The 548550-nt window shown below is 41.6% G+C and overlaps 4 protein-coding genes and 6 long non-coding RNA genes across 22 annotated transcripts; 5 read left to right on the top strand and 5 right to left on the bottom strand.

Annotated features, from left to right (window-relative positions):
• Positions 1-13025: 13025 nt before the first annotated feature.
• Positions 13026-26832, bottom strand: LOC111098377. Of its 3 annotated transcripts, none has more exons than XR_005368093.1 (3): positions 26666-26832; positions 23374-23449; positions 13026-13936 (listed from the first exon to the last, which is right to left on the bottom strand). It is a non-coding gene; the product is annotated as an uncharacterized LOC111098377 (long non-coding RNA). The 3 variants fall into 3 exon arrangements; XR_005368094.1 differs by lacking the exon at positions 13026-13936 and adding an exon at positions 21590-22082; XR_005368095.1 differs by lacking the exon at positions 13026-13936 and adding an exon at positions 21590-22060.
• On the top strand, positions 24765-30054 carry CD24 (CD24 molecule). The gene is made up of 3 exons (XM_038554853.1): positions 24765-24925; positions 25658-25835; positions 28372-30054. The coding sequence occupies exons 1-3, from the start codon at positions 24780-24782 to the stop codon at positions 28537-28539; spliced, it is 492 nt and encodes a 163-aa protein (XP_038410781.1). The 5' UTR covers positions 24765-24779; the 3' UTR covers positions 28540-30054.
• Positions 30055-130452: 100398 nt separating this feature from the next.
• On the top strand, positions 130453-134612 carry LOC119874310. Its single transcript, XR_005367485.1, has 2 exons — positions 130453-130514; positions 134119-134612. It is a non-coding gene; the product is annotated as an uncharacterized LOC119874310 (long non-coding RNA).
• A 9368-nt stretch (positions 134613-143980) lies between these two features.
• Positions 143981-145487, top strand: LOC111098186. Its single transcript, XR_005367484.1, has 3 exons — positions 143981-144174; positions 144628-144692; positions 144783-145487. It is a non-coding gene; the product is annotated as an uncharacterized LOC111098186 (long non-coding RNA).
• Positions 145488-180662: 35175 nt separating this feature from the next.
• Positions 180663-202490, top strand: LOC106559586. Of its 5 annotated transcripts, none has more exons than XR_005368091.1 (4): positions 180663-180951; positions 192598-192754; positions 198455-198743; positions 201771-202490. It is a non-coding gene; the product is annotated as an uncharacterized LOC106559586 (long non-coding RNA). The 5 variants fall into 5 exon arrangements; XR_005368090.1 differs by lacking the exons at positions 180663-180951; positions 192598-192754 and adding exons at positions 193653-193822; positions 197665-197897; XR_005368088.1 differs by lacking the exons at positions 180663-180951; positions 192598-192754 and adding exons at positions 193657-193822; positions 197665-197901.
• LOC111098375 lies at positions 192087-193702 on the bottom strand. The gene is made up of 2 exons (XR_005368085.1): positions 193395-193702; positions 192087-192459 (listed from the first exon to the last, which is right to left on the bottom strand). It is a non-coding gene; the product is annotated as an uncharacterized LOC111098375 (long non-coding RNA).
• Positions 202491-244266: 41776 nt separating the features above from the next.
• LOC119874227 lies at positions 244267-250077 on the bottom strand. The gene is made up of 3 exons (XR_005368084.1): positions 249557-250077; positions 247542-247588; positions 244267-246479 (listed from the first exon to the last, which is right to left on the bottom strand). It is a non-coding gene; the product is annotated as an uncharacterized LOC119874227 (long non-coding RNA).
• A 15137-nt stretch (positions 250078-265214) lies between these two features.
• On the bottom strand, positions 265215-298160 carry QRSL1 (glutaminyl-tRNA amidotransferase subunit QRSL1). Of its 4 annotated transcripts, none has more exons than XM_038554847.1 (12): positions 297941-298149; positions 295993-296100; positions 289374-289533; positions 288865-288963; positions 287539-287635; positions 282987-283163; positions 279482-279657; positions 279280-279392; positions 277051-277243; positions 276409-276526; positions 270395-270600; positions 265215-267261 (listed from the first exon to the last, which is right to left on the bottom strand). In XM_038554847.1, the coding sequence occupies exons 4-12, from the start codon at positions 288872-288874 to the stop codon at positions 267041-267043; spliced, it is 1311 nt and encodes a 436-aa protein (XP_038410775.1). In that variant the 5' UTR covers positions 288875-288963; positions 289374-289533; positions 295993-296100; positions 297941-298149; the 3' UTR covers positions 265215-267040. The 4 variants fall into 4 exon arrangements, with proteins under 4 accessions (XP_038410775.1, XP_038410776.1, XP_038410773.1 ...); XM_038554848.1 differs by having other exon boundaries at positions 298006-298114; XM_038554845.1 differs by lacking the exon at positions 295993-296100 and having other exon boundaries at positions 298006-298160.
• On the top strand, positions 298124-343716 carry RTN4IP1 (reticulon 4 interacting protein 1). Of its 4 annotated transcripts, none has more exons than XM_038554851.1 (10): positions 298124-298261; positions 298673-298973; positions 305340-305491; positions 306293-306361; positions 307258-307382; positions 318914-318962; positions 325563-325699; positions 330413-330609; positions 334385-334477; positions 343588-343713. In XM_038554851.1, the coding sequence occupies exons 1-9, from the start codon at positions 298190-298192 to the stop codon at positions 334447-334449; spliced, it is 1167 nt and encodes a 388-aa protein (XP_038410779.1). In that variant the 5' UTR covers positions 298124-298189; the 3' UTR covers positions 334450-334477; positions 343588-343713. The 4 variants fall into 4 exon arrangements, with proteins under 4 accessions (XP_038410779.1, XP_038410778.1, XP_038410777.1 ...); XM_038554850.1 differs by lacking the exon at positions 343588-343713 and adding an exon at positions 336439-336519 and having other exon boundaries at positions 298125-298261; positions 330413-330596; XM_038554849.1 differs by having other exon boundaries at positions 298126-298261; positions 330413-330596; positions 343588-343716.
• Positions 343717-345002: 1286 nt separating this feature from the next.
• On the bottom strand, positions 345003-545689 carry CRYBG1 (crystallin beta-gamma domain containing 1). The gene is made up of 23 exons (XM_038555056.1): positions 545519-545689; positions 462541-462679; positions 392655-393344; positions 391969-392573; positions 384795-387078; positions 381889-381936; positions 381685-381803; positions 379826-379991; positions 377096-377235; positions 370951-371077; positions 368397-368432; positions 367252-367406; positions 366276-366402; positions 366038-366183; positions 359331-359457; positions 359094-359126; positions 357976-358088; positions 356090-356219; positions 352831-352970; positions 351159-351282; positions 350738-350896; positions 348984-349146; positions 345003-346541 (listed from the first exon to the last, which is right to left on the bottom strand). Exons 1-23 carry the CDS (start codon positions 545686-545688, stop codon positions 346453-346455), a joined length of 6030 nt encoding a protein of 2009 aa, XP_038410984.1. The 5' UTR covers position 545689; the 3' UTR covers positions 345003-346452.
• Positions 545690-548550: the final 2861 nt, after the last annotated feature.

Here is a 548550-nt window from a genome sequence, read left to right as displayed (position 1 = left end):
CTCCGGGATCTCTCCCTGAGCCAAAGGCAGAGACACTCAACCGCTGAGCCACCCAGGCATCCCTTGTTGTATTTTTTTCTAATTTCTTTAGCTAGATGCTTAGCTCAACAACTTTTAGCCTCTTTTATTTTCTCATACAGGCATTTAGAGGTATACATTTTCCTCTAAGGACTAGCTTAACTGTATCCCACAAGTATTTTCAGTAACATTCTTTGGATCACAGTTGGGATCACTGGTCTAGATTGATTTATCATGAATAAACTAAATTTGTTGAATGCTTACTAAAAATCTAAATATAGATTTCTATGGTAATTGCCTTAAGATATGAAAAAACCTGCAGCAGATACTGCTGGCTTCTTTCCTTCTACCCATAACATAAAGTAAATCTATTGCATATTTTAGTTATGACTTACTCCCTCAAAGTTGCACAAACTTAATAATGTTCACTGTGAAAAGGATCTTAGAGTCAATAGGGATGACAATGCCAATAACATGCAAGGAAGCAAGTGATCCAAAATATGAAACGAGAAATTCTTTCGGCCCTCTGCAAATATATTTAGGTACTGATGCTTCAGTTTTTTTTTTTTTTTTTTAAATAAATGTGCTTTTTACTTGTTCTCTACCCTAGCCTGAAGGACAAACCAAAAATTATAGCTTACTAGTAAAGTAAAAAAGGAAAAGTTCCTTAGCCAGGAGTATCTTCAGTTCTTTGAACCATGTGTTGTGGAATAACCTCAGGGGCAGCTTTTCATGTTTTGTGTAATTATGTTCAAGCTCTGAATCTATAATTTGTTCTAATTTTCCATGAACACTCCCTTGCCACCATTTATTCTCTGGTATCCCACAATTTCTAAGGTCTATATTGGGTACATATTGTTTTTTTTTTTTTTTTTAAAGATTTTATTTATTTATTCATGAAGGACACAGAGGAGAGAGACAGAGGCAGAGACATAGGCAGAGGAAGAAGCAGGCTCCATGCAGGGAGCCCGATGTGGGACTTGATCCGGGGTCTCCAGGATCATGCCCTGGGCTGAAGGCAGGTGTTAAAGAACTGAGCCACCTAGGGATTCCCTATATTGGGTACATATTGTATAGGTAACTAGGAACCTTTAGAAAATCTTTTGTTATTATTGTTACAAGGACCAGGATGATCCTTATACAGTTGAGGCTGTTTCTCAACTATAAACTGAGTTATATATCATGTGTATTTTTTAATCTTTAAAAAATTATCATGTGTATTTTTAAAATTTTATTTTTAAATAAAAATTGTATTTAAAGTGTACAACACACATAAAAATGAAGTGAACAACACCATGATGTGATACACATAATACAGAGTGAAATGATTGCTAGTCAAGCTAATTAACATATCATTTCATATAGTTACTATTTTTGTGTGTGTGATGAAGGCACCTGAAATCTTTTTTTTTTTTTTAAGATTTTATTTATTCATGAAAGACAGAGCGGGGCGGTGGGGGGGAGCGGGGGTGGGGGGTGGGGGGAGGCAGAGACACAGGCAGAGGGAGAAGCAGGCTCCATGCGGGGAGCCAGATGGGGGACTCGATCCCGTGCTCCAGGATCACGCCCTGAGCCGAAGGCAGACGCTTAACCACTGAACCATCCAGGGGTCCCTTTTTTTTCTTTTTAAAGATTTTGTTTATTGAAATCTACTCACAGTAAATTTCCCTTATTCAGTGCAGTATTTTTTTTCTTATTTTAAAGATTTTATTTGTTTATTCATGAGAGACAGTTAGAGAGAGAGAGAAAGAGAGAGAGGAAGAGGGAGAGAGAGGGAGAGAGAGGGAGAGAGGGGCAGAGACACAGGCAGAGGGAGAAGCAGGCTCCATGCAGGGAGCCCAATGCAGGACTTGATCCCAGGTCTCCAGGTTCAGGCCCTGGGCTGAAGGCGGCACTAAACCGCTGAGCCACCCGGTCTGCCCTCAGAGCAGTATTATTAACTATAGTCATCATGCTGTACATCTCTGGACTTACTGTACGTAACTGGAACTTTGTTCCAGTATCTCCCCATTTCCCCTCCTTCCTGTTCCTGGTAACCACTGTTGTACTCTGTGCTTCTGTGTATTTGACCTTTTAGATTCCAAATATAAGTGAGATCATGCAATTTTTTTCCTTCTGTGTCTGCCTTATTTCATTTAGTATAATGTCCTCCAGGTTCATCCATATTGTTGCAAATGGCAGGTATTACCATGTGTATTTATATTAGGTTGAACCATATGAGATTGCTGATATTTGATCATTTTTAACCAACAAGGTAGCAATTTTAAATGGCTCAATCTTTTATAATTAGAGCTTGAATAGAAGCAGATCGTATGGCATGGTCATAAAACTCCTTTTTCTGCTAAGGGAAAAAAATTGGGGAAAATAAAAGAGCCATCATAGGTAGTTGTGTCTTATCTTAGTAACCTTAAAATTCAATGCCACTAACTAACTTAATGTTGAAGTTTTGATAAACCATTCAAGTCTGATCGAGGTAAAAAGCCTTTGCTTGGAGCCTGAAGGGGGAAGATCAGTGGTGTTTCCAATGCTTTGGCACACTATTAGATGGGCTTTGTCTTCTTTTTAACACCTGAGGGAAAATGCTGAGGGGAGTCAGAGACAGAGCTGAAAGGATCAACAGCACAAAGAACCAGGCTAAATTCACTTATTCACTGTCAGCCAGTCTTAATTGTCATATGAAGAAACAAGACAATTGCTGTTTGAAGAATCTCAAACTAAGATGTTCCAGAGTATAAATTTACAATGCAGTTAATGCCATCTGTCCTCTAGAACAGCTTTGTTGTTAACTTGTAGTACTCTAATCGCTTATTTAAAAAAATAATAAAAAAATTTCAGAACGATTGCCAATTTAAAACCAAGGTTTATAAAATAGCAATATAGGGGATCCCTGGGTGGCGCAGCGGTTTGGCGCCTGCCTTTGGCCCAGGGCGCGATCCTGGAGACATGGGATCGAATCCCACATCGGGCTCCCGGTGCATGGAGCCTGCTTCTCCCTCTGCCTGTGTCTCTGCCTCTCTCTCTCTCTGTGACTGTCATAAATAAATAAAAAAAAATTAAAAAAAATAAAATAAAATAGCAATATAGGGGCACATGGGTGGCTCAGTGGTAGAGCATCTGCCTTTGGCACAGGTCGCGACCCCGGGGTCCTAGGGATCAAGTCCTGCATCAGGCTCTTGTAGGGAGCCTGCTTCTCCCTCTGCCTATCTCTCTGCCTTTCTCTCTGTGTGTCTCTCATGAGTAAATAAATATAATCTTAAGAAAAGAAAGAAATTCAGGTAAGAGTCTGGTTTATTTATTTATTTTATTTATTTTTTTTAAGAGTCTGGTTTAAAAGTTGGCCATGTCTTCAGCACTGGCTGGCTGGTCAACACAAATCTTCCTGTCCAGTTAGCAAGAGGAGCTTGGGGCATGAATCTGGTTGTCAGGATCCATTGAAATCTTCCAGTTCCTTTTATCTTTTTTTTTTTTTTTTTGGTAAGATTTTATTTATTCATGAGAAACACACAGAGAGAGGGGCAGAGACACAGGCAGAGGGAGAAGCAGGCTCCTTGCAGGGAGCCCGATGTGGGACTCGATTCCAGGACCTCCGGATCACGCCCTAAGCCAAAGGCAGACACTCAACTTCCTGAGCCACCCGGGCGTCCCACTTTATCTTGATTCCATTTTTACCCAGCAACAGATAATCTTGAGGCTGTTTCTCAACTAGACTTTCCTCTTGGGAACTGTGTATGCTGGCCACACAAGTATTCTATTCTTGTCAGTAATCTTCCTCAAGACAAATGAATAAATGGATGAACAGAAAATAGAATTCTCTAGAATGGTTATGAGCATGGATTCTGAAGCCAGATATCTTGGATTCAGATCTTGGTTCTACTAATTAGCAGTGTGACTTTGACCTTATCATTTAACCTCATGCCTCAGTTTCCTTAACTGTAAAATGGGCATAAAACTAAATCTATTGTATGAGACACCTGGGTGGCTCCTCGGTTGAGTGTCTGCCCTTGGCTCAGGGTGTGATCCTGGCTCAGGGACTGAGTCCCATATTGGGCTCTTCACAGGGAGCCTGCTTCTCCCTCTGCCTTTGTCTCTGCCTCTCTCTCCGTGTCTCTCATGAATAAATAAAGAAAATCTTAAAAAACAAACAAACCTATATCTATCTTAAAGGACGCTGAGAATTAAATGAGTTAATATATGTAAAGTATTTAGGACAGTGCATGGCATGTTGGTAAGTAATCTATAAATGTTAAAAAAGAAAAAGAAAGGAAGAAAAAGATGCGCTCCAGATTGTTGCTCACAGACAGGGTGTCTCTCTAACACCCTTCAATGAACTAGACAGTTGAGTCATCCTTCCCTATGGCTTCTCTGTGAAAATCTGAACTTCCTCTCACACATGGCCAAGGCAGACCTTTGTCAAAAGCCCTTAATACGGTTAGGAATGTTTTTTCTTTGACAAGTGTCCTGCTGGGATGCTGTGATACTCTGAGGAGAAGGCTGTCCCTCTGTGCATAGGTGTGCTCTTGGCCAGCACGCTCTCCAGCCAAGGGTGCTGGCCACGTGACCATCCCAAGGAGACAGATGATGGAAAGGTCTTCCAGACATTCCCACCGATCCCCTTACTGGCAGAGCCACCATGCATGCAGTCGGGCTTGTTGCACTTGGGTCTGGACAGAAGTGGGGGGTGGGTGAGGGGTGAGGGGCGGACAGTGGGGAAGAGTAGAACTCAGCCCGCCCCCCCCCATCAGCACACACACTACACATATTCTCATTCTGAGGAACTGACTCGAACCCTGTAAGGGACTGCAAGAAAAACAGCTGGAGGCTGAAGCAGTGACTTTGAGCATGGTTCTCAAAGTGTGATAGTGGGATCATTATCTGCATTAGCATCACTTAGGGACTTAGAAGTGTACAGTCTAGGGTCCTGCCCCTGACCTAGTAGTAAGTCAGAAGCTCTGGAGTAGAGCCCAGTAATCCTTTAACAAGCCTTCCCAGGGGTGATTGTGATACTCAGTCAAGTTTGAGAAGCACAGGCCTAGAGCTACAGCAGCTGTCCTCTCCTGTCCCACCCCCGCCTCTATTTCTCTCCATCCCGGGTTGCCTGTCCTCACGGTGTTGGTGTTGTGGTGGTGGTGTTGTGGTTGTTGCCAACTCTCCCCCACCCTCCCCCACCATCCCTTTTAAGAGAAAGAGAAGGGCTGTTGAGGTCTTTCCAAGCTGTTATGCCCACGTGAGCCCCATTGTCTCAGAGAACCTGGGGAGGAGATTTGGCTTTTTCTCTCCTTGGAGATGAGAGATTCCAAAATGCTTTCTTTCTGCAGGTGAAAATTAGATAATCAGGCTTAGTAAACCGGATTATAAACACAGCAGGATTTACAAAATCAAACTCTCCAGGCACAAAAAGACCTAAGGGAAAGAAGCTGAGTGGCGTATCCCTGATGAAGGAAGCTACCCCAGCCTGCCCCAGCCGAAGAACTGAAAGGGCATCACGTTGCACCAATGAGAGCTTTTTCCATTCTTCTGTAAGATTTAGCATTTAGGATTTCCCCCAGAGACCTTAGGTGTTTTCTGTGCGATCTTCTGACCCAGATTGGAGTGAACCTATCATCTATAACTCTCTGGCAGAAACCCCTGAAGCCACTTGGATGGGCGCATAAGCATTTGGCTGCCCTCTCACTTCGGGAAGGGTGGGAGGGGCTGTTCCCTTCAGCTGCCCCTCCAGAGGGTTTGCCGTGGCAGAAAGAGAACTGAGCCCACAGGTGCATTCATGGAGTTTTGAGCTGTCAGTCTTCTATCCACTAGTTCCTCTTGTTGGGTTTACAGATGAATAAAGTGAGACACAGAAGGGTTAAGGAAGGTTCTTGATTACCCAGCTTGTTAGTGGGGGTTTTTGTTTTATTATACAAAAAAATTATATTGAGGTAGAACTTACCTACTATTTTGTGGGTTAGCGATTGTCTAAAGCTATGGTGTCCAATATTGTAGCTACTAGTCACATCCAGTATCTTAAATCAATTAAAAGTTCAGGGAATCCCTGGGTGGCTCAGTGGTTTAGCCCAGGGCATGGTCCTGGAGTCCTGGGATCGAGTCCCACGTCAGGCTCCCTGCATGGAGCCTGTTTCTCCCTCTGCCTGTGTCTCTGTCTCTCTCTCTCTGTCTTTCATGAATAAATAAATAAAATCTTAAAAAAAATTAAAAGTTCAGTTCATCATTTGCACTTACCACTTTCTAAGGGGTGAAGATACAGAGTATTTCCATCACTGCAGAATGCTCTATCGGATGCACTGGTCTAAAGTGATTGTTGTCATCTTATAAGTTGACACGTGTCGTACAGAAGTCATTTGAATCGGGATCCCTGGGTGGCTCAGTGGTTGAGTGTCTGCCTCTGGCCCAGGGCGCAATCCCAGAGTCCCAGGATCGAGTCCCACATCGGGCTCCCTGCATGGAGCCTGCTTCTCCCTCTGCCTGTGTCTCTGCCTCTCTCTCTCTCATGAATAAATAAAATCTTTAAAAAAAAAAAAGAAAGAAGTCATTTGAATCATTCACTTGTCTCCTGTGTCTCAAAGATATTGCCAAGAAAAGAAGCATAATGCTCAGGTCTCCAGCAGACTGAACTAACACATAAATAAGATACACTGAGGTATAAAGCAAGATACACACTAATTGCCTACCTGTCTGTTCACATGTCATTGTCTGGTATATAGTACCCGTGTATGTTTGTTCACTTAATTATTCTCTCAGCCATTGTGCCTTTATTACATCCCTACTATGTTCTAGACATAGTATAGGTGCTAGGATATTGCCCTGCCCTTAAGAAGCTACTGTCCAGAGGAGTCAGACAAAAGGACAGACTATTGTCATGCAACATGGTATGTTTTAATATGTGTAATGATATGAAGGGCCTTAAGGAAGCAGAAAGAGTAAATAAACATGCTGGGCCTGGGAGAATTTGACAAAAGACTTCTCAGAGAGGGTTATATTTGAGCTGAGGTCTTCAAGGATGGGTAGGAGTCTGCCTGTGGACTAAGGCACCCAGCCACATCAAAGCATATGCCAAAGCACAGAGGGATGAAATGGCTGCTGTGCCAGGGCCAGGTGGGCACAGGTAGGCACAAGAGGGGAACTTTGCCCCCTAAGTGTTAGCAGTCATTTCAGGTAGTCTTCTTCATACAGATTTTTTAAAAAAGATTTTATTTATTCATGAGAGACACACAGAGAGAGAGGCAGAGACACAGGCAGAGGGAGAAGCAGGCTCCCTGTGGGGAGCCCAATATGGGACTCGATCCCAGGACTCCGGGATCACGCCCTGAGCTGAAGGCAGATACTCAAACGCTGAGCCACCCAGGCGTCCTGAGAGAGAGAAAGAATCTTAAGCAGGCTCGACCCAGCCTGGAGCCCCACTGGGGTTCAATCTCACAACCCTGATATCTGACCTGAGCTGAAATCAAGAGTTGGATGCTCAATCAACTGAGCCACCGGGTGCCTCACATTTCCCTGGCTGTTAAGTTTAACAACATCTCATCCTCCTATCTATTAGGGGATCATTGATAGGGTCCTTCCAACAACAGTTAAAATGTCTACTTCAATTTATCTGCTTTCTTTCTCTTGCTAAGTTTTTCTCTTCCCTTTATGATATATGACCTTTCTGTATATAACTTTACGAAGGATGTCCGTGACATCCTATCAGGATTATAAATGGAGAATTTTCAGGAATAGCTTCATTTTTAAAAGGGCATCTCTTGTATCCGAATGACTGCAGGGATTTCTGCTGTGAGTAACTGTGCCAGGCAAATGCTGCTCTTAATTCTGAGGAATTAGTAATAGGCACCTAATTCATGCTAGGTCACTAACATGCAGGGAAAGCATACACAGAGAGGTGCATCCCAAGTGTCAAAGTATTTAAAAACTATAAAGCAAGCTAACAAATAAATAAAATTTTCTTTATCTTCCCACATTGATAAATCAACCCTCATAATGGCAAAAATAAAACATGCTTGAAGCAATAGCTTTTCTATGACAGTTGGTGAAATATGACTAAGTCTAATGACTATTGCACATGTCTGAATGTCCTTTTAATGAGCTACTGATTTTTGGGAAGACCCAGAAAGACACATAATTTATAAATATTTCTATAAATCTGTTTTTTTTTTACTTCTAATTCAGCAAAATCACTATGTTATCAAGATTTTTGGCAATGATCTAAAGGATTAAAAAAGAAATATAATTGTGTTCAAATATTGTTTGAATAGGTTTACATTCAAGTGTATATTAAAATAAATACAAAACATAGAAAAATTAAGTAACTTTTTGAGGGGCACCTGGGTGAGTAGCATCTGCCTTTGGTTCAGGTCGTGATCCTGGGGTCCTGGGGTCCTAGAGTCCTGGGGTCCTGGGATCAAGTCTCACATCAGGCTCCCCACAGGGAGCCTGCTTCTCCGTCTGCCTATGTCTCTGACTCTTTCTCTCTTTTTTTTTCCTGCCTCTCTCTTTGTGTCTCTCATGAATAAATAAAATCTTTTTTAAAAAAGGGGAATCCCTGGGTGGCTCAGCGGTTTGGTGCCTGCCTTTGGCCCAGGGCGTGATCCTGGAGCCCCGGGATCAAGTCCCACGTCGGGCTCCTGGCATGGAGCCTGCTTCTCCTTCCGCCTGTGTCTCTGCCTCTCTCTCTCTCTTTCTATGTCTATCATGAATAAATAAATAAAATCTTTTTTAAAAAAGTAACTTTTTGAAATACATATATTAAATAATATTTTCTTCTAAAATATTCAAAATTACTAAGAAGAGCAAATTATTAACCAATATCAACATTTTAATAAAAGTAAACACACATGACATTTTATGTATTTATTTATTTTAAGATTTTATTTAATTTATTTTGAGAGACAGAGAGAAAGCATGTGCCTATGCTTGCCAGTGGGTGGAAGTTAGAAGGACAAACAGGTGCTGTTGGGCACAGAGCCCTATGCAGGCTCAGCCTCACAACCCTGAGATCACCAAAGCCGAAACCAAGAGTCAGATGCTCAACCCACTGAGCTACCCACATGCCCCATGAATCTGACATTTTAAATATCTTTTTTGAAAATTTAGTAAAAGCTATTGAATAATTCAGTAAAAACAAAGCACTTTAAACTCTTGTGTTTGGTGTCCAGTGTAAGAAATGGATATCATGTATCCTGCCTATTACAGCAAATTTATGAGTATGCAAATTTATATTTAATATCACAAAATGTTCTTTAGCAGTTATAGGCAATTGTGTTGAATACCACCCTGTCATCAGAACCTCCAGAACCATGAATTAGAACATGAAGAGAAGAAAATGGACCTTCAGAATCCCCTGGGAAATGCAAGAACCTGTTGCACTCACGATATGTCAGGAAGAATTGACAAGTTAATTTGTTTTGTTTTTCTCTTACCTAAGTGTTTCTGCCATTCATATGCTTTCCACAACCTGAAACAATGTCTGTCTTTGCCTTTGGCCATGGCACAACCCACTAACTCTCCTGGCATTTGTACTCAGGTGCCTTTTGTCTTGAGTGCAAAGGGCAAGAGATGTTAGAGAAGCATTTTCTGAGGGCTTGACCAGTGCTGGTCACAGAGGAGATGCATCCCAGTAGCACAGGTGGTAAGGCACAGGCCAGGAACCTCCCTAACCTGGGTCTAAGGGCAGGCCTAGATATGTCTACACCCTGTGTCTTGGTCTGTTTGGGTCTTGGTTGTTAGAATATGACAGACTGGGTGGCTTATCAACAAATTTATTTCTCATAGTTTTATAGGCTAGGAATTTCAGGATTAGGAAGTTCAGTGACATGTGGATTCAGTATCTAGTAAAGATTGCTTCCTAATGTACAGACAGCCCTCTCACTGCATTCTCACATGGTAGAGGGGGTGAGAGAGTTCTGGAAAGCCCTTTTTTTTTTTTTCCCTAGAGATTTTATTCATTGAGAGACACAGAGTGAGTGAGAGAAAGAGAGAGAGAGAGATAGTAGGAGCAGGGTGAGGGGCAATGGGAAAGGGAGGAGCTGACTCCCGCTGAGCAGGGACCCTGATGCAGGACTTGATCCTGGAACTCCAGGATCATGACCTGAGCTGAAGGCATATGTCCAACCGACTGAGCCACCCAGGTGCTCCTGGAAAGTCTTTTGTAAAGAAATGTGTCCCTCCTCTCCTGATCCCCTCCCAGAGGCCCTACCTCCAAATACCATCAAATTGAGGATTAGGTTTCAGTTTACGGAAGAATGACAGGATATTCCACCCCAAAATATGCCTCTTAGGCATAAGGATTATTTTGAGGTGATTATTTTAAGAAACGGCAGACATAGGAGAAGCTCTAAAAATGGAGCAGAAATTAGACTTTTGTAAAGGAAACTTACATTTATAGAGGAAATCCCAATTGTGAGGGTGACTCCCTCTCTGCACCAGGAAGAGAAGGTTGTCTCTAAATCACAAGAGATTGACCAGTTGGAGAAGGTGCCCTGTAACTGGCAAAAAAAAAAAGGGGAGGGGAGAGGAGGAGGGGAGGAGGAGGAGGAGGCGGAGGGAGTGAGGAGGAGGAGGAGGAGAGGAGGGAGGATGAGAGGAGGAGGAGGAGGGAGGAGAGGAGAAGGAGAAGGAGAGAGGAGAAGGAGAAGGAGAAGGAGAAGGAGAGAAGGAGCAGGAGAGAAGGAGAAGGAGGAGGAGGAGGAGGAGGAGGAGGGGAGGAGGAGGAGGGAGAGGGATGAGGAGGAGGAGAGGAGAAGGAGGGAGAAGTAGCGAAGGAAGGCAAGGAGCTGATCCGCTTATTCTTCTTCGTTCGGATTCTCCTTCTACCTCTTCTTCTTCTTCTTCTTCTTCTTCTTCTTCTTCTTCTTCTTCTTCTTCTTCTTCTTTTTTTTTTAATGTAGCTGAAGATGGTATTTAAGCCTGAATTTGAAGCCACCTCCTTGAGAGTTACTGATTTTTCCCTGAGAGTCTCCCATGTATCCATGAAGTATCCATGTTAAAAAACAAAAAACAAAACAAACATCTTTGGGATGTCTGGGTGGCTCAGCAGTTAAAGTGTCTGCCTTCGGCCCAGGGCATGACCCTGGAGACCCAGGATCCAGTCCCACGTCGGGCTCCCTGCATGGAGCCTGCATCTCCCTCTGCCCGTGTCTCTGCCTCTCTCTCTCTCTGTGTCTCTCATGAATAAATAAATCAAATCTTAAAACAAAACAAAACTTTTTTTTGGTTTTTCTCTTGTTAATCTGCCTTTTGTTACAAGGGCCCTAGGCAAAAACCTCAAAAGAAATTTTATCCTTTCCTACAATATGAATTTTGAGGGAGACACATTCAGTCTATAACTTTCTGGCCTGGAATTTTATTTATTACCAATATATTACCTCAGATCTAGGTGATAAATGAAACCATAGCCTCTTAGAATTGTTTGTAAAAGATGAGTGAGTGGGGGAGAATGATGGTGTAATAACAGTGTGATACTCGGTGTCACACGATTTTAAAACTGATGTCACTCTTTCTACTACGAGAACTTAATGAATGAGGACATCTTTGTAAGTGCATCGTCCTTCCCACTCACTACCTAACTTGACACATAAAATCACATTAGGCATTATCATTTCTCCACCCTGGTTCCAATATATATTTTATGAATCTTACATTTCGTCTGTGAGTCACAGATGTAGATTTAGGACACGATTTTCATACTATCCGCTATGGTCACCAGGGGAACCATTACTTGGGAGCTTCTTTGTTCCATTTCAGCAGGACTGGGGATGTCCCTGGAGTCTTGCTGTGAAATGGCAGAGGTGGGGAGGGGGTACCTTGGGCTGCCTGAGACATCCTAATGGAAGTCCCCCCAGCTTACCAGAGTCAAGATAATTCTTTTGGATCTGAGAAGATTAAACCACCTCTTTCAGGTTCACAGGGTCCACTCTACCGTGTGGAAACAATCCTGACTTGGGCGGTGCATCTGCACGGGACTTGCCTTTGACATCCCTGGCTTCTGCTCCACCAAATGCCCCCAGCCCCTGGTCAGGCCGACTAGCCCCTGGCCCAGCACTTAACATTTGTTATTAGATAGGTTGAATTGAAGATAAAAGGGTAATATTCAGAAAGAAACTTTGAGGAGGCATTTGGGGAGATGGGACTAGAAATTTCAGCCAAAAGTCAGGATGGGCTTGGGGCTGCTCTTGGGTGGCAAGGGGAAGGCCTGAGAACAGATGCATGAACATCACACATGAACAACTGAAGCAAGTGCACATTTGCATATATAATTGATGTTTGAACTGAGTGCTGTGTAGCACAGAAAGCGGGGAGGAGCTGGAGTGAGCCCCTTGGCTTGTACGTGGGATACTCAGGCTTTAGTGAAGAAAACAGTCCATCTGCGCACTCCTCTTTGGACTCCAGCTCACACTCAGGGGTGTGACGAGATAAACTGAGCACATTAAGATGATGAAGCATTTATTTAAACAGACATCCATTCCAATTGGGCAACCCCAAATGGGAAGTGATTAAGAGCACCCCACTGAGAGGAGGTAGGGGCAAGACTCGATGTGGAAGCAAAGCAAGGAAATCATTCGATGGGCTATAGCTTAAGCAGTTCTCTTATTTGGGAAAAGACTAGTTGGCTGTCTGTGATTGGTTGTCTTTAGATTTCAATTTCATAACCTTGAGGCATGTATAGGCTTAGGTTCTGGTTTGCATATGTAGGCTGCCAAGGCATTAGAGCCACCTCAGTGTAATGGCCTCCTGTTTAATTAATTTAAGAGGGAACAGATTCTCTTCACATAGCAGTCAGTGGGAAACTGGAGAATTTCTTGGAAAATACTCCCATCTTCCACCCTCCTTCGAGCCTCCTGCTCTGGTAAAGTGTCATGCAAGGAAAGGACTGAGTCTTTGTGTTGACTGCTAACGTGGTCTCCTGCTAAGAACTGCGGGGAAGAGTATAAGATTACTTACAAAAAAAAAAAAAAAAAAAAAAAAAAAAGATTACTTACCAAGATACCTTCCTGGGAGCCCTCTGGGATTATGGTCACCGAGCCCTCCTGCAAATTGCCCTTCATTCTCTCTCAGCCTATAGGACTTTCCCAATCAGCTAGGGCAAGTGTGAAGTTGTAAAAACAAATGCAAAACTTATTGTCTAGCCTGTACTTGCTTTGAGGATCCAGATTTATTTATTTTTTAATTTATTTATGATAGTCACACACAGAGAGAGAGAGAGAGGCAGAGACACAGTCAGAGGGAGAAGCAGGCTCCATGCACCAGGAGCCCGACGTGGGATTCGATCCCGGGTCTCCAGGATCGCACCCTGGGCCAAAGGCAGGCGCCAAACCGCTGCACCACCCAGAGATCCCTGGATTTAAATGATAGTACTAAGCTCTTTACCTATTAAAAACAACAAAATATTTTTAATCTGTGTTTTTATGCTTCCAATTCTTTTGACTTTGAATTCTCTATACAAACACATGATGGCTTACACTGGTATTTGGACATCCTGTAATTCTAGTATCTCTGGGTTTAGTTGTTACAGAAAAGTGCTGTCCAATATGGTAGCCACTAGTCAACTGCCACTGAGAACCTGAAACATGGTCTGACTTGAGGTGTATTATAAATAGAAAACACACAGTGGATCTCAAAGTTTTAGTACATGTGGTGGACAGATTCTGAGCACTCAAAAGTCTTTGTTTCACACCTGTATGGAATCTCCTCCCCTTTGTATATGGGTGAACCTGTGACTTGCTTCTAACACAATATGGCAAAAGTGATGGGGTGTCATTTCCACAATTACGTTACATAGACTGTAACTTCTGTCTTGCTAGCAGACTCCTTCTGTTGACTTCTTTGATGGTTTTGATGAAGTAACCCACCCCAGAGAACTAAGGGAAGCCTCCAGCTGGCAGCCAGCAACAAGATGAGTCCTTTAGTCTGGTAGCCCACAAAGAACTGAATCCTAAAAAAAAAAAAAAAAAAAAAAGAGAACTGAATCCTGCCAATAACTCTGTGAGCTTGGAAGTGGATACTTCTCCATTTGAGCCTCAGGGGAGACCCCAGCCTTGGCTCACACCTGGACTGCAGTCTCCTCAGAGACCCTGAAACAGGCCCACTAAGTTATGACCAGATTCTTGACCCACAGAAACCACGAGATAATATGTTCTTGTAAGCTGCTGTTTGTAGTGATTTATAATGCTACAATAGATGGCTACTGAACCAAAAAAGATTGTCCACTATCTCATTAATAATTTTGTAATTTTTTTTTTTTTTTTTTTTGAGAGTGAAAGAGAAAGATTGGGGCAGAGAGGAGGAGAGGGAGAGAGAGAATCTTAAGTAGGCTCCATGCCTGGTGTGCAGAGCCTGACACCAGACTCCATTTCATGACCCTGAGATCATGACCTGAGGCTAAATCAAGAGTCAGACACTTAACCAATTGAGCCACCCACGCACCCCAATAATAGCTTAATATTGATTATATGTTAAAATGATAGTATTTTGGATATATTAAGTTAAATAAATTATTTTACCAAAATTAATTTTACCTTTTTAAATTTTTAAAAATTTATTTAAAATTTATTTTAAAAGACTTATTAAAAAGAGAGATTTATTTATTTATTTATTCATGAGAGACAGAGAGACAGAGACAGAGACACAGGCAGAGGGAGGAGCAGGCTTCATGTAGGGAGCCTGATGTGAGAATTGATTCTGGGTCTGCAGGGTCACGCCCTGGGCTGAAGGCAACCCCAAACCGTTGAGCCACCCGGGCTGCCCCTTTTTTTTTTTTTTTTTTTAAGATTTTTATTCATGAGAGACACACAGAGAGAGACAGAGACAGAATTTTACCTTTTCTTAAAAAACACTTTTTAAACATGGCTACTAGAAAACTGAAAAATTGGGCAGCCCCGGTGGCACAGTGGTTTAGCGTCACCTGCAGCCCGGGGTTTGATCCTGGGGGACCCTGGATCGAGTCCCACGTCAGGCTCCCTGCATGGAGCCTGCTTCTCCCTGTGCCTCTGCCCCTCTCTCTCTGTGTGTCTCTATGAATAAATAAATAAAATCTTAAAAAAAAAACTGAAAAATTAAAATGTGTGGCTTGCATTATATTTATGTGGGCCAGCACTGGCATAGAACTCCAAAGAGAGAATTTCATGTAGTTTATGCAGTCCAGCATGCTGGAGAGAGCCGGTTGTTACATCCTTAGTTAGCATCACCCTGTCGCTTACTGGGGTATGCTGTCGAAATGGAAAATAATCTATCACTTCTGGAAAAGAATGATTCACTCTTTTTTGGAGATGGGGGAAATTGTTGTATAATTTTTGCCCCAAGGTGAAATCTGCTTAGTCTTCTTACTTTTGGATGCTGCCTTCAGGGTTTAATTTGTTTCAAATTAAGAGCAGGTGGCAGATGCAATTAAAGGGAAAAAAACAATTGCAAATCAAGCACGATTTTTAAAACTTATTTGCAATGGCAGCTACACATTCAGGGAATAAATGCTAATTATTTTGAATTATTTGTTTACTCATTGTGTCATATGTGTGCCATTTACTGATTAATGCTTTACAACTTATGCTACCTCTTTTATTGCTAATTAATAAAGCTAAAATGCAGGGTGCCTGGCTGGCTCAGCCAGTAGACCATGCGACTCTTGATCTCAGGATTATGAGTTCAAGCCCCACATTAGATATAGAGCCTACTTAAAAAAACAAAACAAAAAGCTAAAATGCTGTAGCTAGTGATTCTAGGAGACTTTTTTTTTTTTTAAGATTTTATTTATTCATGAGACACAGAGAAAGAGAGGCAGAGACATAGGCAGAGGGAGAAGCAGGCTCCCTGCAGAACCCCAGGATCACGAACTGAACCAAAGGCAGACACTGAACCACTGAGCTAGCTGGGAGCCCCTAGGAGACTCTTGCAAACCATACCCCCTCTGAAGGGTCTGATTTCCTCCAGGCATGTGCTCCCATGCAACTCCCCAGAGGATTGCTGCTGTCCAGAGCTATTGATCTGAACGTTAGGTTGTTCTAACCCTCCAAGGTGCTGGGACAGAGAAAAGGAGGTTGCTGAGAATGGCTAAAAGGTAACCGAGACATTTGGGTGCCCTGGGTAGAGCAACTAATTGGTATGCCTTTAACCATATTAGTTTAAAATATTTGTACCTTCCTGTAGAGGAGAGTTTGAGAAATTTCCGGAAGAAGGAAGAACTCTCTGTGGCAGCACCACTCAACATGTCCTCTACTATCTCAAGCCAATTAACCAGCAAAACAACAAAACAGGTTAACGGTTTTGATATTATTTCATTCAAGTATCTATCAAATATTTCTTCAAACCGCATATAAAATTCTCTAGAGAGGAGAGTTTTAAGTAAAGCATGCTCTGGGGCACTTGGGTGGCTCAATTGGTTAATCGTCTGCCTTGGGTTTAGGTCGTGGTCTTGAGGTCCTGGGATTGAACCCTGCATTGGGCTCCCTGCTCAGTGGGGAATCTTCTCCCTCTCCCTCCGCCCCTTCCCCCTGCTCATGCTCTCTCTCTCAAATAAAGAAAATCTTTAATAAATAAACAAACAAATCAATAAATAAAACATTGTCTTTCTCATTTTACTTTTTGTGATCCTGTAGAGTTCTTTGTAGATCGGTTACTAGGTAGTGTTTGGCAGTCCTACCCTTAATTTGATTCTGGTCAGTCATATGCATACATGTAAGAACCTCACTCAGATGAATTTCTAGTGTTTTTTTTGTTTTGTTTTGTTTTGAGATGTGAGGGGAAGGGAAGAGGGAGGGGGAGAGAGAGAATCTTAAGCAGGTTCCACCCTCCAGCGTAGCACTGGACATGGGGCTCCATCTCATGACCCTGAGCTCATGACCTGAGCTGAAATCAAGAGGTTTAGCTGGCCGAGCCACCCAGGTGCCCCTGCAAATGTTTTGTTTTGTTTTAATATATAAAAAGTTCTGGGTGCCTGGGTGGCTCAGTGGTTGAGCGTCTGCCTTTGGCTCAGGTCATGAGATCCTGGGGTTCTGGGATTGAGTCCCACATCGGGCTCCCTGCAGGGAGCCTGCTTCTCCCTCTGCCTATGTCTCTGCCTCTCTGTGTCTCTCATGAATAAATAAATAAAATCTTTAAAAAATAAAAACAAATAAAAAGCTCTGACAATAAAATGAGAAAAAAACAGGATGAGCCTTTGAGCAGAGTCAAGGGCTTACTAGCTTGATGCCCAAGGGTATGTGGAAAAATGACACCTATCATAAATATTCTAATTTCAAATGTATTTGAACGAGGATGTGTTTTCCTCTTGAGGCTGAAGGTGACTGAGGGAACCAAGTTCATGCCTCCGGGTACCATATCTTATAATCATACTGTGCGTAGTGTAACTGTGAGATTGAAGAGATAACTCCAGGACCAGTGGAGGTGGCCTCTACTGTTCAGAGGAGTTTATGAGCAGAACTGTGTTAGCCTTATGTATATAAGTCTGGGTGTTGAGAGAGACCACTAAGCTTCTCGAAGGTCTAATTTCAACCACATTCACCTAGATTTTTTTCATCTGTAATTATGCACCCCCACGGAGGATTTCAGGAGCTAGGAACACGTTCTAACTATCCTGGAAAATACGGTAGTTCTCTGCTTTGAAGCCTGACTGTGCTAACTTGCTTCTGTATCCTTTCAATAATGGACTCTATTTGATCTAATCAAGTCACATCTAATACAGCGTCTCCTCAGCCTGAGCTCACTCTTGACATGTCACTTCTGTGGACAGGCAACATGTACAAAGAACAATTTGTAAAAGGAGAATTGCAGGGGCACCTAGATGGCTTAGTCAGTTAAGCATCCAACTCGTGATTTGGGCTCAGGTCATGATCTCAGGGTTGTGAGGTCGAGCCCCGCATTGGGCCCCTGACTGGGTACGGAGTCTGCTTCAGAATCTCTCTCTCCCTCTGCCCCTTCCTCCCCGACTCTCTCTTTAAAATAATAAATGAATAAATCTTAAAAAAAAAAAAAGAAAATTCCAGGCAGCCCCAGTGGCCCAGCGGTTTAGGGCCACCTTCGGCCCAGGGCGTGATCCTGGAGACCCTGGATCGAGTCCCATGTCGGGCTCCCTGCATGGAGCCTGCTTCTCCCTCTGCCTGTGTCTCTGCCTCTCTCTCCCTCTCTCTGTGTCTCTAATGAATAAATAAATAAAATCTTAAAGAAAAATAAAAGAAGAAAAATCCAAGTGGTTAATAAGTAGCTGGAAAAAAAGCTTAATCTCACTGACAGTGAAAATACAAATAAAAATAACATCTTTTTCTGATGAAATTTAAAAATATCGTTGACACTATAATTCTCACATTTAGCAAAGGTTTGTGAATCAGGCACTCTCACTAGTGTTGTGAGTATAAATTTCTAGAGGACAAGTTGGCAGTTTATTTTCAAGACCCAAAGTTCCACTTTTAGGAACATAGCATAAGAAAACATGCAGAAATGAAAACAGAATACATGCATAAGGATGTTTTAATGTTATGTATAATAGAAACAAATGTCAAATTAGACTATTGTACGGTTGGGACACCTGGGTGGCTCAGCTGTTGAGCGTCTGCCTTTGGCCCAGGGCCTGATCCTGGAGTCCTGGGATCGAGTCTCGCATTGGGCTCCCTGCATGGAACCTGCTTCTCCCTCTGCCTGTGTCTCTGCCTCTCTCTCTGGGTCTCTCATGAATAAATAAAGAAAATCTTAAAAAAAAAAAAGAAAATCTTATGCACATTTGCTCATAATTCAGCAAAACAAAGAAACAAACTAAATATACAGATAGATGGAAGCAAAAATAAAATATTAAAAAATGTATTAGTGGTTACTTCTGATTAGTGAGCTGTCTGTAACGTTAATATCCTTCCTTTAAATTCAGTGTTATATGAGTTTCAGCTGTACAATATGATGATATTCTTTATTATACTTTCCTGTATTTTGGAAATGTATTACTTTAAAATCTGAAAAAAAGGGATCCCTGGGGGGCCAGTGGTTTAGCGCTTGCCTTTGGACCAGAGTGTGATCCTGGAGTCCCGGGATCGAATCCCACATCGGGCTCCCTGCATGGAGCCTGATTCTCCCTCTGCCTGTGTCTCTGCCTCTCTCTCTCTCTCTGTCATGAATAAATAAATTAAAATCTTAAAAATAAATAAATAAAATCTGAAAAAAATATATAAAAGATTATTGAGAGGAGGGTTGCCTGGCTGGCTCAGTCAGTAGAGCATGTGACTGCTGCTCTCAGTGTTGTAAAGTCAAGCCCCACGCTGGGTGTAGAGATTACTCAAAAAGAAAATCTTGGGGGATCCCTGGGTAGCAGCTCAGTGGTTTAGTACCTGCCTCTGGCCCAGGGCGTGATCCTGGAATCCCAGGATCAAGTCCCACATCAGGCTTCCTGCATGGAACCTGTCTCTCCCTCTGCCTGTGTCTCTGCCTCTCTCTCTGTGTGTCTCTCATGAATAAATAAATAAAAATCTTAAAAAAAAAAAAAAAGAAAAAATCTTTAAAAAGTTTTTTTTTTTACTTTTTTTTTTAAAACTCCAAGATCTAGATCCAAATATATGGTTCTCAATAGAGAATCTCTCTTCAGTCTAGCTAATTAAATTAAATTCATCTGGCTTTATTTTAATGGCTTACTATTACAGAATGCTTCTTCTTTGGAGTCACATTTTAAAACTCTATTGGGTAAGACGCAAGCAGCATCTGCTTTCGAGATTGTTGAGTAACGTTTCATTAAATATACCATTGTGTTATATGTTACAACATTCTTTTGGTTAATAAAAATCTTTAATCCAATTATCCCGGCCACTTAAAAGTTTAGTCATCTCTTAGAGCATGAGAGACCCGCTTGCTTTAAACCTAACATAAAGTGAAAGACCAGGAAAAACAAAGAGACATGAAAATACGATGGAAAGTCATCTAGGTATGAAAAATACACATACTTCCCACTCTTCCAATTGCATTATTTTCATGCAAAGGATCATTGAGGGTTCACACACAAATGGCAAATGATGTATAGCATCATTTTATGGCCTGGAGATTCTCTTCTGTGAGGTAGAAGTGAGATTTCAATGATTTACCCTAGAATTTAATGACCCTATGAGGCCTTGACTCCATCTCCTGTCCAGGAGCAGAATGGGAATTTTGAAAAGATCTCTTACAGGGAATGAGCCTACCCAGCTCAGGCCTTCCCCTGGCAAAAGTAAGGCCCAAACCCAAGCTTTTCTTCCCCTTCAGACTCCCGAATTGGTTGCTCTGCAGAGAGGATAAAATAAGGAGACTGAAGCTTCGCCAGGGGATTTTTCATTTTTTTTTTTCCTACAGCTCGGTTATTTTTCCTGAGAGCTTTTGTGCATGTGTCACCTGGACCCGAGAGAACTGGTGTCACTTGTCATAGGATGGATGAAATGAGGCAATACTATAATTTTTGTTAAGGAGCCTGTGAGGCAGCCCGGGTGGCTCAGAGGTTTAGCGCTGCCTTCAGCCCAGGGTGTGATCCTGGAGATTGGGGATCGAGCCCCACGTCAGGCTCCCTGCGTGGAGCCTGCTTCTCCCTCTGCCTGTGTGTTTCTGCCTCTCTCTCTCTTTCTCTGTGTCTCTCATGAATACATAAATAAAATCTTAAAAAAAAAAAAACAACACCCCATAGCCTGTGAATGATGGAAGGAAGGAGGGCTCCTGGAGAGGGCCAGGACATCCCAAGGCCACTAGGGCTACAGAGGTGGGCTTTCCACTTGCTTGTTTTCTGGGAGTCTGGGAAGGAAGGCCCTAGAATGTATTGGGTTATTAATTTATTTAAATAATTTTATTTGGGATCCCTGGGTGGCGCAGCGGTTTAGCGCCTGCCTTTGGCCCAGGGCGTGATCCTGGAGACCCGGGATCGAATCCCACGTCGGGCTCCTGGTGCACGGAGCCTGCTTCTTCCTCTGCCTGTGTCTCTGCCTGTCTCTCTCACTGTGTGTCTATCATAAATAAATTAAAAAATTTAAAAAAAAAAAAAATAAATAAATAATTTTATTTAAATATTTTGTGAATGAATAATGATACAAAATTCAGAAAGTACAAACCAGTATGTAATGAAAAATGGGTCTTAACGTTTCTGCCCTGGCCAGCCAGGTCCCCTCCTTGGTGGCAAGCACCGCTATCAATTTCTTCTGTATCTTTGTGGAAATAGTCTTTTTCTGTCTAGTTTTTTTTCTTTTTTTAATCACAGATAATATACTGTACATAGTGTTCTGTATGTACAGAAATTCTTTTTTTCACTTAAGAATTTATCTTGGAGCTTTTTCTTTGTAGTACATAAGTACTCTTTTTTTTTTCTGTTAAATGACTTAAAATATTTCATGATACGGATATACTGTCACTTCTATAGCTGGGCCTCGGGTCTTTGATACTTGATTTCCAATCCTTTGTGGTTATAAACAGTGCTGCAACAAATCTTTGAACATATATCCTTTTAGATTTCTGCAAAAGTATTTTTAATACTGATAGATGTCAAATTCCTTTCCATAATCCCATCAGCATTGAGGAGAGGGCCTGCTTTCTCACATCCTTGCCAACACAATGGGGGCACTGAATTTAAAATCTGGCCAAGGAGATTAAGAGTTGTTGGTGCTGCTGCTTCTTTTTTTTTCATTTCCTTAAGAAAAAAATCCCCGGATGCTTAGAGGTAGGCATCCTACTACCCAATTTACATCTGAAAATGCAATTCTGTGCACATAATTCTTTCACTTTACATTTGTTTTCTTATTTGGATGGAGCTTAAGACCTGAGAGAATTTCTTTGAGAGACTCTACAGGGGAAAAAAAGAACCAAAAGTTAAAGAAGTTCACCGTGGTTTATTAGCTTTATGGGGCTTCAAAAATTCAGGGTTTTTAAAATCAACACAAAGGAGTTTTTATTGTTTGACAGTTAGAGCTGAGGGGGGTCCTTATGGCCAGCAGGGGGCAGCATGTACCCACAGAGTCAGGGGGAGCCTCCACCAGCGGATTGAACCAGCTCCAGCACGGGACTCAGAACCTATTCAGTCAGAAGCGCTAATTCACTTTGTTACCTTCGCTGTCAACTCACAGTTGAAACGACACTGGAGTTCCTGAGTACAGAACAAGGCTTAGCTAAAAAATCAGGATAAATTAAAATATTAAATGCCAGCCAAATCTAGGGTGGCATGAAATAAGGGGAAAGAATATTGTGAACATAAATAAGAATAGCACCATATTGTAGAATAGAATTTAAATGAAATATTTGATTATTCCAGCCACCATTTCTGGTATAAAGCACAGAAGGAATATCTTTTATTGGATTTTAATATATTTCACATCCATTTTTCTGAGAAGTGCTAAAAATGTCAAATAATATCTTCTACTGCCCTAGAAATAGGATTTATTAGTTCGCCTTAAAAAGCAAATTAACCTGCTCCCTTAATGTGAGTCCATTCAAGCAGCAAATACTGATTGACTGCTAGGTGCAGAGGCTATGAGGTAGAGAAGACAGGGCCTCCGCTCTTGCTGGCGAAGTAGAGAATACCTGGGACCTGGGTCAGGAAGCTGTGGCTCTAGCTTCAAGGTGAGGCACCATAACTGGCTACGGGGCCTTACACAAGTTACTTCTCCTGCCTCAGAAATGTAAATGAAACTAAGGTCACTGACCTCACTGGTCTCATCGCCGCACATATAAAATGCCACATGCAAAGATGCTTGAAAAAAAGAGCAAATGCTATACAAATGAAATATTAAAAAAAAAAACCCATAATGAATATGCCCTATAGCAACAGAAGTGGCATCTTAGTGAGTTCTTACTATGTGGTGGACACTCTGCTAAACATGCACCTTATCTCAGTTAAGTGCATAATCCTGTGAAGCGGGTAAAATTTGCCAGGTGAGGAATTCATGGGTGTAGGGTGGACTGTTAAAGAGTGGTGAGTCAGGATTCAAATACAGGTCTGACTCTGGAGTCTACTGTAAGGTGTGCCAGTCTGGTTCTGTACTATTCCTCAGAGTTCTGAACTTAGAAATTGTAGGTAATGGGATGCCTGGGTGGCTCAGTGTTTGAGCGTCTGCCTTTGGCTCAGGGTGTGATCCCGGGGTCCTGGGATCAAGTCCTACATCGGGCTCCCCGCAGGGAAGCTGCTTCTCCCTCTGCCTGGGTCTCTCTGCCTCTCTCTGTGTCTCTCATGAATAAATAAATACAATCTTAAAAAAAAAAAAAGAAATTGTAGGTATTGCTCCCTTAGTTTTACTAATAAGAGAACTAGTATAAAAAAGTTAGGTCACATGCCATCTCATGAAAAAAATAGTAAAATATAAAGTTATGGCTTTCCACATATTCCTCAATTTATTGAATCAACTGGTTTTAAGATCATTCCGTGAAATAATTTCTCTGTAAAAATTGAAATTGGAGGGGTACCTGGCTGGCTCAGTCTCCAGAGCGTGCACTCTTGATCCCAGTGTCGTGAGTTCAAGCCCCACATTGCATGTGAAACCTACTTAAAAAAAAAAAAAAAAAAAAAAAAAGGAAATTGGACATGTGTCTTAAGAAAAATTCTAGGAGAACTGATGAGATTCACAATTTAGTAGCGTGAGTTATTATTGGCTAAGGGAAAAAGCAGACAAATGAGTACAGGAAACCAGGAGCAGATAAACATGAAGAAATCATCGACAAAAAGAATCCCAGGGGAAAGGTTTGGGCCGGTGAAATGGGCATTTGTCAAGAGGGCTTTTTCCAGGAGGGCTAAGCCTGCAGAATCGGGAATTGCCAACGCTCTGGGCCACACCCTGTATAGGATGCCCAGGGGAACTGCTAAGCAGATGTGAAGGGCCTTGCTTTGTGAATTATGCAGTCTCATTAGCTGGTGATGAAGTGGCTCACAAAGCAGAGATCCCAAGTCCCTTCCCAATTTGGGGTACTCTTTGATGCTTGTTATTTCTTTCACAAGTCACAGCTGCAAAGAAGGTAAGTCGTTTTCCAGTTCCTGGGACCTTCCGTGCAAGAGCAACCACCACCTGAGAGCTCCGGCATGAGACAGGCACTGTTCTAACACTTTATACACAGTAACTCTTTAATAACCAATTAAGAGTGGTTCTATTACCTCCATTTTACAGATGAGGAAACTGAGGCTTTCTCTGGCACAAGTAGGATTTGAACGCAGGCACTCTGAGTCGAGAGCCTGTATTCTTAACCATTCCATTAGTCCAGCTCCTTAAGTTAATAAGAGGAGGGAGGAGGTGGGGGGGGATCAATAAAAATAAAGGCATGCTGTGAATACCACCACTTAGTACAATAAGCTGCTTCTCGAGCACCTGCCCAGGTGCTCGGAGCCCTGCCTTGGAAGTAGGCACTCCCCGAGCCCCAGTCCGTTCACACCGCAGGAGGCTGGAGAAGGTTATTTCTATACAATGGGATAACCCTGGTGCAGGACAGAAATTCCTGTGTTCCCAAGCACATACCGAATGTGGAAAGTTACTGAGTTAGAGGCTGACCACTGAGGCACAGAGCCACTGGGCCAACGACCCACCACTGTGGAGCCCATTGTCACGGGACTGTTGGGGAAAGGTGAGATTCCAACAAATCCACGACCCTACTAGCTTGGGTCTCCGTTGTCCTCCTTTAAAGACCCTCAGACGCTCCGGCAAACTTTAAGAGGCTTAAATCCTGCAATAAACATTCAAACCGAAAATATTCCACTGGTAACATGACTTCCACTTCTGCTGGATGCCCTAAAGTTTTTGCAGTAGAACGGCTGGAAAATATTTTCCACTCAAACCTGCAGAATGACTAATCTTCCTATTTGCGCCAGTTCATTAAATTGCCTAATGGCAGCGACGGAAAAGTCAAGGCCCGTCCCCAAAAGCTCAGGCTTTGAGCGGATGACGACCAAGTGCTTTGCAACGGCGCCCCAAGAAGTGTGTCCTCCAGGAATTCCGGAGGGGCCGGGAATTGTAAAGGGGCCGCCAGAGAGGTGCGGGGTCCCCAGTGCGGCTGGGGCTGGAGGGGGAGGGGCGGCCGGCGCCCCGGGGGGTCGTGGCCGCGTGGCCGCCGACAGGGGCGCGGGGAGCGGAGCCCAGGCTGGGGGGCGGGTGCGCCCCCGGGATGCGCCCCGGGGCTCCGCGGCGAGGCCGGCGCAGGGCTCGGAGCACAAAGCGGGGGGCCGAGCACACGCGTCCCAGGAGCCCCGGAGCCCAGGAGCCCAGGAGCCCGCGAAGGGGCCCCCTCCCCTGGGGCGGGGGCCGGGGAGAGCCCAAGCCGGGGCCCCCCTCCCCGCGCGCCCCGGCCCGGGACCGAGGGCGGCTCGCCGCGCGGGGGCCCCGGACGTCTCTTTCGGGGGTGGGGGGAAGATGGCAGGTCCGGGGAAACAAAGGGAACTTGGGCCGGGCCCCGGGAGCGGCGTGTGTGGTTCGCGAGTTCGCCCCGGGTCCTGCGTGGGAGTCGCCGGGCGCCTGTGCCAGCCTGCGCGCTGCCCGCCCCGGAGCACAAAGCCGCGTGCCGCCGGCGCCCCGCCGCCCACCTGCCGCGGCCCGGCCCCCCGGGGGCTCCGGGGCGGCGGGGGGAGGGGAGGGAGGGAGGGAGGGAGGGAGGGGCGCCCGAGCCCGGCGGGGGGCGGGGGGCGGGGGGGCGGGGGGCGGCGGCGGGGGGAGCGCGGGTGGGCGGGCGGCAGCACGTCACGGCTATTGTGATGGTCCCGGTATATAAGGTCCCGCCGGCCGCGCTCCCCACCTCGCCTGCGCCCGCCCCGAGCCCGCGTCCTCCACTCGCCCCGCAGCCAGGGACACGCGCCGCGCACCGACCCCGACGGAGCGGACATGGGCAGAGCGATGGTGGCCAGGCTCGGACTGGGGCTGCTGCTCCTGGCGCTGCTCCTACCCACGCAGGTGAAGCCCGGGCGCCCGGGGGCTCGGGGTCGGCGCTGGGGGGGCGGGGCGGAGCGGCCCCCGGGGACCGGCCTGCGCCCCCCCTCCCCGCGGCCGCCGACTGGGGCGCGGACGCACAGCCCCGCGGCGTTCGGCCCGGGGTGGGGGTGGGGGTGGGGGTGGGGGGCGCGGCCCCGGGGACAATGCACCTCCGCGCGTGGGCGGGGGGCCCCGGCCCGGCTGTGGGGCGCGCGGAGACCTCGCGCCGTCCCGGGAGGGCAGCGGGCTCGCTGCAGGGGCGTCCTCGCCCCGCGCGCACCGCACACAAAGGGGGGACGAGCCCCTTCGGGGGCGCAGCTGTCCGCCCTCCTCCGCCCGGCCGGTTCGGGGCCCCCGAGGTGGCCCCCCCGACCCCGCGCCCTCCCGGGGACCGCCTTACGGTGCGCGCCCCACCTCGTGCCCCCCCGCGGCCCCGCGGCCGCCCGATCGGTGCCCCTGGGCGGGCGGCGGGGGACGCTTCGGCCCCGAGCCCCCCGCCCCCCCCCCCCCTGCCAGGCTTTGTCCCCGCCGCCGCCGCCGCCCCCTGCCCGGCTGCGCTCTCCCGGGACCCGACCTCGCGTCCGCGCGGCTCCCGGGCGCTGCGCTGCCCCGCGGGGGGTGGGGGCGGCCGCGAGGGCGGAGGCTCCGGGGACAGCCGGGCCTGGGGGGCCCGAGCGGGGCGGGGGGCGGCGAGGAGGGTCGGTCTTCCCGGCAGCTGGCGCCCAGGGGCCAGGGGTGGGGACGTGGGCCCCGGGGAGGAGCGTCTCCCGGGCTTTGCCTCCGACAAGTTGGGCGCGACGGCCTGGGCTCACCGGGCAGCGCTCCTCAGTTTCCCCTCCGCGGCCCGGTAACTGCACCCTATTGTCTTGCGGGTCGGCTGCGCTCCCGAGCCTTCCGCGGTTCCTCGGTGGGGGAGGGGCGCGGCCGCAGGGAACCGGGCTGCTCCCCCACCCCCTCCCGCACCCCATCTCCTCTCCGACCAGATTTCCCCCCCACACACCCCCGAAATTTCAAAGAGGGAGGCTCTAGTGAGGCACATCTAGTTTGGGTGGGGAAATTGCTGTCTGATGTCCATTTCCTAGATTAACATTAGTTTCTTTTGTTAGTGGAGCAGGACCTTTAGATTCTCCAATTTGGTGCACTAGGCTCTGTGACAAAGGTCACCTGCTGCACTATGGGGTCTTTGTATAAATGAGAACAGATAACCCAGGCATCCCAAACCAGGTATTGTCCCCAAACAGCGCCCCGCTTTAAATAATTTCCCATATCATTCATGCTTTCCTTTTAGTGGGAGTGCTATTTCCTGGTAGGACAAGCTGAATCTTGCACACAGTAGGTGCCCAGGAAAGATGTTTGATTTGATCAACATTTTTCTTTAGTTTTTTTTTTTTTTTTTTGGAGGGTGGGGGTGGCGGGTAGGGTTTACATATTTTAAGCCCCTATTTGCCTAATGATGGGTTTTACAACAAAGGGAGCTGATGCTGCTACAGGATGGATTTGTCTTGGGATCCTAGGCAGCGAAATGTGCATGTGGCCCAGACCTGCTCCCTTGCCACATCCTCCCTCCTGCCTGTAATCAGAAGCCCTTGTAAACCCTCCCTCGCAGGGAGAGCTGAAATCTCCCATCTGCCTTTGTTCTGTGACAAAGGAGAGATTATCACGTGCCCCGCTGGACTGTGCATTTCGTGACTTGAAAAATCAGTGTGGGGAATGATGCCACTCAGGCAGCGGGACCCTGGGGGAACCCTGGTTCTTGGCCACAGCGCTGGGCTTAATGACCAGGCAGGGACGCTGCCACTGGTGAAAACTTAACACCAGACCTCCTTGGTGTCTTTTGTGAAGTCATTCTGACTTCCTGTTGTTTGGAGGAGAAGTCTTTATGCTTCAAGGAAAGGGCTCCTATCTTTCAGTTTAAAACCCATATTGTAGCCATTTCGGGGACTGTATATATCTATAGAATTTCAAGATTTCAGGGAGCAGATAGGGTATCCCATGTCCCCTCCAATTAAATGCAAGGCTGTGTTAAGTGGGTATGGGAAAGTTACCTAGCAAATCCAGGGTAGACCGTTTTACAAATTCACAAATTGTACAGTATTTTAGAATCCAAGTGAGTCATGCAACTGTAAAATCTTCCACTTCCTGGGAGAATAGAGTAAATCTTTTTGTGATGCCAGTAAGTCAATATGGTCACAAAAACTAGATTTGTTAATTTGGTCCTTTATTTCTTCAAAAAAGAATTAAAAATAAAGTCACACTCTTGAGAGTTATAGTTACCGAGGAACAGTTTTGGTTGCTGCTACTTGTAGTAATTTAGGCATCTGTAGGTAGTTTGTGTTGAAACTGAAAGAATGATTTACTGGGACTAAGCAAGAATTCAGAATTAAAAGGGCAGGGGTAAGGAAATAATGGGAGAAGAGCAATTTAAGAACATATCATCTATCTAATTGCATAGTAGGTGTACAGGGAGGCAGCTGTGATGTGTGGAAATTTATCAGTGTAACTTTTTTATATATTTTAGATTTATTCAAATCAAACAACTATTGTAACACTTTCAAGTAACTCCTCCCAGAGTACCTCGACTGCCCCAAATCCAGCAAATACCACCACCACACCAACTGGCGGTGCTCTGCTGTCAACAGCCAGTCTCTTCGTGATCTCATTCTCCCTTCTACATCTCTACTGTTAAAAGACTCAGGCCAAGAAACGTCTATACTTCCCCATCTTCTAAACCCAATCCAAATGGCGTCTAGACATCCAGTGTGACAAGGAAAAATAAAGGTCTTCATTGAATCTGCTAATTGCACACCTTATTTTATTGACACAAAATGTTGAGGATCCCAAATTTGATTGGTTTGAAGAACATGTGAAGGGTTTGACTAGATGATGAATGTCTATTAAATCTACTGGAGTTTCATGTACAAGATGAAGAGACAACATCCAAGATTAGATAAGAGATAATTTCTTTAAATGTGGCTTAAAAAGTATGGACATGTAAAATTCTACCTTGAAAATGAGAATAGATTTTCTCTTACCGAGATGTAAAAGATGGGATATGAACAGATTCAGTTTTCATTCGGTTCATTAAATCTTGAAGGCCATAAAACGGTTAATACAAGAAGCTTCCATGATTCTATTTATATGTACATTAGAAGGAACTTCCAGGTGTTACTGTAAATCCTCAATGCATTGTTTCAGCAGTACTAATTTAATGCCTATGTACTCTAGATAAAAGTTTTACATTGTTAAGCTATCACTGTTTCTTGGGAACTGAACTCTTTCCTCTGAGGCTTTGGGTTTGACATTGCATTTGATTTTTTATATAGTAATTGACATGTGCCAGGGCAATGATGGATTGGAATCTACCCCTGATTGTGAAGCATAACGAATAAATTTTGCTTAAATACTTATCACTTATTCCTATTGAACAAGGGTGCCAGATTCATTTAGCTAAACTGATTCCAAAGAGTAGAAGTACGTTGACTTCAACTAATTTCAAAATGCTTATTTCTGCATAGGTGGAGTACTTCTTAAAATTTAAAAATGATCTGTTTTGAAGGTAAAATCGACAAATCTTGAAATTAAAAAAGGCAAAATATGTGCGGGAGCCAAAAATCATAAATCAAGTTTTTGGGAAGTGAAGACTGGAAGCTTGCTTACATTAAATTCGGAAAAACTTTTATACTTTTTCTGTAAATACTTTTTTTTTTTAAAAAAAACTCTGAATCAGAATAGCCACATTTGGAACACTTTCTGTTAGTCAATATTTTTAGATAGTTAGAACCTGGTCCTAAGCCTAAAGTGGGCTTGATTCTGGAAAGTAAATCTTTTCACAACTGCCTCGATGCACAGAAAGCTTTTTAAAAATAGACACTCTAAGGTCTTTTGTTCGCATGGTCACACACTGATGCTTAGATGTTCCAGTATCTAATATGGCCACAGTAGTCTTGATAACCAAAGTCATTTTTCCCATCTTTAGGAACCTACACCAGAACAACAATATCCAACAGATCTCAAGCTACTGTGTGTGTGAATGAACATTACGTTTTGTTTCATCCCTGAATGCTGTACATCAGTTTTGGATTGTATATTGTGTTTGTGTATTTATGCTTTGATTCATAGTAACTTCTCATGTTATGGAATTGATTTGCATTGAACACAAACTGTAAATAAAAAGAAATGGCTGAAAGAGCAATCTATTGAATTTTAAGGTTTTTTTTTTTTTTTTAAGTCGGGTAGTTGCAGAGGGAGAGAATTTTCAGCAGGCCCCATGTCCAGCTCAGAGCCCAGTGCAGGGCTTCACCTCCTGACCCTGAGATCACCATCTGAGCCAAAACCAAGAGTTGGACGCTTAACCAACTGAGCCACCCAGGCGCCCCTACTGAATTTTAAGTTTTTCTTATTTTATTTTATTTTATTTTAATTTTTAAAAATTTTTTTTATTTTATTTGTGTGAGAGGAGACTCTCTACCGAGCAGGGCGTGCCATGTGGGGCTCAATCCAAGGACCCCAGGATCATGACCTGAGCCAAAGGCAGCTGCTTAACTGAGTGAGCCACCCAAGTGCCCCAGATTTTAAATTTTTTCTGTTGCAGCAAATACTTTGTGGCTTATCATGATTGTAGGAGTCTATTTAAACTATTAAGAGCTTATCAATATTTTCTTACCAACCAAAACATTACAGTTCAGCTGTTTTGCATTGCCAATTAGCAGGAGGTTTTATTTAAAGAGTTAATTTGGAAGTTGTCATCTTTAAGCTCTTAAGGAAGGGAGTACCCCTAGTTATTCAACAGCTGTTGGATGCCAGCTAAATTCCAGGGTACTGAAGATTGAATGCTGAACTTGCCGGGCAAGTTACTTTGGTTGGGAAAGAGTATGTACCTGATGACAGATAAAGCAGTATGTCCTGTCACCTAGTGCTGTGAGGAAAAGTGGCCAGAGTGGTGAGTCACAGGCTATGGACTGAGTGATTATGGTCTTGGGCACTTGAGCGGAGATCTGGGGGACCATTTCTGATGGACCATTTCTGATGGAGAACATGTGCTAAGTCCCGGAGTCTTTAATTACTGGCACTGTTTTCACGTCTGCACTATGGTTCACAAGTCCCTTGGTTTCCTAAGCTATGGCTTCCATCTGCTCCTTTCACACTCTAGAGTTCTTTGACCCTTCTAGTGTATTCCTGGACTCTATCTCTAACATCTTTTTTGCTGGTCAGGGACTATCAGAAAAGACAGGATGGAACTTGGGAATGAGTGGGACCTAGTCCACAGGTGACAATTTCTTCAAGAAACCAGTTCTATTAAGGCCTTTGAGCTGATGGGATTAGGCCCACCCAGAGGAGAGTCCAAGTCAATAGATAACAGACATTAAAAACCTTTACAAAAGACTTCATAGCAACACCTAGATTAGTGTTTGGCTGAACAAGGGGACTACCCAAGTTGACACATGAACTGATGGTTATACAGTCCACCTCTTGTCAACCTGGCACTCACACTCCACTTTGAACCATACTTAATCAACAAATAAGGACAATAACAAGGTCCTATATCTGATGTGATAGAACTATTCCTGCATATGACCCTGAACAACCTTCTCCCTAGAAAAGGATGCAAACTCTGAGTCATGCTCACTCTTCTTGATGATCTACATAAGTAATGTAATATGAAGTTTACTGTTGTTAGTATGTAATGATACACGATGAGGGAAGAAAACAAATTTTCTATTTCTGTGTGTATATATATGTGTGTGTACGTATATATACAAACATAAGGAAGAACTTGACTTAGTCCTCAATTCAACAACCAGTTACATGGCTATACCTGGTATTTATAGCTGCCTTCCATCATCCATTTCATAATTTCCTTTGCCCTCAGCATGTACTTCAGCTGGTCATAGTTCTCAACCTGGAGAGGTGACCTAAACCTTTGCCTGAATTTGGTTGTAGTTTCCTACTGACTTGAAACACAGGATATATAGTACTAAGAGATGCCCCAACAGATCTGTTATTCCAGACATCCTCTTCCTTAAACTTCATTGTGTAGTAGCAACCAAAATTTCCCTTGGGTCAGGATCAATCCAAACAACACAGTAACTCCCTTTGTTGATTCAGAGATTTGTGGAGCTCAAAGTGGTTGGGTGACTGTCTCAACTTCTGGTTCAGTGGACTGACTACTGTGTCTACTGGTGGAAGCTTTCCTTCCTTTAGAACTAAGATCTCTGGGCCAGCAGAGCAGAAGATCTCAAGGATAGGAAGTATACATTTTGCTAGTGAATCACATATTAGAGATAATAGTGAGTGGTGCCACCCCCATCTTCACCCCTTGGTTTCCTGGATTAGCAAATTGTGGCAAAACAATGGGAGAAACAACACCATAGTTGGAGCATATAAAGCTTCCTGGAATTCAAAGTCCTAGCCCTGAAGATGTTGCCACCCAGCTGGGAGTTGTAACTGGAGTTTTCAAAAGGCGATTATTCTATCAGTCCATTCCTTCAGGATGGTGGGGAAAATGGTAAGACCAGTGAATGACACTGACGTGGGCCCACACATCACTGGCCAAGTTCCTTCATCAGAAACAATAGTATTGTGGATCACCATGATGGTGGATAAAGTATTCTGTAAGTTCACAGATGTTTGGGCAGAAACATATGCAGGGAAGGCAAATCCACATCCAGAATAAGTGTCTGTTCAGGAGGAACAAAATGATGGAAGTGGTTCAATGTAATCAACATTCCACCTGGCTGATCAAGAAATGGTGCCATATGGGAAACTCACTGCTGCAGCAGTGATGGCACTTAGCAGTGGCTGTAGCCAGGTCAGCCTTAGTACAAGTCTATGTTTCTGGGCCTATGCATAACCTCCATCCCTGCCACCATGGCCACTTTGTTCATGAACCCATTGAGTGATGACAGGGATGGCCAGGGAAAGAAGCTGATTGGTATACGAAGAACGGGCCATCTCATCTACTTATGTCTTTTTAAAACACTCATCTGCTGAGGTCATCTTTTGGTGAATATTCACAAGGGACACACATATCTTTTTATTTTATTTATTTATTTATTTATTTATTTATTTATTTATTTATTTATTTTAAGATTTATTTGAGAGAAAGAGTATGAGCAGGAGGGGCAGAGGAGGAGGAGAGAGAAATTCAAACAGACTCCTTGCTGAGCATGGAGACCACTGCAGGGCTTGATCTTATGACCCTGAGATCCTGACCTAAGCTGAAACCAGGAGTCTAATGCCTAACCAACTGTGCCACCCAGGCACCCCGGGACACAAATATCTTAACACTCTTTTCCCATTCAGAGATATCTCCTGGGTGGTGGGGGTGACTGGGTGGCGGGCACTGAGGGGGGCACTTGACGGGATGAGCACTTGGTGTTATTCTGTATGTTGGCAAATTGAACACCAATAAAAAATAAATTTATTATTAAAAAAAAAAAAAGAGGGGATCCCTGGGTGGCGCAGGGGTTTGGCGCCTGCCTTTGGCCCAGGGCGCGATCCTGGAGACCCAGGATCGAATCCCACGTCGGGCTCCCGGTGCATGGAGCTTGCTTCTCCCTCTGCCTGTGTCTCTGCCTCTCTCTCTTTCTCTCTCTGTGACTATCATAAATAAATAAACATTTAAAAAAAAAAAAAAAAAAAAAAAAAAAAGATGTCTCCCCATAGACCTCTTTCCTGGCCTGCCTTGTCACCAATTTTCCAATCATGTTCCTTCCAAGCTGTTGTCCACAAATAAATTGGTATAGAGCAACACCTCTGAAAGGCTATTTCTTTCCAGCAAAATAAACAACCAGCTGCAGTGCTCTTGTGATTCTGTCCACTGGAGTATTCCCCTTTATTACTGTCCTTCAGCTATGTCCCAGGAGAGAGTTTTAGAGTTGTCTGCTTTGAGGTGGTACCTGCATAATATGCAGAACCTGTAAACCAGGATCAAATTTTTTCTTCCTTAGTCCACTGGTCACAGGGAACTCCCCATGAAGCCATAGGTGCAGGCTGGGAGAGAGAAGGTAAGGTCTCAGGAAGAGGGGCCATGGGCATTGGGCCACTTCTTCATGTAAGTTGTTCCAGGGACTGCTGAAGCCCAATGTCATGTATGCCACTTTAATTTGACAGTGGAGTGTTGCTGTGTAGACCCAACTTTATGGTTTTGGTGGGTTAGACCACACCCAATTCATGAAGGGCAGCTCAGTGTGCATCGTGGTCTGTGGTTACCATTTAGTTTTTACTAAAGCCCAGTGATAAGTCAAAGCTTGTTTCTCAAGGAAGAGTTCCTGTCTGCAGAGGATGGCAGGGCTTTCCTCTGAAATCCTAAAAGTGACCATCACAGCAACCCTTGATCTAATATAAGTTTATAGAAAAGCAATCCAAAATTTGGGTAGATCTTTTGAAAAGTATTATTTTTTTATTTTTTTATTTTTTATTTTTTTATTTTTTCTTTTTTTGAAAAGTAATTATTAATGCTTATGGAGGAAGAAATAGAATTACTTTACCAACTATTCTTTGAAAATGATTTCAAACTAATCTAAGCTGTTATATTTATCAGAGAATTATTCTAAATTATATTTAGGGATTATACTTTAAAAATTCACATGTAAATACTAGTCATAATTTATGGCTAAATTGTGTAATAAACATTCGTTTTATAGGTGTCTCTTGAACAAAGTAGATAAAAGCAAACAGGTTTTTTTGTTGTTTTTGTTTTTGTTTTTTTTTTCAAATTGTGTTTATTTAACAGAGAGGGGAATGGCAGACATAGGAAGGAGAAGAAGGTTCCACACTGAGCAGGGAGCCTGACACAGGGCTTGATGCAGGGCTCAATCTCAGGACTCTGGGGTCATGACCTAAGCTGAAAGCAGACGCTTAACCGACTGAGCCACCCAGGTGCCCCAAAAGCAAACAGTTTAGAGACAAAAAGATGAATATGAACTATGCCATAAAATTAGGAGGAGAAAAGTCTATTTAGAACTAAGCATTCTAAACACACACACCCAGTGCCACCATTTTCCTTAAAACAGAACTCAAAAACAAAAAAACAAACAAAAAAAACCCCCCAAAAAACCCAGAACTCAAATATTTAGGTAGCTGAAAAGTATGTGCTTTTTACTTCTCATAAACTTCATTTGGGGCTGGCTTGATTATTTTTGATTCCTTCCATAACTATAAAGAGAATTTTTTTTTTCTAATTTTGGTTGGATGGCACCTTTGGAAGCAATGAAGTCCCCATCACAGTGTGCTTTTCAGTGTCTCTTCAAATGACATCCAAATTTGAAAATCAGTTTTTTTTGAGAACCTTGAGGAAGTTTCCATATTTATGATTTTGCAAAGAAATATCTCTGTGAGCCCAAAGGGTCTGACGTGGCTTTGCTGTCACGCCTCTCAGCAACTGGCAGGTGCTAAGGTGTGCGGAAACCGAACATGTCCAAAGCTGAACTCATTACCTGCCCTCCACAGACCCACTGCTTTTCTATTCAGAGCACCTGCCTGCCAAGTCTCTCTCATTACAAGCCTGGGAGCTTCTTCCTCTCTCTCCATCTCCAATCAGCCACAAAATCCTGTCACTTCTAAGTCAGAAATGTCTAGGTGACCTGCCTCTTTTCTCTGTCCTCCTGCCTCTCTGTCCTTCATTTTTAGTCTTTCCACCCCATGCCTCTTCTCTAAAATGCAGATCTGGGGGCGCCTAGGTGGCTCAGATGGTTAAGCATCTGCCTTCAGCTCAGGTCATGATCCCAGGGTCCCTGCTTAGCGGGGAGCCTGCTTCTCCCTCTCCCTCTGCCTTCCATTCCCACTGCTTGTGCTTTCCTCTCTCTCTCTCTGTTAAATAAATAAATTCTTGAAAAAGAAAAGTAAAATGTGGATCTGATCATTGTGTTCCTCACTTTAAAAGTTTGGCTGGCTACCCTTGGTCTATAGAAGGGAAAATAGAGACCCCCCCATTCACAGTGCATAGGCTTTTCACAGACTGGCCCCAAGCCAACTTTTCAATCACATGGATTGTTCCCCACTCTCTGAATGAACAATGTCAATGTCTTTTCATGTCTCCATGGCTTTGAATATATCCACTCATGCAACTCAGGGTGGCGGCTAAAGGTGTGGATGCTAAAGCCAGGCTGCCTCAGTTTGCCTCCAAGCCTCTCTGTGACTAGCTAAAGAGCTTAGGTAACCACAAACATTCTCTCCATGGCCCACGAGTCTTGTCTGTAAATGGGCTTGATAGTAATGGTACCTATCTCCTCAGGCTGTTGGGAAAGTTAAGTGAGTCAACACACACACAGCTTTGGAGCTGAGTCTGGTATGTTGCTGGTATGTCTTTGATAAACATTGGCCAGTATTCTTTTCCATTCATCTGTGAATGTTGCGTTGACCTGTCTGTGAGCTCCTTGAAGGCAGGAACTGTGCCATGATCATCTCCTGATCCTGATATGTAGGGAGTAGGTGCTCAATTAATGTGAGCAAAAGAGTCAGCAGCAATAGTGTAGTACCAGAGTACCTGGGGAGAGGGACAGACCTTTGATACTATATTAGGTCATGGGGGAAGCATGACAAGGTGGTTAGGACTATTTCTAAACCGGCTGGTCTCGGGGCTGCTCGGTTTTCATCAGATAGGCAAGCTGCTTATTTATTTATAACAATGGTTCTCAACTCTGCATATTAGCATCATTTGGGAAGGTTTTTATTTTTTATTTTATTTTTATTTTTTTGGGGAAGCTTTTTAAAAAAAATAATGATGTCGTGTGTGGGGGGCGCACCTGGTTGGCTCAGACCGGAGAGCATGTGACTCTTGATCTCAGGGTTGTGAGTTTGAGTCCCCTGTTGGGTGTAGTGATTACTTAAAAATAAAATCTTAAATCTTAATTGGTCTGGATGGTGTTTGGTCATCGGTATTTTTTAAAAGGTCTGCAGGTGATTCTAAAGCTCAGCCTCATTGAGAAGCACGGGGCTGAGAGTGGGTTGGGGCAGCTCTGCTCTCAGACCAGCTGGCTGGCAGGGGCCGGAGTCAGACCTGGTCCTGACCCGTGGCTTCAAATCGTTGTGCCTGGCAAAGGTGTTCACACAGCGGCTCGTGCTTGGAGACAAGTAGGGTGACTTTCCTCTAGCCTATCATTTGGATTTCTACACAAATCCAAAAGGACACGTGGATTTATGCTAGAGTCATCTGGGCCTAGCGCCTAGTGCCGGAGACACTGTCATCAGCAGATCCGGAGCCCAGTCCTGCATCTGGAAACTTGCTACGTGGCCCCTGTAAGCCTATGTGGGCTTCAAGAGGGCTGGACTTTTTGGTAATGCTTTACAGTTTTAGAATACTAAGATTCCATCCAACTTAAAAAATTCCGTGATTCAGAATGGTATTGTCATTTTCTTTCCTGTGAGCTTTTGTGAACTTGCTCTCCCATCCATGAGAAATTAGGCTTAATACTCCATGCTGAGCCTACAACAATTCATGCAAATTCATTGTCATTACTCCAGAAGACACTGGGCATTTATATACATTTGCTCTGTTATTTAGTTGTCATTTTGCAGCCTACCACTTTTTTTCAGGACTCTGAAAAGGTTTCTCTTAATGACAGATTGGTACCGGCTAACTGATAGTTGTTGTTTTTCTTGAAAGAGATTGCAACAACTTCGAACTGTTTGACAAGGGTTGTGAAACTCAACCAGTGACACAACCCTGGCTGAGACTTGGGTGTGAATGCAATCAGGAAACAGAGTTTCCCTTTGTAGTCTCATCATTAACACCGTCTTTATCAGTACACATTTATTACTTGTTTATTTACTTAGTCTCTGTCTCATTCTAATAAAAGAAAAGATTTTGAGTTAGCTTATAGAAATATGCATGATACACTAGGTTACAAATACATGGGGAATTCGAAGTAGAGGATAAAGAAGGGTAGAAAAAAACCCCATGAATTCATGGACAGGATTCAAGAATGCTTGTCATGAGGTTCAGAATAGTTACTATGGTCAATTGAAGGAAGGGGCCGTGATTAGAAACAGAAGTTAAATCGCTTGTGCATTTAAAACCCGTGAGTAAACAAGAAGGCCTGAGGTCTGGGGAAAGATTTTGGTATGGGTCCTTCGGAAGCACCTTCAAGTTGAATATGGTCAACATCATTAACACCATCCCTGTGATGAGCAGGGCAACAAGTTTCTTATGTCTATTTCTTAACATTTTCTTTTTCCTTTCTTTTCTTTTTTCTTTTTCTTTCTCTCTCTCTTTTTTTTAAGATTTTACTTATTTATTTGACAGAGAGAGAGAGTGAGAGAGAGAGCACGAGCACAAGCACAAGCAAAGGGAGTGGGAGCTGGAGAGGGAGAAGCAAACTCCTTGCCAAGCAGGTAGCATGTAGGGCTTGATCCCAGTACCCAGGGACAATGATCTGGGCCGAAGGCAGATGCTTAATCGAGTGAGTCACCCAGGCGCCCCTATTTCTTAGCATTTTCATAAAGACAAGTGACATAACAAAGCATACTTTAGCATAAGTTGACCCTTGAATAAGAAGGGAATTTAGGGCTCCTATCCCCCCCCATGAAGTTGAAAATCTGTGTATAACTTTTGACCCCCCCCCAAACAAAACTACTACATCCATAAATACAGAGAAAAGCAATGGTTGCCAGAGGGAAGGGTGTGAGGGGGGATAGGAAAAATGGGTGAAGGGGAACGGAAGATACAGACTTCCAGTTATGGAATGAATAAGTCAGAAGGATAAAAGGTACAGCATAGAATAGAATATAGTAAATGGGATTGTAATAGCACTGTATGGTGACAGATGGGAGCTACACTTGTTAGCATAGCGTAATGCATAAACTTGTGAAATCACTATGTTGTACACCTGAAATCAATGTAACATTGTATGTTGACTATACGTCATTAAAAATATATATAGTAAACTGAATTAAATTAGCAAAAAAAAAAAAAAATCCCCCCAACTATTAGCCTATTGTGGACTGGAAGCCTTACTGATTACATAAAATAGTTGATTAATGCATACTTTCTATGTTATATGTATTATATACTGTACTCTTACAGGAAGCTAGAGAAAAAAATTTTCTTTAAAAAATCATAAGGAAAAGAAAATACATTTACCATACAATATTTATATAAAAAAATCTGTGTGTAAGTGGAATCACACAGTTCAAACCTGTGTTGTTCAAGGGTCAACTATAATTTTACTAGCAGGTAAAATGGTGTTAGCCAAATATGGAGCTCTATAATTGAATAATTGTAGGGGAAAAAAAAACCCTGAATGTTTAGAAGAATATATAGACAACATTCTCCATGAATATTATTTCTTGTAGCTGAGATTTTGATATGAGTTGAGCAGAAAATAATGGCAAACACCATGTACCAATCACTCTAAATGCTTATACATATATCCTTTCATTTATGTATATATGTATTTATTTAAAAGAGATTTTATTTATTTATTTGTCACAGAGAGAGAGAGAGAGTACAAGCAGGGGAAGTGGCAGGCAGGAGGAGGAGAAGGAGAGGGAGAAACAGACTCCCCACTGAGCAAGGAGAGCAGGGAGCCCTACAGAGGGCTCAACACATGCCTCAATCCCAGGACCCCAGGATCATGACCTGAGCTGAAGGCAGATGCTTAACCGACTGAGCCACCCAGGCCTCCCATATCCATTTAATACTTGAGGCATCTCTATATCATCAATGCTACCAGTAGCATCATCACCTTTTACAGATGAGAAAACCAAAATAGAAAGATGTTTAGTAATTTGCCCAAGGTCTCCCTGTAGTAGACTGGTATCTGACCCATGCCATGTGACCCCTCGCTTTCTGCCAACTGCACCATCACAGTCTCTCTCGGAGTCTGGGGTTATCTTCTCTGACAGGATCACAGAGTATAGCTTTTCCATTTGCTGTTTAAGAGCAAATGCATACGTTTTTACATTTAAACATACAGTAAAATGGACATCATGTCATGAAAATAAAGGAGCCTGCTCAGGGCTGGATATCAGCCATGGCATATCCAACTGGGGTGTCAAACAAATCCATGATGCAGGCCACAGAGGCCTACGATTTTCAAGGAGGATATGAAAGGACCCAACAAAGGCATATGGGGTGGGGTGGATGGTGAAGGAGACAAATAAACAGACTGTGCCCCACAACTCTTTCTTGTCTTCCCCCATCTTCCCCTCTCCCAAGCAGAACACTTCCATGATGATGCTTCCCTTTGGGGGCTTATATTTAAATTTTAATTAAGCAAAAAATTACAAGGCAAAACAAATTAAAAAATTACTCTTCTTTGCCATTACAACCACAATAATTTTTTAAATCCCCAAATTTATTGTTTCCTTCTGATTACGTAAGCAATATATATTCATTGCTAAAAATATGAAAAAAGAAATACAAATAAGAAATTACAAGTCACCTATAGACCTACTGCTGTCAATGACTACAATTTGCATTTTGATGTCTTTTCCAGTCTCTTTCTCCAATGCGTGGTTACAGATATATGTATATGCAAGCATATATACTTCAACAAAGTTGTTTTATAACTTCCTTTTTTTTAAAGATTTATTTTTATTTATTTATGATAGACATAGAGAGAGAGAGAGAGAGGCAGAGACACAGGCAGAGGGAGAAGCAGGCTCCATGCTGGGAGCCTGACGTGGGACTCGATCCCGGGACTCCAGGATCGTGCCCTGGGCCAAAGGCAGGCACGAAACCGCTGAGCCACCCAGGGATCCCCTTATAACTTCCTTTTTATTTAATAATATATCACATGATTAATCACATCAGCAAAAGGGCTTTTAAATCATTACATGGTGTTACATTCTTCAGAAATAGTATATTTATTTTCCCATTATTGGATTCTTTTCTTTCCCCCAATTTTTATTTAAACTCTATTCAACATACTATTATTAAATATTTAGATTGTATCTAATCTCTAAATTATAAATAAGTAATATTTTATTTTATTTATTTTTTTTTTATTTTTATTTTTTTTAAGATTTTATTTATTTATTCATGATAGTCACACAGTGAGAGACAGAGAGGCAGAGACACAGGCAGAAGGAGAAGCAGGCTCCATGCACCGGGAGCCCGATGTGGGATTCGATCCCGGGTCTCCAGGATCACACCCTGGGCCAAAGGCAGGCGCCAAACCGCTGCGCCACCCAGGGATCCCCAATAAGTAATATTTTAATAAGCATCTTTGTACCTAGCTCTTTGCTTTCACCTGTATTTCCTTTTAATGAATTCTCAGGAGTAGGATTTCTTGGTGGATATTGTGGTATGCCACCTAGATCCTCCCTTCAGGACCTGGGGACTCATTTCCCTGCTTCAGAGGGTCTTGACGATTGGCAGCTTACAAGTGGTTCTCTTCGTAGGACCACTGTCGGCTGGAGGAAGTCGCTTTGCCTAAGGTAATGTCCCCTCCCAGAAGCAGTTCACTTCCAGTGATTGCTGATGTGAAGGTCCAAAGGCCTAGCCTCCTGGTCTTCATCCAGGGACCATCCTGGTCAATTTAGAAGGGTCCTCTCAGCTCCAGCTCCCACAGGATCAGGTGAGGCCTTCATTAGCAATGTGTCCCAGCCCCATGGTTCCTTCTGTCCAGTCCTGCTTCCCTCCCTGCCCCACAGGTGTCGATCTCCATGGCACTCCCCAATAAATTTCCTGCACACAAATCTCCTCTCAGCATCTGCTTCCCTGGGAACTTGATGTAAGACAAAATGTGACATACATTTTTATATAATTTTAAATAGTTTTAAAATAACAGGAACATATGCTTGTTAATATTTCAAATTGCTGGGCCTATCTGAAGAATTGAAAGAAGTCTAGATGGTTGTAGCAGAGAGAGTGAGAAGTGTAAGATGAGAGCAGAGAGCTTTGCAAAAATTTTGTAAACTGTTGTATTAGGAGCATAGCAGGGAGCAGATGACACATCCAATTGGGTAATCTGAGGACAATTTAATGAAGACACTTTACAAAGATGTGGGCAGTAAAGACTACCAAGGATAAACATCATCTTGACACTAGCACCAACAAGGAGCCCTTAACCACCAAAGCTTGAAAGAACAGGTACTAGAATCCACTCGGTCACTGTGTGGAGAGGTTACTGAGGGGACCTGGTAGAGAGGAAGCCAGGGGGAAAGAATCCTCAACTTTATCCCCTTTCCACTCTCCAGATCTACTGGTGCCTCCCATTTGCCCAACCCTCCTGGAAGTGGAGAGCACAGGAGCCCATGCTGCTCATATAGATAAGCTTCCAGGAACATGGCAGACAGGGTAAAGCCAAATGAAGCATGGGTGTGGAGGGACAAACCAAAGATCTCCAGCACAGGCACGGGCATAGTTTCATTTTAAGAGCAATGGTGATATGGGCTGACTTGTGTACCCTGAAAATTCATATGTTCAAGTCCTAATCTCTAGGACATCAGAATGTTACTATACTTGGAGATAGGACCTTTAAAAAAATAATTAACATACAATGAAGTCATATGGGTAGGCCCTAATTCAATATGACTTGTGTCCTTATAAGAAGTGATTAGGACATAGGCATTCACAGAGGAAAGGCCATGTGAAGACAGAGAGAAGGTAGCCATCAAGAGAGATGGGAGAGGCCTTAGAAGCAGTTAACCCTGTCAATACTTTGATCCTGGACTTGTAGCCTCCAGAACTATGAAAAAAAAAATTTCTGTTGTCTAAGTCACTCTGCTGGTGGTATTTTCTTATGGCAACCTAGCAAACTAACACAAATAGGAAGCCACTGAAGGATTGGGGGCGAGTGATAGGATCAGATCTTTATTTTGGAAAGATGGCCTGACTGCAGCTGAGTATTGATTGGAAGGTGGCCACAGTAGATGCAGATGCATAGAAGGCTGTTTTACAATCTAGGTGAAAAATAGACTCCACTCCTAGCAGCAGAGAAAAGAAGTGGATGGATTTGAGAGATATTTAGAAAATAAAATCAACACACCTCGGTAACAGATTGGAGATGCTGTGTGAGGGAGGAGTCATTAAAAAATATTTGTTGATCAAGTACTTTGTGCCAGCCAACTCTCTCTTCTAGACACTGAGGGGGGCCGGTTGTTTACTAGGTTTCCAGGGTGCGTGAGTGAATGGATGGTGATCTCTGAAATGGGATAAGGTTCTCAACCATTCTTTTACTGATGGATATTTAAATATCAAATATATTTATACGTATATATACACATGTATATACATACATTTAGTGATATTATATGCATTCTTCTATGTAATAAGCATTCTTCATATACATGTATTTTGTATATATATTAAATTCCTTAAGAATGAAGTTAATAGTTCAAAGTGTATATGCCAAAAAAATTAAAACAAAGTGTATATGCCTGAAAATTTTTATTTATTTATTTATTTATTTATTTATTTGCCTGAAAAATTTTAACAGGTACTGCCAAATTGACATCCAAGGAAGTTGTACCAATTTACACTTCCTTTAACAGCCTATAAGAGTACCTGCATTGGGCATTATCAATTTTTAAAAATTTTGCTGTGCACATTTTTAAGGCTTTTGATGATATATTGTCTCAATGTCTGCTGGAAAGGTCATATCAATTTATTTTCCCACCAGCATGCAGTAATTTTAGCTTGGAAATTTTGTGACACAGAAGTTAGCAATTGCTCATCTATAGCCATTAATATTTTGATCTATAGAAATATGTATACATATATATACACACACACATATGATGTTTTCTCCATATATACATATATAAAATATATAATCCTATATATTCCCTATTTGTAGGATACATTCTATATATCTCTATATATGTCCTAACGTCCTTATCTCTGTGTATCTATGCATCTGTCATCAATCAACACACAGAATAATTAATAGAACTATGATCCAAAGAATGCGCAAACATTAAGTGATTTAACTTACAGTTTACTTCAAACATTATTTCAAATGTTTTCCTAAGTAACCAGGTGTTTCTAGACACGAACTGGTCTGTATCTGTTAACATCTACAAAACATGAAGTTTAGGGGTTTAGAATATTTGATCTTCACTCATATTCTCTGCCACTTATACTTTTTTTGGCAATCCAACTATGCTCTTAGCATCTAGGATAACCTCATCTTTCCGTTTTCTCTGAGGGGAAAACGTGATGGTTAATCTTCTGTTTGGCCCCCGGATTCTTTCTCTGCCTTTCTCTGCCCTACTCTGTGTCCTGCCGTGTTGCCCTGTATGGGGTGCAGCCCCTGATGCCCTTGGCTGCGGGCTGCTGGTTGGGTCAGTTATTGGGAAGCACTGGCAGGAGAATGGAAGGTAGGAGGAGAGGGTTGAGGTGTTTACCTCCTCAGAGCTCAGGCTTTTCTACGGTAGTGACTGCCTCCGTGTGTACAGTCCCTGTGAGGTGCCTGTCTTCCATGTGGCCTTTGCCTGCTTAAGTGACACCCGAAGCCTCATGGAAGTCCGGGCTTCTTCTTGTTGCTGGACTGTGTGCATCACCTTCCCTCTTTGGTTCCCTTGACCCTGCCATTGTTTTTGCAAAGAATTCCTTCATTAGGTCCAGCTCAGTTACACCCTTTCTGTGTGCCATCCGTGTTTAGGGCCCTGCCTGTTACAGAGAATTGTGCATTTGGTTCATATGGAAGATTAAAGGTAAAGATAAAGGTAGGAGACCCTCCATGACACCCGAATTTACCCTCTCACAATATCTGGTCCTTCTCTTGATTTGCAGAATGACTCCAGTGGTCCTAAATGGAGGCACGTTTGGGGACAGGCTTCCAGGGAGCCTCAGTAGGCTGTACTGAGTACCTCATGAAACACCTGGTGGATTTCTCCCCAGGATGATACACACAAAACCATGGTCTACAGTGAAATAAACTGTCCTAAAGCTCACTGGTTCCTCATACGGAATATGGACTGGAGAAGTAGACTTTCAATTTATCATAGAAGAAATTTAAAAACTTGGTTGCTTTTAAATGAATTTGATTTATTATTATCCAGAAAGGTCTTTACAAATAATTATAGTATCAATTTACACCTGGACTTAAAATTTTTTTTAAAGATTCTATTTTTAAGTAATCTCTACATCCAATATGGAGCTTGAACTCACAACTCCGAGACTGAGAGTTGCATGCTCCATCAACTGAGCTAGCCAGATGTCCCTATACCTTGAGTTCTTAAAGTGACTTTCTTAGCCAATCCTCTTCAAATTATAAAAAGATTTCAAGGATTGTCAAGATTGTCAAGGATTTTAAGCAGGACTCTTAAATGATTAGTTTTGTGTGGAAGAATCTTTTCTATTTAAAAAAATTTTTTTAAAGGATTTTATTTATTTATTCATGAGAGACACACACACACAGAGGCAGAGACACAGGCAGAGGGAGAAGCAGGCTCCATGCAGGGAGCCCGGCGTAGGACTCGATCCCAGGTCTCCAGGATCAGGCCCTGGGCTGAAGGCAGCGCTAAACTGCTGAGCCACCGGGGCTGCCCTATTTTTTTTAATTTTTTAAAAAATATTTTATTTAGTTTTTTAAGAGAGTGAGTAAGAGGGCAAGCACAAGTGGTGGGAGGGGCAGACTTCTCACTGAGCAGGGAGCCCAACTTGGAACTCGATCCTAAGACCCTGAGATCATAACCTGAGCTGAAGGCAGATGCTTAACCAACTAAGCCACACAGGTATCCGTAGAAGAATTTTTTTTTCCTAGAAGAATTTTTAATAAGGACATATGTTGTTGTTTCTAACAGAAAGGGAAACAGCAACAACAACAACAACAACAACAACAAAGAAAGGCCAACCCAAAAACCCACTAAAATTTAAATACTAGATTTATTTTTGGTGTGGTGGGGAGAAAGTGAATACAGGAAAATACATGGGCAATTATGATCGCTTGAGTTTTCATAATCAGAATAAATGTTACTGTTTTATCATATGTGCCTCAAAACAATATATTTTTAAAAAATTTATTTTTCTATTTTTAAAAAAATTTATTTTTCTTTTTACCTTTCACTATTAAAATACCACACATCACTAAAATCCCATGGGGCCCTCTGTCTCTGGTCCCCTTCTCCTCCCACGTTCCCAGAAGCAATTATTATAAAGAATTTGGTGATTCTAATCCACACTATATTCGTATATAGAATAATTTGCTTATTTTACCTTCTATGAGTATTCTATTATACAATTACATCGTAGTTTGTGTATCTAATTTCTTGTCAATGGACTTTTAGGTTTTTTTCAAATGACCCTACTATCGTGTTGCAATGAACATCCTCATACATATCTCATTGCACATTTATTTTTTCAGGGTTTATATGTAGACATGGAGTTGCTGGGTCTCAGGGACATGCTCATCTTCAGCTATACTAGATAGCAAGAACTGGTTATTTTAGGCAGCTGATTTGCTCTTACCACATAGGTAGCCTTAAGCAATGTGTAATATTGCTTGTTGTGTGTGTTTCAGCTTCTAGGACTGCGTAGCAAATTATGTCAAAATACAGTAGCACAAAACAACTGTTTATTATACTCACGGAGGTGTCTGGGGCCATGGCTGGAAGACTCAAAGCTGGGGTGGACTCATCCCCGTATCTGGTGATGCTGGTTGATACTGGCTCTTGGCTGAGCTCTTTGCTGGGCTGTTGGCCAAACCATCTCTGTGAAACCCCTCCATGGGGCCTCGGCTAATTCATGACATGGTGGCTGGGTTCCAAGGGGGTGGGGGGTGGGGGGGGGGGAGAGTGAGAGAGAGAGAGAAAATGAGAAAAGAGAACAAGCCGGCAGAAGCTGTATCATCTTTTAAGAACTACCCTTGGAAAGAATGTAGGCATTTTGCATTCTATTCGTTAGAAGCAAGTCACAAAGGTCGGCCCATATTCAGGGGGCAGGAACCCGGGCTCCTGCGTCTCTGTGGAGCAGCGTCAATGTCCAACTGTGATAAAGGCATATGGGAGGAAAATGTACATTGGTGCAGCCATCTTTGGAAATAAAATCTGTCATATGGTGCTCTTGTTCTTACTTTTTTGTAGCAATTTTTTTTCCTGATTGTAAAAGTAATACTAATTGCAAAAAAAAAAAAAAAAAAAAAAAAAATCAGAAAAATGTGGAAAAGTTTAAGGAAGAAAATAAAGCCTATCAGTTATCCTGCTAACTAGAAATGGCCAGAGTTAATTTTTAGGTATATGCACACAATTTCTCTGAAAACAAAAATCAGCTGATCATACATACATATTGCTTTTTTCCCTTAGCAAAATGAAGAAAATAACATCAATATTGTTGACCTTTTCATTGTTTACAGTAGAGCTTTATGCTATCATTTAAACAACACTGTTCATTGTATGAATATATTGTTTTGATTTATCCAGTCCTCTCTTTATGGACATTAAGTTTATTTCTAGATTTTGATTGTTTTGCCCATATGTCCTTAAAATTTATATATATGATAGGATACTGACTGAAATATTCTGCAACTTGCTTTTAGCCACTAAAATTATGTGTTTAAGAGCTGTCTAAGTTAGCAAAAATGGTAATTAACTTCTATGAGTATTCTGTTATATAATTACATAATAATTTATACATCCAATTTCTTGCTGGTGGACTTTTAGGGTTTTCCCAGTTATGCTACTACAAACGTTATTGCAGTGAACATTCTAGTACATGTCTCCTTGTGCATTTATTATTCAGAGTTTATTCCTAGTTACGGAGGTGCTGGGTTGTGAAGGTACACTCATTTTCAGCTATACTAGATAGCAAGAATTGATTATTTTAGTCAACTGATTTATTGGCATTGCCTTCACTGAGCTCCAGATTGCTGTTGGATGGATTTTTGAGGTTTCTTAGCAAGGACTGGCATTTGTTAGAGTCAGTGTGCTACTCCAGTTCTAAATACATGCTCATGTACAGCGGAATGACTAGAATGAATAATTTATAATCATCTGCAAGAATGAGAGTAGAGCAGACCTCGGCTAGTATTTTTGTGATGTAGTACTTCGGTGTCATATTTGAAAATAGCTTTAAAATCTCAGAAATATGAATGTATCATGTCCCTTTATTCGGGAAATCTCTCCCCAAATATCAGAGCTAAGCAAACAGAGTTAAACAGCTTTGGCAGAAAATCACCAAAACTAGTCCACATGAACCTCAGCAAGAGAGGATGTGACGTCCTCAGGAAGACAGACTTTGTATTAGAATGACACACAACGTGTCAGAGAGGAGACCGTCATAACTGGTTTTAGTACCAGGAATTTTCTTGTTCTTCTGGTATTGCTTTTGAACAACTTTGCTGAGTGTGGCTGCAAGCAGGGACCTTTATCAAAGTCAGCTAGTCCCTGGGATCAGATTACATATGGCCCTATCCTGTGTTTACAATGGTCCTTTTGTGTCTAAAAACCTCAGTACATATTTAAATGGACATTAAGGCAAGGTATTTGATCTGCTTTCAGATGGCTCAGTGTTTTGATTTTCTGACAAGAAGTTGGCATTATTTCCCTTCTATACTAAGCAGCTGCACTAGATACAGTTTTCTTTTCTTTTCTTTCTTTCTTTTTTTTTTGGTAGATACAGATTTCAAATGAAGTATTTGTCATATGGTCTAGTGCCAGGTTAAGATTTTGTTTTACACATGCTGCAGTTGCTGTCTTAAACCACGACGTCAGGCAATCCAAAGTTCCATTCCATGTTTCCGCTTATGTTCGTGTTTTAAAAGAGAAGGAACAGGATTTCTTTTAGATTGCATTTTCTATTTTGAGTGGAAATATTTTCGCTGTTTGGTTCCAGCCCTGAGAAAGAAACCAGATCGCCTCTAGTTAAGTGTTCTTGGCTAGCCAAGTGAATCCTTTCAGATTTTGGGTCCCTGGCATGCATGATTGGGCCACTAGTTTCTTTATGAGCAGCTAGCTTCTGGGAATGAAATGGAACTGCTGAGAAAATGTGAAACAAAATTCTCGTATGGAAAATTACCCCACAAAGAAGTGACTTGTAAACTAAGATATGATGTCACCACCTGGTTTTTCATAATTGCATTTGTGATTGACCTGGTGTCAGGATCTTCTTTGATGTTTTTTAAAGGCTTTGCTCTTTTTTGGGAGGGGCTTTTCCTATTTTATAAACAATGATTACACATAAAAATGATTGATGATCACAAACTATAAAAGCAACCATGAAGAATGACATATAGGGAACTTTACCGCATATTGGTGAGATGTGTTTCAGAGCCATTCTTGAGTGACTCAACCTAGGAGCAAATTTCCCAGCCAATAATGATAAAGAGAAACTTTGAGGAAATCAAAATAAATAAGCAAAGCTTCTCTCTTTTTTTTCCTGGGGAATCTTTTTTTTTTTACTGTATTGAAATAGGCACAACATAAAATTTGCCATCTTAGGCATTTTTAAGGGTACAGTTCTGTGGCATTAAGAACATTTATATCATTCTGCAACCATCACCACCATCCATCTCCAGAACTCTTTCATCTAGCAAAACTGAAAATACCCATTAAACCAATAACTCCTTATTCCTGACTCTCTTCCCCCAGCCCTGGGCAAACCACCATTCCATTTTCTGCGTTTATGAATTTGACTATTCTAAGCACCTCATATAAATGGAATCATACAAAAACTGTTCATTTGTGACTGGCTTATTTCAAGGGACACCCGTGTGGTACATGTGTCAGAATATCCTCTCTTTTGAAGTCTGAATAATACTCCATTGTACGTATACACCACATTTTGCTTATTTATTTACCCACTGATGGACAATTGAGATGCTTCTATCTTTTGCCCCTTGTAAATACTGCTGTTATGAATGTGGCAATACAAATATCTGTTACTGCTTTTGGTTATTATGGGTATATACTCAAAGTGGAAGTGGAAATACTGGATCATGTGACAGTTCTATGCCTTGGCATTTTCCAAGGTGGCTGCATCATTTTATACTTCTGTCGACAGTACATAGTAAGGTTCCAGTTTTTCCACGTCCTTGCCAACACCTCTGTGTGTATGTGTGTGTGTGTTCAATAATGGCCATCCTACTGAAGACGAAGAGTCATGGAAATCTCTAATGTCAACACATGTATAGAGATCTTAGCCTCTCAAAGGACACTCATTTAGTTTCTTTTTAGTTTTTCACCATGGAAGCAAAACTATCATCAATTAAATTTTTGTGTGTACCTCTTTGTGGTTGTGGCTGATGATAAGCTTGTATTATATTATCAAAAGTTGAGTTGCTGGATTAAGGGTCTATATGTTTTCCATGTTTCCTTCCATGCATACTCTGAGAGTGTCTAACCTCCACACACTAAGGCTAAGAGCAGATATCGCCAAGAAACGTTTTTACTTTGCCAATATGATGGTCCACAAGTGATATCTCATTGTTTTTATTATATTATTTAGTTTCTAGGGAGAGTTAATCTATTTTTATCTTTTTATTTTATTTTATTATTTTTAAAAAGATTTTATTTTTTTATTTATTCATGAGAGACAGAGAGAGAGAGAGAGAGAGAGAGAGAATGAGAGAGAGAGGCAGAGACACACACAGGCAGAGGGAGAAGCAGGCTCCATGTAGGGAGCCCGATGTGGGACTCGATCTCTGGTCTCCAGGATCACACCCTGGGCTGCAGGTGGCACTAAACCACTGCACCACCAGGGTTGCCCTATCTTTTTATTTTAACCCCCATTCCAATGGATTGAAAATTGCAGATGAGTGGTTCCCCCCCACCCCAAATCTTCAGCCTCATTACCAAAATGATAAATATATACTATATAGCCAAACATATTTTTATGGTTTTACTTTTTGCATTTTCATATTTGATTAATCTAGAATCTATTTTAATAGTTTAAATTTTTTCAAATGGTTAACTAGTTGTCACAACATTATTAATGGAGTAGTCCATCTTTTCTCCACCAATTTTATTTTATTTTTTAAAATTTTATTTGTTTATTCATGAGAGACATAGAAAGAGGGGCAGAGACACAGGCAGAGGGAGAAGCAGGCTCCTCACAGGGAGCTGGATGTAGGACTCGATCCTAGGACCCTGGGATCAGGACCTGCGCCAAAGGCAGATGCTCAACCACGGAGCCACCCAGGCGTCCCTCCACTGATTTTAAATACTACCTTTATTATATTTTTAAATTGTATATACTTGACTCTTTTTTTGGAGTATGTGCTTTGTTCTGTTGATTTGTCTCTCAGTTCTGTGCTAGTACTATACTGTTTTAATTACTATAGCTTGATAATGTATTTCAGTTTGTGATAGGACAAACCATCTTGTTTTTCTTTTCTGTTTCCCAGAAATTTCTTGCTATTCTTACATGTTTGTTCTTCTAGAGAAGTAGCTCTCAATCTTGACAGCACATCATAATCACTCAAAAAGATTTCATAGAGTCACCTGGCTAGCTCAGTGGTGATCATCTGGCTTTGGCTCAGGTGGTGATCCCGGGGTCCTGGGATCAAGCTTCCCACAGGCTCCCCATGAGGAGCCTGCTTCTCCCTCTGCCTGTGTCTCTGCCTCTCTTTCTGTGTCTTTCATGAATAAATAAATAGAAATTTTTTTAAAGAGAAATTTCATAAACATTGATAACACCATCCTGCTCCCAGGGGTCCCAGTTTAATTGTTCTGGGGTGCAGTCTGGAACACAGAGCTGTAAACCTCCCTAAATGATTCTAATGTGTAGCCAAAGTTGAGTACCACTTTATGAAATGAACTTGAAAATTATTTTGTTCCATTTCTCTTATTGTTTTGATCTGTATTGTATTGCATTATAGATTAATTTAGAGGTAGTTGGTATCTTTATGATACTATGTCTTTCTATTTGATTCAGTTACAGTTGCTTTGGTTGAGAAAATCAGAAACAGACTTTGGTTGCCTTGGAGAAAAAGATAAAATAAAGGAATTTCTGAAAGGATTTGAGGTGGCTCACAGATGTGAAGGGAAGCAGAAGGAGTAGATTTGGGGATGAAAAGAAGCAGTTACAGGTACCTGACGCCAGCCTGATGCAACTTCATTCACAGCCCTTAGCTCCACCAGCTATCGTTGAGGCATTTTGCTCAAGTTTTAGATTCTGAAAGAGAATATAATGATCCTTGCTTGGCTAGCTTGCTATCCTGTGGCTAGAGATGGGCAGGACACTTTGGGTGATAGTCTCAAGAAAAATGTACACAATGAGCAGGAAACCCAGAGAAAGGGACTCAGTAGCTGTTCTAGAACATGGGCGTGGATTGGGACGGGGGAGTCTGTAACAATTATGAGGACACAATGGATGTGCAGTACACACGCGTGAGCGAGGTGTTTCTCTCCATTTATTTATATCTTCTGTGCTCCTTGGTGTTTTATAGTTTTTATTTAATTTGCAGATTACCTATTTAGCTTCTTTCTGTTTTATCTATCTTTTTTCCTTTATTTTTTACTTGGTTGTTGTCAGCATATAAGAAGTTTTGTGTTTTTTTCTTTAAATTCAGCTTTATTGAGGTATAATTGAGAAAGCTTTGTTTTTATGTGAACCTGACCACTTAATACAACTCTCTAATGATTCTAACACCTAATGATGCTAACAAGTCTATCATATTTTCTGAAAATGACATCATCTGAAAATGACAGCCTTGTCTCTTTATTTCCAATAGTTTATACCTCTTTTTTCTCTTTTCTAATTATTTTAGCCAGAACTTTTACAAGATTAAATAATAGAGCATTTTGCCTTATTCATTATATTTATGGAAATGATTCTTATATATTAATATTAAATGTCACACTACAATAAATACATAATTTGTCATGTTTAGAACACCTTTCTATTGCTATTTTATTTTATTTTAAAGATTTTATTTATTTTTTCATGAGAGACACAAAGAGGGAAGCAGAGACATAGGCAGAGGGAGAAGCAAGCTCCCTGTGGGGAGCCTGATGTGGGATTCGATCCTAGGACTCTGGAATCACACGCTGAGCCAAAGGCAGGCACTTAATTACTGAGCCACCCACATGCCCCTGTATTGGTATTTTATAAACTTTGGTTTTAAATTAGCAATTGCTGTGAAATTTTTATTTTTATTTATTTTATTTTCTATTTTTCATTTCTTTAGAGAGAGTATGAGCAGGGGGTGAGAAGGAAGGGCAAAGGCAGAGGGAGAGAGAGAATCCTAAGCAGGCTCCATACTCAATGTGGAGCCCGACTTGGGGCTTGATCTCATGACCCTGAGATCATGACCTGAGATGAAATCAAGAGTCAGTCACTTAACTGACTGGGCCACCCAGGTGCCCCAATGTGAAATTTTTAAAAATGCCTTTTGGAATTTCTTGAGAGGAGGTGATTTTTCACCTTTAAAAATTATGATGAAAAAAAAAAAGAAAAAAATTATGATGAATTTTGTTAATAAAATTCATATGTTGAACCATCTTTATATTTTTATTTATTTATTTTTTAATAGCTATTTTCATTTATTTATTTATTTATTTTAATTTTTATTTATTTATGATGGTCACAGAGAGAGAGAAAGAGAGAGGCAGAGACACAGGCAGAGGGAGAAGCAGACTCCATGCAGGGAGCCCGACGTGGGATTCGATCCTGGGTCTCTAGGATCGCGCCCTGGGCCAAAGGCAGGCACTAAACCGCTGCGCCACCCAGGGATTCCCCCATCTCTATATTTTTAAAATGAACTCTTACTTGATCTGTTATATTAGTCTTTTAATCTAATTCTGGATTCTGCTTGGTAATGTTTGACATAAAGTGTTTGCATCAAAAAAATGTTTGCATCAATATTTATACTTCAGATGTTTTTGAGTTGACTTGTAATTTTTTCCCCCAAACTATGTTTTCATTACTATGCTGGCTGTCAAAAATATTTGGAAAGCTTGCATTCTTTTACTGTGTTCTGAAATGGCTTGAATAGCATAAGAATTATCTTCTGGTTGATTTCAAGGAATGCATATGTGAAATCATCAGACCTGATGTTTTGTTTTTGTTTTTTTAGTATAGGTGCTGCTGAAATGAGAACTTTTAAGATTTTTTTTTTAAGTAATCCCTACACCCATCTTGGGGCTTGAATCCGTAACCCTGAAATCAAGAGTCATAGGCTCCACCGACTGAGCCAACCAGGTGCTCCTGGACTTAGAGCTTTTTATTTTTTTTTAATTTATTTATTTATGACAGTCACAGAGAGAGAGAGGCAGAGACACAGGCAGAGGGAGAAGCAGGCTCCATGTACCGGGAGCCCGATATGGGATTCGATCCTGGGTCTCCAGGATCGCACCCTGGGCCAAAGGAAGGCGCCAAACCGCTGCACCACCCAGGGATCCCCCTGAAGAGTGCATTCTTAACATGAGACCCCGCTTATCCAAACCATCTTGCTCTCCATTTGTGTTGACCTTGAAACCATGAGAGAGGCAAACAAACTAGATGTCACTCTTCCTGCCTTACATGGGTCAAATGCCGGTCAAGAATATTTAGACTTTATTTTCATAAATACTAAAAATTATTCACAAATTCAAAAAGAGCATTTTATGAGACACTAAATGTTACTTTTCTAAATTGATATGGAAAACTCTTCAGGGGGATCCCTGGGTGGCTCAGCGGTTTGGCGCCTGCCTTTGTCCCAAGGCGTGATCCTGGAGTCCTGGGGTTGAGTCCCTTCATGGAGCCTGCTTCTCCTCTATCTGTGTCTCTGCCTCTCTTTCTCGGTGTCTCTCATGAATAAATAAATAAAATCTTAAAAAAAAAAAAGAATGCACTCTTCAGGGGAGTCCGGGTGGCTCAGTCAGTTAGGTATCTGACTCTTGGTTTCTGTTCAGGTCATGATCTCAGAGTAGTGAGATCGATCCCTGAGTTGAGTTCCACATTCAGTGCAGAGCCTGCTTGAGATTCTCTCCCTCTCCCTCTGCCCTGCTTCCTAAATGCTTTTGGTCTCAAATAAATATGTAAGTAAGTAAATAAGTAAATAAATAAATAAAATCTTTAAAAAAAAAAGCTCTCTTCCTATCACCAAGAAAAGGCTTCACTTGCCTGGTTTTAGTGGTATAAAAACAAACCTATTTTATTTTTTATTTTTATTTTTTAAGATTTATTTTTGTATTCATGAGAGACACACACAGAGAGGTAGAGACACAGGCAGAGGCAAGCAGGCACCTCGCAGGGAGCCCGATATGGGACTCAATCCCAGATCCCTGAGCCAAAGGCAGACACTCAACTGCTAAGCCACCCAGGCATCCCTAAACCCATTTTATTTAAAAGATTTGATGTAAAGTAATCTCTACACCCAACATGAGGCCTGAACTCATAACCCTGAGACTGAAAGTCGCATGCTCTACTGACTGAGCCAGCCAGGTGCCCCAAACCTATTTTTTTTTAAATTAAATTTTTTTGAGATGATTATAGATTCATGTGCAGTTGTAATAAATAATGTAGAGTGATCCTGTGTACACTTTGTCCAGTTTCCACAATGCTAATATTTTTGCAAAACTATAGTATCACAACCAGCATGTTAACATTAAGCCACCAATCGTATCATATTTCCCCAGTTTTGCTAGCACTTATCTGTGTGTGTGTGTTTAGTTCTATGCAATTTTATCACATGCATAGACTTGCGTATCTGCCATCACAGTCAAGATCCTGATCAGTTCCAATGCCACAGGGGTGCCTCACGTGGCTTTTCATAATCATACCTCTCTCCCTTTCCCCTCTTGCTGTCTCTAACCCCTGGCAACTGCTTATGTATCTGTCCTTCATTTCTAAAATTTCATTTTTAAATGTTACATAAATGGAATCATACGGTATGTAACCTTTTGGGATTAATTTCTTTTTCTGAGCATAATTCCCTGGAGATTGGTCCAGTTTCTTGCATGTACCAATAGTTTGTTCCTTTTTATTGCTGAATAGTATCAAATGGTGTGATGTGATTCCAGTTTTTGGCAAAACCTCTCTAACAGAGGCTGGAGCCCAAACATTGAGTGGCAATTGTCTTAGGATAAGAGCTTGCCAGTTTCATGATTTTGGTCTGCAACCAAGCTTTTGAGAACACAATGATATACCCATCTCACCCAATCTCAAAAATCTAAGAAAGTGCTCAGGAGGCATTATAGTTTATTTTGTGCTAGGACCCAGTTGCAATTATCTGGGTTCCTGGAAAACTCTGTTCTTGGACTGAGAAGTAATCATCAGGCTAAATTTACAGCAGAAGACTGAAGTTTGACAGGTTGTCTTGGTTCAATGCCTGGATAACAGGAAAAGGAGAGTTCTCATCTCTAAATGTCAGAACCTTCCAGATGGTCTTGATCAAAGCTCTTCATAGAAGGAACTTTTCTTCCAATAAAGTTTAAGTGACTTGCCTAAGGTCAGTCAGCTTTTTTTTTTCTTTTTTTTCCCTGAGCCAAACCTATAAACAGTTCTGACTACTTGAATATATGACTCAGTTTTCTGTTTTGCAAATAGGGTCCAGATGGATAAATTCTTGGGTCAGGACTCTGATGGATCCTATCCCTGAGAGGATCATATTCTTATCCCTGGCAGGATCACTGACCATAGAGAAGTGGAGTGCTCTGGGTTTTACCCAGCCCAGTTCATATGCCCCCCTCTGGTTTGGCAGCACAGACAGTTTTCAGAGAAGGGGGTGAACAGGTAGGGCCAACAAAGATCACAAACAGTTGTATGCATCAATCATAAAGGTTGGGCTATGGCCTGGACTAAATATTTTAGGCAATATGCACATGTGGTTTTCAGCCAGGAATATTGTGGTTGGCACTACAGATAAGGAAGCTGTGATGTAGACAGGCTGCTTGGTGCTCAGATGGAGCCTCATAGAGGGATGACACATTCTTGGGTCCTTAGGCTCCAAACTCATTTTTTTTAGTACATACCACTCATCAACTCAGGGAGACTCCTTTTTTGTTTGTCTTGCTTTATTTAAATTCAAGTTAATTAACATATAGTGTATTATTAATTTGAGGGTAGAATTGAGTGATTCATCAGTGCTCATCGCATCAAGTGCTGTCCTTAACACCCATCATCCAATTACCTGCGCCGTCCCCTCACCCTTCCCTCTGGCAACCCTCAGTTTGAGGGTTAAGAGTCTCTTATGGTTTATGTCCCTCTCACTTTTTATCATGTTTTATTTTTCCTTCTCTTCTCCTATGTTCATCAGTCTTGTTTCTTAAGTTCCACATATGAGTGAAATCATATGGTATTTGTCTTTTTCTGACTGACTTATTTCACTTAGCATAATAGCCTCTAGTTCCATTCATGTCATTGCAAATGGCAAGATTTCATTCTTTTTGATGGCTGAGTAATATTCCATTGTGTATATATATATATATATATATATATATATATATATATATTTTACCATATCTTTATCCATTCATCTGTCGATGGACATCTGGGCTCTTTCCATAGTTTGCCTATTGTAGACATTGCTGCTAGAAACATTGGGGTGCAGGTTCCCCTCTGGATCACTATGTTTGTATCCTTTGGATAAATACCCAGCAGTACAATTGCTGGGTCATAGGGTGGTTCTATTTTTAACTTTTTGTGGAACCTCCATACCGTTTTCCAGAGAGACTGCACCAGCTTGCATTCCCACCAGCAGTGTAAGAGGACTCCCCTTTCTCTGCAACTTCGCCAACATTTGTTGTTTCCTGAGGTGTTAATGTTAGCCATTCTAACTGGCATGAGGTGGTATCTCATTGTGGTTTGGATTTGTATTTCAATTCAGGGGGACTCCTATATAATCAAACACACTCACCCAAGGCTGCTGTGAACTTCTCAATAAAGGAAATAAATTTCCAGTCATCATAGCACTCATGCTCACACTAACCAGAGGATGAATAGTTCATCAGAATATAGTTATGGTGAGCAGAGGACCAAGGAAATAGAGTGAGGAAGCTGCCCCGTTGATGCTTGATGAACTTTCTTTGCTTCTCAAAGAGCACAAACTGCCAGCAAGTTACACTTTGTGCAGGATCTCTGACCTCGGTGCAGTATGTTTTTCAATCGACCCCTGTGGGCTCTGCTCTTAGAGATCCCATTTATGTGTCATCCTTTTGTCAACAACGGATGGTTGTTGACATCACCTGCTTAGGCGAATGCGTGATTTTGCAAAAACTTCAGAAGGAATATAATCTTTTCCTTTCTGAAGGCTATTCTTACTGCATAATAACGTTAGTAATCACTTACTGAAAGCTTACTAGACATCAGCACTTTTTAAAAAAAGTAATCTCTATGTCCAACATGGGGCTTGAACGCAAGACCCCTGAAATCAGGAGTCACATGCTCCACTGAGTGAGCCAGCCAGGTGCCCCTGATAGCAGCAATTTTTGGTTTCTAAGACAATTTTTAAAATTCTTAATTGAAAAAAAATAAAATTCTTAATTGAAAAATTTAAGTATTATTTTAATTTTTTAATATAAAAACATTTTTTTGACAAATAAATTTACATTTTTAAAAAAGATTATTTATTTATTTATTTATTTATTTATTTATTTATTTATTTATTTATTCATGATAGACACAGAGAGAAAAGCAGAGATGCAGGCAGAGGGAGAAGCAGGCTCCCTGCAGGGAGCCTGATGGGGAACTTGATCCCAGGACTCCGGGATCACGCCTTGAGCTGAAGGCAGACGCTCAACCACTGAGCCACCCAGGTGCTCCAAATTTACATATTTTAAAAGTTAAATAGTTCTACGGACTGTATTATGAAAATAGTCTGGTGTTCTCTTTTCCTATCCCTCATTCCTTTTTTTTTTTTTTCTTAATTCAATTAGCCAACATACAGTACATCATTAGTTTCAGACCCATCCCTAATTCCTATCAAGAGGCAAACACTTTCAACCATTTTAGCTGTTTTTTAGCCATTTTCCCTGGATTTCTAAATGACATGGTTATACAGCTATTTCTTGATATTTTTAATTTCAGATATATATTGGCTCTTTCTACAAAGGACTTAGCTCCTTTGTAGCTTTTGTCTTTCCCCCATTGTTCCCTTCCACCCAACCTCCCAGAGAATTAACACATGCTTTTTAAAAGTATATTTAGCAATTCTTTCCTGTACATTTTTCCCTATAGAATGTTAGTAGCTTATACTCTGTAGTAGGTTTTCTTTTTCTTCTTTTAATGAAAGGGTACACAAGACAGAAACATTTTAAAACCTGAACATGTCTATTTTTCTATCCCACCCTTGATTGACAGGTATTCTGGGTGCAGTTCTAGTTTGGGAACTGTTTCCCTTTAAACTGGGAAGGTACTGTCCCTTGTCTTCTATGTTCCAAAGAAGCCTGCTGTCACGCTCAGTCCTAAGTTTTTGTACGTGACTTGCTTTTTTCTTTTTCTTTAGAAGCTTTTAGGGTCCTCTCTTTATCTTGGGCAGGATACGGGATATACAATGTATATTTTGAATCAGTAACAAATGCACATTGTTCAAAATTCAAAAGGCTATAGAAAGGCGTGAAGTGAAAATCTTCCTCCCACTCCTGCGCTCTGACCATTTAGTCTCCTTCCTGGGGGCAAGCAGTCTTAGATATTTCTCAGGCATTCCTGCTGAGATAGTCTGTAATATATATATTTACACAAATGGTAGCACGTTATAGCAGATTGTATTTTCCAGAGATGACTCTCTGATTTATTTTATCCCACTTGCTCTTTTTACAGTATGACATGGGTACTCTTCCCAGTGAGAACAATGTCTATTATGTTCCCTCCCCTAGATGGAGGACCTTTGTGAGTCTCTCAGCTGATAGAATCTGGTGGTAGGAACCAGGCCAGTTACTGTTAAGAAACTGGCAGCCTCCTAGTCTTGCCTCTTAGGATATCTGCTCTTGAAATCTAGCCACCATGTTGTGAGGAAGCCCAGGCCACATGGAGAGGCTGCGCGTAGGCAATTTAACTGAGGGTTCCTGCAGGGGTTCCAGCCAGCAGTGAGTGTTAATCTCCAGACCTGTGACTGAAGACCCCGGATGATATCAGCCTCCAGGCATCAAGTCCTTCCAAGTCTTTTCTGCCCAGGTCCCAGAGGTAGCAGAGCAAAGACAAACCGCACCCCTACCCCTGTGCTTTGTTGGAAATCCTGACCCACAGGGCTTGTGAGCATAATAAAATAGATGCTTTATTGTGTTTGGGGCTGGTTTGTTACACAGAAATATAACTAATACATATATTCTTTTTTTTTTTTAATTTATTCATAGACACACACACAGGCAGAGGGAGAAGCAGGCTCCATGCAGGGAGCCTGATGTGGGACTCGATCCTGGGACTCCAGGATCACACCCCAGGCTGTAAGCGGTGCTAAACCGCTGCGCCACCGGGGCTGCCCTAATACACATATTCTATATCCTGTTCTGTGCCTTGCTTTTTTTTTTTTTTTTTTTTAAATGAACATAACTTCCAGGGCACCCGTCTGGCTCGGTCAGTAGAATATGCGACTCTTGATCTTGGGGTTGTGAGTTCAAACCCCATATTGTGTGTGGAGATTACTTAAACATAACAGTCTTTTAAAAAATTAGAACAAAAACCTAATATACTTTATATTTCAGTTTGTAAGCTACACAAACCTCATTCTTTTTCTTGAGTAGTGTGCTGGTTTGTAGGTATACTATAGATTATGTAACCTATCTTCTATTGATATAGGTTTAAAAAATTTTATACATTAAAACAATGCTGAAGAGAATAATATTATACATACATATTGTTGTAGGTGTTTATGTCTAGGAAAAAAATTGGAAGTAAAGTTTCTGGCTAAAAAGTGTATGTATTTTTATTTTAAGTAATCTCTGTACCCAATGTGGGGCTCAAGTTCATGACCCCGAGATCAAGAGTTACATGTCCTACCAACTGAGCCAGCCAGACACCTCTTTATTTTAACTTTTGATAGACTTGGCCAAATTACCCTCCCTTGAGGTTATAACAATTTATTCTCCTATCATCAGTGTATGAGAGTGCTTATTTCCCCATACTCTTGCCAACAGAAGTATTTTCATTTATTTATTTATTTATTTATTTATTTATTTATTTATTTATTTATTTATTAAGTCTTTTTATTTTATTTTATTTATTTACGATAGTCACACAGAGAGAGAGAAAGAGAGGCAGAGACATAGGCAGAGGGAGAAGCAGGCTCCATGTACCGGGAGCCCGACGTGGGATTCGATCCTGGGTCTCCAGGATCACGCCCTGGGCCAAAGGCAGGCGCTAAACCGCTGCGCCACCCAGGGATCCCCAACAGAAGTATTTTAATGTTTAAAACATTTGTTAATCTCTTGAGGCACCTGGGTGGCTCAGTCAGTTAAGTCTCTGCCTTTGGCCCATGTCATGATCTCAGGATCCTGGGATCTAGGCCCGCATTAGGCTCCCTGCTCACTGAGGAGTCTGCTTCTCCTTCTCCATCTTCCCCTCCCCCCTGTTTGTGCTCTCTCAGGTGTTCCCTCTCTTACAGATAAATATGTTTTTTAGCTATTTTATTTTAAAAATATTTTATTTGTTTGAGAGAGAGAGAGAGAGAGAGCATGAGTGGGGGCCGGGGGTAATGTGAGAGGGAGAAGCAGGATCCCCATTGAGCAAGAAGCCTGACGCAGACTCAATCCCAGAACCCTGGGATCATAACCCAAGCCAAAAGCAGATGCTTAACTGACTGAGCCACCCAGGTGCCCCTAAATAAAATCTTTTAAAAAAATTGTTAATCTCATAGGTGAAAAGATGTCTCAGGGAGAGTCAATTAGTATCTCTCTAATTTGTTATGTTGGTATTTTTTTAATATTTTATTTTATTTTATTTTTTTATTTTTACTTTTTTTTAAATGGTGAATGTTTATTAAGAGACTAGTTTTAATACTAAGGTGGGATACCATTTTGATTCAAATTTAGCTGGTCCGTTTTTTTTTGTTGTTGCTTTGTTTTGTTTTTTAAAGATTTATTTATTTATTTATTCATGAGAGACAGAGAGAGAGAGGCAGACACAGGCAGAGGAGAAGCTCCACGCAGGAAGCCTGATGTGGGACTTGATTCCAGGTTTCCAGGACCACATCCTGGGCTGAAGGCAGGCACCAAACCACTGAGCCACCCAGGGATACCTTATTTTATTTTTTTAAAGATTTTATTTATTTATTCATGAGAGACACAGAGAGTGAGAGAGGCAGAGACACAGGCAGAGCAAGAAGCAAGGAGCCTGATGTGGGACTCGATCCCAGGTCTCAGGACCACATCCTGGGCTGAAGGGGGTGCTAAACTGCTGAGCCACCTGGGCTGCCCAATTTTTTTTTTTTAATATTTTAAGGGCCATTTAAAATTCCCTTTGTGTGAATTCTTGCCAATTTTTCTATTAAGCTGTTAGTCTTTTTCTTATTGTTTTATAGGAGGTCTTTCTATTTTAGAACAAAGAACCCTTTATTTTAATGTGAGTTGCAACTAATTTATCTCTACATTGTTTGACTTTTGCATTTGTTTCTGGTTTTCCTTTATGATTGAAATTTCATGATAAGTTGCCATGGGCTCATCAGTTGTGAACCATTTTTTGTTTGTTTGTTTGTTTGTTTGTTTATTTATTTATTTATTTATTTATTATTTTTTTGTGAACCATTTTTGTTCTGATAAATATGTTATTCCTTTTTAAATATTTTTTTAAAAATTGAAGTTCGGGATCCCTGGGTGGCGCAGTGGTTTGGCGCCTGCCTTTGGCCCAGGGTGCAATCCTGGAGACCTGGGATCAAATCCCACGTCGGGCTCCTGGTGCATGGAGCCTGCTTCTCCCTCTGCCTATGTCTCTGCCTCTCTCTCTCTCTCTCTGTGTGTGTGACTATCATAAATAAATAAAAATTAAAAAAAGATTAAAAAAAAAGATAAAAATTGAAGTTCGATTTGCCAACATATGGTATAACACCCAGTGCTCATCCCGTCAAGTGCCCTGCTCAGTGCCCATCACCCAGTCACCCCATTCCCCCACCCACCTCCCCTTCTACTACTCCTTGTTTGTTTCCCAGAGTTATGTTATTCCTTTAATAAATTTTTCCTTTAGTTCCTTCTTTTCTGTTTTTCTGGAATTTCTCTTAGTTGGATTGTAGACTTCTTGGATTTTCCTTCTTTTTCTTTCCTTTTTTTTTTAAGATTTATTTATTTATTTGAGAGGGAGAGTCAGAAAGAGACAGAGAGAGCAAGCGTGTGCAAGCATGTGTCTGGGGTGATCATGGTGGTGGTGGAAGAGGCAGAAGGAGAGGGAGGGAGAGTCTTAAGCAGACTCTGTGCTGAGCGTCAGGTCTCATGCAGGGCTTCATCCCACAACCCTGAGAGTATGACCTGAGCCAAAACCAAGAGTCTGTCACTTAACTGACTGAGTCACCCAGACCCCTCTCTTCTGATTTTCTTTTTTTCATATTTCTCATTATTGATAGAAAGTACATTCAACTTTATCTTCTGATTTTTTAATTCTATTTTTTTTCAATTTGGCTATTGTATTTTAAACTTCTAATAGCTCTTGTTTTCTGGTCATTATTTTATTTTTATAGCATTCTGTTCTTGTTTTATGGTTGAATTATATCTCTTGTTTTTCAAAGAATATTTCTTTTAACGTTTCTTTTAATTAAAAAATGACCATTTTTTCTGGTCTCTACATTAAGATTCTTTTATTCTGTGTCTTGTTTGTTTGCTTTGCTCTCTGTCTTCCCATTATTCTCCACAAATATCTGGTAATCTCTGGATATCCAAGAAACAAGTACTCAAGAGCTCATCAGAAAGTCTAGGTGTGTGTGTGGCAAGGGTCAATATTCATTCACTTGTGGGTTTCAATGTAGAGAGATAAGACAGCTTTTTTTTTTCTTTTCCTTTTTTTTTTTTTTAGAAATTGCAATGTCAATGTCTGTATGTATTTTCCTGAGCTGTTTAGTTTCCACAGAAATATACCTCCAATCTTCTCCTTGGGAATATATGTCTGGCTGTCAGTGTTTTGAATGCGAAAGGGAAAGAGGGGGGATGCCTGGGTGGCTCAGCGATTGAGCATCTGCTTTTGGCCCAGGGTGTGATCCCACGGTCCTGGGATCAAGTCCTGCATCGGGCTCCCTGCATGGATCCTGCTTCTCCCTCTGCCTCTCTTTCTCTGTGTTTCTTATGAATAAATAAATAAATTAAATCTTTTTTAAAAAATAAAAAAACCAAGGGAAAGAGGGCTGGAAGACTCATTCTAAATTTTAGTTTTCATTAAATCCTCATTTTCCTTATAGTCCCTTTCCCATACCTTCACCTGCACCTGCTATGCACAAACTGAGAACTTTTATGTCCCAACCCTGCAGAGGTTAAGCCTTTGACTTTTTGCCACAGTTAGGGGGTAAAAGTTGCTTGGCTAGGCAGGGAGAGGGAGTTGAGGTACCCAGGGGATCTAATGATTCCTTGTAGAGACCTTCAACACTCCTTTCTTTTTTCAGCCCTGCCTATCCTCCTGCCTTCAAAAGTAATATCCCTTTTGCTAGCCCAGAGAATCCTTTCAGTTTAGGGTGAAAAGAAAGCATCCTTATTTATCCTATAATTACCCAGATTTATTGTCGATCCATTCCCTTCAGAGCCTTGGCCTCTGAAATTCAAAACCATATAGATATACCCTTTTTCTCTGCCTTCTGATCTTATACCTTTTATGTAATGACCTATATGACTGAATAGGACCAAAGGCCAAAGGTAAAAGGAAATACTTGGGGAAAATATTAGTTAAGATTTCAAAAAATATTTTTCTATTGCACTATTAGAATGTAGTACTATCTCAGTCAGTTTAAGCTTCTATAACAAAACACCGTAAATGGAGTGGCTTGAACAACAGAAGTTTATTTCTCATAGTTCTAGAGGTTGGAAAGTCCAAGATCAAGGTATTGGGTAATTTGATCCCTCTCCCTGGTTTGCAGACAGCTGTTTTCTTACTGTATCCTCACATAGTGCAGAAAGAGAACATCTGTCTCATGTTTTCCTTACAAGGGCATTAATCCCATTCAGGGAGCTCCACTCTTAGGACCTAATTACCTCCCCAAGGTCCCATCAAGGATTAGGGAGTCAACATATGAGTTCTGGTGACCACAAACACTCAGTCTATAGTTAGTACCTATTAGGGGCAGTCACTTGGCATCTCAATTACCTTATCTGTTTAATCCTCTCACCAACTCATTCTACAGATGAACAAATGGGTCCAAAGAAGTTAAGTAATTTGTCCAAAGTTACATAGCTAGTGTGTCACGGAGCGGGATTTGGTACTTGATCTAACTCCAAGCCAATGCACTTTCTATGGTAGCAAGTGACCTCTTGTGAATTCATAATAAGCCTTTTAAAAGTAACAACTAGAAACTAGGACCTCTGCTTCCTGCTTAACTAGACATCAAGAGAAATTTGACTTTAAGTTCCATTAACAATATTTATTATTGCTCCTTGTGTTGATTTTAATTTACAACATACATCATCTTGTTGTCTAGGATCTTTAATGACCAGTACATGTATTGCAACTAATCAAACATATTTAGGGAGCCGAGTATTTGTGTTGTTAAGCAGCATATGTATTTACTATACAAACATTCAGCAATTAACTTGTAGTACTGGCACAATTTCCAACAAAGTCCAACAAATTACAGATGCATTTTAAGCAGTCTATTAAATGACGTGGACTTCCTGATTTTATTGAGTCTCTTACAATTCTCTGCAAGATGAACTGAACCACTCAAAAGCTGCACCTGATAGATAGAGGTGGATTCTGCATCTGGAAGATTCTGGATTCCTCTGGAAGAGGAAGATTTTGTCTCTGAGAGGTTTTAGGACTTAACACAAAACCAATCAATTCCCAATCATGTTCATTTCTTTCTCAGATGCTCAGTAGCAGGAGGGCACTTGTCCTGGGGTTACACCTAAGGGTGAAGAAGAGAAGGGAGCAAAGGGAAGGGAGTGGGAAAGGAGAAGGAACCCAGAGACTGACCCATCAATCACGTTAATCAGGAGGTCACAGAAGCTAACATGGACAATACAAATGTTAGTGGCTACCTATACGGTCTCATCTTGGTGAGACTACATTATGTTTAGCTCTGCTGCAAGAACCAATACTCATCTCCACCCCTTCTAGCACCTCTCCCTAATCTGAGTCTTTACCAAGAAGTCTATCTGGTCTACCAAGAAGTGGTAGTTTGAAGTAGGTGTAAGTCATAAGTCAATCAGCCACAAAGAGCCACTATTTAGGATAACTGTGCATGGGAAAGTTTACCATGAGACCCTCCCAACTTCCCATTCAGGGTTTGTCTTTTTATTTACCTGCTGTTTACCATTTCTGGGTGTCTATGTTAGGTTCAAGTCCCATAGAAATTCTTTCCGCCAGAACTTGCTCCCATCAAGTTCTGATGAAAAGAATGTGTGAATAAGGTGCAGTGTTGCAGTACAGGACAAGACAATGAGCAAGGCTCCAGAGCTAAAAGGAGACCTTAAAAATGGTGGCATTTCAGGACCATGACAGGTAAAAGTTGATATTTCCAAATCATATTTGCTCTGGAACCAATTGAAAATCATAGAATAAACAAAAGTAAATTCTGGGGCGCCTGAGTGGCTCGGTTGTAAAGCATCTGCCTTCGGCTCAGGCCATGATCCCAGGCTGGGATCGAGCCCCACATAGGGCTTCCTACTCAGTGGAGAGTCTGCTTTTCCCTCTTCCTCTGCCCCTCCTGTCCACTTATGCTCTCTCTCGAATAAATAAGTAAAATCCTTTTTTTGTTGTTTTAAAATATTTATTAATTCATGACTGACACACACACACACACACACACACACACACAAACAGAAAGGCAGAGATACTGGCAGAGGGAGAAGCCGGCTTCATGCAGGGAGCCTGATGTGGGATCCTGGGACTCCAGGATCATGCTCTGGGCTGAAGGCGGCGCTAAACTGCTGAGCCACCCAGGCTGCCCTGAATAAGTAAAATCTTAAAAAAAATAAATTAAGTTCCAACATACAAAACATTCTCTGATGCTCCCAGGATGGGCCTCCAAAATCTCTGAGGGGAGGGTGGGTGTTCTGGGTCATGTGTTAAAGAGAAGTATCCCCAAATTCACAGTCAACACATCAACTCTTCTAAAACCCTTGGTTTGTCCAGCAATTTTGTTTAGGTTTATTTGGTCATGTGACTGGGGAAGGGAACAAATCTTTCCATAGTGGGATATATGGTTCCCTCAGATTAATTGGATTGGCCTTCAAGTCACCATCCCCTTCACCAGAGAAGCAGAAAGCCCATGGGTTTTGTTGCTTTATTAAAAAAAGAAAGAAAAGAAAGAAAGAAAGAAGAAAGAAAGAAAGAAGAAAGAAAGAAAGAAAGAAAAAGAAAAAGAAGACTCCTGTTGTGAGTATGTCAATCAGCAAAAGTGTTCCTAAAATGATGAACATTTCAGGGTTTCTTTTTTTTTTTTTTTATAATAATACTTTTTCCTGTTTTTTTTTTTTAATTTTTATTTTTTAAAAGATTTTATTTATTTATTCATGAGAGACACAGAGAGAGAGGCAGAGACACAGGCAGAGGGAGAAGCAGGCTCCATGCAGGGAGCCCAACGTGGGACTCCATCCTGGGTCTCCAGGATCATGTCCTGAGCCGAAGGCAGATGCTCAACCGCTGAGCCACCCAGGTGTCCCTAGTTCAAGGTTTCAAATGCAGTTATTGTTTGGTAGGATTTTACTTAACTTAGTGCTGTTCTTACGTGTAATTGTTCTGCAACTGGGGATATTTCAGTACTGAATATTTTCTTTTCCAGCCATGTAACAAAAATTCACAGTGATGATGTGACTCTGTGTAAGGAAACTGAATAATTTCATAGGTTTATGTATTTTTTGTGGCTGATATGGTTAGGGTTACGTTATGTGTGTCGCTGTGTGACCTACTCGTGAGTGTATGTGCGTATGTGACCTATTATTTTAGGTTTGATTAGACCAAGGATTTTCTGCAACAGTGAGTGTCTCTCTGTAGTACATATGAAAGTCTGTTGGTCCCCTTTCTCCCCCTCCTCTCTTCATGTTTCCCTGCATTTTCCATTTCCTTTTGTATCTTTGGCTTTAATTTCACCAGATGACTGTGGCAAGGTGGGGGGAGCAGACCATTCTTTGGAGGGTAAGAAGAAAATATTAAAATATTAATTTATATACATTTTTATCTGAAAATATAAAGGTATTATGCTTTGCTGATATTCAACATAAGATTTGATTCCTGGCACTCTCACTTGTGTGGAGTTTGAGCAATGGTGCTCCTTGTCAGGAAGTATCCTCATGAAAGTGTTCCCATGTCAGGAGAGCCCCAAATCAGAGGGTGTGCAGTGGCAGCCTCTTGTTGTCCTCCAGGGCATTTTGACCTATTGCAGTTTACATGAGTACAGTTTCATGGATTTATACATTCCGCTTTCTAACTTAACTAAAATGTCTACCTGGTCCATGCATAAATGGCTAAAGAAGATTCCTATAAAGAAGTTATGGTTAAAAAAAAAAAAGAAGTTATGGTTGATGATAGAGCTGATAATGCAAGCTCAGGAAAGCATGAGAGTGGTCACAGGGACCCCTTTTGTGATCCTTATCTGAAGTCTTTCTCAGGTCATGTCTTCCTGAGACATAACTTCCCATGATTTGAGAGAAAACTTGGGAGACAGTCCAGTCTCACCATCTTGGCCGGTGATCTTCTTTCTGTATATAACATTATTTTTATAGAATTTTACTATTTTATTTTTTTTTAGGATTTATTTATTTATTTGAGAGGAGAGAGAGAGTGTGTGTGTGCACACCCACGTGAGTGAGGAGGGGCAAAAGGAGAAAATCCCAAGCAGACTCCCCACTCAGCATGGAGCCCAACTCGGAGCTTGATCTCACAACCCATGAGATCATGACCTGAGCTGAAACCAAGAGCCAAGCACTTAACCGACTGAGCCACCCAAGTGCCCCAGAGTTTTACCATTTTCAGTTTCAGAGATTGATTGTATCTGATATCCCCCCTAATTCTGGGTCTCTCTCCTGCCTGTTCACTAGCATCATTTCATAATATGATTTCTGTAGAGTTGCCATGTCATGCACAGAATGGTCCCATTTCAATAATTTTTTAATTAGATAAAACATTGTATTTTATTTATTTTTTAATTAAAAAAAATAGGCTCCACTCCCAACATGGAGCTTGAATTCATGACCCTGAAATCAGGAGTCATATGCTCTATCAACTGAGTCAGACAGTTTGAAACATTATATTTTTAAAATTATTATTAAAAATAATGCATTTTCGGAACATCTGGGTGGCTCAGTGGTTGAGCATCTGCCTTCAGCTTGGGTTGTGATCCCTGGGTCTTGGGATTGAGTCCCACATCAGGCTCCCTGCATGGAGCCTGCTTCTCCTTCTGCCTATGTCTCTGCCTCTCTCTCTGCATGTGTGTCTCTCATGAATAAATAAAATCTTAAAAAAAAAGTAATGCATTTTCACTATAGAAAGTACAGCCACTCAAAAGGAAGAAAACAAAAATGAACTAAAATCACAGTAGTTGGAGATAGTCACAGTTGACAGTCTTTTCTATTCCTAAGTGTACCTTTCTTTTTTTCTTACAAAAATGGATTTATTATACATGCCATCTTATGAACCACTTGAAAATTTTTTGGTGGTAATCTGTACTATGGATTAGCTAAATTTAAGCTACTTCAAAATTGTCTGTAAACAGTTGAAAGTTAGGCTAAAAATGTCTTCCTTGGGATCCCTGGGTGGCGCAGCGATTTGGCGCCTGCCTTTGGCCCAGGGCGTGATCCTGGAGACCAGGGATCGAATCCCACGTCAGGCTCCCGGTGCATGGAGCCTGCTTCTCCCTTTGCCTATGTCTCTGCCTCTCTCTCTCTCTCTGTGACTATCATAAATAAATAAAAATAAAAAAAAAATAAAAATAAAAATGTCTTCCTCAATCCGAATTTCATGCTTATATTTTCTTTTATTAATTTTCATAACCTTTTGCTCTTTTCTTGGAGAAGAAAATAATGTGTTATTCATTTGTTTTATATTCCATCAGAATTCTCAGTCTGGCAATTGGCTTCTGGGAAAGATTTCAGAGTCTTTCGTGACCACAGTAATCTCTGCTTTATGAAGGAGCCAGGAAGCCCTGCCAGATGCAGAGAAATGCAGAGTGAGCAAGAGTTGCTCTGCTGCAAGCTTCTCTTGCTTGGCTTTTCCTTTTTCATTCACTTCTAATCTCATTATGCTCATGACTCAGACCATAGGCTGGGCACTGGACATTTGTCCAAAACAAGGAGAAAAACAAAGGAGAATGGGAGATGGTGACCAAACATCTGGGTGATGTGGCATGCCTACGTAGTTGGGGCAGAAGGGAAGCAATTCTTTTGAATGGAGTTTGGATCTGCAGAGGTAATTGTGACCTTGTTTCCATTTGTTTAATGGTTTTGTTTTTCTTGTAGACAAATCATGTCCCAATTATTATGTTTTTGAGAAGGCAAGGACTATGTCTTATTCATCCCTTGGGTCTCCATATCACCCAGTACCATGTATTTTACCTAGCAAACACTCAGTAAACATTTGTGGTTGTTTGTGTTGATGATCATGATACTAGGGTAGCATACACTATGCACACAATATGGAACCTAAAAAAAAAAAGCAGATTTGGATAATTAGCAGATGATGCCATTGTGTACAAAGAAAACTCAAGAGTTGACAGATATTTACTGGAATTGATCAGAGACTATAGCCAGGTTGCTCGATGTATGTGTAAAAGTCAGTTGATTTTCTCTGGGGTTGTGGTGGCCTGAATGGTGGTTCCCAAAAGATATGTCCATACTCAAATCCCCAGAACCTGTGCAGATTATATAGAAAATGAATGAAAATTACCTTACATGGCAAGAGGTGTGATTACATTAAATATTTTGAGAGGAGAAGCTTATCTTAGATTGTCCAGGTGAACCCTAAATCCAATGACAAGAGGAAGCAAGAGGGACATTATACACACAGAGGAGAAGGTGGGGTGAAGAGAGAGGCAGAGATTGGAGTTCTGTACTAACTGCTGGGCAGCCACCAGAAGCAAGAAGAGGCTGGTAGTAAGATTTCTTCCTTAGAGCCCTGGGAGGGAGCATGACCCCACAGCATTTTGTATTGCTAGCCCCCAAAACTATGAGAGAATAAATTCATGTTGTTTTAAAGCCACCAAGCCACCAAGTTTGTGGTGATTGGTTACACCAGGCTCAGGAAACCAATACAAGAATACCTAGAAAAACACTTATGGTTAAGTGTGTGTGCTCTGGAGGCAGACTTCCTTTCTTCAATCCTGACTTCATCAGTTACTAGCTATGTAACTTGGGCATGGTGTGCTCTGGAGGCAGACTTCCTTTCTTCAATCCTGACTTCATCAGTTACTAGCTATGTAACTTGGGCATGGTGTGCTCTGGAGGCAGACTTCCTTTCTTCAATCCTGACTTCATCAGTTACTAGCTATGTAACTTGGGCATGGTGTTTAATGACTCAGGATCATGGAGCAGATAGCTTAAGTATAGTGCAAATAGACCTGTGTCTGGCATATGGTGAACATGCACTACATGTTAGTTATTGCTCTAATCATCATTATTAATATAATTATTATCAAAGCCAGCAATGTAAGAAAATACAGCTTGAAAAGACATTTAGTATAGCAGTAACAAATAAGAAAGTAGAGAATAAATATAATCGCTAAGGTCTTTATGTGCCAGGTCATAAACTTCCTGGAAAGATGTTAAAAGCAGATCCAAATAAAGGGAGGGCTGTATTATACTCATTGATAAAGATACACAATAAAGATTTCAACTCATACAAAGTCAATGTATAGATTTTATGTCATTCTAATAGAAATCCCACTAGGTCCTTTTTTTTTTTAATTGGTGTTCAATTGGTTTTTTTTTTTTTTTAAAGAAACTTGACAACTGGATCTAAATCTAATGTGGGAAAGCAAATATGCCCAAATAGAATATAAATAATAGTGAAAGGGAATGGAGGGGAAGGGAGAAGAAATGCGTAGGAAATATCAGAAAGGGAGACAGAACATGGAAGACTCCTAACTCTGGGAAACGAACTAGGGGTGGTGGAAGGGGAGGAGGGCGGGGGGTAGGGGTGACTGGTTGGCGGGCACTGAGGGGGGGCACTTGACAGGATGAGCACTGGGTGTTATTCTGTATGTTGGCAAATTGAACGCCAATAAAAAATAAATTTATTATTAAAAAAATGCCCAAATAGCCACTGTACACATAAGGAAAAGGAATCAAATATCTATTTCATCCATACACTGAAATACTACATGGCAATGGAAACAAATATGATGATAGCGATGGAGCCCATACTCCTGAAGTCAAGCTGGAAAAATGTCTAGGCAAACTTTTAAACGGGCAAAACTAAACAAGATGAGGTTAAACTATTAAGAACAGTGAGAGAATTATTATTACAAAATGCATATCTTGGTAACCATAGGAGGGCAGGGCATGCTACTGAAGAGAGTCACGGAGGAGTCTTCCAAGGTGTTAGATATGTTCCATTTTTTATTCTGGTCTTGGGGTACAAGAACATTCATTTTATTATTTTTCCTTGAAACTCATTTTATTTAAGTTAAATCTTTAAACTTTATAGTAAAGAAAACTTTTAGGAAGGGAAATAAACACTGAATGGTACTTAATTTATGCTTTCATTACAGTAAGTTTTTCATGGAGTGCGCTTATTTCATTGTTTCTCTGAGTAGTTACAGTTTTATAACTACCAAAATATAACCTTCCACATTTCTCACTGCAGCATGGTCATTGAATTCCCCTCCCCCATTAAGGTCATGTGTCCATATTCCTTTAGCTGTTTCACTGGACTGACTGCATTGCACATAGAAGCTATCCAATCATGGGGTGCCTGGGTGGCTCAATCCGATAAGTGGCTGATCCTTGGTCTCAGCTCAGGTCTCGATCTCATGGTTGTGAGTTGAGGCCCTGAGTTGGGCTCCATGCTGGGTGGGGAGCCTCCAAAAAAAAAAAAAAAAAAAAAAAAAAGCTATCCAGCCAGGAAGACATATCAGAAACTTGGGAGGCTTTAGAAAATTCATCACCCACCCTACCTTTCATTTGATAAGCTTCTCTGGGTGGAATAGAAAAGGACATGCCCTCCTGCCTTTCTCATCCACCTTGGCAGAGAATCACTGCAGTGTGTTGAGAGATGATCATTGTATTAGCTCTCTGTGAAAAAAAGGAAGTGTTGAGAACCAGTGATCTAAAGGAAAGGATGATATTCTTTTCCCTTAAAGGTTTTCTTTTCTCTAATGGATTTCAGATTGGAGCTGAGTCACAATCCGGCAGTAGAGAAATTTGATGTAGAACTTGAGGGCAGTCTCTAAGCCTGGAATATGAGAAGGGTTGAGTCAATGCCCACAGGCAGAATCAGATAACCCGTGGGGAGAATAGGTTACTTTCCCAGTAGCCTGTGGAGAAATCTCACACTGTGTGGAGACAGGTGCACTAGTAGGAGCCCCTAGAGACTTTGTCTAGTGACCTGACATCTGGGTGTTGCTTTGACTGCTCATAAGCAAGAGCTCCCCAAACACAGACAGTTCAAAACCCTTGTGTCCCTGTAACAGCAATAATTGTAGTCACAGCCAAGCACACAAAGCCAACTGCATTGCCAGCGAGGCCATTAAAATATTGGAAAATAAATGCTAGCACTTATGGATTTGCTAGCCTAATCCCCAACATTATGTATTCCCTCCAATTTGAAAATCCAGCATTTAAAAAATGAAAACAAAACCAAGTACAGAAGTGTTAAAAAAAAACTTTATATTTTTGTACTTAAACTTTATATAAATCCAAGAAATTTTTTTTCTCTTTTTGCACCAAGGCATAAATATTTTTTAGGCTTAATCATATGAATGGAAGACTGTTCAATTGCGGGGCAGCATTGAAGAACGAATGGAATTTATTGAATTTATGTTCTATATTATACTTTTATGCTGCTAGGGAAAGAACTGACAGGTTGAGAAAGTTATTAACTTCTTGTGTGTATTAAAACAACACTTGAAGGCAACTGACTTTAGATAAGACAAAAATAATCATTATAGCCTGTGATGTTACTTTAGTTTAAATCCAGGCTGCCCTGAAGCTCAAATAGAGATAAAGAGCAAGGGTAGGATGAATGTTTTCATTGAAGTCGTAACTTCAAATATTGAGAGGCTCTTGGGAGGTTATCCAGTCTATTCTCAGTCTTTGACAGGATTATAGTTAAATCAGCTCAAGCAGATGGCAATCCATCTTATTTCTAAAATTGCCCACTCAAGAAATTCCATATGATTCTTTCCATGGTTCTTTCTATAAACTTACTTTTCTTTTTTTTCCTTTCTTTTTTTAAACATCCGTCACCATACAAAGCCAATGCGGTATTACTGACTATAGTCTCCATGCTCAACATTACATCCCCTTGACATATTTATCACTGTAAGATTGTACTTTTTGATCCCTTTCACCTCTGTTGCCCACCTCTTAAACCCCTGCCTCCTCTGGCAGAAACCAATCTTTTCTCTGTTTGTATGGATCTGGGTTTTGTTTGTTTTGTCAAATCCTTTTCTGCATCTATTGAGATGATCTTATGATTTTTATCCTTCATTTTGTTAAGGTGGCATATCATATTGATTGATTTGCAAACGTTGAGCCATCCTTGCATCTCTAGAGTAAATCACATTTAATCATTGTATATGATCATTTTAATGTTATGTTGAATTCAGTTTGCTAATATTTGGTTGGGATTTTTGCATCTATGTGCATCTGGGATATTGGCCTATAGTTTTCTATTTTTTGTGGTGTCCTTGTTGGTTGTCAGAGTAATGCTGGTCTCATAAAATGTGTTTGGAAGTGTTCCCTTTTCTTCAATTTTTTTGAAGAGTTTGAGGATAGGTATTAAATCTTCGATGTTTGGTAGACTTCACCAGGAAAGTCATCTGCTCCTGGACTTTGGTTTGTTGGGAGTTACTTACTAGTAACTGGTGTCTTCAGATTTTCTATTTCATCATAAGTCAGTCTTGGAAGATAAGTTTCTAGGAATTTGTCAATTTCTTCTAGGTTATTCAACTTGTTGGTAGGTACTTGTTTATAGTCTCTTATGATCCTTTGTGTTTCTATGTATCAGTTGTATAACTTCTCTTTCATTCTGATTTTATTTCTTTGAGCTCTCTATCTTTTTTTGGTGAGCCTAGCTAAAAGTTTGTTAATTTGTTTATCTTTTCAAAGAAACAGCTCTTAGTATTACTGATTTTTTCCTATTGTCTTTTTAGTTTCTATTTTATTTATTTTTGCTATGGTCTTTGTTATTTCCTTTTTCTTCTTTCTGCTAACATTAGGCTTTGTTTGTTCTTTTTCTAGTTTCTGTAGGTGTAAAGTTAGACTATTTATTTGAGATTTCTCTTGTTTCTTCGAGTGGGCCTGTATTGCTATAAACTTCGCTTTCACAACCACTTTTGCTACATCTGTAGATTTTGGTCTGTCAAATTTGTGTTTTCATTGTCTCGAGGTATTTTTAAATTTTTCTTTAGATTTTTTTTCTATGACTCAGGAGTTGTTCATTAACATGCTGTTCAATTTCCACGTATTTGTAGTTTTTCCAGTTTTCTTTCTGTGATTGATTTCTAGTTTAATCCCATTGTAGTCAGAAGAGATGTCTGGTATGAAAAAAGAGAAAAGAAAAGATGCTTGGTATGATTTCTGTCTTCTTGAATTTATCGAGACTTAATTTATGGCCTAACATGTGATCTATCCTGGAGAATGTGCCATATGTACTTGAGAAGAATGTACATTTTGCTGCTTTTGTTTGAAATGTTCTGTATATATCTATTAATTCCATCAGGTCTAATGTATTCTTTAAGTCTGATAGTTTCTCATTGATTTTATGTCTGGATAATCTATTCATTGATGCAAGTGGGGTATTATATTGCTGTCAACTTCTCCCTTTAGATCTGTTAATATTCACTTTATATATTTTGGTGCTCCTACATTGGATGCATATATATTTATAAATGCTATATCTTTTTGCTGTATTGACCCCATTGTCATTATGTGATGCTCATCTTTGTCTTTTATTACAGTCTTTTTTATTGAAATCTATTGTCTGATATGAGGGTGGCTACTTCAGCTTTCTTTTGTTTTCCATTTGCATGAGATATCTTTTTCTATCCTTTCACTTTTAGGCTGTGTGTCTTTATTTCCAAAATGAATCTTTTGTAGGCAGCATATAAATGGGTCTTGTTTATTTTTTTTATTCCAACTGACTTTTCTTTTAGTCCTCAGGGGGACACTAGTCCTATAAAGGGATACTATATGTGCATATAATAATGGAATGTATAATGCAATATACATATGTCCCCCCACTATCACCATCACAAAGGGGGCAGAATTTTATTATCTGTGATGATTTGTAAACAATACAAATCATATAACGATCCCTTGTTCTTCTGCATCACAATCTCACAACCTAAGTTAACTCTTGTCCTTATTTCCCTCAATTGCTTCCTTTCTCTCCCGTTCAGAGTCCCCCAGGAGGGTTTGTATAAGACTCTTTAATGCCCTGGGAATAGGAAAAGCCCTGCCTCAGCCCATAGGGATTTGTCAGCACCATGGACAGTAACCCATCAAGCAAGTCTTTTGGTGAGGTTCTATCTTTCCAGGTGAACAATATATTTGAAGGCCTTTATCAACATATTCCCCTTCTTTTCCTAGCCTTCTACTTTTTAAGGTAAATCACTTTAATTTCTTGAACTTCACCCCTCTATCTTCCGTGTTGTGTCCCCGTGTGTGTGCACCTAATCTCAGCTGGTCCACCGGAGATCCCCTGAGTGCCAACCTTATTCCCCCGCATGTGGTCCCATTTCTGCTCCAACAAGATGAAAGAAACTCTCATGAAAAACAATATCTCTGGTATTGAAGAAGTGAATATGTTCACAGACCAAGGAACGGTGATCCACTTCAACCACCCTACAGTTCAGGCATCGCTGGCAGCAAACACTTTCACCATACAGGCCATGCTGAGACAAAGCAGCTGACAGAAATGCTACCCAGTATCTTAAACCAGCTTGGTGCAGAAGTCTGACTAGTTTAAGAAGACTGCTGAAGCTCTGCCCAAACAATCTGTGGATGGAAAAGCACCACTTGCTAGTGGAGAGGATGATGATGATGACGTTCCAGATCTTGTGGAGAATTTTGATGAAGCTTCCAAGAATGAAGCAAACTGAATTGAGTCAATTTCTGAAGAAGATAAAACTTGAAGAAGTTACTGGGAGCTGCTATTTTATATTATGACTGCTTTTTTAAAATTTTGTTCATGGATCTGATAAAATCTAGATCTCTAATGTTTTTAAGCCCAAGCCCCTTGGACACTGCAGCTCTTTTCAGTTTTTGCTTATATACAATTCATTTTTTTACAGCTAATTAAGCTGAAGAAGCCTAGGAATAAAGTTTGAAACAAGGTTAATAAAGTTCTCTGCCTAGGGGAAAAATAATTTCTTGAACTTCAGTAGAGGCAGAGGAGCCCACAACTCAGTGATCTATGGTCTATGAGACATTCAGGCCCAGCCTGACAGGAGGTAAATCCACCTGGGCTTGCTCAGGTGAGCTCATCACTTGGACCTTGGGTTCAAGGAACAAGTAAAAAGGCAGTGTAGAAGGATGGAGTAGGCAAGAAAGGTAACTCTTCCATTTCTTCTCTTGCAGTTGCTTCTATTAATTATATGTCGTATGGGGTTAGTGTTCCCTAAAATATGCCATTCTTTACAGTTCCTGTTTCCTGGTTAACAAACATTTGTTTTAGCTTTAAGTCTATTAAAAATTAGCTCTGCAGTCTTGGCTAAGTCACCCAAAATTTCTGTCTAATCTTACAGATTTCACAATACTTCTCAAATTTTTAAATACATGCCAACATGGAAATTATCCAACAGATACATTTGCACATGTGTGAATGACATATACATAAGGTTACTCATTAAAAACAGATTGGAAGCAACATAAAAATCCATCACTATAAGACTTCAAATACATTATAAACTTATACAATCAGATACTATGCAAATGTAACAAAGAAGTTCACTACATACTGATATGAAAGATCTCCAGAATGTATCATTAAAGGAAAAAAAAGAGCTAGGTTTGGAACAATGTATGTATTATTTATGTAAAAAGGCAGAAAACTGTGTGTAGCTAGGTATGCTTGTATAAGCATACAATATCTCCAGGGGAATATATAGGAAATAGGGCAATTGCCTCCAGGAAAGGAAATTGGGTAGCAGGGGGTGAGATGCGGAGTGGAGTTGTTCTCTGTGTACCTCTATGTGCCTTAAAAATTTTTTTAAAAATTAACTCTATATGCCCAATGTAGGGTTTGAACTCACAGCCTCAAGGTCAAGAATTGCATACCATACCGACGGAACCAACCAGGTGCCTTGCTTTATGTGACTTTTGAATTGTGACTAATGTGACTATTTTAACTACATAGAAAAGAATACATTTCAAAACATGAAATCAATTATCCATGACTCTGTTTCCTCATCTATGAAATGGCCATAGCCATACCTGTTTGAATATGTTGAGACTCAAATAGAATGATGTATGTAAAGGTGCTTTGAAAAATACAAATGTTTTTCACATATAATCTTTATTTTTAGTATTTTAATAATGTATGGACACTCTTTACATTTTCCATGTGCCTCTTAAATTTTGGAGTGTAAAAGTGGACATACTACTGAAATAAAGATAATATAAAAAATTAAATATTTGTGAAGCATTTTAGAGCTTATTAGTGTAGTACAGCTACTATATAAAAGGAACTTTATCCTACACTTCCTACCACACTTTTTCTCCTCATGTGGGTCAGCATAATTTTTGCCTATAATAATTGGCCCTTCTTAGCTGCTTCAGAAGAGGGTGGAACATGTTCAGGGTGGCTGGTAAGGCCCTAATGAGATCGGTGAGTAACTTGTAGAAAATTGCCTTGTCGGAGAAAAGAAGGGAAACAGCTGGAGCATTAAAAAGCTCTTGTAACCCACTGAGACACTGGACTAGAAATTCCGTTGTTTAATATTTAGAAGGAAGAAACACTATACTTTAATTTCTGGGAAAAAAAAATCCTTTGGGTCCTGTACAACACATTTTAAAAAATAATAATAAAAGCCAGTTTAGGGGGGTTTCTTGTCTGTCCTATAAGAAAGGAGATTTGAAAGGGGGTAGCACATAATATCCCAAAGAGATGTGTTAAAAAAGAACCCCAGCTTTCCACATTCCAAGGCATTCCCCAGAGACCTTCTACACCTCATTAAATATGTGAACAAGCACGAGACTCAGAACCTCTGTAGGGACTCCTGGCCTCAACCAGTAGAAAAAAATATGATGAGAGATTTGTAGGACCTCCTGAAGTGGACCACAGTATAGCATAAAATCAAAACAAAGCTCCTTGAGTGCTATTGAGGGAGAAATACCATCAAAAAGAAAAAAAACCCCCATACTCTCAGTTCAATCTTTTTCTCCCCTAAGGAATATTTTTTTTCCTGCACAGTTTATGACAAGAAAATTTCATTTATTTTCAGAATATCTTCTCCTTTTTTCATTCTTCTCTTCTTCACTCTCTTCCTCTACCCCCTTTTCTCTTCTTCCTTGTTATCTTCTCTTTGTCCTTCTTCTATTATCAGGAGTTGGTATACTTTTTCTGTAAAGGGCCAGAAAGTTAAATATTTTATGCTTTGTGGACCATACAGGCTGTATGGCAACTACTCAACTGCCCTTGTAGTGCGACAGTGGCCACAGATGATTTAGAAATGAATGGGTTTAGCTGTGTTCCCACACCCTTTCTTTACAAAAACTACACTTTCTCTGCAACTGTTGTATGTTGTAATAAAGTTCACAGAAGATAGACAGTCATCAATAACTGTTTGGGACAGTAGGTAGCCATCTGTAAGATGTATTCATGGCTCACACTTCTTGAAAAAGATTAAAGAAAAAAAAAGAAAAAGATTAAATATTTAAATGCTAAAATAATAAATAACATATTATTTAGAAAAGGACATGGAAAATATTAGAAAATTAGAAAAGGACATGAAAAAATTATTTTGACACCTTAAAATAGGAAGGGTGAAGCCTTTCTAACTATTTAAATTATTTTAAAATGATAGATTAAACTACATTAACATTTTTGCATAAAGCTGTTATAAGCAAAGTCATAAGAAAAATAACAAGCTGGAAAAAATATTTGCAACTCATGTCACAGGCAATGGGGATAATGTCCTTAACATATTGATTTGTACAAATCAATAAGAAAAATAAACAACCATCCACTTGAAAGATGGGGAAATGCTATAACTAGAATCCACAGAGAAGGTAACACAAAGAGTTGTTAAATTTTTTTAAAGGGATTTTATTTTTTTATTTGACAGGAGAGAGAGAGAGAGAAAGCACAAGCAGGGAGAGTGACAGAAGGAAAGCGATAAGCAGGTTCTCTGCTGAGCAGGGAGCCTGAGGTAGGGCTTGATTCTAAGACCCCCACAACCATGACCTGAGCCAAAGGCAGACACTTAACTGACTGAGCCACCCAGGCATCTCTAAATATTTTTAAAGGAATGTTCTACATTATTCATAATAGAAGACACAGAAATTCAAATTACATTCACATACCGGTTCTCACATATCACATAGGCAAATGTCCTGATAAGGCATCTTTATATAGTTGGTGATACATTACTACCACTTTGATGGAGGGCAATTGGGCAATATTTGTCAAAATTTGAAATGAAGATTTTTTTAACATGACAGTTCATTTAAAAAGAGTCTAGCCAGTAGATATACCTGGGCATATACAAAATGATGTCTATACAATGTTAGTTATTGTTGTACTTCTTGTAACAGCAAGAAAGGGAAATGACCTATATGTTCACCCATGGGGGACTTCCTAAATTTGTTATGGCATATCCAGAGAGTGGTAGCCTTATAGCTACTGTGGAGCTATAAAGATAAGAAACTCTTGGGGTGCCTGGCCAGCTCGGTTGATAGAGCATGTGACTCTTGATCTCAAGGTCATGAGTTCAAGCCCCATGTTGGGTGTAGAGTTTACTTAAAAAAAAAAAAAAAGGAAGAAAAGAAAAGGAACTCTTTATGCTCTGATATAGACAGATCTTTCACATATATTATTAGAAAAAAGAAAGCTGCAGAACAGTGTGCACGGCGTGCTTCCAATTGTATAAAATGAGGACAGCATACATGTTTGTATCTGTTTGCAAAAAAAGTCTCTGGAAGACTACATAAGAAACTAGTAATGGTGGCTCCCTGTTTGAAAGGGAGGTGGGGATAATCCGATGGATGAGAGAGATAAAAAAGGAGACTTTTCACTGTATGCCCTTTTATTCTTTTTGATTTTCAAACCAAATGTCATCATTGTTAATAATAAAAAAAATAAAGTTCAGTAAGAATCACTCAAATAACTTGGCTGCACACACACACATGCACACAGACACACACAACTTCTCTGTTATCAGTCTTAGATTCATAGAGATTATGGTATTTGGGGTATGCTAATAATAAAATCTGTAAGTATCTAGTAAGTCTTGAAAAATTTTGCTACTGATCAACTAGCAGGAGAAACTGTTTTATGATATGGTCCCTAGATAATCAATTAGAGTAGACACGAAGAAGGTACTTTTATTGGTCAGCCTAGTATCAAGAGGGACTGGGGGGGCAGCCCGGGTGGCTCAGCGGTTTAGCGCCGCCTTCAGCCCAGGGCGTGATCCTGGAGACCTGGGATCGAGTCCCACATCGGGCTCCCTGCATGGAGCCTGCTTCTCCCTCTGCCTGTGTCTCAAATAAATAAATAAATAAATAAATAAATAAATAAATAAATAAATAAACAAACTGTTAAAAAAATAAAAGAGGGACTGGAGCTAACTGGGGAAGCAGTGAGTGCCCCACCTCTGGGCTTGTTCAAACACGTGGCACAACAACTCGAGGGGGATACCATAGGAAGGGGAAAAAAACCTCTAAGTCACTTTCTCTATTTCAATCCTGCTATTCTATAATTATAAGAAGAGTGATATGAACACCATACATTTTTTCAAAAGTGGTAGGCTTCTTGGGAAGGCAGCTACACTTGTCACTGTACCGCCAACACAGAGATTCCTTGGAGGAAACAAAAAAAACAAACTTAGAGATTTATGCACTTTACAAACTAGTTTGAGGATTACAAAAGGATAAACAATGATGGAAGGAGAGCCAAGGATAGTTGGGGATGGAGCAGCAGCCAGGTTAGGAGGCCGGCTTAGCTCTAGGGACATGCAGATATTCACAGCTAAAGAGCCGAGCCTGTGAGGGGGATGCAGTTTTCAGCATTTCACTGGCAGAGCAGAGCACACCACAATGCACCACTTTCCAGGACACTATGCAATGTGCAGATGGGAAGTAATTTTTTTTTAGGAAATGGCTAGAAATTATTGACATTGATTTTTTAAATCATCCCTGTTTGTTCAGCTGGTGAAACACCTGGTAGCTAATGCTTTCAAGCACTCTAATTATAAGTGTGCTTTAGCTGATGTTCATGCCCTCACTGGATGTAGCATCTAATACAGTACGAGACAGTAAATTGTTTTTGAGAATGATACTGGATGAAATGCAATGCTCTTACGGGCAGCGTTTGGAAAGATGACGGAGGTATGGCCGATGAGTGCTTTGTACCTCCTCCCCCACCTTCTTTCCCTTTCCTACTCCCATCTCCTTCCTTTCTCCTTTTTAAGGGGTTGTATCTGTGGGCTTCCTGAAGAATAGACTGACCAGTCTGTGGGGAAATAGTGCAAAGGTAGTATTTACAATTCTTGAAAGCTTCACACTGTCACACGTGTTGTCGTTTCCTGTGATGCTCTCAGTGTGAGAGGAATAATGATATCCTTTCCTCTGTTGATGCTGAGGGGCAAGCTGACAATCAGAGATGTTAAAATTCCTTGCACTTGCAATTAGGTACCAGGTGCATTGCATGTAGTCAGGGGCCAAAAGATTTTGAGGGATTAATGTTACAATTAATTTTATAGGTCAACTTGGCTGGGCCATGGTGCCCAGATATTTGATTGAACTTCATTCTGGATGATTCTGGGAGGGTGATTTTTGGAAAAGGTTAATATTTAAATCAGTAGACTTTGAGTAGATTGCCCTCCATAATGTGGATGGGTCTGATCCAATCAGTCGAGGGCCTTTGAGAGACTAAAGACTGACTGCTCCTGAGCAAGGAGTTCTCTCAGCTGAAGCCTTTGGAGTGGACTTGCAACATCAGCTCTTCCCTGAGTCTCCAGCCTCCCGGGCTAATCTGCAGATTTTGGACATGCCAGCCTCCATAATCATGTGAGCCAATTCCTTAAAATAGATCTCTCTATATATATATACTTCCTACTGGTTCTGTTTTTCTGGAAAACCTTAACACATTAATCATGCTCATTTTTGGGTGGGTATAAGTATCATTTGAAATTATATAATATCTTGCAAGTGAAACACGTAAAGATTTAATTCTATATTGAGAAGTTTAGTCTGTGTTAGTGTCTTTCAATTTCCTCATCTGTCAAATGAGAATGGTTTGATGGAAATTGTTAGTCACCCACCGAAATCCATTATCTCCTTCTTTTTGGGTCCATTATCCTACATTTCCCAGCTTCACCTCGCAGTCAGGGTGGCCGCATGTCTGTGTTCTTTCCAAGGGAATGTGAGTAAAAGGGACGTGTGCCACGTTGGGCTCAGTTCTCAAAATGGTGAGTGTGCTTCATCTGTGCCAACTTCCCCTTTCTGCCAGGATGGATCTTCGGCCACTCACTATGACCATAAAAATGCCTGAGGGGGAGTGGAGGGGCTATACAAACGAAAGAACCAGAATCTCTGAATGACTATGTGGAGCAGAATTATATCACCAACCTGTCCCATTCACCTCAACGCTTTATGTGAATGAGAAATACATTTCTATACACCTTAAGACACTGTATTGTTATAGTCTCTGTTCTAGTAGCGTGGCCTTTGCCCTAGCCAACACACAACCTTCATAGCAACTGTCTTACCTGCTTCATGGGATTTTTGTGAGTATCATATGAAAGAAAATGGTAAGACTCTGCACAAATAGCTATCACCCTATCTTTACCTGATTATTCAACATTAAGCTTCCTCTAGACCTTCGTAGAATCTCTGTAAAAGGGGTACAGTGGACTCAAATGTATCTAGGAGCTGCCCTGCAATTTCCCTCACTGGGAAGAGACTGACTTGGGATAAGGCATGAGAAATACAAAATGGCTAACAGATTTTGTTAATTACCACCAACCACGTCTGGATCATATTTGGGAACTACCAGCTAATACAAACAGTGGGAAATGAGTGGCTATTGAAAGCATCTGACACATTAGATAAATTTTAATTTTATAACCATTTTGCAAGCTGGTGGTGATTCCTGAAGTGCCTAAGTGAGCTACAATATGTTAAATGTCATGAGTTGTCTAGACTCTGCCAGAAAACCTGTTCGGAGTGACAGGATTTATGGTTTCATACTCCCATGAGGGCACAAAATCCACGAGACCACATTTGTCGGTTAAGAGCCAAGTATTACTCTTAGTGATTCTTACTTTAAACAAAAACGCTCCCATTTCCAAAGTACATTTCCAAAGTTAAATAAATCAATATCTACACACATTAAAAAAAGTCTTCATAATAGAACAAGTCCACATTTGAAACAGATATGAGCAGACGTTAAAAAGAAGAAGCACCGAAAGAAAATCATCAATGGCTTTAAGTGATGGTTACACATGGCTCAGAGCTTTTATATAATTCTTTGGGGATGAGAAAATGGGATCTTTCCCATTTTCTGCCCTTCATATGGGCATTTTCTGCCCTTCATATGGGCAGAGCTAGGTCTGATGTGCCAGTTGTAGTGGTTTATGAGGCCTTTGAAAAGAAATATTTTCACAATTATATTGACACTGCTTTCATTCAGTTATCAAGACTTCACTGGAAAGAAAAAACATTAGATTCTTTTTTTTTTTTTTTTAAGTTCCCATTAGGTAAAGCAATCCATTAGGGAAAAACCCCAAGAGGCACTTTCAGATTTGAACAGTGCTCTGCACTGAAATCCAGCTGAGTCTAGAATGATGAGAAAGGACATCCTGGAAAAATACGTGAAAATGTATGACTTGTAGCAGCTGAGTGGAATGTAAAGGCATTTCTTTGGAATCACATACACCATCCAACCGACTTAACCAAGCAAGTTCCCAGGGCCTGTTTGTCTTTGGCCCTGGCAGCTGCATCTGCAAGCAATGGCTTAACAGAAAACCAACAGGAATCCTTTTGGCAGGAAAGAAGGATCGTCTTAGGTGTTTAATGAGAGAAAAGATCTGAGTCTGTTTGCAACAAGAAGTAAATATTAGTGGTTCAGAGCCCACTTGGGAATTTTCATCATGCTAATAAATGTCAAAGAGAAACATTCTTCCTTTATTATTAGACCTTAGACTAATTTACCCAAATACAAAGTTGTCTTTGCCCAATGAGAAAGAGAAAAATAAAACTAAATGAAGTGAGTAATTAAAGGAAAAAAGAGATTGAGACTGTATTTTACGTACAGCTTATGAGGTTCTCTTTAGGGTAAGGAGGAGTAGCTGTTAGGAAGATGTGATGCTGTGGAGAGCTGATGGGATGGGTTTGTGACAGATGAGAGAAATGGGGGTGAATATGTAGCTCATTCAGGTGTTTCTAGCAACTCGTTCACCATCTTGCCGAAGATGAAGGCATAAGGTAAGATGTCATAGCAGAACTCAGTCCCATAGCTCTCTAGAGAGAATCGTAATCTGGAATGAAATATACTTTCTTCTTCTTCTTCTTCTTCTTCTTCGTGTGAGTCGTCTGTCGTCTTATGAGGCTGCGGCGGCGGCGGCGTCCGGCGGGAGGATGCGGTAGTAGGTGGAGGCGGCGGCGGCGGCTGCGGAGGAGGCGTCGCTTAGTCGTAAGCTTCTTATTCCTTTCTTCTCCTTCTCTTCTCCTTCTCTTCTCCTCCTCCTCCTCCTCCCTCCTCCTCCTTCTTCCTCTTCTTCTTCTTCTTCTTTTCTTCTTCTTCCTTTGTAAAGACTTATATATTTTAGAGAGAAAGAGAAAGCGTGTATGTGATTGGGAGTGGGAAGCAGGAGGGCAAAGGGAAGGGGAGGGAGAGAGAAAGATTCCTTAAGCAGACTCCCTGCTGAGCCTGGAGCCCAACGCAGGGCCTGATCCTGGGACCCTGAGCTCTTGACTGGAGCCAATATCAAGAGCTTACCACTTAATCAAGTGAGCCACCCCAGGTGTCCCTGAAATATACTTTCATTTGATCTTTTTGTGTTGATTTGATTTCTGTACATTTGAGTCATTGTTTTAGTCAGGGTTCTCCAGAGAAACAGAACCAAACCAGTAGAGTGTGTGTGTGCACGCATGAGTGTGTGTGTGTATTGTTAAAAACCACAGGCCCAAAATGGCGTCACTTAGGCCAAGTTGCCAAACCAGGGCTTAATGCCTAACCTAATTAGCATTTCAACCTTCCCTAGAAATGTAAGTCTTAACTGGTCAGTCAAGAATTTTCTGATCAGTACCAGAGATAATCTGTCACATGGGTTTTCAACCTCTCCCAAAGGAAGATGAGGCAATACACCTAATAAGTCCCCTGCCCTTCCACCTAAGGGAAGGTGACCTTATCTGGAATGATTCTTTTCTTTTCTTTTGCTAGTAACTTTCTATCCCACTCTCCTTCTTATGAAAACCCTCCATTTTTGTACACTTCCTTGGCACTCCCCTTTACTCCCTAGATGGAATGGTACCCAATTCGCGAATCACTTAATAAATAGAATTAGATTTTCAAATTTACTCAGTTGAATTTTTGTCCTTTAACAGTATATATTTATTATAAGTAATTAGTTCACACAATTATGGGGCCAAGAAGTATCAAGGTCTACAAGCTAGAAACCCAGACAGTAAATGGTTTAGTTCCTGTCTGAGTCTGAGTCTGAAGGCAGAAGGAGACCAACATCTCAGTGTAAAAGACAGGCAGAAAAAGTGAATTATTTCTTACTCTTCCTTTGTTCTATTCAAGCCTCAATGAATTGGAAGAGGCCCACCCACACCAGGGGAGGGCCATCTGCTTTACTCAGTTCATGGATTCAAATGCTAATATCTGGAAGTTCTTTCACAGACATACCCAGGATAATGTTTAACCAAATATCTTGGCACCCCATGGCCCAGTCAAGCTCAAGCTGAGACATAAAATTAACCATTACAGTCATATTTTGCAAAAATTGAAGGTAATATCATTTTAAGAACTCAGAACATTTTTTGTTGATGACATGGGGCCTTCGATTTGCCCTTAAAATACTCCTTTATGACATTAGCATCATTATCTGACAAAGAGAGATAACGGCAGTTGTGGACAGATCAGAGTTTTTCACTAACCTGTACTCCTGGAATTGAAATGTTTGATAGATCCTGCCTGGATAGCAAACTGCTTTGTATCCTGTGATCCTTTTTTCTGTACCCTAGCTACAGTGGATTGGGCTAGATTAGCAAGCAAATCTGGACCTTAACCAGCAGCATGTGACCTGACATGTCAAGATGAGTTGAGCCAATCAGAATGTCTCCCTAAAACACGTGAAACAAGAAATGCTGAAAACACTTGTCAAGGTAGCAGCAGAGGAGGAAATGATGCTCTAAGGTAGGGCCCAACTCAAGCACACAAAGGCATGAGAAGGAGGATAACACAGTGAAGGGCCAGCCTATAAAAAGGAAGAGGTCAGATTAACTGCAGACAGAAGCTGAGGTATAGAGAGGGTCCAGTTCTCAGAAGTTTTGTGCCTTCTGGGATTTCCAATTCCAGTTCTCAACCATGTGGGTCCTTAACCCATTTCTCTTGAGGCAAGTCAGGTAGCTCTCTTAATACTTTGCACAGATGAGTTCTCTTCTATTTCACGTTGTTTGTATGATGGTTTATATAAAGATTTCACTCATATGTTCACTCAACTTTCCTTTTGCAAATTCAGAAACTGAAATACAGAAAAAATCATTTGGCCCTGGAAGCCACCATGATGACCAGGAACAAGTTTGAATCTCAGTTACAACTTACTGCATATTCAGCAATGTATTCTTTTCAAGTTGGGCATAGAGATTAATTTTGATAAAATCCATTTTCTTTCTTTATGACTAGGCTTTTGCGTCATATCTAAAAAAATCTTTGCCTAATGCAAAATACAAAGATTTTATCCTTTATTTTCCTCTATTTCTTCTAGATGTTTTATAACTGTAGATCTTATATTTTGGTCTATGATTCATTTTGAGGTTTTGTTTTGTTGTTTTATATGGATTATGAAGGTTCATTTTTTTTCTTCATATGACTGTCCTATTGTTCCAGTACCGTTCATTGAGGAGATTGTCTTTTCTCCATTTAAATACATTGGTACCTTTGTGAAAGTCAAAAGGCTCTATATCTGTTGGTCTATTTCTGTATTCTTTTCTGTTCCATTGGTCTATATCAGGGGTTGACAAACTATGGCCTGAGGGCCAAATCTGGTTCACTATCTGTTTTGTAAATAAAGTTTTATTGGAACTCAGTCAAGCCTTTTCACTCCTTGAAGTATTGCCTATTACTATTTTCATGCTATAAAAGCAGAGTTCAGATTACAAAGCCAAAAATATTTACAATCTGGCCCTTTACAGAAAAAAAAGTGCTGACTCCTGATCTTATGTTTATCCTTGTGTAATATCATACTATCTTAATTACTATAACTTTTCAGTAAGTTTTGAAATCTGAGAATGTTTTCCAACTCTGTTCATTTTTGAAACTAGTTATTCTTGTTTTTTTGCATTTCCATATGAGTTTTCAAATTAGTTTAACAGTTTCTACAAAAAAGTCTTCTGGAATTTTACCTGGCATTGCTTTGAATTCTATAGATTGATTTGGGGAGAATTAAAATCTTACCAATATTGACTCTTCTAATCCCTGATATGGAATGTCTATTTATTTGGGCCATCCTTAATTTCTCACAGAAATGTTTTGAAGTTTCCGTTTACCTGTTTCCTGTACTTTTGTTAAGTGTACATAAGTATTTCACATTTTTGATGCTATTTTACTTTATGGCTTTTTAATTTCATTTTCAGTTGTTTATTACTATTATATAGAAATACAGTTAGTTTTTATATATTAATCTTGAGTCTTCCATTTTTGCTATGTTTACTAATAGGTATGGGAAAATCAATCCCTTAGGATTTTCTACATAGATCATGACATCATCTGCATATAAAGGCAGTGTTATTTTTTCCTTTTCAATATGGCTACCTTTTATTTCTTTTTTCTTGCATTATTCCACTGGCTAGGACCTCCAATGCAATGTTGAATATAAGTGATGAGAATGGACATTCTCACTTTGTTTCTGATCTTTGTAGCAAAGCATAGTTAGTCTTTCACCATTAAGTATGATGTTAGCTGTAGGTTTTTCTTAGATGCCTTTTGTCAGGTTGAGAAAGTTTACTTTTAGTCCTAGTTTGCTGAGAGATTTTATCACAAATGGCTGTTGAATTTTGTCTAATGTTTTTCAGCATCTATTGAGATGATAATATGGTCCCTGCTCCCATGAGCTTTTAGTCTGTTGGTAAAGACCTACATCAAACAAGTGACAACAAAGATTAATGTGATGTGTGGAAGACAAGGAAAATCTAGGAGCCTAGCCTAGCTCAGGGTCAGAGAAAGTCTTTTTCAAGAAGTAAAGTTTAAGTTGAGACTGAAGGAGGAGTATGAAATTGGTAGGTGAAAGGGGGTGAAAAGCAAACAGGAGTTGACCTCCCATAACCCAAGTTCCAAATCTAGTTCTGCCACTTTCTGGTTAGATGGGGAGGAGAGAGTTCTTGCTGACATGCTCTCTGTGGGCTTTGCTTTGGAGTCATTTCTCTTAGCATCTGTAAGGAACATTCTGTGAATTTTCCTCTAGATGATAATGTAGAGGTGATGCTTGGCATATCACTCTTGCACCACTCTATGAAGCACCGTAGGAGAAAGATCTTTCACGGATAAGAACCACAAGAACTTGACCTCAACAACTGCTTGTTTGTTTCTCTTCTCAGGCACAATGAGAATCAGGTAGCTCATCTGGTATTCCTCTCCTCTACAGGAGCCTGGAAACTCAGAGATGGATTTGAACCTGCCCTTAAGTAACTGAGTAAGACCTTATGTGGATATGTTCTGATTTTCAGAGTCATGATTTCTTTTAAAAATGTACATTTTCTTGCTCTTCCCTTTATCTTTTATTGCATGTTTCTTATATCCTATTAGTTACTTAAATATTTTATGGAACAAGGTAGGTTAGAAACAAAAAATACACAATGACACAAAAATAAAAGCTTTTGAGAAACCAGTCCTTTATTATTAGGGGTTCTGGGACATCTAACAGCCCAAGCTGCTGCTCCCCTGTCCTTTTCAGATAGCCCCCTGCCCTCTCCCAAACTGCTCTATATATCCTGTTCCTTTAATTTCCTTCATTGGGTTGCTTTACCCTGTGACCAACTGTTGTTTTTAAAGCAAACACACAGACAGTTTTTGCTTTAAAGGTTTTAAAAGTTGTGCTAATGGGAAGGATAATAGAAAGATAAGAGAAGAAGCAAACGTGAGGAAACTATTAAGGTTCTGGAAAGTTTCCAAGGTCTTACTAGTGCCTGGCCCTGACTATCCTTTCTTGACTTCTTCTAAACATGGTATTTGGAAGTCTCTTTTGAATTTCTGTTCAGTGTTTTCATCTCCTAATTGACACTTATAATTCTCTTTCCCATTAGGGGAAAATTAACCCCGATGAAAGCTCGTCTTCTACCCTAGAGCCCCAAAAGGACAGTCGGGGATGTACAGTGGGTGCCTTCCATTTTTCATAGTAATCCGCTTTGATCAAGGCATAAGGACTTAGGCTGCCCACACAGGAATGAACCCCACTGGGCATCTTCTAGCATCCTATACCTCTCCCTGTCACCTCTTTTCCTCCCCAGGGTGAAGGTCCTATATTTTAGGTGCAAAATGATTGTAGTTTTGTTGCGATGACCTCTGGAATCTCTGCTATCAGTGATGTAGCAGAACTAGATCCTGGAGAGGTGTGTTTAGGTTGGAACATCAGATGGGGAAAATGATACCTGCATTTCTAGGGCAGGTAAGCCCGGGGGCCATGATGCACATTTATATAAAGGACAGCTTCTACCAAGAATTCAGTTCTGTGGGTGGAGTGGCTCTTTCTGGCCCCCTTCTCCTAGGAGACTAGGAGGTAGACTGTTCTTCCTGGCTCCCCTTCCTCAAATCAATCTGTATCTGGATATGACTCCTTCTACTCAAATCATGCTTCAAAAGTAGCTTTAAAGAAGTTTTATCCCAGGTTTCCATGGATGTATGACCAGTGACTTCACCCAAAGCAAACAGATAGTCTTTCTCTGACAATTCTTCTTCATAGAATCTTATGTTTGCCCTTGAGTACCCCATCTCTGGAACATTAAATCTTTCCTGTCAGTTTTTCTTTCCTTTCTTAAAGGATTTATTTATTTAAGAAAGAGAGAGAGATAGAGATAGAGAGAGAAAGAGAGAGAGAGAGTTGGGGGGAGGATCAGAGGAGGAGGGAGAAGGACAAGTAGACTCTGCCCTGAGCTTGGAGCAGATCCAGGGCTCCATCTCAGGAGCCTGAGATCATGACCTGAGCCAAAATCAACAGTTGGACACTCAAACAACTGAGCCACTCAGGCACCCTTATCTGGTCAATTTTTAGATAATCTTTGTACTGCATGGCACTTTAAATAAATAGAATATATTGTCAGTAGAAGTAAATTCCCCAGAGGAATTCTGACTTTGCTCTTCTTTCCTCATGCTATGTTTTATTTTTTTAAAGACACCCAATTACTTTTCCTTGCCAACAAGTTCCCATCCGTTGCTTTTCAATGATGACCCAAACTGAGACCAAAATGGAGGGGTTGCCTCAGAGAAATCCTGTGGGTAAGATTCACACTATATTAAGGTACCCTCCTTACAGTCCCTGATTAAATATTTGTTGAATACTGAATCACTAAGAAGGAGCATGTGTACCTCGAACTAGCAGCATCTGGTCTCTATTTACTTCTCTAAGATGTAGCTTTAGGGACTGGAGCCTCCTGGGGAGGGTGCAGTGCCCAGGGCAAGGTGTCCATGAGTGCCCTGGTCTCATATTTTGTGTTCAAATGAAATTTGGTTAGAGTGAACACTCGGGGAATGTTTTAAGAATCAAGAAGTCAAGATGTGACAAAAGCTCAATGGCCGGGCTTTTTCCTGGGTGAAAAGAGGCCAGGTACTTCCTTTCTTTTTTGCCTATTGGTGTATCTTTATAAGGAAATGATGAAACAGGTTCATAAAATATTTACTTTTAGCAGAGGAACGTTTTCACACATACAAACGCCGTGGTGTATGTATAGTTTCATTTGACAACAATGTCAGAAGCAGAGTTGGATGGATGTGAGGTCAGGCAACCCCACCTCCTCTTAACATGGCATTTGGAAGTCTCTTTTGAATTTCTGTTCAGTGTTTCCATCTCCTAATGTGACACTTCTAATCCTCTTTCCCATTAGGGGAAAATTAATCCCTGTGGAAGTTTGTCTCCTACCCAAGAGCGCCAAAAGGACAGTCGGGGATGTACAGTGGGTGCCTCCCTTTTTCATACCTCCTAGTGCTGGCATCATCATAGAAGGCTCTAGAAGGAGGGGATGGAGGATTTGGTGCAGTTTGGTTGCCAAGAAACCACACTATGTGTATAATCCAGATCCTCTCTCTCTCCCACCTCAACCCAGCAGATCTTGTTTTTAATTTAGTTTTTTGAATAGATAACAGATTCACAGGTTTCAAACACCAAAAACTACAAAAAGCTATAAAACAAAAGACTTTGTCCTACCTTATCCCTCTTCATTCAGTTCCCATCCTCCTCAATAAATAACCAATATTATTTTTTTCTTGTTTAACCTTCCATATTATATATATATATTTTTAAAGAGAGAGAGGAGGGGAGAGGGGCAGAGGGAGAGAGAGAGACTCTTAAGCAGGTTCTATGCCCAGTGCTGAGCCCGACTCAGGGCTCAGTTTCACAATCCTAAGATCATGACCTGAGCTGAATCAAGAGTCAGGTGCTTAACTGACTAAGCCACCCAGGTGCCCCTTCCTTCCAGATATTTTCTATGCATAAGTAAATCATATAAACATGTTTTATTTCCCGTGACTTTTTTTTTTACATACATAACAGCCTGCTTTACACAGGTATGGTATATGCATTTGTATTTTTCTATATGATCTTTCCGTCTTGATTCATTAAGAACTTCATTCTTTTTTACAGCTAAATGTATGGATTTACTGTAGCTAATTAATCAGCTTCCTTTTGATAAACATTTAGGTGACTTCCAAGCTTTGGCTATTACAGACAATGCCTCATACAAAATTCTTGTATGCTGTGTTATTTCCTATGTGTGAACATATCTTAAAGATAAATTCCCAGGGTCAAAGGGTATATATATTTTTAATTTGGATAGATACTGATAAGTTTATCATCATAGAAATCGAACCACTTTATAATCCCACCAACAATAAATGAGATTAAGATTTGCTGGTCTAAGAGGTGAAAAATACTATATTAGTCTAATTTCAGTTTTCAGTTCCTTTAGAATGGGCATTTTTATAAAAATTAAGAGCTACTCTTTATTTTCTTTCAACAAACTCTGTTTAGACACTTGCAGCTTTTTCTGTTGGGCTATGGGTATTTCTTACTGATTTGTCCACGGTATCTGCTATATGACTTTAGGGTGACACAAGTACTGAGTATTTTTCCTAATCTTTCCCTTTGTCATTTATCTTCTGACTTTATTTATTTATTTTGGAGAGTAATGCATGTTTTAAACAAATGTTAGTTTTCTTTTCTTTTCTTTTCTTTCTTTCTTTCTTTCTTTCTTTCTTTTTTTTTTTTAAAGATTTTACTTATTTATTTGACAAAGAGCACAAGCAGGGGGAATGGCAGGGAGAGGGAGAAGCAGGCTCCCCACTAAGGAGCTGGATGTGGGGCTCCATCCCAGGACTCTGAGATCATGACCTGAACAGAAGGCAGATGCTTAACCAACTGAGCCACCCAGGTGCCCCATAAATTATAATTTTTTTTAGATTTTATTTATTTATTCATTAAAGACACAAGGAGAGAGAGAGAGAGAGAGAGGCAGAGACACAGGCAGAGGGAGAAGCAGGCTCCATGCAGGGAGCCTGATGCGGGACTCGATCCCAGATCCTGGGATCATGACCTGAGTCAAAGGCAGATGCTCAACCACTGAGCCACCCAGGAGTCCCTAAATTTTAATTTTCATATTGTCAAATATATCAGTCTTTTCAGGGTTTTGGATTTTGTGCAATAGTTAGAACAAATCTATTTGAAGTTATAATAATTCTTCCATATTCTATCCTAACATTTTTATAAATTCATATTTATAGGGCTATTATAGAGATGGAGAAACAATGTTTCCTCTACTCTTCTGAATTCTTGGCTGAGACTCCTGTAATAAAAAAGAGATTAACAAAAGAAAAACAGAAGCTTGTTAACATGTATATGCCATGTATACATGGGAAGCACCCAGAGAAAAGTGAACAACCCTCTGAAGTGGCTTAGAATTCAGAATTAAATACCATCTTACTAGGGAAACGGTATGGGGACTGTGGGCCTCTCAGGGGAGAGTAAATGAGTCTTAGGAAAGATGAATGGGTCTTTAGATAAACAGATTGGAAGGTATGACAGTTTGTGACAAAGTTTGTCTGAGTGCAATGTCGTTGTCTGTTCTCCTTTTCTTGCTATAAGAGTCAATCTTCCAGGTTGATGAAAGTCCTGGGAGTGGATATATGACAGTTGAGTTCTTTTTGGAAGATCTGTCTTTAGACAGAAAAGGGGAGTTCAGGGAAAGCCTCTCTCTGAATTTGCTGTTTTTCAAGTGTCTACAGCTCAAAATAATCAAATAACAAAGTATCATATTTTAACAAAACCGTGTATTTGGGGTGGCATGTCCTAAACTCCTACAGTTTAGGGTGGCATATTCTACTGCCTTTCAATGTTTTTAGTTACAGGGAATTTATTCTGTGTCCGTTTGTTTCCAGATGGCCATCCAGTTGTCCTGAACCATGATACCATGAATTGATTAAGTCTCTGTTTTTCCTTAAGTGTCAGAGACACTTCCTCATCGGTGTTGGCAATCTCATTCCTGAGCAGTGTGGGGGTGGGGTAACAAAGCCAGGTCCCAGGGCAATCTTCTCCTTTGCTGTGACAGCAGAGGATAGACTTCTTCCAGGTATGAAGGCCACTGGGACTCAGAGACAGTCTGTTGTTTAGGGATGTTGCTCACAGGGAATCCCTAGTTGCCACCCAACCCCCTTCCCCCTCCCCAAGCAGGGAGTGCAGCAGCTCAGAACCGCTGTGCTCAGGGGTGGAATTAGGCTTTGGGCCTGAATAAATAATTAGAAATTGGCTGCTGAGAGAATGTCCCTGGTGATTGCTTGCTCTGGAATTTTGCTGGGTGGCACACAGAGTTTTATTACCCAATTAAAATACAGCAGATTAAATCGTGCAAAAGGAAGATGGAGTGGGCAATAAATCTGCTGTGGAATGGGCTGTGGAAGGCCCACCCCGAAAGGCATGAATTGATGGTTCAGAGAAAATTGAGAAAAAGAGTAGTCTGGTTTTGCCAAAAGGAATCACTAGCCAAGCATATTCTTGAAAGGAGACGGAATGTTTGCCTTGGAGAGGATGGGTGGTAGGTTTGGAAGCTTGGGCCCTGGGCAAAGTAAGGTAAGTTTTTCAAGTTCCCAGGGAAGACCTTGGATAGAAGTGAAACGGAGGGCCAGGGAAAGCAGCCAAAGGTAACACAAACGAACCTTCTCTGAAGTGACATTCTTTTGTAACAAACACTGAAGGAGATATTGGTGATATCATACTGTCCATTGCCCAGCGTGACATAATAATCAAGTTGTAACCAGTTCTGAAAGGGTCAGCGAAATAAGAAGAGGCAGGATTACCATCTTCATTACACACCGAAATATACATTTCTTGTGGTATTAGTTTGCTAGCACTGCGGTAACAAGGAACCACAACCAGATGGCTTCAGCAAGAGAAATGTACTGTCTCACAGCTCAGAGGCTGGAAGTCTGACATCAGTGTGTTGGCTGGGTTGGTTCCCTCTGAGTGCTACAAGGGAAGAATCTATTTCAGGCCTCTCTCCTTGTTTTGCAGGCGGCCATCTTCTCTCACAATTTATAAAGCATATCTCTATATGATATATTGAATATACTCAAGGTTGTAGTTGAAACCATCCAGCTGCCCTCATCTGGCCTGGAGCTTGGGCCTGCTACATGTCTGGCCTGAGCTGAAGGAGGACATTTTGCTGACTGAGCCACCCAGGTACCCCTAGGCTTGACTTTCCAAGTATATCCAGAATTTGACCACGTACCACCACCATGGCTCCTCCCAATTTGAGCCTCCATTATCTTAACTTAGAGCAATGGCCTCCCTCCCCAGTAGGGAATCTACTTCTTCCTCTGCCCCCACCCAGTTCATGTTCTCTCTCTCTTTCTTGCTCACTCTCTCTCTAAAAAATAAATAAAATCTTAGAAAGAAAGAAAAGAAAGTCAAGCCTAGAGGAGTTCCTGATGGGTTGGATGCTGGAATGAGAGGAAAGAACTCATGGAAGACACCAAGGATTTGGCCCGAGTGTCTGGAAGGATGAGTTGCCATCAGCTAAGGAGTGCATCGTGGGTGGAGCAGATTGTGGGGAAAGGATAAGGAGTACAGTGCTGGACATGGTGAGATGCCCATCATTTCTCATCAGGACCAAGTAGAGGGGTCTAGGTATGCTGTGGCCTCATTATTCAGTCCTGAAATGGTGTCCTATTTAATTAAGTTCAGTTCCAAAAGGCAAAGTAGAGACAGATGGTGCTAGAGCCTGAAGGCCTGAACATTTGTATCCCTGCCACTTCCCCTCCCCCTCAAATTCATATGTTGAAATCCTAACCCCCAGAGGTGGGGCCTTTGGGAAGAGCTTAGGTTGTGAAGGTGAAGCCCTCATAAATGAATTAATGCTCTTATGAGGGAGACCTCACACAGCTCCCTAGCTCCTTCTGCCACATGAGGACACAACAAGAAGTTTGCAGTCCAGAAGAGGGCCCTCGCCCAACCATGCTGGCACCCTGGTCTGGACTTCCAGCTTCCAAAACCATGAGCAATAAATTCTTGCTGTTTATAAGCCACCTGGTCTGTGGTATTTTGTTATAGCAGCCTGAACTAAGACAGACAGATAGATAAACAAGAAATGATTTTCTTTATTCTGATCTCTTCAGGGCTTTTAGAGAAGATCCAGGTCATAACCTTAGTTGGCTTTCTCATGTCCCCTTTTTCTTTCCTCCACAAATTCTCTTTTTATCCACGCTCTCAGAAGCCTCTTCTCAGCAATCACATCTCCTCAAAACACTCTTTCTCTTCAGCCTCAGTATGTTGGCTCCCAGCTCTGAGATCTCTTCAGGATATAGATTGACCAAATCTCTTGGAACTTGAAGGGTAGCAGAATATACCACCCCAAAATAGGGATTGAGCATAAGGATTATTTTGAGCTGAAGGTAGTTGAGAAGAAACAAATACAACAAAGGTCTCTGCAGCGCAGATCATTAATTTATAAAGGTGTTCCCCTCCTCTCTCTACCAGGAAGGACAGAGGTTAATCACCAGAGACAACTCTAGACTTGTGTCAGCCCAAAGATGGTAACAAAGGAATCAGTTGTAACAACCTTGTAAATATTAGCCCTCATCTATCATTAGTTCCTCATATATTTGCCTTCCCACAATTTGCCACCCCTAGCAACTCAAAGTCATTTTCCTTTGTCTTGTGACTTCTCTAAAAATGTACTGTTCTTTGTTAAGATGCTACATAAGCCCAGGATGTTCTACTACCCCTTTGAGTTACTCATCGCTGAATGCTCCCATGAGCACGTATGCATGAAACACATTAATAAACTGATTTGTTCATTTGTTTTCCTCTTAATCCCTTGCAATCCTCTTGTCTTTTGTCGGTCTAATTTACAAGGCTCCAGCTGGAGAACCTAGGAGGGTAGAGGGAAGGTTTTTTCCTCCCCTACAAACTCTTTCCCTCCTTTGGCTCCCCTACCATACCATGTCCAGGAAGAAATGTGGCAGGGCTGGCTTGTCCTCAGAAGCTGGGGTAGAGCTGAGGAGAAGGAAAACTGATCAGAAGTGTTGGGATCCTCACTGTTAGATTAAGAGAGACATGTGCATGTGTGGATACGTGGCAGCCTTTGGCCTGGTGAGGCTGTTTCTGTGTCTGGGCCATCTCAGGCCACCATTTTTTATAGCCACATCTGGATAAGATTGGGAGAAGCACTCATGGCATTACATAACGTGACCTATTTTACACACGTGCACTTAACAAACAATAGCTTTAAGCTCTCTAACTTCTATTCTTCACCAGTGATGAATAATAATTCTCATTAATTCATTATTCCTTAGATTCATAGAGTGAGTCCCATGGACTCTCCTACAAGGCAAGGACATGCACTCCCATTACTCATCAGCAAGCAGTTCACTCAACATTTACTAAATGTATTAAATGGCCCAAGCCCTGAGCTAGACACCAGGACAACTAAGTGAAATAAACATCTTGTCTCAGTTCTTGGGGTGAAGGTGGTGGGCAGTAGATCACATCAATATTCTACAGTAAGGGCTGTAATGGAAGGGCTCCATTCACATCTGGGAGCTGTGCTTTTCCAGCCAAAGGATGGGCCAGTAAGACTTAGGAATTTGCATCTAAAAAACATATAACCTGTGGAAAACAGTATGGAGGTCCTCAAAAAGTTAAAAATAGAGCTACCTTATGCTCCAGCAGTCACATTACTGGGGATTTACCCAAAAAATACAAAAACACTAATCCAAAGAGATACATGCACCTCAATGGTTATAGCAGAATTATTTACAAGAGCCAAATTACGGAAGCAGCCCAAGTGTCCATTGATCAATGAATGGATAAAGAAGAATAGAATATTATTCAGCCACAAAAAGAATGACATCTTGCCATTTGCAATGACATGGATGGAGCTAGAGTATAATGCTAAGCGAAATAAGTCAGTCAGAGAAAGACAAATACCATATGATTTCACCTATACATGGAATTTAAGAAACAAAACAAATGAGCAAGAAGAAAAAGAGAGAGAGAGAGAGAGAGAAACCAAGAAATGTTCTCTTAATTATACAGAACAAACTGATGGTTGCCAGAGGGGAGGTAGGTGGGCGGATGGGTTAAATAGGTGATGGGGATTAAGGAGTGCACTTACAGGGCACCTGGGTGGCTTAGTGGTTGAGCATCTATCTGCCTTTGGCCCAGGGCATGATCCCGGTCCAGAGACTGAGTCCCATGTCAGGCTCCCTGTGAGGAGCCTGCTTCTCCCTCTATGTCTCTCAGGAATAAATAATTTTTTTTTTTTTTTTAAAGGAGTGCAGTTGCTGTGATGAGCACTGGGTGTTATATGGAAGTGTTGAGTCACTATGTTGTACACCTGAAGCTAATGTTATACTGTATGCTAATTAACTGAAATTTAAATAAAAACGTATATATATATGTTAAATAAAAACATAAACAACTTAAGTTTAGGAAATTCTAAGTAAGCTCATCATGGCATTGTCCAAAGAGGTCATCCACTACTCCCAGCTGCCCCTATCTCTGATCTCAGGGTCCATGACTCCCCCAGGGTAATTGCTCCTGATGGCCTGTTTCATTGCTGCCATTCCCCGCAGCTTGCTAGCTCCAGAGTAGCAAGGATGCGTTTGTCTTATTCACAATTGCTTGCCTCAGACCTGGGGGCTCAGAAATTGGGTGCCTTGCTGAGTGAATAGTGGACAGACAGATGAGTCCTTTATTAACAGAAACTACATTATTGTTTTGAGTCCATCTACAAGTTTTAAAACTGCTACAGAATCACTACTGAATGTCTTCTTTCTTATTTAACTTTTTTTAAAAAAGTAATCTCTATCCAATGTGGGGCTCAAACTCATGACCCCAAGATGAAGAGTTGCATGCTCTACTGACTGAGCCAGCCAGGAGCCCCCTTATTTAACTTTAAATTTTTTTTGTATTTGTAATTATTTTTAAATTTTTAAATATTTTCTATTATTCAACTTTTTTTTTTTTTTTTTTTTTTTATTATTCAACTTTTAAAAAATTCAGTTTACTGAATGGAGTTTTTCTTTTTAAAAAAGATTTTATTTATTTTGAGAGAGAGAGCATGAGTAACAGGGAGGGGCAGAGGGAGAGGGAGGGGGAGAAGCAGAGACCCTGCTGAGCAGGGAGCCAGATGTGGAGCTCAATCCCAGGACCCCAGGATCATGACCTGAGCCAAAGGCAGACATTTAACCAACTGAGCCACCCAGGTGCCCCAGGAATGATTTTTTTTTTCCAGTGGGACTACATCATTAATCTTATAGTGAGAGATGATAAGAAATCAGATTTGCATCAGAGAAATATTTCTTTCTTTTTTTTAAGAGAAATATTTCTTATAGCTATTTTTTTGGGGAAAGTGCTATGTTGAACCAGGGCTGCTTATTTTCATCTTGATCTAAAGATATGTATGTTTTTTTTTTTTTTAAGATTTATTTATTTATTTAGAGAGCAAGGGGTTGAGGGCAGAGAGAGAAACTTAAGCAGGCTCCCCATTGAGCATAGAGCCCAATGTGGGGCTCAATTCCTTGGCCCTGAGATCACAACTTGAATTGAAACCAAGAGTCAGACACTTAACCACTGCCCACCTGGGTGCCCCATAAAGATCAGTAAATATTTTTTAAAAAGAAAGATAATGTTCTGTGTTCATTTCATTAAACAAAGTAATTACATTTCCCACTATGAATAATATATAAATTCATATAGACAATTACAAAGGAAAATCATATTTTGATGCATTTTATTCCAAATTTTTTCCAGTCTGGGTGTTTTGTTTTTTTTTTTTCTTTTTAACAACCATGCTCATTTTAAATAAAATTCTTAAGTGTGAAGAGTAAAATCTTGGGAACCAGTCTGATTACTCTCTAAAATGCCTTCTTAAGATTTTGAAAGATTTATCCAAATAAGAAAGTTAGGCAATATAATTAAATGGGCACAGTAACTGGGTCGATGCAGGGTGATAAAATCCTCCACACAGTGAAAATAAAGCCTAAAGTGATACTCAACAAATAGAACATAAACTCAGACAGTTATAGCTGATACAGAGAGGTGAAGAAGAACCTAGAAGTCCCACTGGGCCTTTAAAGTGTATCAAAACCAAGAGCCACCTTCACTAATCTGTGACATTCAGCAAGATTCCTAGGCAGTAAAGGGAAGCATCAAGGGAACAAAGGTATGGTGGAGGAGTTAATGATGTCTTTGCATCAAATTAATATATGAAAGTGAATTAAAATAAATCCTTGGGACTAGCAGCATTTATCTCTGTGTCAGCAGGGAATTGGGGAGCCAAGAATCTATACTGTTCCTCAAATTAAGTCATTTGTCATGGAAAACAGACTGTTATAAATATGGTCAATTCTACACCTCCCTTTGTCAGTCGATGTTGAGAATAACCCAAGTAAGTGTATGACAGCAAATCTGCTGACAAAGGAGGGACAATTCTGTTTTGGTGGCTGTAATCTTCAGAACCCTGCCTCCCTTCCCCCAATGGACATTTTTAGGGCTGCACGGGAGGCAAAAGTTTTCCTTTACCCTGTTAGGAATTCCAGCTGGACCTGAGAATTAAGTTGACATAAGACAGATTAATAAAAGAAAAGCAACACATTTTATTTTTATAAGTTCATGGGAGCCTTTATAGGAAAATGAAGACCCCAAAAGCGGGAAGGCCTGAGTGTTTGTATACTAGATTTAACAAAGAGTAGTAATTATCAAAAAGTAGCTAAAATGTATGAGGAGACTAAAGGAAGATAAGGGTAACTTTGACAAAGTTTGTACAAATTCTTCTTGGCCTTGACTCCTTTTCTCTGGTGATGAGAATGTTCTTTTCCTCCAGGTGCAGGGAGGGCTTGTTACATACGGGAGTTTTATCTCCTGTTTTTAGGAGGAAAAGGGGAAGTCAGAGTGTCTTTCTTACACCTGTTGTTTTTTGAGTGCCTTTAGCTCAAAATAGTGCATGTGTTAAACTGGTGTATTTTGGGGTGACATGTTCTGAGCATACTAAGCCCCACATTGCCCTCAATCTCACTCTGGGGAACTCTAAGGTGGGTGCACAAGGTGATAACAGCCTGTGGTGGGGCATGAGGAAGTCAAAATGTGAGAAGAGTAAAACCCACTCAAACCTTTATCCTTTGCCCTGATGGTTAGCAGAGGGGAGGTGGGTGGAGGGATGGATGAAATAGGTGATGGGGGTGAAGAGTACACTTATCATGATGAGCACTGAGTAATGTATAGAGTGACTGAATCATTATATTATACATCTGAAGCTAATACAACACTAGGTTATCAATACTGGAATTAAAATTAAATACTTAATATAAAGATAAATATTTAAGTAAGTAAATAAATAAAAATTTCTCCCCTTGGCTCCTCTCCTGGTTGATTTTATCACAAGGAGCTGATCTTCAGGAGTCTGAGCCTGGAGAAGGTTCTCCTGGGTTCCACCAAATTTGGCCTCTGTTGATGGGGTTGGCTAGAGCCTTGGCCAAGATCACTCTTCCTTCCATTACATATAGCTTGCCTATTCCCCCTTGTAAGAGAGTATAAACTTTATTTACCTCACAACTTAAAAAAAAAAAAAAAAAAAAAAAAAAAAAAAAGACTCCTGTAGATGTCATGGGAAAAGTGTTCACAAAAGCCAATTTTTCTCCTGACAAACAAGGACACTCCTATGTAACCATAATATAACCATCAAAATCAGGAAATTCACAGTGATACATTATGCTGGGGGGAGGGGGATTTTCTTCTACCATTTTATATTTGAAGTGGGGGAGGGGGAGGCCTGTGAATTAATAGACCATAGGAGAAAGGTTTGTTTTTGCATGTGGAAGCTTTCAGATGAAGAGGTAACCTGGACAGCTCAAGGCAGGGGTTTACATGTCAACTTAATAAGGGGGCAGGTAGTTGTGTTTAGGGCTTCAAAGGACGGAAGGTTGGGATGAAGCTTGTTTACACAGTTTTTTGGAATGTTCTAGTGCTCAAGGTCAGGCCTCCCTGATCAGAGACCTCTCTGGAGGGGGCTGTGATAGCTCGTTCTCACAAAGCTCTGCTTTAGTCAGATAAGGGGAGTTTGCATAGGAGTTCCCTGGGCATTTGCTACAGCTCAGCTGTTTCCACTTTGAGGTAAACTGCAAGTCATTCACATGTGCTATTAGTCCCATCATTAGTCACCTAATCCACAGTCCCCCTTCATGTTTTGTCAATTGCTCCATAGCATCCTTTAGAGCAAAAGGATCCAGTCTGGGGTCACCTTTGCATTTAGTTGTCATATTTCTTTGGTTTTCTTCAGTCTAGAAGAATTCCTCAGGAACTCTTTCAAGATCTTGACATCTTTAAAGATGATTGGTAAAATGTTATAAAGATGTTTTTATCTAACCATTTATTCATCTGTAAGGGAGGAAAAAAAAAATCCTTGTCTCTCTAGCCTTCTAAGTTCTTGGTTGGGACCCTTGTAACAAAAAGCAGATTAACAGGAGAAAAACAAACAAAAGCTCATTACCATGTACCTCTCATTTATATCAGGGAGAAACTCAGAGTAACTCGAGGAGGTGCCTTAGAACTCTGGCTTGTGTAGCATCTTCAACAAAGAACAACAAATTTGTTGAGAAATGACAGGACAAAGGACAAAAGGAAGTAGTTTTAGGTTTCCAAGGGTGGCAAACTATGGGGAGATAAATATATGGCAGGAAACTAATGGAATAAGGTTTGTTTATGGATTCCTTCAGTGTCACCTGATAAAACTCTGTCTCCAAAGAAGGAGAGTTTATATCCTGCCTTTAGGCAGGTAGAAAGAAGGTAGGGAGACGTTTCCTGCATTTGCTACATCTTAATCGCTTTCAGTTTAAGATAATTTTTATGTCAAAAAGGCATATTTTAGAGTAACACATTCTAGTTTTCTTCAACCCATTAATTAATTTAGTTGGGGTAAGTAACTGATCAATTATTATGGCATGAGCCCTGTCATGCATTGGGATACCCACAGAGCACCAGATCGATGTGGATCTCTTTCCTTGGGAGGGGTCCTATAGCCCTGATAGTAGTTTAAAAGACAGATTTTGGATTCAGGATTTCTGGGTTCAGGTCCAGCTCTACCACTTACTTGCATTAGAATCTTGGGTTTGTTACTTAATATTTACATGCCTCATGGAAGAGGGAAGGTGAATAAAAATACCTGCCACATAAGATAGACATTGCTTAAAATGAGTCAATACTGGCATCTCATCAATAATCTGCATCTGAAAATTAAATTTTCTGTGTGAAGATGCTAAGTTCTATTTCACATTATTTTAAAAGGAAAAAGAAATGATAATCTATTACACATCAGTCCAAAATTTCAGCCAATTTCCTAAAGCACAACTAAAGTACACTATAAAACACCTGAAGGGATCAGGGTATGCGATCCCAAAATATGCCACTTTGGCATAAGAATTATTTTGAACAATGGCATCTGAGTTCCTAAGCAGTCTTATCTGCCTAAAAACAGAGCCTCACAAAAGAGCTCAGTAGTTATAAAAATACCATACCTGGAAGCAACTTTAATCTTTTCTTCTTGGAGATGAAAAGCCAGAAGTTGCATGACACTCAGATAGACATTGTCACAAACTGTCATATCTTCTATCTATTTTTCTAAAGACATATTTATTTTTCAAAAAGGCATTTGCATAAGTGCCCTTTCTCCCCCCTCTTTCTAAGACATCATTTATTCTCTGCTCTGCTCCTCCCCCTCCCCTATTAAGCTGATAAACTCAAAATTCTGTCTCCTTAAGTCTCATTTTTCAGGGAACTCTCATATATACATGAATAAAAATCTGTCTTTTTTCTTGTTAATCTGTCTTTTGTCAGTTTTTAATTTTTAAATTAAAAAAAGATTATATGGGCAGCCCAGGTAGCTCAGCGGTTTAGCGCCACCTTTAGCCCAGGGCCTGATCCTGGAGACCCAGGATCGAGTCCCATATCTGGCTCCCTGCATGGAGCCTGCTTCTCCCTCTGCCTGTGTCTCTGCGTCTCTCTCTCTCTCATGAAAAAATAAATAAAATCTTAAAAAAATAAAAAAAAAAGATTTTATTATTTATTTGAGAGGGGGAGAGAGAGAGAGAGAGAGAGACATAGGTAGTGAGAAAGAGAGTAAGAGCAAGGAAGTGAGGAAAAAGCAGGCTCCCCACTGAGCATGGAGCCCGACTAGGAGCTCAGCCCCAGGATCATATCCTGAGCTAAGGGAGACAGCCAACTGAGCCACCCAGGCACGCCTTTTTCGTCAGTTTAATTTGCAGGTCTTCAAGACATAACCTAAGAGGGTAAAGAAAAAGTTTTTTTGCCCTTAACATAGCTATGTATTAGTAAGAATGATCACACTAGGATGCAAAATGGTTAAAATACTGATCACCAAAGAATTAAAACAGTTGCTTTATGTACAGTAACATCTCTTCTATTGTAATTACTATTTTTGTTCCTTTAATTTCTTATCTACTCTTCAAAACTTTCTGAACCTTTCTGGTACTCGTTGTACAACTCTCCGCAAAAACAATGGCTCAATATGGAAATCACTGGTAAGTGCATTCAGGACAAGTGCCAGTGACAGAGCATGACTCACTCTGGGCATGACACTCTGAGGTCACTCTGAGCATCAGCAACATCTAAAGACTGTAACCCCTCTGTGGATACTCCCTGTGCTTTTCAAAATGTCTGTGATTGTTGCTGTTGTCCTGCCACTTGAATTTGGAAGATAACTGGAAAACTTTCCCCCTCATTGCATTTGCTAAACTAGATTGAACTTTTGGAGATACAAATATAAAATTTTCCATCAGTTTGAAACAAACTCTGTATTGAGAGAAACATACATCCTGTGCAGTTTGGGTACTAAAAAACAAAAGGTAATTGTTTCTGGGAGATATTTGGCCGGCTGTGCTTGCATATATAAAGCACTTCAAGTAGAGCTTGGCACAAAGAAAGTATTAGCTATTCTTATTTACCTCTATGAACACAACTTTCTAGTGGAGAAGGCAGGCAAGCAAACACAGGATGGATAGGGTTACTGTAGACTGTGGCAAGTTTTCTGAGGAGATGGAATACCATGCTAGAGAATAATGGGGGAAGGACCTTCTTCATGAAGGTGGTCAAGGGAGCCTCCCTCGGGGAAGTGACAACTAAAAATAAACCTGAAGGATGAAATGAAGCCAGCCATAGGGACAGCCAGGGTGAAGCATTACAGGTACAGGCAAGAGCAAATCCCAAGGCAAAGGTGAGCTAGAGCTGCCGGAAAGACTGCCACTGGAGTTGGAACCAGTCTATATGATGAAGCCAGAGATGGGCAGGCCCAGGCCATGTAGAATCTTGGAGACCATAGTACAGATCCTTGGATCCTATTCTAAGTGCAATAAGAAACTATTACAAATTTTAAGTGGAAGGATGAAATGATCTGATTTATGTTTTTAGATCACCTTGCCGAGGAGATTGGGATAACAGAAGTTCCAAGCAGAAGCTGGGAGACGGAGTTAAGAAGCTACTCATTGATTCAGGTTAAGAGATGAGATGACATTGAAGATGATTAGCAGAGGTCAGAGATGAGGAGTATTTTGAAGGAAGAATTGTTGGACTTGCTGTTGGGTGAAGGAAAGAGACGACTCAGGGATGACACTCAGATTTCTGGCTTTGGTAACTGGGTAGGTGGTGGTGATATTGACAGAGGGAGGAAAGGCTAGCTCTAAGAATGCTTGCAGAGTTATCCAAAGTTTGGGCATGTCCATACACGGACACACAAAAAATGATTTTCCTCGTGTCTCTTGGGAGGTGTCGTTATTTATAAACGCAGCACGCTGCAAAATAATAAGATGGCATGAAGGTTCCATATGATAGGAGGAGCCTGAATTGTGATGATTTGCTTCAGCTCCTTTTGATAGCATCTGGTGGCTTTTGCTTTGGTACCTCCTTATAGTACTGGTTGTAGTATAGGGCTTTTTGTTTGTTTTGCCTTCTTGGGTGGAAGCATGAAACTAGTGGTTATTCTGGTTGTATAAACTAAATATCAGAGAGGTCTGCTGTTGTTCCTCGGTAGGAGTCTCTCTACCTCTTCTTACACATTAAACAGAGTTATGGTGGTTAATTACATATGATCTTTCTTTTTAAAAATTTTTAAAAAAGATTTTATTTATTTATTCATGAGAGACAGAGAGAGGGAGAGAGAGAGAGAGAGAGAGAGGCAGAGACACAGGCAGAGGGAGAAGCAGGCTCCATGCAGGGAGCCTGATGTGAGACTTGATCCCAGGTCTCCAGGATCACACCCTGGGCTGAAGGCGGCGCTAAACCGCTGAGCCACCTGGGCTGCCCTACATATGATCTTTCTAAAGAGGTTAAGTGTATAGGATAATTGCTGATGAATGGTCCAATAAAAATTGTAGACCACTACTGAAGGGTAGCAAAATATGTCACCCCAAAATGTGCCACTTTGGAATAAGAATTATTTTGAGCTGAAGGCAGTTAAGAAAAGGCAGATACATAAGAAAGGCTCTCTTCCCTCCCTGGATTTACCTAAAAGTGGGGCATAGATTTGTAGAGGTGTCCCCTGGTCCCTTCTGTGTCAGGAAGGACAGAAATTAACCACTGGAGACAACCCTAGACCCTCATTAGCCAGAGATGGCACCAGAGGCATCTCCATAACAAATTGTACTAAATAGCCTTTATCTTCCATTAGTTTCTAAATGTTTGCCTTCCCAAAATATGCTGCCTTGCACCTTAAAGTCCTTTTCCTTTGTCTTGCCACTTCTCTAAAACTTCTTTGTTCTTTTGCTAAAATGTTCTGTAAGCCCAAGTTCTAACTACCTCTTTGAGTTACTCCTCTCTGAGTTCTCCCACGTGTATGGATAATGTACATGTTAATAAACTCCTGTTCTCTCCCCCTCTTGTTGATCTGTCTTTTGTCATTCTCACTTACAGGATCCTAGCCAGAGATCCTAGAAGGGTGGAGGGAAAAAGGTTTTTTTCCCTTCCCTACCTGACAAAGAACAGAAAGTGCATACCCCAGGAACATGGTAGCTCTGGTAGGAGAGGGAGCTGCCTGCTTCATTTACCAGTTATGCTTGCTTAGCCAGACCACAGGCTTCAGTGAGCCCTGGTTTCTCCATCTGTGAAATATTGTTCTCGGAGATGGCGGAGTAGAACAAGAATGAAATAAGTGGAATATGGGGGTCCCTTGGGTGGCTCAGTTGGTTAAGCATCTGCCTTTGGCTCAGGTCATGATCCCAGGGTCCTGGAATCGAGCCCCATGTTGGGCTTCCTGCTCAGTGGGGAGTCTGCTTCTCCTTCTCCCTCTGCCTCTCTCCCTGCTCATGCTCTCTCTCTCTCTCTCAAATAAATAAACAAAATCTTAAAAAGAAAAGGTGGAATATGGTAATGGAATATGCTGGATTGTGTTATAGAGCAACTCTTGAAACTCAGCGGCTTGGCATAATAGAAGTAGATTCAGAAGTCGGTCATTGGGGGTTCTCTTTCTAGAGACTCTGGAATCTATATTTCCATCAGTTTGTGATGTAGCATCAACAATAGCCTCCAAAGGGGATCTCTGGGTGGCTCAATGGTTTAGCGCCTGCCTTTGGCCCAGGGCGCGATCCCGGAATCTTGGGATCGAGTCCCGCGTGGGGCTCCTGGCATGGAGCCTGCTTCTCCCTCCTCCTGTGTCTCTGCCTCTCTCTCTCTCTATGTCTATCATAAATAATAAATAATAAAAATAAATATTAAAAAAAACAATAGCCTCCAAGACTGTTGAAAAAAGGGAGGAGGGGGATGTAGAACTGCATGATATATTTTAATGTTCGGACCTGGGAGTGACTTATACCACTTTTGCCCACCCCCTACTGGCCAGTACTGAGTCATGTGGTCTCAATAAAACTGCAACGTAAGCTGAAAAATGTAGTGCCCAGTAAGAGAAAAATAAAATAAAATTTGGTGAAATAATGGCATTGTCTCTATCACATTCAGGTGAATGTGTTTTATAAAATATTATTTCTAGCTTTTCTCTGGTAATGATGCTTGGAATGACTTAACGAGGAAAAGAAGTTAGTAAGTAAAGGGTATAAATGAGCCACAGATGGATACCCCCCTTTGAATAACAGGGAGATTATTGCCTTTTTCAGAGAGGACAGAAAAGGGGCCTGAGGAGTAAGAGTGAGAGTGGCAGTGGAAGGTGGTAGATGAGGGATTGGGGCTTGGGAAGAGGAAATGCCTTGGTTGGTAAAGTTCATAACTATGATGAAAGTGTGGCTGGAGAAGAAAGTTTTACGCCTGAACCAAAAGCAAATGTCATTTTTAAGAGTCAACAGTTTTGTAGCCAGCAGGAAGGTAAAGTTTACAACGTTCATCTGAAGGCAGAAGTTCCAAAATGAAGATCTTTTATGCAAATAAGAAGGAAGAGCTATCGCTGAAAAGCATTTCCAAGTTAAATGTTAAGATAGAGGCGGCAATAAGTGGAAATTTGTAGGGTGATTTATGCAAGTTAGAAAAATTAAACAATGTCTTGTCTTCTGACTTTCAAAGACATGGGGCAGGCACTCTGGGATCAGGGCTCTGCTGAGACATGTGTCATCTTTCCAAGATAAAAACCATCTCCACAAGAAATCTTTAAGAAGGGGAAGATGAGGGTGGGGGTTGGGGCTGGTAACACCCTGGCTGGCTCAGTCAATGGAGCGTGGGACTCTTTTTTCAGGGTTGTGACTCCAAGCCCCACACTGTACGTGGAGATTACTTAAAAATAAAATCTTAGGGATGCCTGGGTGGCTCAGTGGTGGAGCATCTGGCTTTGGTTCAGGTCATGATCCTGGGGTCCTGGGATCGAGTCCCACATGAGGCTCCCTGCATGGAGCCTGCTTCTCCCTCTGCCTGTGTCCCTGCCTCTCTCTCTGTGTCTCTCATGAATAAATAAATAAAATCTTAAAAAAAAATTCCTAAAAAAAGGGGGGTGGTGGTGGAAATTGGGATCCTTATGTAAGGGAGGAAAGAGAATTTTCCTTCTATCCTCCTTAGTTCTTGGCTGAGGCCCTATAACACAAGATTAACAAGAGAAAGAGCTTTGGATAGGGGGTGGAAGATGAGGAACTCCTTGAGTAGAACTACAGTTTAAATACCATCTCCCACTGAACACCAAAGAAAGTGTGCGGAGGCCAGTTCTGGGGAGGTTACCGGGACAAGCTTGGTAATAAGCAAGGGTAAGGTTTGTTGAGCAACATTAAATGATGACTTCTCCATTGGTAAGTCTCTGGTGGTTTAGATTTTCTGGTACAGAGAGGGCTACACACTTACAAGTGGAGATCCTTTTATAAATGCGAATGTCCCTTATAAAAGGGTAATTTTCCGAGCTTCTCTCTTTCTTTCTTTTTCTTTCTTTCTTTCTTTCTTCCTTTCTTCCTTTCTTTCTTTCTTTCTTTCTTTCTTTCTTTCTTTCTTTCTTTCTTTCTTTCTTTCTTTCTCTTTCTTTTTTTTTTTAAACATTTTTTTATTTATTTATGATAGTCATACAGAGAGAGAGAGAGGCAGAGGGAGAAGCAGGCTCCATGCACCGGGAGCCTAATGTGGGATTCGATCCCGGGTCTCCAGGATCGCGCCCTGGGCCAAAAGCAGGCGCCAAACCGCTGCGCCACCCAGGGATCCCCTTTCTTTTTCTTTCTTTCTTTCTTTCTTTCTTTCTTTCTTTCTTTCTTTCTTTCTTTCTTTCTTTCTTTCTCCTTCCTTCCTTCCTTCCTTCTTTCATTCCTTCCTTTCTTTTTTGAGAGTCTATTTATTTATTTGAGAGAAGAGTACGAGCACAAGCTGGGTGAGGGGCAGAGGAAGAAGCCGACTCCCTGATGAGCAGGGAGTTCTGATGCAGGACTCGATCCCAGGACTCCGGGATTATGACCTGAGCCAAAGGCAGACAGGTAACTAACTGAGCCACCTGCCCACCCCCTCACCCCACCCTGTGTCTACTGTTTCTTAAAATAATTAACTCAAAATAATCCTTATACCCAAGAAGCGTATTTGGGGTGGCACATTCTCCTATCCTTCCATAATCTCTGAGCTTCTCTCCCACCACCATCCTTTTCACCGCACTACAGCCACACTGGACAGTCACTCCTCCTTGAATATTCGGGCTGTGTTCCAGCCTCCCAGCATCTGCTCTGGCTCTTCCTTCAGCTCAGAAAGCTTCTCCCTGAGATGTCCATGCTCAGCTTCTCCACGATGCCTACCCTGTCCATTCTATTTAATATCTTCCAACATGCGGAAACATTTACATTTTATGTTTATTGTTTTTCTTCTCCTATTTGAATGTAAGCTCCCCAAGGCCAGAGATTCTTTATAATTATTTTCTCCCCTGATATACCCCAAGCACCTAATAGATGCACAAAAAATATTTGTTGGATCGAATGGATCACACGAATTACTAACTACCTCCTAATGGGTTAATTGGTGTAAGGAGTTTATGTTTCTCCAAAACAACTTCTGTAAACCGAAAAAACCGCCTGTGTTGCCCTGGAAGATGGGAGAGGGGGTGCCGCAGGGGAAGCCAAAATCAGAAGGAAATGTAGTGTGAGCAGTTAAAGGGTCTTTTTGTGTTGCTGATTTTGTATTTTAGGCTACGACCGATAGTGATAGCATTATTTAAACCAGAATTTTGAGTTTTTAAAGTAATTTCTTTTGGAATGTTTTTCTTCCCTTCTAAAACAAGTGAACCCTGTCAAGAACATAAGCTTCGGTTTCAGCTTAGGAGAAAAGCCTGTAGGTGGAGATAAAATAGAAACCAGCCCTTCCATTGGATCTTGCACTACCTGGTCTGTTTGAAGAGCAGGCATGTTTGGACAGTGGCGCTTAATGAGATCATTTCTGTTACTGTTTGTGAAGGGCTTAGCTTTGCCTTGTTCTCCTCCTCTGGGACTTAAGACCTTGGACATTTTAGAATGCTTTTTTAAAATTAAATACAGAGTTTCAGTTGCTTTGATGCAGTACCAGGGGACAGCGCAAAAGGCCATTGAAATTAATTTTAGAACTATATGAGGACACTGAACCCTTGTGAAAACACAAGTATGTACAAAGAGTCCCACATTTTAGACACACTACATTTCATACAAAATTCCATTTTAAAAATTTGAGGTATAGGTGACATACAATATTGTCTTCGCTTCAGGCATCCAACATAGTCATTTGGCATTTGTCTACATTACGAAATGCTCTCTGCAAAATTACATTTTGATGACGTGATGGGAGTGGTGGTTGTTTTGAAACATTATCTCTGTCCTAGAAACGTTTAAACCTTCCCTTGAACGGATGCCCAAAGTCTCATCTCTGCTGCCTCAGCTAGCTAGCGTTGGCATTTAGGGTGGAATCTGCATTGGTTTAGCAATCCCTTAAATTTCTCAGGATGAAAAAAAATCCCTTTCATCCTCTGAGTATCGGTGTGGTGGACACTTTATTTTAATTTTTTATTTTTTTATTGGAGTTCAATTTGCCAACATATAGCATAACACCCAGTGCTCATCCCATCAAGTGACCCCCTCAGTGCCTGTCACCCAGTCACCCCCACCCCCCGCCCACCTCCCTTTCCACCATCCCCTAGTTCGTTTCCCAGAGTTAGCAGTCTTACATGTTCTGTCTCCCTCTCTGATATTTCCCACTCATTTTCTCTCCTTTCTCCTTTATTCCCTTTCACTATTTTTTATATTCCCCAGTTGAATGAGAACATATAATGTTTGTCCTTCTCTGATTGACTTATTTCACTCGCATAATACCCTCCAGTTCCATCCACGTCGAAGCAAATGGTGGGTATTTGTGGTTTCTAATGGCTGAGGAATATTCCATTGTATACATACATGTGGTGGACACTTTTGCCTCATTCAGTTATGTTCCAGAAGATTTAGGGGGAGATTAGCTCGGAAATAAATTTTAGGCACAATGGTCAGGTCCCTCAGGCTCTAAGTTCTCGAGCCACCTGTCTTTGCTGTTTAGGGCTTAGCTAGCCAGCCCACACTCTACATTGGGCATTATATCAAAATTAATTGCGCCGCTAGGCTCTAGACATTAATTTTAGTATATTCAAACTGTAAGAGCAGTGGGACATTTATTTACAATTTTGCCTCAACTTGTAATTCTTTACCCAATAACGTAGGTAGATTAGCCCCCTGCTGCTGCTTTATTAGAATGTCAGCTGTAATAAATAGCTCCTCCTCTACATAATTACTTTGTCACAACAATCGGAATTTTAGGAAGCAAAATTGATAAAAATGAGAATGAGGTCCTTCATCTTATACTGAGTCTGATTATTTTCCTCCACAGCTTTGGGTAGAATTGCCTTTTTCTTCGACAATGCTGTGGTAGGTCATTAATATGCAGTCGACCCTTGAACAATATGGGTTTGAATTGCATGAGTCCTACTCATGCATGGATTGTTTTCATTAAATACAGTACCATAAGTGTACTTTAAAAAAATGAATTTCTTAACAACATTTTCTTCTAATAACATTTCTAACCAAATGTGCTGTTGATGTTCTCAGTAAGGCTTCTGGTCAACAGTAGACTAAGTTTGGGGGGAGTCAAAAGTTATATGTGAGTTTTTTTTACTGCGTGGGGTTGGGCATCCTACCCTCACCTTGTCCAAGGGTTTGCTGTGTTCTATAAGCTTGGGACCAACAAGCTAAAGGGGTTTTCCTTGAAGGGAGAGACCTGGGCTTGGCCATTTTTGATGGGGGAGCTAACTTAATTCCGACTCCAATCAGATGAGTTCCTCTTCATCTCCAGTAACAGATCCCTCAGACAAAAGTCTTTTGACCTGTTTGGTTCAGAATTTAGGCTGGGAAGTATTTGAACCTACCTGTTTGTCCTGAAAGGGGATTATTTCTGAAAGGACCTCCAAGGAAAGAAATACTTACTTTTTCCTGAGTCACCCACCCCTATGCTGATATGGTCTGCAGTTTATGTTCTAATTCTCAGATATAAGAGAGGGCCATACTTCGCTTCCCACCTCGGCTGGCTGAGAGGCCTGCAGTAGCAGCGGCTCATGGCTCCCGTGACAGGAAACCAACAGTTCCTGCTGGGGGGGGATCTGTGAACAGGATAAGAGAAGGAGGGGGACTAGGGGGGTAGAAAAGCCGAATTAATATGAAAAACAACTTAAAGGTTAAATCTTGGGGCACCTGGGTGGCTCAGCGATTGAGCGTCTGCTTTGGCTCAGGTCGTGATCCCAGCGTCCTGGGATGGAGTCCCATATCGGGCTCCCTGCATGGAGCCTGCTTCTCTCTCTGCTTGTGTCTCTGTCTCTCCTGAATAAATAAATAATAATAATAATAATAAAAAAACTTAAAAAAAAAACCACTTTAAATCTTGCCTGAAAAAAAAGAAGTTACAATTTTCAGTGTCCAGTAGACAGTTGGTATTTCCCAATCCTAAATATGTCTAAAAATATATCTTTTAAAAAATTCCACATTTTAAAGGGCAAAGGAGCCAGAACATGTGACAATTCAGGAGTATGTATTATTCATAGATACAAATGTTTTATTTTTACAGATTTGTCAGCTACCTGGAAGTATTTGGTGATAGGCAAAGAAAAATCTACAGGGGTATGAGATACTGTTGCCTTTTCAGCCACCACCATGCTAAACATTGTGTTATGATAATACACTTATCCAGTTTATGATAGAAAAGGTAGGGCAGACTAAGGAAAAAAGCTAAGAATTAATGATGTCTGTCAGTATGTGGCCTTCTTCGGCACTCTTAGATGACCCCAGAAGTGGACTGGCCCATTCTTGGGTTTTGGATAGCTGTCCAACAGAACCCAGGGCATAGCTGGGCCCTTTCATCTGGGATCATTAAAGTCCATCCAGCTGAGGGAGAGAGAGAGAGAGAGAGACAGAGAGAGAGAGAGAGAGAGAGAGATTTTGGAAAGGGCAAATGATTTAATATACAAATATAAAAGTGATGATGTAATCATCATAAGAAATAAAAGATTTTTAACTCTCCCACATCTGCTTTATTTATTTATTTATTTATTTATTTAAAGATTTTATTTATTTATTCATGAGAGACACACAGAGAGAGGCAGAGGGAGAAGCAGGCTCCATGCAGGGAGCCCGATGTGGGACTCGATCCCAAAACTGTGAGATCATGCCCTGAGCCAAAGGCAGATGCCCAATCACTGAGCCACCCAGGTGTCCCACAACATCTGCTTTATAATTTTAATTTTATTTTGAGTTATGCGGGTGGGAACAATTCACCTTTTAGATGAAACTTCTAGGTCTTGACTGAACCATGACTCAATCAGATGGGATCCATTACAGCTGATTTTATAGGCGCCTCCTGACAGACTAAAAGGGGTTATTTTCTTTTTATTCCACCATGCCTGAGAGAAAGAGGCTCACACAGTCAAGAGAGCGAGTGATCGGGCCCCCTGGGTGGCTCAGTTGGTTAAGTGTCTGACTCTTGACTTCAGCTCATGTCATGATCTTGGGGTCCTGGGATCTAGCCCCATGCTGGGGTCCCCACTCAGCGGGGAGTCGGCTTGAGTTTCTCTCTTTTCCTCTTGTCTGCCCCTCCCCCTCCACATGCTTGTGCTCTTTCTCTAAAATAAATAAATCTTAGGAAAAAAAAGAGAGAGAGAGAGAGAGATAGTGAGTGATCAAACACAATTCCTGGGACTTATATTTGGCAACAGTGAAAAGCCAACAAATGGGGAAACCTACCTGACAAGTTCATCCTGTTTCCACAAGGTAATCAGGGGTAAATGTTAGACTGTGAAGGAGAGGAGATATTTCAGACCTCTCTTTTGGAACCCCCACTTCTTGGACCTCTCTTACTTACATTACCTTGTTGGTCTTTCTGAACCTTCCATACTTCTACGTGTGTGGGGGGCAGGTGATCCTGCCCACACTGCCCTTTGTGGTGGTCTGGGCTGTGTTGGATACCACTGCCAATTTCTCTGATAGAGTCCAGACCAGAGCCACTGGGGAAAATGATGACTTATTGATAAAATGTAACCGTATTCTTCTTGAACTCTCTTAGACTTGATGTATTAATTCTTTTTTGTGTGTGGTATTCATGGGCTGATGATAAACAGCTAGTCCCTCTGCTCATCACAACATTTCCTGAGCCTGGAGTGGAAGGAATGGCCACTGGGAACTACTGCTTGGAACTCTGAGAATTTAAATCTCTTTCCAGTGTCTAGATTCTTTCATGGCGCTTCATTCTAGGCTCTGCAGACACTGGGGCAGGTTTTGTTTCTTGGACCAGTGCTGTAGCTGCTGGTAGTTGGTTTTTCTTAGGACTTGAATTGTCAGATTGTTTTTGAGATTCTTGGGTTTGTTTGGCTTCCTTCCTAGGGCCTCGAGGGTTTTGGTATGGAGCTTTCCTTTCCTCCAGTTTTCAGACAAACAGAGAAGACTTTTCCAGGGAAACAGGGAGGGGAAAGACAGAAAACACATTGATTTAGAAAAATAGGTCGATTTTTTTTAGAGAATGAGAAGATAAGCCACAGGCTAGGAGAAAATATTTGCAAAAGACACATTTGATAAAGGGCTGCTATTCAAAATATATTTAAAAAAAAAAAAACTCTTAAAAAAAAAAAAAAAAAAAACTCTTAAAACTCAGCAATAAGGAAACAACTCAATTTAAAAAACAGGCAAAAAATCGGAACAGATACCTCACCAGAGAAGATGAATAGATGGTAAATGAGCATATGAAAAGATGCTCAACATCATGTATCATTGGGGAGTTGCAAACAAAAACAATGAGACACCACCGCACAGCTGTTAGAGTGGTTCAAATCCAAAACACTGACAATACCAAATGCTGACAAGGCTGTGAGGCAATAGGAAATCTTGTTCCTTAGAAGTGGGAACACAAAATCGTAGCCACTTTGGAAGACAGTTTGGCTCTTTCTTTCTTTCTTTCTTTCTTTCTTTCTTTCTTTCTTTCTTTCTTGAGTACAAACAGATAGAGTGGGAGGGAGAAGGAGAAGCAGGCTCCTCACTGAGCAGGGAGCCTGATGAAGGACTTGATCTCAGGACACTGAGATCATGACCTGAGCCAAAGGCAGACACTTAACTGACTGAGCCTTCCCAGGCACCCGGCTTGGCAGTTTCTTATAAAAAACTAAACCTATTCTCACCATGTGATCCAGCAAGCACACTTCTTGGTATAAAAAGTTCTGTCCACCCAAAAACCCTGCAAAACCCTTTGCACATGGATATTTATAGTAGTTTACTCGTAGCTGTCAAAACTTGGAAGCAACCAAGATATCCTTCTGAAGGTGAATGAGTAAATAAGCTGTGGGACATCTAGATAATAGAATATTATTCAGCACTAAAGAGAAATGAGGTATCAGGCCGTGAACAGCCGGGGGGGAACCTTAAATGTACATTGCTAGGTGGAAGAAGCCAACCTGAAAAGTCTATATACTGTATGATTCCAGCTATGTAACATTCTGGAAAAGTTACAAAGTTATGGGGATACTAAAAAGATCAATGGTTGCCAGGGTTTAGGGGAGTTACTGGTGAACAGGTGAAACACTGAGGATTTTCAGGACAGTGAATCTACTCTGCATGATATTATAATGTGGGATCCATGTCATTATGCATCCGTCAAAACTCCTAGATTATACTATATAAAGAGTGAACCCTAGTGTAAACCATGGACTTTTGGTGATAATGATGTATCAATGGTCATCCGCTGTAACCAATGTACCACATTAATGCAAGATGTCACAAATAGGGGGACTTGGGAGGGATATACAGGAGCCCTATACTTTCCCCTCAACTCTGCAAACATGAAATTGTTTAGAAAAATAACATCTAGGGGCACCCGGATGACTCAGTTAGTTGGGTGTCTGACTCTTGATTTTGACTGAGGTCATGATCTCAGGGCTGTGAGATGGAGATGGAGCCCTGCTTCTGACTCAGTGCTCACCACAATGTCTGCTTGTTCCTCTCCCTCCCCCTCTGCCCCTCTGCCTGCAGGTGCACTCTCCCTCAAATGAATGAATGAATGAATGAATGAATGAATAAATAAAGCCTTAAAAAATAAAGTCTACCATTTAAAAGAAAACAAGATCAGAAAAGAGCATGGGAAGAAGGATGCCTTTAGGGGTTCAAGGAAAGTATGGCCAACACTGATCTGGCTTTTTCTGAGCCACCACAAGGGCAGACTTCTGATGTGGGGTTTTCACCATCAGGAGTTCAGCTGGTAGATTTAAGTTACTGGTCAACTGAACAGCAAGAACACTGTCGTTCACCACCTTAGAACTACTAATGTCATCACAGACTTCTCTCTCAGGGAGGTAAGGGAAAAAGCAAAGGACTTTTCAATTGAATTCAAAGGCAAGAAATAGAAAAATTCAGACTTTTATAGCCAGTAACATTTGAAAAGCTCTCGAAATGAACTGTCTTAAGTTCTGGACTTGTAGCAACCTCGAAATAGGATGATTATGAACTTTGATAGGTAGTTTGTGCTGTGTGCACAACACTTAACTCTGTGTGTGTGAGTGCGCGTGCATGTGTGTGTACGCACACATGATAGTAGAGAAAGTGCCTGCCTGAGAGCCAGAGAGACCAAAAGAGGGGATCTTCGTGTTCTGTAATTTCTTGTAGCAGCAGAGTCAAACCTGATCTGGTTTTTTGACATTTTTGTAGTCAACTGCCCACATTTCTTCATCCACATGCTTTTGTGCTTACATTCCTTGAGACCACTTCCTGCTTCCACCGAGCCACATTTTTAAAAAAAGTAGTGTGGTGAACACATTCAAAAATCTCTTCCTTTGTTGTCACATTGCTTGCTTAAATTTGGTCCTTCCCTCTTAACAGCATATCTATCTATACTCCTTAGGATAGATGGCATCCACTTTGTCCTATGTCCTTGGTCATCACTGGTTTGGAAACATAGCTCTTCGTGTTTAGCCTCAGTTTGAGATGACTCAAATATCTGAAGGGGAGTCCAAACAATAGAGCGATCAATCTCACAACTTTGTACTTGACAGTTTTAGAAGGCAAATGCTACTTTCCCAACAGAAAACACATGAACATTGTCTTACGTTCCCTTAGAGAGAACCAGAAGGCTGGGTGGGGGAAGACCTGTTTCTTATCCCAGCTGAATGTATGACTTTGAGAAAATGACTCCATCTGTCTGAGCCTCAAGGGCTTTATAAGCAAATTAAAGATATTTTTCCTGCTGAAAGGCAGGGGACTAGATCTCTGTTTCCCCAAGGTCTTGTCCAAATTTAAGGTTCTTTGAGGGTTAGAACACAAGAAACATGGGACTGATAGATTTTAAACCTTTCCAAGATGAGTAGGTCATATTTCCCTTGACTACCCCACAGTATATAGCATGCTATTAGTAATCTTAACAGCTACCTTTTACTGAACAATTTATCAGCCACTTATCTGCCTGGAGACCCAAACTTGTGGAGCAGTGGTTATTCTGGGAAAAGAAGGAGGAAGTGGGCCATAATGTGGCGCCAGCAGCCCACCCAGGGACTCCACCTTCTGAGCAAGTGGTTCTCCTGGGTTATTACTCTCCCCAGGAGCTGAAGGAGAGTGGGAGGTGAAGTCTTGAAGATCTTTATCTCTCCTCCTGCCACCCCTCCAAGTCCACACATACATAGTTTCAGGGTAGACGCAGCCAGGACCTGGAAAATTAAATGTCATCGGAAAAAACATTAAGTATTCACATTTCCTCTAACAACATTCAAAGCTGAGTTGCTGGGCTGCGATGGGCTGCTTGGGTTCCTGGCGAGAGAGGAATCAGGTAATTGTCCACACACGAATGAAAAATGCAAGTAAAAAAAAAAAAAAAAAAAAAAAAGAAAAATGCAAGTAAGAGGTAGAAGCAGAAGTAGAGGAGGAGCCTCGGGAGGTCTGGGGGCGAAGCAGCACATTCATGATAGGCCTTGGGGAGAGGGTTTTTCTGAGAGGATATGAGGATGTTTTCCTGTGTTGACCAAGTATAATTCCTCCTCCCAAGCTGCACCCCGCCTGCCTTCAGGACATTTAAAATTACTGGTTTTTTACTGGTAGTTTTACATTAAGATTGTTTTCACTGCTCCCTGGTGCTGAGATGGGCCTATAGGCCTGGGTTTAGGTTAGGTTGGCAGGAGCAGCTTTTCTCTGCACCCAGAGTCAAGCGGCTCTTCAGATAGCCTCGGTGTTCCAGAGATCTCGCTGATGGGAAGGATGATGCATAGAGATGGGAAAAGAGTTAATAGCAACAAAGACTTGCTGAATGTTTGAAATGCAGGCCCACTAGGTCTTCCCTACAAAACACAAAACACATCTATAATGGCTAAGAGTTTCCAGAGCACTTTCTCATCCATCCTCTCGTCGTCGATATTCCCATGTTAACCTACTAAACCAAGCCTAATAAACTAGTGTGATTCCCCACTTAGTAGAGAGGAAACCAGATCAATGACCTGACCACTTCTCAGAAGCTTAAGAGGAGCAGGGCCTATGCAAGAATCTGGCTCATCTGACTCAATTGGTCCCCATTCTTCTAGGGTCCCCGCAATTCCCAGTGTATTGAGTCCCAGTAGCACCCTCTCATGCTACCTCCCTTACCCCTCCCATCTTCCTTAGCGTCCTAGACTTGAATATGAAATTTGAGTTCATCAGGTTGAGGTGCAATCGCAAAATCATCACTGCCAGAAAGTCCAAGAGCCTTTTTGGATATAATTTATTGAGAGACGTATAGTCTGTTATTTATAGGATCGTACTCAATAGATTCCAGGAGGTATGACTTTCCTATACATAATAAAATCCAGAAAATAAACCACAAGATAAACACTTCACCCTCTCACTCTACCCTGCCTTATGATCAAGCCATCATGGCAAAGCAACCAGAGATGAGGGATTAGTTAGCTGAATACACAGAACATTATCTTGACATTTCCTCCTACTAATATAAAACAAAATCCTTCATGACTGTAAAAGCATATTTGGAACTCTCTAAGCATGTTCAAGGTAAATGTTTGGCTCAGGCCTAGTTAGGATTTCTATTAGCAACTTCAAGAGTAAGGTAGAAGGAATGTTCACAGATTATTCTAATGACAAAAGCTGGGAGGGATAGGTTAATACGCTGTGCATAGTCAGCGAGGTGGAGCAGCTGCGTCAGGAAGGGCAGCTTCAGTATCTTGATCAGCTTTCGTGTCCAAGTGGAACAACCTGTATGACACCTGCGGGCCCAGGTCCTGGGCCTGCCTGCTTCCGAGGAGTTCCATCTTCTTCAATATCACATCCACATTGGGGACCTTGCTAGTACTCAGAACTGCCCCACTGTGTATGCTGCCAGCATCATACTCACTAAGCCCTGTCTTCCCTGATTCCAGCTCTTGCCTTCTGCCTCTCTCACTCCACCTATTCTAAACTCAAACTCTTCCAATTCCTATCCATTTTTATGGAAGCTTCATTATGTCACCATGGTTGATTAGGTTATTGGCCATTGGTCATAGGCCATTGGTGATCAACTGACGGATCTCTAGAGATCACTCAGTCTCTAAATGTTTTCCCCTCCTAGGAGGTAAGGGGAGGGACTGAAAGTGCCAACTCTCATATCATGTGGTTGGCTCCCCTGGCAACCAGCCCCCATCCTTAGATGCCTTCTACAGGTCACCACATTGGGACACCTGGGTGGCTCAGTGAGTTAAGTGTCTAGCTTGTGATTCTGGCTCAGATCATGAGATGGAGCCCTATGTGGGGTTCTGTGTTCAGCAGGGAGTCTGTTTGAGATTCTCTCTCTCCTTTGTCTTCTGATATAAATAAATTTTCCTCATTTTCACTCTCTGTCTCTCCCTCTCCCTCTGATATAAATAAATAAATCTTTAAAATAAATCTTTAAAAGTCACCTTTCTGGGATGCCTGGGTGGCTCAGTGGTTGAGCGGCTGTCTTTGGCTCAGGTCCCTGGGATCAAGTCCCACATCGGGCTCCCCACAGGGAGTCTGCTTCTCCCTCTGCCTGTGTCTCTGCCTCTCTCTCTCTCAAAAAAAAAAAAAATAAAGGTCACCTTATTAACACAACAAAAGACACCTTTATAGCTCTCATCATTTAGGAAATGCTAAAGTTTTTAGAAACCCTATGCCAGAAACAGGATGAAGACCAAATATTTCTTCTTATAAATTACAATATCACAAAGCCTTACTAAAATAATTCTTATTATTAGTTTCCCATGTATATTTACCTTTCTACAATTTACTGCCTCAAAAGCCCAAACCCATTTTCCTTTGTTTTGCTATTTCTCCATAAATTTATTGTCTTTTGTTAAAATGGTATATAAGCCCCTAGGTCTAATTGCCTCTTTGGGTCTCTCTCTCTCTCTCTCTCTTTTCTATTAAGGCCTCTCACAAAGGCACATAAATTAAGATATTAACAGCAAATAAAGTTTGTGTGCTTTTTCTCTTGTTAACCTATCTTTTTTTAGTTCATTTATTAAATATTTATTTTAATTTAATGTTTTTTAAGTGGGCTCCATGTGCAATGTGGGCTTGAACTCAGGACCCTGAGATTAAGAGTTGTGTGTTCTACCAACTGAGCTAGTCAAGCACCTGCTTCCTGCTTTTCTGATTTCCTCAATCTCTCAGCCTTGCTTGCATCACTATACCTTTTTTTCAGCTCCATGAAGAGGACTTGGCATCCTTTAAGGGAGGAGGATTGAACACCCACTGGCCTTTCCTAAATTCAGGCCTTCATCGCATCTTGTCTAGATTACAAGAGACATTCTGTGACCTTCCTACCTGCCTCTGGTTTTGATCGTCTCCCTCTCCTGCCTGAAATAGCAGGAGACACTAGAGGTAGAACTGTTGACTGAGCAGGAACACCAACTTCTGAGTGTCAGGAATAATCAGAATGAAGAACTAGTAGAACCAAGAGTCTGGCAATGGAGAGAAGATTGGGAATCAAAAGGTGGCTGGAGTCTGTCCTTACAGGTAGACCTACTTGACTTCAAGGGGCAGAGATGGGGTGAAATGGGAGGTCTGATAGTATCTGGAAATAGTAAGATATCTTTTATTTTGCAGTATTTCTTTTATTTGTGGGACCTGTTTTAGAGAGAAATTGATGAGTAGATGGCACAGGTCTCTCATAAAGGGCCACCTTACTGCCTGCCTCTCCTTGGGGCTCAGGCTTCCTTGGAAGACATATAGCAATGGTTTTGTGGGGTGTTAGGCTAGGCAGACCTCAGTTGGCCTCCCAGCATTTCTTTGTGACCACCTCAGAGAAGTGTGTGTGTGTGTGTGTGTGTGTGTGTGTGTGTGTGTGGTGAATGATGGAGAGAAGGAGCAAGGGAGGGAAGGAGGAAGAGAGAGGAAAGAATCCCAGACTTTAAGAATCCTGTTGGAGGAGAGGAACAGAAGGATGGCTCGGTAGGTGCCATGTGGACCTGGACCTGAGGACCAGAGAGGCTGACAACCATTCAGTAGATACCAAGCATGCAGAGATGACAGCAAAGTTCCAGAACCTGCTTCTGGATGTCTTTGGAGAATCCCTGGAGCCTACATACCACCCCAGGATCAGGGAAAGGAGAGCCCAAATTGACTAGAACACAACAGAATGGGAACTTCTACTGGAAATTAGAATGAGATCTAAAAAAAAAACCCTAAAGAACATTTTTCCCCCTTATGTTACAGATAGAGCTTTATACCACCTCAGGGATAGCAGATTTAGTGGCAGCAAGTTCCTGAGAACAGGACTGCACCTAGCATAGCACTGGCAACTGTAGGTGATTGCTGTCTCTGACCCTGTGAAGAATACTCTCCATTCCTGACATATATGCACTCTAGGCCGGTCTGACCACATCTGGAGGGCTGTGTCCAGCTCTGAGGAGCTTGTTTCTAGAGGCTGAGAACATGGTGCAGGTTCAGGAGGGGTGGTTAGGATTCCAAGAAGCTACGACAATTTTAACCCTGCCTACACCTGTCCCCCGAGATCCAGAAATTTATATCCACTGTCTTCTGGACAACATTTTTTGAATGTTCTGTTATTCCCTCAAACCTGAGATATACCCATATCAACTCTACATTTTTTCCAAGGCCTGCTCCTCTTTGTGCATTCCTGTCCCAGTCAATGGCTCTACCCTCTCCTTGGTGGATTATGCAGCACACTGAAACATCATCCTTGGTGTCTCTCTTTCAGTAGTTAGTATTACTATTGTTATTGTTATTATTAGTGTTATCTTAAAGTCCTATTACAGTAAATTTACAGTAATAACAATAGCAATAACCGTGGATAACTCACTGAGCCCTTGTCATGTGCCAGGCACCGTTTTCAGAACTTAATTTGTATTAATCCTTTTAATCCCTCGTGGCAATGCTCTGAGGCAGGCACTGTTTTTATCCCTCTTTTTTTTTTTAATTTTTAAAAATTTTTTAAAAATTTTATTTATTTATTTATTTTTATCCCTCTTTTTTGAATGAAGGAACGAAGGTCTAGAGGTTTAAGTAACTCAAAGACACAGCTAGTGAGTGGTTGAGATGGGATTCACATGTAGTCAGCACTGCTCCATCTGTTGTGCTCGTCTTCTTCCCTCAACTGCCGTTCTTTGCATTGGTTGTATCAGAGGGTTTTTTCCAGTTCCTTTCTCCTGTAGAGTATAAATTCTGGCCGCAGGAATTTCCTTATTCCTTGTGTATCTCCAGAACCTAGTAATGTGCCTGGCCTCAAAATAGATGCTTAATAAACCCATGATGATTGAATACATGTTGAAAGACTGTCATGTCAAGAAGATCAAGAAAACTCTGAGTGTAATTGAGTCATGTTGGCAGGAGAGGAGCATAGAATTTATCCAGTCCTGGGATATTGGACCTGGAGGAAAAAAAAAAATTAGGGAGGTTGTAAAAGGCGTCTTCAAATGTTTGAAGAGTGGCCTGGTGGAGGGAGGGAGATGCATCCTCCAGTGCTCCGGAGCTCCGAGTCTCTGCAGTAGTCTGGGAAGGGAGCTGGGAGAGAATGTGTGTAATACCAAAAAAAGTTGCAGAGCAAAAGACAGAAAATAAAACTCAGCATTTTTTTTTTTTTTTTTTTTTGTCTGTTGAGAATAAGTAAATAACAGAGTGAACGAGGAAGGTTTGGTTTGACCAAATGGAAAAACTGAGTCACAGGGAGGCTGATGTTAGCTGACAATACAGAACTCCATCTTCGAGGGAAAGGGTCACTCTATAGAAGGGTGGCTTCTGGATAGAGTCCAACATGGGCTTGTGGGGTCACATCCTAGGCCCCCAAGTCTCTTCAAACTTTCAGAGTCCCAGTTTTCTTTTCTGTTCACTCTGCCCCTCCTCTGGTCCCGGTTCTCTCTCCAGACTCAGTTGATCCTTAAAGAAACTGACCCCTTGTCTCTGTCTCCCTGCACCCTTCCCAAGCTCAGACAAAATGGCCACCAGTAATGGGTGTTGTGGGGTTCCAGCCAGTCCTTCCTTCTGGCTGGAGGCTCTTATCACCCTCAGCCCCCAGCAGCCAGTAGTGTTGGAGGCTGATGGCTCCCAGCTGAGCCCTTCTCTGGAACCTGCCTCAGCAGAAGGAAGCTGCCTTAGCCAAGTTTCCAACTCTTCTTGGGGTCAGCCTTGATCCAATGACAGATGTACGCTGGAGACACAAAGGCCTTTTGCCTCCATTTGGGGCGTTTCTGCAGGGTCTTCCCAACACTAGAGCTCCCTGGGACTGAGGCCACTTCTGCACTGGCACCGAAGTCCAAGGCTTCCCTCTGCAGTCCTGCGTCCCTTGCTCCCTACCATGTGCAGCTCCTTAGGGCACTCCCCAGCTCTGTTTCCTACAGCTGCCATAAAAAAGTATGGCAAACTGGGTGGCTGACAACAGGAGAAATTTATTTCCTCACATTTCTGGAGGGCCCCTGTTCCCTCCTCAGGGCTCCAGATGAGAATCTTTTCCAAGCCCTTTACTTAGCTGCTGGTGTTGCCAGCAATCCTTGGCGCTCCCTGTGGATGCATCATCCCCATCTCTGCTCTCATCGTCACATGGTGCTCTCCCTGTCTGCGCCCAAATCACCCTCTTCTTCTGAGGACAGCAGCCACATTAGGTGCGGGACCCACCTTAATCCAGTATGACCTCATCTCAACCAACTCCATCTGCAAAGATCCTTTTTCCAAATGAGGTCACATGCATAGGTATGGGGATTAAGTCTTCAACTTATCTTTTTGGGGGAGCATAATTCAGCCTCCAATGCCAACAAATTACTGCTTGCAAATCTCTATCTCAGAATCTGTTTTCCAGGGTATCTGATCTGTGACACCATCCACAGCTCTTCTCTTACAGTCCTGAATTTCAGAACCCTAGGCATTCTCCCCCAGAGTTTCCTGATTGATTTTTGCCTTTCCTCTTGTGCCCTCCTGCCAGGGGCATTCCATGCCTTCCAAGATGTTGAAATCTCTTTTCTCCATCCATCACTGCCTGCCTTTCCCTTTCATGTATTAGCCAGGTGATAACTGCTCAGTGCAGTCTCTGCGTTGATGGCACAGCCATTCTAAGTCAGCATCCATCCCCTGGACTTACATACCGTGTGCTTCATCGGTGTTTACGTGGTCACTCATACATATATTTTATGTCTACAGATACATATGTCTACTGCAGTGGGATATGCATTCACATTCTTTTGGGTGAAGGTGAGGGTAAAGAATGGTAAGGGAAAAAACATTTTGAGGGTGCCAAAGTGGAGTGGAGACAAAGAATTATTTTATGTAAAATCTTAAGCTTTTTTTTTAAATCACACAAGCATTTCATCTTCATTAAAGGAAGTGTGGAAAATTCAGGATAGGAAAATAATTCTATCCCTAAACATGATTATTGTAAGCATTTTATATTTTCTTTTTTTTCCTATTTTTAAATTCCTATGTAGCTGAGAGCATCAATTTTATATTCTGCTGGTTTTCATTTAGCATTATCTCAAAATTCTTGAGAACTTTAATGACTATGTAATCCCCAACGATGGATATGGCACAATTTTTTTAAAAAAGATTATTTATTTATTTGACAGGGAGGGACAGAGAGCACAAGCAGGGGGAGCGGCCGGCAGACTGAGAGGGAGAAGCAGGCTCCCCACTGAGCAGGGAGCCCAATGCGGGGCTTGATCCCAAGACCCCGGGATCATGACTCGAGCTGAAGGCAGATGCTTAACCGACTGAGCCACCCAGGTGCCCCTATGCTGCAATTTATATAACCACTCAGCTAGTGTGGAACATTTAGGTTGTTTCTATTTTTTTCATGATTATTAATGATGCTGCAATGAATATCAGTATGCCTTAAATTTTTTTCTTTATTCAGAATTTTACTAAGATTGATGTCTGCAAGTGTTAAAGGATATGAACTATTTTCTCTAAATAGCATTTTTTAATTATTAAATAATCATGATCATCATGAACATTTGGGGGGAAAAGTTGACTTTCTTCTTTTTCCCCCAGGAGCTGCCTGCCATACTCTTTCCTGCCTCAGGGCCTTTGCTTGACTGTGTCCTCTGCTGGGCGTGCTCTTTTTGATTTTCCAATGGCTAGGTCCTTCTAGTCTTTCAGACTAAGCTGTCTCCACCTTAGAGGGGTCTTTTTTGATGGTTGATGCAGAGGAGACAGCAGTCTACTCTCTATCAAATTATCCTTCTTAAAATGTCTTATGATGTTCAACATCTGAATTTTTTCCTACTTGCCTATTTTTTTGGCTTCCCCCAAGGCAGCAGAAATCTAGTCTGTTTTGTTTAACATTAGAGCCTCAGCCCCTGGTGTAGTGCCTGGCACACAGTAGCACATAGTAGATGCTCCATGAATATTTGCAGGATGAGTGAGCTCGGGTTCCGCATCTGCAGACTATTTACTAGAGGGTCTTCTTCATCCCTTCCTTCTTGATGGGATCCAAAGGACTTACTGATGTCAAAGCAGTAAGTCATAACTCTCTATTCCCACCTCTACGAGCATGCTTTGGCTGCACAGAGGCTGACTCATTGTGGCTATTGGAGGAAAAATTCTGTATTTTCAGAATTTCACCTGCTGAAAAAGCAACACAGACTATGAAGAATTCTTCAAGGTATTAGACTGCTATGGGCATACTGACATACTTGGCACACGCGCCAAGATTAATTAAAAGTTAAGCTGCAATTTTTATGTAAGGTTGACTAGTTTCTTCCAACAGGGGTTGGAGTCGGTGGCGTCACTAATAAACAGGCTTCCTGGCTCTCGTACAGGCTGGTTCCTTTTCGTGCAACTGCTTTGGTCACATACATTGCCAAGTATTCAATGACTTTTGGTCGAGCCAACTAAATATATGTTCTGAATTCTGCTGTGCTTATCTGTACTGGACCTGGTCTGTTCAAAGATAAATACTAAATGAGGTAAAGACTCAATTTTAACTGCTTAATAAATGTTTAAGCAGTATATTGGTATAACATTTACTAAAAATGGCAAATATTGACTAAAGCTAAGGTAAATATTACTTAAATTGGCAATAGAACTGGGCAGTCATAAGAACTGAATAAAACAGATGGTAATTATAGAAAGATTAAGGAGTATATAAGAAATTTAATAAGCCTCCAAATTGAGAATTGAAGTCCAGTGATTTTTTTCAAATATCTTTTTTGAGGACTGTGTTTCATGCCTTTTTTTTTTTTTTTTTTTCCAGAAGGGGGACTTTGGGGAGGCTTTAGTGAAATGACGGATTTCCTCTCCAAACCCTCTGATAGCATTAGATATGTAATTCACTAATTCAGTACTTGCATGTTTATAAAATTAGATGACTTTTGGTATGCACATTTTTGGGGTCCTTTAACAAAAAACGTATTTCCTGTTCAAAGTACATAGGGGAGTTTTGTACTGGGACTATTTAAAGAAATCACTCAGTTGAAAAAAAAAAAAAGAAATCACTCAGTTGAACTACAAGTTGACAGTAAATTGAAAAGTCAAATTGACTATTGCTGTCATCAAAGATGAAGGCTTAGTTTGTCTTGAGCATTTAGATTGTCTTGAGGTTTCATGAATTATGCCCACACTTGGAAACACGATAAGCATCCAAAAGCACGTGTTTAATGAATAAATACTGTTTATAGGCACTGCTGTTGATCTCTGGCATGTGGATTCACCCAGATTTTAAGATTTTCCTTTTTATAAGTCATTGCTATACCAGCTCTTCTCTACCAAATCCCTTCATTTAAGTCATACACTGTCCATGCTTCTTCAGAGCCCCCAGGCACACTTGCTCTCCATCCTCTTGCTCATGCTGGGGCCTGCTCCCCGAATCCCCTCTGATCTGCTCACCTTAATCTTATCCATCTTTCAAGATGGTAGGTCAAACTTGAGATCGTATGGAACACTCCTCTGCCTATGGTGATCTCTACTATTTATCCTTACCTTTCTTGCTTTCCATCCCCTTGCTGGTCTCCCTGCATTGATCAGGAGAATCATGTACCATTGATGCCATTCCAACTTCCAATCACCCAGAAGCATCTACCAAAAGTGGCTGTATGAATTTTCTAGGCTGCTGGCTTAGGGGTGGTGGTGTAAATAGAAATGTATTATCTTGCAGTTCTAGAGGCTAGAAGCCTGAGATGAAGATGTTGCAGGGCTGGTTCCTTCTGAGAGCTGTGAAGAAGGATCTGTTTCAGGCCTCTCTGCTGGCTTTGGAGGGCTCACTGGTAATCTTTGGTGTTCCTTGGCTTGTGGATGCCCCAATCTCTGCTTTTATGCTCACCTTGTGTTCTCTCTGCGTGCATGTCTGTCACTGTGTCCGAATTTCTCCTTATTATATAGACATAGTCATATTAGAGTAGAGCCCACCCTAGTAACATCATTTTAACTTAATTACATCCATAAAGACCCTATTTCCAAATTAGGTCACATTCTAAGACACAGAGTTAGGATTTGAACATATCTTCTTTGGGGGGAAATAATTCAACCTAACAGTGGCCCATGTGAGAAATGGTTCCATTACAAATTTGTATCAGGGCATTTGCCCTCATGGTTTTTGGTTTGGGGTTCAAGGGTGAAAAACACTATAGATTTCTCTCTCTATGGCTTCTTAGTACTCATGGCCTGGTAACTGCCCAGACAGTGGTTTCATATTTCAGCTACTTTAGAAGATGAAAACTTACAGCCTTGCGATACCTTCCTGGAGGCCCCAAAGTGATTTTGTGTGTACTTAAATAAAATGAAGAAATTACCATTTTAATTTCATTTATAAAAATTAATCAGTATTAGTCGATAGGCCATAGAGTATAAAAGCTGAAAGTGTAGGTATGTCTGGGTGGCTCAGTTAGGTAAGCTGCTGACTCTTGATTTCAGCTCAGATTATGATCCCAGGGTCCTAGGATAGAGCCCAATGTTGGGCTCCACACTCAGCAGGGAGTCTGCTTCAGGATTCTCTCTCTCCTTCTCCCTCTATTCCCTGTCCCCCACTTTTTCATTTTCATTTTCTCTCTCTAAAATGAATAAGCAAATAAATAAATCTTTTTTTTTTTTTTTTTTTTTTTTTTTTTTAAAGGCGAAAACTGGATTCTGGAGCCAGAGAGCCAGGTTTCAAATCCTGGGTCTGCTCTTCCTAGGTGTGTAATTTCAAGCAAATTCCTTGATATTTCTGTGCCTCAGTATCCCCAGCTATGCAATGGAGTATTAATAGCTCTAACCTCATAAAATTCTCATGACAATTAAAAGGCTGAGTACACATAAAGCTCCTAGTAGAGTGTGTGGCACATAGATACACACTATCTATGTGAGTGCTCAAATAGATGGAGCTACTGGTATTGTCACTTCTAGGTGTCCCTTCCTGTGTTTAGTGCTGGGTTTACAAAGTTGAAGAGATAGTCCCTGGCCTTTGGAGCCTAAAGTATAAAGGAGAGGCTGCTGCTCCATTGTTACACAGTAGGAACTGAATATTCTAACTCTTCCATTACTGACATCTAGCTGGTTGGTTTTGTAGTTGCTCGTAGGTGAAGGCCTGGTGGGAAGAGCTAGGGTGCAAGGTCCCAGCTAAGGGCCTCAGTCAGGGCCCTATCCAGGTTCAGGAGCACCCTGGGAGCTGAGTCATCATCCCCTGCCTATTGCCAGCCTCCCCTTGCCTGTGGCAGGGCCTCAGCCAGCTGGTCCTCAAGCTGGTGCCAGAGAGGACTCATTTGGACAGCATCTGGCACTCACCCATTGCTGCCCAAGAGGATCGATGCCTAAAAGGATTCTGACTCCAATTTGAAAGTTAGCGTCCAGAAAGGTAGGGGCGTGGCAAGGGATGGGGATGGTCTCCCTACCCCAACAAGCAATTTTTGGACACTGTCTGGGTGTTCTACAACTTAACTTACTCTCCAGCATCTACCTGGAGATAGCATCAGATCTCACAGATGAAGGGCTCAGTCCTATAAGACTACTGCCCCGATCCCCACTTCATTTTTTTTTAAAGATTTATTTATTCATCACACACACACACACACACACACACACAGAGAGAGAGAGAGAGAGAGAAGCAGAGACATAGGCAGAGGGAGAAGCAGGCTCCCTGCAGGGAGCCCAATGTGGGACTCCATCCCAGGACTCCAGGATCAGGCCCTGGGCTGAAGGCGCTAAACTGCTGAGCCACTCGGGCTGTCCCTTCCCCCACTTCAGATGCCAAATGAGCCCAAGCTGCCGTCTGTGCCCCTGACTGAAAAGATCAGAGTTTCCTGTGCCCCTCCACCTTGGGTATGATTAATTTACTAGAGAGGCTCACAGAACTCAGAGAAACATTTTCTTTACTAGATTACCAGTTTATTACAAAGGTATACATCTCAGAAACATCCAGATCGAAGAGATGAACAGGGCAAGGTATGCAGGAAGGGGCACAGAGCTTCCCTGCCCTCTCCAGGTGTGCCACTGTCCCAGCACATCCATGTGCTCACCAACCCAGAAGCTCTCTGAACCCTATAATTTGGGTTTTTATGGAGGCTTCATCACATAGGCATGATTGATTAAACCATTGGGCTTTGGCAATTGATTCGACCTGCAGCCCTTCTCCCCTCCCTGGAAAGGAAAGGCGAATAGCTGGGGCAGAAAGTTCCAACCCTCTAACCACATGGTTGGTTCTTCTGGCAACCAGCCCCATCCTTACATGTGGTCCAAAAGTCACCTTATTCACATAACAAAAGACACTTTATGGCTCTGAACACTTAGGGAATTCCAAAGGTTTTTAGGGGCCCTGTGCCAAACAACAGGGGACAAAGACCAAATACATACTTCTTATTATAAATCACCATATTACAATGCCTGTCTGTGTCCAAGAGTTGGTTTAGGGTCTGAGTGATTACCCCAATTGACAGACCTCTTGGTGTCCTCTGGGTACGCAGAAGCTCCCCTAAAGCAGGGTAGGGACCTTGCATACTTAGTGGAGTTCTGTTAGGTGCAGTTGCTGATTTGGGGCAGTGGTTGGTGGCAGCTTTGCTAGGAAGAGGTAGCGCAGAGGCAGGGGTTTGGTCTAGAGGTGTCAACAGAGAGGGACTGAGCAAGACAGCCCAGGGCACCGGGACACAAGTTGGTATAGACCGAAAGTTTGTGTGCCTCCTGAAATTCATATGTGGGAACTCTAGTCTCGGTGTGATGGTGTTTGAAGATGGGCTTTGGGGAAGTAATTAGGCCGTGAGGGTAGAGCTCTCATGGTGGGATTAGTGTCCTTATGAGAACGTGCTCTCTCTTTGTCTTTTATGTGAACAAGCAGAGAGAAGGCAAATACCTATAATCCAGAAAGCAGGTTCTCACCAGACATACCAGATCTGCTGGCTCCTTGATCTTGGATGGCTACCCTCCAGAATTGTTGAGAAATCAATGGTTGGTGGTTAAGGTACTCAGTTGATGGTATTTCTGTTCCAACAGCCTGAACAGTGAGACAGAGGGCTTCTCAGAAGTTCTTGAGCTGAGCCCTAAAGAATGAGGAACCATTTGACAGGTAGATGGTGGGGAGAAGAGAGGCTCAACCTAGCAGAATGGAAAGCACTTCATTATGGGCAAAGATTGGAGAGAAGAATGGCCGGAGATGAGGCTAAGCAGGGACCATGGTTTTGGCCTGGTGGGTTTTACCAGGGATTTTGTGATTTGTCTGGTATTACTGGGTCTTACTGAAAAAGTTCGCAAGTGATGAAAACCTTTTATATTTTTGATAGGTCGTGCAGGTGTCTGGGTATTGGATGGATTGATGGGAGGAGAGCGAGGGAGAGGCTGAACAGAGAGCCAAAGTGGAGGTAAAGAAACCATTTAGGAGGTGTCTGTAACATTCAGACGTGAAATATTAAGAAGCTGAGCGAAAGTAGTGTCTCTGGGATTGGAGAAGAGGGGATCTATTTAAGAGACATTTAAGGTATAGCCCTGGCAGGTCTAAATGAATGATTAAATATAGAAGAAAAAAGAAGACTAAAATGACTCCAGATTTCTGGTTCGGACGACAGGGCATGTGGTGATGTGTACAGCCAGGACAAGGTCTATGGGGGAAAGGAACTGGTTTAGCGAACAGGGAGGGAAAGAAGAATAGACAAAGACAATGGATTCTCTAGTAGAGGTCTTACGGTGCCTGTTATAGACTCAGTTGCGTTTCCCTGAAATTCATATATTGAAGTCCTAACCTCCAGTACATCAGAATGGGCCCTTTTTTTGGGAAATAGTGTCTTTGCAGACGTAATCAAGTTAAGACGAGGTCATTAGGGAGGGCCTTAATCCAATATGCCTATGTCCCTATAAAAAAGGGTACTGTGGACACAGACACAGACATGCGCACAAGGAGAAATCACATAAAGATGAAGGCAGAGATTGGGGTGATGCATCCATAAGCCAGAGAGCTACTAGAAGCAGGGAGAGACACCTGGACCAGAGTCTCCCCTGGTACCTTCAGAGATTTGGAACATGGCTCTGTCAACACCTTGATTTTGGACTTCTGGTCTCCAGAATTGTGAGACAATAAATTTTATTGTTCTAAGTCACCCTGTTTTGGTACTTTGTTGCAGCAGCCCTGGAAAACTGGTAACAGCGACCAATGACTATCCAACTGGAGATGTCTGGGAGTCACTTGATGTATAGGAGTCAGTTGATGTGTGGGTCTGGAGTTCAGGAGATAGCATTAGGCCGGAGATTGAGTCATCCCTCCCTGCCAGTGTGGTGGACACATGACATTTATATGTGATCATTATCCTTTCTTTTTAGAAAGAATTTTCCACTTCTCCATGTGGCCTCATTGGGACCGACATCATGGGGCCATCTTCTCCAGCCTGGTCTATCTGTAGCAGGAAAAGAATGCGGCAAACACTCAAAGAGAAACCAAAGCAAGCAGATACAACAACAAGTGGTCAGAGATGAAATATCCTGATAGAGTTGAGCCCTGGATTCTAGTCCCTGGGGCCCAAATTCTTACAGATCTAGGAATTCTATGAGCTACCCTGGCTGTATCCTTTCTAGCTACTTGAGGCAATTCTTCATCTGCTTCTGAGAGTTATCATCTACCTTCAAAAAGAGTACAATTGTTCATCAAAATCAACTAATACAGCTTTCTAGAGGAGAGACCCCACAACTATGCTTTTATCTTTTACTTGACTCAAAAATTCTGCTTTGAGCTCAGAAAGCTGTGTTAGCTAACCATTACTGTATAATGAATCACTCCAAAATTTAGCAGTTTAAAACAATAAACATTTATTATTTCACAGTTTCTGAGGGTCAGAAAGCCAGAAACAGCTTAAAGTCTCTCTTGAGTTTGAGGTCAAGTTGTCAGGCAGGGCTGCAGTCTCTGAAGGTTCGACTGGGGCTGGAGGTTCAACTTCCAGGGTGGCCACTTGCATGACTATTGATTGATGGCTTTACATCCTCCCTTGTGGGCCTGAGGCACTGCTCAAGACATAGTTTTCTCCATAGCAAGTGATCCAAGAACTGAGGTCTTTTTATAACCTAATCTTGGAAGTGATATAACCAACCATTTGTGCCATATTCTAGTCACCTGAAGCACATCACTATGTATAGCCCACAGCCAAGAGAAGGGACATTACACTCCACACCTTTAGGGGAGAATTTATTTTTTATTTTTTTAAAGATTTTATTTATATATTCATGAGAGACACAGAGAGAGAGAGAGAGAAAGAGAGAGACAGAGAGAGAGGGAGAGACACAGGCAGAGGGAGAAACAGGCTCCATGCAGGGAGCCCAATACCGGACTGGATCCTGGGACTCCAGGATCACGTCCTGGGCCAAAGGCAGGTGCTAAACCCAGGGATCCCTAGGGGAGAATTATCAAAGAATTTGTGGCCATATCTTCAAAACTATTTCAGAAGCCTTGGGTGATTTCTTCCAGAACTTGTCAGGCAAGTGGATAGAGAGAAACCGTGTGGGCCACTGAGTGAGGTGAAGTAAAAAAAAACACTCTTTCTAGAAACTAGGCTATAAAGAAAGAGATATAACTTCATAATTGAAGGAGGAAGAATTTGCAAACCTCCTGTATTATCAGGAGGATAATACAGGGACTGTATTTTTACATATTTATATCCCCCAAATAGTACCCAGCTGGATTCAACATGGGTTAATAAGTTGGGATTTGAGAATGCACTTTCCCACAGAAATGCCTTCCCCAGGAAATGGGGCAACCACACAAAATTTAACCTATGCTCTATTTATGATGCTGCATGGTGCCAGTGTTATCATAGAATCTGCTCCCTCTGTGTAGGATCTGTCACCAGGTAGGACCTGCTGCCCATTCCTGCAAGGGTCTCCATGGTCACCACTATGGGGAATGCCAAACATGGAGCCCTTTGTAGGTAGACCCATTTTTTTTTTGGTGTAGACTGCAATGTTAATATAGGGTCTGCTAACATCTCTCCGTAAGAAAATGTCCTCTTGGCGATCCAATTTGCCGTCAACTGGAGCACTTCTCCATCTCTGAAGCTCTAAGTCATATTCCCCTGGGCTTGAGTCTTTGGTGGGCTATGCCTTCGCAATGAGGAAGAAGAATTAGAGCATAATGCGAGAAGAAGGAAAGGAAATAAGGGAAGTAGGGCTGATGTGAATCAAGAACTTTATGTACCTGTCACTTGGATTCTTACAATCCATCTGGAGAAGTGGGTCTTATTTTTACCATGTTTAAAAAACAAAGTAATGGTACACCTGGGTGACTCAGTCAGTTAAGCATCTGCCTCTTGATGTTGGCTCAGGTCTTAAGCCAAGATTCACCAGGGTCATGAATTCAAATCCCATGTTGGGCTCTACACAGGGCTGAGAGCCCACTTTTTATTTTATTTTATTTACTTTATTTTTATTTTTTTTTAAATTTATTTACGATAGTCACAGAGAGAGAGAGGCAGAGACATAGGCAGAGGGAGAAGCAGGCTCCATTCACCGGGAGCCCGATGTGGGATTCGATCCCGCGTCTCCAGGATCACGCCCTGGGCCAAAGGCAGGCGCCAAACCACTGCGCCACCCAGGAATCCCCCACTTTTTAAAAATAAATAAGTACATACAAAGAAACTGAGCCATGGCTGTAAAATATTGGCCACTTGTAAAGCTACATACCAAAATAATGATCAATTATGATGAAAGTATTACAGCTAGTGGTATGAGGAAGCCTGCTGACAGCAGCTCATTGTGCACATCATTTCCCAGCTCTGGATTTGGTGATGTCATATTGGTAGCTTGAAATCAGCCATAGTGGGAGTGTACATCACGGACATGGACAAATGTTACAGATTTTTTTTTCCCCCAATAGAGCCTGCTGCTAAACATTTACCAGCACACTACTGGCCAGTCCAAATGAGGGGTGAAATATTAATTCAATCTAACTGCTCATTGAAACAATGGTTGACGCCTCAGTTGGTAGAGAGGGGCAGTGGGCATGGTACGGAATTCCAACAGTCTAAATTAGGCAATGAGATCTAAGTCTCTCAGTGCAACCCCAAGGGGTGTAATTTCCTCTTTCACCTCTGTTTCCTGCCTACTTTCTGCATATGCAGGTCAAGTTGGGGTGTGAGATTTGTAATTTCCTTAGGGTGACACTGAGGAAGTGGACTGTTTGGGGAGAGGCAGGGGGCATCTTTTCTTTGGAGGAGCTAAAGGGGTCGCTTGCTTGGAGATTGAGAGCTGTCTTCCCTTGGGAAGATCTAAGCTGGATCTTTGTCCCAGGAAGAGGTTGTGAATAAGGAATTAACAAATTCTTTTTCCCATTTGGGGTCTAGACCTACAAAGTTTTTATACTCATTTCCCTTATAAAAAAGAGAAACTCCAGTCTCTCTTCTGCTGGATTCTGGCCCTTAAGAATTGTGTGGTTTTCTAGAGGGTGGAGAGGTAGGTGAGTATATGTCCAGAGCCCTCTGCCCTCACCAGCTTGTGTGATTGCTCTGGTCAAAGCTAAGAGCTCAGAGCACAAAGGGTTCCCCAGAACTGTGTTTAGTGGCTCTGAGGGGAGAGCAGCCTGGGGTGAGCTAGGAGGAAGCTGAGGGTTTCCATTACTAATAGTTTTCAGGGTTTTTGCTTAAGACTTTACTCTGCTTTTCAAAGACTTTTCTGTCTCTAGTGCAAGTTACTCAAGAGGCTCTTTTTGCATCACCGTAAACACCAGCCCCTTCACTCATAGCTTCCTTTGTTTTCTCTGGGAGTGTGCTTGCTGCTGCTTCTGACACATTTCTGAACCTTTCCGTTTTTTGTTTCCCTTTCATGTATTTCCTTGATTCTTTAGTCATGTCAAATACTGCAATAAGTGACTGTGAAGCCACCATCCTGAGCAAAAGCTAAGACCTTTCTAATAATTTCCATTTAACCATATGGTTTCCTCACTCCCATGTCATCCCCTGCCACCTCTCAACTCATGATCACCTTCATCCTGAATTCACCATTCTCCTGCTTTCTTCCTTACAGAGTTTTATTGCAGCAAATGGATTCCTAAGGATTATATATATTTTTTATTGTAGTTTGTCTTAAACTTTACGAGAAGAGAGGAATGTTTCATGTAAAATTTGGGCACTGGGCAGCCCGGGTGGCTCAGGGGTTTAGCGCCTGTCTTCAGCCCAGGATGTGATCCTGGAGTTCTGGGATCGAGTCCCACGTCGGGCTCCCTGCATGGAGCCTGCTTCTCCCTCCGCCTGTGTCTCTGCCTCTCTCTCTGTGTCTCTCATGAATAAATAGATAAAATCTAAATAAATAAATAAATAATAAAATTTGGGCACTTAGGTTTTCCAGTAACTATCTGCTGAATTGTTGAGATTCAACCAAATGTTTGGTTCATTCCTTTTGCTTGTTGTCTGAAGCTTTTGTACATTTTTAGTAACAATTAGTTTAAGTCTTAACAAAATTAATATGATTATCAAAAGGAATAGCATGTGTATTAGCAGATTAAACAATAATTTATATAATCTGTCAGTGGGAAGTAACAGGGCTGCACCTCCTCTGAATGCACACTGTACAGTCTTTTCAGATCCTGGATTTTCATTGTCTAGGCTTTACCCCCCCTCCCCTTAATCAAACCTTTTTATCGTGTTCTGCTTTCCAAACAAGAAGCCAAGCTTAATGGGGGTATTATGTAAAATGTAACGTATCAGGAATAGCTTGAAGGGCAGTATAAAAACATTGATTTTCATGATTTGTATAAAGTTTACATTTTAAAGACACCAAGTCATCTTTCAACTTTCCACTTGTTTATGCTTTGCAAAGTATTTAATCATCTTAGAGTAGGTAGGTGTTAGCATGTTCTCTCCTCTTAATCTATCTTAGACCCTTGCTCCAAGAAAGAAAAAGCTTTTCCTCTAAACTCTTAGGGTTCCTTCTTAGGTTTAGTTCTTAGTTCTGTGGATTAAACTGACACAATGAGCAAGAGATGAGACAAAATTTAATCATGCATTTGTATTAACGTACATACAGGGGTTCACAGAAAAATGTGACTCAAAGGGGTGGTTAAAATTTGAGGTTTCATAACATCTTAATGGGGAAGGGAAGGGGGGAGGACACTTCTAGGAGAATAAAGAACCTTCTGGAGACATGAATGAGCCCTCAGGCTCACATTGATATGAGAGCTTTGTGACAAGTCTGTTTAGGTGTGGTGTGGAGACTTCTCACCTCCCGTGGCCCTGGGCAGTGGATTCATGATAGCTGAATTTTTTTGAACTCTTTGAGGATGCTCTGCTTTTAGGCGGATAAGAGAGTTCGAGAACTCAACTGCCTTCTGTGCAAAATAATTTTTATTCCACAGTGGTGTATCCTGGACACTTACCCCACAACCTGTGGTAATAAATTGTGATCATAGATGGTTGGCAAAATTGTCACAGAAACTTCTAAATTAACTCTTTGCCATTTTTAAGGTGTGTGTTTGGTAAGGTATAGGGAACGTTCTTCATTTGTAATCCTAAATGGCATTTGACAGTCTTATGTAGATCAATGCTGAAGAAATTACTTCTGATATCTGTGGCCACAGTGGGCGGGATCTGTCTAGAAAGAACTTCTAGGGCCTCAAGGCTTTCTCCAGAAACCTGTCATCTTTACCCAGGAAACAGCCTGTGGCCTCCACACCCAAAGGAGTGAGCACCTCCCCAAGGAGGCCCATTGGTGACCCTGAGATGCTTGGTTAATGCTCAAAAGTGAAAAGTTGGCTTTCTTCCCTTGGAAGAGGCATTGCGGCGGGGGGGTGGGGGGTGGTGGGGGTGGTGGTGGCAAGAGATAAGAAGATTCTAGGAAGAAAAAAAAATGTAAGGGGAACAGGAGAGTATAAAAGTCTTCAGAGAAGAGGCAAACGAGAAAAGCATTTTCTGCCAACGTTGTGAGAAGCGAAAGAAATCAAAGCAAGCTTGCTTTAGGGCAGGACTAAAAACAACTGGGCAAAAAGAGACTTCATTTCTGAGATAGTGGGTTTCATAACAATGAGGGAAAACCCACGGGCCGTCCAGTGCTGGTCCAGGTTTGCCTAGAACAAGGTCTGCTGCAGGTGACCAGACAAGACACCTGGCCTTGTGGGGGGGATTTCAGAGCCACCTGGGAAGCTCCCTGACCCCCACCCCCACCCCACCCCATGCCTCCATTGTCTTCTGGGACCTTCTCCAAGCCCTGCAGGGGACTGCAGGGGACAGTGGGGGCAGAAACCCAGCCTGCCCAAAGGGCTGCTTCCTGAGAGACTAAGAGAGAGAGAGAGAGAGAGAGAGAGAGCAAGCTTCTGTGGTGGGAGGTGATGTGTATCCACGGGAGGTATCTTTTTTCTAGAAGCTCCCCAATTCTTGAAAGACAGTCTGTAAAGAAAGGGTCAGCCCACACTGTAAGGTGCCTCTTGGCAGATCAGAAGGCGGCCCCCCTGCAGGCAGCCTGGTGAGGAAGTGGCAGCCACAAGGCTGCAAGGCCGGGCCTGCTTGGACCGAGCAGCTGATGCTCATGGGGTGGCTTCTATCTGAAAGATGAGAAGACAGAGCCAGTGAGGAGAAGGTCTGACTGAGGCGACCTCAGAGCACCGCTGAGAATGGGCAGCCCAAGGCCTGGGAGGGAGCCGGCTGTGGGCAGATGGGCCCAGCGCCTCCCAAGCCCGTCTGAACTTCTTGTTCTCCTCATTTATTTCCCTTTTACTCTCTCTAATGTTCAGTCAGGCTTTGCCAAAGTCCCACCCCGTTTCAGTTTACCAGAGCAATGAGGAACGGGGGAGGAGGGGTAGGTCCCGGTGGAGGCAAGGGAACAGAGGACAAATCGGGCCTTGGTCACCCTCTCAGCTTTTTCTGCCTGTAGATGCTCCTGCAGCATTATTTCTGTCAGGGAAGACATAAGTCCAGCTCACTCCTCACACCGGGGAATGCCTCTCTCAGGGCTCCAGGGTGCTGGGCCACCTAGTACCTCCAACCCAGAATAAGCATTGAGCAGTGATTTCCCTCAGAGATGTTGGGGAAGAAAAACATTAAACAAGCAGATACATAATAGAGGACAAAATTCATATGAATTTTTAGATACTCAATGCAGATTTAAAAATACCTATCTAAAAAAAAAAGTAAAAATTAAAAAAAAATTAATTAGGAGCCCCGCCCTGGGCGGCTCAGTTGGTGAAGGCTTTGACTCAGGTCATGGTCCCAGGGTCCTGGGATCGAACCAGTTTATTTCTCCCTCTCCCTCTGTTTCTCTCTCTCACTTTCTCTCTCTCTCATAAATAATAATAAAAAAAAATCTAAAGAAAATTTAAATAATTTTTTTTTAGCCTCTGGAAAGCAGTCCCTAGAACTGCTCCCAGGTTTTCTTGTAATAGTAAGTCATTTATTCTCTTCTGCTTTTGGGGGTATTTCAGCAGAAAAGTTTGATAAATAGGCTTTAGCTTAGAACCATAGAAGTTGATGACACAGTGAGAATCACAGAGAAAGAAGTTCTCAGGCTCAGGTGGGTTGTCACGAAAAGGGCCTGGATTGTTGACAACAGCTGGCTGAGAACACAGACAAGAGCGAGTTTTGAATTTAAATGAGTAATTACAATGCTCTGAAGTATTTTAAGGACTTCGCAGGAGGCCCCGAGCTCTTGGAATGAGAAAGGGCCTTATGGTCTCTCAGGTCCAGCCTCCTCTTATCCGAGGAAGCCCCATGGCCCACAGGGCTCATGCTCATGGGGTGGCTTCTATCTGAAAGATGAGAAGACATTTGCCTTGTGGTCCCGCAGTTATCAGGCAAAGATGAACCACAACCAAGGTCTCCCACCTCTAAATGCACTAATGGTAATAACAGGAAGCAAAGCTCTGTCTCTTATTTTACTAATCTTTAGGTTTGAAGATTAAATGTATTCTGAGGTCTATTGACGCTCAGGTTAACTTAAACCCTCCAAGGCTAAAAGTTTCTTCGGAGTTGTGATTGGGGGTATTCCAAGAATGGAGAAATGAGATCTTCTCTCTATTGGCTCATTCATCCAGTTCCTTCTGACGTGCATTAATTGCTTGCTGGTCGCAGGCCAGACACTGTGTATGTGTGGGGAATATGAAGATGAATTATTTTCTGCCCTCAAGAAGTGTGGAGATTGGACTGGAAGACACCCCAGCCTGATGGGGTTGGTGGCGACTCATCACAGCACATCACGATGAGTGCGGGACAGCCGTGCACGGGGTTCTAGGGAAACACAAGAGGGGGTTATGTAGCCCAGATGGGGATGGGGCCAGGGAAACTCTTTCAGAGGTGTCAATTTGCAAAATAGCCGGGATATAGTTGGTAGGCTGGAATGAACCTTTTGATAATAAAGTTTACTCTGCTGGAGTTCATGAAATACTTGAAGAAACTTGGCAGCGTATAGTTCTTGTATGTGTCGTGTCACCAAGTGTTAGATCTGTTGGCTTCCTGTAGGCCACACAATGGAAACAGCTTATTATCAACAGACCTTATGCCATCAGACAGGGCAACAGGTCGTTCACCACGATGTATTTCTTCTCACGTCACACTCCCCAGGTTCATGCTTCTCCAGCCACACAACCTTTTCTTCACTGTGGCTCAGAGGTGCCAAGGGCACACTCAACCCAGGGCCCCCGGACTTGTTCCTCCCTCTGGCCACTTGCCCAGGTATCTCCATATGCTCCTCATCTTATTCGGGTCCCTGCTCCCGTGTCCTTTTAATAGGGAGACTTTCCAGACCACATCACGAGAAATAGTAACAGCAACCCATAGTGGGTTGAAGAGTAGCCTCTCCTCAGGTTGTATCTGTCTCCATTCTGGTCCCCAGAACCTGTGAATGTGAACTTATTTGGAAAAATGGGTCCTAGCAGATGCAACAAAGTTAAGGATTTTTGAGACGAGGATATCATCCTGGATTATTTGGGTGGCTCCTAAATCTAATGACAAGTGTCCTTATGAGAGAAAGTCAGAGGAAGAGTCGGGACAGACAGGAGAGGACGTAGGTCACATGCAGACGTAGGCAGAGGTTAGTGTGATGCAGCCACGTGGAATGCCGGCAGCTGCCAGGAGGTGAAGAGACAGGCAAGGGAATGTCCCCGACAGTTGCTGGAGGAGGCAGGCCCTCCTAATAATGTTGATTTTGGCCTCTGGCCTCCAGACTGAGAGAACAAGTTTCTGTTATTTTAAGCCATCAGGTTTGTGATAACTTGTTATGGCAACCACAGAAAACTAATGAATAACACCACTCTGGTCACTCTCTGCCCCCGTATGCTTTACTCTTTCTTATCAGTACTGACATAGTCTGTCTATCTATCTATCATCTATCTATCATCTATCCATTCATCCAAAAGCACACAGACACACACAAATACACACGTATAGGTAATTTCTTTATTCTCGAATACAAGGGCTTTGTTTTTGTTCACTGTTATATCACCAACATCTAGAATAGTGCCTGGCACGTCGTAGGTGCTTAGTAGATATTGAATGAACAGATAGATGAGATGTTGGATTCTGAGGCTCTGCAGGCACTTAGAGTGACCTTTTCATCCTGTGTGTCACTAAGGAGACAGAGCTGGTTCTGGTGATGTAGAACTTTGAGTAATGGGGAGGGTCGGTGATGAAGAGATCTGGATTTATTTTTTCTTTAAGATTTTATTTATTTATTCATGAGAGACACAAAGAGAGAGAGAGACAGAGACACAGGCAGAGGGAGAAGCAGGCTCCCTGTGGGAAGCCTGATGCGGGACTTGATCCCAGGACCCTGGGATCACAACCTGAGCTGAAGGCAGTTGTTCAACCGCTGGGCCACCCAGGTGCCCCGAGAGATCTGGATTTAAATCTTGGCTCTGCCACTTGTTAGCTGGTGACTTTAGGCCCTGAACCTCCGTTTCATTAATAGTAAAATAAATACCATTGCTGGAGGGCTGAAGGGAATGTTTGTTGATAGCATGGCTGGCTCAGTGCCTGGTGAGCAGTGCTCAGTCTAGTTCTCCTTTCTCTCCCATTCATGGTCTCTACTAGCAGTAGAGACAGGAAGGCTTTCCCCTGTGTGGCCATTTCCTCCTGCATCAGTGGCAGAGGTTCCCAAAGGGAACCGTCACATCCCTTTAGGGCTAGACCTTGCCATTCTTTTTAAAGGTGGGATTGGCTCAATGGAACATAACAAACCTGGTGATTCTCTATTGTGAGATAATGGGCTCCACACACTTTGAAGTTCCACCTCTGGAGATGAACTCTTGCAATCACTTCATCTTACCAGCCTTGTGCTGTGAAGAGAAAAGTAGAGGGCCATCTTTACACCTGTAGCATCATGATGGTTGCTGGCATCCATCAGTGTTAGAGAGAAGGAACAGACTCTTCCAGCTGGTCCTGTAGGGATAGCCCTTCAATTGTACACTCATATCTGGTAGATCCTAATATTGTTTTATTTTATTTTATTTTATTTTATTTTATTTTATTTTATTTTATTTATTCATGAGAGACACACAGAGAGAAAGGCAGAGACACAGGCAGAGGGAGAAGCAGGCTCCATGCAGGAAGCCCAATGTAGGATTTGATCCCAGGACCCGGGGATCACGCCCTGAGCAAAAGGCAGATGCTCAACTGCTGAGCCACCCAGGCGTCCCCCTAATATTGTTTAAAGAAGATTACACTCCACCGCCCCCCCCACTCTGTCATGCACACACACGGTTCTAGTTCTCTTTTTCAAAAATATTGGGTAAACACCCCAAATATTAGCAGTTATTATTTCTAGGCTCCTGGATTTTTGTCTAAAAAATGGTTTTAATCTTTTTCTTGATGCTTTTCTTCATTTCCAAAAATGTAAATTGAACATGTTTCTAATTCATTTTTCCATCAGATAAAACTGCCAGCTTTGCCTTTGAGATTTCATTCCTAGAACTGGTTCAGAATATAAATGCTAAGGTGAGCTTCTGTGCCAGTGACTGGGGATTTTCTCTAGTCCCTGGCTGATCATGTAGAAGCTGAGTTTCTCATTTCTTCTCTCTTCTGAAGCCATCATACAGACACAGACTTTCATGGCAAAGAGAAGTAACAGCAACTTTTGTCTGTCAAGAAGCTTAGCCATGATTTCCTCCATCAGGCTCCTCATCTTTGCTATTTCATTGGTTCCCTTGATGACAACTTTTCCTGAGGTCGTATGCAGACTTACTGTAAAGCAGTGATCTCATCATACTTTTTAAGCTTCTGGTTAAAAATAGAATATCTCCTGTAATTCCCAAGGAAAATCAGTTCTGTAAAATCTCATTGTTAATTCATAAAGGGCGCTTGGCTGTGCAAACAGAAGAGCGTGGAATCCAATGGGTGTTTCCAAAGTTATAATTTCTTACAGGAGTTTAATACATCATCTTTGTCAACTGTGTGGGCATGAACCAGGTAAACTTCACCAAATGGAGATAGATAAATATGATTTTGCACGAATTAGAGCAACATTTGCAAAAAGCTCTCGGCAGAATATTTCATTCGTATTTGGTTCCAGCGTCTTGTGTTTTTCTTCAAAATTGAGAAGAGAAGGGTTTCTACCACTCATTGTGCAAATGTGTTCTATGCTTTAAAGCGGAGGGAGCATAAGTTGTTATTATGATAATGTTAATAACACTTTTCATGTACTACATTTTGGTTGACATTTCATCTTAATTGAGAAAAATCTAAAATTAATCTTTGTAAGAAACAGGACCAGAGTGGCTAATCAGGTTTGGAACTGGGACTAATTGTACCATAATCAGATTGATGGGCTGTTAAATATCTGATGTGAAAACCATATCATGAAATGATAAGAAAGAATCTGTACAAAAGTCCTCTGGAATTTTCCCCTTGTCTTTTATTGTGCAGTTTGTTCAAAAGGCTTATTACCTCCTCAAAGCACAGATCTAAGATCTCTACCATCTGGTAACTTTTGCTTTTTAATCGACTCAACTTTCCTGAGAGAGTTGCAGTAAATAGATAAGCAAGCAAGTAAGTAAATCTTTGTCATCTATTTGTCCAGGATAAGATGCTACAATGAGGCTGGTTTGGGGAACTGAAGCTGATTCTGATGTTTTTAGATTAAGGTTCAAGTCTGCCTATGGTTTAATTGTTGCTCCTATGGGGTGGAGCAGATTGAGACAGCAGACACGGGATTAGGAATTTGGTAGAATTGGAAAGGTCTAAGCAGCAACTATTCGGTCTTTCACCTCCCATCATCCCTTGGTAGGGTAGTCCATCTGGTTAGGGTGTTGGTACTCAGGATCCTGCAGACTCATAAGAGTTGTGTGGGAGTTTGTGAGAGATGAAACACAAGTTCAACTTTTGCTTTTCTCCTATAAGCAGCAGAAATCAGAGGTAGGTTTTATGGAAGGACTTCATGAATTTACATCAGAGAAAGTCTAAAAATCCACAGGCCACCTAAACCCATGTCAAAGGGTGGGTGTCATCAATTTGATGACACTGATGAGGTCAACAGCTGTGAGCTCACTGCTCCGGTCTTTGTTTCCCAGCTGATTGTTGAGGTAGAGGTGTTGTAACCTCAGATTCAAGTTTCCAAATGACACTGAGGGATTGGGTATCAAGTTACAGAGAGTTCTCTAAAATATCCAGGCTCAATATTTGAAGATGAGATTTGAGGCTGAAGCTGATAGAAGCAGCAGAAAGGAGCTGGAGATGGATTCAGTCAAGAAGCAGGGTTGTCAAGGCAGCAGAAATGTTGGAAAGTCTAACTCAGAGGAGAATTCAGTGTGTCTTTGTATGTACAAAATGTACCCCCTGAACATGTCCAAAGGGGATGTCATTTTTATTTGGGGGAAGGGAAGAAAGGCACTAGGTAATGATACAGGAATTTTTTTTTTAAAGATTTTATTTATTTATCCATGAGAGACACAGAGAGAGGCAGAGGGAGAAGCAGGCTCCATGAAGGGAGCCTGATGTGGAACTCGATCCCAAGACCCAATCCCAAGACTCAATCCCAAGATTTGATCTCACACCCTGAGCCAAAGGCAGATGCTCAACCACTGAGACGCCCAGGCGTCCCTGATACAAGACTTAAAGTACCTAAATCCCACTCCCCTCTACTACCCCATCCCCCAAGGAAGTGAAAAATTGCCTGACTAGCACACTTTAGCACAGTTTTGCAAAGAGATTTAATGAACTGAAAAGCAAAACAAAACAAAACAAAACACCCCCAACACCCATTAGCCAAGCAGCAGGGCTCCTGAGAATACTGCTCAGTCTCCCAGTCACCGGAGTCGGATTTATCTTGTTCCCTTCACCTTGAGCCTCTCTCTATGCTCTGTGTGCGAGGGCCCTTCTGGAAACCTTCTCGTTATTTCTCCTTCTTGGCTGGAGACCTGCTGCGCCCTGAGCTTCTCAGGCCTCCTGGTGGGGGCAGCCCTCCTGCTTGCCCAGCTCTCCGCCAGCCAGGTGGCTCCTCACCCTCCCAGAGTCAGTTCCCAGGGCCCCCCTGGCAGGTCACTGTGCTTGGGACCTGCCTCGCTCTACTAGGTATGGTTTTCTGCCTTGAGAGTGTTTCCCTCTCCAGAATCTGGTCTAAGACAGAAGTGGAGAATCCCAGCAAAGGTGCGGTGTCTCCAGCTCTGACCTCGCTTGACCCGGTTGGCTCCCTCACCCCTGGGGCTCCCTGTCCAGCCCACCAGGCCCACCATCCACAAGGCCCTTCCGGCCTCCCACTCCCACTTCAGCCCCAAGGACGGGTGGGCAAAGGCATTCCCTTCATGAATCATCTCTGGGGAGGAGGAGAGAGGTGCAGAGGGCACAAATGCACAGGGGTGGCTTTCAGCAGACACCAGAAGCTTCTTGAACTGGCCCAACCGTCCTTACCAACACGGTGTTCCTGAATCTCCATTTGTTTCATGGAGGCAAATGACTCAATGAGCACTTTCCAAATGGTTTTTCAAGGGACTCGGTGGTTGAGCACCTGCCTTTGGCTCAGGTCAGGACCCCAGAGTCCTGGGATCAAGTACCCCTTGGGCTCCCTGTAGGGAACCTGCTTCTCCCTCTGCCTGTGTCTTTGCCTCTCTCTGTGTGTCTCTCATGAATAAATAAATAAAATCTAAATAAATAAATAAATAAATAAATAAATAAATAAGTTTTTTTTTGAAATATTAAAGGGAATAAATATCTGTTCGAAAAAAATAAGACGCCTGAAAGTAAAGTAAAAAGTGAAAGTTTCCATTCATGCTGAGTCTCCTTCATGCCATCTCCTCCCCTGAGGGAAACACTGCTGGCCTTGGAAATGAGCTCTCCCAGGCCTTTTGTTCTGTGCAATATGAGTGAATAGCAATTAAGTCTTTGAGCGCTGAATTGTTATATCCACAAATGTGGTAACCGGAAGCTTCTCGGGCTATCAGAATATGCCATCAGGTTATTAATACCAAGGCCTGTAGGCCTACCCTGATTCTTTTCATTTTGTTTTCTTTTATTCTCTATCCTAAGAACGGAACATCCTACTAAGGTTGTATATCAATTATACCTCAATAGAAAATATATAAAGTCTTAAAGAATATGTCTAAAGAGAATTCTCACTTGCTCTGAAGCTCACACATCAAAATTCATAGTATTTAAAAATATCTACCCCTCCTCTGTAATCCCATCTCTAACTGCGCAGCTCACTGTTGAAATAAACTCTTAGCTAGGCTTGTGAAAGAAAGGCTCCAGGCTTCTTGTGTGTTAAATGTGCATTTCTGGACACAAATGCAAAACAATCCTAATTATTAAAAACAAAAAGCGACAATCTTTCCCACACTCTATATCTCCAAAACCTCTTGTGAAATGACTGCTTTGAGAACTTCCGGGTTTGGTTGCTTCAGGATGGAAACAACTGTAATCTGGATTCTCTACATTCTGAAATCTTTGCTGGGTCACACAGCCTGCTTCCAATGTCCCCCAGAAGTGGCCTCTTTTCCTTACTGAGATGGACCTAGCATTTCCTTTTTCCCAAGAGTCACATGATCTCCAGGGAGCACTCATGCTTGAGTCTCTTGGTTATATAGCCTTTTGGCTAAAAAGAGAAGCTTGTGAAGATTGGAGTGGTCACCTTAATTTATTGTTTCTTTCCAGCCTGGAAGGTGGAAGATGGCTAATTTCATGAGACATTTTGAAAAGGCTTTTGAATAATAACATAAAGGAGAAACTTCATGCCAGGGCTGTGATCTGTGGCCTCCAGGGCAAAGTGAAGTCAAGGAACCCGTGAATAAGCATGTGGGCTCAGGGGAATCTCGTTGTTGTTGGTGCAGACACCTGGCTGGCTCGCTTGGTGGAGCATGTGGCTCTTGATTTTGGGGTTGTGAGTTCAAGCCCCACGTTGAGTGTACAGATTACTTTAGAGGAAAGAAAACAGAAAAGAAAAGAAAAGAAAAGAAAAGAACCTTGGAAAGAGGCTCCAAGGGAGTTCTGCAAACCTAAATGCTACTGTTGAAGGAAACTTGGGTTTTTCTAGCATGATCTCCATATTTTATAAATGAGAAAGAGGAAGGCACAGAGGAGGGGAGAAGACTTGTCAACTGCCCCAGTGCTGGAACAAGAGGCCAGGTCTCTAGCTCTCCACCTAGGGCACCTTTTAGTATTATCTGGCTGCACCTCTGCTTATGATCCCCCTTGGAAATTCCAAGATTTTGCTTCAGAATTGTGAATGAAGTTGTATATATTGCTATTTCTATGTCCTTCACTGTGCTCATTTTTGAAATGATGTTTTCATAAAGAGTTTGATTTCTGGCAGTCATAGAGTGCCTGGAGCCACCTTAGGCTGGTGGTGAGGAGCCCCCTCCACCCCTGGCCCCAGTAAAGGGAGCATTGGGCACCCAGAGGCATCTCTTCTTCAGAAGAAAGAGTGCTAAGCATGAACGCACCCTGCCTAGAAGGGTGGCTTCCAGTTCAGAGCCATGCCCCCTGCTGCAGCAGGTGCTGCTTCAAGTCCTAGGCCCACTGTTGATGCTGTTTTGAAACTATAGCAGCTCCTATCAAAATTTGCTTCAAGACAATAAGGAAAGATGGATTATTCAAGAAATGGTCTCGTGTTGAATAACAAGCCATTCTGTTAAAAAAGTGTATTGCTGACTTCTTACTCCTTGTACCAAAATACCTTCCAGATGGATCATAAACTTAGGTGTGAGAAAATAAAATGGTAAGAGTGTTGGAAATAAACATGAAAGAATTTTTTTGAAACATGAAAAAATTTTAAAATTTAATAATCTCACAATGGGACCAGACTATCTGAGGCAGAGATACAAAACCTGGAAGCCATAAAAGAAAAGACTAGTAAGTTTGACTACATAAATAATTTAAATTTCTGCAGAGCAAAGATTACCAAAAAGAAAGTCAAAATACAAATAAGACTTAGAAAAATATTTTATATATATATATATATATATATATATATATATATATATAATCTCAGAGGCAGAGAGCTAATTTACTGAATGTCTCTTTTAAAAAGTTTTATAACTCAGTAAGAAAAGGATCTGCAACTCTATAGAAAAATGAGCAAGGACAGCTAGAAGCAGACAAAAGAAATCCAAATGATTTATAAACAAAGAAAAATGGCTGAGCACATGAATGATTAAATAAATGCTAACTAAAACAACAGCAAGATAATATTTTTTGCCTATTAGATTGTCACGGATCAGAATTTTTAAAATAATAAACAGTATACAGGGAGGCAGCAGGGAAAGAGGCGTTCAGACACAGTTGGGAGACACGTAGGTTGGTGCAACTGCTTTGGAGGGAAAATTGACAATACTGATGAAAATTTAAAATTCAAATACATTTTGACCTAGCAATTTCTTTGCAAGACATTATGCTAACAGCTCTATATAAAAGGATGTTCATTACAGGCCTGTTTGTGACGCAAAATCACCTAACTGATTTTTAGCAGCAGGTTGTCTAAATAAATGAGGTATCTTCCCATTGTTGGGATGCTGTGTGGGGTGTAGAAGTAGACTGCCCCATAGGTGAGGGGACATTTGTATAGGTGCAGTCATCGCAACATGGTTAAGTTGCAGAAGATGGAAAGGACAAGCCGAGTGTCCTTCAGCAAGGTCCAGGTTGAGTCGGTTGTGGTATGGACCTGCAGTGACGGAAAGCCATGGCCAGACAGATGGGAGCAGGTGTGCAGTGCCATGCTGTTGGTGTGGTGATCACAGGGACACACACATATTTGTATGTGCTTTGATCATAGGGAAGGGATGACACGCCTGCCTCTGGGGAGAGGACCATGAGGTCTGGGGAACAGGGTAGGAAAGGGGGACCTGCTTTCCATTGTCTACGTATTTGTACCTGGGACCCGGATGTTACGCTCGTAAAAGCTAGTGCTGATCCCAGTGAGTTTTCATTTGTATAGGTTCCCTTCGTTGACAGTAACCGTATTAAAAACTGAAGCTGAGAATTTTAAAAACATGAGAAAGTAAACACATTCCATCATCAGGGCACTGATGACATCAGAGAATCATGTAGCGTCTGAAAACTCCACTGTACACCGCTTGAGAGATTAAGAGTGAAAAGAATAAACAATATTTTCGTGTTCTTATGAATATAGTTCTGACTTCATGAGCCCCACTCCCTGGGGTCCCTGGATCACTTTGAGAGCCACTGTTACAAAGAATGAAACAGACCCTGATAGATGGTGAAAAAAACCAAGCACACACACCAGGGCTCTTGACACCAGGACGAGGCTGGTGTGGCAGTGAAATGCTATAGTCTGGTGTCTCCCCTTCCCCTTGGCTGACGACAAAGAACAATGGGCACTCTCCACCCCCTCACCTACCTTCTTCTTCAGCTGCAGTGCTTGTGTGTAACGGCGGACTGTCGCTTTGGAACCTGGCTTCACCCAGGTGCATTATTTCCTGGTCTCCGGGGCAGGCATGTGACCACCTGGCCTAGATGCCTAGCTCCCGCCTTCTCCTCAAGACGTTGCTGTCATGCTCTGTGTGTGTGTGGGGGGGTTGGCTCTAGAGCAGAGGCTATTTGGAAATGGGATTTGGAGCCCAAGACTTTTGAGATTCTGCTTTAACAGCCTGGACAGTAGCTGAGCCTAAGAAAAGCATCCTGCAAGGTAGACAGAAGGGCTCAGCCACTGCCCGACAGGACGGCTCTTAGGGGGTGGTGGGGTCAGTGGGAGGCTGGCCATGCTTCTGCCGCTGCTCACTTCTTTCCTGACTTCAGCATTGCAGTTTCTGCCTCAAGTTGGCAGCAGTAGAAGAGGGGCAGGAGGGGAGGCATCCCTAACGCTCTGGACCAAGACTTGCAGGAATGAGACCCGACACACATTCCCTGGCTTAAACCTGGCAACCACATTGTGAGGTGGCTATTATTATCTGCCCGAAAGATCATCTCAGAGAGGCGAGTTCACGCCCATGGTCACACAGCCAGTGTGTTCTGTGGAGCCACATTGTATTCCGTCCGACTCAGCACCCACAGTCTTAACCCTTCAGAATTACTGCCCAGAAGCCCTCACCTAGAAGGTTCTATTTGAATTTCACTTCCTCGCCCTACTCAGTTTTGGGAAGAACCATCCAGAAACACCTTATCTCTTAGGATCTGTGACAGGGGCAGGAGAGGGGACACAAGCCTGTTTTTGAATTCTTGATGAAGTTTTATCTGCAGGTAATTCTAGACAAAATGAATCAGATCCAATCTCACCACTTCCATGATCACATCTGGGGAACCAAGGAATTTAGGTTCAGATCAGGGACATGACTGAGAAAAAGTGAAATCGGCCTGTCCTCAGGGTCCTTGGGACCATGTCTTGGTTGCTCTGTGACTTTAGTTCATCTGTAAAAAAAAAAGTTTACACTAAGAGTTTTTTTCTCCTTCAGCAGCACAACAACAAAATTCCCCCAGTTAGTTCCAAACCCCATATGAAATTCTAATATGAGTGGTGAGACCAGATCTGATTCATTTTGTATAGAATTACCTGCAAAAAAGTCTTCATGAATTCAAGGTTGACTATTAGGGTGCTGATTCTTTTTCTTGGCGTAATTATTTTCTGCCAAACTTGTGCAGGAGTTTGGCACAATCCTTCGCTTTATGTTTGGTTTTCATAGTACATGCACCAACAAGGTTTGTTTTTGTTTTTTTTTTTTCAAAAATATTCCAAGGCTTTATCAGTTTTCCCAAGAGTCTCAGCTCAGTCCTTTGATATTTAAATGATCTCCTTTGAAGCCCCTATCCTGTCAGTGCACTCTGATTTTCTCTTCTTCAATTGTTAAGTGGTGTAGCTTTCCCAGATCATTTGTTAATATGGCTTTGTGTGTCTGATTTGAGCGGCTTGCCAATAACACCTTCACCCACTTCACAGAAAGTTCATATTTCCCAACATTTGCCACCTCTTTGCATTTTGCATGTATCTTTTACAAAACGGCTGGCAGAGAACGGAACATTCTTACCTCGGGGGGACTGGCTAGCACAAAAAGGTTAGACGACTGAGGAGGTATAAAATAGAAGAGTGGTTAGTTCTTTTAGTGAATATTTTTTGTGTTATGATGACTTTTTGCTTTCCTTTTATAACTTCTACCTGGAACTGGGGTAGTAAATGTTCCCATAATAGGCTCCACAGGAAGGTACTCAGCCACAGCCACACACTTGGGCAGGAAGGAGCAAATAGGTATTACCTGGTGGGTTGCTAGTACTTGTCTGAAGCATGGTGGAGAAGGATCCTGAGATGCTTTCCAGTTTTTCTAGGGAAGGGTAGTACAATTGATTAACAATGCTTGATGAGGTATGGGAGGGATTGAGTGGCAGTCTGTGGCATTGTTGGGGAGAGATTAAAAAAAAAATCAAAGAAAAATTATGACCATTATTCTGAAGCAGCTCACTTCTGAGAACAGCCAGATACCTGCTGTGGTACTTGTTTTGGTAGCTGCTTGGCCAGCCAGATGGTAATAAAGAAGTCTAGTGGTTATTAAGAACTCACACAACATTTTTGTTGGGATGATTTTTGCTTCTCTCTGCTATCTTGCAATTGTGGAAATGTAGATGTAAAATAAAGCATTGAGATTAAACAGAAATGTTACCTCTTGTTGTAACGTGGGCTCTGGAGGGAGACAGATTTGAGTTTGATTCCAGTTCCAACATTTATTGAGCCTTATTAGGAAAGTTACTAAATCTTTCTAGACCCCAATTTCCTCATCTGCAAAATGGGGCTAATACTAGTAGGTGCCATGCTGGATTGATATGAGGACTACATGTTTGCATGCGGCAACTTCATGCTTCCTGAAATGGGGATAACAAGTTTCTGTCCCAGGAAACATGTGTGATGAATAGTTAAGGGTAGTGCATGCAAAGTGCTCAGAGTCTGAGTGCCACCGAAACCATGCATCAAAATCTTGCCTGTAGGGTCACCCAGATGTCACTGAAGCCACAGAGCCGGCTTACAGAAACAAAAGAAGCCGGTAAGCCAATGGGGTTACTGCCTGGGACTCTCAGCAATCTCCTGCTTCTCTCCAGGAATGTGGTTGCTGCTCAAGCAATACTCCCATCTCCACTAAAGATCTTAAAAGCTAATCAGAAGATACCAAGAAATACAGCATTCTCAGCATGCCTCACCTTTGCTGAACTCTCTTAAATGCTTTTGTTTGAGAGAAAGTTGTTTTAATTCAAATCTATTCAGTCTTTCAGTTTCAACCTTCTCTGTTTCACTCAAGCTAAGGACATCCTTATTCTCTAGCCTGGGAGGGAGCCCAAAGGTCAGTTTCATTTGCACTCGAAAAAAGAAAAGAAAAGAAAAAAGAGCAGGGAGATGAGGAAATCCGGGCTGGGATGAGAGAGGGAGAAAGTTCATTATTTTATGTTCAGAGAGTCAATGGGTTGTTTGCTTTACCAACTCATATCAAGATTTTCCTTGTTGACATGAAGGGTTAGGTTTTTCAGGGGTGAAAGACCAAATTATTCGGATGCAAAGGAGAAAAGATTGACCAGGTCTCAATATAAAATATCAATAATGACTTCTGCTGTCAAAGGGGAGTAAGATAAATTATGTGAACACTGATTACTCTCCTAACATAGATGGTCGAAGAGTGCCCTTTATAAATGTGCCTCACAGGTAAGCTCCATCTTCAAGGGCGGGGTGTCAGTTACAGGGCAGTGTTTCCAGAACTGGGAGGGAGAGCAGCCTTCCAGGCACCAAGGTGCTGGTATCAGGTGCAAGCATTTTTTGAGCTCTTGAGAGACAGACTTGGCATCTTCTAGTCTGGACTCTGTCACTTTCTAGCTGAAGGACATGGGGCCATACAGCTCAGAGTCTGTGGACTCCTTGTCTGTGACTCAGAGGTCAGAGGGCTGCTGTTATTAGGTCACGCTAAGCTATGCTGCTGTGCTTCTAATCATAGTTAATACTCGACATTTTATAGGTTAGTGTCTCCACTTCAGGAGATAAGAGACTTGCTCAGGGTCACACGGTGACCAGAAGAGACAGGGGTTAAGTGGATCTTTGAATGAACAAAATCTCTTTCTTGGTTTGGTGCAAGTCACGTCTAGGTGGAAGTCATGGGTACTATGAACAGTTGCTGTTCAACCATACAGAAAGCAGAGTGGTGACCTTGGATGGCCTTGGCACAGCCTCTTTGGAAAAGTTAAGCAAAAGGATAGTGACTTAGGTGGCATATACTACCAAGAGCAATTTTTAGGAGATGACGTTACCTTATGGTAGTTGGAAAAATCATTTGTTTTCCTTTACATGGCTTAGGCTTCCTTTGCACCATCTATATTCATATGGGCCTTGGCCTTCTACGGATAAAACACAAGAAGGCATGACCACACCTAGGAGAAGAGGCACCTGAATTGTCCTTTCAGGGGTGAAGCCAAGCCAAGCCCTTGCTGCGGCCCAGGGGCTATCGCTACTTCTCTCGTAGCATGGGTGGGAGTGGGCCCTGAGCTGGCTATACTCTTACTCCTTGTTTAAAGCAAGCCAGCGCTTAGCTATCCAAACCTTCCCAGCTTTTTTTTTTTTTTTTTTGCCTAACTTGCTCTAAAGCTGTGCGTTTTAAACAACTAATGTGCGTGCAAGCTTCCAGGAATCCTGTTCACGTGTGTATGCTGGTTCAGGTGTGGGTTGGGGTCTAAGATTCTCCAATCTTGCCAGGCTCCTGGGAGGTGCCCAGGCAGCTGACCATGTTGATCACAAACAAGAAATACCAGCTTTTCTGGCCAGGGCAAAATGTAGCATCTTGAAGCCATATGGTTCTAAACGAGATTTTAGTACTACTACTAATAAAATAATAAGCTCTGCCAACCACGCACAAAATAGTTTGCTAGAATGGTCTCTCCTTTAAAAATACTCTCCCCCTCCCCCACCTCTAGTATCCCAAGAATGCATTTAGAGTCAGCCGCCACGCCACAATTTTTTGCCGGACTCTCTTACGCTGTGTTTCATTTCTGCATGTACTTACATCAGCTTTTACCTACTATGCAAGTGTGGGTCTCTCAGAGTGCAGTGCCTCTAATTTGATCTTCGAATTAACTGTGGGGCTGCTGATGGATGGCAAGAGGGGGCCGACAATCTCCTGTCTGCCTCACAGTGAGCCCTGGCCTTGGCCACTGTCTGTAGTTGAGAGGTTTGGCCCACGGAACCGTGATTTCCTGACTGTGGGCTCGATGCCCCTCTTCTTAACACCAGTGATAAGCTTCATCCAGCGCTTGACGGTCCCGGATCTCTATCTGGTGGTTCCTGCAAGCCAACGGGCTCTCGCTGCCAGCAGGTCTGGAATTTTAACCTTGGTGTTTTTCATATTTTCATTTCCTTCCCGGCAGATCTAAGCGACTGCTGGCCTGCTTCTGTCTGTCAGCCGTGGCCATTCCCAGGGGCTACGTATGAGAAGTTTGGTTACTTCCTAATTTCTTGACCCGCAGCCCCTCTCCGCCCACCCCAGCTGTGAACAGGTGACAACGCAGCACGATGCTGGGAGACCCTCAGAGAGAAATCTGAAACCTGGCTTTACGGATAATGGCTTGATCATCCATCATATCCAGGTATGGCTTTCTCCCTGAGTCTCCCAGCTGCAATCACGCCTTCCCGAATCACTGTCCTGATGACACCCATTGCGCAGATTCGAGAAGCTGCGTGGGGCTCAGCCACCCACGACGCAGGGATGGAGAAGGCGTGAGATGAACTCCCCATTTGGTCTTTATGCCCCTCACACAAAATCTGGTGTCATGGCAACCATTTGACCCCAGAGATGGGTCTATGAAGGGCCTTTCTGTAGGTCAGCAGTATCGCTCATGGACCACTACGGGGAACAGGATCGTTCAAAAAGAGTCAATCACTAAAACCTGCCACTTCTCAAAATGCTTTCCACACCAGCCTCTCTCTCTCTCTCTCTCTCTCTCTCTCTCTCTCGGCCATTCTCTCGGCCTGCTCCCACCTGGGTTCAGCCCTCCTCCCTGCACCCCCTCTCACCGGGCCGGAGGCCTGCTCCCCCTTCAGCACATGCTTGCAGAGAAAATCTCCCTAAAGTACTGTCCTCCTGGAGCTGTTCCTTCACCTAGAAACCAAAAATGGCTCCACACTGCCTTGGAGACGGAGCATGAATATCTCTGCACATGTCAAGGACTATGGCATCGTGGCACTCCCTGCCACTCTGCAGGTGGCTCTCTGCCCCCTGAGGCTGGGCGTCAGGACCCAGGGGTGTGCTCTCTGCCCGGCTTCCTTCTCTCCGTCTTCCCAAACAAAGCACCTTGTCCTTCTCCTTTCTGGTACCTGGCACGCTTGTCACTAATGCCTTGATTGCACAACTGTGTGTTGTCTGACTTCCTCAACACCCACAGGCCCCAGGAGGGCGGGTGCACCATGTTAGTCTGCTAGGCCTGCCATACCAGAGACTGGAGGGCTTAAACAACAGGCATTTTCCTACAGTTCTGGAGACTAGAAGTCCAAGATCAAGGTCGTTGGTAGGCCTGGCTTCTTCAGAGGCCTATCTCCTTGGCCGCCTCCTGGCCACATCCTCTCACGGTTGTGCCTCTGTGCACGCACATCCCTGATGTCTCCCTGTCCAAATTTCCTCGTCCTAGAAGAAGATTAGATTGCCTGAGGACCCATCTGAATGGCCTCATTTTAACGTAAGCACTTCTTTAAAGGGTCTATCTCCAAACAGAGTCACATTTTGTGAGGTGCTGGGGGTTGGGCTTCAGTGTATGAACCTGGGGAGAAACGACTCAGCCGTAACAGGCACCCTCCCTCCCTCTCACTGGTGTATCGCCAGCGTGGAGCCGTGTCTGGCTCACAGGAAGGCTGGGCTCAGGATAGGTTTGTGGCTACAATGATTGTGTGAAAGAAGCTATTGTCTGTGTCGGAAGTGTCCTGTCCCTCATCCCTCCAATCATTCGAGGCCCGATCCAGCCCTGCCCTGTCCGGGAAGACTTCCCAAGCCTGGCTGACTCCCTTCTTTGAACTTCTCTCGCCTACACATATGCACATGCACACGCTGGCTCTTTCAGGGGTTTTAGCCTTCACCCCCTAGCTGGGGCTGTGCCCCCATAGACCAGGCACGAAGAGGCTGCTCTAAAACAAACTCTCTTCCGCCAAGCACATGTGTGGTTGATTTTCCCCTAAGAATGATCTGGAGCCACCGTGTGTCAAAGGTCCGTTGAGGAGGTCCCCAAGGAAAGGGGCCCACCGAAACTCATCTGGCCCCCAGAGCAAGCTGACACAGAAGCTGTGGCTTTGGGTACTCCAACCAATTAACCATGTCTCCGTCCTGAAGATCATCACAGACCAAGATGGCAAACACCATCTACTTGTGTCAGCTTTTCTCAACTAACCGATTGACACATTTTATTGTCTCAAGGCATTTAAAATCTGGGTGAATAATTGCGTTTCCTTTCCAAGCATTACATTATTCTCTTGCCAGTCCTGGGAGCGTGTCTTCTGAAATTCAAAGAGTTAAGGCCGGTTGTATGTTGAATTCATTCCCCAGCAACTTAATTATTGACCCAGCTTGTAAATCATTCATAGCTTTCCAGAGGTATCCATATACTTCTGCTGGCAGCAAATGGTACCCTGGGCTATTTGTAGAATGGAGGTTGGGGTCAGGGAGAGTGTGAAAAATTAAGAATAACAACACTTCCTTCTCTCCCTGAACTTCTACTGCTCTTTTAAATAAAGCAAATGCTTTCTTCCTTTGCCACCTGCTCAGAGAACCGAAGTCAACTGCCAAAAAAGCTTTAGTTTCACTCACTCTTGTCCACGCCATCCCACTCCAAGGACACCAGGTAACTTCAGCGTCAGCTAGCAGTGAAGTAGCTGGGCCCAGCCATCGTGCCTAGAGTCCCTCTGGGTCACAGCCAGGGCTTTAGGAATGTAACATCTTAACGTTTTGAGTAACTCTTTCTAATCATGTCTGTTAGGGGCTGGATAAGAAGCAACGGCTTTCAGCTGGCCTGCCAGTGAGGCATTCAGGCGGGTTTGTGGTTAACCAAGGCCACACACCCAGTAAGCAACAAGATGGGGTTTAATTGTAGTGGTGTCTGGTGGGGGGCCTGGCACCTCTGTGGTGTCGGGTGTCAGCCAGGCCTGCTTCTTTTCCAGTGAGAGGAGAGGTCCAGTCAGGTCTCACCGGCTGGCTCCGAGGTTCAGCTTCAATGGCTGTGAAAACAGACACCCAAATAATCAAAGTGCTGCATTCCTGTGTCTAAATGGCAGCTAATCCCCTCTCCTTTGAAGGAGCAGAAACCGCAGGTGACAAATCAGCTGTGTGGTTCCTGTGTCCCCAAGTCCTGGAGTTGTCAGAGCCCAAAGGAACCTCAAGGATGCCTCCGGTCGTCTCAAGGGTGAGGAAGTGCAGGCTGGAGCGTGTTCAGGGGTTGCCTCTGGTCACCACTGGGGCGGGAGCCACCTGGGGCCTGGTCCTGCGCTCTTCCAGGCTGGGGCTTTCTCTCCAGCAGGCCGTGAATTGTTTTTCTCCAATGGGTTATATAAGCCTTCTTTACTCAAGAGTTTCAATTAATACAGGCTGGAAATCGGCCTGTTTTATCAAAGCTAGAAAAGAAAATGAATGGCAAGAGCCTTTGTAAAGTAAACAATAGAATAGTTAAAATGCCAGAAGATGATGTCACTCTCTACCCAAACTGGAGACAAATGGTTCTCAACTTGTTCAGGGCACACAGTCTGGCTCCCAGTCAGTTCCAGCCAAGTTTGCGTGAAGCACAGCCCCTCCCCACCTCCCTGCCACCCCCCCCCCAAAAAAAAAACCTCTGGAATGGTTGGGCAGCTCCTTTGTGCTTTAGAATTGCCTCTTTGGGGATCCCTGGGTGGCTCAGCAGGTTTAGTGCCTGCCTTCAGCCCAGGGCGTGATCCTGGAGTCCCAGAATCGAGTCCCACGTCGGGCTCCCTGCATGGAGCCTGCTTCTGCCTCTCTCTCTCTCTCTCTCTCTCTCTCTCTGTGTGTGTGTGTGTCTCATGAGTAAATAAATAAAATCTTAAAAAAAAAAAAAAAAAAGAATTGCCTCTTTGTCTCCCTGGGAATGTAGGGGCTCATGGGTGCAGGTGGGGAAACCCGGGAGAAGAGCTCTGCAGGGGGACTTTTCCACGAGCGTTGAGTGTCTGGCCTCGCAGGCTGCCCTAGAGAGATGCCCTGTGACCGCCTGTCCCCTTATAGAAGCTTCTACGAGCCTGAGGTCTTGCAAAGACCGAGGGCTGCTTCGTCTCCACCGGCCACCACCTGTCTCACTAAGCTGAGTTTTCACCTTTGGAGAACCTCTGCCAGGGCCATGCAAATCATTTTCCTCAATTCGACTCTCACTTGGCACCACTTCTGGCCAATTGCTTTTCCTATGGTCACTCACTCATGTAGCATTCATGGAAACCCTACAAGGTGGGTTTTCAGGTGAGGGAACTGAAAACCTGGGCAGATAAGTGGTTTTCTCAGATTCACGTCATCAGTGGGATCTGCTGAGGCTCCCTTCGGTCCACGGTGCCCCTTTATCAAAGCACGATATCCTGTGATTAAAAACAAAACCAAAACTCCTGTCCTTCATATAGAACCCTGCCTAGATAAGCGGGTGACCGGAGAAGGTTGCTGAGTATCAGGAGAATTTGCACTGTGTGATTTTAGTGTCCTCCGCCTATATGGTGTGTGTGTTTATAATGGACCGAATGCAGGTACCCCCTTCCCCAAGTCCAGATGTCGAAACCCTAACCTCTGATATGATGGTATTAAGGAGGTGCGACCTTTGGGAATCCTCATGAATGCAATTAGTGCCCTTATAAGGATAGATATGAGAGCTTTCTTCTTTCTCTTTCTCTGCCACGTGAGGACACAGGGACAAGGTGGCCAGACATCAGGAGGAGGGTTCTCATCAGAACTAGACCATGCTGGCACCTTGATCTTGAACTTCCAGGTTCCAGAACTGTGAGAAAGAAATGTTTCTATTGTTTAAGCCACCTCATCTATGGTACTATGTTCTAGCATCTCGGAGCTAGAGATGCTATATCGCAGCAGCAGCACTTTCCCCCTTGGGGATAAAGTCCCTGTTGGGTTAAGGATGAAGTCTGTCACTGTGGGCTGGGTGCGTTGTCGCTGTATTCGCTGGGCAGAGCTGCAGGCCCTGGAAGCACAGGGCCTTGCTGAATTGTTTGGAGGGGTAGGTGGCGGGGGACGTGTTGTTTGCTCCCAGAGTCTACGCCTCTGGCCCTCTTTGAACGTAAGGGAGGCCTTTATGGAGGAGAGGATCCAATTATGTTTCTTCATTTTAACAGTGTGAGTAATAAGGACAATGGTAGATAATTTGCAGGCGGGTCATATCAAACAACATTCTCCCTCTTACGAAGGCTCCACCCTCACTCCACACGGGAAAACGCCGGACACGGTTCATATCACAAGGCCCGGGTGCTATGCCCGCTCTTAGGATCACATCAACGTGGCACAGATGAAGAAAGCTGCCTGAGTGCACACCAGAAATGCCACTTCAGGCTGCGAGGGTCTTGCTGTTCTCTCCCTCCACACTTTTTTTTTTGGCTTCCAGCAATTTGCCCTGGGATCCAACCCCTGGTTTGTGACTAGGCCTCTCTCCTCAGCCCATGCTGATGCTTCTGTCCAGGTAGACAAGCCCAGCATGCTCACTCGTCCCCACCCCACTCCAGTCCCTACCTGGGACCCCAGAGGCATGAATAAGAACAACATTTTCCTTACAATTTTGCTTTAAAAATGATAAAGCTGTCCTCACAGACATTGGAACATCGGTGTGGCGCTAAGAGTTATAGTACCTGGGGTTTATGAGGGATGAACTGGATGATGTTTTCCCATGCTCGAGTTAGGGTGTGGCCTTTATATGAAGGAGAACAGTGTTTCAGTTGACCCACATGCAGTTGACCTAACATCAGTTGGGTCCGACGTTAGAGACCTAACGTCCCTATTACTCACGCTGTTAAAATTGAGAAATATAATTGGGCACACATCGGGATTTATAATTATTGTTTCATTATTTTTATTTGGTGCACCTGTTAAATCTGGCTTTATGTTGCCTGACTTTTCAAAGCTATTTAATGTCTTCTATTAACTATCTTATATCTTATAATAAAGAAATATATCAGCCAATCTTATAATAAAGAAATCTATCATATCTTATAATAAATATATCAGCCAAAAAAGATGGTTGAAAGATATGTTTTTATCAATACGTGGTCCTGGATTCATTTCTGTCTCAGAATTGGGATCCTTACCCCTGGTCTCCGTATAAATTAAGTTCTCTTATCTCTATCTGGCAGGGAGGGTGCTCAATAGAATAAAGATTATCATGTGGGAATGTCTGCAGCTTTCCTCTCTTTCCCGGATAGCTGAAAATAATGCTATCATGGTCTGCTCAATTTCCTCCCTTCTTTCCCCTCCTAAAAAGGAAGTGATTTTATTCCTTTTTTTTAAATTATTCTTTTTTTAAATCACTGGGTGAGGGGTTGTATCAATGTACATAATCAGGAAATAGAAGGCGGGAAGTAAAGCGAGAAAAGACACAGTGTGGGGGGCTGGCTTGGAGGGAGATGCTTGAGAACAGCAGATCTGAGTAAAATGGGCAGAGAAGGAAGGAACATTCATGAATATTGCTGGGTGCCATGTATGTGCCTCCCCTTCATGGTTTCCAAAGAGAGCATTTGGGTCTTTGAAATTCCTTTTTTGTGCTGGGCTGTACTCTTTTCACCACCACACCGCTGTTAGACTGAACCATGTGGATCCTGGCTTTATACCGGTTATATATGAAAAATACTCCTATGTCTCCTCCATTTTTAGGACTTTCCATTACTTCCCCACCCCCAACTAGGCTCCATACCTAACTTGGGGCTTGAACTCACAACCCCTGACATCAAGACCTGAGCTGAGATCAAGAGTCGGATGCTTAACTGACTGAGCCACCCAGACACCGCAGGGCTTTCCATTACTTTGCTGCAGTCGGTTCAGAGGCATGATATTATGATCACAAACATCATGATTTGGCTCCCCTGCAGTGGATCACAGTCTTTTGGATGGGTCTCTAATAAGTCTAGACATAATTCATCTCTAATTAATCTGATGAACCTGAGAGGAACTGTTTCATTACCATGAATAAGAAGCTTCCTAACTGGAGCTGATTTAAATAGTGAGCACATGGGGGACTTACTCCAAACGTATCGACTAGAATAATATCTGTTAGATAAGCTTCAAAATATTTCAGATCTGTTTCATCCTTTTATCTGGAGAATCCTATGAGGACCACACCTGTCCTGTAGAAATGTAATCAGAATAATTTTTTAGAGGGAATGGTGATTTGCTGGTGTTCTTTCAAAAAATGATTTTTTTCTTATAATTAGAGAAATCTCCACTGCCATATGCTGTCAGCAAGATGTGGTGCTGTGTTTATGTATAACAGAAATGTAGTCACCCATTTTCCCTGTTGTACGTTTTACTAGAGAAGTTGTTTATGTTACTTATCAGGCTAAAAAATGTGTTCTTGGGCACCATTTACCGACTCAGCCTGTCAAAAGTGCTCATAGAGTCCAGAAGATGCACTGTGCCTCCTGCAACTGAGAAAAACTGCAGAGCTGGGACCTTTCTCTCATTCTCGTAGAAATGGTGTGTTTGCAATTTGGGGGCAACTGACTAATATGTTGTGTTCGTTTGTGTTTTTTTGTTTTTTCACTATTCAGGTGTTTGTCACCCGGCAAGAAGTTTGTGAAAGACAAGTTCTAAGTGACTACCCAACTGGAGGCTTATGATTGGTGATTATGGTTTCCCTCGTTCACTTTAAAATAGAAAATAGAAATTTGGCTGCATTTCCTAATTTTTTCTCTGCTCTATTTTAATCATGTAACTGATTTTTAACAGTGCAAAACCTCGTACTCCAGTTCTCTGGCTTTCTCCATTGTCTGAAGCATTTTTCCCTTCCTACCTTCCTAGCTCATCTCCTGGACCTTGAAATATAGCTGGGGTTATGTGAAATGTGTACCTGTCCTACAAATGTCACCTAATCTAAGAGGACTCACCTGATTACCTTGGGTTGGATGGAGGAGATTGTGCTATCCTCAAAGTTTCTTGGATGCTTACTTTGTATTTCTGTATATGGCTTATGTCCCCCTGAGTTGCTGGCTTCTAACTACAATGTTGGGATGTCAACAACCTCCCCCTCACTGGGAAGCACCACCCAGGTAGTTAAAGGTGGAAGCTGACTTTGGGAGGACCTGGAGCTACAAGCTCCTGCCAAGATCATGGGAGGTGCCAGGGCCTAAAAGTCCAAGTCAGGCAAGAGTCCATAGGAAGACCAAGGTCCAAATATCAGGCTGCACATTGGATGAACATGACATTTAGGAGGTCCCTGGCAGGGATCTGAGTCAGAGCCTCAGAACCCAGAGTTTGGAGTTTGGGGATGAAATTAAAATGAAAGAAGATTGGAGGCAAGACTAGGATGAGAGAAAGAAAAGTACCTAAGCAATTTTTTTTTTATATCATAACTACTATGTGTTTGAGGCCATTTGGGGCATAGTGTGTGGGCAGACATCTCTGAGAGGTAGACAATACAGAATTTGTCAAATAAATGAATAACTCAGCATCTGTAAAAGTGTTTCCTGATTGAAGAACACGCAAGATATTTGAATGTCAGGGTACAAGGGCCTCCACAGTACCCAGGATAACATATATATTTCCATGCACCTCCATGGGGCATTTTTATTTCTTGCTCGTTTTCCACCACTCCAACTCCAATCAATATACAGTTAAAACGTGATCTTCTGATCAATCAACAAATTCCAAGTACAGTCAGTTATAGCGTCTCTGAGAGGTAATCAATACATCATTCGCTACCCATCAGAGTTTGATCAGAGATGCAAGACCGTTGCGAATGACAGAGAATAAAGTGGCCACGGGTCCTCCCTTTGCACTTGTGTGAGCTGGGGGAGGCTGTTTCTTTGTACTGCTGGCCCCATGTCTAGGGTTGAGCATGAGGTTGGTGTGGGGCAGCGAGGAAAGCGGCTGGGAGTGGGTAAGAACAAGGACAATCAGGCCCTGCAGACAAACTGGAACCTGCATCTCTCTCTCTCATCTGCTCCAACCCGCAGGTCACTTCAGGTGACCAAGCTGGCGTTCTTGGCCATGGAGCTACACTTGCACCTGGCCCAGGACTCGGGGAAGCTAATAAATGAGCCCCGGTGGGAGCTGGAAGGCTGCAGCCTGGGTGTTGCTTCACCCTAACAACCCAAACCAGAGGTCAGCAACCGTGATCACCGGCTGCCACAGGGCCTGCTGCACCGCAGGCTCCTTCAGGAAGTAAAAATATGGCTGTTCTTTCACTTCCTCCTTCCAAATTGGATGCAAAGCATTTCTTGTTGTCAATGCTAACCTGGAACTACACAGGGAAGGGAATTCTTAGAAACCTAGTTCCAGTTTAGCTGAGGTCACAAGGTGTAAAAGCCACTGCTGTAGGAGGTCTACCCTCCTTCTTCTTCTTTTTTTTTTTTTTTTAAAGAGAGAGAGAGAGAGAGAGAGTGCGAGCCAGTGAATGGGAGGGTAGCGGAAAGGGCAGAGGGAGAGGGGAAGAGAATCTTAAGCAGACTCCATGCTCAGCTCTGGGCAGAGCCCCATGTGGGGCCCAACCTCACAACCCTCACGACCTGAGCTGAAATCAAGAGTCCGGGGCTTAACCCACTGAGCCACCCGGGCGCCCTGCACACACCCTTCTTTTACTTCCATCTAACATCCAAACACACACAATAGCATCATTGTGCTTTTACAATTATTCCTGTACTACCCAAAACATACTACCCTATCCTGCACAAAGGCTCTAGAGTCCGTGTGTCTGCTTTGGATGATGTCAGGTCCTCTCCTATCTAAGTCCCACTCCCCTGTGCTAGTCTAACTTAAATGCTGAGGTCAACAAATTAATCACCATGAACACATCTCATGTTAGATGGGAGGGGACTGAGCGCGTAATTCTCCTCTGTAAACAATCAAGCACGTTGACCAGAGCTAGACTCAGTAACAGCTTTCTTTTGAATGAGACTGTGGATGTACTCAACTGATGACAGTCCCCGAAGTCAAGTTGGCAATTTTAGTTTCTTTTGCTGCTGTCAAATTTATCCTGAGAGGAGTGGGGCTCCCAGCCAAGCCTGAACTGTTATTCTGCTGTTTGGCCTGGTGGCACTTGATGAACCTGTATGCACCAAACCCCATAGACATCTACTTACCTAGGGGAACTGAAAACTCTGGGGAAGAAGCTTTGAACAGAGGCCCCCCCCCAGGGGACAGAGGTTGAGAGAAAAAGAGGAAGGGCAGTGTCTGCCCAGCCCAGCCCCAGGGCTTAGATCTGACCTCCAAAGATAAGGGAGCAGCAGTCAGAACTGGTAAGAGAAGTGTGTTTCCGGCAGATACGGTTCTGCTTTGGGACCCAGGTAGCAAAGTGTGGCAGAGGGCTGGAGACTGGGCAGTCTATTTCTTAGAGAGCATCCTGAGTAAATGAGACAGATCACAGTCCTATTTGGCATGTCTAAGGTCTGTGGGTTTTGGGGGCTTCTGGAGGCTGCGTTTTGGACAGTGGCACATAGGCCTTGGGGACAGATATAGCAGAAGGGGAAGCACCAGACGTTCCTCAGGGCTGCAGGAAGTGACAGCATCAAGCAGGCTGGAGTGGGAAAACATGTCTGAGATTTCTCTGTGAGACTCAGAAATAAGTGGGGACTGGGGTTAAGGATGGGGCAATGGGAAAAATGGGGTAGCACAGGATCTTTGTGTTGATGGAACAGTTCTGTGGTTACATGAATCTACATGAGATTGAATTGCATAAAAACTCATATATCCACACTGAGTAAACGTAAAACCGGGGAAATCTGTGACATTGTACCAATGTCAGTGTCCTGGCTCTGTACAAGATTCTCAGTGAGCGAAACTAAGGGAGCACAAGAGCTTTCTGAACTCTTTTTGGAACTTCCTATGAATCTATAGTTATTTCAAAATAAAAAGCACATAAAAAAAAAAAAAACGAAACTCAGGGAAATTGCTGAATCAGAATCTTTAGGTCTGGGCCTGGAACATCACTGTTTTTGTTTGTTTGTTTATTAGGATTCACCAGATCATCACAGTTGATCCAGGATTGAGAATAATCACTTTATCTGAAACCGTGAGGGTCAGATTTTGGAATTTTAGTAAGAATATATGGTGCATGTATGACATACAATGTAATAGCTCCAGATGGTTCTGGGGCAGGACCCTGTATTCAAACATGTTGACATTATTTTTTTCAGTAAAATGTATAAATATTAACCTCAAGTAAGAACAACAAGAGAAACTAGTGGAATGTCCAGTTCTTTCCTTTATGGTGGGGAGGGGTGGAGAAGCTGTACTACTATCATTTGGGCAAAATCGTTCATTGATCTTATTTGCTCCATAGGTTGCTATGAGATCTGCAGAAATATGGGAACTAATCAGAGAAGCATGTACAGATTATACAGAGAGGGATGTTTGTCCGCATGAAAAGCATTACAATGGGAAACAATTAGAAGTAATCTAAATATACAACTATATGGCCTTTTGCTTCCTTACCCTGGAGAAAGCAAGATGGGTCACCAGGAGCACGCAAAAAGAGAACCAAGATTCTCCTTTTTGCCACGTCTGCTCAAACTGGCACAGTCTGACCCGGAAATACAGTGTCAACATGTGCTGTCAGTGTCCCTGTCCTTAAGTTGGACAAACTAAACGTCCTTGAATGGGTGATCCAAGATATTACCTTACTGCAGAAACGATGCCAACTCTTTGCACATAAAATAAAAATACTTCGATTATAAGTGTTTACAGATATAGAGATAGATATGAAAATGGTTATGTAAATTATGTTATAGGTGTATTGTGGAATATTATACAAGTATGGGCATTGTGTTTTAAAGCTATAATGAAATGGAAAATTTTCATTATATAATATTCAGTGAAAACGGGTTTACTTAGTTGAGTAATTTTTTAAAAGACGGGATACTTCGAAGTGTTAACAGTGACCATCGCGGGATGGTGGAAGTATAGGCAAGTTTTATTCTCTCTTTTATATTTTTTATTTTAAAATGTTCTACAACAAACATGCTGACTTTTATCATTAGAAATAACATAGGCATTGTTAATTTAAAAATATGCCAAGTAATGATAGTGTGCCAAGATATGAAGACAGCTAGATGATAGTTGGTTATTTTCTTATGTCTTGAGTCTATCAAAGTACTTAATAGGTTCTCAAAGTTTGGGGTAACACTACTTAACAGTGTAAATCTACATTGAAATGATATAACAGAGAATAACCTGTCAGGATTTACGAGTCCTTTAAATGCACATACTTTTCTTGTGATGACTTTAATAATATTTATGTGTTGCACAGTGCAACTTAATTTGAAATTTGTCTTCAGTTTCTAAATTTAAAGAAAAACAATCTCTGTCCATTTTAAGTGAGGCAAAACCATAAAAGTAATAAAATGAGTTTTTCTTGCAAGCTATCTATATGATACTTCACCTTTTTTCCTCCCACTTAATCCTCATACCCATCCTATGAAGTGGGCGTTGTTATCAGCCATTTTACAAATAACGAAACTGAATCCCAGTGAAGTTGAGGTCATACAATTAGGCTGCCTGACTTCAGAGTTAGGGTTTGTAACACTGCAGTTCTCAAGGAAAGAGGTTTAGATTGCCCTGGTATGGGGAGTAAGATAGAACTGGAAATTCCACATCAGGGAATGCTTTTGACCAAGCATCTGTGCAGAAATGGATGGAGTTGGAAGGCAGGTAGGATTTCTCTGTTCAAGAGACGCTGTGGGAGCAGAGAGGGCCAGTCACAGCATATGTCAGGGCCCTGGCTTTTGCTTCCAGACATCTTAAATGACTTGGAGAAAAATGAGCTATTTACACCTTTGGGAGAATTGCATGAGGCAAAACAGAGGCTTTCCAAATCCTTTAGTTTTCTGGGAATCACACTTTTCTTTATCATCCTAATCAAATGACTCAAGCCTCCATCCCAAATTACAGGGAGAGAATTTAACTTCCAGGCTGTTGGAAGATTCCTGGGGCATTTACATTCACATGGCTTCTCTACATCCCTCCAGCTCCTGCTCAGGTCAAATTCTTGAGTGATCCCATGTTGTCCTGCCAGTCTGCCAGTCTTAGCTACTGCCCTCTCATCCCTTGCTTCCCATCAGGCCTGGCATTACTTCCTTTTCTTGTTCTCCAAGCAACACCTACATCTGTTAATTAATGTTACGGTAAGTGGTGTCAGCACATCTAGCTGACTTTCACTGAAGATCTGCGGGTACAAGAAGGGAAGTATGGTTCTAACGCGGCACAAGAACATGCCCCAGAGCCCACACCAGACAAGTTTCTAACAGGTCATCCTAAGTATCAAATCCTCTTCTCTCTTCCCTAGGAGGCCGCCTCTCTCTTTTCAACAACCGTTCTCTTCCTTGGAGTTTTAGGGCCAGGTTAGCAGATCTCATTATTTTATTATGCCAAACAGGTCCTGCTTTTCTTTTCTTTTCCTTTTTCTTTTTTTTTTTTTTTTTTTTTTGTCTAGTTCCTGGGGCCCCATCCTACCAAATTACAAGAGGGGAGATGCATGCAGCCATTCCCCTCTCCACTGTGGTCTGTGTGATCACGGACGAATTATGGAGCCATTCTGAGCCTGTGAGGATAGTAATTGCATTTCACATCCAAGATTATTGTGGTGATTCAGTGAACATATTCAGTTAGCACAGGGCTCGGAGCTCAATGCCTGCTTATTAGTATTATTCCTTTGACTTCCTAACTTCTGGGGACAATTTAGCCTTGTTTTCCCTCCTGCTAGGTAATGGGTACCTGCTGGGCACCCCCTCTTGGCTAGAGGGAGATGGGGACCATCCAGTGGAACTTTTACCTCTGCTGTGGCTGAGCCTCTCTCACTGTGGATGGCAAGGAGGAACCGCAGAGCCCTGCACCAGCCGGGCCTCCCTTGCCCAGGAGGAATGGGGAGAGACTGGAAGCCACAGCTATGGCAGATGGTTGGTCAAGTGTTTGAACTGGATAATGACCCCATAGGAGATCACAGTCACGTGGCCCTGGAAACTTGGAGAAGTGGCTGCTAAGGGCAGCTCAGATGTGCAACTCCTGGTTTCCTTGGGGAGAGCCTGGGAGTGGGTGGGAGGGAAGGCGAGGGCCATGAGGGCAGGGAAAAGAATTTTGACAGTCAAATTGAAAGCGAATGTAGAACTGAAGAGTGCTATAGATAAGATTTGGTGCTTATTGAAAGACACACAGAGATACTGGTCAGGACTTTTACACGAGCAAGAATGAACAGAGGAAGAGGAGAAGCTCAGCAGCCTGGCTGAGAGGGCATGAGGCACATGCACCAGAGGCTGGTGTAAGAGGGACTTGCAGAATGTTCCTCTGAGTTCTTTAGCCTCTATGGTGGTACAGCCCTTTGACTCCTGGCCTCCCAGTCACCCCCACCCTGACACTGGGGCGTGGTGCCATTTCCTATGGGCCCCTTCCTCTTGGCTGCCTCCTCCAGGTCAGGATAGTGGTCAGGCCAGGCAGTTCCTATCCTTCTGCCCCACTGGAGACGATACCCCTGGAGCACTGGCTTTCTGTGTCCAGCGAGTGTGTCGTAGCCTGGCATAGAAGGCCTGCCAGTGCTGGAGCGGGACGAAAGGGCTCTTAGGGGCTGCTTCTGTGGTCCAGAAGGACACAGAGCTGGCTTTATCTCTAGCTAGGGACATCTTATCCCCTGAAGGGGTGGGGTACCAGGTGTGGCCCCTCTGTGACAAAATGTCCCCTCCCTCACAAACCTCACCAGTCTGGGCTGCCTTGTGAAGTGGCCCACCTAGGAGGAGGCAGCCAAAGGAAGCCAAGGGCAAGATCCTTCCTCCATACTTTGCTCCCCCAGAGGCCTAGACCTGCAAGTCAGGGGCAGGGCAGTTCCCTCAGAAGAGGCAGGCTCTGGACATCAGCAGAAACATCAGCCACTGGCAGAGAAGCAGCTTTGGCACTGGGTAGGACCATGCCTGGGACAGCAAGGCAGGCACAGCTTCTGGGCCACCTCTGAGCCCATCCTGGATGCTGCAGGGTGTGAGGTGATACTTGGCTATCAGGAATTATGTTTGCGGAGGCTCAGCCAGAGACTGTAGGCATTTTGTTGTTGTCGTTGCCAGTATTATGGGGGTCTCAGTGTCTGCCTTTTATGTCTTTAGGCTAAAGGAACCTAGGGGAACAGATGAATCGATAGAAAAATTGGTTCATCTTTCCGGGTCAAGGAGTTACAAGTGTCAAAACTCTCAGGCAAGATCTACCAGGGATGTTCGTGACCATGAGCCTCAATTGAAATTCCTCTTTGCAAGTAGAGAGGTCTGTATTGCTTCTTCCAGCAGTGGAGATACAAATGATCCACTCTGGAAACCTTGGCTGTTTTACTGATAACTAATTTGTTTGCTGATAAATGATTATCCAGGAGCTGGGGTGGAGACCCAGAAATCGAACTGTAAAAAATAGTTAATTTTCCTGTGCAGACCTTCGTGCTAAGTGGTCAGAGTGTGGCCAAGAATGGAGAGGAGGGTCCAGACTTTCTCCATGAGAGTTTATAGGTTACGGATAGAAGACAGAAAAAACGACATGCACACATTTAGCTGTAACAGGGCCTATGCTCTTCACACCAGCCATGGTCTGATTAGGAGATAGAGGCAGAGGAAGACTTCTTGAAGGGGGTGTTTAAGCCATGGCTTGGAGAACAGAACCCAAGTTCTGGCAAGGAGAAGGGAGGAGGCAGACTGACATTGAAACTGCCCTCATGGTATTTTTAGTGTTGCTCTTATTCTTGTTGGTTGATCCAGAGCAACCATAGTGCAAGAGGGACAAGGATATTTGATTTAAAAATGAAACAAGGTCTTCCCAAAATGAGGTCAGAAGTTTTGGTCAAGTAGAGGTCAGAACCAGAGTTTGGGGATGTCTGGAAACTTGTTAGTTTTATTCCCAGGCCCTGATGCTTCAGTGGTTGGATGTTCCACATGAAAATTTGCTTTCTCTGCTCATGCAAACGATAGATTTCCCAGACAAATAGTTTAATGACTCTGGCACCTCCTTTCTTAGATGGAGAGGACCTTGTCTCGTCCCTGTGGGCCATGAGGAGCCAGTAGGGGGACTGGGAAAAGAGTGGTCAGATAATCATGTCTGTATTTTAGAAGAATTCTGCCAAACACTTAGAACTCTGCTATTATTATGGTTGGCTATTAATTTTGAACTACTATATAGTCTTTCTCTTCCTAATAGTCTTTCCTGACCCTCTCACCTGTCTCTCCTCTCCTTGCTGCTGTGGGCAAAGTTAGTGTCACCTGTCTCTCCTCTCCTTGCTGCTGTGGGCAAAGTTAGTGTATACTCATCGTCTCAGTGAAGGATGCTCAAAAGAGAACAGACATACAAAGACCCATTTTGCTGGCTTTTGAGTTTCTCAAGTCTAAGCCCTGACAGTGAAGGAAGGACCCCAATATAAACCAGAGATTTGGGAGTACATGATGCTCCTTTTGAAGGTCCATGTCCCCAGACCCTAGGGATTCTGGTAGAGGTGGTGGCTTAGGGGTAAGTAAAACTGTACAGTCATTAAGGGATTCTTGCAAGTGGGATTTTACGCCCCACGTGCATGGGAATGGAACCCATTGATGGAATCCATCAATGAGTTTGAAATGGAGAAGGGGAGACCTGTTTCTTACTTCTAGGGCAGAGCCCCAGGAAGGTGGCAAGATTGTAAAGAAATGGATCTGGGGTATGCCTGGGCAGGCAGGGCTATAGATAAAGCCACACAAAGTTCTCCAGGCCCCAGCATGGATTGGGAGCAACAGAACAACTCTCATGTTGCCAAGGCAGGAAAGAAAAGACAGCCTTTTCTTTTAATGGGCTTAGTGGGTGGAAATGAGGGCCAGCCCAGCTGCCCTGTGCATGGACAATGACCAATGCCAGATGAGACAACAGTGCCTCAGCAGATGCCAATGTGGACAGATGATTGATGACTAGAGGCCCTCATATTATGCTAAATGAATAGCAGACACAGAAAAACACATACTGCATGAGCTCATCTATAGGTGGAACTAAAAAAATAAAATAAAATAAAGGCTACGTTCATTGATACAAGAGACTACACTGGTGGTTGCCAGAGTTGGGGGGGGGGTGTTGAAATAGGTGGTACAAACTTCCATTTATAAAATAAATAAGTCATAGGGATGTAATGTACAGTTTGACAATTATAGTTAATATTACTGTATTGTATATTTGAAAGTTACTGTAAGAGTAGATCTTAAAAGTTCTCATCATGGGGCACCTGGGAGGCTCAGTCGGTTAAGCATCCGACTCTTGGTTTCAGCTCAGGTCATGATCTCAGGGATGTTGAATAGAGCCCTGTGTCTGCCTCTGTGCTCAGCATGGAGTCTGTTAGAGGTTCTCTCCCTCTCCCTCTGCCCTTCCACTGCTTGTGCTCGCTCTCTCAAATAAATAAATAAATAAATAAATAAATAAATAAATAAAATCTTTTTAAGAAGTTCTTATCACAAGAAAATAATTCTGTAACTATGTGTGTTGATGGAGGTTAACTAGACTAATTGTGGTATCATTTTGCAAAACATACAATCAATACATTGTACACGTGAAACTAATGTAATGTTGTATGTCAATTATACCTCAAAAAAACCAAAAAAGACTAGAGGCCCTCAAAAGCGTGCACACACACACACACACACACATGCACGCACCCCTTAGTGCACCAGAACAAAGATACAGCCCTGAATTGATTGAGATAAAGTTTTGACTTTCCTGCTGAAATGAAGGCTAAAATAGAAATTGTGTTATAGAAAAATAAAAATGTACATATCTGTAGACTAAGATTTGTACCTGCTATTGTCTATTGCTACATGATAAAGATTTTCTTCCGGTTAATTTACCTGGAATTATGATTGGCTTCCTAGAGGATTTTGAATAAAACCCTGGGATTTCTTTTTTTTTTCTAAGTGAGGCTCCATGTCCAGTGTGGAGCCCACTGTGGGGTCTGAACTCATGACATTGGCATCAAGACCTGAGCTGAGATCAAGAGTGGGACACTTAACTGAATGAGACACCCAGGTGCCCCAGAACCCTGGGATTTTTAATGTCATAACTTTAAGTTCTGATCTTCCCTTTTGGGCTTAATGTTGCATTCCTATGAATTCTCAAGAATGTTGAAAAACAATTATTAGGGTATCCCACGTTTATGTAAAGCATAAGCAAAGAGTTGGAAAATAAGAATGTGGTGGATCATAGCCAGGCTGGTCCATGGAAAGCCCCTAAATGGATGCAAAAAGAAAATTCTCAGGTCCAATAATATAAGAGCAGACAGAGGGAAGTTGCTTAACATGTAGCATTGGCAAAGAAAAAAGGGAGATTGCCCAAATATTGTGCAGTCAGTATTTTAGAATCCCAAATCTGGATATAGGTCTGGGAGATGTACTTGCCGTATTATTGCCTGAAACAGAGATATAAATTGTCTCTGGGGACTGACATGGTGCTTCTTGATGGGGAAGGATAAAAGCCAGGGAGGCCCTTTGTTCAGGGTTCCTGGGTTTGGGCTAATTCCTCATCCCAGGAGCTGCTCCCACAGTACCATCCAGTTAAGGAACATCCGGGAACCCTGGGAGGCTGGCTGGTGTGCTGTATTTGCCGTCATTTATTTTTTAACACATGTGTAATGTAATATGTGTGTGAAGAAGTTAAATCCTAATCTACTCTAACTCTTTGGGGTGGTTTAATTCATGGATGAAACAAGTAAACTCCTTTTCGTCTCTGTCAACGCTTTGGGTTGCTTTATTTGCATAAAAAGTATGAGAAAGAGTTCTTGATTTAAAAGAACCTGCAGATTTCTTGGTATGTGTCTGTTTAAGAGTAATATAACAGGACACACTCTCTTGTATGAATAAAGGATAAAAATCAGCAAGCCTGATAATTATACTGTCAGTGTAGGGCTGAGGGTTAGAGCCCACTGGTGTGATGTCTCAAAGGGTAAGACCGCTCTCTCTCTCCCCGCCATCTAACCCTAGGAACTCAGTCTCTGTGTGTGCTTCCAAAAGCCTGCCTCCAACATTTGAGGCTGGGGCAAGAGTGCAAATAGAGACCCACATACTATCTGTCTAAATATTCAAAAGCTATAAATCCAGCTAAAAAACTGTAACATAGATTGTGTTCTATCCTCTTGCCTTGAAAATATATAACTTCAGAGAGGACCCAGAATACTGAGTGTAAATACAGAATTCTTGAACCCCCCAGAGTTGTCTGCTCCCTGAAGTTCCCTTTCTCTGCTCACCTCCAGCTCCATCTCACACATTAAAGACACCTCAGCCCATTTGTCCAATTCTCTATGAAGGGCTGTCCCCTTAGGCCGAGGGGTGAGTGGAGCCATGGGCTATTCCATCCTCAGTACTCAGGCCCCCAGGATCTGGAGATAGGTTCAGGACCCTTGAGCAGGGAATTCTAGGAACCTGGGTTTCAAAGAATGGTCTTGAAACAGAGGGAAGGTAGAAAGGTGGGCCTAGGAGTCAGCTATATTTTAGACTCGACTCTGCTGAGAATTTGCCAGTAATTGTCCAAATCTCTTTTCCTTTCTAGGCCTCTGTTTCCCTACCTGTAAATGATGAGTGTGAATTAGATGATCTAAAGTCCCTTCTAGGGGCACCTGGGTGGCTCTGCAGTTGAGCGTCTGCCTCTGGCTCAGGTTGTGATCCCGGGGTCCTGAGATAGAGTACCATATCAGGCTCCCTGCATGGAGCCAGCTTCTCCCTCTGCCTGTGTCTCTGCCTCTCTTTCTCTGTGTCTCTCATAAAAAAATAAATCAAAATCTTTTAAAGAAAAGAAAAAAAAGTCCCTTCTAGTGCCAGAATTCTTAGATGACCCTGTTCTTTTCGGTTAAGGTGACTTCTAGGCAAAAGCAACATTCCCCTTTTCTCCTTCAGCACAAATGGAGTTCTTCCTGAAGGCGTGATGGGCAGGGGGTGTCCCGGGGGGGCCCGAGGAAGGGAGCCACATCCATTCGCTCGGGGTCAACAGGGGAGGAGCCCTTCCGCCCACCTCTTCATGACAGGCCTGGCCTGCCGGGCTCGGCCAGGCAAGACTTCTACAGACTTCAGTGAACAATTTCCTTCCCCCTCATATTAGTTTTTTTTTTTTTTTTTTCCTCATATTAGTTTAATGGAGCTTTTCTTTCTGCGTCTGCACATCTGTTGGTACTCAGTGAATCATGCAGTTTATAGATGTAGAGATAGAATTTGATTCTGAACTCCTTTCAATAACCTCAGTAGCCTCAATAACCCGGGTGACCAGGGTGCTTCTCTTCAGCTCCTCCTTTTTCAGGAAAAGTGATTAGGAGGTCCAAGAAAACACCTTGGGAGGGAAGTTGCTGGAAGCAAAGTCTTCCCAGCTTTGATGTTCTGTCTGGTGCCCAGTTCGTCCCCTGCTCTTAGAGATCATTCCAGATCTTACCTACTCAGGTGCTAAGCCCAGAGGCAGATACAGCCTGCACAGCAGCCAGACAGAAGGATCATCCAGCTGCCTTGCTGCTCTCCTTGAGTGCCTCACGAGGCTCACAAGTTCATGGGGGAGACTGTCTTTTTTTTTTTAATATTTTATTTATTTATTCATGAGAGACATACAGAGAGGGGCAGAGACACAGGCAGAGGGAGAAACAGACTCCCTGTGGGGACCCTGATGCAGGACTCGACCCCATGACCTCGAGATCATGACCTGAACCAAAGGCAGACACTCAACTATTGAGCCACTCAGGTGCCCCAAGACTGAGTGTCTTAATTGCTGGAAGAAAGACAAATTTCCACAGCCTTGTTTATGTGTCTCAGACTGGCACTTGTGACCTTGAGGTGAGTGACAGGAGATTAGGAAGAAGCTGAGTCACCCACAGGTTGAGACTGAGCTGCTTGTCCAATGGCAGAGATAAGTCTAGTGTCATGGGGTCCCTCCTCTTCTGGGCCACATCTCACCTTCCTCTTTTTCTAGTGTCCTCATCAGTTCTCCTGCTGACCCACCCTCCCTCCTTCTGCCTCTAGGTGAGCTCAGGCCCCACCAGCATTTTTCATCACAACAGGTCTCCTTCCCCAGAGTCCCCAGGCCTACACTCCCTTGTGAGCATGTTAAAGCACTGTTTGTGGGACAAGGGGGTAAAGACACCTGAGGGCCTCTCACCTGATGGTACAAAGTACACAGTCAAAGGAACTGGGGGATTGTCTGTTTTTCAAGAAGACAGCTGGATGGGCTTGCGTTTTAGTTAATGGTGGCAGTGTCTTTTTGACAAAGTTATGTAGAAGATCAAGTGTATCTCAGCCCCTGGCTTCCCTTTCTGAAATATCTTTTTCACTGACTGCTCTAGTCTTCCCCCAAACCCAACTGTTCCCTATGAAAACCTCTTTCCATGAAAATCTCCCTTGTCATCTCATCCCTTTTTCTTTCCTTCTTTCCCTTCTTCCTTCTTTCCTTTCTTTCAGATTTTACTTATGTTTTAAAAGACTTATTTATTTTAGAAAAAGAGAGAGTGCACATATGAGTGGGAGGAGGAGCAGAGGGAGAGAACCATAGAGCAGACTCCTCGCTGGGTGTGAAGCCTGACATGGGGCTTGGTCTCACCACCCATGAGATCATGACCTGAGCTGAAACCATGAGTCTGACACTTAACTGACTGAGCCACTCAGATTTTATTTATTTATTTATTTATTTATTTATTTATTTATTTTATTTTTTTATTTATTTTTGAGATTTCATTTATTTATTCATTCATAACAGACACATAGAGAGAGGTAGAGACATAGACAGAGGGAGAAGCAGACTTCCTGTGAGGAGCCCGATGTGAGACTCAATCCCAGGACCCCAGGATCATGACCTGAGCCAAAGGCTCAACCACTGAGCCACCCAGGTACCCTCCCAACTGATTTTATTTTATTTTATTTTATTTTATTTATTTTATTTTATTTATTTTATTTTATTTATTTTATGTTTATGTTTATTTTATTTTATTTTTTTAATTTTTTTATTTTTTCCCCCAGATTTTATTTTTAAGTAATTGCTACACCTAATGTGGGGCTCAAACTTACAACCTTGAGATCAAGAGTCACATGCTCCAGCACCTGAGGCAGGCAGTTAGCCCCAAACCCCTTCTTAATGGCCATTGTAGCCAGGCTATCAGTGCTCTGCACCCAGTAGGAACACAGTAGCATTTGAGGAAAGGAATGCAGGGAGCACCAGTCCTTCAAATAGCCATGGGACCAATTACCTGATGCTCAATGGGTGCATTAAGTGGTGATTAGAAGACCAAGATTATAAAACATAGTCCTACCCTAAGCATATTTATAATCTAGTAGGGGAGACTATGCATGATCTCTTAAAAATATAACCGAGATTACAAGACAATATGTAATAAGGACCAATTGAAGAATTGAACAATGTACAAACAAGGTTCCTAACCCTATCAGACCCAACATTCTCTTTTTATAACAAACAGTTTTTTTTTTTTTTTTTTTTTTTTTTTTTTAAAGATTTTTTATTTATTTATTCATGATAGTCACAGAGAGAGAGAGAGAGGCAGAGACACAGGCAGAGGGAGAAGCAGGCTCCATGCACCAGGAGCCCGATGTGGGATTCGATCCCGGGTCTCCAGGATCGCGCCCTGGGCCAAAGGCAGGCGCCAAACCGCTGCGCCACCCAGGGATCCCTATAACAAACAGTTTTAAATGGTTCCTTTATTTCCATGAAATAGAATCCATGAATAATATAAATTTCTTAACAACCGTATAATGAATTCCTTAACTCTGATATGAAAAAGAAATAAAATAAGAGAAAATTGTAATAAGATCATATGGATTTTAATATATAAATAAATGCTTGGGCACATTTACACCAAAAAAAACACAAAACCATAATGAAGTAGTCAGATATAAAATCGCAGCTATTGGGATAGCTCCAAATGCAGACTGATGCAGAGATAATGTCCTGGAGACTGAAATTCCGTGAGCGGCATTGCCGTGGATAATGTGTGTTTCCAAAATGGTGAAGAAGATAAAGTTCTTAACAAAACAAAGGCAGTCTTCCCTGACTTTTCACAGAAGTTGGCTTCCTAGACAACTCAGTGATATATTAAAACTGTGCAAACAATACTTGATGTCTCTATGTAAAAAAGAGTTAGAGTCTAGTCTCAGATAATGAAAAAATAGGTTTTTCACCTACCTGGCTGCTTGGCAGCACTTTAGAAAGCCAGGTGACATAGGAAGCAAACCCTCCTTACGTGGGCCTGTCCCCTACGCTGCAGGCCGTCCAGGACCATCTCTGCCACTGTGCCTGCTAGTGCTCCCCCAGCGCCCATCACTGTGATCACTGTGACAACCCCAAACTCCTGTGTACATTCCCCAAACACCTACAGGACTCTCAGTGAGAGCCACTGGTAGAAACATGACTTGGGGGTAGAGCAGTGCTTGTCAAACTTCAGCGTGCCCTGGAATCCCCTGGGGATCCTGCTAAACTGCAGATTCGGGATGTCTGGGGTAGGGCCTGGGAGCCTACATTTCCACCACGGTCCCAAGAGATGCCCCGGGTCAGCCTAGAGAGATCAGTGCACTTTGGGTTTAGGTAGCAGAGACTTCACAGAAAAGAAGGGAACACAAAGGGGGCCTTGAAGAATAAATGGTTTTGGAGCTGATGCCATCCCATGCGGGCCCCCGGGGGTGCTGGGAAGCAGGCACGGGAGACGCCCAAAGCAAAGGAACCAGCCTTGAGCCAACTCCATGGGCGGGGTAAAAAAAAAAAAAAAAAAAAAAAATCACAGCTCCCCGTCAGGGTTGGGCCTTGCCAGACGCTGGTGAAGTTCATTTCTTTCAATAAATCCAGCAGCTTCCCCTTTGATAAATACTGTCAAGGCTGGAACATGTGGTGCTAACAAAATATGGTTTTAATTTGGGGCCCACTGCGCTCGTGGTTAAATACTGTGCGTGTGTACACAAAAGCAGACTCACAGCAAGCCAAGTTAATATGCCTGGGCTGAAAATGGCTAGGCCCAGGAGGATTCGGTTATACAGATTTCGCTGCCCTGAAAGGCAACCTAATCACCGTCATCAATTTTAATGCTCGCAGACTTCTTGGGGAACGTAGAGGCTCTCAAAGTTCAGCCCATTTGTGCGTTTGGATCCGGTGCCCAAGCAGCACGCATTTGTTTTCCTGCTATGTTCTGCCTGCTTTAGCGTCATGTGTTGTTTGACGTTCAGAAAATAACACCCTGTTTCAATCAACAACTCAACAGTGCGTTAAAGCTTGATGGCCCATAGCTTTGTGGCCAAGGGAGGTGGGGGGCTGAGGGGGTGGATGGAGAGGGGTGGGGGGAGGCCGAGTGGGGAGAGGAAATGGGAATCACAGTCCAGCAACAGACCGGGTCTTGTTCTGGAGCGTGGAGGGGGGATTTGTTCCTGGGAACACAGACACCCTCAGTGTTTTTGTCAATCCGTGTGTGTCAGTCTCGGACCAGCTCAGTGAAAGAAGGGAACTGGCTAAACGAGTTTCGGTCTGGCCTGGGAGGTGGCCACTTGCTGGTAACTGGACCTGCAGCCCGTCGTGAATAATGAAGTCGGCCCCGTCCCGAGTGTAGGTCACAGGCACTGCACCAAGGCAATGGCTCAGCAAACCGAAGATGACAGCACCTGGCCAGTAATCTTAGCAGGGAAACAAACAAAGCTGAGAATGAGGTCAGCGACAGGTGTGTCCTGGGCGCAGTGGGACACAGAGAAAGTGACACAAGCGGGTGGTGGGAGAGCAGGAAGGAGGAAGACTCGAGGAAGAACCAACCAGAATATCTCTACCCTTCCAAAGACCAGGCTCACCAGGAAGGTGGAAGTGAGGGAAGTGACCTGAGTCGTTTTCACAAAGGGGGCAAGGGATGCTCTGATTACCTGGAAAGACTAGGAAGGTATCAGGAAGGGAACGCAGGTATGAAAAGAGCCGATAGGAGTTCTTTCCAGAAGCACCTGCCAGGTTGCATCTTAAAATTAAGTCCCAGGCTTGCTTTCTTTTTACTATTCCATGTAACTGGAGTGACTCAAGAAGCCGAAATGCTGTGAGCGGCCCCTCCAGAGTCAGTCACGGGTTATTGTGGGAACTTCTATTTTTCTTTTTTAAAGATTTATTTATTTATTCGTTAGAGACAGAGAGACAGAGACACAGGCAGAAGGAGAAGCAGGCTCCATGCAGGGAGCCTAACATGGGACTCGATCCCCTGACCTGGGGTCACACTCTGGGCCGAAGGCAGACACTCAACTGCTGAGCCACCCAGGGGTCCCTATCGTGGGAACTTCTAAGGGAGGGCAGCTTTGTGGGACTCTAAACTTTGAATATCCACACTCATTTTAATTTTTCTATGTGTGGTAAAAGTGAGGTGTGCTTACTGTAGAAAACTGTAGGGTCCTAAAAAGTGCACACGTTTTTGAAAATCGGAAGGAGTTTTCTCAATTACTGGGGGAAGGCTTTCAGGGCGCGATCTTAGAATGATGGGGTGCAAGTCAGAAGATGCTTAGGAGCAACCAATGAGGACTGAATGGATTGAGAGATCCCAAGGTATTTCCCAGTGGTGTCTGGGGTTCCCCCAAGTTTTCTTGGGTTTTCTGGATGGGGGGCGGGGTAGGGGGAGGTGAGACTGCTGGGTGGTTTGGAGCTGTGGGGGAAGCCGGTCAGGCGCTGTCCAAGCCACGCGAACATTCGGAAGCATTGCTGCACTACGGATTGTCTTCTTTTTTCCTTGGATTTCTCCCTCACTAAAGGAAGAGATTGAAGGAGGGCCTGGCAATTTATCTGGAAAAAGAATTCAGACCTCTAATGGTATAGAGATTGTGTGCCATTAGAAAGGGTGGGGACAGGAAGGTTTGTTACCAAGCATTCATCACAGTGATGAAATGCTATAGGGACAAGAGGTCAGTGGGCATTTAACCCACACCAGATTTAGCAAGTGGAACAAGCCTCTCATTGGAGGCCTGGATTCCACATTAAAAGCCATTCTCCACCTGATACCTTTTTAAGATACCGCTGTGGTATCTGAATTTCATGGACTTCAGTCTTTGCAGGTCCCTAAGCGCGCCAACCATGAAGCAATGATACAGCACAGCACCTGCTTCCAGCAGCCCTGAGCCCCAGGGCTAAGTGGGAAAAAGAGGAAGCTTTTCCTTTTCAGCCTCCCTACCTCTCTCTAGTTGGTGACTTTTTAACTCCTTCCATGTACTTTGTTCCTGTATCTTCCAATAACCACCCCGGTAGGCCTCTGTTGTTTCTGCACCAGTGTGTGTCTGCCCTTCCAGTGCATAAGAGCCCAGATATTTATCAGGGGGATTGCTCCACCGTCCACTCTCAGTCCCGGATATTTGGGGGGGGGGTTACCCCTCTCTTACTCTCAGTCTATGAGGAGCTGGTGAAACATCCTTCTGCCTGTGGGGTGGAACAGGTGAGCCACGCTTAGGCCAATCATTTCTTTCTATTTCATGGCCATGCGGTTGTTCCAGACATGGGCACTGTGATCCAGGCAGCACCTAGGAGACACAGCACGATTTTCATGGCTATTTCTGGGAATTTTGGGGAAATAAGCTCTCCCTTTCTCCTCTGTACTGGATACCCGAGAGGATGCAGGCTGGACGTGGCTACCATCCTCTTGCAGTCCCAGGAAGCTGGGATTAATTCTGACAATGCGGTAGGCAGGTCTGAAAGCTGGGAATAAAAACAAAAAGCAAAAAAAAAAAAAAAAAGCAGGAAAACCTCTGTTCTGTCGACACTATATGAGCCCTAAACCCAGCTCTGCCTGGAATTAGCCCTACTATGGAATTTTAACCTATCCTTGTCTATAAATTCTTCTGCTTCGGGCAAAATTGTGGCAGGTTTTTGGCCACTTGCAGTCAGAAGACAGATATGGGCCAGGAACTTCTTGTTCTTTCTCACTAACCCCTGTCAAAACCTGCTTTCGGAAAAGGATTGTCTGTTCTAAATTATGAATGATGGCTAATGCTTCAAAGTATGATTCCTTCAAGAGAATTTTCAGTTTTCAGCACTGGTTCAGCAAAATCGATCCCCTTCTGATGCAAAGAGACATGGGAGCGTGTGTACAAGGCAAGAATAGCCAAGTTTTCCCACCAAAACTCAGTATTTTAATGTCTAATTTTGGTCCTTCAGGTCAGTTCCGACTTCTGACAATGGCAGAGTTAATTGTCTCTGACTAAACTTTCTGCCAAAGACAATGATAAATTCTGGACCCCAGACAAAATCATAACAACAAAATCTGTTTTAAGGTCCAGGAGAGCCAGCACAATGGTTTGGTTCTGCAGCTGAAACCATCTCTGAAGAAGATAGGAACCCTGAAAAAAGGGAATGACACTGAGCGAGATTCAAGGTGATGGAATGTTTCCTCTGACAGGACTAGGCACTTCCCATTGTGCTAGGAGACAGAGCCCAAGAAGAAAGTGGCAATTCCACTGAGCTGAAGACTTAGAGGTTGGAGTTTGGGGCTTCTACAGCAGTTTGGAATTGGGGAGGGGGAAATCCCAGAAAGGAGGGAGCCTCAGAGGGAGAGCTTTCAAACTGTGATAGAGACTTCCAACAAATCCTTGGCTAACTTCTGATCTGTGCCCATGCGAGGGAGGCAGGAGGACCCCAAGGAGGGCAGAAGGCTGAAAGAGCAGTTGCCTTGTGTGGGGAGATGGAGGTCAGGGTTCGGTCAGAGAGGTATGCCACTGGGAACACAGAGGGGCACACCGTGGGAGTGAGGGCTACTTCCCAACACTAGAGTCTATGCCCTAGGAATAAAGGCAAGGCCAAAATAGGCCAGTCCTAATAATGCCTAAAACCAACTTTCCACAGTGACATTGTTCAATATGGTATCCTCTGGGTACATGCGGCCTTTGGAATCTAATTAAACTTAAATAAAATTTAAAATATAGCTCCCCATGGGGAGCCTGAGTGGTTCAGTCCGTTAAGCATCTGACTCTTGGTTTCAGCTCAGGTCATGATCTCATGGGTGGTGAGATCCCTCTGCCTATGTCTCTGCCTCCCTCTCATGAATCAATAAATAAAATCTTATAAAACAAAAGAACCAACAAGAAAATATGAGCATGGTAGGTGAAGAGAGGGGAAATTTTCGAAGAGACATAGAAACTTTAAAAAAGAACCAAATGGAAATCCTGGAACTGAAAAATACAATATCTGAAATTGAAAACTCATTGGCTAGAAGTTAATAGCACAATGAACACAAAATATAAAATTATTAGTAAACACAAAATGACCTTGAAGACAAGTCAATGGATATTATCCAAATGGAGAAGGGGAAAAAAGATGAAAAGAAAAAAGAACAGGGCCTCAGGAACTTGTGGGATAGTATCAAGCAATCTCATACACATGTAAGTGGAGTCCCAGAAAGAGAGGAGAAGCAGAGTGAGGTAGAAAATGTATTTGAAGAAATAATTGGCTGGAAATGTTTCCAATTGGATAAAAAACCAGTAATCTCAGCAAACCTCAAGTTTCAGCCATTTAAGTATTTTTGACCCCAACCCAGTAGGAGAACTTCTTTGACCCCAAATAAAATACAGATGAACTTCTACAGATACAACAGGGCCTAGAGCAAGGATACAAATATTCAGAGGAGGCACTGATGCTGACAAAATTCCAGAGGTCTCTTCCCACATTTTTGCTGACTCCAGAAAACAATTCCAGGGTACACTTTTCCTACCTAATGATCTGACATTCCTCTTCCAGTCCCCCCTGAGATGGGGTCCCCACATAGTTTGAAAGACTCAGGTTGACTTGACCGTAGCTTAAATTCAGCTTGAAGGACATGTTGTATTTAAATGGAGAATAATAGTGCTTTCTGAGAGCTAGAGAAAATGGGGTAGGGTGGGGAAGAAACACGAGAAGGATAGCCCAAAGTCCAAATAGTCCCATATTAGGAATCAGGTTGAGTGAGTGGAATGGAGAAAAGATTGACAGAAATTACCCCCAGTGGCTCACATATTTCTGCTGGGCCCTCCTTGGTTACATGAGGCAGGAACCTATGAGAACTTGTAGCACCTGGGATGTTTTCCGTGGCTAATAATAATAATAGTAATAATAATAGCATATTGTACCAACTTGAGTTAAATATAAAGACATTTGTTATCTCTCAAGATTCTGGAGGAGGGGTGGACTTCAGGGCTGGTGGATTCAGCAGCTCAGTGATGTCAACAAGGACACACATTCTCTCCTTTCCTGTTCTGCTCTCCTCCACAAAGGTTTTCTCTTAAGGTTGCTTCCCTTTGGGTCTTAAGAAGGCTGCTAGGGCATAGGGCTATGTGCGTAGACCTGTTCATATCCAGAGGAAGAAAGCAAAAGCAAGAAAACTCTTCCCCCAAGCAAAGAATATAATTCCCTTACTTTAGTCCGACTCGGCCAGCTTTGGTTGTACCCTTAAGGAAATATGTATTTATCTTCGACTCCAGCAGTAAGATTTTAGAACAGATATGTGGAGGGTACCATTAAGGCTAAGTTTCCAGCCAGGCCCTAAGAGAGGCCTCTGATATCAGGGAGGTTCTGGAGTTACAGATCTCGAGAATTTAGGAGTAAATCGCCCATAGCAACAGTAAATTACATTTTTGTCTGTGTTACCGAAGAGCAAACCGATGAGCCCACTGATTGAAACTCTGTGTGATGGCCTGCGCCAGGGGGCTTTCTCTAGCGTCAGACGTTTCTCCAGCACCTCAAGATGAAGTCTGATAGGCAGCAAGGGCGTGCTGTTGGAGACCGTTTCTAAGCCTTTTAGGTGATGGATGATGATAATCATAGTGCCGATAATAAAGCCAATCCCCGCACAGCACACATCCAGAAATTATTGAGGGCTCTCGCAACAGCAACAACAAAATCCAAAACAGTAATAACAAGATGAAATGGAAGAGAGAGCACCGAACTGAAAATCACATGGAGAGTTCTGATGGAAGCTATCCAAATGGTAATACGCTCTCATGTGATTATTCTCAGTCATCTTGCTGGGTAGAGAAATGAGTCTGCTAAGTATATTTTTCACAGGTAACGGATTTGCCTTATAAGCTGGCCTAGCCACTATGGTGCATGACCATAAGTCACAGGGACCGAGAAAAATAATAACAAACACTTGTGATGTTTGTCAAGATGAGGTCACATGTCTCATTCTATGTATTAGTGAGAAAACCACAATGAAAGGGAGAAGACTGGGAAGGTGAGAGGGGAGATTGGCAAATTCAGGTCTACTCTTCATATACTGACCTTGGTTTTACTTAACGATGCCTGAAGCATTTGCTTAGCCACCCGAGGTGCAACTAAAAAATTGGGAAAGTTTAGTTCCATGTCCTCTCTTGTATTACTACCAGACATTGGTTACACTGTCACCCATCTGGTGATCTTAGAGACACCTGGCTGCCCAATACCCCCATCTGTTGTCCAGAGAATGGGTAAAGGCAGAGGGTGGATACCCAAGCAGAAGTGAAGCTGGGGAGGAACAGCACAGAGAAATCACTGGAGGGCAAGCCTAAGGCCCAGGCTGAAAGATGTGGTGAGAGGCAGACACAGAAAACCATCCGGAGAACACTGGCCTAAAGCAATCCCTGGTGGGAGGATTCTTTCTAGACCATGGTGTTTGGCAAACCAGGAACTAAGGACACAAAGGAAAAAATCATGCCAGACTAAGCAAACAGCAGCTGGCCCCAAAGAAGCCCAAGGACAGTCCTGAGCATGGAGAAAATACTGCTGGTTAGGCATTGTTCTTTAGAGCCAGAACACACACGACAGAGGGTCACCACTGAAAATGAAGGACAATTAGAGTTGGCATGGGTGTATGTCTCTGAAGAGCAGGAATAATGCTTTCTGGACACAGACACTCATTTTGAAATCTTTCTAATGACAGGGGCACCTGGGTGGCTCAGTTGGTTAAGCGTGTGACTCTTGATTTCGGCTCACATTATGATCTCGGGGTCCTGAGATCAAGCTCCGTGTCAGGCTCTGTGCTGAGCATGGAGCCTGCTTGAGACTCTCTGCAGTAGCATCTCAATCATTCAAATCATCAGTGGTCATAGCATGGGATGAAGAGTAAGTGGAGGACAAGCCACTGGAAGATCAAGATGCTGTGGCACTTAGTTGTTCTGTCAAAGGTAGTGATTTTAAAGATTGTGGAATTACCTAAAGTCTATGATGGCCTACAGTTATGTAGGCTGACATTCTTTAAGCTCTCATAATATAGCTCTCATGGTTGATACAGAGTGGTGGCCGTGTCACCTGGGACCATCAATGTCAACTGGGAACATGTTAGAAATGGAAATCTTGAATTTCACCCCGAATTTATAGAATCAGGACTGGGAGCTGAGCCCTGGGAATTTGAGCTTTCAAAAATGAATTTGACACACATTAAAGTTTGGGAACCACTGCTGTAAAGCAAAATTTAATGTGCTTATGAATCACCTAGGGATCTTGTTAAGATGCAGATTCTGACTTGGCAGGTCTAGGATAGGGATGAAAGTCTAATGTGCTCCCAGGTGATGCGAATTACACTTTGAGTAGCAAGGCTCTAAGAGTGGAAGGAGTCTAGAGGCTCAGGGAAATGGGAATGTTAGAATGAGTCAATTACTCCAACATGTTCAACTATCACCTACCCAAATGCTCTATGAAGATATGAAGAGCATTTCGTCAAGGCAGTAAAAAAAAAAAAAAAAAAAAATCATTGGTATGGGAGGCATCAGGCATTGAAGAGCTCTGACATGTCTCTCTGAAGGTCAGAGGTAGCAGTGCTGATATCATAATGGAATTGGCTTCCCCGGGCTCAGGGGGACTGTGAGACACAAGGAAGATGCAATTACCTGAGTAAACCACAGGGATGGAGAGATAGAGTGTTTCATATGCAGGGATCTGTGGCAATGGCAAACTGATCACTAAACTCCTAGAAATGAACAGGAAGGGCAGTTTACTAAGTCACTTCTTCACATATACAGGGAGAGACCTTCCAGCTTGGGTCACCATAGTGGGAATACATGGCCTCTTATCCAGTTGCCAGACCTAAGCCAGCTCACAGACCCAGAACACTTTTAGAAAGGACCCTGCAGGTTCTCTCAAACCTAGTGGGACCAGTGACCATTTATTAGGGGCGACTGGGTACTGGGTACTGGTACTGGAAATTATCCAGCTTTTTGAGCTTATGCTGATCCCTAGACCAGGAATGCCATCTGGGTCCACTTTCTAACTAAGGGCTATGGAGATCAGATAACAGAGCCTTGACTTGAATTCATCTGACAAGGGATTCAATGAGACTACAGCCCAATATGTCTCCATTCTAGAAGTACAGTTCCAGGAGATACCCTCAATTGTTGGTAGAATCCCCATGTTGGTAGAAGGACTGAGTAGAAGCCCCTGGCATGAGCCACCACCGCCCTGACAAATGATAAATACCCCATCCCAAATAGCAAACCTAAAGCAATATTTTATTCCTGTCTCCATTGGAAAATCCCCAAAGTATCCCTTTCCAGCTTCCCTCCTACTTTTGAGTCTCTGCATTTCTTCCTCATCACTCTTCCCAGGATACTCCTCTCCCTCCCAATCCTCCCCTCTGTGTCCTATTCCACTGCAGATTATTCCCCTTTCTACACCCTTCTGCTCCTCTCTGGGGGTCCTTTGCTTTGCTGCCTTCTCAGACACCTGCATCTCCCTAGAACACTTCTTTGCCCCCAGTTTGCTTGAGGAGACACTGCTCATACTATAAGGCAGTTGGCTAACTCTCATTATTGGCTTATTTAATCTCTCCTTACCATGAAACAACAAATACTAGGGGTGCCTGGGTGGCTCAGTTGGTGAAGCTACCAACTCTTGGTTTCAGCTCAGGACGTGATCTCAGGGTTGTGAGATGGAGTCCCCTGTCGGGCTCTGTGTTCAGTGGGGAGTCTGCTTGAAGAGTCTCTCCCTCTGTCCCTTCCTACCATGCTTGCCCAAGCCTGCGCACACGCATGAGCATGTGCTCTCCCTCTCTCTCAAATAAATAAATCTTTTAAAAAACCCAAACACCGATATGCTTAAATCACAGAATGTTTGTTGTAAAGGACTGCAACAACATAGGAGTGTACAGACCAAAACTTAACTCTTTTCCCATCCTCTTCTTCAGAGGTAACCAGTATTAAATTTTCTATTTATTTGCATATACACACAAGGTGATATATGGCTTTGTTTATCACAAACAGAATACCGTTCCTATTATTTTGTCACATACTTTTCTCACTCCACAGGTATCATAAACCTTATATTATACCATGTAGATTTACCTTATATCTTCTAAAATTAAACTTTCTATTTGGAGATAATGGTAGATTCACATGCAGTTGTAAGAAATGATAGAGATCTCATGTACTTTTTTCCAGGGTTTCCCCATTGGTAACACCTTGCTAAATTATTGTACAGTGGGTATCACAACTAGGGTATTAATATTGATACAATCCATCAGGCTTATTCATATTTGCCCGGTTTCACTTGAACTCATCTGCGCGTGAGTGTATGTTGGTTCTAAGTAATTTTATCACCTGTATAGGTTCCTGTGTGTACTATCACAGTCAAGATACAGGGCAGCTCCATCATTATGCGGATCCCTTGGGTTTCCCACACCCACCTCCTTCTTGCCCCTTCCCTAACCCCTAATTCTTAACAACCACTCATCTGTTCTCCATTTCTATACTTTTGTTATTTCAGAAATGTATTTATGCAATCATATAGTTTACAACCTTTTGGCACTGGCTCTTTCATTCAGCATAACTCTGGGGAGTCATCCAAGTTGTTGTGTGTATCAACTTTTTATTGCCGAGTAGTATTCAATGGTAGGGATGTGCCACAATTTGTTTAACCCCTCAACCATCGAAGGACATTTGGATTGGATTGTTTCTAGTTTTTAGCCATTTATGAATAAAGTTGTTATGAACATTCCTGCACAGTTTTTTAATAGAAATATAGGCTTCTATTTCTCTGGGATGAATGCCCAAGAGTATAATTACTGGGTCATATGGTAATTGCATGTTTAGGGAAAATGAGCACACTCATATTCTATGGATTTAAATGTAAAACGGAAGAATATTTTAGAAGAACATTTGGTAGTATTTATCATTTTTAGTTTTTTTTTAATTTTATTTATTTATTCATGAGAGAGAGAGAGAGAGAGAGAGAGGCAGACACACAGGCAGAGGGAGAAGCAGGCTCCATGCAGGGAGCCTGACGTGGGACTCGATCCCGGGCCTCCAGGATCACGCCCTCGGCTGCAGGTGGTGCTAAACCGCTGAGCCACCCGGGCTGCCCGTATTTATCATTTTTAAATGCATATTAATTTTAACTCAATTTTGCTTCTAGGAACCTGTCTTCTAGAAATATTTGTGTGTTTGCTAAAAGATATAGGTACCAGGATGCTCACTGCAGCATTTTTGCATTGGGAGAAAATTTAGAACAACCAAAATAGCTGTATAATAGCGTATGTTATAACTCTTTTTATCTTCTTGCTGTCGAGTTGTGTACAAACTGCTAGATTTTAATTTGAAAATCCTTCTGTAGGAATTAGAATGCAAGCATTTTTTTCCATAGGATTTTTTGATTATTTGTATTTCTTATTCTAGGTCTAATTATCATGGGTTTTTTGGTACAAAATACACATTTGAGGGTTGCTCTTTTATTGATTTTTAGGCATTTGTATACAGTTGATATTGTGGGTAGTAACCCTTTAGCTGACCTTTGCAACATAGAACTTTCTGTGTAATCAAATCTGCCACATTTTCCTTTATGGTTTCTTGTCATGTTTTGGAATAGGTTTCCTACCTTCCTTCCTGGTTTCGCTCCTATTTTATTAGAGTAATGGTATACATATGAGTTTGTAAGTAGCCTCAAGTCCTTTTTGAAAGAGGCAAGGAATACACAGATCCCATAAATAAATAAAAATGTTGTGTGAGACACAGGAGATTATTTTTATCTATTCATAACTGTCATGTTTCTTGACAAATATAATTCTTGCCATGCTGTGTATATTTTAAAGTGATGCCGGAAGGAGTAATTATACCATAACTTTAAAGGATTATGAACTCCTAAGGGAAAGGTGCTGTTTAAACAGGCTGCTAATAATGTGTTTGTACATTTTTCAAACTGTTCAAATTACATGTACGACTATCAGCAGCATGGCCTTCTCGGAGAAGGACAGAGAATGGGAGGAGGTCAAGAATATTATTCCAGGAGAGGTTGTGTAGGCAAGGAAGTAATTTATCTTGCTATGGACAGAATGAAGAGCTCACCACCCAGCAATTTGTAATTGATCACAATTAGGTTGCCTAGTGGTGGGGTGCAAAATGAAGGGAAGTATTTGGTCAAAAGATTAGCACAAATATGAGAGTGTTTAGTCAGATCCAAAATTTAAGTTGGTTTAGGGACAAGAAAAATGAAGCCATTCGGAAGAATCCAAAATGAAACAAAGTAAATGAAAATGGAGATTCAGTCCACATGTTGCGGGCTGATGTTTCCTTGGAAGGAGCGGTTAAGAATTTTTGATCCTTAAAGCAACCTCATATTAAAGTAGTTTAACTAATTTAGACATGTTTGACACTACCACAAAGAAAATAAATTATATTGGGCTCTACCCTGATGGCTAAAAAGCCAATTCACTGAAATGGAAGGATGTTGGAGGTACTCACATTGTGTAATCGGTACAGTATGTCAGTCCTAGTGGTCTGGTTAACCAAATGAAGGCACATTTAGTGAAATTCGGTATAATTTTTTCCTAGAACTACCCCACTTGATTACAGCAAAATAGGTTCTACTAATCACAGGCTGCATAAATTGGAGATGGGGATGGTTTGGGGAACAGAGATGCTTTTATTATATCATTCGGTCTTCTGTGGCACACGAGGGAAGATGTGTCAGCAAGGCTAACATGAGTCCTTTCTTTATTTAGGAATCCGCTTAAGATGATCATGGGACTTGAACAAGCATCAGTGCTCATCTAGTTAACTCCCTTCATATTCCAGAAAAAAGAAAAAGAAGAATAAAGGGTGTGACTTGCCTAAAGTCATGTAGTGAGTTCATGACACAACTCGATTATACTGGGTCTTCTGATATGTAAATTAGTATTCTTTCCACTGTAGGAAAAGGCGTGCTTCATAAGTCCAGGCTCAAGAGGACCTCTGGCCCAATTTCATGTAACTTGGATGTTTTCACAGTCTTTCCTAGATATAAAGTTACATTGGATTAATTCCATTGAACAACTGGAGGAATAAAGAAGGAATCCAGAAACTAGGCTCTGAACTTAGTTTCAGAGGTGAGGGCTTTAGTTTTTGTTTTTGTTTTTGTTTTTTTCTTTCCAGAACTGACTTTGATTCTAGATGAGAATCAAGATGTGGCCACCCATTGTGAAGAAGCCAGGTCACCTGCCCCTGCTCCCCCTCACTCTCTTTTGCTGGTGGCTTTGTAGTTTGGAGCCATGCACAATGAGCTGAAGTCCCAGGGAACTCTGAGCTGGAGGTAGGAGCATCACCAAAGAGGAGTAAAATGTGCCTAAATATAAACTGAGCATTTAAAGATGTAAAATCTGCAATTTTCTTTATGTAATTTGGAGCCTGTGACTTTTCCCCCTCAAATCTCACAGCTTCTTAAGCCCCCGAGAAGCTCACAGGCCCTGGGCACTAAGCTGTGGGGCCTGAGGAACAGAAGACCCAGAAAGGAGTGCCATCCCTCTGCTGTAATCTTCTTTCTTTCATTTCCACAGTATCCCCTCTGCCTCCCGACCCTACACAGGGCTCCCTCAGGTTTGATGGCACTGCAAGGAGAGTGACTCTGACTGGCCAAAAATGACAAATTAGGGAATTTGGAGTCACATGATCTCTTCTATTTCAAATCCATTTGAGGGCACCTGGGTGGCTCAGTGGTTGAGCATCTTCCTTTGGCTCAGGTCGTGATCCCGGGGTCCTGGAATCAAGTCCCACATCGGGCTCCCTGCATGAGACCTACTTCTCCCTCTGCCTGTGTCTCTGCCTCTCTCTCTCTCATGAATAAATAAATAAAATCTTAAAAAAAAAACCCACAAAAATCCAAATTCATTTGAAAGCAGATTAACAACTCAGCTAGGTTTTATAGTCCTGTCAAATTCCCTTTCCTTGCTTACCCAATAGGATCAGGCCAGTTTTCTTTCATCTCCTCTAGTATCAACATGCTAGTGTGAATGTAATACTGTTGAAGACAGGACTGTAGTGAACATGTGGTGTTTCTTCGGCTACTTAATATCCATTCCACCTTCCAGATGGCTATGATTTCTTTTAGGAAATTGCCTCCTCCATGTGTATGTAGTCTTAGTGGGGTATAAATCCAGGGGCCTACTCCCCACCATGGAAGTTCTTGCAGAGACCAGATTCCACCTCTCCCAGCCTTGAGGGTGGACCTTTGGTCTAAGTTCAAACAATCAGATAGACTCTTCTGGAACTTAGAACCTTGAACGAGTGACACTGAGGTCTGAATTGCCTGTTCCTGACCTTCTAGATTCTCTTCAGTTCCTGCTCATCTCTAGGCCTGGCCCTTGACTCTCCTGTCGATTCTGTGAGTACCCTGATATCTTTCTGTACATTCCCACTTGATTCTATTAGCTCAAACTGGTTCCTGTTGCTTGTAACCAAGAATCCTGGTATAAGATCCCTTCCTAAAAAAAAAAAAAAAAAAAAAAAATATCCCTTCCTGAAGCACCATCACACATGGGCCTGCGGTGTTATCTATAAGTCTAGTCTGTCCAGAATATTCTCTTGAATTGGCCTAAACTAGCTCTTTCCTCCACTGGTGACAGCCCATAGGGTTGGCTTTCTTTTAGCAGGTACTGATAGAAAATACTCCTAAGTTTTCTATCCCTTACAGTTTCTTGTTATCAAAACAAATATACAAATGAAACTCATGTAAAATAGTACGATCACTCAGGAAATCTGCTCGAGTTTCTAATAAAATTAAATATATACCTACACTTTGACCTAGCAGTTTTACCTCTAGGTATATATTCAAGAGAAATTAGTGTTCACAAAAACTTGTACAAGAATGTTCATGGCACCTTTATTCATAAAAGCCAGAAACTGGACACAATGCAGGTGTCCATCAACAGAAAAATGAATAAAGAAATTGTAGTATATTCATACAAGAATACCAAGCACAAAAAAAATTTAAAAAAAAGAATACCAAGCACAAATAGAAAAGAATGACTCATACATGCAACAACATGTATGAATCTCAAAAAACTTATATTCAACCAATGAAACCAGAATCCCTATGACTCCATTTATATGAAGCTTGAGAACAGGAAGAAATAATCTATGGTAATAAGAGCAGTGGTTACCTTTTGGAGAATATTGTCTAGGAAGAGGCACACAGAGCCTTCTGAAGTACCAGGATTTATTTAATCTCATGGTAGGTATGTGGGTGTATACGTACATAAAAATTCGTTAAGCTGTACACTTAAATTTGTGAACTTTATTGGGTGCATGTTATACTTCAATAAAAATGATAAAAAGAAAAGATAATATGATTATATGGACATCAACAGTTCTATAATTTAAATACATTTTGTTAATTCTGTGCTCCATCGAATTAGATTTAAACCCCAATTCCCCCCCCCCAAAAAAAAACCCCAATCCCATAGTTGATGTTGAGAATGGTTTGAAAAACTTTTGTATTTTTCCCTTCCACTCTTTGTTTATATCAAGGTAATAGGAAGCTAATGTGTTTCCCCTTCCAGGAGTATTTTTATGTTCAAAGGAAAACCATTGGGAGAAAGTAATAATTAACACAAAGGAATGACTGGCTTAATGGTGGGCTTTCAGGCATCAGTAGAGGAGGTATTTCAGGTCAAGGGAGGGTCAAGAGAATCTCCCAGAGTATTCCACACTGAATGGGTAGAAATGAGCAGTAAACTAATAGACATTTCTGCTGATCCACTGGTGTGGCCAATAGCCTTTGGTGTTCCAGTCCTTGGATGGAAAAATCAGCCTACTTGTTTCCAGCAGATAAGAGGAGTTTGTCTCCTGTTGCTGGTCATTTCCTCCAAAGCTGAGGGAGGAGAGGTTTTGTGGGCAGCTTTCTCTCCACATGGAGAAGAGAACAGAAAGCAGGAAATAGAAAGGCCAGGATAGAGGATGCGAAGTGAGGGTGAAAACGGAAAAGCACAGGAGAGAGCGCGTATGGGCAGCACCCGTGAAGAACAGAGGGAAGACACAGCCGGGGAGACAAGGGGGAAACCAGCAGAAAGTAAAATGAAAACAGAGACAGTGCAAGTGAAGGAGACCCCTCTCTGCTTGAGCCCTGCAGCCTGAGTCCCCTCGCCCCTCCTGGAACAGCTGGGCGGGATGAGTGGCCTCCCGACTCCGTTCTTGCACTTCCCAAGCTTTCCACCCTCTCCACTGTGCCTAGAATGGCATGGTGGTTTTCTTAAAACTTCATGAGATCACATGATTCCCCAGCATAAACCGGTTTAATAGCTCAATAGTAGCTCCTGTGAAAGTCCAAGTTCCTTAATGTGGCCTACAAGAGCCTTTCATGACTTGTCCTTGCCTGCTCCTCAGCCTCATCCATTTTGTGACTAATGGGTGAATATGTTCAGTGAATTTTATTTAGACCATAGGTCCCCTTACCTGTGGGTTTGCTTTCCACTGGTTCAGTTCCACGAGGCCAACAAAGGTTGGGGAGCAGAGGATCCTCCTTCTGACATCTTGTCCTTAGCTCAGTAGTAGCCCAATGCTACATCCCGGTGTCTACACCTCTCACCTCACTTCATCTCATCATGTAGGCATTTTTATCATCCATCACAAGAAGAAGGGTGAGTACAGAACAATAAGATATTTTGAGAGAGACCACATTCACAGAACTTGTATTACGGTATATTGTCATCATTGTCCTATTTCATTATCAGTTAGTGTTAATCTCTTACTGGGCCTAATTTATAAATTAAACTTTATCATAGGCAGGTATATATAGAGAAAAACAGTGTAGATGGGGTTTGGTACTCTGCAGTTTCAGGCATCCACTGGGGGTCCTGGAACGTATGCCGCATGGGGAAGGGGGACTGCTGTAACCCTATTCATGGAATCTGCCTGTCCAGTTGCACTTTAATCAGTACTCTAAAAGGGTACTGATTGTATTTACACAACCCAGCTCCAGGAGAACACTGTGAATGAGTACCTGTCCTTGCCGCAGGAGCCCAGCCAGGACTCGATTCCTCCAATCACTACTACCTGCACCCTTACCTGTTGACCAGGGGCAGGAAGTTGGCATTAATTAGTTGAGATGTGAATAAAGGGAGTTCACCATTACCTATGACTCCCATCAAGGACCCTGGTTCTGACAGAGAAAGCTCTCTCTCCTGCTGTCTAAATCCTGGCTACCCTTCCAGACTCACCTCAAACACCACATCTATTATATCCACTTGGGCTCAGAAATAAAGCTTTCTGGTATTTTGGCAGTAGCTATGGCTTGTAGGAAGAGGGCAGATCTCGGGACCAGAAGCTGATAGGCCTTGGGATGGTAACAGGAGGGGCAAGGGGTGCTGGTGGTCCAAGGTCCAGTCTTCAGGGGCCCACAGTGAACGGGCTTAGTTCTACAAGCATCAGTCAGTAGCCTAGAGGGTCCAGACTCCTGCTGGGCCATAGGAGCCGGCAATCCTGGGGACACGGAACTGTGATTTGGGTGCCCGAGGGAAGGGGTGAGCTTGGGCAAGGCAGGATGTCAGGGCCTCAGCCTGGATCAGGCAAGTGGGTCAGATCCCAGTCCTGCAGACTGAGTTGGTCCACCAGGGAGAGCTCAGAGAAGGTGGAAATGCTGTGGGTCTCAGGGGTTAACATCCCAGTGGATGCCACAGCAGAGAACTATCAACAAACTATTGATTCCCACCTGACCAGCTGCTAGTCCGTCCCCCACCCCCCCCACTAGAGCCCGAGAATGGCTGAGCTTGAGGGTGAAAGGTGTTGCGAGCAGCAGCTGTCCCGGGCCCAGGGAGGCAGGGGCTGCTCGGCCCTCTTCCCACCGTCACCATGATGTTCCCTGGCCCCTCTCCCCACCTTGTGTTTTCCTCCTGTAAATAACCCCTGCAGCAGGTAGCAGAGGGCCAGGCACACACAGTAAATAAGGATAAGTTGGATCAAGTTGCATTTAGCTCCTTGGCCGTTGAGGCCTTGGTGTGCACTAGGCTGGCCTTTTCCAGATTTTTTTTTTAATACCACTGAGCAGGACCCCTCTTCCTCGGTACGTGGTGAAATGGAGAAGCAGGGACTCTCCCTTCTCCCGGGTGAGTAGCTGGGACTTGGAGGAAACAGAGGGTATTAATAAGTCCATCGTTTCCCACACTCTGCCTTCCTCTGGCCCTCAGCAAAAGTGATCTGTTCCTTCTTCCCTTCCATCCCCGACATCAGTGGAACACTTGATCTGGTTGCCATGGAGACCAGCCACCGACTTCAGAGTGCCTGTTTATTAAAGATGAAAGTAATGTATGCCTGGCTGATCTGAGCAGCTGTCAGAGACTCCGCTGTTAGCAGAGGAAGTCACTAATTTCGAGGCATAATCACTCATCTAAGAGAGAGAGAGAGAGAGAGAGAGAGAGAGACACGGCCCCCCTTCATCTTCTGCATGGAGCTAGGCTATGTATGTGGGTAAGGTCTGCCCCAGCAGGCGTTTCTTGCTCTTTCTTTCTTTCTTTCTTTCTTTCTTTCTTTCTTTCTTTCTTTCTTTCTTTCTTTCTTTCTTTCTTTCTTCCCCTTTTTTTGGTTGTTTATTTTATGACTAATATGCTAACTGCACTTCTTTTCTCCCTTATTTCCTACTGAAAATATATAGTCTTTCAGTTGTGTGATAGATTAATTCAGCTTCGTGGGCAGGCCCAGGAAACCCAAACCCTCTCATGACGTCGTTTCCTTTGGAAAGTGTGTTCTGGATTCCAAGCCACCTACTTACAAATGAGGTTGTCTGTTTATTCATTCAACAGTCTCCACCAGGTGTGCAAGAGGGAAGGAGGTGGTGCTGAGCCACACAGAGAGCAGACTTGATGTATTTTGTGTGTGTGCTTCTGCAGGTGGGAGAAGCAGGCACCTTCCGAGGGAGGCCGTAAATTAGCAGAGAGGTGGGGGGTCTCCCATCTTTCAGCCAAATGAGCTGTGTGATCTTCAGGAAATGAGTCCCTTTCTTTTTTCTTTTGGCTCTTTTCAGTCATTCAGTGATAAAATCCACGAACAGATCTGAATCCCAAGATTCATGATTTTGATTCACCAAGTGCTCTCGGAAACCGACTGTGCAAACTGGGTTAGTCACCGCTGGGTTGTGAGGAGGGCAGTGGGCACTGCAGTGTTCCAGAAGGAACAGACCAAGCAGGGGGCCTGTGGGGCAGGCAAGAGACGACTGGGAGCTGATTCCCCCCAACACCTCCATCTCATCACAGAGCAGCCAACTCGCTCGTCCTTTCTGCCCTCAGTTTCCTCATCTGAAAGAGAAGCGACAAGTAAGCTGATTCTTTCCAATTCTAATTAGTCTTTTAGTGTATAGACACTCAAGTGCAGACTCCATGAACACAAAGGGCTCCTGACACTGGACAGTTGAACAGGGTTAACCCCGGGTCTAGGTCACTGTTAACCAAGTACAATCTGGAGCTCTGGTCAAAGTTGGCTCAGGCCAAGGCAGGTGCTTGTTTCTGATTCTTGGCATCAGTGTGAAAGCACATACGTGGTGGTCTGGGCAGGAGCTCTCATCCCATTTCTCCTGAGCTGCCTGAGTGTTTGGGGACGAAGATGGAGCATGAAGCTTGAGCATAGAAGTGGGTATCATCAGTGCCTTTAGAACGTGGTACAGCCAGAGCCCAGATCAGCCTGGGCTCTGGAAAGGCAGCTTCTGGGTAGGCAGGCTTCAGAACTGCCACCAGCCATCCCCTGGAAGCTTTTATTCCTCACCTGCTCCATACCTAGGGTAGGCAAAGCAGCCCCCTCATGTCACTGTCATGCCTCCTCCTTTCCATGAGCTCTTCCTAAAACCATTTTCTCCCTGAAGGACATGCACAGGTCATAGGTTTACACGTTTCATTGAAGAAAATTCAAATCCCACTTATGAGATGCCAACATAGGTCATAACTTAATCCTTGTCATAAACACACATTTAAAAAATTTTATACCAATTGTATAAAACAGTAGAGGAAGGCAAGAGTAACTCATTCATTCATCCATCCGTTTAGCAATTACTTATTGCAGGCACTTACTATGGATGGTGGATTTATGAGATAAACCTGCCCTCAAGGAGTATACACTTATTTTTCTTAAAACCTGCTTTATCGAGGTATAATTTCTATACAATACTTTCACTCATCTTATGCGTACAGCTTGATGCATTTTGACAATCGCAATCAAGATGCAGAGCATTCCCATGGTCCCAAAAAGTTTGTTTGGCTGTTTTGCAGTCAATCCTCTCTTCCTCTCCAACCCCAACCAACCAACGATAAGCTTTCTCTCATTTTACTTGTGCCGTTTCTAAGTCAAATCAGGGACATACCTTTTGGTAGCCAATATAGCTTAAAAAAATAAATAGACATTTAGTGAATGAGGCAAGAGCTTTGACAGGGGACACATAGACCATGCTGTTGGAACACCTAAGTGATAGGACTTCTACGCTGAGGTCTGAAGGATGCATAGCACTGTGTCAGGCGAGCAGGAATGAGAGTATGTAAGGAGTGTTCCAAACTGTGGGAAGGAGGAGAAGACTGCAAGGCAAGTTTGTCTGGGTCCCAAATGTTTCTGTAGGCAGGGGTGGAATATGGAGAGGTTAAGAGTGGCAAGTCAAGAATCTGAAGAGATAAACCCATTCAAACAAAGAAGGTCCTTATAAGCCTTGTTTGCCCTTATTCCAAGGCAATAGGGAGCCATGGAAGGATGCTAGCAGGAAAGCGGGGGCATCCAATTTGCAGTTTAGAAGGATCACTCTCCCTGCACATAGGAAGCGTAGAGGGCAAGGCGGAGGCAGAGATCTGAATGAGAGGCTGGTGCGGCATCCAGATGAGAGGTGCTAGCAAGCAGGACTAAGGAAGGCAGGTGCTAGGAATGAAGAGAAGTAGATAAATATCGGAGAGATCTGGGAGGCGGAAATAAAGGGACTGAGTGAGTCATTGGAAGTGGGGAGAGTGAGCGAGAAGGACATTAGGGAGGATTTCTCGGTTTGGAGCTTGGGTGACTGTAGGGAAGGGGGTTGCATTTGCTGAGACAGATAACACCTTCGGTGGCCAGGGGTGGAGGGGCTGGGCGAGGAGACAGGGTGCTGTGCTTTGGATGCATCTCCTTTGGGGGCATCCAGGAAGGTGTCAGCAGTCAGGGCCGTGAGTCTCGAGCCTGGAGATCCATCCACACTGAGCCCACTCTTCCCCACTCTCTGTAAACTAGCTTCTGGATTCTTCCATAGAACTGACCTACTGAGGACTGAAGGATCTATCCTATCAAGAGGAATATTGTTTTCTTACGAGAGGGATTTGCCCCTTGCATAGTTAGGTAAAGGGAGATTTGTTCCCTCGTTACAAACCTTGGCAAAAGTGGGAAAAACTGGAAAGTAACTTTCAGTGAGCTTTCTCCTCTTCTCGTTCCCAGTACAGCCCATCGGGCAGCACCAGAGTATATCTTGTAGGTGGAGAAAGAGATGTGGAGTGACGTGAGCACACTGGGACTGTGCAGACCTAAGCTTTCTAATCCTAAATCCCCCGGGAGTCTGGATGTTACACGTTCCAGGCCATGATGCTGATAGATTATATTTGGTCGCATCAATAAAATGAAGCCTGTAGACACGTTTCAATAAACAGAATCTACAAGTGTATTAAACTGTCAAAGGAAAATCCTTTTAGGGCACCTGGTGGCTCAGTCGGTTAAGCATTGCCTTTGGCTCAGGTCGTGATCTCAGGGTCCTGGGATCCAGCCCGGGTCCGGGCCCCTGCTCAGCGGGGAGTCCGCTTCTCCCTCTCCCTCTGCCCCCCACCTCCCCTCTCATGCTCTAAATAAATAAAATCTTTTTTTTTTTTTTAAAGAAAAACCTTTTCTTTTGCAAACTCCTCTCCTTTTTCAAACTGAGAGATATTAAGGAAACTTGTTTCAACTTTGTTGTTTGCTTTGTTAAAGGAAGACCAACCAGAAGAACCCAATCCTGGGTGCCACCAGGCGGCTGGAAATAGGGCAACATACCGTCGTGGGGGCAGAGCTGTACGGAGGGAAAACCATCTAGTTGTGGTTTGAGGCCTAGGGAAGCCACGATCTTTTAAGAAACTCGTAGAAATTCCAACTGAGAGAAAATTAGAATGGAATTCTGTAAGCAATTGCTGCCTTTTACAGAATTCACAGTCTACAATGTAGGACCCCGAGGGTGCCCAATTGGCTCCCATTGGTGGAGCCCGCGACTCTTGATCTGGGGGTTGTGGGTGTGAGCCCCACGTTGGCTGTAGAGATTACTTACAAATGAAATGTGAGATAGAAAAGAAAAGAAAATGTAACAGCCCATTCTTTGTCAGTTCTCCTAGATGTTTGGTGTGAGTGAGCCCTGGATCCACGGCGCACAGGCCAGGCTCGTCCTGCCTTCCTTTCCTCGCCACAGAGGGAAATGAATCCTAGATCCACTACTCCCAAATGCAGATACTGTTTCCTCTCGTCCCAACAAGGCAACCTTGATGTCATCGGGCAGATGTCATTAGTCAGCTTATCAAAGCCTCACGTGGGACTACCCTTCAGTGAGCTGTGCTTTCCAAGGACCTCACGCCATCCCCATAACCGGGGGATGAAAAGGACCACTCCATCGCCCGCATAAAACTATGAATCACGAGCACTCCTCTTGCCTGCCTGAGAACTCTGGCATCTTCTACATTTGATTCTTTTTTTCCCTCTGCTTTCATTTTGGGCTGACGCTCACAGCCAGGCCTCATGGCTGTTTATCAGCTGTTCAAGGCTGTTTAGAAAGATTTCTGCTTTCATTTATAACCTAAGTCCCATGCTTCTTGCCTCCGCTGCTGGATTTTCTGAAGGGGTTATGTCAAAGGAAATTCAACACCCACTTTTCTCATGATTCTCTCCTCAGCTTGCTAGCTCATCAGAAGGCCAATGCTATTTGATACTTCAGAAGATTATTTTCCCTGTGAGGTGATGTGCCGAGGGAAGGGGAGCTGGCCCCAGCGTCAGGTGACTGAGTTTTGTTCCCATTTCTACTGTTGACTCAATAAATGTCCTTGGGCAAGTCATTGAGCCTTTTCGTGCTGTGGTCCCTGGGGATGAAATCTGCCAAATGCATCGTGTGAATTTGAACTTTCATGCCCTCCGGGATAAAAATAGGAGGGGGCCAGGTGTCCATGTGGCCCCAAACTGATGGGAGGAGGAGGACCACGGGACCTCAAAAATGTCCTTGAGCTGCAAACTCTGTAACAGTGTCAGGCCACACCCCCTCGGGCATTTGTCCAGTTGCCTGTGGGGTCAGTTCTGGCAGTTGAATTTTTCCAGAAAAAAGAAGGTACTGCATTAACCACCTGGACTTGTATTTTCTGTCCACAACATACCCCTATGCCATTGTGTTTCTCCTGCCATGAGTCTCACCACTGACTATTATTACTCGTCTGACTACTTGCCTCCTGACTGGAAGCTTCTTGAGGGAGAGGATCATGTCTCCCTCATGCAACACTGTACCCTCACTGTGGAGCATGTGCCTGGCAAACAGAAGTTGTACCAAAAGTATTTGCTAAATGGATGAATGAATGAATGGGTGCCATCTGGCCTCAATAACATCCCGTTTCTGTATCACTGAGGCCACCTCCTCCTGGCCAAGAACATGGTGGGATCAGATTATCCCCAATCTCTCCACAGCCCCTCTGGGGTCTGATAATGAAAGGTCTGAGACCAAATGCTGTCACATGTACATTATTTATTAGAAGATCCAAAAGCAAGAACTAGCAGCAGCTAGTTCTGTAAGCTCAGCAAAGACCCAGGCCTCTTTTAGGTGCTCCGTCCACACTTCACATGAAAGATTCTCTTGACAGTGACAGGATAATATCCTAAAGACCAGATTCAGTTAACATTAAGCATCTAGAATTGCCTGGATTCATGGCTGAACAGAGGACAAGGTCTGAATCACGCCTCCGACTTCAGAAAGGTGACCCGTGAAGAGCTGGCTAGAATGTGACACTCAGCGTCCGTGAGAGGAGAGTGTGCCCCTCAGATTTTAGCCAATCCACCTGCCTTGAGTACCATTAGGCTCACCAGGAAAAGCCTGGCCCTAACCTCATTTATATTAATTAACAGATTGCTAATTTTGCCAACAGAAGTCACGGCTATCATTCATTGTGCTAATTAGCCAAACTTCTGCTGTTGGCTGCAGGTAAAGATGGCTAAAGCGCTTGGGGCAACCACCTGAATCGTTTTGTCAAGATGAACTAATGGGAGCAATAGGAGCCACTCAGACATTTAAAAAGCAATTAAAAAGGCCCATGAGGCCATGTTCTTGGAAAATGAAGGGTAGCTTAGCCCCACAGGCCTTCCCTCCTCCGTGCTCTCACTAAGCCTCAGGGGGATTTGGTCTACTAGCCGGTCTCTCCAGGTGGACCTCCACCTGTGGGTTATAACAGGGGATACTTTGCCATCCAGGTTCTCTCACAACTTCCTTAGCTCTATAGGTAACTGTGGGTCCAAGGGGAAGTTATCAGATCAAGGGGAAGGCCCCAGAACCTTTTGGTTCTACTGACCAAGGAAGGTTTCCTCACCTTCCTCCCGTTCTTGAAAAGTCACCATGGCTGCCCTGATCCCCCACAAACACCTCTGGCTCCCACCTTCTCCAGCCTCTCAGCCCTGCTGACCCCCTCCGTAATGGTCAGGGACATGTCACAGGGGCAGGTCCAAAATTATTCATGCCACACCGACCCTTTGTGTTGTTGTGGCTAATAATGTGTCCCCAATGTGTACCAGTGTTCTCCCCTACAAGCACACACGCGCACACACATGACATTAAGGGCAACTCTGTCTAGGGTGTCTGCTCTGAACTTGGGACAGCATGGAGAGCCTGCCCAGCTCTTGTTCCCCCTCCCTGTAGAATTAGAATCTACCCCAGGCGTGGTACAAGAGATCACTGGCTCCCAGCAGACCCAAGGCCCAGAACCAGGCCACCTCGCCTCCCTGGCTGTCATGAACCCCTTCGGATACCATGCACAGCGCGAAGCTGCTGGATACTTTATCCTTCTGGCTCCCCCTGGGAGAATGAACGCTGCTGGCAAGAGGTTCCCCTAGCTCTAATTCAACCTGGTTATAGGTTCTTTTGTTTTCCCAAGCTTGTCCAGTGTATTTGGCTCCTAGTGTGATCACAGCATAGGGTTAATTTTATATGTGTCTCTCTCCACGGGAAACAAGTTATTCACATTATCTGTCATTCCCTGTAAGCCTGCTTGGGGGTGGAGGGAACCCAAAGGAGTGGTTTTAAGTCATTGTGCTTTGCCCCACATGACCCCGCTCCTGGAGCTGATTGGTCCAGGGGGTGGGGTGGGGACACCTCACCAACCGTAGGCCAATCAAAAGGCTGGTCAGCCACTCATTTCATAACCTGGCACACACACAGAAAAACTGGGGTCATCCCCGTTTCTTCCTCGGGCATTCACATAGAAAAATGTCAAGGAAGAAAATCGGTAGGATGCTTAGAAACGACAAGAGTGAAGCCACAATGGGATCACAATGAGCCCAGAGTACAAAATATTGGAACTATGGGCAAGCAAAGGTGGTGGTGGAGAGAGGAGTTTCAAGCCAAGGGAAAGAAGCAGCTCAGAGGATCGAGCTAGGTCAGTGGGTCTGACCTGCCAACTCCTGCCATGGAGCCCCAGAGTATCCAGAAGCTGGAGTAGCTCCCCAGTGTTGTGAAGCTGTGAGCCTGCCCCCTTCAATGCCTGGTTCTGGCTGGCTGTGGAACACCGACTCCATGAATGCTCCACATTTAGTTTTACAAAAAAAAAAAAAAAAAAAATCCCCCTCCTGAGCTAGCCCGCCTGAATCTGCTCCTTGCTGCCAAGAATACTGTCCAGCTTTGTATTCTCAGTGTGTGCAAAGATGGTGGGATGCACCTTTGTAGCTTGTCACCCCAACATGACACATGGCAAGCAATAGGTTCTCAGTGAGTGAAGACTGAATGAAAGGATTTTTGAAAGCCCAAATGAACAGTCAGGTTCATGAAATTACTGTCTTCTGTTGCAATGACTTCAGTCTGGCCCTCAAAGTTGAACAAAGGATGGCCACAATTCCTAGCGTCCCACCCCTTCAGCCTCTCCTATTCCATGAGAGTCTAGACATTTTAAAATGCTAATTTAAAAACATTTATTTAAAAATGTTTATTTTAAAAAAAATATGAATTCTTAATCAGATTCAAAATCTCCCTGAAGACGGTAAATTCTCCTACTCTTGTTCTCAACCCAGTTCCTTGAACAGATCAACAGACACACAGGAATTAATCCTTTTGATTTTGGACAGTCCTTAATATTTTTAGTACCCAAGTTTGTGGTTCTCTTCATCTAAAAATTAACCAGCACTGGCTTGAGATCATCTTCCTGTTTGGAAGTTATTAATCAATTCACTCTTCTGTAACTTTGAAGGAAAGTTAATTTATTATAAGAAAGCAGTAACTTTTTCTTCCAAAGGCATCAGTTTGGTTATGAAGGGAAATTTTTAACTTGGAGCTATTGAAAACTATTAACCATAGGAGGAACATGTATTGATCCCCTAACAATGATCACAGCCACGGCCCTCTCTGGCGGCTGTCTGTCTAGTGGTGGCTGTTGATCCATCTGCTTGTCCCCGCCATTCTGAGAGCAGTGGTAGCTTTCCCCACGCACAGCTGGCCCTGGCTGGGCATCCAGAGAGGGAGGGAGAGAGAGGGTCTAGGCCCAATGTCAGCAAACGTTTACTATAAAGGGCCAGGTCAATATTTTACATTTTGTAAAACAGGCCTTACAGTCTCTATCTCAACTATTCGGATCTGCTGTGAGAGCACAAAAGCAGCCACAGACAATATGTAAACTAGTGAGTACAGCTGTCTTCCGATAAAACTTTATTTACGGTCACTGAAATTTGAATTTTATATAATTTTGTGTGTCACAAAATGTTAATCTTCTTTTGATTTCTTTTCAGCCCTTGAGAAATGTAAGAGCTATCTTTACCTAGAGGGTTGTACCCAAACAGGACAAGAACAGGGATACAGGTCGGAGGTCCCTGCTTCCTGCCCCACTTGAGTGCTGGGGGTTCAGGGTATAGAGCGGATGCCTCAGATAAATGTGGCAGGGGTGGGGGCCAGGGTGGAAAGAGTTGGGCCTCCCACCTAGGGTGAGTCCTGGGAAGACGTGAGCTTCCTATAGAAATTTCATGCCTCTCATGATACAGGAGCTTCAGAGCAAGAGTGGTTAAGGGAGAGACCTGGAGAGAAAGGCCTGGAGCTGGCCCTGCCACAGGCACCCAGGGTCATGGGGGAAAAGTAGTCAAAATTCCTGACACCCTATTTGAAGGGGATAAGGGAGGCTGATTGGTGTCCAGCAGGTTCTCCCGGCTGAGAGAGATAGCTGTCTGGGCCTACAACCAGGGGCCATGGCAGGACAGGGTCCCCTCAGTAAGGACAGCAGAGACAGAGGCTCTCATGTGACGAGGCTCTCTCCAGGGGAGACGCAGCCTTCACCACCCATCCAGGTTTCCTAGAGCCAGTGAGGGGAAGGAGAGAAGGGCTCTTGGAGCACTTGGGGTGCAGGTCCCTGAGGATTGCAGCTGCACGACAGCTGAAAAAAGGAGTATCTCCCCAGATGTTTCCCAGCATCTGCCTTTCCTTAGAGACCATTGCTAGTCAGAAATGGGGAAGGGTATTTAAAAGCCACAGCCATTTCTTGCCAGGACAAGGAGGGCTCCCCGACTAGCTGCAGGTTACCTGACCACCCCAGGGCTTGCCCATTCTCTCTGAGATCGGGGGCAGCAGGAACCCAGCCAGCCCTAGTGTGCTGGCTTCCGATGGGACAGCGACGTCACCCTGGAGACAGGAGGCCTCAGAGCCCAGCTCCCCACCCTGCAGTTCAGTCTCCTGGACCGAAGAGCTCTTGTGAGCAGGGCCGTGGTCTCAGGGGGGTTGTTCTGGAATCCCCTCGAGGTACTCACTGACATTCAGAGCTGGAGTGAACCCTGGAAGTGCCCTGGTTGTTGGCTGTTAATGCACTCAGATGAGGGACAAAGCTTGGATTTCTATACGCCTCGATTTTTCTTACCTGCCTTCCTGTTGTTATGTCATATTTATTTGTTTAGTTCTCCCAGCCCATCCTTCCTAGATTTTTTTTTCTACTGCTGAAATTCAGTCTGCAGAAACTAAAAGTGATAGAGTGGATGTGGACTTTATAGAACCACCATAGTTCGACATCTCAGGGGTTAAAATTTTTTTTAAAAGAAAGTATTTATTTCCATAGAACTGAACTTATAGATTCAAGATAACTTTGCTTGAAAATTCAGGTTCCTTGGGACACTGGCTGGCTCAGTCAGGTAAGCATCTGCCGTCGGGTCAGGTCCTGATCCTGGGGTCCTGGGATCGAGCCCCGTGTCTGGCTCCCTGCTCAGCGGGGAGTCTGCTTCTCCCTCTCCCTCTGCCTCTTCCCTGGCTTATACTCTCTCACACAAATAAATAAATAAAATAAAATAAAAATTCAGATTCCTCTAAGTAGTCCATTTCTGGACTCCCCCGTCCCGTGTCCCTCTTCTCCCTGGAGGCCATCTCAGTTCCCATGCAGAGGGGGAGAGGGTGCTGTAGCACCTAGTCATTACAGAGAGCAGCTTCTGGCTCTCTGCTATCCTCCCCCCTCCACTGGCATCTACTTAGCCAGAAGCTGTCACATCTTGTCCTCACAGTCATGGGCTGGCATCCACCATTCGTGCCCCAAGTCCCACCATGGTCTCCAGCCAGCAGGCCCACATATTTGTATTCTCTTGATGCCAGTCTCAATTTCCTTTGGCTCTGCATGCTTGTAATGCTTGGTCAGTTGGGCACACCTGGCTGCTTTCTGTTTCCCTCGCCAGAGAGTAGGCGTCTTGGAGACACTCCCTTGGCCCCTTGCTCAGTCATTGCTGGTGCCATGCCAGACAGGGGCAGCTCTTCTATGCGCACAGAGCTCCCGGCCCACATGCAGGAGCTCCCTCTGTTCCTGCTCCATCCTTGACCAATATTTTAAAGTCTGGGGAGGTGGGGCAATAAAACCCCCAGGTGCAAGTAAGGAGGCATGGTGGGGACAGAGTTAGGGGCCCTCTCAAAGATGTTTATTCATATCTATTTTAATTTCTCCTCACAATTTTAAAAAAGATTTTATTTATTTATTCATGAGAAACACAGAGAGAGAGGCAGAGACAGAGGCAGAGAGGCAGGCTCCCTGCGGGGAGCCTGATGCAGGACTCGATTCCAGGACCCTGGGGATCACGCCCTGAGCCAAAGGCAAACACTCAACCACTGAGCCACCCAGGTGTCCCTCCGCACAATTTTTTCACCCCCAACATATTAGGTGTTGGACTACATGACTTAAAATGTAAAGATGTCAAATGTCTTCAGATTAACTTATAAATTCAATGGAATCCCAATCAAAATTCTTTTTTTCCTGAAACTTGATACATATTTTTTAAATAAATCACACATGCTCTTTTTTAAAGATTTTATTTATTTGAGAGAGAGAGAGAATGAGTTGGGGAGGGGCAGAGAGCAGAGGGGGAAGCAGACTCCCCGCTGAGCCAGGAGCCCCATGCTGGCTCCATTCCAGGACCCTGGGATCATGACCTGAGCCAAAGGTGGATGGTCGACCAACTGAGCCGCCTGGCAGCCCTGAAACCTGATCTACTTATTCTAAAATGTATAGGAAAAAAATAAGTTCCACAGATAGCTGAATCAGTCTTGAAACAGAAGAATAAAAAGGGGGGAAATTGCCTAACAGATTCTGAGATGCTTACAAAGTTGTTTTTAATGTGCCAGTGGGGTGGAATGGAGAGAGCTCACAGGTGGCCCTATGTTTACCTGTGAATTTCACCTGCCACAGAGCTGGTGCCACAGATTAACAGGGGGAAGAAGGATTGTTCAGTAGATGGTGGGGGGTAAATAGGCAAAAGGAGAATGGAGAAAAATAAAGTTGGATCCCCATCTAACCCCACATACAAAGGAGATTTCCAATAGATTAGAGATCTGAATACAAAATGTAGAACTATAAAGGTAACAGGAAAAAAGTGTTGTAATCTGAAATGGGTAAAAGTTTCTCAAACCCGACTTTAAAAGTGCAAACCACAAAGCAAAACGATAGCTCTGATTACATCAAAATTAAGGGTTTCTCTCAACAAGTGACACCACAGCTGAGCTGAATTTAAGAGACGGATGACAGACAGGGAGAAGAGATGTACGATGTCTAAAAGTGACAGAGGAAAGGCATCTAAAATATACAAAGAACTCCTGTGAGTCAACAAGAAGAGAGAGTAGGCCAAAAGAAAAATGGGTTAAATATGTAAACAGACAACTTAACAAAAGACGAAACCCCAAAGCTTTTAAAGGGTAGGAAAGAAACTGCTTATTAGTAATCAGAGAAACGCACATTAAAGTAATGGTCGAGATCACCTTACATTTTTAGCGTGTATTAAGTTGTAAGGTTTACAGCTATTAGCTTGGCAAAGTTAGAAAGCTGGATAATGCCAAGTGCTGGCAAGGGATAGAGATTCGTCTCACTGTTGGTAGGAGTACAAGTTCGAGAATTATCTGGCACCAGCCAATCAAATTAAGTATGGATACCTAATGACTCAGCAATTCCACTCTGGCATGGGTCTTCAGAAATCCTCACACATGCCCAGTAAAGGGTGGTGTGGGAGCAGGGGTCAAACTAAGATTTGTGGGACTCGAAGTTTATATAATTCGGGGAAATCTAGATAGGAAAAAAGAGTAGAAATTATGAATATAAAATTAGGTACAGGGCTTTGGAAAGGCCTTTGGCAAGTGAGACCCTCAAAGCTTAGGCTTCATCAGCCTCTCTGTGAACTTGTCTCTGCATATGAGGAAGCTCACTGCAACGTTGCAGAGCGGGAAGTTGACAGCTCCTAAGCCAATTTGGTTACCACACCTATTGGGCTCCTTGAGGTAAATAAGGGGTAATACTAGCTCAGCATTCTTTCTCATAGTGAGACATTCACCTAAACTGGAAAAAAAAAAAGTAATCTTCCAGTGATGGAGATCCAGATCCCTAAACTAGCTCCAATAATCTCCTATCTGTATGGTTGAGGGCCACTGGGTATAAATATGCAAATGACCCCAGAGGATAGAGTCAGGAAGTCTCCATGCCTCTGGCATGGTAGGACCAGCCCGCTGTACTTACAGAGAGATAATATTTTGCAACACTTCCCAGCTTATTTTATTTTGGGAAATGCCTTTCCACTAAAGAGAGTGCTTAGAAGAGGCTTCATGAGAGTCCCTGGGGTAGGCTGGGGCTTGTTTCACTCTGCAGGCTGAGGGTCCAGGATACGGCCCTGGGCAATGTGCTGGGTTCATCTGCTCCAGCCAGCATTTTTGAAAGGGCAGGGGAAGCTGGAAACACTGGGCTCTTCTGTGAAGCAAGGTACCCAGAGAAAAGGAAGAAGCTAGAGGAACATGAGCTTCTCCCCTGCGGAGCGAGATCTAGAGATCGCTACTTGAGGCCTCTCGGAGGTGATTAGGTCATAAGGATGAGGCTCTCATGAATGGGATTAGTGCCTTTAAAAGAAGCGTGAGAAAGCTCCACTGGCCCTTCTGTCTGTCACGTGAGGATACAATGAGAAGACAGCCATTTACAACCCAGAAGAGGGCTCTCAGCAGAATCTGATCACGTGGGCACCATGATCTTGGACTTCCAGCCTCTAGAACTGGGAGTAAAAAATTTCTGCTGTTTATAAGCCACTCAGTCTATGATGCTTTGTTATAGCAGTGCCAACGGACTAAGACAGCAGTGTAGAAAGGAGCATTTGGGAAGGCTGCTGCCGTGGATCCATGCCCTGGGGCTGATAGGGTTTGTGATAGAGCACCAAGGAGGCACAGCTGGACATATTAGATGGGGTTCAGGACAGAGGCCCAGTGACATGGAGGAATGGAGTGGTTGGCCAATGCTTAGGATAGATTACTCACCCCTTCTAAAGGGCCATCATGGTGTGTTGTGAGTCAATGGTGAGTGTGGGGGTGTGGGGATGTGCGTGCATGCACGGGTGCGTGGGCGTGCGTGTGTGTGAAAGAGAGAGAGAGAAGGAGAAGGAGATGTGTAGGGGGGTAGCCATTGCTGCTTCAGCTCCCTAGACTCACCTCTGGCTCAGAGCACAAGGTCAAAGACAACTCAGCAAATTCCAGCTGCCACCTGCTGGTGCAGCTGAGGCTTCTAGTCAGGAGCTCAGCCTGCCATGATAGAGCAACTGAGCAGAATGGGATCGAGTTACCAGGTCCTAGAGGAGGGATCAATTCTGGCCTAGGAGTTGAGGGAATTAACTGGTCATTTACCTACCGGGTATGGAGGAGGAAACGCCATGAGCCTCGGTAGAGAAGAAACATTTGTGAGCCTTTTGGGGAACCCTTGACTGTGGCATGGACTGTATGGCTTGAAATGGTGGAAGAAGACCATGGAAGAGAAATTTGGGGTCAGACTGGCAAGAGCCTTGAGCATTTGTGGCCACAGAATTTAGACAATGAGGAGCAACAGAAGGTTTTTAAAGAGAAGAGAGGGGGAAGTAAATGTCTTAGAGATACAACTTTGGAGGCAGGGAAGAGAGGGGTGGGCGATGGGAGGAGTTTTGAAGCACCTAGACCTGCTATGAAGGTATCTGCCCATGTCCCTGGAAGAGATAACAAGGACCTGAGCCAGGAGCACAGGGGGATCTGAAGATCCCAGATCCCCACTAATCCTGGTGTTGGAAAGATGAGAAAACAGATCAGTACAACATCAGACACAGCCTGTGAGGACTATGGCAAGGCACAGACAAGCCTCACCGTGCAGGGTAGCCAGGAATATCATAAAGGGATGGAGTGTGCACCGTGTTCTAGAGGACGATCCAGAGTGGACCAGGCAGGAAAGCTGAGCTGAAGGTGTTCCAGGCAGGAGGAACAGCATGTGTGAAGGCAGAGGCCCAAGAGGACCACGGGGCCTTTGGGGGACAGCAAGGCATCTGCTGTGTGTGGCTGGCATGTGGGGTATGAATAGGGAATTTCAGTGAGGCTCGCTTGCAAAGACCTTGTACCCTGACATTGTAGGCTTATGGAAGGCAAGTAGGAGCCATTGAAGGTCAAGGTTGAAACACGGGTCTGGAGCGGCCCAGCCAGGATCGGGCAGATGGCACGGGTTGGAAGATCGATTTACGCAAACACTGGTTTAGAATAGCTGAAGTCAAACTCCCAAGATTCCTTTTCTCTGTGCTCGGCTCTTAAATTCTATTTTATGTGGCAATCGATTTAACTAGTATTTTCCCCCCAGTCTCGATAATTACGAAGCATATGGATTTTTCCAGTATGAAATGAATCTGCTCTGTGGAGTCAATTGCTTGGGCAGAGATACCTGCAGTCCCCTGGCAGTCCCCACCCGCAGAGGGTCTCAGGATCTGCTGAATTCGACCATGGACAAAGTCCCAGGTGGACCACAGAGCCAAGGCTGAGGCGGAGCCTTCTGGCAGGTGGTACAGGCGGTGCTGCTCCAAATTGGGTCTCCACTCTCTCTGGGCTGCCCAGAGGCCAAAGGCGTCTGCTGGGGGCAAATGGGGAAGCAGGCAAGAGAGAGGAAGAACAGAAAGAGGCTCCTTTCCAGCTCATCCTGCAGAGATGCTGTTAGACTTAGGAGTCAACAATTTTTCTAGCCAATGGGAAACTCAAATTCCCTGAAGGGGAGGGGGGCGCCAAAAAAAAAAAAAAAAAAAAGAACTTGGCATGGATTTAGCAAATTTCAAGTGGCCTCTACATTCCACGGGAACAATCTGGAACGCATGTACTAGTTTCTTCTGTATTACAGGTTGCATTCTCTGGCAGGCCAGCTTCGCTTGGCAACACCGCATTTAAAGAGAAATGGCTTCGTCTCCAGGTTCCGTGTCCCAGGCTTGCAAAAAAAGAATAAAATAGAATTTGAACTTTTAAAAACATTAAAGCTCCTGACTCAACTCAGATGGGCTTTTCTTAAAACATTGCTCTCTACCCACCGTTTCCCTGCTGAGGACCCTACTGTCGCTGTCTTCAGCCTTTGGATTTGGTTAGAACTCTCTTTGGTTTTCAAGACTCTCCGTAAGGAGCAGGCTCTTCAATTTTGTCTCCCACTGCTGTGAACTCCTGTCGTATATTCTAGGCCAGTTTGTAATCTTACTGATCCCCCAGGACACCAGACCCCAAGCTTGTTTTTGCATTCTATTTTGCATTCTTGTTTATACAGCTTTCCCTAACCACCTCCCTCTTTCTCCACCTGCCCAAATATGTCAAGATTCAGATTCAGCCCTTCCACAGCTGGCCAATCTTGTGGCCTCCCCATATCCGTGTTTCCCTTCTCCCTGGCAAATAAGACCTCAGACCGGTTCAGGGGTTCAGCTGTCCCCCCACTCAGAGGATGGTGACCTGCCTCCAGCTTAAGGTAAGTCCTACCTGGCTAAGTCAATCATTATGGTCTCTTCCCCTTGAACACAACTAGTTGGGGTGGACAATGAATTGTAGGGGAAGAAGTCTGCCCAGATACCTCTGAAAAGTTTTTCTCACTCTTGAGAAGCTGTTCCCTTTCTTTCACTAATGGGCATTGCCATGTTTGGATGCTTCAACTGGTCACCATCATGCGCTCAGGTGGGAAACTACCAATCACACTGAGGATGACTGAGTGGAAAAACTCCTGTGTTGAGATTCTTTTTTTAAAAAGATTTTATTAAAAAATATTTTAAAAATTAGAAGATTTTATTTATTTTTTTGGTCATGAGAGACACACAGAAAGAGGCAGAGAAACAGGTAGAGGGAGAAGCAGGCTCCCAGTGGGGAGCCTGATGCGGGACTCGATCCCAGGACCCCGGGATCATGACCTGAGCCAAAGGCAGATGCTCAACCACTGAATCACCCAGGTGCCCCTGTGTTGAGATTCTAACCCCTGCCGTATCTCTGCACTTATCACTGGGTGAGGTGATGCATTTCCTTACTGTTTAAGCCTCTCTGAGTTAGAGTTTTCAGGCAGTGACAGGCAACAGCTTCCTAAGTGACTCAGGCACTGTTAACCTGAGGGACACAGATCCCCAGGGGGCCTGGGATAGAATTCAGGGTTCATGAAAACTGCATATTTAACTGCAATTTAGTATTTCCTTCAATTAGGAACGTAGGCAACCAGCCCCAGCAATGTTAGTAGAAACCGTGACTTGGTCCTAACAGAGAGCACGGATACTTTCATATTACATTTTGGTTGTTGGAATTACCTTGAACCAGGCTACCTAACGGTTTTCTTAGACCTTTCTCTAGGTACCTTTACCTTTGTGGGTACCTTGCTCCATGAAAATTGACTTGGCTACTGCATCACTATAAGGACAAATGTATAAATATATATTAAAACATTTTCTTCAACCCAAAATTTATATTTTCTTTGGACTTTAAAAAATGAAAACTTTTTAAGGCCCCAGTGGGCCCTTAGGCACTGTGCCTACAGTGACTAATGAACAAGTTAGGTCTGATCTTGAACATCATTAATGTTCATCACTACTTCAAAATTTTGGTAGATGTGAGACCCACTGCTAGAGCTTGAATTCATTAACATATATTGATTACGTTACACATTTGTTTTTAAAACTATTTTTTAGGGATCCCTGGGTGGTGCAGCGGTTTAGCGCCTGCCTTTGGCCCAGGGTGCGATCCTGGAGGCCCAGGATCGAGTCCCACGTCAGGCTCCTGGTGCGTGGAGCCTGCTTCTCCCTCTGCCTGTGTCTCTGCCTCTCTCTCTCTGTGACTATCATAAATAAATAAAAATTTTAAAAAACCCTATTTTTTAACTATTTATTTATTTATTTACTTGAGAGAGAGAGAGAGAGTGAGTGCACAAGCAGTGGAGAGGGACAGAGGGAGAGAGACAAGCAGACTCCCTGCTGAGCAGGGAGCCTACTTTAGGGCTCAATCCTGGGATTGAGATCTGGGATCCTGGGATCTGGGGATCATGACTTGAGCTGAGGGCAGACACTTAACCAACTGAGCCATGTAGGCACCCCAGTTTTTGAAACTACTTTGATAGTTTTAACAAATTGATATATAATACATAATCCTATATATTTACGATTATATTCTGTATTTTAAAGTATTATTCTGAAAAAAAAACAAAAAAACAAAAAAAACAAAAAAACAAAAACCTATTCTGGAAGGGGTCCACAGTCTCAACCAGACTGCTGAAGGGTAAAGAGTGACTATGATAACATTCCCCATGTCTCAAGGTGGCTTTGGCTTTTTTCCATCAAGACTCCTATAGCAGTGCCACTCATTTTAGGAAATAATTCTATTCGATACAGGATTTTAAAGTATTTACTCTCCCCGTGAATGATGCTTCCTGTTCCATTGTTTCTGTAAATTAGGTCTCCTCCTCCTGTAAGATCTTCGAGGGCAGACAATTTGCCACCATTTCTTTGTACCGGGTAGTACTGGCACAGCCCTAGTTATCCAGCAGATGCTCAGTCAATGCCCGCTGACTTGCCGTTGCCCCTAAGAGCCACCTGAGAGAAGTGGTGCAGAAGGGTATGGTTGTCTTTTATAATATCAATCAGCAAAGTGCACAAACATGCTAGTTTTCCTTAATCTGAGCTGCAGGCTCAAAGCCCTTAGAAACGTCCCCAGAGCACAATGAGTTACAATTGAACAAAAGTCCAGTGTTTAGTATTATAGATGTAGAAACAGGAGGGTGTGAAGAAAAAGGGAGAGATCTCATTTCAGGGAGGCAAGGAGAAAGAGGTCCTCCTGAGAGCTTAAACCAATATCCCCTTGTCATACAGGCGTGGATGGGGATTTAGGGCCTCCAGGCCAAGTCCAGAGTCCAGCTCTACATGCTTTTAAAGGCCAGCTTCCAGCTAGAAAAGTAGAGCAGGGAACTCTTGAAATCCTGAAAGAGGAGGCTAAGCACAAAATAGGAGGCTGAAAAGGAATTTCTCTCTGCTCGTCCTCCATTTATCAACAGCGAGGGTCCCAGGAAGAGGGCTCACACCTCTGACTTGCACACGCTCTCCTCACCTTTAATCCCGCCACCACCCTGCGAAGCGCGTATCATTGTCCCTATTTTGCAGATGATGGAAATGGGCCAGAGAGGTTGAAAGCTACAGACCTCCTAAAACTAAACTCCAGTTTTCTTCAGTGTGTGTCTCCTAGGAGATCCGTGCTCTATACGCTTCTACGTAATGATGGTACACTCAGGTTAACTCAGAAAGGTTAGCATTGATGAAGTGCTATTATTTAATATTTGGTTCAAGTTCTAATCTCCCCAATTCTTAATAATGCCCTTTGCATCTTTTCTTTTTCTTTTCTTTTTTTTTTTTTTAAGATTTTATTAATTTATTCACGAGAGACACAGAAAGAGGCAGAGACACAGGCAGAGGGAGAAGCAGGCTCCATGCAGGGAGCCTGACGTGGGACTCGATCCCGGGACTCTGGGATCACACCCTGGGCTGAAGGCAGATGCTCAACCACTGAGCCACCCAGGCGTCCCGCATCTTTTATTTTTCTTGAGCCAGGATCCAGTCAATGATCATACGTGGCATTTAGTTGTCATATCTCTCTTTTTTAATCTAGAACAGTTACCCAGACTTATTATTGTTATTATCGTTGTCTTTCATGACAATGACATTTTTTGAGGATTCCGAGCCAGTTTTGTGGAACATCCTTCGATTTGGATTTGCCTGTTTCCTTGTGATTAGATTCAAATTACACATTTTTTGGCAGGAATATGGATAATATGATCTTGACTAACTGGTATTTATTGTCCTTGGATCCTTGAAAGTGTGGGGGAGCCACAGAATCCATGTTCTTGGAGGCATCTTGTTTATTTTTAAATTTTTAAAAAAGATTTTATGTATTTATTTATTCATGAGAGACATGCGGAGAGAGGCAAAGACACAGGCAGAGGGAGAAGGAGGCTCCCTATGGGAAGACCAATGCGGGAGTCGATCCCAGGACCCCGGGGTCATGACCTGAGCCAAAGGCAGATGCTCCACCACTGAGCCACTCTGGGGGTTTCCCAATTACATACCAGTTTCAAAGACATTGTGATCTTTGAGTTTCTCCTCCAAATTAATGAAGCTCCTTGTGTCAAGACAAGCCTTCCCTCTCCAGGCCCTTGACCATCCTTGCCTCATCCAGACAATGCCTGAAACTGGCTGCCAGAGGATAGAGCAGGTGAAAGCAGCAAGGGGCTGACAAATGCCCCACTGTTGCCACCACCTCCCTTGCAAGTTTCTCCAGAGATTCGGCGGAGGTTCGGCTTACATCCTCAAGGGCTCTCTGCCTTTGTCTTCTTTCTGCCTGGTGGTTCCCAGCTCCAGCCATAAAAGGCCGACTAGGGAAGGGAATTGGGCTGGGTACCATTATAGCCGTCTGGTAGGTGCCAAACAAACATTCCAAGAAAGTCAAGACGAAGTACGTAGAAACAACCAAAAACCTGTGGATGGGAAAGAACTTCAGTGATGATTGATTAGCTGTTTCTCAGATCACTACTGTGAGCCAATACAAACAACAGGAGTAAATTCAGTTGTTCAAACTCTATTATTTTGCTCACCAACATTCTGAAGTTTTAGGCAAAATTGCAGAGGAGCTATTTTTATTTTTTGATGTCTTCAAGTCTCCTCTTTCTGGTCCCTCACAGTTGTCCTCTCTCAGACTCCAAGGGCTCAGATACTCCTATCAGAACTTCATTTTTTTGTTCATGCTAAAGTGTAATTGACTAATAACACACTAAAGTGTTATTTCTATGATGGCGTTGGCATTTTGCTGGGCTGAACGACGAGTGGAAGAGATGCAGCTTCAAGCTTCCTGTGTCTGATGAGCCTATGAGCCAGGGCTGTGGAGGGCCTGAGCGTGGGCAGGTGAAGCTGGTTAAGGTAGAAGAGTCGGAGGAGCAGAAGCAGAACTGCAGGGAAAGCCTGCAAGCTGGGGTGGCGTGGGGGGGTGGCTGGGAGGGCCTGGGTGAGCCTGGGCCTCTGTGCACAGCTCTGAGGGTGGTCAACATGGTCGTGGAGCCTAGATGAAGACAATGAGCTTGGGGCATGCACCATGAAAGGTGAGAGTTGAGGGGGACGCTGGATCCAGTCCATTTTACCAAAAGTCACTTGGGGAGTCTTCTAGGCCCTCTCCCAACCTCCAAGGAATCTACAGATGGGGAAATACATTGAGTGTGAGCTGCTGCCATGAGCCTGAAGCCAGAGACCAGTAAGGACCACAGGAATCCATGCCAGCTGGGGTCACAGAAGCTGAAGGGTCAGCGCAGGAGCCAGACCTTCCAAACAAAAGAAGCAGGTTCTTGGGAATCTGAGGTTTATGAAGATGCAGTAGGTCCTGACAGTTGAGGAGAACCCCAAGCCTTGGTTTTGTCAGCCCATGGATGTGTGTGTACGTATGTATTTTTTAATAAAATTCTGCTAGAACTTGTAGGAGACTGAAAATCTGGTAGGGATAGGGTGTGGTGGCTTCCAAAGTGTGGAAAGGTGTCAGATTCGGTGCAGGACAGGTCTTGGAGGCCTGAGACGGAAGGAGGAGTGGTCATCTTGAAAGGCTGGAGAGCCCAAGACTTATTAGAGGATGAATGTATTGAGCCAGCTTCGAAGCAAATTTCGCAGAATCACAAGATACTTTGCCCATGTGTTCTCGGTAAAAGTGATCTTGCTCTTTGAGCAGCTGTATCTCCCGTCGAAGATAAAGATATTCACTGAGGACTTGATGTGGTGATTTTATAATGTGGACTTATGACTGTAGGTGATTTTTTGCCTATACTCAGATTCTAGGAAAGGAAACAAAAATAAAACAGATTTTCTTGCATCTGCCGGATGGGGAAAATATGCAAGTTTGCATGTGGAGTCTCCCTAAAATTAATTTATTTGTTCAATAAATATTTAGTGATGCCTAGTACAGTAAAGCCTTAGGGAAATAGGGATGAATATACAGGTATGCAGGAAAGAATTTGTACGAATGGGGAAAATGGAAATTAAATGGAAAGTTAAGTAAATGTCCTGCCTGAGATCACCAAATTCACTCCTGCCAATCAACCCATAAGTCACTCAGGGGTTTATTGATTATTTCAAGATGTACCTTTCTTGATTCAAAGAACCGTGGAGGAATATGAAAGAAATGTAACTGAGTCTTTGATCTGAATTTGCGATCTAGTTTGGTTGCAAAAATAGTATGTGTGAAGCAACTAGCCAAGGAGGCAAAATAATAAATAATTAGTTATTAAACCATGTGGTCTAAAAAATAAATAAAGGCTTTAGCAGAGAGGAGAAATAGGCCTTAGTATGGACATCCTTACCGTCTCTACTCATGTACCACAGGTTGGTTACTTTTGTTTTTTGAGGAGGGCAAATATTTTTTAAATTCTGGAAAGTACAAAGAATAATAAGCACCTGTGTTCCCATTTCAGAGAATAAAAAATGCTGGAACTTCTCACTTTTGTTTCAGATACAGTTTTTTTTTTAAGATTTATTTATTTATTAGAGAGAGAGCATGAGCATGAAGGGCAAAGGGCAGAGGGACAGTGCGTTTTTTAAGCAGACTCCACGCAGAGCCCAACACAGGGCTCTATCACAGGACCCTGAGGGCACCACCTAAGCTGAACCCAAGAGTGAAACGTTTAAGTGACTGAGCCACCCAGTTGTCCCTATTTCATAGTTTTATATAAAATGAAGAAAATTCCTTAGAGTTGACTTTCTTTGTTCAACTTCTCATCCTCTCCCCTAAAGGCTTCTTTTGTTGAGCACTGCTTTTGTGGGTTCACCGATGGCTCATGCTATTTGTTCATTTTCAGTGCTGAGCAACGTTCTATTGTGTGAATGGAACAACTCTATTCATTCTACTATTGGTGGCCATGTGAGTTATTTTCACTTTTTGGCTATCGCAAATAATCCTACTATGAACATGCTTGTGCACCTTCTTGGTGACCAAGTACACTAATGTCTCTTGCATATATACCTTGGAGTGAAATTGCTGTTTTACGGGGTATGTGTCTGTTTGGCTTTCATAGATCTTGTCAAATAATTCTCTAAGTAGTTGTAACCATTGCTCCATATTATCCCTAATATTCACTGTTTTGCACCTTTTTAAACTTTAGCCTTTTGGTGGGTATAGTAACATCTCATTTGTGCTTCCCTGATGACTGGTGAGGTCATCCTCCTTTCCACGTATTTTCAGGTTATTTCCCCTTTTGTGAAGTGCTTGCTCAAATGTTTTGCCCATTTTTCTATTGTGTTGTCAGTTTTTACTTACTGATTTGTAGGTCTTTATATAGCTTGGATACAAGCTTTTTGTTATATGTACTACAAATAATTTTTCCCTCTCTGTGGTTATTTTCTGTGGTTATTTTCTTAATGGTGTCTGGATGAACAGACATTCCTTATTTTAGGTTGTCCATTTGTCAATCTTTTTTTAAAAAGTTTTTGTAGTTAGTGCTTTCAGACATCTTTGCCTACCCCCAAGGATATAAAATTATTCTCTTATATTAGCATATAAAAGCTTTATTGTTTTACCTTTCAAAATTAGGTGTACAATCCACTTGGGATTGATTTTTGAGTATGGTGTGACACAGGGGTCAGGTTTTGCATTTTTCTATATGAATAGCTTTATTTTAAAAAAAAGAATTTTATTTATTTATTTGACAGCCATAGAGAGCACAAGCAGGGGGAGTGGGAGAGGGAGAAGCAGACTCCCCGGTAAGCAGGGACCCCGTTGTGGGGCTTGATCGCAGGACACTGGAATCATGACCTGAGCTGAAGGCAGATGCTAACAGACCCAGGCACATCTCCATATGAATATCTTACTGACCAGCAGCATTATTGAAATGACCATTCTTTCCCTATCTTCATTGCCATCCTTGTCACAATCAAGTGTCATTCGAGTGTGCATTTGTTTCTGGACTCTCTCCCTTTTGTTCCTTTGGTCTGTTTGTTCTTGGACTTTGACTACACATTCCAGATTTGTCCCACAAAGGGATGAGGAATCTGGGGTATTTGTTCACCAACTCCCATCACTCACTGGTTCAAGGTTGTTCCTGGAGACATTAACTCCCTAGTACTTCTGCCCTGCTTCATGCATAAGCCAAGAACAGTTCTACAACTAGGAAAAGTCTCACAGTCTACTTCCCTACTCACATACTTCCTTGTGGTTGTGGAACTGAGAGCTTCAGTTTTGGGTTGGCTGCTGGTCAGAGGCCATCCTCAGTTCCTAGAAAATGCCTACAGTTATTTACTACTTGGGGTTGCCCAACATGACCACCTACTTTTTCATAGGGAAAAAAGGCTTTAGAAAGATGGGCACTGTAGTTTTATGAAACTGCATAATCGTGTACACATAATCATATTTATCAGGCCACCTTTCCCCTATTCTATTCAAGTCACAGGTCCCACATTTATAGGAAAGGCATTCCACAAGAGTGAGAACACCAAGTAGGAATCGTGGGGACTGCTTTAGGAGTCTGTCTGCCACAGCAGGTTCGAGACCTAACTACCAAGCTGAAGGTGACCTCCAAAGTGTGTCAAATAGATAATGGGCAAGACACTGCCACAGCCTATCCTAAATCTCTCTTGAATTTCAGACTTATGTATACAATGGGCTATTTAATACTTCCTCTTGCATGGCTAATAAGCATCTTATCCTTAACATGTCCCAGGTTAAACTTAATTCTACTCTTCTACACCACGAGTAAACAAATGCAGGAAAAATCCTGCATTCTTCCAACTGCAAAAATCCTGGAGCTGTTTTTGCTTTTTTTTATTATTATTATTCCTCTTAATAACTCTGTTGGTTCTGTTCTTAAGTTATATGCTGAACCTGACCATTTGTTACCATTTCTACAGCTATCAACCTGGTCCAAGCCACCATCACCTTCTAGACATTCACCTTAGCAGCTAGAGAGATCCTATTTTAATATAAGTTAGAACATGATAGTTCTCAAGCCAAAGGTCTCCCAGCGATTGACCAAGTTCCCCAGAGTATAGGCCAAAGACCCAGCTTGCTTATAAGCCCCATATGGCCCCTAACCCAAACCCCCCAGCCCATCCCCCAGCCATTCTGTTCTCTTCAATCTGCTCCAGCAACACTGGCTGTCTTGCTGTTCTTTGATTGTGTTGAGCACATTCCTTCCTCAGGAGCTTTGCACTTACCGTTCTCTCTACTAGAATACACCTCACCCTCAAAAACATAACTTACTCCTTCAGCTCCTTTACTCCTTCAGCTCTACTTAAATGGCCCTCTTATTAGTGAGGCTTTTCCTTACCACTTGACATAAAACAACACCATGTCCTCACTCCATTTCATTTCCTTCCATAGCAGTTTTCACATAGAGTGACATATTGTGTCATGCTTTCTTATTTATTATTTCTTGTACCCCACTAAAATGTAGGTCCCATGGGTTAAGAACTGTGTCTTTTTAATTCTCTATTGTGTCCTCTGGATATAGCCTAGAACAATGCTTCACATGTGGGAGACGCTCAATAAATAACTGTTAAAGGAATGAATGCTGTATTCCAGAAGAGACGATAGAGGTCTGGTCTCAACTCAGAGAAGAAACCAGGCTGCCACACATTTAGTGAGGGGTAGAGCTGGGGCAAGAATCCAGGTCTCTTTTTTTCTGGTTTGTTGTTTTCCCATTCCACTACTTCTCCACATTGATGGAAGCTCAATACTGATAACTGATAATTAAGTAAAATAATAGGGAGTAGTACTTAACATGTTCCAAATAAAACTATGCTGTTCTTTTAATCTATTAACTTAGAGTCCAAAGCAAATGTCAGTGGTGAGTAGAAGGGGATGAGGCATATTATAACTTCTTTGTACTTATAGTTCTACTTACTGATCAAGTGAGTCATTGTCCTGCCCAGGGAACAATGGTCTAAGTTGTCTGCAAAGATAAATGACTCTAGTAAAGAACTCAGTTTGCTCCTTTGATAAATAGGCAACGGGACAATCCACACAACGTCCCCTTTCACTCCGTCCTGTACCTGAGAGGCAGCTCCACAAGCCATAATTAACAAGCTCAGTGTCTACCTTACAAAGTTCAGAAAAAGAATCCCTTTTCTAGGATATATTTCGGGATTTTTTTGCAGAGAAGATCCATGTGGAGAAGAGCACCCCTCCCTCATCTCTCTCTCACCCCACCCCCTGTCCCCATCTGTCTCCATTTTGGGAGTAAACATTGTTGCTGAAACAACTAAATTCAGCTAAAACAACTTCCTAGGTCCCCTGGTCATTTCTTCTCTTGGCTTTTCCCACATGCCTTCCTTTCTCAGTGCTCTATTCAAATATCTTTTCTGTAATGGCTGGACATGGAGCTGGGATGCAAACTCAAAAAGAATGGTATTATTTCATTTGCATATTTCCATAATTTCTCCAGCAATATAGGAGTGGTGGAGGGGTTTTAGATGTCAAATTTGTAGGTAGGATACGTCAGAAAGTTGTCTCTTTGCTAATTTAAAGTAATTTATTATAAACACAATGCACATATGTGTAAATTAACTTTAATATTTACTCTGGGAGTCATGGATAGCACGTGAAGGAAAGAAACTAGGAAGCCACCATCTACAAGTGGTTGTATAAGCATTACAAATATTGTTAGAGAAATCTAATCCACAGGGTGTGCCAGTGAGCATAGGTGATGTAAGAAAGACTTTGTTCGTGATGAATGAATAGTCTTCCAGCTATGAGCTTAGATAGAAAACTATATTGGGTCTCTTTATCCTTGCACGGCAATAGTGTACCTTTCCAGCAAGCCCATGAGGCTTACACATTGGAGTAGTGCTCCAGGTCCAGAAATCCATCTTGTGCTGCCTCCTTCCACTGCATGGGGTGGCGGAGGGGGGTGGGGTGGTCAGGCTCTGGTGCTTGATCCAGTAGGAAGCCCAACTTAGCTGTTGTCAGAATATTGAGCTGTCTGCCTCCTTCTTTTGTAAAATGCCTGTCAGTATCTGAGTGTGTAGACTCGACCAAGATTAAAGGAAGTGTTCGATGATGGGTTTGTCTGCTTGCCAATGAAGGTTTGCATGTGCGGCAGAAATTGGCCTAAGACTAGCTTTCATCATGACAAACTGCCTGGGGGTAAGGTGGTGGAAGAAAAGGATGTAGAGGCTCAACCCCTCTTCTCACCCCAGGTATTTACCAGTATTTACCACAGGAAATGAATAATTACTGAATAGTTAAAATTGGCTGAGGTCAATTTGCAGCCCACATCTTCAGCTATATTTTACAATTGTTCTTGATGAAGATAAAAAGGTCTTAGTGGCTAATGGAGGATGACAAGAGGTAAGATGTTTCCTCAGACTTGTCCATTGATCTACTTAAGGATTCTGACTTTCAGACTTATTGGTGCCTTTTATTTCCCTCATCTGGGAATACGGTGGGCACAAAATGGTAGGACTTACTTGAGTTTTCCAAGGTGATAACTGTTACTGAATGAAGAAGGATTCTTTCAAAGGTAAGTGAAAGTCAGGCCTGGGGAGTCCAAGGCAAAGAATCAAAATATTATATTCAAATGGAAGTTTTGGCATAGAGGCCGATGGTACCTGAGGCCAGGATGGGGCTGCAGAAGGGAGATAATGAGATGAATTTTCAAACAACAGCATCATACAGAAAATGTTCCTCCTGGCCAAAATACCCCCTGACTAGAGTGGCTGAGGCATTATTCTACACAAATGGTTTGGGGTGATGAGGGGTGTTTCCCAGAAGATAAGTAATAACCCTTTAGGAAAGATCAGGAGGGTGCTCTTGGTTATGGGACAAAGCAAAGTGATGACTGCACAGAAGGATTGTATATTTTTACTGATGTAGATGACTGGAAAGCACAGAAAGACGTTAATCTTTGCCCTTATTTTACTGGGGGAAGGGCTTTCTGCAAAACACACACTCAAGAGTCCAGTGGGGGCCTATGCCCCAGCAATTGTGCCTTCTGCCCTGGTAAGTGTATGAAGAGGCAGCCAGAGGCAGCCAGAGGCAGACTTTGTTTTTCTCTTTTTCAGCTTGAAACATTTGAGGGCAGAAGAGTTGGCATAAAGCAAACATAATTACATGTTAACTTCAAAGATGGAAAATACCATGTACGTTAAATTCCATAACCTGCCAGGAAGGAAATTATTCGTGTTGACCTAATTTTATTTCTGATCTACCTACCATTGTTTAGAGTAAAAATGTTGGTGGTTGACTTTATACTTCAATGCTTTTATTGGAAAACAATTTTTAAAATGGCAATATACTGCAGAATAGAATATGCCTGTCCCAATTACATATTTTACAAGTAACTGATAATTATAGATAGTAGGTAGCCACTTAGTGGAGAATTTAAGATCTTTTTATGAAGAAAAACTATAGAATCTATAGAATCGGCCATTTTGTCTTAATTTATTGATCTTTTATCATTATTATTAATTTATCATTATTGACATTGTTTCTCTACCTTCTTGTTTTTATGAGTTAACTCAACCTAGTTTGTGTTTAAATTTCTGCTTAGATGCAACATTATTTCACAAAAACATTCTGCTTCATTTTGTTTTAGGTATTAGGGAAAATACTAAAAAGTAGAGATCAAAGGGATCTTAGTAATCATTCAATCCAATCCTCTCATGTTATTTTTGTTTTATTTTATAATAATTATTTTTTTTAAGTAGGCTCCATGCCTGACAGAGGGCTTGAACTCAAGAGCCCTCCAGAGTCACATGCTCTACCAACTGAGTCAGCCAGACTCTCCTAATCCCCTCACTTTGAAGAAAAAACTGGTGTCAAGAAAAATGATGCAGCTTATCCAGGGTTGTACCGCTGAGTTAGTGGCAAAGATGGTTTTAGAAATCAAATTTCATGACTCCTGGGCCAGGGCTCCTTCCCTCCATACTATTCTGTTCCCAATTTCCCTGGTCATTCTATATTTTTAAATTCTGACTCTTCCCCACTCATTGAATTTAGAACTTTTAATTTTTTTTTTTTATATCAAGATGGAATTTTTCTGGTCTCTACCCCTTGCCTTTTTTTCCCCTCTCCATATATCTTGTGGGATTTTTGGGAGGAATTAAAAGGAGATTTCAGGGAGGAGGGGTGCGGAGAGAAAAAGAAGTCAGAGGAGGGAGATAGCCAACACAAGCAGGATTTGTTTGTCTTTTGGATGCTGCAGTTTGAGGAATCTGAAAGATACAATGGTTTTAAGATCAAGTATAGGCTCCCGGGTTGGAAGCCAGGATGCTTAGGTAGGATCTTAAGGACAGGGCAGAGAATAATAACATCAATATAACAATAACAATAACAATAAATAGAGAAACTAGAAAGAAAGGGAGCTGGCTACATATCCAAGGAGGACCCTATGTGGACTGATAGAAGGCTTAGCACTCGCCTTCAGACTCCATGTAGTTGAGTGATTGGTTATTTTTTTTTTTTTGAGTGATTGGTTATTGATAGGAATGGAATCTATCCATATATAGAACCTTTGGTAATAGGTTTTATATGTACAGTTACAGGTCTAGTAAAGAGTTACATTGACAATTTGGGCATTTTGGAAAATTTAGGTTTTTAATATTACCACTCTGCTATTTGGAGTCCTGTCCCATCCCAGCTAATCTGGGCATTCTTAAATCAGCTCTTATTATTGATATGTCAAGCTGTTCCATAGGGCGTCTGCTTAATAAGCATTCAGAGAACCATACAGGATGCATAACTGGAGTGATGTTTGGGGTACTTCATTCCTTTTTTTCTCAATCCACTCCTATCAGCTGACTTCTAGACCATTTCCGCTTATATGAGCATAATGTAGTATGAAGGTTGTAGACTTTGGCATTAGTTCCAAATTCTAACCTCAATTCATTATTTCCTAGTGGAGGACAAAGTTTAACTGCCCAAGTCTCAATTTTCTAATGTCTAAAATGACAATAATAATACATGCGTTGTCAGGTTGTCATGAGAATTAAATGATATGGATAGGGGCAGTCCTGGTGGCGCAGCGGTTTAGTGCCCCCTGCGGCCCAGGGTGTGATCCTGGAGACTGGGGATCGAGTCCCACATCAGGCTGCTGGCATGGAGCCTGCTTCTCCCTCTGCCTGTGTCTCTGCCTCTCTCTCTCTCTCTCTCTCTGTGTCTCTCATGAATAAATAAATAAAATATTTTAAAAAATAACAATAATATGGATAACACACTTGGGACTGTGCTGGCACACAATTGTTGATAAATGGTGACTTTTATTTTTCTGGCACTATGGAGGAAATGAGGGAGGAAGATGCATGTCTGAGGAATAAAGGGCAGGAGTTTCTTTATCCTTGGATGGGGTAGTTCTGGGAGTTGGTAGAGATGCCTGGTGGGAATAAAGAGTCGGCTAAGAAGGATGGATGGGGAGAAGAGGAGGATGAAGTAGAGAAACCAGGCAAGATCCCTAGAGAGAAAAGCAAGAAATGGCCATGAGCAGTGATAAGATGTGTTTTATAACTCCTCTCTACTAAAAGTGTGGTCCTTGGACCAGCAGCATTGGCCTCACCTAGGAATTTGTTAGAAATGCAGTTTCCAGCTCTTCCCTAGACCTTTTGATTCAGAAATCACATTTTTAAATTTATGTATCTATATATATGTATATATGTATTTATTTATTTATTTATTTTTAAAGATTTTATTTATTCATGAGAGACAGAGAGAGACAGAGAGAGAGGCAGAGACACAGGCAGAGGGAAAAGCAGGCTCCATGCAGGGAGCCTGATGTGGGACTCAATCCCGGGGCCCCAGGATCACGCCCTGGGCTGAAGGTGGTGTTAAACCGCTGAGCCACTGGGGCTGCCCAGAATTCACATTTTTAACATGATCTCCAGGTGATTCCCATGTCCACTAAATTGGGTGATACTGTTTTTATGAGCCAGGGGTTGGATTCAAATCAACAGGAAGGCCCCTGGGACCTTGTTATCTCTGAATTTATCAGAAGGATTCCCCCACTAAACAGGTGGGGTCCAGGATCCAAGATGCATCACTCCTATCAGCACTGAGATCCGGAAAGGTTTTCTAAGCCACTTAGGTTGGAGACTCTGAGGGAATTCTTGGAACTTCTTGTCTGGATCCAAAGTAACAAGTGTGGAGGGACTGAGAAGTGGAGTGATTAGCATCCTTTCTCTACAGGGGAAACAAAAAGGGATTTAGAGTTGTCCTTTAGACACATCTGGTGACCCAAAGATGTACCCTGCCTGAAAGGCATCCTGCCACCTGCCTCTTCAGCTACTGGTACCCTTCCTTGCCTCTGAACAACAGAAGCACTTTTGTCTGTGCCCTGCATTTAGGGTCTTCATCACAGGTGCAGGGAAGAACATTGGACTAATGCCCTCAAGCAGACCACATCACTTCCTTGTTCCCTTATATGTAGTAAGGCTCCCAGGATTTTTCAGTGCAGTGGGGACAAGAAACATGGCCTTCTGGTGGCTCTTCCTACTGAATTGTACTCCTAAGGCAGCAGCCAAGCAAGTGATAAAAATGAGAGAAGTTGCTAGATATAACATAAGAAGTGTTGGGTTTGGGGCCAACAGGAGAGCATTTCCACCATCAAAAAAAGGGCAGTCTCTATTCTCTCTATTCAGCCCTGCCAGTTGTTAGGGCCCATGCTGGCCAATCTTTTTTTTTTTTTTTTTTTCCAAGAAAAACTAGAAGTCCAGACTTTTATGTCAAGTTTTCTGATTTTAAAGGCTGACAGTGAATTCATTTTTTTTCCCCAAAAACCTTGCTGCTCATACAAAACACATCTGAGGGCTGGATGCAGCCCGTGGGCTGCCAACGTGTGACCTCCTTCCTAAGTCTTTTAAAAAGAGGGGAATTGAAATTTTCATCAGACTGGAAATAGGCAAATGAGACGGCGACTCTTGAATTGCTGCTTGCCCCAGCGTGGCAGGCCCTCGTGATAGCTGGCCAAGGAACACAAAGATGCTGACTTCATCCCTTTTAGCTGGACACAGTTTGAGTGAAATACTGCTGTCATATCTTTCCACTGCAACTAAATACAAAAATGAAAATGTTCAGTAAGTCAAATATTCTGGGATAAAATGAGCCTATCATAATCAATTGATTAATCATTGTTAGCCTCTTATCATGTGCTGATACATGAGTAATGTATGTTCAGTGTATTGATTGCATCCAAGCTAGGATTCCTTTGAGGCCGTCACCTGAAGGACACTGTGACCACAGAGGTCCACCTCAGGTTACTGCCTTTTGCAAAGTGATAATGGGGTGCACAGCCAGGTGTAATTTAAGCACATCTTCCTACAGGCAGTGGGTGGTTACAGCTGCACTGCTGTAGCTGTATTGCTTTCAGCTTTAATGGGAATCTTTATCGAAACAGAAACCTAATTCCATTTAGGTTAATAATATGCCCACTCAATCTTCCTTTTCAGAACCAGCTTGATCTTTAAACTTTCTGAGGGAAGACTGGCAGTGATTCCTCATGGCAGGTGGGTATCACATCAGATAAAGCCGGGTTAGGAAAGACTTATTCAGAGTCATTTTGATTGCCTGTTTTCACAGTGAAACTGCAGTAACTCTCTCTTATCTCTGAATGCACTGGTACTAAAACTGTGGTGTTGGACCACAGGAGTTGGTGTTTGTCTGTCACATGTACCAGCCTGTTGTTCAGGAATGGACTGGGCCTGTATTCAGGTGACAAACTAAGACTGTAACTATCCATTCCAACTCTGCTCTTTTAATCCAGGCTCCCCCTGTGTGATTAATGGTCTTGAAATAATTTATGGGAGCCAAAAGGGGGTTCTGGGAATATGGCAACCCAAAAGCAATTTCTATCTTTCCCACCCCCAAACCCAAAATTTCTTCCTCACAGGGGCCAAACAGCTGCTAACTTCCATGGGTGGCTGGATGCAGGTGAGGCCTTCAGCTTTGGTTCCAAGCAGAGAGAATTGTGAGGTTCTCTCTTTGAGTGGACTGGGAAGGTCCTAGAGAATAACACCCAAGGCTGTAAAGAATGGAGGGCAGTAAATCCTGAGAAGACTTGGCTTGTCAGGGCTAAATTCATCATAGGCCCCGTGTGACTGCACCAGGTTTTCCTACCCCCAAGGGGCCATGGAGGAGTTAAATGGGGACTGAGGCCTCTTCCCTTCTATTGGTGCAGTGTGGGAAGTCTCCAGGGAGTGGGGGGTTCCTGCAGGTGCCTAAGTATTGGCAGTATCTATAATTCAGCCTGTGGGGACTGAGATTTCTTCACCTTCTGCCATCCGTGAGAGTCCCACCACTTGGGACATGCAAACCACCATACCCTAAGACCTTAAGAGCCCATGCAGAAAAATACCCTCTCCTTTAAATAGAGCCAGGAGCCAGAGAGAGGAAAATCAGAAAGAGCAAAACATTCTGAGAAAAATGAAGCTGGAAGAAGAGTGTCTGGGTGGAGGAGGGATGAGGGTAAGAACTTGAATAAAAAAATGGCAACTGTTGGTGAAAAGATAGAAAGAAATAAACAAGATTCCAAAGGTCTACAGAAGGTAGGAGAGAAAGAAAAAGGATTCTAAAGGTCTTATCTTTTTTTTATAAATTTATTTTTTATTGGTGTTCAATTTGCCAACATATAGAATAACACCCAGTGCATAAAGCTCTTATCTTATTGGAATGAGGGAACATCAGGGAGCTGAAGCACCTCTATGGAGAAACAATGCACAGCGGTGAGGATAATAGTATCTTGTTTTCAGAAAAAATATATATATACATTTTCAAAAAGTATATAAGAAGCAGTTAGGCTCCCAGGTCACCCCTCTTGCATTACACAGGATGAGTGACAATTTACTGCCTCCTGGAAGAAGGTGCCCTGAGAGGTTGAACCAGAGGGACCCTGGACTCATGGATACCAGCCTCACCGAAGCAAGGATACTATACTGAAAATGGGGATTAGAAGGTGGATTAGTTATAGAAAGTTGGGATCCCTGGTCCCTGGTCTTCTGTGCCTCATCTCCCAGAATGCTAGTATCTATGCTTGTTCCTTCCAGTATGGGAATTAGAGGTTTCCTCTTTGGGGACCTGACCAGCTTAGGAGAGGAGACCTAAAGATACTGACAGTTAGAACCTCTCAGTGAAGCAGACAGGCTGGAGGGAAACCCACAAATCAACAGATTCCACCCACATTCTCTGAATTCTGGTTCAGTTAGCGCATCACTCTTAAATATGGGCAGACAACCAAGGATTACCAGACATGTAAGAAACTCTAACATGAAAAGCAGAAACCAAAAGGATTATAAATAAAAAGAAATTTGGAAGCAAAGAAAAAAGAAGGAAACTTGAAAGAGCTCTTAGTATCTCCAGAGAGAAACAAGAAGATATTATATTCAAGAGACAAAAGAAGTGGTTCAATGGGAATACTGAGAGAATAATTGAAGGAGAGCTTGGAGATTAAAACAGGATAGCTTTAATGGAAACAACTTGACCAAAAATCTGTCACAGAATTTTGAGACCCATTAAAACAAAAGTTTAATGAGAAAAAAAAAAAACAACAAAAAAAAAACAGGATAGCTAAAAGGAATATAATTCAAGAGAAGAACTGCAAGAAGTTTCATCAAATTTAGCAAATAAAAATACAGGACTCCCAGTTTAATTTGAATTTCAGATAAACAACAAATAAGTGTTTAGTGTAACTATGTCCTATGCAACTCTAGTTCATTTGAAATCAACATTTACCTGGATATCCTGTATTTTATCTAGTAACCCCAGATGGAAGACGAAGTTGATGAAATCTCCAAGAAAATAAACCAGAGAAAGATGGATAGATTAATAAAGTGAGAGAAAGAGAAAGAGAGAGAGAGAGAGAGAGAAGAAAGAGAAAGAGAAAGAAAAAGAAAAAGAAAAAGGAAGGACAAAAGTCAAGGATTTGTTGAGGAACTCTAATATTTTAATGATAAGGAGTTCCAAAAAGGAGAACATAAAAAAACATTATCAAAGAAATTTCCAAGAATTGACTGAGAGAGTCTACCCAGAGCCAAGCACAGAGGACAAAAAGTCCCTGACAAAGCACATCATTACAAAGTTGCAAAACACCAATGACAAAACAGTGAAAGATGAAGCCATATACAGAGGATCAGTAATGAGAATGGCAAAATTCTTCTGTGGATAAGAGTGAAGCAATGCCTTCTGAATTCTCAGAGAAAATTTATTTTCAGTCTAGAATTCTACACCCAGCTAAACAGACCATCAAATCTGAAGGCAGAATAAAAGTTTTCCTAGAACTTTCAAGATCTTAAGAAACTTAACTTCCAAGTACCCTTACTTAGAAACCTATTGAAGTGTGTGCTCCCTCAAATTGTGAGAGTTAACCAAGAAACAAGATATGGGCCCCAGGAGAGAGAAACAAGAAATCTCTGAGATGACGAAAAAGGGAGATGTCAGATGACAGCGCTACAGCAAACCCAGAGAATGACTTAGGCCTCAATGGAGCAGGACGGAAGGCTCCAGGTGGGCTCTCTATTTGAAAAAGGTAAATTTTATAGCATATCTGATGTTTGAAAGTATTGAGATGAGATTTTCATTCTATCAGACAGTTTGAGTGTGAATTAGTAATTGGGACCCAAGAAAATTAAGAAAGTGAGAAAATTATTAACTCTAGAAAAAGCTAAAAGTTGTATAGGAAGAAAATTTAATTGTAGTTCATTTAATGACTTAGTTGGGGAGATTACTTACGTAGTCATAACAGCATAAACACAGTATTAATCAACAAAATTATGATACAACTACATTGTATGGAGAAGAGTGTGCTTGTGTGTGTGTGTCTGTGTGAGGGTAAAAGAAGCCAAATCCTATTATGTAGTAATCAAGAGTCTCTACGCAATACCAAAAACTGAAATAACAAGAAATAGCTGTATAAGCATGCCATTTAGAAATAGAAAAGCAGATACTAGAAGGAACAGATATAAAAGTTGTAAGTGGGGGATCCCTGGGGGGGTCAGTGGTTGAGTGTCTGCCCTCATCTCAGGGTGTGATCCTGGAGACCTGGGATCGAGTCCCACATCGGGCTCCCTGCATGGAGCCTGCTTCTCCCTCTGCCTGTGTCTCTGCCTTTCCCTCTCTTTGTGTCTCTCATGAATAAATAATTAAAATCTTTTAAAAAAAGTTATAAGTTGTGTCTTCTAGATAGTGGGAATTGAGAGGTGGTAGGGGCAAAGATATGGACAACTATTTTGTAAGTGTTATATAACTATTGGGCTCTTTAAAACTATTTACCTTTATAAAAATAAAGGTAAAGTTTTAAAAATGTGACAATTTGACCATTTTTTTTTTTTAGTTAGGATCTAGTAATACATTCAAAGATCAGCATTCTTGACCATGCAGGACTTATTCTCAGAATGTAATATCAGAAATTCCATATCAGAATTCTAGGAGTCCATATCAGAAAATTTATCACCAAAGTATATGAACAAGCTGAATTCTTCACATGGTCATAACAATAAAAATCATTTTAATACTATTTAGCAGACATTCCTCAAGTTTCTAAGTAAATTAGAAATAAAAAATGATAGAGTTGAAAAAAATGATAAGGTATATTAACGACTACAAAGGTAGAAGAAATATTATCCGAAATGGCAAAAGGAAAATGGTAGGAGATTGTTCTTAAGGGCCGCGGCTCCCAAATCATAAAGAATCTCTCTTCCTGTGAGGTCAAGACATTTAAGCTGTATTTTTCCTGCAAAGCCCTCAACACGGGAAGGGCCACCTGCATTAGAAGCACTTGTTTTAGGGTCCCTCGAGTCTATGTTTTGAGCAAGAGCCCCAGATAATTCTGTTTTGGAATAACTTTGGGAACAGCAGCTCAGGCCGACAGAAGGTACCAGAGTGCTCAGACTGAAGCAACAGAATGGACATTTCAAAGACCACCTCCTCCTCCTCCTTCCCCCCCAGCCCACTCATCCTTGCATCATTACAGTAGAGGATTAATAGGATTGATACTCAAGTCAGCCGCACCATTTCCTATGGAAAAGTTGGGTCACATTGCCACTCAGTGCCAGAAAAGTTCCTGGAAGTGGCCTTGGTTCCTGGAGCATCCCTGCTTTATCTGATTCTCAGCAAACAGCAAGATAACATCTTCCTGGGGTGGGGAGAGAAATAAGTGCTCCATCTTGTCTGCAAATCTGAAGCTGGCCTGTCTTGGTTTCTAAAGGTTTTGTTTTTGTTTTAAATTCCATTATAACGAAACTTGAAATAGTTCTCAGAATGGTCAGTGCTAGAGAGGAAGTAACCAGGGCAGGACAAGTGCTCTGGGCAGCCCTCGGAGTCCAGCTGGAGTCATTTTCATTCAGAATTTGGTGACATCCGTCTAGGGAGGCAGTGGGCTTTGCTCTGGAGACCTGGAGACGGGCAACCCTAGAGAGCCACAGGCATCTCAGCAAACAGAGATAACAGTGACAAGAGCAAAGTGTCTGAGAAGTGGTTTCATGGAGAGCACAGGAAGTGGCTGGAGTGACCTAGTGAAGCCTTCTCCACCCAGGACACCTTCTGAACAGCACCTCTGGCTGCTAGTTCTAAAACTTCAGTGTATAGCAGCATTATGGCAGGGGGCGGGTGGGAAAACACCAACTGCTCAGCCCAATCCCAGAGTAGATGCGGGTGCAGCTTGAGACGTGGCATTTCACATTCCTGGTGCTGCTGCTACTGCTGCTCTGGGGACACTTTGAGAACTACTGGCCTGTGGTCGTCAAGGGAAATCTGCTCAGCAGCATGGTTTTTCTTTTTTTTTTTGCTGGGAGCAATGACCTTATGACTCTGCTGAAGGAGAAAAGCTAGGGACGCTGGCGGGATGCATGCTGGGACCACACTTTGAGATCTGTGAGGCCATAACTGAATACTCCTCTTGAGTCCAGGGAGGAGACTTTGGGCCTAGTTGGCCAGATAACTGTTGCACCTGTTTACATTCATCAAACCACAAGCATCTGATGAGAGACTGTCATCATTAGAGCTAACCATTTACTAAGTGCTACGCGTACGCCAGGTGCTTCGTAGACATTCAAACTTCATGGCAGACCTATGACTCCCTCCAGACCTTGCCAGGCATATCCCATCCTGGGGACTTGACACTGGCTGGACCCTTGGCCTAGGACACGCATGCTTCCTCCCCCCACCCCCAGAAGCTCCCCTCTACTCTCAGGTTTTGCACAAATCCCATCTTGTGAAAGCAGCCACCCTGGCCACCTGCCCCCCACCCCCCGAATCTCCACCCCTGCCTTAGGTCCACAACTTCCATTCCCACCTTCAGGCTTTACCTTCTCTCTTGAGCACTTACCACTAACGTTCTATATATTTTGTTTTGTTTATTATCTGCTTCCCTCATAAGCATGGAAGCACAGGACAGGGCTTATGTCGCTATTGTTTCCTTAGAGTCTAGAACTGTCTGGTACACAGTTAACAGTCTATACCTAGTGGTAAAATGAACAAATGAAACCTTCAGAGAGCCGAGCCTTACTTTGCAGGGACGTGCAGAATTTGATAACGTGATGATTAGAGCCTATCGACTAAGGAAGTATTTACATCCAGGGCGCCTGGGTGGCTCAGCTGGTTAAGCATCTGACTTCGGCTCAGGTTCCTAGAGTCCTGGGATGGAGCCCAGCCTAGAGGTCCCCGTTCAGTGGGGAGCCTGCTTCTTCCTCTCCCTCTACCCCTCCCCTACTCATGCTCTCTCTCTTTCAAATAAATAATAACATCTTTTTAAAAAGTATTCACATCCAGTTTATTTCATTGGAGCTGTTTGTTTTTTTTTTTAAGATTTTATTTATTTATTAAAGAGAGAGAGAAAGCACAAGCAGGGGGAGGAGCAGAGGGAGAGGGAGAAGCAGGCTCCTCACTGAGCAGGGAGCCTGATCCGGGGCTCGATCCCAGAACCCTGGGATCGTGACCTAAGTTGAAGGCAGTTGTTTAACTGACTGAGCCACCCAGGTTGCCCCATCGGCATTGGTTAAATGTGAAGGAAGAAAACAAATAGGAATCAAAACAAAGAGAAGATGGGAATTAGGGGTTACGGGGAGGGAACAGGCGGTGGCACCACTCCGTCTCCCCCGGCATGGGTGGCCCTAAGCGGGGAGGGGGTGTTGCCTGGATTCTCACTGGGGGCAGAAAACAGCTACTACAGTCAGCAAACATGGTTGTTGGGAAGCAGGGTTTCTAAAGTGACAAGGAGGGGCTCATTCAAAAGAGTAGCTTTCGGGATCCCTGGATGGCGCAGCGGTTTGGGGCCTGCCTTTGGCCCAGGGCGCGATCCTGGAGACCCGGGATCGAATCCCACGTCCGGCTCCCGGTGCATGGAGCCTGCTTCTCCCTCTGCCTCTCTCTCTCTCACTGTGTGCCTATCATAAATAAAATTAAAAAAAAAAAAAAAGAGTAGCTTTCAAATAGTCAAGACCAGCTGACAGTGGAGGGAACCAGAACTAGGTTGTCACCCTGAAGTAGCAGCTGGCACAGCAGCATGGCGGCACTGAAGACATGAGGTCAAAGCGAAGCTGGCCACACGCCAGCAACCAGACAGCCTCCTGAGGCAAAAAGGAAGAGCCTTGGCCTATGATTTAACTGTACAAACAGACCCAGTTTTATTGGAAACACTGATAGAGTCCATGCCACATGGAAAATATTAAACATTTCCTCTCGGCACCTGTTTCTAACAGGCCGCAGTGTTGATGATTTTGCAACAATATATAAATGCAGTCCATTAATGAGCCCCAGGGAGAGTCCACATGCCCGGGCCAGCGTGGCCTGTCTCATATTTGAACATAAAAAAAGAAGGCGCCCGAACGGTTGAGTTCACAGCACTGTGCACACGGGCAGGTGCTTTGGTCATGCTTCATAGCACAGAACCCCAGTGAAGAGAGAGGGAAAAGAATATAAGATCATCTCAAAGCCAACAAACAGACCTCACCCACAGTGATCAGGAGACCCACAACCAGATTCAACTGGAAGTCCCTAAACGGTAATTTCGTTGAAGTCTACTTAGAGTGGGAGATCCTCCTCTAAATAAAAGCTGCCATGCGATCATCGTGATTGGGTCCCCAACATTCGTGACTGGGTCCCCAACATTCTCTAATTTGCAAACTGTGCTTCCCATCTCCACCAGGAACACGTTGAGGACCTACTGGGGATGGCGGGTCACAGTCCACAGTTGCAACAGCACAGTCACAACACTAGGCGGCAGTAAGCTGAGTGCAGTCATAGGGTGTCGCCATCAGGCTAAGGACTTGGTCCAGGGCGGTGAATGATTAATAGAGGGGCTTACAGAGGGCCCCAAGGTCAAATACATGTGGCCTGTATCAGGTTAAGCAGAGTTTAACCTTCACTCTTGTGTAGGCTAACATGCGCTGGGAATCTACCAGAGGACCTCAGTAGGGAGCGTTTCTCAAATATTTGACTATAGGAGCCTTTTTTTTCAAAGAACCCTCATTAGAAAAATCTGCCCTGAGCCCATTTGTCTCTCTGTACCTGTGGTGGAGAAGGTTATGGGCTAAGTGTGACTTGTTTACTATTTTTTTTTAAGATCTTATTTATTTATTCATGAGAGACACAGAGAGAGAGAGAGGCAGAGACACAGGCAGAGGGAGAAGCAGGCTCCATGCAGGGAGCCCGACATGGGACTCGATCCCAGGACCCTGGGATCACACCCTGAGCCAAAGGCAGATGCTCAACTGCTGAGCCACCCAGGCGTCCCAGTGTCACTTGTTTATAAGCAGATTTTGTTGGATCAGTATGGGAGAGACCTGGTCACCACTGGATTAGTAAATTCTTGAAGTGGGTATTAAACTTCTTCAAGCCCCTAAATGTGGCTGTGACGGGGACTTGGAGATGATGCCTCCCTCCAGAGAGGAGAATTCGAGATCTCCCTTACCGGATATGCTCTCACGCTGCAAAGCTTTGAATGAGACCTGCCCTCAGAGTCAAGTGCTTTTGGAAAAAAAAAAAAAAAAAAACCCAAAAAACTGCTGTTTGCAGATTAGCAAAGTGATTTGATGAATCTCCAAACTGTTGCAATTTGCAGTTTGGCAAATACTAAGTCCTCCCTAAACTGAAGCATATTAAAATTCTTATGCCTCTTCCGTCATAGAATTCTGTGCTCAGTCGTCTCAGGTGGTAAAAGGAAAGTTCAAGAAGACTTGGGCCCGGGGTGGTTTTCCTTCAGGAAAGGTGGTACCTAACACCTTCCCCCACTACAGGCTCTTGACCAGGCCCCTGCTTTGGGAAAAGAACAGGGAAAACCATGGTTAAAACTGTTTTTACAATGGTGCTTTCACATTTTAAATGTGATTCATATTTTAATCTTGTTCTGTAAACAGTCCACAGCTATTCCCAATATTTGATCTCATTGAGATCACAGGTGAGCGCCCAGATACCATTATCATTCCATAATGATATGGCTCCAGGTGCGCTGAGGCAGGAGGCTCCCAGGTAATCATGAGTTGGCAACGAGCCTACACAGGCTCTTTCTCCCTTTGGCCTCACAATTAGTGTTTAATGTCACTCACTAATACCAGGCAGGGCTTATCCTCTCAGGGACATCAGACCCAAAAGGTCTCCTGGTGCCCAGGGAAAGGTGAGAAAGATTACTGATTAAAAAAAAATAAGAGATTCTTTAATACTTTCTACCCATATCAGAAGCCTGAGCCACAGGGTCCTGGCCCTGACCTGGGTGTGGTTCCCAAGGCCGGCTGACACGGCTTCCCTTACCCTTTGGCACACCAAGGGTGCTTCCAACGTTTTTTCTTTTAACCTGACAGTTGAATGTGATATTTTGTGAAGCACTGTGGTTTTTCCAGCTTTGATATCAAGAGGTCTAGAAAATATTTGTGTGCTGTTTTCCTTTCTCACTCTCTTCCCTTCTTGATTTGCTTGTTTTGTTGTTCTGTTTTTTTCCTGAGCATTTTGGCTGTGGCAATCCCCCATTATTGTCCCTTGGAGTAATATCTTAACTATAAAATACAATCTTGTTGTTTGGAAAATTAAAAGAAAAATAGCAGTGCAGGTAATGGGGCCCGAGGAGCTGTAGGAGAGGAGCAAGGGGGTGGCGGGGGCAGGGAGGGACTATATAGTTCAGTGAGAATGGCAAATGATTCACTGTCATTTCAAGACTGAAAAAAAAAAAAGTGGATTTTACTGTGCTAACTCAATTTAACTGTTCAAATGATTATTGCTCCCCTGGTGTTTATAAAAACATATGAAATGAAAGGAAACAGACTCATACAGACTTGAAGAGTTTTCAAAAGCCATTATACCCACAAAATCTGTTTGGATTTTGCCAACATTGTGAATCCTAAACTATCAATTTTATGGTCTGGAGAAACAAGACAGTAGAGCACGGTGGTCAAGAGGGATCTCTGCTGCTGATCCACGGTGTGACCTTGGGCAAGTCACTTGACTTGCCGAAGTCTCTTCTTATATGGAGGGATTAGTCACAATTGTGCTTACCATTCAGGGCTGTTTTCAGGATTTAATGAAATAATGTGTGATAAGCACTTCCTAAGAGGTGTGTCTTATGGGAAATGCTCAATGAATTTTATTGTCGAAACTCTACATGAATAGAGTTACTGCAAAGAAACCAGGATTCCGTCTTTGGCAGAGTTCCGTGAAAGCCATGCGAGAAGTCCCGTAGGCCTTTTCCTCTGTACTCCAAGCACAGCAGATTTCAGTGGCAAGCGATCTGCCCTTCAGGGGGCATTTTCAATGCCTGGATATATTTTTGGTTGTCAAACTGAGTTGTGTGTGTGTGATGCTACGGGCAAATAGTGGGTGGAAGCCAGGGATGCTACTTCACATCTACATCGCACAGGGCAGCTGCCACAACCAAGAAGTATCTGGCCCTCAAGTGCCAATTGTGCCACAGTTAAAAAAAAAAAAAATGGACCTAGCACAGCCCTTTGACATCTTAGGTCTAGAGGTTATACCTTCCTTCATGGCTCTAAAAAGAGTTGTATTAATCTCTATGTGAACAATTTTTTTTATTTTTTTTTTTTGTCATCTGACTTTCAGAAGCTTGTGTGGAGATGAGATGGTGTTCTGAGGTAGGCTATCTATTTTAAATAGATTTTATTTATTTATTTGACAGAGAGATAGAGATAGAACCAGAGAGCACAAGTGGGGGGAATAGCAGAGGGAGAGGGAGAAGCAAACTCCCCACTGAGCAGAGAGCCTGACCTGGGCCTGGATCCCAGGATCCTGGGATCATGACCTGAGTGGAAGGCAGATGCTTAACCAACTGAGCCACCCAGGTGCCCCTATATATTTTTTATTTTTTAAGTAGGCTCCACACCCAATGTGGGACTCCAACTCACCACCCTGAGATCAATAAAAGGAGTTGTCAATGAAATTTTTAAAAATTATTTTATTTTATTTTATTTATTTCTTCATGAGAGATAGAGAGAGAGGCAGAGACATAGGCAGAGGGAGAAGCAGGCTCCACGCAGGAAGCCCAATGTGGGACTTGATCCTGGGACCCCAGGATCCAAAGGGCCAAAGGCAGAGGCTCAATCCCTGAGCTACCCAGGTGTTCCGAAATCTTAAGAGAACAAAAGAAAAGTCTCAGTTTCCTAAAGATCAACTGCATTAGCAAAGAGTTTGGGGGAAAATTAGGGAATGTGGTTCATGCTAGAGACAGAGCCCTGGTATTTATTGACCACTGTTCCTGGCTTTCAATGTTGGGGCAAATTTGTGGGAGCCCAGAGGCCCACTGGGAGAGTTAGACAAATGAGGGCATGGACTCACTCTGAAGATTTACTTTGGTGGCAAAAGAAAATTTTGATGTTAACCGAGGTCTTGAGATTAAAGCACAGACATGCTATCTTGATTGACAATTCATTACCCCTATTTAAAAGTAAATATAAAGATTGGATCTTTCTAGGAAGGCTATTTTTTTCGGTTTAAACAAATACACTAAACTGTGGGTGATTGTCACAAATTTGTACAAATCAGATCTAAAGACTTTCTAGATTGTTGTTGACAATAGCCCCAAAGGAGAAAGTGTACCTTTCTGTCTTGACAATATCCTACCTTCAATTTGTGACCAAACCATAAAAAGACAAAGCAGAGAAATAGGCTGAGAAGTGAGCTGCCATCATGTGGTGTCACAGACTGTCAAGTGTGACTGTCTTCCCCAAGGAGCGAGTTCAATGGACAGTGGACCATTCTGTCCTTATGAGATGCAAACCTATGTGCTTCTGAGCCACTCCTTGCACATGTCTAGTAGAGAAAGAGCCAGGCAGCAACAGAACCTAGAATCTAGAGTTGGGGGCACCTGGTGGCTCAGTTGGTTGAGTGTCCATCTAACTCTTGGTTTTGGCTAAGGTCATGATCTCAGGGTCATGAGATTGAGCTCTGCAGCAGGCTCTGCACTCAGCAGGGAGTCTCCTGCTCTCCTTCTCCCTCTGCCCCTTTCCCTGCTCACATTCATGCTTTCTCTCTCTCTCAAATGAATAAATAAATCTTTAAAATAAAATAAAATAAAACCTCCAGGGTGCAGGTTGACAGGCCTGGTAGGCCCAGCAGACCTTCAGGCCACAGCCTCTTTGGCATTTGCCTGAGTTGTGCAGGGTCCAGTCACAGGGCTAAAGAAAGGGAGTTGGAAGGATGGCATACCTGACCGGAAAAGCAAAGTTGGAAAAATCCCCTGCAAAATGGCACATGACCTTCCCACATTAGACTTGGAAGGTCGGTGCGCCACTTGAACTGCCATTATGGCTCACTCCTTCTTATGAAATCCTCTTGAACTTTTCTCACATTTAAATTTTGTGAGCGCTTAACCAAGAGCCCAAGTCCTCCAATAGCAATTTAAAGTTGAAAACATTTCAGAGGGATACAAAAATTGAATAAGCCTCTTGGTTTCGTGAGGGGGGTGACGGCAGCATAAGGGGCACACTGACCTTGCCACTTTATGAGCAGAAGGCAGGTGTGAGCTTACAAATTAATGTTCCAGAATGTCCACGGGAAGTGAATAAAGATTACCCTGTTGTCCCATTTGAATGCTGTGCCATTGCTCACGGTGCCAAAAAGTTTGATTACCTGGTCACCTTTGTTGATGAACTTCATAATATTGGTGGAAGGAGGTTCAATAAAATACTTCAAAACCAGAATGCTCCTCAGAGCCCTGAAACTTTGGGTCATAGAAGGAAATATCTGCAAGCAAATGACTTCATCATAAGCATTATATTTGAAGAGCTCCCTAACTGACCATGATATAATAAGCGACCTCTACAAAACACTTAGCTCTGGAGAGGCTCTAGTGGAACCTGGAGATCTGTGTAGGTGGAAAGAAGACTCCTTGATGCCTACATGAGTGGGAAGGGCAGCATGGAATAGCGCACGGTGGAAAAAGAGCCCTGGGCCAGGAACCCGAAGACCAGGCCAGCTTCAGACTCCCTGCCCTTGTGATCTCAGACATTCCCCAACCCCTTCCAGTTCAGCGTCGTCCGTACAATGAGGATGGATGCTGGCATCTGCTGTGTCCCTCCTGGACTGTGAACATTTGAGAAAGCTTCATGAACTGTTTACTAAATAACCAGTGTCTTACTGTTCTTGTCAAAAGGTAATGAGAGTTAGAATCAAATTGTGTCTTATTAAGGAAATATGTTTATAACCAAATTACTTCCTGAGAACTTCATGTTTCCTGGCATGGTCTTTCATTTCTCTCCTAATATAAAATTGTCAGGAAACCTATGTTTCACTGAGTAGAAAATGGCATAGCCAATAAATATATTTTAAAATGTCTTATTCTATGGCCGCATCCTTTGGTTATCTAGCCGTGCTCTTTTGGAGGGGGCCTTAGGCAGAGATCTGTTCCTTATAGAGGATGGAAACCCATCCAAGTTAGTTCAGATAAGGGAAAGCTGGTTACAGAAACAAAAGCAAGAAGCAGCGGCTCATCTCCTGTGTGTTCCAATCAAAGTAGAGTCACCCCTTATGCAACTGGGTTTGGGAAACCTCCAAAAGCAAAGTGGTGCTTTTTTTTTCCCCCCCTGATGGCTTCATGACTTATTTTCCCCTCGTATACACCACAAACCCAGATAGCACAAAACTGGCCCAGTCAGTATCCCCAAGTCTATATGACGCTGCTGGTCTCATCCCGTGTACTATCCAGTTTCTTGGTCTCTTAGTTTAATGTCTTTCCTTCTTGCTTCCTCTTGCCTGGAGTGTAGGTGCAACGCTCTTCTCTCCGTGTCGGCTTCCTTTTTAGCATTTAAAGCTCAGAGTACATGTCACCAAAGCCATAAAATTTGGAAGTGTGCTTTTACAGAGCCCCTTCTGGGTAAGTTATTTAACCTCTGCGTCTCAGTTTCCTCAACTGTAAAATGGGGACAGTGTGATTCCCAATCACAGTGCCTGGTCCATGATGCTCAACAGGAGCCGTTATCATTATTCATTTTCAGAAGTTAGTTTATAAAACTGACCAAGAGCGGGCATAGGGCTATATAATCTAAACATTATGTCAAGTTCTAAAATCAGGTGACCTACACATGGCATTAATTTGTCAGGTAAGGGGATCCCCGGGTGGCTCAGCGGTTTCGCGCCTGCCTTTGGCCCAGGGCGTGATCCTGGAGTCCTGGGATCGAGTCCCGCGTCGGGCTCCCGGTGCATGGAGCCTGCTTCTCCCTCTGCCTGTGTCTCTGCCTCTCTCTCTCTCTCTATGTCTATCATAAATAAATAAAAATAAATATTTAAAAAAATAATAATAATTTGTCAGGTAAGTTTCCAGAGCAGATGACTTGACCTCAGTCTTAAAAGGAAGTGACTGAAACGACTTTGTGAAGAGAGAAACCGAAACCTCAGTTTTCAGTGACTGTCACAAACCACCCCAAAACTTAGCTGTTTAAACAACAATAATTATTTATTTACTCAAGAATTCTGCGGTTTGGGCAGGGCTTGGCAGGAGCGGCCCATCTCTGTTCCACATGGCTCCATGTGGCTGGAATCCACCCAAGACCGCCTGCTTGCTTATATGCCTGGCACATGAGGTGGGGCTCGCCGGGCACCCCCTTTCTATGGGCCTCTTCGTGTGGCTAGCTGGCCTGGGTTTCTTCTCTCCATGCTAGGCTCAGAGTGGTCATACCCCTTACAATGCGGCCCCCTCTCCCAGAATGCAAGAGCAGAACTCTCCAGACATTCTTAGTATAGCTGGGCTAAGAAGTCCCAGAAAGTCATTTCCACCATACTTTTATCCATCCCAGTGGTCACAGGACCAGCCCAGCCTCAAGGGGAGGGGATTTAAAATGGCATGAATATCAGCAAGTTTGGTTCAACCGGGGCCACAGATGAAGAGCCCAACAAGAAATTCAAGGTTCAAAGGTTCAAACTCAGAAGTAACAGAATAGCTCCTGTACCCCACGAGGATCCCTGGAAGCTGTCATCTTTGCAGAATTTGAGTAATCTCTTCCTTCCAGCATCAGGTCAAATCCACTGAACTCGCATCAGGCTTTCAAATGGCGTGCCCGCTGACAGAAACCCAACAGTGACAGAGGCTCCGGGTCAGGTCTTTAATAAGTTCATTCCCATGGTCACTCTTCATCACTTAGCATTAGCATTTTTTCCTCTCAATTTTTCCATCTATTTCTCTGTTTCCTGAAGCAGTAAAACCTTTAATTTTCTGTGGGCTGATTATTTTCCATGCGGGTAGAGCTGGACATTTTCCCAAAGAACCAGCTTTTGGTTTGGTTGACCCTGGGTATTGTTTGGGGATCTGCTTTCTGTCCCCACGGTGGGCTGGGGTGGGCTGGGGTGAGGTGGGGGTGCTAAGGGGAAGGTCTGAGGTTAGTGGAGGGCCACTGCGAAGGCCTTTACTGCAGTTGCTCAGGTGGGGCTTGCAGTGGATGCATCAGTGTTTCCCTCTCCTGCCCCAGAAACAGAGCTCAGGCCTTCCTTCTGGAAACTTCTCCCTCCTAGAGGGGCTAGGGGAGCCCAGGAACAGCAAGGCTTTCTGCCACAGAGGAGGCATCCGCCTCTGTACGGAGCTGGGGCTTGCCCTGAGGTTACAGAGGAGAGGAGGTCGGGGCCCCTTCGCTTCAGAGGCTGCCTCTTTAGCCCCCCTCTGTCACCACCTGCCCCTCTTCACCCTGCACCTGCCACTTAGCTCCTCTGGAGATCAGACCCCTTCCCCACCCTTCCTCACCCTCCTCTCCAGTGTTCTCTGTGATCCCTTCAGAGTGTGGGATTTTTAACAAATATACACAACTTCACCTGAAAGCAGCATGGGTCTCTGGGTCCACTAATTAAGACATCACACTTAGCTAGAATGTCAGCTCATTCTGGGCTCCACCCCCGGTGCTTGGCCCAGAACACGGTGCAGAGTAGGAGCTCAGGCCATAGCTGCCCAACGTTGCATGAATATCACCCTGCGAGTAATCACACCCAGCTTCGAATTTTCTATTTTGTTCCCTAAGTCGGTCCCTTTGGACCCTTCTCCCATCACAGACTGTACCAAGGGGACAACAAGCGATGAGTTTCTTAGAAACAGCTTGTGTCAACAGTCTCCCTCCCGCCCCCTCCTCTGCCCAAAGTGGTGAGGCTGTAAACAGCTTCCATCAGAAAACTGGCACTTGGAAAACAGAAACCAATTAGGGAGCTGAGGGATGACTCAGGAGAGTATCATCAGAGGACCGGGAGGGAGAACACGCACGGGTCGGACACGAACCTTTGAGACGTAACCTTTTGGAAGACAGCATCGATTGTAAATAGTCAGGCTCTCAGTTGAATCATTGAGCAGTTACTGAACTTCTCTAGATAGATCTTCTTGTGTTTTGTGAGATTGCTGAACTAAGGGGATTTATCAAGGGGAAGGTCTGGATCGTTCTTCAGGGAAATGTTTTATTGTGATATTCTTTCGCCTTGTGTATTAATCAGCTTGGCCTGCCATAACGAAATACCACAGACTGAGTTGCTTGAGCAACAGAGATGTCCTTTCCTCACGGTGCTGGAGGCCACAAGTCTCAGATGGGGGGTGGAGGTGGGCTGGCAGGGTCCGGTCCTTCTGTGACATCTGTCCTTGGCTTGCAGATGGCTGCCCTCTTGCTGTGTCCTCGCGTGGTCCTCCCCCTGTGTGTGCTCGGGTATCTGTTCCCTTTTATAAGGATGCCAATTATATTGGATCAGGGCTCCCTGCTCATATGATTAAAGATTAAATTAATTAATTGACACTACCTCCAAATATAGTCGGATTCTAAGGTAGAACATAGGGACTCTGGGCAGGGGTAGGGGTAGGCATACAGTTCAGTGCCCAGCACCTTCTTTGTTTATGGAGGTGAAGCGTAGCAGAATATGTCACCCTAAAATATACCACTTTGGCATGAGGATTATTTTGAGTTAAGGGCCCTTGAAAAACAGCATATGTGAGAAGGGTGTGCCGATGACATCTTCTCTTCCTAAAAACATGAAAAATGCCCTCCCTCTCTATACCAGGATGAAAGAAATATTCTTCTCACCAGAGATGGGGACTCGAGGCTGAGAAAAATCTGTTCAAACAGACTTGTTAAAATAATCCTTGTCTTTCTTTAGTCTCTCCATCCATTTTAGTTACTTTTTCACAACTATTACTTTCTGCTCAACCTCAAGTGTACAAGCACTTAGGCTTGATCGCTTTGGGGTCATCATTTTCCTGGGAAGACTCTTTTGTGCATATGAAAATATTAAATTGTGTGCCTTTCTCCTGTCACTCTGCCTTCTACTTAATACTCAGGCCCAGCCAGAGACTGTAAGAGGGCAGAGGAAAAGTTTTACTTCCCCTACTGAAGTTTGCTAAATACTGTGTGTTGGATGAATAATGACATCCTTTCTCCCTCTCACCCACTTTTTCTGCCAGTTCCTAGGATTCTTGAAAACAGGGATTGACTATAAACAGGTAAGGGGAGGGACGCCTGGGTGGCTCAGTGGGTTAAGCATCTCTGCCTTCAGCTCAAGTCATGTCCCTAGGGTCCTGGGATGGAGCCCCGGGTCGGACTCCCTGCTCAGCAGGAAGTCTGCTTCTCCCTCTCCCTCTGTCTGCCGCTTCCTCTGCTTATGCTCTCTCTCACTCTGTCAAATAAATAAATAAAATCTTAAACAGGCAAACAAACAGGTAAGGGGATTGTATGGGGAGCTCCAAGGGTGTGAATATGGATGGCATTCCAAGGGTCTTTGGCCCTACCTGCTTTCCCTCTGTCACCCTTGAGATCAGTTGACTCTTCCCTTGCTCTGTTTGTTAGAGAAAAAGAAATTAGATTTCAGAGTCATTTGATGGGATGGGGGGGGGGGGGAGGAGCAGTGCAAGAAAACAATGACTGAATTACTAATAGTCTTTTCAGAAGTCCTGTAGGTAATGAAAGCCCATGGGAGGTTGCATTACAGTATTTTCATTTGCATGCAGGGCAAGGAATTGGCTTGCTGACTACAGTTTCTCCACAAGTCTTGGGATGCAGGACATTTCTAGTCTTTTGTCTTGAGAAGCGTCTTGGGTAGTATCAGAAGCCAAGGCCATGAATACAGGAGGGGCTAGAGGGGGTTGTCATGTGATGCTGCCAACTTGCTGCCATGGCCTTGCTGCTTAGGAATCCTCTCCCAGGATGCCCCCTCTCCCCCCAAACAGAAAGGCTACTCTTTCTGACATGTAGAAACCAGACTATAGGCTTTGCTCATCGATGCCATTGGATTAGGATTTGATGAACTATCTGTGTCTCAGATGGGAGTGACTGGAAGGGGTGACTTTGGCATAGCCCTGGAAGACCGAATTGTGGTGGCGGTGTAGTGTATAGCAGCTCTATATTTCACTTCCAAGTTATAGCTAGACTTTTTCATTTTTCAAAAGCAAGACATTTCCTGATAGTTAAAAACTGATCAATCTTAGCCAACCAATATATTTGATTTGAAATGCTGTTGTTTTTACTTTCTGTATGAGAATGGAAAATGGCATCAGAGAGAAATGATACGGTTTTTGTTTGCTTTTATGTTAAGAACTACTAAAATAATTTATTTCAGCCTCATTTTATCTATAATAAACACTGTGATGACTGAGTCTTACAATTTCTTTTCAGGCCACCTAAATACCTTTCTTTTCAAATAATAGCAAATGAAATTATTTACACAATTGAGCAATTATTTAATATTGAATGTACAAATTTATCAAGATATACTTACTGAGATATTTCTCTTGTATTTTTTAGAACCACAGAGGCTTTTCTTGGAAAAGGACACATCCAGAAATGTCAGGGGAATAGTGTATGATTTTCAACCAAAAAACTTAACTTTCATAAAGGGGCAATTTTGATCAAGTCTTTAAAAAAATCTTGACTAAAAATAAGAAGAAGCTTAAATTATTGTTAGAAAACATAGAGAATAAAATTACAAACTCCTTAATTCACTTTAACTTATAGTTTTTATATCTAATTCTACAAAAACTCACCAAGCTTACCTTGCAGAGGTATGAAAAACTCATTCTTGTTACCAGTTTTTGAGTTTTTTTACTTAACTAGATTTTTTTTTCCTTTATAGGCATATATTAGTTTCTCAAAGTCCATTGGAAATGTAACTATGATAAAACTATGTGTTTTAAAGTTGTTTTCTAGTCCAGAGCATTTCTAATTAGACTCTGCAAAACCAGTTTTGATCCTATGTAAATAAGTAAGTGGTTTTATTAATGGGTCAGGGATTTCATGCAAATGGTATACCTTAAATAGGATGCAGAATAAAAGACCAAAATATACTAATATGCCCAAAAGCTTCTGTTGACACGCAGAGCTTTTAGAGAATGGGGGGTTCGTTCCTATCGTGAGAACAGTCTCTGGCTGAGCACAAACCAGAATCTCCATCCTGTATGCCTACACTTAGTTCCTTAAAATCACCCTTATTGCTGGCTTCCTGGGCTCCTGTCTTAAGCGTCAGAGTAAATGCAGTAAGTCCTATGTATCTAGCTTCAGTGTAAGCAAACTTGACTGCCCTGAACTATTGATGAGAAATGTCAATAACTCCTAAAAAAGCATTGTAAGGTTTAAATAATAATGTATGGAGTATCAGGGGAGTGCTAAATGTCTCTTACAAAATTCTGGCTAACCTCCATGAAGATTAAAAAGTATTTACACACTTCAACTGATAATGTGCAGTTATCGTTGACTACAGATTTTATTCTTTTTTTTTCATTAAAAAAACTCAACAACATCAATTGCTTACCTTTCGAACAGCTATAGGGGATGTTCCATGAGACCCAAAGTCCATTCCTAGTGGATTCCACATGGACTCTGTTTTCACTCTTTGGGTGACACATTCTTCTTGACACTGAATATTCATCTATGTCAACACTTGAAACAAATCGAAATATTTTTGACAAATATAAATTAAAATTCCACCAAGTGAGTTATGGTTAAGTGTGCCAATTAAGCAATGATGTTTACTATCACTCCTGCTAGAAATGACTCTTAACTGAAAGTAAAGCGTTTTTAAAAGGCATGAAACCACAAAAACAAAGAGAATGAAAGAAAAAAAATGAAGTAGCATCAAGAAACTAGAAGCTGGCAGTGTTCGTACTAAACAATTTAGGGCAAGGTTTTTCAACCTTAGTACTGTTGACCGTGGGGGCCAGATAATATTTTGTTGTAGAAGGCTGTCCTGTGTGTTGGAGGATATTTGGCAGCGCCCCACCTCTTCCCACTAGATTCCAGTAGTGCCACCTCCCCAGTTGTGACAACCAAAAGTGTTTCCACTTACTGTCAAATGCCCCCCCCCCCCCCAGAACAAAATTGCCCCTGTGGAGATTTAAGGAATGAGAAAGATCTAAACGTATCTCTGTCAAAAGTCCAAAAGCAGGCTTATTCTGGCCAGAGAATGCTCCAAAGGCTCAGGACCTAGAGGTACCAGGTGGGAAACAGGATTGGCTGACAATCTGTGTAAGAGATAGATTGGCCATTCTGTATCCCTTCTGCTAGAGGTTCCTTCTTTGAAGAAGCTGAGTCTCGGAGACTCCAGGCTTGGAGACATGGGGCACTGTAGCTGTAATCAAGGCTACTTCTTGTTTAAATAGTCGATTATTTCCCTTAAAATTATTACTATTATTATTATTATTTGCAAAAGACAGACTGGTTAATTAAATAGAACTCTTATGAGGTCTGCTTAATACCTCTGCATTCTTTTAGGTTTTAAGAGTGGCACTAATTTCTGCTAGACCCTCTGTGATTTAATAATTGCTTTTGATTTACAATCTTGGGTCTGTGTGTGTGTGTGTGTGTGTGTGTGTATGGGAGTGGCAGTTTCAGAGCTCTCCATTTGGCTGTCTTCACTATGGTAACCCTTATCTCATAGGCCAAGGAGGCATTGGGGGGTTGTATCAATTCCTGGGAATATCTACCCAAGTATACATAGAGACACCAGGCAAGTACTACAGATGGGTCTGCAGACCCAATAGCCTGGAAGCCACACCTGAGCCAGCACCCCATATATTACCAGGACCCTTATATAACCCCACAGAGGCCAACCCTGCACAAACTGAAAGTACAAGGCCCCTTGTTCAAAAACTTATTAAGAATTTTTAAAGGGCACCATCTGGACATCAAACCAAGAATTAAACCACAGTTAGAATCTTCTAAGTGGGAAATTCTGTGTGGGTGCACAGGTCACACCCCCACATCTGTGACACTGGCCTTGGCCCTGCTCTAGCAGGGTGCCATGATGATATTCCAGCGCTGGGCATTAATGTCAGCCTGGACTCTGAGTCCAACAGTCCTCAGAACGTCTAGATCTTTCCCTTTCCTCGATGTAGAGTTACCCAAGGAAATGGATTCTCTGGGAGAAGGACCAGAAAATCATTACTGTGAAGACTCTCTTGCTCTTTCTCTCTCAAATAAATAAATAAAATCTTAAAAAAAATAAAGCCATCAATCGCTCTTAGTCTCTTGTTATCTTTTCCCAAACCACCTGATGAGTCTGGTAATAGCCACCACTATTGTCATTTTAGTTGTTCTTTTCCCCAAATTGCTCAAGTGTCTGATACAATGTGCCGGCTCATGTGTTTGTTACCAGCAGTGAAAGGTTAATAATCGGATTGTTACCTTGTGCCGTGTGTGCTCCCCTTCCACCAACAGTGCAGTTCTGCCAACCAGATGGCAGGTGATCCAGCTCCAAAGTCCCACCTTGGCATTTGCTTTCTCAGATCTTTCCTTGGGTCAACTGTCAAAGGTTAGGTTCCTTGGAAGGTGACCCAAGATCCAATCTCCAAAGAAAAAAATGGCTGATGATGGAAATTTAAGCATCCCTTAGGAATTCTTTTTGGATAGGGAGGTCTTTACAGTTGACCTCAGGTTAAAGAGTGAGATTGTGTGTCTTTGGGTAAAGCTATCCCACCCAGAAAATGTTGAAAGAGGAGATGGAGATGGGCAGGCAAAAGCCTTATGAGGGAGAACTTTTGGGATCAGTACCCGTGGGAAGGGGGGAAAGAAAGGAAGCAGGATTGCATGGAGGGAGAATCTGGCCATGATGAAGGCCTCAGCTACCTCACAGGAAGCTCCAAAGCTGAACTGGCTCTTGAGACTTGTCCCAAGTTACAGGGAAGGCCTTTTTACCACCATGGTGAACAGTCATTGAAGGACAGTTGCTCTGGGAAGGGGTCTTGACTGTGGGAAAGGCAACTCTCAGAAGTTGAACCAATTCCAAGCAGGCTGCCAGTGGAGGGGTGTCACTTCCAGCAGCTGGGGGCTACATCCTTTCATCCTGAAGAAGGTGGCTCTCGTCAAAGCATCGTTCGCCGCTCACCTGTAATCATGTAAACACTAACATTTGATCTAACTAAAAATTGTGCTATCATTGAGGTGTGTGGTTTTATGTATGGATGAGATTGAGGAATGTAAAAAAGAAAATCTCCTTGAGTGATAGGAAGCCAAACGATTAGACCTCAGATTGTGTTTTTAAAAAATTAGAAAAAAAAGTCCGGGAAATAGGCTGCACACATTGTGTAATTTACTCAGGTATTCCTGTCTTTCCCTTCTTAAAGATGCCGCTTTGCCTACCCACCAGGATAATGTTATATTTCTAAAAACTTTTTCAATAATTTTTTAATGATAAAGGCATTTTTGCATCTAATCCATACATTTTCATCTTGCTAGACAGAAAGCTAAATCACCAATTCAGAGCTAGACACTGGACAACCTTAGCGGCAGTAAAGACAGGACAAAGGAAATCTGATATATTTAGAAGGAATTAGTTGTCTCTTTCTTAACCAAGAGAGATAATGAGCAACTTGAAATTGTTTTGACATCTTTCTAGTTGTTTTCACGTCTTCAGTTCTTACAATAATCATCCACTGTTAGTAGAGCAGATATTATTATTCCCATTTAATGGATGAGGTGATTGAGCCTCCAGAGGAGCTATGTTTTACCGATAAAATCTGTATATAAATACCGGACAATAAATTTAATTATAAATAGATTTGCTTTGTTTCAATGGTCTTGAATTTTAAAAACAATTGCTGATGAAAAGGAATTGTTAAATGTAAAATTGTGTTACATGGCAGATTTTTTTTTTTTCCTACCTGGGGTTTCCTAGAGTTGTCTTTGACAGATAAACTTGTTCTAGGATAATTTCTTCAGGCTTGAAGAACATCATGTCAATACCCAGAGAAGCTCACTCTAAATTTTAAGAGATCTAAACTGTCTGAACTGTCAAACAGCAAATGGTGTTAGACGTTTCCATTCCTATTGGCAAGTGAGATATAATTGTGTTAAAGATCACTGGGTTTAAGTTTAGACACTTTATAGTGAGACCGGTTTCAAAAAAATAAATAAAAATAAAGCGGGACCAGAGTGTTTGGGTAGGTGGAGGGGGCTCCCAAGGGTAGCAGTGGTACCAGCAGTAGTTGTATACAGGGCATACATGCCACAGTGCTGGGGGGGAGGGAGGGGCATTGGGAAAGATCTTAGTTCCACTCTATAAAACACCCTTTTATTTGGGATTCTCCAAATTCATTCCACATCTCATCATTCAGTCCATTTATTTTGACATTGTGGAATGACCACAGACTACTTTGGCTCTTCACTTTTGCTGTAATCCGAAGTATCTCCTTTTTATTTTATTTATTTTTATTTTTTTAAAGATTTATTTATTTATTCATGAGAGACACAGATAGAGAGAGGCACAGAGACAGACAGAGAGAAGCAGGCTCCTTGCAGGAAGCCTGATGCAGGACTCAATCCTGGATCCCATGAGCCAAAGGCAGACGCTCAACCACTGGGCCACCCAGGCATCCCCAAAGTATCCCCTTTTCAGAAGATCTTTAAATAATATAAAATTCTATCTGAACAAGTACCTACACTTATGGAGCAGCTTGCTAGATTTTAACCTTCGAGACAAGAGTATACTGCACTGAAGCCTGAAATTACTGCCCTTAGACCTTTTGTAGCTCTTACATTAAAAAGTAATTAAAAGAAATTTGGGACAGTGGTGGAAGGTAGGAGAGATGCAATATTTTAATAAATTTTACAAATTTTAGGTTTGGGTTTTTATAATCAATTATTCAATTTATTTCAAAAGGAGTTGATTAATATATATTGTACAAAAGTCAATAGTCCAAAAGAGGCATCAGTGGAAATAAAGTCTCTTCTGACCCCTGTCCTAGAGCTCCTCGTTTGCCTCTCTAGAGGAAACCAATTTTTTGTGCTTCCCCATCCAGAGAGGCTTAGACTCTACACATAGATTCCACATAAGTGGTAGCTTACTACACACTTCTTACACACATACTCCTTCTGCAATCCATATCAGAACATACTAGAACTACAAATTTTCTTTTCTAATGCTTAAATGGTATTAAATAGAGTATATACCATAATTATTTAATCAAGTTGTTTCCAGTGTTTTGCTATTATGAGCAATGCTATAATATACTTTTCTCTATGTTTATATTTTTACTACACTTGGAATTTATTTTGGAGTAAGGGGTGAAGTAGGGAAACAAATTTGGTTTTTTTTTCTAGGTGATTATCAAGTCCTAACCTGATTTGTTGAATAATTCATGTTCACCATTGATTTGAAATTCCACCTCTATCACATACAAAAATTGTATAGGTGTTTGAGTAAGTTTCTCGAATTTCTATTCTGTTTTATTTATATCACTCTGGGGTAGTTCTTCTTATTTTTTTAGAGTTTATCTGATCTTTATTGGTTGTTTATTTTTTCATGTGACCTGTGGAAAATAGAGATTGTTTATGCAATTATGTACTCTGGAAGTGATAGTTTTTTTTTATTTCATTTATTTATTTATGAGAGACACACAGAGAGAGAGAGAGAGAGAGAAAGAGGCAGAGACACAGACAGAGGGAGAAGCAGACTCCATGCAAGGAGCCTGACGCGGGACTCGATCCCGGGACCCCAGGATCAGACTCTGAGCCAAAGGCAGACGCCCAACTGCTGAGCCACCCAGGCATCCCAGGAAGTGATAATTTTACCTCTCTTCTTCCATTTATTACAACTTCTACCTATATTTGTCTTTTAGACTTATGGAAACAGTGGAACATTGACGACTTCATGATATTAATGAATTAATTCAACAGACATTTATTGTCTTCTAAATATTAGATATTGGAGAATACAAAATAACTAAGATATCTTTGTTGCCTTCAGAATTTGCAGTATGGTGATAGGACTATCTCATAGAGAAGTATAACTTAGTATAATAAAACCTATGATAGAGATATGCAAGAGACTGGCACAATGGCATGAGAGTACCTTAAGTGTGTGTGTGTTTGTGTGTATGTGTGTGCATGTGCAGATACAAGCAAGAGAAGACTTTTGGAAAGAGCACGTGTAGGCCAACTCTTAAAGAATAGGTTGAAATTAATCATATAAAAGGGGAAAGAAGATCCAAAGAAGACATACCAATGGCAGACACATGAAAATATGCTCAACATCACTAATCATTACTAATGCAAATCAAAACCATGATGAGAGATCACCTCACACCTGTTAGGATGGCTAGAATAAAAAAGACAAGAAATAACAAATGTTGATAAGGATGTGGGGAAAAAAAGGAAGCCTCATACACTTTTGGTGGAAATGTAAGTTTGTACAGCCACTGTGGAAAACAGTATGGAGATTCCTCAAGAGATTAAAAATGGAAATATCATTCAATCCAGTAATTCCACTACTGGGTATTTACCCTAAAGAAAGTGAAAACACTAATTTGAAAAGATATGTGTACCACTGTGTTTATTGCAGCATTATTTACAATAGCCAAGATATGGAAGCAACCTAAATGTCCATCAATAAATGAATGGATAAAGATGTGGTGTACACACACACACACACACACACACACACACAGGAATATTACTTGCTCATAAAAAGAATGAGATTTTGCCATTTGCAACAACATGGATGGACTCAGAAGGCATTATGCTAAGTGAAAGTCAGACAAAGATAAATATATAATTTCACTTGTATGTAGAATCCAAAAAACAACATAAACAAAGAGCAGAAACAGACCCATAAATACAGAGAACAAATGATGGTTGCCAGAGTGGAGGGGGGTTGGGCATGGGCAAAATGAATGAATGAATGAGAGTAGGAGATACAGGCTTCCAGTTAGGAAATAATAAGTCACAGAGATAAAAGGTACAACATAGGGAATAGAGTCAGTGGTATTGAAATAAGGTCACAGGATAGCAGATAGTAGCTACACTTGTGGTGAGCATAACATAACATACAAACTTATGGAATGGCTATGTTGTATACTTGAAACTAACGTGACATTGTGTGTCAACTATACTCAAATTTAAAAAGATGGAAGAGGAGGGGCACCTGGGTGGCTCAGTCAGTTAAGTGTCTGCCTTCTGATCATGATCACACGGTCCTGGGATGGGCCACGTCCAGCTCCCTGATCAGTGAGGAGCCTGCTTCTCCCTCTCTCTCTGCCTGCTGCTACACCTCGTGTTTGCTCAAGCTCTGTCTCTCTCTCTGTGTGTCAAACAAATAAAATCTGAAAAAAAAAAGAAAAGAAAAAGATGGAAGAGGAGATACGGATTTTAGACTGAGAAAATAGTAACTCATCTATAAATATTTTAATACTGTTTTTCTTTTGACTTACTAAAAATGTTTACTCTTTAGATACGGTTATAGGCATTTGCTCAAATATTTATACAACGTATTGACAAGCATATTTTGAAACTTCATTTATGTTTGGAAAGTGTGAGGGTTTTCATAAAAAATAATGCATGACAAAAATAAAAACGTTAAGTTGCCTGCCTGTAATGGTGGCAATACGATTTGGCTGTTAGACTAATTTCAAAGTTAATTCCAATTCCGAGTTAATTCTGTAGTAGTCCTAGTTTCTTTACTAGTAATTTTTTCATACTGGCAGTTCATTAAGCCTCAAAATGTCTAATCCTTTCTTAGTGGAGGTGCTCTTATACCAAGGGTTTTATGTCCCATACAGAGCCAATGGGATAAGTTTGAATTCCCTTTGAAACTCTTAGCTAAATTGTTTCCTCTAGAAATGTTGAAATTCTAATTAATCACTGTCAAGCAAAAAAAAAAAAAAAAAAAGTGTGCTGAAACTCTTTGATACATAATGCTACTTCTTTTCTCTTTCCCTAGCATTACCTGGATTATTATTATAAAAGTTCCAGGTCAAGACAGCAACTTGCCAAATGATCAATTTATCAAATTATATACATCCATTTTGTTTATACTAATTGCTCATAGTTTATACCAATGTATATTTTGCTGAGGCCTCATTGTTTAATACATTTGGAGAATGGGCACAACATCAGTGTTAAGAGTTTTGTAAATGTTCACTAAATAGAGGCATAAAAAAGGCCATGGAATAGATTGGAAAATGGTAACTATGTATCAAATTTGGTGAATTAATGTCACATTTCTTTATAGTGATCTTTCTGGGCCATGTTGAAGATTTTGCCCTTATGGGAAACTAGGTTTTTTTCTTCTGTAAATTAGGACCTATTTAAAGTAACTATGTAAATATTTCTTTTACTTTTTATGGAAATGCTAATTTACCAGGCATTTCATTTTTTGGACACTGGGACGGTTCTGAAACAGCTTCTGTATACACATGGTGGGCTTACCCAAAAATGTAGTTGAAGTTGTTATGAATCTGAGAAGAGTGAATGAGGACAAAAATGTGAAGTCATTTCAGGCCCAATTTCTTTATGGGCTACCTGAAGCTCTTCCTTTAGCTCCCATTCAAAAAAGTAGGCCAGTGGGGCCCCTGAGTGGCTCAGTGGTTGAGCATCTGCCTTTGGCTCAGGTCATGATTCCGGGGTCCTGGGATTGAGTCTGACATTAGGCTCCCTGCAGGAAGTCTGCTACTCCCTCTGCCTATGTCTCTGTCCCTCTCTCTGTGTCTCATGAATAAATAAAGAAATAAAATCTTAAAAAAAAAAAAAGTAGGCCAGTGAATTAAGAGTAGGAGGACAAGGACTTGGGTATTAGTTCAGACAGGCTGTTATGCTTCATTGACTTTCTACCCCAAATTTTAATGGCTTAAAACAACAAAAGTTTTTAAGTTTTTTTATTTTGTTCATGCCACCCATCCAACGGGTTGACAGAGGAGCTCTACTAACTTTAGTCCCTCAGGGACTCAGGCTGATGGAGCAGCCACTATTTTGAACATTGCTTGAAAGAAAAGAGAATTCTGGAGAGTACCCACCTGGCAAACTCTGGCCCAGACACATGATACTTCTGCTCACAAGGCATTGACTGGAATTAGGCACAGAGTCACACCTAATCACAGGAGTGTCTGAGAGTGGAGAGAACTAGGAAATATTTGGCAAACAGCATTAGTGATTACCACAATGGTATTGGAAAGGTGTTGAATCACTTAGTTGTGCACCAGAAGCTATTATTGCATTGTGTGTTGGCTAACTGAAATTTAAATAAAAACTTAAAAAAAAAAAAGTGTTGAAAGAGCAGTTTTGGCAAGAGCAGAGATGACCTCAGCAGAAATGGAAAAACAACTTGAATAGTGCTGGGACACAATGTTGGCTATTCCATGATTGAGTTCATACTTCTCCTTCCTAAAACTGTTTTCCAATTCAATTCACTTCAGCTCAATTATGTTTGATTCAATAAACATTTAATATATGCCTAAGAGTGTGAGATACGTGGCTATTACAAACATGGGCAGAAGCAAAACTGTAGATCTCACTATTTTTTGAATCCTGCACTCAGGGTGCTCTGGGGGTCGCCTTAAGAAAAACTAACAAAGCTTTGACAATGAGCCAAAATCAGACCTAACTATATATAAGCATTTAGACTGTAGTAATAGTGTAGACAGGTACTGAGCTAATTGGTATTTTTTTTTTACAGTTAGATGCCTTATTCATACCATTTACTAAAATTTATTAGACACATTTGACATATGACAGCAAAGGCAAAAACCACAAAAGCAAAAATAGATAAGTTAGGCTTTATCAAAATAAAAAACTTTACTGCTTCTAAGAAAACCATCAAGAACATGAAAAGGCAACTCACAAAATGGAAAAAGTTATTAACAAATCATACGTCTGATATGGGATTTCTATCCAAAATAATTTTTTTTAAAAAAGCTCAAATTCAGCAATACAGACTATCCAATTCTAAAGTGAGCAAAAGATTGAGTAGATATATAATACATGTGACATATAATATATAATTAATATATATTATATTAAATAATTATGACACTCAATTATATAATATGAAACATATAATTGTAACACATAAGTATATAATATATAAAATTATATATTAAATATATTAATATATAATATATATGTAAAATATATATAATTGTCCAGCAAGCACATAAAAAGATATCCAATATCATTAGTCACTAGAGAAATGCAAATCAAAACTACAGTGAGATACCACTTCATACTTACTGGAATGGCTATAATAAAAAAAGATAGATAATACTAAGTGTTGGCTAAGATGTAGAGAAATTGGAACCCTTGTATTTTGCTGGTAGGAATGTAAAACAACGCAGCAACTTTGGAAAACAGTTTGGCAGTCCTCAAAAAGTTAAGTACGGAAAAAAAAAGGAGTGAGCATATGACCTGTAGACATATTCAAGTACAATGAAAACCCGTTCACACAAATACTTGTATATGAATGTTTATAGCAACATTATTCATTCCAAAAATGAAAATAGTCCAGATGTCCAGCAACTGATGAATAAACAGACTAAAGGTGATATGTCTACACACTGGAATATCATTTAGGCCTAAAAAAGCAATGAGATATTGATATTCATAAACCTTGAAAACATTTTGCTAAATAAAAGAAGCCAGACACAAAAGGTCACATACTATATGATTCCATAGATGCAAAATGTCCAGAAAAGACCCAATCCATAGAGACAGAAAACAGTGGTTGCCAGGAGCTAAGAAGAGAGTGGGATGGGGTATGACTGCTGATGGAGGTGGGGTTGATGAAAAATTTCTGGAACCTAGTGGTGATGGTTGCACAGCTTTATGAAATATGACAACAATTTTGTTAATAAAACACATCTCTACATCTATATCTACATATACATACATCTAGATGGTGAGATTACAAGTGATTTTGTGTGTGTGTGTGTGTCTCTCTCATCACCACCACAGAGGACATACATTACCTTTGTAACTTAAAAAAATGCAAACCTCTTAAAATCAGTTCAGATCACAATCAAAAGGAGATCTTACATTCCCCTAATCATCTTTTAAGTAACTTAATGCAGATTACATTCACATGAAATTCTAGAATACATAAATTGTGTTGAGGAAGAATATCTGAAGAAAGGTTGGCTCTGCAGGGGTGGGAGCAGGGACTGACTAGGCATGAGATCATTTTCTGGAGTGACAGTAATTATAATAATGGTCACTGTGTTGACGGAGGTTGGCTTATACAGGTGTATGCAGTTGTCAAAACTCAAGGAATGTATACTAAAGATGTATGCATTTCATTGCATATGAGTTTTACACTAAAAAAACAACCCATAAACAAATATTGAACTCAAGTTAATGTTAGGTATGCTTAAGTACTGAGGGCAAAATGCACTTGAGATAAACATTTTTAAAATAAGGTAGAGTAATGGATGACTAGAGATAAAAGAGGGATAGATATGTGATAAAGGAAATGCAGTAAAATTGCAGTAGTAGAATATAGGTGGTGGATGTGTGGGTGTTTGCTTTTATATCTGAAATTTTTCAAAATAAAACATAAGGGAAGAAGAGACCCAAAATAAGACTTCACTATTTATTATCCTTTTGACTCCCTAAACTCCATTTTACTTGCCTCTTCCCCCACCATTAGGTATTTCCACTTGGTTGTGGAATTCATCTTTAGCCCCTACAAATTATTCTACCTATCTTTGTTTTTCCTTTCCTTTTCTTTTTTTTTTTTTTTTTTTGAGATTTTATTTATTTATTCATGATAGTCACAGAGAGAGAGAGGCAGAGACACAGGCAGAGGGAGAAGCAGGCTCCATGCACCGGGAGCCTGATGTGGGATTCGATCCCAGGTCTCCAGGATCGCGCCCTGGGCCAAAGGCAGGCGCCAAACCGCTGTGCCACCCAGGGATCCCCCTCCTTTCCTTTTCTTTTTTTTTTTTTTTTTTAGATTTTATTTATTTATTCATGAGACACACACACACACACACACACACACACACACACACACACACACACAGAGGCGGCAGAGGGAGAAGCAGGCTCCCTCCAAGCAGCCCGATGTGGGACTCGATCCCGGGACTCTGGGATCACACCCGGAGCCGAAGGCAGATGCTTAACTGTTGAGCCACCCAGGCGTCCCCCTATCCTTGTTTTTAATAAGAATGGCATCGTTCTTCTAGTTGTAAACATTTCTCAGGATAAAAATAATGTTTCTTTCCCTCTTTCCTACTCTCTAATCGAGTTAAGCTCTAAATTCTAATTTTCACTTTATGATGTCTCACTTCTTTTCCCATTAGCACCACCTTAATTCTGCACCAATTACCTGCTATTTCCATGAAGAAATAGACTGGTATAGCTAAGAAAATAATTTGCATGTAATTTGATGCTCTATATATTTTTACATGCATGCTATAAAATGGTTCTGGTAAAATACTGTATTAGAATTTACTTTGTTATTTTAAGTCTTAAAACTCTGAATTGCAGTCTCTCTTCCTTTGAGCTTGTATGTTAATGACTTGAAACCAGTTTGGGATGATTTAGATGCATCCACCCCTCACCCCGATCATAGAAACCAGAGAGAGAAGAATTCTATACTATGATTAGTCTCTATAGACAACTGGTCCTGCTAAATGCACTCTGCTAAAATTGTCAATTACCATCTTGGCAGATGATCTGACACCAATTCTATCATGTTATTTTGTAGGTCCATTTTGCAAAAAATTTATCTTGGAAAATACTTACCAGATGCCCCATGGGTACTTCATTAACTTTTCTTTTACTCTGATGGCTATACTAGCAGGTCATTGGTAATATCAACCTTAAAATTTTCCTATTTTAAATTAATTGCTGTGAAGAGGTTATAGTTTGCAGTGACGTATGTCTATCTATACATCGGAATGGAACTGAGGTGTTTTTAATTTAATTAATTTATTTGAAAGAAGGAGAGCACAGAGGGGAGAAGCCGACTCCTCGCTGGGTAGAGAGCCCAACACAGGACTTAATCCCAGTACCCTGAGATAGTCACCTGAGCCGAACCCAGATGCTTAACTGACTGAGCCACCCTGGCACCCAGAATGGAGCTGAGTTTTATGAGGAAGAATTTGGCTCTGTCTAAAGCCTACCCCCACCCCCACCCCAGGAATATGTGGTAGCCATATTTTGGGAGGATTCCTTCTTAAAAGAACATGTTGGTCTTGCTCTTCATTTGATTGGCAGTGTACAGAGGCCTTTTGAAGACCTTCAAGTCTTTGGATGCTGTGTTAGCCAATTCTTTATCAGAAAAGGTCATGGAAATTGCTTTAGAAATATGCAGACCATCAGTTCTTCCTGACATTTTAGACTTCATCCTCAGGGAAATCAGATCATTGGGGAGCTATAGGACTGGTCTCTAGTGTAAGTTTTCAGCAAATTCTTATTTGGTTATGTCATTAGTTTACCATGTATCCATAGTATCTACAGTTGACCCTTGAATAGTGGCAGATGGGGCATTGAACCCTGTGCAGTTGAAAAATCCATATATAACTCTTGACTCCTCCAAAACTCAACTCCTAATAGCCTCCTGTTGACCAGAAGTCTTACCAAAAACATAAACAGTTAACATGTATTTTTTAATGTTATATGTATTATATACTGTAGTCTTACAATAAAGTAAGCTATAGAAAATTTTATTAAGAAAACCATAAGGAGGGATTCCTGGGTGGCACAGTGGTTTAGCGCCTGCCTTTGGCCCAGGGCGCGATCCTGGAGACCCGGGATCGAATCCCACGTCGGGCTCCCGGTGCATGGAGCCTGCTTCTCCCTCTGCCTGTGTCTCTGCCTCTCTCTCTCTCTCTCTCTCTCTCATAAATAAAAAAAATAAATAAGAAAAAAAAAAAGAAAACCATAAGGAAAAAACGTTTACAGTACTGTACTATACTTCTAAAAAAATTCACATGTAAGTGGACCCACGCAGTTCAATCCTGTGTTGCTCAAGGGTCAACTGTATAAGAAAATGACTTATATTTATAATTGCGTGCATTTACTTAGAGCTACAAAATATTTAGTGCTTAGTCTATTAGGCATCATGCTAGCTTTCAGTACATCATTTAAATTTAGTCCTCTCAACCATCCCTTGGAACATTATCTCTATGTTACAAGTCAGGATACTGAAGCGTGGACAGGGTATACAGTTTATAAGTAGCAATAATAGGGTTTGAACTCAAGTTCATTTGATTTTTAAATCTGGTGGCCTTATCCACTAGGTAATCTACTGGAAAATTTCCCACTGTGTCATACTACACAGCTTTAAGCATCTATATAAATACCTTGAGAAGCATTTTTAGTTTTATCTTTTATTTTTATTTTTATTTTTTAAGAGCTGTATCTTGGCTACTACGTTAAGGAGAAAATAGAAACTGTCCAGCATGGACACCTTCAATTTCTTATTCTTCACTTCAAACTGATCTGGCTTCTCACTGTCCACTTCCTTCCTTTCTCTCTCTCTCTCTTTTATTTTTTTAAGATTTTATTTATTTATTCATGAGAAACACACAGAAAGAGAGGCAGAGATACAAGCAGAGGGAGAAGCAGGCTTCATGCAGGGAGCCCGATGTGGGACTCAATCCCAGGACCCCAGGATCACGACCTGAGCTGAAGGCAGATGCTCAACTGCTGAGCCACCCAGGCGTCCCTTCCTTCCTTTCTCTTGTCCTAGAAGGAGACATTTAGGACATTCTTTCCGACCATCTTTTTTTTTTTTTTTTTTTTTAAGATTTTGTTTATTTATTCATGAGAGACACACAAAGAGAGAGAGAGGCATGGACACAGGCAGAGGGAAAAGCAGGCTCCATGCAGGGAGCCCAATGTGGGACTCGATCCCGGGTCTCGAGGATCACACCCTGGGCTGAAAGCAGCGCTAAACTGCTGACCCACCCGGGCTGCCCAGCATTTTTATTTTAAACCTTATTCCTCGTTTTATCCTTTTTTTGTTACTTTTCTCACTTTACTGATTTCCTCAACTATTTACTTTTATACTATTGTAATAATGTTTTTAATAAATTGCCTAAAATCCTTTTGGATTTATATTCCATTGAGGTATAAAGAAAAAGAAATGGAAAAAAAAAAACTCCCTGAAATCCTGTATTAATTACATTTATTTAACATTGGCTGGGTTTTTCTCGTTATTTGCCTTTATGAAATCTTCAGGTTTGTGTTCGAGTGTACACACTGCCTAAGTGATGAAATAACTGAGGAGGACCTACTTTAAACTGTCCTCTGGTGCTTCTCAACACAAGGAACACATTTTACCCCAGGCTTGCACAGTCCATACCCATTTAACCTTGGTATAGATGATGAGATGTTTGAGGAAAGGGAGGGAGATTAAAGGTAGTTAATGAGTGAATGTTCATACCAGAGGCTATTGTGCAAATTCCATTAGCTTCTTCCCCTCCCTTGACTGGAGCAGGGTAGGACAGACACGCCATTCGCAGCATCCCTGAGCGCTACCTACCGGTGCTCAATACCTACCGGTATTGCTTCTCTTCAGTCCTCCAGTCTAAAATCCTAAAGGTATTTCCTGTCTGCGTTAGAAGGCTCAGGTGATTTCCTAATCGGAGTCACTATTCCTTGTCATCTTTAGAAGCTCCTCTTCCGTATCATGCTCCTTTCTAGCTGGCTCAAGATCCTCTGTGTTCCTGATGACCTGGTAGCAAAGAGCCAAAGAGAACAGTCTGCCTCCCTGGTTTCAAGTGATTTTCTTGGTAACACTGTGGGCCAACACGGAACACTGACTTTCCACGTGCTCCCTGGGCTCTGGGTGGTGTTGGGGGTGCCAGCTTTTGTGATCTCATCACATTTTTTCGCTCTAGTGATGCTTTTGTTGTTGAATCTAACTTCTCTTTGTTTTGCTGTGTCTTATCAGGAGACTCATCTTACACTTGTAGCCACCTTCGCCTTTCAGAATTGCTAACAATTTCGGGATTTAATTAGCTGAGATGCAGAAACCATTTCCCACTTAAATTCCCAGACAGTGATTTGGTAAAATGAGATCTACTAGATTTAGGGTAAAGATGGAGAAGAAAGAAAAACAAATTAGGTATTATTTCATGCTAGTTGGGTATTATGTGAGAACACTCAGTGTTTCACTTCCCTATTTCCAGTTTCAAATCATTAGTGCAGCTCAAGCAGAGATACAGGAATAAGAGGAGTAAGAGAAACTGCATAAATATTCTTTGAAAAAAATTTATTTCATATTATACACACATTAAGAAAAGACTGGGGCAAAGATTTTATCATTTGTTTGCTTTTTACATCATGTTAGCTCCTTCAGCTAAGATGTTTTTTCCTTGTTATAAAATAATGCAATTCTGTTATGAATTTCTTCCTTTCAGCGATTCAGAGTCAAGATTTATAAAAAGACTAGTGGGCCTGAAAGATTTAATACAAAGGTTGTCAAACTGAGTGTTTGGGAGTGGAAGGATCCTGGGAGGAGAGAAATTAAAGAAAAAGTAACAGGCAGGTTAACCTCCTATGATGCAACATTCTAGGGGCTCTGCAGAAGGCTCTCCACCACTTAGATTTTCCCCTCATGTACTTCATAGAATAGACTTTTTCCTTACTAAACGAAGTGAATTTATTAAAAAATAATTCAGTTTCCCACTTATACTTATCAGTAACATAAGTGCCAAATTAGAAGACCTGATCAACACGGGATGATGATGGGGTTCTGGCCAAGACAAATCCAATGATGAAATCTTATAGTGGGTTAATCTATGATTTTCATAAATTTTTTTTCCAAATTGAATACAGATTGTTTATATCTCTGAGCTCAAGGGACCCAAATAGCACTTGTAAAGAAAGCTAAGCTAAGGGGATAAAGAAACCATAAGGAATAGAGACTCTAGGGTAAGGGAGGAGGCTATGGGCTTTTCTGTCTTCGGCATCCTCACCAAATTATCTACAAGTTTTTCACACTGGATGTACTTGTATATCTTGAAACTTTCTCACTAAAGTCATGCTCCACTACCTACCAAGTTTCAAGTCCAATATGGGGTCTTAGGTTATAACAAATGTTTCTAGGATACCAGTGAGTTCATCTGTGAATGGTAACTAGGAAAATGAAGTCAGTCTAACATGGAGTTCTTCTGTTCCTTGGCATGAGGTTCTGGGATAGCAGAAGTAAAATTTTCACCTTTAGCAAAAAAGGAGAAAGTTTTCAGTCACTGCAGCTCTATTTTTAGAGAAATAAAGAGGGTCTGCACCTGGGCTCTTCCCCAGAGAGACACACCCTCAGTCTTGCATGACTCTGGTCCCCAGCAGGTTGCACTTCCTCCAGGGCTCAGAGCTCCTCTTCTGACTCTTTTGTTCTGCACTCAGAACCAAGTATTCCCATTTATTGTTTTTGTGCATTTTAACATTCCCTGAGGCAGCCTCCACCACCATTGAATTGCCAATCTGCCTGCCTGTTCAGGTTCTCTCTGGAGGTACACATTACAGCTCTTATTAGCACTTTGGTTATAAGATGTACAAGTTTTGAGAGGGTTATACCTAAGCTTACTTTTACTCTAAGCTCTGTTCTTATTAATGAACTTTTTTTTTTTTTTTTTTTTTTTTAAGATTTTACTTATTTATTCATGAGAGACACACACACACACAGAGAGGCAGAGACCTAAAGAGAGAAGCAGGCTCCATGCAGGAAGCCCGACACGGGACTCGATCCCAGGACTCCAAGACCATGCCCTGGGCCGAAGGCAGACACTAAACCGCTGAGCCATCCAGGGATCCCCATTAATGAACATTTTTGCAAATGCATCATTTTTCAGGAACATGTATCTTGTATTAATGGAAAAATCCTGTACTTTACACTTAGTGGATATTTAATAAATGCTGATAGATAACTTATTAATTAACTATATCACAAGCGTTTTAAAAAGTGATCCCAAGGAATGATTGTGTTGACAATGAACCAAATTATAGGAATTTAACAAGATCAACTGACTTCTCTAGAATATAAAATCTTTAAGTTATTTTAATTTGCATGCTATATTTATCACTACTGTTTTAGAGAAACAGAAGCTAACTTTTCAATTTCAAAGACTGATGAACAATCATCCATTAGTTCTTGAAGCTGAGTAACAGGAAACTGTACTTGTTTTTCAAACCACTTGGCAACTGTAAGAAGCTGCTGGTCATGAAATGCACGTCCAATAAACTGCAGTCCTACTGGCAATCCTTGGTTTGAGAGGGCCACAGGGACGCTCACTGCTGGCAATCCTGAAGAAAAGAAAGACAACTATTAGTTGATTAATTCTCCATCCTAAGAAGAGGAGACTTCTGCTTTCCAGTGCTAGTAGGTACAAGACAGATAAGGTTCAAAAAGGAACAAAAATTGTATGATATGCATGCTTTTGTACCTTCCTTTTGCTCACTTAACAATGTATCTTGGATATCACTGTGTATCAGCTCACAGAGACTTTCTTCATTCCATTTTTATAGCTGCATAGCACTCCATTATGTGGTTTGTACCATGATTTATTCACTCATTTTTCTATGGTTGGACATTTAGGTTGTTTTCAGTACTGAGCTATCTCACAATATACCCAGGTGAATTTCCTTGTCTATGTGTTTTATGTATTCCTTCTTTTTTTTTTTTTTTTTAACAATTTGAGAGAGAAAGAGAGAGAGGGAGCGAGTGACCAGGGGAAGAGGAGAGGGAGAGAATTTCAAGCAGATTTCCTGTGGAGCGTGGAGCTGGACACAGGGCTTGATCACATCACCCATGAGATCATGACCTGAGCCAAAATCAGGAGTCGGATGTTTAACTGACTGAGCCCCCTAGGCATCCCATGTTTTTTGGTATTAAAAGTCTCTCAGATGAATAGGGATTGCTTCACTAAAAGATTAATACATATGTAATTATATATTGCCAAATTCCTCTCCAAAAAAGGTGTACTATTTTGAACTCCCATCAGCAAAACGTTTTCTCCCTACAGCCTTACCAACTGAGCATGTTGTTGAACTTTCTTTCTTTTTTTTAAATTTATTTATGATAGTCACACAGAGAGAGAGAGAGAGACAGAGACAGAGACGAGACAGAGAGAGACATAGGCAGAGGGAGAAGCAGGCTCCATGCACCGGGAGCCCGACGTGGGATTCGATCCCGGGTCTCCAGGACCGTGCCCTGGGCCAAAGGCAGGCGCTAAACTGCTGCGCCACCCAGGGATCCTTGTTGAAGTTTCAAATGTTTGCCAATATGTTAGATAAGATATGGTAGCTCAGTTTTAATTCCAGGTTTGGGGCAGAGAAAGTACAAGACTCTGGGATATCTTATTATGCCATAAAATGAGGAAGTTTTTAGAAATTAATAGGGGTAAAGGGATGCCTGGGTGGCTCAGTGGCTGAGCATCTGCTTTTGGCTCAGGGCGTGACCCAGGTCTGTGGATGGAGTCCTGCACTGGACTCCCTGCGGGGAGCCTGCTTCCCCCTCTGCCTATGTCTCTGCTTCTCTCTCTGTGTTTCTCATGAATAAATACCTAAAATTAAAAAAAAAAAATTAATAGGGATAGGGCTAAATGATATGTGCAACTTGAAAGGGCTCTTATTGACCAAATTTAGGACAATTTGACCATCAAAACCAATAATGATAGTAACTGTTTATTATATGTTGAATTAAAAAAAATGAAGCTGTCTTTAGAGAAGACTGCTAGCTAATATATGTAGAAAGAATGACAGAAAAATCAGCATTTTGTAATTCTCTAGGAAATAATTCAGGCAAGGAGCACCAAAAGATCTAAAACTGGGTTCAAGATTTTTGGGGAATATGATATTCACACAATCTCAAGGTATTGCCTCATCTATTGGTTATAATTGATGAAAGGAAAAATGTATCTTTACTCGGAAAATACCTGGCAGTACTTCCTTTACTAAGGGATCAACTTAGTTTCTGAAAGTACAACAAACTGACATTAACTGTTTCCTGACATGAAGAGTATGTAGTATTTCTGCCAAAAATATCTGATTCAACACAATCAAGAGGAAGCAATCTAACAAATCCAGATATGGATGGGACATCCAATGGGGCAAGTGCACTAGGCTCTTCAAAAAAGTCATTGTCCACAACATGAGAGACTCCTAACTCTGGGAAACGAACAAGGGGTAGTGGAAAGGGGGGTTGGGGTGACTGGGTGACAGGCACTGAGGGGGGCACTTGACGGGATGAGCACTGGGTGATATGCTATATGTTGGCAAATTGAACTCCAATAAAAAAATTAAATTTAAAAAAAGTCATTGTCAATTAAAATAAAAATTTTAAAAGGTGGGTGATTTCTTATCAGAAACTATATAGGCAAAAAAAAAAAAAAAAAGAAAGAAAGAAAGAAACTATACAGGCCAAAGAAAGTAGCATAACATTTTTTTTAAGTGCTAAAGAAATGTCAAGTCAAAATCCTGTATCCAGTGAACAAAATCTTTAAACATGAAAGGAAATCAAGCATTCTTTGAAAGAAACTTAAGAAAACTGGTTAACAACTGGTTAACCCTCAAAAAAATGGCTAAAGGAATTTAAATAGAAAGTATATGATAAAACAAAGAATCTTCAGATTTTGGGAAGAAATGAACATAGTAAACAAAGTATAGGGAAATACAATAGGCTTTCCTTCTCCTCGAGTTTTCTATATTATGTTTGATGACCAAAACACAAATTACAAAGCAGTCTGATGTTAAAAAACAAAACAAAAACAAAAACTCAAAGCAGAGAACTGGAGAACTGTTCTAAATTTTAAAAAAATCATAAACAAATGTAACATGTTAGGGGAAAAAACAATTTTATGAAAGACATTTTTGGTACAATTGAGAAAATTTAAATATGGGCTATATTTACAATATTATAATATTCATGGTTAGTTTTCCTTGGTGTGATAATGGAATTTTGGTTATGTGGGAGAATGTCATTGTTTTTAGATTTATGCTGAAGTATTTAGGGGTGAAGTACCATGATGCTGAATCATTCAAATTATTCAGTTAAAAAAGTGTGTGTGTGTATATGTGTGTATACGTACAGAGAAAGAGAGGAAGGAGAACGCATATAATAAGGCAAAATGAATGAATCCAGGCAAAGGGCATATTGGTATTCATTATACTATTCTTTCAACTTCTCTGTAGGTTTGATAATTTCCAAAATAAAAGTTAAAATTATGCTATTAAGTAGATTGAGTATGTGTGTGCATGGTAACTGCAAGTGCATGCATGCCTAAGCATGTGCACATACCACACACGCACATACATACACAGATTCCTAAGCATTCCAGAAGAACAAGCTGTTGCCTTCAGGCAACAATCTAGCTAGAACCGCAGTTGAAGGCCAGGGCGCCTATTTAAAAATTTGAAAAAAAGCCAGAGGGATCCTTACCTGCCATATTTACAGCCTGTGTAAAAATATCATCCTGGGCGCTTCGTGTTCTGTTGTCTTCTTTAATGAACTCTTGGTATGGTACAGCCTCTCTTAAGGTGGTGGGAGTCAGCAAGACATCCACTCCAGAGTTAAAAACATTCACAAAATCATTAGCAATGAGTCGTCTCACTTTCTGAGCCTTAATGAAATAATTCTCATAGTTTCTGTGGAAAAATAGATGATATTTTAAGGATTTTTCTTATGTCTTTGAATCAATTTCACACATATGGCTTGTTAAAGAATGACTAGCTTCTTGACCCTTAAAAGTAGGCACCACTAAGATTCCTGACAACACATATAAATGATTTTTGTTCAATTGTGCTGTTATTCTAGAATTTTTTACATGAGGAGCTTAATCAGAATTCACTGCTGATACAATTCTATACATATAATCACATAATAGTGATATCATTAAATAAGTGGATATCTTCCACTTCAAGGGGTATCATTAACCAGACCATTTATTTTCAGGTGAAAAAAATCAAGTGCAAAGCAATTAAATGACTTTCCAAAGGTTACAAAGACTGGCAGTGATAAAGGAAAGACCAGAACCAGGTCTTTGGAGGCTTATTCTAATCCTCCTTCTATTATAATGTTTTATTTCATCTGTAGTATAATGGTAACTCGTTATTTTAAGGATTCTGAAGTTTTGCAAAATTCTAATATGCCATCATAATTAGACACTAGGAAACAGGCTCTGGAAACAGAAACTAGAGAAAGTATGCAGTGCTTGCAATTTTGTATTTTATGGATAGGCATACCCCAGGAATGGAAATGTGAAATTCAAGAAAAGATGCCTACTTTACTGAAAAGATTGAGGAATTAGCCACCTATAAAAGTAACTATAAGTCAATGATGCAAAGAAAGGGAAAAAGAAAGCATGCTTTAGATCTTCCTGAAGTGGATACAATTTCCTCACTTGTAAAAATGGACGTAACTACTCCAGTCTTACTGAGGACCAAATATAATAAAGATTAAAATGTGCTAGCTTTTCTTACCTTAAAAGAATCCTACAGAAATATCAAATGTCTTTTTTAAAAAAGATTTTATTTATTTATTCATGAGACATAGACAGAGGCAGAGATGTAAGCAGAGGGAGAAACAGGCTCCCTGCGGTTGAGGGTGAGTCTGATGTGGGACTCCATCCCAGGCCCCCAGGATCATGACCTGAGCCAAAGGCAGGTCAACCACTGAGCCACCCAGGTGTCCTGAGATATATCAAATGTCTTTATTGTCATTTAATCACAGGGTCTATAGAAAGAGAAATGCAGGTATTTCCTATAAGTTATACAACAGTAACATTTGATGTTTTAAATGATGTCAGTAACAGCATTTCCCAAACCTCAATTTTATTCTAACAGAAGCAAAAATTTTTTATTAAATTTCTTCCTACTTTAAATATGGTTCAAAAACAGAACTTTTGCTTCCATTAATGATAGAGCAATAGGGATGGGATTTACCTGCCATATATATATACCCTAGTATTTACCCATAGTAATTTACCCTGCTTTATTCTGCCTAAAAAACTAGGCAAAATAAAGCAATCATTTTCAGATATTACACAACAGGCATTCAAGAGAGGGAGTTCTAAGAGAAGGGAAGCAAATAAGTGAGCCATTTAATTTCCCCAGCATCATGCCTGGAGGCAGTTTCAGGCCTCAGCCCAGACTCCTGGAACTTAAGCATAGTTTTCAGGGGGGGGCAGTTCTCAAGATGTTAGAGACCAAAACTGGAAGTTCAGGGAGGCAAAGACAACTGGAATTTGCAGGGCAGAGTACTGGAGAGGAGAAAAGAGCATAAAGAGACCTCAAGAGATCTGCAGAGTGATCCCTTAGGTCTTTGGCTGAGTGCTGATCCATGCACATAGAAGAAGAAATTCTCAAGGTTGGGGAAAGAATCACTGAAAAGTCAAACAATTGCAAGAGCTCATACAGGACTAGCCATAGTGTGTGTTCCTAACAGCCAAAGTGGAAAGACTTCATAATACATGAGGCATCTGGCGAAATTCTTCAAGTAGAGTTGAGTTAAATGAACCTAAAGGCCCTTTTGGACTTGTCCGCAAAAAGCCTTTTTAAAAGGAAGCCTTTATATTGATTACTTTTTACCCCCTAGTTATGGTTATATATATATAAAGACATCCAGAGGGCAGCCCCGGTGGCGCAGCGGTTCGGCGCCGCCTGCAGCCTGGGGTGTGATCCTGGAGACCTGGGATCAAGTCCCACATCGGGCTCCCTGCATGGAGCCTGCTTCTCCCTCTGTCTGTGTCTCTGCCCCTCTCTCTCTGTGTCTCTGAATAAATAAATAAAATCTTTAAAAAAACAAACAAAAGACATCCAGAAACAACAGAAATGTGGGAATTAAGCAGATAAGAACATTAAAACAGCTACTGTAAATATCTTCCATATGTTCAAGAAGATAGTAGAAAACATGATATCATAAAGAAATTGAAGAGATCAGAAGACCTACTTGCCCAGGAATGAAAAATACAAAATATGAAATAAAAACAACACCGACTGGGCTAATAGCAGGTGACACAGCAGAGGATCAGTGATTCTGAAGATAGTAATAGAAACTATTCAAAAGCAGGCACAGAGAAAAAGACTAAAAAAGAAAGAAAAACAAACAAACAAACAAGGAGGGAGCCATCAGTGTGCTGTGGGACAACATCAAGCAGATTAACATACATATGAAGGGAGTCCCAGAAGGGAGGAGGTCAGAAAAAATATTGTTAAGAAACAATGGCCAAAACTTTTCCAAATTTGATTAGAACTATAAACTCACAGATCCATGAAGCTCAACAAATCCATAAGCAAGAAGAAATATGCAGAAAATCACACTAAGACACATAACAGACAAGGTCCTGAAAACAAAGGATAAAATCTTAAAATCAGCTGGGGGGGTGGTGGTGGGAGGGAAGAGATGTTATACACAAAAGAATAAAGACAGGAATAACAATAGACTTCTCAGAAACTATGCAAGTCAGGAGACACAGACAAGATCTTTAAGGTATTAAGAGGAAAAACTATCAATCTAGAATTTTATACCCAGAGAAAATATCTAACAAAATTAAAGATAAAGAAAGACTTTTGCCTATAAACAAAAGCTGAAAGAATTCATTGCCAGCAGGATTGTACTACAAGAAATATTAAAGTTCTTTAGGCAGCAAGAAAATTACACCAGATGGATATTTGGATCTATACAAAATAATAAAATGCACCAGAAATAGTAAATATTTAGGAAAATAATAAATGACTTTTTTTTTCTTGTTTTAAATCTCTTTAAGAGAAAAGTTATTAATTAAAGAAAAAATAAAAGGTGGCATGAAAAGAGGTTAAAAGAAAGAACGGATAGGACAAATTGAAGACAAATAGTAAAAATCAGATTTAAATGTAGCTCAAACATAATTATGTTCAGGGACTCCTGGGTGGCTCAGAGGTTGGCCTTTGGCTCCCTCCAAACAAAACTGACTTTACGTTCCCTGACTCAGAAAATAGGGATATCAACAGAAATTCTCACTTCCTTTTGTCAGTATCCCCAATTGTTGACCTTGGAAAAAGCTTTCAGACTCTTCTCCTTCAGTTTCTTTATATGCTGTTACCAGTGACCTATACAGTCTATTAACTTGTGCCCTGAGATATACAACTTGATTCTAATCAGATATATTTGGCAAATGTAACATCTTCCACTTACTAAGTCTTTGCTTAGAAAACCCATCGGCAACATTTCATTTTCTTTTCCTGTTCCAAAAATCATTACAATCAACTGGTCAATATAGAAGAGACTTTTTTTTAATTTTTATTTTTTAAGTTTTTAATTCCATTAATTACCATATGTACAATATAGTGTACAATACAATATAGTCATTCAATAATTACACACATCACCTGGTGCTCATCATGACAAGTACACTCTTAATCCTCATCACTTATTTAACTTATTTAACCATCCCCCACCCTCCTCCTCTCTGGTATCCATCAGTTTGTTCTCTATAATGCAGTTTGTTTCTTGGTTTGGCTCTCTCTCTCTCACCCACCACCCTTTGCTCCTTTGTATTGTTTTGTAAATTCCACATATGAGTGAAATCATATGGTATTTGTCTTTCTCTGTCTGACTTCTTTCACATAGCATTATACTCTTAGTTCCATCCATGTCATTGCAGATGGGAAGATTTCACTCTTTTTTATGGCTGAGTAATATTCCACTGTATATTCATACACTATGTTTTCCTTATCCATTCATCAATTGATGGACACTTGGGCTGGTTCCATTTCTTGGCTATTGTAAATAATGCTGCTATAAACACAGGGATGCATGTATCCTTTTGAACTAATGTTTTTGTATTCTTTGGGTAAATCCCTAGTAGTGTGACTGCTGGATAGTTCTATTTTTAACTTTTTGAGGAATCTCCATACTGTTTTCTAGAATAGCTGTACCAGTTTGCATTCCTACCAACATTGTAGGGGTGTTCCTTTTTCTCCACATCACCAATATCTGTTGTTTCTTATGTTTTGGTTTTAGCCATTCTGACAAGTGTGAGGTAATATTGCATTATAGTTTTGATTTACAGGAGAAGAGTCTTTTAATATGATACATAATCAAATATTTTTAGGTTTTTTGTTTTCCAGCTTTACTAAAATATAATCGACATATAAAATTGTGTAACTTTAAGGTGTACAATATAATTGGATATATGTATATATTGTGAAATGATTACCACCACAGAGTTAATTAACACATCTATCACCTTACATAATTACAATATTTTTGTGGTGAGAACATTTAAGATCTACTCTCTTAGCAGTTTTCAAATATATAACACAGTACTGTTAACTATAGTAATCATGCTGTGATATATATTACATCCCTAAAAGTTATTCATCTTATCACTTCATGTTTATATCCTTTGACCAACATCTCCGTATTTCCCCTAGACCCAGGCAACCACTATTCCTTCTGTTTCTTTGAGTTTGGCTTTTTTAGATTCCACGTCTAAGTGAGATCATATAGTACTTGTCTTTCTCTGACTTATTTCATTTAGGATAATGACTTTAGCATCCACCTATGTTGTCACATATGGCAAATTTTCCTTCTTTTTTATGGTTAATATTCCATTGTATATATATGCACATTTTTTTCTTAATCCATTCATCTGATAATGGACACTTAGGTTGTTTTCATGTCTCAACTATTGTGAATAATGCTCTGAGGTAGTGATTTCATTTCCTTTAGATATATATTGAAAAGTAGGATTGCTGGATTAGATATGGTAGTTCTATTTTTAAATTTTTTGATGAACCTCCATGCTGTTTTTCATTATGGCTATTCAAAGAATTTGGGAAAAAGTAATCCTAAGTATTAGTCCTGAAGGGATACACAGATGAAAAATAATGCTTTCTGTCCTTAGGGAATGTAGAAAAACTCCATGAAGCTATTCATTACAACACTCATTCTTGCCTCTTCACACCTCTCATGTCCTCTTAGACAGACTTGGAGGTATGCAAGATGAATCCTATTCACAAGATGATGAATAAACTTATACTGACGACAATCTAAGTAGGAGTCCTAATAATTTAGATTTCTTTCTTGGAGTAAACAGATACATAATGTAGGGGAAGACTAAGTTGATTTACTAAATTTTTCAAGATACACCAACGTAACTTTCTGCTTAAGTCTCTAACAACAATAAGCCAATGTTGCAATAATAGTCAGGGGACATTTAATGAGGCTAAAATTCTTCAGGGCTTCCTACTTAGTTTTGTACTAATCATTTGTCAAGAGTGTCAATTTTTTTTTGCATTTGAATAACCAGACACTAGAAGTGCTATAATCAGGACTTTAATTATGATTTCTAATTAAAATCATAAGGATTTTGCTTCTTTAGCAAATATCTCAACTTATAAGACTTGAAAGACATGCTACTAATGTACTTTTGAGTTTTCAAATATGGGGAAACCCCTAAATTAATTACTTACTCTTTCAATAAGAAAAAATTTCCTGAGAGAATTCTTCCTCTCACCACATCATTAAACCCTTCTCGCCTGGTTGCAGCATACATGGCTTCAGTAGACACATCAATGTCACACCTGTGACCTAAAAACAAAAAAGAGGTAAACATTATTTGAAAAGGAAGTAAAGTTTTCACTGAAAAGCAAGCATAGATTCACATTTGTGACCAATACTAAAATTCTGGAAGACTATCCTTAGTGACTCCTTTTATTTATCTGCCAGGAATCAAGGAGAAAGAAGAAAATAACCAAAAGGGAAACTTCATTTGTTCATGCCCTCATCCATCCATCTATCCTTCACCATCTCCATCCAGCCAAATATCTGTTGAGCTCCTACCATATGCCAGGCACTATATTTGACAGATTGAGAATACAAAGAAAAGATACTGCTCCTGTAAAATATTCACAGTTCAGATAGGGGAACCAAACATACAGAGATGTTTATGATGAATAGTGTAAACAGTAGACTAAATGACAAAGGTAAGAGGATTCACTGGTTTACTTGCCTAAATCATTAACACTCTGGGGATAATTTTTTTGTCACTAATAAGTAAAACTTCCAAATGTTTAAGATAACTACCTTAAAAATCCCAAACACAGCCATCTTACCATATTCTAGCCCATCAAATCTTGCCATATTTGATGCCACTTCTGATGTACACAATACATGGTAGCAGACAATTGAGTAACTGGTATGGGGCAAGGACACTTCAATTACTTTGGCCCCCTCAGACTCAAAGAGGTTAGCAGCTTTGGACCAAAGAGATTGCACTTCACTTGATAGTTCTGGTGTAAGATATTCCTTATTGGAAAAAGTCAAGATGCAGAAATTAGAACATCTGTACAGATGGTTTTATAAAACTATGTACTTAAAAAATACATACTTTAGGACGTTTGGCAATACATTAGAAAATCTGATTAAATTGCTAGTAGGTAGCTAGAAAGGCTGAACTAACTCAAGAGTGTTTATGGCATGACTATCACTGTACCAGTTATTTGTGAGCTGGATACAACAATATTAAAGATTAGAGAACTGGCTGGAGAATCCATATTTGTTAAATGTTCATTATGCTAGATGCTTTTCAAAGGTCCTCTCACTTAATGCTTTTGCAGAAACTTTTTTATAAGGTATCTTAGACTGAACTTTTTTTTTTTCAAGTGGGCTCCATGCTGGAGCCCAACATGGGTCTTGCACTCACAACCCTGAGATCAAGACCTGGGCTGAGATCAAGAACTGGATGCTTAACTGACTGAGCCACCCAGATGCCTCCTAACTTAATTCTTCTAACAATTCCATGATGCATGTATTATCCTTTATTTTATTAATGAAAAATACTGAGACTAGACAAGTAACTTTCCTAAAGTTACATAGCAGGTAAGTAGAGGATCTGGGGTTCTAAAATAGGTCTCTTTCTACAACCTGTGCTCTCTTTAAATCCATAAAAGAAGGCACAGCTATTATCTTAACTGAAAATTTTAAAGAAAGTATTTCTCTATAGCAGTGGTCTCCAATGGGGGCAATTTTATCCTTCTCTCAACCAGGGGACATTGGGTAATGTCTGCAGACATTTTTGTTTGCGGGGTGGTGCTGTGGTGGGGGTACTATCTCTAAGGGTAAAGGCCAACGATTCTGCTAAACATCTTATAATGCATAGAACAGCGTCCCACAACAAAAAATTATCCAAAAACTTACTGCTAAACTTAAAAAGTTTTTTAAAGGTCAGTACTTTAACATATTTACTTTCATAAATGATTACTCAGTTACTACAGTAATAAATGCAGTAGTAATACTAATAATAGTAGTAAAGAAGGTAACATGTCATGTATTAAGCCTTTACTATGCAAGGTATGGCCCTAAGCTCAGTTGTTACATCCAGGATTAGCAGATGGTGGTCTACCAGCCAGACACAACTTCCTAGTTATTTTTGAAAATAAAGTTTTACTAGAGCACAGCCACACTCTTTCATTTACATATGGTCCATGGTCTGCTTTCACAATACAGTGGCAGAGTTAAATAGTTACAATAAAGACACTGACCCACAAAGCCTAAAATATTTACCAACTGGCCCTTTATAGAAAAAGTATACAGACCCCTAATTAACATGATCATTTAATTTTTTTATTGAGGTATAACTGACATACAATATGATAGTTTCAATATATGATTCAATATTTGTATATATTAAGAAATGATCGGGATCCCTGGGTGGCGCAGCGGTTTGGTGCCTGCCTTTGGCCCAGGGCGCGATCCTGGAGACCCGGGATCGAATCCCACATCGGGCTCCCGGTGCGTGGAGCCTGCTTCTCTCTCTGCCTGTGTCTCTGCCCCTCTCTCTCTCTCACTGTGTGACTATCATAAATAAATAAATAAAATTAAAAAAAAAATAAAATAAAATGTTTAAAAAAAAAAAAAAAAAAAAAAAAAAAGAAATGATCACCACAGTAAGTCTAAGTTAACATCGATCACTTTACACAGTTACAGGTTTTTTTCCTTGTGATAAAAAATTTAAGATCTACTCTCTTGGGATGCCTGGGTGGCTCAGTGGTTGAGCATCTGCCTTCGGCTCAGGGTGTGATCCTGGAGTCCCAGAATCGAGTCCCAGATCGGGTTTCTTATGGGGAGCCTGCTTCTCCCTCCGCGTATCTCATGAATAAATAAATAAAATCTTAAAAAAAAAAATACTCTCTTAATAACTTTCAAATATGTAATAGGGTATTATTAACTATAGTCACCTGCTGTATTTTACATCTGCACAATGATTACCAAATTTAAACCTTACTACTTTCTGAGATTTGACTTGATAGTATTTCTGTAAAGTAATAAAAGGGAAGAGTTACCTTTGGGATTCCTATACATAGTTTGCTCACATCTGTCAAACTGGGAAGTGTAAATGGTTTAACAGGATCTTGAACTGTGGTAGAATCTTTGGGGTCATGCCCAGCTAGCATACCTGTAAGGAAAAATACTTATGAATAACAGACACATTGTTTTACAGTGAAATTTATAATGTTTTGAAACTCTATGGAATCATATAAATACCCAACACAATTGCTGCATCATCCACACATCTGGTTAAGATTCCTGGCACATCCATTGAATTCACCAGGGGAATGAGACCATGACGAGAAACTAAGCCATAGCTTGGTTTGAAACCAACAACCCCACAGTGGGCAGCTGGATTTCTGGTTGATCCTCCTGTATCTGATCCTAAAGCCCTGGAATGTAAATGGAATTTTCTTTAGAAGAATGACATCTCTCCAATTATATTGGGAATCTATTGTTAAGTGTATAATTTTAAAGTTATTTCCCCCTGGTTATACTAAAGTAAGACATGCTTGTTTCAGAGAACTCTGAAAATACAGAAAAAGTGTAAAGACGTAACAAAATATTCTACTGCCTTAGACAAACACTGTTAACATTTTGGCATATTAATTTCAAGACTTTTAAAAAAATGCAGTTTTCTTCATGGTTCAGGTCATTCTGTAATTATACGTTTCCATCTCTTTTTTGCTTATCATGAGCCTTTTGCTAGGTCATCAAAATTACTGAAAATTTAAAATATGTATAATATTCCATCATATCAATTGGCGATCCCAGGATTTTAAAGCTCATCTTCCTATACATACAAATACCTTATACCTTCCTTTAATGGCAGTTTTACAGTATGCTTTTATAAACTAAACATACCTCCCCCAGAAATTCATACACAGAACCTTCTACTACCTCATTTAGAATCATGGATAGAAATGTACTTTAATTTATTTAAACATTTATGTTGTTGCCAAATAGGATAATAACTGCCTAATAAATTACTTTGTAATAAACACCTTTAAACATAAATCTTTGCCCATATGTCTGATTATTTTTTAGGCTGGCTTCCAAGAAGTAGAGTTAATGAGCCACAGGGTCTGCCTGTTATTCTAAGTTCTTAATCTTTATTGTCAAATGACTTGTCAGAGAGGCTCTGCCAATTTATATTTCCAACTGCAGTGAATCAGATTTGGTCTTATGTTTCATTATCATCACTGAGGACTAGCAGTTCTGAAAATCTGGTTAATCTGAATAACCAGAAAGCTTTGTTAATGTGCATTTTTGAATAATTTTTCACATTTATTTGTATTTGCATTACCCAACTATGAAGTGCCCATTTCTTTGCTCACTTACCTATAGAGTATATATTTTTATTAAACACAAAACCAAAACCTAATCTTAAGGACATTCTGAAATAGGTCAGTTATAAAAGCACAAATACTGAATAATTTTCACTCTATGTACCTAGAGTCTTCAAGTTCATAGAGACAAAAAGTAAAAGTGATTGCCAGGGGCTGAGGGGACAGGCAAATGGGAAGCTGTTGTTTAAAGGGTACTGAGTTTCAATTCTGCAAATGAACCAAGTTCTGGAGATTGGCTGCACAACAATGTGAATGTATTTAACACTGAACTGTACACTCAAAAATGCTTAAGATGCTAAATTTTAGGTTATGTATGTTTTACCATAATTAAAATTTTTTAAACTTTGTTTCAGAGAAAAAAGGTTTTTCTGATTAGAAAAGTGTATGTGCCAATTACAAAATTTAAAATATTTCATAAGACGTATAAAGTGAGATTTCTCTTATATATATATATTTTATTTTTTTTAATTTTTATTTATTTATTTTTTTAAGATTTCTCTTATAATCACTGCCTCCCTAAAAATCCTGTTTATCAGTTTTGATATACTCATCCAGATATTTCCATGCAACCAACATATATACCTATGTAATTATTCCTTTTAACAGAAAGCAGGTCATACTATACATAGTATTCGGCAGCTCATTTTCCACTTAACAGTGTATCTTTGAGGTCTTTCCCTGACACTACAAAGCACTCCAGCTCATTCCTTTTAGTGGCTGCATAATACTCCAGGAACCTTTTTGTTTTTAAAAATATTATAAAATAAATCAAAAGGGGGAAAAACAAGGCAGAACTTGATAGTTTGGGACCCATTCAATCTGGAGTTACTTTGGGTCTGTCTGTGCTTCTCTTGACTCCACTCAGAATAAAGCTTTGGACTGAACAAGGCTCCTACTGGTCACATGGCCCTTCAGCGCTACAGAAAATGCAAATTAGATTGTCTTTCTTACCAAGTCCATATAAGCTACAAATCAGCTTGTTGCTTTCATGGTTTCTAAAAGGACACATTTTCTTATTAGGATTCACTGACGGCTGTGTAAAAGTAAAATCTATATTTCCATAGGAATTATGTGTCAAAATGCCATCTTCTCAAAGTACATTCAGAAAGATGAACATTAAGTAGGGTGATGAGGATAGAAAAAAAAGCACCTAATCTTGCAGTCCTAACTTGTCAGAACTCTCATTAATATTAATGCAATGCTATAAAATTCCACAGAGATAAAATGAAATGGTTTTACTTGTAAATAAGATTTCAGAGAAACTAAAAAACCAAACAAAAACCAAGAAAACCCCTGAAGAATCTAAATCTCCATAGCTCTAAAAAATATAAATAATTTATTGGTTGCAATGTTTGTGAAAAGAGCTTAGTTTCAGCGGATAATTAAGGAGAAATAAAATACACACAGTACTACTAAAGAAACACATTCAATTTTATACTGAAACTGAGAAAATAAATAAAAGTGGTATTTATTTACTCTTCTTTGTAAATGTTTTACAAATGGGACTTAAAACATAAAGCATGATGGATGGATTCTTCCCAAATACAAACAGGACAATTGAACAAGTCAGCTCCTAACAAACTTGAAAACTTTACTCAATGATATACATTTTTAGTCACAGATGTACAAAAACACTATTTTAAATATCCTATTGATAATTATCAGGGGCATTTTTTTCTTTTTTTTTTTCTTTTTTTTTTTTTTCTTTTTTACCTTTTTTTTTTAAACAAAAGCCTGATTTAGCTGAAGGATAAACCATCATTAACAGCTCAGCAGCACTCAACTAAAGCCATGGTATATTAGTCCTTTAATATTAGTACAGTTGGTGAACAGATACCCAAATAAATTATTTTATTTTTATTTATTTATTTTTTTAATTTTTATTTATTTATGATAGAGAGAGAGAGAGAGAGGCGGAGACATAGGCAGAGAGAGAAGCAGGCTCCATGCACCAGGAGCCCGATATGGGATTCGATCCCGGGTCTCCAGGATCGCGCCCTGGGCCAAAGGCAGGTGCTAAACCGCTGCGCCACCCAGGGATCCCCCAAATAAATTATTTTAAAAATGAAATTCAATTATGCTAACTGGTTTATTCTGCAAGATCCATAAAATCATGTTTTTAAGAAAAGCAGATACTACAGAGGGAGAGTTTCAAGATTATCTTCAAGTTAAATGTAGAAAATACACAATAAACACACTGTACAGTTGAGTGTATTTTTAAGATATAATTTTGATGTACCACCGAGCACAAATAACTAAAAAGAAACAAAAATAGCACGGTATGAACTACTCTATTGTTGGATACTGAGCCTGGTTTATGACTATTTATATTTGGTTGGGCTTTACAGGACAAACAGAAAAAAGCATCTTACGCAAAGCATGTAAACGTTGCTACTGCCGCCGCACTCCCTCCTGAGCTTCCTCCAGTTATAAGCCAATTTGAATCCTCATTCTCACCATGGGCCTTGTGCTTCGTCTTTTCTTTATATTGTTTTGAATAACTCCAGGGGTTTTTAACTGGTCCAAATACACCATCTGTGCTTCCAGATCTGAGATGAAGTGAAGCAAGATATCTTAATGAAACTTTCATTTTCGATGAAAATTTCACCTCCTGATTATTTGCTTCTAACACTGTATAATCCACTGGAACTTGAATTGGAAAAGGCAAGGAGCCTGCTTAGATGTAGCCTTCATTAATTAGATGGTTGAGGAGGTGGAGGATGGGAGGTGAGATCATGTGGGAGAAAGCAGAGAAAACTAGCCTGTTAAGAAAAAAGATTTTTATCCCAGTTGATCATCCAATTCAGCTTATGATGATTTATTTCCCTTGTAAATCAAGGTCTTCCAGTTGAAGAGTGTCATAAACATTCAAAGAGTTAACAAGAAGTCCTCTGAAGGATTCCCTCTATTAATCAGATGTTTTGAGACAAGCATAAGTTGAATAATAACTTATTTTAAAAGTTTTGAAATAATTACAATCTTACAGGTAAATTGCACAAATAAAAATAATATGAAAAGAACTTTATACCCTTTACACAGATTCACCTATTGTCAACAAATCACTTAATTTGTTCTACTATTTGTGTGCTCTGTGTATGTCTGTAACATATACAAATACTTATTTCTTGAACCACCTAAGGGTAAATTAAGTATATCATGGACCTTTACCCCTAAATATTTTAGTATGTATTCAGTATGCATTTCCTAACACTAAGGGTCTTCCCTCATGCAGTCACAGTACAGTTATCAATCTCGGTACACTTCATATCCATGTAATACTTTTATCTAATCTATGTAATCCAGTTTGGCCAGCTGATCAAATAATGTCCTTTATAGCATTTTATCCCCTCCCAGTACAGGATTGAGTCTCGAGTCAAGTATTGCATTTAATTATCATCGTCTCTTTAGCCCTTTTTGTTCTTTTTAAATCATTTCCCAGCCAATGGACTTTGAGTTATTTCCAGTATTTGGCAGTTATAAATAAAGCCACAAAATATTGTACTAAAAGACCCTAGCCATTGCTTTTGTGTAAATATAAGTCTTCATCTCTTAGATAAATATGCAGGACTGAGATTGCTGGATCATATGATGTTAACAAGAAACTGAAAAACTGGGATGCCTGGGTGGCTGTGGTTGAGCGTCTGCTTTCGGCTCAGGGTGTGGTCCTGTAGTCCTGGGATCAAGTCCCACCCTGGGTTCCCTGCATGAAGCCTGCTTCTTCCTCTGCCTATCTTTCTATGTCTCTCATGAATAAATAAATGAAATCTTTAAAAAAAAAGAAACTGAAAAACTATTTTCCAAAATGGCTATACCAGTTTGCATTTCCTACCAACATTGTATGAGAAATCCAAATGCTCTGTCCTTGTCAGCACTTGTTTTGTCATTTTTAAGCCATTCTAACAGTGTATATATCTTCTTGTGATTTTAACTTGCATTTCCTGAATGACTAACCATGTTCAGCATATTTTCATGTGTTTATTGCCAACTTTACATCCTCTTTGATGAAATATCTGCTCACATATTTTATCCATTTAAAAAAAATTAAGGTGTTTTCTTATTTTTGAGTTGGGTAAGGATATATATACATACTAGATGCCAGTTCTTTCTCAGAGACATGTTTTGCAAAGATTTTCTCCTAGGCTGTGGGTCGTTTTTCGTTTCTTAATAGTGTATTTTAAAGTAGAAAAGTTCTTAATTTTAGTGAAGTCCAATCTATCAGCTTTTTATTTTGTGGGTTGTACTTTATGATTCCCATTTAAGAAATCTTTGCCTAACTCAAGGTCACAAAGATTTTTCTCCTATGTTTTCTTCTATAAGTTTTAGGTTTTGCTTTCCTTAGGCTCTTTTAATCTAGAATATTTTTACAGGCTTTCCTTTTTATGATATTCATATTTTAATAAAATGTTTCTCATTTCAGACTTATCTTTTGTTTTCTTGCTATTAGTTTCAGGTTTCACATTCTCAGCTGAATATTGTATAGGTGATGGTGTGTCCTCAAGGAATCACATCTAGTGGTACATGATGTCCACTTACCCTCACTGATGATGTTCATTTTGATCAGCTGTTCAAGGCAATGTCCTAATAACCTATGTTCGAATTTACTCCAATGGATTAATTCGTTCTACATATATTTACTGGGTACCAAGAGACAGCACCATAAATAAGAGTCAAAGATTCTGCTTCTATGAAACAGAGAGCATAGACCAAGCAAATGTTACAAATGTGACAAGTGTTATAATAAAAGGGAAAATAGAAAGCATTTTTGGTGAAACACTGAATGCTTTCCCCCAAAAATAAGAACAAGGCAAGGATATCTGCTCCTATTACTTCTACTCAGTATTGTACTGAAGTGCTAACCAACACAGTAAGAAAGAGAAATAAGAAATAACAGTCTTTATTTGTAGACTACATGATCATCTATGTATAATATATATATAAAGAATCTGAAAAAATAAACTAGAACTGATAAAAGAGTACTTAGCAAGGTCATGGGATATTAAGAGCAACATAGAAAAATCAATTAGAACTATCAATATACTACATACTATATACCAACAATAAACAAACATTGAAAAAAAATACCATTTTATATAGCATTAAAACACTGAAATACCTGGCAGGAGGTGGGGAGGAGGCACCTGGGTGGCTCAGTTGGTTAAGCATCTGCCTTTGGCTCAGGTCATGATCCCAGGATTCTGGGATAGAGCCCCAGTCGTCGTCTGGGCTTCCTGCTTGGTGGTCTGGTTCTCCCTCTCCCTCTGCCCCTCCCTCCGCCCCACCCCTGCTCTCTCTCTCTCTCTCTCTCTCTCTTTCAAATAAAGAAAATAAAAAAAGACCATACAAATATTTGGGAATAAATCAAACAAATTACATATAAGATTTATATGCAGAAAAATCGTAAAAATACTGAGAAAAAGTAAACAAAATCTAAATAAATAGAAAGATAGATAAAGTATTCATGGAACAGAAGACACATATTAAAATGTCAAATCTTCCAAACTTGATCTATAAATTCAACACAATCATAATCAAAATCTCATCAAGCTTCTTTATAGAAATCAGCAACCTCATTTATTTAAGAGTTATATTTATTTATTTATTTAGTCATGAGACACAGAGAGAGAGAGAGAGAGAGAGAGAGGCAGAAACATAGAACATAAACAACTCCCTGCAAGAAGCCCGATGCAGGAATCGATCCTGGACCCCGGGATCACGCCCTGAGCCAAAGGCAGAAGCTCAACCGCTGAGCTACCTAGGCGTCCTTCAGCAAGCTCAGTCTAAACTTATATGGGAATGCAAAGGACCTAGCAAATGTAAAATAATTTTTAAAAAGAAAAACAAAGTAAAAGAACAGACTCTCACTACCTAATTTCAAGGCTTACTCTAAATCTACAGGAATCAGGATATCATGTTATTAAAGTAAATAGAGATACACAGAACAGAACAGAATCCAGAAAGAGACCTATACATATATATCCAACTGATTTTTGACAAAGGAACCAAGGTAATTTAATGAAGAGAGAATAAATTTTTTTTCTTACAAGAAATGCTAGAACTATTGGACACACATGCAAATAAATGAACCTTGGCTTTATTCACACCTTATACAAGAAAATTAACTTAAATGGATCATAAGTCTAACTATAAGAACTATAAAACTTCTAGGAGGAAAATCTTTGTGACTATGGGTTCGGTGGGTAAAAATTTCTTCGTTAAGACACAAAAAGCAGGGATCCCTGGGTGGCGCAGCGGTTTGGCGCCTGCCTTTGGCCCAGGGCGCGATCCTGGAGACCCGGGATCGAATCCCACGTCGGGCTCCCGGTGCATGGAGCCTGCTTCTCCCTCTGCCTGTGTCTCTGCCTCTCTCTCTCTCTCTGTGACTATCATGAATAAATAAATAAAATCTTTAAAAAAAAAAAAAAAAAAAAGACACAAAAAGCATTAATCATAAAAGAAGAAAAAAGATGAAATGGACTTCATTAAAATTAGGAATTTTCACTCTTTGAAAGGAATGTTCAGAGAATGTAAGAAGACCTGGAGAAAATATTTGCAAATTACCTGACAATGGACTTGAATCCAGAATATATAAAAGAGCTCTTAGAGCTCACTAAGACAAACAACATAAGTGGAAAAAAAATAATGGGTAAAAGATTTGAATAAAAACTTCACCAAAGAAGATATATGGGTAGCAAAATAAACACATGATGTTTAACATCATTAGTCATCAGGGCAATGCAAACGAAAACCAAAATGAGATCTGACCATATACCCATTAAGCAATCGAATATACTCTCACAGAGGGACTGAGAACTGACATTAGAGTCCTCAAGAAATCACCGCACTGCTTTTTTGGTACCTACATTTAAGGAAATTAAAGACAATGATGAAAGAAATATAAGAGAAGAAAATTTTAATTTTACTTACCCCATTGCAAACTCATCTAAATTTGTTTTTCCCATCAGGACAGCTCCCTGATCCAATAACTTCTGAACTACTGTAGCATTATAAGGTGGTACATAACCTGAAAAAAATTTCAGTTATTCTTACTATAGGAGAGAAAACAGTGAACATGTAAATCACATGCAAGAAACAAGATTTTAAACTACAACTAAGCTATTCATATTGACATGTGTTAATTATTCCTAATTTGAGTAATAGGTTGGCCTTTCTTGCAAAAGTTAATTTTATTTTTTCTACTACTAATTGTTATGTTTTCCAAAGACAGTTGGCATATTCCCTATTATTTATCATCTAAAAATACTGATTTTTAAGTTAGTACTACACAATATTGAGTGATAGAGATGCACCCAATTCATTTGAAACTAATAACACATCATTATTTTGCTCATTGTACTTGTAATGCTATATCCCATAGTAATTTTTTACCTATTTCCAGTAAGAAATAGATATTTATTCTCAATTAAAATTTCATCTGTGTGTATTTCAATTAACAATCTACCTATCAGAAGAACCTGGGGCATATTCCTCATAGATTTCCTTTCAGTGTGTAGCACTCTGGATAAGCTTTGGCCATGTCTTTTTCCTTTTAGGATCCAGAAATCTTGAGAAATGGGTTTCCTTTTGACCTACTAAACTGCAAAGAATAAAACTAAACATCACTATACTCAGGTAAGTATAGTGATATAAAAGATGGGAGTAATTGGGAAACAAAAATCAACTAGACAGGGATCCCTGGGTGGCGCAGCGGTTTGGCGCCTGCCTTCTGCCCAGGGCGCGATCCTAGAGACCCGGGATCGAATCCCACGTCGGGCTCCCAGTGCATGGAGCCTGCTTCTGTCTCTGCCTCTCTCTCTCTCTCTCTCTCTCTGTGACTATGATGAATAAATAAATAAAAAAAAAAAAAAAAAAAAATCAACTAGACAATAGAAGCAAATCCTCACACCACCCTCAAGAAAGGAGCGATGAGAGTCACTCCCTGCCCACCAGTCCTGTGATATTGATAAGTGGGTGTCAGAGGGCACTGAGTGTGTGTGTGGCGGTCAGTCATTAAATCTTCCTAAGTAGGATTTCTAAAGCATCCTAAATAGGATACATCCATTAAGGTTGCCTACCTCTAAGGAATAATTTTGCATTCCAAAAGAGCCCATAGTAAAAATATTCTAGCCTAAGTACTTCTTTTGCAGATATAATTAGTCTGAGAATACCTGGGTGCTTTAGTATCTTATCTTTAATTTAAACTGAAAAAATAGTTTTATAAAATTATTAGTGCTCTGGTCAATTAAACTTTACCTTTCAGCATGTTTGATGCACATGTTGTCTCAATGCCTGATGTGCTAAAGTTGTCTTTTACTGCAATAGGAATTCCATCTAAATCCCCAAGTGAATGACCTGCAGTAAAAATCCAAAAGATCAGGTGCTGTATCCAGTTCAGAATACAAAGAAACGTTAATACTAGTTATTACAATAACTATTAGTTTTTGGTAAAGATACTTCTTCATAAATCAAATTGATGTTAGAAATTATTACAGGTGGGCATTAGAAAACATCACATACCCATCACCCTATTTTTATTATACCTCATGGCAAGTTCTTTTCTTTTTTCTTTCTTCTTTCTTTCTTTCTTTCTTTCTTTTCTTTCTTTCTTTCTTTTTTCTTTCTTTCTTTTCTATTTTTTAAAAGTTCTTTAAATAAGGGTATGTTTTATGTTTAAAGCCTCACTTGCCAAAAGGAGACTGCTACATTCAATTAAATTCTTTCCCTAGGGATATGCCAATTAAGTGTAATTCACAGTCATTTACCTTTCTTGTATCTTTTCTCCGATTCTTCAGCTTGCTTTAAGGCTACCTCTTCTGATACAGTAATGTACGCATTTAGAAACTTGGTCTTCTTGATAAGGGAGAGACATTTTTGACAGAGCTCTGTTGGAGTAATTTGGCCTTGTTTCAGTGCTGCAGAAACCTGTAAAACACACAATTCCAAAACTTTCACTGAGGCTGCAGAATTTCAAGTATTATATTCAGTGGGCAGACAGGGCGATGAAGTCTAAAATTTTGAAGTGAAGCTTGGATTCAAAACCAACAGAACCCTATCCCTAGGGAGTGTACTGAATGTGGGTAACCCACTGATCAGCTTGAGTAGGACAGTCGTCAACTGAGTGGAGGTACTTGCTGTTTCTAAGTCAGGTTTGCACCGAGGGCAGGGGTTTAGGTGCACCATCTTGTCTAGAGGAGAGGCCTGGCACGGGCGGGGCGTGGGTTGGGGGAGATTGTGCAGAGGGTGGCTTAGCTGGAACACAGGCAATCCAGAGTGATAAAAACAGACTAGACAAGGCCCTGTAGGACCTTATGGCTCTAAGTGAGATCTTACTTAGAATATTGTAGAATTCAAGGAAGAGCCACTACAAATGGAGAGAAATGCTTATAAAATATGGGTTCACAAGCAAACTAAAAATAAACTCTGAAATTCTGTCTTTGATGCATTAGAAAGGCTAGTAAATAAAGTGTTAAATCACACCACAAGTAACCAGAATCTATATGTTTATCGTAAGCCAAGCTTGAAGTGATGACTATTTAATACTTCCTGGAGGAAGTAATATTTACTAATTAGATCAAAGCAATGAATAGCAAGTTAAAGATGACACCAAAACTTTGCAGATTACATGAGCAGAGGTGGATCAGATGGGAGCTGAGAGAGAAGGTGGATGGGTGATGGAATATTATGTATTATTTACCAAGAGCCAGACACTGTTGCTTTACATGCATTACTTCACTTAACCTTAAAACCACGTAAGTTATACAGTATTAACCTCATTTTACAGATGAAGAAACTGAAGCTCAGAGAGGTTAGTGATTTGTCTGAAGCCACACCATAGTACAGGGTAGAGGGAATGTCATATATAACCTGTGCTCTTTGATCATTTCTCTCTGCACTAGCACAAGCTTAGTTTGTCCTCTGAGTTGACTTCATTTGCAGGTGTCCTACATCCACCAAGCAACTGAGGTTTGCATTTGAGGGGAAATTCTGCAAATCGTCTGCTCTCAGCTATTGAATAAATCATCAAAGCAATGGTATTCTTGGGGCTGAGGGTTTTAGAGGAGAAAAGCAGTGTGAATGGGCCACGGAGAAGACCCCTAAGGCTGACTCAAGAGGAAGAAAGAGTGCGGGCGCCAGGGAGAGTGACTCAGGGAGGGGCAGGGGCAGCTGAGCTATCCCGTGGCTAAACTGTAATAATCAAGAAAATTACGTCTCTCTTGCCTTCTTTGCCTCCCCTAATGCCTACTATCCTCGGGCTGCTTTCTGACTTGCCAGCTGGTGCAAGAATAGAAACGAAAGGAGTTACAGTTGTGGTTACAAGGGCAAGAAATGAGATTGTCTAGGAGCACTCGTTTTAAATGGTGCTGATCTTCATTAGGACCGTTTCTAGGAAATCCAGATTTGAGAAAGTCAGTAAGAGAATTGAAGAGAGAAATGAAAACAAAAGATGCTCACTAGCTAGAATGGCCTGAGCATAAGGAGTGTGAGTGAAACAGAACAGTGCAGTTTTCCTGGGACAAAAATGAAGGTCTTACCTGAATATAAGACAAAATCAACTATAAAAGGTTTTATTAAAGAGACCAAATTCATTCTCCCTCACTTCTTTTCTCTAATGCAGGGTAGGCTTCTCCTTGAGGTCACTGCTTCTCCTGCAGCTTTCTCAAGAGATGACTGTTTTAGCTTCTATCCACCATGAGACCAGAGTCCAGTGGGGGAGGAGAGAATGTGTAGACAGGCATCCTCCTCATGCCTCAGTGCCTTCCTCATCCCTCTTCATTTAAAAATCCCGACTCATCTGAAGTACAGGGCTTGGAGGAGCTTATATCACTCTCCCTGGGGTATGAATCCACTGTCTCCCTAGTACTCCTTTTCATTCATTGAAGATTTTTAGCACTTTGTTCCCTTTAATCTGTAGAGTGGCTTCTGTCAGTATTCTTGTTGACTTCAGACTTCAAGTAAAGTACACTGACACCTGGCCTCTCAGTTCTTGACCTCATTTTGGGCAAACTTTTCCTTCACCTTGTCCCAGTTACCAGTTCAGCCCAGACTACATTACCAGTATCTGTATAACCTCTGAAACCTCAATTTTAGCTATCCTACACCTCCTGTCCGCTCAGCTCATTTACACAAACACCCACATAGTCAGCAAAAACAAAACAGGGACCTCAGTCCTACAACCGCAAAGAAACTGAGTCTGCCAACAACCAACAAGGTTGAAAGATGACTCTGAGCTTCAGATGAAACCACAGCCCTGGCTGACCCCTTGATTTCAGCCTTGTGAGACTCTTGTGAGCAGAGAACTCAGCTACTCCATTTCTGGACTCCTGACCCACAAAACTGTAAGATGATAATAGGATTATCTTAAGCCCAAAAGGTTATACTAATTTGTTAGGCAGCAATAGAAAAACAATATACTTTCTTAGAAAAATTAAGAGCTCTTAGGGGATCCCTGGGTGGTGCAGTGGTTTAGCGCCTGCCTTTGGCCCAGGGCGTGATCCTGGAGACCCGGGATCGAATCCCATGTCAGGCTCCCAGTGCATGGAGCCTGCTTCTCCCTCTGCCTGTGTCTCTGCCTCTCTCTCTCTCTCTCTCTCTCTGTGACTATCATAAATAAATAAAAATTTAAAAAAAAAATAAGAGCTCTTCCTTAGGAGCCACTCTTCTTAGAAACTAGGGGAAGAGATCACTGTAAATACATGTAATTTAATAAATGTCCCTCTAACAAAATTAATGTCAATAATAGCACTTATTTCTAGGCATTATTCTAGATGCTTTATATTCCTTTTTTTTTTTAAGATTTATTTTTAAAATTTTAACTCCAGTATAGTTAGCATACAGTGTTCTATTAGTTTCAGGTGTACCGTAGGATTCAACAATTCCATATATTGCTCAGTGCTCCTCACAGCAAGTGCACTCCTTAAACCCCATCACCTATTTCACCCACCCTCCCCCCACCCACTGATGCTTTCTATTTCATTTATTATTTACATCCACTATGAGGGACTGATATTATTTCCAATTTACAGATAAAAAAACTAAAGTTCCTGCCTGAGGTCACAAAGCAGGGCTGAGATGCTACCAAGGCCTGTTCTTGTTTCCAAAGCCTATGCTCTGGACCATTATACTATTCACTTTAAAGAGAACATCAGAAGTTCACTTAGGAAAAGAACTGTCTTTTAAAAAAAAAATTATTTTGATGAAGGCTGAAGGTATAGGAGCACCCTTGTGGTTTAAGTGTCCAGTTGAGGGATCCCTGGGTGGCACAGCGGTTTGGCGCCTGCCTTTGGCCCAGGGCGCGATCCTGGAGACCCGGGATCGAATCCCATGTCGGGCTCCCAGTGCATGGAGCCTGCTTCTCGCTCTGCCTCTCTCTCTCTCTCTATCATGAATAAATAAATAAAATCTTAAAAAAAAAAAAGGTGTCCAGTTGACTAATACCCATTTACACACTCCATTCGTGCTTTTTGTCTCCAATGTTCCAAGAAACTGCATCAGGATCACTAGCAACCTCGCATTCCTAAATGCAGCAGTCACTGCTCAGTCCTCATCTTAGGAGTACTTCTCTGCAGCCTTCAATTAAGAGAACACTCTCTTCTTGAAGCTTCTTCACTTGTATTTGAGGACACCAAAACCTGGTTTTCCTCTTGCCTTACTGACCATTCCTTCACGTCTTTTTTGTTGGCTCTGCTTCTGTTGCTGACCTCTAAATGTTGCAAAGTTTCAGGACTTCTTTTATTTTTGTGCTCAACTCCCTGGGTGTTCTTATCTGGCTGCATACTTTAATTATCTTCTATACTCTGGCCAATTTATATCCTCATACCTAGCTGCTTTCCTCCTCATCTCCAAACTCATATCCACCTGCTTAACAGACATCTTCACTTGGGTATTCAGCAGGCATCTCTGAATTAACATGCCCAGAAAAGAAGTCTTGATAACTTTCTCCTTCCAAATATGCTTCCTAAGAGTCTCTTCTATATGTGTATCCTCAAAAAACTAAAAATAGAACTATCATATGATTCAGCAATCCCACTTCCGGGTATCTATCTGAAAAAAAGAAAACACTAATTTGAAAAGGTACATGTACCCTTATGTTTACTGCAACATTATTCACAATAGCCAAAATATGGAAATAATCAATTGTCCATTGATGGATGAATGGATAAAGAAGATGTCATATATATACAGTTGAATATCAGCCATAAAAAAGAATGAAATCTTGCCATTTGTGACGATATGGGTGGACAATATGGGTGTGACAATATTATACTAGGTGAAACAAGTCAGAAAGAGAAAAACAAGTATGGTATGATTTTGGTTGTATGTGGAACCTAAAAACCCAAACAAGTAAAACTCATCAATGCAGAGAACAGACTGGTAGATGCCGGCAGGGAGGGGGGCCGGGGGATGGGCAAAATGGGAGAAGGTACAAGAGATACAAACTTCTAGACATAAGATAAATGTCATGGGGATACATGGGGTGACTGCAGTCAACAATATTATACATTATGTAACTTTATATGGTAACCAAGAAAAACTAGATTTATTGTGATCATTTTGTGGTATATACAAATACCAAATCATTATGTAGTATACCTGCAACTAAGATATCAATTAAACCTCAAAAAAAAAAAAAAAGTGGGGAAAAAAAAAAACCCTCTTTCCCATCTTGGTGTTACCATTTTCTGCCCAGGCCCAAAACCTAAGCATCCTCCTTCATTCTTTTCTTTCCCTCAAACTCTGTATCCAATCCATCAGCAAACCCTAACTGAAAAAACAATACCCATTACACATTACTTCTATGGCCACCCCATCTGTGCTGCCATCATCTCTTGCCTTCTAACTGATCGTCCTGCTTCCTCACTTGCTTTCCTGTAGACCATATCTTTAGGAATAGCCTGAAGGAGCCTTTTAAGTTTTAAATCAGATCATATCCACTTACAACATTCCAGAGGCTTCCCGTTACACTTAGAATAAAATCCACACTCCTCAGCACGGCCTAAAGAATTTTCCGTGACCTGGCTCCCACTTAACTCTCTAACGGCATCTCCCACTGTTCTTCTCTTCATTCACATCTCTCCAGGGATGCTGGCCTTCTTGCAACTCCAGAATATATAAAGCTTTCTCTTCCTTCAGACTCTTTGCACTGACTGTTCCCTCTGCCTGGAATACTATTCTAGGCCTTCCCAGGGCTCATCCTTCATATCCGCTAGGTCTCTACTCAATATATTCAGTCAGGGGATCCCTGGGTGGCTCAGTGGTTGAGCATCTGCCTTTGTCTCAGGGTGTTTCAGGATCGAGTCAGGATCGAGTCCCATGTCAGGCTCTCTGCATGGAGCCTGCTTCTCCCTCTGCCTCTCTCTCTCCATCTCTCCAGTGAATAAATAAATAAATAAAGTCTTTTATATATATATTCAGTCAGAGAAACCTTCCCTGACCACTCCAAGGCACCTAGCTCCCCCAAATAGTTCTCACACTGTGGCCTGCTTAATCTTTCTTCATACTTACACTATCTGCAATTATATTAGTTACTAAAAAAACAAAAAGGCCAACTTATGTAATGCCTGTTTCTCCACAAAAATGCAGGCTTCTTGAAGGCAAGAACTTCTGTCTTCAGTGTTAATTCCCAGTGTCTGGAACACAGAGGTGCTCACTAAATGTTAGTTGAATGAATGAATAACTGAGTTGTTTATAAAATTTGGAATCTGTTTTCCCATAGAATTGAGTGTTCTTAGGTAGACCCCCAACAAGCCTATTGAATATATAATTAATAACTCTAGGATTCATAATATTAGCTTGGTGTCTAGCTCCTAGAAACACTGGGATCACACCACAAAAAAGGTAAAAGTGAGGTTCCTCCTTTTTCCTGAATGTACCTGTATAACACTTAAAAATAGGACTTTTACCTCCTATTTGGCAGGTTACTTCTTTTTAGTGCTTCCTTCTAGGGGTTCCTTGGTTACTCTAAGCCTCACTTAGGTTCCCAACATTCCCTCAAAACTCTAGTTTCCAGCTCCTCTCCCAAATTTCCTCCCCAGCAAATTTTCCCTTTTTCTTTCAATTGATTATATTAACTAGGGTGTGATGAAGAGAAATTTTACTGAACTACTGTAATTCACAATGGGTGAATAAATCATCTGACCCCCCCACAAGGTATGCTTACATAGTTAAAAGAGAACGTGTACTAAATTAATTAATCTCTAATTGGTAGAATTTGTGACATCAGTACAGTGATGTGGGAAAAAAAATAATAGAGTGGAGAGGAGATGTTTTTTGGGCTGGGAAAATGACTACCAAATAATGTTTTGCACACAGTAGGCACCAACAAATATTTGTTAAAAGAGTGATTAAGTGAAAGTAATCCTGCTCAGGTAACCTCTTGCGTACCGTAGGTCAGCTCTCCTAAACTAGTTTTCTCCCGCTTGAGGCAAAAGTTGTTTCTCACAGGGGCTCATTCAACGACAGCACAAAGCGGTGGCACGAAAAGAGGTGGTGCTGAAGGGGGAAAGGGCAGAAAAAGGAATACTGTATTTTTATAAGTTGCATTTCCTTTTAAAACAAGTTTTTGGGGCAGCCCGGATGGCTCAGGGATTTAGCGCTGCCTTGAGCCCAGGGCATGATCCTGGAGGCCTGGGATCGAGTCCCACATCGGCTCCTGCAGGAAGCCTGCTTCTCCCTCTGCCTGTATCTCTGCCGCTCTCTTTCTCTGTGTCTCTCGTGAATAAATAAATTAAATATTTTAAAAAATAAAAAAATAAAAACAAGCTTTTGGTTTTTTTTTTTTTTAAAGAACAAACTGGATTCTTTAGTGGAGGAATTTACTGTACAGAACTATGTAGCAGAGGCTAGAACCATATCAAGATGGTAAAATACTAGTGTATTTGGGGGAAGCACTATTATTTAATGCCTGTCAATTTTAAGTTATTGTAATTTATAGCTCTCTGAAAGGCCCCCCACATGGAGGTGGGAGGCGGGAGCTTTCCCAGGTGAGGATACAACAGGGAGGCAGAAGGCAGGGTGGGTCTTCAACCCCTACTTATCAGCAGAATCACCTGGAGCTCCGGTTTAAACTATCTACTCTGGGCCTCAAATCACAGAGCAGCCAAAGTGCGGACACAGCTGTGGTGTTAACAAGGGCCTGGCGTGGTTCTTAGAAGGGTGGGCCTGCAGACGGTTCCCGAGGTTGAGACGTAGGGGGCCAGAAGGCCAGGAGGCCTGAAGCGAAGCTCTCGCAGCAGAGAGGAAAGTGTAGAAAACAACTTCCAGGTGTTAAATCGAAAACACAATTAACGGGGCTTAGTTAGTGATTGTTACTGGGTATGACAGATGAGAAAGAATGTTAAGGGCAAAAGGGGGGGGGGCGTAAAAGTTGTGCCATTAAAGAGAGAATAGGGGGACCCCCTGGGTGGCTCAGCCCTTGACCCAGGGCGTGACCCCGGGGTCCCAGGATTGAGTCCCGCGTCGGGCTTCCTGCGTGGAGCCTGCTTCTCCCTCTGCCTGGGTCTCTGCCTCTCTCTGTCCCAGTCTCTGATGAATGAATGAATGAATGAATGAATGAATGAATGAATGAATGAATGAATGAAATCTTAAATAATAATAATAAAGAGAATAACGAGAATTCAGAAGTCAGGTTTGGTTTGTTTTTTGAAGATGGAGGTTGAGAGGTTAAGAAGTCAGTTTAACTTTGGTTAAATTAGGCGGAGGTGGTTAGGGGGGCATTTACAAGCATCAGCCTCCAAGTTTAAAAATGATGTCCTGGGATCCCTGGGTGGCGCAGCGGTTTGGCGCCTGCCTTTGGCCCAGGGCGCGATCCTGGAGACCTGGGATCGAATCCCACATCAGGCTCCCAGTGCATGGAGCCTGCTTCTCCCTCTGCCTGTGTCTCTGCCTCTCTCTCTCTCTCTCTCTGTGACTATCATAAATAAATTTAAAAAAAAAATTTAAAAAAAAAATGATGTCCGGCTGTGGAGACCCGGGCGAGAGAACCCCTGGTACCCTGGCGGCCGCTCGAGTCTGGGGAATACACCAGGGCGGGGGGGGGGGGGGGGGGGGGGGGGGGGTGGCGGTGAAACCAAGCAAGGACTCGTTTTTGTTCCTGCAAAGCACGGACCTGCGGAGCCCCTGAGCGAGCGTCGGGGGGAGAAGGCGCCAGGCGGGCGTGGCCCCGCGGAGCCCCGTCTAAGACCCCACCCATCGGGGGGTCCGACCCAGGCCCTGGCAAGCGTCTGAGGGCAGCCGCACAGCCCCGCGCTGCGCCAGGCCCCCCGGCTGGGGTCCCAACTCCAGCGACCTGAAGCCACCCCCCACCCCAAGTTCCAAGAAAGGAGACGCTGACCCAAGACGCGCGGTCAGACCCGGGGGCTCCTTGTCCACGGGCCCTCAGCAGCCAGCTCCACTCACTTCTCGGAGGGTCCGGCCCAGCATGGTCGTTCGTGCCCAGCCTGCCGCCGCAGGGCCCAGGTGACCAGGAGGAGTAAGAGAGGTCACCGCTTGCGCCGGGGGTACATGGGCGCGGCCATCTTTGGTCGTCACGGAGCTTTTCAACACCGAGCCCTTCGATTGGTCGAAATGCAAGCCCCGGGGAATGATCTTTGCACGCGATTGGCTGGCGCCGCGCAGCGACGCCTGCGGCCGAGGAGAGCGGGTCGTAAGGAGGGTCGGAGCTTGGGTCTCGCAGGGAGGGAGTCGGGGAGCCTCGGATGTTTTAAGTCGGGGTCTTGAGCGGAATTTTTCTTGTCGGGCCGGGGAGCTCCCGGGCCGGGGTTGGATTCTAGGGGGTGGAGAGAGTTCTGTCCCCCTCCCCCCCCCCCACCCCAAAGCGGAGGGTGTGTAAGGCAGGAGGGCCATGAGCAGACTGCTGACCTGAACGTTATTTGGAGCTTTATCAGATGCGGACGAGCAGCGTGATGGCTTAAGTCTTCTTCCTTCCCTGGCTCCAGTTCGCGTAGGCGGCCTTCCTCTTTGAATCCTCAACCTTGTTGAATTGGCCCGTGCGTTTGGCAGGTTTGGTTCTTGACCCAGGTCAGGGGTTCAAGTTTGATGCCCTGTTAAAATGCGTTTTACTTAGGAGACGCCATCCAACCGAAATTTCACGATGGAATTTCTCAAGAGCTGTATGCTCAGAAGAAATGCTCGCACTGCGGCGGGCTTCTGGAGAAGCCAGGCCGCGCGACAGCCTCCAGGTAGAGAGATCAGTACCACCTGCCCGAGGAGCACTGTCATGCCCGCTTGGGTGATAGATAAATATGGGAAGAATGAGGTGCTTCGGTTTACTCAGAACATGATGATCCCTGTCATACACTATCCGAATGAAGTTATTATCAAAGTTCACGCTGCAAGTGTCAATCCTATAGACGTTAATATGAGAAGTAAGTTTTGGAAAGACCTTCCTCCTTAACTTTTTTTTTCCCCCTTGATTTTTTTTTTTTTTTTTTTCCCCAATGTGTAATTCAGAATTTCATCCAGGATCGGTTTTAAAAGATCACTTATTTGACTGCACTTTGTTGGTTTAACCCCAAAGGAATTGTTTAGGTAAAGTTCAGTTATTGGACTGCACTTTGTTGGTTTAACCCCCAAAGGAATCGTTTAGGTTTTTGACAGGATCTCGGATACTGTTTCTTAGGTTTTTGAAACGGCCACGTTCAGGGTATACTTTCCTAGTCTTCTGCAACGTGTAAGCAAAATCTACCTTTTGAAATGTTTCCCTGCTTACGTTTTAAGATGTAAGTTGGAATTTGAGCTAATCTGGGTTCCACAGCTAGCTTTTTAGTATATTCGCCTGGGAACTTGGTGATATTCTGAGGGCCCTCGCAGGTTTTGGAGGTATGATTGTTTTCACATCAGTTCAGGGTTGGCTTTTTTTTTTTTTTTTTTTCTTAAAGATCTTAGTTATTTATTCATGAGAGAGACCCACACACACAGAGGCAGAGACACAGGCAGAGGGAGAGGCAGGCTCCATGCAGGGAGCCCTATACGGGACTCGACCCTGGGTCTCCAGGATCAGACACTGGGCCAAAGGTGGCGGTAAACCTCTGAGCCACTGGGGCTGCCCCAAGGATCTGCATTTTCATCATAATTCTTTGCTCTCCCACTATTCACAACTTTATTTACTGGCGCAATGGACAAAGCTGAATGGGTGCCAGGATAGGGACAAGGTACTTTCCTCATTTCCTCTGTTGCATTTTGCCCTGGACAGTTAAAATCCCCTTTCCTGTGTGCTTCTTCATCCTAAGTGGGAATGTTAACCATATTAATTTCTGCTGGGGAATATTGACAAAATTTGGAGAGCACTATATTCCTTAAAATATATGCATCTTGCAATTATTATAGTGCTGAAAAAAAGGATTACTATTTATGAACTTTGGAATATAATGACAAAAATACTCCTCACCCGTGTCTTCTGAAAAAATTTTAAAAATCCCTTGGGATGGTTAATCTCCATGTCATAAATAAGCTGTCATATGCAGTTCAATTTAACCATAGGTTTGTGTTTTGAAGGCCTTATGTGGAACTTAGAGTTCTTACCAGATTGCTTCATAACAGTTACTGTATGTGAATTATGCATGATTAATTACATTTCTAAGTTCCTATAAGCCAATTACAAAATTAGAATCGATAGAATGAATCATTTCATAAGATTTATGGAGAAGCATGAAAGTTGAGACTGACGTGTTTTCATTTTTCCTCCTCTATTTTCCAGGAGCTGTGTGATGATTAGGATGGCAGTTCTCAAGTTTATTGGTCTTAAGATCCCTTTAGCCTCTTAATAATTACAATGGGCTTTTATTTATGTGAGTTATAGCTATCAATATTTACCTTATTAGAAATTAGAAGAGAAAACTTAAGATTTTTATTCATTTAGAAAAGCGTAAACTCCTTTGGTGTTAATATTACAAAATTAAATCAGGATAGAAATATAAAATGATCTAAAGGGGTGCCTGGGTGACTCAGTCAGTTAGGCAGCCAACTCTTGATTTCCGCTCAGGTCATGATGAGCCCTGGGAACGAGCTTCATGTTGGCTTCATGCTCAGTAGGTAGTCTGCTTGAGGATTCTCTCTCCCCCTCTTGCCCCCCATGTGCTTGTGCATTCTCTCTCTCAAATAAATAAATCTTAAAATGACATAAAAATGAGAGACAACTACAAATATGAAGCATTGAAACAGATAGTAGTTGATAGATCATAGGATCTACTTTGAAGTGCTTAAAATGGAAAATAACTATTTTCCAAAATAAAAAAAAAAATTAGTGGAAGACTAACATTGTTTTACACTTTCACTTATCTCTTTGTTTTCTGGTTTAATAAGACAGATGGATTTTCATGAACTTCTGTATTCAATCTATTGCAATGTTATTTGAAGTTAGTGAAGAATATCCAGCCTCGTACAGGTAGTTGAAAAGAAGGGACCTCTTAGACTTCTCAAAAAGATCTTGGGGATGTAAAAACTTGGAGAACTGCTGGATTAGGGAAATAAAATCCAGTGTCATGGTCTTTAGGTCTTTTTTTTTTTTTTTTTTAAAGATTTTATTTTTAAATAATCTCTACACCCAACACAAAAAAGGCTTGAACTCACAACCCTGAGATCAAGGGTTATGTGCTCTACCAGCTGAGCCAGCCAGGCATCTCTTGGTCTTTAGGTCTTTTGTAGATTTTTTTTTTTAATTTATTCATGAGAGACACACAGAAAGAAAGAGAGAGGCAGAGACACAGGCAGAGGGGGAAGCAGGCTCCATGCAGGGAACCCAATGTGGGACTTGATCCTGGGTCTCCAGGATCACACCCTGGGCCAAAGGCAGGTGCTAAACTGCTGAGCCACCCAGGGATCCCCCAGGTCCTTTTGACTCCAATTTTTAATGTTGCTACTTTTAACTTAGTGACTATGTTGAGACCCATGTTGTCCAATATAGTAGCCCCTAGTCACAGGTGAGCGTTGAGCAATTGATACATAACTAGTTTGAATTGAGATGTTCAGTTAGTATAAAATACACACTGGATTTCGAACACTTAGAAAAAAGAATATAAAACATCTCATTAATAATTTATATTGAGGGCAGCCTGGGTGGCTCAGTGGTTTAGTGCAGCCTTCACTGTGTGTGTGTGTGTGTCTCTCATGAATAAATAAATAAAATCTTTAAAAAAATAATAATTTATATTGATTACATATTGACCTGGTAATATATTAAGTAAAATATTAAGATTAATTTTGTTTTATTTATTTATTTTTATTGGCTACTAGGAAACATAAAATTAGGTTTGTGGCTTGCATAGTATTTTTATTAGACTGTGCCAGTCTAGACAGTGTGAGGAATAGCTATTACACGTGTCTTTGGGGGGAAGGGGTTTGAGGAAAAACTTGGACTCTTAAAGTGCTTATAGCCAAACACTCTATTAAGGATGAATTGAAATGTCTTTATTACTATGATTGTCCTATGAAATACACACTTGTATTCTTTTTGTTTGCTCTGAAGTAAGAGTTGCCACAACTAGTTGGATATAGTGTTTTACTTTATTCATTTATTTGGGGTGTGAAGATACCTTAGTTTTTATAGGCTATGTCTTCAAATAGTAGGTTTACCATAGGTTCATCTCTGACTGTAAATCCTTTGGAGGCAGATCCCATTTCTGTTAACTACTACTGGTTTCAGTGCTCCACATATATGGTTGTCATTCAGTCTTTATTTTTGCATCATTTTATATTTTCATTCTAACTTAAGATTGCAAGCTAAAGTTAGTGGTGGTTTAACCTTGAGTAATCTATACATTTTATCTTCTTTTAGATCTGTTAACTTTTAATTTCTTTGAATGCACATGCACAATTTTTGTGTACATATTAATTTCAGAAAGTGCCAGGATCTCCACTTTCTTGGCTGCTGTTTTACAACCTAATATTGTGATATATTTTACTTGTATATGGTATTCTTGAGAGATCTAAGTTTTTTTTTTTTAAGATTTTATTTATTCATGATAGGCAGAGATACAGGCAGAGGGAGAAGCAGGCTCCACTCAGGGAGCCTGATGTGGGACTTGATCCTGGGTCTCCAGGATCATGCCCTGGGCCAAAGGCAGGCGCTAAACCGCTGAGCCACCCAGGGATCTGAGATCTTAGTTTTTTATGACTTAACTGCATAATATTATTTCTAAGTTATATTTACTGCTCATGGATGCTTTTTTTGAGAACATAGGGTGGTGGTTTTAGAAGATATCTCAAATGGTAGCTTGGGGAAATAAAATAACGAGTAGAAGATAATGAACTGTAGGAAGAAGTTAGGTCCTTGCATTCTTGTTAAGGGAAATATCTGTTCTGAAAGATGAAGCCAAGCTATTTTTCTGGAGATAGCCATTATTAATGGACACAGAATCATAAACCATATAAATGACTAAGTAAATGAATAGTCTTAAAATAGAAAAAATATATATATTGGCCATATACCCAACAGCATCATACCAACGATGTTTGATTTCTTTAAATGGGATTAAAGTCTCTGAAACTGATGACAGATTAGGACTTTCCAAATTCCCAACTCTGGGTCAGTTTCACTGGCAACCTCCTACAGTGGGGTTAAGCTTCAGAGGCCCCCCATTTATTTGTGTCCACAAGCAAGTTCTCACTACCAACTGCATTCTGGATTGGGAGCATGCCTGGCTAGTACCAGTGAGGGCTACTCGGTTGATGAATTAGCATGTCAGGGTGTCCAAAACTTGAGCAACCTTGTCCTGTAGGCTTGGTACCTCAAAAAGGCTGAAGACTTTTTATAGCTCTGAAACAGAGCTACACCTTGAAATGGCTAAATTCCCACTTTTTTTACCCACAGCACATGGGAATTTTGGTGAATAATTGTTTAATTGTGTTTTAGTTATGGAAAAGGAATGTAAGAGGAAAAGTGAGACATGACTTCTGTGGCAAATGTGCTACTAGCCAGATGGCAAATTGTAATTGCCATGATGGCCATCAGCTTAGATTTTCTGGGACTATCCCAACTTCTCAAATACTCTCTCCTGTGTATCTTGATTTTTTTTTTTTTTAATTAGAAAAACAACTTATGTAAGCCACCTACCTACCTACCTGTCCTCTCTCCCTGTAACCCTCACCTTCCCTCCCACAATATGGATTAACTGTCCTTACTCCTGTCCATGGCCATCCCTCCAGGTAGGTTCCTGATTCCAGCCCCTTTCCTCAGCTCAGGAGACTGTTTTAGAAATTCCTGTAGCATCACTTTCCCTTTCTACTGGATCATTCTGATGAGTACACAAACTTGTTATTTTTCCCCTTAAAGGGGGGGGGGGAACCACTCAAAAATCCTCTTTCCTTCTCACCTGTGCCCCTCCAGTCACTGCTTCATTTCTGTTCTCCCCTTCATAGCAAAACTAGTTGAGAGTTGAATGGCTCACAAGCGGGGGCTGGGGACAGAGGGCAGAGGAGAATCTCAAGCAAACTCCCCATTGAGCATGGAGCCCTACTTGGGGCTCAGTCTCACAACCTTGACATCTGAGCCAAAACCAAGAGTCAAACAGTTAACTGACTGAGCCACCCAGGCGCCCCAGCATTTGACTTCTTGAAATGACCCTCTCCCTTGGCCTTCAGAACCCGCCCCTTCCCTGGTTAGCCTTTCTCAGTCTCCTTTTCTGGTTTCTCCACATCCTGAAGATCTAATGTGCTACCTCTGAGGGTGGATGGGTGGGGGAAAAAGGAGATGTATGAGGTGGTTTAGTGATTTGGGAGCATAAATTGTGGTGTATGACACTAGAAGGTGGAAAGAATGCTTATTGTAGCTTCACCTAGCAGAAATGTTCTCAGAAAAATGTCAAGCAGAAGTGGCAATAACATAATTTTGTGTCTTAAAAAAGTCATTTTATATGTTGAAGTTTTGTAATAAACTGTAGGTTACTGTAGATAGTCAATTTGAAATAAAAAAGTTAGAATGGGGAATCCCTGGGTGGCTCAGCGGTTTAGCTCTTGCCTTCAGCCCAGGGCGTGATCCTGGAGTACCGGGATCGAGTCCCATGTCAGACTGCCTGCATGGAGCCTGCTTCTCCCTCTGCCTGTGTCTCTGCCCCTCTCTCTGTGTCTCTCATGAATAAATAAATAAAATCTTTAAAAAAAAAAACAAAAAGAAAGAATGTTTTCAGCTCTACTTAGCTAATGTTTAGGTAAATATTTAAAAAAAATAAAGATATGCATAATAAAGCAATTAACTTATCAGAATGGGGTAATCACAAATTTTTTTCCTACTCATGAATCTATGCACTTAATTCAGAGATGTTTTAGAAGCATTTTTGGAGATGTGGGGAACATTCGTCCTAGACCCATTTAGGCATGGATATAGTATTTTATACTGTTTGTTAACCTCAAAATGCTTTAACATTATCTTCCCTAGATTTGGCACCAAATGATTTTGTTGTTTAAAAAGTTCACAAATGAATAAAAGAAACTGTCTTCAAAGGATAAAGTAAGGCTATAAAAGGAAATACCAAAAGTTCTGAAGGCAGTTTCAAAATTGGAATTTCAAAAATCATTTTGAGCAGTGGTAGCTTTAATGAGTGGTTCTAACTCTCCAAGTAATTTTCTTTGGAAAGAACATTCCTTGTTTTTGTGTTTTGGATTGTGATGATAAAAAATTGTAAGGGTGATTATTTTATAATCCATGTCTTGAGGATCTAGAATCTGGCATGTAACTCTGTAGTAGTTTTTAAATCCTTTCACTCTTTTGGAAGAAACAGATAAATTGTATTTCATAGGTGGTTATGGAGCTACGGCTTTAAATATGAAACGTGATCCTTTACATATTAAAACCAAAGGAGAAGAATTTCCCCTGACTCTGGGTCGAGATGTGTCTGGTGTGGTGATGGAATGTGGACTTGATGTGAGGTACTTCAAGCCGGGAGATGAGGTGAGTTATGCAATGCCACTACTCCTTTTTTCTAAATATGCAAGTTTCATTTTGCTTCTTTTGGAAATATACCTGTATCCTTGACTTTTTTTTCCCCCCCCATCTTTTCAACAAGTATATTAAACTTTGGCTAGAACTCTCATTTTCTTGGTTCTGTTTTTACATTTTTCACAAACAATTCCTAAATAACTTGACTGTACTTAAACTTTATAAATCTAGTACTAAAGAATTGCAAAGCTTTAAAATATGTAGGATTGGGACTTTTTTTTTTCTTGCAGAAGTCTTTAAATGACAATTTCTACCTTATGGGTTAGATGGTTTTAAAATAGCTAGTTGGGTATAATCACCTGTCACTTGTCACTTTGAACTTTTATATCAAGAAAGTAAAGTGAGCTCATAATAATAGCTAACACTATTCTAGTTGCTTTTCATAAAATAACACATTTAATTCTTATGAGGTAAGTACAGTTAGGCACAGTTTACAAGATGAGGAGGCTAATCTATAAAGAGGTCCCACCGTTAGTACTAGAGCCAGGATTCAAGCCCCAAGAGACTGTGCTCTTACTGGTACTCTAAGCAGTCCATAAATACAGTAGGATTTAGTAGCATCTACTTCCAGTGTGGTTTGACTTGATAAATCCAGAGTCATACTAAGTACCATTTTTACATTATGTGAAAATAACTCTTTTACTTGGTGTATTGCTGACTTGTGCTTTTTCACAGGGTGGGGTCTGTAACGGGAAAGCCCTCATGCTGTGCTTTGGTCAGAAAATATGTTTCTAATGAAGTTGTGTGTTTCAGGTCTGGGCTGCAGTTCCTCCCTGGAAACAAGGCACCCTGTCAGAGTTCGTTGTAGTCAATGGGAATGAGGTAACTCACCAACTCCATGCTGAAATGCCATTAGAAAGGATAAACAAAGACTGACAAATATCTCTGAAATAACTGGTTGCTTTTCACATCGGGTTTGTGTTTTATGGGTAGTTTTGAAAGAGCTAAGAAGGAGAATAGGAACTTTTGAAAGAGTAAAAAAGTATTTGATGTCCTTTAGTTACACTGCCTGCCAAAGCGGTTCTTTGTCTCTTGGAGCAGGGATTTGGAGTGAGATCTAGAAACCCTGCTGTGTTTCTCAGTTTTACCCAGAAGAAGCAGTTGAAACCAAATATACTAAATGGAGCATACTGGTTAATCATCAACAGAAGCATGAGAGTATCAAGCTGTTTCAAATAACTTTAGAAACAGTCTAATCAAATACAGTCAGGTGGCCTGACAATTTGAATAGAGAGAAAGGGGTTAACATTGAGGAAATTGGCTACAGAAGGGAGGGCAGGAAGGGAAAAAGGGGTATTACTGAGATTAGAGAAAGTCTGGAAAGATTATCTTCCACTAAATGGGCGTAAAGGAAGCAGCTGATCTCAAAAACAAATTAGAATGTGTTTATGAGGGCTCAAGGTTTATTTGGATTTATTTCTGGGTATAGTCAGAACTAATGGGATTATTGAATGTGGTCTCTTTATGAAGAATTAAGCAGCTTTATCTGATAATATAGCCTATAAAATATTACTGAACCTCTGTGAGGCAGGTTGAATCATTAGTAGGATATTCCTTCGGGATAATCCTGCAGTAGGGTATGCAGTAAACCCTGAACGTGGTGGAATGTTACAGACTTATCTATGAAAGTAGTTGGATTCCTATGCAGATAAATATATTTAATTGTGTATAGGTTTGTGGGTCATTGCTTATTTGTAAACTGTTGTCTTCAAATTTAGGTCTCTCTCAAGCCCAAATCACTCACTCATACTCAAGCTGCCTCTTTGCCATATGTGGCTCTCACAGCCTGGTCTGCCATAAACAAGGTTGGTGGCCTGAATGACAAGAACTGTACAGGAAAACGGTAAGTATCAACTGTGGCATCTCCACCTCTCTTTTTTCCTTCTGTAAGGTATTTCTTTGCAGTTGGTTTATGAGAAGAATATTAAAACTCAGATCATTTGCATGAACAGGGTTGTGGTAACATTTAGAACAATCTCCAAAAAAACCTGTGTCAGCTTGATTTATTTATTTTTTTTTTTAAGATTTAATTCTATTTGAGACTGCAGGGACGGGGTGGGGCAGGGTCGGGGAGGGGCAGAGGGAGAGGGAAGACAATCTTCAAGCAGATTACACATTGAGTGGGCAGCCTGACTTGGGGCTTGATCTCACCAGCCAGAAATCATGAGCTGAGCAGAAATCAAGAGTTGGACACTCAACAAACTGAGCCACCCAGGTGCCCTGGGTTTGTACTTTCTTAACCTTATTGTGTTGATTCTTAGCCCAAGCAAATGGGAATTTTTAAATGGAAACATGTAGGTGAATTTCAGGAGTCTGAACTTTATAAAACAAAATTTTGTATGTGAATCTCTGCAAAGAAGATCCATAGCTGGGCAGCCCTGATGGCTCAGTGGTTTAGCGCCACCTTCAGCCCCGGGTATGATCCTGGAGACCTGGGATTGAGTCCCACGTCGGGCTCCCTGCGTGGAGCCTGCTTCTCCCTCTGCCTGTGTCTCTGTGTCTCTCTCTCTGTGTGTCTGTCTTGAATAAATAAATAAAATCTTTTTATTTTTTTAATTTATTTTTTTTAATACAATCTTTTTAAAAAAAGATCCATAGCTTTGGTTAGATTCTTAAAAGATTTAAGGATTACCTTTTTACCTTTTCTAAAGAATGATGTCAAAGTACTGGTGGGAGTTTTTTGTGTTTTTTTTTTTTCCCTACCTCTGCTAGGATTTGTTCTCTGACTTGCAAATTTCTCTGAAGACTAGATATAAAGAGACTGCCAAACACTGATGAATGTTCTTGAGTTCTCTTAGGCCTACTGCTTGGCATCCTTTGGGTCAATTCTTGTACTTCAAGGCCTTTACTGTTTTAGTTAGCAACAGCACAGTGAATAGAAATGTCTTAGGTGTACTTGAGTCCATATCCAGATTCTGCTGCTTTCTAGCTGGGTGGCCCACACTTCTCTGAGTTTTAATAAAGGAGATAACACAAGTAAAAGTAGTAGCACAGGTTGTGGCTCACGGAGGGCACTCAGTAAATGGTGGCTACTGTTATTAGCAGTGAGATTATATTCCTTGTATCTTAGAGAGTTGGTGTGATAGGGAAAACTGATTTTACTTTTTGGTGAGAAAACTAGGTACTAAGAACCATTTAATGATTGTGATAAAGGAGAGAAATCTGGAGGTCAGTTTTTTAATAAATTAAAATGAGTTTTTTGATTACTAAGGATTAGCACAGGTAAGATAACTACACTGTTGTGAAACCTTACACTTTACACTTAATGTGTTGGGTTATAAAGGCTTGGATTTAATGAAAGCTTAATAGCTGTATTTCTGAAAGCAGTGTGAAGATGATTCATCTAATGAGGTGCTACCCTTTATTGTAGAATTCAAAGCAAATATTTATTCTAAAGGTCAGCCCTGTTTATTTTTTTAAGCTTTTGAAGTTACCATTTAGGTCACCTACTTTGTTTAAATTAGTCTGGCCACATAGATTTTTCTAATGGTTTGTCTTCATTAATAGCCCTGTAAAATTCAGGGTTTTTAGACCTTTATTATTATTGTAGGCTCTGCATTGACATTGATGCTTTATTGTTTTGTTTTTTCCTTAAAAATATTACACTTTCCATGCTTGCATGTGACCGTACTTTGCTATGGTCAGAGAGCTCTCATTCCTTTTGCCAGTTCAGGGCTCCAGGCATGTTTGTTTTTAGTATCTAGAAGAAGCAATTTAGAAAACCACTCTAGCTGTCCTTTCTCAGGTACATGGATCTGTGCCCCTATTTTATTGTTGGCTTTGTGAGTAATTCCTTGGTACTGTGTTAGCTTCTGTTTAAGCAATGACAACTTGGATCTGGGGAAATAGAACCTGAGGTCCTACTCTCCACTCTGCTGCCGACTCATCAGGTGAGCCCTTTACATGCCATTTCTGGAGTCTTTGCAGTTTCCTCCAGGGTACTGAGTGGAAGACAATGTAGGTTGTTAGGGGAGCTTTGAGAAGTGGAGAATTTTATACTTTACTTTATATAGTGTATTGAGTTGATGTATTCATTGATTTAGCCACATATTAACCAAACTGGAGGGAAATTCATTATAAAGAGCTTCACTCACTCATATCCTGAATCTCCTGCATTCTCACCTGACCTGTAGGATGCCTTTGTTCCAATTAGCAGTGAGAACTTGGCCCGTGGTGCTAGGAAATCTGTTTACTGCGGTTATACATGGATGGTAATAATAGTTTAGATCTCCCAACTCCTTATTTGTGAGAATCAAATGAGAGATGTGAGTATCTTAAAATACTATAAAAAATAATTTTACATGAAGAAATTATGACTAAAGTGGGATTTTATTATATATAAACTCAGAGGTTGTAGTGTCCAAAGTGGCTTTTTCCAGTTTGACTATTCATAGTGAATGGTGGAGCATATTTTGGTTTCTCTAAGCCATAATTATTCTATTAACTGTTGACATTAAGACATGTTTTAGTCTGCAATAAAGCTGGTCAGTGTCTGTTAACAAGGGCTAATAGTCTGTTTTCCTAACTAGTTAATTAAACAAAAAGACACAAATACCCATCAAGCACTTTGGAAGATTTTACAGGATTTCTTTATAACAGTGTTTTGAAATTAAAACAGAACTTTCTAAAATGAGGGTTCAATGTGTTTACTTTTTCTTTTTGTTATATAATTGTATTTCTACAATAACTGAGCATGTTAACCAAGGTGATAGCTTAATACTGATGTAAAAAAAATACTGATGTCACATAATATATCATTTTTGCTCACACTTTGATATCACTAGAAACTGTCAGATGAAATGATTTTTTCTTAGTAGCCCATCCATAGTTTCTTCATGATTTATTAAGTTGGAAAACAGATAACCTGGGGCTCTCAAGATGATAGAAATGTTATAAAAAGCAGTTACGCCAGATATGTTTTGAAAGCGGTTTAGTCTGATGGTTATATTTATTGGTAGTGTCATGGTACATCTTGAATATTTCATGATCTACCTGAAATTCATCTTTTACTGGGAAAGTTGTACTTCACTCTGTTTGACAGAAGTATTAGAAAGTGTTAGAAATTGAACCATTCCTCTTCTACAAAATAAATTTCACTTTTAAATTGTATATCCTTGAAACTCAATGCAGTGAATTTAGAAATGCTGTTTGTTTGTTATTTGAGATTAGGCTTTATGACAGTAAAATTGTCATATAATTGTAATTTGGGTGTCTGATTAATTGTTAAAGAATTAGGCTCCAGCTTGAAACCATTGGGTTTACCCCACACCTCCACCCCGCCCAACCCCTGTGCTTAGACGGTAATTATAACACAGCTTCCTTCCTTCAGATGCCTTCACCCTGTTCTGTACCCCACCACCCACCTGTTTATCTGCACTCTGCTCCCACCACCTCTGTGGACCTCGGGGTTTCATTTGCACTTGACCGCGTGGTGTGGTTAGAGGGGTAAGAGGAAGAAGAAAGAAGCCCCTCAATTTGCTTGCAGGAAGAAACTCGCTTGGCTGGGAGGAAGAGGAGCGGGAGGGTGGAGGCTCTGGCCAGTGTGATGCAAATGAACCTTGTCTCTGCCTTGGGACCTATTTGTCTGGGGCCCCAGGAGGGCTCAGTTAAAGGAATAGCAGAAAACTTTGTTGGCACTTTGTGTTTTACCAGTGAGCTTTCTGGGGGGAGCTCTGAAGCCTTGTGCTCTGCAGGGCGGGCGCTGTAACTTAGCACCCAGCCCTGCCCACTTGCTGCAAGCTGCAGCTGCCCTTCCCCCCCAGGTCATAGCTGACTAAGTGGCCAACCACGTGACCTTTTTCAGTTCTTAGCATCTTACCTCTCTGAAGTATATGGCACTGCAGACCCCTTCCTTAAGACTCGTATTTTCCATGGTTTCAGGATACTAGACTCCTTTAGTTTTCCTGCCTTTTTGGCCATCTCTTGTAATCTTCAGAGGATCCTCTCTTTCTCCAGCCCTGAACTGTTGCCGTGGCCCCAGGGTCCACTCCGTCACGGCTCTCGGTCTCCCAGAGGTCTCTTAGCTGCTCCCAGCTTCTGTGCCTGTTCTGGTAGCTTGCAGATCTGTTTCTCACCCTAGCCTCTCTGCTGAGTTTCAGTTAGTAGCCCCCTTCGAGTTTTAAGCTCAACTGGTGCCAGACAAGATGGGCTGACCGCCACCCTGAGTCCTCTGGATTGCGAACATCCGCTAACTGGCACTCCCCTTAAGCCAAAACCAGATACTGTTTCCAAACTCTGCTCCCCCTCCACAGCACAACTCATTGTTGGTGTCACAGGAAATTTAGGATGGTTGTCAAACCAGGGAAAATGTCTTCCACGGTTCCTTTAACGTGGGGGCTCTAAGATCTCAAGGCATTTCAGGTTTTCTTATGCAGTGAATAGGCCTAAAATACGCATTTTAATCAACAGCCCTCCTTCACTAGTTTGTTGATGTCTTCCCAGTGGTGGTATCAAATGACAAAACTAATACAAGGTAATAATGCGTCTATCCTTGACTCAAGGGAAAAACAATGCACAGATTGTGGAGCACAGTGCCTCAAGCAGGGGAGCACTCTTCCTGAGGGATTTGGGCAAGAGTGAGTTTTATGGAGCATTAGAAGAGGCAGCACGGAAATGGCATGATTACCTAGGAGGTCAGTGATTTCCTTATAAGGCTAGCAGGGCCTGTTTGCTATGTTAAGGTAAGCTAGCCAAGCTGAGTTGGAGGGTTGTGATTGGTGTTAGATTTCCTTGACAGCGAGGCATTCTTTGTAGTGCGGACTGACTTGGGTTTAGATTTATGACGTGGGCCTGGCCACTGGGGTAGCCTCCATTTTGTGGGTCCTGTTATACGAATTAACTTAACTAGTGTGGCGTATTGTAAGTTTTTACAGGTCTCGTAATTGGAAGAATTTTCATGGACAAGCTTCTGGTTTTGTATATCTCAAACCTTGTTTAACCATTTTTCTCCTTTACTATTTGCATAATCTAGTGCTAGGAACCATGATACTTAGCCGTCTCACAATAAAACAATAATTTCCTGATGCCTTGTTGTGTCATTTTGGTGGGAAGTAGGAATATTCCTGGAAGGCAATCTTAAGCCAGGGTTGCCAGCAAGAACTTTACTCAAAGGACTATGAACCACATCAGTATTTTCCGCTAAACCCAAAGCAAATGTGTTTCCAAATCTGCTTCCCTTCAACCAAATCTGGTGTTACTTGTCATGAGAGGAAGCATAATGGAGGGTGTAGAAATGGAAAGAGACAGAAATTTTAACTGATTGTGGTTAATGGAGTCATTTTCCCTCTACCATTCTGAATTCTCTGCTGAGACTTCTGTAATAAAAGATTAACAAGAGAAAAACAGGAGTTTATTAACATGTATACCTCATGTACATGAGCTACCAGGAGAAAACAAGACACTCAAATGGGTAGCTTCCAATTCAGGCTAAAATACTGTCTTTAGCTAAAGACAGAGGAGAGGAACATGTAGGGGAGGCCAGTTGTGAAGAAGTTACCGGGAAAAGCAAGGTAAAATTTGTTATACAGATTTCAGTGGGTGCCTTTTCCAGTGATAATCCCTGGAGGTAACTTTAGAACCTTAACCTTTGTCTTTCATGATAGCCAGGAGAGGAGATGCACCTTTATAAATTTATGTCCTGCTTTTAGGCTGATAGAGGAAGGGGGCAGAGCTTTCTTATATCTGCTGCTTCTTAACTGCCTTCAGCTCAAAATAATCCTTATGCCGAAGTGGTATATTTTGGGGCGGCATATTTTGCCACCCTTCATTAGCATATCTTTTGCAAATTTTACAGAAATCTATGTCCACACAAATATTTTGCTGTGGCTTTTCTCAGGGCCTTGTGTAAGTTAAAGGGCTTGGATCTTAAACTTCATTGGCCGTGTAGGGAAGGAAATATGGTTTCCCCCTATTCTTCCAAGTTCTTGCCTGGAACCCCAGTAACAAAAGACCGATTAAAAAGGGAAAAGCACACAGATTTATCTAATGTAAGTTTTATGTGACCTGAGACCTTCATAACGAAATGAAGATCTGAAGAAGTGATTAAACCCGAGTGTTTTTTAGGCTAGTTTGATAAAGAGTGAAGAGTCTTTAAAAAAAAAAAAAAAAAGTGCTAGATTAGAAGGTATGAGCTGAGCATAGTTAACTGGGAAATTTAACAAGGCCTAGTCATTAAGATTCCTTGCTGTATCCTCTGTCTTGGAGATAAGGATGTCCCTGTCCTCCAGGTATAGGAGCACACTTCTCATATGAGGATCTTATGACCTGCCTCAGGGGAGAAGGTCAGGGAGTCCTTCCTATACATGCTGCTTCTCAACTGCCTTTACCTTAAAAGATTAAGTATGCCAAGGTGCCATGTTTTGAGGTGTGGTATCCTGAACCCCATCAGCTCCGTGGTAAATCTTTCTCTGCCTGTGTTCCTTTTGCCCCTTATCTATCCTAGGGTTGCCATCATAAACACTCCTTCCTCCTGTCCTCCTTTCTTCTCTCTGTTCTACAGCAGATTGAAGGAACTGGCGATTTGGTATGGTTCCCGCTGCCTGTCCTTTTAGGGAAATGCATTCCCAGTACTCCTGGTTAAAATTCTGAGTTTCATTTCCCACGGAATCATTGTTACACTGTGTATGAGGTTCTTGGTCCATTATGGGTTAACTAAACCTTAATAAATGGCTACCCTGGGCACTGAGCCAACATATATAAATAGCTTTGTTTTCATGGGAAAATGTGTTTAAAGTTCCAAACAACTAATTCACACATGAACTCTTCTGCAAATTGGGGGATGTCTACATGAATTACGGAGGCTTAGAAGGGGACACACCAATCCGGCTATCTCGGCCAAGTGTGGTTGATTTGTTTTGTAGTTCTATTCTACTTGTTCAGATTAAGTTTCTCACTTTAGGGAGTAAACTTAGCATGTTATATTTTACTCTCTTTCACCACCTCTCCCACCCCCCAGATTTTAAAGTAGTGTGAGAAATTAAAAAATGAAATTAGGTGTTTTCAGCATCATCCTTAGGTTTTAAAGACTATTTCTAAAGAGTTAGCCATATTTAACTCATCTTTCTTTTTGAGCCATTAGGACTTTAAATAGAGGGCACTCTAATCTTGAGATGTGGCTTTTTTCCTCCCACGAGTACGTGGTCTGGGGGGAATCCTGAAGGTTCTATACTTTTATGTTAGAAAGATGGGGAAAGCAAATATAAACCTTAAATAAGATTGAAAATGCCAACTTTTCCTTTTCACTGACTCCTAGGGTAATCATCATTTCACAGAAGATGAAAATGAGGCCTGCAGATTCGTTAGTGAGAGAGTTGGGACTAGAACCCAGGTCTCTAGATCCCCAGCCCTGGCATTCCACTTTTCTGGGGCTAGGCCAGGATATACAAATTTGAAAGATTATTCTTTACTTCTGGATCTCAGCCTATTTTGTAGTATGTTTCCTATATTTTTTTATTCACAAGGCAGTCGATGCCTTGCCTCTTAAGGCTGGAATACTGAAAATGTGATTGTAGAGGGACTTAGGTACCCAGATATGGGATTAAAAGTGACTTAGTCATGGAAAAGAAGCCACCGCTGACTTAGTACCTTAGTTTAGGCAGAATTGAGAGATTGGACAGTGACAGAGAAAATCAGATTGTAAGGCTTCAGAATGCATATGCAGTGTCAATTCGTACTTTCTCCCATATTTTTAATATCTGCCACAGTGTGAATCTCATGGCCTTCAAAAAGAGCTTCACATGTGAATTTAGGAAGTAAGGGAGGAACATGATTAAAAATCTTAGCAATTTTGAATTGTAGTACTTTTTCCAAATAGAGTATTTCCTGGGTACTTGTTCTATACAATAAGCAATATTCTTCACTCTAGCAAATAGACTTCTGCTTCAATGAAGCTTGAATATATACAGTGTGACCATTATAGCAAGCTGGGTAGAAAGCCTTTCCACTCTAGAGCACTTCAGTGGAGGGCCACTGGGGGTAAGCAACAGCAGCTATTTTCCCTTTGTGTCGGAAGTGCTTTGAAGAGTACAAGAATAGTTAGTTCAGCCACGGGACTTCAAACCACGGAGGACTAACCGACCTATTGCTGGCTTGAAAATTCATTTTGCCTGCTGTCCTTTTTGGGGGGACTTTCTTTGAAGAAAAGTGCGGGCTCTAGTTGAATCTGCACAAAACATGGAGCTTGCAGGACCTGAGAATGACGTGTCTCCAGGTCTTTACGAGCTGGCTGACTGTATGCTGTACTTCAATGGGCTTGCCCCTCGCCTGTTTTGCACTTGGGGCACCATCAAGTGGCAACATCAGGAACTGAAGCTGCCTCTGTAGAACCACTCCCTCTTCTGCCCAGTGCTGCTGTATGACATTTTTGCTTTATTATTTGGGGGAATAAGCCTGCTTTGGATCAAGAGTTATGGGGAAACGATGAACTGACAATAATGAGGTTGGAGATGTGTCTGGCAGTTGGATCCTTAAGCAGCCATTATATCCTTTTAATCCAGCCTTACCAGGGAGAAAAGTAGATATGAATTTCAGGCTTTTTTTCCACAAATAGCTAGGTGATTCCCTCACTTGAGGTAGTAGCAGTTATCTTGACTGCAGGATATGATGATTCAGATGATTTTTAAAGTCAGAAGACATCCACCATCTGCTATATCCAGGGTAATATGCCCAATGCTGGGCATAATGTGAGGTCTCTGCCCTCGAAGGCTTCCAGAATGGCTTGGGAAGCAAGTGTATGGTGAAAGTTAACAACGCGGCTAATGCCACATGGCATTGATTCCCAGTTTGGCACTCTTAGGGGTGTTGTGCAGGAAAGCTGGAGTTGGGCTTCAAGGGCAGGCAGTGAAGTTATCTGAGGTCTGAGCCATTGTGTACAGGACTTGGGCTGAGATGGAGAGTTCTGTTCAGGAAATGGCGAGAAGTCGAGTTGAGCTAAAGATTAGATTGTGAAGGATTTAAATGAGTGTTTGACTTGCTATGTTTCTGTAAATAGGAATGGGCCAGAGTGAAAGAGTAGAATATTTCATGGATAAATTAAATTTTTAAAGATTTTGTTTATTGGAGGAGGGTGTGGGGAGAGAGAGAGAAAGAGAGAAAGAAGGGGGGGGGAGCATGAATAGGGGAAGGGGCAAAGGCAGAGGGAGAAACAGATGCCCTGCTCAGCATGGAGCCCAGTGCAGCTCGGGTCCATGACCTGATGATGACAGACATTTAACTGACTGAGCCACCCAGGTGTCCCTGGAAGACTTAAGTTTTGGATATAGCTGTGAGGCAGTTTTCATGCTTCCTACCTCCACCTCCTCCACCCCCCATTTAGTAAGCACTTGAGCTATTACTGTATGAATTGAAGGATTTTCTTTTTATCTTTATTTTTAAAGGTTTTATTTGAGAGCAAGGGAGCACAAGCAGGAGGAGGGGCAGAGGGAGAAGCAGACTCCCCATTGAGAAGGGAGCCCAACATGGCATGATCCCAGGGCCTGGGATTACAACTTGTGCCAGAGGCAGAGGCTGTAACCTGCTGAGCCACTGAGGTGCCCCAAATCAAAGGATTTTAGAGGAGTTCATCTTTAAATTTTTCCCTCATTCTATGCAATTTACAATTCTTCAAAAATTAAAAGTAATTTTTCTGGAAGGAACACAATTTATAAGACCTGTTTTAATTAAATTTAGTGGTATTAATTTCAAAGGGAATAATAGCTGGCTCAGATTTTAGCAGTAACTTTTAAGATGTAAAGGGGTGACAAACCTTCTGTGATTTGGGTAAGGGAGAAAAACACAAAATGAAACTAGGGTTAAGATTGTAGACAAAATGCATGTCCTGAGGTTCTGTGCACTGGCTAGAGATAGGTGACAAAATCTTCTGCACTTTTCTAGTCGCCAAATTAAAGAGGGACCCACAAATTTGGTGAAACTGGAGCAGAGAGAGAGAGGAAGTCATTTTGGGCTGGGACCCAGATGGTGGGAACCCAGGACTGGCATGTTAAGGGTGGTAGGAGAGGCATGGAATCCAAACCCCCAAAATAGTAAAACGATGTAGGATGTTAAATGGTATAGTGGCAATAAAATGGAACATAAGGTAAGATGGAGAGTGCAGACAGGGTGAGGGAGAGAGCCTCGAGGATATTCGAGGAATAGCAAATCAGACAAAAGAAATCTCTGAAGAGTACTGCAGTGGAAGACTTGTCTGGCACATTCAGGAGCAGTAGGGAGGCCAGTGTAGCTAGAGTGGAGTGAGGTACAGAGTTGAGATGGGGGCAAAGAGAGAGGGAAGTGGGACCCACAACCAGCAGTTATGAAGTTTATAGTGACATAAATAGAAGCTCAGCTACTCCCAGCATGTAGGCTTTAGAAAAATGTTTTTCTGTGCATACTCATAAAATGAATGAAGAATTCTCTCAACAGTATCTCCTTAGCTATTGTGGTGTCAAACGCTTTTGATAACGTCCCTCATTCTAGGCTGGTAGCATAACACCAAAGTGCAGTTCAGTACAAATTATTTTTTAGGGACCTGAAACTGCAGTTCAAATAGGCAATTCTCTGGTGGTCTGGCTCTGTTCAATAAGGAAATGTAAGCATGTGTAAAGTAGTGATTCTTGACTAGTGATTCTCTTTTGGGTCACATATTTCTTTGGGAAAATTAGTCTGGATCCCTCTCCTCCCCAGTGCATGCCTATAGAATCACACCAAATTTTGCATGTTATTAGAATTAGTTCAAATTAGTTCACAATTTCAGAGGGTTCACACCTGTATGCGAACTCATCCATAAACTCCAAGCTGATTACCCTTGGTCTAGAGGAACAAGAAGGCTGCAGTAAGCATAGATAGAAAAACCTGGAGCCCAACATTATTTGTACTGAGAGGACAGATTCATCTGCTTTAACAGGAAGCCAAATTGAGGAAAAGATTGATTTCCATTTATGAAAGTAGATGCGCCTGTCGGGACAGGTTTGAACAAAAGACATTTATTCCACTTTGTCAGGAATGTGGTTGGGAATATGATTTTTCTTAGAGAGCTACTGAATCTACTGTAACACACTAAAAAGGATCCCAAAGCTCCGTCCTATAAAGAAAGCTATGGTAATTTTAGTCTGGAAAAATTGTGAGGCAGATGTTACCAAGAACCGTCTGAGTGACTTAAAAAAAAATGCAATATGTTGGTATTTTTGGTATTTGGTATTCTTGGTAAAGAGTTCATAGAATGTTTAAGCATTTATAGATTCTTGGAGAACTTAAAATCCTTGAGTAATCTTAGGAAGTGAATGATTATTTGCTTTTGGGATCATGTATCTTTGAACCACTTCATGGTGAAAACCTCTTGTTTATTTATCCAGTTACGTTAACTTAATATTTTCATTGATTGTGATTTCTTTTGCATTGCAGTGTTTTAATCTTGGGTGCTTCAGGCGGAGTTGGTACTTTTGCCATACAGGTAAGACAGTTTTTTTTAAAATCTAGGATTAGAAAGATGATTTCCATGAATTTATAAATTAACATATTATAAATTATTTTTTCCTAATAGTTGAGAGGAAGGTAGGCTCAGTAAATTCATCATAATTTCAGCTTGTTCTTCTTTTTTACTTATTTATTCATGAGTGATGCAGAGAGAAAGAGAGAGGCAGAGACACAGGCAGAGGGAGAAGCAGGCTCCATGCAGGGAGCCTGATACAGGACTTGATCCTGGGACCCCAGGGTCACAACCTGAGCCAAAGGCAGACGGTCAACCACTGAGCCACCTATGTGCTCCTCAGCTTGTTCTTCTAAGAAGAAATTTCCTAATGTGGAAGAAAGCATCAACTTTTCTAGGAGTTTAATATATGACTTAGTTTGTGGTTATCCTCTATAGCAACTATAGGAAAACTTTTAGGGAGGAAGCCTAGGGGTAGTGCAGGCAGATAGAAATTTGCAATTTGGTAGAAATGGATAAGTTGTTTCTAGAATGTATATAGACATGCAGTGGTCAAAATCCTATAAAGATGGCAGTATTCCCCCAAAGTGATCTACAGATTCAGTGCAATCCTATCAATGAGAACTGCCTGTTTTGCCTAAATGAACAAGCTGATCCTAAAATGCATATGGAATTGCAAGAGACCCGAATTGACCGTCTTTAAAAAGGACAAAGTTGGAGGATGCACATTTCTCAATCTTAAAACAATACAAAACTATAGTAACCAAAACAATATGATACTGGCATAAAGATAAACATACAGATCAGTGAAATAGAATTGAGCATCTAGAAATAAAACCATACACCTGTGGCCAATTGAATTTTGACTAGGAAGGCAAGACCACTAAACATGGAAAAGAGTAGTCTTTTTAATATAAGTAATGGTGCTGAAACAGCTAGATATCCACATGCAAAAGAATGAAGTTGGCCCCCTACTTCATATCATATGTGAAAACTAAATCACCCTGGGTAGAGCTAAAACTATTAAACTTTTAGAAGAAAAGAAGAGTAAATCTTCATGACTTTGGATTTGACAACAGAGTTTTAGGTATGACACCCAAAACACAAGCAACAGAAGTAAAACAACAACAACAAAAACCCGACAAATTGGACTTCTGAAAATTAATAGCTTTTGTACATCAAGAGACCCTGTTAAAAAAGGAAAAAGACAAAACACAGGGGGCAAATATTTGCAAATCAATTCTCTAATAAGGGTATAATATCCAGAAAATGTAAGAATTCTTAGAATTTAACAAAAGACAACCCAATTAAAAATTTACCCAAGGACATGAATAGACTTTTTTCCCCAGAGAAAATATACAAATGGATAATAAGCCCATGGAAAGATATCCAGCATCATTAGTTATTAGGGAAATGCAAATCAAAACCATGGTAAGAGATCACTTCACACCTACTAAAATGGCTATTTAAAAAAAGAAAACGGAGACACCTGGGTGGCTTAGGGGTTGAGCATCTGCGTTTGGCTTAGGCGTGATCCTGGAGTTCCAGGATTGAGTCCCACATCAGGCTTCCCACAGGGAGCCTGCTTCTCCCTCTGCCTGTGTTTCTGCTTCTCTCTCTGTGTCTCTCATTAATAAATAAATCTTTTTAAAAATAAAATCTAAAAAAAGCAAAAGAAAACGGAAAATAACAATGTTGACCAGAATGCAGAGAAACTGAATGTACTAGTGGGAATGTAAAATGCAGTCGCTATGGAAAACAACCTGGAAGTTCCTTAAAATGTTAAACCTAGGATTCCCATCTGACATGGCAATTCCATTCCTAGGTATATACCTGAGAGAAATGAAAATGCATGTTCAGGCAAAAATGGGTACACGGATGTTCATAGCAGCATCAGTATTCATGGTAGCCAAAGAGCAGAAGCAACCCTAATGTCTATTAACTGATGAATGAACAAAATGTGGTATATGCAAGAGTGATCTATTACTCAGCCATTAAAAAGAATGAAATTCTGAAGCGTGAATACAACATTGATAAACCTTCAAAACATTATGCTAAGTGAAAGAATCTGGACACAAAGGATCACATTGTAAGATTCCATTTATATCCTGTCCACAAGAAGCAAATCCATAGAGATAGAAAGCCAGGAGCTGGGGGCGAAAGGCAGGAGGAATGACTGCTTAATGGGCATGGGGTTTATTTTTGAGATGAGGAAAATGTTCTAGAATTAGACAGTGGTGATGGTCGCACACATTGTGAATGTATGTAATGAATTGTGTGCTTTTAAATTGCTTAAATTTTGAATTTTAAGATTTTTTTATTTTAAAGATTTTATTTATTTATTCATGAGAGACACAGAGAGAGGCAGAGACAGAGGCAGAGGGAGAAGCAGGCTCCATGCAGGGTGCCTGACATGGGACTCAATCCCGGGTCTCCAGGATCACGCCCTGGGCTGAAGGCGGCGCTAAACCGCTGAGCCACTCGGGCTGCCCTTGACTTCATTTTCATTCACCATTAGATACTGCTATGGTCTAAATGTTTGTATCCCTCAAGTTCATATGTTCAAGTCCTAATGCCCAGTGTGATGGTATTAGGAGGACGGCCTTTGGGAGATAACTAGCCATGAAGACAGATCCCTCATGAGTGACATTAATGCCCTTATGAAAGAGGTCCAGCAGAACTCCATAGCCCTTCCACCATATTGAGGACACAGAAGGCACTGGCTATGAATCAGGAAGAGCGCTCTCAACAGAATGTGACCATGCTGATGCCTTGATCTCAGACTTCCAGCCTCTAGAACTGTGAGAAACTCATTTCTGTTTATATACTGCCCAGTCTGGGGTATTTTGTTAGAACAGCCCAGACTTAGACACCCAGGGCCTAGTCCAGAGACAGAGCAAATGTCAGTTAATTAATAACTAGATGGAAGAAAAGAAAAGAAGGAGAGAGGGTGGAAGGAAAAGAGAAATACCATATCCTGCTGGTTAGAGTATGAATTAGTCCAAGCACGTAGTAGATGATGCCAAATGATTTCCCTAAATCTCATTATAAATTGCCCTATGCTAACTCAACCGTTCCACTTTTATGTATATACCCTATATGCACAGTTAATGTGCATGTTTACCAAAAGATATGTACCAGAATTAGAGATATCATCCCCTACTGGAAACAACTCAAATGTTTAACAACGGTGAAATGGACAAGTAAATTGTGGTATATTCATACACCAGAATATTATATAGTCATGAAAACAGACTATAGTTGCACACAGTGAGGTACATGAATCTCATGAGCAGAATAATAGTGAAAGAATTCAGAGCCTGTGTCATTCCATTTAATGACATTCAAGAATAGGTGAAACTAAACAGTAGTGTTTAAGGATCCCGACGTAAAGAGTTAAACTCTTTAAAAAAAAAAAAAAAAAAAAAAAGGCGTGCGGGTGGTAGAGGGAGGCAGTTGGCAGAAAGGGTCCCATACTAGTCCAGATGGTGGTATTACTTCTAAAGGAGTGAGAGAACTTTGGGAAGGGGAAATTAAGGATGCTCAGGAACATGGTGCATGTTCTAGTTATTAATCTAGAGTGATGCTTAGAATACTGTTTGCTTTGTAATATGTTTATATTCCATGCACTTTTTTGTGCATGTTTATACTTTACAACAAAAATATCTTAACAAAATTACAGTAATAGGACATTATCAAGGTCATACAAAGTCATACAAAGTTATTACGAGAATAAAGAGTAGAATAACATATCTGTAGACAGTAACAGCACATCATAAAACATGCCCATAAGACAGATCAGATGTGACTTACAATTTCTAATTTTTTTTTAAGTTGGCTCCACACCCAATATGGGTCTTGAACTCACACGCTTTACTCACTGCACCAAGAAGACATCCCCAAATGTAACCTACAATTTCAAAACAAGTTTAAAAAATTAAAAGTATACAAGACATGGAAAAAAAAAAAAACCCGAGATAAAATGGAACTGGAAAAATTCAGGAAAAAAAAGTAAAAGCAGGGCAGCCCCGGTGGCCCAGTGGTTTAGGGCCGCCTTTAGCCCGGGGTGTGATCCTGGAGACCCAGGATCGAGTCCCATGCTGGGCTCTCTGCATGGAGCCTGCTTCTCCCCTGCCTGTATCTCTGCCTCTCTCTCTCTCTCTCTCTCTGTTCTGTCATGAATAAATAAATAAAATCTTTAAAAAAAAAAAAAAAAAGTAAAAGCAAACACAATTATTTAGCAATGAAGACTAAACTAGAAGGAATTCAATAGCAAATAAACAGAACACATAATGCCCTAAAGAGAAATAGAATATATAAATAGGAAGAATTTTTAATTACAAAAGAAACCAACAAGAACAGATTCAAGAGGAAGTGTCAGATTTGAAAACAGTAAAGAAGATTGATGTATGGATAGTAGGAGTCTCTGAAGAGGAAAACAAAACAAGGGAATACAACAAATACTAAAATCTGTAATTCAAGAAGATTCTCTATTTTCCTGAAATTAAATGATTTGAAGCTACATACTAGATGACCATAGCACTTATCTAAGAACATGGACCTGGATTGAGCAGTATCAAGGAAAACCCTAGTTAGTAAAATTACTGGCTTTTAAGAAAAAGGGGCTGCTGGAATGGCTCAATTGGTTGTGTGATCTCAGCTCAGGTTATGATCTCAGGCTCATGAGGTAGAGCCCTGTGTTGGGCTCCACTTTGGGAGTGGAGCCTACTTAAGAAAGAAAAAAAAAAAAATCCTTGGGACACCTTAAAAAAAAATCGTGTGACTAGAAGTAAAATTAGATTAGCATCAGATTTTTTGACAGCAGTGCTGTAAAGCCGCGGGGGCGGGGGGGGGGGGGGCAGTGCAGAATGGAGTAACATATTTAAGACACTCAAGCAAGAGTACACGAAGACTAATTTTACATACAGCAAAACTGGCCTTCATGTATAAAGGTCACATACGAACTGTTGATAACTTGTAGGAATTTAAGGAATACGGTCTTACCCTTTTCTGAGAAATGTACTAGAGCATGAACTTCTGACAGCTAAATGACTGGAGAGACCTCAAATTAAGGACTGCTGGTAAATGTTGAAATGTAAATTTATCTGTAGAACCATGAGCTTAGAAAGAGAGCACATTGTATAACAGCCATATCCTATGATGAGGTAAATGCAGCACAACCATTTTTTAAAAAGGGGGTGGAGGGAACTGGGAGAGCATATATGATAATTCTAATGCTTTCCTTAATCAGTTCAGTAGTAGTAATAATAACCTTAGTATTACTCAGAGATCATTTTGTGTTTAATATACAATAGAACAGATGACTATGTATAGTATATTTTAATTCTGTCACCCTGTGTCTCTGACAGCCAGGATCTTAGGTGTGGAAGAAAGGATAGACAGAAGTTAAGTAAAAGCTTTGTAGTCTTAAATTTGAATTGAAGTATCAATATGAACTCGAGAGACTTTATGTATGTAAAGCTACCTCTTGGTAGATCATCGCTCACTAAAAGAATGCAGGACTTCTTGGAGAAATGGCAGATTCTAGAACTAGGGCACAAAATGTACAAGAATGAGCTGAGAATACATTCAACAGCAAGAGAACTATCAGACTACTTGAGTCGTATCAAAGAGACTTAGGAGTCGACTTGAAGAAACTCAAAGATATGACAAGTTGAGTTCCAGTAATAGTAATACAATGAATTAAAACCCTTCAAATACATTTAAAGCCATGAGTTCATTTTTTTTTTTTTAATGGTCACTTTTGGAAAATGATGGGGAACTAATTTATTTTATAAACTGGTAAAGGGGAAATAATTATTTGTCTTGCCTTTCCTATACGAATTGTACACCTGAATAAGCAAAATAATATATGATGGGAGGTGTTAATTTTAAAAGTATTCCAACTACTAAATGAAAAAAGAATATCACTATTTTGCATCCACCATTAAACAGCTAGTAAGACCTTAAGAGCAATAACCAGGGTGGCTCAGCGGTTTAGCGCCTGCCTTTGGCCCAGGGCGAGATCCTGGAGTTCTGGGATCGGGTTCCGCGTCAGGCTTCTCCCTCTGCCTGTGTCTCTGCCTGTCTCTCTCTCTCGGTCTATCATAAATAAATAAGTAAGTAAATAAATAAATAAATAAAATTTAAGAAACGACAAAAGAGCAATGACCACGCATTATGTGCCTGCTATGATTTTGCTAGCCACTATCCATAGTCTTGTAAGGAGATTGAAACAGAAAACACAGGGGATGAAGCAGCATGTGGAATTGCCCCCTGAGTGTGCAATCGGAAATCCCAGACTGTGGGAAACTCTGCAGGTCAAATGGCCTGGATTCATCCACAAATTATAAGAAAGTGAAGGGCTGTTCAAAGAGAGACTTAAAAGAACTCCTATTTTTATTCTTGGTGAATAAATTTTAATCATTTTTACCAGGTCTCTGACAGGTGGCTTCCTGTAGTTCTTGTTAAGATGAAGCACTTAGAGTTCTCTAGAGAGAAGTCTGAAAAATGTACACAGGGTGCCATGCGTTTAAAAAAAAAAAAAAAAAAAAAAACCATAGCTGGTTTTTCTACTTTCCCCCCTCTTTGTTTTTGTTTTTGTTTTTGTTTTTGTTTTGACAGGTAATGAAAGCATGGGATGCTCATGTGACAGCAGTTTGCTCTCAGGATGCCAGTGAACTTGTAAGGAAGCTTGGGGCAGATGACGTAATTGATTACAAATCTGGAAATGTGGAAGAACAGTTGAAATCTTTAAAACCGTATGTATTAGAACGGTGTTCACTTTGGGAAGTGGGGACGAGGACGTATGATCATACAGGCTTGAATAGTTTGGTGACTTTGTAATTACATTGGAGTCTTAGAATCTTAAATACCCTGTAAGGAGTCATTTGGGGTGGTTTCTGTTTTAATTCCAGGTGTTCATACAGCACAGTGACATATGATATATATACTGAGGAAGATATTTTGCTTTCATGGTCTTTTGTTAATTTTTTTTAAGAATTTATTTATTTGGGCAGCCCGGGTGGCTCAGCGGTTTAGCGCCGCCTCCAGCCCAGGGCGTGATCCTAGAGACCCGGGATCAAGTCCCACATCAGGCTCCCTGCATGGAGCCTGCTTCTCCCTCTGCCTGTGTCTCTGCCTCGTTCTCTCTGTGTGTCTCTCATGAATAAATAAATAAAATCTTTGAAAAAAAAATTTACTTATTTGACAGAGGAGAGCGAGAGCACATGTGCACAAGGTGGGGTGGGAGGGGCAGGAATGGCAGGCAGAGGGGGAGGGAGAAGCAGGCTTCCTGCTCAGCAGGGAGCCCAATGCAGGGCTTGAACCCAGGACCCTAGGATCATGACCTGAGCTGAAGGCAGACTATTAAGAGTCACCCAGGCACCCCAGTCTTTTGTTAATTTTTTTTTTTATGGTGAAAAAATTTCAATAGATTTATAGCCAGCTGGACTCAGTTTAGATGATCCCAGTCTGATCAAGGTGTTGACCTTGGCCACATCAGTGTCATAGAGCTTCTTCACAGCTTGTTTGATCTGGTGCTTATTGGCCTTGACATCCACAATGAACACAAGTGTGGTGTTGTCTTCTATTTTCTTCATGGCTGACTCAGTAGTCAGGGGGAACTTGATGATGGCATAGTGATCAAGCTTGTTTCTCCTGGGGGTGCTCTTTAGAGGATATTTGGGCTGCCTTGGGAGACGCAGGGTCTTGGGTTGTCAGAATGTAGGTGACGTACGGTACTTTTTTTGTGTGACTTGCACGCCTTTCATCACCGCTTTCTTAGCTTTCAAAGGCCTTTGCTTTGGCTTCGGCTTTGGGAGGGGCAGGGGCTTCCTTCTTCGCCTTTGGCGCCATCTTCGTGAAAGGGCCTTTGGTTAATTTTTAAGTTAACTTTTATTGTTGGTTTGTAAGAAGTCTGAAGACAAAATTGGAAGGTATGTTCTGTTTGATGGCATCTGTCACCACAGGAACAAATAGGGCAGTGTATGAAAATATACGATTAGCGCTAAACATGTTTTCAGTGTTTTGGCTTAAAAAGGGCTTCAGAGAAACAAAGGCAGTAGAAAATATTGGTGACCAGAGTACTGTGGATGTTCTCAGTACATCTGAATGCCGGGCTTGTGGTTTGGTTTAATGTACCAAACAGAAGCAGACTCAGTGATTTGTTCAGACCCTGCTGGTTCTGACTGTGGTTTGGGCAGAAATAGCGAGGGTGCTTATTAATCTGGTCTTCATCTACCAGGACAGAACTGCAGCTGAGAATACAACAGAGGAGTGTTTGGAAAGATGTTTTATTGCTTCTCTTTCAAAGGTTTTTCTTTTTCTGTTAGTCTTCAGAAGCCAGTTATTCTTGCCCACTTTGAATAGAAGTATACAGTTGACCCCTGAACGGTGTGTGGGTAGGGACACTGTTTCCTTTGTGTAATCGAAAATCTGCATATAACTTCTGACTTTCCCAACATTTACTTTCATTAAATAGCCTACTGTTGACCAGAAGCCTTAAAATAACACATAATAGTTAACACATATTTTGTATGTTATATACTGCACTCTTAGAATAAAGTAAGCTAGAGAAAAGATGTTACTGAGAAAATCATAAGAGAAAATACATTTTCAATATGTGTTGTGTTTATTGAAAAAAAAAATTGGGTATAAGTGGTCCTGTGCAGTACAACCTGTTCATGGGTCGATTATATTTTCATGGGTTTTAAAAACAAAAAACAAAGGGGGGAAGCCCTATTGGACACCACCTAGCCCTTCTTAGCCAGCAGTGCCCACTCCCCAACAGTGGTACAGCCAAGAGCCAGCGAATCCCTGCTCCTTCAACTCTGCAGCACCAGCCCTGCCAGGCAGTGTTCCAGACACGTGATACAGATACAGTGGTGAATAAGACAAATGCCCCCCACCCCCACCCCACCACCCTCCCATGGGGCTTCCATTCTAGTCAGGAAGGTTTCAGGTGGTAAGTGCTCTCAAGAAGACTGATACAGGAATAGAGGGGAAAAATGATCAAGGGAGGCCCTTTTTAAAAAGGAGGGGTTTGGGGGATGCCTGAGTGGCTCAGCGGTTGAGCGTCTGCCTTTGGCTCAGGGTGTGATCCCAGAGGTCCAGGATCAAGTCCTGCATCAGGCTCCTCACGGGGAGCCTGCTCCTCCCTCTGCCTGTGTCTTTGCCTCTGTCTCTCATGAATAAATAAATACAATCTTTAAAAAAAATTAAAAGGGGGGTTTAAGAAGGCCTCTGAGGCACTGGAGCAGAAGGTTTGCAGAGCCAGCCAGGAGAATGGAATTTTTTGGTTTTTTTTTGTGTTTTTGTTTGTTTGTTTGTTTGTTTGTTTTTGGTTCCCTGCTGTATCCCCTTCACCTGGAGCAGTGTAGTAACGTATGATACATGCTCAATAAAAATTTGTTCAGTGAATTACTGAGGGAATCAAAGGGAAGAGCACTTGTTCAGGTCAAGATAACAGCAAATACAAAGCCACCATGTCAGGAACACACTTGATATATTTGAGGAATCGCACTGTCTCTTGGAGAGATGTTGTCAGCTACTTCTTGCCTGTGCATCAGCACCTAGGTCTCTCTAGGTCTCTGACAGCTGGCTTCTAGATAGTAGAGTTTCTGTTGCTCTCATGTCTTCCGCTGCTTCTAGGAATAGCAGCACGAGACTGAGGCCTACGCCAACCCATTCCCCTCTACCTTAAGTTTTATATGTGTCTAGAATTTGTCATGAGGGAACGGAGACTCTGCTGATGGAAAGCTGCAGTATACTCAGGCTGGCCCCCAAAAGTTCGCTATGGTTTGCCCCTCTCCATCCCTCACCGTGGACTCGCTGCTTTTGCTTGCCCTTTTCTGGCTGGGGAATCTCTAGCTTGCAGATGCCAGGCTGTGACTTTATTTTTGACTGCTTTCGTTGCAGTTGATCTTTGTAACTTTTGCCTGGAGTTTGGCCTCTGAATCCACCAAGAATACATTTATTTCTCCTTTAGCAGCTTCGTAGATTTGAATTTTAGACTTTTACAGCAGGAAGGGGCTTTGAAGTCCCTCCATCCTGTTCTGTCCTGTTATAGTTGAGAAAGTAAGGGACAGGGGACTTGGGAGTTTTCTCACGTTCAGGGTCGTGCCACTTAAGCGCTAGTGGGAGAGCTGAGACTACAGTCTGCCTCTGGACGGCTCTTTCAAGCACTGCCATTTCTGTAATGCCAGGTTGCCTGTAAGTTTTATCTAAATGCAGTATCCTCATGTTTGTTCAAAACTTGGGAATGAAGTAGAAGCTTCAAGCCCTAAAAATAATTTTGTTCTCTCCTAATAAGAAGAGTAGTCCTTGAATAAGGTCACTCCCCTTTCTGTCAGTTCTCATTTGTCCTTCTTGAATTTGGTTCTGTGAAAGGCAGGCTCAAGATCCACAAATTTGGCCAAAGCTGTTTTTTGTTTGTTTTTTAGAAGCTTTGATGTTTGACTTCGTCCAGATGAATTTAGAAGGAAAAAAGGATTTACCAAGATGGAATTCATTTATTAACTTACTTAACAGATAAGCATGCATTTTCTAAATAGATACTTTTACAAAAGTATTGAAAAGCGTTCTGGGGTTTTCTCCCCTGTAAGCGGGAGGGCGGTGATGATAGCAGGTTTGCATTAGATGTAAGGAGTGGAGAGTCCGTCAGTTCCTGTAGATACCGTGGGACTGGGTTTGGGGGCAAATTAGAACAGAATTGAAGACGGAGCAGATTGCTGATTTCTCTCCATGTTGTCCTGATGCTGTACGTGAAACCGGAAAATAGTAAATTCCACACGAAGAGGATGCTTCTACTGGCAGTTCCGGTTATGGGGGGAATAAAAGCAAATCATTCTGTTGGTCAAAACCTTTCATACTTGCAAGTATTCAAGCACACTAAAGAATACTTTGACTTATATTGAATGGGTAGCTTTGCAGTTTTCCATAAAGCTTAGGTCAGGGTTTCTCAACCTTGGCAAGCTTGTATTCTGAACTATTGACATTTTGGACTAGATAGTTTTTTTGTTGTGAGGGGCAGTTCTGGGCACTCTGGGTATAAACATCACCCCTGGCCTCTTGGTGCCAGTGGCCCTTTCACACCACCTCTCCCAACAGTGACAACTAAAAATGTCTCTCAATCTTGCCTCACGTGTCCCCTGCGGACCAAAGATGCCCTCGGTTGAGAGCCACTTGTTTAGGTCATTTTTAAGTATTGGAAAAATGATACAATTTTATGACAAAAAAATTAGTCACATTTGACCTATTTTGGAGAAAAGCCAGAGTCAGTGAGTGGGTGTGCCTTCTTGTCCTTTGTCAGAGCAACCATCTCTTCTGGGTGGCATGGTGCAGCGAAGGCTTGGGAACAGTCGTTGACATAAACCCAATGGCTAACTGGTGTTGGGAATGAAGGGGGATTGGAGCCGTAGTAAAGACTGACAAGGATGGTTTTATTTGATTTTTTTTTTTTTCTCTCTCTCCAGGTTTGATTTCATTCTTGATAATGTTGGTGGATCCACTGAAACATGGGCTCTAAATTTTCTCAAGAAATGGTCAGGAGCCACGTATGTGACCTTGGTGACTCCTTTTCTCCTAAACATGGACCGATTGGGCATAGCGGATGGCATGCTGCAGACCGGAGTCACCGTGGGTTCTAAGGCATTAAAGGTAGTGAGAGCAAGTGAGCGCCTCCTGTTTCTGGAAATTGCTTTCCACCTAGCCAGGTTCTTTTGTCTTGGAGGCAGCATGGCACGGTGGCTGTGGTATGGACTCGAGTCACACACTGACCAGATTCCAATTCTGGTCTACACTTAATAGCTGTGTCACCTACAAGTTACTTAATGTCCCTAAACGTCAGTATCTTTGCCTGTAAGTTGAAACTAATAGGGCAGCTACCTTACTGCATGTCGTAAGGGTTAAATGATAATCCATGTAAAGAATTGGCCCAAGACTTAAACACTCTTATTTAAATGTTAGACTTTATTAGTAGCAATTATTACCTTTCTTGATTCCATCTGATAGACCCTCCGCTTTCTCCTTGCCTATACCAGGCTCACATATGGAAGGGCGGAAGCTTTATTAAAAAGACAGCATAGAGGGATCCCTGGGTGGCGCAGCAGTTTAGCGCCTGCCTTTGGCCCAGGGCGTGATCCTGGAGACCGGGGATCGAATCCCACATCGGGCTCCCGGTGCATGGAGCCTGCTTCTCCCTCTGCCTGTGTCTTTGCCTCTCTCTCTCTCTGTGTGACTATCATAAAAAAAAAAAAAGAAAAAAAAAAAGACAGCATAGAGCTGGTTGTTTTCATGGTAGTCACATTGGAACACACCAGTGATTTCTAGACTGGGGCCTTTTGACCTGTAGAGGTCCATGGGCATTTTTTTTTTTGACTATCAGGAACCCAGAGGAAATTGTGTTCTTCCTTTAGTGAGACCACAAAGGCAAATAGAACAGCCATGCTTTTTCTGGAATTTTATCAACTTGTCCTAACACTGCACATCCCACATGAATCAAATACTCTAGCTGTTGAGCATTTCTGAGACTTGCTGAGTATATCTGACTCTGCCACTGTGGCCACTGTTAACAGAGCTATAAGGAGCCCCCATCACCCAACCCAACAACGGCCGTGTGTGGTGGGTCTTGAGGACGAGTACACTGCAGCCATAGCTGCAGGGCTGACCGCAGGGCTTGAGTTTGTGCTCTTTAATTAACACTATAGCCTGTCGTTCCCATGGTGGGGACAGGCTTATATCATTTCATGTTATCCACTCTTGGTGATTCTAGATCATTGGCTTGAAATCTGTATGAAGTTGAAATGATGTAAGTGATGTAAGTGATAGGCAAAGAAAAAAATTCTATTTTTTTTAATTAGACAAGATCTTCAAACTCAGAAAAAAGACGGTAGAAGTCTCCTTAGTGGGCCAAAAGGTTGTGAGTTATTATGTCAAGCTAACCAACGCCTGACCCTTTTGTATGGAGTCAATGGCTCAGTGTTTATCTTTAGCATCTTTTTATTCTAGAAATTAATTTGGGACCTTTTTGAGGGTGAAATTGAGGACTTTAGCCTCTTGAATTTTGTGGACTACATACTGAGAGGGCTGTGACAGTGGAGACCACTGCTCTGTCCTTAGGAAGCAGGTCTGTTACCAGAGGTGAACAAACAGGGCCCTGTGCTCGTGGTGCTTTGTTTTCCTCTGATTCAGGTGGCAACCGGAAACGGTGTCCACAGGGTGCTTTGGTGTGGAGAAAGGAATCTTAGCTGTTCTTTGTCTCTTCTTTAGCTTTTCAGAAAACCCAGGTTTTCCAAGTGCTTCAAGATCTAAGTTTAACTTTTCCATAAGGTTTCGTAGTTTGTACTTCAGTGAGACCTCTTCCAAGTTAACCTTCTGAGTTGTCCTCTGAGAGTAGAACAGGCATCTTCTCTTTCCTCCTACTTGAAAGAGGATAGTGGTAATCTCATGTGAAAACCTTTTAAGTAGTTTCTGATGTCTTTCTGAGAATGTGCACAGTTAAAGCCTCATTGTAATGCTCCAGACTCCTGCCTGCTTTGCTTTACTTTCTCCTGGAATGGTCTGGAAAAAATACACAGGCCCCTTAGAGCAGAGTATAAAAATTCTGCTGTTGCAGACCAGAAAGTTTCACTTTACGGGGCAACATGCTATAAAGAATTATAGACATGGTATTTTTGACCATTGCTGTTCTTTTTTTTAAAACCTTAAGTAGTTACCAGAATGTTTTAATTGTCTGAGGCCAGGCCTTAGGGAGAAGTACACGAACAGGTCTTTTGTGATTGTAATGAAGTGGGCCTGCTGTAAACTTGGGCTGGCCTCAGTGCCTTCAAATGGTACTCTTTTTTTTTTTTTCCCCTTTTTTTGTTTAACTTCTTTTGCCCTGAGCAGTGCTCTCCCAAGCCTCTTTCATGCTATGACACCCATAGAAAATTGTTAGTGCTTGAATAGATGTTGAGGCTGTTCTGGGCCAAGAGCAACTCTCTGGAGGTTTAGGCCAGCCCAGGCTCTGTCTTGCTACCCTGAGGGCTGAGGGGACTCAATCTTCCCACATCTATTCTAGGGTGAAATTGGCTCTGTTTACAGCTGAGGTCCTGGCATAATTATTAATGATGACTCATTGAACTCTCAGGACTGTCCCAGGTTAGATAATAAATTACAGGGTCACTCATCCAAACCAGTAAGCCATTCCTCATACAACCATTGCAAAGCTCTGCCAGACAGCAGCCTGGTTTTGTTTGTGTTTCTATAATCCTAAACTCCAATTTAGTATTGCCCCAACCTTTCCTCAATAAAGTTTGCTTTCAGCACTAGATAAATATTTATCTAATAATAAAAATATAAATATGTATGTGAGTGATACTTTCTTTGTATCAGGTACTTTGCATTCATTCTCATTTAATCCTTCCAACAGCCCTGTGAGCAAGGTAGTGGTATTACCATTCTTTAGGCCAGGAAACTGGCTGAAAGAGGTAGCTTGACCTAAATAACACAGCTATTAAGTGCCTGAGCTAGAGTAGCAGGGGAGTTCCATTACACTTGACCACTTTGTGCACTTGACAACTTACAGCGTGCTGAGGGATTGTGAGACAGGCAGGTACAGGGAGGGAGGCCCCCTGGTACTGGCTAATCCCATACCTCTGGATAGTTCCCATCTGAGGAAGTTCAGTTAGGCAGGTTGTTGTATCATGGAGAACCTCAGTATGCTTGTTGTTTTGGTAATGGCCTACCCTACCTTTGACAGAAAGACTAACAGTTAAAAGTGAGTATGGCAAAGTGGTCTTGAACCCTCTTGGTTAGAAGATTTTTGCTTATTTTTGTCTGGGGACATACTGTCCCATAATAGATTAGGTGGCTTGGGAGTTGTTACAGCTGTAGGGGGAAGCCCCAACCATGATGCATAGGGAACTTTACACTTTGTTTTACCCTTAAAGCCATTCTGTTCCTCTTAGAGCCAAGGGGGACGAAGTCTGTGATTGGATTTTTTTTTTGTCTGAGATCATATTTTGGTGCCTTACTGCCCCCTAAGCATTCTTGAATTAGGTTTAAAAGCTCCTCTCTGGTGCCTCTGAGCTTCATTTAAACCCTAGTAGAGAAAGCCTAGAGGTCTCAGCCCCTGATTTCTCCCTAGGGAAGAAACTGAGTAAGATTCTTTAGAATCTCATTTTAAGGACAGCTTTCCTGTGCTTACTTGCTTGCCATTCACAATTTAGTAGAAAAGCCTGAGTTCACATGGATATATCTTTGTTCATTCATTAATTTATTAAAAATTTATGAAGCATCCACTGTCTGTCGATCACTGGGCTGTGTGGGACATACAGCTCATTGGTTCATAGTGAATAGGAAATCGGTATGTATGTCTTAGTTACCTAGAAAATACTTTCCCCTAAATTTGCATTCAGTGAGATTTTATCCTTTCCTATATTTAATGTGTTTTCTTTTCTTTTTAGCATTTCTGGCAAGGAGTCCATTATCGCTGGGCCTTTTTCATGGCCAGTGGTCTGTATCTAGATGACATTGCAAAATTGGTGGATGAGGGAAAGGTACGTGCTGCTCTTTGTATCGCTAGAGCGTCTCCTGGAATCTCGACCACCTGCCCACCAAGCCTAGTCAGTGGGAACTCTCCAGGGCAGGTGTGGTCAGTACACATGCTGCTTTACACGGCCAAGTTTAAGTGCCATATTTTGGTTCTGTCTCCATGGGAATCCTAGACCTAGACTACTATGTTAGAAAAAGAGCCGACACCATCTGGTTCAGCTCCCTTACTTCACAGGCAAGGAGACAGGTCCAGAGAGGTGATGTGATTTTCTCAAACACCCTTAGATGGTTAGCAGAGCTGGAATTTACAGCTAGGCTGCTAATATCTTGGTAATGGTCCTGAAAAGGGACCACAAAAGTAATCTTTATACAAAGGGAGGGACACACTTGTGAATTTACAATAGAATTGCTCTGGAGCACTAGAGTCCAGGGATGAGGCTGCTCTGGAGGGAAGCAGATTTCCAGATGAGCCAGGTAAACAAATACTGTGGAATATCAGCAATAACAGAACTGGACCAGGAGCCAGGTCCCCAGGTCTCCTGTCGCCCAGCTAGTGTAACACACTTGGAAGGCAAATGATGGTATGTCTGAGGTGAGAAGGGCAATGGGGCAGGATGTTGGTGAAGACTGATGGAGATTTTGGTGGGGATGACTGGTTGGTGTTTCTTATGGCTCGCATCTGTCCTGCACAGACTCGGTGGTAAAGGGACTGCTGCCTATAGTTGGATCATCCCTTTCTGGGTGTCAAAAGGCCTTTCAGGGCAGCAGGGGTGGGGCGGGTGGTTGAAAGGCTCCTTAGCTACCACTGTTTATTTTGTTTTTTGCATGGTCTTAACAGCTCTGACATTCTTTCTCTGGAAGAACAGCCTGGAAGGAAAACTCAAATAGTGGTGCTGATATTTATGATTTTATTAAGAGGCTGTATAAAATTATAGGGTGGAGACCCTTATATACCTTGGAGGATTGTATGAGGCCATAGATAAAATGATTTTCATTTTACAGATGAAAAACCAGGCTCAGAGAGAGAAAGGGACATGTTCAAGTTTGCAGAAGTGGGACCAGAACACACACTTCCTGATTCCCAGCTCTGTGCTTTTCCCTCTCCATCATTCCCCTGCATCCTTGGTGCTTGAGGCTGATCTGGGACTTTAGCTTAAGTTGTCTGGTCATTGTCATTTTACAATAGGCAGGGAAAAGGGATTGAGTAGGGCCAGCTTTGCCACTGCATGATTCATGCTGGGCCACTTGGAAAGAGCCTCTTGAGATGGGCTGGCAGCTGCCCCTTGCTGGCCCATTTCATATTTCCACTTTGATTTTGGAAAGGAATGTCTTCAGGACCTACTGGCTGCTTTTTGTGCATTTAGATTTTCTTTTATTCTGTTACAGCCATATCACTATATGATAGAAAATGGCCTGCTGCTCTTTCCCAAATTTTGTGGTTTCAGGTTTGTGTGCCCTTTCTCAGACTTCTAAATGTGTACTGGGTAGACGGTCTCAGCCTTATCGCGACTGTACATAAGTGCTGCTTTATAGGGTTCTTCTCACACCCCCATAAAATGCTTATTTTATTTCTGAGAAGAAGGAAATGAATTCTCCTTAAATCATGTGGCCCATCATTTTACATAGTCTTTCATGTGATTGGAGCCCCATTATTAGAGAAGTCCCCATCCTCCAGAAGCATTATGGCTGTGCTTATCCCGGTATCGGCTCCAGGCTGTCCACGTGCTTACCATTGCTCTTTTGTATTCAAAATATTGTGACTCCCTCTCTCTCTGCCTGGAAATGACTATTTATGCAACAGAGAAGAGAGGTGACTTGTGTATATGTAACTATTCAATTTGGCAGATAACTGGTACAACGGTTAGAAGAGGACAAGGTGGAAATAAAGATGCCCTTGATGTGTCCTCCAACAACGGAGAGTGAGGAGATACTCTTTTGGCCTTTGATTTTTCTCTCTCCTGACCAGGGTTCTTTGGACTCGGGAGTCATTTCTGCCTGTGAAGGAGTCTGGACTGTAGAAGTGGCTCTGTGACTGACACCGGGTGCCATGATAAGGCCAGCTGTCTTCATGTGCCTTCTGCTTCATTATGGGTGTGAAAGGGTGCCTGTCCATGCTGGGAAGGCAGGGCAAGTGACAGAGCACATCTCCTCTGTTACGCAGCCAGTAGAGAGTATTAAATTGGACGAGGACATTGAGATCGTTCCAAGCTTTGGCTGAGTGCTTGGTGAATCTAATCGGCAGGTATCTGATGGAGGAGCCATAGTTATTTTTGGCAGTGTGAAGCCATGAACCAAGAGAACCTGCTCTTCTGAAATCCTTTAAGTTTTTTTTTTTTTTTTTTAAGATTTTATTTATTCATGAGAGACAGAGAGAGAGAGAGAGAGAGAGAGAGGCAGAGACCCAGGCAGAAGGAGAAGCAGGCTCCATGCAGGGAGCCTGACATGGGACTCGATCCCAGAACTCCAGGATCAGGACCTGGGCTGAAGGCGGCGCTAAACTGCTGGGCCACCCAGGCTCCCCTTGAATATATAATACATTTACCAGGTTCAAAATCCAAAAGATAGGAAAAGTTATTTCATGAAATCTTCCTCTGACCCCTGTCCCCCCAGTCACTGAGATTGTCCCTGTCAGACACAACCATTGTTACCAGCTTCTCAGGGAGTCCAGAGAGGTTCTGTGTGTCCATAGGGTGACAGAAAAGAATGATTTGTAGTTTTCACGCTGAACGTAGTGACCTGCCACCGATATTGTGCCTTATGCCTAGAGTTATTTTTGTACTTTTTTTCCTGAGCACAATAAACATTTCTTGTTTTTATACTACGTAGGAAACTCTTTTGGGTTAGCATACTCCAGGATTGGAAAGAGGAAAATCTAGCACGTGTCTAGTTTGCTGTCCTCCCCTCCCCTCCCCATACCTTCCTCCTGTCACATTGTGTTTCATTGAAGGGACAGAGGCCCCAAAAGGTTGACATGCTCAAGGGGTCCGGTCTCTTGGCCTCTAGGACAGTTCCTTCAACCACTGTTTCTATCTTTAAGATCGAGGCAGTAATAGTTAATAATAATAATAATAATAATAATAAATCCCTCATACAGCCCTCATGGTTTTCTGCTTGCTTACATAGTCATCTAAACATTTAGATAGGTGGTGTTTGAGTTCGATCTACAAATCTACCTGTATTTTTCACTGTCTTTCAGGCCTCCGAGAGGAGGTGGGAAGGCAGATTTTTTTAGACTATCAGCTACTGATAAAAATGACTACACTGTGAGGGTAAAAGTATATACGTACTTGATTGTTTATGCGCGTATTCGTTTTCTATTGCTGCTGCAACTAATTGCCATAGATGTGGTGGCTTGAAACCACATAAACTTACTGTCCTATAGTTCTGGGGGCCAGAAGTCTAAAATGGATCAGCAGGCCTGTGTTTCTTCTGAGGGCAGACTATAGGGGAGAATAGGCTCCCTGGTCTTCTCTAGCTTCTAGAGATAACTTGTGTTTCAGTCTTGCATCACTTTGACATCTGCTTCCGTCATCCTATCTCCCTCCGACCATCCCGCTACCCTCTTCTAATGACCCCTGTGATTATTTTGGGCCCCTCTGGATAATCCTGCCCATCCCAAGATCTGGACTTAATCATGTCTGCGAAGCCCCTTTTGCCCTGTAGGTTCTTGTATTCACGGGTTTGGGGGATTAGAATGTGGACATCTCAGGGAGCCATTATTTTACCTATCACAATGCATAAAGTATCTCAAAAGATATGAAAAAAACTTGACCTATTAGTTGTCCCAGAGAACAGATGACTGGGGGTCAAGTATGGGAGGGAGATTTTTCTTTGTATCCTTTCCTTTTTCAAGTATGTTTATCTCTACACAAGTCTTTTGATGTCATGTTCTTAACATTATTCACAGATCTGTTTAAGATCCTAGGTGACCAGCCAAGCTTCTTGGTTGAGCAATATAGAGAAGACCTCAGTTTCATTATTTTGGCCAGCACCAGAATAGTTCCTATGTAACTTCTTTTAAATTTTAATTTGAAACGTTTGCTGAGGGCCCATTAGCACTCTGCTTTGCCTAGTAGGGTGAAAGATGTGTTGGCCAGCTCGAGTTACCTTCGGAGCCAGGGATGGCTACTAGAACTTTGTGGAGTAATTCAGATGTTCTCCATAGATGCTATCCAGTATGGTAGCCAGTGGCCACATGTGGCAGTTATACACTTGAAATGTGGCTAGTCCAACTGAGGAACTGAATTTTTCATTTTATTTACCTTTGATTAACTTACTAATTTTTAAAAGTTTTATTTAGTTGACAGGGAGAGAGAGAATACACAAACGGGGAGCAGGAGAAGGAGAACAGGCTGCAGGGAGCCCGATGTGGGGCTCGATCCCAGGACCTTGGGATCATGACCTGAACTGAAGGCAGATGCTTAACTGACTGAGCCACCCAGGCGCCCCTACCTTTGATTAATTTAAATAGCCTCTTGCATCTCCAGGTTACCATATTGGGATGCTGCAGCTTTAGAGAAATATGTACTAAGTTCTGAGGCAGGCAATTTCCCAGGCCCCTCTTGAGATCTGAGGCCTTAGTTTAGCAATGAATTACATTTTAAAGCTTTGAGCTCCTTATTTGTAACTGGATTTTTTTCCTTTCTTAGAGAGGATGTAATGATTAGGGATGGAAGCCCTAGGACTACAAGAGGAGCGTTACCCTGCCAGATATGACCAGTACCTCATGGAGCCCATCCCCCTGATGCTACTGCAGTTTTTCAAATGCTGCTGCTTGTTTCTGTGGGGAAATGTTGGCCAAATTTCTCTTCTCATCTTCTGACTGGAGGAGTGCCTTTTTCAGGGGGACCTAGGGACAGGGTCCTCGATGCTTTCCAAAATGGGCACATTTCTTCCCTGGGAGTGTACCCTCCATTATCCTTCTCCCACCCTCTTTTTACCACCTGTCTTCAGCTTTGAGTTTTCTGGGGCCAGGAAGTTCCAGAAATAGCAAATCTAAGCAAAGCCCACTTCTTCCTTGTGTCATCTTATCTCCCTAGTGTAAGTCCCCTTCTGCCTGGGAATATTGAACCCATCTCAGAGGTCAGGGGCATACGTGTCCCAGAAGTAGTGTGGGAACTGCATCCCTGCCGCCCCTACCCTGGATCCCTGGTGCCCAGCACAGGTGTGTAGGACTTGGACTTATGCCCAGAGACCTTAGGTCTCCCTGCGTCTGTCCTCTCTCTCCACACACCTCACCCTCTGAGATCTGCAGGTGCAGTGCACAGCAGAGGCTGAAGTAGAGGGTCTAGGTCAGGAGGGGGACAGCCTGCGACTCACACTTCTGTCCCTAGACCACACCCATGCCATGCAGTAATGCGGTCGGAGTCTGGACCCTCGCACTAGCTCCTCTACTAAAAGCTCTCCTCCTGCACTTAGCCACTTGCACTTTGGTTTCCTGATCCATCCAGTGGCCTCGCTCAGATATTTAGTTCCCTTTGGAGCTCCATCGTTGTGCTATTCTTGCTGGGAAAGTGAGGATTGAGGGAAACCTCTGTGCCTGCTGCCCTGCTTGCATAGATGGTGTTCTCCCTCCACCAGCTCTCCTGCAAAGGCTTTCTCTTTCCTCTTCCCTCAGCGGCAAGGAGGCTCGCCCTGCGGCTGGAAGCAACAGTGTTCTGAGGCCGCACCGGGGGAGCTGAGGTTGCCACTGCCCCTGTGTTCTTATAGAAGGGGTGTCAGGCAGCGGGTGCCATGTCCTGGGGCCTGGCTTGATAATAGCCTTTGTTTAAGAAGGTAAGGCCCAGCCAGGAGAGCCCAAATCTGGGTCCAAGAGCGGAATGAGCGCTGCTGCCATGAGCATCTCCCAGTCAGCTGTCAGCCCCGTGCCTCTGTGTGGCGGGAAGTGTGGTGCTGAGCCCACCTGCTTTATAACGGGGCTCCCTGTGCCGGGCGGACTATAGCAGTGTCATCACATAAATGTCCCCACCTCACTGTGAGTAACCTTTCTTTCCCCTCTCTGGATTTTTACTCTGATCTCTTTGTCCGTAACAAACAAGCATTCGGGGTCTGATGTGAGGCTATATGTAGACACTGTTTCATTATCCAGTTAATCTCCATTTGCTGTCACCTATTCAGCCAACAGTGGCATTTGCCTGCTTGTTAATCGAAAGCCTTTTTTTTCATTGTCACTTATGGGAAGAGCTGAATGACTCATTATGGCCCAGTCAGCCCTCTGGGGTTATTCGCCACAATAGGCCTGACCAGCCAGATTAAAGTGTGCGGTCACTGCAGGCTGGCTGTGTCATCAGTTCAGGATCTGTGTCTCCGGTCAGAGTTCTAATGTGAACACAGCTAGGTGAGCTGGGCAGTTCGTTGTAGAGTGGAACAGGTGGCTTCACGGTTCCTTGCTGACCCTCTGGTAACACCGGGGCTGTGGTGCTTTCATTTTCGGCGTTCCAAACTCACTGAAAGGTTGATGTGATTGCCTCCTTTCTTCCCGTGGCTTACCCTTTGGTGCCTGTTGTGTATCTGCTCTCGGTCCGTGCCTGGCACTTAAAAGGCAGACAGCTGGTCCATCTTTGTGGGATGAGGGAATATGTGTCTGTTATGAATCAGGGACCTTGAGTTTAAGGCAGAAGGCGGGAGTGATTCCCACACCAGTGTGCAGTAAACTCACCCGGAAGGCTTACTGAAAATACGTGGTCTCCACCCCACCCCCTGGAGGTTCTGGGGTAGTTGTTCTAACCAGAGACCAGGGACTTTGCATTTTAAGTGTACATTCAGGTGATCGCTTTTCAGGTAATTACCATCCAAAAAACAATGTCCTGGGAGCTTTAAAGAGAGTGATGGGTTCAGAGCTTTCCTGTGGGATGGGCAGGAAACCACCTCAGTGCATTCCATTTTAATTTTCCGGAGAAGGCAGGTTTCACTTGACAGGTCAGCTCAGATCTGTTCACAGTGACTGTGACTGCAGTGTTAAAGAAGATTCTGAGGTCATGCTTAGCTTGCTGGGGAGGAGCGTGGTTAATAATCAGTGATGTCGTCCGCAGATGCAGATGGGAGTGGGGGCATATGTGCCATCACCTGCCATATTGGGGGCCTGGACACAGGTCCTCAGCTGGCACGGTCTCTCAGCACAAGGCAGGCCAGCCAAGATCTACATTGTGATAAATCCTTATAATCCGTGGCTACCTTTCCTCCTCTTTAGATTTCAGGAGTAGATGTTGGAAGCAGCCAGTAACAGCAGACAGGCTCAGGCTGGGAGTGGTGAGAGCACAGACCCCAGAGCCAGGCTGGGTCATCCTGCCTTACCACTGAGCAGTTGTGGGAGATTGGGCAGCTGGTTTAACTCTGGGTCTTAACTTCCTCATCTGTAAATGGAAATAATAATAGTACCTCCCTCCTGGGGATGAAACGAGGTAAAATACATAGAGCACTTGGTAGAGTGCCTGGCACATAGGACCATACGTGCTAGTCGTTACTTCTCTCAGGAGCTCACCGTGATTTGTGGGTAGAGAAGAATTTTGAACTCTTTGGAGAAGAGAATGTTTGGAGTCTGAGATGCTCTTCTGGTGACGGGGCTGTGAAATTCACACGGAAGGAGGGTACATCGGGTGCCTCTGAGCCCCGCAAGGACATGCATTTCTCTTGTGAAAGGAGAAGGGTTGGGAGATGTGTGCACTGGCTCATGCCTCCTGATCTTATCCTTGTCTGTCGAGCTGTAGGAGGCAGGCCACTGAGATACCCAGGGGGCAATTACAGATGTTGGCTTGCAATCTTGAAGAGTTCCACTGATTTTTTTTTTGCATTGGGAGAGAGGGTACTAACTGGGACCTGCATTCAAGAGGCAGTATTAGGGATGCCTGGGTAGCTCAGCGGTTGAGCGCCTGCCTTCGGCTCAGGGTGTGATCCTGCGGTCCTGGGATCGAGTCCCACATGGGGCTCCCTGCAGGGAGCCTGCTTCTCCCTCTGCCTGTGTCTCTGCCTCTCTCTGTCTCTCTCTCTCTCTCATAAATAAATAAATATTTAAAAAAAAAACAAAAGGCGGTATTAATGATACAGTAAAAAAACCCAGCAGCCTTCCAGCATTTATGAGCTGGCTGTCCTGTAAATTCTAACCACCTGCTGGGGGATCCCTGGGTGGCTCAGCGGTTTAGTGCCTGCCTTTGGCCCAGAGCACAATCCTGGGGCCCCGGGATCGGGTCCCACGTCGGGCTCCCGGCATGGAGCCTGCTTCTCCCTCTGCCTGTGTCTCTGCGCCTCTCTGCGCCTCTCTCTCTCTCTATCATGAATAAATAAATAAATCTTTAAAAAAAAAATTCTAACCAGCTGCTTGGCCACTTAGCAAACCCTGGGACAAGTTCTCCAGACACCCAAAGAGCCCACATAGGACTCTTGTTTCCCAGTTATCTTACTGGTTTTCACCTAAGTGGCATTTACTAAGCTCCTGTCCTGTGCTCAGGTCGCACTGAGTGTTAGTGGTGGATATGGGGCAGGGTACGAAAGAGGCGGCCTGTATCACAGGTACTCAAACTCTGGCTGAGTAGATAGGCCAGACATTTAACAAATTCTAAAAAACAACCCGTACGCCTTCGGTACATGACTATGGGGGGGCCCCAGAGATCCATCCAGCAAAACCTCAGGATGCCCCCTTTGGTGTTTACCCTCCACGACAGGGTGGCTGAGACGTGTGTGCTGCCGGAGCGGGCCGTCTGTGCAGAGGGCCAGCCAGGTCCCCTAGCAGTCCCGAGAGCATGCTGCAAACCAGGGGCTCAGGCAGTATAGTGTGAGACCTGGCCTGGAAGGGCGGTAGTTTGCAGAGAGGCCCAGACATAGCACGTTCAGACAGCGATAAGTAGGCCTTTTCGGTAGAGCATAGAGTCCGCTGAGGGCCGAGGTTGGCATGGTCATGGCCATGGAAGAGCTCTGCATAGGTGGGTGACAGGACCAGCACAGGACAGAAGACAGACTTGAGCGATGGTCAGCCTGACTGCGTGCATTACAGTGAGGTGGGGAGGAGACAGGGCAGCCGGCTGGGCGTGGTGGTCGGGGCAGAGAGGACCCCATGGATGGATCTGCCTTGAAAACCTGCCTCTTTCCTCCCTACCAGTCAACTTCTTCTTGTGTTTTACAGATTCGGCCCGTTATTGAAAAAACCTTTCCTTTTTCTCAAGTTCCAGAGGCCTTCCTGAAGGTAGAAAGAGGACATGCAAGAGGAAAGACTGTAATTAATGTCGTTTAAATAAATACTCAGTGTGAGTGACTGTTGGCTCTTATTTGGTGAGTGCCTCTGGGCCCAGACTTCTTTGTAACCGTTAATTTCCATGATAAAAGTATAAAAAAGACAGACACCTTTTTGGCAGTAATTTATCTTCTGAACTAAGCACAGAGATTCATTTTATAGTCACCGCCACCATCTGCACATTACCCCACCCAGAGTGCTTTCTAGTACCCTCCCCGACAGCCATCGTTCCTGTTTGCTGAGAGTTCTCGGAATCAAGCAGAGGGGATACACAAGTAAGACATATGAAAATATCCACGCTTGGCCTTGTCTATAAATTGCAGTAAAGATGGCCAAGTTTTCTTCAAGCTGTTTTCACACCAGATTTTCTCATTGTTGTGTCCTCTTCTGTTCCAGTAGCTCAAACTCTATTCATGTGAGATACTAAAACTTCTGGCATATGGGTGGATGGCAGCGTGAAGAGCTTCCTTTAAAGCTACTTCCTTCTTCAGAAGTGCTCGATGAATCCTGCCAAGCAAGGTTTCCTTAGCTCCGCTGTGGTCATAGCCACCCTCAGAGCTCTGAATCTCTTCTTAGGGTCCTATATACAGTCTGGCTGGTGATTTGGTTGTGAAAGGTGATGCTAGCGTTTCCAACCTTTTAAAAGCCTTACATTTTGCATTAGGGCTAGGCCTCTTCCAGCAATTGAAACCTGCTTCTCTGAGGACTTTTCGGTGGAAATTGAGAGCCCTTTCCAGTTTCCGCCCGTAAATGCCTGCACTTAGTTATTTCACCAGTAAGCCCACTGCAGCTTTTGAATCTGTAGCCTGTGACAGGGCCTCATTCACTCAAAGTAGGGTTTCTTTCCTGATGGGTTCCTCCTCATTGCCGCACCTGAACTGCTGGCTTGGAGCTTTGGACCTAGACTTGTCTGAGTAACTCGCTACCTGGCTTATTCCTGTTAGACGCTCATTTGGTCATGTAGGAGGAGAGCCTTCCTCTGGCATTGCTGGTCTCACCAGTACAAATATTTCCGAAGAAAGAAAACATTACTCTCGTCGTCAGGACAGCCACTTTTGATTTCCATCTGAACAGTCTCCACGATTGAGGGCTCCCAGGTGGTAGAGGGAGGGAGCAGCACTCCTGAGGGAGGACCTCACTTATCCTGATGTCCTCTCTGGGAAAGTGGAGTGTACCCTCTCACTGAGTGTCCAGCACCCCTGGAACCTGCCTCTTCCTCATCAGTCAGCCAGTTCTAATCTGCCCCCTGACTCGCTTTGAAGTGATGTGAGGGCTACTACTGCAAGGACTCTCGCAGATCTCCTCTGTACAGTTAGCCAGAAGCAAGTTTATTCAAGAGAGAAATTCAACACAGGCGACTGTAGAATGTCTGACCCCAGAACCCTGTAGCGATCGGCACAAAGGCCTAAACTCAGAGCTATACATCTGAGAGCAAGACCGACCTGTTGGCAGCTGGTGCACATGTGCAAACATTACTTTAAAACCGGAGCTAAGCTCCTGACCACAACTGCCTACCCGAGCCTCCAGAGAGGAGCAACAGTTTAGCCGTGGAAACACACTGGGAACAGCTAAGAAGGAAACCAGGCTTGTTCTTGTGATGAGAGCACCAGTGTTAACAAGAATAATGAAATAAGGACAAAAAAGAGGAGGAATCTATCCAAAGTAGGTCTAGCAGTTTTGTTCAAAACCAGAATGCGCTGTTTGAATAGCACCACGTGGGCCCGTGTACTGTCGGCATTTAAACTCTGTCACTTTTCACTGAAATGCTGCATTTTTAGGCTTCCCCGAGTTCTAGGATTTGAATGAGCACTGCCTCAGGCCTCCTTTCCTTCGGTTCTGGAGAAGTGCCGGTCATCCTCCTAAGCCTCCCACATGGCTCCCTTCTGCTGTCGGAGCCCACGGGGCCTGCGACCAGAGCAGAGGTGGCCCCGCACGGGCCTCAGGAGGCTGCAGGCCTGAGCCCAGCAGAGGGTCCTAGGACGTGGCTTCAGAACGAACTGTAGAGGAGTGAGGATGGACTGATAAACCAGGTCACGGTAATGCTGTTCCCGCAGTGTCCCTAAGAACTGTGACATTTCAGGGCAGCACACGGTGGGTTAAAATAATCCAAATCCTGCTAATAATGTTAGCGGACATGATGTGAAATCTTCTAAATTAATGTTTAGTACTAACAAAGAAAATAGTATTGTGTTTATTTAGTTTCTTAAAATTATTGATTCTAGAAGCCTTTCCCCACTTTGCTCTATAGCATAACTAATAATTCCAGAAAACAGAAGGACCAAAATTATTGTTATTTCTTCTCAGTGCTAACCAGTCTTCTGCCTTGCAGACTTGAGCTTTTATTCTTCCCTCTAAAGTGTAAGATTGGTGGGCCCACAAATCCTGTCCAAAGTCTATTCCTAGTCTCTGCTGTCGCTATCTTTGGAAATAATTTAAAATGTACATAGTCCTGATATAACGTTTTTTTTTAAAAACACCCAAAAGCTGCTAATGAGGCAACCTGTTAAGCAGCTACTGAAGGAAACGAAAGGCAGGAAATGAAAGAAGGACAAACTGTTGGTTTAAAGCTATTACAGTCTTTTGAAAAAAGATGAGACGGTAGTCCTGGTCATGGCAGTGTCACTCAGGGGAGGATTTAGAGTTTCTGAAGGAGCAGCGGGCCCGCTTTCGTCTTGCTCTCTGTCAGTTGTGTGTGTGTGTGAAGCAGCTGGAAGACCTCCATAAGTACACAAGTACTCCTGTGTTCTTCAGTCAGGTCTACAGGACCATGGCTTCCCACACTTGTGTTAGCTTCTCGTTGCTCACAGTGTTGAGGATAATGTGATTTTGGTCATAGTGCGTACCTCCTGAAAGAAAGAAAAGGAAAATAATAAAAAGGAAATGTGCCTGGAGGAAACAAAGCAGGGAGGAAAGCCCTGGAACCCGTCCCTGGGCTGAGAGGATGATTCAGTTTTGGGTTGTGTTAAAATCCCATCATATGGGTACCAGCAACTCCACACAGGATGTGCTGAACCTCCCAGGGCTCCTTTTCCTACTCAAGTCTTATTGAAAGGTAGTCTACACCCACTCTTTAGGTGTCTGAAACGGGCAGGGGGGTGGTGGGGAAGATGATGGAAGAATCTAGAGAAGGGAAGAGGAACAAAGAGATTGTGAAATACACTCAGTGATGGGATCGTGGATTCGCGATACACCAGGGCTTAGGAGTAGATGGAACAGATTTTGCACGAACAATGAAAAATGGCCATATCAAGGCAAAGGGGAGGTTTGAAAGACACCCAGATCCTGGGAACCCACTTGGCATATAAAGATTCATAGCACTTGATACTGAGTTTCACTGTAATTTAAACTCCTTTCACCAGAACATAAGAATTTTTTCCAAGGGTGCCTACTAGATGCTTAGTTGAGTGTTTAAAACAAAACAAAACAAAAAACCAACCTCATGGCCTTTTCTTTTGATGGGAAGTATCCTAAAGAAAAGATTATCTGATTTTTTTCCCCCCAGTGTAGAATAAATAGCATTTCAAATACCTTATCCTTTCTTAGCATAAGCCTCTGCACCAAGGTATATTACAGGGACTCCATCGAAATAAAAATCTGTTCTTCTAGATATGAGGCAGTGTGACTGGTATTGAAATCATACTGCATCCTCAAGCCAAGAAAAATTAAATGTTCTTTTCTCTTTTAAGCATTTACAAAATATCCAGGAGGATTATCCAGGAAACTTAGACGACTCTTACGAGAAATCCATTTATCATCATTGATAATCTAGAGCCTCTACACATCTAGGTGTAGGACAGAATATAAGAGCAAGGTGCCTGGGCCTTTATGTGTAAGTGTGTACTGGGGGGTGGGGGTGGGGGAGTTACCACCAGTAAATCCCTAGTCTAGTGTCTAGTAAGACACACGAACTATATTCCATTGAGATTTGGGGACGTATTAAGATCACAGTGTCTTCTTGCTTCATTCTTTATACCATAATCTTAGAATCAGAAAGCCTAGAAGAAAGTCCTAGAGAAATCCTCTGATTTCATTCTTCTGCCTTTGGGGAGGATGGAGATCATCCCAACCTTTTGATGTTTTTAGTTTCTATTGCTGTCATGTCAGGGGTCTGAAGTAATACATGATGTTTGCCAAAACAACTCCCTCCCCAGACCCAGGAGCTAAGTTACAAGAAATCTAATAAATCTTAGGGCAAGGTCAGCAGCAGGTAACAAAGGGTTCAAAGGCTGTAGCTGATGAAAATCCTAGTCTCCTTTAAGTGTACCAGAGAGGTATTTGTATTTCCCTTGCACCAATGGGGGCTGTGCAGTCCTACTCCCTCATGCCCACAAGATGGCATCACTCGCCCACGTTCTGAGAAATCTAAATTCAGTTTACCAAAGTAGGAGACTAGTGCCTCCACCCTGCATAGATACACTGAGCGTTCACAAACATACAGAGCTCTATCCTTACTCAAAAGGCACTGGACTAATTTATAATGCATTTTATGAGGGAAGGGTCCTTCGAGCTTTAAAGCCCTAAGGAGTAAGCTCCTGGAGTTCCACAGTTCTTGTCAGTCACGACTCAAAGCCAGGCATCCATACTCCTTGTCAAGTACTGATGTGCTTGGAGCTTCTGTATGGAAGCTCTCTGAAGCCAAGATAGTATTTTTCCTCCCCTTTGGGACCCAGTGCCTAGCCAAGCGTGGGTACCCAAAAAGAACATGTTGAGAGAATTAAAAGAATGCTCTAGAGACTAGTTCATAAGGATTATAGGAACCTCTTAACCTTGACACAGGAAACTGACTACATAAGAAATAGGATTCCATGTTTTTTTTTTTTTTTTTAAAAAAGGATGTTTCCAATTTAGTCACATTTCTTTGTTTTTGAAACTATCTTGTAAGACCAAGAAGCTCTAGTTCAACAAGGTGATACATGCATATGCATGAGAATCCTCAACTAGACTCACTGAGGTCAGGGCCTTTTGTGATTTTAGTCTAGCACTATTACAATAAAACCAATTTTTAGTCAGCCTAGGTCCAGATTCCACCTCAGGAGTTAGATACAGGACTGCGATTGGCCCCTCTGAGTCTCACTTTTGGGCTGTAAATTGGGACAGGGGAGGAGGGACTTACATGGGGCTGGTAGTGTTGCTGGGAAGATCCCGGGAGATACGATGTATGTAGAGTGTTCAGCACAGTGGCTGGCACACAGGAAGGGATCTCTTACTATTAATAATATGCTCATTTAAAAATATATATATAATCTTTGTTACGTACACAAACAGAAAATGAAGGAAACGATTCTTACCTTTGACATCTAAAACTAAATTTGGTTTCAGCTTGCTGTAGATCCTGCCATCCGACTTCATGCTCCAGAACTGACTGTCGGCATTCTGGTCGAGGGCTAGGCCCAGTTTAGAGCCAGAGGTCACGAGGCTCCCCACGATCGTGAGGCAGCAGTCTTCCGCTATCTGCTTATGGAAAAGACAAGGCAGCTTAGAGGCGGAGACGCATTCAGGGATCATGATTATTCAAGTTGTCTTAATTGTTAGCTTCATTTACCTCACGTGAGACATTTCAGCTTTAGCCAGAGGAACTAGGATCAAACAACAAATACTTATGCCTTCATTTCAGGTGACATGAGTGCTGGAAAGTTCTCCATTCTTGTCCTTTGTAAGATTTCTGCCCTTTGTGAGTCGGGGAAACCTTTAGAACACTAGTTGTCTCTTTCAGAAATGACCACCATCAGAGGCTGCGTCTGTTGCTAGATCTTCCCTGACCTAGCCATCTCTGATCAGCCTGCCCCTTCTGGTAGGGGACTGCATCTCTAATCTGAAAGGCTGCCATAACAATGAAGTGGCTTAAAGGGCATTTTATTATTTTAAAACTTGAAATTCCACTTACTCTTGTCTTTCCTTCTGGAGAAATGTCTATAGAAATTTCTAAAAAGGCCTGCACTCCAACTATAAAAATAGCAAGGATAAAATACACATGCAGTGGAGTGTTGTAAAGATTTTAAGGGTCCTTTTCTGAAGTGAATCTACCCTTTACATATAAGCAGTGGATAGCCATAGGTTCACATGGCATTAATACATCTTGCTTACAGAAAATGCTTAGGAAAAATACACTCTATAGGAGATAAAAAGAGGGATCATCTAGGACACTTTTTCTCACTGACCTACTGAATTTACAGGTAACATCACTAAAATGTTTCTTAGGATTGCTGAAAGGCAGTTTTCTTGAATTGTTTAAGATAATTCAAAGACAGAAGTTGGCTGCTTTTATGCTTCTGTAGTCCAGTTACTTGTTTCTCCCGCTGTTTCTTCTATGCCTGTCTAAACAGTACTTCTGTTGACTGAAAGAATGATTGTCCCTCAAGCACAGAGCACAGCAGACCCAGTTAATAAGCTGTGCTCCCCTCCACCAGGCTGTAGGCCATCTGCTGACTCATGGGGCCCCAAGTTAAAAAAAAAAAATCGGGAGTGAATAGTCAAGCCCATAAAATCAAGAAGGAGTTAAAAAGAATATCTACAACAGAAGTGTGAGCTTCTCTAATAAAGTCTTTTACTACATGCAGCTTTACCATGTCTTGTACAGCAGGAGTGATGCAAGAGGGAGATGGACCATTTTCCATTTAACATGGTATGACAATTAGGAAATTGTACATTTCCTAACATTAGGAAGTGTTATACAAAGGGTGTTCCTTTTTTTTTTTTTGCCCCAGTCTGCGGGGTCTTCCGAAATAAACCAAGAGTGATTTGCACTTACAGTGCTGGGGCTTACTGAAATAAACTATAATTAAGAAGATTCAGGAAAAGGCGAGAATAACACAGACGCTTCCTTCTATCACCAGATAAAAATCAGGCATGAATGTAAATATTCCATTTTGGATCAGTACTAGATTCTCCTCCATTTTAAGTTCCTAGACTGGTTCTATCAGCTAAAAAAAAATATTTTCGTGGAAAACCTAATTTATTTCTGAAAGTGTTCCAGGAATTGTGAAATAGCATCTTCTTCAAGAAAGATGCTATTCCAAACCCTTATCTGATCCTAAAAGCTCACCCTGCATTTGATGCATCCTTCTTGATAAATCCAAATCTGATCATCAGCACCGACATCCTCCATGACCTGTATTCTAAGGAGCTTCAGATCCTCTAAGTTTCCGTTGGTGGACATGAATAAGCCTGTTGCTTTGTTTCGAAGTCTGAAATATATTCGTTTCTGGAAGACAAGGACCCCGGCAATAGTCACACACAGGAAGTACTGTGAGGAGCACAGAATAAGCATCAGCAGCAGGGAAGGAATCAAAGGTGAGGCTGGACTAGGGATAATTGCGACATCCCTCAGAGATTGGGAGGCGACCAAATCTCATACTTAAAACTGAAACTAAAAAGTTGAATTACATTTACAAAAAAAAAAAAAAAAGAAGAAGAAAAACATTTCAGAAAAAAGCATTCAAAGCCTGGAAAAGGAAAATAAATACCTGAACAAAAGGTCGTAGAGAACCTATCTGGCGGCAACCACTGAACTCGTACCAATTCGGGACTTCCGCTGGTGACAGTAGGAACTGTCGACCCCTGTAATTGCCATATTCATAAGTAACCCATCTGGGAAAAAAAGAAAACCAGAGTAAGTGGCAATATCCATTTGACAATTGGCCTCGATTATTTTTAGAGTGCTTCCCATTCTTACACTGAACTTTATTCTTTAAATATACATTGGGGTGGAAAAGGAAACTATCTTATTTTCTAAAACACTTGAAGCACTCATTTCTTGACAAGTAGGAGATTCTTGGTCCATGAGTATTTATGCCACAAAGATCCACTCCTGAATGGAAGCAGGTGAGTCTTTCCCTCTAATAAGGCAATGACATGCAGTCCTTTCCACAGGGCTGCCCCATGCTTCCTGTGAGGCTTTTGTCAAAACATTTTCAGTTGTAATACTTTATTTAAATAGTTACTATTTGTAAAATTCTTAGTGTGTGGCACATGCTAAGTATTATATAAGGGTTAAATAAAATAACTCAAAGGTTTATTTAAAACAAGTGTAATCTTCCTCAGTCCAAAAAACTGCTGAGGATACTCTGGTCTCTCTGCCTGAAGATGCTGGCGTCCACATCTGAAGAAGTATGGGTTCTGGCACACACTGGCATGCAGGCAAAGCCAGCAACCTTTCCTGTTTGGCTGATTTATGATATCAATGAGGAATGTTCTCTACTCTTAATCCTGGAACTCTAAAATGTTATCATCTTAGACATTTTATCATAGAAACAAAATATTAATTAAAACTTTTCTGGGAAAAAAAATATATAAAACTTTTCTGGGTGGGGGGTGGAAATCACCCATAATTCTACCACCATAGTAATCCATATTTTTTTTTAAAAGATTTTATTTATTTATTCATGAGACACACAGAGAGAGAGAGGGAGAGGCAGGCTCCATGCATGATCGACATGGGACTCGATCCCGGGTCTCCAGGATCAGGCCCTGGGCAGAAGGTGAGCCATCCGCGATGCCCCATAATTGTTTTTAAATAACTAGGCCGGCCCCTCCAATACCTGATGCATACAGGTAGATTATACCTATTGTTTTTATGGGGGAAAGAAAAATGCTTTCTTAAAAATATTTATTACATGGATAGTCCTTATTCATTTTTATATCTTAATTTCGAAATTATTTAAAATTCAGAAAAATCTTCCCACGTTGACCTTTAATCATTGTCTACAGCATCTGCTAATCATTCCTAGGTCAAGGAAAATCCCAACCCTACTCCAAAGCCAAAGGACTTGGTCTTTCAAAGGAATAAGAAAAATCAGCTCCTTTTCTTACTTAGTTAAAAAAAAAAAAAGTGCTCAGTATATTTACTGAGCACTAGTTTGCAAAGGATTCCCCTAAGAACTTGAGAGGAGCTTAAGACAAAGTCCTTACCTTAAGTAAATTAAAAATCTGGATGAAGAGAGGAAAGTGACCTCACATGTGGCTTTTCTCAATGGAAAAACTATACTATGAAGGTGCATAATTATTAACCCTTACAGAAAATAAAGGGATAAGAGGTTCTATTTCAGTTTGCTAAGGTAGCGCAGGAAAGACAAATGATCAAACCTAATTGGTAAAAATCAAATAGTTTATTGAATAAAAAGCAGGTAACTCACTTACATGCCACCAATCACCTGAACAGAGCGTATCTGTGTGTTGAATCCTAGGGATCGGAGATTAACTACTTCTGCATTAAGTTCAATCTTCTTTCCTTTGAAGTCTTCTCTTTCAAAAAGAATAATTGTTGGTTCAGAAAATTCCTGTCAAGGAATAAAAATAGTTTCTATCACTCAGCTTTGACAATAATTTGGACTTCTACAGAAATAATCTCCTTAAAGGACAACTTGTAAGGTGGGACCAGGCTTAGCCTGTCCTAAAGCGCCTTTCCCTGGAGGTCCGGGTGTTCCTGTACTCCAAAACAACAGGGACGAAGGGTGGAGGGGCAGGAAAGTTTTCTACTGCATAGGAAGGTAGGTAAATATAATGGGGTTTTAAAGCGGGGAGGACATATCCTAGGCACAAAAATATGGGTATTTGAATCATCAACACTTGTCATTTATTTCCAATTTTGCCATTTTTTTTATTGGGGATAAGGAGGGGCTAGGGAGCCATGTTCGGAAATGGCGAGGGCAGTGGCAATCTGGAGGCTAGTGGTACAGTGGCAATGACCTAATCAAGGAACCTTCCCCTTGGATACATTTTTCTTTCTTTCTTTTTAATACTTTATTTAAATTCAGTTTGGCAGCATATAACACCCAGTGCTCATCCCATCAAGTATGTATGCATTTTTCAAATGCCTTTTTTGTTGTTGTTTTAATTGTAAGACAACAGTGTTCCCAAGCTTTCCTGTAGGAATAATTGTTAGGAGAGAAAACAAAACCAAACCAGGGTGGAAGCCCCCTGTTCAAGCCATCATTCATTTTTAAGAGGACAAGAGCACAGACGTCCACTGATTTTCAGAAAATAAAAAGCTGGCAGCTTATGCTTGTTTTCCAAATTACAGACCCTTATGACCCTAGTCTAAGCTCTAATGATAATAATCCTAAGATCATAAATAATACATCAAAAATTCCCTAGTCGCTTAAAGTTTTGTGGTTAGGGTGTGTCAACTTACTGCTTCATTTACGTGGATATGCCCCGACGTGTACAAAGATTTCTGTCGAGCAGTAAACAGAGCAGATGAGTATATAGAGGTGGTTTGTACGTGTAAGAATGAGGTTATATAAAATATATAAGGAAACGACATAAGTAGCAAAAGTGGCGTGAGCATATATTCCAAGTACTAGTTGATTTGAAGACTTGACAACTGATGTGCGTGTGTTTGGGGTGTGTGTGTGTGTGTGTGTGTGCGTGCACTTAAATATAGATTTGGAGATAGCTTTTAGACTCCTAAGCAAATTAAATATCAACGTTTTAGATATTTTATTGTTTATAAGCTAATGAATCTTCCACATCATTCCAAGTTTCTCTGCTACTATTTTCACATCTCAAGAAAGGTCAGCATTTTAGTTATTTGAACAGGCAGGGAAGGACGAGCTAAAGCCACCTCCTGTATGCTCTTCCTACTTTTAAAACTCAAGTCATCAACTACATGTGTTTAAGGCTTCTTATGAGAGATCAGCTACAAAAAGACAAGTATTTCTACAACTACAGACAGACATATCTGGACTTGAACCTCTGCACTCTATCTTGATGTTTTGTTCTACTGAACATTGCTTGGGCTACATCAAAATGAAAGGTTTCTGTTCAAAAAGGGACACTATCATCTGAATTAGCACATATGTGACGCACTGGGAGAAGACGTGATTGCAAGTCCTTAAAACAACAGAGCGATTTAAAAACCAAGACGGGGGGCAGCCCGGGTGGCTCAGCAGTTTAGTGCTGCCTTCAGCCCAGGGCGTGATCCTGGAGACTCAGGATCGAGTCCCACGTCGGGCTCCCTGCATGGAGCCTGCTTCTCCCTCTGCCTGTGTCTCTCTGCCTCTCTCTCTCTTTGTCTCTCATGAATAAATAAAATCTTTAAAAAAATAAAAAATAAAACTATGAGGACTTTCTGCGACTCAGTAACAACAACAAAAGACACAAGACCTTGTAACAAAAGATAAGACCTTGGCAAAGGATATAAAACAGGCAGTTCACTGAACAGCAAACCCAAGTGACTAATTCGTATGTGAGATACCAGTCTCACTAACAGTGAAACATACTTTCAACCCAATTTCTTCAAATTGATGAAAGTGAGAGAATTCCCAGTAATGGTAATGACGTAGAAACCAGGAACCCACATGCTCTCCTAGTAAGGATCTCAAGTAGTGGAATTTGGCAGTGCCTAGAGAAATTCATGCACGTGAAATCCAGCAGACCCACTCTTATTTATTTTTGTTTTTTTTTTTTGTTTTTTTTTTTAGATTTTATTTATTTAGTCATGAGACACAGGCAGAGGGAGAAGCAGGCTCCTTGCAAGGAGCCTGATGTGGGACTCGATCCTGGACCTCAGAATCAGACCTGAGCCGAAGGCAGATGGTCAACTGCTGAGCTACCCAGGCGTCCCAGATCCACTCTTTTAAAATACATACCCCCAGGAGACTTCACACAGGTCAACAGGGATATATGTGTGTGTGAGAGGATTAAGTAAAATAAAATATGATGATGAATACTTTAGCCAATTAGAATCAATAAACTGGATGTACGTTCAGCATAATGGGCAGCTCTTAAAATTTTTTTAATGTAAGTATTGGGTTTATAATGATGAGAACTATAGTATCATACTGTATATAAATTAAAAGCCAATAGTTTTTTTAAAAATACACTTAATAAGAATATCCGAGCTGTATCCCATACACATCAGAATGGGTGCCCGTAAAGGAGAGAGGCATAGAAATAGGAATCGGGCATGCAATGGAAAAAAACAAGATAGGAAAGGGACCTTGAACTAATCCTTGATGACTGTGCCATGGCTGACTCAACACTCTACACCTGAAGTCTGAGAAAACAGCCAACCAAATCAACTTCTATGCCAAAGATCTAAAAAGAGGGGCGTATGGGTGGCTCAGTCGGTTGAGCACCTACTTTTGGCTCAGGTCGTGATCTCCGGTCCTAGGATCAAGCCCCATGTCAGGCTCCCTGCTCAGTGGGGAGTCAGCTTCTCCCCTCCCTCTCCCACTGTGCTCACTCTCTTCTCACTTGCTCTCAAATAAATAAAATCTTAAAGAAAAAAAAAAAAAAGATCTAAAAAAAGGCCAAAACATCACAGGAAGCAAAGTTCTACTACAACTGTTTTCTCTGCATCTGACTTTTAAGTCCTGAGGAAGCCTGCCTGTGCCCCCATCAGCTGTGTGAGCCCCACATCTCTGTGACACCGTATTCACACGGACATACTTACAGCATCTATAAAACGAAGAGACTTGAAAGTTGCTCCAGGCAGGCATCCCATTGCAGAGAGACAAGGATAGTGGCCTTCTTCCAACACGTACTGATTACCAGAGAAATTTTCTCCATCATATGCAACCCAGCTACGATAGGAAAAACCACATATATGTAGAATATGTAATTTGAATATTCCTATTCAGGAATATCATCATTTTGAGAGGTAGCCTGTTATAAAGCACAATGCGTATAGCTAACTGTTCTTTCTTCAAAAATATCTAGGCCTATTTACTGTTTTCCATCTTTGGCAAATTAATATTCATAAGTCAGCTGTCAGTTTGGCATTTGGGAAACAATTTTTTTTCTTCCTCCATGAAATTATTCGTGTTTTTACCTGTATACCTTCCAGTATTCCTCGGCCCTCTCCTGGGTGCCACCATTCTTCAGCCCCTGAGTCCTCTCTGAGTAATCCTTCAACCTCCACAGCTAGTGGATCTACTGATTTCCTCCCCAAATTTCTCTCTTTTATCCTCATTTCCAGCACCTCTGTACTGGGCCAGGAGTCCAAATACCACAGTGACTTATCTTTTTATTTTTATTTTTTTTTAATTTTTACTTATTTATGATAGTCACAGAGAGAGAGAGAGAGAGAGAGGCAGAGACATAGGCAGAGGGAGAAGCAGGCTCCATGCACCGGGAGCCCGATGTGGGACTCGATCCCGGGTCTCCAGGATCGCGCCCTGGGCCAAAGGCAGGTGCTAAACCGCTGCGCCACCCAGGGTTCCCTGCCACAGTGACTTAGACAAGTCATTTAGCCCCTCTGGGCCTCACCAGTGTCAGTAACATGGTGATTTACCATGCTTCCCTAGAAGAGATGGGGTTTTTTGGTTCATTCTTTTAATCCAACAAGTGCTAACTGAGGATTAATTGTGTGCGTCGGGTACTTTTCCATTGCTGGGGACAGAAGAGAAGATAAAATCCTTGGTACCATCAGGTTTACACTCTAGTTAGCTGAGGCAGACAATAAATGAACAACAAAAGTACCTAGCTGGTACTAATAAGTGAAGCAGGCAGGGGATAACGAGGAACTGGGACAGAGATGGAGGTGTGTGCTAATAAACTGGACTTTTACTGTAAATCTGTGCACTTGAATGCTAAGCCAGTGCAGTTTCCACTGTGCAATGCTAAATGATAGGCTGGTGCTGTTGAGACCATAAAGAACTATATGATTAAAGGCACCATTACTATTATTATTATTATTATTAGACTTAATTCCTCATCATCTGCACAGATGGCTTCACGAGTTTTCCTGACCAACTTTCCATGACCTTGGGCTCTCCCCTCCTTCTAAAGCTTTTGTAAAACTATTTTCAGCACAGCACTTCGAGCTCATTGCCTTTCCCTTCTTGTGTTTTCTGTGGCATCCATCTCTTACGCTCAGGGGTAGCCTTCATGATCTGATCCCACCTTCTCCACAGTACAAAGACCTCTCAGCTCTGGGGTGTCGTGCTCCTTGATCACATACACACCAGCTCCACGCCAGCCATGTACTGCCTATCATGCAGAATGCCTATCCTATTCCCATCTACCGGTAAAAAAAAAAAAAAAATCTACCTTGAGAGGCATCTTAGAGATTATTTAGAGTCCTGGTACAGGTGACAGGACAGGCTAGAGAGCAGAGAACTGAGTCTGAATCACATTGTCCGGTGATGTGATGCCATGTCACCCTCTGATGTCCGGCACTCAGATGCTGCAAAGTACAGTTTAGTACTAACAGGGCCTTGTCTCGTTCGGTGGTTTTGTATAATATCAAGCAGCTAAAGGTGTCACTAAATACTTGCTGATACGTGAATTCTAACCTTTCGCAGCAATTAGGCTCCTTCAGCCCACTGTTTTACTTACCTCCCTCCTAAAACTCTGCAAGACTTGGTAGAGAACGAATCATCAATTTGACTTGTTGTTTCTTCAAAACCTTGACTGCGACCTTGAAACTCTGGTTCTGAAAACAACTGAATCTTTGAAAAAGTAAACAGAAACACGTGAAATTATTTTCCTGAACACATTAACTCCTTCAGCCTTTGAAGTGATGCAAACATGACCTGTTAACTCTTGTTACAATAAACTACTATGAATTTTATAAATCCTTTAATTTTCTATTTCTACATTAATGATCAATTAGAAATACTTTGGCCGCACCATTCAGGCTTACTTAATTCAGAGACATCAAAGGACAAGCCAACAATAGAGGCCGGTTTCTATAGAACACCCTGTTGCGACAAGCGGTGAGGCATTTTAAAGCTTTATTGTGGCCAAAAGTAATTGTTCATCAGTTCTAACATTTACAAGAAACTTTATTTTGGAAACATAGTATAGTTTTCCTCCCTCTCAATGGAAGATACTTGCTGACTTATTAGAATCTTGTGTATGCCAATAAAGGAGGCTACAGTGGTGTTTGTGCCTCTGTAATTAGGGCTGTCTGAACTCTGAACACTTCCATTAAAAAGCCTAAATGACAAATGTAACACTTCAGTTGATGCAGACAGTCAGCACTCAAAGGCTTGCATGAGAGACCATATAAAAGAGACCATATAAAATGTTTGTCTAATGCAGACACAGCAAATATGAAAATTCATTTTACTGTTTATCACAATAACTATGTATTGTTTGAAATATTAATCCTAGCTTACTAATATAAACTGATCGGTATAATGATGTCAAACTCAACTTTATATAAATAACATTTTATAAGACATTTAGATATGGGTAAGTGCTATCAAGCATTTATAAAGGAAACCAAAATCTATTTTATTTTATTTTATTTTATTTTATTTTATTTTATTTTATTTTATTTTATTTTATTTATTTATTTTTTTTCCAAAATCTATTTTAAAATATCCTTATGCTCTCTGGTATAAAAATGGGTAAAAACTAACAAAATGTCCCAAATGCCTCACATTTTACACATAAGATCAGCTTTTCAGCAGAAGCCCCTAATTATAATAGATTATTTTTTAAGTTACCTGATTTCGTCTCCTTGGGCCAGTGAAAGAATCCTAAAAATTTTTAAAGGGAAGAGAGAAGGACATGAATAGACTGGACATATCAAAAAAGTTCTTTCTTCCAGCTCATGAGCAATTACTGTTAAAAATAATCTCAGAACAGTTTCTATCGTGTTATGTATTACATAAATTAGAAGTCCACATTGAGGAAATCCAGAATTCAGTTAAATATTCTCATATGAAAGTATAACTCCTTACCAAACATATGGGTTGAACAGAAGAGATCTTACAATTTTTGCCTCCCCAGTCCTCAAAACTGGTATAGAAGCCTTTATCCAGTATATATTGTTCTCCCGTGAAGTCAGGATTCTCATAGGCTACCCACCTAAAGAAACAAAAACACTGACTTGTTATAGTTTGTACTTTTTTTTTTATATAGTTTGTACTTTTTATGTATAATAAAATTACCAACCCACTTAGGTAAATATGTATAAGAAACTTCCATTTGTTTTCATAATCAGCCATCTTAATTTTTCTAATCTCTATTAGTCTCTTGGGAGACTTGTCTGTATGACAAATCGAAGTGACAAGTGAAAGTATCTTTACTTGAACCTTTTGGTGTCCTCACTTATCAAATACTAGTCCCTGAGAAAGCCCCAGTGGGGGATATTTGTCTGTATTTCTTTCTAATTCTATTCTGAGGAAACCATCTGGACTTCCAAGAAGTACCTGTAAAGTTCTCTTAGTAAGCAAGCAAGAGTTTTTTTTTTTTTTTGTTATCGACATCTGTATTTTTCCAGAAAGATTACAAGAAACTACCTCTGTTTTTTTTTTTTTTTTTTTTTTTTTTTTCCTCTCTGTTATACAACAAATCACACTGAAAAAAAAGTTGACCAAAGAAATGCTTTGGAAAAAGTACAGCAAGGGGAAACAGCATGTGCCAAGGTCCAGAAATGTGACAGACTCTGGTGTATTGGGAAACTCTAAGAAATTGGGAATTACTGGAGAAAAGGAGACACTGAGTGGGGGAGGGGCTGAAGCTGGAAGGGAAGAAAAGATCAGAGGCACAACAGAAGTATAATACCTCTATTACAAATCATGGCAACTTCAGTCTTTGAGTGAAAAACACATTCTTCAGGTTGGCATGTACACACAGAGAGATAAGAACTCTAACACTGTGTGCAGGAAATTCAAGCCAACGTGAGTAGTGAACTACCCTTGAGTTTAAATATTATTTGAAACACTAAAATAAAGATGATTAGTAATTATGCTACCTTGATATCAATATGTAATCATCTTTTTATATGGTACATTGGTTGAAGTTCAAGAACTGGTTACCTTTATAAACACATTGTCCTCCTTTTTGCAAGGTCATCATATTATTTGGGTTATAAGTTTTGTTTCCTATGCAAAAATTAACGATTTTAGCCAAGCTGATTATAAAACAAAAGTCTCCGTATCCTGAGTGGACTTCCGTCCATTTGCATGATAAAAAATTGCTCCAAATTTACCATTAAAAAAAAAAACAAACAAAAAAATACAGCTAAGTAATTAAAATTTTATTTGGAATAGGATTTCTGTCGTGATGTGTCTATGCACAGTAAGCAAAACTGAACAAACACTCAGATACTAAAATCTCTTCTGGGATGTTTTCTTTTGTTGCCTCACAAGTGACCTACACTCAGAGGATAATCAACAAAACCAACTTATTGATGTGATTCTACTTTCTAGCCAAAGATAGTCTTTAAAAGGTTTTCACTTCTGTTATATTCAAGAGCTAACTCAGCGTCTCCTCCTGAGTTCATCTGCTGCCCTGCTGATCTGCTCACCGCTGAAAGGAATAATACGTATATGCCTGCATTTATACTCAAAACTTTCCAAAATGCTTTCACATCTATGACCCCACTTAATCTATTTTACAGAAAGGAAAACCTTAAGACACAGAAAAGTGAATTCATTGATTCTTTCAACAAACGTCACCTGGCCATTCATCATGTGCCAGGAACTAGATGGCACTCGGCATGCAAGGATGAAAAAGACAATCCTTGCCCTTGAATTTACAGACAGCTGAGAAGTATCACAAGGAATTATTTGTTGGCATTTCCTGAGTGGGGAATAACTTGTCCAGGGTGACACAGCTGATTAGTGACCAAGGATGACTGGGCCAGGACTGTGTTTCCCAAGGCTCCCCATGCTCTTTCATGACCCAGGCTGCCATTTCCCTTATCAGGTTTCCTTTCATTTATTCTTCCATTGAGCCACACTTAAAACAGTCCACACACTTCATAACTAGAACAGATTATGATTATACTGTCAAAGGGGCTTGACCTTAGACAAAAACTCAAATACAGGTATTATTTAGGAAATGAACAGCAACCAAGGAGAAAAAGAACACTGCAAAAATCTCTAGGATCAAGTAGCTTATAACAGCTAACGTCTGTATGTGCACTTCCGACCATCTGAACAGAGTAAGTGCTGGAAGACCAGTCAGCCCATTTCAGAAAATACTGCTCCCCCACTTCAGAACCTCATTAGCAATTTTTAAGACCTATCCTTTAGCATGGTGAGGCGAGGAGTTAGGAGACCTCGTTCTAGCTATGGTCATGACATTCACTTCCAGATAACTTTGAAGGGGTCACTTAATCTTTGTGAAAGATCGTATTTTCATTTATAGGTAAGGAGGTTGGCCAGGATCCCAGTGCTGACATCGTGTGAGGTTATACAGCTCCTGGGAGCCTGGGTGTGCTGCCTTTGCTCACATGGCCTTTGGCTTGTGAAAAGAAGTGACAACTAAGTAAGAGCATGGAATCCTACTGTGTGAGGAGGAATATCTGCACAGCAAGAGTATCTACAAAAACCAGGATGAAAGAAAGGAAGGAAAAGAAGGGAAGGAAGAAAGAGAAGAGAAGAGAGAAAAAAAAAAAAGAGGTTAAGTCATATCAGAAAAAAAGTATTCCTGGCAGGCTCTGTATCTGTAATAAGTTACAGAATTTACAGGTGGCTGAGAAGTATCACATGGAATTATTTGTTGTTTGTTCTGAGCGGGGAGTGACTTGTCCAGGGTTAACAGAGGGCTAAAAGGCCTTTTTTTGCTTGATTGACTTCCGGTTTGGAGGGGAAAAGGCTGTGAATGGGAAGAGATGGAATGGAACACAGGAGAGAAGGCAGTTCAGCAAGCCTGGGAGGAAGCTTTAATCCAGCTTCTTTAGTCCTTTAACAAAAATCCAGATTTCTTTTTTTTCAAATCACTAACAAGTGAGAATGCTCTATTTCCTTATAAAACTAAAATAAATCACTTGTAAGGAAACACCCAACACCACATAAACTCATCTAATTCATGGAGGTTGAAACAAACAAACCACTTATTAGGATGTTACTTGAATTGACAGTAGTGTTCTTTTCCTTCCAAGATGCAGCCCCAGATGCATCACCCATTAATAGGAGGGTTAAAAAAAAAAAAAGAAAACTCAGATCTGAGATTCTTGGGTATACCTATAACTTATACTCGAGACTTGTAAGAAAAAGATTCCTTACTGTCCTTGTTTAAACATATTCTGTACACATGAATCAACACTTCTCGTTTATAAGGTTGATGGGGGTGGTGGGGAGAGAGCGAGTACAAGTACCAGCAGGTCCCAGGCTGCTGCAATCACTGCTCGGAGCTTAAGGGCGGCAGGGCAGCCTGGCCCTTCCGTGGAAGGGAAAAGGAAAAAGAAATTCAAACAACAGCACTTTTAATTTTTTAAGCTGGACTCTAGAAATATTTCCTTTTGTTCTTAATCTTAAAACAAAAAAAGTTAGCTCTGTTTCCGCCATTTGAACGAGATAGCACAACGTGAAAATGATGAGTAGAGCTGAACAGGGAGTGTCTCCTGATGTTGCAATAGAAGCGGAATCCAGTTCTCGAAACCTCAGTTGGATTCATGAGCATCCTTCCCGAAGGCTGGTCTCTGAGCTAAACATGAGTTGACTGCCCGGGGAATTTATTGCCCGTGTGATAGGAGAGTGCACCTCCTGGGAGACACCCAGAACAAGAACCTCAAAAAGGTTTCCTGAAAAGTTTTCGGGTTCCATCCTGAGACGTGAGGAACCAAAGTAAAATTCTTATTTACCAAGAAGAATAAAGTCATTGAAATCATTCTTCTTTGAAACCATTAAAAACAAAGAGGCTAGTCTTCCTCCCTCGTGTTGGCACACCTCAGCCTCCCAGCCCACAAGGACCAGGTCCCACGCCAGCTCTTGGGCCAAAGTCTTCCCCGTGTACAAACTGGAAAGTAACCTCTCTCTGCTCAGTAGATTCCCGGAGCACGTAATCTCCAGGTCTTTTGTAGCAATGATTATGTTTTATATGAATACTGTAACCTCTGTGAGGACACCATACAATGCTTTGCACATAAGAGACCTCAGTAAGTATCTGTCCAATAACCAACCCAGTGAACCGCGAGGAAGCAGCTGGTTCTGGTTTACAGAAGCCCTTCTACAACCACACAATTTAAAAGGAAGTGGTGGTGATGGGGGAGTGATGTGTGCACACCTCCTTTCAACTTCCCCCAATACCACAACTCAACTGCTATAACCAGAGAGAAAGCCTGGCAGGAAATACAACTCTAAAGGACTAAAAATCGAAACCTATAAAAACAACGTTTTATAAAGGAAACTGACTTCAAGTAAACAAAAACTGGATTAAAAAAAAAAAAAAAAAGACTGGCTCTGGGCACAAGCATAATGTACATAAATGCCCTAAGGGAACGCTACCCGGCTTCCTTCTGCTTCCTCTGCTAGCATGACTGGACTCGGACTCATGCCACTGATACACCTGTGAGCTCCAAAACGTACAACTGTTTTTCGAGACTGAGTCGGTCACTATTTTCCTTCTAAATAGTGAACTTTAAAGCTAATCTCAAATACTAGAGGGCCGTGGCAACATTTCAGATGACTTCTGCTGTACCATATCTTTTGTCTACAGCAGATTGTAAAATGTTAGGGCTCCATGGCAGGACCCAGTTAGGAGGCATTTCCTGCTAAGAATGAAGACCGAGAAGTCCCAGATGTCACCCTGCCAAGATGGTGCCACAAGCAACAACCTACACAAGGATTTGGTGAATATCACTAACAGTAAAAGCATATTACATCATAAACACAACTCCGATATCCAGGGATCCTATGGGAAGCTCCGTGAAACATGATACAATTGAGGTTAGAATGATCCCAATAGCCTAGGTTACTCATGACATAAAACAAAACAAAACAAAAAACTTAACATCAAACACTTTCAACAGAACCAATGTCAAATAATTTCATAGAATTATTTAAGAATACTCTCCCTTATATATAACTGACGTCAACCTGGATAATAAGGACGATTGTTTAACTTCTCTTAATAGACACCTGTTTTGCCCATCTGATATCTGTCCCCATTCTTTCTGATATTTCCGGGGATCAACTCACCCCAATCGTCCTGTGGGATGGAGCCTATCCTGCTCCAGGACTGGGCACATAACCCAGGTACCATCATCTCTGTGACTACGGTGCTTGGTTCAGGCAGGTACATACAACCCAAGCTGAGAGAATCAATGTTAAACTTGGAAACTTTGTGGCAAAGAGAAGCTCTTTCCACTGGACACAGTGAGAAGAGCAAAAGGCAGATGATGCTGCCTTAGGGCACCAGATGGAAGTAGCCTGCCTTCATCAAAGCCAGCACAGAAGAAAAGCCCAATCAAGAGACAGAGAGCAAGTTCTAATGACAGCGTCTACACCCTATATCCAGCCACGACTGAGGCAAAATCTTTCCAAGAACTTTTAAGTTATGGAGACCAATAAATTCCATTTTTTTAAAACTTACACCAATTTAGGTTGGCTTGTAGTTGTGTGCATCCCAAAGAATCTTGACTGATCATCTTTCAATAAAAGCTTACATTAAATAAAATAAAATAAATTTAAATAAAAGCTTTACATTAATAAAGCATTCAATGGCTAACTCCAGGTACACTGAAACAGTAATTTTTCTGTCAAAATAATAGTGAAGAAATAAGATGAAGCAGGTGTAGGATGTAGGGGCTGAGGGCAGGCTACCCCAAAAAGTACCACAATGGCATATTGATTATTTCAAAGTAAAGTTGCTTAAACAGCCTGTGTAAAGACATTCAGACCCTCCTCTGTCCTCCTGAAAGCAGGAAATAAATCTCCCATGTGAAAGGTGCCCTCCCTGTACCTGGAGGTAGAGACACACCCTCATCACCAGAAACAGGGATTTAGAGCTGAGAAGGCCAGAAAAACAAACCTTTAATAATTTACATTAGCCCAAATTCTGTTTAGAATTCCTTACTAATTGAAGCTTCCAAACAAGTTTTATCCTGTCAATTCCTCAAAAATATATTGTCTCTCTGTCTAAAACATATAAAAACGGCCTGCCTTGGTCATTTCTTTGGGTCTCAATTTCATTACTGGGCCTCCGTGAGCATGTAAATGAACTTCGGTGGGGTTTTTTCCTCTTGTCATCTCATGTAATCTATCTTATGTCAATTTAATTCTTACACCAGCTAGAAGAATCTTGATGGTATAAGAAAATTTTTCCTCCCCTGAAAGGACTAGAGGAAAATTGAACGGGACGTTACCCTAACCTCTGTTTTCTGGTGTTAGATCGTTATTTTTTTATTTGATTCCCATCATAAGAAATCCAGGAGCTCTTCCATTCTGCAGAATGATAAGAGAAGTGAAATCTGTGGGTTTCTACTATCATGAAACCCAAAAGTCTACTGCAATATTATATTACACATGAAGAAAAAGATTATATGAGAAGGATTTTAAAAAGCAGTTATGAAAATATTGTGGCAGTATGTATTAAATGACTGATTTAATGTTGGTATGTTTATCTATTGAGTGTCTACTCTGTGTCCGAGACACTATTAGTTTAATACAACCCAAGGTAAAAGTGTTTAAGATCCCAACAGGGTCATTTCACTTACACTCCACTCAGTACATTAATAGACTGTGTCTTCAATCCATATCCGGTCTCCTTTAAGTTAGCAACAATTCCTAACACATCAATACTGGAACCTTTGGATCCAAAGTTTTTTTCACTGTACATTATCATGTGAGCATTTGAAAAATCCTATTAAGAAAAAAAAAATTCAAAGTTCAAAGGCTAGCCATTTATTATTCAAAAAATATCAAGTATTAGCCATCAGCTTTTCTTTAACTTACACCTAATATAGGTCGTAAAGACTGAAGTTCTCCATTGTAACCTCCCCAATCTTTCCAGTCCTTGTACTCCCCTTCTTCAAGCAAATACTGATGACCTGTAAATCCAGGCTTCTCATAAGCAACCCAACTGCAACAGAAAGAACATGAAGGAGTAGTAATTTACATTAGTGCTAACATTTTTCCCATGTGTTTAACAGTTTTATTAACAATTTCTAATAGTTATGAAGCTAGACACAGATTCATCCATTACAACCATCGGAATTCTTTTCTGAAATTTAAGAGACTAATAGAATGGCCCCCTAAAGAACAACCTAAGAAATATACATCAAAGTTCTGTAAAGGAGTATAGGGAGTGTGTGTGTGTGTGTGTGTGTGTGTGTGTATGTTTAATAAGAAAGACTCAAAAGAATTTCAGCAGGAGCGCTTGGGTGGCTCGGTAGGTGAAGTGTCTGACTCTTGATTTTTGGCTCAGGTCATGATCTCAGGGTCTTAGGATCAAGCCCTGCCTCCACTCATTCTCTAATAAATAAATCTTTAAAAAAAAAAAAAGAACCGCAGCAAAGAAAACTGGATAAACTTTCTTCAATGAGTAATTATTATATATTTTTGTCTATTTACAAGACCATTTTTAGTGTATACTTCTAAAGGAAATACGTAAGATCTATAAAGTATAAAATGTCATAAAAATAGCAAACTAACAGCTCACTATAGTATGGAGCATAATATTAATAAACAAGATGTAAATATGATCAGTCCGGACTAATTTATCAGCCTTGTTCAACTGACTGGCCCCAAACCATCCCCTCGAACTGCCATGTGAAATCCGGGTCACAGTTAGCTGAAAACATGTTTAAAATTCACTGTACCATGTTATTTGTAATGGTTTTTGGGTGGCGGCGGTGGGGGGGTGGGAATGTGATACTACTTCACTAAAGGGATAAAAAAGAAACCCCTCTGGTTCCTCCCATCTACTTACATTCCTCTCAGAACTTTCATTGAGCCCACAGACGTAAATGATGAACTGTCATCTGTCGTTTCCTCTGTTTCACCTGCTTCCGTGATAAAACTACACATTTCTGTTTCTAGTTCCATACATTTTCCTTCAAAGAAAGGCTTTTCATAAATAACTACCTATAATAAAGATGAGATATGCCAGTAATTGTAAGAAGTTAAAGATCTCAACAGCTAAACATTAAATCAGTCATTTAATACCACTACATCCTAGAACACAAAACTTTCTGATATTTTTTTAATTAACTAAATAGCAGTATTTTATCACTTTAAAGCTCAGAATTTTTCTCCTGATGTGGTGCAGCCCAAAGACAGGTTCAAATGATAGATTATAAATAATTGGTCTAAAAAAATTGGTTTTTGTTCAATGTCGAAAACCCATATTTAGGATTTTGCTTAGGACAAACTAAGGAATCAGAGACTCCCCTATTGCCTTAAAAATGGAATCCAGGGACTACTGGGTGGCTCAGCAGTTGAGTGTCTGCCTTCAGCCCAGGGTGTGATCCTAGAGTCCTGGGATCGAGTCCCACATAGGACTCCCGGGATGCAGCGTGCTTCTCCCTCTGCCTGTGTCTCTGCCTCTCTCTCTGTGTCTCTCATGAATAAATAAATAAAATTAAAAAAAAAAAAAATGAAATCCAGAGGCTCCTGACTAGATTCGTTGGTAGAGCACGCAACTCAACTCTTGACCTCAGGGTCATGAGTTAAAGGCCCATGTTGGGTGTGGAGCCTACTTAAAAAAAAAAAGACAAAATATAAATGTCATAAATGTGCAAAGTAGAAATAGCAGAGAGGGAGATCTTGTGTTGAGAACTAAGTTTTTTCTGGCTTACTGGCAAGCAGCAGCAGGCCCCGCAATTAGTAAATACAACCACAAATTATAAACTTAATACACCAATGAACCTTTTAGGCCATGGCTACACATACTGTGAGTGATTATTAGTGCCATTAGTAAGTATCATCTTCCAGTCTGAGCGATGGTATGTGTCAGCTGGGATAACTTCCTCTAGCTGCAGATTATGTTTTATGGAGGTTGCTACGTAAAATCACGTAAATATGATCTTCATGGGGATGGCATGGGAATAAAATTTAAAGTATATACATGTTTACCTTTGGATCTGTAGGGAATTCGACTTTACGTCCACCCTGAAAAGAAAAATAATACAGTAAGAAAAACGGTTCTCCATTGACAGGTTCCCATTTTATATCACTCATGGCGGTGAACCTCCCAGCGTGAGTGCATCTGGTTTAATTTCTGTTGCAACAGCTCTGAAGTCACCAACGGTGCAGAGGAAGAATGAGGAAGACCGTGTACAGCGGAGGTGGTCTATAAGCTGAATCTGCATGGTAGGTCTGTTTTTTAACCTAATAAGCTGCATTGTGTAGTTTGTTTTTAACTCAGAAGATGTCTTACAAAAATGCATCTCTCTCATTCCTCTTAAGACGAAGATTCTGAGAGGCAGCGACCCTCCCCTTGTGCACTTACTACCTCTCCACTGGGCTCATTCTCCAGCCAGGGCTTGTGCCCCGTTTGCCTGTCTGCACCACTCTCTCAGTCCAACTCCCAGCCACCCTCGCTCAGGTCTGTTTGCTGTCTGGCCCCTGCAGGTACTTGATTTTGCAACCCACGGCTTACAAAACTGTTGAGTTCACACAAGTTCACAACACAATATGGTCTGGAGGACTCTTGAAGTAATCAGAGGAACTGTTAGATAGAATTGAAAGTAGCCCAAAGGAGGGGTCTGTGGGAGGAGTGGCTACACTCTTATATTAGGGTTTTTTTTAAATGCACCCCCCCACCAAATAAAAAGAAACTCACTAAAAATAAGTCACAGAAAAAGGTATTATTACACAGAAATAACAAACAGGGCAAGAGTTAGAATCAGCAGTGGGAAAGTCAGGAGGTTATTTTCTACCCATACAGAACAGCTTTTAGAAAAGTGTAGCCAGAGATGCTCAAATGCACCAAAAAGAACTGTAATTATAAAGGAATGTTGCTGATTTTATCAACAAAGCAGAGCTTAACCAACCAAGTGCAGTAGCCCCTCCTCCATTATCTGCATTTTCACTTTGCAGTTTGTTACCCAGGTCGAGGACAGCCTGGAAGCAGACCATCCTCCTCCTGACATGACTCAGAAGGTCAGGAGTAGCCCAACGTTCCTAGGGTTGCCTCAGCCCCTCACTTCACTTCAGCTGTCAGGCGGGCACTTTCTCATCTCACCTCATCACAAGAAGGGCGATCACAGTACAGGAAGATATTTTGAGAGACCCCACATTCACTAAGTTTTACAGTGTATTGTTATACTTGTTCTCTTTTATTATTATTAGTTACTATTCATCTCTAATTTAATTTTGGCCTAATTTGTAAATTATAATAAATTTGTAACTTAATTTATCAATTAAACTTTATCATATACCTATAGGAAGAAGACCTAGTATATACAGGGTTTCGTGCCATCTGTGATTTCAGGAGCCCACTGAGGGTCTTGGAAGGTGTCCGCTGTGGATTGGGGGTGAGGAGGAGACCACTAAGCACCCTTTTCCAAGGCATCCTTTTCCAATGCCATAAACGTCACAGTTTTGTAAGTTATTTCAAACAGCCTTCAAAAGCTGGGACAATTCTTTCATATATTCCCAAAACTAAACTTTGTTCTTTGAAAGTGAATTTTAGAAACAAATCATTTATAATGAAAAAGTCATTTATAGCGCAAATGATTTTTGCATGTGGACCCACAAACACGGAGGTAACGAAACCACAGGCTTTGGCAGGAGGGGTAAAATTAAGATAAAAATCACCTCCATGACTTTCTAATTTGATTCAAACTGACTCCAGAAGACAACTGCAAAGTGCAATTTCAAAAACATGCTTTGGGACAAGAGCCTCACTCGTGCCCGGGGTAGTCAGTGAGCACCTACTACCATGTGGCACGCACCATGCTCAACGCGGAGGACGAGACAGGTGCAGCCTGGATCCTCCCAAGGCTTCGGGTTTAGAAGAAGAGGTAGAAAGAATAAGACAAAAGACAGGGATAGGGTCGGGCGAGCACAGGCTCCTTTCTAAGGCAGACACTGGGGAGGACGATGTTTGGACATCCAGCCCCAAAGCCCCCAAAGCTGCCGTCCACCCCCGCCTCTGGTCGCCACGACTGGGCCGGTGCCCAGCCTGCCCTGCCCTTCCCCAGCTGCACCCAGGTTCACGCAGAACCCTCCCCACATCTCCATCTAACACGGTCCTGCTTGCTTTCTAAGACCCAACTTGATTGAGCATGAAGCTCTCCTAATCATGGCCCTTCCGGGTCACATCACCTTCAAGGTGGATGTCATCTATCCTTCCAGAGTTTTCCATAAAGGTTTAGTTCTTCACTGTCTTCACTTCCTAAACCACCCCTGCGCTGGAGCTTTGTGCACCTGCCCACGGCTCTGCAAGGCCAGGACTGCCTCGAACGCAGAGAACCCGGGCTTAGCCACAGGTTTTCATCTAGAGCGTCCAGCAAGTTATCCTTCCTATTACTTCCGTCTAGCGGAAGGTTCTGGCTACTACAGAGCTGTGTTCTTTAAAAAAAGAGTCGGTTTTATTGCTTCGAAGTCACAGCCTGTGAATTCTCAGGGTCAACCTGACCAAGAATCAGACCCCCCAGAACATGGTGTTAGATTTCATTTTTACCATTTTCAGAGGCCGCATGGACCCAATATACGCCTCTTCTGTATCCCAGAAGGATAAGTCGGGGTATTCACCAGGTTCCAGGACAAAAGGCACACCCTGAAATCCAGGTTCTTCATAAATGAGCCACCTAAATAAGAACCAAGAGAGAAAAGAGAGGACTCATCATTTGTTTCCAGGGCCTGCAGGACCCCACTGAGGGGAAAGGAAAAGAACGGGATGATGTGTCGGGACCGTGTTTCGCCTACGCTCGGACACCAGAGCAACGTTAGATTCACGGAGGAAGAGGCCATTATCTGCTCCTCCTCCTCTTGACCTTTTACCTGTTTCCTTATGGTTTTGTCCAGTTACTTCAATGTTTGTTATTAGCTGCTTCAAAGCGTAAATGTCTCTATCACTCCCAGTAAGAGAAGTAGCTATTCTGTGGCCCCATACGGACGTAGAGAGGCCCTGGCTAGGAAACTCGAGCCTTGTTTTAAGAGGCGACATGTCATTTGTAACCACAGAACCGGATGTTTCACCTATTCATTTGTCACAGGGCCCAAAACTACTAACCGGTAGCATCTACCCAGAGCGTAAACGGAATGTCCACCTGGAATCTGATCCAATGCACACAACGGTGCTATGAGGAAGGGACACTACTGTCCCCGTTTTACGGATGAGGCTAAGTTGCCCAGGGCCACACAGCTGCAAGTACCAGGTGCTGGGCTGAGCCCCGCTGCCCCCGAGCCAGGCTCCTAACTGGTTTTTGGTAGCAGTTTTTCTCATGCCAGAAAGTGCACATAATTTATGCTTTTTACAACGACTTAGGATCATCACCAGGAGTGTGACAATGCACAGTGGTGTCCTGGGGGCTCTGCAGGGGCAGGAGGGCTGCTTGTTCCCAGGCCCAAAAGCTTCCCGAGTTCTTGCATCTGATTTTTACGGCTTTTCAATACCACACCCTTTTATCAGGCTTGTCAGCTGTCACTTCTGCTGCGGTCAGAGAACCAGCAGCCCCCACCTTCCTTTAATGTGCTAGAAAGCAGGAAACCAGAGAATCATGCCAGTTAGAACTGCCTCTTTAGCAGTCTTGTAATTTCTTAGTTCCGGGGAGAATTCTGGGGAAGGCGAGGTGGTGGAGATGGGACTTTTCCGGTACGGGAGGTAGTAACGCGCCCCCTTCGTTCACAAGGATGGTGATCACTCCTCCTCTCCCATTCCTTGGTAGCTTCGCTATCGTACTAGCCGGAGAATTCCACTTTCCCCAGAACACGGCGCCAAGAAGATAGTGGCCGTAAATCACATTTGTTACCAGCAAAATGAGCTCGATTCTCCCTCTTTGCCTTCTTCTGGTTCCCAGTTTTGGCCCAATGCACATTCTGGGTGATGGGTTTTTGTTAAAGACGTCCTTGGATAAATCAGTTGCTTCTCTAAACTCACTAATTATACAGGGATTTACGCTCGAAATCCTACTGAAGACCCCTCAACACACACACACACACACACACACACACGTTGACAGACAGAGTGGTGTATGTGTGGGTGATCAAAACTAATTCATCCACATGGTTAGAAGTCAGGGTAATAGTTGTACCGGGGGTGGGGGGTAAGAGGATGGCAGGAGGAAGCTTCTGAGATACTGTAATGCTCTCTTTCTTGATCTAGATGATGTTTACACTTTGAAAGTTCACTCAGGGTATATGCTTACGATTTGTCCTGCACCGTTTTTTGTACAAATATTATTACATAGACTTCAATAAAAAATTAAGGTGGGGGGAAAGACTTATCTTTTTAAAAAAAGCACTGCAATGCCCTAAACCACAAGAAAACAGAGCTAAGAGTGGGGTCCTTTAAACTTCCCTACATCTGAGGCATGACAGGTAGGGATGCGTTACACAGTTTTGAGAGCTCAAAGCTCTCCCAGGAACACCACGCATGGACTCCACACCCTAACTAAATAGTGGCATTTCATCAGAAATGGTGCTATTAGGCTACCAAGGGCCTTGGAGTCTGAGTCCTCACAAGTAAATGGGTGGAACTTTCTGTAAACTCAGCAGCCTAAGCAAGTGCTTATGAGAACTAGAGGTGTTGCTGAGCACAGGACCCCTTCAGGAGGTCTTCCCTTCTACGGTCTGAGTTGAGGGCATTTATTCATCTGCTACTGAACACTTCACTTTTCTTGCAGCATGTGATTTAGTCACGTAACATTTCTGGAAGGAAGGTAAATTGGGGTAAAGGGGGATCTGTCTGAAAAGTGAACACAAACTGACACAGCGGAAAAGACAGCGTCCTGGGTGAGCATGAAAGGCTTGTGGGGAAGCTCAAACCCACACTTATCAATGTTGGGTGGACTTTGGAATCTGAAAACTCATACACAGCATGATTCATTCTTCCTAAGTTCTAATCCAACAAACTACATTATTCATGAGGCCAGCAGGAAAGGGGGAAACTATCTTCAGGCAGTTTTATTTCAGTCTCTAAAGGTGCTCATATTTTCCCATGTACTTAGGTAATGAGCTTTTACCTACATGATTATTAAACTATAAAGTGTATAAAGTATAACTATAAAGTATGAGCTTTTTTAAAAAAATAGTGTTAAAAATGTTATTATTTCAATAATAGCCATTTGTATGTTTACAATGGTTATCCATATATTGATTAAAAATATTTTATGAAAAAAATATTTTGTGATTATTCTTTTAGAAATACCTTCTAGCCACACAAGAAAAATTGGTCTTGTTCACTTGTTCTTAAAGAAACAAAAAACACCTACAGTATTTCCAGCTGGATCCTCAGTCTTACTCTCCAGAAATGGCTACATATGAATGCTGGCTCTCTACAGAAACCAACTGGATGTTCAAAAGATTGAATATGTATATGCCAACTTTGAGGTTATTCTAAAGAGGGGGAGCTATGAATCTCAAAGGGGAAAATGTCCCTTTAGGGTGGAGAGTTGTAAGAGGCACCAATTTAACCAAGCAACCAAACTCAGTTATGGTTAATGGGAAGCTGGTTAGCACATGCCACCTTTTATGCAACATGAATATGTAGCATTACTTTTAAGAAGGGTCTTTCCCACATCTGCATCTCATCATGCCTCTAGACCTAACCCATACAATACAGAAAATCCAGGCAATACGGGAACAAGTTAAATGATACCAGGAAACACTCAGAGACAAAACCAGATTGTGGCATATTCCCTATGACAGCCGACCTAAAATATTGCAGGGACAGAACTATAAAAGAAGGGTATGAGAATAACACAGAACTCCAGAGAGAGGCTACACGTGTGGAGGAGTCAGGGGGATGGGCTCAGGCTGGGCCACGCAGGGTGCTGTGGCAGTGCTGGTAATGGTGAGGTCCTAAGTCAGGTGGTGGCCCCATGGGGATGGGTCTTACTACCAGGCTTCATAACTCACACATGTATATCATCTTCTGTGTATATCAAATACTTCACAGTAAAATTGATCAAAGGATATTTGGCTATTAAAACTATCCCCTGACTTCAGAACACCGGCATTCGAGTACCTGTTCTGCTAACAACTAATCCTAACCCCGAGAATATGACTAAAGCCAGTCTTCCTTAAACACATGTTCTTTATGCTCCCTTTAAAGTTCTAAAATTCTTTGTTTTTATTAGAAATATACCCCCCCCCACATACCACCACCACCAAAAGGTATACCCTCATCTCCAGGAGGATGGGTATAGTATTAGCCAGGTCTTAAAACAGAAGTTTAAAAAAAAATTACATTCGATAGAAAAGAATTTCTGAAAGAAAATTTTAGAAATTACTCCTGTTTCCAAGTTAAGAATTTGACAAGCCATACCCTTATTTTGTGTACGTGTAGAAGAGTTTAACCCACAGTAAATGGGCCCTGGAACAAATCTCCTAATGGAATCTAAGGAAGTCCCTCACAAGCAAAGACTTCTCTCTACTGGTTCAGGGCACCAGTGCACCATTAGAAGCAAAGTGAGCACAGGTGTTTACTATCACTTGAATTCTCCCAACCCAGCAAGACTCCCCCGGCAGATCTATAAAAGTACTAGTGACCATTCCCAAAGCCGACCAACCAAGTTCAAGGACCCCAACTTTGAACTGACATCCAAAGCAGTTTTCTATTACCCTAATGGCAACAGAAATGACAACCAGGAAAAAAAAGATGTCCACTGCCATGCAAGCCATCATAAACTGGACACCACCACAGGTTTGTGACGACCCATGGTGAGACGAGTTAAAGTAACTTTAAAGGTAAGAAATATTACTTCGGTGTAACTCATTAAGCTTCAACAGAACCCAAGCCTGAGTCATGAAACCTTCCAGGCACCAAGATGAACATATAGCAGACGACGATTTCATTCTTTTCCAAGGAGAGTGGTAATTCTCAACTTAATATGAATACTTTGAGAAATGAGATATACACATCTCTTTGATGTGAAAAAACAATTAAAGGCAGCAAGAGATGAAGCTCTTTTCTTTGTTTAGACTCCTCCTTTTCTTCCCAACTGCCAAAAATAAACATGCCCAGGGCTCAGACAGCTCCTGTACTGCCTTTGAGATCTGTGCAGAGCAGGCTTTAAATACCTTATCCAGGCCGATGACTCCTGGATGTCTATATCCAGCTTCCCTCCTGAACTCCGGTCGCCTTCGTGTCCTCTCGCTTGAATGTACAGTTGGCGTGTCCAACTTCACCTCTCTAAAATCGAACTCCTGTTTTCTCCATCCCAATAAATGCTGAGGGCCCAAACCCTAGATAGAGCTCAGCCCCTCACACCTCACATACAGTCTGTCAGCAAATGTTGACAGTTCTACTAGGAAAATGTATCCAGAATCTGACCGCTTCTCACCCGCACCTTCTAAGCCCTTAAAACCTCTTGCCTATACAATTGCACTTACCTCTCAACTGGTTTGTTTCCACCCTTGCCTCTTTATAATCTGTTTTCTCCATAGTAGCCAGAGTGAGCTCTCTAAAGCACAAGTTAGATCAAAATCCTCCCATGATCACCCATGTAACGTGGAGTAATCTAACATCGCTCCCAAGGCCTAACATGAGGCCTCTCTCCCATTCCGGTCCTCCCAACTCACTGCTCGAGCCACCTTGACCTCCTGACAGTTCCCCAAACCCGCCCAGCAGGGCTTTGCAATCGCTTCCTGCCAGTGACTCGCCCCCTGACCCTCCCCACCCAGGCCTCCCCAAGGCTGATTCCCTCACTTCCTCTGGGCCTCCACTTAAAATGTCAACAGACACCTCCCTGACCATCCTATCCAAAATGGTGCTACCACTGCTCCTCTCTCCAACGCACGTTTCCTGTAGTATTTGCCATCTGACACATTACACAGGCGTTATCTTATGCATATCCCATCGACAAAAATTTTTGAGCCTTCCCTGAATATATGTTTATAAATGATATACATTATGACTGAATATATTATGAATTTAATAGAAAACACACACACACAGAGAAATCTTTTTTTTTCCACACACAGGAAATCTTAAAAGGAGGAGATTTTCAAAAAAAAAAAAAAAAAAAAAAAAGAAGAAGCTTCAGTGTGTTTTCCTTGTATCTCAGTGGGTATCTTTCACGCGATCTGGGCTGGGAGCTCCCCTTCAGAGACTACCTTACCCAGGACCGCCACCCGCACTCTCTGTTCTAATTTCCCCTATCTGAGATATTCCCACTTCCTTCAAAATACTCTTGCAGTTTCCTGTGATTTATGAAACCAACATCTGAGGGGCTCTAGACAGCATTGTGTGAAAATGTTCAAGGAAGGAAAGTACCATGTGTGCTGGCCTCCAGCCCTTCTGTTATATCAGGAACACATGCTCTGAATTACCTCCTTTGAATTACCATGAAGGTAAGTAAAAGCTGTAACTCAGCTCCGAATGAATCAGGTTCCTCTGAGATAAGGAAATCCCAACAGTAAACATGCAGGTTTTTTTCCTCCCTGGCACTTCCCCCAAGAAATCGTTATTGTTTATAAGAGAACTGAATCATGGTCACACAGGTGCAAAACAGTCAGAATTTTATGGCCCTTAATGAAACAACAACAACCTCTTTTAGTCAAGAACTACTTAGTAGGACCACAGATCAGAGTATCTTAAGTCTTTCCAGTAGTACACTCACCAAAAGGCTTCATTAATATTGTATTTAAAACGAAATACTTACGTGCCCCAATGTACTTTAATGGAACAAGTCTTCTGCATTATACCAAACCCTTGCATCTCTTCAGTGTCATCAAAGTAAGAATTTAGGAGTCCTAACCCTTCTGGTTCTGTAAATAAGTCAATCTGACTAACTCTGTAATCCTGAAGAAAGAAAAAAAAAGTATACATATACAATAAAAATGATGCCATGTACTTTACAATAAGCTCATTATCTTTTTTTTTAAGATTTTATTTACTTATTTATTCATGAGAGACACAGAGAGAGAGAGAGGGCAGAGAGAGAAGCAGGCTCCATGCAGGGGGTCCGATGGGGGACTCGATCCCGGGACTCCAGGATCACGGCCTGAGCCGAAGGCAGGCACTCAACCACTGAGCCAACCAGGTGTCCCCCTTTTTTTTTTTTTTTTTCAAATAACTAAAATAAGTTTTTTTCTAAAATAAATTTGAAATATACACATGCATTTCACAGAGCACCTGCCATTCATCCCTTCCCTGTTTTCACCCATGACTCAATATTATGTGGCCTTGCAGGGCAGCCATGTTGCTTTAGCCATATAGCTCAGTGTTACTTTCAAGCAAAAAATCCCCAGAAATGCATTTATTTAGAGTTCTGGAACATATTTATTTCCCTCATCCTCACTGAAAAAACTGTTGGCCTTCCTTGGTGACTGGAGTTTTAGCTGGTTTACTTGGACATGACCATCCAAGTCCAGAGGCTCTATAGTCCATAGAGGGGCCACATTGGGGGCCTTCCTCAATTGCTATTTTGTGTCCATAAACCCCCTGTGGTTACTCTCCTTGACTATGACCAAACCTCTATGACATTGGTTTGGTCTAAGTTGTTAAAGCAATGGTAGAAATTTATGACAATTTACAAATCTCTGTACTATGGTCAGTGTACCACGCCCTGCACATCCTGCCCACCAAGCACTCTTCAAAAGGCCTCTCCTGGCTCAGTGCCTAAGTGCTAATAGAACATATATTGAACTTTAATCTTGCTGAGCTAAGTGAACTGAGATACAGAAGAAATGACACACGGGTTGGTTTATGTGAGGCTCGCAAACATTACCAAAAGGAATAAATTTAATGAACTAAAAAGGTGACCTTCCTAAATATGCTGTGATGTGTGTTCATGGTTCAAGCAACCATAAACATAATCTGTAAAAAAAAAATCATAATGTATCAAAAAACATTAAAAATGTCCCTATCCTTTAACATGACACCATTCAGAAAAATTCACCCCAAATAAATCAGAAATTTATAAACAATGAAATGCACCCCAAAAATGCACATACAGCATTATTTGAAATAGCAAAGCATCTGGAGGCAATATTAAGTTCCATGGAAAGAAGGTAAAATAAATGATTTCTTGGAAACCCCAAACCGTGTAGTTACATCAAAGCATTAATGGCATTAAGGTGGTGGTTATTGGACAAAACAGGAGGCCTCTCTTTACCAATATGCTTCACTTTCCTTACCCTACTCCTCCTGAGTGCATCTAAATCCCCACCCACCAGAATCTGACACAGTTGCACGTCACTGAGAGATGTTGATCAAAGGATCTTCAGGGGAAAAGGGTAGGGAGAGAGGAAAAGGATTGAGAACTACAGTTTTTTGTTTTGTTTCTCCCTTGAGTAGTAGAGCCCAACGTGGGGCTTGAACTCGCAACCCTGAGATTATCATGATTATCATGATTACAACTACAGAAAAAAAGCAGACTGGGCTATGGCCAAGATGGAGCAGAGGTTTCAAAAAATTAAGAAAGGATATCTCATGATGGTGGATTGGGATATGTTTAAACACTGCTTTATTACCAATATTATTTGAGCAATAAATAAAAAGTGCAGGTAAATTATCCCACTGACTATGATATTTTTAAACAAGGTTCCTCACATCTTCCTTAAGGTTTATCACATTATCTACTTAAAACTATTGAAAGATAAATCATTTGGAATCCCAATGATCACTGAAGTCACTCAGAAATGTTGACTTAAGAATCAAGTGGCATTTTCCTCTGCCAAAAACTGTTACTCACTCTTACTCATTCTCATTTTACAACATCTTAATCTCCCTATTATACCCAAACGCCCATCTCTGTTACACAAATAGGGTTTTAATCTTCAAGTTGGAAGATACCATTAACTACATTTTTAAAAGTAAAGAATCATCAAATCCCAACAGCCAGAAAGAAAGATTAACACAATTTCCTCATCAACAAATAAGGGACCAAGAAATTTTAGCCAATCTCTAAGGTGGCCACAAGTATCCACTCTTCTGAAACCCACACGAAACCCCAGAGTTGACTTGCAACTGAATTATTTGGGGATTATTTATTTTTTCCAACATGGAGCTCCTATAAGCCACTCAAGATAATCAGAACACACACAGCAACCAAAAAAAAAGTAAGTAGAAGAAAAATCTGTTCACATAGAATTCATCTAAATCAAGTTATTAAGTAAAATACATTTGGAGATGGGGAAGCGGGACAAGAGTGAGAAATTAACCTACAAGATTTGTTATGAAAAAAAATGACCCATCAATTAGAATGTTCCTTTTTGAATTCAAGTGTATGAACACTTAAGTGATAGAAAATATATCTATAGAGCGCCAATCGGTATTTTTCCCCACTTATTTCATAAAATGAACTTTTCTCTCAAAGAAAGAATCACCCCTGGCATTCAATAAATATTTGGTAAACAAATCAATCATCCTGGGTTTTCCCATAACCTACCTGGACCACATGTCTGATTGAACCAATCACCACAGGCTTAGTGGACTCTGCTTCCTCGTTTCCTTCCAAAATATCTTCTATACCCCAGAGACCAGAGAGTTCCAATTCTCCTTCTTCTAAGGGGATGGAGTGCCCTTCAAAATTTGGTTTCTCATATAAAATCCAACTAAGAGTAAAACACAGTGAAACTATTAGCTGGTGTTGGTGAGAAAGGTTTTAATGATTCAAATATTCTAGCTAATAGCCTTTCCCTGCCCCTGTCCTCTCTCCCTCTCCTTCTCCTCTCTCTCTCTCTCTCTATTGTGACCAATTATTATATATATACTGTGGCCAATTCTCTAGTAATTAAGTGTATAAATTCTAAGACTTAATTTACTGGGCATAATTAAGCCTCTGAAAATCCAAAAACTGTATCAGGATCTTAAAGAACTTTTGGCTATCCATTCGAACATCGTAGAGCCACTAATGTTCTATAGAACTCAGTTGGTGAACAGTTGTAAATACTAATACATCAGATGAATGGACTTTTTCTAGAATTCTTTTTTCTCCTTGTACATGTAGAAAACACTTCTGGGGGGGGGGCATTTTACCTATATTTTAGAGCCATATCAATGGACATATTGATATAAAGTACTATATGCATGTTAATGGAGAGTATTTTTAAAATATCCTTCCCCCCCAAAATAAATAAAATAAAAATAAAAATATCCTTCCCAACAAAAGACATCGAAACAGTAAAAAAAAATCTGTCAATACATGACAATGCTGTTCTTAGATGCTTACGCTATTTTTTAAGATTTTATTTATGTATTCATGAGAGACACACAGAGAGAGAGAGGCAGAGACACAAGTAGGCTCCATGCAGGGAGCCTGACATGGGACTCGATCCCGGGTCTCCAGGATCAGGCCCTGGTCTGAAGGGAGCGCTAAACTGGGGAGCCACCCGGGCTGCCCAGATGCTTATGGTTTTAAGAGAAAAGCTAACAAAAGTTGGGAAAAAAAAGCACTATTATATGAGAAAATTTATATTTATAAATTTATATAAAATTTGTTTTTAGTGTTATTTTTGGTCTCCAAATTTAAGAGCCAAAGCTAATTATATTTTTGTAATGAATGTGTTGAAGATACAGAAAAATGTTAAAATATCTAAAACCTAACAGGAAAGATGCTGCATATTTAACCAAATGAAAAAAAAAAAAAAACCTTACTAATTTTCTAAACCACAAATGTTTAAAGCCCAACCTTCTCTATTTCAAAGAAGGTATCAAAGATAAGTCTTTATGCCAGATAAGTGATTTATTAAAAATGTCTTTTTTTTTTTTAATGTCTTTTCTTAATTCAACTTCCTGTGTATTTCCTAGAAGCTGTCAACCTGGTAAATAATTTTTTCACCAGGTTCTTTATCAAAACCATCAGTTGCTAAAAAGTTGGGAAATAAATTTTAGGCTAGTCACAATTTGTCTTTTCTTAAAAACCATTTAAAATTCTGCAAACATGACTCGTGCAATTCTTTCCAACCTCACTGAAAATTCATAAACCAGAAGTGTTAGTATGGACTCTGCTGTTCAGTAGGGCCAGCCAGTGTGATGTGGGGATATATGGGAAAAAGACAGTTGTACTGCTGCACTTGCCCGACTTTTGTAGCATAAACAAACAGGCATCACTTCTATAAAGCAGAAGCATGGTTAAAAATTGTAATTTCTTAGAGATGAATTTCTGGTAATACTCACTAAGAGTAGGATTTTCTGCCCTTTCCATTACTAAAGGCATAATTTTAAATAATTTCTGAAGACCAAAAAGGTAATTAAAAATGTAAACCACAAACCCTCTAAGTCAGGAATCCAAAGCACCATTCTTACCATCCTCTGACGACTTTGATGATTACCACCGGAGAGAGGCTCCAAGAGCTGCAATCCTCAATGTCACTGAAAATTTCAATGCACTCCTCAGAGACATCCGGGTCCCTGTAGATCACTACCTACAAGAAAACAAAAGTGGAAGCACATGGTTGAACGTTATCAGATCAAAATAAAAGCTGGCCTAGAAACAGAACATCATCTTACCTTTCCGGGTCGGGGATTGATTTTATTTGTAAGACTTCCTCTAAGCGTCTGTAATCAGATGAACAAAAACACAACAAATTAAACTCTGTGTAATACTCTCCGGAGTTTCTCTGCTCACGATCCTTTAAGATCATATTTATTTGCCTCACAATGTATATCGATTTTGAAACAATCTGCCTTGATCTGTGCCAAAGCTATGTTAAAGCTCTCTTTGAGTCTACAGTACTAAATCAAGAGTGGTTTGGGTCCTCTAACTAAATGTGGCATTTTAATTTCTCCTCATTTGTTTGTCTGTTTTTACAGAGAGGAGGAGAGAGGGATACGGGGCTCCATCTCACCATCCTGAGATCGTGACCTGAGCCAAAATCAAGAGTCCGACACTTAACCAACTTAGCCACCCAGCCACCCCTCTATTTCTCCTCGTTTAAATGCCTGGAATATATCCACTAATCTAGAAAACTTCAGGGCCCAAGGGTTGGAACTATTTTTTACATCAGTTCACAGAGTAAGAATCCAGCAAAGAAATTTTAAGTCAAAAAAAAAAAAAAAGAAATTTTAAGTCAAATGATCTCTGTATGACGTCAAGTAAAGAGAAACTATAAAGTATTAATCATGGATCTAGAAGGAGCTGCATCAATTTCATGTGTTCATAGACCCACCTTGTCTGAAACTATAAATATTATCTTTTCATTGTAACATCTGACCATCACGTAATAAGTATTAGTCTCAGTAAAGGGGTGTTTATGGAATATATCACAACAGACATTGCACATTGTATACTTGATTCTCCCTTCTTGGTGGACAAAATACATTTTTGTATGGCTCCCAACCTAATCATTTTCAAGAACATCTGACGAGACCAGTAGAACCAGAAATGCGTAAGATAATAAAAACAGTAATCACACATGAAAAAAATATTATAAAACACGGACTACTTCCAATGCTGACCAGGATGCTTATTCTAAGGACTGCCTTTGATCTAATCACTCTCGCACCAAACCATAGCACAGTATGTCCAAGACCACGGAAAGGCCTCACTACAAACATTACTAAAAATCAAAATGGCATCTACTTATTTATATATGCACTTATTTAGAAGTGGATAAGCTGAAGAAAAGGCCTGAAATTTAAAACAAAATTCAGGTAAGATGATAAAGACAGAATAGCTATAGAATAAACAAAGCCCAAGACCTAAGAAAACAGCAACAACAACAAAAATTTAAACATAAAAAGACCTAGAGAAAGTAGAAAACACTTTGTTTCTCCTTTTTACTCCATTTGGCTCGATTTTTCAAGGGATTCCATAGGGAAACTGTGTATTTTGTTGTCAGACTCATCAGATTGCTGTCAAGTAAGAGAAGTGATCTAAGAATGATTTAAAAAGAGAAAATAAGGCTGTACTGAAATGGCAAGTAGCCCAGTGGAAACTGGGCTTGAGAGGAATACTTAAAAATCTTATGATTTCTATGGGCTGATTCAGTGTTGTTTGTTTACAGCAGTGGTTCTCAAAGTGTGGTCCTAGGTCCCCTGGACGATCCCCAAGAAACTTCCAGGAAGTCAACGAGGTCAAAACTGTTCTCATGATAAGAAGAGGGTATTTTCCTTTTTCAGTCTCTCCCTCACAAGCGTGCAACAGACTTTTCCAGACAGTCCAGGACATCTGATGACATCATTGCTCTGATGGTTAATGGAAGGCGTGCTCCTGTGTTCTCACGCTTTAAGTTTTTCTTAGTGTTAATTTCTGATATAATAAATTTGTTCAATAGGCATAACCCATGTAAACCAAAGCCCTCTGGGGTCCTCAGTAGTTTTTAATTAACAAAGGTGTCTTGAGACCAAAAGTTTGAAAAGTTTTGAAAAGAGGGATCTGAGCTTCTGCTGGACACCCACCTGTGCATTTTGAAAGAGCTTCCAAAATTATATCCTATGCTAGGCTTGAGCAAGAGCCCACGCAACAAACGGAAACACACTGCAGTGTCTGTGTAAATGAGGAAGAGGGCACGGTATTTTCTGACGGACTACGCTGTGCCGCATGATGGTCTACACTTGCCTGACAGCCCAGTCCACAGCGTGGGCAATAGGAATACATTGGTCCGTCCACTTCTTTTTTCAGGGCTAGCGGAACTGCCCTCTAGAACTTACTTTCTGCCTGCCTCAGTTTCCTCCCTCCACTTGAGTATGAAGCTCCGTAACAGAAAACCACAAAATTCACACCAAAAACTCCCTAAAAAGAAACAACCTCTGGAAGCCAGATAAAAGAAGACAGAGAAATCATAACCGTCCTTCAAAACCCTATTTCACTGCCCTCGCTATGATATTCAAGGAAAGATCCGAGGTGGACCAAAACTCTCTATGCCCCCCAGCAGCTTGTAGGAAAAAGTGTTTCCCTGATGAAACTTTCAAATAAAGAGAAATTACTTCCCGAGTTCCATGGGATAATCACCTCGTTACTTAGGGAAAGAAAGAGTGGATCTTACACATCGTAAGAGAAGGGTTAGGAACAAGATTTCTTGGTGGGGCTTTTCTGAATAAATGAAGCAGCTTTACAAATCTTCAAAATGCTAAGTAGAGCGTTGAGCATTCTTACCCAGAACTAGGTAAGAAAAAAATAAAAAAATAACCTTGTCTGTAGAGACGAGGTAGCTTACCTACACCTTTCAGATTACAACACCTTAAGATACTTAGAGCATATTTTCCCCACTAGAGTAGCAATGCCTTGGGGACAGAAATCCTAGTACCTCTCTTCTTGGCCCCCAGTTCTTTGTACACAGAGTGGGACTGCAGTGGGACAGAGGGCCAGAAACCATCGCACGCACGGCCACTTAAAACACCACGAACTGCTCACCGTCCCTCTCCCCTCTCGTTTTACAAACCCACCCAACAGATGGTAACGCGTGGCTACTCACGGTTGCATCTGATAATGACATTGCAGAAAAAGACACGTTTGGGTCGAACCGGCTGGATTTGAAGAGACCCATGAAGTCCGCGTCACTGTGTCCGGGGTTGGGCAGGCTCGACTTCAGGACGCTCTCGGCGCGATCGCTGCCGGTCTTCGGTTTAGGAAACTCGGACAGTTTGGCTTCGGGCAGGTGTCCGTTGCTCCGCGACCCCGGATCTTCTTTGGTCTCCTCCCTGGGCAGGTATTTCTCCATGTAGCCTGGACTTTTCAGACCCGGGAGGGATGCATTTGTCGCGTCGAAGCCAAAGACCTTGAGGCTGCCGGGTGGGAGGCTGGGCCGCTCCTGGTCTGCCCGGCAGGGCGGGGCGCCCTCTGCCCCGGGCCTCGGAGGCCGAGCAAGAGAACCGCTGCTCCGGGCAGCGCCGAAGCACGTGCTCATGGTGCTCACCGACGTCACCGACGGAGAAAAGACTCTGTCTTGTGCTGAAGGCAACATGCTGGAGAAGAGCGCGCTTTTCTCCAGCCTCGATCTCTTCACGCCGCCGCTTGGGACATCTCTGTTCTCTTTGTCCTCGGTCTCGGGGCCCGTGGGAGGCTCAGCCTTCCCGTCCGGGTCCAGGACCGACAACCCGAAGGGGACGCTCTGCTCCGTAGACGTGCGTTTGCTCCTCAGGTTGGATTTTGTGTAAAGATTCTGCATCAAGTGCAGGGCCGGTGACATTTCTGGGGGGCTGTCCTTTTTCTTCCCCAAGCCACAGGTGAACACGTTGGGATCTAACACCTTTTCCAGGTGGTCCTCGTGGATGGGCGGCATGACAAAGGGAGGGGCGGGGCAGCTGGGCACCCTGGCCTTCTTCTTCTTCTGGGGCACACAGGCTGTGCTGTCCATGTTTTTGATGATTTCAGTGAACTTCTCCATGTCGGAAGAAGAATCCAGCAGGTTGTCGTCGCCCCCCGCGGGGCCGCTCCCGAGGCTGGCAGGGCTGTCCGGGCTGCTCGCCGCAGTCGCGTGGGGCCCTAGAGCGCCGCCCGGGGGGCTGCCCGCGCTGGGGTCGCCCTGCAGGGTCGCGGGTCGCAGGTGCTCCCCGGATTCTGGAAGCGTGACTTGGGGGCCAGGTTCGGCTGCGGGTTCCTCGCTGCGATGGCCGGGTTTGGGCGCCGTGCCCTCGCGGCCCGGGCCTTCCTCTTTCGGGGGAGCACAGCTTGCGACAGAAACCACTTCGAGTGGATCGTTCTGACAACTTGGCAGCTGGGCTCCTCTGACTTCGGGGCCCTCGGAGATGACCTGGGCGCCTGCATCGTGGGTGCTCTCCACGGGGAGCATGAAAGACCGGACGTGGACAAGGACCGTGGATGGGCACTCGGGCCCCACGGCCTCCGGGCCGTGCTCTGCCGATGGAGGAGGCCTCGCTGCTGCCCCTCCTCCTCCTTCAAGCTTGGAGGGCTGCACCGCCCCATCGTTCTTATGCGGCGGGGGCAGAACACAGCCGTTATGGTTTTCTGACGCTTTTAGATCAGTTCGTGGGAGACTGCTTATGGGAGCTCGAACACACGCGCCTTTGGGTGCAGGCTGGGAGGGAGAAGGCCCGTTAGATGACTCAGCTGGGGGCTGTGAGTCAGATAACGTATCCTGTGGCTTTGGTGCGGCCGCTGGGGGGGGCTCTTTGGTATCAAGAGTGGCGGGAATGTCCTGTGCTGGATCAGTCATGTTTTCAAGCGCAAGTCTTTTGCTCCCCGCGGCCTTTGAGTCATCCTCTCCCGAGGCCTCGTGGTCCTCGACAGGATTCAGAGCTGCGGCCACTGCTTCGGGAGGGCAGCCGGCGTCTGTGTGCACTTCTGCTCTAGCACTTGGGTGAAGTGGAGGGCCAGGAGCTTGGCCCTGGGGAGGCTGGCCCCCCGATCCCCCCGCACTGGGGCTGCCGGCTGCTGGGGGGATCTCCTCCTCAGTAACTTTGGATTCTGTCGAGGTTTCCTTTGCCAGCATACCATTCTGGTGACTGTTTGGCAGTACTTTCTTTTCAGATTGCTCCATCTCTTTGGCTTTCTTGGCTAAATTCAGCTTCGCCCTCCCAACAAACGTTTTATTACAGGAGGCAGGAGGGTTCCTTGTACTTCGAACATCAGCGTGTCTTGGGCTACTGCTGTTGGCCCTTTTGTTTTCAAATAAGGAGATTTTGTTGGCAGTGTTTCCTTTATGAACCGGCTGGCTAAATGGATTATGCTCGTTTCCCGAACTGTCAGGATTCTTAGGAGTTTTAAGATTTAGTTCCACATGTTTGGGCTTGGCCGGGCTGCAAAAATAAAGCAGTAAGATAAAGTTATTGACCTAGTTTTGAAAAGCCAACATACCAATTTACTACGAAACATTTATTATTATGAAAAGCCAACATCTCTCTGGTAAGTAACATTTGTTTTTTTATGAGACTATTTTAAAACAATCCTAAGTACACTCAACTATTTTTAATGGAGGTTTTGCTTCTGTAGGATGGATGAGAAAATTATATAGCTAAGAAAGTCAAGAGGTGGGAGGTTAGCAAGTTTATCGAGTACCTAATATGTGAGCACGGTGCTTGACACTAAATTCAGAAGACAGCTTAGGGCTTGAAGAACATGAGGTTGAATTTATATATTTGATGTACTCCTTTATTTTGAATATGTAAATGATCTCCCCAAATAGCAGCTGTGTATTTTTATTTTATCATAATTTTTAAGCATTATTTCAAAAGGCTAGATTATAAAAATATTTATCTGTTATTTACCTCTTTGAATATTTATTCCCTTCATCTTCCTTCATATAACTTTACTCTGATTATACAAGTGTGTCCACTACAGATCATATGGAAAATATAAAAATGAAGAATCACTCATACTCCTACCACTCAAATAATCTCCCTGTTAACATTTTAGTGTACTCTTTTTGTATGCATGGTAAAATACTTTTAACAAAATTGGAATTGTTCCATTCCATAGTGTTTCAGATTTTATATTTAAAAAAAGATAAATTAATCTTATCTTTCACATTTTTAACATTTTCATGTTACTAAAAATTTGAAGTTTTTCATAATGTCTGCATAAAAGTTTAATCATATGGATGTACCATAATTTACTTATCAGTTACTCAACTGTTGGTGTTGTTGCCTTCTGGTGGGGGCAAAAGGCATCTCCCCTCGCTCTATAAAGAAGCTATAATATTTCTTGGTTATTACCGCCTACTGGAAATCATAAATCTTTGTTTTCTTTCTGTTTGACATTAGCCAGCTCTGGTCCTGGCTCCTACACTAATGTGTGAGCTTGGTCAAGTTAACTCACTGGACTCACTACCTTTCCTATCTAGAAAAAACAAACAAATCGATAGTTTAGAACAGAGATGATCCTCTCCCCACCACACCTTTCCCAAGTGATGGCCGAAGGAATTCTTGGGAGTTCTCTCCAACAGTGACCGAGGGTCCAAGAGCGACCGAGGGCTGGGGCCAGCCACCCTCCTCTCGACCAAAGTCACTTCTACTTGTCTATTGTATATATCACTTTTAAGCTTTCCTAGAAGAATGGGCTCTGAAGCTAAACACAACACAATGTCTAAACCATACATCTAGTGGTTTCTAAAATGAGGAGATAATAACCACTAAGAATCACTGATTGACACACACTTGAGAAACAGTGTACTTGCCTAATGTACTAGTTTAAACATTCTCTTTTACAACGAGGAAGTTGAAGCCTAGGAAAGGCAGGTAATTTGCCAGAAGTCATACACCTAGTGAGGGACAGGGCCATGATTTGAAACCAGGGGTTGTGGTTTTGGAGGCTATGCTCCTGACCACTCTACTCTTCTGCTTCCCCAGACCTCAGTGACTAAATCTGGTCCTTTCCAGCTTGATATATTCAAGAGGTCAATGAGTTATCGTGAGAGCTGTAAGATTAAGCGATCAAACGTTGGAGGCTACTTTGATCATGAAAAGTGGAGAAGCACAGAAATCTCACTGCTGCCTCCACATGGATTCATTGGCTTTCAAGAAAGAGGGGCTTTTTTGAAGGAACAGGCAATATGACTTTGGGTGAGACACCTTATCCTTCTGGATAAAATGAGAACACTGAAAAGACTTGAGAAGTCTTTCCAAAATACAGCATTAGGAACTTAGATTTTTATTTTTAGGAATTTGATTTAAATACTAAATTTCATATACTCTCATGAATTTCTCTTAGGCACTGCTCTCTCCAATAGCTCCACAAAATAGCTAGGCTCCCTCATGGTGGGCCCATATCTTAAATTTAAAAGGAAAATTAACATACACACACTACCTTGAAGACTGAATTCTAAAACCAGTGGAGTCGAAATGGAGAGCTTACAAATGCCATCAGTTAATGAAAGATGTTCACATGCCAGTAAATACACATTTTAAAAAATTCTCAGGGGATCCCTGGGCGGCTCAGGGGTTTAGCGTCTGCCTTCGACCCAGGGTGTGATCCCAGGGTCCCGGGATCGAGTCCCGCATCAGGCTCCCTGCATGGAACCTGCTTCTCCCTCTGCCTGTGTCTCTGCCTCCCTTTCTCTCTGTGTCTCTCATGAATAAATCAAATCTTAAAAAAAAAAAAAAAAAAAAAATCTCACTAATCAGCTCAAGGAACAGTCAAACATCAAAGTATATCTTATGATGTCAATGGAAAACACTACAGGTTAGCCAACAAGCTACCTTAAGGACAGGAAACACATCTGCACATTAAAGATTTACGCCGAGATCAAAATATGTTTTACAACCAAACTTTCTGTGCTATTAAGTTCTGCTACCAAGAGTCACTACAATTAACCTAGCTCATACCGATTAAAAGGAAGGCTTCTCTAATTCATGCTTTGTGTAATGCCTTTATTATAATGGAGAAGGGAAAATCATCTGATGTCTTAAAAGCTGTGGCTAGGAGAGGAAAATTCTCCTTATTCTCAACATACCATTGCTAATCTCAACATTCAACACCTGGAACAGAACTGAAGACATAATTTTTCTAACAGCATCGAGAAACTTGCTGCTGCACAGTCCTTCTTCAGGGAATACAAAATAATTTACACTAAAACTTCAGATGCAAATTGCTTTTTAAAAATAATCGGTAACGTTCCTTCTTAAAATACCATCAGAGGAAAAAAACCGGAAAGGAAATCCATCAAACAGAAAAAGACTAGAAGGAATTAGTTTTCCCATTTCCACAGACTGCCAATTCACCAAGCGTGAGGCCTGGTGGAAAGCACAATCAAGCCAAATGCCTTGCCGAGGAGAAATTTTAGGTAGAAAGTGATGGGCACAGAGAAGAAGACGTGGTTTAGTTCACAGAAAACAGGACGTGCAGAGTTTCGTTGCAGGATCGCTCCCCAGGTCTGTTTACCCTACTCCTTGCAACATTTCTGGTTTTTCCACTGGCGTTCTCCGATTGGAAGGCAGGTAAGGCAGGTAAGGGCGTCCTTAAACAGCTCCGCAGTAACATTTCTCTAAGCTCACACTTAGTAGGTCTGAGTGTGCAGTCACACTGGCCTTCTACAAATAATGGGCATCACCCACTCCGATTACTCCTCTGACACAGCCGTTACAGAATAAATAGCTGACTTTATCAAAGGTCTCCAGATTGGCAGCTGGTGAGGTAGCTCACATTACTCATTAAGCAGGTTCTCCCTCACGTGTTTATCAAACAGACCTCCTACTCTAGAGCCTTACTTCTCCAAGAATTCAGATAGAATGAAACCGTTTGGTTTAAAGATCAAAATGCTGTGAAAATCCTGGCTCTTTCAATAAGGAATAAATGTAGGAACAACTTGGGCAGTTTATATTTCTATTTTTATTTTATTTTTTCGACTTGGGCAGTTTAGATGCTCATGTTTCACAGACGCTCCCTGGGAGGTGGGGCAGTGAGCCTGTGGGAAGGGGAGAGGGTCTGGGGCTTTACAGGGGCCCCTCCTTACCCCAGCCACCTTCCCAAACCACATTGAGCACCCCAGCCCAAGCTCACCTCCAAAAAGCCAACTGACTTCTCCTACTTTGCGCTTCCCCAGCCTTTACAGCTCACAACCCAGCGAGCAGTTCCCTGGGCCATCACCTCCTGTAGCATCTGTCTGCATCTGGCAAGCCAGAATGGGCCAGAAACTCCTCAAGGACAAAACACTGAGTCACACTGCGAGTTTCCCCTCAGAGCTCCTGGCCCAATACCATCCATGCACAGAAGTCACTCAATAAATATTTGGAAAAAAAAAAATCAATGAATTTAACAGTAGGTAGTCAGCCTGTTGAGCTTGATTCTTCCAACGCATGGTATCCTTTCATTTAACAACACCCCTCCCCCCCCAGGACACTGCTTTTTCTTCATTTCAATAACTAAGAATTACTTTTCAACCTGGGAGCAAAAATATCACTAACTTCCCTAACATTCTAAGGAGAGAAATGGGGGTGGGGGGGGGGGGATGTTTAAGCCACACTGAGTTCCAGAAAAAGTTCTGTGAGTTCTCTTAGACTCACAGGTGTCAAAGCTCCAGGGTCACACTGAACGTAAGCCGGTTTGCTCCCGGTTTCCAAATTTGCAGCACAGAATGCCCTACCCAGGAATGCGGGGGTGCATTTTGAATAAAAGAACTAGCCCAGGAGGCACCTGGGTGGCCCAGGGGGTGGGCATGGGCCTTTGGCTCAGGTTGTGATCACCGGATCCCAGGATTGAGTCTGGCCTCGGGCTCGCTCCCTGCGGGGAGCCTGCTTCTCCCTCTGCCCCTGTCTCTCTGCCTCTCTCTCTGGGTCTCTCATGAATAAATAAAATCTTAAAAAAAAAAAAAAAAAAAGAATTAGCTCACATCAGGCTAAGGGGTCTTCTTTCAATCGAGTAAACATTGAGTCTCGGGAGATTTTTACATCCACCAAACTGAATATTCTATCAGAACAGGAATGAGCAACCCGACTGGGCTTCCCAAAGTGTCCTCTTCTTAAACCTGTGCTAACCAGCGCTTCACTGTCTTAGTTACGATGTGGAGGGGGAAAATTCGTGCACAGACCCATCTGCCCCGAATGCAGAGACCCCCGCGCCCCCCAGACCCCCGTCCCCTGCACATCGGCCAGAGCTCCACCAGCAGACCCCTGCACAGCTGTGGACAGCCCCAGCCCCCCCGCACCGCCCCCCCCGCACCTGAGGACGGCCCCCGCCCCCCCGCCCCCACTTACAGGGTCACCTTCGTGGTCACCGTGGACCTGCCGGCGCCGAGATGGTTCCTGGGCCTCCCTCCGTCGGCGTCGGGAGCAGCGGCCGGCCGGCCCGGCTCTCTGCCTCGGCCGTCGGGGTGGCCCGGGGCCAGGCCCCTCTTGTGCTCGGGCCTGATCTCGGGCAGCAGCGTCGCGCTCTTGACCGTGAGCTCGCGGGGCCCGCCCCGGGCCGCCCCGTCCGCGCGGTCCTCGGGGGGCTCCCCGGCGGGCGCGGCCTCGGGGCCTCGGCTCCGGCCCCTCCTCTTGGCGGGGGACGCGGCGGGCGGCGGCGGGGGGGGCGCCGGGCCGCGCTCCGCCTCCCCGCGGGGCTGCCCCCTGGCCCCGGGGCCGGCCTTGGCCTCCGCGCCCGCCGCCGCGGCAACGCCCGGGTCGGGGCCCGCCGGGGAGTCCCCGCTCCCCGCCGCGTCGGGCGCCCGCTCGCAGCCGCTCCCCGGGCCGTCCCCGCCCGCGCTGTCGGGCGGCGCCGCGTCGGGCCCCGGGGACTCGGCGGACCTCTGCGACCTCCGCCGCCTGCCGGCCCGGCGGCCGCACGACCTCCTCTCCATGTCGTCGGGGTCGCCGCAGTCCTCCGGCCCGGGGGCCGCGCCCTCGCCCTCGCCCTCGCCCGCGCCCGCGCCCTCGCCCTCGCCCGCGCCCGGGGAGACGACCAGGGTCAGCGCCGCGGGCCGCGCGCGCTCTCCGGGGCCGCGCCGGGGCCCCGCTCCGCCGTCCGCCGCCGCCCCCGCCGCCGCCCCGGGGCCCCCGCCCGCCTCCGCACACCCGGGGGGCGCCCCCGCCGCAGCCCCGGCGCCCGGGGCGGCCTCCTGCTCGCCGCCAGCGCCGCGGGGGGCGCCCTCCCCGGGACCGCCCGCCCGCGCCTCCGCGCGCCCCTGCCCGGAGGGACTCTCGAGCGGGGAGGGCAGCTGCTTGGCGGCCCCTGGGACGGACCCTCCCTCTGCCTCCCGAGGCTCTAATTGGGGCGCATCACGCCCCGGGCCCCGCGGCCCCGCCGCCCCGCGTCCGCTGGCGCACGGGGCCCGCCCGGCGTCGGGGGGCGCAGCGCGCACGCGGCTGTCCGAGGGCCCCCCGGGCTCCCGCGCCGGGGGCCTCTCCTGCGGGGGAGCCTCCTCGCCCGGGTCCCTTTGCTTCGGCTGGCTGCCCTGAGGTTGGCTCTTGTCACTCTCTCTTTCCGGGGGTTTGGAAGAGGTCCCATCCTTGGGAGACGCGGCTTTGGCGTGGGAGCCGGAGGGGCTCTCCACCCCGCTTCTGCCGGACCTCCTCCGGCCGGCCGCGAACAGGGTGCCGAGCTTCCCCAACACCGGCTTGCGTCTGTTTTCCTCTGGTGGTTGCGCCCTGGACTGGAAAACAAAAGGGGTTGGGGGTGGGGGGGAGAGAAACGATGAGAATCTGCGTTTCCCACCGCCCCCCCCCCCTTTAGGAGTAAGCACGTGGCAGAAGGACAAGCCAAAATGGTAGCGACCAGCCCACCTGCAAAAGTAGAGACCTGTGGTTTTTGCATGTGCTACATGCACTCCAACAAAATAAACTCGGATTGTCACATTTTTTCTTAAGCCCCGTCTATGCTTGGCGCTACTTGGGATAACATTTCCTGCTACTAGAATCCTTGTGTTTTATTATTTTAAAGATTTTTATTTATTTATTCATGAGAGACACACACACAGAGAGAGAGAGAGAGAGAGAGAGAGAGGCAGAGACACAGGCAGAGAGAGAAGCAGGCTCCATGCAGGGAGCCCGATGTGGGACTCGATCCTGGGTACCCAGGATCAGGCCTTGGGCTGAAGGTGATGCTAAACTGCTGAGCCACCCGGGCTGCCCGAATCCTTGTGTTTTAAAGGGAAAATCAGAAGGTCCAAATACTCAGGCCTACAAACTCAACAGTTCCCAGGTTGCTCCAGCTTTTGCTTTTTGCCTCCTTCAATAAAGATGCAATTTCAAAACAGCCACGCGTGACTACACGGTAGCAGTAAATACACGAGAGTATCTTAAAGATTTTATTTTAGAGACAGAGAGAGAGAGAAGGCATGGGGGTGAGGGGGGCGGTGGGGGCGGCAGAGACAGAGAGGGGCAAGCGGGCTCCCCGCTGAGCACGGAGCCCCCACACTGGGCCCATCTCCGGCCCCCAGATCCTGAGCCCAAGTCAGCCGCTCAGCCCGACTGAGCCACCCAGGTGCCCCCAAAGTATCTGAAAGGGGAGTTTAAAAAAAAAAAAAAAAGAAAGAGAAAGGGGAGTTTTGCTTTGTTTTGAAAAAACCGCCCTTTCTTTTTGTAGGAAGAAAGGAAAACGAGTAAAAAGCTCCGGTGGTCTTTTCTAGAACAAAAAGAAGCCACCTGGGTCCAACAGAACTGCAAATGAAAACTCTTAAGAAACCCAGGGCTCCAGCACCTGGGCGGGCCTGCGCTCCCCCAATGGGAGAAGCTCCGGGGACGCCCGATGCCCTCCCCCGGCCCCCCGCGATCCGGCTGCTGCGAGGGGGGGGGGGGCTCACCCGAGAGGCCTCGACCCCGTGCGGAGGTCCTAGGAGCGCACACCCGGGAGTACCTGGGGGCAGGGGGGCATCCTCCCCTCCGGTCCGGGGGGCGCCCAGCGCCCCGGAGCGACCTCGGCGGGGGCGGAGGGGGCCTCACAGTCCCGCAGGCCTTCAGGGGGGAGCCCCGGCAGCATCCCCCCCACCCCGTGGGAAGGGTCCGGGAAGGGGGAAAACGTGCACCTGTTCCGTAGCCTGGAGCCCAACGGCCCGCACCTGGCGCGCCCGAAGCGCGGGGCGCTCGAACGTCCCCACGGAAGCAGACCTCCCAGTGGGCGCCTTTCCTAAAGGAGGGCGAGCCTTCAGGGCAGTTTTTTGGTTTTTTTTTTTTTTTTTTTTTTTTTTTTTTTTTAAACAATATTAGCTGTTTAGAGAGATTCCCGAGTCACACCTACGAGCAGCTGCGTTAGCTTTGCGGGGCATCCCGCCGCGGGCCTCGGGCAGGACGGGCCTGGAAGTGCACGGGCCACCAAGCCTTGGTTGAGGCAGCTCCAGCAGGGTAACTCCGCGACAGCCTAGCCAGGTGGGGTCACCCCGGGCAGGAAGGAGGGGAGGGAGCCAGGGCAGCGGAGGGACCAAGGGGTGAGATGGGGGGCGGGCAACAGCCACAAGATCACACCCAAGTCCTCAGCCTCCACCCGGAGCTCCTTCAGCTCCACCGCGGGGACCCTTTGAGGACGTGGGGTGGGGGGCACCCCTGAGATAGAGTCAGCCCAGAGGAAGAGACTGTAGCAGGCCCTACACCCCCGGAATCGGCTCCTGAGAAGTGCTCATGAATCACATTTACTGACCAGCCCTGAGTGACCCTTTGGGTTTGAGGAGCACCTGGAGGGAGCTTGGGAACTAGCTAGGTGTTGCAGCCACTGGGAGCTTTTGTGACTGAACTGGAACGCTTCTAAAGTCTAACCAGATTTTGATTAATAATTCAATCCTACAACAGTTATATAAAGAATATAAGAAGAATTCCTTGTGCAACTTAGGAAGAAAAATAAACATTCCAACTGCCCAAGGAATATACTTGGATTCTTAACTCTAAGTCAAAGGTATTACATGATTTTTAAACATAATTCATGCTTACTCAGCCCTTCTTAAGGTGCTAGACCCTTGCAAAGAGATTTACATAGAATCCCATCTAAGCTTCCCAACAGCCCCTGAGGGAAGTGCTCTTTTAACTGCCCATTTGCCAAGGTTTCTTAGCTCTGGCCAAGGTTGCACAGCCAGTAGTTTTTCTAACTCCGGAGACAAACTCAGCACTGTGTCTCCACTGCCTGGACAGGCTTTCACACATACTCTAAAGAAGTGCCCGGAAAAAAAGGTTTGAGTCTGTTGGCTCAGTTTTAGCCCATGTCAAAGGAAAACCGCTAAGTGTATCGCTCTGTCCTGCCCCTCATGGTGCAGCCCATTGTTCCCATGGGGTTGAAGGGTGCCTGGTCAGCGCTCCTCTCTGCTCAGTGCTGGCATTTTTTTCATTTTTGGCTGTAGCTGCTTTTCACAAAACCGATTGCTCTTGGTAGCTGGGCCTCATCAACCACTTGACTCCTCCTCCCCTGAGAAGGGCAGCAGCTTATCACCTGTCAGGCTACTGTTCTGTGTACTCAGCTTCCTAGACTTGCAGGGTTTTGCTTGTTTACACATGAATGTTCACAGCAGTTTCATTCACAACTGTCAAAAACTGCAAACAACTCAGATGTCCATCAAGGGTGAATGGTGAAACACACCGTGGTACATCCATACAACAGAGTACTACTCCACGATAAAAAGGACTGAACTTCTGATGCGTGTAATGACGCAGAGAAATCTTTAAAAATGTTGTGCTAAGTGAAAGAAGCCAGACTCAAAAGGTTCCGGACTGTATGGTTCTATTTATATGTTATTCTAGACAATACCAATCTAATATATAATCACAGAAAGTAGGTCAGTGGTTGCCTGAGGGTAGGGAGGGGGTGGGGAGGGGTGCAGTGTGACCGGAAAGAGGCGCCAAGGTACTTGGGGGGTAATGGCCACGTTCTATATCTTAATTGTGGTGATAGTCACACACATGTACCTATCTTTCAAAAATCATCAAACTGTATACTTGAAATAGGTCCAATTTGTTACATATAAATTATATCTTAATCAAGTTGGTTTAAAAAGAAAACAACCGGGATCCCTGGGTGGCACAGTGGTTTGGCGCCTGCCTTTGGCCCAGGGCGCGATCCTGGAGACCCGGGATCAAATCCCACGTCGGGCTCCCGGTGCATGGAGCCTGCTTCTCCCTCTGCCTGTGTCTCTGCCTCTCTCTCTCTCTGTGTGACTATCATAAATAAATAAAAAAATTAAAAAAAAAAAAAAGAAAACAACCCCTGAGAAACAATCCATCTGGCTCAGATGCACATTTCATAGTTCTTAGACAATGGGAGCCCCGAGTACATTTTAAGAGCTAGGTCCTCATTTACAAAAAATGCAGCCTCCCCCAGGAGCCAGGTCCCTAGCATCGCCAGCATCGCCAGCGTATCTCTAGGCAAGGCGCTCCGTTCATCTGAACTACAGTTCCCAGTCCTATCTTTGAGAAACACTCCTTCTTAAAATAGGACGCGCATTTCTTCTCAGCCAGGGATTTTTCTTTCCAAGTGTTTAGGGAGGAAGAATGAGCGTGGCAGGTGGAAAATGAAAAACTAGATGGCCAGTGAGTTGTCCACAGAGTAGGGACCTTCTTACTTAGGAGCCTTCGCACGGGGAGTGCTAATGGTAGGAGGGGACCCAGCACCTACCCACTGTCCATTGGGAAGGGGAGTGTTTTGCAAAGAGGCCAGAGGGCCAATCAGTCTTTTTCCTGCTCTCCCAGGCCCCTCCCCAGGCTCTCCCAGTCAGAAGGTGGGGAGTTCTTGGGCTGGGTGTTCACAGATCTCAGGGAGCACTGCAAGCCCAACGCCGCCTCCTTCCCACTTAGCCCTTTCCCACGTACTCTGTGCCCGCCTTATTTAAGGCAGCCTGCACACCTCACTGCGCAGAACCTGCACTCGAATCCTCCTGTCACCCCTGCCTGATTGGGAGGGGTGCAGTCCACAACAGGACTACCTCAGAGATGGTCCGTGGCTTGTGTGCTAGGGCTTGTTCTAGAGAGCTCTTGTGGGCTAATGTCAAATGGAGCTCGTGAGGGGCGTGTGCAGGCGTCGAGGACAAGCCCATCCAAGCTCCAGGGGCGAGTAGAGGCCCAGGCACAGTGGCTGCGGAGCCGTGTTGTGATTCCCAACCTCGGTGCAGCAACACCTGCTCTGAGCAGCTGCCACTTAGTACAAGTCGCCTTGTACTGTTGCACACAATTTCAGAGATCTCTGCGATCTTCTCAACTAGTGGGGGGTGAAAGGTCAGGAAATACAGGATAAATTGTTAATTTACAATTTACAAACTGTTAGCATAGGAAAATGTCTGGACATCTCAGGCCCCAGACTTCCCCACCCCTCAAACTGCCTAATTGCCTACTGAAGTCATTGCTTTAAATTTAGAAGCACTTTACCCGAAGTCAGGTTTGGAGGTTGAAGAAAAATATGTTGAGCATATTACATGAAAATGTAATTAACATACTGTTTCAAAATAAGTCTTTCACGTGTTTCCCACCTTTTTGTTGCCCAGTGGAATATAAGTCCGTTAGGAGCAGGAAAACCGGCTTCTCTTGCTTTCCGAACACTTAGCACGGGGACTTACAAGGGGAGGTGGACAAGAAGCATTTGCTGCTACTAGAATTTGCAACATCCCTTCTCCCTTCCAACGCTCTTGGAGATAAGGAGAAACAGGATTAGGTCTAAACAAAACCAAAACAGACTAGAAATCTTTTTTTTTTTTTTTTTGCACAGGACTTAGTGTGGCCAAGAACTTGCAGCTCTGTTCTGCCCAAGTGAGGACTCTGCAGGGCAATGTAGCTGCTGGTAGACAAACTTGCATTTCTTCAGGGTGACTGCTGGCTACCCGCCCAAATCTGACTCGAGAAAGCAGGTCAAGATCTTTTAACATGTACTCACCTGTGCCTCCTACTAAAGCATGGTCGTTGATGTACACAAGTGACTCTTTTTTGGAATACCTGTGATTCCCTAAGCACTCACTTTGATTTCTGGGGGAAAAAAAATGCCTTAAAGTAGCTCCTTCAGTTTAGCCATGATGAGGAAGGAGTCTCATGGACATTATTGTAAATGATAGGATGGCAGGTTACTTTGATAATACCTCCGGCTCTCAACACAGGTGCATATGTGTTTGCATTGGGGGGAACTTTGTTTTCTGCATAGGTTTTTAAAAAAATCATTTTAGTTGTGTGGCTTAAAAAATATAGAGATTTAAGCTACTTCAACTTTCAAAAACCCTTCAACTTTTTTTTTTTTTTTTTTTTTTAAGGAGGTTCCACACCCAACCTGAGGCTTGAACTCATGACCCAGAGATCAGGAGTCCCACACTCCACCCATGGAGCCAGCCAGGTGCCCCACCCATCAGTTTTAAAAAGTAAGGGCAAGGGCTAGAAAATTCTGTTCGATAAGAGAGAAATGCTTTTGAAACACATGACAGCTAAAGAATAAAGATGGAGAATGGGGACGGGGAGTGGGGAGAAAAAAGAGAGAAACAGTCAGGGACAGTCTGATGTAGCGTCAGGATGCAAGAGAGAGAAACACACAAAAAGCAAGAACGACTTTCATGAGGAGATATTACTCTTTTCTTACAACTTCCAGGAGGTTTATGCTAAAGACTTTTTTTTTAGATTTTATTTATTTATTATTATTATTTTTTAAAGATTTTATTTATTCATGAGAGACACAGAGAGAGAGAGAGGCAGAGACACAGGCAGAAGGAGAAGCAGGCTCCATGCAGGGAGCCCGATGCGGGACTCGATCCCGGGTCTCCAGGATCCCACCCTGGGTTGAAGGCGGTGCTAAACCGCTGAGCCACTGGGGCTGCACAATGCTAAAGACTTTTAGAGTGAAAAGTAAAATCGCATTTTGCCACTGTATGTGTATGCAGCAAATTATCATCCCAGCCCCAGGACCCCAGAAGGTACATCTAAGGGAGGATCCAGGGATCCCTGGGTGGCGCAGCGGTTTAGCGCCTGCCTTTGGCCCAGGGCGCGATCCTGGAGACCCGGGATCGAATCCCACGTCGGGCTCCCGGTGCATGGAGCCTGCTTCTCCCTCTGCCTGTGTCTCTGCCCCTCTCTCTCTCTCTCTCTCTCTCTCTCTCTCTGTGACTATCATAAATAAATAAAAAAAAAATTAAAAAAATAAAAAATAAAAAAATAAGGGAGGATCCAGAGATGGATCCCGATACTACAGACCGAGGTTGGAAGAGGCATTTCAAATTACCTACTCTCCTCTCTATCCCTCATTTTGTGTTCTTCTTTCCCGTATTGCTTGTGCTAATAAATATGGCCCACCCCAAACACACACACACACACACACACACACACACACACAAATACATAAAATGGGGCAGCCCGGGTGGCTCAGCAGTTTGGCGCCGCCTTCAGCCCAGGGTGTGATCCTGGAGACCCGGGATCGAGTCCCACGTCAGGCTCCCTGCATGAAGCCTGCTTCTCCCTCTGCCTGTGTCTCTGCTTCTCTCTCTCTCCCTGTGTCTCTCATGAATAAATAAATAAAATCTTAAAAAAAAAAAAAAGAAATACACAAAATGTAAAAGAAGAAATGTTCACATAAATACACTTTGACCTATTGAGCACTCAAGCTTTTCATTTTAACCTTTTAAATAAATTTTTCTTTTTTTTTTTAAATTTATTTATTTATGATAGTCAGAGAGAGAGAGAGAGGCAGAGACACAGGCAGAGGGAGAAGCAGGCTCCATGCACCGGGAGCCCGACGTGGGATTCGATCCCGGATCTCCAGGATCGCGCCCTGGGCCAAAGGCAGGCGCCAAACTGCTGTGCCACCCAGGGATCCCATAAATTTTTCTTTAAATGTTATACAGTTCCCTCTCGCAGAGCATGCTAAATATAAAGTACTACCTCTTAATGATTCTGGAGACAGAACTATGGGCCTCGGTTATTCCATTTGTGCTGTGATAATGCTTTCTTCCTGGGCTGTTACAATGAGTGAAGACCACGGCTTCGCACTAAACAACCCACAGACTATAATATGGTTAGTAACAAGCAGGCCTTTGGCCAAAAGACATGTAAAATCAACCATTTTTGATCTACAGTATGACTTCATACGGTGCAGTGAATAATACTTTACATTAGTGGGGGCACCAGGTGGCCCAGTGGTTGAGCATCTGCCTTGGGCTCAGGTCGAGATCGAGTCCCTCCTCAGGGTCCCTGCATGGAGCCTGCTTCTCCCTCTGCCTGTGTCTCTGCCTCTCTCATGAATAAATAAATAAAATATTTTAAAAATATATTTTACATTAGGCTTTCAGAGCCTCTCTTGGCCGTCAGGCTCCCCTGTCTCTCGGGAGGGACACTTACTTGCCCTGCACTGTTTCCAGGATGTCAGCACTCCCAGTGCCCACCCCACCCTGTCTCTGTGGCTCATTCTTGTTCTCCATGTTGTTCTTGATCTCTTCTCCTTCCATTCAACTTCAGGTGATATGTACTTCTCTACTTTCCACCACAATATGTTTGGTTTCTCTCTTTTTTTTAAAGATCAATTTGTTTATTTATTTTAAAGAGAGAGAGAGAGAGAGAATACCCACACAAGTGGTGGGGGGTGAGGGTAGGAGGGAGAAGGAGAGAAAGAGTCTCAAGCAGAATCCCTGCTGAGCACAGAGCCCAAATTAGGGCTTGATCTCGGAGACCCTGAGATCATGACCTGAGCCAAAGTCATGAGTTGAATACTCAACCCACTGAGCCACCCAGGTGTCTCTGTTTGTTTTCCTTTCTAGCTTCAAGCTACACAATGATCACATCCCATTGTATAAAATCATAGGTATACTACTGGGTCAAGGAAGTGACAGCTTGTTTTTTTTTTATTTTCAACAGTGTCCTGAAATAGAGGCATTATTGAATATGAAAACCATCATTAATAAAATAATTAAATGCTTATTATTCCAAAAGTATGTTTTGCTCTTCCAGAGGGTTTGATGAAGAAGCAAAGAGTTTCTTTTGAAAAGTAGACTCCTGGTTCCAGGTAAAAATTGACCTCAGCGGGCGCCTGGGTGGCTCAGCTGGTTAAGCATCTGCCTTCAGCTCAGGTCATGATTCCAGGGTCCTGGGATTGAGCCCCATTGTCAGGCTCTCTGCTCAGCAGGGGAGTCTACTCCTCCCTCTCCTTCTGCCCCTCCCCACTGCTCATTTTCTTTCTCTCTAATAAATAAAATATTTAAAAACAAAGAAACAAAAAATAAGTGATCTTAGGATATTCAGTGTTTGACAGAAGCAGAGTGAAACCTAATTGTTTAAAGCCACAGACACTTGATCAACCAGAAAGGAAGATAAAATCATAGAATGTTTAAATTGCAGGATTGTTTAATTCATTCGTTCCACTAATCATTCTTGAGAGTCTGCTTTGTATTAGAATTTTCTCCTTTCCTTAAAGAGGCAAATCATAACCCCAAGAATCTAAGTAATTTTCCTAAGACACAAGTCAGGCTTTCTAAAAGTTTAGGGGCACCTGAGGGGCTCAGTCGGTTGAGCATCTGCCTCTGGCCTAGGTCATGATCTCAGGGTCCCCACATGGAGCTCCCTGCCCAGCCTGCTTCTCCTGCTCTCTCTGCTGCTCCCCCTGCTTGTGCTCTCTCTCTCTCTCTTTCTGTGTCAAATAAATAAATAAAATCTTTTAAAAATAAAATAAAAAAATTAGTTTAGTAATTTTTCCCATTTGAGGTTATATCATAGAAAAATAAGATTTTATTTACTAGAATATGATTTGTACACCACTTGAGGAATGTCTGACTGCATGTGGTACGTTAAACCTGTACTGCTTTGCAATACAAAAATGGACATGATCGAGTCAGCAGCAGATAAGCTCTCACTTATCACGGAGTGCTGCTGTCTTTAGAATCAGACAACTCTGTAAACAGTGGATATTTCTGTTTGTCCACCCTTCCTCACCCTTGTCTGTGCCCCAAGCCCTTGACTATGCTGGAATATGGAAACTGACCCCCTTACCCTTTGGCTTTGGTTTGGTTCAGCCAGTGTAAGACACTGATGGGACATAAAACAGAGGGACTGGGGTGCGCTCAGGTGTTTTTACCCCCCACCCCCCTCGTTGTGCTCTGGGTTGGGTGTGGCCAGGTGTGACCGAGTGTGACCCTGTGGACTCTGTCAGGGAGCCTTCCCTGCAGCCATACTTCTCTGCAGTTCCCAATGACTGAACTGCTTCCTCCTCTTGCGCAGTCAGGCCTAGGGTGGGAAGGCTCTCAACTGGTGCCTGCAGGGGAGTGCTTGACTCTCCTCTGCTTGGGGTAGAATCAGGTTCTGTGGGGCAGGACAAATTTTGAGAGGTTTCTTTAAGACAAAGAACCCCAAATTCTGGATTACAGATTAAGGGACAGGATTTTGGAAAAGGCCACGTGAGCAAAGGGCTGGGAAGCTTAAGCTTCTTTCACTTCTCTAGGTTTCCTTAACACCTTTCCCACAGTTTGTAAATAGTCCCTCAGTATTTTCCTCAATTCTCCCGGTGCTCTGATCTCTGGGCCGGGATCCTCACTGACACTGTGTGCCCGATTACAGGACACAAATAACTCACGATGTTTCTCTGTGTGTAAATTGATCAGAGTTTGACCAACTTTTTCTTTTTCTCCCGAAGGTGAAGAGAACTATCACACTGAATTGATTTGCTTTATAGTAGAGATAGTTAATCCTAATTTGGTTAATCCTAATTTTTTCCCCCTATGCACAACGTGTAACTAGGAGGAGACTACGGAATTTGAAATTTATAGCACAGTATTTCTTACCACCTCCTGGACTCTATGTGTATCTCAATTAGCATAATCAAAACACCAACTAGTTAGTTCCTAATTGAAGAAGCTTAGCCAGATGGGAAAATGGAAATATGTCCTTGTGAAGTAGTCAAATTAGTTCCTTTTTTATTGACCCAGAACTAAAAAAAACATGTTCTTTATGCACTTGAAAAAGAAGGACTCGCACAATAGCTCGTGTTAAAGGTCAAGAATAAGGACTTCTATACAGAGACTAGGTTGGTGGTTACCAGAGGGGAAGGAGGGGGGTGGGGGTGAGCTAACTGGGTGAAAGGTCACAACTGTAAGGTGCCCTGCAGTAACTAGAGTTACGGTGGCAGTCACTTTGCAGCATATGTACATAGGAAATTGTAATGCATACCTGAAACTTATACCATAGGTACTAATTTTACCTCAATTAAAAAAAAAAAAAAAACATCTGGGGTCCATGGGTGGCTCAGTCAGTTAAACGTCTGACTTTGGATCAGGTCATGATGTCAGGGTCCTGGGATCGAGCCCCACATTGGGCTCCCTGCTCAACGGAGAGCCTGCTTCTCCCTCTCCCTCTATCCCCACCCCCCGCCCTGCTCTTTCTCTCTCCAATAAATAAAATCTTAAAAAAAAAAAAAGTCCTTTAAACACTAGAAAACTCTTATTGAGTCTCAGAATCCAAGTACTCAAATCCCAAGGAATAACCTCCAGTTAGGTCACCCATATATAAATGATGTGATGAAGAAGATAGGGAATGAATTAGGAAGAAGAGTGGGAAGCAGCCCCAGAGAGGCCTGTGGCAGCATGCCTGGCTCCCCCCACCAGGCACAGCTAGTGGTCAAGCCCACTGGAAGGTGAGGGAGGAGGAAGAGAGAAGGAACTTGGAGCTGGCAGTTCCATCAAGAACGAAGCCTCTCCAACACAGCCCTATGCACCTACGCTGTCTCTGAGACTTCTAGTGACCTTGAGGCTTAAGGTTAGTTTAACCACCTTGAAAAGTATGGCGGAAAATAATGGAGGTATTTCTAGAAAATGGTACAATGTTTATCTTTCAATTCATGTACATATATCCCCCCCCCAAATTTCTCAGTTTTTCCATAATTTCTAGTGAGAATTACTGACTTGCTGGCAATATGCTCCAAATTAAGAAGCACAGTGCATGCTTTCATGAAAAGAACTCAGGAATATTACCATATAGGGATCAAATCATTCACCCTCTCAAAAAAGTCCTCATCTGTCATACAGGATTATTGAGAAATCCACATGAAATGATACACATGAACATGCTTTGAAAAGCCCAAAGTGACCGAAGACAGTGGTGGCCGGCATAATGGATAGTCTGATGTTTCATGGCCCAAGTTGAAATTGTAGAAACTGAGTAAATAATAAGATTACTTTATGACTCTCAGTTGGTGAGGTGGAGATGAGAACAGCCGTATCAACTGTAATTTCTAAACGCGTTAGCGTGTCTGCAGAACTTGGAGTATCGTTCGTTGCTTCTGAGTGCTCGCCTTCAATGTGTCATGAGCAGAATAAAGCGAACAAACAGATGTCTACCCCTTTCTCTTTAGAGCTTTTTTCCTCCAGGTCATAATGTATAGAAGATATGCCACTAGGTAGAGAGGACACCATTGGGTCATGCAATGTAAAATAGAACCTCACTTTCTTTTTTTTTTAAATATTTTTTTAATATTTTTTTATTTTATTTATTTATTCATAGAGTCAGAGAGAGAGAGAGGCAGAGACACAGGCAGAGGGAGAAGCAGGCATCATACAGAGAGCCCGATGTGGGACTCGATCCAGGGTCTCCAGGATCACGCCCTGGGCTGCAGGCGGCGCTAAACCGCTGCGCCACCGGGGCTGCCCCCAGAACCTCACTTTCTATAACATTATCCTCCTTTCTTTTTCTTCATGGCACTTATCATTACTTGAACTGTGCTTCATATTGATTTGTTATTTTATTTTATTTATTTATTTGAGAGAGAGACAGAAAGAGCACAAGTGGGAGGAAGGGCAGAGGCAGAGGGAGAGGCAGGGTCCCCGCTGGAGCCCTACATGGGGCACGATCCCGGGACCCCAGGATCATGACCAGAGCCGAAAGCAAACATTTAATCGACTGAGCCACCCAGGCACCTCTGTTTCATATTATTTGTATGCTTTATTATCAGTCTTTCTTTATGGAACTTAAGTTGTATGAGCACAATAATGTAGCTTTGCTCACCACTGTGTCCCTAACCCTTTCTCAATGCATGGTACCAGTAGGCACTCAAATATTTGTCAAGTGAAGACATCAACCATATTTTCGAGAGATCCCTTACTCACCCACCCATCAACAACTGAGAGCCAGACAACAGTGCATCTTGGGATGCTAAGCCGTTTGGGGGCAATGACTTGTTTCTGAAGCCCTCAGTGAACCACCCTCAAACAACAGCAAAGGCCTGTGCCTAGCCTCAGCCCCGTTCTCAAATGATTCCTCCCCAAATGCAGTTTCTGAAATGCTCATCCTCTGGACTTTTGGAGGATCAACTGAAATGTTTGTAAAACATCTAGCACCGTCTCTGGAGAAGAGATGGATGGAAAAGGAAACCTTAAAAAATAAAAAAAATAAAAAAAGAAATACATATTCATATTTGAAAGTCAGGATATACAACCAAGTGCAATGAAGAAAATATAAAGGAGCCGTAATTTTTTCATCCCAGGATATCACTATTATTGTTTTTTTTTTCTTCCTGGCTTTTTTTCCAGGGCATTATACAATATCATTTGATATTAGCTTTTTGACATATTGTTCTTCACTGAATTCATGTTAATAAATATACTTCTAAAATAAATTTTTAATGGCTACATTGAATCCCATCATGTTAATGTACTACAATCCCCACAGTTGTTCATTTAGTGTTATTTTCAAAGCACTACAGTCTGCAGAAAGCATATCTTGCCACATATTCTTTATTATTTCTGTAGGATATATTCCTAATTAGAAATCAAGGGAATGAAAAAGAAAAACCACAATGAGTTATCCTTACACACCATTCAGATTGGAAAATAATGATAGAGAATGATCATTTCCAAATATAAGAGAGGTTGTGGAGCAATAAGAACTCTTATATACTGGTGAGTGGAATGTAAATCGGTGTTACTGGGGCAGCCCGGGTGGCTCAGCGGTTTAGCGCTACCTTCAGTCCAGGGCCTGATCCTGGAGACCTGGGATCGAGTCCCACATGGGGCTCCCTGATGGAGCCTGCTTCTCCCTCTGCCTGTGTCTCTGCCCCTCTCTCCCTCTCTCTGTGTCTCTCATGACTAAATAAATAAAATCTTAAAAAATTGGTGTTACTGCTTTGGAAAACACTGTGACATTATCTGATAGATTTGAAGATAGGTCTGCCCTGTGAACAAGCAATTCCTCTTCAGTACACTCCCTAGAGCAGCAGTTCTCAGAATTTTGACTTCAGAACCTCTTGACACTCCGAAATTTAAGGACCCCAAGAGCCTTTGTTTATATAAATATATAGGTTATCTCTAGCAACACTTATCAGGTCAGAAATTAAAGCTGAGTAATAAAGTCCAACAACACTCAGGACATTTTCTATCAGCCAGCAGAACAAGACATCCCTGCACATCATGTTGCCTCTGGATCTCCACCGTACACTCATGAGAGCAAGAGACTGAAAGGCAGACAATGTCTCAGCTTTGTTATGAAAATAGTTTTGACACTGTGGCCTCCCCCAGAAGATCTTGGGAACCTCCAAAGATCCCCAGACCTCACTTTGGGAACTACTGTTCTCCAGAAGTTCATGAACATTGTTCCAGAACAAGCATAAGAATGTTCGTAGCGGCATTGCTTGTAATAGCCCCCAACGAGAAACAGTCCCAGGCCTCATCAATGGTAAAATGAATAAGTTAATTGTGGTTCATTCATTATAATAGAATACAGCAATGTAAATGAGTGAACATAATTGCACACAACCAATGGATGAATTTTATAAATATAAGTTGATCACAAGAATCCAGACACAGATGAGAACACAGTACATAATTCCATTTATATGAAAGTCAAGAATGGGAAAACTGATTTGCATTGTCTTGGGATATATTCATAGGTGGTAAACCGCAGAAAAACCAGAGATGTGATGATTATAACAGTTAAATGAGTGGTTACTGCTTATGGTAGAGATTCTATATTTAGAATTTGGCTATTTTGGGACACCTGGGTGGCTCAGAGGTTGAGCGTCTGCCTTTGGCTCAGGTTGTGATCCCAGGGTCCCAGGATTGAGTCCCACATTGGGCTCCCTGCATAGAGCATGCTTCTCTCTCTGCCTGTGTCTCTGCCTCTCTCTCTCTCTCTCTCTCTCTGTGTCTCATGAATAAATAAATAAAATCTTATAAATAAATAAAATAAAATTTTGATATTTTATTCATCATGCATTTTTTTGTATTAACTTATTTTTCAAAACATTATAATAAAATATTGCATTAAAATATTACTTGTTGGGCAGCCCCGGTGGCGCAGCGGTTTAGCCCCGCCTGCAGCCCAGGGCATGATCTTGGAGACCCCGGATCGAGTCCCATGTCAGGCTCTCTGCATGGAGCCTGCTTCTCCCTCTGTCTGTGTTTCTGCCTCTCTCTCTCTCTCTCTGCATCTCTATGAATAAATTTTAAAAATAAAAAATAAAACAAAAATAAAATATTACTTGTTGAGGGTTATTTTTAAAGATTTATTTTTATTTGAGAGAGAGAAAGAGAGAGCAGGGGGGTGCGCAGAGGGAGAAGGAGAGAGAATCTTAAGCAGATTCCACACTGAGCACAGAGCCCGATGAAGGGCTCGATCCCATGGTCCTAGGATCACGACCTAAGCTAAAACCAAGAGTTGGACAGTTAACTGACTGCACCACCCAGGCGCCCCTTGACTGTTGAATTTCTCTGGCACCCCTTAAACTTTGCTCCTGAGGCAAGCGCCTGACTCCCCTCACCCTAGTACTGGGCCTGGCAGTGAGGGAGAGGAGGGAGGTATGACCAGAGAGGCCCACAGGAGACCTAAGACAGGGCAACAATGTGCTACTTCCTCACCTGTGCTTAGTTTTACAGGCGCTTGTTTTATAATTATTCATTATACCCTACATTTATATTTTGTACATTTTCTGCTGTGCGCTGTATTTTACAATCGCTAGGTAAACATGCATTTCTTTGGTTTCTAATGGCACCGAACATATTTTATAACTTATGCTTTGTGACTTATTTCAGTTAACATTATTTAAGAACCTACCATGTGCCAGGTACCTGATAACAGTCTGGTGAGGTGCTAATTGTCATCTCACTGGGGTGTGGAAAGTGATTTGTTCAAGGTCACCTGTAGCTTGTGGGACCAGAAGATGCCTAACAATGCTTTTTCTCTCCTTCCATTTCCTACTCTGTTCCTTTTGGCTGCATTTGACTCTCTCTTGGGCCTGCAGCTCTCTCTCTCTCTCTCTCTCTCTCTCTCACACACACACACACACACACATACACACACACCCTAAAACAAAATCTGGGATAAACTAGGAAGGTCACTTAGAGAAAGAGCTGAGAAGCAAAGTGTGCTGCTAAGGAAGGTGAGGAGGAGGAGCAAGTGGAGGACTGGCAGTGGGTAGTGAAGACCCAGGAGTCCGGGCTGGATGGGGCTGACTGGAGCAGCCCCAGGGGAGCCCAGAAAACAGCATCAGAATTACCAAATTGGGGAGGAGTTCGTACTTGAACTCGCCAGAGCCTATAAAATGATGAGTTTTCATTCAGTGTTTGCTATCTTTTTCCACTTTGGATATTTTTCTATTCCCAGAAAGACCCCTCTGATTTCTGCTCCCACGGAACTTGCTCTTATTCCTCACTCCCTCCATAGACTTGGTCTCCTTCAGGGATTGGGACCGTGTGCACGCTGGCGATGGGAAGTCCATGAGAAAGGGGCTGCTCCGTCAGTTTGAAAAGTAAAGCATTTCATCACCTCTCACCACTCTGTTCCTGGCAGGCAGCGTGAGCCCTGGATGCCTTCTCTCTGCCTCGGCTTGCACGTTTGGATTGCGTTTTGCAAGCACTACGCCTGTACAGGCTTGAGAAGGACAAGTCTGTGCACCTAGGTTGAGCACTGCCCTAATCCTGATTATGCCTGGAGACACAGGCAGCAGGTTCCTGCCCATTTCAACATTTGAATTAAAATGAAAATGTGGTCTTACTAGCCAGGACACCAGTAGTATCTGCAGTGTCTCCCGTGGACCTTTATCTCGTATCAGAGAAACCTAAGGGAGAAACCTTCAGGACCATCAGCCTGGCCAATACACTTCCTCTCCCAGCTCTCCCCCACCCCACCCCAACGCTCACTCACCAAGGTATGTAGGCTATGCTTAAATTCATCTGCTGAGTACATTTTTTAGATATTTACAATTATCTTCATAAGGTGGTTGACCAAAATATCAGAAATTCCACTTACTCAACTTAAAATGCTTCCGGAAGGTTCCTAGTCATATTGGTGTTTAGCCAAGAGGTTTCTTTTTCTTTCTTTCTTTTTTTTTTTTAATCTGATAAATCATTTTTGAAAGGCGTTTCTTATAAAACACAGGTACTTATTCTGTTAAGACTTCGAGAGGAAGATTAGGAGCTCGTATCTTAGGGTAAGGACATTTGCAGTGTACTTATTCAGCATGTGTCTAGCTTATGAAAAGATGGGGGCACACGTGCAATGTTAACAAAGAAAACAGCGATAATGGCCAACACTTACTCGGGGCCTTATATTTATGCCTCCATGATCAAACTAGTGAAGCAAAGTCTAATAGACATTACATAAACTGCTTTTTCTTAAAAGTTTGCAAGATTGCTTTTTTTTCTCATAACTTATTTTAAGCCATAGGATTTCTCGAGTGATGGGGTTGGATGAAGCCAACTCTGTCCCATAAATTTCCGTGTCCTAATAAAATCTCATTTGGGGAAAGTATGTGCAACACATACTAGCTCGTTGTGGGGACAAGGCTGGTAAGAGCGGCAGCCGACACCCACTGGAGAACACATTTGAGAGGTAACCTACATTTTAAAAGACTGTAATAGAGTTTCTACCATCATCTGCCATGAAGAAAATGAAAAATCTGTCCTTACTCTCTGCCTAATGTTTCCCAACCAGTGTCTTCAGAGGGGCTGGACAGCAGTTCCCCTTTGAAATTTGGGAAAGGGGCGGAGCAGGGGAAAGAACCCATGAACAGAGTTAACAACAGCTCTATAAACTTGGCATTGTTAGAGCTGCTGATGGAACTAACTCAAATGTGTTTAACGAGAGTAGCTTGTCGATGATGACCTGCAACATTTTCAAGAGCCTAGGAAAAGGCAGACCCAGTAGATCCCATAAGAGGCATTTTCATTTCAACCTCAAGATACTCAGCCTCCCACTGGATCTCTTCTACTCACAATGGCTTACAGATTTTTGAGCCCAGAGAATTTGCCAGTTCCAGACAATAAACCCATTGTGAAGCTAATTGATGTCATTAATAATACTACTCCATAAAAAAATAATAATAATAATACTCTATAAATTAAAAACAAAGTCCTAGTCAATGAAGAGATAACAAAACTTGAGTTAGTTGCTTACCATGATGTTGCTCCTTATTTTTGCTTTCTATGGAAACGCCGGGCGGATATGGGAAGGGACATGTAGTTGTGCGGCGGGCATCACCAATGTCAATCTTCTTCCTTCCCACGCTAGCTTGGTCTCGTCCTCCTCCCAGCCTCCCCTGGCTCACCCTCACCAGCTCACCGTCGGGCACTGCCGCTCTCTGCCAGAGCCAGAGCTGAATGACAGATGCTGACTGTTTACGTGAAAAGCATATTTAATAAGGGTGTGTTTGATTCAAGAGTTGAAAGGGTTAAAGAGGTGCGCCCTTTTTTGGGTGTGACACTGAACCCAAACTGCTGAAAAGCCAACAGAAGAAGTCGTAGGTAGTTTGGGGAAAGTAGCCCTGCATGCGTTAAGTTATGTGGAAAACCTGGCTGCAGGAGATAGGAAGCCGCGAGAGCAAGGATACCTTAGTTTTGGTTTTCTTTTTCTGGTGACCAAGGGCAATTTTCTCTAATGTTGGGTTTTTGTTATGTCTTACATTGATTCCAGCTCTTATTTATGTATGCTTTTGAAAAGAGATATGTTATTATTATTATTATTATTTTAAAAGATACAAATTATATCCCGTAAGCCACATACCATGTAGCATTACAAAAAAATGTAAGCATGCAACATGATAGAAAAGGCCAAAAAAAAAAAAGGCCAAAATTACATCTATTTTATGAAAACACAAATAATGACACATACATTCATCAATGCAAATAATTCAATACCTATAAATTACCATAACATTTGCTCCAATAGTTTGCACGAATCTGATCAGAAGTTTTCAGTACTTGATAACAAATTCCATCCTTCCATGGAACAGTAGTCACACTACTATTAGACCTCCTAAGTCTTTATTATTAGGTGCTGTAAATCAGAAAAAGAAATGCTCTCCTATGTTTTTCATCATAACCATTAGTATTGGAAACATTTATTAAGTATCTACTGGCTTAGGTCAATAAGCAAGCATGTACTGATGATGGTATGTATGAGTGTGAGGTGCTATTTTTAATATATATATATTTTTTATTTTAGATTTTATTTTAAGTTATGGTTAAAAGCACACAACATAAAAATTACCATCTTAACCATTTTTAAGTGTACAGTTCAGTAGTGTTAAGTATATTCACCTTGTTGTACCACAGATTTCTAGAACTTTTTCATTTTGCAAAACTGAAACTCTATACCTGTTGAACAGCTCCCCAGTTCCTCTCCCCCTAGCCCCCAGAAACCAGTTTTTTCCTTTCTGTCTTTATAAGTTAGACTACTTTAGATACCTCATATAAGTGGAAACTTATAGTATTTGTCTTATCGGACTGGCTTATCTCACTTGGCTCAGAATGTCTTCAAGGTTTGTCCATGTTGTAACATATGACATGATTTCCTTCTTTTTAAAGTTGAATACTATTCCATTCTATGTATGTACCACAGTTTCTTTTCCATTCATCTATTAATGACTATGTGCATTCCTTCCACCTCGTGGCTATTGTGAATAAGGTTGCAATGAACTTGAAGAGAGTGTGCAAACCTCTCTTCAAGATCCTGCCTTCAATTCTTCTGGATCTATATATCCAGAACCAGGATTTTTGGATCATATCTTTAATTTAATGTATTTTTTTTAATTTAAAATTTTTAATTTTTTAAGGAACCTGCATTTTCCACAGCAGCTGCACCATTTTACATTCCCACCAACAGTGCACAAGTCCACATCTTCACTAACATTTGTTATTTTTTGGCTTTTTTGATAGTGGCCATCCCAACGTGGGAGACGTGGTATCTCTCTGTGGTTTGCATTTGCATTTCCCTAATGACAAGGGCTACTGAGCATCTTTTCATATGTTTGGCCATTTGTACCTCTTCTCTGGGGAAATGTCTACTCAAGTCCTTTGCCCATTTTTAAAATCAGGTGATTTTTTTTTTTTTTTTTTTTTTTTTTTGCTTTTGAGTAAGAGTACTACCCTTAAGAAAGGTTGTAAGAAGTAGATAGCTACACCTATTTTAAAAATATATTACAGGGGTGCCTGGGTGGCTCAGTTGGTTGGGTGTCTGTTTTCAGCTCAGGTCATGATCTTGGGGTCCTTGGAATTGAGTGCTGTTTTGGGCTCCCCACTCGCTCGATGGGAGTCGCTTCTCCCTCTCCCTCTTCCCATCCACCCCTTCCCCACTCTCTCTGTCTCCCAAATAAATGAATAAAATCTTTTTTAAAAATAAAAAATATATTACAAATTTCTCTAGGCTTGGCAAGAACAATCCACTTTCTCTTAGTCTAAACTCAGCTGTAATTTCCTGTATAATTTTCGATGTAAAAAAAGATAAATTTTGGGGATCCCTGGGTGGCGCAGCAGTTTGGCGCGTGCCTTTGGCCCAGGGCGCGATCCTGGAGACCAGGGATCAAATCCCACGTTGGGCTCCCGGTGCATGGAGCCTGCTTCTCCCTCTGCCTGTGTCTTTGCCTCTTTCTCTCTCTCTCTCTCTGTGTGACTATCATAAATTAAAAAAAAAAAAAAGATAAATTTTGAAAATATTGGAAGTTAAATTCTCCAAAGAATTAAAAAAAATGTTATCTAAAGTATCACTTAAAAATAAAGATGTTAAAAAAAAATAAAGATGTTTGGGGCATCTGGCTGGCATTTGATCTTGGGGTTGTAAGTTCGAGCCCCACATTGAATGTAGAGATTACTTAAAATAAATAAAGAAATTAAAACTTAAACATTAATTAATTAATTAAAACTTAAAAATATATATATATACACATATATATGTTTATTTATGAAAAGACTCAATGGTCATTTGGTAACCATAACTGTATTTAAATAATGTCACACTCATGGTTATGTGAAGACTCTTATAATTCACTTATTCATTCAACAAGCATTTATTGATTACCAGCTCTTTGTCAGTTTCTGTAGATTCAGGAATTAAAAGACATACTCTCTGCCATCAAGGAACTCACGGTTTGGGGAAAAGAGAAGGAGGGAGGACAGATGTGTGAAGACAGTGCAAGGCAATATTGTTTAGAAGTACATAAAGGATGCAGCGAGCATATGATGATAGCAACCATTATGAATGGTCCATGTAGAAAAAGTAGTGTTTTATTGAATAATACTTAAAAGTCATGTATCCCAGCCTTGGGCTTCTTTTTCTTTCTTCCTTTCTGTCTTTTTTTTTTTTTTTTTTTTTTTTAGGGAGAGATATGAATGGGGGGGGCAATAAAGGGGGAGGGAGAGAGATCATCTTAAGCAGGCTCCACGCTTGGTGTGGAGCCTGATGCATGGCTCCAACTCATGACCTTGAGATTGTGACCGGAGCTGAAATTAAGAGTCCAACACTTAACCAACTGAGCCACCCAGGTCACTGATCCTTTCTATCTTTCTAAAGAAGAATTATGGCTGGTAACAGATAAAAACCTTCTAATGTAATATTAGTCAACTCTGTAGCAATCATTTATATCAAAAACATTTATCTGGTCCCTGGCTATACATATACTTGACAACACAGTCTCAAAATAAGAGTTATTCTACTTGTATCGACCTGGATAGAGACACTATGAAACAATCTTTTCTTTATAGTACCTACCACATACTCAACTGTGTGAAGGATCGGGACTGTAAGTCTTATTTTGACTTCTAGAAGCTTATAGACTTGTCTATAAAACAACCACCAGTGTGAAGGCAGGCATATAATTAAATGCTATAATGCACAGAAGAGACATTTGTAATGCTTTAAGAGTTCAAAGAGGAAGAGATCAGTGAGGTGTACCAGAAAAGTGCAGGAAGGACCTAATTTAATGAGGCAAGGATCGAGGAATGGCATTCTAGGCAAGGGGAACAGCCTGAAGGAAGGCAGTGAGGTGACAATGGGCATACGGGGGCTCGGGGCTCGGCATGATTGTCAGTGAAATAAGTAAGTGGAAAGTTGAGTAAGTCCAATCAATCGAGTTTGAGGAGGGCCTTGAAAGCAAGCCAGGAAGTGTAGGTGTGATGTTGTGGGAAATAGGAGCTCTTCATAGGTTTCTGGGCAGGGGACTGACATGATTCAAAACAGTGATGGAGGATAAAGAACATGGCAGCTGTTGGTGGGCCCAAGTGGACAGAGACCTGGAGATAGCAGTGCTACATGCGAGGAGGCTGAAGTGACCACCAATTGTGGAAAGAGAGAAAAGAAAAAGAAAGGACGGAGGGAAAGTAGCCCCTGAAAGTGAGAGATGAGCCCAAAGAACTCCACGAGGCAGTTTCGAGGCCTAGGAAAACACTGGGGAGCTCCATCAGAGGGCTAGGGCTAGGGGTCAATTAATATTTCCAAGTGGAAATGTCCACCAACCATGTAGAGAATCTATCTTCATTCTCAAAGCTATACATTTATACTCTACCTGACTCCTAAAATCCATCACATGGTAGATCACAATTGGTAGGAAAAATACAAGTGACAGTTTCTAATTGGCATCACTGGCTCTACTATCAGGCAATAAGTGCTATTACTCCCTGTAAAACGGACAAAGGACACGTTTATCTGTCTTCAGCCACCATCAGCATTTTATAGTTTTTGATCAGGAGTCAGCACTGTGCATGCAGCCTCTCCACAGTGGCTCATGCAGAGCCACCTTTGTAGTGAGAAGTTCGTTAATAAGCATAAGTAATAACTACTCTGCCACGACTTGTGGGTATTTCATCATTTTGTTTGAAAAAAAGGTTATGCTTTGTGATTATCATAATGAATGAAATAAAAATAGCAAGCCTGTAGTTTTGTTTTTAAACAAACCAATGAAATCCTCTCGCAGGAGGAGATGTCATTAAATTAACATCATACAGGGATGAGAGGAAGAGTTGCCCGTTTTATTTACTTTTCAGCCTCACTCAGGGTATTGTACTATTTCATCAGTACACATTTTTAAAGATTTATTTATTTATTTGAGAGAGAGGGAGAGAGCAGCAGCACGAGGGACAAAGGGAAAGGAAGGGGAGGAAGAAGAGGAGAGGAGAGAGAGAATCCTAGAACAGACTCCCCACTGAAAGCAGAGCCCAACCTGGGGTTTGATCCCAGGACCCTGAGATCATGACCTGAGCTGAAATCAAGAGTTAGATGCCTAACCAGGCACCCCTCATTAGTACCCATTTTCTTAAAGTACAAATTGAAAACTGGCCCAGTGCTCAGCACAAGCAACAGGACTTTTCACGGGTGAGGGCAAAGACATGAGAATTTGGCACACCTTCCCCCCACCCTTCCCTCAGCCAAATTCCCCAGGGGTCATTTCAGCTTTGGAGACTTTCCTCCCATGCTCGCTCATTCTTTTCCTGCCAATGTGAATCTGTATTCTGGAGCACGAAGGCAGGAATAGGGTAAAAAGTTCCTGTGCCTGACACTATGACTAGGTTGCTGCAGAGCAGAGGTGGGGCCCGGTGCAAAAGAAAGCAAAATTGCCAATGCCTGATTTCCCTCCCACATTTGTTGGCCCTGCCCGTCTCTATCACATTGGAAAGCATTCATATAAACATATTTCAACTACTAGTCACAGACAATGTGCATCTGAATAAATATAAAACATACGTTCACAGGGCCAACAAATGTTCCCAGTGCAAAATGTTGATATTTCAACTTCAAAATTCTTCCCCAAAAATCATCTGTAGGGACCAAGGGCAGGCCGTCCCAAGATGGGCCACTTTGGCATGAACACTATTTCGAGTTAAAAGTAATCAAAACCCAGAAGATTCAGGAAAAGCTCTTTTCTTGGTCCTTAAAGGCCTAAATTTATATTGAAAAGAAGAGCCTGTGGGCAGCCCGGGTGGCTCAGCGGTTTAGTGCCGCCTTCAGCCCAGGGCATGATCCTGGAGACCCAGGATCGAGTCCCATGTCGGGCTCCCGGCATGGAGCCTGCTTCTCCCTTTGCCTGTGTCTCTGCCTCTCTTTCTCTCTGTGTCTCTCATGAAAAAATAAATAAAACCTTTAAAAAAAAAAAAAAAAGAAAAGAAGAGCCTGTACCAGGAAGAGAGCTATTAACAGAGACTCCTCTTTTCCTAAGAAACTTATATGCATAACAGGTAGCCTTTGTTTTCCAAACATCTCTTTTCACTTCCCTGTTAATGGCCTTTCTCTCCTTTGTCCCCCCAACTCTGTCCCTCTCCTTAGCTCATATAAGCAGGTCATTGCCTCACTATCTTTGGCCTTCATGTCTGTGCATTCCTCGTATGTACACTATTAAATTTGGTTTTCTCCTGATAATCTGTCTCATGTCATGTTGATTCTAAGTCCAGCTAGAAGGACCTTTGAAAGGCAGAGGAAATCTTTCTCCCCAACACATCTTTAAATTGCCATCCTCTTTTTTTAATCTACCCAATCCATTGCATTCTATTTTGACTAGTTCCTCTTTCCTGGTGAGATGTTCCTTTCATAAACTGAACCATAGATTTTTTTTTTCTCTGTGTCCCTATTCCTTTAACAAACCTCAGGCCAGGCACAAACCTGACTTAAAGATGGGCATGTCCCAGTTGTTGCCCTCTCCCCCTAAACTCACACTCCTAGGGGGGAAACAGTTTCCTTCACACATGCCAGGATGAACTAGGGATTCTCCTGGCTGTACTAAGAAAAGCCACTTAGTAGATACATTTGAATTTGAAACCTCGGTAGGATTCTGGGAAGAAAATGACACTATAATGTGAGCCCGTTAGACTAGGGCTCTCCTGTACTTTTTGTGCCCTGCTGGAGGAATTAGTGTCTCCACAGCCGACAGAACCTTCCCACAGTTCTTCACATGTTCCTCCATCTATGTATTTTTTAGGCAAACATTTAGTCTGTTTGCCCAGCTATTAATTAACAAATTTAGCTCTGTCACATACATAGAGTAATTCTGTGTGTTTCCAGACTGAACAATATGAACTGAAACCAACTCTGAATAACACGGACTACAAGCAAACTAAAATGATTCAAAATAATTATTGTTTTCATTTCCAACATACCAAAAAATATGATAGTCTTCTATCATAGACATTACTTAAAGACCTTTAAATCTAAAATAGTAATTAATTTAAAGTTTTTCCTACTATTTGGAAGCAATTTGGTGTCTTGTGACACAGTCAAATAAAAAATACTCTATTAAGACCATTGCCCTCCTCCAGGTATTTGTGGTAGGAAGAACCCCAGATGACTCCCCAAGTTCCCAGCCCTGGTGTACACTCCCTGTGTACTCTCCCTCTGAGTGTGGGCAAGACCTGTGAATATGACAGATGCTACTCCAGCATATCGGATGTCACCTATATTATGAAGTAAAGGCAAAGAGACTGCAGATTTAATTAAGTTCCCTAATGAGTTGGCTTTAGGTGACCCAATCAGGTGAGCTCTTTGAAAGAGCATTCATAGGTCAGAAATTTGAAGCATCAGAGATTCTCTTCTGATGGCCTCAAAAAAAGCAAGCTGCCTACGGGTTCTATATCTGCAAGGAAACGGATTCTCCCAGCAACCACAGGAGCCTGGGAGAGGACTGATCCTAAGATGAACCTGCAGCCCCAGGTGATACCTTGATTGTAGGTTGTCAGACCCTAAGCCGAGAACCCAGCTAAGCCTTGTCCAGACTACTGACCCATAGAAACTGAGATAACAAAATATATATAGCTTTCAGCTGCTAAATTTTTAATAATTTGTCATGCAGCAACAGAAAACTAATTCAATATACAATAAATATTTATTGGCCACTTTTCATACACTAGGCACTGGAGTACATTTTTGCCATGGATTTGAAAAAAAAAAAGGTGTAAGAATTCATGCATTTGAGGAACTTTAATCCACTGGGGACCATAACATAGGTATTTAAGTGAGGAGAAAATAAAGTAGCATGTGTTTATATTAGTTGTAGCAATGAAGAGTTAGCAATGGGGAGGGAGAGAACAATCGGGGAAGGCTTCATGAAAGTGGTGGCACAGGCCAAGGTTTGAATAGTTTTGTTAGGTAGAAATGGGGCGGAACAGCATCCCAGGCAAAAGGAAGAGCATGAGCAAAGCAGAGATGGAAAAGTACAATGTCTATTTTGGGAGGTGCTGGTGGAACTCTCTGGCTGAGACAGGGTTCCCATAGGGGCTGCCTGGGGCTTTATGTGGTGGCCAGTAGGCAGTCAGGAAGGTGTGGAAGCCAAGGGCAGGGCTTCCCAAGACAAGCCACCATGGCGTGTAGATTATTTTCAGCTGAAAACAATCAAGGCCCAAAAGATGCATGAAGAAACTCCGACCTTCCCTGAACTGCCTAAAAAGAATTTGGACAGAGCGATCACATAAATAACTACACCTGCATATGAAGTGGGGGGCAGGGGTAAAGTCCGTTAAAATTCCCATTGAAACTATGGGGCCCAGCAAACATTTGTTTATTAAACATTTACTCTTGGGGCGCCTGGGTGGCTCAGTCAGTTAAGCATTTGACCCTCAGTTTCAGCTCAGATCGTGATCTCAGGGTCATGAGATTGAGCCTCATGTGGGGTTCTGTGCTCAGCACGGAGTCTACTTGCGATTCTCTCTCCCTCTCCCATGTGTGTACGCGTGCACACACACACACACACACACTAAAATAAATAAATAAATCTTTTTTAAAAACCCATTTACCCGTTTTCATCTTCCTATGAATTGTATTCCTTCCCTTGAAGTCCCGAACCTCTACCCTCTTCTTAGTTCAAAATGACATACATACCTCATGTTGCCTAACTGTCTTTGGAATATCACGTCTGTGTGGAGACCGTGTACGTACAAGATTAAATCAGATTTTTCTCCTGTTAATCTGTCTCATGTAAGTTTTATTCTTTATCCAGTTTGGACAGAGGAAAATTTCTCCCCACCCCCACCCCCCAACAAAGGGATCAGGAGAAGCACATTTGTATGTCAACAAAGGTAGCAAGTGTTGGGCTCTCATTCTGGGTTGAAAAGTGGACTATTCTCTCGGTACAGACTCTTTGCTTCCCCCTCCCACTTCTGCTTTCCAGATGTTGATACTGTTATCTCCCTGCCACCCACTTTTTCTATTCAGTAAACACTATGGCTGTTTTCCCCTATAATATCCAGGTGACCTGTTTACTAACAGGAAATTTCCGCTCTTTGCAACAAAACACTAACTGTGTCTATTTCTGCAGGGAATGGAGGGCTGACATGTAGCAGCACAATCCATACATTTGTACTGCTCTCCCCATCTAAGAGACGCCTACCTAAAAATTTGATTATGCAAAAAAGAAGATAATTTCAAAATACGTGCATTTTAGTAGATAGATATCTAAAATAAGATAACCTTTGGTTTAGCAGAGAAATTTTAAAATATTGGGATATCTGGGTGGCTCAGTGGTTGAGCATCTGCCTTTGGCTTGGGTCGTGATCCTGAGGTCCTGGGATCGAGTTCTGCATCTGGCTCCTTGCATGGAGCCTTCTCTTCCCTCTGCCTCTGTCTCTGCCTCTCTCTGTGTGTCTCTCATGAATAAATAAATAAAATCTTTTTTAAAAAAAGAAATTTTAAAATATCTATGTATCCAAAAAAATAGGTTCAGAGTAGGAAGTACAGACCTTCATGAAAAAAAAATAATGAGAATTTTTGGGACTTAAGACTGGCCTCGAGAAATAGTGAGAGGAGGTTAGAACTTAAAGTTAAAAGGCCAATGAGACATTCCCAGTATGTGGAATGGCTGAGGAAATGACACCAATGACTGATATGTGGTTTTTAGTTGTTAACCGTACTGTGCAAAGCCCTTAGGAAAAGTTTGCTGTATGTTACTGGGTGAGATCATGATGCTTTGGGGAAACCAAGAAGAAGGGGCCTGGGTTCCATGAATTGGCTGACTTGTGGCACAAGGAACCATGGGCGGAGAGGTGAAAGAGAGAGTGGTCACCCAGAGAAGGATCAGAGCCACAATGGTGGGCAAAGGGTAAGGAGGATGTAGGCTTTGTGTAGCATGTGGAATAGGACTTCCATCTTTTTATTTGAATGTTAAAGAACTGGTGCCCTCCTTTGGTTAGAAGTCTCGAGGGACACTATATAGCAAATATTTGTGTTATATTTTTATGAGCTTTGACCATAAGGCTAACTATGCCCCCTACAATTTGTTAAGCACTTTATATTCATAACTCACTGAATCTGAAGAAGTACTTGTTACTGTCCCCATTTTCCAGTGAGGAAACAAGTTCCGAGAGGGTATATAACTTGTCCAAGGGCGTAGAACTAATCAGCGGTGCCCAGTTTCAAATCCAAGGCTGCTGGGCTCCAAATCACATGTTCTTAACCACCTCTCTTTATATCAGCTTCCACAACACCGCTCTACCATGACCCTCTCTGTTTCTCTGGGTTCCCTCTTGTCTTCTCTCACAACCTTATTGCTTATCTTTCTCTTTTTAAATCTCCACCTCTACTTCCAATGTAGTTTTTTGCTATCTCTTGGGGGTATCCAGCCACCTTGCCTCTTGGTATGCTCCCATGCCATCGAGACCATGTCATATTCATTTGTATAGGTGAGACTCTCAGCCTTCTGGAACATATTAGGGGATGTGGCTGAGTCCACACAGGAAGAGGTCAAGCTAGTTGCTGATAATGGTTATTTGTACATGGGGATCCACAAAATAGAGGCAACCCACATCACACATTTAAACCTAAGTCTGCCTGCATTTACAGGAAACACCTGTCAAGGAGAGCTAACACGCGCCAATCACAATCCTCCAACTCATCTTTAGCTAACTGACCTTACCCTAGGAAATAGGACCTCCTGGCCTTAGAGGGAAATCCCACCTTCCTATCCAATCATGCCCTGTGTCTGTGTTGCTTCTCTGTATAACTCACTGTATACAACTTGGTTTCACCCAAAATCCCTTGTGAAGAGTGCTCGGTGCTTGTGAGGCACTGTACTCCCCCCAATCCCTGGATTGTTTTCTCTTGAATAAAGGACATCAAATTTGTTATGGGATTATATTATTTTTACCCTCTGACAGTGCTATTTAGGGACCCTTTCTCCCTGTCACACTGAATGGTGAGTCTTTTAAATAAATGTTCTATCCTGTCACTCCTCCCTGCCACCCCACCACCCCAATCCTCCACTGGCTTCCATTACACTGAGAAAGAAATTCCATGTTCTTACAATGGCTCCCAAACCCTGGCAAGACCTGGCCTTGCCTGCCTTTGCCTAGACTCTGCCCCATTTGCTTCTCTCCAGCCCCGTGGTCTCTTCGCCACTCCAGAATCCCGCACAAAGGATCTTTGTGCATGCCCTTCTTCTGGAACGCCCTTCTTCCAGATAGCCACAGAGGCATTCTTCATTAATTCAAGTCCTTTCAGAGAGGCTCTCTTTAACCACACATCCCACCTAAAATAGTATCCCCTACTATCATTTCTACTTCCATCACCTGCGTTATTTTCACACAGCACTTATCACTAGCAATCCATATAATGTATATTACTGTCTGTCTCCCTGTCAGAATGTAAGCTCCTCAAGAGCAGGGATTTTATGATCTCATTCACCCTAAATCTCTAGTCTCTAAAGAGCTGGCTCGTAATAGGCATCTCACACACATAATAGGTACTTCAAAGACATTTGCTGAGTGAATAAACGCATTTCACAGATTTGTTCTAAAGTGAAAGGCTTAGAGTCTGGCCTGTTCAACACATAAATGCCTGACTGGGAGAGAAGGCGTATGAGTCAGGTCTGCAAGAAGGAAAGTATAGGAAAAGTAGGATGACTTGATGAGTCTAATAAAAGGACAAAGGTGTACACTGGGGGAGGATAGCCCCCAAGAGCAATGTCTTACTCCAGGGCTAGTAACAGGAGGGAGCAGATACTAGAAGTATCTAGTAAGAAGTTGCTACAACTGATGTAAAAGAGGTTACTACTTGTGTTCTCCTCTAGGATTTTAATGGTGTCCTGTCTCACATTTAGGTCTTTCATCCATTTTGAATTTATTTTTGTGTACGATATAAGAAAGTGGTCTGGACTCCCTTTGATTGAACCCAATAGAAGCCAAAAGGCCAAAGCCAGACACAGAGCAGGGTAAAGAGGAGTGGAGAGTGAGCTGGAGAGACAAATGGAGGTTCTCCAGTGCGGAAGGCAAAGTAGTCTATAGGGACACGAGTAAACTGTGCCTCTGCCTCTTGCTGTTTCCTAAGGAGATGCAGATGAGATTAGAGAAAGGAAGTGTTGGAGGCCTCATCACCATGGACACCAGCCTGGTGTATTGTAGACAGACAAGTCATGATTTAATTCTACTGGCTGGTGAGTGGAATTACCAGCTGGTAAGGTTTGCTAATTATTCTCTTCATAAATTTAGTTTGTCAGACTGACAGAGTTCTTCTAAGCTGAGCTTTGGCTCTCATTGTAGCACCCACATTTCTCTTTGATATCCAAATTGTCTTGATAACTCCATTGCTGCAGTGAGCAAGCCTAGCTTGGTCACAGTGTCAGCCGGGGCCTCTTATGGCCTGCCATACTGTACCTAATCAGAACCAGAGCCCCTAAGGCCTTATGAGCTTTATACTTCTCTTAAGTCTTGGTCATCAGTTCTGCAACAATGTCTTCTTTGGCATCATGCCACTGGGCAAACAGACTGTATTTCTAGCAGAAAAGAAGTGGGTGGGGTGGTGATGACTCCTACCTCACTCCATACACAAAATACAACTAAAAATGGATCAAAATCCTAAATTTAAAAGCAAAAACCATAGAACTCTCAGGAGAAAACATAGGCACAAATCTTTGTAAATGAATTTGGCAATAGTTTCTCATAACATGTAAAGCACTAGCAACCAAAAACTTTTTTTAAAAAGATAAATTGGACTTCATCATAAAATGTTTGTGCTTCTAGGAAGACTATCAAGAAAATGAAAAGATAACTCCCACAAAATGGGAGAAAATACCTGGAAATCCTATCATGTGACAGAGGTCTAGAATCCAGAACTTTTACAACTTAACAATAAAATGCAAATAACTCAATTTAAAAGTGAGCAAAGCACTTGACTAAACATTTGTATATTCAAAGAAGATATACAATAAGCACATGAAAAGATGCTGAATATCACTAGTCATTAGAAAAACTCAAATCAAAACCACAATGAGGGATCCCTGGGTGGCGCAGCGGTTTAGCGCCTGCCTTTGGCCCAGGGCACGATCCTGGAGACCCGGGATCGAATCCCACGTCGGGCTCCCGGTGCATGGAGCCTGCTTCTCCCTCTGCCTGTGTCTCTGTCTCTGTCTCTGTCTCTCTCTCTCTCTCTGTGACTATCATAAATAAATAAAAATTAAAAAATAATAAAATAAAATAAAACCACAATGAGATGTTACTTCACCCCACTACAACGTTTATAATCAAAATGATGACACTAAGCATTGGTGAAGATATGAATAAGCTAGAACCCTAGTACATTGCTGGTGGGACTGTAAAATTGCAGCCACTCTGGAAAGCAGTTTGGTAGTTTCCCAAAATGTTAAACGTATGACCCAGCAATTTAATTTCACCCTTAGTTGAATCAAAAACATACATCCATACAGAGAATCAAAAACATATATCCAGGGATCCCTGGGTGGCGCAGCGGTTTGGCGCCTGCCTCTGGCCCAGGGAGCGATCCTGGAGACCCGGGATCGAATCCCACGTCGGGCTCCCGGTGCATGGAGCCTGCTTCTCCCTCTGCCTGTGTCTCTGCCTCTCTCTCTCTCACTGTGTGCCTATCATAAATAAATAAAAATTTAAAAAAAAATAAATAAATAAAGAGACTGTCTTTAAAAAAAAAAAAAAAAAAAACATATATCCATACAAAAATTTGCACACCAGTGTTTAAAGCAGCACTATTCCTAATAGCCAAAAAGTAGAAAGGAACCAAATGTACATCAACTGGTAAATAGATAAATAAAACATGGCATATCCATATAAGAGAATATTGTTGGGCAATAAAAGGGGAATGAAGTACTGACACGTGCTATGACACGGAAGAACCTTGAAACATTAGGCAAAGTGAAAGAAGCCAGACACATAGTACATGGTTCCATTTATATCATATGTCTAGAATGGGCAAATCCGCAGAGGACAGAAAGTATGGCTACCAGGGACTGGGGGAAAGAGAGGGTGGGGAGTGACCTGGAATTTCTTTTTGCAGTGATGAAAATGTTCTGGAATTAGTGGTTATGGTTGTACAACCTTGGAAATACATGAAATGCCATAGAACCATGGTATACTTTAAAAGTATGAATTTTATAGTATGTGGATAATTTCTCAACTTAAAAATGAAGATGAGCAATTATGAAGTGAGACTATTTCTAGTCTCCTTATTGCACCACCCTAAGGAAACTTAATAAAAACCATAAAAATCTGTTATGGGGCTCTGGAACAATGCTAAGACCAAATCAACTAAAGTCCCATGGGAGTCCTTTTCACTGTTGTTCCAGTAACCATAGAAAGGGGAATGGAACGAGGGGAGGATGGGAATTAAGGTCCATGGGTGCCTCCTCTGAACCAGGAGCTATACAGCAAAGCCGGGGGCTTCCCCCCAAGGGCTGGGGGAGAGCACACAACCCAGGCCTCTCATTCTTGATGGGCTTCAGATACAAACTTGTACTGTATTTCTAAATGATGTTAAAGACTCAGGTACATTGAGACAATGGCAACAGCTTTTGTCTTTTATTAAATTACGTCTTAAAAAAATATAAAAACGACATCTTGCGAAATATAGACTGATGTGTTTTAGGACAGGTCCTTATCTTGTAAATCACATAATTATATTTGTGGTGTGCTAAGAATATTAATTTGTTAAAAGTAAGCATTTAGAACATATTATTCTTAATACCTACTTTTGATGTTTGTTCATTTCTATTGTTGTTGTTGCTTTAATGTATTAGGAGTTTCTAAAATGAAAGTGATCTAGGCCTCTCTAAATTTCTCTGGAGCTCTGATCATACTTAATGCCCACAACTACCCCCAAGAGGTAAATATTATTGTCATTTTAAAAATGAGAAATCTGAAGATCAGCAAGGCTGAATTGACTAGTTGACCAGTCTCGCAAAGTTATTAAGTGATGTAAATGGGGTTGGAATTCAGGTCTATTTGATAACAAAACTCATGGTGCCACTTTTACATGCTAAAGAAGATGAAAGGTGGAAATGTAGATTTTTCTCCTCATAACTGTACCACAGCACCCCCTGTGCCAAGGTCCCAGTACCACGGGGGACCCCGTGTACAATCTTGCTTACAGCCAGGCTACTGGCCGAACTACTATCCTGCTGAAATCTTTCCCCTCATGAGACCATGCAAGCTCTCATGCTCGTGCAAAAGCTTCAGGACTACTTTGAAAAGGGAGATACAACTGAGAAACTTAAATCAAGAGCTGACTTTGACCAGAAATATATAAATATCTATGCAGGACCTTCCCTTCTTCCTTAAAGAGAGGACCACACATTAAATAAAGCAGAAATACCACTTCAGGATGCTTGCTAAGTTAGAGCAGGACTTAATATCTTCAAGCTGGATGGATCTTATAGGACTTGGAACATCTGGTGAGAAGAGACTGTCTTCAGCTAACATCATGGAAAAAGAAGAGTAGAGAAGGAATAGAAAGGGCCAAATCCTACCGGATGCAAGCCACATGAATGCAAAAAGGCCAAATGCATTTACCCTCATTTTCAGAGGAAGAAACTAGAGATAAGAAAAACAGATAAACTAGATAAACTAGAGATAAAGTCACATGGCAAGTAGAATTGAAATCCAAACCAGGTCTGCCTGACTCCAGAAGGGATGCTCCTACCACAACCATAGCATGTGAAGCTGCATAACATGGTGGTCAGCTTCACTACATGGGTTCAAATCTCAGCTCTGACACTTGCTAGTGACTGATCTCCAGCAAGTTGAGAGACCTCTATTTTGCAGTGTTCTCATCTGGAAAAATAGGAATAATAATTGTGTCTAGCTCAGAGAGTTGTTGTAAAGATTAAAGAGAGCTTCTGTGTTGGTGAACATGTGGGGGACTGGGAGAGAGGCATGCTCAGGGAGGACTTGGAAGCTCTGTGCTCTTTTCCCAGACCTTGCCCTATGTACCGCTTCCATCTGGTTATTCCTGAGTTACAGCCTTTCAGAATAAACTGGTAATATAATTCATCCTAAATTGGAAAAAAACAAAACCAAACAAACCTGAAAATGAATAAACTATCATTGGAGTCACAATACGAGAAAATAAAGGATTCTACTTTTGATGACTATAAGAATTTTTTAAGTAGGCTCCATGCCCAGCATGGAGGCCCAGTGCAGGGCTTGAACTCAATACCCCAAGATCAAGAACTGAGCTGAGATGAAGAGTTGTTTGCCTACTGAGCCACCCCTGAGTAGTAGAATATTTGAGAACCCAAGCCTCAGGAAGATCCTGACCTCCTCAAGAACAGAATCCAAAATCCAGAAATCCTTAAGAAACTTAGACTAAGAAACTTTACTAAATTGATTTTTTTTAAGTAAATATGTTTTCAGCAACTGGGATTCCCACTACATCCTTATCCAAAGGGAAGAAAATTCGAGACCCACAGAAGCCTGGATATGAGTAATTTGATGGTAGATTATCTTGACTAAAAAGTCAAATACAAATTGTTGGGTTTTTTTTTTTAAAGATTTTATTTATTCATGAGAAACACAGAGAGACAGAGACAGAAACAGAGACAGAGACAGAGACATAGGCCCCATGCAGGGAGCCTGATATGGGACTCGATCCCAGACCTTGAGGATCAGGCCCTGGGCTGAAAGCAGCATTAAACTGCTGAGCCACCCAGGCTGCCCTAAATACAAGTCTTTATACTTCTGAACTCTTCTATTTGCATATGAAAATAACAACAGTGACCAATATACTTTATACCTCTCAATAAAAATGTGAATACTGCTAAAAAAAATTGAAGGAAAAAAAAGACTGAACAGTGCCTGTGTATAATAAATGCTATGCTATGTAAGAATTTGCTATTACTGTTATGCAATTTATCCAAATCAAAACAGAAGATAATGAGCAAGGGTTGTAAAAATATCTAAATATACATATGTAACAGGATGTTAAAATGGAATGCTTTCTGCTCAGTTTCTGCTAAGCCTGCAAATCTGAGAAAAAAAACCCATAGGGGCCAAGTACCTGCACATTCCAAAGTGAGGTGCTAGACCACCTATGCCAGGACTTGCAGGGCGTGATGCCTCAAAGTCAGTATAAAAGCCTTTGAAGTTAAAGAAGCAATAAAAGAGATTATACTTGGAGGAAGCTGATTTTTTCTTCCCCACTCTCATTTTCCTCATGGAAGAGAGACCACAGGTCTTTTCCCTTCCCTCAAACCTAGTGAGAGAACCTTGGGGGGACAAATGTAGTTTTGTGCGTGCCTCTTGAAGGTTGGGGGACACAGGACAAATGTCTGACTCATGCTTGGAAAGTCTAAAGGCAGAGGGCTAAGATTATTGGACTGAGGCAAAGAGAAAGAGGAGGGCATTGATACTCTGGTGATCTGATGATGAGGGCCAAAGAATTGAGAGAATTTTCCATGGAACAGATGTGGGCCTTGCTGGAGAAAGCTGACCAGGAAGTTTTAGAAGAGACTGCCCAAGAGGGTGGAGGTTGGGAAGGAGGGATAGTAGACTCTAATAGGGTTGTTCTGGAGTAGACTCGATGCCTGCGGGTTGAGGGTCTATGAAAAGTCAGGCCAAGGCATTAGCCATCCTGGGAATCACAGTAAGATATACGTCCAACAGAAGAGCCCCAGAGAAAACCACAAAAGCTGGAGAGAAAGAAGCAGCTATAAATATACTCTTTTTTTTTTTTTAAGATTTTATTTATTTATTCATGAGAGACACAGAGCGAGAGCGAGAGCAAGAGCAAGAGAGAGAGAGCGAGAGAGAGGGAGGCAGAGACACAGGTAGAGGGAGAAGCAGGCTCCATGCAGGGAGCCTGACGTGGGACTCGATCCGGGTCCCCAGGATCATGCCCTGGGCTGAAGGCAGATGCCAAACTGCTGAGCCACCCGGGGATCCCTATAAATATACTCTTAATCCAAAGAACACCTTCAACATAATGCCCCTTTCCCACCAAATCCCAACTCCTCCTGAGCCTATCCCACAAAGAGTGAGCAGTGTGATCTGGGATTAAAGAGAAAAAGGGCAAAACTGGGGATGGGGGTGGGGGGTGGGGAACAGAACAGAAATGACTGTGCCTCTCCCTCACTGCAAGTGCCCACCTAAGCCCACCCAAATGCTGGGCAAGGGGGGGAAATGTTCACTTGAATGCAATTTAGAGTTTTACTTACTACCTTGGGCTGCACATTTTAATCACTTAAATATATGTTTTTTAATTTTCTTTTTTTTATTATTATTTTTTTAATATTTTATTTATTTATTCATAGGGAGAGAGAGAGAGGCAGAGACACAGGCAGAGAGAGAAGCAGGCTCCATGCAGGGAGCCTGACATGGGACTCAATCCTGGGTCTCCAGGATCACACCCTGGGCTGCAGGCAGTGCTAAACCGCTGTGCCACCGGGGCTGCCCTATTTTTTAATTTTCTAAGAATGAGTGATAAATCCAGGGGGTGAAAAAAATAGTCCATAGAATGTGTTTGAAGGGACAGTGATGACAAAGAATAAGATTGTTCCCTACCTGCATATACTGAGCTCCACCCAAATGGCACTCAGGTAAGCAGCCCTCCTCAAAATATAGGAGGTTGCACTGAGGTGGGGGTCCAGCTGGAGGGGGTGATCTGGACATGAGAAACACACAAATGATAGAAGAAATACTTTCTAGATTATAAGGGAAGAAGGTATGAGATCCACATAGAACATAGTAAAAACTGTGCAATGGGTTACAGCAACGACTGTGCTGCCTTCTTGCTTCTTGAAAATGGGAAGAAGAGAATGAACGTGCAATCATAGAATATGTACAAAGCACCATGGATACGCATGTTTAATAGGTGGGAATGATTTTCAATTCATACGCTCTTGATGTTAAAGCCCATGAGGATTGTGTTCACTCATTCATTCAAACACTTATTGAGCATCAAGTATTACCAGGCAAGGCTTCTCTTGTCATGTGTTGATGTCTAATTAGAGGTGCAAACTGATTAGAAAAAGCCTCCTTTAGCTGTAAGCTGGCAAAGACATGGTCTCCTTGGCCACAAGTGGTTCTAAAGTAAGGCTATGATCAGTATTCAGAGTAGAAGATAGGTGGAGGTTACATGGGTCCTATAAAAGTGGTAGGTTTGGGTTAGAAAATACATTTGATGTGCCCATTGATTTGTGCTCTGCCAAATGCTGAACCCTTAGCAGGCCCGAGAGAGAGGCACTACCCAGACCTTCGGGCACTGCCTCACATGGCAATTACTTTTAGCACAAGATTTCACAGTTCAGCGTGTGCATCTGTCTTGAGATTATAGCTGTCATCAGCCTCAGCCCAAATCACAGTTTTACTGGCATTATTTGGTTTCAAACATAATTGGAATTTAGGTTTAGAAGGAGAGATAAAATATATCTAATCTTCACATAAAGGAAAACACGTACACACTCATTATTTTCTTTTTTTCATTTTTGTGCGCCCTCATTACTGAGGCCCTCCTTCATGGTGTGCAGATCTAACCTAGGAAGGCAGCATACAAAGGGTTATCTAAAATTTTCTAAACCTATGAGGGAGCAGGAGTGGAGACCATCAATGTCCCTCAGCAGCTTGCTCACACAGTGGACAGCCACATCCCAGCTCAGGGCCACAGGCCTAGCTAGCACTTGTGCTGCTGTCAGGCTCCCCGCCAGGGAAAATTGCTGTGCCCTTCTCCTTTGTATTGGGACAGGAACTCTGTGGAGTTTCTCTTGCCCTAAGGGGAAGGAACTGGTGCTTTGGCACACCCCTTCCAAACGGTCCAGTGCCTGCTCTGAATCAGCTGAAGGCAGAATGAAAAGACCTTTTCATGGCTTGAGATCTTTCAGATAGGAAAAAAAACAAAAACAAAAAAAACCCTTCACACCCATTTCTGATGAGCCCATAAAAAAAAAAAAAAGGTTCCTTCTCAGCTGAGGAACAGAGAGAAACTTCCAGAAAACTTTGGCAGAAAACCATTCACCAATGGATCAAGAGTCAGAGGCAAGGATGAGGCCACAGAAGACCCATTGTCAACATCCCTCCTTCTTCTTTTCTGGTTATTTGGTTGCAGCTTAGATCATCAGGGGTGATGAAGAGTCAGAGCTTTTGCTAGGAATTTTCTACAACTCAAATAAATGACGTTTAATTTGAGATAGCCTGAGATAACTCACTATGAGTTGAAGACCACCTCATTTGGTTATCTAAAACAAAGTCAGCTAAACGGGACTAGTCTTTGAAACCTTGACTCAATTGCTTCAGCTGAACTTAGAATTTCAGTTGCTTGAAGCACAAAGAACTGTCCCTTAGTAAACACATTTATTTTTTTCCAACTAAACATGTTTTAAATGAATATTCATTATCTGTTGAAAGCATAAAGCCACAAGAAACTCGCTTCCTTTTTTCACTCTGGCTTCTAAACCTTCTCTTTCTGTACTATAAAACATACCTCTTTGAAAGTAAGCATGTACCCCATACAGACAAGAAAGATTCGTCACTAGTAAAAGGCAAATAGGATGAAACAATGACCAGAACAATGTCATTTTTGTGGCTCTGATATTATAATAGGACTAATACCAAAAAGTCACCAAAGTGGCTGAACTGATTTTGAAGAAGAGATGTAGGTCCACATAATCATGCCTATAGCTGTACATGCCAGAGTGTCTTCCTAAATAAATATCTTTTAAAATATTGTCTTGTCGCAAAATATTAGCAAATCCAACAATACATAAAAAATATCATACATCACAATCAAGTGGGATTTATTCCTGGCATGCAAGCGTGGTTCAATATTTGTAAAACAATGTGATAGGTCACATAAATAAGTGAAAAGGTAAAAACCATATGATCATTTCAATACATGCAGAAAAAGCATTCAACAAAGTACAACATTCGTTCATGATAAAAACCCTCTGCAAAGTAGGTCTAGAGGGAACATACCTCAACATAAAAAAGGTCTTATATGAAAAACCCACAGCCAACATCATATTCAGTGGTACAAAAACTGAGAGCTTTTCCCCGAAGATCAGAAACAAGACAAGGATGTCCAGTCTCACCACTTTTATTCAACATAGTACTGGTAGTCCTAGTCACAGCAATCAGACAACAAAAAGAAATAAAAGGCATTCAAATTGGTAACGAAGAAATAAAACTCACTATTTGCAGATAATATGAAAACGACTAAAACTGTTAAGTGGATTCAGGAAAGTCACAGGATACAGAATAAATGTCCAGGAATCTGTTGCATTCTTATACACTAATAATGAAGCAGCAGAAAGAAATCAAGAAAAAAATCCCATTAACAATTGCACCAAAACAATAAAATATCTAGGAATAAACTTAACCAAAGAGCTGGGTGAAAGATTTGTACTCTGAAAAATAGAAAATATTGATGAAAGAAATTCAAGAGAACTCAAAGAAGTGGAAGGACATTCCATGCTCATAGGTTGGAAGAACAAATAATGTTAATACGTCCATACTACCCAAAGCAATCTACAGATTTAATATAATTCCTATCAAAGTACAAACAGTAGTTTTCACAGAACTAGAACAAACAAACAATCCTAAAATGTGTATGGAACCACAAAAGACCTCAAATAGCCAAAACAATCTTGAAAAAGAAAAATAAGAGGTATCACAATTCCAATTTTCAAGTTATATTACAAAGCAGTATTGATTAAAGCAGTATGTATTGGCATAAAAATAGACACATAGATCAACAGAATAGAATAGAAAACCCAGAAATAAACTCACAATTATATGGTCAAATTATCTTCAAAAAAGGAAGAAGGAATAACCAATGAGGGAAAAGACAGTCTCTTCAACAAATGGTGTTGGGAAAACTGGACAGCTATATGGAAAAGAATGTATCTGGACCACTTTCTTTCACCATACACAAAAATGAACTCAAAATGGATTAAAGGCCTAAATATGAGACCTGAAACCATAAAAATCCTTGAGGAGAACACAGGCAGCAATTTCTCTGACATCAGCCATGGCAACATTTTTCTAGATATGTCTCCTGCGGTGGGGGAAACAAAAGCAGAAATAAACTATTGGGACTACATCAAAATAAAAGATGTCTGCCCAGCAAAGGAAACAATCAATAAAACTAAAAAGCAACCTATTGAATGGGAGAAGGTATTTGCAAATGACATATCCGATAAAGGATTGGTGTTCAAAATATATAAAGAACTGATACAACTCAACACCCATAAAACAAATAATTCAATTAAAAATTGGGGCAGAAGGGGTGCCTGGGTGGCTCAGCGGTTTGGTGCCTGCCTTTGACCCAGAGCATGATCCTGGAGTCCCGGGATCAAGTCCCACATCGAGCTCCCTGCATGGAGCCTGCTTCTCCCTCTGCCTGTGTCTCTGCCTCTCTCTCTATGTCTCTCATGAATAAATAAAAATCTTAAAAAAAATAAAATAAAATAAATAAAAATTGGGGCAGAAGACATAAACAGACATTTCTCCAAAGAAGATATACAGGAGGCCAGCAGACACATGAAATGATGCTTAATGTTACTCATCATCAGGAAATGCAAATCAGAATGACAATGAGATATCACCTCACACCTGTCAGAATGACTAAAATCAAAAACTCAAGAAACAGTAAGTGTTGGGGAAGATGTGGAGAAAAAGGAACCCTCTTACACTGTTGGTGGGAATGCAAACTAAGTACAGCCACTGAGGAAGACAGTGCGGAGGTTCCTCAAAAAATTAAAAATAGAACTACCCTTCAATCCAGTAATTGTACTACTGGGAACTTACCCAAAGAACACAAAAACACTAATTCGAAAGGATACATGCACCCCGATGTTAATAGCAACATTATCAACAATAACCAAGTTATGGAAGCAGCTCAAGTGTCCATCAATAGATGAATGGATAAATAAGATGTGGTATATATTTATATATATATTGTATATACTAATATACTAATATTATATTATATATATATAAAAATTACTCAGCCACAAAAAGAAGGAAATCTTGCCATTTGCAACAACATGGATAGAGCTAAAGAGTATAATGCTAAGTGAAATAAGTCAGTCAGAAAAGACAAATATCATATGATCTCACCCACATGTGGAATTTAAGAAACAAACAAAGGGGAAAAAAGAAAGAGAGAGAGAGAAAGAGAGAAAGAGAGAGAGAGAGAGAGAGAAACCAAGAAATAGACTCTTAACTACAGAGAACAAACTGATAGTTGCCAGAGATGTTGGGGGGGATGGCTGAAAAGGATGATGGGGATTAAAAGTACACTCATCATCATTTAAAAAAAAAAAAAGTAGTTTTTTGACTAAAGAAAAATAAAAAAAAACAAAATATTGGGGCGCCTGGGTGGCTCAGTCAGTTAAGCATCTGTCTTCAGCTCAGATCATGATCCTGGGGTCCTAGAAAAAAGCCCCATATCAAGCCTGATATAGGGCTCCCTGCTCAGCAGGGAGTCTGCTTCTCCCTTTGCCTCTGTCCCTCCTGCCCTCTCGTGCATGTACTCTCTCTCTGAAATAAATAAAATCTTAAAAAATTAATAAAGTAAAATTTTGCCTTGTCTAATAATAATGATAATGATAATATACTTTACCAAATATAATTGTACTACTTCACCAAATTTACTTGTGCTGGGTGGGATTTAAGCACTTTACATGTAACAACCTTGCTTCATCTCCATAATCCAATGAGGCAGATTTGGTAAATTAAAGCATAAAACTAGTAACTAGTCTAAGGTCATACAGCTTTGAAGGGCAGAGCTTGGATTTGAACCCAAGTTGAACTGACTCCAGAATGTATGCTTTTTTTTTTTTTTTTTTTTTTTTTTAAGATTTATTCATTTATTTTAAAGAGAGGGAGACAGCATGGCAGGACAGGGGAAAGGTCAAAGGGAGAGGGAGAGAGAGAATCTCAAGCAGAGTCCCCACTGAGTGTAGAGCCTGATGTGGGGCTCAATCTCATGACCCTGAGATCAGAACTTGAGCCAAAATCAAGAGTTGGATGATTATGCAACTGAGCCACCTAGGTGGCCCCAGGATGTATGCTTTTAATCAATTCACCAACACTGTCTCTCAGCTTTTACAAAGGTAGTTGTGGCTCTACATAGAGAACTGTCCTCACTTCTTGTCCCTCATGGGCAGTCCCTGAAAAGTTCATAGAAGGAATATTATCCATTTAATTAATTACATCTATAAGCTAACCTATTTTTAATAGTGATTCAGTGTGGTGGGGGGGGATATAATTTCACATACTGACGGAGCTAATAACCTTGACACACAATCAGCATTTAAAAAAATCTCCAGGGATGCCTGGGTGGCTCAGCAGTTGAGTGTCTGCCTTCGGCTCAGGCATATCCTGCGATCCCAGATTGAGTCCTATATTGGGCTCCCTGCAGAGAGCCTGCTTCTCCCTCTGCTTGAGTGTCTGCCTCTCTCTCTGTGTCTCTCATGAAAAAAATAAATAAATCTTTAAAAAAATAATAAATTAAATAAATAAATAAATAAATAAATAAATAAATAAATAAATAAATAAAAAAGAAAGCAAACAATCTCATGTCAAGTTTCCCACAAATTAATCATAGATAAATTCATAGCTGAGTCATTCGTTGGTGTCATAGCCACCAGGAAACTTGACCAGAGAGTCCAACTCAAAGTGCATTAGAAATCCATTTTATGAAATGTTCTTTTGGTGCGAGATCTAACTTATAAAATTACAGAACATTAGAGTTGGAAAGGGCCTTGGAGTTTATAGAATTTAATCTCCGTAAGTGAAGCTGTCCAAGAAGGACACATGAATTGCCCCAGGACCTAGAGCCATTCGGTAGAAGGAACATCATGAGAACAAGCTCACAGACTTCCCAGGGTCCAATATCTTTCTCTGCTTTACCATGATGCTTGCCCCACCCCATTTGACATTTGAAAAACAAAATTTATTTCTTAAAGATTTTACTTATTTATTTGAGCGAGAAAGAGAGAGTGTGAGCAGGGGGAGGGCAGGGGGAGAGAGAGAGAGAGGGAAACAGAATCTCAAGCAGACTCCTCACTGAGCCTGTCTCAGGGCTTGATTCCATGACCCTGAGACCGTGACCGGAGTCTAATTCAGATGCTTGACCGACAGCCACCTAGGTGCCTTGTGACATTTTTATATAAAAAAGTAACATGTTCTCATTACTTGGGGCCAAAGACACTTTCCTATGCTCTGTACAGACAAGGTTTACATAATTATTTTCCACTGTTGAATTTTGGGAATATCCTTGATTTGCTTGAAACACAAGTGAGGTGGTTCTTACCTTTTCTTCCTTTAGAGAAGCAGATGGGTAAACATAAGAGAACACGAGAAGGACATGAGATACGAGTGTGGGGAGTATCCTACATACATGGGTGCTCACTTTGTATTGTTCCATTATAGCCCATCACCAATCATTTGTTCCCATTGGAAATTGTTGGAAATATCTCTGAAAACCATCAGGAAATGTTTTAAGTTCTGTGAAAGAACACAGGCCTCTTTTCAAAATGCCGGCCTCTTGGCTTCTTCTCTAGTCCATGAGCCAAGGACCGCCATGGTCCAACTGCCCTTTGTCTCCCTCTGCCAGTCCCTCTGAACACAGCCATTTGTTCATTCTTCCCAAATCATGGATTTCATCCCATCATCTGTATCTCAGAAACCCTCAGTGACTACTCTCTTCAGGGTAGAACCCCAACTTCCAGAACCCTAAACAGACAGCACTCTATATCAAATCCACCTGTCTTTGTGAACCTACACAATTCATCCATTCTGACCAAATTAGTATGTCCCCAGTTTCCCAAACATAGGTGGTGCTCACCTGTCTCCGTACCTTTGCCCATGTGGCTTTTCCCTCCCAGGATATCACCTCATCTATCTGTGCCTATCCGATTCTGAGTCACGAGGCAAGGCCCAGCCTGGAGGCCTCCCTGTGACCCAGGCTTCCTGAAATCCTTCTCTGAAAGCACTTATTACCGGTAACACTGATTTCGCAGATTCCTTTTGCTTTCCCATCCAGTTTATAAGCTCTTTTAGAGCAGGGAACATTTTTTTAGACTAAAAACATTTCCTCTATGCCTTAAACATATAAAGAACCAAGTATTGAGAGCTGATTTTTTTTTTTTTTTTTGGTGGCTTTTCTGTTTTCTTCCTTCTCCCCCAATATTCTTCTTGAAGAGATGGCAATTTAAAACATTTGGGGTGGGATGGCTGGGTGGCTCAGCGGTTGAGCATCTGCCTTCAGCTCGGGGCGTGATCCCGGGGTCCTAGGATCGAGTCCCACACTGGGCTCCCCTCAGGGAGCCTGCTTCTCCCTCTGCCTGTGTCTCTGCCTCTCTTTCTGTGTGTCTCTCATGAAAAAACAAATAAAAAATATTTTTTATTATTACTTATTTATTTAAATTTTTATAAATTTATTTTTTATTGGTGTTCAATTTGCCAACATATAGAAATAAAATATTTTAAAAAATAAAACGTTTGGGGTGATTTTATATACTTATCTAAAAACCTAAAAGCTATGGGATATATATCGTTAGGTAGAACCTTTTACCTAAAAAGTCGATGAATCAATTTGAAGATAAGCTGTTACAGCATTTAGTAATAGGTTAAGAGAATTCAGAACATAAGAACAGAGGAGCTTGGGTGCCTGGGTGGCTCAGTTGGTTAAGCTTCTGCCTTCGGCTCGGGTCATGATCTCAGGGTCCTGGGATCGAGCCCTGCATTGGGCTCCCTGCTTATCAAGAAGTCTGCTTTTCCCTCTCCCCCTCTGCTTGTGCTCTCTCTCTCTGTCAAATGACTATATAAAACCTTTAAAGAAATACATAAAAAGAACAGAGGAACTCAATCTTTTTTGTTTTGTTGTAAAAACCCACCCAAGTTTGCCCCCCAACATCAGTGGTAAAAGGGGAATAAGAATATAAATGGAAGGTCACATGCTATAAATTTACATGTTTTAAAGTTATAAGCGAAGCTAACAAACTATTAGATAAAGCATATTCTAATGTCTTGTTTTTAAAAATACACCTTTGGGCAGCCCCGGGGGGGCGGGGGGGCTCAGCGGTTTAGCGCCACCTTCAGCCGAGGGCCTGCTCCTGGAGACCCGGGATCGAGTCCCATGTCGGGCTCCCTGCATGGAGCCTGCTTCTCCCTCTGCCTGTGTCTCTGCCTCTCTCTCTGTCTCTCATGAATAAGTAAAGTTTTAAAAATCTTAAAAAAAAAAAAAAATACACCTTTTAAGTGACCTCAAGCCCAGGTTTTCCTCTTCCTCTTCCCTCCTCTGCCTCCATTCTACACCACCAGTGGCCTCCCACGTCTGCCAGCGGACAATGTACACCTCTAAGCTTGGAGCACACTCCCTGCCACCTCTTAGACCTGGGGACACACACCCTGGCAGCAGGGTCTGCCCTCAGGGATAGGCAAAGAAGGATCCTTTTTAAAGAGAGGCCTCTTGCCCAGGTCAAGCAGAGATGCTGAATCTACTCTTTCTTTTTACTTCTTAAGATAAATTCATTCAGAATTTTTATCTTCATTCAAAATACCAAATAAAAAGAACCCTTGTGACATTAAAAAAAAATCAGTTAATTTTTTTTAGTTTTATCTTCTTAAATGTATAAGTCCATAAAAAGAGAAATACATAGTAAAATTATAAAAATTTGCACATTAGGGCAGCTCTGGTGACCCAGCGGTTTAGTGCCGCCTTCAGCCCAGGGTGTGATCTTAGAGACCTGGAATTGAGTCCCACATCAGACTCCCTGCATAGGGCCTGCTTTTCCCTCTGCCTCTCTCTCTCTCTCTCTCTCTCTCTCATGAATAAATAAATAAATAAAAATCTTAAAAAAAAAATTTGCACATTATTCCTCGTATAATTATTATATACTATAATTACTCCTAGTAACACACCAATAGTTTAACAATAAGATGGCTTATACTAAAAACTCATTGGCTGGGGTGCCTAGCTGGCTCAGTTGGTTAAGGGGTAAACCAGCTGCCTTTGCCTTAGGTTGATGATCTCAGGGTCCTGGGGTCAAGTCCCTGAATCTGGCTCCCTGTTCAGCAAGGAGTCTTGCTTCTCCCTCTGCCCTTCCCTTCTGCTTGTGTTCTTGCTCTCTCTCAAATACATTTAAAAAATCGTTTAAAAAAAAAAAAAAAAAAACTAATTGGCAAAGGTCACAGTCACAATTGGTAATATAGGAACATACCATTTTTTAAAAAAATGATCACAGATACATTACTTGATGAACAGCAAGACAGATCCTTCTGCTTTTTCCAATCCTCCAAATTAGCTTCTGAGTCATGGTGTAGTTTGGCAAATGTAACCATATTCTTTATCTTTTCTAAGCTCTTCTTATAAAGATATAATCATATGTAAACTCCTAATGAATTGGCTTCCTCAGTGAATAAGCAGATACATGTTCATCTCAGTGTATGTAGGACAAGTCCACTTCATGGTTGGTGCCCATGATTACAACAGACCAACACATGTTTTGAAATCACATGTCCGGAAGATCATCTAATGTACCATATAAGTAAAAGAAAAAAGTCAAGAAACAGGATTCAATCTTATTCTGCTCATTAATAGTTAGCCTTCAAGTTACAGAAAGAATTCAGGAAAGAGATGGCAAAACAGAGGGCAGCAGTTAAACATGACCAGAGCGCACAATATTTGCCAATGACATCTCTCCAGTGTTCATCCCCTCCACCTTTCTGTTCATTTTTTAGTCACTTCTGCTTCATATATCACCGGTTTTTTTTTTTTTTTAAATTTTATTTATTTATGATAGTCACATAGAGAGAGAGAGAGAGAGGCAGAGACACAGGCAGAGGGAGAAGCAGGCTCCATGCACCGGGAGCCCGATGTGGGATTCGATCCCGGGTCTCCAGGATCGCGCCCTGGGCCAAAGGCAGGCGCCAAACCGCTGCGCCACCCAGGGATCCCTATCACCTGTTTTTATTTCCTTTCTTCTCTCTTGCTTGGGCCTTATATCTGCCAGTGCCAATCACCGGTGCTGGAAATGGAAGTCTCTTCCTGCTACTTCCCTCTTCTGGAATTGACTTGCTTAACAATATTACAAATATATACTTTTATAGATAAAAAGTCCACCGGTGTTTTATAAGCCTAATAAATCAGTGTTTTTCACTTTTTATTTTCCCTACACAGTTGCAATCACAGCACAGACAACAGACAACCAACTGGCCACATTTGGAAGTTTCTAAAAAGCAACAAAACTTTATCTGAAAACTGGTAAATAAAGGAGGGGAAAAAATCAAGCATTTATCCTGCCTTTCTTATGAACTGTTTTTCAGAATAAGTTGATGTGGGAAAGTTGTTTTATTTATTTTTAAAATTTATTTATTCATGAGAGACACAGAAAGAGGCAGAGACACAGGCAGAGGGAGAGGGAGAAGTAGGCTTCCTACGGGGAGCCCCATGTGGGACTCATCTAAGGACTCCAGGATCACGCCCAGAGCCAAAGGCAGATGCTCAACCACTGAGCCATCCAGGCATCCCAGAAAGTTGTTTTACAAAGATCCCAACTGGGGATCTTTCTGTTAGGCGAAAGGTTTTGCAAAGGATGGATCAGGATGCTGATGCCAATAAATATAGCATAGAAAAAGAATATTTGTGAAACAACTCAATAGTATGTAAAGCATCAGCTGTGAAATATTCCTGCAAAATTAATCTAATCAAGTTCTAAGCATTGGTTTATTATTTACTGCTAAGTACTGGGGATGGAGGCAAGCGTTAAGGGACATCATGAGGATAAAACCAATCTTCTCCATGGGAGACTTATCTCTTCTCTCTCTTTTACTTATATATTCAATCATTTCTTTCTATCTAACACCCCTGAATGTGGACTCAGAGATATTTATTCTATACTCTGAGTTCTAATGCAATACTTATTTATATTTTGTGGCTCTAATTGTTCCAGTTTTGGCAACTGGAGCTCTTTCAGCTGGCCCCTATGTCCTTTTGATATACCTCTATCTGTGGGGGTGTGTGTGTGTGTTTGTGGGGAGACATTTTACATTCTGGCACCACAAGATACTCCAGGTTTATCTTGCATATTTTGGGCTCCAGTCCTACAATCAGCCATTTTTCTAAGGAGTCCTGGTACATGTAATTGGAGAATGGTATTAGAAACCCAGATCTGGCTTCTAGGTATGTTTGTTGCTACTGAAGTATTGATTCTAGGCCCTCTGTGCTGGACAGAGCAAGGAAACAAAGATGTATAGTAACTGATATATATATCTAAATATTCCTATATGTAACCATCCGTATCTGTATTAAGCTAAACATGGTGTTGGGATTCATACTGATTTTGGGACTGGCTTTTAATCCAGCTGTGGGGATGGAGAATAGGGGAGGTATAGAAGGAACAGGATTACCCAGAGAATGGTAATTGTTGAAACTGAGTGATGTGTAAATGGAAGTAGGATGATGTGGTGATCCATTATGCTATTCTCTTACTTTTGAGTATGTTTTTAAATTTACATAACAAGAAAAACTTTTGTTAATAAGAATAGGTAAGGTTGGAGAAGCCCATTTATTATTCCTTTATACTACATTTTAGTATTTAGCTAATTTCCAAACATAAACTAATTGAAACACTTCAAACATTTTAAAAGACTTTTTTTAAAGTACGCAGTGACAAAAGTAAGAAATTACAGGTAACAAGAAGGGAACTTCTAGAAAAAACTGTATAAAATACACAAATGAAAAAAAAATAAAATACACAAATGATAATTTACTGGAATTGCAGATAGAACACACACTTAAATTAACTCTGAGAACACTACTGTATTTTCATTAAAAAGCTGTTATTCATAATAATTACGCTTAATCAAGGAAAAGCTAAATAATGTTTAGCATGTTTTGTTTAAGAGAAAAACAAAAATAAGTAAGCATATCTTTAGACAGTTTTTATTCAAATCAGTAAAATTTTCTAAGTTTCTAACCTACAAAGATAGACACTAAATCATCTGTAAAAGTCAGCTGCCTAGAACAACATATTCTCCAAGGTTCCAGATAGCTAAGTGTTGAAACTCAGCTCTAAACATCCAATTCTGGGCAGCCCGGGTGGCTCAGCGGTTTGGTGCCGCCTTCAGTCCAAGGCCTGATCCTAGAGACCCAGGATCAAGTCCCACATCGGGCTCCCTGTGTGGAGCCTGCTTCTCCCTCTGCCTGTGTCTCTGCCTCTCTCTCTCTCTGTGTCTCTCATGAGTAAATATATAAAAATCTTAAAAAATTAAAAAAAAAATTAAAAAACCCATCCAATTCCCTGAGATATTTAAGTAATTTATATTTTCACAAACACATATATTTAGTGTTCATGAGAGTCTCAGATTTAACTCAAAAAGAAACAAAAATTCAACAAAATCTGTTCTTACCCTAATAATTCTGTGAAGGAAAAAATATTATATGGAATATTTTTTTCAAATTCCATTTCTGATGAAAAATGTAAAGCAGGTTTCAGCTTATGTTCACAAAAATTTTCATGGATTACTATGTTATTTTTATATCCCTACAAAAGAGGAGCTTTTGTAATATAATGCCTAATGTTCAGAGTAAATATGTTTGCTTTAAAATATCCTGAATCAGTGAGCTTTTTATTGGTCAGCCCAATCTGTTGAAAGAAATTGGGGGGGGGGAGGGCACCTGGCTGGCAGAGTTTGGGACTTGTGATCTTGGAGTCATGAGTTCAAGCCCCACATTGGGAATAAAGCTTGCTTCATTTAAAAAAAAAAAAAAAAGTTTTGATACTTACTATTAAACTCTCTCCCTAAATCAGACCAAAGATCATAAATAGGGGGTGAAAGATTCTATCTTTTTTTTATCTATCTTATTATCTAATTTTGTTCTATCCTTTTTGTTCACGGCCTGCAAATAAACAGGGCTCTTTTTCTTTTTTGAGTGCCTGGCATAAGCAGGGCACAATAGGGAGGAAACATGTTTTGGGAGGGGGGAGGCTTGGAGAACTGAAATAGGCCAGAGGCTGCCTCTTTACTTCCAGCTGAGCCACACCCCTCACAACCCATGAGTCACCAGGCTGTCAGCACTGTCGACTTCTTAGGAGAGTAACTTGCATTCAAGAGATCATGCCCAGCACTCCCCTAGGAGGACTCTTGGGATGTGATGTTCCAGAAATGAAGCCCCAGGTACTTCTTTACTGATCTGGTGCAGATGTTTCTGGGGTCCTTCAAATAATTTATAGAGAAGACTAAAATGGGCATGATCCCATAGAAGTTTGAAGGCAGAAACCAGGCTAGCGTTACCTATTGACAGACAAGGCAGGTACCTATGAAATGTCTGCAAAGAAGATCCACACATTTATGTTCTATCATTCTGATCCTGGGATACTTCCTTTAAGGATAAGATTTGTCTGTTCTTTGCTTGTAGGATTTACCAGAAACACTCTGGAAGGGGAGGCCAATTTGCATCAGATTAGCCTTGCTCTGTGATGAGCAACCTATCTTTCAGACTTCATGGACATCCTCCAGAAGCTTAGTTCAGGTAACTTCTCTCTAAAGACCAGAAATAAAAAAAATAAAAAATAAAAAATAAAAATAAAGACCAGAAATCATACGATACATTTCCCTTCCATGTCATCACCCCTCACTCCTCCTTTCTTGCCAGTCCCTTGCATCCAGCTTCCAGTGATGCCAAGCAGAGAGAGCAGTGTCCTTTCATGTGGAAAAGCACAAGGGTGAAGCCAAAATACTGCAAGAACAACATGTATTTGGAGCATTTCCATTTGGCCGTCTTCAATAATCCAGTACATTGATTCCACAGTTCAGGAAACCCAAATTCAGTCTGAGAATGAGGAATTCCAAGATTCTTTTTTTAAAAAGATTTAATTTATTTATTTGAAAGAGAGAGAGAGTGAGCATAGGTTGTGGGGGGAAGGGAGAGGAGAGAGTCAAGCAGACTCCCTTCTGAGCGTGAGCCCCTGGGCTCAATCCCAGGATTTCGAAATACCTGAGCCAAAGTCAGATGCTTAAGCAACTGAGCCACCCAGGGACCCCTCCAACATTCTTCACTGTACCCAGCAACACACTGTTTGGAGTCTAGGCACCAACACCCTTGCTTTTCCTTGTTTGCAAAGCAGAGATAATGACACTAACTCAGGGACTCATGCATGAGCTAATTAATAATTGCACAGTGCTAAATATAAAGAGGCTTCATGGTACAGGCAGGTAATATGTCCCTTTAGGAGTGACATATATTAATTATACTGTGTGAGAACCCAGCAAAACTGCATCAATCACTTTGAGAAAGGTGGTCTAAGGAGAGAGATCCACCCTATTTCATTTTTATGATGATATACTTGCTTTTTGGTTTCCTGCTCCTAGACTCATCTTTGCAATAATGCAGAATTACCTCATTTTTATTTCTTATTTAACTCTTTACCTAGCAGTCAGTTCAATTTCTCTGGGTGTATCACAGAGCATTGTGTTTACCAGGCTGTGGCTGGACAGACGGGAGAGAGAGGCTACACCATCATCTCAGGGCCAAAGGGAAGCTCCCTGTCACTAAGGAGAAGTCCAGGACTAGCCTGGCAGCCTGAGTGCTCTTGCAGAGGGGCTGCACCCACTCCCCCACTTCCAGCACAGGCCAGGGCTTACTGTCCTTGTGTAGGGTAGACTCTGGAGGCCTTGAGGCAGAGTTGCCAAAGCTGTTTGTTGCCAAACTGGTTCCTGACAAAACATTGACTTTCTGCGTATGAAATGGCTACAAAGAAAGATTTTTTTCCCTTTTAATGCTATTAATTGGGGCAGAAAATGAGAAGGTTGTGTCACAAGGGAACAAAACAGGTTTTGGACTCAGCTCCCTAGGAAACATCACAGGCATGATAATCCCAACGGTTGCAGAACTGTAGAAAAGAGAAACAATGTGCTGTACTTACTGTGTCAAACTAAAATTAATAAAGCAAATCAAATTAAGAAAATTGGATTGTATAATACCTACTAAGTATTAAGCACACATTGAGAAAAAAATAACGATGGAAATTAAGTTGAAAAAGGTAGAAAAATTTATTCATTCATTCATCACTTATTGAGCACCTAGTATATACCTGCCATTGTGCTAGGAATGGGGATACGACAGTGAACAAGAGACAAAAATCTTTGTTTCATGGAGTTTACATTGTGAGGAAGAAAGACAATAAATGAGTAAAGAAATGAGCAGGAAAATATATAGTACTAGCACTCTGCAGATAATTCATGTAGGTTGAGGTGATCATAACTGAATGGCCTTTGTGCAGAGGTAACATTTAAGCTAAGGTATAAAGGAGAAGGAAGAATCAGTCCCATGAGGACTGGGGGAAGTGCATTCCGGGCCAACTGAGTGAGGAGAGTCAACATCTCAAGGCAGGAAAGAGTCCTGTACGCCAAGGTACTGCTCTGGTGTGGCTGGGGCACAGCAGGGAGGAGAGTCTGAGTTAGGCAGGGGCAGGAGGCAGTTCACGCAAGGCCCATAAGGCCACATGGAAACTGGAGATTTCTTTTCTAAGTGTGATGAGAAGCCATTGGAGAGTTGCAAAGAAGTGGTAGGATCTGATTCATGCCTTTAGAAGATGACTCTGCTGCTCTGTGCAGAGAGATGTGTAGGGGAAAGAGTACAAGAGCCAGAGCCAGGGGGACCCACGAGGAGACTGTTGCAGTTATGATCATAGTCCTCTGGTTACTACTCGCTCATTGTTTTGGGGAAAACTAATGACAAAGGATCATGTTGTGTGCATCTACATGTCTACTGGGAGAGGAAAAGAGATCTCATTCTTGTGGTTTGGGAAATGTCAGACGGCATTGAACAACAAGACAACCATGGCCCAACAGTCCTTTGCACACAGGTGGACTGTAGAGTTACGGTGTTTAACTCATCCTGGCCTTTAGGGCAGCCATTGGTTCCCTGTTGACTTCCTGTCTTACTTTAGTTGGTGGCTACTCCTTACTCTTCTCCACACTCCCAAACCACCCTCTTCTCAATCATCAGTTCTTCCCCAGACCCATTTTTGGGGGTAGTAACTTTATTTCTTTCTCTGCAAAGAAAAGTAGAAGCTCCCTGTATGAATTTCTTCTTGTGTCAACCTTACATTTGGATACTTTCTTAGTTTGGAAAGATGTATCTCTGCTCCCCTCCAAAGCTTGTCCCCTCCACCTGTCCGAAGATCTATGTTACTTAACCAGTTTGCGCCCCCAGAAGGATTCCTTAGTTCTGAAACATTTTTAGTATTCTCTTCTCCTTTATCCTCTTCTCTGCTTCTAAAACTAGAGCCTAGCTTGTCTGATCTTAGCGGGCAGCCCTGCCCTCTGGGCTGCTACTGGCCATCTCTAACATTCCCCCTTCTGGGCTTTGCCTCTCCTTCAACCAGTAAATGAACCTCAGCCTCCCTCTCTAGTTCCCAGTGCCCAGGTCTCTAGACTCCTGTAACCTTCAAGAATTGCACAAATTTGGGGATCCCTGGGTGGCGCAGCGGTTTGGCGCCTGCCTTTGGCCCAGGGCGCGATCCTGGAGACCCGGGATCGAATCCCACGTCGGGCTCCCGGTGCATGGAGCCTGCTTCTCCCTCTGCCTGTGTCTCTGCCTCTCTCTCTCTCTCTGTGACTATCATAAATAAATAAATTAAAAAAAAAAAGAATTGCACAAATTTAACCATATCCTTCATATCCTTTTTTTTTCTTTTCCAAATCCTTTATCTGCTTCAACTTACCTACTTCTTGACTTCCCTCTTTTACTTTCTCCTTGTGTGAGCTTTATGTTTCTCTTTTTCAGGTTAAACATTCATTAAATCTCTCATTTATTCAACACTTAGAGACAACTCTCAGTTATGTAGGATTCTGTAAAGTCCCTCACTGGCACTCTTTCTCTAAACTTACTACAGGACCATAGTCCCTTATGATTATTATTATATAATACAATATATATGATATAATATAATACATAATTACTGGGGCTGGAAGTATTTTAAAAGTAAAAATCTTCAGATTTGGGAAAGATGATATGCATATATACCATAATACATTAATATCTACAGCAAAAACGTATGACAATTCGTGCTAACTGGGATAATTAAAGACAATAAATGGCCTCATAAGAATTCAGGTCAAAAAAAAAAAAAAAGAATTCAGGTCAGATTTTGCTGCCAAGTGAGTTTTGATGTCAATTTACAAAAGAAAGGAAGGGAGAAAGAAAGAAAGAAAGAAAGAAAAAGAAGAGAGAGAAAGAAAAGAAAGAAAGAAAACAAGAAACATGGAAAATTTTCAGTCTCTAATTTGGTCTGATGGTATTTCATGGCTATTTCTTTATACTGTTTGTTCTGTTACTCTAAAACTTTCTACCTGGTTTTCAAGTTACTACTTCAATCGATATTTTCTAAAAAGAATAAATTGATTTTTTTTGCAAGCAGTCTTCCTTTCTGAAGAATTTCACTTGCCACCAGAAACATTATTTTTTAAAAGCCTCCTAAACTAAAAACCTTAGAATCTTTTTATTCCATCCACTTTTGTTCCTATATATAATCTATCAACAAATTTCTTGACCTCAGCCCATTCAGGTAGAAGTTTCTACCTTAATACAAACCCATACTGTTTTAACGTGTTTTGGGCAATTTCTGAGACTCTAGTCCCCCTCTATGATAAGTTTTTTATTTCCCTAAACCCCACCTTTCCATCACACCAAGAATATCAGTGACACTACCTCTGAAATATTTCATTCATCATGAATGCTTCTTTGCTCAAGGACTTACAACACTTCCTCTGTCTGTATTTAAAGATTGGACCGCTACCTACATTAATTCTTTTTTTTTTTTAAGATTTTATTTATTATTTGACACAGAGAGAGAGGGCTCACAAGCAGGGGGAGCAGCAAAGGGAGAGGGAGAAGCAGGCTCCCCACCAAGCAGGGAGCCTGAATGGGACTCAATCCCAGGACCCTGGAATTAAGACCTGAGCCAAAGGCAGATGCTTAACTGACTGAGCCACCCAGGTGCCACCCCTCCCCTCACATTTATTCTTTTTATTTTTTAAGATTTTATTTATTTATTCATGAAAGACAGAGAGAGACAGAGACAGAGACAGAGAGGGAGAGGCAGAGACACAGGTAGAGGGAGAAGCAGGCTCCATGCAGGGAATCCGATGTGGGACTTGATCCTGGAACTCTGGGATTATGCTCTGAGCCAAAGGCAGATGCTCAACCCCTGAGCCACCCAGGCATTCCCTCGCCCCCTCCACCCCATATTTATTCTTAAAGAAAGTTCAACTTCCTAAGATTCCTCTCTGTACCATTCTCTCTAACCAAACATATGGTACTTTGATTTATCTTCTCATGAGTTCAACTACCACCCTGATTCTGATGCCTTTCCGAATTGTAAGATAGAACATGGTACCAAATGTAACTGATATACTGCTTATTTTTTAGTCTTAAATAAAATTTGTTTGTCATTCCTCTTAGGCTTATTTTAGGGTAAGTTGTTGGCAATTTGTGTGACTGAGTTAGTCAGTGTACTCCCAACAATTCCCCTTTCATTTCCTTCCATTTTTCACTGAAAGGAGAAACTCCCAAGGTACCTCATTAACAAGCATGAAATGAATAAATAAATAGCACATGTACCAAACATAAGGAACAAAGCTTAAGCCACTGGTAGAATGTTAGCACTAAAATTGCAGAAGCACTAGGGACTTTTAGTGAGCTTTGAATGAATGCTGAGTACATGGGTATTGAGTCTCTTTCCTTATTTTGTATACTTTGACCTTCTAGTGCTTGTTTCCTTTTCTCCTGTAATCTACCTAGTAATTCCTTCATTACTATTTATGCTGTGAAAATATATGATGCTCCGTTTAGTACTTTGGATGACCACCAATGAATATTTACTCACAAACTTGGAAATATTTGATATCTTAAATATATATATTTTTTTAATTAAGTAGAGAGGTGCCTGGCTGGTTCAGTTGGTGGAGCATACAACTCTTGATCTCAGAAGGATAGGAGTTCAAGCCCTACACTGGGTCTAGAGCTTACTTTAAAAAAACAAAACCAAACCAACAAACAACAGTGAAGGCAGAGAAGACAACTCATAGCAAGATCAGAACTCATAGCAACTCATAGCAGCCCAGAAAGGTCAAACTATCATTTTACTCAAACTATCAGTTATTCAACTATTGCCCCCCCACCCAATTCCAACATGGGTATCATTTTATTCACTGACTTTTTAAATGACCAGAAGGAAGTAAATTGAGAATGCCTTTACCTGATTTGTAGGTGAAACGAGATATTCATGGTCACTATTTTGCTCATAGAGATTGGAATAAAACTCAAAATAATTCATTAAATGTAAGATCAATTGTACAAACTAAAGAAAGTTCAGTAGGGACAATCAGCTAATTTCAGGTTTAAAACATAACTATAAGATGTAACAGACAAGTCTGCTAGGTAAAATACAGGGCAGAGAAGACTTGTGTGTGTGTCGGGGGTGCATACAAATAAGGAGCTAATGAGAGCAATGTGATGTAAAATTTCTTTGAAAAGGCCATGACGGGCGGGCAGTCCGGGTGGCTCAGCGGTTTAGCACCGCCTTTGGCCCAGGACATGATCCTGGAGCCCCAGGATCGAGTCCCATGGCCCATGGTGGGCTCCCTGAATGGAGCCTGCTTCTCCCTCTGCCTGTGTCTCTGCCTCTCTCTCTCTCTATGTCTCTCATGAATAAATAAATAAAATCTTAAAAATAAAAAAAGAAAGAAAAAGCCATGATAATGAGATGAGTTAATACAATTTTTACATAAAAAGATACTGGAGGTGGAGGAACATTATATGTAATCTAGTCTCAAGTTGTTATCGTGATTTTTTTTTTCCAGCAGAAGAACATTTAATGCAAAAGAAATTGCACAGGGATTCAGGCATATGTAGAAAACAGAGAAGTGAGCTTCCTAGTGAGGACCTGGCATGAAGCCTCAGTTCCTCTCCCATCCACTTTTCCATCCAGCCCTTTCTCCCTGTCACAGCCTCTGAGGCACCTTAGCGCATCCCTAGGGTTCCACAGAGCACTAGCTAATCCAGCTCCTGTCTTCTAATTTACAAATATAAAAGCTGGGACCCGGGCAGGGTAAATAACCTACCAAAGCTAACGTGGCTGGTCTAAAGAAGGGCCCAAGTCAGAGCTCTGGTCTCTCAGCCACATTCAAGGCTGTCTAGTTCACTTTTCGAGTCATTGCATTTCCATGTGTTGAGTGTCTTCTAAATGTCAGGTACCGCATGAGGTGTCAATGAGATGGGAATGTCCTGCCCTAGAGAATGCTAGTGATGAAGACATAGGCTTCTGAATAATAATATGGAGAAAATCACTTGGGATATTACGGAATTCCTTGAGAACATGGGAGATGTCAGATGATATCGGCTGAGAATGTAGGGAAACATCACAAATGAGATACTCTTTAATCAGTTTTAGAGATGGACAGATGTTGGTCAGGCATAATTTTTCGCAATCACAGATACTTAATAGATTGCCGTAGCCAGTTCAGACTATTACAGGTTTAAAGCAGAAAATCAAAGAGGAAAAAAAAAATCAAAGAGGGGTTTTTAATGGGTCTTTGTCATTGTTATAACATGTATTGCCATTTTATAAAATACCTGAAAAAATTCAGCAATTATTTTAAAGATTTTATTTATTTATTCATGAGAGACAAAGAGAGAGAGGCAGAGACATAGGCAGAGGGAGAAGCAGGCTCCATGCAGGGAGCCCGATGTAGGACTCGATCCTGGGTCTCCAGGATCACGCCCTGGGCCGAAGGCAGATGCTCAACTGCTGAACCACCCAGGCGTCCCAAAAAAATTCAGCATTTTGAATTAACATATACTTTTTGGTGGAACTTCACTTAATTGCTAAAACCTACAAGTATTCTAACATTCTGACTAGCTATTTTAGGCAAAATTTATGAGAGAATCCAAAGGCTAAGTCCTCTGTGCTGGTGTGAATGATAGCATCACAAGCGGGGAGAGGCTTAAGGGGAGTTTTAGCATCCATGCCAAACAGTCCCAACGTCCCTCATTTTCTAAGTTAGTCATTCTTCATTTTAAGATTCTAATAAAACGGGCAGCCCCCCTGGTGCAGCGGTTTAGTGCTGCCTGCAGCCTGGAGTATGATCCTGGAGACCCGGGATCGAGTCCCACGTCGGGCTCCCTACATGGGGCCTGCTTCTCCCTCTGCCTGTGTCTCTGCCTCTCTCTCTTTCTCTGTGTCTCTATGAATAAATAAATAAAATCTTTTAAAAAATAATCTAATAAAACAACCAAATGGGTGAAAAACTCATTATTTAGGGTTGTTATTGGGACCATCTTGGCGAATAGCCCGTTCAGGTTTCTAAGACCTTCATTCAAAATCTGCAGGGAATTCAATTAGATGGTCCAATGTTTCCTGAGATGATGCAGGTTTCCTTGGAGAGATTCTTTTTCTTCCTTTCTTTCTTTTTTCTTTTTTAGGCTGCATGTGTCATAATCGCAGAGATCTCTCCAAATGACATAGTACCCAAATGCTCTAAGCATTTCAGTTAGGGCTGTCTGTTTGTCCTCCAGTCATCAATCTTTGTTTCCCCCTCTGAACATTTTCTTCCGTGTTGCTGGTGAGAAGTCATTAAAAATATCCCCTGGTAGCTGATAATGAATCAATAATTAGCAAAGGACACAAATCTATGCATAGTGAATTTTTTCTCTCTCTATATGTGGTATTTGATGCTTCCAGAAGAGAAAGTCATCAGGTGAAATGACAGAGAGAAGTCAAAGCTTTACTAAGAAGAAATGATAGTCAAATCAATCATCATGGGCATAAACACAGAATAATTAATATACTAGTCCCTTGCCTCTTGTCTTAAAATAAGGAAGAGCTATAAGGGTCCATCTGACGGATGTGGTCAGCAAACTGCCAACTTCAAATGTTTTACTCTACTTTCAACTGTCACTTCAGCATTAAATGTTCTTCAAAAGTACTGTGTGGAACACACAAAAATACATATATATACATACATATATATATATCATACAAACGCATATGCATATATATATTTAAAGCTATTACCTACTTCATTAAATTATGGGTTATACTATAATCAGTACCCTGAAGAAACACAATAGATCAGAAGTGTCCAGGGCATGCTTTTCTTAGGGCACATCACAAAAACTAGTCTGACATACACATTCCACGCATTCCATTCCAAAAGCTTCAAAGCCATCATGTGAAAACAAAGCAAATATATAATATTGTAGGTGAACAAGAGAAGGATAAATAAGCATCAAAGGAGAGCTCAGGTTGGTGGTGATGGCCACCCCACATCTTACAAAGTAGCACAAAAGATTTAATACTAAAACAACACACTGGCTTTTACAAACAGGAACTGGGCATAATGAGTAAGATCAGGGTTGACCTTGACTGACCTTTCAATCTTAAGACATCTCCTGTCAAATCAGGTACATAAAAAGCAATTCTGAGATGTTAATCTGGAATCTTAAGCTAATCCTTGCACTTCTCAAAGCACCTTTATGAGATTTATTAATATCTGATTCAAATAAGAACTTGGCATACTGCAAATGAACCCAATCCAAAGGAAAGTGGCCTTTGAGAGAAGATAAGGTAGCTTGCTGCTTTCCCGGCACTGAAGTTCTGAAAAGGCTAGAGGAGAGAGAGGACTAAGTCTCAGAGAACAGTACCCAGCAGGAGCTACCTTCACAGGCATTTCCTTTGCTGGTTAAGCTCTAACCAACCGCTGTTCAACCCTAAGATAAATAAAAAGTTATCTAAGTGAATATATTAATGAATAGTACCCAGGATACTTGCAAATATATGAGCCTAGAATGGCATTAGTCCTGCATAACAGTAATAGATACTGATTCACAATCACAGACTTCATACTCAAACATTATTAAAGAGACACCGCACAAATCAGTGACTCAGAAGGATTCCCTCAGCAAGGACTTACCTCAAGATCCCGATCATAGTCCCTGTTTCTGGAGTTTTCACATCTACTCCGGGAGTCAGGCCACCTATTCCGATACTCAATACTCGTGCTCCGAGTAGTGGCACATGCATTGCACCTGCCACAGCCACAGCCGCAGCAGGTCCGACCCCCCATCGAGGCTCTGGATGGGACCAGTCTTCAGATTTTCCTCAGGAGAGAATAATAAGTATTGCAGAAGTGGAGCAGAGAAGTGGAGTCCAGAGCTACATACGCAGCCACAGATGGTTCCAACTGGCCCAAATGTGTTCAGAGTGCAGCCAGAAGCCTTTGTTCTTAGCAAAAGAAGGGATCCCCAATGAAGGATTTTTGACCTACTATGATTAGGGAAAGACTCTTCATCGATTCAAAAGAAGATAAATCCCCAATTTTTCATCTCTTCAGTCAAAATGATGATATGATCCTCTCTAAATGTCCTCACGAAAACAAATGAGCATCACTGGCCAGGGACTCCTCTTTATTATGGGGATGATGTCACAAGAGCTTTAATTTCCCCCTGTACTGCATTAGGTGGTAGGAATTCAGCTTAAAATTTAAGGATGTCAGAGACCAATAATAGTAATTAGTACTTATGCAGAGCTTTGTATATGCCCCAGGCTTTACAATCATTAGTGATTCCTTACAGCAAGCTGCACATACTGGTCACCACCCAGTATTCTTTTTTTTTTTTTTTTTTTTTAACCACCCAATATTCTTGAAGGAAATGGATTTGTCTTGACTAGAGCTGAAAACAGAATCCCAGAGAACATTAATTTAAATGTTTTCAGTCCTCTATGCTTTGAGTCTGAGACAATTCAATACTTTAAATAGCAAGTGCAAGAAATTTAATTGCACAAAGAGACTGAAAGATATACAGAAGCAGAACTAGAATGAATGAAAGGAAAGGGTATTTCAGTTACTCTTCTGAGACCTTCATTTAATTCCATTGCATGTGTGACCAGAAAATATTTCAGAAGTCCCAATCCTGATAGCCCCTCTCCAATAAAGGCAGAAAGGCATTTTGGTTTTTCACCACTTAATAGCTCCTCCCACACAAAACCCCCACCCCCACAAACGCAACAAATTTAAATCCTGGTTGGATGACAGAACACTACATTGTTGAAAAAGAAGAAGATACACAAAGATTAAAATGCCCCATACAAGAACACAATTTTTATCAATTCTGGATACCAATGATTATTTACTTTATCACAATATCTTCAGCAGGATAACCAATCCAATACAAAAATGATCAAAGAGCATGAAAAGATAATTCACCAAAGAAATAGAAATGGACAATAAGCAAAAAAAGAGCTCAACCTCTTTTTTAATTGAAGAACTGCAAATTTAAACAATGAGATGCCAACAGATGGGCAAAAGAAGAAGACTGATTATATATAACATTTATAAAGTGGTAGAAGAATAGGCACATTCATTCACTTTGGTTGGGAGCTTAGATTGATAAAAACTTTTTATGGGCAATTTGATAATAAAGATATTATCATCTTTAACATTTAGAAATAAGTGTGTTTTAACTCAGTAATTCTGTTACGAGGGAATTTATAACACACAAATACTAACCAAAAAATCCCATAGAAACAGTTTTGTTGTTAGAAGTAAGAAAGTGGAGGTTTGTGTGCCTGGTTGGCTTAGTCAATAGAGCGTGCAACTTTTGATCTCAGGGTCATGAGTTTGAGCCCCATATTGGGGGTAGAATTTACTTTTAAAAAAAGTGGCAATAACTTAAATGTCCAAAAATAAAGATTGGTAAACTATATAACAGTATACCTATTATGTAATATTATATTCTGTTATACATATAAAATACTCTGTAGCAATTCAAAGGCATATTTATAGTACTAGCTTGAAAAGATGATCATAGGGATCCCTGGGTGGCGCAGCGGTTTGGCGCCTGCCTTTGGCCCAGGGTGCGATCCTGGAGACCCGGGATCGAATCTCACATCGGGCTCCCGGTGCATGGAGCCTGCTTCTCCCTCTGCCTATGTCTCTGCCTCTCTCTCTTTCTCTCTCTGTGACTATCATAAATAAATAAAAATTAAAAAAAAAAAGAAAAGATGATCATAAAGGTTGATAAGTTAAAAAACAAGTTAGAGACTTATATGCAGTGTATGATCTCTTTTGGTAGGAAAAGCACAAATGGACTAACTCTGTTTACATAAATGCCTAAGAAAAAATTCTGAAAAGATGCACACCAAACTAGCTAACTTCAGAGGTGATGAGAGAATTTAAGTCTTTGTTTTGTATGTTTCAGACTATCAGAAAGTTTTTGCACCAAGCAGAAAAATAGATATATTATCACATTTTTTAAAAGCCCTGAAAACCCTACCTGCCTATCACAGTCAAAGCCTTCTAGTTTGGATTAGGACAGGAAATGGACTGGCTAATATATATTTATATGTTTATTTTTATATATGTGAACAAACAGCATCCACAGTCATTACCTCAAAGGAAGACAACACATATATTTGACGTAAAAGAAAAACAAACTACTCACTATTTCCTGCTGCATCCTGGTGACCATGATACCTTCAAATGCGTGGTACCACAGAGATACCCTGATTTTTCCAAAGCTAGCTATACATAGGCAATCGATTTTTTTCATATAAGGCCCCACATTTAACTCTGGCGAGAAGAACAGCTGGTATACCATATCCTGCTGTTTGTAATGCCTTACTTAGGATACAAAGCAACATTCTCTAGCCTATAGAATGGCCAAGCTATGAAATCTATGTGGTAAAGGCAGCTCCAGCTGCACCCAATAATACCAGGCTTTTTCAGAGACAAAGAAGTGCTTTCTATGCCACCCAGCTCAACCTTGATCTTTGCAACTCCACAGCACAAGTGCTGAAGGAGAAGGTGGAGGCATGCTCTGGAAATGGCCACATTCTCTTTCTGCTGCCCACATGTGGCCTATTTATGTACATATAACACATGTGTTTGGTGAGCTTTCCTGCTCTACTTTTGAAAGCTTAAGTAAAAATGAAATTTGTACTAGAACTAACTGACATGCGGCACCTTCGCAATAGCATTGTTTTCTATTGCTGTTTATGGTAAATATACAACATTTCATTCATGCAAAATGCGTAGCTAATGTTCCAGCCACATGAATACAGTCTGGTCCTTGGGGCCTCCTAGTCCAGTAAAGAAGGAGACTTGTAAAATTAGTATGGTATGGTGAGTGCTGAGTTTGGGGTATGACGTCCAAGGTAAATGGCAGCAATAATGAGGAAAATAAACAACTTTTCTGAGGCCGACATCACAAAGGAAGAGCTGTTTGAGTAAGACCCTAAAGGACGAGTAGACAAAACGTGGAAAGACTTGGTAGGCATGGAAAGAAATATCTGCAAAGGGAGTAGAATGACCCACTAAGGACATGTGGGAACAGTAGTTCCTCAGACAGTCCCTCAGACAGTAGTCCCTCAGATTACAACAAATCAGAGAATCATAAAAATTACACGTATACCTAAACCATTGTAATTTAACTTTAATCACATAACTTAAATCATACCTATTCATTCCTCTGCTTAAAATTTTTTTGAATACGTAACACCTTCACATAGCTCAAAATTCAAAATATGAGAAAGTAAGTATACAGCAAGAAGTCTCTCCTGAACATGTCCCCTATCTGCTCATTCCCCCCACCCCTAACACAGGTAATTAGTTTTACTTCTATCCTTCTATATTTTTTAAGATTATTTATTTATTAATTTGAGAGAGGGGGAGAGAGAGAGTGTTCCCGAGAGAGCACAGTTGTAGGGAGGGACAGAGGCAGAGGGAGAGGGAGAAGCAGACTCCTTGCTAAGCAGGGAGCTCAATGTGGGACTTGATTCCAGGCCCCTGGGATCATGACCTGAGCTGAAGGCAGACGCCTAACTGAGCCACCCAGGTGACCCCTGACCTTTTATATTTTCTTAATGAACCTACAAAGACATTAATTTCTAATCTCCTTTTGCACAAAATGTAATATGCTATACACATCGTTCTCTATCTTTAATTTTGTTTTCTAACAGTATATATAAATTTTTAGATCAGTACTGATAGAACACAGAGAGACTCTTAAGATGGTCTGGTAAGGGTAAGAGATTGAAGCTGGGCAGTAGACCTACCTGCGCGGATATGACTGGTCCCAGGTCAAGGTGGGATGGAATGATAGTAAGATCTGGCTGGTGATGATAGCAGACATTTAGGACAAGGAAGGCCCAAGGGCTCAGCAGTTTCTATTCACAACACCGATGGAACAGGTGATTTTAGGTTAAGTGCCAATAGGAAGGTGAAATGTAGCGTTGGAATGGATGGATAATACTTGTAAGTCCTTTAAATCATGATAGAGATGGTCTAACCTTAGTAAATGTCTCAGGGTGAGGGTTGGAAGTTAGACTTTAGGATTTGGAAGGTCCTACTTTTTGCATGATGATATTAGAACTGTCCTTGGTAAGATTAGCAGCTGGGGTGTCTCGAGACAAAATGTGAGAGCCCAGTGATCAATGTTTACATACTGTGTCTTAGGCTAACCCAACAGTGGACAAGACACAATACAATGTTCTGTGGGATAAAGCAGGATGGGAGTGGAGTGAACAAGTCTGAGGTCTTGAGTATTCATATTTTGAACTTGGTCTGGCCTAAGAAATGAAGTAAGGCTGGGAGTTGAGCATTCAGAGAAACATCAGTGGACCCATGTGGAGCAGCTAGAGAGAAAGAGAGAGAGAGAGAGAGAGAGGAGAAATAATGGGGTAGACAGGAAAATGGGGCATCACCTCTCAAAGTGGTGAACCAGCATGGAAATGAAAATGTTAGAAAATGGCTTTTTCTTCTTTTCTACCATAACCAATGCTTGTTAAATTGGATTGTTACACTTTTTGACTAAACTAGAATAACCAGGCTGGAAACTGGAAGATGCTCCACCTTAACCATTTTAAGATGAGTTAGGCAATAAAAGCTGTCAAAAGTGATTGTGGTAGAACCATCTCTGAGATAGCTGAGACTAAAGCAGATACCTGTCTGTTTCAATGATTTGGGAGCATTCCAATCTCAAAGAGTGAGATCAGAGATTCACATGTGTTTCCTGAATGATGGGGCAGAGAAACATCAACAAGATTAAAATCTATACAAGTGACTTCTGAAGGAAAAACACCGATTCTCCTCTATAGATTATAGTTACCCTCTTTTTTTGAGGGGGTCAGGGACTTATTTTTTCTTTTTTCTTTTTTTTTTAAAGATTTTATTTATTTATTCATGAGAGAGAGAGACAGAGACAGAGACATAGGCAGAGGGAGAAGCAGGCTCCATGCAGGGAGCCTGATGTGGGACTCGATCCCGGGTCTCTAGGATTACACCCTGGGCTAAAGGCGGTGCTAAACTGCTGAGCCATCCAGGGATCCCTTATTTTTTCTTTTAAAAAGTACACATGCAGGATCCCTGGGTGGCACAGCGGTTTAGCGCCTGCCTTTGGCCCAGGGTGTGATCCTGGAGTCCTGGAATCGAGTCCCACGTCGGGCTCCCGGCATGGAGCCTGCTTCTCCCTCTGCCTGTGACACACTCTGCTTCTCTCTCTGTCATAAATAAATAAATAAATAAATAAATAAATAAATAAATAAATAAATCTTTAAAAAAAAAAGTACACATGCAAACACACTTAAAGATAATGGGGAATAGAGGCTTTATCCAGGTCAAGAATGAGAGAATCCAAATGGTTAAAGTACAATAGTTTTTTGCTTGAATTAATCAAATAATTACTATACCTGTTTATTCCATTTTACTTGTTTGAACTTGTTTCCAAAATGATTAAAATTTTACTTATAATCACTATAGTCACATAGAATTTTCTAGATCAAAATAAGTGAGTATGACTGAAAAGGGATTAAATGATTTTTGTACTAGAAATCATAGAAATTCTCATTAAGGTAATTGCTTTCTTTGAAGATACTGATTTTAATTAACATTACATTGCTCAGTATCTTGTTCTACTTGTTTTTAAAGAAATGCTTTAATTTAATAAAGAGTGTTCTTTCATGTCCCAGAAATACTTCCATGTAGTGGAATTAAGACATCTTCACTTATGAAATGAAGTAAGCATAAAATATGACATGATAAATGTAAGTACATAAATATAACAAAACACTTAAGAACCTACAATGTAAATTCTCTCTTATATGCAAAGAATGACTCAACATGATTGTCACTTATATACAGAATATATGTTTTCATTTAATGATACCACTTCCTTATGCTTTTCTCTAACACGAAAAAATGGTTTGTTAGAAATATAAACATTTTACATAAACATATCTTCTGCTTTCAAATGCACTAAAGATTTTATGTGGTCATTTATTATTATTATTTTTTTAATGTGGTCGTTTAAAGGAAAGATTGTTCTGTAAATAAATATAAAATCCCTGGTGATTTTTCCCAACTAAGATTTGAATTCTAGTAATATTCTATTTTGATTTTTGTTATAGCTTTTTTTCTCTACCTGATGTATATATGCATTTGAGAGGTGATACTGTCTTTGTAATTATAAATCCATATTTCCGTTTACACAAGCAGGTATAGTAAATGTCATCTTATATTAATTGAAGGATTTAATATAGTATTGTCATCTCTAAAGAATGTCTAAGGAATTTTAACAGCATGTTAAATAAACAAATGCAATAATAAAATGTACAGAACAAATAAAGAGAATGAATAGATTCTGGCTGTTTGGGGAAAGGCAATTTGCTTAACTTTAATGCAAATAGAAATTAAAACACTCATTTGAATAAATACATATAACCAAGAGGGCTAGGTCAACTTAAGAATCTTAAGAAGAATTTATGGCCTTCTGCCTGGGGAAGATGCCAAGGGCAGTCCTGATGTCCCAGCCTAATAAATGTGCTGATTCTCGAAGGAAGTGACCAGGCTCATTGCAGAGCAGACTAAGAGCAGGGTACTTTGGTAAGTGTGAGAAGTGCCCTGGCACACAGGCACTCACAGTAGGTATGGACCACCCAGAATCTAAGTGGAGTTAACTTTTGTTTCTTAATGAGACTGGCCAGGTCAGTGTGGGGGGATGTCTTGCACTTTTTAAGAATAATCCACTTAACTCTTCTCAGCCATGATCTCAAGTGACAAAGTTGAGAACACATCAGCAGGAAAGAGAAAGTCTGTTCCTTTTGTCCAGGCCTAGTAGAATATGTAGATGAGAAAGACCAAGAGAGCCAGAGCCCAGAGAGAGCAGGAATAAGAAAGAGGGATGGTGGAGGGGGAGAGGGGGCAAGGAGATGGAGGGAGAGAGGCAGAGAGTGAGGAAGAGAGACAATAGGCAGACCCAGAAGTGGACTTTAGCGCCAAACCTTCCTGTTGTGGGTATTTGGCCATTGCTTAGGGGGAAGGTGTGATAAGAGTAGAGTCACAGGCGGTGCCTGGCTGACCCCACCTCAGGTGACACTCAGAGACAGTGTAGCCAGAATGACGGTTTCTGCTTGCTTCCTCCTTCACCTTCTTGCCTTTCTCTATCTGCTCTGGCTCCCTGCTACCTCGGGTTCCCAGTTCACCTGTTTCTGGCAGCAAGCCTCCCTGTCCCTGCCCACCCTCCCAGTACTGAACGCTCTGCGTTGGCCTGGGGGCCTCTCCCCATCGGCTCCCCAGTGTCCGGGGCTCCCTGACTGCACCCTGGGAGAACAAGCAAGGGTGGAGAGACCATGTCTACGTGGCATACCATCACCAGGAAGAAGATAGGCCTGTCTTTGGGCTGTGAATCTGGGAGAAGGGCCCTTCCCATACACCCTTCTTGGTCATCGCTCTCAGGGGGTTTGTTTTGTGCCCAACACTGAATGTTGCCACCCATTTTCTCCTGGACTTGAGTTAACATCGTGGGATAGTTAATGGCTTGATACTGACAAAATTATTTTTATTTTAAGTTATTAAAAGACAAATGTAGTAAACAACCTGAAACTCTAGCTAGGACCAGTGACTGGATTTATTAGGTTTAATTTACAGTTATAAACTATTATAAAGATAGAAGGCTAAAATGTGAAATTAGCCTGAATATAAGCATAAAATACAGAAAGCCAGCTTATTTAACTTTTGAAATTTAAATTTGATTCTTACTTCAATGTTTTACAAAAGTTAATTTTATATTTCTGGCACTTTGATTGATATTATGCTGTTTTGAGTTACAAAGCTTCTCTATTGAATTTCCCTACCCACTTTTATCATGTTCTAATAAAATATAAAATATGAACTAACAATCTCATCATGTCCTTTTTTTTCTTTACTGCTTTCATCACTAGATAATTAATTTTTTTATTCCAAATTGTGATAAAATACACATAAGATAAAATTTACCATCTTAGTCCTTTTAAGTATACAGTTCAGGAGCATTAAGTATATTCACATTGTTGTGCATCCCATCTCCAGAACTTTTCATCTTGCACTAATAATTAACTTTTTTTTTTTAGATTTTATTTATTTATTCATGACAGATATACAGAGAGAGGCAGAGACATAGGAAGAGGGAAGAGAAGCAGGCTCCGTTGAGAGAGCCCCCTGTGGGACTCGATCCTGGGACCTCAGGATCACGCCCTGAGCCAAAGTCAGACGCTCAACCACTGAGCCCACCCAGGTGTCCCAATAATTAACTTTTTGGATATAGCATTACCAAGGCAAATTTTTTTTTGGTGGGAGAGGATTTCTTATAGTAATAGGTTGTAGGGATCCCTGGGTGGCGCAGCGGTTTGGCACCTGCCTTTGGCCCAGGGCGCGATCCTGGAGACCCGGGATCGAATCCCGCATCGGGCTCCCGGTGCATGGAGCCTGCTTCTCCCTCTGCCTGTGTCTCTGCCTCTCTCTCTCTCTCTGTGACTATCATAAATAAAAAAAAAAAAAAAAAAAAAAAAGTAATAGGTTGTAACAAGAAATGTATTATACAACCTTCAAAGCCTGGCAGCTACACGAGCTCTCACACCATGACTAAAGGCATCATTGTATTTCTTGCTGCAGACAAGAACGTGAGTAATATTCTTTTATGAATGAATGAATATGGGTAACATGCATCCACTTCTCTATCTCCCACCTCGGCGGAAGCTCTTTTTTTTAAGACAATACAATCAAATCAGAACTTTCTAGACAGACATCTAGATATTAAGGAGTAACTGCTGATATAATAACAACTCTAAAATCCTTGCAGTAGGAAGTAATATAAGTGCTTTTTATGGAAATTCCAAATATTGATGTCCTATTTTACTTTGCATGCCTTTGAGTTAAAATGCAGTCTGTGTGAAAAAAGAAAAAAGGTAGGCAAAAGGCACCCATGACAATGAGGAAGAACATCTAAAGGCAGCATAGAGCAAAGATTCACACTCATCCCTTGAGACTCATTATTTATTATCATGGTGCTTTGATATATAATGTCTTTTTTAAAATTTACATTTTTAAGTGTGTGTTTTTCAGACAAGGGTTATCTTACCATATTTTAATTCATTAAAGTATTTATCCTGGGAGCCAAATATTGGAGATGAAGCATTACCTTTTTAAACATTCCAGGTTCCATAGGAAAAGGGCCAGGTATCGCACTGGTAGTGTCAAGGAGCTGGGATTCCTCACGATGCAGTACAAATGTCTGGCAATCTGGAGCCACATGACCTCCAACCACTACCTCCAAAGCTCTGTAAAGAATGGAAACGGTTATGTCAAAAACCTATTAAGAACTCTGGAAACTCAAACCCAACGGTACATTTCTGTCTGTATATTTCCAATTAGCCAAAATGAGGAATCATTTTTCAAAGCCTACATAGGATTGTAGATAATTTGGCAGTGTCACACACATTTAGGAATAAACCATGAGGACCTCACCATGTGGTCAACAGAATTCTTTTAAACCTCTTGCAGAAAACAAAATCCGAGCTAGATAGGTAGATTTATAGATATTTATAGATAGGGGTGGGCAATCCAACTTCATTTTATGATTTCTTGGTTTCTCTGCTGTCATTGCTCTTAAGAGAAGAGAAAAAGTCATTTGTAAATTTCTTGAACATTGGAAATAAAGTAATAAATCCATTAGGAGAGGGATCTAGGCTATGCCAGGGAACAGGAATCATTCCAGGATTAATATCTATTAGAGTCCAAAGAAATGCAAAGCAATGAAGGCAGAGTGTTTTTGCACACCCTGGTGGTTTCCTACCCAAAACCATTTCCTTTATTCAAACTCCCAGACACCTCACCACCACCACATACTTTTAATTCACTAATAACCCTGATTTTGTTCAGATATCCATCCTCCACATGCCTCAGAGGAAGCCACTCACTTCTGGCTCAGTAGTTGATTGTAACTGGTCTATTCCTGGTGTCCTGTTCCCCTCACCAGTAACTGGTGTATAGGCCTATACATCTCTCTTGCTAATATTACCCGATTGATTTAGGTCTGTCTCTCTAAAGGATTTGTACTTTGCCTGAGTTATCTTGTGCAAATGAGATGTGAGGGGGTCTGCTGAAGGAATCAGTGGAAGGTCTTTCTCTTAAAAGAAGGTTTACAGAAAAAACTAGTTCTTGGGCAGCCCGGGTGGCTCAGCGGTTTAGCATTGCCTTCAGCCCAGGGTGTGATCCTAGAGACCCAGGGTCGAGTCCCACGTCAGGCTCCCTGCATGGAGCCTGCTTCTCCCTCTGCCTGTGTCTCTGCCTCTCTCTGTCTGTGTCTCTCATGAATAAATAAATAAAATCTTTAAAACAAAACAAAACAAAACTAGTTCTACCCTGCAAGCCAGTGTCATGTCTGCATATGATGAATGTGACAGCCACTTTGGAACCATGAGTGGCATTAGCCAAAGGAGAATAGATGGAGCAGAAAGGGGACAGAAATATGAGAGTTCGAGTCTTCAAATATATTGTTGAGCAACTGGATTAACAAATCCTAGACCTGCCCTAGTTCTAGAGTTCTCACTATGGTACATAATAAATGCTCTATTCTTTTTTATTTTTTATATTTTTTTATTTTTTATAAATGCTCTATTCTTTAAGCCATTTTGAGTTAGGTGTTCTCTGTTACCTGCAATTGAGCATCCTAAGTGATACAAGGGTTGATATATTTCTTAACCATGGAATTAAGGCTGGAATAAAGATACTGAAGTCGGATAATGTCTTTGAGTGAAGAATGTTAATGAAGTGGAAAGAGAACTAAAAATCCAAGGTTTAATAATTTGCAGAAGAAATAGAAGGTAGGTTCAGTTTTTCAATGGCCAGAGGAAGGGGAGGAATACTATAGAGGGAGGAATACTATAGATAGTCCAGAAGTGGTGCTTGCTCCATCCATATTCTGAAGCAGGAAATTCTGAGTGTTTGTAGTACAGCCAATAACCTCTCACCTTCCCTTGAGGGCAGGAGGCTGATGACGTGTTGGCTTACTTCTCTTCCCTCTTGACCCAGATACAGGCAGAATGGCTGTGTACCTGGTTACAGGTGCCATTATTTCAAACTTGGCTCCAGGACTCAATCAAGGAGCTAGAGAAGGCCACGGGATATGTGGGCTGGGAGGGTTTCACAAGTAGAGCCCAACTTCAGGACAGTCTCTCACCCAACTCTAGATGCTCAGGTCACCCCAGGAGCATTTCTAGTTCCTCTCTAGAGTGTCAGACACGGAACTTGTATTCATAGCAAACTTATTATGCAAGTTTGTCTGCTGAAACCAGTCTTCACAATTTATTACACAGAAATAATAGACCCAGAATCGTGCTAGGAGGGTCCCTAGGCCATACAGTGACTCTTTAACAACATCTAGCTTCATTCTTTCAGCAAGCATTTTGACATCTCTCTGTGTCATCTGTCAAAGTACATAAGACCAACAAACCCACTCCCTGCCCTCAAGGGTATTAAGGCCTAGTGGACATAGGAGCTCCTTAAGGGGGCACTATTAATTCTGAAAAATAGTTATACAAGGAGTGAGACATGATAAATCTCCCTGGCCTACAAGCTAACCTTAGTAAGTGGTGTGTGCAACGGGAAAGGCCAATTGGAAAGGTTGCTAATTTTTCTTTTCCTAAGGGTAAATTTTCGTTTAACTCCTGAGTAGGCTACAGGTAATCATAAGAAAGGCTGAGCTTGGCTCCCTGGTGAGAAAGTTAAGATTTGTAAATGGAAGTACAGTTTTCTTTGTGAATAGTCACTACTGGTCTCTTATTAAGGACAATATCTCTTGGCTTAAGAAAAAAGTAAGACAAAATAAAATGAAATCCCCCCAAACACTGCCATACTGATCTGGAGTTTTAGCGGAGGAGATTTATTAATTTGCTAATTACAATCTGTACTTTCCTTATTTTGGCATATATGTTGCCAGAAATGAAAAGAGTTTCAGCATTAGGTCATTCACTTTACTCAGACTCATAAATAAGTGGAATATTTGCCAGCTCATCCAGTAACTCTCCCTGTTTCCATTTTATTTGGCTTGGTTTTAAAAACCAGATTGCCCTTTTCCCTGGAGATTAAGCTGGTAGAAAATTAATAATGGCAAGATTGTCTAGCTTTTCCTAAGTTAAAAGCCACAAGGCTATTTCCAGACAAATCTAAGCTTTGTGTGGCTTGAAGCTTATATAATTTGGAGGACCCTCTTTAAGAAAAAGAAAACAAGTTATTTTACATTTTCACAATTTTTAACGTTGGGACCTCTCCCGAAGGCTTGGGAGTGGCTCTTGAAGCATAAACCTCATTTGCTTCCTATAAACCTGGTTCAAGTTTTCCTAATTTGGTCTACTTCATCAAGTTGTTCCTCAAGCACATTCTAATACACGTAGCCTTATATCAAGCCAATTAAATGAGTTTCGTTGTCTGATAATTCTTTTTTTTTTAAGGAGGCTCTATGCCCAACATGGAGCTTGCACTCATGACCTCGAGATCAAGAGTCGCCATGCTCTAACAACTGAGCCAACCAGGCCCCCCTTTTATCTAATAATTCTTGCTTCAGAGATAATGTTCATGCAAAATAAAATGGGACACTAGGTAAAGTTTCGGTTTAACTACAGCGTACAAATTGATGCTGTGCTGCCATCTATTGTCTGCTGAAAGAACTCAGTGTGTTCCAGTAAGCCTTGGAGCTGTGATTTCAAAGTTACTCAAGGGACTTCCAGCTGCACTGAATGATTTCCTCATGAGAGCTCAAAACCCCGGCTATTAGAACCACACTTTTTTTTTTTGTAAGATTTTATTTATTTATTCATAAGAGACACAGAGAGAGAGAGAGAGAGGCAGAGACACAGGCAGAGGGAGAAGCAGGCTCCATGCCGGGAGCCCCATGTGGGCCTCGACCCCAGGTCTCCCGGATCACACCCCAGGCCGAAGGGGGCACTAAACCACTGAGCCACCCGGGCTGCCCTAGAACCACACTTTTGAATCAAGGCAGTAGTTGTATAGCTACATAAGTTTCCTGGCCATGAAGAAAGAGAGAAAACTTTTAATTCACTAACTAATAATTGTGTAGTTTTGTTTTAGTTTTGTTTTGTTTTTGCTGCAACTGCTAAATGGTAGCTCTCTATTATTATGGACACACACCAGCAGAACATTCTAGACTTGCAAAGGCCCTAGAGATGACCTGGTGCAGTCCCCTCACTGCAGATTTGAAGAGACAATGGTTCTGAGAAACCATGAGGCTGACAGAACTATGGGCCCTGCTGATTAGTCATGAGAATGGAACTGGAAGTCTGACTTCTATGCCGAGGCTCACAAAGGGGCAAACGATGACAGTGTCACCATAGAGCCATGTAAATCTGTCCTATCTCCAGAAAACAAACAAGCATGTATATTTACTTGGAAACCAAGGGTTTTAGATGTACAGAATGGGTTTTTCTTTCAGAAGCAAAGTATTCAGACTTCTATTTTTCTCAGCTGAATAGGAAATGGAATGTGGGGGGAATCCCTGGGTGGCTCTGGGTTTAGCACCGCCTTCAGCCCAGGGTGTGACCCTGGAGTCCCTGGACGGAGTCCTGCATCAGGCTCCCTGCATGGAGCCTGCTTCTCCCTCTGCCTGTGTCTCTGCCTCTCTCTCTCTCTCTCTCTCGAATAAATAATTTTTTTAAAAAAGGAAATGGAATATAGCTGTGGTGTGCACTCAGATTTCAAGCCCTACCAGCCTAGCCATTAGTTATGTGATCTTGGCAAGTTACATACTTTTTTTAAGCCTCAGCTCCCTCATCTACAAGATAGGGATGATAACCAGATAGTCGTGAGAATTGAATTAAATTAATTAAATTAGCTAATGCTCATAAAAGAATCAACTAATGCTTATTAGCTTAGTACTGACACATAGTAGGTGCTCAGTAAATACCAGTTATTTTAATTGTGTATATGAATGTCAGTTAACATTTCTTGCTAACAGCTTACTGGGTATCATGTAGATGTTACTTTGAGCTAGCATATTTATCAGGCTCAACCGTGAAATAATATAGAAACAAGAATGGCAGAGATGGGAGTACAGAAACCCACCTGACTCCCCAGGTCAGAGACTAATTTCAAGTTCTCCGCAGATGAGTTTCATGATCACAGTGGGATGGAGATATAAATATAATTTTCTATATTCATTCAAGTTTTAAAAATCTAAAACATTCTCAGAGTTTTAGCTATATAAAGAATACTCTGACATTCACAGAAGTACTGAGCACCAGCAAACGGTAGTAGCTTTTAACACAGAAACTCTGCCATCTACTGGTTGCACAAGATCATCAATCTACTCATCCTTTATTTTATTTTATTTTACTTTATATTTTCAAGTCTTTCTATAAAAAGTAACACTCTCTGGTCCAATCAGCCTCCATAATCCTGGGCCCCTCAATGTTTTATTTTTTATTTATTTTTAAAAGATTTTATTTATTTATTCATGAGAGAGAGAGAGAGAGAGGCAGAGACACAGGCCGAGGGAGAAGCAGGCTCCCCATAAGTCCAATGCAGGACTAGATCCCAGGACCCCGGGATCACACCCTGAGCCAAAGGCAGACGCTCAATCGCTGAGCGACCCAGGCCCACCCCCTCAATGTTTTAAATAGTACCATAACGGTTTGGGACCATCTCCAATCTGCTGTCTGGAGCAGAATGTCCAAGTGTCCCTCACATCCCACTGGAATGCAGATCATTTCTCCAACGAAGGCTGGAGACCTTTGCCATAACAATTCCATTCTGTGAAATTTAGGCTTTGGGTACTACAGAGTCTGTGAAAGTTAATCAAGCTATCTCAGAATAGAATCAAGCTATCTGGGCAGCCCTGGTGGCCTAGCGGTTTAGCACCGCCTTCAGTTCCAGGGTGTGATCCTGGAGGCCAGGGATCAAGTCCTGCATTGGGCTCCCTGCATGGAGCCTGCTTCTCCCTCTGCCTGTGTCTCTGCCTCTCTCTGTCTCTCATAAATAAATAAATAAATAAATAAATAAATAAATAAATAAATAAATAGATAGATAGATAGACAGATAGATAAATAATCTTAAAAAAAAAAGAATCAAGCTCTCTCGGAATAATATGTAAATTTTCATCATCTGGGATCACTCTTCATGGTCAAGAAACTCTGAAGCCCATCCAGAACCAGGCTGAGCTCTACAAAGTTTGGCTTTCTTACTGGTTGGTGTTCACAGAGGAAGGAAGGATCTCATTCTGGGCAAGAGCACAGAGGACAGGGAACCAAAATAACCTGCGCAATAACGGTCCCAAACCCCAGGAGAACTGACAAACTGAGGTCTGTGTCTTAAGGAGGGGCTCAGTTTCAGCAGGAGACTCATGTTTGGCACACAGCTGCACATTCACTCACTTAGAGGAGCCAAAGGTCACAGTATTTTTTTCAACTTCTCTTTATCACACTCAAGTCCAACACGTTTAGTTGTTAAAATATAAAAGAAAGAGATTTTCTAGATTGCTGGTATTTTCTTTTAAGGCTATTCGAGTTCCTATAATCTAATGGCAGAGAAGAGCAAATGTAGCTTTTCTTTTGATGGCATATCTAATCCCCAAAGAAAGACTATCTAATGACCTTCCTAGGCTCATAAATAACAAATTAATAATGCAAGAGAGAGTTTTTAAAATTGCTATCCTTTGCAACACAAAACAAAGCTGGTGGTGATTAGATTACCCAGAGGCAGGCAAGGAGCAAGAAGCCTGGCAAAAAATGATTATAGGTACAAGTGTAGAAAACCAACCCTGAATCACCAGGGCAACCTGGGGAGTCATCCCTGGGTTCTCTTGCTTCATCGCCCCACCTCTGATCACTGGTCAAGGAGCCCTTTGTCATCACACCTGAGTTTGCTTTAAAAGACCCTAAAGACGCAGCCACATGAAAACTCTTTGTTGGACACATTGCAGGGAAGCTGAGAAAGGTGTTAGCCACCATTTTACCTAATAGTCTCTCAACAGGGCCTGAAAAGAGAAATGTCTCTCATTGTTTAGTGCCAAAAAAAAAAAAAAAAAGCTTTTCTTTTCCTCACCTGCTGTCTTTCAGACAATGTGGACTGTGTATCTGATTATGAATCAATTTTAGTTACGCTACAGAACTTTGTGAATGTATACTTCTTAAGTAATTGTCTCTCTGGTCTTATCACATTATTACTGTTTTCGTTTTTTGACCCTTACTTTTACATTGTTAATTCAATATAAACTGTAAATCCTTTGGAGGAAGCAGTGATGGCGTATAAATATATGAAATGTGTTGCTTGCACCTCACCAGAATGACGTCCATCTACCGTCGTCCATTCAACTGACCATGATCCCAGTCCCAAACTTCATGATCTTTTCAATTTAGAGCATTTTCCAGCTATCCTCTGCGACCTAGTCTTCTGCATCCTCTAACCCACTCTAACATTATAAACACATTGGTCTTTCTAATATTTTCTTTTATTTGAAAACCATTAGATGGTTCGGCACTGGGTACAGAATAGTCCAGCATTCAAGACAGTTTTGCTATATTGTACTTTCATTATAATCATTGATGGCTTTTACTCTCGCGGAGTAAGTTCTTTTTTTATCTCAGAGAGTACGTTCCTTACGGAACTCGTATGTATGATTCTCTCTGTTTCTGTCATGGCATATAACCACACCTGTCACATCACAGATGTTCGGTTAGGGTTTACTGGGTGGGTGAATACAAAGCCCTTTCTGCAAAGATGGTTTGACTCATGACTATAGCAGCTGCTTGCAGAGCCTGTACTGTTTATGACTATTTCAAATAACATCTGTATGAAGCTTTGGTTCAAAAGCACCTCTTCCTAACCACAGTAGTTGCAGCTAGGCTGGTCTGTCGTTATTTTCCATAAGGCTATGGTGACATCGCACACTTTGAAGTTGACTTTATAGCACCTTTAATACGTATCATCTGCTTCCTTTGTTTACCTTTGCCACACCTTAGCTCAATAATCCAAAATGACCTTGGTGCCGACCACAATTAGTAAGAGTCTATGAAACTCTAGGGTCCCTAAAGAACTGGCACCAAACTTGTCTGCCTAAGTTGGTCCTTCTGGGCCCTCAAAGAATTATCTTCACCAAACTTGACCTTTACTAATAATTGCACTGCTGCAAATGTTATTCCTCTATAGCAATTTAAGAAGCAAAAAGTTTCAAGATAAATTGTGTAATTGTTCCTTGTATCAAAAATTTTTAGCATTTATTGTATTTCCTGAACTCACAGATAACCACTTTTCTTACAAATCAGGTACTCTCAAAATTCTCACAGCTAGAATTCAGAGATTTAAAGGCTCTATTCAATCTATTGTTACTATACAGTGGTCTATAAATCTTATAAATCTAGAAGTAAGGATTGAGTCTTTCTTTATATAAAGATTTTATTTATTTATTCATGAGAGACACAGAGAGAGAGAGGCAGAGACACAAGCAGGCTCCATGCAGGGAGCCCGATGTGGGACTCAATCCCGGGTCCCCAGTATCTTGCCCTGGGCTGAAGGCGGCGCTAAACCGCTGAGCCACTGGGGCTGCCCAGGATTGAGTCTTTGAATGGTCCTTGTAAGACATATAAAACATTTTCACACACAATACGGTGCTTATAGTAAATGCCCTTTGATGATAAGATGAAACTAACAAAATTATTTTAAGATAAAAGAATGGGTCTTTTTTCTTTTTAACTTTTTTCAAGATAATTCCTACAGATGTTAGTTTCTACATTAGTTTCTAATTTCAACTGTCAATCTCATCATGTTTGACTTCCTCAATTTCCAAATACCTGGCGGTTGTTCAATGATTAATGTAAAATGATCAGTAATTAGTGCCTAATTGTTTGAATTACATCTTTGGCTTCCCTCATCCACCTGTACCAGGTAAGTAAACTTTACCAGAGTTGCTTAAGGGCCTCCTAGATATGTCCTTCAGTAGTGACTAGAATTGTCATCATTTACGTAATGATGAGTTCAATTAGTATCTTTAACTGGTGCTAATGTTACAAAAGGAAACTCTAATTAAAAATCCTTTCCAACAGGAAGTAATCATGCAAAACATATTATGGACACATTAGAAATACCGATTTGCTGACTGACGACAATGAGAAGCTGAATCTGAGAAGAGATTGATAGTTATACTCTTGGCTCCCATAACTGAAATCCTCTAAGGTGTAAGAGGTTATCATTACTCTTCACCCAGCTTAATAAATTTGTCCTTACACAGATGCTAGAAACAAGCTCCAAATTCTCCACTAAGGGGTACTCTACGGCCGCTCAACCCCATTCTTCCTTCAGTTGTGGTCAGAGGGATTTGTTTGTTCTTCTCTTATGCGCAACTGGCTTCATTATTTATCCTTTGCTCAGGTCTCCTACTAATTCTTTCCCCTTTCCTTTTAGGAATCTCTGGCTATCAAATTCTATTAAGTCTAATTTCAAAATGCATTTCCCTCCAGTACACTACTGATTATAATGAACCTTGTGTTTCTCTTCCTTTAGTATAAACTAAAGGAAATCCCAACTGACCAAAGGGTTGTGCTCCAAAACTTTTTTTTAAGGTAACTGACTTATTATCTTGTAAGTACAATATTATAAATGGTAATTTGACTCCTGGATAAGCTACATGAAAAGTCAATTTCATGTAGATAAAATAGTACATACACCCTAGCAAAAAAAATAAAAAGAAAGAAAGAAAGAAAGAAAGAAAGAAAGAAAGAAAGAAAGAAAGAAAGAAAGAGAAAAAAAAGAACAAAGAAAAAAAAGAATGGTAATATGAATTACAGAATTCTTGCATTGACACCGCTGGCCCCACACATCCTAGGCTGAGCACTGAGGTACCAGGCTCAGGACTGGCCTTTGTGCGCAACAGCTCTTCAGACATAAAGGACTAAACTAAAGGCCATGCAGGGTTCAGGTGAGTAATAGGAGCTAGTTGTGAATTTCAGGCTGAGTGCTATGAAGTGACATTTTTATAGGTCAAAAACAGTCAAATAAGGTCCAACCTAGCATTATTTGTTAATGTTCATATTGGGTATTCTACAAACATACATTATTTCTTCAGTCCAATTATGGGCTTCTTAGGAGGTAAGAACCATATCGACATGTATCCCGATAACCTCTACTCAGTTACTTGGTAGGTATAAAATAAACGCTTTTTTTTTTTTAAAGGATTCTTTTGCTTATTTGAGAGAGAGAAAGAGAGAGAGACAGAGAGAGAGAGAGAATCTCAACCAGGCTCCCCGCCCAGTGCAGAGCCCAGTGCCCGGTTCAATCCCAGGTCCCTGAGGTCACCATCCAAGTCGAAACCAAGAGTTGGATGCTCAACTGACTGTGCCAGCCAGGCCACCCCCTACCTTTTTTTTTTTTTTTTTTTTTTTTTTGATCAGGGATGATATAAAACAAGTTTTTTCTTGCGGCACTGATTGAGAACCCAGGCTTCTAGCACCAAGAAAGAGTTGAGTCACTAAACCACAAAGCATTCTACTCCAAGAAAGTATTTGTTTTGTTTAATAGAATTTTAAATTAGGGAGTGTCAACTCATCAGGTAGAGGATTTGTGATTCAACAAGCTGTGTGCACATAGGAGATTTTTATTTCTGCACCTAACACAAAAGTAGGAACTTTCACAATATTTGTGGATATCAGGCACAAGAGAACAGAAAGAACAGCTATATTCATGTTCTTCACTGCCTTTAATTTAAAAAATTTAAATATTGCCAATATTTCAAAAAGGAAATAAACTTGTGTTTTATAAACGAGATAATAGTGTGATATATCACAGATTTCTCAAAAATGAGCAATTCATAAAATTAAAGAGTAGATACAAAATTTTCATTAGGGTTTTTTATTTGCCGTATTAGTTATAATGGAAGAAAAAGGCTACTGGCATTTTCCCAGCATCTACAATTGCTATTTACTAAAAATAATCAAAATGATGTTATTAGCAAAATTAATTCCCCAATCTGTCATCCTTTCTTCCCTTTAAAATAATAGAATCTTGGGGCACCTGGATGGCTCAGTGGTTGAGCATCTGCCTTCAGCTCAGGTCTTGATCTCAGGGTCCTGGGATCAAGTCCTGCATCAGACTCTCCCCAGGGAGACTGGTTCTCCCTCTGCCTATGTCTCTGCCTCTCTCTGTGTGTTACTCATGAATAAGTAAATAACATCTTTAAGGAAAAAAAAAAAAGAATCATAGAGTTTCCCTCTATTTGGGAAATAGTCAAAATGAAGTATTTTATCGCCCTCACAAATTTAGTGGTTATAACCGTCATTAGACTTCAAATATGAGAAAATCATATAACTGAAATTATTAATTTATATAATGTATTTTTTGAAAACCCAAAAGATTCAACATAGAATCATCACCTTATCATTCCAATGGATTACTCATTTTTTCAAAAATTTTATTTATTTCTTTGAGAGAGAAAGAAAGAGTATGGGTTAGGGGAGAGGCAGAGTCTGAGCACGGAGCCTGATGCGGGGCTGGATCTCAGGGCCCTGAGATCATGACCTGAGCTGAAGCCAGAAGCTTAACTTGACTGAGCCACCCAGGCACCCCTGGATTACTCATTTTATCCTTTCGCTTACCCATCAACTAGTTTATATAAGTCACTAATAGACAAGGAAGACAGTGATCAACCTAACTAAACACTTGGATTCTCCACTTCAGCGCCAAACAAGTTCCTGAGAAAGCAAAACACATATTGATTTACTATTTATCTGGATATAGGACTGGCCATAGGCACAGGGGTGGAATCTGACATTGTTTCTCTCTTTTTTCCCTTTGCCTCCTCACCATGGATCCCAGGAGCTTCCTGTGGTTCCATATCAATTATTAAACAGAAAACTGTTGATCTAATAAAACTAAATAATGGGAGAGAACTATTCACTTACTGTGTGCACTGGGGTGAATAACATTCCCCCCCCAAATTTGCAGTGCCCTAGAGCCTCAGAATGTGGCCTTATGTGAAATAGGGTCTTTGCAGATGTAATTAGTTAAATTCAGATGGAGTCACACTGGATTCAGCTGGTCCTAATCCAATGACTGGTGCCCTTATAAGAAGAGGGATACCTGGACAAAAAGACTCAGCCACACGAAGATACAGAGGAGGCTATGGGACAGTGTTGGCAGGGACTGGAGGGACCCAGCTGCCACCAACAAAGGGATTGCTGACAGCAACCAGAAACTAGGAAAAGGCAGGGAAGGATCTTCCTTGGAGCCGTCAGAGAGAGGATGCACTTCTAGCCTCCAGAACGGGGAGGGAACACGTTTCTGTTGCTTCCAGTCACAACTTGGTGGTACTTTGGTCTGGCGGCCACAGGAGACTCATACACTATGCTACTCTGCTGAGGGGAATGTGCATTTTTTTTTTAAAAAGTCTTCTAGGAGATGCCAGTGTTTAAGGCAAAGAGAAGAAATTGCACGTATTTCTGGCATCAATAAAAACTCAGAGAAGACATTTTTTAGGGAAGTGAGCCTTCTGAGTACCTTTTAAATGAAACCCAGCATGTGCCAGCCTCCTCCAAAGAGGTATGGGCCCAGGCTAGTCTGAGTGGAGCGTTTCACTAAGCCTTGTGGAGGGAAGAAAGAGAAATGCAAAGAATGCATGCACACTGCCACCCAGGGCACTCCAAAGATGCCAAAAGTCCTAAGATCAGAAATGCTATTTTGGATAATCAGAATCCCTGAAGTAAAGCCAAGAACAATGGGAGACCTAAGGAGGACTCTCTGAGTTAAAGAGGATTGGATGTGTCTATACCATGCATTCCTTTAGATGCTGGCAAAGTCATGCCATATATCAAAGTTAATTCCAGGTGGCTAAAAGAATTAAATGTAAAAACATCGAATCACTAAGAAGTTGGAAGTCCTAATAAGGCAGGATAGAAGATAATACAGGATGGGAACAATTTCTTAAGATTAAAAGCAATGGGGGGAATCCCTGGGTGGCTCAGCCCAAGGCCTGATCCTGGAGACCTGGAATCCAGTCCCATGTCAGGCTCCCTGCAAGGAGCCTGCTTCTCCCTCCTCTTCCTCTCTCTCTCTCTCTCTCTCTCTCTCTCTGTCTATCATAAATAAATAAATCTTTAAAAAAAAAAGATTAAAAGCAATGGAAGAAATCAAAAAAAGAAAAATACTGCCGGGCAAAAATTTTACGAGGCAAAAATTTTAACTTTTCATTACTACTTTAGTTTTGAAAGATTTTTAAATTTATTTTTTTTTTTTGACAGAGAGACAGAGAGAGAGAGAGATTGAGAGAGAGAGAGAGCGCACATGAGCAGCAGCAGAGGGAGAGGGAGAAGCAGACTCCCCACTGAGCAGGGAGCCAGATGTGGGGCTCAATCCCAGGACCCTGGGATCATGATCTGAGCCAAAGGCAGATGCTTAACCAACTGAGCCACCTAGGCAGTCCCGTGGTTTGTTTTTTTTTTTTTTTTTTAAAGATTCTATTTTATTTTTATTAATGAGAGAGAGAGAGAGAGAGGCAGAGACACAGGCAGAGGGAGAAGCAGGCTCCACTCAGGGAGCCCGACGTGGGACTCGATCCCAGGTCTCCAGGATCAGGCCCTGGGCTAAAGGCGGCGCTAAACTGCTCAGCCACCTGGGCTGCCCCACATGTGTTTTTTTAAAGGCAGTAAGAAGCCAAGAAAATATTTTCAACAAAAATATCCACCAATTTCTTAGAGCCATATTGGATAAAGAAATCATAGAAATATATAAGAAAAATATTAGCAAACCTAGTAAAATATGCAAGGGAAATGAATAATTTTTAAAGGAAGAAAGAAAAGGTTAATGGATACATTTTCCGAACCTCATTAGTAACCAAAATATATGAATTAAAGTAACGATAGATACAATTTTAAAATTAATAACGCTGAAAGCTTTTATATACTACTGGGGGATATATTAATCGCTATAGCCTTTCAGTAAGCAATTTATTAGTATTTATCAAGAGATTTTAAAATGTTAATATACCTATTAATACCCTGTGATTCTATACAGGATGTTTGTAAGGAAATATTCAAAAAAGTCTTCAAAGAGTTATTTACAAAGATGTTTATGGAAATGTTATTAATGATAACAAAATTTTCAAGCAACTCAACTAATTCGGGTAATGATTTACTAAGTTATGAAACATTCATATTATAGAGTGCCATTTTTCCTTTAGGTCATTGGGTAAAGCCTGTGATAAAATGGCAAGTTGAAAAATAGGATAAAGAATTGTATATTGGGATACCTGGGTGGCTCAGCAGTTGAGCATCTGCCTTCAGCTCTGGGTGTGATCCTGGAGTCCTGGGATCGAGTCCCACATGGGGCTTCCTGCATGGAGCCTGCTTCTCCCACTGCCTGTGTCTCTGCCTCTCTCTCCGTGTCTCCCATGAATAAATAAATAAAATCTTTAAAAAATTTGTATATCAACAATGTTAAATATCCAAGAATGTATGGAAAGGAAATACACTAAAAAATTTTTTTTAAGATTTTATTTATTTTATTCATGAGAGACACACAGAGAGAGAGAGAGAGGCAGAGACACAGGCAGAGGGAGAAGCAGGCTCCCTGCAGGGAGCCTGACGTGGGACGTGATCATAGGACTCCAGAATCACACCCTGGGCTGAAAGCAGCGCTAAACCACTGAGCCACCTGGGCTACCCTAAAATCTTAATAGTGGTCATTTCCAGCTAGTTGGATTATGAATAATTTATATCCCTTTTCTGTATTTTCCACAACTGTTATACATTTTCTTATAATGAAAAAAATTTAACAAAAAAAGCTGTAAAACTCCTAATAGGCTCCTCAGGGAAGACTAAATAATAAGGATTTTGAGTGGCAGTAGCAGAAGGTAAAACCCAGATGATGGAACAGACCTTTCAACATAATCTAATAAAATATTAATGCACAGATTCTACCTGCCAGTTTCAATTTATTTTTCCCAATTCCTTAGGCCAAGAATTCCCAGCCTAGATCTTGGAACACCCCAGGTTATTGTCAATTATCTCATGAGAGTCATATATTTCTTCTTGGATATTTTCCAAGACACTACTTGTTTTAAAAATTTGCAAGGAAAAAAAATACTTGCAGGACACCTCACTCTGTTTAAGGCAATCAACATCTGTTTTGACGTCTGTCAGAGAATTAAAAAGCAACCATTGAAAGGTAATTCTGCAGGATTGGCAGCTAGACTGGGGTGGGGGACAGGAGAACACAGAGGTTGGCAAGAGAATGATTCTGTCTTGTTTCTTACTGTGCATGATTTCAGAATCATTTATCCCACGTCAACAGGGGATAGGGTGCAAATAACCAAAGGGTATCCTGATTCCATTCACTGTTTCATAAATCAGTGTTCGGTATCTTTTTATACCTCCTGTAGCTCCTTTTTATTATCTACGTACATTTTATAGAACAAATCAGTAAACCCATAAAATGAAACCGGTAGAGAAAAGTAAATCTTTTATTTTTTTTTTTTAACTTAAACTCGATTAACATATAATGTATTTTTGGTTTCAGGGGTAGAAGTCAGGGACTCATCAGTCTTATGTAGTTTCACTGATTTCTGGTCTAATCTTTATTATTTGTTCTTCTGCTGGGTTTAGGCTTGATTTGCTGTTCTCTCTCCAGCTCCTTTAGGTGGAAGGTTAGGTTGTGTATTTGAGACCTTTATTGTTTCTTGACGAAGGCTTGTATTGCTATTTATTTCCCTCTTAGAACCACCTTTGCTGTATCCCAAAGGTTTTGAACAGTTGTATTTTCATTTCTTTCCATGAATTTTTAAAATTCTTAATTTCCTGGTTGATCTATTCTTCCTTAGTAGGATGCTCTTTTAGCCCAAGTATTTGAGTTCTTTCCAAATTTCTGCTTGTGATTGAGTTCCAGCGTCAAAGCACTGTGGTCTGAAAATATGCAGGGAATGATCCCAATCTTTGGTACTGGTTGAGACCTGATTTGTGACCCAGTATGTGATCTATTCTGGAGAATGTTCCATGTGCACTAGAGAAGAATGTGTATTCTGTTGCTTGAGGATGGAATCTTCTGAATATATCTGTGAAGTCCGTGTGGTCTAGTGTGTCATTCAAAGCCCTTGTTTCCTTGTTGATCTTCTGCTTGATGATCTGTCCATTGCTGTGAGTGGGGTGTTAAAGTCCTCTACTATTATTGTATTATTATTGATGTGTTTCTTTAATTTTGCTATTCATTGGCTTATATAATTGGCTGCTCCCATGTTAGGGGCATAAATATTTACAATTGTTAGATCTTCTTGTTGAATAGACCCTTTAATTATGATATAATGTCCTTCCTCATCTCTTATTACAGTCTTTGGTTTAAAATCTAATTTGTCAAAAAATAAAAAAATAAAATCTAATTTGTCAGATATAAAGATAGCCACCCCAGCTTTCTTTTAATGTCCATGAGCATGATAGATGGTTTTCTGCCCCCTCACTTTCTAATCTGAAGGTGTCTTTGGGTCTAAAATCAGTCTCTTGCAGACAGCATATCGATGGGTCTTGCTTTTTTTTTTTTTTTTTTTTTAATCCAATCTGATAACCCTGTGTCTTTTGATTGGAGCATTTAGCCCAGTTACATTCAGAGTAACTACTGGAAGAGATGAATTTTGTGCCATTGTATTACATGTAAAGTCACTGTTTCTGTATATTTCCTCTGTTCCTCTCTGGTCTATGTTACTTTTGGGCTCTCTCTTCACTTAAATATTCCTTTTAATATTTTTTGTAGGGATGGTTTGGTGGATCACAAATTCTTTTAGCTTTGTCCTAGAAACTTTTTATCTCTCCTTCTGTTTTGAATGACAGCCCAATTGGATAAAGTATTCTTGGCTGCATATTTTTCTCACTTACCACCCTGAATATATCATGTCAGTCTTTCTGGCCTGCCACGTCTCTGTGAATAGGTCTACTGCCAGTCTAATGTTTCTACTTTCATAGGTTATGGACGTCTTGTCCTGAGCTGCTTTCAGGACTTTCTCTTTGCTTCTGAGATTTGCAAGCTTCACTATTATATGTTGGGATATTGACCTATTTTTATTGATTTTTGAGGGGGGTTCTATGTGCCTCCTGGACTTGGATGCCTGTTTCCTTCCTCAGATTAGGGAAGTCCTCTGCTATAATTTGCTCCAATATACCTTCTACCCACCTCTCTCACTTTCCTCTTCTTCTGGGATCTCTATTATTCTAATATTGTTTTGCTTATGATATCACTTATCTCTCAAATTCTCTCCTCGTGATAAGGAGTTGATTATCAATCTTTTTCTCAGCTTCTATATTCTCATCTCCATCTTCTATTTTACTAATTCTTTCTGCCTCATTTATCCTAGCAATTAGAGACTCCATTTTTTATTTCACCTCATTAATAGCCTTTTTGATTTCAACTTGATTAGGTTTTTGCTCCTTTATTTCTCCAGAAGGGGATTCTCTAGTGTCTTCTATGCTTTTTTTCAAGCCCAGGTTGTATCTTTATAATCATTATTCTGAACTCTAGTTCTGCCATCTTACTTATGTCCATACTGATTATGTCCCTGGCAGTCAGTACTGCCTCTTGTTTTCTTTTTTGAGGTGAGTTTTTCCATCTTGTTATTCTGCCCACAGAAGAACAGATCAACGAGAGAGCAAAATACTAAAGTGGAAACAATGACTCCAGAGAAATACACATTTAAACAAATCAGAAGAGACCTGAAACATCCCCCCCCCCCGCCCGTGAGAGAGAGAGAGAGAGAGAGAGAGAGAGAGAATATAATCAGACAGGTGAACAAAATAGAGCAATACACTGGATTCTGTGTGTATTTTGGTCCACTTGTTAGAAAACTAGATCCCAAAAGCATAACAAAAGAAAAATTTATATATGTACAAAAAAATTAAATACAATGAAAGGATAGAATGTAACTGTAAAGATGAAAATTAAAAGACGAAGAAAGGAATATAAACAGATGAACAAAAACAGAGCAATACACTATTCTAAGTGTATTTTGCTCAGTTAGAAGAAACTATATCTCAAAATTGTAAGGTAAGAAAAAAACATACATATATGAAAATAAAATTAAACACATTGAAAGGATAGAATGTAACTGTAAAGATGAAAATTTAAAAAGACTTTAATAGAAAAAAAAGAAGAAAAAAAAAAAGCAAATATGATCAGACAAGTGAAGAGAATAGCCATCCACTAGATTCTGGGTGTATTTTGGTCTGTTAGAAGAAACTGCATCCCCAAAATTGTGAAGAAAGAAAAACTTACATATACACAAAAATAAAATTAAATACAATGAAAGGATAGAATGTAAAAAAGAAAATTAAAAAAAAGTTTTTAAAAGAAGAGTTGATAAAACACAAAATTAGTTGAAAAAGGAAAGAGAAAAAAATTACAATTGAAAGACTAAAGAATCACGGGGGAAACCCCCAGGAATTCTGTAGCTGTATTCCCCTAGCACTGGAGTTTTGCATTTCTCAGCGATCAGTGAACTTGATCTTGGCTGGATGTTCTTGCTGATTTGGGGGCGGGGCCTGCTTGTGCTGGTTCTCAGGTGTCATTGACCGGGCAGAATTGCACCTCCCTTGCCAGGGGACCAGGCTCAGTAATCTGCTCCAGGTTGCTCTCTGTGGCTTCTGTTCCCTGAAGGTTTCCATGCATCTTGCAAGGATGAGAATGAAAATGGCAGCCTCCCCACCTCCAGCCCCAGTGCCCAAAGCTGGGGCCCCCCTCCTCAGCGCGCCCTCGGGGAGAAGCAGTCAGTCACTCCGGTCTCCCTGGTCTCCCTCTGTATTCTGTGCTCACCCAGCCTGTGACCGAGTGTTTCTGTCTCAGGCACGTGACCTTTTTGAGTCTCCAAACCCTGCAGACTCCTGTGGCATGCTCCTGTGCTGCTCCTCCCTGGGGAGGAAGGGGGTTCTCGTTGGTTCTGCCATTTGTTGGGCCTCTGCATGGAAAGCAGTTGCACCAGCTGTGCTGCAGTTCATGGTTTATGGCAACCCCGAGCTGAGAGCCCACTGCTGGGCTTGCTGATGCAGCCAGCTTTCCCGCTCTGATGCCTGGGAACTCTGTGACACTCAGGCTCCCTGTGACCCCAAGGATCCTGAGACCACACTGTCCCACCTAGAATGCCACTCCTGCTTCAACACCTGAGCACCTTTCAGGTAAGGGACGTCTCTCACCAGAGCAGATTTCTGAAAGCTCTGGTTCTGCACTCTGCCGCTATATCACTTTCTGGGACCCGGCTGATGGAGGGTCCCTCCGCCACCCCATGCCCCCTGTGTTTTATCTTCCTGTATATCGCCCCAGACTCACTTCTCCACATCTCCTACCTTGCAGAAAGTGGTCGCTTTTCTATTTGTAGAGTTGCAGCTATTTTTTTTTTCTTAGACCTCTGGTTGAGTTCACAGTTGATCAGAATGATTTAACAACTATCTAGCTGAATTCTTGGGACCAGACAAAAATAAGGTCTCCCACTCCTCCACCATCTTAGACTCAGTCCAAATCTTTTATCTTTTATGCTGATTCTAGATAAAAGCTTCTGATTTAGTATTCTACAGTTTCCTTTTAGATCCAGGGTTACCAAGCCTCTAGGCCAAATCTGGCCCTCAACTTGTTTTTGTAAATAAAGTTTTATTGGAACAACTACATAGTAAGTATAATACAGAAGTCTCTATGGCTGATTTGCTGCTACAATGACAGAACTAAACAGCTGCAACAGACACTGGATGGTTGGCAGTATCTAAAATATTTATTCTCTGGTCCTTTTCAGACAAAATTTTCTGACCCCAATTTTGGATTATAAACTCCTACAAGCTTGCTTGGCAGGTGTCTCCTTTTTGAACATTTATAACTATCATTAAAGAGGAATAAGCACTTCTAAAACTCTAATAGATATTATCAGATAATTATAACACAAGCTCAGGTTTACCAAAGTCTGGATAAATTCAAAGATAGGAAAAATTCACCCACAACTTTATATTTAGATCTAAATCTGAATAAATCTTTGATTTATTTACTTGGCTACTAAAATATATATGCATATATATATATATATATATATATATTTACCTTTTTAAATCTTACTTTAAAGAAATAAAGCATAGGTGAGGACAAATAGAACGTCCTCCAGGATGTTTCCCAGTATCCTCTCCTCCTGGTATCTATGCCTTTATATAGTTTCCTCTCACACACAAGTGATGATATCTCACTTCTGAGACTAGGTCATAACACTACAGTTTCTCTTTCTCTGTCTCTTCTCACCACTTGCTTTGGGAAAATCCAGCTTCAGTGTCATCCTGTAGAGAGGCCCACGCAGGCAAAGAAACTCAACCAGTCACCAGGGAGACCCGAGGCTTCCTGACAACAGTCACAAGAGTAAGTCTGGAGGGATGCGGGGAAGCTCAGTGGTTGAACGTCTGCCTTCAGCTCAGGGCATGATCCCGGAGTCTCAGGATCGAGTCTCACATCGGGTTCCCTGCAGAGAGCCTGCTTCCCTCTGCCTGTGTCTCTGCCTCTCTCTGTGTCTCTCATGAATAAATAAAATCTTAAAAAAAAAAAAAAAAAAGAGTAAGTCTGGACATGGATCCTCCAGCCCCAGTCAACCCTTCGTATGACTGCAGCCCTGGTTGACAGCTTGATTGCCACCTTACAGAGACTGTGACCTGGAGCCACCCAGCTAACCTGCTTCTGAATTCTTGACTTGTTCAAACTGAGAAATGATAAATATTTGTTTTAAGCCCCTAAACTTGGGGGTATTTCTCATACAGCAATAGAAAATGAATATGCTTACCTCCACTACCACTTAGATATTGTGGTTTCTGATTTTTATTTTATTTATTTATTTGTTGTTTGTTTGTTTATTTATTTATTTATTTATTTGGATTCTGATTTTTAAAAGCCATCTGTACTCGAAATGGACCATGAATTAGATCTAGCACAGGACGCAATATAAATATCATGTACTTCAAGCAAATCAGAGACTTTTCTCTATACTATAAAAACCGTCAGCCCTGAAAGCAGCTCTCAAGCATGCCACTCTGTTGCCATAGTGACATTAGTCAAAGATTGAAATGACTGAGACTGTGTGTGGGTACATGGAAACGACACAACCTTTACACTAGGAGGACTGAACACCTACCAGAACTTGTCAATAACTAAACTCCCAAAGTTGCAACAGACTCTACCAAACTAGACCTCAAGCATCTCAGACCAGTTTCGGCTTCCAGACAGTTGAATGGTATCAACAATCTTTGCATTCGGGGATGCATGGGTGGCTCAGTAGTTGAGCATCTGCCTTTGGCTTGGGGGCATGATCCCAGGGTCCTGGGATCGAGTCCTACATCTGGTTCCCTCCCTCTGCCTGTGTCTCTGCTTCGCTCTCTGTGTCTCTCATGAATAAATAAATAAAATCTTAAAAAAAAAACTTTACATTTGTGTAGCACTTTGTCATTTGAAAAGTAGTACTTTTTATGTGTTAATCTTTAATCCTCACAGCAACCTTGACTTGTAAGTTTAAAGTAGGAGACATTTTCTGTAAAGAGAAGAAGAGAAAATACTAGCATAAGAGTAGAAAACAGCATCTAGTTATCTCTGTGAAGAATTAGGATGTTCTGCAGAGAATGTGCAGAGCCCAGGAGTTCAGTGGAAAGACCTCAAAGGCCAAATCAGGAGCCATGTGAGTAACAGGTTGAGGCGTACTGTGTGGCATCCATTTCCAGAAGTCTCCCAGAGAATTCCATTTTTCCCATTGGTTCAGAACCCAGGGTACACTTACAAGAATAATTTCTATATTGGAATTAGAGTATTACACTCTTGAGCCTCGATTGGTCAAGCCCTCCAATGACTCCTGATTACCCTGAGAACTTAGCTCCCTGGAGGGTAGGTATTGGGTACCCTTCCTCTCTGTGCTCCACCAGCTTGTTTTATACTGAATTCATGTAAAAGGCACTCAATTATTGTGTAGGAAAGGCATAAAGAAGGAGCTTAAAGTACAATATGTGTTTCTTCAACCTATCAAACCAATTGATTACAAAGTATTTTATTGTTTTAAAGATTTATTTATTTGAGAGAGAGAATGAGCACATGGGGGCGGAGTGGTGCAGAGGGAGAAGGAGGAAGAGAATCTCAAGCAGACTCCCTGCTGAGTGTGAAGCCTAATTTGGGGGCTCAATCCTATAACCCTAAGATCATGACCTGAGCCAAAACCAAGAGTCAGATGCTCAACCAACTGAGCTAGCAGGTGCCCTGGTATTACAAAGTATTAGAAACACAGTTGTGTGGTTTGTCTTGATGGACCTCCCTCTATTTAAAATAGAAGTGCACAGGGATGCCTGGGTGGCTCAGTGGTTGAGTGTCTGCCTTTGGCTTGGGGCGTGATCCCGGAGTCTTATTGAGTCCCACATCAGTCTTCCTGCATGGAGCCTGCTTCTCCCTCTGTCTATGTTTCTGCCTATGTTTCTACCTCTCTCTCTGTCTCTGTCTCTCATGAATAAGTAAATAAAAAATTTAGAAAAAAAATAAAATAGAAGTGCACAAAATCTGACAGAAAACGTTAATGGAAGTCAAAGTAAGGGAGAAGAGCTCCTTTTGAATTAGCAGTGACTCATCTCCTAAGCAGTCTAGGTGATGAGGTACAATTAAGGGACTATGTTTATTTGAATATTTCACTCTCAAAGAGCTTCCAGAGAGAAGAGGCATCAAGAAGACAGCAATGGGGACACCTGGGTGGCTCAGTGGTTGAGCGTCTGCCTTCGGCTCAGGTCATGATCCCGAGGTCCTAGGATAGAGTCCCGCATCGGGCTCCCCGCAGGGAGCCTGCTTCTCCCTCTGCCTGTGTCTCTGCCTCTGTCTGGGTCTCTCATGAATAAATAAATAAAATCTTTAAAATAAGTAAATAAATAAATAAAGTGTCCACTTAAGAATGTGTTTATACGTCACTGCAGAAGGTTGTAGACTATTTAGAGGGAGGTTTATTCCAAAGCAGAGATTGGGAGACTAAGTGGCAGCGGGCTGGATGGACACATGCTTACGAGGCCGTGGGAGCTCGTCTGCAAAGGCGGCCCCAGCAATTTCTCTCCTCATGGGACCGCATGCTGCTCTGACATCCCAGGGTGGAGTTCTTTTTTCCTTTTGAGCTGCCTCATCAGAGGTGCAGCTACCCTGGGGAGAGGCCACATGGGGGAGGGGATTGCGGGGGAGGACCTTGGCACTTGACCAACAGCAAGAACTGAGGCCCAGGACGCAGGCCCCAGGAGAACTGTTCTTGCCGGTGCCCGGCTGTTTTAGCTGAGCTGTCAGGCGTGTGCCCGCAGAAGCCACCTCAGAAGTTCTAGCTTCAGTACACATCCCAAAGAGAGAGACAAGTTGATCCCACATGTCCTGCCCAAATTCCAGTCATCAGAGGCAAGAAAATGATTGTTAGTTCAGGTCAGGATAGCTGTTATGCAGCAATCAATACCTGAAACAGGCTAAAGTCACGTAGCCTTCTGCTAAAATCTATTTTTAAAAAATGTTATGGTCTGTCTTTTCTTACGGAAATCACAGAAAACTCAGTTGTTCTAAGAATTCATTAGGTGGAGACTGAAATTTGAATAGATATACTTTAGAAAGGGTAGAAAGATTCAGGGAGGGTTTTTTTTTAACAGTAATATACATGTTATACTATATATATATATATATATATATATATATATATATATATATATATATATTACACACATTTTTATCTTATTTTAACTGAATAGAGCAGCAGGAAAAGACAAATAATCAACCCAGCAGTACTAAGAACTTGAAATAATTGTAGTATAATAGCAATAACTACTTTTTATTGGGTGATTGCTATATCCCAAGCACTGTGCTAAGTGCTTTACATCTATTTTCTCATTTAGTCCTTACAACAAACCTGTGAGAAAGGCGTTATTACTGCATTTTATACACATGAGGAAACTGAGTCTCAAAGAGATTAAGCAATTTGCCAAAAGTTACAGTGCTAGGAAGTTGTGAGGCTGGGCTCTGAACCAGGCCAGCCTGACTTGAAAGTTATTTAACTATCTACTGTACTCAATAGCCTCCACCTTTAACCATAAAATAGTTTCATTATTCAGAGACTTTTAGGTTCAGAGAAGAATATGTCCCACAGTAATTACAGCTAATAATAAAGCCATATTTTGGTCTTAAAAAAGTGACTCAAAGTATTTTTCATGCAGTTCAGCATCCTCTTGCATTACAAGTATGGGATTTGGTCAGATTCACGCTACGTGATTCTGGGAGGATATAGGAAAATTTCCCATATACAGTAGGGACATCAGTCCTTTTGTTAGTTTATCTTATATTTCCCACAAGATTGCTTGTTATATAAAAGAGTGAACTGAGGCACAACTCTCTGATTCTGGTGATTTACCCTGACCAGCCCTCCTGTTAACTCTGGCATTTCATTTGCTTCCTACTTTACCTAGTCTTGCCTATCCCACCTGTTTTCCCCTCTTTCAAACACATACACTCTCCTCCATACAAATAAATGCCAACTTTTCATTATTCAGAGAGGGCACATACTGAATACCTTCAATTAGCAAGGTTGTAGATGGTGATATATTGCACACAGAGGCAGAAAAATGGAAGGAAAGGAAGGGAACATCATTTTGCCCAAGTATTAATTTTCCAGGTTATCAACCTGCCTGCTCCACAAAACAGTTTTCTACTTCAAAGTCTAAAACGCCATAAAAAAGAGTTGTTCTAAAACCAAGTGAATGGCTAGTTTGAGTTGCTTCTAGAGCCTCGGTGAGCAACTTCCCTTTACAAAAGACCGAGGAAAAGGATACTCTTGTTTATCTGATAAAAAGTTGGAGAAGCCTTAAACCATCTGATCTGTTACTTCCACAAAGAATCTTCACAGCCTCTCAGCTTTGCCAAACAAATTGCACAAGAATCTAGGATGAGGCTTTGATGTGTGGGAAGGACAATGAACTGAAGAACTGACAGGCTTGCTTTCTACCCAACATCTGTGTGTCTCTACATCCTTAGAGTGAAAGGAAAATCTGATTTGGTATCAGGGGCCCTTAATTAAAATACCATCTCTGCTACATCTAGCTGTATCACCATGGGCGAGACCTTTAATCCGTCTGATTTTTAGATTATTGACCTGTAAAATAAAGATAATTACATGACATGCTACAGAATTGTTATATGATTTAAATGAGATGCTACTTGTGATAGCATTTTGTAAACTGTGAAACTTATTACAAAGTTTAATTATTATAAGATCTCCTGCCTTACAGGAACATTGTACCATGTATTACATGAGTGTACTAGCTTTCCAGAGAAAATAAACTGTAAAATTATTACATATCATGTTGTTTATTTAAACAGACACATCAAAACCCAGAATAGTGTAGACATTTAATTTTCAGACCGATTGATTATAGTATACGCTTGCAATTCAATAGATAGACTCATTAATTCAATCTACAAAAATAATTTTGAGTGACTTACCACAGTGAATAAGATACCTTCAGGGCTTACATTTTGAATGAGAGAGACATAGGAGAAAAAACAGGCTGGTATCAATTATTACCATGTATTGATGATTTCCACAAAGAAAAACGAAGTGGAATAAGAAGGTAAAGTGATGACCACAGGGTACCTAAATATATTAAGCAAATACTAATAGATCTGAAGGGAGAAATACACAACAATATAGTAGGGGACTTTAATAGTAGGGGACTTTAATATCCCACTTTCAGCAATGGATAGATTATCCTGACAGAAAACTGACAGAGAAACACTGGACTTGAATGCTATCTTAGACCAAATGGATCTAACAGACAGATGTAGAACATTCCACCCAACGGTAGCAGAATACACATTCTTTTTAAAATTTTTTAAAATTTAAATTCAATTTAGCTAATACATAGTGTATTATTAGTTTCAGAGATAGAATTTAGTGATTCATCAGTTGCATTTAACACTCAGTGCTCATTACATCAACGGCACTGCTCAATGCCCACCACCCAGTTACCCCATGCTCCCACCCACCTCCCCTCCAGTGACCCTCAGTCCATTTCCTATAGTTAAGAGTCCACTATGGTATGTCTCCCTCTGTGACTTCATCTTATCTTATTTTTTCTTCCCTTCCCCTATGATCATCTGTTTTGTTTCTTAAATTCCACATCTGAGTAAAATCATATGATATTTATCTTTCTCGGAATACACATCTTTTCAAGTACATAAGAACATCCTCTAGGATAGGACATATATTAGATCACAAAATAAGCCTTAGCAAATGTGAAAAGACAGAAGTAAAACCAAGTATCTTCTCTGTCCACAATGGTATGAAACTAGAAAACAGTAACAGGAGGAAAATAGAAAAATTCACAAATGTGAATCAAACAACACACTCCTAATAATCAAATGGTCAAAGAAGAAATCAAAAGGGAAATCAAACAGTATCTAGAGACTAACAATAATGGAGAAACAACATATCAAAACTTACAGGATGCAGTTAAAGCAGTTCTAAGATGTAAGTTTATAGTAACAAGTGCTTACATTAAGAAAAAGAAATCACAAATAAAGGACTTCACACCTCAAGGAACTAGGAAAAGAAGAACAAATTAAACCCAAAGATAGCAAAAGTAAGGAAATAACAAAGATCAGAGCAGATATAACTGAAATAGAGACCAGAATAACAGTACAAAAGATCAATGAAATTATGAGTGTTTGTTTTGTTTTGTTTTCTGGAAAGATAAACAACACTGATAACTCTTTAGCTAGGGGGCACCTGGCCCGCCCAGGTTTGAAGACTGTGCAACTCTTGCTCTCAGGGTCATGAGTTTGAGGTTCATGTTAGATGCAGAGATTACTTAAGCGAATAAATAAATAAAAACTTTCAAAAAAAGAACCGATAACTCTTTAGTTAGACTAAGAAAAAAAGAAGAGACATTATAATTGATACCAAAGAAATACAAAGGACTGTAAGAGATTACTATGAACAATGATGTGCCAATAAATTGGATAATCCAGGAAAAAAATGGATGAATTCCCAGAAACATACTGAATCATGAAGATATAAAAAATTTGAACAGAGTAATAATGAGTAAGGAGATTAAAATAGCAATCAAAAACCTCTCAACAAAGAAAAGTCCAGGATCAGATGGTTTCATTGGTGAATTCTACGAAACATTTAAATAATTAACATCGATCCTTCTCAAACTCTTCCAAAAAAATAAGAAGAGGAAGGAACAGTCTCAAACTTATTTTACAAAGTCAGCATTATCCTAATATTAAGGCCAGATAAGGACACCACAAGAAAACAAAACTACAGGCCAATATCCCTGATGAATATTGATGTAAAAACTCTCAAAAAATATTAGAAAACTGAATTCAATAACAACCTTAAAAAGATCATGTGGATTTATCCCTGAGATGCAAGGATTGTTCAACATACACAAATTAACATAAATACAATACGCCACACTAATAGAAGGAAAGATAAAAATCATACGATCATCTCAATAGATGCAGAAAAAGGCATTTGATAAAGTTTAACATCCTTTCATGATAAAAACTCTCAAGAAATTAGGTATAAAAATAACTTATCTAAATAAGAAGGAAGCCTGGAGGTGTACAAAAGGAGGCTGATAAGTTGATTCAAAGGAGGTCTACAATTTGATTGTTGAATTTGGCAGCATGGTAGCACCTAAATCTGATGTTTCCTCCCATGTGGAAGGAATTCAGTTAGTGTGGCTCCTGGTGCCTCTGCACTCCTTTCCTCACTCCATCTCTGTGGAGAGAGTGACTTCTCCAATTGGGACAGAATTAACTGGGACACTTGCTTCACCCCTCCTCCGCTTGGGAGCTGGTTGCTTACAGGGAGCAAGTATTCCCTGCTTCTGCAGGGGAGGCTCTCTGCCCAAGTCAGGAGGTCTGAGATCTCCTAATCTGTACAGAATCCAGGCAAGAAAGTAGAATAGTGCTATTGATTAGGCACCTCTTAGAGACCAAGAGCCTCACAGTGCTTCAGAGGAGCTTAATTGGAGTGGGCTTCAAGGGAAAGAAAGTGGGAGAAAAGGAAGTGGAGATAGCAGGCATAAACTATTTTGTAGGGTTTTTCTGTTGAAGGGGATCAGAGAAATGAGGGTGGATATAGGGTCACAGAAAATGTATGTGTTTTTAAGATAGACAGTACTACAGTATGTTTGCATGCAGATAGGAACAACACCATAGAAAGAGAGGAGGAATAATGAATGGGAGGGAGAGAGATGGTCATGGACCAAACTCCTAAAGTAGGTAAGAAAAGATGGGATCAAGAGCCCAGGGGGAAGGCTTGGCTTTTAGATAGAAGTTTGACATCCACAGTGTCAAGGGAAAAGTTGAGGATATGGGTACCAATGAAGATAAATTCGTGGTAGGAGGTTGTGGTATTTCTACATGACTGGTCCTACTTTCTTCAAATGAGAAGCAAAGTTACCAGCTGAGTGGGCAGTGGGGTTTGAAGGTCTGGGGTGCATCAATGATATGGGAGAATGAAGGATGGAAGAAACAGGCTTTCTGGGTCAACACCGGGGCTTATCCAGTATATGTCATCATGATCTGAAAGCAGTCAGCACAGTTGTGAGTTTTTCGCTAGTTGCTTTCAGTTAGAAAAAGTGTTTAGTTAGAGAACTGTATTTTGTCAATATTGGGTTTTTCTCATGGGCTGAGGGCAAGGTGTCTGGGGTTAGATGCAAAGGGGTGATTTTAATAGACCAAAACTCTTTCCTGGAGGGAGTGAGGTGGGATGCTAGACAGTGGTAGAAGGTGAAGGCAGGGTGTGGGATAAACTGAGATTTTTGGAGGTGGTGAAATTGCTGGTAATAACACGGCCTAGGGAGTAATAGTGGGCATGGTGGAGGTGACAAGGCCAGCCAACTGAGAGGCGATGGTGCAAGGATGGGCCATCTACATGGATACTGAAATTGCCCAGAGCCATGCCAGGAACAGTGCCAGCAAAGGGGATGACTCAGGTGTTTGGATCTTTACTGGATGACTGGGGGCGAGCAGGAGGACTGGCAAGGAGAGCTTGAGGGTGTGCGCCACCATGGGGCTGAGGAGGCGGGCAGAGCCACGGTGTGGAAAGAGCAAGGAGGAGCAGGAAAACACCTCCTTCCCCAGTGAGAGTAAGAACTGAGAGAGAACAGACATCCAATACCCGAGAGGCACAGGGGAAAGGTAATGTCCTTGGGGGAAATCCGGGATTTGCTCTGAGGGGCACCCCAGAGAGAGTTTGATGATGCACCCAAACTGACGAAGATATAGGGGAAGATCTTGGGGGCAGTTCAGAGCATTCTTTCCACACATCAAGGACTGCATTAGAGCAGCAAATGACCAGGTGGGAGTCTGGTAGCCTACAGGAGTCTGTTGAGCTTAGCTACAGGAACAACTCACTTTAGAGTATACTAGCCACCATCCACTTCTGAAGGCCTTTCAAAGGCACCAGCTCTTCGCCTCCCTTACCCTATAACATCCTTTTCTGAAATGGAGCGCCTGAAAAGGGGAATATTGTGAGTGGCATTCGTTTTAGGCACCTAATTTCTGTGCTTGTTGATAGGATTATCATTTCTTTTTTTTTTTTTTTTTTTTTTTTTTAAATAATCAGTTGTTTTATTAATAACAATAGCATCTACACACATTTGAAAACACACATGTAAGAAACATAAGATTTATTCAGTTTATGATAATGCCTGGCATCCATTTGGATTCATGAAACCCTTAGGATCAACTCCAGGACCCAAGAGCCAAAAGCAGTTGAATAACTGATCAGACCATCAGTGTCTTCATCAGCAAAATCAAGGCTTGGACAGAAAGACTGAACATTCTGTAATCACACAAAATAAAACTAAAATGCAATTGAGCATTTGAGGATACAAAGGTGGACAGTATTAGTTCATGAGCAGTGAAAGGATTATCATTTCTTTATTTAGCTGTTGGTTCAGTTCAATAACTTGAAAGGAACCACTTGAGGCCATCTTTTATCATCCGAAATAGTTTATGTAACAAACATTATGGAATAGATAGTAAACGAAGACATGCATGAATTGTCCCAAGTTACAGTGGTAGAATGAGGACTGAAATAATATGCTTTTCATTCCTGAAAACAAAACAAAACAAGAATCTAGCTACTAAACTCTTGCCACGTGAACAATTTTATTTGCCCATGTTCCCCAAATAATATTTAACATATCCTTTCAATAAGGAATTAGTGCTCCTAAGGGAATTCTAAACTTCCACATTATTTAAAAATGGGGAGGCAGGGTAGGAAAGAAATGGAATAGGTCAGAATAGCAAGAAAAAAGGAGTATGATCATCTTTTTTTTTTTTTTTAAAGAGAGAGACCACACAAGTGGGAGGGGCAGAGAGAAAGGGAGAGAGAGACTATTAAGTGGGCCCTAACAAAAGGCTTGATCTTGCAATCCTGAGATCATGACCTGAGCCAAAATCAAGAGTTAGACATTTAACTGACTGAGCCACCCAGGCACCCCAAAGAGCATGATTATCTGGAAAAAGGAGAATGATTTTTAAAAGGCTACTACAATTTTGAATTCAGAAAAATACAGTGTGAAAGACTAATAAAAATAATGTTGATAGGACAGCTAATTAAGGGCCAAACCATGAAGACACTTGTACAAAATCTACCTAACTTCTTAAAAATGTGAAATATGAGATATCAGTTTTCTCAAGTCATATCCCACTTGGAAATAGGAGAAATGAGTATCATGCTGAAATAAGAAAAGTCCTATGATTTTTTTAAAATTTGGATTTGGTTAAGCTATTATACCTTATAGTATAGAAGTAGATATAATCTACTCACATAGTCAGGGATAATACTTTCAATTATTTGACAACCAGTTAGATGTCAACTAATTAAAACAGATAGCTAATCAATTCAAACGGAAGTTGACCAGTAGACTTCACTGCCAGGCAACGGCCATATGTCAGTTCTGCACAAAATGAAATAATTTGCAGCTGTTAACTTTTTTTTTTTTTTTTGAGGAACAATCATGTGGACATTTTTCATAATATATTTTTTATTTTTATTATTTTTATTTATTTTTAAAGATTTTACTTATTTATTCATAGAGATGCAGAGAGAGAGAGAGGCAGAGACACAGGCAGAGGGAGAAGCAGGCTCCATGCAGAGAGCCTGACGTGGGACTCGATCCAGGGTCTCCAGATCACACCCTAGGCTGCAGGCGGCGCTAAACCGCTGCGCCACTAGGGCTGCCCCATAATATATTTTAAGTGAAAAAAAATTTTTTAAAAGTATATTTTAAGTGAAAAATGAAGAGCATTGTACTTTGTACATATATACAAAAACATATACACAAACATATAGTATAATTCTAATACTTTTTCAAAAGTTTAAGACATCATATGCATAGGGGAGACAAGCTAGAGAATAAAATCTACCAAAATGCTGAAAATGGTTCAGTGATTATCCCTGAAGAATGTTTTGTTTTTCATTTTCCTGCATTTATACAATTTGACAAATAAGAACATGATTGATTGATTGATTGAGGGGGAGGGGCAGAGGGAGAGAAGGAATTTTAAGGAGGCTCCACGCCCACAATTCTGAGATCCTGACCTGAGTTGAAATTAAGAATTGGACACTTAACTGACTGAGCCATCCTGGTGCCCCAAGAAGATGTTCTTTTTAAAAGGAAGAAATATAGTTAACAACAAATATAGTTAATAAAATGTCTCAGTCACCAGGCTTCTTGTTTTTTTTTTTTCTTCCCTACCAAAAACAGAAGAATCTGACTATTACACTTCAAAGTCTTCCTTGTCTTTCTTTCATTACCAAACTTGTAAAATGCATCATTTCTACTTACTGCCTTGTTTCCTCAGACTATTCACACTTTAGCCTCTCACTAGGCCCTATCAGTCTACGGAAATCCACCTCTCAAGTGCTCCCAACATTCTCTTAATCATTAAATTCAGTGCCTTTGCTCAGTCTTTATTCTTCCTGAATTCGCTGCACTTATTGACTTCATCCTCAAAATTCTTTCCTCCCATGGCCCTCAGGATGCTGTGGGTCCAGCTCCTGGGCCTCTTCTGCTGATGAGCTCTGATTTTCAGGCTCTCGCCCCACTTGTACTTCCCACCTCCAAAATGAGTTCCTCGAGGCCCTCTGGCTTCCTCGTCTTCATTCTCCACTCACTGACATGCTGAGCCCACTCTCTGTTCTGTGTCATCCTGCAGGATCCCCTCTGAGAAGTGGCTACGGAGAGATGAAGAGTGAACATGGGAACAGGGTATGCACTTAAGTCAGATGCCGTTCAGCCATTCTGTCACTCAACAAACATTCACTGAAATCCTCTGGTGCCAGGAAATATACTGGGTGCCAAGAGATTCGAAACCATGGTTCCCATCCCCAAGAGTGTGCCATCTAAAGGAGACAAGCATATGGAGACTAAGTGCAAAGGGGTTGTGGGGCCCTAGAGGAAGTGTGTACATATGGGTTGCAGGGGGGTATGGGAGGGAGTCACTAGTTCTAAGGAGGAGACATCACAAAACCCAGAAACTGACATCGAGGCCTAGAATATTGAAAGCGAGCTGAATCTAGGGTGTCAGGGTGAGAGCAGAACCTTGAAACTGAAGAAATGTTGGGATCCAAGTGCACAGACCAATAGGACAAGACAAGGAGTCACATCTGAGGTAGGGTCCAAAGGACATGCCGTGCACAGCCCTCTGCTGTGGAGGGCCTCTTCTGAAGGCTGGCAGCCCCACCGTCTCAGCCTCAGCTCCAGTGGTCCTACAGGCAAGCAGGGACCAGCCTGCTGTGGAACAGCACGTCCACGGGTGTGCATGTCTGCCGGATGGAGCTCATCACGTATGACAAGGTACAGCTTCCATCGCCCCATATCCCCCATGGCCAAAAATGACTTCACATCAGGTTCCATTAAGGGCATGGCAAGGGGAACTTCATTGCTCAAAGTTGAAACCCTAAAATCATTTTCTACCTCTCTATGCTCCCACTACCCGTATCCCATCAACTGCATCAACCGTTGCAGCAACCGTTGGCATGCTGATACAGGACTCTTATTTTCCACGGCATTTTTACCTCCCGAATTGGAGATCTTCTACCTCAAGGCCTGGCTAGTGACGATCATCTGTGATGCTCACCATCCTTGGCCTCCAGGCTACCTCACTCCTGCCTTCCTGGGCGTGTGGACTCTCTCGGCTTTCCCAAGTTGGTGGCTTCTTGCCTCTGGCCCAGCACAGGTCCACCAGCCCTGAAGACTTCTCAGGATTCCAGGAAGCCTCCTCGGAGACCTCCCCCTTTCTGCAGGTGTCTGTGGCTCTCACTCTCCTCCTCACTGCTGTCAGCACATCCTCCTCTCACCCTAACCCCTCTGGTATTTGGCATTATCAGCAAAGGACGCTTTCCCCATAAGTGAAAGTACTGAAGGATGGATGCTTATCAAAAAATGTAATGGTTTTTGACAGCAATTTTTGCCAGATGAAGTAGGTGCTTCTTTGCACTCAGAGTATGCTGAATGTAATTCACCTTTTCCTTTAATATTTGGAATCATGGAAATGCACAAAATCAGGGTGCCAGTGGCTCTGTCGGTTAAGCATCTGCCTTCGGCTCAGGTCACGATCCCAGGGTCCTGGGATTGAGCCCCATGCCAGGCTCTCTGCTCAGTGGGGAGTCTGCTTCTCCCTCTCCCACTGCCCCTGCACACTCTATCTCGCTCTAATAAATAATATCTTTTAAAAATGTACAAAATTATTACACTATACAGCCTGAGCTGGCTGGGAGATTTCTGTATGGTCTCATCTCTTGTTATGAGCTGATGTTAAAGGTTTCTGATCTTACAGACTTAGAAAGAACTGCAGGGTAAATGGGAGAGCCAAGGTTTTTAGATCAGTGCCTTCGTAGACATAATGCTAAATTGATATGGTCTGGCCTTAGGGATGGCTTTAGCATCCTGTACAGAAAAAAGGATTAGAAACTTCAAAACAGCTATATTTGCTGCTCAGAGAACTTTTTTTTCCTGTGTTGGGATTTTCGATAATAAATCAGAGTTGAGCTTGCTAAAAGCCATCTTTTGAGCTAGTTGAGTAACATTTCTGTGCTGAAATTTCCAGTGTAACCACCTTGTCACTTTAAACCTTGCAAGAGTTTATGTTAATTCTTAGTCCTTTATCTCCCTCATAGTACTATGCTTACTGTATACATGCAGTTAATGTCTACTGAATCCATAATCGAAGGCCCCGGTCACTGCCAAACTCTTGTCATCTTGGCAGTTAACGGGTTGGAAAAGAGCAGTCCACTGGAAGTGAGGCTGTGCAGGATGAAACAAAAGTGGATGCGGAAAAGGACTTTAGAATGAAATTTGAGTTGTTACTGGTAAAGAACTAATAAGACTACTTTTCAGTTCATCCCTCCACCACTGATGGAAGATAAAAAAGCAGAGAGAGGCTAAGAGCCTTTGATTATCTTTAAAGAAGTTAGACTTTGGGAGACACACATGTCCTTATGTGCTAGTCTGAGGGATAGAGCAGTACCTCCCACATTTTTTGCTCTTTGGGATTTCTTTCCAACATCCCGGGCTAGAACCAGGGTGAGGCAAGAGGGGCATCTGGGGTGCAGACTGTAAGGAGGCAGCTGCTCAAAGGTCACTTTCACCACCCTGGGAGCCAGGGGAGTGTTTTATACCCGGATGCCTCTCCTGACTCGCCCTGGTTCCCGTTCTGCTGCCGCATTCTCTTCCTCACTTCTCAATGACTCAGTGGCCAGCTTGTAGCCCTTTTCTTTTCCTTTATTTTTTTTTTTAAAGGTTTTATTCATTTATTTGGGAAAGTGAGCAAGAGAGAGAACACTGGATGGGGAGGGCAGAGGAAGAGGGAGGAGCAGACTCCCCACTGAGCAGGAAGCCCAATGCAGGGAGGCGGGGAGACATGGGGCTCCATCCTGGGACTCTGGGATCATGATCTGAGCCAAAGACGTTTAACTGACTGAGCTACCCAGGCATCCCTGTAGCCCTTTTCCTAAAATAGTATTTTTTATGTTAAAAAAATTTTTGTGTGTTTTTAAAAATGTAAATTTCATTATTGCTTTTTTTCTCTGTTAAAGTGAAGCATGCCTAATATAAAACAGTTCAAGAAACATAGTACATATGGAATCTAAAAGCAGAGAAAAAAACCAAACTAATAGAAAAAGAGATCAGATTTGTGGTTACTAGAGGCAAGGGGGTGCGGTGGGGAGGAGGGGGACTTGGAGGCAGATGGTCAAAAGGTACAAACTTCCAGTTATGAGAGAAATAATAAGTACTGGAGATGTAACCTACAACACGATGGCTGTAGTTAACACTGCTCTAGGGCATATTTGGAAGTTGCTAAGAGAGTAGATCCTAAATGTTCTCATCACAAGAAAAAAACACTTTTTTTTCTTTTTGTATCCATATGAGATGACGGATGTTAACTAAATTTATTAGAGAAATCAATTTGCAATGTTTTAAGTCATTATGCTGTATTTCTTTTTTTAAAAAGATTTTATTTATTTATTCATGAGACACAGAGAGAGAGAGAGAGAGAGGGAGGCAGAGACATAGGCAGAGGGGAAGCAGGCTCCATGCAGGGAGCCCGATATGAGATTCAATCCCGGGACTCCAGGATCACGCCCTGGGCTGAAGGCAGATGCTTAAACACTGAGCCACCCAGGCGTCCCTATGCTATATTTCTTAAACTTATACAGTGTTGTATTTAACTATATCAATAAAACTGAAAGAAAAAAATAAACAGAAATAAGCTGGAAATGGAAGTTCTCATAATCCCACACTGAGAGAAAACCATTATAAAGATTTTTAAGTGTGTGCTCATACACACATGCACACACAGAGTCAAATATGTTTTTCAACCAAATTGTCATCAGACTCTACATATGGTTCTTTTTAACTTACTTTAGTGCATCATGAGTATCTTCTATGCCCATAAACACATGTGCTTAATGAATATCATTATTTGTTTCATAAACCCTTGATTGAAGGACATACTTGATGGTTCAAGTTTTTTGCTCTTCTAAATCACTCTGAGATAAACATTCATTTATTTAAATATTTATAAGTTTCCTCCTTTTCTCAAAATTCCAGCTGAAGTCCCACATTTGAGAACAATGGGCAACACATTCTGAAGAAAGGTATCAGAAAAACCCTGAGCCAGACTCACTAAAACACAGCAGAACCAGTCTAGCAACTATCAACCCCCATCTTTTACCTCAGGCTTATATAAAACAAGACTAGATATCTGAGTGGAGACTGAAGAATATCATCAAAGTAAAGCTTATGCTTGGGTGTCCTTCCAGTCCTTCATGGAGGGGAAGAGAGAGTGCTTCTCCCCCTACTGCAGCAAACCAAGGGAGTGAAGCCCCAAGAAAACCAAAAACAGAAGTTAGGAGTGCCCTGCAGGAAGGAAAAACAGTACTTCCTTCCTCTGATAAATGTTTATTGCACTATGGGATTTGGGTCCTGGAGCTGCTATGGGTCTATGGGAGAAGCATTCTTAAAAGGGTCTGGTCAATATGCTCTGGAGTTTGGGGATGTACATGGACCCAGAGGGCACTGCTGGCTTCTTGTGGGAAGAACCCTGAAAACTGAGGAACTGGAGTCCCTCTAATAGTGAAGCTGAGAAAGGTAGCATTGGAGGCCTGCCTATTCTGGCAAAGGGAACCTGACAATAAAAGGCTGTGGGGTAAGCTCTGGGCAGAGTTCAGAAAAGGAATGCTAAGAGAGCAACTGCATCATTGTCTATATCAGGGAACGAAGCAGTGAAAACACCTGTAGGGGTCTGCAAGGAATCAAAAAACAAACAAACAAACAAACAAACAAACAAACAAAAAAACCCAAGAGAGAAACAGCCAGCATCTGAATGCCTGCCATATACAAAGGCTAAGAGAAGACAGTCAAATAGAAAGCTAATAGAAAAGATTTTTGCTCCTCTTCCTTCAACCTTCCCTCCCACCCCCATTCAATCTTGAGGGCAAAGCTGGAGAAGGAGCTCTGGAGATTACTCTTATATAAACAGGTTTCTAAAGATTTTTTATGCAGAATTATGTCATCTATTTTTCTGCAAAAAAGCAGTGGCTATTTCCTGAAAACGAGTAAGTTCATCTAAAATGGATAAACTAATATTTTAATGAGGAGCTTGATGTTATTTAACTGGAATAAGAAGTTGAAATCATGAGATGGTCTTTGACATTCCATCAGTTTCACTTTGCATATTAATGGTAACCACAGCAGAAAACCTGGACACTATAGGTTGGGTGGGGTTTTTGGTGTTGGTTTTGGGGTTTTTTTGTTTTGTTTTGTTTTGGTGCAAAATGGTGGTTTTATTTTAAAGCACAGGGATAGGACCCAATGGGCAGAAAGAACTGCTTCCTGCACTCATATAGGTTGGAGAAAGAGGTAGAATCAGCGCTCTCATTTCTCAGTATGCTGGGTCAAAGGCAAATTTATGTGGAAAAAGAGATCAGGATTTCTTCAAAATTCAGCCGGTTGAATGGATTTGCATTCTTTTGTCCTCAAGTTGGTGAGGTCATCTTTGCTCAGGTCTGTGTCACTGATGTTCCTTCTATCAGAAAGGAAGGGATTATAAATCCTCTTTCATTTTTTAAATCATGTGGGTTGAAAGACAGAGATGTCTCTGCCATATTATATTATAGTTTTCTTTCTCTGCAACAAACCCCAAACCAGCCTATAAATCTTATGACTGCACAGTGTCACCAGAGTCTCTCTGAGTGTTGCTTGTTTTACCCCAGAGTGCCATGTGAACTTTCATAATGCCTTTAGATAAGGCTTTTGCGATGGAGTGAAGCCAAATTTTGATAAAGTTGAATCCTTTAATAATTCACGTTCTTTTCATGAAGAAGATCTGCTTGGTCTATAGTGGGCACCTATTTATTTTTGCTGACCCAGAAATTCATGGTGTTTTTTTTTTTCCCCCAGTTACAGGACATTGATTACTCTTGAGGGAATCACCCAACCCCACTCTGACTGTGTGGCTCTGCTAGGACTATGCCAACCCTGGGCATAGGCATGACTGCTGTGACCAGGAGGATGGAGCATACTGGCTTCACAAGCCTGGAGGCATAACTCAAACCAGGCAATGAGATACAAGTGCAAATCTTTTGTTTGAACAGATAGAAAAGGACGTTCTCTTTTTGCTGGGAGGAAATATAAATATAAGCCCAAGCAAAGGGGGCCTCTTCATGGTAGGGGGTGGGAGCATGGTTACCTAAGAATGTTGCCCTCATAGAGGAAGACAGAGCCAGGTAAGGAGGGTATGACTTCAGCCTCTGAAACCAGCTATTTCTACGGCCGGACCACCTTGGGCTCTTCACGTGTGTGAATCAATAGTTCTTTTTTGCTTTTTGTTTTGTTTGTTTTTCAGAATTTGAGCTAGATTTCTGTTCTTGCAACTGAAAAAGTCATGAGTGACACAAAAGGTCTAATTTACTCTTAGATGGACAGATATAAGGCACCTCTTCAACTTGCTGGCTTCATGTGTCCACTGGTAAGAACTTTGCCACACATAATACACACTGAAATCTGGAGACCCATCAAGTTCAGAGCTGAAGGTGAAAATAGAGGATAATAATGTTTGTCTTATTTTCTTTGCTCTAAAATTTCCCAATTTATGTTAGGCTGACGTAAACAAAGACAGATATCCCTAATCATAAGAACAGGGTTTAAGTTCTTTAGTTCCTGTCAGTAGCAAACCATTCTAGACACTCTAGCCTAGCAAAAACGATCACCACACCCTTTGGTAACAATCCACAGCAATCCATAAATGTGTGGGATAAACAATAATCTAGTAACATGCTTTTTTTTCTGACAAAATCAAAATTTAAAGTAATAGGACTTTAGTTGAGATGATTAAGAAGCTATTCTCCTCCTATTCCAAATTATATGGAGTCTGGATAAATTAAAATGAATTATTTAAAATACATAATCTTACTCAAAAGACAGAAAATTTTAAGGTATCAAAAAGGAAGAGGAAACCCAAACCATCAGCATAAGCAGCACAACGCTGCCTGCAGTAGGGGAAGAGGGAGTATTGGGGCCAAAATAATCTCCTTGCAACCGAGTCTTTAATGCCAGCACCAAGTTGGGTATGAAGGCCCCTATCCTCATAGTGAGGAAGGTTAACGAGGCTTCCCACACCGGTACAAGTGCCGAAAACTGGCCTTTCTGTATATAAGGACTAGAAGAATGTTACCAGCAGGCCTGATGACAAGATGTGAAGAAAACGTAGGACAAAAAAAAAAAATCATTCAAAAACAACTTATACACAAAGACCCTAAGCCTGTGTCTATAGATACGTGGTGACAGTAGCTCTGCGTGAAGAAACTACACTAAACATCAAAATTATTGAGTCCTTATGAAACCTGCAGGCAAATGCTAAACTGCCTCTTGGGTTCACCTCCACAGGCGGGGGCACACACAGGACTCCATTGGAAATCAACTTCTGCCCCAGACAAGCTCATTTCAGAAACAACTCCCTGGTCAAAATAGGTCAATAGCGGTTGAGCATTTTGTTATGGCCCCAGGTGCCCTGTGACAGTTCAAAAAGACAGTTTCCTCTAGAAACACAGCAGCTTTGGTAGAAAATGTATTTCACACTGACTTTATTATTTCACATCCACATACACAAATGCTTTCTCATTTACACAGATTACTTATTAACTACATTTTATCTATCATCTTCCTGGTTCTTAAGATGAAAATCTCCCAGGGGTTTTCTACAATAAGTATTTTTATGATGAATATGTTTCCTGATTTGCTCCCCCACTCTTTGAGCCACAATATCAATGAAGATATTATGCGACTAAGATTTGGATGTTCAGATGTAGTTATTCTTTTCCTGAAATAGATGAGCTATTATGTTCCTACATTTCTTCTTTTTTTTTTTTTAATTCAATTAACCAACATCATTAGTTTCCAATGTAGAGTTCAGGGATTCATCAGTTGCATAGAACACTCAGTGCTCATTACATCACAAGCCCTCCTTAATGCCCATCCCCCAGTTACCCCATCCGCCCCCCACCTCCCCTTTAGCAAACCTCAGTTTCTTTCCCATAGTTAAGAGTCACTCATGGTTTGTTTCCGTCTCTGATTTCTTCCCATTCCATTTTTCCCTCCCTTTCCCTATGATCCTCTGCACTGTTTCTTATAGTCCTCATATGAGTGAAAGCATAATAGTCTTTTTTCTAAATCACTTATTTCATTCAGCATAATACCCTCCAGTTCCATCCATGTTGATGTAAATGGTAAGATTTCATCCTTTCTGGTGGCTGACTAACATTCCATATGTATCATATCTTCTTTATCCATTCATCTATCGAAGGACATCTCGGTCCCTTTCCATAGTTGGCTATTGTGGACATTGCCACTATAAACATTCGGGCGCAGGTGCCCCTTCGGATTTGTATCTTTGGGCAATCACTGAGTCATAGGACAGCTCTATTTTTAACTTTTTGAGGACCCTCCATACTGTTTTCCAGAGTGGCTGCACGAGCTTGCATTCCCACCAGCAGGGTAGAGAGTTCGTTCCCCTTTCTCTGCATCTTCACCACATCTGTCCTTTCCTGACTTGTTAATTTTAGCTATTCTAAAATTAACAAATTAGGCTCCTACATTTCTGAGAAACAGTTCGTATACCTCAGTTTAAAATTTTAATCCAGACCGATTAGTATTAGCAGGAGAACTTTCACAGTTCCAGCACGGAGACATACACCTGCCACAATGCTGCCTGTCACTTCATATCTTGGCTTCTTTCTTCCCGCGCATGTATGAAGCAGAGGTGTGATGGAAAGACCACCAGGCCAGAGATAAGGAAGCCTGCAGTCCAGCCTTGCCCTGTCCCCCCCATAGACATCTAACCTCGCTCCAAGTCACGTAACCTCCTTAGGCTCCGGCTTCCAGACTTACAGACTGGTGATAATATCACAGTACCTCACACTTGTGAAAAGTACTGATGGGGAGCCTGAAGGGAATCATGGGAAGATCGCAGATGTGGGAGAAATCCTGGCACTAGTCCTCCTCCAATAGTACCCCATGTGCCCTGGAGCAAGTTTACTCTACGTTGATGCTTTTCATCTGGGATTCTGTGACTCCTAAACTCCTGCCCACATTTGACAGTCTGAGTTCCTCTGGAACTACCCTCTCTCCAGATTTCTGTTTTGCATGTTGCTTTTAAGCTAGCATGATTCATCCTTTCTTAGATCACCTGAACTTGTTTGTTTCTATAATTTTATGCACATAGCCTCCATCATTATAGGAGTAGCACCCACTCCGCATAGGAGTGTTTTTCAAACTATACTTATGACCCGCAAGTTATACTGCTTTGGCCACTACTTTTTAAGAATAGAACAGAAAATAATGTAACACATTACACTTGGTAAGGCTAAGCACTGTTCACTAAAAATTATTTGTGTGTGTGTATATGTGTTTTATTAGGCTAATGCAAAATGTGTTTCTCACCATTGGTCATGATCTACTAGGAAGCACTGCTCAACAAAGTATAGCAAATCCTGTCATGTCATTCCCTTGCTTAAAATCCTTTTTTTTAGTTTAGTTTTTTTTTTTTTTTTTTTGAGTTTCATTATTGAAGTATAGCTGACATACAATGTTAGGTTCAGGTGTACAGTATAGTGATTCAACAAGCTAAAAATCCTTTAATGGTGTCCCACCACCAGGGACAAAGCCCATCATCTTCAAGGTGAGCTACAGGTCCTGATAGCTCTCAGAATCACTTTATTCCATGCAATCCCTTGCTCCCTATGTCCCCAGCAACATTGGGATCTTTTCGATTCCCCTTTCAGCATTTTTCAGGTCAAAACCTGTCATGTGTCAGACAATGTTCTAGGCACAGGAGATAGCACAGAGAAGTTTCTCGCCCTCACAGAGCTTACATGCCAGGACTTGAATGCAGCCCGCTCCTTGCTACCAGTGGGCATGGTCATCATATAGCTCACAGTCTTCTCCCCCTTCTCCCTACCCCATCCCACATACTGTTGAACTAGGGATCACTTCTTCCTCAGGTCCTAGATCAAGGGCATCAGAGTCCCCTTCCCTAACATGTTCCCACTGTTCACTGAAAGATCCTAAGTTTCAGAGACTTATTCAGAAGACCAGAGAATAATGATATCATTAGTGGTAGAAAATATGACTAAAAATTCTCAGAATCTAATTTCCTATTAAAGGGAAGCAAATTGGAGTCTAAACTCTCTTCACAGTAAATAGCACATATAAAATACAAGTCCAAAACATTCCTAAGTTAAGAGTAACTTAAGAATCACTTGCTACAAATGAATCCAACTCTATTATTTGCTCTGCAGGTAGAAAAGAGGTTAGGGGATCCTTACAATTTTACATTTTATATAAAGAAAAAAAATGATCCTTCATACCTCTTTTTATCTGAAACCTAATTACAACCAGAAGGTCATTAGATGATGTAGGAGCTTGGAAGAGGAAAAGCAGTGCCTGGTAGGCAATCCTCAATCAGAGTGCAGCAGCAGGACCCATATCTCAACTAGCTAGCAAAAAAAGAACAACCATGCATTTATTCTGGTCACTTTGTTTTCTTTGCTTCAAATGCTCTTCCCCTCACCCTTCTCTACCCAGTAAAGCCTTGCTTCTCTTTGAGATTTAGCTTACATGCCTCCTTTGTGAAACCTTTGATTTTCCTTCAAAAAACCGATCACATCCCCCTGTGTCCTAATAAACCCTACAGGTGTTGTAATTCTCACATGGCATTGCAGATAGTTGCTCAGTGTCTGTCTATCCCACTTGATTGTGAGGTCCATGGAAGCAGGAATTGTAGCATATTCATGTTTTCTATTTCCACTTCTGGTTCTTCACACAGTGCCTGGCACTTATTGGGGTTTATTCTGTGTTCTATATTTATTGCATATTTATAGAGACTACTTTTAAAGGGCTCTGCTAAAGTCATTCAGTTTCTTCCAACACCAAGGCAAATCTTTCCATGACTACCTAAAAATATTCTGCCCTCAACTTGTGATCAAGCTTCTCCTGCTGCACCTGTTTCTATTCCTCTTCTGAAATATTTTCCCCATCCATTGCTAGAACCCAATAAAGAAAATAAGAGATGGAGGAAACACAAGCACAATTACACTAAAATAAAAAAGGAAAGAAAAAAGGGCATTGCCTCAAGTAAGATCTGGTAATGTCTGCTATATTGTGCAGGTACATATTTAATTAATATTGTATTTTAAAGGACAGATCTGGAAAACCCAAGCTGAATTTATCACACAGAAAATTCCTTCTAAACCATAAGAGAATACTTAAAGCTTACTTCCTTGGGCCCAGATGGTCTTTAAAATTTTTACCATGTCTATATTTTACATCCAAAAAGTTATTCAAATGGATGCTCTCAACAAGTTTAAAACTTTCCAACAAAGACATGAAACTGAACTTTTTAATTTCCTGAAATTCAATGACTCATAGGCAACAAGGGCACCAAACAAGTTATGAGAGTGATGAGTTATTTTTTGATCTAGAAAATTAGAAGGGCAAACTAAAGCATGTGACGAATTACAATTTAGGCAGAGGGCGAAAAACTAAAGTTCCTTTAAAGCGGATTGTGAAAATTGACTGCAATGTTTGATCTACTGATTCATGTCAGGATTTTCTACATACAAAACTGTCAAAGTGCTGACCAAAAGGTTTTTCTGAGGTGAAGAGATTTTGACAGGAAGTGGTAAGGTGACGCATCAGGCTTCTTTTTTTTTTTTTTTAACACAGAGACTCCATTTGGAATGAAATTGGGTACTTTATGTATTCATATACACTTGTTGGATGCTTCTACCATACAAAATAGACAGCCTCTCTAGGCAAACTTCCTCACTGACAAGGGTCAATGAAAGGTGAACTGTAGTTTGCAATAGAAGCCAGGTAAAAAATACTAAGATGAGCTCCTTATTTATTCATCCAATAAATCTTTATATGTCCAAGGTGCCATATATTATGCTGGTGCTAGGGAAAAGGGAGTAGCACTAGTCTTTAAGGAGCTTAGACTCTGATAGAGAGAAACAGGTGTGTAAACAGACAACCGCAAAACAAAACAAACAAAACAAAAAAACATAGGATTTGTGGCAGAGGGATACAGAAAATATGAAACAAGAAGGAAGGGGTCAATTTTGCCTGGAAGAAACTAGGGTGATTTCATAGAAGAGGTATCACTCTGATATAACATTCTAGCAATTGAGAAGTAGGATAGGAAAATGAATAAATGAGTTCAGGACAGCTTAGCGGCCAAAAAAAAAAAAAAAAAAAAAAAGTCACCCAATAGAGCTTTTGAATATTTAGAGGCATTTCAGTACTCAAAAGATTGTACTTCCTGTATATTTTATAGATTGATTTTTTGCCATCAATTGCTGAAATGGCTTCTGAATCCACTGGTTGTTGGCTTGTTGTTGCTCTTATGCTGTTCTCTCAGTTTCATATGCCTGACAACCTTTAAAAGTAGGGAAGATGGGTAAAGGTTTGATCTACATGTTGTACTTCAAAACTTCCTGGAGAAAAAAATGAAAAACAATTGTGTATAAATTGTTCAATGAGTATTGAACACAGTAAATTGTGTTCAATGAGACTTAGAATTTTGGTACTTAGATAAGCTGCCAGATGATTACCTCTCATGATGATACTAATTGCTAGGGAACATGAGGCCATGTTGAAGCTTTGAAGCTTTGGCTTCAAAGATGGATACAGAGATACTGTGGCTCAAATTCCCATGTTTATGACAGAAAAGGGTTAAAACATGGAGCTTCCTGGAATTATACAGGGAGGAAGTGACTATTACGATTTATCTCTAAGTTAATTCTCTGCTAGAAATGTTCCAGTTAAAGAGATTAGTGGTGGTCAAGGAGTTAGTGGTGATACACCCCACTGATTTAATAGAGGCTAGTATGGCTATAGCCTTCCACTGACCCCAAACCATCTGGGTCTGGGCATAATGCCCTCACTCCTGAACTCTGTGTTCCCTGGTCACACCCTTTCCTTTATCAGAGATGAGGGACTCAAAGCTGAACATTATAAAAGGATTATGTTGCATAATTGACTTGAGCTCATCTAAAGTACCCAAATGCTTAGAGCTCCTAAATTCTAACTTGATGTGTCTAATTTGAGGCAATTTCTGAATCAATGATTCCAAGTCTTATTTGAATCTATAGTCACACTCATATTTAAGTGAATCAAGATGAAAGTCATTTGAAAAAACATAGCTTTTAAATATTTGATTTCATGTAATACCACAGCAACTTTATTGAGAATGTCTTTAAATACCATGATGCAATCAGTCAAAAATGTCAGCATTCAAATAGTGTATGTTTGTCTGAGGTCTTGTTTTTCTGGCAGAACAGGGTATTAGTAAGCCCACAATCTGCACATTTGGTCAAGAGGCAATACCATTAAACCTGACCTTTCCACTCACCCATGCTAAGAGTAGCATGTCACAGATTTTAGGTGCTGGTTTTTCTGACTCTTGTGCTAAAGTTGTCAAAGAGGATAAATGTTCTGGTAGATATGCTGGAAATGAAATTATATATTCAGAAGTTGTAGAATCCTCCTTTGCTAGAGGTCGGTGAAGTCATACACATAGATGATAATATTGTAGCTAACTTGATGTTTAAATATTGAAAAATTATGATGTTTAAATTTAGGAGTTCATTCAATGTTCACACTGAAAGAGTGTCACAATGTTGACACCTTTTCAGTATAAACTCAAAGAAATGTGAAATAAAGGGACACCTGGGTGGCTCAGCAGTTAAGCGCCTGCCTTCAGCTTAGGGCGTGAGCCTAAAGTCCCAGGATGGAGTCCCACATTGGGCTCCCTGCATAGAGCCTGCTTCTCCCTCTGCCTGTGTCTTTGCCTCTCTTTCTGTGTATGTCTCTCATGGATAAATAAATAAATAAATATATATATATATATATAAAATATTTTTTTAAAAAAGAAATGTGAAATAAAATTTAATAGATTACAATTCAAAAAAGCACCAAAAAAAAAAAAAAAAAAAAAGAAAGAAAGAAAGTAAGAAAAAAAGAAAAAGAAAAAGAAGTACCTTGAGATCAGAAATAAAGAAAGTGATCAAACCAAAAGCAGTAAATGTACATGCTAGCACTGGGACCCTGGCATCTAATATATATATATATATGAAAAAAATGAAGACCAAAAATTAATTAATTAAGCATTCACTTTAGAGGCTAGAAAAAGACTAGCATAAACTCAAACGAGAAGAAAGTGACTATAAATATAAGTCGGATATTAATGAAATAGAAACAAACAAATAGTTGAGAGGAAAAAGAAAACTAAAAACATCTTAAAGACAAAAACCTGTCTACAGAAACAGAAATGGGTTTTTATACCATGAAAATATTACTTTAATACATTTGGAAATTTCAAGAGAATGGAAACTTTCATAAAACTATATAAATTACCAAAACTGATTTAAGATGAGCAGACATTGATTAAAGTCTTACCTTAGGGAAGTCTTAAGTTAGGGAAATTTAAACAATATTATGAAGATTACTCAAAAGTTACTAGGCCCTGATATTTTTATATTAAGTAACCTTTACTAAAAAAAATAAAATAAATAAATAAATAAATAAATAAATAAATAAAGTAACCTTTACTAAAATTTCAGGTTATTTTCCTTCTTATAACCCTTCTTACATAAACTGTCCCAGAGAATGGAGAAAGAAGGAAATCTCACCAATTAACTTTATGAGTCTTATATATTCTTGATATCCAAAGCAGGAAACAGGTTATAAAATAAACGAAAATTATGGGCCCACCTCAACTATAGGCATAGTCATAAAAAATGCTAAATAAAATATTAGCAAAATGAATTGTTCAATGTCTGAAAAATAAAATATATATTCACTAGGAAGAATTTACCCCAGGAACTTCAGCCTAGTTTAACATATAATTAGACATTCAATGCTACTATTAATACAACATAGGAGAGTAATAGATTAAAGGAGAAAAACTATGTGGTTGTATTATGCACAGAGTAAATGATTGCCTATGAAAATCCAAGGCAATCTACAAACTATTAGAAATAAGAGAGTTTATCAAGATTGTTACATTGAAGATCAATGTATAACAATCAGCGTTTCTGTATACCAAAAATTATCATTAGAAAATCTAAAAAAAAAATTAAATCCTATTCACTACAACAAATACTAAAGATACCATGATATTCAAAGAACAGACAGTCAAATTCTTCAAGAATAAAATTATATTATTTCCTAAAGGACATGAGTCAAGATTTAAGATAATGAAGAGATATAATTATGGATGAGAATAATTCAGATTATAAAGAGGTCGATTTTCCTCCCAATTAGTCTATAAATCCACTGCTTTTCTAATAGAGATGCCATTAGATCTTTTCAACAAACTTACAAAATCAATCCTAAATTTATAATGGAACAGAAAAAGGCCAAAAATAGCCCAGGTAATTGAAGGGAAGAGTAAAAAAGAAATCTCACCAGGAGATACTGATAAATGTCATTACACTTAAAAATGTAAACTTTAGGGGTGCCTTGGGTGGCTCAGTTGGTTAAGCATCCGACTCTTGATTTTGGATCAGGTCATGATCTCAGGGTCATGGGATGGAGCCCTGTGGTGAGCTCCAGGCTCAGTGAGGAATCTGCTTGAGATTCTTTCCCTCTCCCTCACCTTCTGCCCCTCCTCCCACTTGCTCACACATACACACTCTCTCTCAAATAAATACATCTTTTAAAAAAAGAGCAAATCTTAGTGAAAACTGAGTAGTATATAGAATTGTTGAATCATTATGTTGTACATCAGAAATTAATACAACATTGTATGTTAATTATACTTTAACAAAAAACTGTAAACTTCTACATTACATAAGGAATCATTAAAGAGTTTAAACAATAAAAAAATTTCCAAAAGAAAAATGTTAAGCAATAACCACAAAAATGCCACAGTTGGAGAGTGGCTATTTATAATACATCTATCAAGTAAAGGATTAGTATTCAGAATATAGAAAGAACTTAATAAGGACAACTCAGAAGAAAAATGGGCAAAGAATAATTACTTCACAGAAAAGGAAGTTTATATAACCAACACACATAATAAAAGACTTCAACATTACTACTAATCAGGAGAATGTAGATTACACTACATTACAACCCAGAATGAAGAACATTCTACTAAAACATGAAGACTATATCCTTTAAAATAAAGAAAGGCTGAGGAACTGATCAAGGTTAAAAGAGACTAAAGATGTGACAATCAAATGCCATACATGCGCTTGGAATGGATCTTGGATGGGGGAGAAAAATGATACAAAGGACATGATTAGTCAGTGGACAAAACTATGAGTGGTAGATTAGATAAAAGTATTGTATGTCCAGTTAATTTTCCTAAAGTGGATTTTTGTACTTGAATGATATAGGAGATGTTCTTATTCTTAGAACATAGACATTGAAATATTTAGGTATAAGAGCACATATGACATACAGTTTAATATGAAGGGATTCAGAAAGATATGTATATAGAGAAAAATAATAAATAAATAAAATAAATAAATAAGTGAGGCAAAATGTTAACAATTGGTGAATCTGGACAAAGGGTATCTGAAAGTTCTTTGTACTATTTTTCCAATTTTTCCCTAAGTTTGAAAATATTTCCAAGTAAAAAAATCTTAAATAAAAAACAACAACTATATATACTCTGATAACATTTTGCATCCATCAGATGGGCAAAATTTTAAGAGTTGGATAATACCAAATGTTGGTGAGGCTATGAAAGGTGGGAACTCACACCTTTTGACAAATCTACATTGGAGAATAATTTCATACTTTCTAGTAAGGTTAAAAATTCTCATATTCTATTACCTAGTAAGTCTAGACAAGGGTGCTCACTGTCAGGTTGTTTCAATATTTGATTGAGAGGCAACCCCTTAAACTTGACCTTTCCACTGATCCATGCTAAGAAGTGGCACGCCAAAGATTTTAGGTGCTGGTTTTTCTGACTTTGGTGTTGAAGTTATCAAAGAGGATGAACGGGTCCTTCTTGAAATGCTGGAACTGAAATTACATATTCTGGCAAAGTTGTAGAATTCTCCTTTACTAGAAGTTGGTTAAGTCAAACACACACATGTTACTTGATGTTTAAATGTGGAAGGATTGTGATGTGCTGTTTACTTCCCACTGAACTTATGAATTCATTCAGTGTTCGCACCCAAATAGGGTGGTCTTTTCACCTTAATGGTGAAAAATTACAAAAACTGAAAAAACTAAAATGTCCATCAATAAGGGATGGGATAAATAAAGTACTGCATAAAATGTAAATCTCTATCCTATTTAAATAGACTAGATCTTCTTATATCATCAGAGATAAATTTTAAAACCATGATATTGAGTATTTTATTTTTATTATTTTTTTAAGATTTTATTTATTTATTTATGAGAGACACAACAGAGGCAGAGACACAGGCAGAGGCAGAAGCAGGCTCTCTGTGGGGAGCCCGATGGAGGACTCGATCCCAGGACCCCAGGATCATGCCCTGAGTCGAAGGCAGATGCTCAACCACTGAGCCACCTAGGTGTCCCAATAATGACTATTTTAAAAAGCAGGTTGTAAAAGGATAGATAAAAGCAATATGATACTATTTATGTAAACTTAAAAATTTTAAAACAATAATATATATCACTTATGGGCACATACACATGCAATAAAAGCATTAAAACATGAGTGGAAAGGATACACATTGACCTCAGTTTAATAGTAACAGCTAGAAAAACAGGGAGGGAAATGGATTGGATGGGGGAGTCTTAAAACATATCTAAGGTGGGGTGCCCGGGGGGGTGGCTCAGTTGGTTAAACATTGGACTCCTGATTTCAGCTCAGGTTGTGATCTCATGGTTGTGGGATCCAGCCACTCATGGGCTTGGTGCTGGGCTTCTCTGCCCCACCCTCCCTCAAAAAAAAAAAAAAAAAAAAAAAAAAAAAAAAAACTCCACAACATATTTGTATTAATTTTTTATTTAAAAAAGGAATAAGAGGGGATCCCTGGGTGGCTCAGCGGTTTAGTGCCTGCCTTTTGCCTGGGGTGTGATCCTGGAGTCCCGGGATCAAGTCCCACATCAGGCTCCCTGCGTGGAGCCTGCTTCTCCCTCTGCCTGTGTCTCTGCCTCTCTCTCTCTCTCTCTCTCTCTCTCTCCTTGTGTATCTCTCATGAATGAATAAATAAAATCTTTAAAAAATAAAAAATAAAATAAAAGAATAGGAGACATAGAATGGCATATTGTTAGCAAACTACTGTGTGTGTGTGAAATGCATATTGAATAATTTAAAAGAAAAAAGTTTTAAAGAAAGGCATGGGTGTGTATTAGCACTCTTTGGAACTTCACAACATACCCATAATTTCAAAGGAGATTCCATATTTAAGGCTCTAGTAAAAGTATGATAAAATAATGAGTAATAATTTTTAATATCTGCAGCAAAAATAACTCCAGGAAAGAAACGTTTTAGGTTTACCCTTTCAGAAGTTGATTTTTCCTTAAATTGTTCTTTATAAATCATCAGGTATATACTGAGCTATATTTAAGAGTTTAGCTAAAAAAAAATTAAAAAAAAAGAGTTTAGCTAGATCTCAAGTGCTTCTGCACTTTTCCTTTAAAGTGCAAATATTTTTAGAAAGAACACTTCGAAATGTGATTGGTATCAATTCTTGCTGTATGTATTTAACACACTAATGCTATAAGCTCCCTAAGGCACTGCACTTCCGATGAAGGGATACTCTTTGTGTTTTTTCTTCTTTGAAAGATAAAGCCTGTCAAGTTTTTTTGAAACAATGTTTGCTTTTAAACTTAACACTTCATAAGAAGAAATCACATGTTTCATTCAACTTGGAAGCACTATTATGAAACAAACTTAACTTGTTAGAAATTGCTTTGCTTTCAAAAACAAGCTTATATTTTGGAAACAACTTAAAATCACTTTATTTCTTTTTGCTGGATAGAGGGCTTAACAATGCCAGGAATGAAATCAAGGTGTTGACATCCATTTTCCTAGAATTTAGCCCCTTAAAAAAAAAAAAATCCCTTGATAACAACTTTAAGATAATCTTATAAGAAGGGCACCTGGGAGGCTCAGTGGCTGAGTGTCTGCCTTTGGCCCAGTGCGTGACCCTGGGGTCCTGAGATCGAGTCCCACAACGGGCTCCCCGCAGACAGCCTGCTTCTCCCTCTGCCTGTGTCTCTGCCTCTCTCTCTGTGTCTCTCACAAATAAATTAAATCTTAAAAAGATAATCTTATAAAAACATAAGGGAAGTTTGGAGGCTTAAAAGGAAAAGTGTTTACCAATATGTTTTCGATTATCTGTGATGAATAGAAATGGAAAGACACAGAAAACATAGGCATTTACTAAATGCTTAATGGTTACCAAAACCCCATGAGGGTAAAGATGCTGTTCTGGGGATCCCTGGGTGGCGCAGCGGTTTGGCGCCTGCCTTTGGCCCAGGGCATGATCCTGGAGACCCGGGATCAAATCCCACGTCGGGCTCCCGGTGCATGGAGCCTGCTTCTCCCTCTGCCTATGTCTCTGCCTCTCTCTATGTCTCTCTCTGTGTGACTATCATAAATAAATAAATAAAAATTTAAAAAAAAAAAAAAAAAGATGCTGTTCTGTATGTGTAAGAAAGGCAGGGAAAAAAAGGGGGAAATGTTCCTTCAGAATCTGTGGAAAACATGACAGTAAAGAGGACAATGAGAAGGTTAAACAATGTTGGAGACACTTATTAACACGCTGTGTTCAGAGATGTCAACAAAATATGATGTCAGGGAAGCTGAATCAAGTGTATGTAAGGCTCTGTGGCCTGGATGAATTTTATTCGTATGGATTAGAGACTATTTCAGGCAGTTCTAAAACCCGATATTGACCAGCTAGCTACACTTCTACTCAAATGCTGATAAAAATGCTTTTGATCAGTAATCTAACACTTCTATAGACAAGAAAACACAAAAAGGAAGAGGAAATGGAGGAGCAGTGTAAAGAGATACAGTTTTACTATACACAAATGTAATAAGTAGGTGGTCAACAAAGAATGATAAATCTTTAGGTCTGACAGCAGTGGTAACACTCGAAAACATTTAGGCCAGGTACAGACTGGGCACCAAGCAATCCCTGCCAATCCTTGCAGGGCTCAGGCACTGGAAGTCCCCACTGCAGTGCCAATTCAGGGAGGGTCAAGGGAGTGGGGTGCAGGGGGGGACACTCAGAGGGCTCTGGACAGCACCTGCTTACACACCGGTGTGTTACTGTTATAATATCTTAAAGGTGAGACTGCACAGATGCACAGAGGTGGATGCTACTTGCCCCAATTAAAACGACTTTAGAGCACTTCAGACATTTTTCTTGCACCCCTCAGGCAGCATCATTCCATGTCACCAGGTTTTGCCTTCTAGACAAAGGACCACAGCTCTGCTGGGCTCTCTCTCAAAACTCGGAGGAGCTGGACCAACATCAGCAATTTAGACACTATCAGCATATTCTAGAACTGAAACAACACCCAAGATTCTAGTACAGAGACTTTGCTGCCCTGATACCTGAAGATTATAGATGTGGTTTAAACAAAAAATTCAGTCATTAAATTATTATAGAGCACTATAGAAGTCCTAGCAGTAAATATAAGCAAGCTAGTCAATGATAAAAAAAAAAAAAAAATGGAGGGGGAGTATCTCCTACCACTAGTGTTCAGCATATAAAAGGATGACAATTATAACAATCATTTTTCATAAATACTATAGAAACTTCAGCTACTCAGAGTTTTCAGGGCTGGAATTACTCTGCATAGCTAATTTAAAACAATTTTTTATTTATTTATTCATGAGAGACACAGAGAGAGAGAAGCAGAGACACAGGCAGAGGGAGAAGCAGGCTCCACGCAGGGAGCCCGACATGGGACTCGATCCCAGGTCTCCAGGATCAAGCCCTGGGCTGAAGGCGGCGCTAGACTGCTGAACCACCAGGGCTGCCCTACAACAATTTTTTTTAAAAGAGGTTATTAACCTGTCAGAATGGCTAAAAACCAACAACACAAGAAACAACAGGTGTTGGCAAGGTTGTAGAGAAAGGGGAACCCCTCTTGCACTGTTGATGGGAATGCAAACTGGTGCAGCCACTGTGGAAAACTATGTGGAGGCTCCTCAAAAAGTTAAAAATAGAACTACCATATGATCCAGCAATTGCACTACTAGGTATTTACCCAAGGATACAAAAATACTAATTCAAAGGGCTACATGCACCCCTATGTTTATAGCAGCATTATCTACAACAGCCAAATTATGGAAGCAGCTCCAGTGCCCATCAATTGATGAATAGATAAGGAAGATGTAGTATAAATATAAACTGGAATATTACTTGTCATAAAAAAGAATGAAATTTTGCCATTTGCAGCAACACGAATAGACCTACAGAGTATTGTGCTAAGTGAAATAAGCCTGTCAGAGAAAGACAAATACCGTATGATTTCACTCACTTGTGGAATTTAAGGAATAAAACAAACAAGCAAAAGAAAAGAGAGAGACAACCTCAAAACAGACTCTTAACTATTGAGAACAAACTGATGGTTACTAGAGGGAGGTGGCGGTGGGTGAAATAGGTGATGGGGATTAAGGAGTGCACTAGCTGTGGTGATCACTGGGTGATGTATAGAAGTGTTGAATCCCTATAGATCTATAGATTTGCCTAGTCCAGATATTTCACATACAAGGAATTATTAAATATGTGGTTTTCCTTGACTATTTTCTTTCACTTACTATGATCGAGCAAGGACTAAAATGGGGATCCTCTGTCTTTTGCAGCTTAGAACCAGTTCCTCCACGTCTCCTGATTTTCATCTTATTGGTCCTCCCAGACCACAGAGCTGGGATATGGTCAGTTCTAGCTCATCTGACCATGGAGTCCTTTATTTTGATTTCTCTACGATCATGTGTAGGAAGTCTCTCCGATCCCTAACATTTCAGCAGACATCAGACAGAAGTTCCCAGTAAAGGTGTTTCTGGAAAGACTGGATAAGAGAAGGGAAGAAAGATAACATTTTCAGAAGACACCCAAGTATAGAGTGCTGACGTATGGAGGGCACTGGCGGCTCAGTCAGGAGCCAGGTAGACTCAGGTGACTCATCAATATGGGAGAAGGAAACACTTGCTCTTTTCCAGCTGTGCATTAGCACACAGCCCTTTACCCAGACTTGTCAGTTTTCCTTCTGGCATGGGCAAGAGACATTCCTACTTGGCAGTGGCTTGGAGATGGAGGGAAATGGCAATCAGTACCCTACAGAACTTAGTTCCTTCCATGAAGGAAGACTGGAGAGAAAACATACATAACACAGCTACAACACTACAGATAGAACTAAATGGCACCGTGAAATACTTCTTGTAAAGTGTGAGCTTCACAATGAACTTGTTTCCATAGTTTATTCATCTATTAAATACTTATTAAGTATCTGGGGATCTGTATGGCTCAATCGGCTAAGTGTCAGAATCTTGATTTCGGTTCAGTCTACGATCTCAGGGTTGTGGGATCCAGTCCCACACTGGGCTCCACTCTGGGCATGGAGCCTGCTTAAGATTCTCTCTCTCCTTCTCTCTCTGCTCCTGTGTGCCTCTGTCCCCCACCATACTCGCTCACTCTCTCTCTAAAAAAATAAAATAGGGACACCAAAAAAAAAAAATAGGGACACATCTAAAAAAATGTAGGGCTCAGCCGTTGAGTGTCTGCCTTCAGCTCAGGGCATGATCCTGGGACTGGTGATGGAGTGCCCCATCCGGCTCCCTGCAAAGAGCCTGCTTCTCCCTCTGCCTATGTCTCTGCCTCTCTCTCTGTGTCTCTCATGAATAAATAAATAAAATCTTTAAATATATATATATATTTAAAAATATATATATATATACACACACACATTATATATGTATGTATGTATGTATGTATTAAATGTCCATTACATTATAGGCAAAGATTTCCAAAAGAGGAACATAAAAGGGCTATAGAAGACCTTATTAGAATTGAGAAGTTCTGTAATTTAATAAACACTATCAAGGAGTGCCTGGGTGTCTCAGTTGGTTAAGCAGTTAAGCGTCCAAGTTGTGATTTCGGCTAGGGTCATGATCTCATGGGTTATGTGATCAAGCCCCACATGAGGCTCCATGCTCAGTGGGGAGTCTGCCTGAGATTCTTCCCCTTAACTCCCTCCCCCTTTACCGGCCTCTCAAATAAATAAATCTTTAAAAATTTTTAAAAAATAAAAGACACTATCAAGAGAATAGAGAAGCTACAAACTGAGAAATCACAGAAATCACAGGACATTTATGCCCTATTTGTATATGTGCATATGCATTCCTTATGTATATGCATTCTTTACATTATAAAAGTATATAGTTATATATATATAAGAATGTGCATAAATAAATCAAATATTTGTAAAGAAGAAAGTCCATTTTCTAAAATGGGTAAGACACTTAAACAGTCACTTCACCAAAAAAGGATATCAAATAGCCAAAAGTTTATGAAAAGGTGTTCAACAACATTAGTTATTAGGGAAAGATAAATTCAAGCCACAGTGAGGTACACTATCAACCTACCAGTGCACACAAAAATGGCTAAAATTAGAAGGACTGATGAGCAACCAGACCTCTAACACTGCTAATGGGAGTGTAAATGGGTAAGGTCACTTTGGAAAATAATTTGGAAGTATCCATTAAATGAAGCATATGTTTGCCATATGTCTCAGCAATTCAAATTCTGTGTATACCCTACAGAAATGAGTACATATTTATGTTCACCAAAAGACGTATGTGAGGATATTCACAGAAACTTTATTCACAATAGGGAAAAACTGGAAACAATCCAAAGGTCTAGTGACAACAGAGTGTATAAAATAAACTATGACACAGTTGCATAATAGAATATTACACAGCAATAAGCCACTGTTTTGCAAAATATGGACGACTCTCATAGACATAATACTGTGTGAAAGAAGCCAGGTATACACCATATAATTCCAATGATAGGAAAATATAAACAGTAAAATTAGCCCATAATGAAAGATAGGTCAGAATAATAGTTATTTATGATGGGGGAGGTGGTAAGGATAGTGCACAAGAAAGCTTTCTGGGGTGACCGTATTCTGTATTATCTGGGTTATGGTCACATGGTGTATGCGTATATAAAAATTAATTGAGCTGTGTACTTAATATTTTTGTACTTTGCTCTATGTATACTATACTACAATTAGAAATGAAAAGAGGGAAGAAGAGAGGAAGGTAAAGGAGGAGAGACAAGGGGAGGGTGGGGTAAAGGTGAGATGATCAGACTCTGATTTAATAAGGAGGCACTGAAGAACCTATGGTAATTTCTATAATAATAATAATAATAATAATAATAATAATAAAATAATATTTTCTGCTTTGTTACCAAGTCCCCAAAACCCAGCATTTCCAAACAGTAGAACATTTGTTCTTTGGTAGGTGTGAGTGGAACACAGTTTTCTTTACAGGTCCATCCTACAGGTGATTCATCTTAATTCTATTTGTCCTTGAACAATAACCAACTTCATGGATAAAATTAATGAAACTATTTCCCTAGGCCCAGGGATTATTGATTAATTGATTATTAAAATCAATTGCAGACATAAACAATTTGCTCAAAATTTTACTCAAAAATGTATCTTCTGCCAAAAGAATGAGCACCTAATTTATTTTCATAGCTATTATAAAATAGAGCCAATATTCACATTAATGAAAAGTTATAGCAGCTTAAAAAACCCAAAATATCACAATGCCACAGAAACTTACCTATCATTATAGGAGTCAATTAGACTAGAAAATCATGTAAAAAATGTAAAAGTGACAAAATATGCTTTTATGTTGTATATATTCAACAAGTAAATGTCAGAAAAGTCTCAATCATCTCTTTCACACACAAAAATATCCAGCTAATATATATTGCATAAACTTACTTCCAAATTCCTGCTCAAGAAAGAAAACTCACACTTCTGGACACCTGGGTAGCTCAGTCAGTTAAGCGCCTGGCTCTTGATTTTGGCTCTCAGGTCAGGATCTCAGGTTTGTGAGATGTAGCTCTGCATCTAGCTCTGTGCTCAGTGGAGAGCCTGCCTCTCTCCCTCTCCCTCTGCCCCTCCCTGTGTGCTCTCTCTCTCTAAAATAAATAAGTAAATAAATCTAAAAGAAAAGAAAAGAAAACTCATACTTCTGAAACAGAGGTAAATAACAACTATTTTCTAAAATAGGACTTCAGAAGACAAACTAAAAAAAAAAAAAAAAAAAGATTTGTTTTACCAGGATGCTTTAAATTTTGAAGCAATTGGTCAGTTTATTTCATAGTATATTTTTGAAAGAATAGATCAATTTTGAAAAAATTTGAAACCCTACTAAATTTCAGTTTGCCATATAGACCTGGATTTTGAAAAAAAAAAAAAAAAGTAGTTCTATTTACCATCATAAGAAAAAGCATATTGCCAACTAACACTCTCTGCCCACTTTAGTTTTATTCCAGAGCTCCAACAAATCAATAAGAAAACACAAACACACCAATATTAAAATGGGCAAAGGACATTCCACAAAGGAAGAAACACAAATATATAGCCAATAAGTATACGAAGCTATTACTCCTCCCATAGTAATCAAACACACACAAATTGTACAGCAACAAAGCAAATTTTTACCTAAAAAAGTGGAAGAGATTTTTAAAATTATAAAAGTTACAGATGAAACTATGAAGGGGAACTTGGGGAAAGGAATTTCAAGTCCAAGTGCCACTTGAGTACTGAGCTAGGATAAATCGGTGAGCAGAAACACAAACTAAACGCTGGCAATTTAGAAATTGATGAAATTGGTACCAATTTTATGCCACTGTTTACTTTTCTGCTTAGATATTTTCTTTCTTAAAAGTTTAGTAGTACTAAAAAGAAAAGTTTAGTGGTACTAAATATTCCTAGCTATCATAATAAAGAATTCTGTGTTTTTTCAAATGGATAAAACTGTCAAGAGGACGGATTTTTCCCCTAGCTAGCCACCTCTATGATATAAAGCTAGTATTTTTACAAGATGGCTACAACCCCAATACTATTTCTTATATGGTGGCATCTTATTCTGATTGTCAAGAGAATACATAAAGAGAAATGAGTTGAGAAATAAACTTGCCAGTCTGAACTATAAAGTGAAAAGCATAATTCACAAAACCATATACCAAATGGTACTTTTCTCTGGACACTGATGGTTGACACCGGAAATGACTATTCTACTATAGAACTGAAATATATTCCCTCCATATTGTATTCCCTCCATGAAGTATATTCCCTTCCACCCCTTACTTTAAGAAGATATTGCTTACAATGAAACTTTTTAATACATATTAAATTATATACTCAACATAGTTTTAAACCATAAGAGCCTTTGCTCCTGAATTGCTAATAACAGACACAGAGAGAGAAGCAATTCAATTAAACAATCGCCAACAATTCATGAAGAATACCGAGGTCCGGGGCTGGGCTGAAGAGAAGGGGTAGGTAGAGAAAAAGAGCTCAATCTCCTCTCCCTTCTTCACAATTAAGTGAAGCGCAAACACACACAATGCTCTTGCATTAGCTCCAAGATAGTTCAGGACCCAGAAGTATTTGGAGGTGCAAAGATGGAGACAGCAAGAATATCCACAAAGTGTTCTTCAGACTTCTAGGGCAATTTTTTAATATACACAGGAAAGAAGTGCATGTAATTTACCACTCTACCAACATGACAGAAAAAGCTTGAGTTTTAAACTTAGAAAAGGCATTCATAGTGAACAGCCAGGTTCATGGTGGGGTGACCTTATAACTTACCATCCAAACAAGGATCCTTTCAGAGTAAAAGGGGATGCTACGAATGAGTGCTAGGGATGAGAGGAAAGAAGGGCGTCTATAGGGGTCAGCTGTGACAACAGGGGACAGTTACATTCACTCTATGCTCCAGGACCCATGAAGGAAGGGGAACCTTTTCCATCTCTTTTGCCCGTGAGAAGCAGGTTACGAGTCTGTCTCCTCAGCCTTTTTCCTTCCTCATTTATCCCTGGTATTTACATCAAAACATTTCTTCCCATTCAGAGTTCAAAGCATTTTGCAGTTCTAGTGATAATTAACCTCACTATTTGTGAAAACTTTGAAATATCAGAAAGGGAGACAGAACATAAAGACTCCTAACTCTGGGAAATGAACTAGGGGTGGTGGAAGGGGAGGAGGGAGGGGGGTGGGGGTGACTGGGTGGCGGGCACTGAGGGGGGCACTTGACGGGATGAGCACTGGGTGTTATTCTGTATGTTGGCAAATTGAACACCAATAAAAATAAATTTATTATAAAAAAATAAAAAATGAAAGTTCAACGAATTCTTTAAATCCCTACAACTTCATATTGCCATTTTATTCACTTGCATATTAATTCCTAGATTGCACCGTGTTGGCCCCCTGCAAAACAGTCTCAACTGAATTATATTCCAAGTCAATATTAGGGACTATAAAAAACACCCCCAAGGAATTTGTTGTTGAGTCTATTTTAAGAAATTGTCAAACACTGTTCCTGAGAGCACAGAGTTCTCTTCATAAAGGTGCCCCAGAGAAAATTCTGATCTGAGTACAACGAAGCATTATAACTCTCCTGATGGGTCTCTGTTTATCTTAAAGACTGCACTGAGTGACCTAGACCATTTCTTGTTTTCTTGAGAGTATTAGAGAAGTTAGTGCTAGATTTGAGATGCAGTCATACTAGTGGGAAAGATCAGCAGGTTTAGCTTCTCTCTCATTTCTTAGGTTCCAACTGTCTTTTCTTTGTTGTTTTACTGTATTTGCAAATCATACTACTTTGGCGTGTTTTATGCCCTCTGGTAAGCCTCCTGAAATCTTTGCTGGATTGAGATAAAGTTATAAGAATAAGAAGGAAAAGGAAGAGGGGAGGCAAATGTAAAGCTACTGTTTCCAAATTCTATTTTTTACTTTAATCAAACTCAAAATCAACCCTATCCCAATGGTCTTTTTCTAAGGAGGGCCCAGGTGCCCTATGGCAGCTCCTAAAGAGTCAGTGGGTCACAGAGGAGTCTCTGTAGACTTATTTCAAGTCAGAGTTTAAACTGCTTTTTCCCATCTTAGACGAAGGTGACACTAACCACCCACCATCAGCAGGAAGTGCCCTGCAGGTTGCCTCCTCCTAGAGGTGGTGTGTGTGCTGAGCTAAGCTGTCACCTGGTTCCTGCATAGTCGGCACTACACGTCTTCAGGAAGACCTGCCTTCCTGAAGTGCTCCTGATGAACAAGGAAGTATCTTTTTTTTTGTGTGTGCAAAGTTGGCCAGCCACAAACAGAAATGAGAACCACAATTATGGCTTTACTAGTCCCAAGCACTAATTATGCAAACTCACCAGCTCATACAGTCATCAACTATCTGGCTCTAAGCAGTGTCTTCGCTGGTTGGAACACATAGAAGACTGAATATGAAGAATGGCAGGAGGAAGTTATCTGTGACAGATTTGCCAAATATGAGCAATAGATGTGGAAATGAAGAAGTGATCAGAGGAAAAATATGTATGACAAATTATAAGGTATATTTATATCAGAGATTTATTAGAAATCCATTCATACTAGAACTTTTCATTTATTGTGTCATGTATGTTTGTTTTTTTAGGACATAATGCCCAGCTTCCCAAAACTATTCTTATTATTCTAGTCTGCACAAATTTCATTTACATATTTACATATATAAAAGGTTTGAGACTTTACACATCTGGTATATTTGGTTCTGTAGTAAATGACTGTCATTACTTATGCAAAGGATACATTTGGGATATGGGTTCAAATATTTTTTATTGTTTATTTTTTTAAAGATTTATTTATTTATTCATTAAAGACACAGAGTGAGGGACAGAGGCAGAGACATAGGCAGAGGGAGAAGCAGGCTCCATGCAGGGAAGCCCAATGTGGGACTCGAGCCCGAGATCACGACCTGAACTGAAGACAGGCACCCAACCACTGAGCCACCCGGCATCTCTATTTTTAAAAAATTATAAACAGGGGCACCTGGGTGGTTCAGTGGTTGAGCATCTGACTTTGGCTCAGGTCGAGGTCCCACAGTCCTGGGATTAAGTCTCACATCGGGCTCCCCATGGGGAGCCTGCTTCTCCCTCTTCCTACGTCTCTGCCTCTCTGTCTCTCATGAATAAATAAATTTAAAAATAATAATAAAATAAAATAATAAAATAAATAAAAATTATAAACATAATGTAAAGAAATGAACTTTAAACTCAAGAGACCTGGGTTTCACCCCAGCTCGACCACCAGGCAGCTGGATGCCTTTGGGAAGACTCTCTTTTGAGATTTCTGAATCCTAATTCCCATTGGGCTAGACCTGTGATTCTCAATTAATGACCTTAATAAGAGATTAGTTAAAAAGCAGACTCCTAGGCCCTACTCAAAACCTACTAAATTTCCACTTCTGGAGGTGGGGACAGAAATCTGTTTTTTTTTTTTCTCCAGGCAGTTTGGATATTTAAGCAACACATTTTGAGAAACACTAGACCTCTTCTTTCAAAGGTCCATAAAATTTTTGTTCCATGATTAGGTCAAGTTGAATTTTCAACATCCCTTCCCTCAAAAATTACCTAAAGAGTCCATCTACCTTTCATGGACATGGAGACAAAAGAAAATGATAGCAGGATTTCCCATTAGCCTTCCTGGATATCAACAATTTTGTAGTAAGTGGATTACTTAATAGCAATATAGTCACGGTGCCTTAACTATAATTTTCTTTTGCAATATGGCTAACTCAAGAACAATGATTCACCAGGTAATATTATTGTTAATAATACCTTTTTGTAATAATCACAAGTATACAAATTATTAAAGGTCTTCTGCTAGCTTCTGCATACCAGTAGCACAAAAACTATTTCTAAACACTAAGCTTTTAATTGTGGCATAAATATTAAAAGTAAAGTCTAAATTATTATGAAACATTAAAAATAAAGTTATATTTCTAACAGAAATATTGCTATATTTTTAGTATATGTTTTCCACCGTGTAGATAGATGTTCTACGTATAGACAGCAATACATAGAAAGATTGATTGTTAGAAGCCAACTTCACGTACAAACAGTAGAGTTTGCATAGAACATTGTGTGACCCTGAAGGAACAAAACTTCAGTGCTCACACCAAACATTCTGTTTCAAACCTCAGACATTTCAAAATCCATCAAGGATGCTGCTGACAGCTGGTCTGATTCTACAGAGACACTGATAGAAAATTCTGCATCTGCTAACATGTTTTCATAATACATCAGAGAATTTGTTTTCTCTATAAAAAGAATTTCTACAAAACACAACCATACTCTTCCTGGAGTATCACCTTTTTCATCACAAACACAAAGTCGTCATGGCTGCTACTCCCTTTAAAGTGCTATGCCCTAGATATGGCCAGCAATTAAGCCTGCAATTTTGACTACATTGACTGCACGTGTACTGTCAACATGCCTTTTTTTTGCAATGTCCATGGCCTGCCTCCCAGAGCTAAGGCTAACAGGTACTCAGGAGCCCGCCCCTCCCTGGCTGCTACATGCCACCTGTGTTTAGAGATAGACAGCAAGTTGCTGCAGCTGAAGACTGCTCATTGCTTCCTGGGGCTCTGCTTCTGGGTCCCTTCGTGGTGTTTCCTTCTCAAAGTGAATGCATATCTACCTTTAGTTGGTGCACCACAGTGCAGTTGTTTGGATGTACTGCTCTGGCAGTACTGCTGTAACCAGATTATACTAGCACCACGCTGTCCATATCTGCTCAGGACATGGTAGCCTGGGACTGCTGAACTTCCAACTATGTGGGGGCTTCCTGGCCAGCAGGAGCCCACACTGTCAGAGGCAGGAAAGGCCAGGGGAACAGTGGCCTCTGCGAGCAGCCCTCAACCCATGACTGTCTAAACTAAGGGTTCTAATACCACCCCTACGCCTCTCCCCTAGGGATGCAATAGCTCTGACTCCTACAGTGACGTGCAGAATTTCCCATGGGGACTAACCTCCATTAACACAGGACCTGTGTCTCTGCCTCTCTCTCTCTCTCTCTCTGTGTGTGACTATCATAAATAAAAAAAAAAAAAAACCACAGTGGAAACTGGCATGATAATTAGCCCTTTACTGGCTGGCTTCCCTTACCTGCTCACTTCCTCATGCCCTACAAGTATTTCCTAACTTCCATGTGTACTTGAATCCTTGTCATAGAGTCTGCTTCTGGGGGAACCCACCTAAGACAGGGGTGTCATCTCTCTCACTAAAACAGTCTTTTACTGGATATGGTTTGTCTTTTAAAAAAGTAAACTCTATTCCCAACGTGGGGCTTGAACTCACCACCCTGAGCTGAGATCAACAGTCACATGCTCTATTGACTGGGCCAGCCAGGTCCCCACACTAAATGTGGTTAACAGGATTGGCTGATATGTAACTATTGGATATAACATTTGTCTTTGTTCACGTCCTTCAACCTCCCCAGTAGCAAATTAGAACTTCTAGCCAAATAGAATATAAAAACTGGAAAGATATTGATAAATATCATTTCACCCCTCCACTTATTTTTCATATTTGAGGGGAACTGAGCTCCAAAGAGGTAAAATGATTTACCTAAGGTAACACAATCAGAGAATGTCTGAACTAGGAGAATTTAGATATTGTGGCCACAAGCTAAGGGCTGAAGACACTGTGCTTCCAACCTGTAAAGAAACCGATATGCTAATTTTTTAAATCAAAGCTACATTATGACTACAGAGAAGCCAGACATCTTTTAAAAAAAAAAAAAAAAAGACTATTTATTCATGAGAGACACAGAGAGGCAGAGGCACAGGCAGAGGGAGATGCAGACTCCCTGTGAAAAGCCTGATGTGGGACTCGATCCAGGGACTCTGGGATCACACCCTGAGCTGAAGGCAGACCTCAACTACTGAGCCACCCTGGCGTCCCCAGGCATCTTTTTCTACATCTTCTTTTCCCCTTAAATATTCCTCATTAATAAGGCTCTCTAGGCTGCAAAATAGGAGCGTCTGCACACTCAGTTTAAATTTTATGATCCTAGGCTGAATTAGTAAAATGATAATCAAACATAAAGACATATATGAATAAATCTTAAGAGATTATTCAAAACAGCATGTATACATCTAAACCAAATAACTCTTACAGTTTTCTTCTTTTGTCTTCTGCAATTGTCCAAGTGGAGCAAGGTTTCTACTCAGAGGGGGTTTAAAAACTCTAACTCTGCCAACCTTCCCTGAGACCTTGATGGCTTTCTACTTTTCACCAACAGACACTCCCACTGAAAAGGGTAGAAAGAACTACTTAGCATTAGAACTAGTTCAGTTTCCATATGTATTAGACACTACTGTTTATTGTACTTACACCTTGACCAACTTTGCTAGAAAACTTATAAACTCAAATTTGTGATTCAGAGGAGTTGAACAAGATCAAATCTTATGACAGAAGTCCAAATCATCCTTCCTACTATAAATGAGGAATCTAAGCCCTAGGGAGGTCAAGTGATTTTACTCAGTTAACCCAGCTAATTAATAGAGATCCAAGTCTTCAGATTTCTGGTTTAGCTCTTTCCCCCAAATGGTTATTAGCAACATTCTTTTCTGAAGTCATCTATATTATTGGTACAAAAATCCCAAAAGGTTATGACTCTCTGATAGAAACCGTTATATCACCTGCTCACACTTTCCTCTCTGTGCTAATAAACCACCCAGTTCGGTGGCTAGTCCCTCAGCCCTCTGATCTATCGCCAAGCTTTGATGCCTCAGGGAGCTTAGACTGTAGCTACTTTGGGTTCCTGTCCATGCCCAAACCTTGGCTTTGGGGCACCAGAAACTCTTGAGCATTAAATCAGAGACTCCTTCAAATCACAAGTTCCAAAAGCAAATTACTCCAGAAATATTTTTTTAATTGTTCAATATTTAAATTTCCTAAATATGCAATTCCTAAATTGTGCTCAGTGCTACTAAAATTTCCACTTCAGAGATAAAACTGAAAGGTGTGTGCATGTTAGGACCTGAACATGAGTAGCTCTGATGGGAAAGGTGTCTGGTGGGGTAACAGATGCTGGGGTTTTGCTCCACCAAAGTCATACAAGTCTGGACAGTGTCTTTGGTTATCAAACTCCAAACACTGAAATGCCCTAAAGACAACTGTCTCTCAAAAAAGCATAAAGTAGCTAAGAGTCAAACTTGATAATTCAATAGTCGGACACCACTGGCAAAAATCTGCTTTTTTTTTTACATATAGAATTTTCTTAGAAATATATTAAAACTTTAATATTCATAGTAGTGTGATCTTTAACTAGAATACATCAATATCTTACTCTACTTACCAAATAAATACTTCTCAATTTCCTCTTCTACTTCCATGTCATTTTACTTCATTAACATTGCCCATGTTATTTTTTTTTTTAAAAAGGGAAGAAGAATAAAGGACACTGCAATAAACCAAGAAAACTACAAAACTTTTTTTTTTTTCAATTTCTATCTATTCTGTAGTGTGGTGTTACAATGGAAAGACTGTTGGCTAAAATTCAAGATTCCTGGGATATAGTCCTCTCATTAATCAACCTAATGCCTCAATTGCTTAATCTGCAAAATGGAGACAATCAAACCTAACTACCTCCCTGAATTCTCTGGGAAGCTTGTAGGAGCTTCTTCTATGAAATAAGTGGCATCTTTAAGAGAAGGCAACCTGGTGGCATGGGCTGGGAGGAAATATGGGTGTGTCTATCTAGCTAAACAATTCCCACAGACATTTAAGGTAGCAAAGACTCAGGCAGGTGGGGAAGAAAGCCAGGAAGAGGGGGCGATGCAAAGCAGAAGCAACAGGACCCACAGAACCTCTCTCTTTTAACCCACTGCTTTGTGCAGGGACATGGATGAGGGGGCCCCAGACCAGGTTTCAGACCAGAATTCTGGAGATAAGGAGGTATGCACAGAGACGAGATTAAGGTGGAAAAAAGACGAGGAAAAGCAAATATTGCCATGTATCTACTCCCTTCTGAAAAGACCACAGGTAGAGAGAAAATCTGAAAAGACCACAGGAAGAGAGAAAAGAAATGTGCCATGCCAGGCACCCAGAAAAAAAGCAGTGAGAGGATGAGCTGAGTCAAGGGGTGATGGTTCTCACTGCTCTTTCACATTCATTCAAAGGAGCCTCTGGATGGCTTGGTCAGGGGCCAGGCAGGTTGGTATCATCCCTGTTTTGTTGATCAGGACCCTAAGACATAAACAGCTTAGATGATTTGCCCAAAGTCACCTAATTTGTAACTGAGAAATCCAGGATTAAAACCCAAGCTCTCTCATTTCTATTACTGGTAGGTTTTCATTTTCATTTTTTCTTTTCTGCTATTTGGTAATTGGTGAGAATTTTATATGTTAAATTTTAAGTGAATTTTGTTAAAGAATTTATTTATTTGACAGAGAAAGAGAGAGGGTACACACGAGCAGGGGGGATGGGAGGAGGCAGAGGGAGAAGCAGGCTCCTCACTGAGCAGGGAGCACTAGTTGGGACTTGATCCCAGGACCCCAGGATCATGACCTGAGCTGAACGCCGATGCTTAACTGACCAAGCCACCCGGGTGCCCCCATTTTAAGTGAATTATCCTCATTTTATACCTGCAGTAGAATATACTCATAGTAATTCACATTATAAGAAATACAATCTGAAAATCAGATCAACGAAAACATTTCCTAAAACAGATAAAATTTATTTAAAAACAAAACAAGACGGATGCCTGGGTGGCTCAGTGGTTGAGCATCTGCCCTCGGCTCAGGGTGTGATCCCAGAGTTCTGGGATCGAGTCCCACATTGGGCTCCCTGTGAGGAGTCTGCTTCTCCCTCTGCCAATGTCTCTGCCTCTCTCTCTCTCTCTGTCTCTCATGAATAAATAAATAAGTCTTTTTTAAAATAAATAAATAAAAATAAATAAATAAAAACACAACAAGGGCTAGGCCTTTTGGGCAATCGAGTGAGTCCTTGGATAAGCCTCCATGCTCCATCAGTCAGAGATCCTGTCAGTGATGACCCAGTAAACATAGAAAACATTATCATTCGATTTAAATGGCCTGTGAAGTAGAAAACAACTCCTAGTTGCTTTGACTACTTTGGCACTTATTCTGGAAAACCATGGACTTTGATACCTAGAACTGAAGCAAAAGTGAATGAGGTTAAGTATTCGCTATGAGCTTTTTATTTTTCATTTAAAGACTAAGAGAAAGTTATCAGTCACATATCGAGGAATGCCCAAAACATGGTAGTAACCATTCAGCTCACAAAATCCTGATTGTGCTTTCTATAAGGAAGAGGTTCTGAGCAAATATGTAGATGAAAGAATATACATATAAGTGGATCTGGAGGGCTGGTACATATGAATATGCAAACTTCCAAGAACAGGACAAGAGGTTAGCCACAATGAGAAGAGCAATGAAATGACTGAACTAATAATTCCCAAATGAAACAAAACTGGGAACATTTGGCAGCAAGGGTATCCTCCCTATCTTTGAAGCACAGGTGTCCTGCACAGCTGCACAGAAGAGTTTATTGCTCCCTTCTCTCTGTTCCAACAGCAATTTGTTTATATCTCCATGAGAGAACTCTAATTCAATCCATGGCCATGCTTCCCTAAGACTAGCTCAGACCTGACCTAACTTAACTCCCCTACCCAATTCTGAATGGCCTTTTACCCGACACTTCTGCAGGATGAGGACTCGAGCACAAAACAAAATACAAAGAGCACACCACTTAGATTTAGCTGACTGACCATCAGGGGGAAACCCGGCAGGGCACAGATGGCACACACAAAAGAGGTGACTGAGACGTGTTTCAAGAACCGACAGTTTACAGGATATGGGCAGGTCAGAGGGTATCATAGGAAGAGTGGAGCAGTCAGGGCTTTCCACAGTTAGAAGCCTACAACCCCCCTCCCCCAATGCAGGGGTGAGGGAGGGAGGGCATGCTGGAACTGGCAAGGTCTGAGCTGTAAAAGAGGTCCACCCGTCAGAGGCTCTAGCCTTCAACGGCAGATGGAACCCTCCAGCACACTCCTGCTCCTGCACAAGCTCCTGCTCCTGCTCCTCTAAAGTCTCCCATGACCTGAACCAAACTAGAAACCAGAGGGCAAGAGAGCTTGGTCCATGGAGGTTCTAAACACAGCTGAGGAGCACGGAGGAGGGTGAAGAGTGGCTCTGGAAGGGCAAACAGAATATCCAGAGGCTGAGGTTGCCCACTGGGCTGTTCACTGAAGTATTACTCATAAAAGAGAAAAATGAGAAAGAACCTAAATATCCATCAAGGTAAAAAAAAATTATTTTACATACCTTAATGAGGTGAGAAAATGCTAATGCTAATGCTCAGTGAAAAATAAAGGCGTCTAAATTGCTGCCTTTGTGATATCATCTTTATATGAAAATATGCACAGAAAAAGAACAGAATATTAATAGCATTATTCACAGATAGTGAGATTATGGATTATTATAACTATATGGTAAAGCTGCCAAAATAGCTAAGGCAACTATAGACTACTATATCAATCAATTAAATGAGAATCTCTGTTACAAAAGAACAGTCCCTTGGAATGTTCACTGGTCTGACCACTCCTATAGAACTGGACAGGACATTTTAAAAGTGGCATCAGGGGCACCTGGGTGGCTCAGTTGGTCTGACTCTTGATTTTGGCTCAGATCACAATCTCAGGGTTGTGGGATCTAGCCCCACATGGGGTTCCTCACTCAGTCTGCTGGAGATTCTTTCTCTCTCTCTCTCCTGCCTGCCATTCCCCATCCCTCCCCCCATTCATCTCTCTCTCTCTCTCTCTCTCTAATAAATAAATAAATCTTTAAAATATTTTTCAAAAATAAAATAAGATAAAAATAAAAGTGGCATCAACCAATCAAACCTCTTCAGGGAAGACAAAGTGATACTTTGGAACCTGAAATCTAATGCATGGGAAGGACATGAGAATAAAATTGGGCACGTTTATCCATTATTTTCCATATTTCAAGTCATGCTGTCCCATTTCCCCCATATATAGAGAGGTCTGTCTTATAATCACTCAAATCACTTAAAAAATTGTGCCTTCTCCACCCCAATATATCATGTAATATAAGAACAAATTCTAAATCTTAAAACAAAATTTAAATATCTTGAAATAGCATTAATCTCCTGGCATATTCTGGATTTATTTTCTCTCTCTCATCCCTGCGTTGCTGGATGTTGTAAACCCATGCTGAATTTAACAAGTAGGCAATCCAGCACAGAATACAGATTCAGACCTTCCTCAATTTGTGATGGGGTAATGTCCTGATAAACCCATGATAAGTTGAAGATATCACATCAGAAATGCATTTAATAAACATAACCTACCGAACATCATAGCTTAGCCTAGCCTACCTTAAACGTGCTCAGAATCCTTACATTAACCAAAGTCATCTAACAACAGAAAGCCTATTTTATAACCAAGTGTTGAATGTGTCATGTAATTTATGGAATACTGTATTGAAAGTGAAAAACAGAACAGTTGTAAGTGTATGGGTTGTGAGCATGTGGCTGACGGGGAGACTACAGCTGCCCAGCATCATGAGAGATGCTGACATCACACCCATACTGCTAGCCCAGAAAAGATGTAAATTCAAAATCTGAAATAAAGTTCCTGCTGAATGAGCATCACTTTTGCACCATGATAAAATTGAAAAATCATAAGTTGAACTGTTCATGGTAAGTTAGGGGCCATCTGTATAAATAAAGTACTTTAGTGTTAGAATGTATGTGTGTACAAATATAAATATAACCGTCAATTTAGAGATTTTATGTGCCCTAACCAGTATATCGGTGACAGTGTTGAGAGCTCTCAAGGATTATAAATTTTCCAACCTCTCTGAGGTTGAACCTCCTATATCTCTCAGCCTTTTCATTTACCTCTGAATATTTTCTCTTCATCCTTATTATAACAGTAAATGTGGAAACTTTTTATTATTTTAATGGTAAATATTGCAGCTTCTCTAAAAGACAGGAAAGTGAGACTCAGTTCCCACGAAGAGAGATTGAACTGGTTTGCTAGCCCACAGCCACCAGGCCTCCCACACAGCAGGTATCCATAATGTTGTTTAATAAATAAAATGAATTACACTGGTGCAGTTTCACACTCACATTTACTTACCTTCCTGAGTGTGAAAGACACAGTCGTTAAAGACATACATCAAGACTGCTTTTGAGAGAGGTAACATCTGCTAAGTTACTTGAGTCACAAATGAAAGGAGCAAACCTGATGCTTCAAATACCATTATCACTGAGTAATTGTTTTTAAAATTAGAGAAAGTCTCCAATAAGCAGAACTGTGGTTTAAGATAAAGTAGTAAATTTTCAGCTGTACTCTAGAAATTGAGTAGTACTAATGACTATAGTAATTTATGCCAGAGCATGCTTTTAGTCTAGCATAATGGAAAAAGAAATTTATTCTATTTTATGACCTACTGTGAGTTAGTTCTGGGCATTCAATAATCCTCATAGAAATTAATGAGCTTTCTGAAATGTAATTTTTTTTAATCCTTCAAATACATAAATGTTAAAATAATACTCAATTTTCAGAGAAATGCGCACTGATGACAAACTTACTATTTCCTATAAAGACAAAGTATTTAGAGGATTTTCATAATTCTTTTACTTCAAACCCTCTAGATCTATGTCTTTTAAGCCAAGAGTATCTCCCATAAATTTGGAGTTTGGGTCATCAGCAACTTCTTTCCTCTTTTAGTGCTGTGATTAACTTTTATGAGGAGTGAAAAAATCCTCAACATTTGCATCTCAGATTTCTTTACATACTCTGTGAATCATGCCAGCAATAGGTAGTAAGACTCTGGCTTGTGGAAGAGATTGGAAATCAGGAACAACAAGTTTAGTTAACACTACAGGTATTGAGTCACTGGTTCTTGGCCGAATATCTCAAGTCAAGGGTTCCCAGGAAAAACAAGGGTGCCCCACTGACTTCCCAAAATGTATGAAGTCTTCATTCTTCGAAATTCCCCTTCTCTATCCTGGGGCAAACATTTCAAGGAGAATGCTTCTTTTCTGTTTTCATGTGTTTGTTTCTTTGTTGAGAGAGAGAGAGAGTGTGTGTGTGCCGCGCATGCTGGAAGCAGGAGAGGGAGAGTGGGGGGAAGGGGCAAAGGGAGAGAAAGAAAGAGAATTCCAAGTGGACGCCATGCTCAGCAGGTGCAGAGCCTGATGCAGGGCTCCATCTCACAACCTGAGATCATGACCTGAGCTGAAATCAAGAGTCAGACCCTTAACCAACCACTCAGGTGCCCCTTTCTCCTGGTTTTTGAAAGAATGACAGCTCTGAGAGCAATAGGTAACTATATCTGTATTGGCTACTTCCATTCTTTAGCTAACTAGCTACCATACACATGCACACCTTCAACTACTCATTTGGTGAGCGTTAGTTTTCTCATGGTTTGGTGAAAATATTGCCAGCTTTGGAGTTAGAGAGACCTGGGTTCAAATACTGCTCTGTCATTTACTAACACTATCAGATTCTGTTTTCTCAATTATAAATATGGGAGTTACCATACCTACTTAGAGCTATTATGAAGATAAAATGAGATACATCGAATATGAAAGCAGCTGTCACATAATAGGTACTCAATTCATTAGTGCCTTTTGTCTTATTTATTTTTGACAGAAGTTTTCTTGTGTTTACTGACAAGAGAGGTAGGAAAAAAAAAAAAAAGAGAGGTAGGGAATTCGGTGGCTGAAAAGAATTCTCCTTGCCCACTCCCCCAGGCCACACTCATCTTCCTCAAAAAACATGCCCCCTCTTTGGCCCTGCAATAAATAAACAAACAAATAAATGTAGAAAGCTCAAAATCAACTTGCTGTTTGTTGATCATTTACTGACTGACATTTAGACAAAAACTGGTACTCCCTTTTGCGTCTCATCAGCTAGCTTTGTAAATTTGTGGATTTGTAAGCAGGGTCTGATTACACATAGAAAAAAAAAATGACCAGGAAACCTGTCCTAAGTGAGGAAGTCAATGCATAAGTTCCTGAGGGGCTTCTCTGTAGGAAGAAAGCACAGGGTGATGAAGGACCCAATGCATCTTCAGCAGTTATCACCTAGATCTAGGGCTGGTTGTCCCCTTATGGGTATATTAAAAAAAAAAAAAAAAAAAAAAAGCTTTTAACAAAATAACAAGGAAGGGTACAACTAATTGCCAGCAATGTACCAGTTACTAGGATTTCCTGGTCAAAATAGTTGAAACTTCTCATAGGATGAAATTGGGACAATCACAAAATGCAAATTGGTAAAAGTCAAAACTTGAGCAAATGCCATTCAGTCGTAGTTTCCTTTTATCTTGAAAAAAAAAACCCCAAACCTAGTTTTACACTAGCTTGTTTAAGCATGTTTACTGACACACACAGGAATATAAATGCTCTTGTTTCAATCCAAACTGTGCTCCACTAAGGGACTTCTGATCAATAATTGAATCTCTTCCAGACAAAATTGTTTTGGGTAGCTAATACCAAAAGAGAATAATTTTGTAATCCCACCTTGAAGCAACTACCATGGTGTTGTTTTGCAGACAATAACAACCTCTCAGATTGTGGGAGCTCAACAGTGGAGAAGCAAGCCAACATTTGCAAGGTGGTAGAGCCAAGAATAGTTGGCACTGGGGGAGCCTCCACTGCACAAGCTTGGAAGGGGCCAGTTCTTAGGTTTGCACATGGCATTCATGATAAAGGAGGTACTGTATTTCAACACGAATGTCAACAGTTTGCTTCGACTGTCATATCTTTCTCAGACAAGACCAGGCATGTTCAGGGTGGTATGACCATAGACTGTCATATCTTTTCCAAATAGCAGATGCAAAAATAATCAAGCTGTGCTTTCACAGGATATTAACGAATCCATCAGTATTACCAAAACATTTAAATGACAAATTATAAATAAGGTACGTGATGTGTCATAGCAGCAGCATTACGTCAAGCCCCGTAAAGGGAGTTCTTGCATGAGTACAGTATGGATAGACCCTGTAGTTTCAAACAGACGTTTTGTTGTTATAAAATACAGCTGTGCAAGTTTAACACTTTTTTGCCCTCTGAAACTGAAAATATGCTATATGTTAATTAATTGACATTAAATAAAATTAAATTTAAAAACAATTTTTTTAAACACGAATTCAGTTATTTTTAGTGGGGTGGGGTTTTTTTTGGTGGGGGGCAGTAGGTAAAATACTAATTATAGAAGAAACTCTGAAAGTATTAGATATATCAGTAACCAGAGTATAGTGTATACACCGGCTAATTAGCTAATAACTCAATCTTGTGATCAATCTCATAGTTGTTGGCTTATGAAATGGGGGGAAGATTTCCAGGGGAATAGTCACCAGGAAGTTAGATGAATCACCTGGGCTCCCGTCAAAGGTAGGTCTAGGCCAGGAACAGGGAGGCACAGTCTATAATCCAAGAGAACCTAAAAAGAATAGCTGCCCAGAAATCAGAAAACCTGTTTTAGCACTACTTCCTTCAACTGCATTTCGTTCTTTGAACTTCAATCTCCTCATCTATAAAATGAGGGCATGGTCTTTCTGCACAGAGTCATTATGAGTCTCAAGTGGGATAAAATGTCAGTAATGGTTTAGAATCCTTGGAGTGTAAAGCCAACATCGGGTAAAATGTGTATTCAACGTAGGGGACTCCTCAATAATGAATCAGGAAGTAAAACCAAAGGATTTAAGCAGCAGGACTTCTTAGAGACCTAGTGTTAGAACTGCTCCCAGCAACTCTGCTTGAAGAATTCTGATATTTCCATTTAGCCTGGGCAGCAACTCTAAATTCTAAGGGCAACCTGTCGTGCCGTCTGCTGCCTGTGCCAAGACTTTAGGAGAGGAAGGAGGGTATACAAACCAGGCCCACGGTTTGATTATGCTGTTTCCTGACAAAGTTTGGGCAGATGCCCCAAACACAGGATCTAAACACATTACTTTTGCATTACATACACTTAAGAATTTCTGCTTTAGGGACACCTGGGTGGCTCAGTGGTTGAGAGTCTGCCTTTAGCCCAGGGCATATTCCCAGGGTCCTGGGATCGAATCCCACATCAGGCTCCCTGCAGGGAGCCTGCTTCTCCCTCTGCCTGTGTCTCTGCCCCTCTCTGTGTCTCTCATGAATAAATAAATAAAATCTTAAAAAAAAAAAAAGAATTTCTGCTTAAAATTTTTTTCTTCCAAAATTTTAATGTATTTACATTTCTATGAATTTACATATTTTTCTCTCCACTACTTAACACAAAAATTGTCTAATGCCAAAAATTAACTTGATTTCCTATATATTTTATAATTTCTCATTGTGAAACTGAAGGCTTAAATATGCTCATTGTAGGAATATAAAGAAAGCAGCATTAACTACAGTGATTTCAGTTTGCAGTGATTAACCACGGGACTCAAGACTACCAGCCCCTGACCTTATGGGCTCTGTGACAATGGCTAAATTACCATTTCCCACTGTGCCTCATTTTTCCTCAAAATGGGGATAATAATCGTCCCTACCTCCCAGGGATGTTATGAATTCATTGCAGTGAGTTAATATTTGTAAAGCACTTAGAACAGTGTCTGATACTTATCAAGTATGTTAAATAAACTGCAACTTTCCATCAAATCTTAACAGAAGACAATGTTTTCACCTGGTCTGAAGTTGTTATTCTAAACCAAATGCTTCCTCTCATCCCTTCTGACCTTATTCATCTCTTGACCCCAATCACAAGATAAAGAACCATCCAACTAGAGAATCCAAAGAACTATTAGAAGTTTATGCTACTCCCTATTAACTAATTTGGAAAAAAAAAATAGAAGGTATATTACATGTGGTGTACCAGTTGGACAAATCTCTTCTACAAGCTGTTGATATTAACTTCAGGATGCCATAACCGTAATTTCTAATAGACGAGACTCAGGATGGCTGGTTTGAAATGGCACATAACAATAATAAATACAGACATCAGCCAACTTTCTTCACCACAGAATAACTTGCCAAGCTTAAGAGCAACTTACTTTTACTTGTTCAGTTGCCATCATGGGAAGGTAAAAAACAAAAGGCACTTGTTTATTCTGTGCTCATTTTTCTGGGTTAGCTACAGGTTCAGCCTACACTCATCTTCTCTATAACTTGTTGATGAGAGAAACTAGGGACACCACAATGGACTCTGGATTCTCTGAGTCACTTGTGTGTCCTTGGGTCTCCTGGCACTTTGTCAAAATGCTCCCTTATTATGAAGGGTCTCTGTCCTTGCTTCCTTTCCATTGATCAGGGCCATCCACGAGATGTTCAGTGCTGTAAAGACAGCACTAAACAAGTGCTCATCTCTAGAATGAAGACTTCTCATAAATCTGAATCCTTAGAGGTATTTTTATGAGGCATTTGAGTCAGCCCAATGCAACTGTATTTTAAGGGAGCTACAAATGAGCTAATAAAACTCAATTGACTGGCTTTTTCTTACCAAACCCCACAAGTATCAGACATTTATACACAGTTTATCTTAAAAACTTGCTTTGGGACAAGATTTTGAATTCATATTTCAATTCTATCTTGGGTAAAAGCTGAGAATTCATTTTTCTGCAGTTGAATGTATGGAAAGACACCTGTGAGATGTGCCAGGCAATTTATTTATTTTTTATTTTTTTAAATATTTTATTTATTTATTCATAGAGACACACAGAGAGAGAGAGAGAGAGGCAGAGACACAGGCAGAGAGAGAAGCAGGCTCCATGCAGGGAGCCCGATGTGGGACTCCATCCAGGGTCTCCAGGATCACGCCCTGGGCTGCAGGCAGCGCTAAACCGCTGCGCCACCAGGGTTGCCCCTGTGCCAGACAATTTAGTATGAAAATAAAGATAAGTTGTTTTTAAGGAAGATCACCTTGCTTTGAGAAGATAGGCAATGCTGGACTCTTTGAAAGAGACTTCAGAATCTTTTCACAAAGATTGAGTAGACACAAGTAAGCTCTCTGGATTTGTAAACCTATTTAAAGAATGTTAAGAACCACTTATTTTCAGCCTATAATTTTAGAATGTCAACATGTTTACTTAAAATTTCAGCCAAGGTTTTGAAATGAGTATGTCACATTCCAAGCCCAATCTTTCTTCCTAGGTGTCAAAATATGACAGAAGAGCTGAAATAATATGGTCTTGGGCTCTAGATATTTTAAGAAACTGCAGAAAATTATTTAGGCATAATCCCAAATACATGATTCTCTTTGATTTAAGTGTCACTGCACAGATAAAAGTTTCCGTGAGCACTGGATATAGTTTAAGATGATTATAACCTCAAGAAGGTTTGGAGCCTTTGATGGTCTTTATATCAGAGAAGAAAATTTCTCATTAATTATTCATTATGGTAAAACTTCTTCATCAGAGAAAAAAAATTCTGCTTCTTCAAGATAATCCTTCTACTGACCTCAGTACATTTGATTAAATCTTCTATTTCTACACTTCATGCATCATATGCAACTTTATTCATTTTTACCTGTTTGCTCCACGCTCCACTAATGTGCAAGTTTCTTAGGAGCAGGGATCATCTCTGATTTCACTGTTTTATTTCCCAGTGCCTAACACAGAATAAATGCTCTGTGTTTTTAGTATATGTGCTGCTGAAGTGAGCACAAGTGCTCTGTGTTTGTTGATCACAAGAAACTTCTCTAAAACTTGATTGATAAACATTTCAGTAAAATGATACAGAAAGGAATTTGTGCCATACGATAATCTATCATTAATCCTATATATAGGATTCCTATAGAATCCAAATGATTCTATAGGTCAGATTGCATTCCGTTTCATGAACAAGATCTCTAAAATCTTCTGTACAGTAAATACAACATGAAATGGACACTAAGCAATTATTTTATAAAATATTCAAGGTAAATAGAAATACATACACTTCAAGATTTAAATGGTCTTACCAGAAACAATTTTTCTAAGTGAATAAATCACTTTTTTTCCTGCATGGACATTCCTGAATCATAACCAACCCATTAAGTCAACTCTAAGACAGAGAAGTGTTCAATGGACATTTTGAAAGAACACTGGGAGTCAGAAAGTAAATTTCAATATCTAATATTTTTGCTGCATTGCTTTAATCATGGGTGAACAGTAAAGCAGTGATTTACTGTCTCTTACGAATAAGATTTATAATTAAAAGCTAAAGAAGAAAAAAGAAGGGGCACCTGGCTGGTGCAGTCAGTTGAGCATCTACTCTTGGTTTCAGTTTGGGTTTTGATCTCGAGGTCATGATCTTGGGGTTGTGAGATCGAGCCCTGCATTGGGCTCTGTGACCAGCGTGGAGTCTGCCTGGAGCTCATTCTCTCTCTCTCTCTCTCTGCTCCTGCCCCCTGTGCTTTCATGCTCTCTCTAAAATGAATAAATAAATTTAAAAAAAAAAGAAGAAGATGAAGAAAAAAGAAGTGAACCTGAGCCCAGAAGTTCTAAAGGTCTCCAAGAGTGTGTATATCTCTTGTATCCAGACTAAGAAGATCATTACAGAAAATGTAGAAAGGGGGGGTGCATGGTGATACGGTGACAGAGAAACAGCAAAGGATCAGCCTCCACTGAACTCAGACTCCAAAGTCACTTCAGGAGAAACTTCTCTAACTCCAAGTATAAAGTTTACCTCTCCCTTCCCCAGTCATATGTATGAAGACTTTTAAGTCACCGAATGCATAAAGGGCCACTCTTTTATAGACTAACAGGCATATCCAGATTCTCACAGGTACTTCAGGTCTTCACAGACCTGGTTACAACTTCCGGGCCCCTGAAGTTGTTTGACTCCACTTACGATGTGAAAGCATATCTATTAAAGCTGCCACCATTGCCATCAGACAAGAACCACAGCTATCACGGCTCCTGTCACTCCTGCTTCCACCACCTTTCATCTACCCAGCACCTGCTTTGGGTGAGGCTCTGCACCAGGTGTTTTACAAATGTGATATCTAATCCTCCTAGAGCCCCAAGAGGGAAGTGCTGGCATCTCCATCTACAGGGGAGGAAGCTGAGGCTTAAGGACACTTGGAGCCAAATGGCAGAGGCAGATTTGAAACTGAGCTTGTCCAACACCACCGTCTATGCCTTTTTCCCTGCAGCCTGACCTTGGAGACCCTATTTATTGGGCATCTGCTGTCTCCCAGGCACAACGCTAGTTGTTTTAAATATATATTTAAACGTCTCAAAAACAAGGCTTAGAGGTGGGTTGCAGATCATTAAACTGAAGTAACTTCAGTTAGGAGCACACAGCTAGTAAATGACAGAGCTCAGATTTAAATTCCTCATTTATCAGTACTGATATAAAAGCTAAATTTTCAAACTCTTTCCTTTGGCATAAGCTTAATAAGAAAGATAACCCGGTGCTAATAGTTTAGATGTGACATTAGATTAAACCAAACCAAACTAGACTTATCTAGCTATGTCCCTTATGCTAGAAAATAATTCAACCTGTTGAACGTCCTAAACACTAAACCAACCATAAAAGACTGAAGACTAGAATCAATGTTAAGTCATGAAGACTAACACTCTACAGATCCAGCATGCTTTCAAATAACATTTTAAATAACTGTTCTTTTTCTAAAGCAATAAAGCAGCAGTTTATCCTCACAATATTCTAGTGAAATAAACAGGGAGTAAGTTGTTTTCTGTTCAGAGAAGGAAAGGTCCATTGAAGTATAGAAATACAGGACTGTGTACAGTCCAGAAACTTGAGCCTACAAACCCAGACCTGAAGGTAGGTCTCTGTCTACCCAGTGAGGATGCTCTGCCCTCCGGCACTGGCTACATTTTTTCCTCCAAAGAAAATGAGGTCTGCTGATTTTCAGGGGATTATGAGGCTCCCCACCACTTGAGTTTGGCTCTCTGGCAGAGAGCATTAATGCTCGCTCTCTAGGTTTGGGGTTCAGTTTAGTTTGAGCGTAATAACTTTCACTTCACTGCACTGACTTTTAGCTAAGAGCTAAATAAGGAAATGTAGAAAAGAAAGCACCATTTCCATCACGTAGCAGAAAATAAACACACGAAATTATTACTGAAAAGGAGGTGTAAGCAAGATACCAGTGAGGAAAAAGGGAAACAATCTCCCATTTACTAGCGCTGACAATGTGCCCATCGCTATTCGAGCACTCAAAAAGCATTAACTTGTTTATTTTTATAATGACTCTTATTATGCCCCTTTTATGGATGAGAAAACCGAGACACAAAAAGGTTAATAACTTGCCCAGGATGACACAGCTGTCACAGTAATTCAACGAACAGGGATTTAAACCCAGATAGAGAATCCATGCTCCCGAGCAAACTATTTAAAAAATGGAGTATCATTCAAAACGTCATAAACGAGTGCCACGAATGCTCGCCTAAGAAAAGTCGGGCCACAGCTCACCATGCCCAATCCATGTCCTCTCCACTGGGCTCCCTGATGGCAAGAGAATAACGGACAAGACAGGAGATGGGCTGCTGAGGAGGGAACAGCCCTATTTCCATTAAAAAAAAAAAATAACATTAATAACATGTTTACCAAGACGAAGCTGAAAAAAAACCACAAGGGTGAATTTTAGGAAGAGAGGCAGCTGTGTTCAATTTTACATAAAGAGAATGACCATCATTGATTTTTAGAACATCTACACTAAAAGTTGCAAATATTTGCAGAATACAGAAATCTGACCTCAATAAACTTTAAACCATCATTGGCGGGATGCCTGAGTGGCTCAGCGGTTGAGCATCTGCCTTTGGCTCAGGACGGGATCCTGGGATCTGGGATCAAGTCCCACATCAGGCTTCCTGCGAGGAGCCTGCTTCTCCCTCTGCCTGTGTCTCTGCCCCTCTCTCTCCATGTCTCCCATGAATATATAAATAAAATCTTTAAAAATAAATAAACCATCATTGGAGTAGTAAGCTCTTCAAGGAAGAGAAGCATTTCCCCCCCTTCCAACCCTATTTTTTTTTCTGTTTCTTCCATTAGATCTTTGCATTTACCATGATGATGATGATTTCATACTTACTAAGTTCCTACTTTGTGCCCAAAAGTCTGATACAAGTTTTACATTTAAAACATAAACAATAAAAAAAAAACATAATCATTTGAGACTCTCAACAGCTCTACAGAGTCAGTGTCACTGTTTTTCCCATTTTTGAAATGAAGAAACGGAGACCCAGAAAGGTAGAGTAACTTGCCCAAGGTCACACAGCCAGGATAGAAATTCATTTTTGCTTGCTCTAAAAGCCCATAATATTAATCATGTACGGCCAGCAAAAACATGTGGCCACTGACTGTCCGCTCCTCACACAGACACAAAGGCCACAGGGAGTGCTGTGCATTTTGCCTAGCTCCACCAGCCCAAGTCCTGGACAGAGGTGATTGGACATGGTCAGTCGGCTCCAGAGAGCCACACTGGTCAAGATGGACCAGACACCTAAGTGTGCTGTAGCCACACTCTTTAGACTAGAAACAGGTACACTCACTCAGAAGTAAACAAAATATTTAGGAAGATGATCTAACTGGGAAAACATCCCAAAGGCAGACCTGTATGTTTAGTTTTCAGAACATGTGTTAGTACAAAGTTCATCACAATTCCGAAGGAAAGAATAGAGTGCTTCAAGACTGAGCAACAAGACACTGGAGGAGAGAAGCAAAAGCTCCTGTTTTTAGTCTAAAATGTCCTTGGATTTGGATATACCGCCTATAACTGTGTATGATTACATTTTGATAGACAGGAAATGATGGGGGTAAGTCGGATTAAAAAAAACATCAAAGAAGGGTTTAAATTATTTATGGAGGTAATAGGAAAAATACTTCAATGATGGGTACATCATTATTAAGTAACATTTTTTAAAAGACATTTCAGTTGGGGGCACCTGGGTGGCTCAGTTAAGCATCGGATTAGATTTTGGCTCAGGTCTTGATCTTGAGGTGGTGGGATGGAGCCCCATGAGGGCGGTTCCGCACTCAGTGGGGAATCTGCTTCTCTCTCTCTGCCCCTTCCCCCACTCACGCTCTCTGTGTCCCCCCTCTCTAAAATAAATGGATAAATCATGAAGAAGAAGGAGGAGGAGGAGGAGGAGGAGGAGGAAGAAGAAATTTCAATTGGTGACTAAGCACAGTAAGTCTTTCAATAGATAAAAGTATGTTCTATTACAACCAATTATTACCAGGGTTGATAAAAAAAAATATGAGAAAAAATAAAAAGCCTTCTTTCTTAGCACTCCTCTCCCATCCCCTCAAACATACTTGGACCATCCTGAACCACTTGTGCTTCTCAGGATGTACCATGCTCTCCCCAGTGTTGGTGATGCTCGTAGTGCAATCTCAACCGGGAAGTTGTTGACTCCTCTCCTTTTCTGATTAAACTACTTCAGCATTCCTCCTCCCGGAAGCTTCCCTGGATCCCCCTCCTCTGTGCTAACTTCTTTTTTTTTCTCTCTCTCTCTTTTTAAAGATTTTATTTATTTATTCATAAGAGATACAGAGAGAGGGGCAGAGACCTAGGCAGAGCTCCCTGCAGGGAGCCGGAGGTGGGACTCACCCCAGGACCCCCGCATCACAACCTGAGCCAGAGGCAGACCCTCAACCACTGAGCCCCCCAGGCGCCCCTGTGCTAACTTCTATCACAGGATTCATCCCACTGTGTACTTGTTGGTCTCCTCAAGAAAGTAAGAATTCTTTGATCTCGGGGACCATGCTCATTGTTCTTTAAAATCCCAGCACTTAGCGAAGGTGCCCAATAAAATTTTACTAAGCGAATGAAAACATATTGCAGAATTAAGACTCTCTTGGAAATAAAAGGGAAATCCATCTAAAATGCAGATTTTTTCACTATTTTATTCTGGCCCTCATAGTTCATAGGGTGTGGTTTAAAAATACACGCAGCAGGATTTACTGGATATTGCCAACTGCCCTTCATAAAAAATGTCCTATACCTCCAAACCACATAAATATATGGGTACTTCAAATTGATCAGTGTTCAATGGATGTATCCATTCAGGTAGTATAATTGAATAATACAAAGTTTCGATCAAAATTTAAGGAGCGCAGTGGCAATCGCATTTTGAACAACCAGGGGCTGCCCGGGGCTGCCCTGGTCTGACGCCCATTCCCGTCGGGGACAAGCCATTCACCGTTTGGTTTCAGGTTCTCCACCCGTAAGATGGGGGTAAGCAAGCCTGCCGCTCGCTGCTTCCTTCGGATCCCCTGAGGTCAGCGGAGGCCTGGGGGAGTGGAGGTCTTCACAGCAAAGGCACCGCCATCAAAACCATTGTACGGGGGCTCCCCGGGGGGCTCAGCGGTTGAGCGCCTGCCTTCCGCCCTGGGCGTGGTCCTGGAGGCCCGGGATCTAGTCCCAGGATCGAGTCCCGAATCGAATCCTGGGATTGGGTCCGGATCGAGTCCTGGGATCGAGTCCCGGATGGGTCCCGGGTTGAGTCCTGGGATCGAGTCTCGGATCGTGTCCCAGATCGAATCCTGGGATCGGATCCTGGGATCGGGTCCCGTATCGAATACTGGGATCAAGTCCTGGGATCGAGTCTCGAATCGAGTCCCGGATCGGGTCGGGGATCGAGTCCCACATGGTTCCCTGCATGGAGCCTGCTTCTCCCTCTGCCTGTGTCTCTCTCTCTCTCTCTCTCTCTGTGTCTCAAATAAATAAATAAATAAATAAATAAATAAATAAATAAATAAATAAATAAATAAAAATCTTTAAAAAGTATGACCCCAAGGTAGATGGCGTCCCTGCCATTCGTTCTGGCAAGAATCCCCGCTAGGCGTCCCGCTCCCTCGCGGCTGCAGGGTGTGGACGGGGGTCGGAGCACGAGCCACACAGGTGGGCGCACGTTCCCAGGTGCGGGGCCCGGGCCGACGCCGCCGACGCCGCCGAAGCCCCGCGGAACCTGAGGCCGCGCTGCGCCCCCTCTGGGCGCCGGGAGAGACGGGCCCTCGCCGCCAGGGCGCCCGGGGTCGGCGCGGCTGGGGGGGGGCGGGGGCCGCGGCTTACCTGGGCGCGCAGGGGGGCTCCGGCGGCGGGTGCGGGACGAACACCCCGCAGGCCGGCGGCGGAGGCCGCTGCTTCCTCCTGGAGCGCCAGATGCGGAAGGCGGTGGGCTTCTTGGGGGCCCTGGACGGCGCGGGCTCCGCGCGGTCGCCCCGAGCCGGCGGCAGCGGCATCTCCCCGCGCGCCTCCTCCCGCTCCTGCTCCTGCTCCCGCTCCTGCTCCCGCTCCTGCTCCCGCTCCCGCTCCTGCTCCGCCGCCGCCCGGCCGCCGCGAAGGAACATCCCGGGCGCCCGCTCGCCCGCCCCCCGGGCGCCGTCGGTCCCCGCCCCCTGGCCGCCGGGCGAGCAGCACGGCCCCGGGTCCGCACGCGGCCAGGTTGGCCCCGGGGCGAGCCAGGGGAGGCGCGCGCCCCGCGCCCCAGGTGCCGCCGCCACGCCCCCGGGGCCCGGCCCGACCCCTGCCGGGCGCCCCGGGCACTGCGTCTCGGAGCCGGGGCTGGGCGGTGGCGGCGGCGGCGGCGCCTGGGGCCTGCGGGGCGCGGGCGGCGTGTGGGCCCGGGTCGGGCGGGCACGGGGAGGGGCTTCCCCGTGAGCCCCGCCAGGAGGGCGGCAGGGGCGCACCCCGCGGCGGGGCCACCTGGCCTTCGGGTGGGCTGGGCCATGTCCCATCTGGGAGGCCCCCCTTCCTTCTGGCAAAACTCCTCTCCTCCAGGGGCTAAATAATTCCTTTGTATCTGCGGCTCATAACGTGCAAAAGGATAAAAAAAAAACAGAAGGGATTAGGCATTCCCCCCCCCCCCAGTTCCCAAAGGGCTTTTAATAGGTCCCTCGCGGTGAATTAAATGCCAGTCCCGAGGTTCTCATTATCTCCTTTACTGTTAAAGACTCTCTTTCCTTAACCTCACAGTTGTGATTAAATAGCAAAAGCAACTAATATTTAAGCAAAGGAAGTAGATGAGTAATTATTTGAGGGGCATTATTGGAGTAGAAAGAGCTCAAGAGCCAAGAATTAAGTGCATTTCAAGTCCCTCTTATACTGCAATACATTCTTTTCTCTTTAATGACCCAATTCATGTATCCATTCACTCATTCATTCAAGGAACTTTTATTTTTATTTAATTTTTCATACTTACAGTGTTATGCGGTCTAGCCTACACACAGTAAGTCAAATGCACAGGTCATAAGTATATAACTCAAATGTTTACATATTTAAACATTTATGTGGTTGCCGGTATAAAATGGTTTTAATGAAAGGCAGTTAACGTTGTTCCAGAAAATCCTTCTGCATGTGTGGCTTTTAAATATACCATCCATTATAGAAATACAGAGTATTTCCCAAACTTCAGAAATCTCTCTTCTATCCTCTTCTAGTGACTTATCTCCCCCTTCTATAAGAGATAACCATTATTCTGAGCTTTATCACCAGAGATTAAATTGGCTTCTTTTGGAAGTTCATATAAGTGGAATCACCATATGTGCTTTTCTTGTGTCCACTTTCTTTTACTCAATATTAGTCTACAAGAATCGTCTATCGTCTTACAATGTAGCAGTTTTTTAATTTTGAGTAAAAAATATTGTACGCTATGCTGTGATATGAATATACCACAATTACTTTAGCCAATCTCTGGTTGGACATTTAGGTTGTTTCCAGTTTGGGACTATTTTAAATAAAGAATAAAGCTGAGGGTACCCAGCTGGCTCAGTCAGTAGAGCATACAACTCTTGATCCCAGGGTCATGAGTTCAAGTCCCATGTAGGGGGATAGAGTTTACTTAATAAAAATTGTTTAAAAAAAAAAAAGAATAAAGCTGATATGAACCTTCTTAGACATACACATTTATTTCTTTTGGATATATACTCAAGACTTCAGCCTCTGGGTAATAGCATTTGCCTATGTTCAGCTTCAGCGAATTTTGCCAAGTAATTTCCCAAAATGGTTGTGTCAGTTTATACTCCTTTCAGCAATGTTTGGAGTCTCCAATTTTTCTACATCTTCACCAACACTCGATATATTTTTTAAAGATTTTATTTATATATTCATGAGACACAGAGAGCGAGAGAGGCAGAGACACAGGCAGAGGGAGAAGCAGGCTCCATGCAGGGAGCCCGATGTAGGACTCCATCCCAGGTCTCCAGGATCACACTCTGGGTTGGGGGCGGTGCTAAACCGCTGAGCCACCCGCGCTGCCCATCAACACTTGATATTATCAATCCTTTTTATTTTGGCCATTCTGATGAGGATGTAGTGGTATCTCATTGCAATTTTATTTCTTATTGCAATTTTAATTTATATTTTCCTCAAGAAACATTTGTTGAATTTCTTGTATGCTGATTATGTGCCCAGCCCTGATGTGGCAGGGGTTGGGCATGACTGACAGATACATAGATAATATACATTAAAAGGGAAGAGAATTAGTACAGGAATGTACAAAGCATTATGGGAGTTTGGAAACTACTACCCCAGCCTGGGAGTTTGCGAGGAAGGAAAAGGAGCCGTTAGTAAAGATTTATTATAAAAATGGCCCTTGAGTTGACCCTTAAAGGGCAGGGGGAACAGCAAGGAATGGGGAAGAGAAGCAAAGAGGAAGAAAAGAGAAGCAGAGGGGGAAAAGGAAGAGGGAAAAAGAGGAAGTTTTATGCACATTTACTCAAATATTTACAAGTTCAGAAATTCAGTCTTTCATTCTTGACTCCTCCAAGCAGAATTCCTCTTGCCACCCACTCCCTTTAAGCCACCAGTGAATCTGGAACATATTTCAGGTATCACACTGTTCACGTTGCATGGATGTTATGTATTTACATATCTGTGTCCCACATCAGCCTGAGAGAAACTTAAGAACATTTCTTATCTATTTTTATATTTTTAGCACATAAATGTCCATTAGTTGAAATAATTAACCAGATACATTAGTATACTAACTTAATTGAATACCTAGAATGTTTCAGGCAGAGATCTTTTAGACTGTATATTTTATAAATGCAAAGATCATGTGTGTCTTTTTCACTATTATATCCCCAGTGACCAGCACAGTGCAT

This window comes from Canis lupus, chromosome 12 (genome assembly GCF_011100685.1).
Source record: "Canis lupus familiaris isolate Mischka breed German Shepherd chromosome 12, alternate assembly UU_Cfam_GSD_1.0, whole genome shotgun sequence".
Lineage (NCBI taxonomy): Eukaryota > Metazoa > Chordata > Mammalia > Carnivora > Canidae > Canis > Canis lupus.
This window is presented reverse-complemented; position numbering and strand designations above follow the sequence as displayed.

Excerpts from the sequence above, each read along its gene's own strand:
- CD24 (XM_038554853.1), top strand. The coding sequence starts at position 24,780 with ATGGCAGCGACGGAAAAGTCAAGGCCCGTCCCCAAAAGCTCAGGCTTT. Across the intron at positions 24,926-25,657 it reads GTAAAGGGGCCGCCAGAGAG|GTCCCGCCGGCCGCGCTCCC; the intron begins GTGCGGGGTCCC and ends CCGGTATATAAG. Across the intron at positions 25,836-28,371 it reads CGCTGCTCCTACCCACGCAG|ATTTATTCAAATCAAACAAC; the intron begins GTGAAGCCCGGG and ends TATATATTTTAG.
- QRSL1 (XM_038554845.1), bottom strand. The coding sequence starts at position 298,029 with ATGCTGGGCCGGACCCTCCGAGAA. Across the intron at positions 283,164-287,538 it reads TTAGATGAGTTTGCAATGGG|ATCTGGAAGCACAGATGGTG; the intron begins GTAAGTAAAATT and ends ACTTCATCTCAG. Across the intron at positions 279,393-279,481 it reads TGATGCAGCAATTGTGTTGG|GTATGCTAGCTGGGCATGAC; the intron begins GTATTTATATGA and ends TTTTCCTTACAG.
- RTN4IP1 (XM_038554849.1), top strand. The coding sequence starts at position 298,190 with ATGATCTTTGCACGCGATTGGCTGGCGCCGCGCAGCGACGCCTGCGGC. Across the intron at positions 318,963-325,562 it reads TTGGTACTTTTGCCATACAG|GTAATGAAAGCATGGGATGC; the intron begins GTAAGACAGTTT and ends TTGTTTTGACAG. Across the intron at positions 330,597-334,384 it reads TGGGTTCTAAGGCATTAAAG|CATTTCTGGCAAGGAGTCCA; the intron begins GTAGTGAGAGCA and ends TTTTCTTTTTAG.
- CRYBG1 (XM_038555056.1), bottom strand. The coding sequence starts at position 545,688 with ATGCCGCTGCCGCCGGCTCGGGGCGACCGCGCGGAGCCCGCGCCGTCC. Across the intron at positions 368,433-370,950 it reads CCATGCGGCCTCTGAAAATG|GGTGGACGTAAAGTCGAATT; the intron begins GTAAAAATGAAA and ends TTTTCTTTTCAG. Across the intron at positions 350,897-351,158 it reads CTCTACGACCTTTTGTTCAG|AAACGAATATATTTCAGACT; the intron begins GTATTTATTTTC and ends CTTGTCTTCCAG.